The sequence below is a fragment of the Lynx canadensis genome, chromosome B4 (genome assembly GCF_007474595.2).
Source record: "Lynx canadensis isolate LIC74 chromosome B4, mLynCan4.pri.v2, whole genome shotgun sequence".
Taxonomy (NCBI): Eukaryota; Metazoa; Chordata; class Mammalia; order Carnivora; family Felidae; genus Lynx; species Lynx canadensis.
Genome location: NC_044309.1, coordinates 27,364,996 through 27,872,981, shown reverse-complemented (window position 1 = coordinate 27,872,981; position 507,986 = coordinate 27,364,996). Strand labels below are relative to the sequence as shown.

At 46.1% G+C, this 507,986-nt stretch overlaps 1 protein-coding gene, 4 long non-coding RNA genes and 1 other non-coding gene across 17 annotated transcripts; 4 read left to right on the top strand and 2 right to left on the bottom strand.

Annotated features, from left to right (window-relative positions):
- Nucleotides 1–84,320: 84,320 nt before the first annotated feature.
- LOC115517993 lies at nt 84,321–89,268 on the top strand. The gene is made up of 3 exons (XR_004343812.1): nt 84,321–84,855; nt 85,315–85,424; nt 89,170–89,268. It is a non-coding gene; the product is annotated as an uncharacterized LOC115517993 (long non-coding RNA).
- Nucleotides 89,269–117,027: 27,759 nt separating this feature from the next.
- SVIL (supervillin) lies at nt 117,028–204,884 on the bottom strand. Of its 9 annotated transcripts, none has more exons than XM_030321177.1 (36): nt 204,849–204,884; nt 204,582–204,733; nt 201,347–201,986; nt 184,730–184,810; nt 181,555–182,451; nt 181,003–181,173; nt 180,271–180,305; nt 179,644–179,705; nt 179,142–179,281; nt 177,183–177,278; nt 175,187–175,430; nt 174,153–174,726; nt 173,088–173,313; nt 164,191–164,320; nt 160,457–160,504; nt 151,359–151,506; nt 149,156–149,245; nt 148,979–149,065; nt 147,537–147,714; nt 145,045–145,217; nt 143,335–143,490; nt 141,768–141,904; nt 141,050–141,197; nt 140,785–140,930; nt 138,745–138,920; nt 135,947–136,091; nt 135,328–135,604; nt 130,034–130,185; nt 127,637–127,742; nt 126,753–126,960; nt 125,265–125,398; nt 123,396–123,551; nt 121,672–121,815; nt 120,508–120,632; nt 118,156–118,311; nt 117,028–118,058 (listed from the first exon to the last, which is right to left on the bottom strand). In XM_030321177.1, exons 1-36 carry the CDS (start codon nt 204,854–204,856, stop codon nt 117,972–117,974), a joined length of 6,633 nt encoding a protein of 2,210 aa, XP_030177037.1. In that variant the 5' UTR covers nt 204,857–204,884; the 3' UTR covers nt 117,028–117,971. The 9 variants fall into 9 exon arrangements, with proteins under 9 accessions (XP_030177037.1, XP_030177038.1, XP_030177040.1 ...); XM_030321178.1 differs by lacking the exon at nt 177,183–177,278 and adding an exon at nt 159,829–159,906; XM_030321180.1 differs by lacking the exon at nt 181,003–181,173 and adding an exon at nt 159,829–159,906.
- On the top strand, nt 157,885–157,991 carry LOC115519540. Its single transcript, XR_003970548.1, has one exon. It is a non-coding gene; the product is annotated as a U6 spliceosomal RNA (small nuclear RNA).
- Nucleotides 204,885–213,636: 8,752 nt separating the features above from the next.
- Nucleotides 213,637–351,294, bottom strand: LOC115517991. Of its 4 annotated transcripts, XR_003970133.1 has the most exons (4): nt 349,959–350,116; nt 285,781–285,876; nt 219,180–219,237; nt 213,697–213,719 (listed from the first exon to the last, which is right to left on the bottom strand). It is a non-coding gene; the product is annotated as an uncharacterized LOC115517991 (long non-coding RNA). The 4 variants fall into 4 exon arrangements; XR_003970134.1 differs by lacking the exons at nt 219,180–219,237; nt 349,959–350,116 and adding an exon at nt 350,939–351,294 and having other exon boundaries at nt 213,637–213,719; XR_003970132.1 differs by lacking the exon at nt 219,180–219,237 and having other exon boundaries at nt 213,637–213,719; nt 349,959–350,112.
- Nucleotides 339,539–345,183, top strand: LOC115517994. The gene is made up of 3 exons (XR_003970137.1): nt 339,539–339,595; nt 342,202–342,302; nt 344,552–345,183. It is a non-coding gene; the product is annotated as an uncharacterized LOC115517994 (long non-coding RNA).
- Nucleotides 351,295–493,068: 141,774 nt separating the features above from the next.
- On the top strand, nt 493,069–496,371 carry LOC115518525. Its single transcript, XR_003970295.1, has 3 exons — nt 493,069–494,225; nt 495,786–495,879; nt 496,087–496,371. It is a non-coding gene; the product is annotated as an uncharacterized LOC115518525 (long non-coding RNA).
- Nucleotides 496,372–507,986: the final 11,615 nt, after the last annotated feature.

Here is a 507,986-nt window from a genome sequence, read left to right as displayed (position 1 = left end):
TCCTGGCCTGGATCTGGCCAGCACCGCAGTGCTCACCCCCGGGTCTTGAACTTGACAGTGGACTTGTCCACTTCCCACACTAGACCATACGCCTCTGGAGGGCGGGGATTGTGTCTTTGTTCAGCACGCAGCCCCAGAGGGTCCAGTACCTGATATGGAATAATGTACAATAAACATTTGTTGAAAAAATGGATATGCTAGCTAAATACAAATGGAATTGGCACTTCCCTTTTTACAAATAAAGCCAGCTTCAGGAATAACCAAACTTACAGCTAGGAAGGCATAGAGGCAAATTTGGTCTTAAATTCAGCACACTCATTTTGCTTAATGTCTTTTGCTTCTTGGAAAATTGTCCCAAAGCCAGCAAAACGGGACTTTTTTCTTTTCTCTTGGCCCTAAATTATTTCTGAAAGTTACAGCATTTTAGATTTGTATTGTTTTATTAGCTGTCATTTTTATTCATGTCCCCTTTTGTTACTCTCTCTTTCTCTGGACCTCTTCCTGGTTTAGCTCGACTATTCCTCCGTTAAGCTGTTCCTCATATGGAAAGTTGTCTCTTCATCAGCACGCCATAAATAATCAAACCTGGGCGCGTTCCATTACCTTCTCTGGCTCCACACTCCTGCCTCCCAGCTGCACGGCTCCAGTTTTCTGTGGCCCCAGTGACATGATTGTTGGCAATAAATGCTCAACTTCATTTATTTATTAGAATTCTTGGATCTGGACTGGTTTGCTCCATTCAAGCTGCTGACATGCTTTGTTAGATACATATTTTATGGAGTCTCCTCCTTTCACTGAGCTCCTGAGAAACAATGCCCCGGTAGAGATGAACTGGGATTTAACAGAACAGGCTTTTAGCTTCAACTTTATACAGACTTCCCTGACATTAGACAATCAGCAGCTTATCTAGGCTTGTGGTGCAATCCAATATATATTTTAACTATATCCATCTCTTCGAGAATGTTCCTTTTGAGGTGAAATGTTTATTGTATCTCCTATTTGGTCATGGTCATGGTTATCACCATAATAAAACCATAGCCACAGTTTTGCAAGCATATTTTAAAGTTGTGTTCAGCGTGCAGACGTTAGCTTAGTGGTACATCACATTTTCCATACTCTGAAGTGTGAAAATGTTTCAGTGTGTTGCCTAACCCTAGGAAAAATTGCTATCTATTGAAGGAAACCAAATGTGACAACTCAAGAGAAACAAAGATTATTTGTTCTAATTTTGATATGAAGCTAGTCAGGATTTTATTTGTTTGTATGAAACTTGCCCCCACCTTCAGAATTGCTCTCCTGCTCCTCCTGCTTTGTTACCTTAGCAGCAAAGAATTCGCCTATAATAGGACAGCTATATTACCTCTTTAGGTATGTTCTAAAAAGAAAGTCACAAGCAGTTAACATGATAGATCATTTCTGACAAGTCAAACAGCCACTAAGCACTACTCAAGTAACAGATTTCACCTTGTATTATTAAATATGATTTTAATCTCCAACTAGGAGTCTCAGGTAGAGACCACCAGATCTTCTATAGGCTTTTGCAGAAACAGCAGTGAGCGGGATCTGACTACTTCCTGAGTTGCAACGCAGATCTTAGCACAAGAATTTGGCCATGGAAGAGGCCCAGGTAGCTCAAACATAGGACCTTCATAACTATCCCAAAGCTGTGTCTGTATCTGGAAGTAATATTTAGGAATATGTTCGTAGGAAACTAAAACACTGCCTTTTCCTAGTGTAATCCAAATTAAAGCACAGTTCAGTTTTTCATAAGATATTCATGGAGCCAAGCCTTTTGGACAATGGTTACACCCAAGGAAAGCTAAAATATCCAAGAAGATGAAGTCTTTTGAATGGGGTTTATTCTTTCTTGAAGTGAAGGGTGGGGATGGGGGAAGCAAGAGGGCAGTCCTGTTGTGTCAGGATGTGGCACGAGGAGGTTTTTGATGATGAAAAGCCCCCACGGGGCACTATGAGGGTAGCACGCCTCCTGGATCCAGTGCCCACAGAGCAAAATGACAGTAATATTTTGGTACAATCACAGTGGAGCAAATGAAATCTGACATATCAAAATCTAAAATGCACAGACCTCTTGATCCAGATACTCTGCTTCTGAGAATGTGTCCTATAGATATCAACGCACAAGTGCACAGACGGTTGGATGAGGATGTTCACTACAGCACTGTTGATAATCAGTAGAAAATGTACACAACTGTCCACAGATCTGGTTTAGCAAAACTGCAGCGCACCATATGATGGAATACGAGTAAAAGATTGATGTAGCACTTTATGAGCTCAACTATGTAACGTGTGAAGGAAGCAAGGTATGGAACAGTGTACAGCACACTCTTGTTTGCTATTTATTTATTTATTTATTTATTTATTTTTATTTTATTTTTTAAAGGAGGAAGTGGGGCACCGGGGTGGCTCCATCAGTTAAGCATCTGACTCTTGATTTTGGCTCAGGTCATGATCTTGCAGTTTGTGGGTTCAAGCCCTGCGTCGGGCTCTATGCTGACAGCATGGAGCCTGCTTGGGATTCTCTCTCTCCCTCCCTCTCTCTGCCCCTCCCCTGCTCGCTCTCTCTATTTCTCAAAATAAATAAACTTTAAAAAGGGTTTTTTTAAATAAATAAATAAATAAATAAATAAATAAATAAATAAATAAATGGAGGAAGAAAGAGACGAGATAGATGTATTATTATAGATGCTTGTGTGTGCATAGAGAATTTCTGGAAGGTCATGTCAGGAAAGGGGTACCAAGAGATGGGAAAGAGGGACACACTTTTGCATTACTGAAATATTTTGCTACATTTTATTTTTTCCAATTGAAAAAAATGGCTCTACCAGATTAAGCTGTAGCTCTCCTCTTCTCTTTCCGGAATGCCTCAGCCAAACTGTGAAGGAAGAAAAGTTTGTCTTACCCCTCAGCTTTGGGGCCCACACAGATGTCCTCAACTTTGCCCTGCTGCCTAACTACCAACAGATAGTGATCCACGGTGAGAAAGACAGCTTTTTAACTTAGTGTGCATGTGGATCCACATACAGATGCAGATACCTATAATCCAGATGAAAATTTGACTTCATAAAAATACAGTGTACGTAATAATGCACAAGTGCATTTCAATATGTTCTAACATTGTTTAAAGGCTGGCTACTTGATGAGGTTCCAATCGTTCAGTTTTGCTTTGATTTCCCTTGCCTTCAGAGACAGGTCAAGTAAAGAAGTTGCAGCAGCCGAGATCAAAGAGGTTGTTGCCTGTTTTCTCCTGCAGGATTTTGATGGTTTCCTGTCTCACATTTAGGTTTTCATCCATCTTGAATTTATTTTTGTGTGTGGTGTAAGGCAGTGGTCCAGTTTCATTTTTCTGCATGTTGCTGTCCAGTTCTCCCAGCACCATTTGCTAAAGAGACTGTCTTTTTTTCGTTGGATACTTTTCCCTGCTTTGTCAAAGAGTAGTTGGTCACACATTTGTGGGTCCAATTTTGGGGTCTCTATTCTATTCCATTGGTCTATGTGTCTGTTTTTGTGCCAATACCATACTGTCTTGATGACTACGGCTTTGTATTGTAGTAGAGGCTAAAGTCTGGGATTGTGATGCTTCCGGCTTTGATTTTCTTTTTCAACATTACTTTGGCTATTCGGGGTCTTTTGTGGTTCCATACAAATTTTAGGATTATTTGTTCTAGCTCTGAGAAGAATGCTGATGCTATTTTGATTGGGATTGCATTGAATGTGTACATTGCTTTGGGTAGTATCGACATTTCAACAATATTTGTTCTTCCAGTCCATGAGCATGGAATGTTTTTCCATGTCTTTGTGTCTTCTTCAATTTATTTCATAAGTTTTCTATAGATTTCAGAGTATAGATCTTTTCCTCTTTAGTTAGGTTTATTCCTGGATATTTTATGGTGCGTGGTATAATTGTAAATGGGACCAATTCCTTGATATCTCTTTCTGTTGCTTCATTATTGGTATATAGAATGCAACCGATTTCTGTATACATTGATTTTATATCCTGCAACTTTGTTGAATTCATGTATCAGTTCTAGCAGTTTTTTGGTGGAGTCTTTCAGGTTCTCCATGTAGAGTATCATGTCATCTGCGAAAAGTGAAAGTTTGACTTCTTCTTTGCCAATTTGAATGCATTTTATTTCATTTTGTTGTCTGATTGCTGAGGCTAGGACTTCCAACACTGTGTTAAACAAAGGTAGTCACAGTGGACATCCCCTTCGTGTTCCTAATCTCAGGGGGAAGGCTCTCAATTTTTCCCGAGGATGATACTAGCTGTGGGCCTTTCATATGTGGCTTTTATGATGTTAAGGTATGTTCCTTCTATCCCGACTTTCTTGAGGGTTTTTATTAACAGAGAATATTATATTTTGTCAAATGCTTTTTCTGCATCTGTTGACAGGATCATATGGTTCTTATCATTTCTTCTATTAATGTGATGTATCACGTTGATTGATTTGCAAATACTGAACCAGCCCTGCAGCCCAGGAATGAATACCATTTGATCATGGCAAATAATTCTTCTAATATACTATTGAATTCGATTTGCTAATATCTTATTGAGAATTTTTGCATCCATGTTCATCAGGGATATTGGTCTGTAATTCTCCTTTTTAGTGGGGTCTTTGGTTTGGGAATCAAGGTAATGCTCGCTTCATAGAATGAGTCTGGAAGCTTTCCTTTCATTTCTATTTTTTGGAGCAGGTTGAGAAGAATAGGTATTAACTCTGCTTTAAATGTCTGGTAGAATTATCCTGGGGAGCCATCTGGCCCAGGACTCTTATTTGTTGGGAGATTTTTTGATAACCGATTCAATTTTTCACTGGTTATGGGTCTGTTTAAATTTTCTACTTCTTCTGTTTTGAGCTTTGCTGGTGTGTAGGTGTTTAGGAATTTGTCCACTTCTTCCAGATTGTCCAGTTTGTTGGCATATAATTTTTCATAGTATTCTGTAATAATTGTTTGTATTTCTGTGGTGTTGGTTGTGATCTTTCCTCTTTCATTCATGCTTTTATTTGGGTCCTCTCTCTTTTCTTTTTGAGAAGTCTGGCTAGGGGGTTATCAATTTTGTTGATTCTTTCAACAAACCAGATTCATTGATCTGTTCTACCAAATCCCAAAAAATGGATTCTATTTTGTTTATTTCTGCTCTAATCTTTATTATTTCTCTTCTTCTGCTAGTCTTGGGCTTTGTTGCTGCTGCCTTTCCAGTTCTCTGAAGGCAAGGGAAATAAAAGCAAAAATGAACTATTGGGACCTCATCAATATAAAAAGTTTCTGCACAGCAAAGGAAACAATCAGCAAAACTAAAAGGCAACTGACAGAATGGGAGAAGATATTTGCAAATGACATATCGTATAAAGGGTTAGTATCAAATATCTATAAATAATTTACCAAAATCAACACCCGAAAAGCAAATAATCCAGTGAAGAAATGGGCAGAAGACATGAATAGATACTTTTCCAAAGAGGACATCCAGATGGCAAGCAGACACACGAAAAAATGCTCAATATCACTCATCATTGGGGAAATACAAATCAAAACCACAATGAGATACCACCTCACACTGGTCAGAGTGGCTAAAATTAACAACTCAGGAAACAACGGATGTTGGCAAGGATGTGGAGAAACGGGAACCCTCTTGCACTGTTGGTGGGAACGCAAACTGATGTAGCCACTCTGGAAAACAGTCTGGAGGTTCCTCAAAAAATTAAAAACAGAATTACCCATTGACCCAGCAATAGCACTACTAAGCATTTATCCAAAAGATACAGGAGTGCTGATTTGTAGGAGAACATGTACCCCAGTGTTTATCACAGCACTATCAACAATTGCTAAATTATGTAAAGAGCCCAAATGTCCATCAATGGACAAATGGTTAAAGAAGATGTGGCATATCTACTATGGAACATAACTTGGCAATAAAAAAGAATGAAATCTTGCCATTTGCAACAACATGGATGGAACTGGAGGGTATTATGCTAAATGAAATAAGTCAGTCAGAGGAAGATAGTTATCATATATTTTCACTCATATGTGGAATTTGAGAAACCTAACAGAAGACCATAGGGAAAAGGAAGGAAAAATAAGTTACAGAGAGGGACACAAACCATAAGAGACTCTCACATGCAGAGAACAAACTGAGAGGAAAATGGGTGATGGGCATTAAGGAGGGCACTTGTTGAGATGAGCACTGAGTGTTGTATGTAAGTGATGAATCACGGGAGTCTACTGAAGCCAAGACTACACTGTATGTTAGCTAACTTGACAATAAATTATTAAACAATAAATGAATAAAAGAAAATTTACACTCAACCAGAAATAAATGAATAAGTGAATGAATGAATGAATGAATGAACGAATAAATAAATAAATAAATAAATAAATAAATAATTTGCTTCACACTAAGTTGATTTCATGACCCACTAAAGAGAAAATACAATCTGCAATACACTGCTGTAGACCTCAGATTTTCTGTCCCCACCTCTATGCCATCTTGGCCTTTCTGGGCTGTCACCCAGTTGCTCAGGTCCGTGCTGCCAGAGGCGTGATGGGTGACTCTCCTCTCTCTTCACGAATATGCATCTGATAGGCCTTTGAAGGGTGACCTCAAGCTAAATGGATGACTAACTAGGGATTTCAGACACCCTGTGGCAAATACAAAGGCCTTTGGTGCCTCTCCAGCAATGCCCTGGTGGCTCTTGAATACCCCTTTGGAAATGGACAAGGACATCATTTAGGAATGAAGAGACATTGCTGCCTAGCTGGGATTCACCCCAGAAAGGCACTGGGGTTGCAACCCGTTTATAAAGCTTCGCTTGACTAGAGCTGCTGACTCAGGGTTTGGGTTGGTTTTGCAACTGTCTCTCATTTCTTACCCTCAGTCACATAAAACGATGTGGCAGAAATCTAGTCCACTGACGAAGATACAAAGTCTGATAGCTTTCGAACCAACAGCCTTCCTCAATGCTCCGCCTGCTCCCCCTTTCCTGTCCTAGGCTAAGAAGCCCACACTCGCTAGTTTTCTGAAGATATAAACATGACTACTCCCTCTCCTCCTCCCAGACTCACTTCCTAGAGAACCTTCTGCCGTTTGCTAGGCCTGCAGTATAACTGAGTCACAGTGGTAGAACATGGCCAAAGAAAGGGCCTCTTGGGGTTCAAAGTGATCTTTATCCTTCCATCGTCTATTCAAGGAGATGTTCTGACATTAGGCCGAGGCTCTAACTGATGCAAACAAACGCTAGTGCCCCCCACCCTGTGTCAGACATGCAGCGCCACTGTGATGAGGAAAATTCTGCTTTTCGCTTGGCTGTCACTTGGTCCAAACCATTCAGAGGTAACACCTAGTTAATTCATCCCCCCATGTGTATTCCTCAGAGGTCCCTCTTTTTCAGTTTCTGTGTTGGCTTGAAGAAAATAGGTCTGGTTCCCCTTTTTATAGCAGCTTAAATGGGTCCCAGGTTGCCAAAAAAGTGTTTATGGAACTACTCACAGGTCCTCTGGGGATATTCCAAATCAACACACAGCTCCTGAGTGCGCAGGCTCACATGAAGAAACACACACCCAGCATGCCCTCTCTGGGGGTCACTGGCCTGCACAGTCAGATGGGTTTACCTAGGAGGTGCTGCAGCTACACTGTACTTTTCCATATGCACATGGACAGAAGAGAGTTTGGCTCTCTCATTGATAATAAAAAGGCCGTAGGAGAGAAGAAAATTGGCCGGTATTAGCCACTGATTGGATGTTTTCATTTGGCTTTGGTTTTCATCAGTGCACTGAAATACTACTTCAAGCACGTGCTCCATCTAACATGGAAAATAACAATTACAGCAAGAACTGTTGTTAACTCCAAGGGCCTTATTGTTGAAGAGGGGATTCTTATACCAGTTTCACAAAAGTCTCATGCTCTTCCGGGTCCTGTGGGATTAATTGGGGATTTCAGTCCAGGTACAATTGGGAAAATTTCCACATCACAAAATCCATTGCCATAATGGACACTAATTGGCCTCGTTGTGGCCATTCCCAGAAGAGAAAGCTCTGGACCCCAATACTGAGCAACGCGCTAGAAAGTTGAGACCGTAGGTAGAAAGGAAATCATGCTGTTTTGACCCACAGTTTGCTTTCTGTGGAAAGGAAGTGTTTGGGTCTGCAGGGTCACTGGCAATCCATTCAGAAACAGCAAAAGGCCTTCTAGTACAGCAAGGAACTTAAAATAGGTTCAGTAAGACGTCCAGCACAGGCCAGCATTAATAGTCTTTCAGGGAAGAAGCCACTGAATTTCAGTTGCTGGCAGAGCAGATCGAGGGGGTAGATGAAAGAGCTAATTCTCCTGAAGTGACCATATGTGACCATGTTGCAGAAAAACAGGCTGACTGCTGTCTTTTGAGGCGTTGTGGCTGGGAGGTGCTATTTGCAGGGACCCCGTGAGTCAGGTGACATGAGTAGTTGTGAGGTCGGAGTTAAGCCTTTTGCACTGATCGGAATGGCACCCAACTGTTAGCTAACACCTGCCAATTTCCCACTAGGTGCGATCAGATGCTGGTGCCAGTACAGCCAGCCGCGAGCCCTTAAGTCATCCTGGTATTTTCTGTCAGGTTCATCGCTGACATCTTTGAGAAAACGTCTTAAGTGGACAATTCTTTCAGAAGACCATTAAAATAAGACAGAAAAGATCAACAAACACTAAAAAGTCTGTTGGCTCTGTAGCATGAAGAAGCTTCACCCCTCCCCACACTGCATGGGCTGCCGTATTTCTCCCCTTTCAGGCCAATATTGACGGTGTAACCGTGGTTTTACAGGCCTGGACACGTACCTGCTGTCCAGGGACTATGGATGCAACTAGCTCATCTCTGGCTCTGAGATGCCCCCGGACCTGACCTGTTTCCCCCCCAGCAGCCCTCTCTGCCTGCCTTCTGCTCTGGTGGCGGGGCCCCACTCTGCTCCGCCGGGCTCGCCCTCAGTCTGCCCACCTGTTCACTTGACCCCTCGCACGTGGTCACTAACGAGGGAGCCATTTCGTCACAGGCCCCTGCTGTGCTTCCACTCCACCCACAAGGAGGGCTGTGCCCTCCTCCTCCGACAGCGACACAGTGTTTTATCAGGCCCCAAAGTGGGAGGGAGGCCTCAATTTCTTGCAATGACCTTTGATCCCTTGCTTACCCTCTGTTTCTGCTCACCCTTGAGCAGGCCAGGTTGGAGGTGGCCAGGGAGGCTCTGTGGGCTGCTCAGTGCCTTGTGCGGCCTGGAGCTCTGGGCTCTCCCTCTCACCCGGTTGCCCAGCCCCTCTCGCTCTCGGAGCACAGGTCAGTTCTCATAAACCTCTAGAGGCCTTGTCCAAATCATCCCGCTATGAAAGTTGAGAAAACCCGCTAAGGATCTTGGTTTCCTAATTAAGTTGTGCTCCTCAATCTCCAGGGCCCTGTGCGGTTTCTTCCAGAGCTTGATTAGCAACTAGTTCGACAGAGGAAGGACCGGTAGGCGGTAGACCGCCAGGGCTCCCGCTCCTGACCAGCTGAAGCAATGAAAGGTATGCATTTCCAGGGCAATGGAAGTACTGACCCCGCTAAGCAACTAAAAACGCATCCCTCGAACGCTGAGGCGAAGGCTTCTAGAAAATAAACGGATGTTCCCTTCTCCAAAGTAGAAACCAGCACCAATTCACAAAGTCAGCCCAGGATGGGTTTCTCCCAGCCACTAACAAACGCTTCCAAGGTGGTGAGCGGGGCACAGGCCCACCAACAATGGCTGATTTGATTTATTAGTGGAGGGAAATTTGGGATTGAACTTTACCGTTGGGATTCGCTTGCATTTGAAAGCATTGCAGTTAGTAGTTCATCTTTCAACACTGAATGTATTTTCTCCGCTTTTCTATCTTTCTGATGAATTAAGGGCTTATGTAAGGTGAGGGCTTGAAAACATTAACAGCTGAATCTCTTAGTGGCTCGGCTTGCCAGATATGGCTGGATGGAAAAACACAGGGACCAATTTTACATTGTTTCTTCACCGATTCATATCAGCCGTGAACTGTGAGGCTTTCCCAGTTCTACAATGGGTGGATAATTGGAGTTCCTTGCCCTCCAGTTCTCCAGGCCATTTTGAACAAGGTCTGCTAATTGAATTCAGTTGTTTGCAGTTTTAAATGCTCCGTGTTTTCCACAGAGCAAGAATATATTAAACTCATTTCATCTGTCATCCAAGAAGAATTGGAGCCTGAATTTTATTACCAACTGACTTGTGTTCACCTTTATCCTAGATTTTTTTTTTGAAATGTTTACAATGTAATTAAAAACAATCAAGTCAAATTATCTATTTGAATGGGTCCCTTTTGGGAAAGATTAAAGACAAGAAAAGGTGCCTACAATTACTTCATTTTTGCTGAGCATTTCTGCTTTCCCACACAGAAAGACATCCTGCATCTGGCCACCAAGAGCATTTTGTAACGTTGCTGGTCATATAACAATGACAAAATATTGTAATTAAATGTTCGAATGCTCTCTTTCATTTCTCCCATTACCAATGATCCTGGAACTTGATCAACTTCAGCCTTGTAGAAAGAACCTGGCTCTGGTAATATTGTTTCTTGCAACGCACACCTCCAGGGGAAACTATGATCTGCATTCTGAAGTCAGAACCAATTAAACTCTTGCATTTTTCCCACTGCAGCCGTAAGATGAGCCACATTTTTCAGGCATGGCTCAAGCAGGCATGTCAGCTCTCCGGGGCTCAGTGCCTTTTGCCAGCTGTGAAAAAGCATTCCCCAGGAACAGTTGCAAAACAGGGAAGAAAAATGATCAAATCCACAAAGGCAGGGGCCATGGGGCCAGTTGTGCATGCTTCCCCAGCACCCGGGCGGCCCAGGCCTGGTAAGGAAGCCAGTTTGACACTTTGATGTTCACAAGGGGGTGGGGAGCTAAGACGTGGTGGAGCAGAAAATGAAACCTCAGTTTTAAACGTCAGAAGGGGGAGAAAGGCTTCCCTCAGAACTGGGTTTGGGCTGATTGAATGCAGGAGCCAATCCTTAGATAAGCTGTCAGATCAGAAATTGGCAAACAGGGGCCATTGATCAAGTCTCCTTAGTTTTAAAGTTAGTTTTAATGATTCCCCAGACAGTTTATAGAAACGACTTTAATGTCCTGAGTTTCTCCTCTAGAGAGTAGAACGTTGTGTAATTTTACTCCATCTGACTTTCCCCCTGACTTTGGTATTAAATAAACAAACAACAACAACCAAAACCTCCAGGATAATTAAGGTGGAGCAAATGAGTTGTCAGAAGAAAACTGCCTTCTCTTCCCAGGAGGATTGTTGCCAGTCTGTTTGCTTTGGAGGATTGAAACAGCTCTGCCCCACGAAGCAATAAATGCAAGCCCCAGATTTGCTACACAGAATGTTTGTTTTACAAAGGAGCTTGTTTCTTGCATCTTCCTCTGGGACCTAAAGAACAGGGCTTTGACATGTGAGGTAGAGGCCAACCTCTTTTATCACAATTAATTTACAAAGTAGTCAGACATCAGCTTTACAGCATCAGGGATACCACAAAGGGCAAAGCCACTGTGATGAAGTCTGAAGGAGCCCACCAGCCCCTCACCAGTTTCCCCACATCCCGGACTCCGGGCCTGCTTGGAGGTTCCTTACCAATGTCCGCTCTGCTCAGTCTGCTCCTCTCTTTTCGCCTTTTGCTCCTCACATATGTCCGTGAATTCATAAATCTTTAACATGGGCTTCTTCTAGACATTTCCCCAAAGTTCAGCAAAACGTGGTGGGTTTTTAAAAAAATGTGACGTAAGCAGGGCACCTGGGTGGGTCAAAGCCTACTTGGGATTCTCTCTCTCTCTCTCTCTCTCTCTGTCCCTCCCTCCCTCCGCCCCTCCCCTGCTCACTCTGTCTCAAAAATAAATAACCTTAAAAAAAAATGTGACATGAACAATAATTAGCTCATTCTTTCTCATTAATGCTGTCTCACTTGTAGCCACGCAGAATATGGCAGCACATCCTTTGTATTTACAAAGAGATGTTACATGTGGTTTCAGGATCCTTCTCAAGGTAATCACCTTCCAGCTGTGTGCCAGCACCACCCTGGGGTCAGAAGAGAGGTCGTTGCCTCCTGAGCTAAGTGAAGACAGCCTGAGGGGCTGGACAGAACGTGCCGTCCTCCCCCATATCTGAGTTGTGGTCTGGGAAGGTTCCAGACTGGCAGCCTCAGTAATGCGGTCCCCGCATGCACCTGAACAAAGACTGAAATACCACCTAATAGCCTGGTGCAGGAGGAAGATAGACCATGACCTGTCAGCCAGGAGGGCTCCTGCTGGGGACCCTGGAAGGGAAGTGAGGGAGGCCAGGTTGCCCCAGGGCACACAGAGAGTGGGGTCCGTGTTCCCAAGCTGTCACATCTGCAAACGGGGACGCACCCCAGCTGTCCCGCAGCCTGGAGAGCCAGACCCACCCAAGACCTGAGGCTCTTGCTAGGCCAGCGCCCTTCAGCTCCAAACTGGCCACTTGCAGGCATCACTGGGCAAGGGCTCTGGGGCTTAAGAGCACCATCAGGAATTAAAGCATGCAGAGCACTGTGGGTGAGGGGGGAGTTCAATCAAGGGGTCAGAGAATGTGTCAGAGGAGGAAAAGTAAGTGGACAAGCTGGGGGGTGGGTCTCTGGAGAGGGTCGTGGTGGCCTAATGGGAGAGGCCAGTTGGAAGGAAGCCAGCCCAGGCAGGGCCCTTCACAGGCTTGGCTGCGGACTCAGTCCACGGGGCCAGTCCAGGGGCGGGGGGGGGGGGGGGGGGGGGTGGAAGGGGTCCAGGACCAGAGGTAGAGCCTCAGGGGCCGGTAACACCACCTCCCGCTGCTGCTGGGCCCACAGGGAACCACAAAGGCAAACTCTGCTGGGCTCAGCACTGTTTTCTAAAATGAGGGATGTTTACACTAAATCAGATTCTCCATCTTGGTGCTTCGGGTAAAAATCCTGTTATAACTTCTAAAACCCAGTCGGATTTATGACTGGAGAGGTCTGGCTGTGTGGGAATTGAGCTGTTTGTGACACCCGCCCTGCCTCCCTCCCACAGCCATTACCCAGCAAGGGGCCAGTTTCTGCTCAACCCCCCACCCCAACCCCCCCACGAGCCTGGCAGAAATGCGCCTCTCTCCAGACTGCGGAGATAAAACAGGATTTAAAGGCAATGCATTTTCTACCCGGCAACCTTATCTGGATTGACTGCTCGGGGTTTTCAGCTAAGTGCGAACGTGACGGATAATTACCGTCGTGTGTTACCTGAGATTACAGGCTTGTGTTCCAACTAATGACGCCGCGAGAACCAAGCACTTGTTAATATTTAATCTGTCTCTTGGCTTAACAATTGGATAAATGAGGTGTGTAATTACACAATTATAAAAGACATTTCGGATAGGAATGGTACTGGTTTCAGTACCGAAGGGGAGAGCTGCTAGAAATCCACCACCAGCTCATTCCAGAGACATGAGCAAAGAAGACCGTTCGAAGGGGGGAGATCTCCCTTACGAAATCGTGAGCACAGATCTCAAATGCGGTTTGCCCATACGGACTCTCGCTCTGCCTTTGGGGCTGTCAATACTGAACATCAGGCCAGAGGTTGGTTGACGTCCCAGACAACCGTCCCTCCCTGGAGTGTTTAATGGGCCCCAAGAGGCAAGCTCCAGAGGTCCCTTAATTGCATCCTAAAGGTGAGTCCTGTGTAGGGGCCGTATGTGCTGGCGGGTTTGGGCTTGTTGATTTCTTATTTTTGGTTGACGTTTGGGAGAGACTGAGCCAAAACCCAGGACGGTGAACCTTCTTGGGGCTGTTTCTCCAGCCCCTGCCCAGCCCCCACCCCGGGTGGCACCTTTCTACCAAGGAAGCAGCCCCGTCCTGCCCACGAGACGATCTACTGGCAACTGCCCTGTGGTCTCACTGGGCATCTCAGGTGCTCACAGCTCCTCAGCGGAAATGAGGGGCCCGGGCAACCAATTAGCTGAGCATTCTTCCCCGGCCAACACCTGGAAAACACAGTCAGGAGACCCTTCATAGTGCTGGGCACATTTTAGCACCCAAACTCAGAGCTGCTATCCACCAGGACGATGGCAGTCCCGTGACATGAGTCCCAGTGCAGTGTGTGGGATTTATGAAGATTCTCATCCCTCAAGGGTCATTTGTCAAGGCTGCAAAGAAGCCTTTTAAGAATCACCTGTATTCACGGTGGCCAGTGACCCACAGCACATAATTAGCAGCTAGGAATGCCCGTCCCCAGCTCCCCTGTCTGGCGGCCCAGCCTCCGTCTCCTTCCTCCAGGGCCTGGGTCCCCAGGCTTCATGGCCTTCATTTCTTTCTGGGCTGCAGGGAAGGATTACGTCAGAAGCCCCTTTTGCGCCTCACCTACCTTGCAACATCCAAGAGGCTCTCTGAGATGAATGACGGAGGGAAAGGAGCCTCAGCTCATTCTACGGTTCAAATGTCACCCCCTCTCGGAAGCCTTCCTCAGCTTCTCTAGACAGAGCCCACCTCCCCTTGCTCTGGAACCCTAGGAGCCTTGCTCTTAATACCATCTGAGCCCACAGTAAGTACTTAACGAACACTAGTAGTAATTCTCAGCCAGTTAGCTTTCTACGGTGGTTCCTATATCGTTCCTAAAAATCAAAGCTTCACACTTTACCGTCCCTTCTCAAAAGCTGAGAGAAAATTCAAAAACACCCAACATGAACTCCTGTACCTAACAGTTTGTTGAATGAACTGAATGCACGGTAAAGTTGTGCACCTCTCGCTGTGACAACATCAAGGATGTCCCATCAGTACTCCCTGCAGGCACGCGACATATGCCAGCATTACTGACATGTCCCTGTTAAAGCAGGTCCCATGACCAAGTCCCTTGGCCTGGCTCACCGCAGACACGTCATAAGCAAGTCCACCCAGAGCAGGCAGATCATGAGAAGTTTACATGTAGAACCATCTAGTTCTGTAGGTTTGGGCGTCGCATACGAAAAGAAGCACATTAGGTAGAAACTCAGGGATCTGGCATGGGAGCATCTCTTAACACCTTGCACTGAAATTGTTGGGGATACTAGAGAAGTATTTATTTTATTTATTGGGGTGTTTGTTTGTTTGTTTGTTTGTTTTTGAGAGAGAGAGAGTGAGTGAGCAGGGGAGGGACAGAGAGGAAGAGAGAGAATTCCAAACGGGCTCAATCCCCCAAACCAGGAGATCGTGACCTGAGCGAAAAATCAAAAGTCAGATGCTTAACTGACTGAGCCACCCAGGCATCCCACGAGAAGTATTTAAATCATAATACAGTGGTGCCCTCTTATCCGCAGGTTCACTTCCTGCAGCTTCAGTTACCCACGGTCACCTGGGCTCTGGAAGCAGGTAGAGTTCTGGCTTATCATCAAAGGTCAATAGTAGCCTGACACCATGTCAAGATGCTTATGTCATTCACATCACTTCGTCTCGTCACATAGGCATTTTATCTCACATAATCACAAGAAGAAGGGTAAGCACAGTACCATCCATAATATTTTGGAAGCGAGACCACATTCACGTAGATCTTATTACGGTGTCTTTTTATAATTGTTCTATTTTATTGTTGTTAATCTTACCATGTTCATTTATAAATTAATCACAGGTATGTGTGTATAAGAGAAAATATAGCGTATGCAGGGTTCCGTATTATCCGTGGTTTCAGGCATCCACCGGGGGTCTTGGGACATGTCCCCCATGGATAAAGGGGGACCACCATAATCACTATTAACTACTTGGAAAAAGCGAGCAGGTGAAAAAGACCAGTCCCCAGCGGAGACTTCAGGGGCTGATTATAAGCCTGATCATGCAGCCCTTTCTTAAACACAAAAGTGAAACCCTCCAGTGTCTCTGTGCCTCAATTAGGTGTCTGGCCAAGTAAGAAACCCAGCAGAGAATGGTGCCAATGTCTTTGTAACGTGTCCGCGTCATCCCCTCTCCTCTCGTCATGCCTCCCCCAGTGCTCAGACTTCCTGGTCTTTCTCACCAGCCTGGCGTTGAAAGGCAGTTCTCAGCTAAGTGAATAATGTTGGGATGAAGCCAAGGCACTTGAAAGTGAGTTAATCCTTTCCCCATCAAAATCCCCAGCAACAATCTGGGTTTGTTTAGTCATTTGGTACTGGTATTTCATGGCTTTTTAATAAACACTAAGGGAATCGCTCACTTTGGCAGTGGCCAGTGTGACCGTCATACCCAGCCGCATAGTCACTCTTGCTCATAAGGGACAGCTCGTACCCTTCATATTAGAAGATGGTCTTAACTCTGCTCGGTTGTCCAGAAACTTGGATATAATTCTAGCAACATGTTTAGCAGCTAACGTGTGCCAAGCACTGGGGTAAGCTCTTTACATATATTAGCTCCTTTAAATCTCACTATGTCCCTCTGAGGTATTTTTATTATGCCCCCTTTACAGATGAGGGGACTGAGTCACTGAGAGGTTAAGTAACTTGCTGTCAGGTAGTTGTTCTGGATTCAAACCCAAGAGCCTATTGTAACTCAAGCCCCCTCAAGACCACCCTCTCTCCTGAAGCCACAGGAGACTCCGTTGGTCTGCAGGTGTTTCCAGAGTCTTGGTCTCTGAGGAGGCAGAGGCCCGGATTGGGGATCAGGGAGGAAAGAGCTGTGAGGTTTCTGTCACTCTGTGTCCCCAACCCCTGTCATCTGACCTGAGGTAACCCAACATTGCAGACATACTGCTCTAGACTGGCCTTCACCTCTGCCCCAGGTGGTTGTGCATTCTTGCACCTGCCTGCAGGAAGACTCCAGTTCTGGGGCATGCACCGTGCCAGGAGGAAGAGGAGGGATAAGGGCGAAGGAGGAGGAGGGAAAGAGGGAAGAGAAGAGAGGTGGTTTGCAGACCAACCTGCGAGCTTTCCCTTCCAGTCTTGAGAGGACAGGGATGATAGGAATGGTTTCTCACTTGTATCATGGAGCTTTGTAATTTTTCTCTTCCTGCTGATTCTGGAGAATAAACTCCCTGGGCTTTCCTGAGTAATTTTCTGCAGTAATTTGCATTTTTGATGATGGTACTTTGAAGTAAATATCCTGTGGGGTTTTCTTGTGTGTATTTATTTAAACATTAAACCTTGCTCACTTGGGTCATTTGTTATGTTTGCTATTATGTTTGTTAGAGTTGCTATTTCTAGGTCTCTCTCTTTCCCCGAGACCATGCGCTTCTTGAGGATGTATCTTCTGCATCTCCGTGGCCTAGTTTTAACTTGGCACATAGGAGGTGCCCAAAAAGTGTCCGTTGGTCAGGTGACTGGATTCATGGGAGGTCTCAGAGTGAAGGGGCAGAATGGGAGAGGGCTCTCTGGCAGGCATGTCGAAGAGCCTGTGGCCTCTCCTGTAATCATCCCAGACCTAAGCGCTCAACCCCAGAACCGCTGGTGATGCACAGTCACCGAGCTGGTGTCTCTTTACCCCCTCTCCTTCAGGGCCCCCTTTCCTTCATCCCCTTCCCCCCCATTTCAATTTCCAGCCATTCCTCCCTTCCAGCCGTGCCCTCCGGGCACTGATCCTACCCTAGAACACTGCACTGGCCAATGTCATGTACAGATGTTTATCTCAGCTCTTCCAAATTGTCCGTCTGCACCTTTTAAAGGTCTGGCGTTACTTGCCAAGGTCTAGAAGTAAAGCCATTTTGCAATGAGCTTCCTAGTGATCGTGTAGTAGTCAGGATAGGTTGCCAATGACAGAAACACAGCTCAAACTGCCTCAAACCAAAAACCAAGGGGAGGGTGGGCCAGGTGCTGAAAAGTTGAGACAGACAACCACTTCCAGGTGCCCAGATGATGTTATCAAGGCTCCATGGCTTGTTCTACTCTTGGTTTTGTGGGGTTTATTCTCCGAATAGACTCTGCACGCAGAGACAAGACGGACACTGGCAGACGCAAACCTACCAAGCCTTGTATCTCACAAGAGATATGAGAAGGGGAAACAGCTTTCCCAATTGGCCAGCAGAAGTCGTGGGGAAAACCTGGGGGACCTGGCCATGGGTTTGGGTCATGTAACTGTTGCTGCCGAAGCTTGGGTCACATGCCCACTCTGGGTCTGGGGTGATGGGAAGGGGCGGGGAGAATAGAAAGAGCCCCACCCAAAGCCAACACGAGTGCATGCACCCTGGAGAAATGGCTCCCCCGAGGAAGGCATGCTGAACAAAATCAGATGATCCCATAACGTGGTCCCCTGAGTTTACATCTAGAACAAATTTTCTGCAAGAGGATTTCATCTCGCCCAACCAAAGAGAATCCCAAAGACTCCTGTTGGAAGGCCCCGAGAGGGCCTCTCCACGTGTTTAGTGGGCAGTAAGCAGAGGCACTGAATGCATGAGTCTTCCCTTATGGGGGGTGCAGGTTTGGTGTCTGGTTCTCCCAGTGACATGTGGCTGGAATGACACACTCCACTGAGAGAAAAGGCTGGGCTTGGGGGAAGGGTCTGAGGTGACACCGCTTCCAAGGCCCAGCTCCGGCCTGGCCAAAGTTTATCAGCAAAATCCAGTTCCTCTCTGGAGTATTGATTAGGTTTTTTCAAAGGCCCCTAGGACTTTGGAAATCTTCCCCAGCACTGTGATAGGGACCCAAAGTCGCTCGTTCAGGGAGCCTTGCCCGGGCGCGGGGCTGCTGGGGGCTTGGGTGCCGCCTCCCCGGGCAGAGCTTATGCCAGGCACCTCGTCTGGCACGGAGGTGCCGCCTCTGAGGAAGCAGAGGCTTTGCAAGCCCCCCGGGGCCCACGTGTACCGCGGGCCATGCCCTGAACCAGCCACGCCGCGCATTTCCTCTCCCCCGCGTCTCACGCTGCCTGCTCAGGTGAGTGTCACGGCCACCCTGCCCACACGTGAGGGACGCACAAAAGTTCTGGAACTTCCCTAAGAGCACACAGCTGGTAAGTGAGGAGGGAGCCCGGGTCTGTGTTACTCAGAGCATGGCTTCCAGCTGGCTTTCTTCTTGAGACGCTTCTTCAGCTGTGGGCGCAGACAGTCCTCCGAATTCAGTCCTCGGTTCTCCCGCAAAGTCCCCACGGCCCGCCCTCCCCTCAGAATCCAATCCAGGTCTTAAGGTTTGACCTCACGTTGCGGTGGGATCATGATTCACCAGCGGCAGAGGATGACGGGCTGGGGCCCCCGGGGCCCTGGGTGAGTGCTGCCTCACTTACCTTCTCCCCAGTTCCCGACGTTTGCGTACACACACTCACACATACACGCGCATGCACACTCATACGTGTGTCTGTATGCACATCCACATCCACACACATGTGCCACGTGCATATCCACAGCCACTCACACACACGTGTGCTGGCAAAGTGCACGCCCACAAATGCACACCTTACGCGTACACGCACTCACACAGACACACATACTCACAGGCATACACACAAACACGCACACACTCATACATGCGTGTATACTCATACTCTCACAGTACACACATCTGCACCCACACGTGCACACGTATTCATGTGCCCACTCACACGCACAAACATGTGCACACTCATGCGTGTGTGTGCATTCACGCACGCACGTGTTCACACATGCATACACATAACACTGACTCACACGTGCATGCACACGCATGTCATTTCTGTCCCACGCCTGGGAGGCACCAGGGCCATCCAGGTCCGTATGGCCCCAGTGCGCATCCTGTCCCATCACCGTCCCTGTCTCTAACAACTTCCAGCGGTACAGTGACGCTCCCAGCCCTTGACTCTTTAGGGTAAGAAGGGAATGTAGAGATAATGTGCACAACCTGGGGACGTGATTTGTCCTCAGTCACACAGCCAGGGGTGGAATCTAGGTCCTCGGCTTCCATTTTGCAGTTCTCCCTTCCTCTGTCCCACACCCCCTCGTGCATAAGGACCTAAATGCACCGTGTGTATTCCTCATAGACCTCTGGCCACAAGGGAGCCGTGCAGCAGCTGAACTCAGCAGACGGTTGGGGGCTTGGAAAGCAAGCAGGCCTTGCTTCCTGCCCGCAGCAGGAGGCTCCCCACTCTGGTGGCACCAGAAATCTCTGAGGGAACTTTCAAGTCACCCAGGTGGATCACACCCTGACCCTCACGCCCACCTGGCCTGCTGGTGATCCGGAAGTGCAGCCAGGGCTGATGACCTCGGCCACAGGCCTATGGAAATGAGAACCCCAGTCAAGGGGGATTTGGTGTTCCCCATCTGTGCCTGCATCCTGTCCCTCCCTCGTGATCGGCCCTCTACCTGCAGCTCCTGAATGTTGCCACGCGCCAGGCAGGGCTCACAGCCAGAATGGAGGGAAACCAAAACGTGGTTTCTCCTGCACCAAATAAATAATGGGCTTCGGGAGAGCAAAGGAAAAGAGGAGTGACAGTCTGGTGACAGTGTGGCCAAAGGGGGGGGGGCGACACTGAGTGGGGCCTGGACAAATGAGCTCGGCAAGAAATAGTCCTGCAGGGCTTGGAGGCAGAGTGCTCAGACCCAAAGTGTGCTATGGGCATACTCATGTGGGGGGCAGGCTAACCTCGGGGTTCAAGATGAAGTGTCTAAGAGGCTATGACATTAGTCCAGGCCAGAAATGACAGAGGCCTGGCCTGAGGGAAGCACTCACTTCCTCCAGCAACAACGCCTGGATGCAGGGGGAGAACCTTAGACAAGACAGGTGGGCTTCCTGCCAACAGAGTGCACCTGGAACATCACTGTCCAGTAGAATCTGCCACAAGGTGCAAGGCCTCTCAGTCTGCACAGCCCCATCTGGTAGCCACCAGCCACACGGGGCTTTTGAGCGCTTGAGATGATGTAAATGTCACTGAGGAACTTAACCTCAGATTTTATTTAATTTTTTAATAATTTAAATAGCCGCACGTGGCTTGTGGCTACCATATTGGACAGCACCGGTTGGAAGGGTTGAAGGTGGGTTTGGCAGGGATCGGAGGAGCTGTATGGATGGGGACACCATTAACAAAGCTGAGCCGTTTCAGAGGCTGAGGGCAGAGGAGGAGGCTGACGGGATGAGGATGAGGGAGGTGACTGTGGGTCACCCACGTGGCAAGGTCATCCTTTTCCTTGGCATTCTCTTTCCTACCTGTACGCATCCCTCACAGCTCAGTCAATGCCCTCGTGGAAGAATTCAAAAAGTCTGGTAGATGTTCAGAGTGAGGAGGACCCCTCTCTCTGGCTTGGCGGAGTCCCAGGACCTTCCCAATGTGAGGCCACATAGCTGTCTTTCTCCTCCCGATGGCCTGCCCCTCTCTGCTTCTGGGAAGCCAAGCCAGTCAGCAGTGGGTTCACCAGAGCCATCAAATATGTGCTCAGCTAAAAATGTAAAACGTTCCAAGGAAGCAGCTCAATACATTTCAGCAGCTAGGACCCTGGACTAATCGGTGTGCTGTCTGGTTTCACATGGCCTCCATATTACCTCCACTGAAAAATGCACCATGACAACCCCTGCATTATTTACGCTCCTTCGGACACAGGGCTCTTCCTGCCACAGCCTGCCCCTTAACAGGCCAGGGACAGAGGGAAGAGCTTAGGAAGAGAGAGAGAAATAACCCACATCACTGAAGAGCCGACTGAAATAACCCACATCAACCCTGAAACTCGCCACAAAGAAGCCAGATGTGTCCCATTGATTGAAGAGGGTGGAAGCCAGCTCTGCCCCTCCCAGTTAACCAGCAGGATTTGGTTCCGTGCCTGAGGTCCCTCCCAAGCTGCTCCCCCCTGCTCCTCCCTCTTTCTTCTCCTCCCCTCCCATCCCCTCCCTCCTTTACTATGTTACTGTCCCCATCTTCCTTCCCTATCTTCTTTAGAGAATGTTAGACCACAAACGTTGGTGGTGGAACCTCCCACACACCATTACTGCAAGCCTCTGCTTCTTCACAGTGAAGTCCTTGGACTAGATTCTCTCTAGACTGTTCCCCATTGCCATCCAACCCCTCTGCTAGAGCCACCACGCCGTTCACCGGCCCCAATGCTGGCTGCTAGCTATCAGAATATGTTTCACAGGGAAAATTTTCCAAGAATTCCTGAAAAACTATAAATCACTAGTCCCCAAAGAATCTAGAAAATTTTCTTCAGCTCTTCAGTAAGAAAAATGTCACTGCCATAGTCAAATCATTTATTGGCTTATCGTTTTCCTCCCCATGCTAGACTATAAGCACTTTTGTTCTGCTTCACGACTATGTTCCTGGAGCCGACAAAGTGCTCAGCACAAAACAGAGGTCAATACATATTTACTGAGGGGCGCCTGGGTGGATCAGTTGGTTAAGTGTCTGACTTTTGATTTCAGCTCAGGTCAAGATCTCGTGGTTCATGGGATCGAGCCCTGCATTGGGATCTGCGCTGAGAGTGGGGAAACTGCTTGAGATTCTGTCTCCCTCTCTCTCTGCCAATCTCTCTCTCTCTCTCTCTCAAAATAAGCAAATAAACATTAAATGTTTATATATATAATATATATATTTATATGTAATGTTTATTTGCTTATTTTGGTTATATATATATTATATTTGGTTATATATATATTATTTGCATATATATATATATATACCTACTGGGGAATGGAGGAACCTTATCTTCACTTGGGTCAAGTTCATCAGCTTCATGCATTTGAGACAATGTTGTATATTTGAGACATGGTTCTCCACACAAAATGCTGTGTTGTGATCCTACTTCTGAACTTGGGTAAACTTGAAAGAGTCAAAGAGAAGCCAGGCCCTTAATCTCCTGTAACAAACAAAAGGAGTTTGCTTTGTTAACTCTGGCCATCCATGATGGGCATTGCTGTCCCATTCTCCTGGGTGGGAGCGAATAAAATGCACTTGGCAGAAAAGGATATGCATGCGTCTGCAGAATATTTGCACAACTTCCAGCAGGAGTTAATAAGTCACACTAACAAACTTACTTCTGGGACTTTTGCTTTAAAGCTTCATCAGGCTTTCAGTATAGAAGACCCCCAACAGGAGGCAAATACTCATAGGGGGATTGCTTTTGAAATTGACCAGGACTTGGTTAATGATAAACGCAGCTCTAGTGAGTGTTCAAGGGACGCTTTAGATTGAACATTTCTGCTCGTCTCTTGGAGTTTGTTCCTAAAAAGAATCCCAAGATATGTTAATGGAAGCAAGACTCTGAATAAAAAGGTCAATCCAAATTGCACTTAATCCAGTGCAATCACTTTCTAGGCTGGAGATCGAGGGCATACCCAGAGAGGGGGAAATGGGAAAAGTGAACTAAGTTGGCAGGAACAAACCATTACCAACCCCAGCTCACTTCAGGAAAAACAGGCAGGAGAGTGAGAGCAACTTTTAAAACTGAATTCTCTCAACATGACTCAAGGGTCGTCTTTCCTATGCCAATTTTCAGTCTGTTTTTATAGATGGATGAATGGGGGCTCAACAACACAACCTCATGCTGAAATGAAGGATGAACACATCTCCCATATCATCTGAGCCCAAAGTCGAAAGGGGCTCTTCACCAAAACCTAGACAAATATTGAATGCATGTCTTGGAAAGGGAGATAATGTCCAATTGGTCTCTTTTATAATACGCGTGTGTATGGGCAGGGCGGGGGGAGGAAGTGGGATTTAAAAATAAAACCGTCTACGTCAGAGACTTGGATTATAAAAGCATAGGTTTTTCTTTCAGGACTCTCTGAAGTTGGAAAGTATGAATTACATACGCTCATTAAAACTTTTTATGTTAAATTCAAAGAGTAAAATTAGAAGCCATGTTAATGATCCAGCCATGCAACAACTGGCCAACAGATGTTGGAGCCTTCTGGTTAAGAGATTACATGGTTTGAGCTGACAGTTTACTGTATGTGTCCCTGGCACCGAGGAGGTGTAACAAACATATTATCAGACACAGAAAATATGCAGCCCCGGAAAAAAGGGAATGCACAAATCTGACCGCCTGAGACACTTTCAAAGCTGCACATTTTCCCACTGAACCGCTATTTCAGAGAGGTGGAGTTTGGGTTTTTTTGGGTGTTTTTGTTTTTGTTTTTGTCTTTCCTTCAGAATGAAGAGTTAATCTTGTCCAAGTTCGGAGCCAGAAATCTGTCATATTAAATCCCAGTGAAGCCCAACATTCTTTCCGACTTCCTTACTCACAATGTAGCTGAGTTTTCCAGGGGTCCACAAGCTGTCATGCAAAATGGAGCCGTTCGTCACTGCTTCGGAAGGCTCTGGGATTCCAAGCTGGGGACAGGTCTCTTGCTGGTAAAACTGCTTGGAGAACTCAAGGAAAGGAAATCTGAACGACTGGGAGGGACTTGGGGGCTGTTCTGGTTTACACAATACAGGTAGGTCACAGTTTTGGTTCCCTGCAAAGGCGACCGCCCACTGGTGGGAAATGTCCCAGGCTTCCAGCCTTGGATTTTATGCCTACCCCATCAAAGCTGTAAACTATCAGGAAGAGGGAAAGCTGCAAGTGAGTCGTGAAAGGGGAGAGTGTTTCCCCAGAAGGGAGAGAAGATGCACTGGGGATCCCCCCGCTGGGGGATGAGTGTAGGGAGATCTGGCGAATGCACCCCTTTTCCTCGTGTCCTCTGCTTGGTCTGAGCTTCCAAGCTCCTTTCTCCTTTCCAAACTGCTTGCAGCAATGTAATTCTTTCTTCTGGGGACAGGCGGGGCTCCGCTGTTTTCCCGCTTTCCAGGGTGTGCCCCGTGGGTTACCCAGGGTGGGCGGAGAAGTGAGGCCACTCTGAAAGATCCTGTAGCAGACACAGCTGCCTTACCTCAAAGGGAACTGGTGGATCCCAAGAAACCAGCCACGAGGTAAAATTCGGGGCATCCACAACTTCCACACACACACCCCTACAGAGGTTGTGCCCATGCTAGGAATGTGCAAACAAACGGAATGTACCCAGACACCATTCGGTGAATGCTTAGCTCCCCTAACAAGCATGTAAGGATTACCTACTGTGTACCAAGTTCTGAGCTAGCCACTGGACAGAGACGGTGGGCCAAGGCCAGGCCTTGCCCTCCAAAAGTTTGCAGGCGGGCAGAGACACACACAACACCAGAGGGCCCCGCCTGCTCTGCGTCTGGGTGAGGCCAAGTGCTTCTCACCTGCCTGCCTGACCTTAGTGTCCCAGCCTGTCACCTGCCAGCTTGGGGTTAGCAAACCTCTAACCACTTCTATTACCTGACTGCTCCTCAGGGTGGCTCCTGGTCTCCAGGCCTTCCTAAAGTGGGCCTTCCTAAAGGGGGTCGAAGGCCCACTTTACCCTCCAAGGTCTGGAGAAGTCTTGTTCGTAGCTGCACTGGTTGGTCTGCTTGGCCTTTTGCCAGCTCCCTTAGCCTTAGGAGACAGGCTCTCAGCCTATTTTGTCTCGTCTATAGGGCTTTTTCCCAGTTAGGAGCATCGTTAATGGCCTAGCAACCAGGCACTACATGGGGCCGGAGTGGGCAGGAAACTACACATTGACCCACATGGACACACATGCTGCCAGCCAGGAAGACACCAGCATGTGCAGTGTGGCCCCCAGAGCCGACCTAGATTCCAGGTCCGAAGGCCAGGTCACTAACAGTACAGAAGTCGCCACTCTGAACAAAACTGGTCCCTGTGACTCCCTGATAGGCAGGGCTGATAAGCAACAGGTCAAACTGGCTTCCCACCAACCCCCCGGTACCCATTCCTGGGTTTCCCAGGATGCTCCCTGTGGAAGAGCTGAACTGGCTCTCCCCCCTGCATCAAACCCTGGGACAGAGCTTCCAGAAGGATCTCTCAACTCCCCATCTCCCCCTTCCTTCTCTCCTGGCCTCTCCCCACTGGGCAGCTTGAACTGTAGAGCTGGTCAAGTTTCCTCTGGTCCACAGTCACATTTCTAATCCAGTTACCTAGAGATCCCTCTAGATTCTTAGATGGTCATGTTGTTCTAGAGGAAGCTTTTGGTCTCCTCACTCCACAGTGAAAATTGACAAGAAATCAACATATCTGGTGTCTGGGTTTTGTTTTGTTTCGTTTTGTTTTGTTTTGTTTTGTTTTGTTTGAGCATGTGATTAGAAAGGATGTAGGTACCGAACCTTTTCTCTAGGGAGGCAGTGTCCCGGTTAAGGGCTTGAAAGCCCAACTCTGTGATATACTGGCCATGTGACCCTAGGCACTAGCTTTACTTTCCTCATATTATTTATTTATTTATTTAAAAAATTTTTAGGGGCGCCTGGGTGGCTCAGTCGGTTGAGTGTCCGACTTCAGCTCAGGTAATGATCTCGCGGTCCGTGAGTTCGAGCCCTGCGTCGGGCTCTGGGCTGATGGCTCAGAGCCTGGAGCCTGCTTCCATTCTGTGTCTCCCCCTCTCTCTGCCCCTCCCCCGTTCATGCTCTGTCTCTCTCTGTCTCAAAAAATAAATAAAAAGGTTAAAAAAAAAATTAATGTTTATTTTTGAGAGAGAACACAAATGGAAGAGGGCCAGAGAGGGAAACACAGAATCGGAACCAGGCTCCAGGCTCTGAGCTGTCAGCACAGACCCCGACACGGAGCTCGAACTCACAAACACAAGATCATGACCTGAGCTGAAGTCGGATGCTCAACTGACTGAGCCACCCAGGGACCCCTACTTTCCTCATCTTTGAAATGGGAATAATAACTGTCCCTGGCTCATGGGGTTAAGTGAGTTAGTACGTGTCAGGTTCTTAGAATAGGGCCTCCACACATAACAAGCCCTCGCTGAATCCCGATGGCTATTATTATTCCCTGCATGAGAGTGATGAATGGGCAGAGCCCTCCTGCCTAAGCCAGGTTGGAGCCATAGTCAGAAAATAGAAAGTTTTACATTATTTAAGCCTGGCCATTTGCTTTCCAGAGAGCCCTGTGTCACATTAAACTGCAGCGTTAAGGGGTCAACTGGAGACCTATTTTGAGTTCACCGAAGGAGCGCACTCTCTTACATTTTCCTTTAAGTCCAGCTTCACAAGAGGTACTTGGGAGCTGCACGAATGAAGATAATCCCACCCTGCGAATTAAATCCAGGCCTTGGAATCCAAAGATTGTAAGGCAGCTGGACAGACGGAAACTGCACACATTCTGGCATTTTCTTTTCATCTCCAGACTCTGTCATACATCCTCAGGCACCTGTCACTCCCGAGGCCATCAGGCATAGCTGGGAGAGATGCAGCCCATGACTGGAATCTGGGTTCCAAAGATTCAGGAGGACCGACAAGCGAAGTCCTCTGTTAAGGGAACACAGGTTAATGGCCACTGTTTTGAAGACCCCTGAGCTGCTGTCCTGCTCAACCCTCCCCTGGTTGCTGACCGGAGGGGACTTCGGGGGGGCTCAGGGCGCAAACTGAGCCTGTGACCTCATAGTCACACCTCCCTGGCCCCAGGGACCAGCTCCGTCACACCGTCAGGAGGCCTTCTTCCCTGGAAGGAATTCTGAATTTTTCTGGGCGTCCGTAACGACTAAAATGCCTGTTTGCATTTTAGTCACTTCCGTTCCCATATGTATAAAATTCGGGAGCTGAGAGCAAAGGCTGGAGCCGCTGGGCCCACGTGCTTCAGCCTCCTTCGATGTAGGAATGCTGGGCAGAGCATAGGCTTGAGGTTCTGGCTCACATTTTTTTCCCTAATAAATGTTAAAACAAAAACATAACTATTAAAGCAGTGTTTGTGTACCACCTAGGCTCACCCGGCCTGCCTCAAATATACCACCATACTTGAGGACGTCTTTAGGACCATCAAATGGAGGGGACTAGAGGCAAAACAAGGCCCTGCCCAATCTTGGCCTAAATGGAATCTTCGTGACTTGCTGATTTCCACAGCCCTGGGCCAGGTCCACCTGAAACCTTCCTTGCTTTCTCCAGGGTCCCAGCTCCCATAGCTCACGGGCCTCTCTCCTGCCTTCCCTGGTCTCCTGGAAGCTGCCCACATCTGCTGGCTCACGTACCTCCGCCTTCATGCCCTCCATACCATCTTTCTGTGATCCCAACCCACATTTAGAGATGGCTCTCTGTGGGCCACCTTAGAGACACAAAGGGGAATGGAGCCCAGCCCCAGCCTTGTACAAGCAGCACTTGGCCATCGGGGTGGCCCTCTGGCCTCAGCCTCTGCCGTCACACTCCCAGAGTCCGAGGCAAGAACTCCCTGGAACTGTGATTCCAGATGTGAAAGGTCTTGTCTGCTCAGTCTGAGAACCAGACAACAAGGGCAGATGTCCTCCAGCTTTAGGGATTTCATTAGATTCCCTAAAGCTGGGGTTCTGTCAGCTGGTCCCAGAAATTGGGTTCCATGGAGTTCCAAGTGTTCCTTGTGATGTTCAGTGAAAAGCAGGCTCTGTGATCAAGGAGATTTGGGCAACACTGAAGACTACTATTGCCTCTTGGAGTACTACAGCCTTATTAGTTTACATAAGACTCTAAGAAATCCTACAGTAGACAAATTCGTTTAGCCCAGCATTTCCCTGATTTATTTGATCACACAATTCTTTTCTTAAAGAATACAGTTGGAGATGGTGGAAGACACTGGATTATATTAAGGTCCTTCTAGCTCAATACCTCCCTCACTACCCCCACCCCCCACCCCCTATACCTCTTCTCCTCTGGTCTGGTGGTGAGCTCTCAGTCAAAATTTGGGACAGATTGAGTGATTTTTCAGTGAAGGGTAACAATTTCTGATAATTGCATGTTAGAGACCTTCCTTCCCCCTCTCCCATAAGAAACTTAACCACAGGGGGAAAAAAATAAGTTTCTGGCCTCAAATGGAAGTAAACAGCTGGAGCTGATGAATTCCAGAAGCGAGTATTCTTTTCTCCTACAAGCATCTATGAAAGAGAGACACACAGAGAGAGAGAGTGACCACAGAGGCTATGTAAATATAATTATTTCTAAGTAGAGTACCTTCAACATTTTCCATTAGGTAGCAGGGAGGTCATTGTGAGGCCAGCTGTCCAAATATGGCTGCTGATTCCCCTGAGTCAGCAGAGTATATAAAAAAATGATCTTTGGGGCAGAAATCTCTAACCACACATTCTAGTAAGTATCTCCAAATGTATGGGATATTAAATTTAGGGCTGTGGTTTTCAACTTTTTTTTCAAAGCATGAAAACCCCTTTTTCAAAGGAAATCTTACTCAAAACCCTTCGCACAACCCCAGGCCAGCCCCTGAGGCTTCTTCAGGAAACCCCTGGATTCTCGTCTGGAAACAGGCCATGCTGCTCAAAGCATTGCGCTCAGACTAGAAACTTCTGCGTCACCTGGGCACTTGTGAGAAATGGGGCATCCGGCTCCATCTAGACCTGCAACTCTGAATCTACATTTTTCACACCGTCTCTTGGGGATTTATGGGCACGTTAAAATGGAGGAGGCGGACCTAAAGGATTTACTCCCAAATATCCCTCCTCTAGTCGATCTTCCTAAATTCCCAGATGAGGCTTCTTGACAATGAGTCTGGCATTTAGGCTCCCAACCCAGCTGAGCTCCCGATAGGGTAAGCCAGTGGAGGCGGGTCCTCTGCATTCAATCTGTGCCCCTTCCCACCATGGAAACACTGGGGAAAGTGAGGGCTGCCTAGAAAGAGACAGCAGAAGCAGTGAAACTCAAAGACTCTGGACTAAGTTCCTGGGTTTGAACCGATACTCCACCTCCCCTCTGGGGGGACTCTGGCTGGTAAATTAAAGCTCTGTGTCTATTTGTCCCCATCATCTAGCAGGGGTAGGGGATGATGATGATGGTGAGGAGGATGAGGCTATGCATTAAATGAGCTGATGGGCTAGAAGCACCTAGAATCTCTAGGCGTTTGGTCAGGGCTTTCATTCCCGAGTAGGTAAGAGCTAGCCCCTTGCAAGGGGAATGTGCCAAGGAAAACCTGGGTCTGTCAGATTAAATATGGGCCCCACAGGAGTCACCATCAGGTTCTTTCAAATAATCTCACCACTTAAGCACAATTGAAAGACCAACTACTCCAATTTCAACTTTTTGATGTATTGGTAACTTCTGTTCAGACTTAGTTTCAGAAAAATCTATGTTTCTATCGAGGCTTCTCCATTTATTAGTTCAGTGATCTTGGGCGAGCTCCCATGGCACTTATCTCATTTTCTGCGCCCAGGGTGGAGACGTAATCCCACCCGGTCAAGCTCCCAGGGATCCTGGAGGCTGTAAGCCTCCGGAGCTCACAGCAGAAGCAAATGCAGGGGTGATCCATTCTTTACCTCTGACCTCCGAGAACTGCAGAATAAAAACACACAGGGGGTCCCCTATCCTTCCAGGGGAGGGCTGGGGCAAGAAACAGAGCACAAACTAGAAAAGCATTCAAAAGAGGTAAGAACAGGCAGGAAGTGTTATTCTGGCTAGTGCCTCACCCATAAACGCTTTCTCTTTATTCTAGAGGACACTAGTGAGAGTCACCTGCATCCCAGCCCTTGCCCCTCACCTGAAGATAAAGGTGAGCCCCTCGCCCCCCACTGGAGCTGAGGACCATTTGCTGAGGGAGCCCCAGGGCGGTGGTTGTTGTATACCCTGAGCGGTGAGCCTTGCTGAGCCTGTGTGCGGGCCGATCCCAGGGATCCCCACCCCTAGTGGGGGTGATGCTGGTGCCTGGAGGCCTTTCTGCACCACACTCAGAGCCTCTGAAGCCTCTTTGGGTTTTTGGCCCCCTGAACTGCCTGATCTCAGTCCAGAGATTCGCTCTTATAGACAAGAGGAAGAAACAAAATAGAAACGTCGTGAAAAACAGACACAGGGAATTCGGTCACCCTAGAAATTCTAAGACATGAGCAAAGCTCTTGTTTAGCATAATTTTAACTCAGGACCACAGCAAGGTCTTGAAATATGTAGGTGGAGAAGAAGAGTCAAGATGGAACGAATGGCAGGCGGGAAGGAGGTCAAGGTGATCCCTGGCTCCGGACGGTCAGCTAACCACGGTTTCTGCTGCACGGGGCACCTGCGGGCCTTCTGGTGTGGTGAGCGCGTTTGACCTTCTTTTTGATCTGGGAGTTTGGGATCCTGACATGGTAACTGAAGGAGGCCGAACCTCTTCATACAATTGAGCCCCGAGCTGCCCGCTCCCCACTTCGTGAACTTCATCGTCAGACTTCCACTTCCTTGATTTTGATGTCAGCGTGGCATTTACGGGGGGTGGAGCAGGCACCAGGTTTTGCCCTGCAAACACACCTCTAATGATGAAAGCTGGCCTTCCACTCTGCAGTAAGCCTTTAAGCCACTTAAAAGACTATTTTTACTCTAAATGCCTCTTTCCGTAGACAATCGCCAGCCACTGGAACTCACTTACACCTTGGAGCAGCGGAATGCATTTTAATTGAGTTAGTAAGAGCTGGACAGGAGTGAAGACGAAAGGCCCACTCCTGTGCATGAAAGGTGGCTGCATGAGCCGAGGGCAGCAGACGGCCTGTCTCCCGGGAGCTGGGGGCAACAAGCAAAGGGACCGATCCTGAGTGAGAAGGAAGCTGTCTGTCATCCGGCTGCTGAAGGCCGGAAGGGAAGGGGGCTTATCGGTGGCACTTGGGTTTAACCAAAAAGGGAACAGAGGAAAACAGAGTCTCGGTGTTGTGGAACGAACCGTGGTCTTGAGATTGGCTTCAAAGCACGTTATTTAACCTATTTCCTCATCTGTAAAATGGGTGTAATGATCTCCGCCTCCCAATGTTGTAATCAAGATCAAAAAAGAGGGGGTTTCAAAAACCCGGAAAGTACTACGTGCATATTACTCTTCAAAGGCTGCCACTGATGGTGTGCTGGCTGGGGGCGGGCGCTGTGCCAATGATCGTCGAGACGTGGTCTCTGTCCGTGTTTGCAGCAAGCCTGAAGGGGAGCCCGGTTACCCCCATTATACAGATGAGGAGAGCAGACGTCAGTTAACTTGCCTGGGGTCGCATGGCTGTGAGGTGAGGGCACTGAGCTTTGAACGCAGGGCTGTCTGACTGCGATCTTCACCTTGGGGAAGGTGTGTGCTTCTGTGCTGTCCTAGTGACTGCATAACGGGACACGCCCACGTGCCGTAGAAACAGTAGCCCATGTCCACAACACAGCCCTCTCCTCTGCAAGGCTGCCCCCCTTACGTCTGCCCCCGCCCTCCCTCCGGTGCCATCACCTGGCAGTGGCGAGGGGCTCTGCTGTCACTCGTTGTGCTGGCCCGAGCTAGGGCTGCAGTAAGCTTGACTTGTGAACGTCTTTCTTCCTTCCAGAAGCATGCTCCCGGCTTGGTTAGACTTCAGGTGGGACCAGAGAGCTCAGAGTGATTCTGACAGCTGACAGGACGTCTCATCCAGCCCCTGGCACGCCGCTTGTTCCTTTGTGGTCTCCGCTTCCAGAGACAAGAATGCCAACCTCCCTCACATCCCTGGAAAGCACAGAGCACCCCTTTGTCCCAGTGCTGTCAGCCTTTCCTGAAGCACCCACTGAAATCGACTTCTTCCGAAGGAACTTAGCATGAAGAGACTCTCATCCCCACCCTCTGTGCAAGGACACCGGGAAGTGACCTCCGTCTTTTTCTCCAGGCAAAACATCCCTGTCCCCTCGTCTTTGGGGCTAGTGGGCCAAGCTCTCAAGGAGCGGAATCAGCGGATTTACACAAAGGCTGGTTTCAGCTTCTGGCACCTGGAGCTCCTCTCCTTGCCCTGTCTGTCCCCAGTCTAACCCGCATCCTCACCACCTGCCTGACTGAGCGACATTAACCAACCTCTCTAAGCCTCAACCACCTCATCTGGAAAACGAGGATATTCGCACATGGCAGGAAGGTGGGAGGACTGGGGTTACCGCAGGCAAGGTGCCCGGCTCGGTGCCCGGCTCTAAGAAAGCTTAATAACTAGGAGAGTCCGTCATTGTCAGGTTCGTTATTATATTGCTCATTATTATGTCACCGGCAATGAAGACGGGTTTTGCTGTAATTGTCTGCCTCCGTTGCTGATTCTTCATCTGCGTTTACAGGCCCCAGTTCCTGGAAAGTCTGGACATTCTGAAACCTGAACAGGAAATGTACCAGCCCTCCCCTTTTCCAGAGCCAGTGAGCATGGGAGAGCAAAGCCACCAGCTGTCGCCACACTCCATGGCCGGGTGGGAGGTGTGATTCCAGGGTGACTGTCTTCTGTGTGAGGGGAAGATGCTGGGCGGGAGGCGGACAGAGAGAGAGAGAGAGAGACAGAGAGAGAGACAGAGAGAGACAGAGAGAGAGAGAGAGAGAGACGGAAAGATTTGCCCACAAATAAGTGCATGAGCGGGACTCAGATCCAGTGGAACTCCAAAGCCCAAGCTCCTGTTCCCTCCCAGCCCCTCTAGCCTGTGTGGTCTGCCCTCACAGAATCTGACCTCATGGGGCCTGTCCCCATGGAACCTGCCCTCATGGAGCCTGTCCTCATGGAAACTGCCCCTCACGGAGCCTGCCCTCATGGAGCCTGCAGTCCTGGAAGGTATCATGAAGGGCCAGGCCCGGCCAGGACTCTTTGGGACCAGACTTGGGGAATGTTCCAGAAGCAACCATATATTTGCCATATATTCATTTTTCTAAGTGGTTTCTAAAAGAAACCACTCTCAAATTGGAAGCCAAAGGTCAGGGGTCGGAAGAGAAGAAAACAGCAACAAAGAGAAGACTAACAAGAAAGAAGAAAGCGGATATAAGGTGGATTCAATTAAATTCGAGCTTTAGTTTTGGTCAAATTGTAAGTTAATTCCTGCCTCCTAGACTATTTAATTAAAGGCAAATCCCACAGGCCGCCTGTTGTTTTAACCGTTTTTCTTCTCCGGTGGAGACCCTGGGACTCTGCCGAGGGAGCACAGAGCAGTCACCCGCGATCGGACTCTCCTGGGGGAAATGAGGGAGAAAATGAATGATAAACATCTTGTCTTCAGACAATCATAAATTTTTCAATACGAGACCCCAAAAGTGTTAGATTTTCATCCTTAATTTGAATGCAGCCCACCCGGTAACGGCACACGCTAGTTTACATTCCCCACATGTGCGTTTTATTTTCTTTATGGGGTCAAGGAGGAAAAAGGAAGACGGACCTATCCCTCATTCTGTTTGTGTCTGCACAGTGTGACTGCCGAGGTGATGTCCTTTGATTAAATCACAGTCTCCCCTCGCTTTGCTCCTCACCAGGGAGGGACGCGGATCTGGTTCCTGCCGCTCTTCTGCAAGACGGGACGATGACTGCGTCTCTCTCCTGTTGTTCGTTCTGTAGCCGCTTGAGGCCCGAAAGGCAGTTCAGTGAACCGGGACGTCCGTGCACAGCCTTAGGAGCTGAAGCCATCCTGTCAGGTATCCCTGGGACCCGGCGACCAGGACCAGTGGCCACAAATTTGGCTCTTGTGCTGCTTCACTTCAGATTAGTAGCATTCTCGAGTCAGCAGTGAGCAGCCACTGGCCACCCCAAGTGGGTGGGATAAGTTTGGATTCTAAAGGGCATGGCCCCACAGCATGTTCTGCTTGGTCATCCTGTCAGGCAGTTTCGCAGGAGCAAGCCTCCTGGTCAGTCCTCACGGCAAGCTGTGCGGCCAGACCGATCGGGCCCTCTGGCCTGGCCCCTCTGGAAGGAGCCGCGCCAGCCCCTGGGCCTGGACTCCGGGGCTCTCCCCCCTGCACCGCCTTGACCGGCTCCACTCCTGCGTGGACACGATTTGTGCCACGTCCTCGCACCGTGCCGTACTATCTTAATAATTTGTGTCACATCCCCACGCCGCCTGTAGTCTGCTCTTCGCTCGGTCTTGTTTCCTTAAATGGACTCAGTTTTACCTCAACTAGTTTATAAGGAAATTTCTTTTTATGATGCTAACTGGGAAAAATAGTGCCGTTCGTGAGCTAGAGAAGATAACCTTAAAGAGTGCCAGAAAAACCAAACAGGGTCATCAAAATTGAGCTGGTGCCTGTGAGTGTCCCTAGGCCTGGGGTCCACTCTCTACTCCAAAGGGGAGATTAGCCAGCGTGAAGGGGTGCTGAGGACCCACTGGCGTGGGACAGAGGCACCCCCTGACATCGCCAGGTGGAATGGAAGGGAATGGAGAAGGGAGCTGTTTCTCGCCAGAGACTCGGGGTTACTGGCAGGGGGCTGGTCTCTCTCAACTCCTAGTGCTGGGATACTGTCCATAGGTCATCATCCTGGCCCTTCCTTTCCCCCTCAGACACGGCAGCGCGGCCTCAGTCCTTCCCACCATCGGGACCTCCTTGTCATCCGGTTTTGTGGCCTCACCATGGTCGTCATCATACTGCACCTTCTCACGGCATTCGACTCCCCTCTCTCTTCTCATAGAAACCCCTTTCCGGGGTTCTGGCACTGTAGCCCTGCCTTCCAGATTGTTCCTCCCTTTCACCACCCCCCACCCCCAAAATACACACTCTGGGCATTCTTCCCTCTCCCCTTTGTGTGCGTGCTGGTGCACCAAAGGATTCCGAGACAATTAGACAGCGCTACGGTCACGAGGACCAAGAGACTCACTGACCTCTGTCCTTGGACGTCACCTGTAGGACTGTGCTCCGGGCGGACCAGCTGGGCCAGAGACGGTGGAATTGGTGTCGCTTTGCTGGGATCTGCTTCCCGGTGTGACCGTGTGGCATCGCTGCTCAGACAGTTGGGAAAGCCCCAGCTCACGTCCTGTGCTTTTCAAGGGGGCAGATGGGCAGAAATAAAGCTCCCGAAGGTCTCCCACGAGGGGACATTGGCGCGGTTGCAAAGCCACAGACAAACGCTCCCACAGGGCAGCGCCCCGACCGTCCCTACGCGCCCTCTCGGCTGCCCACGAGGGACCCTCATCCTGCCTGGTGTGAGGACAGTGGGCCAACAGGTCAGGGCTCAAACCCAGGCCCCCGTGACTCCAAAGGCCTGGCTCTCTCACTGCGGTGTGCACCGATGGACTGGGCACAACGTCCACGTTTTCACACCTATTGAAATTCGACCCCACTCAGATGAGCTTGTGCTGCTGGGGAGTAGATTAACTCCACTGTTCCTTGTCCAAGGGTTTCTTTTGCGAGGCTCTCCTCGGCCCGTGGGTCTCAGGCTTCCCTCAGAAAAGAGAGGAATAAAGGCCAGGTCTGGAGACACAACTCCCCCCTTTGAAACTGAGACTTTGGGAAAAAAAAAAAAAAAACAGCCAAAAAAAAAAGATGCCTTTTCCCCTCGGGGGTGAGCGAACCACGGGCCAGGAGCCCAGTGTGTGGGGTCGGATGGGTCCGGAGGACGCTGTTGTCCACAGGACACTGTAGCACGTACCTTCATGGCCACATTTCCGCGCGCCCGCCTTAGCCCGTGACAGCGTCGCCTCGGCTTAGCCCGGGTGAGGCAGGCGGGGCCTCTGAGAGGACACAGCGCAGCCCCCAGGACTGTTGGACCTGGTTGTGTGTCCACCTGGCATATGGAGATGGGAAGGAAACCGTGACGTTGAACAGCCCGATTTACCCTGACTTTAACGAAGCAGCTCTTTGCCACAAAGCACCGTCGTGGTTACTTGGCTCTGTTTCAATAGATCATGTCACCCTTTGCTCTCGGAGATGTTACAAAGCTGTTGTGGACAAGGGTCCAGAGCCCAGTTTTACAAGTTCGTTGCTTAGAGGTGCAACCGTGCATTGGCTCAGCTAATGCTCAAATCTTTGGAGGAGTTGGGAAGAAAAAGATTAAAGTGACTCTAAAACCACAAACTATGTTCAAAATGTATTATGGACTTAAATTTGTGGGGTTTTTTTTTTTTTTTTTTTTTTTTTTTTTTGCCTCATACAGCTTGAGGCAGTGGTTTCCAGAAGAGTCTGTTGTTTGTGTTTAAGGCTGCTTTGTAGAAATAGTCCATTTTCAAAGGTCCTGGGGGTCACAAAACAATTAGCGCGGGTCCTGCTTGGGCCCCGGGAGGAGGCTGGTGCTCTGGGTGATGCAGGCAGGGTCGGAGGCAGGATTGGAGCTGCTGGACTCCGGCCTGGGTGGGGACAGGGCCGCCAGCGTCAGCCCAGAGGCCGAAAAGCCGGAGAGCCCCAGATCCTCACATACGTCTCGCCTGCCTCCCTAACTTCCAGTTGAAGAAACGGAGTCCTAGGGGTTTATCCACCTTTGTCCTGTTTCATCCTAAAGAGTTGGCACTTCAGCGTGACCTTTTAGACACAGACGTCATCCACTGCCTGGACCTTTTGAGTCTCCAGGGACTTCTGAGTTCCAGGTGGTGCTGAGCGTGGAACAGTATTGTGAGGCTTGACGACGGCAGGAGGTCTCCGATTTCTGTTGTTGGTGACAACACCTTGTGCTTCTCGAACTTCTCATCCTCTGTGTTTAGTGGGTGGTGAGACAACTGTCACCCATCCTCCTGGGAATACGTCTGGTTTAAGCACAGAGGCTAAGCCCTTCCAAGCCAGGTGCCATCCTCTATGGCTTCTCTCTTTGCCCTCATGGTAAGCATATGCAATACATAATCTGGATTGAATCAAAAGTCCTGGACCCAGTGTTCCAGCCTCAGACATCTGTGCCTGGGGGGAGAAATGTAAGAAAAGCAGCCAAGTGCCTGGGATAAAGGTGCTCATTGCAAACTTGCCATTTTAGCCTTAATGAGAAAATTCATACACGCAAGGGCAGCACGAATCCCTTCAAGCCTGCATCACGTAGCCCAAGTTCTGCCAAGTTCAGGCCTCACACTCGGCTCAGAGGATCTTTAGCACCCATTTCCAGCCACACGTGGACCCCAGAGGGATCAGCTTCCTCCTGACGCTTGAATTTCAGTCCAGCCTCCGACCTCAACTTGGCTTGGAATTCAAAACAAGTTCCGGCCTTAGCATGAAGATTGGAAAACTGTCCGTGTAGAGAGAGTCCAAGAGTTCACTGAGTCCAGAAACTTCTACCAGAAAAACTGTGGAATGTTCAAAGGCTCAGCACTGGGCTGGGAGTCAGCACACCTGAGTTCTAGGTCTGCCTCCCACCTGTAGAGGTTCGCTAAGGCTGCTCCAAACAACTGGCACAAATCAAGAGGCTAGCATAACCTCAATGGGTTGTCTCGCAATTCTGGATGCTACAGTCCAATATGACGATGTTGGCAGGATTGGTTACTTCCACGGACTGTGAGAGATTTTCCCCAAGATTTGGGTAGTTTGCTGCAATCTTTGGCCAATCCTTGGCTAGAATCCTTGGCTTAGTGAAGCATCACCCCAATCTCTGCCTTCACGCTTACATGGTGTTCTCTCTGTGTGCACGTTTGTGTTCAAATTTCCCCTTTTAATAAGAACGCCAGCCATGTTGGATTAGGGCCCAACTTAATAACCTCATCTTCACTTAACCAATTGTATCTACGATGACGCTGTTTCCAAATAAGGTCATGTTCTGTGGAAATGGGAGGAGGGGTGGTTAGGAATTCAATATATGAGTTTGGGGGGTGAGGAGACACAAGTCAACCCATAACACCACCCTACATTTTGGACCTTGGGTGAGTGGGTGAATACTTCTGAACCTTATTTTCTCCATCTGTGACGTTGCTAATCTTTAAGAGTCTTTTCAGATTTAAACTCAGCGATTCTAAACGCCTCTCAAGTATGATGGTCTAGTTCATTTCCTTTCTTAACAGTTTTCGAGCAATTCTTTTCATTGAATGTCATTTTTTTTATAACACTTTATCTAGGCTTTAAGAAACGTGTCACTTTTTGCCTTTGACCATAGTTATTTGCATGGTGGTATTAAATATTTTTAATGATCCATATGTCAGGGCCCCAACCTAGCAAATGGCCACTAGTCGTTATAGCTACATTGGGACTTGCTGGAGTGTACTGGTGTGTACTGGCCGAATCCTAGCCCTGGCCCTTTCAACATGGGCCTTAACTCTCCTTTTCGATGTAATATTCTTCTTCCAATTTTTTTCTGATATTAAGATAAACATGTAATCATTATTGAAAATTGTAAGGAATACAATGCTTCAAACCTAAAATACCTCTCCTTAGTGATACACCTTAGTATTGAAGCGGGTTTTTGTGTGCATTCTCCGTTTTTCATATTTCATCCTAGATATTTTCCTGTACACTAAATATTTGTTGAAAACATGACTTTTATTTTTGCAAAATATTCTATTCTATGGATGTGCTACTTCCATTTTTAAATGTTATAAATCACCCTGTCTCTGACATAATGTTAAGTTACGATAATATTTAATCTTTGTGCATGTCCTAATTGCTTCCTTAGGTGAAGCTCTTTAGTGTGGAATTACTGAAGCAAAGCTGATACATATTTTAAATGTGCTTTGTAAAACTGCCCTCCAGAACAGTGGTGACTGGATCCTGTCACCAGCGGCATCTGAAATGACCTTCGTTTCCTATAGGGATGTTCATTCTTTTCTTACTGATCTCCAAGAGCTCTTGTTATACTTAAGATATTAGATCTCCTTCTATCAAACATATTGAGAATATGGACTCGAAACTTCTTAAAGTCAAGGTCTGTGCCTTATTACATGTGAATCTCTCATAATAATGAGTTTCGTGACTTGTGCACAGTAACATGCAATCAATATCCAAAGAACACACAGGAATGATATCTGCCATTATGAAGCATCTACTATAGGCAAAGGAATATAAATAAATACAAAATCCAAAATGAAACAAATGCTACAAAGGAGGCAGCATATAACCACTGTAGAATCAAACAGGAGCATGTGATCAATTCCAATCAGAAGAACTGGGAGGTCCAATTTCATTTAGGTCTTGAGTGTGATTTCTTAACCAGAGAAGACACTCTAGGCCGAAGGATCAGCATAAATACAGCACATGGCATGAAAATGGCTCGTATGTTTGAGAAAGAGAGGTATTTAATGACTCCCAATGCTAAGAGGGCCCTGAAGGCTATAGAGCTTTACATGGACAATAGGGCCAAGTGGAAAACCTGTGACTTTGACTTATGCTTAGGGAAAATGGTGCCAGTAGCTGTGTGAATGAAAGACAGGAGAAGAGAGAGACTGTTAACTTGCTTTAAAAGAAGCTTTGTGGTACTCCAGCTAAGATGGTGACACAGAAGACTCCGGAATTTCCCTCCTCCCATGGATGCACTAAATTTATAGCTACACACAGAGCAATTCCCTCTGAGAGAGATCCACAAACTAGTTGAGTGACTGCTACCTATTGGACAATTGAGAAAATACCCACATTAAAAGGAGTAGAAAGGGCTGAGACCCACCTCTGGCACAGTACCATTCAATTGAGAGGGTATTCCTAACTCCCAGATTCTCCCTGAGGATCAAAGGGTTTGACCGATACATCTAGTGATCCAACTTTTAAGGCTTCCACCTGAGGGATGGGCCCCTAAGTCACCTAGCTCTTAAAGCCAATGGGGCTTTCATTCATGAGTCCCATAAGAATATAGTAAACAAATAGTTGTTAATGGGCACCTGAACACTCCCTGTAGCTATCACCCCAGGGCTCAGTGCAGAGGGAGTAGACAAATATGCCCATTTCCCAGTCTTTCCTTGGAAGGGGTTTGACTGTATACTTTATAAGCTGCTATTGAGAGTCCAGCTTCTAATCATCTTGTCTCCAGGTGATGACTATGATCCTCCCCTTTGGGGACACTGACAAGTCTTGGCACACTCTCAACTACTAGAAATAACTAGAAACAATGTCAGCAGCTTGAACAATCACAAAATTTTATAGGCAACCAAGAACTCAAGCCAAGCTGATTGATGAGGTTCTCTCATGTGAGACCAGTCTGTCAAGACCAGGAGAGGTGGCTGTTTTATCTACTGCACAGAAACAAACACAGAGAGTCAAGGAAAATGAAAAAAAAACAAAAAACAAAAAACAGAGGAATGTGTTCCAAAAAAAGAACATGATAAATGTCCAGCAACTGATCTTAATGAAATGAAGTTAAGTGATCAGCCTCCGAGATAAGGCAGTGGAAGTCATCTAGAGGGAAAAGAGAAAAAAAAATGGAAAGAATAAAGATTCCTTAAGGTATCATGCGGCATCATGAAAAAGATAAATATATGTATTATAGAGGAAAGAAAAAAGATATAGAAAGGGACAGACAGCTTATTTAAAGAAATAATGGCTGAAAACTTCCCTACTCTGGGGGAAGAAACAGACATCCAGATTCAGGAAGTCTAGAGAGTTCTGAATAAGAAGAATTCAGAGAGCCATACTGGGGTACCTGGGTGGCTCAGTTAGTTGAGCATGCAACTTTGGCTCAGGTCATGATCTCACACTCGGTGAGTTCAAGCCCTGCATCAGGCTCTGTGCTGACAGCTCAGACCCTAGAGCCTGCTTCGGATTCTATGTCTCCCTCTCTTTCTGCCCCTCCCCCACTCTCTCTCTCTCTCTCTCTCTCTCTCTCTAAAAAATAAATAAGCATTAAAAAAATTTTTTTAAAAAGAAGAGAGCCATACCAATACACATTATGATTAAATTGTCAAAAGTTAAAAGCAAAAAGTATTAAAAGCAGCAAAAGAAAAGCAACTTGTTACATACAAGGGAAACTCCATAAAGAATATCAGTAGATTTTTCAGCAGAAATCTTGCAGTCCAGAAGGGAATGGGGTGATGTAGTCAAAGTTCTGAAAGAAAAAGAAAAAGAAAAAGAAAAAGAAAAACTGCCAACCAAGACTACTTTACACAGCAAAGTCGTTCTTTAGAATTAAAGGCGAGATAAAGAACTTCCCAAACAAAAACTGAAGGAGTTCACCACCACTAGCTTGGCCTAAAAAGAAATGCTAAAGGGTGTTCTTCCATCTGAAATAACAGGACACTAACTGGTAACATAAAAATACATGAAAGTATAAAACTGGTAAAGGTAAATATATAATTAAATTCAGAATACTCTGATATTGTAATGGGGATGGGTAAATAATTATATATACCTCTAGTATAAAGGTTAAAAGACAAAAGAATTAAAAGTAACTCTAACTACAATAATTTGTTAATAAATGTACAATACAAAGATGTAAATTGTAATCTCAAAACACAAAGTGTGCATGGGGGTATGTAAAAATGTAGAGCTTTATATGCATAAAAAGTTAACTTGCTATCAACTTAAAATACTTTGTTATAAATATGTTACGTGTAAGCCTCCTGGTAAGAACAAAGCAAAAACCTACAGTAGATACACAGAAGATAAAGAAAGAATCAAAGCATACACTACAGAAAATCAACACATTACAAAGGAAAAGAGAAAGAGAGGAAGAAAGGAACAAGGGAATTACAAACAACCAAAAAACTAATGAACAAAATGGCAATAGCAAGTCCATACCTATCAATAATTACTTGAAACATAAATGAACTAAATTCTCCAAACAAAAACCAGATAGCACCTGCATAGATAAAAGAAAAACAAGACCTAATTACATACTGCCTACAAGAGATTCACTTCAGCTTTAAGGACATTATAGGCTCAAAATGATAGATGGAAAAAGCTATCCCATGCAAATAAAAACAAAAGAAAGCAGGGGTAGCTGTATTTATATCAGACAAAATAGACTATAAACCAGTAACTGTGAAAAGAGACAACGAAAATCATTAAATAACGATAAAAGGGTCAGTTCATTAGGTGTATGTAACTACTGTACAATCTATGCACCCAACATCAGAGCACCTGCATATAGAAAGCAAATATTAACAGAGCTGAAGGGAGAAACAGCAGTAGTAAAGTAGACTTCTAACACCCCGCTTTCAACAATGGATAGATGATACAGACAAAAAAAAATCAATAAACATTGGACTTAAACTACATGTTAGGGCAGATGGACTTCATATCAGACACACTAGATGTATCAGACATCTGCCATACAATGGCAGCAGAATACACATTCTTTTCAAGAGCACATGGAACATTCTCTGAGATAGATAAGATGTTAGGCCACAAAACATGTTTTGATAAATTTAAGGAGATTTAAATCTCATCTATATCCTTCTGACCACGATGGTCTGATACTGATACTAGAGATCAATTAAAAGAGACAACTGGGACACCTGGGTGGCTCAGTCGGTTGAGCATCTGACTTCAGCTCAGGTCATGATCTCACAGTCCGTGAGTTTGAGCCCCGCGTCGGGCTCTGTGCTCACAGCTCATAGCTCGGAGCCTGGAGCCTGCTTCGAATTCTATGTCTCCCTCTCTCTCTGCCCCTCCCCCCACTCATGCTCTGTCTGTCAAAAATAAATAAATCAACTTAAACAAACAAACAAAACTTAGGGTAGGTAGCAAAAGCAGGTCAAAGAGGGAAGTTTATAATAGTAAACACATTAAGAAAAAAAAAGAAATCTTAATGAAACTAACTTTATACCTCAAGGAACCAGAAAAACAAGAATAAACCAAGCCCAATTTAGTAGGATGAAGGAAATAACAGAGTGGGAATAAATGAAATAGAGATTAGAAAGACAATAGAAGAGGTCAATGAAATTAAGAGCTGATGGGGGCGCCTGGGTGGCGCAGTCGGTTAAGCGTCCGACTTCAGCCAGGTCACGATCTCGCGGTCCGGGAGTTCGAGCCCCGCGTCAGGTTCTGGGCTGATGGCTCAGAGCCTGGAGCCTGTTTCCCATTCTGTGTCTCCCTCTCTCTCTGCCCCTCCCCCGTTCATGCTCTGTCTCTCTCTGTCCCAAAAATAAATAAACGTTGAAAAAAAAAATTTTAAAAAAAATAAAAAAAAAAAAAAAGAAATTAAGAGCTGATGTTTTGAAAAGATAAACAACATTCACAAGACTTTAACTAGACTCAGAAAAAGAGAAGACAAATCAAATCAGAAATGAAAGAGAATACATTGCAAACGATAAGCAGAAATGCTAAGTACAAAAGAAACTACTATGAACAATTGTTTGCCAACAAATTAGAGAACTTAGAAGAAATGGTTAAATTCCTAGAAACAACCTACCAAGACTGAATCATGAAGACTGAATATGTGAATAGACCAATTATTACTAAGGAGACTGAATCAGTAATCAAAACCTGCCAACAATGTCCCGGACCAGATATTCACTAGTAAATTCTACCAAACTTGTAAAGAAGAATTATTACCAATCCTTTTCTAATGCTTCCAAAAAACTGAAGAGGAGGAAACACGTCCAAACTCACTTAACAAGGCCAGCATTACCCTAATACCCAAACCAGACAAGGACACTACAAGAAAAGAAAATTATAGGCCAATACCATTGATGAACATAGACACAAAAATCTTCAACAAAATATTAGCAAACCAAATTCAACAGTGCTTTAAAAGGATTAAGCATCATGGTCAAATGGGATTTATTTTTGGGATGCAAAGATGATTCAACATTCACAAATCAATGAATTTGACAAACCACATTAACAAAAAGAAGGATTAAAATCATATGATCAAATCAATAAGTGCAGAAAAAGCTTTTGACAGAACTCAATATTCTTTCATGATAAAAGTTCCCAACAAATTAAGAATAGAAGGAACATACCTCAACATAACAGGCCCACACTAACATCATACTCAAGGGTGAAAAGCTGAAAGCTTTTCCTCTAAGATCAGGAACAAGACAAGAATGCTGAATTCTTGCCACGCTTCTTCAACATAGTATGAAAGTCCTGGCCAGAGCAATTAGGCAAGAAAAAGAAATAAAAGTAATCCAAATTGGAAAGGAAGAAATAAAATTGTTTGCAGAGGACATGATATTATATATAGAAAACCCTAAAAACTCTACCAAAAAACCTGTTAGAATTAAATCAGTACAATTACAGTATAAAAATAACGATATAGAAAAATAAGTTGCATTTCTATATATTAATAACATACCATCAGACAGAAATTAATAAAAGAATTCCATTTACAATTGCATCAAAAGAATAAAATACCTAGGAATAAATTTAACCAAAGAGCTGAAAGATCTGTACAATGAAAACCAAAAAATGTTGATCAAAGAAATTGAAGAAGACACAAATAGGTAAAAAGATAATCTGTGTTCATTGATTGGAAGAATTAATATTGTTAAAATATTGACAGTACACAATATGATCTACAGATTCTGTACTATCCCTATCAAAAGTTTCATAGCATTTTTCGTAGAAATATATGAAACAACCCTAAAATTCCTTTGAAACCACCAAAGACCCCAAATAGCCAAAGAAATCTTGAAAGGAAGAATGGAGTGAGAGGCATCATGCTTCCTGATTTCAAACTATATTATAAATCTACAGCAATCAAAACAGTGTGATATCAGCATAAAAACAGACATGTAAATCAGTAGAACAGAATAGAAAGCCCCATAATAAACTCATGTATATATGAGTGGTCAATTTTCAACAATGGAGCCAAAAATATACAATGGGGAAAGGATTGTCTGGTGTTAGGAAACTGGGTATCCACAAGCATAAGAATGAAACTGTGTATGTCTTACACCATATACAAAAATCAATTCAAAATGGATTAATGATTTGTCGGTTTTTTATTTTAGAGAGAGAGAGTGCAAGTTGGGGAGAGGGGCAGAGGGAAAGAGAGAATCTTAAGCAGGCTCCACGTTCAGCACAGAGCCCAATGTAGGGCTCGATCCCACCACCCTGGGATCACAACCTGAGCCACAATCGGGAGTTGGACGTTCAACTGACTGAGACACCCAAGCACCCCAGATTAATGATTTGAATATAAGACTTGAAACTATAAAACTCCCAGAAGAAAACATAGGGTTTGAGTTCCTTGACATTGGTCTTGGCAATGATATTTTGAATTTGACACCAAAAGCAAAGGTAACAAGAGCAAAAATAAACAAGCGTGACTACATCAAGCTAAAATGCTTCCGCATAGCTAAGGAAATCATCAATAACTGGAAACAGTAATCTACAGAACGGGGGAAAATATTTACAAACCGTATATTTAATAAAGGTTAAATATCCAAAAATATACAATGAGCTCAAGTTACTCAATAGCAAAAATCAAAAACCCCAACTGAAAAACGGGCAGAGGATCTGAAGAGACACTTTTCCAGAGAAGACATACAGATGGCCAACAGGCACATGAAAGAAAATAGTATGTACGTATGATAGTTAATGACATTGAGCCATGAGAAAGAAAGAAGTCCTGCTATTTGTGACATCACAGATGAATACGGAGGGCATTGTGCTAAGTGAAATAAAGCAGACAGGGAGGGGCGCCTGGGTGGCGCAGTCGGTTGAACGTCCAACTTCAGCCAGGTCACGATCTCGCGGTCCGGGAGTTCGAGCCCCGCGTCAGGCTCTGGGCTGATGGCTCAGAGCCTGGAGCCTGTTTCCGATTCTGTGTCTCCCTCTCTCTCTGCCCCTCCCCCGTTCATGCTCTGTCTCTCTCTGTCCCCCCAAAAAATAAATAAACGTTGAAAAAAAAAATTTATAAAAAAAAAAAAAAAAAAAGCAGACAGGGAAAGACAAACACTACATAGTATCACCTAGGTGGATAATCGGGAAAAAACAAAAACAAAAACCATTAAACACATAGAAACAAAGACTAGAATGGTGGTTGCTAAGGCGGGGAATAGGGGAAGACTTGTTAAAGGGTATACGTTTTCAGCGACAAGATCAATACAGTCAGAGAATCTAACGTAGAACGTGGTGACTACGGTTGATAATGCTGTACTGTGTAGTTGAAATTTGCTAAGAAAGTAGAACGTTAAGTGTTCTTACCAAAAACAAAAAAATACGTGAGGTGATAGATGTGTTAATTAACCGGGTAGGGGGAATCCCCTCGCAATGTATATGTATGGATATCAAATCATGTCCTGTGCTTTATTTTATTTTTTTTTAATTTTTTTTTTCAACGTTTATTTATTTTTGGGACAGAGAGAGACAGAGCATGAACGGGGGAGGGGCAGAGAGAGGGAGACACAGAATCAGAAACGGGCTCCAGGCTCTGAGCCATCAGCCCAGAACCTGACGCGGGGCTCGAACTCACGGACCGCGAGATCGTGACCTGGCTGAAGTCGGACGCTTAACCGACTGCGCCACCCAGGCGCCCCTCATGTCGTGTGCTTTAGATAAATACGTTTATCTGTCAATTACACCTCAATAAAGCTGAAAAAAAAAATATCAAGAAGCCTTTGTGACATCCGAAGCTTGCCTCCGGTACCGCATCCCTGCTGCCGTAGTTCACAAGCCCGGCGCTTCTCGGGGGGAGCTTACGGCAGTTCTAGCACTATTGCTCCCCAGCTCAAACCTAAAGAAGGATTTCCTGTGGAAGGAGCTAATAAGACCTCTGTGGATTTGCAATCCCATCTCCAAAGCCCATCTCAAACATCATCTCCTTTTTTGCCTTTTTAAAAAGTAGTTTCACTGACACTGAAATCACAATACAATTCTTCTGGCTGAAATATATAATTCAGTCTCTTCTAGCATGTTCAGAGTTGGGCAACCATCACCACAATCGATTTTTTTTTTTAATGTTTATTTATTTTTGAGACAGAGAGAACATGACGGTGGGGGCGGGGAGGGGGGGCACGGAACAAAGGATCCTAAACAGCCTCCCGTGCCGATAGCAGTGAGCCTGACGTGGGGCTCAAACTCATGAACCACAAGATCATGTGATCCATGAGATCGTGACCCTAGTCGAAGTCGAACGCTCAACCGACTGAGCGACCCAGGCCCCCCCCGTTCATGATCAGTTCATGAACACTTGCATTACAGCCTGGAAGGAATCGGGCCCCTAGCCATCGGCCCTCTCCAACCTCCCCATCTCTCCTGGTCCCAGGCAACCACTCGCTCTACTCTCTGTCTCTAAGGATTTGCCTGTTTTAGACCTTTCACACAAATGGATCGCACAGGATGTGGTCTTTCGTGACTGGTTTCTTTCACTTAGCATAATGTTTCCAAGGCTCATCCCTGGTGTGACGTGTGTCAGCACCTCATTCCTATTGCTGGCTGCGTAATATTCTGTCGTGCAACTCCGCCACATTTCGCTGATCCATCCATCAGTGGACGGACCTGGGGGGTTGTTTGCACTTTGGGGCCATTATGAATAATGCTGCTATGAACATGCAAAACCTCATCTCCTGTGAGGTTTTGTTTCACCCTTCAACCAAACGCGGTTCTCCATTTTATGTGACCCCCACAGCTCGGCCCCTCTCCCATGATGCTTAGCACCTCCAAACGCACACCACAGTTATTCACGGGCTCCTCGTAAACCCCTGCCGGAGCCTCAGTCCCAGGAGAGAGTTCACTCCTCTTGTCTCTTAGCTTATTTTCCGCCTCTTGTCCACTTAGCTTGGTGGCTGGGGAATAGCGGACGATCCTTCGTCGGGGGCTGTAGGAGGGCAGCCTTGTCTCTCCACCTTTGTCTTTGAGACAGGCAAGTTGAAATGTCTCTATGGAAAAAACCCAAGTGGGCCCTGTTGCAAGTAACCCTATTGATTTTTTTTTCAAGTTCTTTCCACATTCCAGAAAAAAGAGAATCATCCAAACGAAAACCAATGCCATCTGCTGTAAAATAACAATATTAAAAGAATAGGCAAACATGGTTTTACCTGCCTGCCTGATGAATTGGGACAAAACGCCATGGAGTTAAAAGTAGTTGTTCTATTATTAGTGACACAGTTCATAATACTCAGAAAAACACTGTTTTTAGGCTTAATCAAACTTTTAATGAGAGCTTTCAATGTTTAGACTCCAAAGAAAACCGTTTTTGGGGGGGATATGATGTAATTGAAATGACTAAGGTGTGAATTATGAATTTTAAACAAGGGCACTTCTGTCCTGGCTCCAGAATATGCATAGGTCCAGAAAAAATGTGTTTTGATGGATTTCAGATTTTTCTGTAATTACCCTTACTCCAACCCCCCAGTGACACTTGCCCAAAGTGGCTCTTCATGTCTCTCTCTCCTCCGCCCCCCTTCAAAGGGGTTGAGAAATACAGTCACAATAAGATATAACTGACACTCAAGTCCCATGTGTAACCACCCTAGGGAGCTGGCCTTTTTTATAGGTTTAGGATCCCTTGTCAATAGAAAGCCCCCGTCCCATGTAGTCTCAGGTGTCCTTTCTTTGCCAGGAACCACCTTATCCCCCTCCTTCCTTTATGTTGTGTCTTCATCTGAATCTCCTTCTGCCCCCGCCCCTCCCTGAGTGTCACGGACAGGGGACAGGGAAGTAGATCTGGGGTCACAGGGTTTACATGTGGATCTGCCATTTTCCAGCCATGTGATTCTGAGCCAGCTGAACCTCTCTGGGCTTTAGCTGCAAACTGGGATAACAATGCACCTTGTCCCATCATGAGTTAAACCTGGCAGTGGGTGCAGGGGCCGAGCACAAGAGAGGCAGGCACGCTGTGCATTCCTTCTTTCTGTATTTCTAAGAGACAGGTAATTACCCTGTCATCTGAGTTTCTAGGGAACATTTAGTTTATACCCTCTTGCGTTCTCGACGATTGTCCCTGCGGGCAGAAACCCCTCCTGTTCTGACTACCTGTCTCCCCCAGCCCCCAGCCTGAGCACCCTGAAGATATAGAGAGGGACCTTTTGCAGACTGGATGACAGATGACTCTCTTTTCCTCTGTCCCGGGGAGGGGAACCACTGCTTAATGTCACCAAACGTGAAGAGAATTGGTACGGAATGACCAAAGCCACCGCCTGAATCAATTATTTTCACAGGACCTAGTGTGTACACATTCTTTCCCACCCTCCTTTTATAGCCAGGAGGGGGAAAATTCCCTAATTCATCTGTGTGCCGTTTCGTGCCGCTTCAAAGAGAATGAAAATGATAAACGCGCTGCGGTTCCTGCGGAATAAATAGTTCTTGTAAAGCCAAACTAAGTAAGGTGATTTGCAATATGGATTTTTCCCTCCGAGTTATTAGAATATGTTCAGTCAGCACATTCGGCCTCTGTCTCCAGCGATACATTAAATTAACGGCACTCACCTCCACCCCAATCTCAGGGTGTGGGTGGCGCCTTGCGTTTGTCTTGGCAGGTCGGGCTGCGGGCAGCAGGGGACAAGGAGAGCAGGTTCTGGATGTGTGTGGTCGCAGAGATGCTCACTGGCTTACTGCTCTCTTGAGGACATAGCCAGCGGGAGCTCTGGAAGCCACTGGAAGGTGGGCATCCGGGGGCCACGGTGCCTCCCTCCAGCCTGCATCTCATGTGGATGCCATTCCCACGGGGTCCCCACAGTGCCTAGCACACAGTAGGTGCGCTTGTCCAACCCCCTCTTCCCAGCAGGTCTCACCCCAGAGGAACCAAGTGACAGTGTGAGAACCCTTACAGGACCCGGCCAAGCTTCCAGAAACGTCCACACGCTAGAGTCGGGCTGGGCACCTAAAGCATTGGGGGAGGGAGCCAAGTACAGTTTGCAAATGTTTAAACAAGAAAACCTGATGTAATAGTTCTGCTTAACTCTAAAGTAAGTCCCTCTACAGCTAATTATGGGATGTCTAAGATAAAGAGCTCACATGCCAAGGCAGGGGGAGGGGCAGCAAGAACATGGGTGTCTGCTCTCCTGTGTCTCTGAGTGGGGTGCCTTTGGGCTCTGATCACACCGTGTTGATTCACTCAGCTCCTTCCACCTTCTAGCATGACTGTATTCTGTGACAAATTGCTGGTTCCGCGGGCCAGTCATGCGCTTTCCTTTGCTTTTGCTGAAATGACACAACAGTACATACACAGTGTCACACGTCCTACTGGGAAAAGCAACGCCTCCAGATCTGAAGCATCTCATTTAATAAATGAGTCAGGGAGCTCACCTTGTACCTCCTGGGCCCACGTGGGTTTTGCTATATTCCTGTCCTCAGGATCCAAGGACACGAGGCCACCCTGTAAGCAAGGGTATTTTGTGTCTTTGGATGCCGTGCCATGCGATCTTTTCCCCTTGTACCGTGTCCTCCGTTATCACAGCTATTGGGTCAACACCCCAGAGCCTTCCAACCTCTTCGTCAATAATATGCAAGGGCATAATCCAGAATCTTTACCTCATTTACAGAAGTTTACCATTTATTTTATTTTATTTTTCATCCAAGCTCATTTACTTATTTTGAGGGGGGGGGGGGAGAACATGGTTGTGTGAGAGTGGGAGAGGGGCAGGGAGAGAGAGGGGGAGGAGAGAGAGGGGTGGGGAGAGAGAGGGGCGGGGAGAGAGAATCCCAGGCAAGCTCTGCCCTGTCAGCACAGAGTCCAAGTCGGGGCTCGAACCCATGAACCGTGAGATCATGACCTGAGCGGAAACCAAGAGTTGGACGCTCAGCCGGCTGAGCCACCCAGGTGCCCCTAAAAGTCTACCATTTATATCCAAACTTTAGGAAGCCTTCTTCACACCATGAGGACTGGTGCCAAGTGTCCTTGCTGGGAAGCGAATCCTTAGTCGTGAGTGAAACCCCCAATTCAATAAATTCTCACCTTTTCAAGCTACTAATTCCACCCACTACCGCTGAGAATCTTCTTAAATGCTGCCCCGGAGGCCCTGGGCCGCTCGCAGTGTACCTTGAGTCGCTAACCGGCTGTCCTGAGCCTATCCGGTAACGACACCGGCCAGCTCTGTGGCCCTCACCATCACCGCTGCCTCCACAGTGATCAGATGCCACAGCTGCCCGTGCACCCCAGTCCTTCCCTTCTCCCTGCGCTTCATCCAATCACAGGCGACAATCTAAGTTAAGACGCTGCCGCACATCAGATGTTATCACCACCCACTTGCCGCATGGCCGCCACTACTGGTGGCTGGTACGCCTTTCCTGCAGGCGTAGGAGACGCCCAGAGAGGGGCCTACTTGAGAGGTAGGTGACACTGTAGGAGCCTGAGGCAAGGTATGGTCACGTTGCACCCATCAAAGCCAACCAGCCTCCACGGAACCGGTCTTTGCAGCAGGGGCTGGATCACAAGGTGGGGGGGCAAGATGATTTGAAGTGATGCTTGAAGGTGTCTCAGATGGCTTCCCGTGCTAATGGGGAAATAGGTTGTCACAGACAACATAACACGTTTGATTTAAGAATATCTTTAGCATTTCATTTCTATAACATGTACCTTTAAAAAAATTTTTTTAATGCTTATTTATTTTTGAAAGAGAGAGACAGAGAGAGAGAGAGAGAGAGAAGGAATGTCAGCAGTGGAGGGGCAGCGAGAGACGGAGACACAGAATGCGAAGCAGGCTCCAGGCTCTGAGCTGTCAGCACAGAGCCCGATGCGGGGCTCGGACTCATGAGCTGCGAGATCGTGACCTGAGCCGAAGTCGGTCGCTCAACTGACTGAGCCACCCAGGTGCCCCAATATCTACCTCTTAAATTCCATTTAGCTCAGGTTAATGTTGACATCGCATTCCTCAAGCACACTTAGATAGCCAGGGGTGGGAGCGGGGAGGGAAACCCACCCTGCACAGAAAATCCACAGGTGACTCGTTTGTTTAAAAAAAAAAAAAAAAAAAAAAAAAAAGGCACTGTTCTAGGCACTAGGATTACAGCAGTGAACAAAACAAAACAAAAGTCTCTCAGGGAGCACACGATATGGGAGGGGGGGTCAGTGAATACGGCAGGAAGAGGGTAGGGAGTGCAGGTGGGAGGGGCTGCTGTTTTAAGCAGGGTGCTCAGAGAGGACCTCCCAACCAGGCGAAGTGTGAGTTGAGACCCAGAGGAGGGGGACGAGTGGACATCCGGACACGGCATAACAAGGAGGAGAAACAGCCGAGGCAGAGGCATGGTTGGAGCGGTGGGGATGTGTCTGCCTGCTGCGCAGGGTGGCCAGCGGGCTGGTGGGGAGCAGGGGAGGGGGCCGGAGGGCCGGAGGGATACTCCTGCTTCTACCTGCAGAGCAAGGAGGGAAGGCACTGGGGGGAGGTGATTGGAGCAGAGAAGGCGATGCTCTGACCGTATGGGAATTGCGTACCAGCTCACACATCCATGGGAACGCATCCTGGCCTCAACGTGGCTCACTGGGATAAGTCTCAGGAATGCCATCCAGCAGACGTGACAGTCTAAGCAGAGCTGCAGAGAACGCAATGTTGAAGGTCACTGTCTGGGCACTTAGACGACGGCAGGACTTGGGTCATAGACGAGACAGGGCTGAGGGCAGAGAGAAACTTCCAAACTGCAGAGATGGTCCTCGTCGAGGGATCCAGGCACCCCTAAGTGCACGCCGGGGGCTCTCCGGCAGCACGTGGTGCAGGGCTCGCACACGGGGACCCCTGTCCTCCTGGGCAGTAGGCGCCTCTGTCTTCCACTGCTCTGCATGGTGTGTCTAGCACGGAGTTTGAACTCGTAAACCATGCCATTGACAAGCATGGCAATAAAACTTCACTGTCCCTGATGGCGGTAAGTCTATTTTTCTAACCTTTGGCTTCCCCTTTCCTGGTACTTTTATACATCTGGTTCTGGTAAAATAAAAAGATTCACTCGGTTTACAACTGTACTTCCTGTTCAGGCCTGGGTTTCAGGCGGACGTGATGGGGTGCTCCTCCTGGAGACAAGCCCCTCCGGGCAGGACAGTGTCACAGGCATCCCCAGGGCTATCAGAGGCAGCCCCCCCCCACCCCCCTGCCCGGGGCCCACCAGAGTGCCCTCTGGAAGTCACCATCTGGGAAGGGACTTTCCTGAGGCCACCCCGGTGTACTCCCCAGCTTTACCAGGCCCCCAGATGGGACTCAGTGCCGAGAGCTGTTCCATAGGACAATGATATCTCCTAAGAGTGTGGGTCCTTGGTCCTGGGTGGGTTTCACTTACCATTTCCTGTCCTCTGCCGTGTTTGCTTGTGCTCAAGCAAGATGCCAAGTCTTCGGGATGCGGGTAGCCTCTTCTCTGCAAATGCGCCACAAAGTCTGTGTGTAGGAAAGGAAGATGACAGATGACAGAAGAACAAGGGCCACTTTGAGGCCCACAGTGAAAGCTGCTCCATGGGGCAGGGAGAGGAAGAGACCAGTAGAACGAAGGTCCTTGTCGCCTAATGAGGGGCCTGAGATCAGGCCCTCGAGCTGTGAGTGAGCCCACCTTTTTCCTCCTGACCCCATGAGGGAGGCAGGGCAAAGCTAAGCCATCCCCCGGGCCAGGCCTCAGGGGCTGTTCTTCAAGTCTCACTGTGCAACCGGGAATCTCACGGCCAACGGACACCAGCCGTGCGTCCAAGAAGAGCCCGGAGGCACAACTACGGAGCACAACCCCACGACCAAATACTAGCCCGGACGCAGCAAGCCTCACTGTGAGCGGTGCTCTGGGTGAGGGCGTTCTCATTTGCCCTGGTACTCTCCCAAAATGAAAAGCCATATTCTATTATCCCCACTTTATGGAAGGAGAAACGACCTCAGAAACATACTTTGCTCAAGTTTCCAAGGATGCTCATGAATCCAGATCCATAGGACTTCGGGGATGTAAACGGACAACAGACACAGAGACACAAACACCCACACACACATACGTACCCCAAACTATACACACACACTCCCCTCCACACATTAACACACACACACACACACACACACACATATATGTATATATATATATACTCCCCACATGCACACACACACACACACACACACACATCCCAATACGCAGGTCCAAAAACATGACAGAAAAGAAAAAAAGATGAAAGTATTCAGACTTACAAGTGCTCAAAGAAGTACGGATTTAAAAAAGACACGAGGGGTGGCTCAGTCGGTTGAGCATCCCACTCCAGCTCAGGTCACGATCTCACGGATTGTGAGTTCGAGCCCCGTGTCGGGCTCTGTGCTGACAGCCCGGAGCCTGGAGCTTATGCTTCGGATTCTGTGTCTCCCTCTCTCTGCCTCTCCCCCACTCACGCTCCATCTCTCTTTCAAAAATAAATAAGCAATAAAAAAAATTTAAAAAAAAGATATGAAACGGGCCCCATCCAACAAAACACTACTCTGACGGCGGAGTCGGACTGCCCGGGTGCTGGCCTGCTAGGTGACAGTGGTGGGGTGGGGGTTGGGGGGTGGGGAGGGGGCAGAGTGGCACGCGGGTAGTTAACCTCTGTGTCGCCTCCAGCTCCTCCATGATATGGGGATAGTGACACCTCCCTCAGAGTGGTGTTGTGAGAATTTATTAAGTAAAAATATGTGCGGGGCTTAGAACCCTGCCTGCCACATCAGGGGAAGCACACATGTTCAGCTGTTGTTATTACTGTTACTGCTGCTGTGGCCAAGGGTGCGACGGAAGGAGCCCTTTCGTTGCTATTGGTGAGAACGCCTTTGTGGAAGGTGATCCGGCCAAAATCCTCAAAAACCGTCCCACCAGTACCATGAGCCAGTACTTCCTTTATCCCGAGGACATAAGGAGAGAGGCTGTCACAGACTTATGGGTAAGGGTGTTCACTGCAGCATTATTAACAGCCAAACAAGGAAAAATGGAAACAACCTGAAGTTTCTGCACCAGGAGGTTGGTCATGGGGCCATCTTGAAGCCATCCTGTGCTCCTGCCTCACATCCAGGGTTGTCTTCCACCTCCTCCCTGAGGAATCTGACCACCTCCAGCTTTCACCCCTCAGGGCTCTGCTTCAGCATGACTTCCTCAAAGAAGCCTCACCACCACCACCTCCGCCCTGCCCACCCCTGCCCATCACCCCCCATACCTCTCAGGTGTCCTCTCTCACATGCTAACGTGAAGCTCTACCCTTTTCCGCTGCGCTCATCAGCTCTGTAATGACCAGCTCCCTACCTCTGCCTCTCCCACCAGATTGTGAATCCCCCGAGGGCCAGATGTGACTGTCTCCTTTGCTACTGTGCCCCCAGAGCCTACAACAGGGCCTGGTACACACGATGTTTCCTGACTGAGGAATGAGGGAAGAAGGAATGTGATTCAATCTTAAAGCCATATTCTTAGGGCGCCTGGCTGGCTCAGTTGGTTAAGCTTCAGCAGGTCATGATCTCACAGTGTGTGGGTTCGAGCCCCACGTCAGGCTCTGTGCTGACAGCTTGGAGCCTGGAGCCCGCTTTGGATTCTGTGTCTCCCACTCTTTCTGCCCCTCCCCTGCTCAGGCTCTGTGTCTCTCTGTCTTTCAGACATGAATAAACATTAAAGAACTTTTTAAAGCCATATTCTCAATGAATCAGTAAATGAGAAAAAAGTCTATAGAACTCTATATATATCACATGACATTAACATTACACATAAACAGATGTATAAAAATCCAAGCACTAAATTGTTAGCTGTGGTTATTCTCAGTCACTTTAATTGTTTTCTTTATATTTGCATTTGTTTTCCATATACTTTACAATAAACATCTTTTTCCTTTATAGTGGTGAAAACATCGGATAAGATAGAGGGATACAGCAAGGGATCCAGAACTTTTGGAATAAAACATTATTTGCGTCCAGGATCGGAATGGCGGAGACATCCTGGGAAATACCCATATTTGAACTTGCCCACAGTGAATGTCTATCATATGTCATTTCCAGATCAGTTCCGCACAGTCACAAGTGATTCCTCTAATAACGGGCTCCTTCCTTTGTCTGGGGGACACATGAGGCCACGTACAGCAGAGATGACAGGTAGTGGTTTCAGTAAGATGATATAATTTTTTTCTTCTTCTTCCTAACAGAAAAAGTCCGGGTAAAGGAGTCTTTTTTTTTTTTTTTTTTTTTTTTTTTTTCTGAGTCACCATACTCACACATTCAGTCATGTCATAGAGAACTTGCTTCTGTGTCCCCACGGGTGTGGCTTTTACTGATTGTAGTAACTATGGAAAGGTGCCAACGTGATAGCCACCACATGGGGACATCAGAGTGCCCCGAGGCCAGACCTCCTTAGGTCTGGGAATCCAAGCAAGCCCAGGGCACCAGCACACAGATAGATAGCCCTTGGATGGACCCAGGGAGGATGTGACTCCGTGGCAGCGGTGTCTGTAGAATTGGGGACTGTGGTTTCAAGTCTTGGTCTGGACCCTGGATTTCTTCTATTGCCTGATTTCTCAGCACCTTAGTTTTCCCATAGGTTACGTTGGAATGTTGATACACTTCTCTGAGACAGTTTTAAGGAGTTGTGGAATTTACAGCACTGCCATTGGGATGCATCCTCCTGACCTTCTGCCCACAGGGCTCTGTGGAGCAGATCAGCATATGAGGAACAGAGTGGAAAGAAGTAGGATGTTCAGCCTGGGGAGGAGTAGAAAAAGTCCAGAATGGTGGAACTTAAAAAAAAAAAAACCGTTACATGCATGAAGGACAAATTTGTCCCATGTGGCTTCCAGGGGGAGAACCAGAGCCAGCGGCTAAAGTTCTAGAAAGCCAGGTTTCTGCTTCACTTAAAAAAGAACCTTCTAAGAAAAAAAAAGGCGCCCCAAAAGACTGCCTTGTAAGGCAATACTGAGTCACCCGTCACTGTGAATATTTCAGGGCTGCTGAGTGACAGCTCATAGGGCAGTTTGGGTAGAGGGGATTTCTGAGTTAAGTTGAAGGCCAGACAGATAAGCTCTCATATCACTCCTGATTCCAAGAACCTATGTTTCTGCCACTTGGCCTTTCTGCTTTTGGAGCTGTTTGAACATGATTTACAATTCATCCTTAACACCACTTCATCGAAGTCCAGCCAGAGCTGCAACTGCCAGGAGGCCTCCCTCCCCTCACCCCTCTGACGGTGGAAATTTGTCTTGTTCGTGGCTGGCTGTCTCCTTATTACAGGAAAAACTCACAATGTGAGTCCTGCCTTCCGAATGAAAGCCAGAACTCAAATTCTCAGCATCCCTTGGAGGAAGGATGAAGTCTTGGCCCTTCAAATGTTCCTATTCAAGACTTGAATTTGAAAGTAAATGACCTAAAAGGGGGGCGGGGGGAACAGGGAGAAGGGAATTTCCACCTGGTGCCGCCACACTTTCTTCCAAGTGTTTTGGGTGATGGCAGAGAAGTCCGGCTTTCAGTGGTGCAGCTGTTTCCCAGACATTGCAAGGCCCGGCCCTGGGGCTAGAAGTTTCTTTAGTTGTGACAGAGGTGGCTTTTGCAACCAAGCAGTTTTTGGCATCTATGCTTGTGAATGCGGAGGCTGCTGACGCTTACTAGGGTCTGTGGCTGGGTTTCGGGAGTGCTCCTGGAAGGTCGGCCTCAGCTCTGACTCCCACCTGCCCAGGACTCTGCAGGCTTCCTAAGGTCGCCTTAAGAGAATGGCTGATGATACCCAAAACATGACACCCATGTTTTTCTTGGTCCTTGAGCACACACAGGGCTGGACCACCTTTCCCGGTCTTCCTTGCTCTTGCATGTGGCCATAGGGCTGAATTCTGACTAAAAGAAAAATGGGCAGAAGTGTCTGGTCCTTAAAACCTCTGGTACAATCTTCCATGCTCGTATCTCCCAGCGGGAGCAGAGGCTGCACTGGAAGACGAGATCCCTAGAAGATCATGGAGCCGCTAGAAGAAAGAAGTCTGGACCCCTGGGGGCACCTTGGGTGACCCAGTCAGTTGAGCATGGGACTTCAGCTTAGGTCTCTCTCTCGTGGCTCATGGGTTCGAACCCTGCATCCGGCTCTGTGCCGACAGCTCACAGCCCAGAGCCTGCTTTGGATGCTGTGTCCCCCTCTCTCACTGGCCCTGCCCCACTCGCACTCTGTCTCTCTCTCTCAAAACTAAACATTAAAAAAAAAAAAAAAAAAGTCTGGGCCCTTGAATTCCCCAACTAGACTGTGCTGTGAATGAAAAACAAGCCTGTTATTGCTTAAGCCACTTTGATTTGGGGGTTGTTGTAGGGTTAACGCATCCTGACTAATACGCTTAATAAATCCATTTTTTGCTGAACGAGCCAAAGTAGATTTCGTTTTTATGACTAAGAGTTCTGATTGCTTCATTTTCCTACATGATCTGTCCTCAAGGGGTCTGATTTGCTGATTTGATGGTCATATCTACAGATAAGCTCTGGTTCCCTCAGAATTGGAGGCACTGGGCTCCCTTAGACCTCTCTCTCTCTCTAGAGTAGGACAAAGGGCTCTAGGCAGCCCAGAAATCCCATCATTCCTCAGGCCCAGGCCACAGAAGTCTCTCTAAGGAGAGTCAGCTTCTCCTCTTATCTGGTCATGGCAGGGTCTTCACTCCTGACACCCTAGTAGATGCTGGGAGAAGTCAGGTGTATTCTTCCTGGTGCCCCCAAACTCAGTTTAGGGAATCCCACCCTTCCTCTTTATTATAAGGTGAAGCCAGCTCTGGATAGAGCTTTTGGGAGCCCAAAAACAAGCTCTCTCTAAGGACATTAACAACATCAATGAGCCCTTGGCTCATCTATCCGTTGAATGGAGTTGATTTAATTGATGAAGGGTGCGTGGGACTGTCTTCTATGCTAGGTGGACAGAGAAACAGGCCTAGAAGATACCAGTTGGCTAACAAAAACGAACCAGCAGACATAGAGAAGAAAAAGTGAGAGAAGGAGAAAGGAACTTTCTGAACATGGCAGATCCCATGTTGTGGGTCCATGAGCAAACTCCTCCACCCATGAAACAAAATTTCTCCAGTTTGCTTAAGCGAGTTGGTTAGTTTGTAATCTCTTTAATTGAAGGTCCCAACTGATACAGGAAGAAGCAGAAAACGTCACCCCACAGATAGCATCTCAGGGACACCAAGGCACCTCCTGGCTTGTCATGAACCGGGAAACCTAAAAATACTCAGAGCCAGGGAAAATGTGGTGGCTAGACAGATCTCTTGGGATTTATTCCTAAGTGAAAAGGATATGACTGACTGGTTCTCCAGTCCAACAGCCTCACATCGGAGCAGAACAAATGCAGAGAGCCCAGAGAAGTGGGGTGACTTACCCATGCTCCCACAGGCAGCCTGAGCTGGGCCCCAGGCCTCCAAGCTGCAAGGCCAAGAGGGTGAACCCCCCAACCTGAAACCCCCTGTAGAAAGAGCATCTCTTTCCCACACTGGGCCCCGGGCGGGAGCTTGCAGGATAAGTAAGCACGTGTTGCTAGGCTGGCGACAAATGACGCGGCTAATTCCCCGCGCCCCTCTGGTCCCCGCGCCGCCCTGACGCCGCGCTCCCGGTGCACATGTGCGCACTCGGGCGGGCGCGGGAGCAGCTGCAGAGGCCGGGCCGCCCGGGAGGGTGGCGGGGGTGCTCAGCGCCCCCACCCCACCCCTTCTCACCCCTGCGCTGCGGGGAGGGCCCAGCCAGCCGGGCCTTTCAGAGTTAATTAGCCTTCATGAATATGGATGCCACCGCCGATTGAATACGGTTGAGAGGTCATAACCTGACCCCGGCGAGGCGTGCATAAAGAAAAGACTACTTTTCTCGGCTCGGTCCCTAATTGAAAGCCGAGTTGTCAGGCGCTGCGCCGTGGGTGTGATCGCCGCCGCCCCGCTTCTCCCGCAGAAGAAACATTTCTCGGGGCCGCTCTCCCCGGCGCCCGGCCCCCATTAGTAGTCACTCTAATGACCTGCAGGTATGTGCAGGCCGCCCCGCCACCGTCCCCCTGAAATGTCGCCCTAATGATATCTGCGCTGGGAATTCATTCCGAAGCGTTCCTTTTCCATGATGGTTTTCATTTCCTGTCATTTAGAGCTGGAAGCATTTATGGAATATCACATGGTTTTCGTTTACACAGGAAATCAGCTGCAGTTGTGAGAAGATACCGACTTACTTTTGGTGTTTGTTTTTTTTAAATCCGCTCCCCCCCCCCCAACCCCCGAATGGAGAGGAGAGAGAGAGACAGAGAGAGAGAGAGAGAGAGAGGTAGCTTGCAGCATTTTGATTTCAAATAGTTTTCCTTTTTGATCCGGAGTCTCTGTTCTCCGGAGTGGTCTGTGATTATTCAGAAAGCAGCAGTTTATTTCTGACACGTGGTAATCACTTTATACGAAGAAAGGCCAGCAAGAGGAAGAGACGCTCTTTGCTTTTCCCGGCGCAGAGGCGGGAGCCCGGGCCGGGCGGGCGCGGGGGCGCGCAGCTGCGCCGCTGGCCCCGCCTCCGGCCGCCGCGCGGGACCCGCGCGGCCCGCCGGGAGGGGCCCGCGGGCGGGGACGCCCCCGGAGCGCCGGGCACACCCTTCCTGCAGGACGGCGCTGGCCGCCCGGTCCGCCCGAGGGCACCGCTCCCCTTCAGCCTGCAAAGAGAGGTGTCCTGCGCCCACCCGCTCCCCCCGAAGGACCTCGACGTGGCAGTCTGTTCTTGACCCCGCCGCGACCCATCACCCGTGGAACCAGAGAATCGCAGGGTTTTGCAAACAGAGATGGGGAATAACGTGGGAGAGTTTGCGATTAGCTCTTTAAGCCACGCCCTCCGGTTACCACTGAGCGTGGACTCCTGACTAGCAGCACCCCACAAAGACAGCACTCTCTCGTGACCCCCTTCCTTCCCCAGTGTGGCTCCAGCTACTTCTCACTCTCCACCCCCGTTCCGAGGGCAACTAGACGGCCCTGGGCAATAGCGCCACCTTGTGGGCAGCATCCTTTCCAACCGTCTCCTATCCTGCGCCTGGATGCTGAACAATCCCTGAGGTCTGATGGAAGACAACCTTAAAAGATCCAGGGTGCCCAAAATGGATCCAGGGCTACAGAGGAGCCCCTAGAAGGAGTTGAAATGGTCTCTATCCCTAGAATGAGCTGAAAACAGAGGACAAGGGGTTCTCCTTTCATGTCAGCTACTGAGACATTCCACAGTAACAAACCCATTCCTATGATTTAAGGCTGAATCCCCAATTGAATGGAAAAGGCTCTAGGAGAGATATGATTTAGGCATATTTTAGAGTGGACTAATTGATTACCTTTTTCCTAAGGGTAAGAGGGCTCCTAGAGGGAGGCAAAAGCAAAGAGCAGGAGCCCCCCACCCTCCACACACAGGCGAGTTCCAGGAAGGGCAGCAGCCAGCCCTGTGGCCATCCTTCAAGGGCAGAGGTCAACCAGATGGTGAGACTAGGAGGTGGTGAGGTAGTGGCTGTGGGAGGCAGGGTCTGACAGAGTCCCGTGCACATTTCAGGGGTGGGCGGGGAACCGTCAGAGAACGATGAGTCCCTATTGGGCCCCCAGGACCCAGGTGTCCCTCGATGGTCGCTGTGTCCCTGGCAGCTGAGCCCCATTTAATGGAGACTCTCAGACAGCCTCACTGTGACCATCCTCTTCCGCTCCTCTCCCCCAGCCCGTAAAACCAACAGCCATCTGTGTGAACATGAGCCCCACGTTTTTATGGGCTGTCTGCTGGCGGCTGCAGGACAAGTGGGGGACAAAAGCTTCTTGCTACAGCCCTTTCCGTCTCCAATATTAAACTGTGTAACGTGACCCGTGCTCTGAAACCAAATATTTGCAAGGACACCCAGAAGCCACCTGGCTCCCACGTCTCTTGATCAGGGGGGTCGTTTGTGCCGTGAAAATCCCACCTGGGGATTTTTCTCAGCTTCTGAGAGGTCAGCAGGCAGAGCTCCCTCCCATTGCGCAGGGAAGCCTGGCCTCGGGGCCGTCGCAGGCGGGCTCCAGACCGGGGTGTCCAGACTCCATCTCGGTTGGCCCTGTGAGCTGACTGGAAGGAGCCCTGTTCCTTTCCACGGCAGGCAGCTCTGGTCTCTGTCTGAGGCCCTAAACTCTTCTCCTCCCAGGAACTGCATTTACCTCATTTAGCTCATTACCTAACTGATGAACTATTTGAGTCAGCGTGGTGCAACCCTGAGCGTCTCCAGCTCTGCATTAGCTCTGCCTTGAGGGGCTCCGGGAGAGCAGTCCCTTGTGTGCCCAGTGCACGGCTTTGGCACATTTTGAGATGCGTCTTCTCGCTTTCTCTTGCTCTTTCTCTCTCTCTCTCTCACAGCTCTCCTCTTTGTTTCTCCTCTCTCTCTGGAAGTAGGGGGTTTACTGGCCTCTGTGGGGGGAAAAAATCCCAAACTTAATTACTATAAGCTCCACCCCCTGTCTGGCTGTTTTGATTTTAGGGTGGTTCTCAGTGAATCACTAGGGCACACCCTCTCTGCGCCTAGGGCTCTTCCTGGTCCCCTTGGCTTGGCCATCTGGAAAATGGGAGGATTTTCTGAGGGAGGGGCACGTTTTGAGAGGAAAAATCGGATGCCCAGAGCTTCTCCCTCCCCCAGCCCCACAAGGGCCCTGCCTGGCCCAGCCTTACCTAGGCCGCTGTTGTCCCTCCCAGAGAGAGCGTTCCCTGAAAGGGTGAGCGGCCCCCACCCGCCTGCACCTATGGCTTTGCCATCCTGGGCTCGATTTTAAATAGATTGACAATTCAATTTGTATTTATTCCTGTTGGATTTACACAAACAAAAACAAAAACTCAACCTTCTGGTAATATGCCAGCATGAGCTATATAATGATGTTGTTTAGCGTCAACTGTGTTATTCGGTGTTGTTGACAGTAAAATAAATTAACATAATAAACATAATTTGCTCAAAAACGGTGAAGGAAAAGCAGATGGTTAGCACATTTCGGCAGGACCTGTTGGTCCAAGTTTGCACGGATGTTTAGACGGAGTGCTGCCTGCAACAGATGCTCGCCTGGGCCCCCACGTGACCGGCACAGGCATGGTGGGGGGGGGGGCTGGAGAAGGGGGAGCACTGCGGCCCCGCACGCGTCGGGGTCCTAGCCAGGGACGGCCCAGGGCGGGAGCGTCCAGGCCGGGGCGGTGCTGAGCAAAGTCTCCCAGGGCCAGGCCATTAGCATTCATGACCCATCCCTGCCCAGCGCCCATCCTTTGTGCGCCTGGAACAAGCAAGCTTTCTTCTGGGGAGGGAGGGGGTGCAGGATGGTGCTGAAGCCCTCTGGCTGCTGCCTCCGAGCCTCGTAGGGGCTTCCGGGGCTAGTGGGCTGTGGCTGGGTGCTCAGAGTGGTGCCTAGAAGAGAAGAAAAAGTTATTTTTTAGGAGGAGGCCCTGGCTTCCCAGTGCCTGGGAAGCAAAGGATGGGGCGGATCTCTTTCCTCCCCAAGTTGGAGGGGAGGGGGCCCTGCAGGGCACTGCCATCCAGGTCCTGGTGGCCAGGGGATGCCAAGTTCCTCCCCCAGCTCTTTTTTGTGGCTCGGGGTGCCAGGCCTGTGACAGAAAAGGGGACCCTTGCCGGTGTAGTCAGAACGCCCCAAGAAACTCCGGAAGTTCCTGTACCGCCTGGGCCCATATATGTAGGACCCTGGGGTTGATACTGGAGACTTCAGAGATGGCTCAGACATGGTTTCTGACAGGAAAGAACTCCGAGTAGGAGAGTCCACAGTATAGGAGACAGCCAGAAAGACGGATGCCTGTTGTAGGACCACTTGTGTGCCTGCTGTATCGTACGTAGCTTGTCTGTGAAACGGCACTGAACCTGAGTCCAGCTCCTTGTTCCCTAAGTGGAGTTGTTAGGAAGGCTGGATATAATAATGACTGTTACCGGGTGCTTGGCCCCATGCCCACACGTGCTGCCTGCTCGCTAAATGGCGGCCATCTCTTCAGTCCTGATGGCAACGGCTAAGTTGGTTTCATGGAACGGCAGCATTGCCCCTGGGTCCAGAAGATAGTTTGGAACACATGCAGAGGTCCAATGGGCTGCTCAAACAGCATGGCCAAGACTTAACTGTCCCCAGCAGCTCCTGACTGATCTCCAGCTCCGTTTCCGCTGCCGGAGGCCATCCTCTATCCCACAGCCCCCAATGCAGAACACGTTGTTCCTCTGCGCGAACCCCGCTATGTCAGGCCAGGGCCTCTGGGAAGCAAAGGCAAGATGGAGTTAGAAGGCTCACTGGGTGGGGGCAAGGGGAACATGTGAGGGAGCAAGGGGGAGACAGCAGTGGGAGTCAGAGAGTCTTTAGACCAGGATACAGGTCTGACACTTGGGAAAGGAGAGACAGAGGAAGAAAGATGGGGGTAGCAACAGCCTTAGACCTCAGCGCTGCTCTAGAGAGTCTGTACCAACCCCGCAGGGAGTGCCACGTTGGAGTCCCAGCGCCGGTACTCCTGTATGGTCACTCATGGAGCAGAGTGTGACCTCAGGTCGAATGCTGAGTGGATCTTGATGGCATTGCAGCTGGAAGCTGTCAGCTGACCACTTTCCTCCCAGAAGGCTCTATCCTGAAGGGAGAATGCAGCTGCACACCCCGATGGCCCCACACTCACCTACGGGTCCCCATCGCATTTGGAGCAATATGCCCGTGGCTCTCTAGGCTCCGGCCTGCTCATCACACCCATCGTCCTCCCCACCACAGCCCCACCCCCAGCCACTGTGCTCCAAGCCCTGGATCCTCCGACAAGGCCAGGTTGTCCCAGTGTTGTGGCTTTTAGGACTTCCCAGAATGCTGACCTACTCCTCTTCCCCTGGTGGATTCTTCTTGCCATTCAGATCTTTGTTCAGTGTTGGCAAGGCCTTCTCTGGACCTTCCATTCTAGAATAGCCCCCATCCCCGCCCGCCATCACTCTCTTCCACGGCATCTTATGTCACCCTTGCATAGCCCCCTCATCACTGTCTGCATTCTGTAGGTTTCTTCTTGTTGTTGTGTAGGTGTGTAGTATTGTGTCACTTGTGGTGATCAGGGCCCTTCTCTGATTGTTTACCACCGTGTTTCTAGAATACTGCTTGACACACAGTAGCCACATAACCCCGTACAGGATGCAGGCATGAATGCAAGACCCAGAAAAGCTGGGAGCACTAGAATTCAGTAGCTGAGTGCTCTGAGCAAGGCTCTGCCCACTTTTCAGAACAACAACAAAAAGAATTAAGACACTGAGTGTTTGTAGGCCTCAACTCTGCTCTCCTGAGACCCTTAGACAAGTCTAATAGGAAAATCTAACAGGGAAAGTGCTCTGAAAAACCAAGGGCACCACACACATTGCCTCATTTAAACCTTCTAGGGCTTTTAGCACAACAACCACGATGATGTGCTAACATCCAGTGAAGGATGGATCAGAACCTCTTTCCCCAACATCCCTCTTCTCTGAGTAGTTTTCAAAACTCCTTTAACATAAAAGACCTGCTTTTGTTGTCTATCCCAGGAGACTGGCTCAACTGCTGGCAATGTAGTTATTACCCACAGAATGTTCTAGAACATTCCAGTAATTTGCTATATGACCTTGGGCACTTTTCAAGCATAATTCTTAGGTTATTTTGCAGGGGCAGTGGGAGGCTATATCTATGCAAAGTTCTCCTGGCTGACATTTATAAACAAATGCTTGCAGTTGATACTTCTATACCAAAACCAAGCAAAACGTCCCCCCTAGAACCACACCCAATAACAACCTCAAAAACCCTGAAATTTCCAATTATCCCAAATCCCCTGGACTAGAAGAACAGAGCCCTCTCAGTACCGTATGTACTGTGCTAGCAAATCATCCCCAAACTATTACAAAAATCTCAACCGGGGCCGTGGCAGCTGTGGAGCAGATGTTCTTGCATAGCGGCTAGGGCATTGTTTAGTGTCAATAAACACTATCTCCAAGACATAAAACGTGCGCGTGGAGCTAGAAATGGTGATAACAAGAGCCATGCAGGCCATTTGCAGGGAAATGGGAAAAGACTCGGGGCTGAGAGCCGCCCCCTCCCTCCCCGCATGGAATGCCCCATTTCAGAGCACACTGTGATTTGGGTGTTGAGTGTTGGCAGGGCCCAGGCTCCCATCTCTGTGCCAAATGGCCAGTTTGCTTCTAGAGATGGATGCCTGGAGTTTGTGCTAAACCTGAACACCCCAATTTGTGGTTCTCAAGCCCTGGGTCCACCCTTTTGTGTTTGTCTAGCAGATGTCTCAAAAGATTTAACTCTGCATGTGCCGATTTCGGAAGCAGCTCAGGTTGTGGTCAGCTCAGCCACACAGCCAGTTGTAAAGGAGTAACTCTCAAGCAGATACCATCCCTCCAGGATAGCCAGCTAGTGTGTCCCTGATTTCGTTTCTGCCGGAACAGGCACCCTTTGGAGGTGACGAATCACCACACTCAACCTCAGAGCTCATCGGGGGTTCCTTGAGGTAAGACGTTGAAGCAGTTCACTTGCCCCCCAGCAGGAGGTGGTGAAGCCAACGCCGCATGTCAGGGCACCACTGGACTGAGCTGGAGGGGACCTCCGGGGATGCGCTAGCCTGGCCCTCATTTTGCAAATGTGGACCCGGGACCAAAGCAGGGGCATGACTGTCCAAGGTCACATGGCCAGGTAGAAACAGCTAGAACTGCGCCTCAGGCCAGTTTCTTTGATGTCAATATCTACTTCCATTTAGTCTTTCTGTGGTTGTGACTCATCTTTTCAGTGTAAATCATTGTGGGGTGATTAGTGCATCCTCAGTTAAAGGAAATACTTTAACAAATATCTGACTTTTTTTTTTTTTTAAATTCAACCAAAGCAGCATATCAACCCGAGGACCCAAGCTAAAGGTTCCTGAGCCTGTTACATGGGAAGGGCCTGGGGAAAGGACATGAGGTTATAGACTGATCCAACTCCAAGGACGTTCATTCCTAGAAAGTGGGAGTCGAGGGGCTTCCATATGGCTCTAAAAGGGCCAAGATTCTAGAAAGTCTTGCTTGGATCTATTCCAGTCTACTCCCGGGTAAGTCAGATCACTGTGTGAGTCACAGTGTCATGTGCTGCTCTGAATATTGGGGGCAGGTCCAGGGTGGACACCTCCCAAGGACTGCCTGCACCAGGGATGATCTGAGACAGGGACTGCCTTCCTGGGCCACCTGAAAAGGCTCCCTTTAGCCTTTGTGGTCTAGGCCAGGGTACATGCATGCTCCTGACTTGCCTGACTCGACTCTCCCAGGAAAGGAAAGAATTTCAGGACCTTTTTGGTGAGAGAGGGTCCACAAAGTTCTCCGTTAAGTCTCATTCACCCTGTTTTAAAGGAAAAGTGTTTCCCAGAGTGGCCCGTAGTGACTGCGGAAGTCAGGGCCTGGTCAGGAATAAGATCTTCAAATCCTGGCCACTGTCCCTGTGCCGTCACGAGCCAGCATTAATGGAGGAGAGTGGAGAAATGCCCCAGCTAATTGGGGCCTGCAGAGCAGCTGACGAGGGGTGAGAAAACAATGGTAGCCTTCTATCTTCTCCCGACGGCCCCGGAGTGTTGTGGGCCGGGGTCCCCAACCATGGCTGTTGCTGCTAGAACTCCTGCAAGGCAGCTGTGGGAGGATGTGTCATCATTAGACCAATGTTTGTTGAGCACCCACCGCTTGCCAGGCACTGTGCTGGGTGCCGGGCCCACAAGGACTGGGAAGCAAGCTGCCATCTCACCCTTGGCAGGAGCAGGAGAGAAGCTCTTTCCGGTCCGTCAGAAAATGCCCCGGTGCAGGGACGCGTGTGTGCTTTGTGAAGGGCACCTTGGGCCAAGAGAACAGCTCCAGGGAGCCCTGGCGAGGGTGGTGGAGGCTGCTGGGTGAGCCACTGCCAACTGTTTCTCCTCTGGATTGCTCAGGTGAGTGCAGGGACAGAGGTGCTGGCCTCGGCGCCTTGTCACTCTGATGTTTGACAGGATGTCCGTGGGTGTTTGTACCCGGCTGTTTTTGTAGCACTAGCTTCCATATTTGCAGGCACGAGAGGGTCTCGAGAAGGCAGTAGAAGCAGCCAGAACCCTGCTCCCTCTCTCTGGCTCGGTGTGCTAAGGCAGGGAGGGAGTCGGTTCTTCCGCGCTGGTGGTCCTTCCTTCCTGAGCCTCTCCTGATGGTGAAGGCATCAGCTCTGCCGTGGTGAGGGATGTGTTGGGGATGCCAGATTTTCAGGTGCATTGGAGTAAATGGGGCTGAATTATTATTAAGACCTGGGGCCGGGGCTGGGCCTGAGGGGAGATCGGGCTTTGGTGTTGGCTCAGGCTGGAATCTTCCTCTCCCAGCTCCCGCTCACTGCTCGTGAAATGCAAGTGGGTGCTGGATATAGTGCCCAGGCTTGGCCAGGTCTCCAGAAGCCTCTCAGCCCGGATCCTGAAAGCAGCTGAGTGAACAACCCCCCTACCCCCCAAGCCCCGCCAACACACACATTGCCCCAAGCCTTGCGGATTAATAAATGCCATTTAAAAATAATTAGAAGTGATTGATAATTAATTTCAGAAATAGCCTTTGCCAAATAACTCATTAAATGTAATCTCCCTGGGTGTCAGTTCTGCTCACTGTCAGGTCTTTGGTGCTCATGAAAGTAATGCTGAGTTTAGTCAAAGTTTCCATTCAGAATCTTTGCAATCTTCACCTGCTTTCCTGATTTGTGAGCCATCTATACTGTCCCAGCAGCGTCCATCCTGGTTCTCTGCAGGCCAGGACTGTGTGTGTGGGGCGGGGCGCAGGGGTCTGGCAGGGCGTTAGGTTGCGGGGGGGTGGGTACCTCGGGCTTTTCTCTCAGGCAACCACAGGCAAAGGTGAGAAATTCTCACTTCTACACTTACGTCCTCCCCGATCTTTGTCCCTGATGTCGGGCCAAGTGCTGATGCGCAACAAAAATCCAAGCAACCAGGACATCTTCCTTATGGCTCAGGATCAGACAATGGAAAAAGTGGCACTGAGGTTGCCCAGGGCTGCGGTCAGTTCAGCTGGCTGGGACTTGGGCCCCATCCTCTGGGTTTACAGTGAGACAGTGAATCCTCTGAGGTGGACTCATACCAAAGAGTGTCCAATGAAGGAGGTAAAGGGAATGTAGAATCGTGGGCTGTGCATGCCAGGGAGCATGCTAGGGGCCTATCGGTCTTAGCTTGGTGAACTACATTTTCTTCCCTCCCTCCCTTCCCTCCCTCCTTCCTTCCTTCCTTCCTATGTTTCACGTTTATTTATTTTTGAGAGACAAAGCATGAGCAAGGGAGGGACAGAGAGAGGAGACACAATCCAAAGCAGGCTCCGGGCTCTGAGCTGTCAGCACAGAGCCTGACGTGGGGCTCAAACCTACGAACCCTGAGATCGTGACCTGAGTCGAAGTCGGACGCTGAACCGACCGAGCCACCCAGGCGCCCCCTCTCCCTACTCTTTCCAGTTTGGCCAGCAGTTGGCTCTGCTTTTGCCATATGGGTGGGTTCTTGGCAACAGAGCTGGCCATGACTAGCCGGATACTGAAGACCCAGGGCCTTGCCCTTCGGCAACTCATAGTCTGGTTAGAGAATTGCAGTGCGTGTATGAGGGATATAAAAACAACAAAACACCTCCAGTGATGTCAGATGAAGGATCTGGACGATGATTCCTTTAGAAGTCTAAGAGAAGGAACCAGCCCTTTCTTGGTGGTCCTGGAAATCCTTCACAGAGGAAAAGAGATTTAAGTCCTGTCCTAAAAACACAGTAGAATTTGGAAGAAGGTGTGTGTGGTGGGGGGTGGGCAGAGGACAGCAAGCGTAAATGCCTGTGGGCAGGACAACACAGGGCACTTTGCCCAGTGGGTTCACTGGCTGGGTACGCAGGGGAAGGGATGGGGCAAGTCAGGCTGGAGACGTGGGTCAGGACCAAATGGTTCAGGGCCTTGAATGATAAATTTTAATCTGACAGAAAGTTTGTTTTGAAAGAAGTGATGAGATTAGGGTGTGAGTGAGAGATTTTACGCTGGAAGGTATTGTAGGGGAGCTTCTGTCAGCCCCCAAATGCGATGCCTCAGGAAACTCTGGCAGTGGGGTATGGGATGAATGGTTGGGGTACAGAACAGTCTCCTCAATCTGCAACTCTGAGGATACATTGTGCCTTAAACTACTGTTGGGTTTTGGGCTGCAAGTGACAAAAAAAAAAAAGCCCCAAAATAACACTGACTTAAGAATGGTTAGTTTCTCTCACATTCTAAAAATTCAGGACTAACTAGTCCAGGGATTGGACGGTTTTCTACGGTGTCAAGGATCCAAACTGCTTCTAGCTTATTGATCTGCAGTGAATGACTTTTCTTCCCACCAGCTTCTTATGGGTCAAGATGGCTGCTGCCACTCCAGCCTTCACAGGTCATTCCAGGCAGCAGGAAGAAGTATGGAAAACTTGACATGGCCATGAATTCCTTGACAGTTCTCCCAATGAAAAGTGGGGATTATGTCCTCTCCCCGCGAGTGGACCACTTTGTCCACTAGAAGATGGCAGAGGTGATGTTATAGCAGTTTCCAAGTCCAAGCCTTATGAAAATGGCAGCTTCCAGTCTCTAGGAACAATATGGAAGCCTTGAGCTGCCATGTGACACACCTGAGTATCCTGACAGCCATGCTGGAGAGGCCACATGTAAGGACTGTGTTTGACAGTCTCTGTTGAGCCCAGCCTTCCAGCCACCTCCACCAAGGTGCCAGCTATGTGAACAAAGCCATCTTGGTCCCATTGGCCAGCCCACTCACCAGCTGAATATCACCAACTGACCCTATGGAGGGAAAAACATATCACCGAGTGGGCTCTATCCAGGTTTTAGACCCATAAAATTGGGAAAGACCATAAAAATGATTCTTGTCTTAAGTCACTAAATTGTGGGGTGATTTCTTATGCAGCAATAGATAACTAGAATAAAATTTGGTACCAGGGCACCTGGGTGGCTCAGTCAGTTAAGCGTCCAACTTCGTGGGTTCACGCCTCGCGTCGGGCTTTCTGCCGTCCGTCAGCCTGGAGCCTGCTCTGGGTCCTCTGTCCCGCTACCCCCCTTTCTCTGCCCCCCCTTTTCTCATTCTCTCTCTTTCTCTCTCAAGATAAATAAATAGACTTTTAAAAAAAGGAAAAGAAGGGAATGCAACTTTTGATATCAGAGTCCTTAGTTTGAGCCCCAGGTTGAGTGTAGAGATTACTAAAAAAAAAAGAAAAAGAAAAATGGTATCTAAAATTGGGTTGCTGCCATAACAAAAAGCTAACACATGGCCTCGGCTTTGGGATGAGACACTGGGCAAAATCTGGGAGGACCTTGAGAGGATTGTTAATAAAAGCTGGAAGGACTTCAGAGAGACCCTTGTGAGAGCTTGGAGGGCAGTGAGGAACATGATATTGGAGGCTGCACAGGAAGCTTGGCAATATTGTCGCCTGTGGTCACATGGAAAATGGAAAGGATACCCAATGGACGCAAGGGTCTGGCTGAGGAGTCACCAGGCAGAAGATGGAACATACTACCACCAGCTTCTTCTAGCTGCCTAGGAGAAACTACAGGGAGAGAGGGATGGGCTAGGGGCGGTGCTATCAAGGTGCAGAGCAGAGCTCAGAGGACATAGAAAGGGACCAGAACATCCTGAGGTGTTTCCATTGTCTCTCACCTAAAGTGTCTCATGAAGACATTTCTCATGAAGAAATAGCTTCAGGACGGACCAAATCCGGGGCACCCTCTGTAGAGTGTGGCCTCAGGGTGACAATCCCAAGGTAGCTGTAAGACTTTTTAAAGACTTTAGAAAGACGGGGCGCCTGGGTGGCTCAGTGAGTTAGGCGTCAGACTCTTGATTTCAACGCAGGTCGTGATCTCATGGTTGGTGGGATACAGCCCTGCATAGGGCTCTGTGCTGACAGCTCAGGGCCTGCTTCGGATTCTCGCTCTGCCCCTCCCCTGCTCACGCACACTCTTTCTCTTGCCCTCTCTCTCAAAATAAAGAAATAAACTAAAAAAAAAAAAAAAAAAAAAACGAAGAAGAAGAAGACTTAGAAAGACTTCAGGATATTCCTAGTGGGGTTCTAGGAGTCTTAAAGTCTTGCCTTGTAGTCTTTCTCAGTCAGACAAGGGGGATTTGAGGAGCGTTGAGGGCATTGTCCAGAACAGCTCCAGACGAAGAGCCACTGGGAGTCACTCCCTGGGAGCAGGCCTTGGCTGTCACCAGGGCACTGGAGGCGTGAGCCTGGCTGGATTTTCAAAATTTTTTTTTTCAACGTTTATTTATTTTTGGGACAGAGAGAGACAGAGCATGAACGGGCGAGGGGCAGAGAGAGAGGGAGACACAGAATCGGAAACAGGCTCCAGGCTCTGAGCCATCAGCCCAGAGCCCGACGCGGGGCTCAAACTCACGGACCGCGAGATCGTGACCTGGCTGAAGTCGGACGCTTAACCGACTGCGCCACCCAGGCGCCCCGCCTGGCTGGATTTTCAAATCGCTGTGGGCCAACCGCCAACACAGGCTTCCCTCCTCTCCGCTTTTGGAGGGGGAGTGTTAAATGGTGCTTTCCTGTCCCGACATCAGCGTCTTTTGTTGCGTGGGTGGGAGTCATGGCATTCTTTCTTAAGTTCGGTCTTCAGAACGAGGGGTGCCAGCCTCGAGGAGCTTTTCCTGAAGAAGCACGCGGGTGGACCTGCCTCAGATAATGTGGTATATGGGCCCTTGAGCCTGAGCCTGAAGCGGGAGGAGACTTTCGGGGGTCCTGGAATTTTGCGTGCGGAGCAAATGTGAGTAATTCGTGCCGGGTGAACTGGAGCGCACGTTCTCTGATGCTTGCCCACCACACTCTGGGCTTGGAGCACAAACCAGCTGGAGTTGAGGGCTTTTCGTTTGAGGCAACTCTGCAGTCTAGTTTAAATTCAAATGAACACATCATAGGTTAATAATCCTCGGGGTCTACAAATAGCCTGTCAGCACTTCGGTTCTGGAAAACCCAAGCTGGGCTCCAAGGGATGATAAATTGACAACACCGTGTGGAGGGAAGCGGTTGAGGGGGAGGACAAACAGAAGAGCGCCCGGATCTGCACCTTCCCAGTGTTCCATGAGGCTTCCGAGGGCGCCCCTGGCTGGGAAAAGTGATACAGTCTAATGGACTAATGGACTGTGGCACTTGTGGAAGGTCACACACGGAAGGGCAGGGTCAACGGTTTAGGAACTGCACTCGGTCAGCAGGGAGCCGAGGGGCGCACGGTGGGATGCAGGCTGACACAGGCTGTGAGGAATGATCTAGAAAAAGTGCATTTTCCAGCCCTCTGTGGGGGTCCCCCTGAGCTCTTTCCCAAGGGGAGTCACAGTCCAAGGGACAGGGAAAGCGGGACGTGCGGGTGACCCCAGGAACAGGGAGGCCCTCTCACCCACCCCCAGGGAAACAGCTTCCCTCCAGCTGCCCGCTCCCTGACGTTTTTCTTGTAGCTCCGTGACTGCATCCAATTCTGTCTGCTCAGCTGTTCTTTTGAAGGCGCCTTTGCCTCTGTCTCCCAAGAAGCAGTTTAGAAATGAAGATTAAACCAAGACTCAAGGTCAGGGCCCCTGTGAATTTCACCGTGGAGCAGGACACATGTGTGCAGGAGAGAGTCCGCCCCCACCCCCCGCCCGCCGTGCGTCTTTGATTCCATCCCCCCAGTTCCCTTTCCCTGCTCTACATTGGTCAGAAACTTTAAGTGACTGCATTAAATGGATTATAGGGCGCACCGTCATAATTGCCTCGAGTTAATAAAAAAGTTTTCCTGCTCTTCTGCAGGTTAGTCATTACAGAGAAAGGAAAGTGAAGTATGCCAATTTAAGAGCCCGGAGCTAAGTTTGGGGACAAAAGCCGGGGCCGTCAAGCACCCAGTCGCTGGCCAAAGCTGCCTTCCTCTTGTAGAAACGTGACAGCAGCGAATGTCGAGGCAGAGAGCTGTCCCTGTTACTGGGAGGGCTGGGGGTGCAGGAGTCCCGTCCTTACTTTCTCTTCCTAAGTTTTTCCTAAATGAGCGAATGCCCTGCTATAGAAATGTCAAGCATTTTCCAAATGACGTTCCAGGTAGAGCCAGTCCACTAGCCTTTCTGAGAAAGCACTTAAAACCAACTTCAGGAGCAGATGTCAGCATTTTGGACCCTCCTGACGCCATTAAAGGTGCAGGTGGCGGCTGGCACGGGTGAGGGGACGGCCAGGAGGCAACACACTCACCATCCCCTGGAACAACCATCAGGGCAATGAAAGAAGGCTGGAAAATGGGCCCTACCTTTGAACACACGTATTTTTATTCCAGCTTGGGGGTGTATTCCCATCATAAGAGGAAACGAATGACCCGGCAGGCTGCTCGTGGCTCCTGGTGTTGGGACTACACCGGAGAGCCTGCTCGCCCTCGGGTCGGCCTCGCCGACCTTCCAGATGGCGCCCGGGGACCCCACCTGGACGGCTCTCCGGGAGCAGCGCTGCATGGGTCCCCCGGGTTTGGAGCGGGCCAGTGCCGTGCCCACCGGCATCTCTGCACACTCTCCCCGTGCTGCCTCAGTGAGCTGTCCTGTCCCTCCCACGCCACGGTGGCAGACGTGTCCGGCCCGGAGCTAGGGCCTAAACTGCAGCTCTCGTTTCAGGAAGCAGCGTGGCCTCTGGCCTAATTGTAGGGGTGGGAGCACAGAGGCAGCCACAGGCCTTTCCTTTGCCAACAAAAAGGCTGAAGTTCGGTCCTCCCAGGTTTCATTTCAAAGACAGCTAAAAACCCCCTCATTTCGCCTAAGTGCTGCCTTCACAGAGTGAAAATGGAGACTTTTATTTGTCTCTGCCCACTGCTTTCTGCACCCCACCTGCTTCTGAGGTGGTCTAATGGGTAAATTACTCATGTCCTGCTAATCAGTTCCAGGGCCTGTGACAGGAAAGTGAAGGAGGCCAGTTACCACAAGGGCTCCTCCTAGGGGCTGTGAACCCAGCGGGCTGTCTGCTAGATGCCAGTTAGGCCCTGGGCTCCAGCTGAGAGCTCTGATGTGGGTTCGGTTGGGGCTCATTTGGATGAGAATTCCAAAATAGCTTCCTACTCAGGCCTTTTGAACTGGCCGTCAGGGTCTGACCTGGGGTGGGAGGAAGCTGTTCCTGCCCCTCCCCCACACCCCATCAGTTCCCTGTGGGCACGGCAGGGCCACAGGGCCTTATGTGACTCAGCTGGAGTCTATATTTTTTATTTTTTAATTTGAGAGAGAGAGAGAGCATGTGAGCGGGGGAGAGGGGCAGAGGGGCAGAGGGAGAGAATCTCAAGCAGGCTACATGCTCAGGGCAGAGCCCGACATGGGGCTCGATCCCACAACCCCTGGGATCGTGACCTGAGCCAAAATCAAGAGTTGGATGCTCAACCAACTGAGCCACCCAGGCACCCGTCAGCTGGACCATATTTTTAAAGGAGTATTTGATCTATTAAAATTAGGAAATTACAAGACCCAGTCTTTCTTAAGCTTGTAAGTTCAGCTTCCAGTAAGTCTAGCATGCATTTTGAACTTGAAATGTTTGATCCCATTTTGAGGCGTCATCTTCCCCAGCTGGTACACTTCAAAGCTTGGAAGGCTCTGTGGTTCTTCCATAACAGTCTTAGATTTCCCTGCAGTTCGGTCCAGCCAGTTTTCCTCTCTCCCTCTTTCCGTCCCAAGGCCCCACCGTCTTAGGGGAAAATATGACTTGGGAAATAGTGTTCAAATGTGAAGTTTCCTCAAATGTAAACATTGGAGACTTCGTGCCCAGTGGACTCCATTTTGCCACATGTGCTTTGACTACGCAGCGTATGAAGGTAGCGTCTGGAGCAAGCTGCCTCTTAACCACGCAGACCAGAACATTTCAGGAAGAGCCCCTCTCTCTGCACCTGCTTCTACCTGGAGGGCCGGGTCAGAGCACGCACGCGTCTGGGTGGGCAGCTAGCATTTCCCACCTTCCCGGCAGGAGCCGGGGGCCCGTCTGGAGCTGGGCGCCCCTGCCTCTGTGCCTCCCTGGGCCAGCCTCCGTCTTCAGCTGCTCTGGTCTCATCCCAAGCCTGGGAGTGACGTGAGGCCACTCACTCACCTGGGGGACCACTTCATCCCACCTTAGTCACTTACTGCCGAACCTCACCCCCAGACCCCAACTCACACCTGTTATCCAGTGAACAAATATTGTCGGCACGTAGCTAATCTTTTAGGATTTCTCCAGTGACATATTACGTATTTTGTAAGACCGGTTTTTGTATTAATGGATCCTACCGTGAGAGGTGATCTTTTAGGTATGCCTTGGAAGAGAAATTCGTTACTGGAAAATCAGGGAAACTTCAAACGACACACACACACACCCCACAGACTTTTACAATAATAGATTTTTAGAGTGGCCCGGTCGGTTAACTGTCCGACTTCTGCTCAGGTCACCATCTCACGGTTTGTGGGTTCGAGCCCCGTGTTAGTCTCCATGCCAGCTCAGAGCCTGGAGCCTGCTTTGGATTCTGTGTCTCCCTCTCTCTCTCTCTCTCTCTCTCTCTCTCTCTCTCTCTGCCCCTCCCCTGCTCGTGGTCTCTCAAAAATAAATAAATGTTTAAAGAAAAAAAAATTTTTAAAGAATACATTTTTAACAAAGGACGTCTTTGGAGAGTTTTAAACGAGCCCCCTCCTGGTGCTGTCCCTGGACTATACGCAGTGGTCGTTAACAACAATCTGGGGACTTGAGTTACCAGTTACAGGCATTCTGGTTGTAGCCGACCGTTTACCGGCCTGAGCCATTCTAACAGCACTGGGTTGGTGTTGAGCAGCCTCAGCTCGGCTTGTTGAAAACCAGTAGTTGTGTAACACCCTGACTAGGTAATTTGAAAGTTGCCCTTTGGGATGCATATATTTTAATTTCAAGACCTGCATTCATGAGCAAGTCTATTCAACGAAGAACAGGCGTGGGGAATTGCGCAGAGCTCAGGAAAATGTCCACCAGGCCAACTACACCAGCTCTGGACCTTTAACAGCTCTCGGGCCAGGTATGTCCTGCCTGTAAGAAAGTGCGTGTCGTTCCCCTGTTTGCTTTGCATGTGTTTCAGGGAGTAGGGATTTCTGCTTTTACTCCGGTTGATTTATTTTTCTTTGCCTTGGTAATTGTTGAAAAACAAAATAAAACCTCCGGTGGGCCTTTTGGAACTTCTGGAAAAGTCCGTCTGCTGAGGATGGCTGAATCCGAGAATTGTGGAGGGCAGGGCTGGATAGCACTTCTGCTCCGCAGCCCTTTTCTTTTCTGGGTGTGTCTGGGTGCACAGGGGGCTCCCCGGGACGGCCCGAGGGAGTAGGGGCTATGCCTAGGCAGTCGGCAAACCACACCAAATCAGACTGGGTTCATGTTGGCTGGAGGCACCAGAAAACCTTGCTGATGGCACCAGGAAGGATGGCTGTACCATAACGGGAACAGGATTCTCCTCCTCCCTCTAATTGTGAAAAAGGAAAACAAAGGTCATCCAAAAAAAAAAAAAAGAAAAGAAAAGAAAGAAAGAAAGAAAAAAAGAAAGAAAGAAAGAAAAGAAAAAAGGTCATCAAAAAAAAAAAAAAGTTTACAATGTCTTAATACAAGAATCCTTTTAACCCAGAGCTACTATCTTATGCTCTGAGGGCCACTTTGAGGCCGTTTCCAATTGTAACCCCACTTTGGGGGGGGGGATTTACAGAAGGGAGGGTAGACATTCTGTTCCAGGTTCAGTGTCCTGCAGGCCTCAGGGGGGTCACGCTTCCTTAGGTGGGCAGCTGGTGTTCCTAAAAACGAGAGAGGAAGTCTGTGGAGTCCACTTGTTCGGGGTAGAAACTGCCACTGCTAATTCCCTCTCCAGTTCACTGCCAGCGTGTCCTTGGCACCTGGGCGGTCCCCTTCCTCAGTGACCATCTCCATCGGACACTGACTAGGTGACAGGGTGCCTTCTGAAGCCTGCCTCACCTGCTGTCCTTGCTCCCTGTGCTGGGTCAGGGTTCACATAGGAACCTGCGTCGTCTGGGGTCTATGTCACATCTTGCTACGCGACCGTGTCCTGCCCATCTTTGCCTTCTGACCCCAACTCCCCAGCCTCGTGAGGCTCAGCCTGGCTCTTCCGCAAAGGAATAGCAAACGTGTGCAGAATCGTTTACTCTTTTTTATTGATGGTGTTTATTTACACCCACCTTCTTCTAGAAAGCACTTCAGGTGACTCAGAAGATATGTACAATTACAGCTAGATGGGATACATGATTTGCCGGCTAGATGAATTTCAGTTCTTTCCAGCTCTGAGAATCTAAGAGTTGACACATAGGAGATCCCTTCCACGTACAAGTATACACATAAAATGGTCCTGAAATACACACAAAAACAAATCCTGAGGGGCGCCCGGGTGGTTCAGTCAGCTGAGCGTCCGGCTTTGGCTCAGGTCACCATCTCATGGTTCATGAGTTCAAGCCCCACGTCGGGCTCTCTGCTGTCAGTGCAGATCCTGCCTCAGATCCTCTGTCCAGCCCCCGCCCCCCCGTCCCCCGCCGCCCCTTCCCTGCTCATGAGTGTGTGTGTTCTCTCTCTCAAAAATAAGAGACATTTTTAAAAAAAATAAGTAAAATAAAAAGAAGTCCCGAGTCTAAAAAGAAGACCCACCACCTGGTGCCTCTCATTTGGTTATGTGGTGACTGTTTTCCAGTTTCATACATATAAGTCTATTTTACTCACCGGAGTAAACAGCACTTGGAGAGAGGTATGGTCAGCTACCTCTGTGTCCACCAAAGGGCATACTGAAGCTCGGACCCGCAGGAGGTATGTAAGAGAACTTCTGGCCTGATTGCAGCCCAGCCCTGGAGATAGTTGTTCATAAAGTCTATGGCAAATGATATGACATTCCCATGACTTACCCCTATGACGGGGGCCGGTTGCTACACGCCCTTAAGTCTTTTTAAATGTTTGTAGCATTTAATGGAATATCCAGTTTTGGGATTTCAAGCACAGAAACGGGCTCTGGTGAGTTTCTACAGAAAAGGAATTTCATTTCAATCCCTTTTTAAAAGACAGGAGGTAGCTTGCAGAATGGGTGGACATCTGTGGACTCTGGAAAGGGCAGCAAACAAGGAAGGAGGGTGGGTAGCAAGGTGACCATACGGGGACCTGGTCCCACTGCAGCTGCTGACTTACCACCCAGCGGGTCCTTGTCCTGGCCACCCTGGAGTCACGAAACTGCCACTGCCGTGGCAATTTCTCAGTGGCCTCAGCCTCTGTGCCTCAGTCTCTCAAGAATTAAGCCCTGGATTTCAGCCCATGCCTTGAGAGACAAAACTAATGATTTGACTTTGTTTTCCTCTCTGACTGTCCAGTTCCATTATCGGCAGCCACCCTGCCCTATAACCCTTGCGTCCTTCATGCCCCGAACACCATTCTGCGACAGACCCAGCCCAGTCCCCCAAGCCCTGCCCTCAGTGGGCACTTCATTTCAGGTGGCTTCAAGTAATAATTTCGCTAGCAATTTTCCCACTGTGGCTCACGATCCTACCTCTGAGCCCTCAGCCAAGCAACGATCTGGTCTCTTCCCCATTTTCCCGGGAGTCGGTTATTGGCAACCTGCTTACAGTTAGCAATGCATCCCCTGCTAGACGGTCAACTCCATGAGGGGAGGACACGAATAAGGATTTCAATCGCGCTCTGCATCACAGAGCTATGCTCAGGAAATTCTTCGCTGGGATTCTAAAGTCTTCCATGTAGAGCCAAGATCAGCCATTAAAGAACTGTTTATGTTTTTTCAGCATCATAGGGGATCCATGGTCCTCCTTTGAAGGCCAGAGAGTAACCAACCTCTGGTTGTAATCCTCTGGTCCATTACTGTTTCAAGTCAGTTTTGGAGTGATGGGTGGGTTTGATTACCTGGATCCACCCAAGTTAACTTCAAGTGGGGGCCCCAGATCAGGGGATTCTTCTTGCTTCCCTCCTCAGAGAGGTGGATTCAGGTGGAAACCCTTAGACCTTCATGCTAAGCTATGGCCTCCGAGCGACCAGTTGAGACCTTCGAGAGACTCAGTTCTGTGAACATTTGAAACAGCGATGATCTGAAGGGCACTGCATAGAGATTTTTTATAGATGCGTGACGGACTTAAGTTTTTTGTTGAGTGATTATTTACGAGGCATTGCTTAGAAATTGTTCAAACAAAATTCCCTCAGCTCTGAGCACCCATTTGTCTATGGACTAACATTACAAATAGTGTTTGCTGGATTCGTTGGCGTCCAACCCTCTTATTTCTGGGGACACCAGTGCTCCGAATACTAGCCGAGGGGAAGCTATTATGTGTTCCCGCATCTTGGAGAAAGCTGCTTATTAGTAAAATGCATCACTGCCAAGTTTAGGCACTCTTAGAAAGATCCGACCTGAAAGGGGCCTTCAGATCCTCACTTCAACTTCTTAATCTAAGGAGAGAAACAGGGTGTACTTAAGGCCCACACTGCCTGGAACTCTCATCTGCCTCCTCCTTTTAGAAACTCCAAGACTCTTGGTGCTGGTTCTGGCTAAGGAGGCCGAGAAGTTAATGACACGAACCTGAAGCCTAGACGGTTCTCAGCGCTTCCTAATGCTCCGTGGTTTCTTCTCTTCTGACATGGTGTTTGCTTTCCAGATTACTTGCTTCCATAATGCGCTAATGCTGCCTGGTTTTGAGGAGCCGCACAGGCTCTCAGGACTTGGCGGGGCCTCCTGGTGCAGAGCCTGCATCTGGCTGTGGCCCACCTGTTCTCCCGCCTGTTTCCCGGATGCCCCACTCACGAGGGGAGGGGTTCTTCTCTGCCCCCCCCCCCCCCCACAAAGGGGGCGGGAGGCAGCCAGCGGGCCAGAAGCTGCACAGCTGGGACTCATTCAGGGCAAGCCTGGGGCGGGCAGGCCCAGCCCAGAGTGGAACCACGTTCTCTGTCAAGTGCCGGCCAAATCCATCTGCCCCACACCTTCTTCACACGAACTGTTCTCCTGGTTTCTTTGGAAAGTAATTTTACACCAGCCCATCCAAGCTGAGGCAAGGAGTTGAAAGTTTAGCACAGGCCCATGGGGAAACAGGAACAAAAATGAAACGGCCCAAGATACTCTCCTTTTTACCCATTCCAACACTGATTGCATGGCCTCTGGCCGTGCCTCAGAGCACACAGTAGAACAGCTGGAATTGATCAGTGGGCCCCATATTAACCCATTGGTTCCAGGAGGTGGGATTTCCTGAACCCAAAGCACTAATTTTTGCACGTTTTTTGGTCTTTCCTTTCTGACTTTTAGGGAAGCAGGGAGCGTGTGTGGGCAAACAGGCCAAACGGAGCGGCAGCACACTGTTCCTCCATTAGCTTCACGCAGCAAACTGAGAAGCCCAGAGAGAAAGGAAAACATTCTGGACGGCCTTTGTTTATTGTTCCTCGCAGGTATGCTGAGGTCTCCATGTTCCTGCCCAACTTGCCTGTAGCCTCTGGAAAATAAGACCCGAAATAACACTGACGCCCCCTCCCCCATCGCCCCTCCCTGAGCCGGTTAAATAGGCGTGAGAATGCTGGACCGGAGGAGGGGTGCTGGCAGTCTCCGAGCCAAGTCTCCCCTTCAGCGAGACCCCCGAGGAAGAGTCACTAGAAGCGGCGGTGCATGCGCGGGTGGCAGGGCGCCAGAAAAAAAACCCCGAAAACAGTAGACAGCTTCTCACAGGCTTTCGCGATTGGCTCAACTTTCCTCTTGTCCCCTCTTCAGAGCAGCTCGGAGCTTACCCAGAGGAGCCTGCTGGGAGTGAGATCGTCAGCAGACCTTAAGCTTCAGCGAGGTGGAAGGCAATCCCCATGGCGACCACTCAGTCGGCATCCCCCCGGGCTGCGCAGGTGCAGCACCTGTAGTAGGCGTGGCCACATGAGCCCATGAGTAAGGACCCTTCATCCCGTGCCAGCCACAGGATAGGAGCCAGGCCATGGTAGGTCCTTCTGCCTGCTTAAGCTCTTCTGCATCTCGTGCTGCTGCATGAATTTCCCTGCAAAGATCACCATGTGGTACGTACATGTGGGTCCACGGTCAGGTGACCGCTGGGTAAACAGCGCTGGCATTTTCCCATGAGCTGCAAACGTTCAGAGCTCGGCAGCGGAATCTGCACATGCCTGGCATGCGTTTGCCCTCCTCTGCGGCCCCTTTCCCAAACACCCCGACTCCCCCCCCCCCCCCCCCCCCCCCCCCCCCCGCTAGATCCCTGCCTCGGGCCGGCAGATCAGAGGCCTCCGTTTTCAGTAAGCACGTCGACTGGGTGGGACTGCCCATAGACCCTCCAAACGTCCCTCTAAGGCCCAGGGGAACGGGGTGAGGTGCCCAGGATTTCAGAGAACACATCCTGGCCTTGCAGAGCAGGAGGGAAGGGGGCATTCTCTCACAATGCATGGGGCCTTTCCTAAACTGCGACCTGCGGTCTTAGGGTTTCATTACCCACATGTGTGAGAGGGCTCTCTAGAGACCAACACTGAGGTGAAAGCAGGGTACCCCACCTTTGGGTTGCAGGCAGGGAGGAGGAGGCAAGGAGGGCAACCTCCCAGCCAGCAGGGAGAGGCCAACAGAAGAGTGCAGACAATAGCAGGTGGGCGGGCATTGCCAGTGGGCCCACAACAGAGGCCTCCAGGATGTTCTGAACGCTGTGATGTGAGGGACCCAGGAACCAGTGCCCGGCTGCTCTCCATTCTAGAAGTACTGGTTTTGTTCGTCGGAGCTGGGGGGGGGGGGTGTCTCCTGTCCTGTGAAGTGCCAATTCCCCCAGGAAGGGTGTGCTATCAAGAGTTTACGGACCAGCTTCCTGTAGGACAAGGGCTCTCGGGGTTGCTGACAAGCAGGAGGAAAGAAAGGAGAAAGACGGAGAGTGGTGCCTAGTTTATCTCCTTTGCAATTATGCCCTGGCGGCCTGGACAAGTGGTGAAACAGTCTCTTGAAAAGTAATTAAGAAAGGCATGCAAAAATAGCTAATAGTTTTTCCCTTAGACCTGACTTTCATTTACCTACAAGCACCCTCAAAAAAAAAAAAACGGCCCAGATTTGTTTAAAAGAACTGGATGGTCTATAAGGAGGTGGCCACGCAGGTGGGAGAAGAGCGGCTCGGGCAGGTGTGGAAATGAGATAGAGGAGACGTGGCCACGTGGCCGCAGCAGGGCGGGGAGCCACCTGGAAGGGAGGCCTGGAGGCTGTGGAGGGGGCGGCCAGGAAGGCGGAGGGACGCCCAACCTACAGCACGCTCCCAGCCCCATTCCTGGGCTCAGCGGGTTGCAGGGAAAGCCTGGGGCGCAGCTCCGGGAGCGCTCTGATCGTTAATAGAAAGGAAGGGTAGAGAATATTGAATTTCTGATTAGGCCTGCTGCCTGATGCTTATCGGCTCAGCTCTGAGTCCTCATGGGCCACGGATCGTTTTTATGACTGGTGAATAAATGATTATTATCTCCATAATATCCCCAGCAAAAGGGCCCAGCCGGCGGCAGCTCCAGCGCCATCCCTCAGGGGGTGGGGAAGAGCTGGGCACAGCAGCCGTTTTCTGCTCCACAGTGGCTCTGGGACTTTCCAGTAAAGCCACACCTGAGAAGGTCGTGAGTGCAGACAGCCAGGGCCTCGTGCCCCTCCTGGCCTAGCTGGGAAGGGGCAGGAAGAGGGGTGTGGCGGTGTCCCGGCGGCCTGTAACTGGCACAGTCCCTCTCCACGCCATCACGGCTCTGCCCACGACCCACATACCCACCGAGGAGGGTGCAGGCTCCCCGCCCCTTCCGAGAGGAGGGAACAGAACCCCTGTCTGAATCGTCTGTTTCTCCAGCAGACACCAGGCCCTGCTGCCCGCGGGTGTCCAGCCTGTGAGGCGCAGAGGCAGGGCCTCGTCTGAGCTGAGTTGGAGTGATAAGGGGCCGCTTTACTGTCTGTTTGGTAAGCGGATGGGCAAGCACCTTCCTAAATGTGAGCCTGTCACAGCATTTTCTTGTCCTACTGTCCCTCTGGGCACCATCTCTAGACCCAAGGGCAGCGGAAGCCGCAGGCTGCCTGCCGGGGCCAGATAATGCAGGCACAGTGCTGCAGTCACATTTAATTTTCTTAAGCTGTCACATCTCAGCCTTTGGAAGACACCACTCCCTGGAGAAGGGATCTCAGCCTTGTCTTCATGGTCCCCCTTCTGTGCGCCAAATGGCTCCAGCTCCTAACATCTGCGATGGGTCATCAATTAGCCCAGTGAAGTCAGCGGGGGGGGGGGGGGGGGACTGCCTGCCTGCCTGGCAACGGCTCTTGGGATTCTCCACCCTCCCTTCCTCTATATGAAATTTCAGTTTCAGGATCACCAGCGTCCACCCGACATGAAGAGAAGACCCAGGCCGGAGCTTCCAAAGGCCAACAAAAACCCCTGGGCCCTGGCACTGTCTCAGATGCTGGCTCTAAGAAAAAGCAGGGCTTTCTGGTCCCCGTCAGCCTCTTGTGCATGCAGTTTCCTTCCTCTGGTTTTGTAATCTCTGTTAATTGCCAGGCACTTTCCATTGTATGTGACTTCATCGTGGACTCGAGGCTCCGTCAGTTCAGCGAGTGGGGACTGAGCCAAACAGTGTTCTGATCAACTTCACCCTCCAGTGTGTTCTGGGCTCACTCAGCACAAACAGGCACTGCTTTTCCATGCATGCGGCCAGCTCCCCGGACGAGCCTGAGGCCCCCTCTGCCGGCCGCCGGCCTCCATGGCACCCAGCGACAGGCCCCCGCGAGGTGGTGCCCGTCAGGCCATCTGTACCTATGGAAGTAAACTCAGAAAGTTATCAGGCATTTTTTCTTAGCACCCTACAATAGCTGGGAATGGGAACCCACGCCAGAATTTGTCCGGCTGGTCACGGTTCACTTGGTGACCCCCACTCCGCTAAGCTGACTTAACCAACCTTCTGTGTTCGTGTGCCACTTCCACGTACACAGTTGAGATGCGTTCTTGGGAGGCGCCACATACTCTGCATGAAGTGTGGCAGCTCCTCCCGCAGGAGCCTGTGAGCTCTGTTGTGTTAGGTCCGTGTTCTGTTTGCTGCTTCACTCAGACATCTCCCTGAGAGGCCATGTTGAACACAGAGCCCTGCACATAGCAACTGCAACTACTTCTGAATAAATGTGTCAAGGACTCTTTGAATGACTCAGTGGGTGGTTTGTTGCTATGTGGGAGAAGGGTCTGGTCACTGAGCTACTGAAGAATAAAAAAGGCATGCTCTCTTACAGCTCACTGGGCCAGTCACCGGTGTCTCTCAGAAGTTGCCCCACCTGGTACCTCTCGTGCCGACTACCTGGTACCACTGTCTGAACTCCGAGGGGACAGTTCCCCGGCATTGGTAAGCCGGAAATGCTAAGAGCGTCTTCATGAACACACATCATGCTGACGGTCTCACAGGTAGACGGAGCTACAGGCACATAAGCACCAAGTCAGGCCACACACAGTAAAAATAGACCAATGACCCAAAGGGTGCGTTTTTTGTTTTGTTTTGTTTTTTTTCTCGTTGCCTCTCAGGGCGGATTTCCTGAGGAGTAGGAGTGTGAAGCATTTGCCCCAGCCTCAGGAAATCCTGACTCCCCAGATGGCCGTTAGAGCAAACACCTCTGTAACCTTCCCCCTCAGAACCAGGAAGAGGCCTAGTCAAAGACCTTTCGCTGTCTTTGGAAGGCTTGGGGGCACGGGAGGGACATTGGCTTCTGTGGTCATCAGCTGGTCTTGAGCAGAGTGAGGCTCATTGCTGCAGCGTGGCCCGGGGTCTGTGCTGGCCATGCAGGTGTCCCGCCGCCCCTCCCTGGTCCTCAACTGAGGTTTGTATACACCTTTCTCCCATGATGCAGCTCGTTTGTGGTCAGCTGTAACAGGTGGTTGTCAGAACCACTGGTGGAAGCCAGGGAAGGCCCCTCTTTCAGGTCATGAGTGGCTTTGTTGTCCCGTCCCAGACAGGTGTCTTCATGCTAACCTGTGGGCACACTCCTCTAACACCCCACCCCCCAAGGACCGCCCTACTAAGCCTTCTTTCGGCATTAGGTCCAAACTCCTTGATGGTTCCCTGAGGCCTAGGTCCTCTCCCCCACAGGAGGGCCGTGCACAGGGCCTCCCCCACAGTGGCCCCTTCTCCTCCCGGTGCCCCAAGAACTCCCCACACCCCCAGCCTTTGCCTTTCGTTCCCTCAGTGGCCACACCTCCCGTGGTCATCCCTCTGTCTGGTCTTCTCTCCCGCCTGCGGCACCCAGGCCACGTTCCATCTTCTTTGTTCATCTGTCCTCGTCTAATTGGAACCTCACCTCAAACGCCCCCTTTTCTCAACTCCCGTGGTACTTAAGTATCAGGAAGAACTTGCTGGTATTTTTGTCTCTGTGACTCTCTACTAAATCCTTTGAGGAGATGTACTGAGGTGAGAGAGGACGTGTCCCCCATAGACTTTAGCTCTTGAGCTCTGGGCCTGACTGTGTGCTCCTCTTTAACCCTCTGACAAATTACCCCACCTCAGCGGTTCCCAACTGGAGGGCGATTTTGCAGTGTCCGGAGACTTTTTTTGTTGTCAACGGTGGGATGGAGCCCACAGCCTCTGTTGCGCACAGGCTTAACTTCCTACGGTGCACAGGGCAGGCCCTCCAGCAAAGGGTTATCTGACCCCAAATGTCAATAGTGCCAAAAAGTGAGACACCCTGCCCGACCTTCAGTCTCCCCACCTGTAAAGGAGGAAGGTTGTGAACTAACCAACTGAAACGATGTGTGTGAAAACATCATCTGGTTTCTAGCTCTTTCTATCTGGCTCTCCACCCCTTACCACGCAGTGTCTCTTTCTGCAAAGTCGGGACAGTGTGAGGATAACAGCCAACATTGAAGGAACACTTATTATGGATTATCTCACCCGATCTTCCGGGAAACCAACTGTACAGCCACAAGTATGGGCCCTGCTTTCCAGAAGGGAAAACGGATGCTTACAGCCCCGAGGAGGCCGCCAAGGAAGGGCTCACACCCAGCGGTGCAGCTGGGACTTCTGAGCTCACACTCTAACCATTCGTTGGGTTACCTCGAGATGATCGTAAAAGCATTTGAAACGTAGGACTGTACAAGTGTGATTGTGGTTCTCTCTCTCTCTCTCTCTCTCTCTCTCTCTCTCTCTCTCTCGTGCTGCCTCCTCCCACAGCACAGTGTCGGGCATGCAGCGGAGACACAATAAATCCTTGCAGACTAATTCAATATGGATTCCTCTGGTGAGTCAGGAGAGGCTGAAAAACTGAGAGATCCTGTGGGGCCTGCAAGCTAAATTACTAGGAACTTGGAGAGTGCGGGGAGCTGGGAAGAGTTTCAGCGGCCCTAGAGGAGCCTGAGACCTTGTGAGTAGGACAGCTCACAGCCCATGCCCGGCCTGACCACCACAGGGACATGCAGGCCCTGTGCACTTTACCAGTGCACCTGTTCAGGCCGCTAGCGAATGGAATCAGTGACCGGGGCCCAGGGCAGCCTTCTCCCTGGGGGCGGCAGTGCTCTCAACCAAGGTTGAAGACCACAAGCTTGCAGGACTGGGCACGACAGTGTGACGTCCACAGCACGACTGTCCCCTGCAGTGATGCCTTGCTCTCCATTGAGAAGGCTTTTAATCTCCGGGGGAGAGGCTACCAGCTGCCTTGTGGGGACACATATGACCATGAGGATGGAAGGCCTAGCCTCAGCTGTACACCGTCTACCAAATCAGAGTTAACTCTTGTCTTCCTGTATTTAATGGCACATGAAGTCATTGTGACTTGCCTATTGTGACCCGGCCGGCTTTGAGGAACAAAGTTCCTCATCACCATTCCATCACTTCCTCTTTGTTTTTCCATTTTGGAAAGTGCGAGATTAAATTTGTATCTGAAAATCTCTTTCCAAGGTTCTCCTCTGAAAATAATTCTGAGATTAAGAATGGTTCTTCTCGTGCCCTGGGCATTAAAGTCTGTAAGACTAATGACGTGCACAAAATTCTCCGAGCAACGTGCAGGAGGCAACCTAGTCCTTCTGGTAGGAAAAACATCAGTCCAACAAGAAGATGACATATTGCCTGTTCCCCTGTAAATAAAACGGGCCACATCAGTTTCTCTTCTGCCTGTGAATGATGACCAATTTATCAAGTATACACTGAATAATGATTTCCATGGGGACAACCGCTCTTATGATAAAGTGTTACTGCTCTAGCTGCATTATTATAAACAGCATTCAATTTATGGAGTTAGGAAGCAGATGCATTTCTCAGTAATGTGTCACCATTATCTAGAACCAGCCATAAAATCTAGGCTGTCATGTATTTTCTGGCTGCAAACTTTAGGTAATTAATATTCCTATAAAAGTCTTGATCACAAGCCCAATTTAGAAATTAGTTGCTCAATATGATGATTAAATTTCAGAGCTGGAACTTGCCATGGCCAAATGTGAATAGCCAAATGTGACAAATCTTATACAACTTTTCAGACGGAAGGAACTGTTTGAGACATTGGGGATTTTTTGGTGAATTTCAAATGAGGCACCTTCACCTTAGGAAAGTGCCACAACCTCGCTCGGCCTTCCAGAGGAAGATGAGTCACTGGTATTTTCCTGCATCAAATACCATGGCTGTTCCCTAGGCCTGACTCAGTGTTATGGAGGTGGCAAATGCACGCCCAGATGGATGCCACACCTTGATGGATGGCGGAATCTCCACACTGCTGCCTCCAGGAGGGCTTAGATGGCACCCCCTTCTTTTTCCCCAGCTCAGGGAAGGCATATAAAGCTGCCAGGACCCTAGGTGTGAAGTAAGAGACACAAAATCTGGGAGAATAAACATTGGAATGATACCCGAAAACACGACTCTCTAGAGTATAGAGTCCATATACCAGACCATGAGTGGAAAGAGTGACAAGGGCTTGGGACATTATCACTGACTAATCAGGTACTTTAAATACACGGGCAAGGCCATGCTTGAAATTGTAATCCATAATATGTCAGCAAAACAGTTTTGTTTTATCATTTAGTTTGCAAAACCTATTTCAGCATTCAGGTCACATTGAACTATGTCATTTGTTTCCTGAGTCATTTCAAAAGAGCTGTCTTTTGTGTATCTGCAGGCTACCCAGGACGGTGATGAATTCCAAAGATGAATTTCACTATATTGAACATGGCCCATTGCATTTAAAATTAAAGAGCTGGGAAGAAACCACCACTCGCTGATGGTAAGTGTCTGGGGAAATGAACACTCATACATACTCTCATGAAGGTGCACACTGTTATGTTATGAAACTTGGGGAAGACAATCTGGCAATAAGTTTCAAAACCTTTATCTTTTGACCTGGCCATTTCACTTCCAGGAATTTACCCCAAGGGAAAGAGTTAGTTAATAGCCTTTTTTTTTTTTTTTTTTTTTTTTTGCCATTGAGTTGTATGAACTCTTTATATATTTTGGATATTAGCCCCTTACCAAACATACGGTTGGCAAGTATTTTCTTCCATTCTGGGTGTTGCTTTTTTGTTTTATTGATAGTTCTTTTGCTATGCAAAAGCTTTTTAGTTTGATGGTCCCATTTGTTTATTTTGGCTTTTGGTGCTCTTGCCTATGGAATCAGATCCAAATTAATATCACGGAGACTGATATCAAGGAGCTTACTGCCTATGTTTTCTTCTAGGAGTTTTATGGTTTCAAGTCCTACATTCAAGTCTAATCCATGTTGAGTTTATTTTTGTGTATGGTGTAAGAGAGTGGTCCAGTTTCATTCTTTTGCATGTAGCTGTCCAGTTTTCCCAGCACCATTTATTGAAGACACGGTCTGTTCCCCATTGTATAGTCTTTCCTCCCTTATCGTAGATTAATTGATCATTTATGTTTGGGTTTGCTTCTGGCCTCTCTATTCTGTTCTATTGATCCATGTATCTTATCTGTTTTTGCGCAAGTACCATACTGTTTTGATTACTATAGCTTTGTGGTATAGTTTAAAATCAGGGAGCCTGACACCTCCAGCTTTGTTCTTCTTTCTCAAGGTTGCTTTGGCTCTTCAAGTTTTTTGTGGTTCCATGAAAATTTTAATATTTGTTGTGTTTGTGTGAAAATTGCCATTGGTATTTTGATAGGGATTACCTTGAATCTGTACATTGTTTTGGGTAGTATGGACATTTTCACAATGTTAATGCTTCCAATCATGAGCATGGAATGTCTTTTCATTTGTTTGTGTCTTCTTTGATTTCTTTCAACAGTGTCTTACAGTTTTCAGAGTATAGGTCTCTCACCTCATTGGTTAAATATATTCCTAGAGATTTTATTCTTTCTGACACAGTGGTGAATGGGATTGTTTTCTTAATTTCTTTTTCTGATAGCTCATTATTAGTGTATAAAAAAGCAACTGGTTTCTGTGTATTATTTTTTTATCCTGCAACTTTGGTGAATTAATTTATCAGTTCTAATGGGGTTTTTGTTTTTGTTTTAGTCTTTAGAGTTTTATGTATAGTATCATGGTCATCTGCAAATAGTGACAGTTTTACCTCCTCCTTTTACCAATTTGGATGCCTTTATTTTTCTTGCCTAGTTGCTCTGGCTAGGACTTCCAAGACTGTTGAATAAAAGAGGCAAGGGTGGGCATCCTTGTCTTGTTCCTGATCTTGGCAAAAGCTTTCAGCTTTTCACTGCTGACTACGATAGCTTTGGGTTTGTCATATATAGGCTATATCTATATCATCTATATCTTTATCTCAAGATATACATTTCCTCTATACCTGTTTTGTTGGGAGGTTTTTTTTTATTATTATCATAAATGGGTATTGGATTTTGTCAAATGCTTTTCTGCATCTATTTCAATGATTATGCGATCTTCATCCTTCATTTTGTTAATGTGATATATCATATAGATTGATTTGCAGAAGTTGGAACATCCTTGCGTTCCCGGAATAAATCCCATTTGATCATTCTTTTAATGTATTATTGAATTGGTTTGCTACTATCTTGTTGACAATTTTTGCATCTATGTTTATCAAGGATATTGGCCTATAAATTTTGTGTGTGTATGTATGGCATCTTTGGTTCTGATATGAGGGCATTGCTGACCCATTAAAGTGAATTTGGAAGTGTTCCTTTTTCTTCGATTACTTTAGAATCATTTGAGAAGGATAGTATTCACTCTTCTTTGAATGTTTGGTAGGATTCACCAGGGAAGCTGTCTGGTCTTCGACTTTTGTTTGTTGGGAGTTTTCTGATTACCGATTCAGTATCATTATTAGTAATTGGTCTGTTCGGATTTTCTATTCCTTCATAATTAAGTCTTGGAAGACGATGTGTTTCTAGGAATTTACCCATTTCTTCTAGGTTGTCCAAATTTTTAGCGTATAATTTGTTCACAGTAGCCTCTTATGATCCTTTGTATTTCTGTGGTATCCGTTGTAACTTCCCTTTCATTCTTTATTTCATTTGGGCCCTCTCTCCTTTTTTTCTTGATGACTCTGTCAAAAGGTTTGTCAACTGTGTTTATCTTTTCAGAGAATCAGGTCTTAATTTCATTAATCTTTTCTAAGTTTGTTGGTTTGTTGTCTCTATTTCATTTATTTCCACTCTGATTTTTGTTTTAATTTCCTTCCTTCTACTAACCTTGGGCTCTTTTTTTTTTTCCTAGTTCCTTTAAGTGTAAAGTTAGATTGTTTATTTGAAAAAGTTTTTGTATTTGTTTCTTGAGGTGGGTTCATATTGTTACGAACTTTCCTCTTGGAACTGTCTTTGCTGTGTCCCATAAATTTTGGAATTTTGTGTTTCCACTTTTATTTGACTCAAGATATTTTTTGATGTTCCATTTGCATTTCATTTCTTCATTGACCCATTGGTTATTTAGTCTTCATGTGCTTGTGTTTTTTCCATTTCTCTTCTTATAATTGATTTCTAGTTTCCTGCTATTGTGATTGGAAAAGATGCTTGATATGATTTCCGTCTTCTTGAATTTATTGAGACTTGTCTGGTGGCCTAACGTGTGATCTATCCTGAAGGATATTTGTGTGCACTTGAAGAATGTATGTTCTGCTGTTTTTGGACAGAATCTTATGTAAATATCTATTAAGTCCATCTGGTCTAATGTGTCATTTAAGGCTGATATTTTCTTGCTGATTTTTTGTATGGATGAAATATCCATTGTTGTAAGTTGGGTATTTAAGTCCCCTAGTATGATTGCATTGCTGTCAATTTCTCCCTTTATGTCTGTCGATATTTGTTTATATATTTAGCTGTTCCTATTTGGGGTGTGTAAATGTTTACAAATGTTATATCTCCCTGTCAGATTCACCCCTTTATCATTATGTAATTCTTTCTTTGTCTTTGGTTACAGTCTTTGTCTTCAAGTCTCTTTTTCCTGATATTAAGTATCACTATCGCAGTTTTCCTTTCATTCCCATTTGCATGGAGTATCTTTTTCCATCCCTTCACCTTCAGTCTGTGTGTCTTTAGCTCTGAAGTGAGTCTCTGCTAGGCAGCATATGGATGGGTCAAATGTTTCTATCCATTCAGCCACCCTTTGTCTTTTGACTGTAGAACTTAGTCTATTTACATTTAAATCAACTATTGATAGGCATATACTTCTTGCCATTTTGTTAATTGTTTTCTGTTTGTTTTGTCGTTTTTCTCTTCCTCCTCTTGCTCTCTTCTCTTGTGGCTTGATTTTTTTTTTTTTTTTTTTTTTAGTGTTATGTTTAGATTCCTTTCTAATTATTTTTTGTGTATCTATTATAGGTTTTTGGTTTCTGGTTATGATGAAGCTCATGTATAACTACCTATTTATATAGCAGCCTATTTTAAATTGATAGTCACTTCAGTTTGACTGCATTCTAAAAGCACTGCATTTGTTACTCCCCTGCCCCATGTTTTATGTTTTTGACATATTTGACATATTTTTATTTTGTGTATCTCTCAGCTAATTATTGTAGTCATACTTTTTACTACCCTTTTCTTTTAAGCTTCGTACTAACTTTATAAGTGGTTGATCCACTGCCTTTACTGTATTTGCCTTCACCAGTGAGATTTTCTTTTTCATATATTTATTTCTAGTTATGACCCTTTCCTTTTAGCTTAAAGAAGTCCCTTTAACAATTCTTGTACGGCCAGTTTTGTGGCGATAAACTCCCTTAGCTTTTTCTTGTCTGGGACACTGTTTATCTCTCTTTCAATTCTGAATGATTACCTTGCCAGGGGGAGTATTCTTGGCTGGAAGGCTTTTAGCATTTTGAATATATCATGTTTCTCTCTTCAAGCCTGCACTATGTCTGCTGAAAAATCTGATAGTCTTATGGGATTTCCTTGTATGTAACTAGTTGTTTTTCTCTTGCTGCTTTTAAGATTCTCTCTTTATATTAAACTTTAACGTTTTTGATTATAATGTGTCTTGGGGTGGAACTTTTTGGGTTCCTCTCGTTTGGGATCCTGTGCCTCCTGGACCTGCTTGTCTGCTTTCTTCCCCAGGTTAGAGACGTTTTCAGCCATTATTTCTTCAAGTAAGTATTCTGCCCCTTTCTCCCTTCTCCTTCAGGAGAATGTTAACATGCTTGTTGTTTTCCCACAGATGACTTAAGCTGTCCTTATTTTAAAAATTCTTTTTTTTTTTTATTGTTGTTATTTTGTTTGGAAAATATCCACTACCTTATCTTCCAGGTCACTGATCTGTTTGGTATCATCTAGTCTGCTGTTGATTACTTCTAGTGTATTTTTTAGTACAGTTATTGTATTCTTCAGCTCTGTGAGTTTCCTGTTTGGTATATTTTCTCTCTTTATTGAAGTTCTCGCTGTGATCATTTATTCTCTTGAGTTTGGTGAGCATCTTTATGGCCGTTAATTTGAACTCTTTTTTTTTTTAATATTTATTTATTTTTGAAGGAGAGAGACAGAGCATGAATGGGGAGGGATAGAGAGAGAGGGCAACAGAATCCGAAGTAGGCTCCAGGCTCTGAACTGTCAGCACAGAGCCCGACTCAGGGCTTAAACTCACGAGGCGTGAGATTGTGACCTGAGCTGAAGTTGGACGCTTAACCGACTGAGCCACCCAGGTGCCCCCATTAATTTGAACTCTTAATCAAGTTTATATTTACCAGGTAAATTACTTATTCCATTTTGTTAAGTTTTTTTCTGAGATTTTATCTTGTTCCTTCATCTGGAACAATCCCTTTGTTTCCTCATTTGCCTGACTGTGTTTGTTTCTGTGTGTTATGTGAAACAGTTTCTCTCTCCCTCTGTATAGGAGATGAACTTTATTCTTTAACCTTGCCCTGGTTCTTAGGTGTCTCTTCAGTTGTGTCTCCAAGTATTTCAGATTCTTGGGGTTCAGAAAGGCAACCCCACCCCGCGACTTGAGCCTCGTGCTCAAGGGGCATCCCCTGTGTGGGTCGTGGTGCCTGTTGCCTCCGGTGGGGTCATGGGAGCAGTGCAGGCTGGGGGTGGGCTGTTTGCCCAGGACTGTTAGGTAGGTAGAGTGAGGGTATAAAAATGGTACCCGCCAGGGCAGCATCAGCACCAGCACCAGTAAGATAGAGGGAGCCCATGAAAATGGCATCTGCCAGTGTTCCCTCCCGACAGACTTCTGTTCGGGGAGCTTCTTAGCAGTTCTTTTTATGATCAGGTGATCTTGAGCAGAACCAGTAAGAGAGGAGTCTGGCCTGGGGAGCTGGGGCTGGTGATCTTCATCCATGTAGTTGGTGATTCCATGAGACCCAGACAGAAGCCGTGGCAGGGTGAGGATCACCCATAACCATCCACATGTGTGTATGTGCCTGCTGGCTAGCGTCTGTCCCAGTGTGAACGTGCACGTGCATGCAAGCCTGTGGTGCCAAAACAGAGCCCAGGGCTGGTAAACCCAGGATGAGGCCGCTGTGGGTACCACTGCTTTGTTCTCTGTATCTTCATAAACAACGATTTCCTCTTTTCTTGGTATTGAGCGCTCAGTTCCCGAGAGTTGTGGGGCTTGTTCAGGGGGCTATGCAATTGCATTATGCCCTCCCCCACGCAAATTCCCTTCGGTGCCTCTCAACAGAGGTGGTATTGGCGTGAGAGCAAGAAAAATATTTTTGGCACGGGACTGACCCAACACCGAAGCATTGTTAAGAGTTTTCCCGGCCCTCCAGATGAATATGAGTAGGATGCTTTCTGACCCTGTGATAATCAACAATGCCCCTGCCGTCCTTCCAAAGCTACTGCAGCCGCCTTTCTGAAATCAGAGGTTTACTCTCCAAATAGAATTAGATTGATTCTTAAAGACTTTGGACCTGACTTTTCTCTTAGTCTGTGACCTTTTCTCTAGGAGAAATAACCACACATTTGCATGATGGCTTTCCTGTTTGTTATTCCCAGCTTTATAATACCCCATACCTCAGATAAGAACCTATCTCTGTGTCTATGGCAACTTGTGGCCTTGACCTATTTTGTGATGTCGTGAATCTTGGATTATTAAAGGATGTGTCAAGACTCAAATATCTTAACTCATTCATTCATTCATTCAGTCATACTTGTTAAGGACCTACTACTGCGTTAAGGTTCTGGGATAGAGAGAAATCAATGAAGCGATCACACTAATAATACGCAAATGCAAACCCAGGTTCGTGCTCTGAGGAAGGGAAAGAATAAGGTTAAAGGCGAATTTGCTATAAAGGAACCACGTCGACTAAGCAGTCAAAGAAGGTTTTTGGTAAAATGATGCTGTAATAGAGACCTGAGGGTCATGCAGGGGCTAGCTAGACGAAGGGGTGGTTGTCATGGCATTTGATCATTCTAGATGGAAGAACCAGCGTGTGCAAAAGGCCTATTTGAGAGGATCACTGGCGCACGGGAGAAATTAGAGAGGCCAGTGTGGCTGGAGCACAGAGAACAGGGGCATTTGAATAGAGGCCTTGTGGGCTTGTTAGAGAATTGGTTTTCATTTTAAGAGCGATGGGAACCCCTTGGTGGGCTTTAGAACAGGGAGTACTAAGATCAGCCATGCTTTTTGGAAAGATCCTTACGGATGCAGTGTGGGAGGCAGGTTGGAGGAGAATCCGGCTGGATCCAAAGAGGTGGCCACCAGAGTCATCCAGTGAGAGAAAAAGAACCTGGACTAAGGCAGCAGCCATGGAAGTGGTGAGCAGTGGCTAGATGGACAAAATGGTTCGTTCGCCGTGATGGGTTGGTCTGGGTGGTGATATTAAAGGAAATGGGATGACTTCGTTTCTTGCTTGTGTTACTTCAAAGATGGATGTTGATGTCATTTCCTGATGTGGAACCTCAGAAGCGGTCCGGTGGGGCTGGCAGCCAGGGTTTACTCGAGTAAACCATGAATTTGCTTTTGGACAATTTGGGTTTGAAGCATCTGAGGCAATCTGAGGAAAAGTCAAATAGGGAAATGCCTGGGGAGGGGAAGAGGTGGTAACAGGGTGGAGACCAGAGAAGATATCGTAGCATTCTGCTTACGGATCTTTGTGAACATTTATTTCTGTCTTGTTTTCCTTTTCTTGATGGTTCCGTCAGATGCCGGGGTGGCCGTCCGGTGTGACAAGTAGTGAGAGGTGCTCGAGGGTCTCTGTGTCATCTCTTGAGAAAACAAAAAAGAACTTATACTTCTCTTTAAAGATTGGATTCAAAGTAGGATTAAAAGTATATTTTGTCCTTTGAAAACCTGAAATAAAGCAGAACACATGCAACATCTAGGCTCTTTTAATAAGCCAGCGATATTAATGAATTAGGAATTCAAGCTTTAGAAAAAAAAGTGTTTAGAAGCATTCTGACTTGTTAGGATTCCCCAAAGTGCCCTAGTGACCCTGGCTCGAAGGAAAGATGGGGCTGGACTCTGCTACTACAAGACAGAGGCCTATGTACGTCTTCAGGAAGATTCTCAGAGGCCCCTGCTTGAGGCCCTTCCTTAATGAGACTGTGTGCTGTGATGTCTTCCTAACTTCTCACAGGCTCCTGGTGTCGATGGTGGTGTTTTTGCCAATGCCAACGATCAGTTCCCTGATTCTCCCAACCCAACTGGCTGTTCAACAATTCAGTTGGATTCTAACACTGACTACTACCCAGTTAGGGCAGATCCTATAAGGTAAAGACTTATTGCCTCAAGACTGCCCCCACTTTAGACACCAACCACAAAGCCTAGGCTTCCCATGCTTCTGACAGACCAGCTATAAATCAAGGATTCCTGCGATAATTTGCTAAACTCACCACGTAACTCAGGAGCACACTTTGTTTACACTTTTCACTTTATTATAGAGGATATTATAAAGGCTACAAATGAATAGCCAGATGAATAGATATATGAGGCAAGGTCCAGAAGGGCCCTGAGCACAGGGGCCTCGGTCCCTGTGGAGTCTGGGTGTGCCACCCTCCCGCCACACATGTGTTCCCCAATCTAGAAGCTCCCTGAACTCCATGCTACTGGGAATTGTATGGAGGCTTCATTACAAAGACATGATTGATTATTAACTCAGTCTCCAATCCTCTCTCCCACCCCAGAGGTTGGGGGAGAAGGGCCGACAGTTCCAGGCTTCGACTCAAGGCCTAACCTGGCAACCTGCCCCATCCTGAAGCTATCTAGCATAACATCCAGAATTGTCTCATTAGAACAAAAGATGCTCCTATTATCCAGGAAATTCCAGGGGCTCTAAGAGCTCTGTTGTCATGAACCAGGGACAAAGACCGAATAGTAGAACAAAAGACAATCCTATCACCCTTATCATTCAGGAAATTCCAAGGGTTTTAGGAGCTGTGTGTCAGGAACCATATTTATTTCTTATCATACTGTAGGCGGCTAGTGCACTCTGGAGGTGCTCCTTGGCCAGGGGTACTCCTGTGGGGTTTTTAGAAGCCATTTGCAGGTAAGCTTCAACAGCAACTGCCTCCTATCTCCCTTACCTGCCCTGAAGACCGCCCTTACTGACTGGCAGAGGGAGCCCATCTCTGATGCACCAGCCATCGTTGACCCGGGCTGGGTCAGGAAAGCCCAGATCCAGGCAGTTGAGGACTTGCCAGCAGGGGAGAAAAGTGGGGGATGGGGGAGAGGCAGTGTTCGTGTCGCAGGTCCGTGTCTCTGGTATGTGGTTGTCTCACAAAAATGGTAACTCTTCCATCATAGGCATGTTACCAACAAGAGAACTAGGGTAATGCCCACCACCCACCGCGTCTCTGATCTGTGCAAACATTTACACATATTATTGCTAATTCTCAAACCTTGGAGACTATCCTCCATTTTATACATGAGTAACTGGAGGTTTATAGAGATTTGAACACTTGCCCTGGGTCACAGTTAAATGGCAGAGGCTGGATTCAAACCCACATCTGTCAGGTGCCACTGTCTATTCTATGACATTTCATGATGCTGCCAGGTTCACGTCAGGAGGACAAAAGCCAGACCCAAGAGCCAATCCCTGGAGGCTGGCCAGACCCAAACAACAGCTGGTGACTTACCCCATAAACTAAACCAGGGAGATGGGAGCCCCCAAATGCCTGAGAGATTTGGTTCGTGGTTGGCCGTAGGAGGTACAGGCAAGATGGAAGGGGATTTCTTCAGCTCTTTCCACGCTCTTATCCTGGGGCCTCGGAGACCCTATTTGAAAGTTCCTGTGTGTCTTCATGGATGAAAATTTTCCAGCCCAGAGACAGCCCTGGCATGGGACCCTCTTTCCCCCAAGACACAGCCAGTCAGGATTATGGCCCTCACCCAGTCCCCAACTCCCCATCATGCGTAGGTATCTGGGCAGGACTCAGGTGAGAACTGGGTGGTAAGTCCATGACCTGGTGTGGACGAGCCAGCCCTGTTGGTCAATATACAAATAGCTTTCCCTCAGAGAAAGGGGCCATCCAGTGTTCTCCGGCTCCCACTTCTCATACTGCCCTTCATAGCACTTAACTCGCTTTCTTCGGCCAAAGAGACTGGTGGGGGAGGGGAGCCCCAGTTGTCCCCCTGGGGCAACTCTGCTCCTTTGGTCAAATCCACAAATGCTTCCACGTGAGCTCAGACCCCATCCTCTCTGCGAGCCTTCCTCAGCCCTCTGCCCCTCACCTCCCTCCCCTGCTCTGAATCCCTCCAATACTTCCTGCTTGCACCCTTAATTTTTTTTTAAAAAAACACCAGATATTTAAGCAACTTGGGGGCAGGCGATAATGGGTGAGCCTTACACCTGAAACTACAGCCTTCCCTCCAAATTCCTTTTGGACCTCTGTGGCTGACTTTACAGATATTCACCCATCGTGGCAAACGGTGTGCACGGGGCATCTTGCGATTTCCTTCTGGAAATGTTTATCTCAACGCACATTTCCATGTATGGACACCAGCGGCATTCCTGCCATTTCGAATGGCTCTGGGGAGGGCGGTCTTGTCACAGTGTGTGGGGGTTTGCTGAGTCATTACAGGATCCCTGGGCATTTGGGTTACCTCCAGCATGTTGTTATTATAAATAGCCCTGCTGCCTCCCAGTCACTTTTGCATTTAATCACCCGCTGCTTAGATGTTTAACTGTTTCCTGGGGCCTGGTCCTCCCTCCTCAGAGGTGGGGATGTGGTTTCATCTTTTGTATCCCCCCTCACTGCCCGCAGGGGTGCTGGGCCCCAAGAAGAGCTTCATAAGAAAGCTAGCGAGCTTCCCATTTCTTGAGCCCTTGCTAGGTGTCAGACACCAGGGCAAGCGCTTGCCATGCATGATTTTATTCTCGCAGCGACCCTCTGTGGTAGGTGCCGCCGTGACTCTCACTTTGTAAACGGGGAACCCGGCACGGCAAGCGACTGGGCGAGTTTCCCAGCACGTAGCCAGTAAGAGGTGGGGCACGGATCTGACCCGGGCCCTCAGACTCCGCACACCCCTGCTTGGCCCATCTCACGGAATTTATCCGGGCACCGCCGTGCGCTCCTGGCTCAGCCCAGGCCGACGTGCGTCTTGGTGAGACCCTTCCTCAGGGGTGGACCCATCCAGGATCCCCTGATGGAAAGTCACTCCGGTGCCCGTGAGGCTCATTCCAGCCACCTGTGGGTGTCTGCCCTGTGACAACCCATGTGTCCCACCAGGATCGTAGTGGACTCCGTATTGCAATTCTAGCTCCCAGGTCCCCAGCCTGAGTTTTCAGAACAGAAGATTCTTCCTCCGATTCCTGTGAGCGTGGGGAGAAGGGAAGCAGGAAGGGCACAGAGTCCTGCTCTGGGGCGCTTTGCACCTCAACTAGTTTAGAGAAGCAGAGCTGCCTAAGAAGCTGGGGCCAGTGCCCAACGGCCCCGTGGTGAAGGGGCACTGGCAGGGCCGCAGCCTGAGAAGAAAGATGGAGCCCAGTCCTTGCTCGTTCTGAAACTCTTGTCCAGAGAGTTGGCTCTGGCAGGCCTGGTCGCCTGAGGGCAGCCGTGGCCCTTGACTTTGTCCTCTACTGTCCCCCGCTCGCGCCACGAAGTGGAGAAGCACGTGGCCTCCGCCATGCTTGTTGCCCTAGTCACGTCCATCTGTACTCTGAGAAAGGTGGCCCCACCAAGGAGGCTCCTGAGAGGCCATCGGAGACCAGAAGGCAAGCCTTTCAAACAGCACTCTGACCACCAGCCTTCGGGCAGGTGAAGATTAGTTTCCCCATTTTACTGGTGAGACCACCGAGGGCCAGAGAGGGGAACCAACGAGCTCAATGATGTGGTCAAGATGACGCATCTCAGAAGCTACCAACGGGTAACACCAGATTCACTCTGGAACCGCAATGATCAAACCTACCAGTTATCAGGCATCTTTTAAAATAGCGTGATATTTCTTTCTGAGTAGAGAAACAGTACACTGTGGAGCTCTGTAGCACAGAGCCTGCTTTAGGATTCTCTCTCTCCCTGTCTCTGCCCCTCCCCCACTTGTACTGTCTCTGTCTCTCTCAAAATAAATTAATACACTTAAAAAAAAGAAAAATAGTACCTTGTCATTTTAGAAACTGTCAGAAAAAAGAAAATCAAAACTGTCCATTATCTCGTCCCTTGGAGGCAACCCAATATTTACAATTTGGTATATTATATACCCTTTTTTATGGACATACTTTTTACATCACTCCGTTCATGCACATAAAATTTTTTGCAGTGTCCATTTCTCACTTACATTATAAACATTTCCCTGGTCATCAAAAACTCTTTGTAAAGATGGCTTTTCTAACTACGTACACTTTGACGTCATGTGAAACTTTTCTTAACTATTTCCTTGTATAATAGTTGCTTGATTCCAATTTTCTGCTACTACAGATAATTCTGGGCTTAACATTTTGGTCTAAGATTTTTCTGCTCATATTTGTGAAATTTCATAATATAGATTTCCTCTAATCTCCTCTATGGAATTGCTGGTCAAATGATGTGAGCACTTTGAAGATTCTTGGTAAATTGCTCTTCAGAGGAGTTGTGTTCTTGTATACACAGCTGGTGCCTGTCCCACTCACCCTCTCCAGGTTAAGTGTGATCATTAAAAATTTTAAAAATACTTGGGGCGCCAGGTGGATCGGTCAGTTAAGTGGCCGAATCTTGACTTCGACTCCATTCGTGATCTCATGGTTGTGAGTTTGAGCCCCGCATCAGGTTCTGTGCTCACAGCGTGGAGCCTGCTTTGGATCCTCTGTCTCCCTCTCTCTCTGCCCCACCCCCCCAAAATAAATAAACATTAACAAATCAAAACAAAAATTTACGTTAATAAAATGATCAAAGGCCATCAACATCTTCAGTCCTGATTTTCTCTGTGGCCTCCCGTCCATCAGTAGGTTGACTGATAATGACTACATTTTGGGGGAGAGTTCTATATATCAGACCCTGTGCTAAACACCGTATGTGATTTATCTTATGTAATCGTCCTGGCACCCCTGGTCAGGTATTATTATTGCCTTTGCTTTGAAAATAAGAAACTTCAGACACAGAGAGCTTAAATGAGCTCCCCAAAGCTCACAGTCAGTGAGTGGTGAGATTGTCTCCTGTACCTGGCTCTGACCACCAGTCCTGAATGCCAGGTGAACTTGGGGCCAAGCCTGGGCTGCCTGCCCTGCATGGATCTCATTCCTGGTTCTGAGAAACCCATGGCCAACTTCCTACTTGATTGCATCATGGTGAGGCCAAGGGGTAAACCTGACAGGATCAAACTGACAAAACAATAATATATTCAACTCCACAAAGAGTTGAGTTTCATGATGTGCCTGCAGGATTTGAGAGCAGCAAAACATTGTTTTCTCCCTTAAAAGCTTACTGGTTGAGGGGTGAAGGTCTTTCCCTTAAAAGCTTACTGGTCGAGGGTGAAGGTCAACACAGAAATGACTGATCTATGAGGTAGAATATGTATGGGCCTAAAAAGAGGTGAGATATGGGGTGCCTGGGTGGCTCAGTCAGTTGAGGGTCCGACTTCGGCTCAGTTCATGATCTTGCGGTCTGTGAGTTCAAGCCCCGTGTAGGGCTCTGTGCTGACAGCTCAGAGCCTGGAGCCTGCTTCAAATTCTGTGTCTCCCTTTCTCTCTGCCCCTCCCCCACTCATGCTCTGTCTCTCTCTCTCTCTCTCTCTGTCAAAAATAAACATTAAAATTTTGTTTTTTTTAAAAAGAGGTGAGATTTGGGGATCTTGGGCATTCAGAGAAAAGAATGACGGCTGACTGGGGGGTTCCACTGAGGAGGCACAATGGAAGGTCCCTACAGGGTGAGGAGAATTTCCTTTGGCAGAGATGGCAGGACCCCAGACAGAGGCTCTGAGTGGTCCACAGGACGGAAGGGTGTTGAGCAGTGGGCATTCCATGTGGGATCGAGGAAAGGTGATCTGAAGGGTTGTGGCTGCGAAAGGCCAGGTGTGTGCTCTTGAGATGGGCTGCAGGACCACAGGTTGTATCCACACCAGGGGGACGATGTGAAATGCCGATGGGCTTGGAGGGCAGATCTTGAATTCAGGAGAGAGAGGAAGCCTCGAACCGGGGAGATGGATGTGGGAATGGAAGCAAAACAACAGATCGAAGAGAGTTTATGGAGTGTAGTTTGCAAGACTGGGTGATGGGCTGAGAGAGTCATTTGTGATTGACTGAATCCCTGAGCCCCCTCTTTCCCTGCCCACCCCCATCGCTGGTTCCATCTCTGTAACACATCCGAGGGCATCAGTCTCCTACAGCTCCCAGACCACCACCGTGACCAGATCCCCACCATGGCTTGTCCCCTTCACTGCTGCATTCACTCCCAACCGACTTCTCAGCTGCCTCAGTGGCTGTTCCCATGCCTTTTCCTTCCCGTGGCCACAGTTGGGGGATCTTGGGACTTGTTGTCTGACCCCACACTTTGGAGAGTGAAAGGAGGCATTATGAATAATTACACCCAGCAAAAGGCATAAACCAAGACTGTTCTGGGCAAACCCGGACATATGGACTAGTGTAGCCAGAGGGATCATTAGCAAATGTAAGTTACACCACAGCCCTCTCTTGCTTAATGGCTTCCCTCCGCAATGAGAATAAAGCTTCCTTGTCTCCCCCCATGCCCAACCTCACCCTCCTCTCTCCTTCTGCCCGTGCTCTGGCCACACATTAACTTCTTTCAGTACCAAGAACTTACACCTGCCGGTCCTGGTGCCCGAACAGCCTCCCCTAGAACTTCATGAGGCACCGCCTCTCTCCTTTCACGCCTCTTCCACATGCCCTCACAGACGCTTCTCGTGATCTTGCAGTAACTCTTTCCCATCTCCAGGTGGTTCTCCAGCACTAATCACTATCTGAAAGTAAGTTATTTACAGATTTCCCGTGTTGGCTCCAACGTGTAAAGAGCTTGGAAGTTGTCACTCCCATCCTCACGGCGAGAAACTGAAAACGTATGACTTTTCTTCTGTATGCATTAGAGAACTGAGGTTGCTGGGTGAGCCCCTGCCAGGGAATCTACAGAGAAGGGTGAATCCGGGGTCGCAGCCAAGAGCCGATTCCCTGGGGCAGGAGCCCCCGGACCCATGAGCTGGCAGGAACACTTGACTGGTCATTTTGAAGAACTGCCGGAGGCCAAGTGTGGTCTAGTATGAGAGCAACAAATTCCTGGGGACTGCAGTCTGTGTAAGACCCCATACTTTCTGTGTTTTAGCTCTAGGAATTTACCAGGTTCTCCTGGGGAAAACCTGGGAAAGGTCCCTGGCTCTGGCCAGGGTAAAGGAAGAGCCATTCTTGGTGACCTCACTAGAACATTCTCCATACCAAAGTCAGCCCTCAGGGGAAAGGCAGCTCTCCCACCCCACCTCCTCTGGCCTCCCTGCCTCACCACTCAGGAAGACTACAGACCAGAAGCACATGCCCACTAACGGGCAGAGATTTGATCAGAAGATTCTAGCACTCTCCCCCTTCTCTAGACCAGCAGGGCCAACAGGGCTCTATATACGAATGGTAATATAATAACCATATCCTAACATCCTCCTCTCTGAGGAGGAGTACTTAGGGAAGCCCAAAGTCAAGAAGAAAGACAAAAAGCAAACCCAAGGATACTAGAGTGTCTGGAACTTATAGCTACAGAAGACATTAGACAAATCTGCCACCTCCTAGGCAGATTATCAGAAATCCTTGCATAAGAGGCCTCTTTATCTCGGTTCCTATTACCCACGACAGCAACTCCTGCTTTCAAGAAAAAAAAAAAAAAATCACAAGCCCCACCAAAAACCAAGGAAACACATGGTCTGAAGGGACAAAGCAAATATCAAAACCAGACTCAGATAGAACACAGATGTTAAAAATTATCACTCAGGGAATTTAAAGTAACTGATTAATTTGTCAAGGATTCTACTGGAAAAAGTAGACCACATGCAACAACAGATGGGGAATGAAAGCAGAGAGAGAAGGAAGGCTCAAAGGAGATGCTGGGCAGTGGAGAATGCCTTTCATGAGCTCCTCAGGAGACTCGAGAAAGCCGAATAAAGAATCAATGAGCTCGAAGATCCATTAATACAAGTACAATGGAAAAAAAAAAATCCAGAACATCCAAAAACCGTGAGACAATTACAAAGTGACAGAAAGACATACGATCGCAGCACCAGAAGAAGAAAAGGGAGAACAGTCAGCAGAACAAATATTTACAGTAATAACGGCAGACAGCTGCCCGAAATTAATGTCGCACAGCAAACCACGGATGCAGGAAGCTCGGTGAAATTACACTAAGTCCCTTCGTGCTTATGGTTTATTATGAGCACCGCCCCCCCCACCAGGACGCAAGCTCCTTGAGAGCATCCGCCTTGTTCATCTCTGTAGACTCTGGAGGCCAGATGGGGCCCAGCACACAGTAGGTGCACAGTAAATATTTACCGAATGGATGAGCAAGTCAGATTGGTTTTGAGCCCACGTACCTGCATAGAGGCACCACCGCTCACAGGACTGTGATGCCCACGTGTCTGTTGGCCCTGGCTTCCTTCATTTAGTCCACTAAGAAGCCTTCTGATGAGCAACGGTAACCTGCATGGTGGAGGACCAGGTCAGCCCCGCTCACCAAGTGTCCCCGCGGCCTGAACATGTGACCCATGATCTGCTAGGTTCCCCTGCCATCACACCGGCTTGGGCCACCGTCACCTCCTACCCAGGTTACAACAGCCTCATGACCCATCTGTTATTCTAGCTTTCGTGCCCTCCAACCCACTCGCCACACTGCAGCCAGAGTGCTCGTTATCAGTCACATTGATCCGTTTTCTCTTCTCCAAATACTTCAGTGGCTTCTCACGGCATTCAGGATAGAAATCCCAATTCCAGAGCATGGCACATGAGATGGTCCATCACTGGAGCTGTGTCCTCGCCCGACTCCCAGCTGGCTCCAGTCCCAGGACCTCCCCCTTCTCACCCTCAGCCCTTTGAAACCACTTGCAGTTCTCCACGGTGGCCCCTCAGAGCTTCGGTGCTGATTTCTTCTGCTTCCCCCTTCCCACCCCACCCCCTGCACCCGGGGAAGGCACTCACCCTTCTGGCTTAGGTTGACGGCCATTTCCCGTGGAAGCCCTTGTGTCCCCCACACCCCAGTCTGAATCTGGTGCCTCTTTTGTAAGCTGGCCCTTCTCGTATCATTTGTCACGTAATATGTTAACTATTTACTTACGTCTTTGTCCCACTAGAATGTAAGCTCCCCAAGGGAGTACTAATTATGCAGAACTTGGACATGAAGCACAAAGATAGATGCCTTCTTGCCTAATAGCAGTCAGGGCCTCACCCACTAAGCCTGCCGGCCGTGTCCGCCTCTTGAGGGAACACTGTCTTGTCTGATCACAGCTCCCTATTGATTAGGGCCCAGACTCTAATACATGTTAACCTGGAGGAAATGGAGAAATTGCAAATGATTTTTGTCCAGTAGAGGTGCAAATGGTGGCTGACTGGTACAGAGGAGGAATCGCAAATGGTAGCAGTTGGATTACCCTATGGGACGTAAACCGGTTTTGAAATCGGATTCCCTCAGTCCTCCCCCACTGTCTTCCCTTCTCTGTATGTACAGGAACATACATGTGTCTGTGTATACGTGTTTTGTTTTTTTTCCTCCTAGACCGCCCAAACTCATGTTACCATCCTGTCGTGGGCTTCTGTCATTGACCATTTAATGATTAAAGTCTCAGGCATGTGTCCCGACCGCTCGCAGCTCTGCCACCTTCAGAGAGAGGCTGCTGCGTGGAGTGGGGGTGGCCGACAGCCTCTAGGTGCGGTGCCTTCTGAGCCCTCCTCAGCTTTCAGGCCATGATCAGGTCCGGCCAGTGACCCAGCCCCGGGGGGGCCCGGGGCCCGGTTTCGGCCTCAGTTCGAAAGAGCCGCCTGTGCTCCAGTGCTCCACACAGGCGGGTCCAAACTCTCTCAGTGCCCTCCTCAGGCTGAAGCTCCCTCTCCCGCATCCTCCCTCCCTCCCCGGGTGTCAGCCCCCATCACCATCGAGGGCTCCTTCTGCTTCTCCCCTGCTCCCTCTGTTTTCTTAGCCCCAATCAATGTTTCTCCCAATAAATATCTTGCATGTCTAACCCTGCTTCCTGGAGGCCCCGGAACGTCACCTGTGTTCACCACGTGCCCGTATGTAGGTTTCGTGTGTTGAAAATTACGCTTTGCCAGTAAGTCCTAGGCAGTCATTTGTCCCATTTTAACGTGCCCATCTAGGATGGCGTTTATACCAGTGGCAGGTGCTCAATAACTAGGTGTAGAACGAATGAACGTGGGAGAAAAGGATTCTGCTTTTAGAGGCACGTGTGCCCAAGTGTAACACCACCGCGGTCTTGGTTGCCCGGGGGGCCCTGATCTGAAAGTAAAGCGGGCCATGTTGCTTGAAAGCCACTGGATATGCCTCTGGGTCACCTTCCCTCTGAGCTGGTGTGGTGTCTTTCCTTTGAAGTGCCCGCGTCTCCCACATGACCTAATTCCTCCTCACAGTGTCCATGCCAGGGCAGAAAAGGGGAGGGCGGGTGACAGGACATGAGGGAACTGACCTGAGGAGGAGGGATAAGGTGATGTGCCAGGACAGAGAGAAGCTCGGGACACAGAAGCGTGGCGGGCCCAATGGGCGCCCGGGCCAAGCGCGTGGGTGGGGTGGTCCCAGCCAGCAGGCCGAGTGGGAGCCTGGCTCCTCAGGGCCCCGAGAGGCGGGCCTGGGAATGGAGTGCTAATTTGAAAACTCTCTCTCATCGTCCTGACACGCATGGAATCGATGAAAACCTGTATTTAAACTCATTTTTCTGATCACGCCGTTTTCTCTGGTTGTTCAGCAAGCCCAATAGCCGATTACGAATCATCCCCCAACTGTGACTAATTAAATATTTGAGAAATAGAATTTAGCACTTTTCATCTGTAGAGCGCTTTCCTGACATTAACTAATTGAGTCTAAGAAAGAAAGTTACCACCTTCATTCTGTAGATGGCAAAACTGGCAAAGGGAAGAAGGAAAGAAAAAAAAAATGTGTGTACAGGGGGAGGGATCCTTCGAGCAAGACTGTTCTGGCCCGCAGAACCCCCAATCTTTGGGAAGTTTGGTTTGTGTCATTCTCACTGCTGGTCTCGCTGCAATGCTGGCCTCCTGGGTGTGCTTCTGGAAACGTTCCTGGAGCCCCACATGGGGACTCCTCTCCCAGGATCACTGGATTCAAGTTCTTTGTGCTGGAAACAAATTACGAGTGAAGGTGGGGTCCCTCAGGGTCAGCTAGGGTCTTGGGGGGAAGGTCTTATCCCACCCCAGCGCCTAAGAACTGGCGCTTGCTTCCGAGGTCAGGACCCAGGCAAAAGAAGGGCCGCTCCTGGGGCTCCTCCACGGTTGCTGGTGAGCGACAGCGCCACCTGCTGGTGTCACAGCTCTTCTCTTCGCCCTGCTGACTGCGGGCGACCATCAAGTTTTCCTCTGTAATTTCCATATTTCCTTCTCCCGCCAGTCCCAGCTCTGAGTTCTGGCTTCTTCAGCTGGAGGAATGCAGCGGACAGGCTAGTTCAGAATCCATAGGAATCGGTCAGAGGACCTCGTGGACATAAACAGCAAACATCTCACCCTGGATTAAAATGAGTGTTAATGAAGAAATTGAAGTCTTGCTTGACTAGCCATTGGGAATGAGGTCTTAATCTACCTCCGGGGAAACTGAAGACTGTGCCCGGGAGGGGCTGGGGGAAACTCTTTGCCTGGTGTGGGTTTCGGGGGACTTGTCTAGAGACTCTGTTTTCTTCCTTAGGCTGCGTGCTCGTTTGGGGGTGGCAGGAGAAAAGGAGCTGACGGGGGACCAGAGTTTGGCAGTCATTGAGTATGGATTTGTGAGGACCCCACATGAGGCATTTGGTCATCCTGCCACGGCCCCCACCCGGGTCTCAAAGGTCGTGGTGGGGGTTCCATCTGAATATTTTACTCTCTCCAAGTGAACAGAGATGGAAAATGTTCTCCCAATGATGGAAACCGGTTCTGAATTAATTTCTAAGCCTACACATCCCTTCTCATAGAGTGCAAGGTGATTCAGCTTCTTGTCCCCACCCTGTTGCCCAGCGGCACATCAGACAAGAATCACTGATTGCGAAAAACCCTGTCCACACAAAAAACCCTGTCCAAGCCAGGGGACCAGGATTCTGAAGCGAAGTGACACAAAACCCTCTGCGGTCGGGAGTCAGGAGAAAGAGAGGGCCGGTCTTTCTCCCACCACTTAGGGACCATCAGAGTTTGGCCCACGGGAACAAGGAAGTTGGAGCCTCCCCCTGCTCCATCCAGCTTCTAGAAGGGGGTTTCCTGACAGCTCGTTGTACCTCCCTGCAACGGGAGGACTCACCTGAACTGGCCCTTGAGGACAGCTGGCCCATTTCTCTCCCTTGACACAAGCTGGTGTCGTACTGAAGGTGAAACTAAATTTCTAAGACGCGTTCGGAGCCCCGCAAACGAGGGCGGTGCTGGATCTTGGCTGAGAAGCGTGATGCCGTGTCACCTGACGAGTTCCCATGCTGGCAGTGGTGCCACAGTTCCCGGCGGACCCCTGGCCCCAGCCTGAGCCCCCGGGAGCCTGAACATCCAGGGTGCTGAAGTGTCGCTGGGTTCCCCCTCTGACTTCTCTAGCGAACGGACCCTCGAGTGGTCTGGCTGGCGCGGGCACAGGCTCTGCCCCATCGCAAGCATCCTTTGTTATTGAACTTCCCTGCGGAGGCACCGGGCTTTGCACCTGTTCTGTTCTTCCGTGCAGCCTCATCCAGGGCAGGTACTGGCTAAGTCCATTTCACAGAGCTGAATGGAGCTGAGGCACAGAGAGGTTAAGGAGCTTGCTCAAGCTTACCAGCTGTAAGAGGCAGGGCTCAGGGCGGAAGTCTGAGAGGCCCCAGAACCTGTGCTCCTCTTCTGTGCGATTGAGCCTCCCCCGCCTGTGTTGTTGGGTTTGTGGCGCCAGCAGCCCCTCCAGTTAATCTTAGCTTCCGACAGAGATGGCAATGGGTACTTTGGGCAAATTGAGGTGCTTTCTAATACTTAAGTCACACTGTGGGTCAGAGATGGTGAGAACCGGGATCTGCTTGCTTTTGGCCGAGTGGAGGTGGCAGGATACAGTGGAATCAGAAGCAGAGCCAAATTCAACCTCCGTTAGCAACCGGAGGACGGGGAGGGACGGGACTTCCGAGGGCCCCGCCTGTACCACGGGGATAACGAGTGCCTTGCAGGGCCGCTTCCCAGGATGTGATGAAATCACCTGGTGGGGAGGCTCAGCGTGTGACCGCTTTTGCACATGCCTCCTGATGGAAGAGATGATCGTGGGCTTTCGCTGGTCTTGGCTATTCAGTAATAGACAAAAATGGAGCACAGACAACCGAATCTGGGTACAGTCTTGCGCGGCCTCTACCATAACTAGGTCTTCCAGCAGCCAAATCCCCATCTGAAGTTTCACGTGCCTCAGTCTTTCACCTGCAAGATGCCCAATCAACCTCACGGGGCTATTCAAATACATACATCTATATATGATGTTCGACACATTTAACATTTAAAATAGCAATTTAATAGTGCGGGATTCAGAAACTGTAAATATTTTCAATGCAACAGAATTTCTTGCTTTTTAGTGTTTATTTTTGAGAGAGAGAGAGAGAGAGAGAAAGTGAGTGGGGGAGGGGCAGGGGGAGAGGGAGACAGAGGATCTGAAGCAGGCTCCTTGCCGACAGCAGAGAGCCTGATGCGGGGCTCAAACTCATGAACCGTGAGATCAGGCCCTGAGCTGAAGGTGGATGCTTAACTGACTGAGCCACCCAGGTGCCCCCAATTTCTTGTCTTCTAGAGTAGCTTCTAAGATTAAAGCAACAGGGCTACTTCAGGTCCAGGATATCTGTAAAAGATGGCATTACTGTGTAGAAAACCCCAGGCCAGTATTTCCCATGAACTATGTTGTCTGCCAGAGATTTCAGAAATATCTGCATAAGAAGACTGGGCTAGAAAGGGATCTAACAGAGCAACGCCTTTAATTATGTGACTATAAAGGCACAAGATAGAAATGCTAGCACATGGTATAAGATAAGAAGGTAAGTTGAGACCAGACTCAACTTAGGGAGACCAGTCCCCCTTTCTAAATCTTCCCCTTTGGAGCTGCTGCCTGATGGGTTGATGCCTGGCTATCATGAGAAATCCTACCAGTCCTTCCAGGCCTACCCCATGGGACTCAGCCCACGAAGCTGCCCTGATTCCTTCCCCGTCCCTTTCCCTCCAAAGGAAGGCTTGGTTTGCACTGTGTGGTTCCCTAGAGTGGCTTTAACAAAGCCCCGCAGGCTGGGTGGCTTAACCAACAGAAACTTACGGTCTCACAGTTCGGGGTGTTAGGAGTCTGAAATCAAGGTGTTGGCAGGCTTGGTTTCTTCTGAGGCTGCTTGCTCTCTTTGGCTTGCGGATGACCCTCTTCTCTCTACCTCTGTGTCCAAATTTCCCCTTCATATAGCGACACCAGTCCTACTGGCTTGGGGCCCACCCTAATGATCTCATTTAACTTAATTATCTATAGATTATCTCCCAATAAGGTCACATTTGGAGGTAGTGGGAGTTAGGACTCCACCTAACTTTGTTTTGAGGAGGGAGGGGCATACAATTCAGCCCCTAACAGACTCCCATTGCATTGTTATTGATACTTTTTGGTAAATCATCACCATTCTCTCCTCCTCCCAGATCCTTGTGGGATCTGAGCCTTGCCATAACTCATATTTGTATTCTCTGGCGAGCCTTACACTGTGCACGCACTCAATAAACCCTTGAACGGGTGAGCAGTAAATACATGTGCTTGCTCATGAGTGAATACGGGCCATTGCCAATAATGACAGGTCTGGAATACACAACGTGTGATTCCAGAAACACACTTCAGCAGATGACGTGACCACCACTGCAGTCAGCACTGACCTGTGGAAAGGCTCTAGCCAACAACGAGAAAAAATTTCTTTCCCCCCGGGGACCTGAAATGTCATCGTTGGCAAATGATACTCCATGCTCGCCCTTTGGGATTCCTGATTCAAAACCCACAATGGCCCTCCTGCAGGAGTCACAAGTGTCTAGAGGGGAAGGAACCACAGCAGGTGGGGATAGAGGAGGCACAGGAAGACAGGAGGAGGTGAGGCAGGGTGCCTGTTTTATAATCGCCTCCTCGGATGGGCTCTGATGCTAACCATGACTGACAATTTCCAGAAGCATTGTTCAGTAGCTTGGTTTTTTTTCTATGGAGAAACCGTGAATCGAAAAGTACCAGTTGGGCTTGTCTGTCATTCCCATCCGATTTTCTTTCTCTTTGCTTCCATATTAGGCATAAGGCTGCTTGTTCAGTTCCATATTTCTTTACCTTTCCGGAGATAACACATCGTGTTAGAACCATTTCGGGGTGGATGCTAAAATGGTGTTCAGATGGCAAAGTTGGGCTTAACAATTCAGTGAGATTTAATAACAGGCAATTTGTGTCAATTTCCAGATAACACAAGTCAGTTCCAATATATCCCTTAAGAGGCTTGCAGAGCTCCACGGCATTTGGTGTCAAAAGCATTTCCCACAGCCGTGGTGAGGCTGTGAAGGAATGTTGGGGCTGAGGCGTCATGGACACTGCCTCCTAGCACTTCAGCTTGCATTCATTTCTGCTCCTATAGCCCTCTTTTCTGGCCGAGCATGATGGAAAAGCTCAGTAGAGGACTAATTCATTATTAGAAATGAGGGATGCTGGCCCGTTCATCTTTCTTCCCTGCTAATCCTCAGGGATCAAGGTCATACACTGTCATGCACTGTGCATTTGAAGGGTGAGACCCGGGGTGGAGGGTGGGGCGGTGGGGCGATTTCCACCCAAGCTCCACACTGGCAGCACAGTGCCCTGTGGACAGAAAGCCTCCGATGTGCTCCCCTTGCAAATCCATCTTTCCGATCTAACTCCTGGGGTATGTCTATTGCAGGTAGTCTGAAACAACCTTGATGTTCCTTCTCTGGTGCGGAAAGAGCAAGTACTTGCAGTGCGATGCATTTGCTCGGTAGAAGTAAGGTAGGGATTTTTCTTCGGGTCAGATGCCATATTACTGTATTCGCTTTTCTATTGCGTTTGAATCATTACCTTGATCTGTGACTCGCTCTTCTCCCGTTGACCTTCCTAGTCACTGCTGTTAAGCAAGGCCTGTTTTGATGCCTCTGGCCCTTACTCTGGATCAGAGGCCAAGGAAGGCCTGTGAAAACAAATCCCCAGACCCTCTCTCTGGGACCTAGCTTTCTGCTACCCACTCTCGGCTAGGAATGGGGAACGGTTGTGGGGTTGGGGGTTTGGGCTCCCACAGCTGCTTAGGCCTTTACTCTGTGCCCCGTGTGGCCTCAGAACCTCCCACACACTCAGATAAACATCCAAGAACCAGTGTCAGAGCCCCACTGTTAACAGAAAATTAAGATGGCCAAGAGCAAATGCAACTTTTCTCTTCAAAAAAGCATGAGCATGCATCTCTGCTAATAGATGCAAAGACCAATCTAGAAGAATATAAATCAAATTATTGACGTACTTCTATTTGAGAAGTGGTGACAAAGACACTCCCCTTGACCAAACTTTAGTCAGGCTCCTCCGAGCCCACCTAGGCCCTGTCCTTGGGCATGTCTTCCTAGAGCACACTTCCTGCACAAATCCTGACGAGTAGGTTTAGTGAGATCCCTTACCCTTGATATCTGATCACCCTCGTTATCTAATCAGGTTCGTCATTCTCCACCGTCCCCTCGTGGCACCTGGTCACCCTGGCCTGGCTTCAGCATGAGTCCTGTTAGGTCAGTGAAGCTAGAGTTCCCGCTTACTCTGGTGTTTCTTTTTAGTAATTGTCTGTCCACGGCCATGGCTGTAAACTCCCACTCTTCCCTGTATTCAGAGTTGGGCCCAAGCTCTCTCCCCTACACCTCATTGCCGTGGTCCCTGTGCCGATCGCAATGGTCCCGTACCTTCTGCCTAGTAAGGCAGACCTAGTAAGGCATGACCTTAACAAGTGTCAGGAGTAATTAGTTAGCAGTGGGGACATCTGTGATTTTCAATCCCTAAATTATGTTTGCACATTACTGGCGTATTATGTTTGCAGGTTTCACACAGATCAACCGCTTTCTCGAGATACGTATGCCATAAAATTTAAGGTGCACCTCTGTAAGGTGCACAGTAAATCTTAGTACTTTCATAGAGTTGTGCGACCCTCACCCCAGCCCCGGTGAAGACAATGCCCGTCACCCCCCAAAGTTCCCTTGTTCTGCTCTGCGGGCGCCCTTTACTCCCATCTCCGTCTCCGGCCACCACGCGTCTGCTTTCTGAGGGGCTTTTCTGAAATCTCACTGAAATGGAATTAAGCACCATGTGGCCTTCTGTACCTGGCTTCTTTTGCTTGTTAATGTTTCTGAGGTTGATCCACGTGGCAGTGGGCGTCAGCAGTCCGTTCTCCGCGTTGGATGGTACTCCATTGCGTGGATGCGCCGCATTTTGTCCTCCACTTCTAGTCAGTGGACTCGTGGGCCGTTGACAGGTCTGGGCTGTTGTCAAGCATGATGCTATGAACATTCACGCACAAGTCTCCGTGTGCATAGAAGGGTCACTTTTATAATCAGAAACGAGGAAAAACGATGAAAGACCAACATGGATTCTCAAGCTGTTGCTGGAATGCATCCTCTTTTACCCAAAATGGGGAGCTCTACAGGTGGGGCCAAAGGTTTAAAACGAGGAGGAAAAGAAGTGGGTCCCTGAGAAAGGATTTGCCTGACCCTGGCCAGTGCATGGCCCCAGGGGGACAAACAGGGACAGTGGTCCCATTCCTCTGGAAACTGATGGTATTCACACCGTTCCTCCCAAGCCTCTAAACACACGTGACATGTCATGTGTCCCCACTGCAGCTCTGTGTCAATCCCAACGCAAACACACTCCCCCGTCTCAAAGTCCTTTGGTTCAAAAGCAGGCAATCAAGGCAACACCAGACCACGTGAATTTGTCGTGTTTAATAAACGTTCCCCAGGGTGGTTTGCTTTTGGAGTGGCTGCAGAGAAAGGCCCGAAACGCGGGTGCAGCCTAACTAGCTGGGTTGCTCAGATTCAGCAATTCAAGTGTTCAGGCCGGGTCCTTTCCCTGGTATGCAAAGGTCAAAAGTTGCAGCTCTGTGGGAAAGGCGTCAGAAAAGCCAAGGAAGAGAGGATCCAGTTCTGTCAGCAGGAAACAGAGGCAGAAGGAACAGAGGCGAACAGGAAGTTGGTAGGTACACAAGATGGGCACCTCGTTTACAGAGACGAGGCGGAAAGCAGACTGACAGCACACCGTTGGGGGATATTTAGAACCAGTAGATACGACCTCAAAGCGCTATGGGTTGACTCGGTGGTAACGGGCACCAGTGCTGACACCTACCTTATCTGTGGTCTCAGCAGGTTCTCTATGGAAGTTCTTCCAGCAACCCGAGTTCCTGTCTGTGTACGTAAGAGTCTGGGTGGCTTTGAACGGTCACCCACGCGGGCAGCTTTGCCTGCCTCTCTCCTTTGGAAACTCCCCTGGTCGCCCTACTGGCCCTGAATCCCCGGTTTCTCTTTGCATTCTGCCTACAGCAATGCTGCTTTCTCCTTTCTTTTTTTAATGTTTATTTATCTTTGAAAGAGAGAGAGAGAGAGAGAGAGAGCCAGCCAGGGAGGGGCAGAGAGAGAGAGAGAAAGAGCAAGACACAGAATCCGCAGCAGGCTCCAGGCTCCAGCTGTCAGCACAGAGCCCGACGTGGGGCTCAAACCCACAAACCTTGAGATCATGACCTGAGCCGAAGTCGGACGCTCAACCTGAGCCACCCAGGTACCCCCTTTTTCTCCTTTCCCTTCTACATTTCTTTGGAAGGTTTTACTCATTCTGCTTTAATCTGTCATTTCGAGGTGTGTGACTACACTCCTTTACTTCAACACTGAGCTTCTAGTTCAGCTACTGTAACAGTAATATTAATACCAGCAGGTATCAGCACTTGACAATATTCAAAGAGTTTCTGCTTGATCCTCACCAAGAATCAATCCTATGCCGTGGGCGGGATAGCTGGCATTGATTCCTTTTTTGAAACAGAGGAAATCCAGGTGGGGAAGTTCAGAGACTGCCCAATATCACAGAGTCTCAACACGGTGGGACCAGGAGCGGGTTATAGGCCCCCGACCCTGGTGCAATCCCAGGGCTGGGCACACAAGTGATAAAGTTTAATTTTTTTTTTTTTTCAACGTTTATTTTTATTTTTGGGACAGAGAGAGACAGAGCATGAACGAGGGAGGGGCAGAGAGAGAGAGAGGGAGACACAGAATCGGAAGCAGGCTCCAGGCTCCGAGCCATCAGCCCCGAGCCCGACGCGGGGCTCGAACTCCCGGACCGCGAGATCGTGACCTGGCTGAAGTCGGACGCTTAACCGACTGCGCCACCCAGGCGCCCCAACAAGTGATAAAGTTTAAAGCAAATGTGCTGTTGACTGATCTGTTTGACAGAGACCGAAACAGGGGTCGGTGGGCAGGAAGGATGCGGTAACAACTCATGGCAGGTCTACAGAATTCATTTTATGAGTCCATGAGCCTGTGAGGAGAGTTTTCTCATTTTTAGGTTTTCTAAATGTCTATATATTCAATATTCCTTTTTTTTAAAGCTTTTATTTAAATTTTTTTAATGTATATTTATTTTTGAGAGAGAGAAAGAGAGAGAGAGGATGGGGGGGAGGGGCAGAGAGGGAGACACAGAATCTGAAGCAGGCTCCAAGCTCTGAGCTCTCAGCACAGAGCCCGATGCGGGGCTTGAACTCACAGACCGCGACATCATGACGTGAGCCGAAGTCAGACACTTAACCGACTGAGCCACCCAGGAGCCTTGTATTCAATATTCTTAAAAAGGCACTGAGATCCTCAGTATGAGATGCAGAGATCATTTTAGGGTAAAAAGCTTCTGTTGAATGATGATTTGCAAATATATGTCTATAATATAGGGCTCAGAACTAATATTATGGGTCAAATGTCTATTTAGTTATACAACCCTACATAAAATCTTGCCCTAAAGTTTTAGCAGTTAATATTTAACGGCCAAGTATTGATACTAGGTTGACATGAACAAACAGAACGTTTTGCAGAAAGGAACATGCTTGGGATTCGATGTGAATCAATTATTGTGTTTATTCCTGAAGCTTTTGTTTTGGAGCCCTGTATCACAAAATGGCATGTTTAATGTTTACAACAGGTTTTAGAAATTTGAGATGTTTTTTTTTCATTTCTACCGTTTTTTTAGAGTAAAATTGGAGATAATGTTCCAAACCATCATCAAAAAACGCAGAGCAAACTTTTCTGTATATAAACTGTACATAAAAACAAGGCACTATACATTTCAGGGAAGATATTAAGGTTGAAAGGTGGATTCGCACAGATTCTTTAGAGCCCGTGCCAGGAAGTACAAATGTCTCTGTTCATTTTAGCACCGGAAGCAGCACTCAGAACAAGTCAGACCTAAGGCCGAAGGAGACATTTCTGAACTGTGTGTGAAGATACAGAAGGGTGCCAGAGCTAATTCCACAGAAGCAATTCCATCTACCTTTTCATATTATTTTGACACCAAAAGGAAAACAAATCTTAAAAGTGAATCGAATAATATTGCTTTGTTAAATACGTATTTGATTTATATGGTGTTTATATAAATATATATATTTTAGAATCCACAAACTATCAAAATAACACTTTATGAAGAGAATTGCTTCAAAAAAAAGAGTAGGCAACGCTCAGCTGGAACAGGAGGGCAGTGCGAGAGCAGCTGCTGAGAAACAGCTACTTAAGTGCACACGGGGACACCTTTATTAACATGACCTGCTGAGTCGTGGAAAGAGAGTTTCCAAAGGGTTCGCTGAAACATTTACAAAATACACAAATCCAGGACAGGACACGCAGTAGAGCTAGTAACTTCAGGTTTTAAAAACTCTGATGAAAAAAATCTTTTTTGTTTTTTTTTTTTAAATACCAGTCCAAAAAAAAAAAAAAAATTTGCCATTTTCCTGGTCCAAGGGTATCGAAAGTGACGGCAGATTCTTCTAGCCATCTCTCCCGCTCAGAACAGACCTTTTGCTTTCTTCAGGTTCACCTGCTTCCAGGCGGGCAGTGCGTTGTATTCTTCTCTGGTCATGTCTAGTGCAAACTGCAAAATTGGGGGAGACGCCCAGTGGGTGAGTGAGAGGACTCCCATCCAAGCCAATGTGTCGCTTAAACGCCATCCCACACGAAGAAATGCTTACCTCAAAGTCTTCGTCAGTGAGATAAATCTCAAGCTTCAGAGGATCAACTCCCTCGGGCAGTGGCCTGGCTAGCAGATCGGCCAGCGGATAAATGGTTTTACAAAGCTTGGCTAAGACATCTTCCACAAGGGTGATCTGATTCGAAACTTCCGTATCCTAGAGAAGAGGAGGGAGCAGAGAGAACTTCGTGTCCTGCACCTGCACCAGTGTTTTGTCACGCGCCTGCAAATACATGACCCTGTCCCGTCTGTGCCCTCGCCGGACCCTGTCTAGTCTGTGCCTAGCCAGGGGGGGTGGGTCGCTCAAGGGGAAGCAGGCTCTGAAATGGAAAGGGATTGCCCAAAGCCCCACAATTCTCCTTTCCATGTCTTCCCACCTCACCAAATAAATCCTGCCTTGGACAAAAGGGAGTATCACGTGAGTGAATTATGGCTTAAGATTATTAAATCTGAACTCTCGGGGCGCCTGGGTGGCTCAGTTGGTTAAGCGTCCGACCGGCTCAGGTCGTGATCTCGCAGTCCGTGAGTTCGAGCCCCGCGTCAGGCTCTGTGCTGACTGCTCAGAGCCTGGAGCCTGTTTCGGATTCTGTGTCTCCCTCTCTCTCTGACCGTCCCCCATTCATGCTCTGTCTCTCTCTGTCTCAAAAATAAATAAATGTTAAAAAAAAATTTTTTTTAAATAAAAAAAAAGATTAAATCTGAACTCTAAACACTAGAAGCATTCAGATAATGGAATTTGTTTAAAAGTATTTTAAAATAACCTTATGAGGATTCATGCTGCCCCCTTGAGCCCTGTTTCTTAATCCATAATAGAAAAAGGTAAGAAAATGCGTCCAGGATATGCTGCTGAATCCAGACTTCAAACAAACAAACAAAAACCACTCTGTGTGCATTTACACTGAACTGGTTACTACAGGTAAATTCTCTTCCTCTGTTAAACCTGGAAGCCAGATCACTGCCCTCCTTTTGAGTGGCGGGAACGAATGACTAACAGGGTTGCCAAATTCATCAATGATGGTGGAGACTAGTGGTCACGGAGTGGGTTTGGAGCAATCCTGCACCTAAGACCCGGGACAAGCTACTTCAGGTGTCTGTGTCTCAGCTCCTTCCCTGGGAAAACGGAGATACCCGAAGATGAATCTTAATAGACTGTTGTAAAAATAAGGGAGAAAATACACATAAAGGGCTCGGAGCCGTGCCTGGCCCACGGTGAGCGCTCAGTGATTGTGTTATTGCCCCAACTTGGCGTGGAAAGCCCGACCTCACTGGCCGGAAGCCCGCCAGCCTGCGCGAGATGCTCCCAGGCCACTGCTGCCTGGGCATGCACGGCGGAAGCAGGACACAGCGGTAATTACAGCCTTGAACTCACACTGCAGGAGGAGGTACGGGTGCGGGGCGCTGCACCCCCAGGCACGACTGCGTGTTTATTGTAAACAGAGCCCTATCGGGCTCCTCCCTGCGTGGACCAAGCCCACTGGCTTACAGAGAGATGTGAGTCTCGGCAGCGATGCTGGCATTAAACAGGCATTTGCACTGTGCATCCACTGTTAAGCAGCAGCGAACTCTTTTTGTTTAAACGTGTTCGGACCTCCCGTAAAATACCCATGTCGTCTCCTCCGGAAAAGCAGCTCTCTGACATAGTAAGAAAATTGAAATGGAACAAACCTATTTCCTTCACAATGTTAAAAACTCATGACTTAAGAAATTCTACACAGCTGTAGTAAGCTTTTTTTTTTTTCCTATGTGGTTGGAAATTATAATGTTCTGGTTAATAATATGCTTTAGTAAATAAAGGTTATGATAAATGCTTCATGGGCTAATACCAACTGGTCTCATGAAATACTATTAATGAGCTATTCACACTCCTAATCAGGAGTGACTCACGATACATTCATTCGCTTCGTACTTTGATCTGTGAATAATCCATCACAGATTTATTTTGTGCCTCCTCAAACACAAGGTTAATGTCTGAAGCCAGAGGATTTTGTTGTGCCTTACACGGACCTTGAAAAGCAACAGAGTTTTAGCGAACAGAATGAAGAGATGGCAGCTTTCTGTATATTCTTCAGAGTAATTAAGTTCACCTTTGCTTTTAAGTTGTTTAACTTGAACACCAGGTGTAGAAGAATACCAAAATAGTTCAAATGACTGATTACCAAAATAGTTCAAATGATTTTTCCATTTCCTAAGCTAATTCTATGTAGACTTGCTAACATGTTGTAAAAGAAAACAACAACAACAACAACATTTTATCACTTAGAAAATGCCATTGGGATGCTTCTTCCCAAGGTACAGTCGACTCACGATCTGAAAGGTGTGGAGCCACCTTCAGGGGGAAGCAAACCACACTCACCATTTCTGTGATTTCAGCAATGTCCTCTCTGTGCTCCCAGCTGGGGAACATATTGGTGAACGTCAGGGGCTCCAGACCAGCGTGGATAAGGTAAGACTTGGGGGGCGGCCTCTTGATATTTTTTCCTGTAGGTACACAGAGGGCAACATCAGGACACCCGGGGTATGGGTCCAAAGACCCGGTCTTTCTCTGATTTCCCTTGAAATCTTTTCTTCATTTGGATCTCTTGACTTATGGTTAGAGTGCAAGTTGTGAGTAGTTCATAATAACGCATGGATGGTATTTATACAAAATGTTAAGTTTATGCATATAAGGATGCGTAACACTGCGTGTAAGTGACCTGACTCTAGCAAAATGCTTCCACGTCTCTGGATCTGAGAAAGCCTCTCTCCATGGCTCCTGGGCAAGAGATTTTTTCCTCTTACATTCACCTGTAGAAGTATTCCTCTGACTTCCTAAGGCAGCGTGAAGTTCAATGTGAGTTAAACAGCATTTTCTAAACCACTCTAATTTAAACATTTGGTGGGAATTTGTTACTTGTTACTGACGAGCTTTTCAAGAGAGAATCAACTGTATGAATTCAGTGAAACTAATCCATGAAACCTTAAAAACTAAGACAAGAAATTAATTACTGGCATCTTCGTTTTACATAAAATTCTATAAATTTTTGGCGGATGGTACAGTAAAAAGCCATGAGTTCACAGTAGATCTTTCTTTTTTAGATATCACACTAAAAATAATAACGAATGACCAAAAGGTTGCCATTGGCTTTCCAGCCCATTTAGGCGAGCTTTCCACTCTGGACAGTGGGTGGCTATGCACAGAAGGAGGCCCCCAGCATGATTACACCAGAGTGCAAAAGGGTTCTGACCCCTCCAGGGCATTCCACAATACAGCCTTAAATCTTGAGGGTAGCAACTCAGACGGCCCAGTAATGTAAAAGAGAAAAATGAATTCCCATTCATGGTGACAGTCAAGAATGCATTAATCTCAAGATTAAGAAGCCTCAAAAAAAAACTTGGTTTCATCACTGCCTGCCGGGCTTTATCAAGGTTGGCCGGCACACGCAGGAAGGAAAACACTGGTCTGCGATCCTGCTGGGGTGGATGAAGCCTGTCGCAGAGCTGAGGGCCCCAGGCCTGCCCACTGGCACCGACGCCTCACCTTTGCAGTACTGGAGCACGGTCTCCATGGCACTCTTGCGGTCGGAGGCCCAGCGAATGCGGGCGGAACCCGTGATCTTGTTCTCGATGGGCCACCAGCCCTGCCAGAGGTACACCTCATGGTGATTGTCAACAAGGAAGAGTGCTGTGAGGGCAAGGGCAGACCAGACAATCAAGATGCTTCCGGGGCACTCTTCCCCAAACCTAATGGATGCTTCCCTCCAGGCTGCTTTTGTCAGAGGGAGGGGGTGCAGAATCCCCTTGGCGGGGCCAAAGGCGGGGTGTCCACGACGCCTCAGCCCTTTGAGCATACAGTCAGTTAAGGCCTCTGGGCAGAGAGAGGTGGCATCTGTGATGCCGGCCTCGTTTCCCTCCCTGTCCCCACACTCTCTCTCCCTTTGCCCCTCCTCAGTAGCCGGCCCGCCGGCGGCCCTTCCGAGAACTGGCAGCATGCTGAGGGGAGGGATAACGCACCCGCGAGGGGCTGTAAGCAGCATTTCTCTCCAAAGAGCATATTAAAAACCGGAGAGTACACCCCCCTTGCCCTACAGGTCACTGATGTGCGTGCCCCACATGCGACTGCTTCCTAGGTGACTAAGTTCCTGGTTCTCGGTGAGAGAATAGGGCTTGAAGGAGCAGACGCGTTCTAACACACCGTCAGCCCGACTCGTATTCCATGTGGCAGAGGGGCTCTCACGCCTGCTCGGTCCGCCTGCCCCGCATCCTTTCCTAGCCCGTGTTTCAGAATTCCACGCACACCACACATTTGAAAAGCCCAGAAGAGGTTGATAACCCACCCTGAGGCATAGCGTGAAGAGGGTGGGTAGCGGCCTCCCTTTGAAGGAACTTGCTAGTATTTCCCGCAGTATGACCCGTGGGCCAGCTGTTGAGCTTTTAAGGTGGGGAGCTGGGCCGGGTTAATGAGAGGTTGTGGCTGAGGGGAGAGGGCACAAGGGCTCAGACTCGACTGCAGGAGTCTGGCCGGGTCCATACAGCCCAGTCTCTGGTGACGGTGACTGTCCCAACCAGCACAAGGGCACACAACCGGTTCTGTCGCGAGGTGGGGGCCGAGTGGATACAGCCTTGACCTCGGAGTCAGAAGACATGGGGGGGGGGGGGGAACCACAGCCCTGCCGTGCAGCCTTGGCTAAGGCAGACACCGTTCTTTGGCTGATTCAGCAGATACTCCCAACCCCTTGCCGCCCCGCCACTTGCTCTCCCAGGCTCCCCGGTAGTGGAGGGTGGTCATGTGACAGAGCTCTGGCCAACGGGATGTGAGCAGAAGTCAGCTGGGGGCTTCTGGGAAAGCTTTTGCTTTATCCAATACAAGGGAGAGACACGGCCATCACTGCCCTTTTCCCAACCCTTTCTTTGTGTCTCGAACGGAAAACATGATGCCCGGAGCAGGGGAGGCCGACTGTGGGCCGCGAAGCCACAAGACTGAGGGGAGTCTGGGAGAAGAGCTGAGATTCCAGGCCTGACACGGTTGTGCTCAGCCTACCTGGGTGAGTTAAGTACCTGGGCCTCGGTTTCTTAGACTGTAACATACGGCTGATGTTCCCTTCCTTTTGGGGTAGGTGTGAGCATGAGATGACATAAGAAAGTTACCCGCCAGGGCACTTGGCAAATAAAAACCGTTTAGTCAATACGCAAGTAAAGTAAAAAGGCCGTCTGGAAGGTGTATGTTCTGTGGCTCGGCACGATGACCCCTTCCACGGGCCGTACCTGGCTGTGGCGCGCTGTACAGATCTTCCTGCAGGAAGGGCATAGAATTGACCACAGAGGGGTCTCGGGCGGGATACATGAATTCTGTGGCTGAGAAGTCACCAGAGGAACTGCTGAGGATGAACAGGCGGGGTGTGAAGTTAAAATTTCCAGGATCTTTGAAAGAAAAGAGAACAGAGCTGAGGACACGCTATGCATCAAAGGAAATCCCAGATGGACGGGAGAGCGACCGTAAGACATGAAATAACCCCAAAACTTCGTGCGAAAATAGGTAAAACTTATCTGACCTTGGAGGTGGGGAAGGTCTCCTTAATCATAATTATAAAAGGAGGAATGAAGGGACAGGGGATTTCTGCACTGACAGTACAAAAATGAACACTTTCATTGCAAAAAAGCCCCAAACCAAACAAAAAGGCAAGTGACAAAATGAGAAATGTGGAAACTGGTTCATGCCCTTGGTATATAAAAGAATAAAGATAAATATCTCAGTAAAAATGTACAAAAAGGCAGAAATGAAAACATTCACCAAAGTAGAAATCTAAATAATTAAAAAAATACATAAGCATTTAACAGTACTTCCAATTTAAACCATTAGTTAAAATAGTGCTTAGGTAGCAGTCTCCGCCCACCCCCCACCCCCATTTTGGCAAAGAGGAAAAGGCAAAGTCCACTGGGGAATGCACACTCTCTGATGTATATTGCCGGGTGAATATGGAGATTGGTGTCCGTGTTCCGGGGCACCCTTGTTGAGCTGTACCCTGAATCTTTTCTACCTTTACCACAGCACTTCTGTATCTAGGAATTTAACTAGAAGCAAATACACGTACTTGGTTTAAATTTATTCACATCTCTATTGTGTAATAGGGAAAAATCGGAAACCTCTCTCCAACCAAAAGAGACAGGTTAAATAGGAAATGGCATATAGCATATTCATGGAATGCTCTGCGGCCAGAGAAGTCTAGATATGAACAACTTGAGCAACTGTTCATAATAAAGGGAAAAATCGGGTTACAAAACTGTGTACTGCTGTCCAAAATTTCCTTTAATACAGATGTGTATGGATCCCATAGAGAAATGTTGATTCTAGTTATCTTTGAGAGAGAAGATCATAAGGGACTTAGTTTCTTTTTCAACCTCTCTGTACTTTCAAACATTTTCCATCACCAATATGCATTATTAAGAAAAACTCTGTAAAAGTTCAGGAAAACTGAGATGAGTATACCCCACTGTGGTCCAACCTTGGGCAAGCTGATGGAGTTCGCTGTGCCTCAGTTTCCTCATCAGAACAAACACGGTGGCGTTAGGTGGTGAGCGTTGAGTTAAGGCAGATCAGGTGCTTAGGCGGTGTCTGTCTCATCCTAACCTGCCTAATACTTGTTAGCTTTCCCTCTGTGTTAATCTGTACGTTAAGTTGATCTGTGTTTTGTGTATTTAATACAAAACCGACCTGTTCTCTAATCTGAACTCTGTTAGGTCCCTGCACCCAGGATGCTGGCCAGACCGAAAGCGTCTCGTGCCATAGGGTCACGTTGTGTCACTGTCCCTCTGGTTTCCTGGAATTCGCTTCTCTCCCTCCGTCTCTTCAGGTCATGCTTCCCTCCGAGGCTCTGTGTAAATGTCGTGTGATTTTCCTCGTGGAACTACTCTTTCTTTTAACTCTCAGCCTCCTTCATTCGTACCTCTTTCGTGACACACAAAAGTTTTATTTGGCATTATGCTTAGCTGTGCATATTATTTAGCTTCCTTACTGCATTGTAGGCCTGGGAGGACCTAGCCTAGGTGTGATTCACTGGGTGTTGTGCATAGTATGTGCTCAGTAAGTATGTACTGACTAAATTAGTGATGGAAAGCTACGGAATGTTGGATTACCTTGAAGCATGCAGTCGTAGGCTTTCCTGTCTCTCCTTCCTAAAGCGTCCCAGAATCCCAGGGGCTCCGATCCTTCATCGCACTCATGTATTGTCACTTTACTGCTACTATGCAGTCCGGCTTCCAGGGGACATCTGCACGGAGAAAATCCAGTAGTTTGTTTGTTTGTTTTAAGCCTTAGAAGTGTTGGCAGTATGGAATTATTCAAGACTAAATCTGCAGATCAGTTCACCATCTCTCTTCTTCCTAAAATAATTCTTACTAATGAATAAAAACATGCTCCGTGGTTTATGAATGTGTGTGTGTGTGTGTGTGTGGTGGGGGGGGGCAGCAATGAGAGGGACTGGCTTGGCCCTTAGAGAAGAATGTATAATTACATACAAGTTGCAATGAAAGTGATCACGTTTTTATATACAACATACATATTAACTATTCCTTGTCCTCTCTTGCTAGAACATAAGCGTCATGGGGACGGAGACTTAGGTTAGTTCACTTGCAAGACCCTGGTCCCTAAATCTGTGCTTGGCACCAAGTACGTGATCAGTGAATACCTGCAGAGTGAATGAGTTCATCGTTCTGTTTTTTCCCAGTGGTCCAAGGGGAAAATCCAATGGGCCAGGGATGCCTTTGGATACCTCGCCGAAGGTCAACTATCACCCCTCCCCACTCGCTGGCACACAGAACAGCATTTCGAGATGAGATGTTTTGCTTCCCGGCCGTCTGCCTGTTGACAGGGCACTGGCCTGCGTTCTTTCCGCCCTCTCCTCGGCGCGGTAGGTTCGAGAGCCATCCCAGGGGAAGGATGCCCGCCCCGCACCGCTGTGGTGCCCAGAGAATGGATTTGACCAGATTACACTTTGGTGGCATGCCGTGGCCCTGGAAACGCTTCGCTTCTACTGTTCACATGTTACCAGTGTCCTCCCAGGTGACAGCCTGAGGAAACGCCAGGCATCCCCTGCCTAGCTGGCGGTCCAGCGACTCGGGCAAATGCAGGCATATGGTTGTCCTCTGGAAAGGGGACATCTTATAGTCTGACACAGTTGGTGGTCTCCCAGACTTTTCTTTAGCTAAATGCTTCCTAACTTTCCACTGCTCTGGCAAAACTGAAATGTTGAACCCCTAAACGATATTTGAAATTTGCTCTCTTTAAATACCAAAGGCCTCCAGGCTTTTAATTCAAAATCATACCCATGAAACAAATGACGGCACTCGTTGGGGGCACTTCCCTCACTCCTCACTCTGCCTTTCATCGAGGCAGGTACATCCTCAGAAGGTGGGGGAAGCCCTCACGCGGGCAGCTTGAAGCGAGATGTGTGTCACGGCCACTTGGCACGTCAGAGGCCCCCAACCACGTTCATACCCACCCCCTGCTGAAGTCACTTGAAGTACACCCGGGCTTCTACTGGAGACCCTGGGTATCCTTCCCGCCTCAGCCGGCGTCCCACGGGGAAGCCCCTTCTGGGAGATGCCCTCACACACAACACTCACTGTTCTTTGATTTTATTTGCTGCGGTCCTTCCGACCTCCTTCGTGTGGGCTTGGGCTTTGCATCCGTGCCACAAGTAAATGAGGGCTTTATTTACGTTGAGGACAACCATGGACGTCCTGGACCTCAAGCTACTACAGTGACAGGCCACTTCCAGCAAATTCCCTTCCACAGGCACTTCTCCGCGCACACAGTACAGCCTCCACTCACCTGCAGGGGGCAGCAGCGGCACAGAGTTAGGACGTGGTGTGCCGCAGACCCGCCAACACCACCCACCCTGGGCCCACCCAGGCCCATCCTGTGACTTGGGGGTGGGGGTGGGGGGCTCAGGCGGAGTGGCGGCCAGCTCGCTGCCGGCCCAGAAAGCACATCCTTTTGGAGTTAGAAGCAGGTTCGTGAAGTAGAAAACCCATTTTTGTAACATTTATAAATACTCAGGTAAATCACATAACAGGCATATTTTGAGAGGCTCTGAAGCTAAGAATTCTTTTTATTTTATTTTTTTTTATAAATCTATTCTATAAATTAAGAGATTTTTGTTGGCCAGCATCCAATTTATAATAGATGACCCACTGAATTTTCCTCCCCTCTTGAAAAGAGAGACAGAGTCACTGTTGGGATTCAGTTTAAGGGGAAGTAATCTCCCAGCCTCCTGCATACAGAGTCCTATGTATCCTAAGGTAAACGCCACAGGAAGGTGGGGGGGGGGGGCTATGAGCTCCCCATAAGGCTGATTTGTAAGGCAAACGTGACGAGGCTTTCAGGGGTGAAGACACAGCTATATAAAGGGAGACTTACTTTAATACCCCTCCCCCCCCACCCCCAGTGTGAAAACACCTTCTAGGAGAGGGAAACGAATCTTGTTCCAACGGTGACAGTGACTTACTTTGCGCGTTCTCTTCCTCCTCTTCCCGCCTCCCGGAGTGTACTACCATTCCCCCCTGGAAACACTGCAGAAAGCAGGGGGGCTCCTTTCCCTGCAGGACCTGGACCTTTCAATGGAAACGCATTCCAGTAAGTAACACGTACCGGTTCTCAAAGTCTTAAAAAGAATACCTGCCTAGTAGAAACTCTGAAAAACAGCGAGAAGTGCCCACAAACACCAGTGACACTACTGTTGTGTCTAAAGATAACCACTGTGAAAGGTCTAGGGTACAGCTTTCCTTCCAAAGTGTCTTTCAGGTATGTGTCTTTCCCAGACAAAAGTAGGATTGTTGTCCTTTGTTACTTAATACCCGATTTTATTCACTTGATGTTTTGCCGTCAAAGACTTTGGAAACACAAGTTTTGATATTTTAGTGGTATTCCGTGGTATAGACGTAGCATGATTGATCTAAACAAGTTTGAAACAAAGTCTACCTCTCAGCGGTGAGAACGACTGATCACTTAGTGACTCAGGGGCGGGGGCGGGAGGGGAGAACTGTCTCTTTTGCAACCATTCCAATAGTCCACTCATGGAACACTGCTCCTGCAGACCAGCCTCCCCTTCGCCTGGGAAGCGCTGTGTTAGCTGCTCATAAAACTGTTAGGGTTGACTCCACTCACTCTCACTTTGGCTAGACATTTTCCCTTCACGAGGAAATTGTTTATTCAGCCTGGAAGTCGGGGCAAACCGAAAGGTAGGAAGCATTTCCCACCAGGAGTTAACAGATCAACCTCAGGGCCAACTTTGCGTAATTTAGCGCCATTTTGTGGCAGCGTTTCATATGTCTGAGGTGTTTTTACATCCACTGGCTTGATAAAAAGTGGAATGCTCAGACTAGAGAGATTAAGACTCAAAATTCTAAGGGTGATTTTGCAGCCACGATTGAAACATGGCCTTTACAAAAATAAAGGCAGTTGAAATTGCCCACTATTAGGGATAAATTAAAATGCAATGGCCACTGACAGTTATTTTCAATTATTGTAGAGTCTATAGTAGAAATGTGTATTAAGTATTTTTTTAGGGAACAGGATTGGTTCTTAGGAATCTAGAAGGCTAGGTGAACATTAATCTGTTTCGGAGAAAATTCCTCTGTTCTCCTCCCTCATGCTATTGTTAACTACTCCTCCAAAGCAGTGAAGATACCTGCCATGGTGTCATGCTTTCCCAAAACCTTACAGTCAACTCTTCATTACTAAAGGATGGGACCCCAGGCAAAGGTAATCCAAACAGCAAAAAGAAATGTTCACAAAATCTTGGCCCCAGGGCATTATACAGGCCCTGGGGTTATAATGGCGGATAAAGACCAGCACACAAGGTCTCTTTCATACTTTCTAGGGAAAGAGGGATAACAAGTAAGTAAACGCAATGTCTACAAAATGTAAATGAAATGACAAATGACTACGAAGTGGTTTTAAGTAGTGATAATAGCGGTAAGTGCTATAAAAAAAAATAAAGCTCAGCAGAGGGACGGAGAATGGGGAGGGATTTGGATAAAACAGGTGACACTGGAACAGAAACCTGAATCATATGAAGTTGAAAGTTACTTATGGATACGGGGGAAATGTTCCAGACAGGAAATTGCACAAAGGCCCTGGGGTGGGAGGAAAGAGGTCTGTGTGTCTCAGGAGTGGCAAAAGGCTAGAAAGCCAGGGGGAGGTGGGAGAGGTGTTCAGGGCCGACCACGAAGGTGCTGGCAGATCACCGGGACACCGGTTTGGAGAGCAAGGGAATGACACGGTCCGACGTGTTCCCGAAAAATCACTCGGGCTGCTGGGAGGAATGCAGATGGTAAAACAGATAAGAATACTCATTTTTACATTAATCTCTGGTATTTCCTTCGGATGGATTTGTGTAGGTGGAATAACTGATCAAAGTTTAGGAGAATTTTAAGGTTCTTGAGCCAAACCGCTTTTCAGGATGGCTGTTTCAAGCTACACTTCCCAGTGGAGGCATCCTACTGAATCCTTACCCACCCTGGAGCCGTTCTTTACAAAACCCCTACCAATTTTAGAAGTGGAGAACAGCATCTCTTGGTTTTATTTGTAACTCCTTGAATATCAGTTAAGCGGAAACTTAAAAAAACCAAACCCTCCCTTGGCGCTTGGTACCTGTCTCACGGATTCGCTATTTACAGATACAACATCTCGTTGAAGAGCATATTACTCCTGACCTGACAGTGGGGAGAGGAGAGGGGGGGGCCCAGCCTGCAGTCTGGAGAGGCCAGACCAGAGCTAAAAGTCACTTGTGCGATGCCGTCTTTGCTCACGAGAAGTCAGGGGTCTTCAGGGGACCAGGCCGCACACCCTGGGGCTCCCCAGGAAGGACGGTTCTCTCATTCAGCTGCTTGCCAGCACTCACCTGGGCACCCCTCTCCTCGTCCAGCTCCACCGTCATCAGAGCCGACGTGCCCTTCTCGCTCACGGTCGACTGCCGACCTTGCCAGAAGAAGTAGGCACACTTCTCTTTGCCAGCCACCCTTGCTGAGTGCTCTCCCTTTTGGCGACTTCCCACTGCAAACACAAAGAGCCCGAGAGGGCAGGGTAAACAGCTGATAGGCCAAAAGAGGAGCAAATGTATGGCTTTCTTCTCCGGGCTCCGTGAGGACAAAGAGGGAAGACAAAAAGCTTTGGGGCATGGGGCTGAGGAGAAAAACCACCTTTCTTCCACTAACTGATCTGATCCCGAGCCTCCAAATTGGCGAAAAATGACCTAGCCTTCTCGATGCCCTAGGAAAAACACCTGTCATCCTCCAGGAAGGCGGCGGATCACTCCAAGTGTGTGACAGAGAAAGCGGGTGACTGCCAGAGCAGGACCAACGGCTCCCGAAGACAGAAATACATTTTCCGTCTTACGCCATTTTTTTTGGCAGAAGATTAGCTGGTAGAGAAAAGATACTGAAAGCAACAGCTGGGCTAGCTTTACGTACAAAGGGCAAATTTAGTCTGCTAAAACGATTCTAGTGAAAACACACTCTGGAGTTTCCACATTCCGTCAGAAATGGAAGAGATCTATTGCTGACATACCGCTTTCATAAAATCTGGGATTTCAATACTATCCGTCGCTGGGTCCGTAGCCAGGATTCAGTGCTGGTCGTCCTTACCGCCTGGCACCTCACAGGCATTTGCATTAGCAGCACCCGGCTCACAGGTCTCACCCAAGAGCAGACACGGGAAGCTAATTGGCCAAGTGGCCATTTTGAAAAGGCAGTATTTCAGACCTCAGCTCGCTACTTTTCGGCATATACCACACTCCGGTCTCCTCGCGTTCATTCAACAACCGCTCACCGAGCACCCACAGTGTGCCCGGGGCCTCCTGGGGATACCAGAGCTATAATGAGAAGACGGCCCCCCTGCTTTCATCCTAACAGACGTGAGCAAGACAGTTTCAGACGGTTGATAAGTGCTCTGAGGATGACAGACGGGGCTGTGACAGGGGGCAGGGTGAGTGCTAATAGGATTCCCTGTTGAAGGCAGGCCTCTCCGAGGAGGTGACAATGACAAGGTGACAGGGACTTGCAGGCAGACCCTTCTGGAACGAATGAGGTCAGGAGACTGAGCTGTTACCCTCAGATGCCTGCCTGGGTGGTCCCAGAAAGTGATGGGCAACAGTGGGAGAACGCAGGTTATAACACCCACGCTTGTTGAAAATTAAAGATAATAACTAGGTTCTCTGGTTCTCTGTTAACCCAGTTTTTCCCAGCGCCAGTCCCATTTACAAAATCACAGTTATTTTGAGGTTTGAAGGTAAGAAGAAAGCTCATTTATTTTAAATTCTCAAGAGGCCAGGGTCATATTTATTTGATTTTTTGGCCTTTTAGCAAAGTACTGTATATATAGTTTCCATAAATGATCATAATAATTCTTGACAGTGCTTTGCTTAAGCACAACATTTAGTGCCATCTTTTGTGGACCTGAACTGATCAAGTTGGTGTATCTTTTATTAAATATTTTGAGAGAGAGAGAGAGAGAGCGCATGTGCACACGCATCGAGGAGGGGGAGGGGCAGAGAAAGAGGTTGAGAGTTGGATGCTTAACGGACTGAGCCACCCAGGCACTTCAAGTTTGTGTATTTTTAATGGATAGGCTATGCATATTCACAACTAGTTTGGAAGCCACTCCATTGAAATTTCTGCTAATTTAGATAGAACAAAAGTTTGTCTTTGATTAGCAATCCCACTCTTCAAAGTAGTGAAAATTAGTCATGTCAGCTGGGGAAAGATGTGCTTAAAACAGGTCACAGAAGTTGATATATATCTTGAAATCTGTTAGCACTTAAGGACATTGTATAAATATATATTCAGGCTTAAATAACCAATGTTTTACCATCTAACATTCTAATATGGACTTCAGTATATATATCTAAAATAGAATTATTTCCTTAAAATATCTCATAATAGTTTTCAGCAATTTTCTTCAATATGCACAAATTTATTACTACATACAACTTAATTTTTAGTTCATTTATTTTTAATTTTAGCAAAGATTAAACTTTCATCAGTAAGAATTTACGGACTGTGACCTTTATCTCACTTTTTATATTTTTTTAATGTTTATTTATTTTTGAGAGACAGGGAGACTGAGCACAAGTGGGGGGGGGGGCGCAAAGAGAGAGAGAGAAGACACAGAATCCGAAGCAGGCTCCAGGCTCTGAGCTGTCAGCACAGAGCCCAAAGTGGGGCTCAACATGAACCAATGAGATCATGACCTGAGCCGAAGTCTGACGCTTTACCCACTAAGCCACCCAGGCGCCCCCCGACTGTAACCTTAAATAGCCTTGATCAGATGGCTAATTTAAAGTGTTGATGGGGGTGCCTGGGTGGCTCAGTCGGTTGACTGTCTGACTCTTCAGTTTGGCTCAGGTCATGATCTCACAGTCGTGAGATTGAGCCCCACATCGGGCTCTGTGCTGACAGGGCAGAACCTGCTTTGGATTCTCTCTCTCCCTCTCTCTTTCTCTGCCCCCACGCACCCTCTCATCAAAATAAATAAGTAAACTTAAAAAAAAATTAAGTGTTCATGCATTATGTCTAAAAATACTTTGAAGAGGACGTTTGTGACCAGTCGTCGTGTTTAGGAGTAACAGGGAACCACGGTTTGAAGAACTGCTCAGGGTCAAGCGGTCCTGCTGCAGGACCCCATTTACTGCCCACTGCGGCCTCCGGTCTCCCTTCCCTGGAGCCCCGGTTCGCTTCTCCAGGAGCTTCTCTGTGCACCTGTGCACCTGGCTAGTGTCCACCAAGAGGACGGCTGTACTGTTTCTACAGCTGCTGGTGTCTGCTGACCTTGTCCCAGAAGAGCTTCCCGAGCTCCAAGTTCTATGTCCTGTTTGCACGTGCAGCTGTGGAGTAGGAGTGATGAGGAGCTAGACTGTGGTCACCAAGGGGCCACTGTTAATGCCATTGTGCTATGCTTCTCTGCTCCCAGAGGGACCGTCTGGAATCGGAATGCTCCCTGCTCTGACTTAATGCTCTGCAGCTGGACTCCTTCAAAGCTGTAACTTTGCTCATAACGATGCTGCTGGAGCTGGCTGCGAGATGTGCCCTGTGTTTACTGGAAGAAACACAGAAAGTACTTTCCTGGGCCAAATCGTTACTTCTTAGGCGGCCTCCAGCAGAGTAGTCTATGAAGGCCTCAGAAATCTGATTACTTTTTTTTAAATTAATTCATGTCGATATCGTTTTATTCATTTATTTCCTATTACTTCTTTTTATAACAGCTCAGGTAGGGAGATGAGTGAATTTCAAATTCTATTGCCCCTTTGTCTTGTTTTGTAAAACATGCAGTTTCCTCTCTGTATTTAAGGAAGGGGAGCTATGTATGCTTTCAAAGCTGGTCCTTAACGTTCCCTGCTGCACAACACCGAAGGTTAGTGGATTCCCACCCGCCAAATCCCCTCTTACTGCCTTTATTGCCAACACGTGGCACGGATGGTTACTGCAGCTGGACAACTGCACCACCCCAAGGAGCAGAGACTCGCAATAGCGACTCTTTGGGAAGGACGCTTATTTTGGGGAGACTCATGTTATCTCATCTTCAAGGTAAATACAGCAATTTTGCTTTCGGGGCTGAGGGCATCAGTGACGATTATTTCCCGTACCTCGTGAGCATGTGCCAGGCCCTGTGCTAAATTGGACACCTACCAGATTATAATAATCTCTGAGCGGGGCATCATCATCAGACCGAGGCTCAGACAGGTTACGTCCCTTCACCCACCTTGCATGGCTGGTACGTAGGGCCTGAGAAAGATTCAGACCCAGGCTGCACGGTCCTGTGCCCTTTCCCCCCAGCCACATGGCCTCCTTATGAAAGGGAAAGGGGCTTTCAGTGTCCTAATCTGGCCTCTCCTAGCTGGGTGACTTCAGACAGGTAACAACTGTGGTGTCCTGTTCCTCACTGAGAAATTGGCATCATGACGTAATACGTCCCAGAGCCACTGGGAGGCACTCAACTCGAGTGTGCGCCAAAACCCCCAGTGCTGTGCCTCCTGGGCTGTGTGGACCTCCGGGCCCGCAGCACCCCGGACAGCTCTGGGCAAGACTGCCTCCTGCCCTGCCCAGCGATGCCCCACACTGGCTGCCCACAGGGCGGTGTGCTGGGCTTCCCCCAAAGCAGCAGGGTCAATCTCAGAGACCCCGGCTCTCCTCCGGAATGATGGGCTTGCCTCTTCCCGCACTTGCCTTATTGTCATTTATTATGTGCTTTCGGAAGGTAGGGTCTGACATATTTACTTAGCCCCTAACGTAAGTGTCTGTATGTAGAGTAGGTGCTCCAGTAAATGCTGCCGGGTGATTAACAGACTTATTTCTGATACATTAGGAAGGAAATCATATGGTTCTCAGTCTGCGGGTATCTGATGAGCAGACAGCAGCCTTCATCCCCTGGAGCTCCAGGGCAGCCACACCCTGGCAGCAAAGCGGCTTTCAAGGGGTGAAGAAACGCTCAGGAGTTGAACGTCAAAATCACAGCGTTGTGACAAATCCTCCCAAATGGTGGGGCGGAGGGACGCTGCAGAGGACTGGCTCCTTGTTGGCAAGGAGAAGGGGTTCTCTCTCCAAAGCACACTGGCTTTCCACCCTCACCCCCTCTAGCACAGAGCATACAACGGACCGTTTCGCTGAGCATTTCACCGACAGGAACCACGCGCAGTTTCGACTGTGTATTTATTCTACCAGATCCACAAAGCCTGTTCGTGCTCTCAGCCTCAGAGGAAACAGCTTCTTTTATTTTTAATAAATCTTTTGTGCGTAACTACACCATTTGGTTCCAGTTCGAAATCATCCAGATATACTTTACTTCAGACTTTAATTTAAGCAGCAGACAGCCACATGGTAAGTATCATTTGGAGGCAAATCATCACTTTCCTAGAAAACCTCTGGGGACGGGGAGGGGGCGGGAACGAGGGTAGCAGAGAAACCGTAACGTGCATGTTTAATTTCTGTAAGGAAACACAACCTTCCTTAGCAATGCTAGGGCGTCGGGATCCATCTATAAAGTTTACTAAGGGGTTCTCCAAGCGAACGGTCAGATCGGCACATTCTCTGCGGCCAAAGGCAGGGGCGCACACAGGGAACGGCTTCTAGTGGTGCTAGACTCGCAGCCGCAGAGCTGGGGCCGCCCCGTGTCAGTGTGAAGAAGACAGAAGTGCTCACTGACCTGCGGTGCTCACCATGTACTTCCACTTGACCACATAGGCATCTCCCTCGTGGAACTGCCCGATGCTCTGTTTGGGGAGCCGGCTGTAGTCAAACTCTAGGATGTGCCACACATCCACAGAGACACTGGCGATCTCAAACTGCCTCCTGTCGTCCCCTTCTACCAGGCCATAGCCACGGCCAATGTTCACCCCGTCCAGCACCGTGCTGGTGGTGGTCTGGGGCACCTGCACCATGCGCGCGACGTCGTACGGCTTGGCTTCGGCCCGAGGATCTTCCTATGGGGGAAGGTAACGAGGCTGGCTCGGTGGCCTGTTTCTACAGCCGTTTCCTGCCACACTCACTGCTGTTTCACTGGTAGACTTTCCAGCTCTGTCTCAGCGTTTAACTGCGTTTTGGGGAAAGACTGCGGAGGCCTGAATACCCATCCCACAGCAGTGAACGGGACACCTAAAAGCTGGGGACACAAACTGGACTACTTCACCTCCTGGAGGTAGAATATAATTGGAAACCCGTTTGCTGATCTCCCAGTAAACCCTAGGAAGGCTTTACCTTCGAGGCCTCTTTTGTTGGGACCTAAACCAAAGGCCTGAGGTTTGAGACTAGATTACCAGAAATACCTTTTGCTGGGCAAGTTCGCTGGCGTTCTTCTCATTAGGTCTTTTCAGTTCAGTCCAATCGAGAAATTTCTCTTTGAACAAAATGGTCTCATTGTGTTCTGTAAGTCTCCCGAATATTGCCCAGTCGGGCCGCCCCTGTCCTTTCCTGCGAAGGTGGGTGGGTGGGGGAATAGACAGGAGAAGAACCAAAGTTAAGCCATGGGAAAACAAAGGAAAGGAATGGAAAACACACACACGTGGCTAGTGAACACAACTCATGATACATTAGTGGTATACAGAACGCATGGTCTGTTTTGTCAGATAAGCGACATTTTAGTCGTTCAGTCTGAAGCCTCGCAGGGAATCGATGCTCCTGAATGTGGGGTGAATCGTGTCAGGTCTGGATTTTCCTTTCATACTAGCAAATTCTTGCGTTTGGGATCCCCTGGGGGCAGCACACCAGCCTTCCTTGCCTATGTCATGTGCTCAGGGTCGCCTGCAAGGGCTCCCCAATTTTCTGTCTCATTAGCGAATGGACGGGAGGAAGGCACAGCTCACCCTGAATTCTCTGTTAAGTCCTCTTACATCGAAGCTCTCCAGTCTCCGGGAGCAGAGGAAATTCTCCTTCGTTACTACAATGAGCATACTTTCATAGAGCATAAAGTGAATTTCCACATATTTATTTCTAGGCCACCAGACACGACAGCAGGAAGGGAGAGCACGAGGACACAGAACAGGAAGTGGCACAGCCCAACCTGGAGGCCTCCTGCTACGGCCTCAGGATTTCAGAATTTGAAACTGCTTGGAACGCTGATCAGGCAGAGGAAGGCAGGGTTGAGGAAATAAATACATGCTGAAGCGGGCTCGCGCAGGTATCGCCCATCCTTCCAAATCGCTCTTTGGCTGCGAACGGAGACCGGGCTGCATACACCCCGCGAGCCTGATGAGCAGTGCTTCTGGGGCCTGCTGCCGCCCCTGCCCATCACTTCCTGTCTCGTCACGACTACGGCTTCTGAAGTCACCCCCACGGCACATCAAGGAGAGTGCCCGTTCGGAGGGAGACTGCCCAGGGGAGGCCACGGCATTCTAACACCCCTACCTCGTACTCTCACGGGACTCTAGGAACCAAGTATCGACAACTAAGGAGGATTCAGGACTCCCCTGCAAGGCTGTGGCCTTTAACAGCAAATGTCTGAATGACCATCTTTGGTATGGAGTCCACTCTGCAGATTTGCTAGGATGTCTATAGACAGCACTTGCTTTCAGCCTTAGACATGGATTCTTTCTGGTGGGAGTCGAGCAAGCAGGGGAGGCGGTGGGTTGCAGGGTACAGGGGCAGCTGAGAGCTCCAGGGGCTGAGCTTCTTCCTGCCTCTTCCTCTGCTAAGGAAGGGCTGGGTGCTGAATCTTGGCTGTACCTTACAACCCTTGAGGAGCTCTTAAGACCTACTGACATACAAGCCCCACCCCACGTGAACTGAGAACACATCTTTGGGGCTGGGCCTGGCACGTACATTTTTGTAAAGCTCCTTGGGCGATTCTGATCTGGGACATGTTGAAAACCAGTGGGTTCGGCGCTGACTCATCTACTCCCACATCTGTGATTATCTCACTGCTATATATGTTATCTATCATATGGATTTTGTGCTTTGGCGTTATTGTTTCTTTTAGTACATCAAATAAAATACTCTTTTCCACCTTGGCTTCATTCCTTTAAACACCAGTTGTTACAGGACTACTTTGACGTTAAATGTGCATTTCGTTAAAACGGATTTGAAAACTTCATCTACGTTGACATAATTTTTTATTGTTTTTATAATAATGATAAAATCAATATTTGATTTTAAAAGAAAACTAGGTGGGGAAGTTGCAACTTGTAGACTAGATCAATGCAAAATATTAAGACCCAGTTGCATGATACCCAATGTTTGCTCTCTGCTGTTAGGTTAGAAATAGATGTGCCACCAATTATATGGCACACATAATTTAAAAGCACTTCCCCCCCCCGCCCCGCCCCGGTAGTAAAGAAAAACAACAACAGCCCTTGGCATATAAGAATTATTTTTCTTATGATTGTGTTTCTTAGAGTTTGTGCATATTCTGCTGATTTGCCAAAATTATTTTTTTTTTAATGTTTGTTTATTTTTGAGAGAGTGTGAGCGGGGGAGGGGCAGAGAGAGGCGGGGACAGAGGATCTGAAGCAGGCTCTGCACCGACGAGGGGCTCGAACTCAGGAGCCATGAGATTATGACCTGAGCTGAAGTTGGACGCTTAACCGACTAAGCCATCCAGGCATCCCCAAAATTACTTTTTTAAAATAGTCCAGTACACTGTAGGAAATATTAAAATTACAGTCATTATTTCAGTACAACACCTTCCCCCTCACTCTCTGTCCCCCAAAAGGCATAAACGTCATCTACTGCCAAACAAATGGTAAATCGTGGAAGCTACGCTGGAAAGGTGTGAAATGAGAAGGAAAAATGTTGCTTTTGCCCCTTCAGATCCATGGCTGAATTCCAGATCCTGGGAAGCTTTTCAGATCAGCATGTAATTTGCTTAAACAATTGCTACTCATCTGCCAGGGCAGCACCTGGAAGACTGCAGGTGGGAACAATTTGCGTGCCTCCAGACACAGACTAGAATGCAGCGTCCATATTTCTGTTGCAGTTAGGCGAGAGCTAAAAGAAATGCTCTTTTTGTGAATATACAGGGTACCGTCTGCAGTCAGTTATGAAAAGGAAAGCCTTTGGAGAGCCACAGTAGGTGAGCACAGTGGGAATCCCCTGGCCCTTCCCCACCATCAGCAGATGCCCGGAATACCTGGGAATAAGCGGATTGCACTCTCCAGGGTCCAGGGGGTTGATGTCACAGTTCTCGTAATCAAAGGTGCCATTCCATAAATGCTTTGCCAGCTGGAAAGCTATTTTCCGTTGTGCTAACGTGACTTCTTTTCCATGCCACACATACACTTCACTACCAAAATCAAACACCAGTACCTGGGGAAACGGCACAGAAGATGTGGTTAATGTCAAAGCCATGCTCCAGATGAACCACGGTCTCTGCGGACACTGAGTTGAGCGGGTGAGGATACAAACCCTAATGGAGCCATCAGTGCAAACATAAAAAGATCCAGGGGTGGACCAGCTGGCTCTGCCCTGCTCCCCTAGTCTCTACCCCGCAGGTGGGATTTCCATCTTGTCCTGGACTCTCCAACTCTGTAACACCCCTCATTCATAAAGACAGTTATTTGGCTATGACTTCCTATCTTCTTTTCTTCTTCCTTGTCTCCCTCCTTTGTTCATTCATTCACTTAGCATATATACAGGCCTTCTCACATGCCAGGCACTGAGGACCAGTGAGGTCTTCTCTCCTCTGTTCAGTTCCAACACCCTCAAAGGGAGAGACCATATCATACTTATGTTTACAGTAGGGATTTACGAAGTGTTTGCTGAATGAATACGTGAATGTAATGCTATTTCTTATTTCCATGCCTTTGGCTTATTCTATTCTTTCTTCCTAGAATAATTTCTTCCTTCATGTCCAGCCATCCAAATCCTACTCAACTCCCAACCAGGCTCAATTTCACCTTCTCTTTAAAATTACTCCTGATTGGGGCGCCTGGGTGGCGCAGTCGGTTAAGCGTCCGACTTCAGCCAGGTCACGATCTCGCGGTCCGTGAGTTCGAGCCCCGCGTCGGGCTCTGGGCTGATGGCTCAGAGCCTGGAGCCTGTTTCCGATTCTGTGTCTCCCTCTCTCTCTGCCCCTCCCCCGTTCATGCTCTGTCTCTCTCTGTCCCAAAAATAAATAAACGTTGAAAAAAAAAAATTTAAAAAAATAAAAAAATAAAAAATAAAAAAAATAAAATTACTCCTGATTATTTCTTCCCTGTGATTTTTGTTCTCATTTAAATGCCCATATATATCACACACTCCATCTAGGTGTGGATTACATCCTTTCTAGTACTCCTCTATTCAATGAAACTTAAGGTTCTTTTGTGTCTTCCACTTTTTTCTCAACATGTGCAATACAGAAGGGTAATGACAATGTATGTACTTAGTAAATATTTCCCAACGTGAGAGAAAAAATCTAGTACATTACTTGGCAAACCCAAATTATATACACATGCATCTGTTATTCCTGAAACTTCAAGACTGCAAAAATATAATGTTCATAGAAAAGCAAGAGATAGGGCTAAGGAGTATTTACATTTTATTCCCTGTTTATATTGAGATATAACTGACATACGGCACAGCATAAGTTTAAAGTATAAGGCATAATGACTTGACTTATATAAACTGTGAAATGATGACCACAATAAGTTAACATCCAGCACCTCATACAGATACAAAAGGAATAAAATACAAAAAGAAAATATGAAAAAAAAGAAAAAAAATTACATTTTGCCTAAAACAGAAAAGGCTTCAATGATCCATGACCCCTCTGAACAATATTCTGAATTCTATATTTGTATTTAACATGGCAACAGTGGTTTGAATTCACAAGTAAATATCCCTTAAAAATATGCCACTGTTCAGGGCGCCTGGGTAGCTCAGCCAGTTAAGCGCCTCTTATTTCGGTTCAGGTCATGATCCCAGGGTTCGTGAGTTCAAGCGTCGCATCGGACTCTGCGCTGACAGCGCGGATCCTGCTTGGGATTCTTCCTCCCTCTCTCTGCCCCTCCCTGACTTGTGTTCTGTCTCTCAAGATAAATAAATAAAAACTTAAAAATAAATAAATAAATGTCACTGTTCAACAACAGGCACTAACACTGGCCAGCGCATATCGGGCGCTTACTATCTATTTTATTGGGCAGCCCCGTGCAAAGGGTTTCTCAGCGAGGGTGATGCCCGGGCACTGTACCTCTTTTGACTGTAGAAGGGAGCACTTTGGAATTTTCCCCCAGTAGTCGTCATCAGGAACAAGTTTGTCATCCATCAGACGGTAAATGCAGTTTGTTTCAATTATGGCTGTCTCATAAAGTTCGTCTTCTTTTGGGTCTCCGGCGGCTTTGGGAGGAGAACGATAAGACAGTCTGACATTTTACACTGAAAAGTGGCTGGTTTAGAAGAACGAAGTAGGGGGGAAGAAAAGTCTCATGATTCTCTGAAATACAGTAAACTCTTACACTGGTAACTGGTTTGGCCACCCAGAAGCTTCCAGAAGTCTTTGGCTGCATGAGTGTGTGTATTAATTCCTTCTTCGATAGTTTGGATATAAGTAGCTCTACAACCAAGTTCCCTCTTTGTCTGAATTAAACCCGCAAGTTCTGAGGCCTGGAAAAAAGGAGGAACACAGTTACCTGGGTAGACAAGCCTGTGGCTAGGGTGGAGGGGAGAAATGGTGTGTCTGCAAGGAAAACCAGGTGACCACAGGGGCTGCAGGCTCTGGTTGTTGGCTATTTTCGGCAAGGTGGAGAAAACGTACAGGGGGTACAAATCTCTAGAGCAACAGCCCTTTGTTTTCAAATCTAAGAGATGGCTTGTGGAGTTTTTGATAAATGCCCACTCTCTGGGCTTCTCCCCAGTGCTCATTCAGTAAGTCTGAGGTAGCACTTCACAGATACCTGGGACAAACAGCTCTGAAGTGATACGCCAGTTCCTTTCACACGGAATAGGACTTAAAATCTGGACAGGAGGGCCAGAATCCTTCCAAAACATCCCACTCAAGCAAGTACCTAATGATTACTTGTTTGAGAGACATTCAGCAAAAGAAATACCACCCATCCCTTCTCACTCGATTTCGCATCTGAGAAGCCCTTGTAATGATCTAGCAACTGTGGAACAGTCTATCGGGTGTGCAAAGGAGATGCTTAACGGAACAGTTTTTATTTTTCAGATACCAACCTTTGCCTTTTCTATGACATTTGCAAACTCTCCTACCCACAGGAAGCAGTGATGGGGAGAGAGCAGGAGGAAGCAGTCCCCGCTGTTGAGCGATGAAGCTCGAGGTTCAACCAGTCGTGTCTGCACGTGTCTTCTTCCTGTAAGGCGGGAGGCAAAGAGTCACCATCTTCCCAGACAGGAGACCTCTCCAAGCCACAGGAAGGACCAGGAAGCACCTCTGCTACAGACTTTTGCAATTCTAAAGACTCTTGTCTACCAATACCAGTTCCATGATGCGGGGTGGTGGAAGGGGGGTTCGAATGTTGGCCTTAGAGGTTACTCTCCCTTGCCAGTGTTAGGACACCCGCTGGCGTCCTTTTACAGCACGTGTGTGGATTAATCAAGTTCTCTCCTCCAGGAAAGTTAGCAAACATGTTCCTTTTCCCTCTGTAACTCCTCTCCCCGTCTCCTTCTCTCGGCGTGGCCCACCTCCTACATTTCATACCCTCTGCCAGCCATGCTGCAGGTGAGGACACGCCTTCACACAGCATCTTCCTCCTGGGGGCTTTCATGCCACACTGAGGGCAGTCTTAGCGGGGATCAGCTAGGAGGGAAGCACTGCTTTGTGCTGCTTTCCACACCTTCTCCTGAGTGGCCGTTGATTTAGACCTTTCCACAGTCACACGGACAGTGCTGTCTCTGGGTCAGAACTTGGGAAAAGAGGGTTATTTGTGCTTGTGGCATGTCCTCTGAATGCACTGAAAAGGCCGGTGCAGAAACACACGGGACACCCCCAGTGAAGGATATTTCGTCCATCCTCCCCTCGCTGATTACTCTAGCAGTAATCGTCTCTCCTCCTAGCCTGCAGCTTCTCTGGTTGTCTCCCTTGCCAGTGTCTTCACTTGCCTCTGCTGTCCCTGGATTCCTTCTCCAAGAACCTGTGTCTCTCCTTCTGGCCCACGCTGACCTCGCTTACCTCAGCCAGGAGAACTGAGTGGAGAGAGCCACCACGTAGGCTGAGGGGGCATCTGGAGCTGCGTGACAGTGCGGAGGCGGGGCTCACGGGGCTAGGGGAGGCAGCAGCAGAAGCTGAGCTTCTAGAATGGGAGAGACCTGGGGGCAAATCCAGCCCTGCTACTCGACGGCGGCTGTGACCCCGATCAGGTCACTAACCTCTTGAAGTCTCAGTGGACAGAGTATCTCCCACCTCAAGGAATCCTGAGGACCTCAAAGAGCATGCGTTCCCTTCTGCTTACGGTCAGGACTCCTGACGTCACCAGACTAAAACCCCTAGTCGACGTGCGATTCCTCTGTGCTGCTTTTATTCATTTATTTTTTTTTTAAGTGATTTTTAAATTTTTTTTTATCTTTATTTATTTTTGAGAGAGAGAGACAAAGTGTGAGCAGGGGAGGAGCAGAGAGAGAGGTAGACACGGAATCCGAAGCAGGCTCCAGGCTCCGAGCTGTCAGCACAGAGCCCAACTCGGGGCTCGAACTCACGAACTGTGAGATCATGACCTGAGCTGAAGCCGGACGCTCAACCGACTGAGCCACCCAGGCACCCCTCCTCTGTGCTGCTCTTAAATACCTTTAATCTGTAACAGCATCAGCTTCTTGTAGGGCACCGCGCTGTTGTTGGAATTCTGTTCGGTCAGGTTGACGCTCCGCAGGCTGACATTGCTGAAGTTTTCTTTACTGGCTAAACCTGCCAGGGTGACTTCTGAGAAGTTGGAGTTGGAGGACACTGGGAGGGTTGAATAAGGAAACAGTGTGGGGGTGGGGCGTGGGGGAGCAAGATGGGCAGGTGAAACGTCAATGTTTACAATCAGAGATTCAGAACCGACTACCTTTCTCTTTGAAACTTAATCCTGCGGGGGAGAACGTGCCCGGGTTTGGTTGCCTATGCAGTTGGGTGTTGAGGCACCGTACCAGGGTTTAACCCTGTATTGGAGTAGACACACGTCGCACCTCGCCTTGCAGAGAGACAAGAATTGAGAGACAACGTGGACCAACTGCTGTACTATAAAATCAGGAGCTGGACTCGTGTGTTGCACTTCCACTGAAAGCTGTTATAACTCCTAACAATCTTTAGATGTTAATGCAAATGCACCCCAAGGAAAACCACGGGACGTATTTTAACAAAAGTCTCTATACATAGGCACTCTGTAGGGATGGCTTAGTCCTAATCTTTCTCCTGGAGGCAAAATGATCAATTAGCTGATCTCCTGAGGTCTTCCACCCCAGGATTAAGACTGTAATAACAAGATGCTGGGTTTTCCATGGCACCAACAGATGTGTACGTGACATGTGTCTATCATCACAAAGCTATCCCCAAGCCCCCGAGAGTGGAGGTAGAGGAAACGTACCTAAAGTTTGTGCCAGCAAGCCTTTATTTCTTTAACCGATTGTTTAAAAAAAAAAAAAAAGCGTATGTGCTAGAGAGAAATTCAGCAAATTGTTTTGCTGGGATTAGGCTCTTTCTCACGCTACTTGACAATTTGTATGGCATCACGGTTTTGACATATGTTCTCTTAGTCAATCAGTTACAACGAAAAGACTCAACCCTTTTGTGTAAATACTGAGTCTCTAAGAAAAACTTGAGGAAGTAGGTTCATGAGTGCTGAAGGAAAATAACAATTATAGCGAGAATATTCAAACTGGCAAGACTGTGTATGCCATTAGCTCCACCAAGAAAACCACTGTTTCAGAACTATGGAAGCCCATGTTACCAGGCTGAGCAAAGCGGAGCGTGGAGTTCTCTCCTCCCTCCCATTCACTGCCTCCACCCCCAAGCCCCGGCGCTACCCAACTCACATCCCCAGCTCCGAGGCTCCTGACAGAAGCAATCTGGAAAGCATTGTTTTATGCGTTTAATAATATGAAAATCTAGGATTAGGAAAAGCAGCAGTTTGGGATGTTTTCTCACGAGAGATCAAATGATTTGCTCTTGAGCAAGATTAAGTGGGGAGTGACTACGTTTGGGCTCTGCAGAGCTGAAAATGGGTTCAATTACAAAGCCCAGAAACGTCCTTTTCCAATCTCTTGAAAGAAAAGTCAACCAAGCAGGATAATTTAAGTTAACCAAGGGAACAGATGCTCCACGCTGTTAGAATTTCTGGGAAAAGCCTTTAAATTCCAGGCAGGTGTGCACAGCACATGTGTGTGCAAACTTACTCATTTTTATGTGACGAGTGTCTTTTGAGCACATTATTGGCCTTAGCAAGGCAGAAAAAGAGGGTTCAAATCACCTAATCACCAGTTCCGAAGCAGGGGTAGGGTGGTGGTTCCACATACTCACTCTTTTCTACTTTCATCCGCTTTGACTCCATGAAGGCAACGTTTAATCTCTGCTCCGTGTATTCCTGAAGGAGATCTTCTCTGGCTGCCAGCATTTTCAAGGGATTTTTGGAAGCCTGAACCCGGCGCTTGGGCCTTACTGCGCGCTTGTGCTCGGCCACAGAGGAGGTCAACCTGGGGAGCAAAGTGGAGCTGTGACCTCGGTCTGCGTATCACCCACACCTGGTTTATTTGGGGGTCTCTGACCCGAAGCGACGGTCTCTGCAATGTCACTTCCTGATTTTGTTGTCAGTCTTACAACTCCCCCTCCTGCCCGCCACTCCCTGACATGGAGACAGAATCTTGGAGATGGAGATTGATCCAAAATCCCAGAGGCTCTCCCCACACCACGCCCTGTGGTCTCTGCCTGGGGGCACGTCTGGTGCCTCATGGGGCAACTCATTCCATTACTCGATGGCTCTGAAGGGTGGGAAGTTCTTCCCCACCCTCATCAAACCCACGGACTCTTCCTAATATTCCTGTTGGAATATTACACACATGTACTTCTGTCCCTGGTGAGCCCTTCAGGGATTTACAGCCAGCCCTTGCTTCTCGACTTAATTCTCTTTCCTCCATACTAAACTTTCTCTTGACACAACAGTTTTCCAGTTTCCTTATGAACCCCCCTCTTAACTAGCCTCCTCTCAGCCCTTTGCGCCTTTCTGAAAAATAACCACAACTTTGAAGAATATGTTGAAATAAAGTAAGTCCACGAAACCAACTGTAACCGCCATACACACACTCAGCTCTCTGGGGCAGAGCAGACACGGGGAGGTGGGTGGGCCAGTCACACGGTTTCCTAACAGATTCTGCTGGTGCTCTCGACTTCCAACTGCATGGTCTCTGTGCTACCGTATAATATATAACATCGTCCTCTGTGTGTGCATAAACATAGATGTATATATGTTTATATATAATGACTTAAGCAGTGACATCTGGGATGGGAGAAGATGAGAAATGGTTAAATAGCCATGTGTGCAAATACATAAAATATCATTTAAAGGTGGGAAATGGAAAATTCTTCATTTAAAAAAATGTTTAAGCTTATTTATTTATTTTGAGAGACAGAGAGACAGAGAGAGAGAGAGAGAACGCAGATGTGTGCGTGAGTGGGGGAGGGACAGAGAGAGGGAGAGAGAATCCCACGCAGGCTCTGAGCTGCCAGCGCAGAGCCCGACATGGGGCTCGAACCCATGAACCGTGAGATCGTGACCTGAGCTGAAATTAAGAGTCGACCCAACTACCGAACCACCCATGTGCCCCTGTTCATTTTTTTCTTAAGATAGAAAAAAACTGACAAAATGGAAATATGCAACAAATGCATCAGGAGCAGCTTAAGGAAAAATGTAGGATAACCACACAGACTTCTAGAAGAGACTGTCACTCTGACAATTTGTGGGGAATAGACAGATGTGGTCGGTAGCTGTGGGCTTAGCCTGGCCAGCATATATGCTCCCCGGTTTCCGGTAAGAGTACCTGGACTCTGGCTCTGGCTCTGAAGGGCATCCAGAGACCAGCTCTGGGGCACCTGGCATCTTCCAGTCCCTTGGCCACAATGACCGCTGTAGGGCTGGGCTCAGACCCTAGAAAATCAAGCCTGGAACCTGTGCTGGAAGGAACAACTGGGAAGAGAAGCAGCCTATGCTGGGGTGGCCACGGAGCCGAAAATTCCACAGCTGGCGTGGGCAACTCCCACAACGCGGTGATAGCTTGGCTGGAGCAAAGCAGCCCCACGGAAAATGGAAAAGAGAGAGACTTCCTTCTGAGGAGCCTCTGGAACCCGAATTCACGCCTGCACTTTTCAGCGAGTGAACCCGTAAATCCCTCCACACCTTTCTTTTGCCACAGTCAGTTTGACTTGGGCTTCTTTCTGGCACCTGCAGTGAAGGAATCCTAACACCATACCTGCTTTCCTGAGGTGGGTTAGCCATGATCCTGTGTGAAAAGAGACCCTTGGACATCAGAGAGAAGACTGTCGGGCCTATTAATTTCATAAATTATTGTAAGTTAAATAACACGCTTTACTGATGTTCTAGTTAGTTGTATTAGTTTGAGCCCATGTGATCCAAAATTTTTTCAGAGCGAGGAGTAAGTGAAAGGTATAGAAATCTTTGCTAAATTGAGGGGTGGGGGCAGTATCTAGAAATCGGCAAAACAAGAATCAATTATGTAACAAATCCAGTGACATTATTTTTAACGGGCCAGAGCAAACGTGTGTGGCACACGCTGTGTATGCCAGATCTCTTGCCTGGGCGCACATTTGCTCTGGAGCGCCCGTGTTTTCCCTACCCCACGGTGCCACGTGGCTGGCTCTGGAGAATAACAATTTGGCTGTAATGAGTTCTAGTCGTAGAAGGAGATACAGTGAGAGAAGACCCTCGTGGAAGTGCTGTGTGAAGGCCGAGGTAGGAATCCGATCTCTGTGGGTGAAAGATAGAAACTAAAATAACTCACTTAGGGGCGTAAGGGTCGAAAATGACATCGAAGTCCTCGTCCAGCTCCACGGGGCTTCTCGGTAGAGTGTAGTCCATGCTGCGGTAAAACCTGGCAAAGGTTTCGTCATCGTCCAACTTCATCACCTCTTTAACAGATTTGCCGGTGACCGTGAGTACAGTTTCCTGCATCCCACCAACTATGAACGAGTGCAGCAAATAAATGACGTCAGATTCGTGTAAAAACACTACTCCAACTACGCCTCCCGATAGCTTAAAAATGATTCCCCCCACCCACGTTCCAGGAGTGGAGAAACATGGTGGTGATGCCCAGGGCTCTGTGGATGCTTCCTGGGCCTTATTGGACTTGTTGTGAGAGGACTTCTCGTCTGAAAACAGCTGGCACCATGAGAGCGGTAGGAGGCAGGTACTTGTTCCTTTTGCTACTGGAGGCAGAGCCAGCCTCGGCCTAATTCTAGATGAGGAATCGGTAAAAACTTTTTCTGTAAAGGGTCACGTAGTAAATATTTCTGGCTCTGCATGGGAGGCTATATGATGTGTTGCATGCATCAGCTCTGCTGTGCAAAAGTGACTGCTGACAATACATGAACAAATGAGCATGCTTTCATTCCAATAAAACTTCAGGAACAAAAACAGGTGGAAAGCTGGATTAGTTTACTGACCCCTGGGCTAGATCCCAGTCACAGATACATAGTAAGCTTTGAGTTGTTTGAATGTCTTGCCTTGCCAGTTTAGTTATTACATTACACTTTTATGTTTCTGGTATAAAGTGCTTTTCTGTATTATTTCCAACCTATTAGGGGGTCACTGTCAATAGTAGTGACTCCTAGTGCTTAGTATTTGATCAGTTTCAAGTACTGGACATTTTTATTAAGAGATGAAGCTATTTCTGCATATTATGCTTTTACTTTGTATACTTCATGAACTTCTGTATTGAAATATTCAACATTTATGCAGAAATCACTTGCAATAAGATATGTCAGCTGCTACCTTATTAGAAACTGATATATACTATTTAAATTCCATCAGGCCTAAGATCATGTCGATTTTGTGTAATACCTGCTTTCAAGTATAAGAGCCACATTACCAAGTTCACAGTCCTGACTGGATGACATCCCAAAGTTTGAGACTCAGAAGCCAACCTTATTGGGGGTCCCCAATCTAGTACATTATGAAGTGAATCAGACCTTGGTAACCCAATCATTCTTGACTTCCTTTTTAACATGATAAGAAAGATCATGCTTTCGCTATTAATTGATGAAGTCAAGTCGAAAGAAGACAATTTAGCTGAGAAGAAGAAGCAATCAGATTTGTGATTTGGAGATTTTGAGAGAGGAGCAGGGTTTTTTTTTTTTTAGGTTTCCTTAGCTGCTCATTGAAATCTGCACCACAGAGTGCTCTAAGCATGAAAACCGAAGCTTCCCTCCAGCTTCTGGTATGTACCTTTGTTATTCAGCCTTCTTAGAAAGGTTTCCAGTCTGTCCAGCTTCAGGTCCGATTCCAACTGCATGTCTGGTCTGGCTTCGATATCTAGGCAAGTGGAAACCATCCATGAGAGGTGCAACTCACACTCTTCTGATCTGAGACCCACCGGTACAATTGGGTACCTCAGTGACTTACCTTCCAAGGGTTTAGACACTGGCGTGGTGCCCCTCGTTTTACTGCAAATAGGAGATGCCACTGGAGTTATGGCAGTGGGTGATGCCAAACCTGTAGAACATCAAAGGGGCGATTTAGTATCTCTGGATCATTTCTGGAGATTCCCAGGACCCTGCTGGCTATTAGTCCCAATGTAGATTTTACAACTTCTAGAACTTACACACATGCGCGAATGTGCACGCACGCGTGCATTCGGCAGGTGCCGTGACTATGTAGGACCACTGCAAATGTGGATAGAATTTTATAGTTTCTAGGGACTAGAATAGGTGAGAAGCTACTACAATGAGGACATGTGAGAACATATGCCCATAATCTGTAAATGGAATAAGAGTGTACAAGAGGCATCAGAATATACTTGAACAAACGGAGTGGTGGGTTCTGAAGCCCCTTTGAGGCGGTGGAGGTGGTTCAAGAGGAAGTATATCTGCACCGTGTCCCATAGAAGAAGTGGAGAATGGGCCGTGTCACAGTAGCGGGCTCATGGACCCTCACACTGGAGTTTTCCCACAGGCGGGGATGCGGTGGGGGCAGTGTGGCCTTTGCGGCATCCTTTGGAGTGTGATTTTATTGAGAAATAGCCCAAGGAGTGCTAACCTTTTAGAAGAAAGACACAGAAGTGGTTACACTTAAATTGATTTGTGATTGTTGAAGGGTCACATCCATCTGGGGTGTGGCTGGGAACTAGCGATATGCTTTCACATCTATTTACCAAGAAGCAGAGTGGGGAATCTTTTAAGAGTGTAAAGGTGGGGCGCCTGGGTGGCTCAGCCAGTTAAGCATCCAACTTCGGCTCAGGTCATGATCTCATGGTTTGTGAGTTCAAGCCCCACATTGGGCTCTGCACTGGCAGTATGGAGCCTGCTTAGGATTCTCTCTCTCTCTGCCCCTTCCCCACTCTAACTCTAGCTCAAAAAAAAAAAAAAAATATATATATATAGTTATATATTTATATTTATATAAATATATATTATATTTATATATATATTTATATATATTTAACATATATTTCATATATATAAAATATATGTATAAAATATATAACTAGCTCCAAGATAAACTATACATATATACACACACATATGTACATATGTGTGTGTGTGTGTGTGTGTGTGTGTGTGTGTGTGTGTGTATGGTGTAAAGGCTGAAAGAAAGAGATTCCAGCACAGAGAAGGTATCTGGTTGGGACAAGAAACCTTAATAAAGGCAAAGATGAGCACTTTGTTCCTCGCCTAGGTAGAAGGGATTGATAAGGAAAGGAACCAGTGCATTTACGGAGAATAGAATGAAATGTTAATGTTCACAGTATTCACTTGTAATAAATATGAAATCATCAGATGACATTGCCCTTTCAGCACCCCTCAGAGAACCACATCTGGAGAATACGTAACTAGGTGCCTGTCGCTTACAAGGAAAAATGAATGAATGAATTGCTCTGTTCCTTCCTCCTGTTAGCTGGAGAGGAATGTGGAACACCATAAAACTTTCAATGAAAAATACTGCAACGTAGTTTAAAGTTTCAGTCTTAGGTGATATTCTAAAAGTATTTCTCGGCAGGTACCTGTATTTGCTTGATGATGTCAATAAAAATTTAAAAATTTACTTCAATAACCCGACCTGCTGAAGGTTTCTATCAGCGAGGAAGCAAACGTTCTTGAGAGATAATAAAGTAAAAGTTGCTATCACAGGCAGTACAGGTGCAGCTCGCCATCACCTACTAACAGGATGCACAGGAGAGGGAAGAGTCCCTTAGCACAGAGATCACGAATGCCGAAGGGAGCAGAGGGGCCCCAACTCCTGGAAACCTGGCCCTCTGCACCATCGGGGCGCCCCCTGCCATCCGTTCAGGCAGCCGCACAAGAGCTCCTAGCAGTGGGACATCTCTATCCCAACTAAAGACCGGGGTTTTTCCTTAGGAGGGAGGACATGTAAATTTAAATGACACCAAGAAGTCAGCCAGAGAAAAGACAGATATCGTGTTTTCACTAGGATGTGGAATGTGAGAAACAGGAGACCACGGGGGAAAGGGAAGGGGAAAAAATAGTTTAAAACAGAGAAGGAGGCAAACCATAAGAGACTCTTCAACACAGAGAACAAGCTGAGGGTTGATGCACACCCGAACCCACGCGCACACGCGGAGCATGTCCACCCCTCCCCCCGCTCTGACCTTTCTTCACCATCCTGCCGGCCACCGTGAACTGGGTGGAGTCGTTGGCTGCTCCCTTGCCTTTGGTCTTCCAGGCTTCTTCTCTCACAGTGATGAGGTGCTTCCTCTCTTCGATAGTCATCTGGCTCTCCCGACTTTCTGTGACCCGCTGTTTGTAAAGTGTACCGGGGAGGAAAGGGGAGAGGGAAATGACAGAGACGTGAATTTCAGCAGGTGGCATTGCGTGAGCCGAAAGTCAGGCAAACAAACAGGAGGGTTACACTCTCTACAAACGTCTGTCACTGTTCTATCCGAAACAGGTTTGGCTTCCCTACTTCCAGCTTGGGTCAGAGATCGCCATCAAGAACAATGAAAATTTAGGTTAAAACTGTCATTTTTCTTTTTTTTTTTTTTTTTCCCCCACTCGTTTGTTTGGAATACTGGAACACCAAAATGATACTTGGGAAAAATCAACAAAAATAGACTGTCTTCGTGCCATGAATTTCACAGGGTTTTAAAGTTGCTCTGTTCTGGGCCGCGTAGGTGGCTCAGTCAGTTTGGTTAAGCGTCCGACTTGGGCTCAGGTCATTATCTCATTATCTCATTATCTCATGCGAGTTCGAGCCCCGCACCGGGCTCTGTGACCAGTCAGAGCCTGGAGCCTGCTTCGGATTCTGTGTCTCCCTCTCTCTCTGCCCCTCCCCCACTCACACTCTGTCTCTCTCCCTCTCTCAAAAATAAACATTAAAACAATTGTAAAGTTGGTATGTTTTACCTAGCTAAACTTGGCTGATTAGGAAATTTTATCCTATAACTATATAGTTACAAAACACATGGTCAATCCAGAAAATCTCATCCACTTGAGTTCATGAGGAACACGGTCAATTATGAAGGAGAGAAAGCTGATTAGGAATAAAGTATGCTACAAGAGGGTTTTCTGGAACTCAGCATGCTTTTTCTGAGACAACTATGTTACATGGGCAGCTAGGCAGCTCAGCCCATGAAAGTGACTTTTAGGCCCTAGTATATCTGACATTGAGGATAAATTGTACTATAGACATAATCTACATATAGAAAAACATTTCCACCTAAAAAATATTTTCAAAAGCTTCTAACTGAAAGATACCTGCCTCTTCAGTTTCTAAGCCACTGGACTCATTTGGTCTGGGGGAAAGAGGCTTAGGGGGACTGAGGGAGGCCAGGAGAGGGGTCTCCGGAGAGGGGTGGGCTGAGATGAAGGGAAGAAGCAGAAGGCCGGGCTCAGGACACTCGGGGCCAGTGCAGGGGAAGGGGTTGGCCAGGGACAGAGGGTGTGGATGATGGTGGTGGGGGACACTGGGGCGGGAGGCCTTCAGTGGTGGTAGGACAGAGTTTGCTTTCCCTTCTCCTCCTCCGTGATGCTCTCCTCTCACTACCAAACCCCTCTCCGAGAGCGACTTGGAATTAGGGTCCTTGCGCAAATCATGAGTGGGAAAGTTCAAGAGAAGTGTCTTTAAATTTTTTTGACAATTTGTTTTGGTAAAATTGGAAATGTATCCAGTGGCAGGGGGCACGGGCCGGGGAGAGAAGCAGGGGCAGGTGCTGTGGGAGCGAGTGTTGAGGAGGGCAGAGAGGAAAAGCCTCCTCCCAAGCAGAAGGAGCTTCCCTCGCTGGCTGTCCGCCCCAGGATGGCTCCCACGGCAGGGGTTCTAACACTGGCGTGGCCTCCTGGCTTTGTGCATTTGCTTTCACCTCACCCTCTTCTCAGACCTGAGGTGTGCCCTTCCTGCCGGGGCCTTTGCTTGTAAGCTACAGATAAGCTTGCCTTAGCCTCTGCTGGCAGTCTCCCCAGCAACTCTTCCCTTGTGGGAAAACCGGGAGACCCCCGAGGGGCAGTATGTCAGATTCTGTCCCTCCACACAGCCCATCCCACTGTGGCCAATTAGATTCCGTTAACTGACCAGCAGAAAATAACTTCCAGATTCATTCAGCAAGAAAGCAGAGATGGGCACAGTTCATCCTCCTAAAACACTGGAATGATGGAGGCTGATGCAGGAGAGGGTTCCTTCCCTCCTGTCCAGAAAAGATGTACATAAAACCACATCTGCCCTGACAACATATGGTTTCAGCCATGAACATGGACTTGTCCAACATCTAGTTTGTGAATCTTTTATAGACGTCTTCTACAGAGCAATCACTGCCAGAAGGGATTTTGAGATCCTTGGTAATTTAGGTTAAAAAAAAAACACACACCCTTTTCCTGAAGAGATAGGACAACTAAAAGCAATGCCTGATCCTGGCTTGGATCCTAGATGGGGTGGGGTGGGGGCTAAAAGGGACACGGTTGGGGTGGAAGGTGGGGGGGAATGGACACAGTTGGAAATGGGCTGTGGATTAAACATTGCATCAGTGTTGAATGTCCTCATCTGGATCACATTACTGTGGTTATGGAAGTAAGCCAGACTGAATATATGCCCCCAAGTCTCATACACTGAAACCTAAGCCCCCGTGTGACGTATTAGGAGGTGAGGCCTTTGGGAGGAGTTAGGTCATGAAGGTGGAGCCCTCCTGAAGAGGAGTAATGCCCTTATAAAGGACACCCCACAGAGCCCCCCTGCCCCTTCCACCATGTGAGGACAGCCACCATGTGAGGAGCAGATGGTCGTCCAAGAACCAGCAAGAGGGCTCTCAGTAGACACTGAATCTACTGACACCTTGATCTTGAACTTTCAGCTTCCAGAACTGTGAGAAATCAATTTCTGTTTATAAGCCACTCAGTATATAGTGTTAGGGTAGCCCAAACTATCTATCTATCTATCTATCTATCTATCTATCTATCTATCTATCTATATCATGTATACGTATAGGAGACAGAAGAGGACAGGAGGAAGTCAGCAGTGGGGGCTAGGGTTGAGGGAGGAAAGGAGACATGAATGGGGGCAGCCAGAAAGTGCCAACAGTTGGTGGCTTTGGTAAGGAGTAGATGACAGTGCCCTATCACAGTAACTTTTTTTTTATCAGTTTTAAATTTTATCCAAATAAAATATTATCCAAAAGTTAAAAAGCCTTTTCCTTCACTTTCCCACTCATGACTGGGGGGATGACCCTCATTCCAAGGAAGTCTCTCAATCACATACCCTTATTAAATAAACTATGCCAGGAAGACCTCGTCAAAATTCACAAAAGATAATACGTTTTCTTTGAAAATGAAGTTTCAGGAATGAATTTTAATCAAATCAATAAAGCACTTGGCTTAAAGCGTTTCGAAAAAGCATATGAAGCACCAAGAAAGTCTGCTTCTCCAAAGACCCAGATATCACCAGTTCTGGTGAACTTGGTGACACATCTCCAAAGTCCTGGGTGTGGTTCATGACTCAAAAAAATGGCATCCCCGAATCAACAACTCCATCTCCCAAAGCACTCAGATTCCCCTGGAGCTTCTGGAAGAACGTGGTGGATATGAGCCCTGGAATGATACAGCTGTTGTAGGACTTAAAGCTTCCAGCAGTTTGCCGTATCTTTATTATGGAGTATTTTTTTTTCCACTCCCTTCTCAAAATTAAGATTAAACGTAAAAGCTTTTGCCTCTCTAAAAGTTTTATTTTAACTTTGCCAGTTAGTGAAATTGGTTTAGGGTCCCTACTTGCTTTATCTGACTTCAGATGGCTCTAATGGGGTATACAGCTTATTGATTCACTGAAAAAATACAGTTTCTCAAAAGTTGCTATTAAACTTTGAACTCAAAATGTGAAAACAAGATACACATCTTTGTCCATTTACTTTTTTAGCTTTAAATTTCATTACTGTCTTGTCTTGGTTTTCCCTTCTAAGTTTTTTTTCCTTGTTTAGAGAAGGGCGTAGTATTGTATCCTAATAAGTATTGTACCATTTTCCAGGCTTGTGTAGATTGGCTGGAATAGTGAGAGAATTGGGGAAGAAAAGGAATAGAAGCCCACCTGCCTTGTCCTTCACTCTTTCAAATGCAGATCCCATGAAGGTGGTGCCCAGACATGGAGACAGGGAGGGGAAGGAACAGTGTGTGTGTGTGTGTGTGTGTGTGTGTGTGTGTGTGTGTGTGTGTATAGAAGGCAGTGTAACAAGCGAAACAGTTGGGAAGCAAGGCAGGTCTTAGGGATGGACAGAGATTTGGTAGTACACAGCTTGAAATTATGTAAAGAGTCAATCTGCAAGAATGTTTTCAGGTTATGGCACTATTCTGTATACCTACTGAAAATGCCTAGTACAAATCTTCCCACATGTTGCTGACAGGTGATAACGTAAGAAACAGATCTACCACGCTTTAATAGGATTACTACTCTCCCATTAACACAACTAGAGAGCTTCATGGTTAGGAAATACTGTGATCTGGCTTTTAAATTTTTATCTTATTCACATCTAGTTAAACTATAGTGTTGGAAGAAATTATAAGAGCACAGATGAAGTAGTAAAAATAAGGCAAAGTAACAAATCAGTACTTCTTGCTTTTAAAAAATGCTATCACCATTTCGAATTCTGTGTACTGTTAAAAGAAATATGACTTTGCCCCCTCCTTTGGTGATTTCAGTACCTCATTAGCGCATGCAGCCTCAAGTGGCCTGAACAAAATATGAAAAAGACCACAACTAGGCTTAGACCTCAAAGTAACCATAACATGGTCTTGCCACATCTACCAGGGACTAAGATGAAGGGAGGGGAATACAGGGAAATCTTATTCTGGTACAGTTGGGAGGCATGTGAGGAAGAAGGAAATGTGTGTTAAAGCCCAACAAAGAGACAAATAGTCCATTTAGACAGAACGTGTGTGCTGTTGTAATGCTCTGTTTTCTTTTCTGAGGCTCTGCATTAGTGAACACAGATACCAGGACTGCAGGAGGAAAGGAGTCTCAGAGAACACTGATGAGCTAATGCTAAAAGGTTGGTACATAAAATATTTATCTGGGAAAGTTGTCAAGATACAAAAATATAGATTTTTAAGCCTATTTTAATGTTGAAGTGATTAAACATAAACTACCTGTGGTAAATGGCATTTTTCTTAAAACTTAAAAATATATGGAGAGATATCCCACGTTCATGGATTGGAAGCTGCAATACTGTCAAAATGCGAGTTCTTTCCAACTTCTTACAGATGCCAGTTCTTCCTACAATTTGGTACAATTTCAATAAAAATCCCAGCAAGTCACCTTGTGGATACTGATGAACTGATTCTAAAGTTTATATGGAGAGGGAAAAGATCCAAAATAGCCAATACGATATTGAAGGAGAAGAATGAAGTTGGAGGACTGACCCTACCTGATTTTGAGATTTACTGTAAAGTTACAGTAATCAAGAAAAAAACAAACAAATAGATCAATCCCACCTGGGTGGCTCAGTTGATAAGCATCTGATTCTTGACTTTGGCTCAGGTCATGATCTCACAGTTTGTGGGTTCAAGCCCCACATCGGGCTCTTTGCTGACAGCATGGAGCCTGCTTGGGATTCTGTCTCCCTCTTTCTCTGCCCTTTCCTCACTTGCTCTCTATCTCTCTCTCTCAAAAAAAGGGGGGGGGGAGGAAAAGAGCCCAGAAATGCATTCATATAAATATACTCAACTAATCTGTGAAAAGTCCAAGGCAATACAGTGAACATAAGACAGGTCTTTTCAACAAGTGGTGCTAGAACAACTGGACATCCACATGAAACAAAAGAAAGAAAGAAAGAAAGAAAGAAAGAAAGAAAGAAAGAAAGAAAGAAAGAAAGAAAAAAAGAGAATCTAGACACAGACTTTACATCCTTCACAAAAATTAACTCAAGATGAATCATAAATCTAAATGTAAAATGCCAAACTATAAAATTCGTAGAAGATAACATAGAAGAAAACTCTAGATGACCTTGAATTCAATGATGACTTTCTAGATGTAACACTAATGAAAGAACTGATAAACTGAAATTCACTGAAATGAAAAAGCCTTTGCTCTGTGAAAGCCACTGTCAAGAGAATGAGAAGACAAGCCACAGACTGAGAGAAAATATCTTCAAAAGACACATCTGATAAAGAAATGTCATCCAAAAATATACAAAGAACTCTTAACGCTCAACAATAAGAAAACAACCGATTAAAAGACGGGCAAAGATCGGAACAGACATCTCACCAAAGAAGATCTATGGGTGGCACACAAGCATATGAAAAGGTGTTCCAAATCATATGTCATTGTGACATGTCATTGCAAATTCAGACACCTGTGAGATACCACCACACACCCATCAGAATGGCCAAAATCCAGAACACTGACAAGAGCAAGTGCTGGGAAGGATGTGCAGCAACAGGAACTCTGGGGTTTTTTTCGCTGGTGGGAATGCAAACTTGGGTACAGCCACTTTGTAAGACAATCTGGCAGTTTCTCACAAAACTAAACATACTCTTACCATATGATCCAGCAACTGTGCTCCTTGATACCCAGATGAGTTGAAAATCTATAGCTACACAAAAACCTGCGTATGGATATTTATAGCAGCTTTACTCATAATTGCCAAAACTTGGAAGCCACCAAGATGCCCTTCAGCAAGCAAATGGATAAATAAACCGTGGTACGTGCTCGCTTCGGCAGCACATGTACTAAAATTGGAACGATACACAGAAGTTAGCATGGCTCCTTGTGCAAGGATGACACACAGATTCGTGAAGTGTTCCATATTTTTAACCAAACAAACTGTGGTACATCCGGGGAGAATATTATTCAGGATTAAAAAGCAACAGGCTATCAAGTCATAAAAAGACATGGAGAAACTCAAATGCATATTACAAAGTGAAAGAAGCTGGTCTGAAAACCAACTCAATGATTCCAACGATATGACATTCTAAGACAAAAGCACAGAGACAGTAAAGAAATTGCCAAGGATCAGAGGGAGGGAGGTATAAACAGATGGAGTGCAGAGGTTTTTTAGGGCAGTGAAACTAGTCTATATGACACTGTAATTGATGATGGATATATGTCACTATGCATTTGTCAAAATCTAGAGAATGCACACCAAGGCCGAACCCAGATGTAAACTATGGACACTGGGCAATAATGACGTGTCAATGTAGGTTCAACCATTTTAACAAATGTACCACTCTAGTATGGGATGTTGGTAGTGGGGAAGGCTATGTGTGTGTGTGGGGGGGGGGGCACAGAAGGTATATAGGAAATCTCTGTACTTTTGGCTCAATTTTGCTGTGAACCTAACACTCCTTAAAAAATAAAGTTTATTTAAAAAGTGTATAGATGTGTGTGTGTGTGTGTGTAATATACAAAATTTATATTTAAAGAGTTCAATGATACACCTTTTCTTTTAAAGTTTAATATGACTTATTTAGAAGAAATCATCCATCCCTGCTCCCCCTTAGTGACAGAACGGCAGGTTTGCTCCAGATTTCGGCCTGTCTTTTGGGGTGGACACTGCTGTCTGTGTGGGGCTGGCCTCTCACAGATCAGCATTCTCAACTCCGGAAGAGCCTAGGAGAGTTAAGGAAGAGGCTGCCTTGGGGAGAAAAATGGGCAGATTCCATTGTGAAGATGTCAAGATGTAGTATGAGGGCTCACCAGGCACCTCTCTCTGACAGCACTCTGTCCCTCTCGTATTTGCAATGAGGTCTTTGTGCCTCTCACTCAAAGACCTGTTTTGTCGTCACTAGTCCTAACGGAACAGTATAGTATAGTCATGAGATTTTTAGATGGAGGACGCCTGAGAGGTCTGAAAGTCCCCATTCCGATGAGGAGACGGAGGCCCGCAGAGGGAAATGGCTAGGTAAGTTCCCTCAGACAGTTGGAGGCGAGAATCTTGGATTCATGACGAAGCGGATGCAGGCGCTTTTCACAGCTATTTTGACACCAGGGACATTCCAAGGGGAATAAAAACCAACCACTGGTATTTCTGGCTTTAAACATCATCATGTATTATGTACCAGCAGGATTATTCAGCCCAAGCCAGGTCTCCCTTCTGGGGTGGGGCTCAGATGAGGTACTGTGAAGACAGAAGGTAAGGGGGCAGGAGGTCTGTGCTTCCTCCTTTCAGGCGATGACTGCAAGCAGTTCCTGTCAGAATAGCCTCTTCCTTGCTCTGTCTTCCTCTCAGGCCCGTCCACACTCAACTGCCTCCACCACACCTTCCCTTACCAAGCTAAGCAAGATGGCAGGGTTCCTGAGTGGGAGCCGGAACACTCTGGTACGTTCCTTAGGCTCCTGACTTGACTTAGAATATAATGCTTGGAGATTAAAAGGGGGAATTTTCCTCTTACTCCAGTTCCGTGATTATGAGGTGAATTAATGCCATCAAGTCTAAGAGTCTGACCCAAGGATGTGAAATGTGTGACAGATTGTAAATATATGAAGAACCGATCCCGCACTCTCTCGCTCGCTCTCTCTCACACGCGCACGCACACGCACAAACACGCACACCGAAATGCTGCAAGGGAGTTACTTCTCCAAACGAAACAAGTTCTTCCCTACTGCTCGGAAATTGCAATGAGGCTTAAAATGTGTAGGCTTTTCCTCACCTGATTAATAGATACAAAAGACAGGTATTTATGGGCAGCAGGTATAGCAGGAGAATAAGTAGAAGCATATACAGGTTCCTATAGAGCAAAGCAAGAGGATTAGAGGTGAAAAGAGAAGGTTTATCAGAGCAGGGTGGGGAAAAGGAGAGACAAAAACAAGGATTTCTTGGACAGAATGTTAATTTACTCATTGCAATTTCAGCTCTCTTTTCAAGAGAGTCCTGCCCGTTTGTTTTCTTAGAATGCTAACATAAATCCATACGAGCACAGTAAATACACCCGAGTCAGGTCTGTGCTGTAATTAAATGAGTTAACGACAAGATTCCTGCAATTTATATGATAACTCGGTTACGGAGAGGGGAACCAGGACTTTAATGGACAGCTTTAGCATTTAATGTAAAATATCTCATTTGAAGTCGTTTCCAATTTTTCATTCTATGATTTAAAAAAAAAAATTAAAGTAACAGGATAGCTCTCTCCTCTGAATAGAGGCGGCATCTTGCCTCGGGGTAAGAAACCAAACACGAGGGCCTCAGAGGGAACCATCACTGATGAGATTACATGTGGTGAGGTAGACGTAGAATTCTGGCTGTCATCTAGAGGACACCTATGTTAGAGTCAGGCTTACCCAAAGCAGATTAGAAATGGCACTATCATCTGCAAATCCTCCTTCTTCCTACAGGTTAAAACAAATAGGAAACATTGCGGACTGCTGGAAGAGTAGGGTTGGGTTAAGGGTGTCACAATCATTTTCAAGGATTTTGTGCCTGGGTTCCATTAGATGCATGCGCATGCTCACACACACAGTCGGGTGGCCCAAACACCAAGTAAACTCACATTCCATCAGTGGGATGAGAATCTTTAATGTGAAGGTCATACCATCAGCCTTTTCTCTCCCTCCTCCCTTAGGCCTTTCAATAGACTGTTTCCTGAATTGTGATTTGGAATTTCAAAGGCAGCAGACAATTAGACCCTGAATTGGCAGATTTACCTTCCTTGAATCGTCAAGAACGTGCCCTGGGGACATCATAGGTCTCAACTTGATTCCCCAGACCTGATACTATAGAGGGCAGCTGGATATCCAGTCCCTATCTGTGACTCAGACATAGAGCTGGGTGGTGATGGCAAAGTCTATAAAGTCATTTCATTTCCTGGAAAAAGTCTGATATACTGGATGATTATCTTAACAAAATGCATGGGACTCACTATCTGCCTTAAGGTCAAGTATGCCAAAATGAGGTTGAGATTTAGAGTAATTACTTGATAAAAATAAATACATGCAACTGAGCTGTAACAGACAGACTCCTGCTTTTACAACTTTGCATTATTTTTCTTGCTCTTTGGATGGAATGAGTTACCCTGGAAGAAACGGTCTCCAGATCAGGTTCAAGTGCACACATTCCATACAGTGTGGACCAGGCCAAATCTAGAAACCAAATGGCCTTCTCATCTTCAGAACTCATTATAGATGTTGCAAAAGCAAAAATGTCTAAGTCAGGTTAGCGCTGCCCTAGACTAAACCAAGAACGGGAGAAAGAAGAGAGAAGAGTGGCCTAGAGAGAGGAAGGGAAAGAAAGAGGAGAAAGAACCCAGATTGGTTGTTACAGGAAATGAGAGAGTCAGCCATGTAAACGATTGGTGCTCGGAAGCTCCAAACCATCAATCCTGATTCTGGGGGAATAAATTTGGAAAGCTGAGAACTCCTATTAAGTTACAGATTCTCTGAGACACGACTAGTCTTTTACTAGGGGAAGGAAAACTCTACCTTAGTTCTCCAAATCTATGCATGGGCTAAAAGAATATTTTCTTACCAGATAGGATCCCAAAGGAGATGCTGGTTAGAGCAACCACAGATTGGTTTCGTTTGAGGACAAACTCTTTGACAGAGACAAAACACTTACAGATTTTTAAGGCATCCTTTCACATTTTTTTTTAACATGGTTCCTAGACAATCTAAGATCACTTACGTTGCTCACATTCTATTTTTATTGGACAGCAAGGATTTTCAGAGGGGCAATGGCTGTGATTTCTAGACAGTCCTGTCTCTAGTTCCTGTCTCCTCTGCATTTCCACAGGCTGCAGCTCGTGGGACTGCGCTTACGACACCCAAAAGCTGGAGGAGGGCAAACTGTAAAAGGAACGGCACCCAGAAATTATGTGCCCTTCATGAATGCACAAACTGTGCCGCAAGTGATGCCTTGACTCTATAACCAGCTCCCTTCCTGTCTTGGTGTTAAAGATGGAAGGTTCCGGAGCTTGCTCCCCTTTGCAGAGCTCTCCGGCAGCAAGCCTAGATCCAGCCCATGCAGCAAGATCCCATCGGCATGCACCAGGCAGCATGAACGTCCTTCTCTCTCTGGGGCAGGATTCAGACACCCGGCAAGTGGTGGTGTCTCCCAAGGACTCCTCAGCTGTGGGGGGACTGCCTGAAGACAGAGTAGGCTCGAGGCACCTCACATCTAAGCCCAGCGAAGGTGTGACTGAAATATACTGCCAGCCCTTGGGAAGAAAAGAAGCCAAGGGCTTATCAGGGGCCATGCGCAAACCACTTGACCTCAACAGAACTTGAGATTTCCCAATGTCTGCCACAAAAGCCTAAAATAGATCGGCTTATTTTAACTTCAAAGAGCTTACCGTCTCAGGCCAGAGTGAACTAGGTCACTGAGGAGGAGGAGGAGGAGGAGGAGGAGGAGGAGGAGGAGGAGGAGGAGGAATAGTGAGTTCACTACTGCTGCAGAATCTGCAGCGTCCAGGAGCCCAGAGACATCCTTGCACACATGGGCCCCAGGCACACTTAGGGCCCCAGTGCTTCTGTTGACTGCATTTCCACCCCCAGGGGCTACCCTACCCTGCTTAGGACTCTTGCCTTCTGAAAACCTTAGCCAGGTGTGAGGCAGTTCGGATCTCACCCCCTACACTCACAGCCTTCTGGTGGTCACAGCTCAAATGATCCCCCAATCTCCCGCAACCCCCCAGTGCGATAGGGCTCTTATCGCATTCACTCCTCACAAGGACTCTAGCTGGCCATGTGCACGATAGCTGTATTTGAACTTCCGCCTGGCCATAGGGGACTGTCAGCTCCTATGGCTCCTTTGCATCTTCCAAAAGGACCAACAGGAGGTGAGTGTTAACGTCTTTAGAAGCGGTGATTTCAAAACCCTTTTAGATAAAGTTTGTGGGCAACAGGGATACGATCGAAGGACCCTGTCTTTTCCACTTCAGGATCTCATTCTTGAAATCCAAATTTCACACCTACGCTTTTAAATATCCGACTGAATTGGAGAACTTTACAAATGGCTGAAATCACATGTCTTTAGCCATTATCTTTAATATCATATATGTCTCAAAAAAGGAAATATAAATTGTTGTTCTAATCTAACGTATGAAGACACACAGGTACCACATAAAGGAGTATCCGAGTTCCTGCCTCACCGTCCTGCATGGATGCTTCCCTTTCATGTAAGTTTCTGCATGCATAAAGGCCACATTCACTATTCCCCTCTGCCACAGATGCTAAGTTGTTTTAGAACTAAAGGAGGTACAGGTGATCGTCCTGTTGGAAGTGGTTTGTTTGTTTTTCATTTCTGTTTGAAGACTTTTAACCCTAGAAGTTGGCCAGAGGACGTGTCACACGTGGCCACCTTGCCTCCAGCCAGCACATGCATTTACAATCGTAGGGCCAAGCAACAGGAAAGTTACCGTCCGCTTTGAAAGTGTGCACTAACTCGTCAAAAGCTGGTCATCATTACACTCGTAATTTAACAGTTCATCACTGCTTTTCCATAGGACATGCTTGCCAGTATCGATAACAATGTATTACTTGATTTTATTTAAACTTGTTAACATAGGTTGCTGTACATCCTCAACAAAAGGCACACCGGCTCACTGTAAAACATGCTCAGGATCACGAAAATAAGTACGCACTGACCACCGTCATGTCCTTGTTCTGGGTGCGTGGGTTTTAAATCTCAGTGTGGCGCATTCGAGTCCACATCTGATATGCCAACTTATAAACTGCTAGTGGTCGATTAAAGATTTTCATTACAAAGGTTTTAATAACATTGTAAAGTCAGACTGCGTTTCAGGAAGGTTTTAAACCGAAGTAAGAGTACACACTTCAAAATGTAGGGACTTGCTTGCGGACGCCTTATGTATGCAGTGCTCTCACCAGTTTGATAACATCTCAAGCCTTTACCTTTTGATCAATTTCAGCTGCTGTGTGACAGGTGCACAGTGCGAACCCAAAAGGCAAGACAGTGTTTCACAGGGTGGTAATTAGTCAAGGTATGCATGCTCGCCTATCTGATGCACGTCCAGGCATGATGTTAGTTGAGTGCTTTTCCCGAACACGTAAAGCATTACCTTCTTCTTGAGGGACTGTTCCGTTTCTTGTACGTGCAGGCCACCGGCGATAGACGCTTTGCCATACTCCTGCTTTCTGCTAAGTCTGTTTTTCCAATCCTCTTCACCGCTTTTCCTCAACAGTGCTAATCTGAGGGGAAAACACGCCAACCAAAAGGGGTTCAGCACCACACTCTTACTTGTAACAGAACCATAATTTGGGTCAGTTAGAAGTCTTTGGTCAATACGTGACCACAGCTACTGAATTTTAATCTTTTTGCGTTTCATTCATCCTGAAGTAAGTTATGCCTGGAAAATTAACATAACCATTCCCTTTTCTAAGATGCACCCTGCCCCCCAAATTTTAAGTTGATTACAATGCAAACCTGAAATCTCACTTGCCAGATAAAGATGCTTCATCATTCTACCAAAGGAATCTCTGTGTTTTTCCCTTGCCCTTACCCTGAGAGCAAAGAGATTAAGGTAACCATCCCCAGAGAAAAATGTCCTCTAATGACCCCTTCTGGTCACTTGGTAAAATAGCATTTAATGACTACAGCTGGATTGGATGGTACTCCTTTGCAGAAAACACAGCAGAAATGGGTTTCAAAACTAAAAGCTATAAAAAATTAACCATCGTCTTGTACCTTTCAATAAAAGGCAAACAAATGTTTAAGATTTTCTTCTCTTCCTGTACTCTAAGCCCTGTCCTTTTCCTCCAAATGCACTTGGTCTTTCGAATCTATCTTCTAAATACAGAAACTGTTCTCTACAAACCCATTTTTGAAAAATGATTACTCCAACTTTCCTCCTGGGGAAAGCCACATACAAAAAAAGAATCTAATTAATTGAGATTTTTACCTAACCTACTTTAGCTCAACTCTGGTGTAACTTGATACGGAGCTGCCTGGATGCTACAATCTGTGAAAGGCTATTTTCGTGAGCATGAGGCTGTTTTGGCTCACTCCCCTACGATGAACGAAGCAGTCTTGGGCATTTAAGTTGGACAAACATGGGAAAGATAAAAGGGAAAAATGTGGTTATCGTTAAACTCATTTGAGCTGATGCTCAAACAATTTAAAGACTGGGAAAAAAAAAAAAAAGGGATTTAGACCCCTTTTGCCCTCTGCAGAGCCTGCCCGGCCAAGTCTTTTAAACATCCTAGTGCATGTGCATAACTTGCATATTTTAAAGCAGCACATCAACCCTAGCTTGGCCGTGAACTCTGGTCAAGTAGCCTGGCCTCCTTTCCATATTGGTCATACTGGGAACTGGACTCAATGGTCTCTTAGGTCCCTTCTACTAATTTTCCTGACTCCACTAAATATTTGAATTGGAGATGGGATGAAATATATTCTGCTCCTCGATAAAAGTTTTTCTAAGCAAATAAAAAAGCAAACTTTCCAGTACTTGAATAAGAATCCACTTCCATCTACAAACTTATACACAATCATACCTTAACCTTAAACTTGTCCATTCATTCAAATAACGCAGAGTAAGCAACAAAGAAAAGAACTCCCCCAAAGGGGCAGAAGCTTCGAACTCTGGACCTGTCCCTTACTCTTCCTTTTCCTTCCCTTCCCTTCCACGATGCGACAGATAAGACCTCAAATGACCATTCTATAAAACTGATATAATGCCACTTATCAGTCTGTGATACTGTGATTTATAGTGGGAAATATATACTTGGTTTTCATCAACTTTCTGGGCCTAGAGCTGCCGAAACCCTTGGAATTTCCTAAGTGATGAGAATGACAGAGGTGTCTATTAATCAGGTGCATTTGGGGAAGCACCTAAGGATGGGAACTGATTGCCTCTAATCACAAATATTGATTAGAGGGGTGGGACTTTCATGCCCCCTGACTTCTGGAGAGGGGAGAGTGGCTGGAGGTGGAATCTCTCACCAATGGCCAATGATCTAATCGACTACGCCTATGTAATGATGCCTCTATAAACACCCAGAAGAATGGGGCTCAGACAGCTTGTAGGTTGGTGGACATGTGGAGAGTGGGGGAGAGGAGTGAGCTTGGAGAGAGCGTGGGGGCTCCACGCCCTTTCCCTATACCTGGCGCTATGATCTTCCATCTAGCTCTTCTTGTGTTATATCCATCCATAATAAACTTGAGATCTAGTGAGCAAAACATTTATCTAAGTTCTGTGAGATTCTCTAGTAAATCAAACCCAAGGAGCGGGTCACCGGAATCTCCAATCTATAGCCTGTAGGGTGAAAAGCCCAGGTGACAACGTGGCCCTGTCACTGGCATCTGAAGTGTGTGTGTGTGTGTGTGTATGTGTGTTGGGGGGCAGTCTTATAGGACGGAGCACTTAACCTGTAGGATCTGATGTCAACTTGAGGTACACAGCATCAGAATTGAGTTGAATTGTAGGGACTCCCAGCTGGTGTCAGAGACACTTGGTGGTGGAGGAAAAAACCACATTGGCGATTAGAGTCGGAATCATACTCTCTAAGACAGGCCCCATTTGGCTAAAGGTTTCAGTTAGCCCTACCTGCTGTGATCTGTGAGGTTTGACAGTACTCTGCATGCTACAAGGACTAGTTTGTGCACTTAAATACAAATTCTCAATGCCTTCAGGTGTTTTCATCAGACTATATAATGACTCATCTTTTCTCTAATTATTTTGAATGAGTCGGTTTTATTCTAATGAGCAAAAATAATAAAATCATGAAAAAATAATTAGTATTTGCATAGAGCTTTCGAAGGTTTCAAAGGGTCTATAAATGAGATTTTCAAAAAGGGGGCATGCCAGTCCTCTTACACTCAAGTGAAGAAGTACTTCCAATTCACCATCTTGTGACGAGAGACATTCATCTCCCTGACATTCTTGCAAATTGGTCTCAGAGCCAGCTTCCGTGTCTTACTTCACCTTTGACACAGACCAGCCGTTATTCATCTTGTCCATCTACCTTTTTTTTTTTTAAGTTTGTTTTTTTATTTTGAGAGAGAGAGAGAGAGAGAGAGAGAGAGAGAGAGAATCCCAAGCAGGCTCTGCACTGTCAGTACAGAGCCTGACGATGCGGGGCTCGATCTCACAAACCCGTGAGATCATGACCTGAGCTGAAATCAGGAGTCAATGCTTAACCGACTGAGCCACCCAGCCTCCCATCTACCTTTTTAATCAGAGTTGATTCCAAATGAGTTGAGAGATTCTAAAACGTCAAATTCATCCTCGTGAGTTGGCTTTATGGGAAATAATGCACTACAGTCCTTGAGAACATTCTCACAACAAAGCTCCTGGGAATCCAGAGCAATGACAACATAATCCAAGTAACCGTATGGTTTCCTCAGTGGTGGCTCTGAGCGATATAAACCCGACTTAGAAAAAAATCAAAGTGTGGAATCTATAACCAGCTTATATTATAGTCCACCTGACACTCTACTGCTCTACACAGCAACCTCAGAGAAACTGGTTATTGTCCCCGATGCGACGGACAAGGCACGAGTACACATACAGGCCAAGGATTTCGTTGACGGAGGTCAGGCTGTACGTCACTGGGGCAGGGTGATATGGTTCCCGTGCAGGGGTGCCCTGCCTCCCAATAGGTGGCTTGTCTCACTACATTAGTGTGTTAGCTGTCCAGACATGTTTTTGTCCTCCTGTTTTAGAAACTGCAGAGTATTCTGGCTTGCTTATAATGTTCTTTTCTCCCCCTGGGATGGCCTTCAAAGAATTCCTCCATTCCAAAACCCTAAAATCTTACTTCTGGAAGTGCTGGCAGGGTCATCATCAGGAGTTTCCAAAGACTACAGAGTAACCAGAATACCATGGAAGAGACGGTGGTTCGATTCAGCGCACAGGGTACTTGGACCCTGCCCTAGCTTGCAGAGTGCAAATGACATGACGGGAAACTTACAAATAACACGCACTGAAACTTAAATGTATCATTCCTGTCCCTTCGGATTTCCTACTTGGTGTTCAACAAGCTGAGGAGGGCGGGAGACCTTTCCAAACACGTTCTCTCCTCCTGCGATCCCACGACCCTCCGGAGTCGGCGAGACCGCTATGCGCTGGCAGGGGCCGAGGCGTGAAACGTCAGGTCCTACACATGCCATAAATTACTGCCTATGCAATTCAAACGACTGTCAGCGCTTGTAACATCCGCCAAGTCCAAGCACTGCTTGCAGGGCTGTGATGTTGAGAGCCTGGGCATCTGCTTAGTCTGAGGTGGAGAGCCCAGTGAGTGGCACCGTGTTAGCCTATTAACCCCAAGGCCTGGCCAGGGGCCACCGCGCTGTGTGCTCGCCAGGCCACCCGGGGGGAAATGTCTGCCTGTCTTGCCACAGCCCACACTTTCTCAGCGGGGGACACTGGCCTGACGTGGCTGTGCTCAGCGGCCCTGGTCTGAGAGCCCTGCCTGATTAGAACGGGTTCTGCAGGCTCACAGCAGTCAGGGCTGGGTCAAATACGGGACAGGCAAACCACATGGCCCCTCATCTCATGTGGTTTTTCTCCTCCCCCTTTGAAAATGCCCCCTCGTTTCAGACAATCATAGGCACCAGGCAGATTTCAGATAGGACTGACCGGCACCGATTAGGACTCGTATCCGATCTTGGTCTTGGCTAGTCTGCAGGCCGCAGGAGTGAGCTAGTGTGTCTTTCAAAAGGGGACAAATCAAAGATCAGAAAAGGAGGCTGCAAAGGAGAAACACACCTCCTGTCATGATTCTTACGTAAAGCTGGGGGCCCTCTGGTGGCTGAAATCTCCAGCAAGAGCCTCCAGTCCTTGCCGGGGAAGCATGGACACAGTCTCTGGCTGGTGGGGAGCAGGCCAAGGGTGGGTGGAGAGGCGTGCAGGGGACTCTGCAGGCTGGCGAGAGGCGTGGGGCACATTCTTCACCATTCCCGGGAGTTCAGCTAAGCCCTCACAAGACAGGATGGCTTTTTTGCCTTTTTTAGTAATCTCCTGAATATGAACACACAGATACCATTGCTTCAGTAACTGTGGAAAAGATTTCTAATAGCCTGGCGCACTTCTGAAGAGGTTTCAAAGGTTTTAGGCCTAAGGAACACACAACTTACTCGATTTATAATGTTTTTCAAAGAAGTACCCAGCCAGGGATGATTTAAACCCAAATCATTTAGGCAGTTACGAAACTGTGACTTTATTAATCCAGGGGCAAAAGCCGATTGTGTCCTAAGTTTTGTGTTAGTGACGGTTCAAACTTCATATTCTGGATATCAGCAAAGACAAAGAAAGAGAAGGAACCTTTAGGCATGTCTGCTTGAACCTTCAGCCTGCCCTAGAAAAGGGGAGCATATTGAGGACTTCCGGTAATTTCTTAGTTGCTACACTTTCCTAGGTCCTAGTTACTATGTACAAAGTGGGGATAACGCTGGCTCCCTGCTAGGGCTCCCTTCAGCACTAATGAGGTAGTTAGTGCATGAAAAATGCAGAGGACAGCACATGGCCCCGGGTGCTCCTCAGACCGGAGGCTCAGCACGCCCCCGTCCTGAGCAGAAAGGAGACGATTCACGAGGCGGAGGAGGCCAGAACTGCATCCTCGGGGCTGCAGCTTTTTCGCAGAAGCGGTAAAGGAACTCTGCAAAGTCCAGTCTCTACTTCTTAAGAGTCGGAAATGGGAGTGTGAAACTGGAAATGAGCCACGAGAACGCGTGCATTGAGAAAATTAACACAGGAGGGGGGCAAATCTTGCTGACCCTTATGTCCAGCTAGCACTGGTGTCCTCCAGTCAGTTTCCTAGCGAGACCACACACGTTAGCTGCCTGCAGGCCAGCGTGAGCGCACGGCAGTGCCACCCCGCCTACCACGGGGAAGGTGGGGACCACTGCCTGCACCGGTCAGTTCCCCGCGTGGGCCCTAGTGGCCCTGGGAGCCAAACCCCTCCTTTGGCAAAATGAGGCAGTCCGAAGAAATTACAGTAAGGGTTAAAAGTTCCATTTAGGGGCGCCTGCGTGGCTCAGTCGGTTAAGCATCTGACTTTTTAAAAATTTTTTTAATGTTTTATTTATTTTTGAGAGAGAGAGAGACAGAGCATGAATGGGGGAGGGGCAGAGAGAGAGGGAGACACAGAATCCGAAGCAGGCTCCACGCTCTGAGCTATCAGCACAGAGCCCGATGCGGGGCTCGAACTCACAGACCGCGAGATCATGACCTGAGCCGAAGTCGGACGCCTAACCGACTAAGCCACCCAGGCGCCCCAAGCATCTGACTCTTGATCTCAGCTCAGGTCATGACCTCACGGTTTGTGGGTTTGAGGCCCGCGTTGGGCTCTGCGCTGATGGTGTGGATCCTGCTTGGGATTCTGTCTCTCCCTCTCTTTCCCTCTCCCTCCCCCTCTCTCAAAACACATAAATAAACTTTAAAAAAATTCTATTTTATGTGTCACCTCACAAAAGAAAAAGGGACACTCACATAATATATAAAGAGCATTCTTATTTTAAATGGGTCGAGCTTCATTCTTTCTTCTTTCTTAACAGAAGGGAGCGATCAGAGCCCCACTTAGGGAAAAACGATCACAGATGAATTATAAAGATACACAGGTTTGCTTTTTCAGCAAAGTACAAATGAAAGTACTATCAAGATAAGGGGGAAAGGATCACTGGCAATATATTTTCTGTTAGCATAATTTGTGACAAGCAGTGCTGCTAATAAAGTGTCCCCTCATCCTTTTTTTAAACAGTTATTTAAAAAAAACCGAAGAGCAAAAGTATTCTTTACTGTCATGGTTCTCAACAGATCGGGGTCAGGAGTCCCTGGAGACTGAGAAGTTCTGTGTCCCACTAGCCAGATGGTGCCTGTGATCAACAGCTGGTTTTGAACCCACTTCCAGGCAGGTCACAGAAACCTCACGGCCATTCTTGAACTTGGACATCCATGAGGTCCGGGTGGTTAAGCAACTGTGCCTTTACAGTCTCTCATATTTTCTACAAACGAGAACTCTACATTAAGATTAAAACTGCTTTCAGGGGTGCCTGGGTGGCTCAGTCGGTTAAGCGTCCGACTTCAGCTCAGGTCGTGATCTCACGGTCCGTGGGTTCGAGCCCCGCATTGGGCTCTGGGCTGTCAGTTCGGAGCCTGGGGCCTGCTTTGGATTCTGGGTCTCCCTCTCTGCCCCTCCCCCACTCACATTCTGTCTCTATCAAAAAATGAATAAACGTTAAACAAAATTAAAAAAAAAAGACTAAAACTGTTTTCAGAAAGACCCAGATACACTCAGATTGACTAAAAATGAGCAGGTGAATCAAGAATTACTGCATAGTGGATAGACACAAAACGACATCAAAAGTCCTAAGTCCCCACCAGAGACGCGGAATCTACTTAATGAGCCTCTGTGAAAAATGGGAGCATAATGGTATGTTTCGCGGGGATTTTATTCCAGAGATATTTTCTGATGTATAAAACGCCAGAACTTGTGGGTGAGTGATATTTCTCATTAATTCCCGTAAATGATGTCCCCTCCTTCTCACCCAGCTGATTATCAAGAGTAGGATCTCTGGGATCAAAGTCTCTCTAGGCCAGGTTTCAGAGGAGGAGGACTTCACACAAGCACAGGCCAGACAGCTTCCCTGATTCAAGACGTCACTCTCACTTAGCTGACCCCATCAGTTCTTCATCTAAGTCTTGGTCTAGCAGTCTCATGTAACTGTGAATCTTTTTTTAAGTTTTATTTATTATTATGACAGAGAGAGAGAGAGAGAGAGAGAGAGAGAGAGAGAGGGGAATGTGTGCGCGAAGGGGGTAGAGGCAGGGAGAGAGGGAGAGAGAGGATCCCAAGCACAGCCTGACGTGGGGCTCGAACTCACAAACTGAGATGATGACCCTAGCCGAAACCGAAGGTTGGACGCTTACCTGGCTGAGCCACCCAGGCGCCCGCATCTACTGTGAATTTTAAACAGGTAAAGGCCAAAGTAAGATTTAACAATGTTACTAATTTGTCCGTTGAGAAAGGCTCCATCTGCCTAGCTTTTTGTGAGTGATGCTCAAAAAGCTCGGCTTGAAAAACAGAACGAACAATTCTCAGCCTGGTTTGATACAAAAGGCGAAAGATTTGTACGATCTGAAGAGAAACCAGAGTATTCATCCTGGTTTGATATATAGTCTTAGGCAGTGCAAAACGTATCCAGAAAAATAAGAGCGGCCACCGTCGGACAGCGCAAGAGAACTTCTGAGTGGTGGGAGGTGCTGAGGAAGGGTCTGGGTGGGCATGGCGGGTTGTGCCGGTCACATTGGAGAAGCGCAGAGAAGGTTCTGCTGGTTGGTCTTCCTGTCACAATTACGTCTTTTGCCGCTTAATTCCACGGTGGCTAATGGTTAACAAGGAAAATACGACCTGAAATATTCAGCTCGGGTTCCCTGTATCTGTCCTATTTAAACCCAGCCTTTCTATCCTCCACTCTCCTTTTGAATAAAATGAGGCTACGGTGTTACCCGACACTCACATGTAATCTTTCACCGCTATTACCTGATACAAAATTTCTAAACGCACTTCAGCAAAGTCATCCGTTTCACTTTCTGTAGAATAAACAAAACTCAGATTCGAATCCCAAAGATCGAATATGGATTTACCTTCATTCTATCTACATATACTTTACACAAATAGTCACAAAGCACGGGTGCATTCAATTTGAAGCCACGTGTCTGACGGGAAAAGAGCCAAGATCTCTGCTGCCGTCGCTGGCTAGTCCAAGAATTTCATATGGAGAAAAAAAAAAAGCAAACCAAAAAAACAAAAAAACAAACGGAACTGCAAACAAATGATGCAAGCAGATGTCTGTGTTTCCTCATCTTGAGTCTGGAACTGGCGCTCCTCGGGCACTACCACCCCTGAGCATCCAGGCTTGTGACGTCACCCCTGCCCATCACTCAGATCTTTTTCTACGAGCAAACGGCCAGCTCCTCCCCCACAGAATCACTTCCCAATCATCAAATCGTATTACCTTTCTTTAATTGACATGGTTTTGCTGGCTGAGTCGAGGATGCCCTCCACAGCTGGCGCTTTGATCTCTCCGGCAGCAAACACCGCACCCGGACTCTTGGAGTACCTCTCCAGTGCTTGCTCGGAAGGCTCTGGCTGCTTCCGGGACACGGGGGTTGCAGCCTGAGCACCAGTTTTCCCGGCAGCTGTGCCCGTCTGCTCGGAAGCGGGCTCCCCGAAGTCAGCCGCTGGGGAGGAGAGGAGCAAAGTCAGCACTCACTCCTCCAGGCAGACATTCTTCCAGCTGTTCACCCTCTGCGGTCCCGCACCGGGAGTTCAATCCAATCCGTGGGCGCAGGGGGGTGACCCAATCCACTCGGATTTATGCAAATCTGTATAGCAGGCTACACTCTGGGAGGAAACCAAACTGCCCAGTGGGTTACTGCACACAGCAAATGGTTTTGTGACTGTGTGTCTTTTCCTATGTGCAAGACACAGGATGTTAGCTTTAAGTACACGCTACAAAACGTTTCTCCTCCTCCAAAGCAATGCTTTCTCTGTTTCAAATGGCTATAATCACAAACCAAAACCAGCACTGTAACTTACACGCTATCATTTTATGGAAATGCAAAAGAAGGACTAAAGCCACCAGCAACAGAGCTTCCTAGTCGGCATAACGGGACTGTAGAAAGAGTCTGGAAATCCACAGTCCTGGGTTCAAGCCCTTATTCCCTGCGCTTACCTAGCCCTTTTGGGGTCATCAACTCATAAAAGGGACTGTCAGGGCCAGCAGGTCACAAGGCTGTTCTGTGAGTTAATGTGCCCAAAGTCATCAAGAATCCTTGTCAGGATGTATGAAAGAGCTCCAGGTACTTTTATTGCTGAAAAATTGATTCATCCAGGTCAGATTCATGTGAAAGGGAGATGTGGGGAGAGGAGGATTCACCCATGATGTGTAAGCAATACTAGTTACAAACTGTCTTCCTAATTGAGTTAAAAATAATCACAGACACAGGCAACCAAGCAGACGCCAAAACAGGCACCAAAAACCCAGTTGGTTTTCAAAACTTTAGGAGCAGTAACGTACCTCTTAGTGAAAACTTCCTTCTTGGGACATTCTCCACGCCGACCTTCTCTTCAAAGGGCTTCCTGTCCCTCAAGTCTGGGCTCCCCTGTGTGATGCTTTTAGCCATGGAAAATTCCTTCAGTTCGTCACCAAGGTGGCCCACGGGGGGATGAGCTAGTTCCAGGCTTCCCCTTCTCGGAACAGCATCCTTGGGTTCCTTATGGCTGTCTCCTTCCCAGACTCTGTTAAGGGTGGGGCACGATGGCTCTGCTTCCTCACAGGACCCGTACGCTTTGCCACCATCTCCACCTGTCAAGACTCTCTTGCTTTCTGTCTCTCCAAACTCTCTCAACATTCCTCGGCTCCCACTACCCTCTGCTGAAGGCTTCCAGGCTTGGGACTTCAGAATGCTTCTAACCGGAGATTCTGAATTTTCTATTGAGGACGGAAGTCTATAGTCAGTGGCACCTGGGATGTCATCCACAGGTGGCTTTGGCCGAAGATCCCCAGCGTACATTGGAGGGACTGTAGATGCCACGGTGGACACAGAGGTGTTAATAGTCGGTGAGAAAGGAATGAGCTTTCCACTTTGCACCTGCGAGGACACAGTTAAAATGCAAAAAGCTGATTCAAAAAGACTGTGTATATAAATCCCAGTTTATGGATTGGCATAGACTGAAATACCACATGTGGTGCCGTTTCACTGCTTATCTTAGCGGGAAGCCAACCCTAGACATATTTTATATAATGCATCTCATTAATCAAAATCATCTGGGTGAAAAGCAGATTGTGGATCCTATTTTTTCTCTCCAGAAAGGACTCATTCCAGCTGCTTTCGGCAAGCAAATTAGGAAAACAGAAAAAGAGAAATGTACTTGGCATGGCTATCGCTCTTAGGAAAGAAGTTCTTACCTAGTTGCTTACAGGTAACACAGTTTACAGGTAGATCGCCTTCATTATACCCCTAACCTAGGAGCAACACTGTGTTCCTATGTTTTAAGAACCGCAGCCCCCCTCCCCCCTCCCGCAGAGGAACCAGATCACAGCGTACCCACCTGCTCCACCTCTCCAAGCGTGACTGGCTGAGTTTGATAGCGAGCATTCATTCTCCTCTGTCTCATGTCTATTCTGTTTCGGGTAGAAATAGCTTTTGAGACCGGCTGGGACAACTTGTTAAACAAGGCCAACTTCTCTGCTAAGCTTAGAGTGGAGGAGTCAGGTTCACCTTGCTCGGTAGAATCTCTGCCCTCGTTTGCCTGGTCTCTGGCTAAAGCCTTGTGGTGAGCAGATGCCTGTAGTCTGAAAGGGATAAAAAAGTCGGTGACACAGAGAAAAACCAACAAAAGCCCACTGCTAAATTGTGAATATTAACTTTCTTTCCAGCGTCACTTAATTTTGAACAGGGCTGACTTCTCCCTACAGAAATTTAAGACAGGCGTGGGCACCATTTAGCTGTTAAGACCACGGCTAGCAGAACAGGCTGGGGAGACCAGCATTACCAATCTCTCAAAGAGCAGGTCGTTAGCTCTGAATTATTTCTACAAAGTGAATTTTCTCTTTAAGGAACTGAAGTCAGTTTGGATATGCCTTATCTTAGAGGGACGTGTATCGTTAGTATCAATAAGTAAGGCTAAAGGGAGTCCCAAGGCATTACCGATGGCATATTTAGACATTATCTAAGTATGTGGTTCAGAGGTATTCTTTTCATGTTATAGAATTAGGAAATAATATAGTCATTCGGCCAACAACATAGGTGTAACAAAGGGTTTTGGTTTTGGGGGCGCCTGGGTGGCTCAGTTGGTTGGGCGTCTGATTCTTGATTTCGGCTCAGGTCACGACCTCACAGTTTGTGAGAGAGAGCTCCTCGTCAGGCTCTGTGATGACAGAGCCTGCTTGAGATGCTCCCTCCCGCTCTCTCTGCTCCTCCCCTGCTCACACTCTCTCTCTCTCTCAAAAATGAAAAATAAACTTAAAACAAGAGTTTTGATTTTCACTAGCTAAACACAAATGGTTCAATTTTAAAGATTCCTTTCACTCCTTCCGTATAGCATTTTCTCTCATAACTTTCTACCAGTAACTTGGAAAAGTGAAGGAAATTAGGTGCTGATAAGTCCCTCCAACTTTCAGGTGGAGGAGAAGGCTTCCCGTTACCTGGTCACTGTGGATCCTAGAAGGTTTATGACAATGTATGTTTATGTCACTGGCAAATCCAATTCCCAAGCCCAGTGAACAGTATATCCTGTCTGCACTCCAATTAAATCACCAATTCACAAGCTGTCCCAGACCCGAGAGCAGGGTCAGTGTTCCAGGGTATAACGGATGGTAACGCAGATCAAGGAGAGCAATGGTCACCTACTTCGCCAAAGAGACCCCTGCTTCTGGGTGGTGCCACACGTATATCTGTACTGCCACGTGACTTCTTCTAACCTTACTTTCAGCCGTTGTGATTTGGTCCCTCACAGTAAAACAGAGCGGATATTTACATGCCGTAAGGACATACTTTCAAAACACCACAACTGAAAACTTAGTAGTAAAACATCTAAGCGCAGACACTATGAATTATTATTGTCCCAATCCCAAAATGTCATGGCCTTGTCTCTCTATACGTTAGAAATTTATAGGATTGTTTTTAGCATGTCTTTACGATGACAGGCGTTTTTAAAAAACTGGGGTATTACTGGAATTTCAACATTCATGTTAACTCCCCATTTGCCTATTAATCTTCATTAAGTGCTAGTATTTTAGAAGAATGAAATCTCACAGGGATTACGACGATCATGAAAAACAGAAACAAAACAAGCGGGTAAGTGAGTTAGTGTGATCCTAGTTCCGACACACAACGTAAGCAGGTAGGCGAAATGGTTTCTCATGCAGGCCTACACGGAGTTAGCGGAGTCTTGCACTATGACAAAACAAACTGCCATCCATTCCCAGAGCAGCTCGTCGCTCTGACTCGTTTCTCAAGCAAATGACAGGCATTCAGAGCATGAGATGCATCTGCTGTCTAGGACCTTTGCCCTCAGGCTGCATGCAGCTACTTCTGTCCAGTACCTGGCAGGCGACACAGGGCTCTTAGCTACAGTGGGACTAGGAAGTCTTGCCATTACGGGGTGGGTGGTCACAGAGCACGAAGCAGGGATAGGTTCACTTTAAAAGCAATTGCCAAAGAAGGAACGTTCGTAAGGAGAGAGAAGAAAAGAAGCATTAAAGGAAAACACAGTTTTAAATTCAGAAACAGCAAATCAATATTTTCACGCAATTATTTGCTAAGTGTTTGGGGGCAAATTACAAAAGAACGGGAAGAGCAATTACAGACTTAGGAAATAAGAAACAGGCTACGCAAAGTAAACGGCGTACGATCAGGTTTTGAAAGTTTGGAAAGGGTTCACCCTATCTTCAGAATAAATGCCCTGATTTTTAAAATAACTTAAGGGAAAGCTGATATCGACACCAGCAAATCAGTAGATAATGCCCACGTTTCGGAATGTTGTTCTCAATCCATTTTGTAGAAAATCAGTGTACTCATATGATCTATAAAGCACATCAAAGTAGATTCGGGGCCCTTACCAGGTGGTAATTTTGGTTTATGTTTACTGTTTTACTCCCACAGGTAGTTGCTTCTTAGTTTACAACAGCCACTCAAACATGAAAAAAAAAAAAAAAATGGGGCACCAGGGTGGCTCAGTCGGTTAAGCGTCTGACTTCCACTCAGGTCATGAGTTCACTTCTGTGAATTTGAGCCCCGTGTCGGGCTCTGAGCTGACAGCTCAGAGCCTGGAGCCTACTTCAGATTCTGTGTCTCACTCTCTCTGCCCCTCCCCTACTCATGCGCTGTCTCTCTCTGTCTCAAAAATAAACATTAAAAAAAAAAAAAAAGGAAAAGCTGAGCTGCCGTGAGTTCCTAATGAATGCATGAAGTACTCATCCACAAATACACCAGGAGGCTGAGGAACAGCTGGGTAAGAAGTGATCAAACAGCAGGTACACAGAAGTGGGCTGCTACAGATGCCTCGTGGGATGGCCATGCCCTGAAGGAGATGAACTTCCTTTCTTCAGGAACAGTGTGTGTGTGTGTGTGTGTGTGTGTGTGTGTGTGTGTGTCCAGGGGAAGCACAAAAGCAATTTTTAAAACACTGATAAAAGTTCTCACTTGATTGAAGCAATGATCTCTGAATTACTTTGGGAAATCCATTCTGAACATATAGGAACATGTTGCTCATGTACAGAAAGTCATCAAACTTCCGAGTCATATTTTGGGGTTTTTGGTGATTATTTAAAAACAAACAAAAAGAACCCTTATCTTTTTGGGATATTGGCTGAAATGCTGATGGACGAAACGGTATCTGGGGTTTGCCTGAAAACGATGCAGGAGGAGAGGATAAGGGAGTAGGATGTCGGTAGAGCATGACTGGCCGGCTGCTGACTGTTGAAACAGGGTGGTGAGTACGTGGGGGGTTCACTGTATAAATCTCATGTTTTAGGGGCACTCTGGGGGCTCAGTCGGTTATGCATCTCACTCTTGATCTTGGCTCAGGTCATGATCTCATGGTTCGTGGGCTCAAGCCCCACGTCGGGCTCTGTGCTGACAGCACGGAGCCTGCTTGGGATTCTCTCTCTCTCTCTCTCTCTCTCTCTCTCTCTCTCGCTCTCGCTCTCTCTCTGCCTCTTCCCAGCTTGCACTCTCTCTCTAAATCAATAAATAACAACTTAAAAAAAATAAATCTGTTTTAAATTTTCCATTGTAAAAATGATTCGAAAATGCACAGATGAACAACAATTTTAAGTTCCTCTCTAGGTTTTTCTAGGAGATACAGCAGGCAACACATCCCATTACAAAGTTCATAGAGACCACAGTAAGGGAGATACCCAAGTACCAACTTCTCTGTTGGCTTCTCACTAAACCATCTCCTGATCACTTCACTTTATTTACAAGCCTCTAAATCTTTTTTTTTTTTTTTCCTTCAAGAAGACATTTCTCCCAAGGCCAAGAGGTCACAAAGGGGGACTTACGTGGCTGCGATGGCCACTTCCTCGGTGGTGACGGGCTGGGTGTGGGATCTGTCCTGCAGCCGCCGCAGCCTTTGCTCCACGGCCGGGTTTCTGGAGCGTCTCTTTGGAACGTTTTTCTCATCAAATGATTTCTCCATTTCCTAAGATCAGAAACAATGTGGAATCCTTATAAATGTGGGCAAAGGGCGCGGGGGCCACAGAGCGTCTCTGTTCTGTCCCCCTACAGGACCCCTGGGAGGGTCCTTTGGGAGGGACCACCTGGGAGGCAGGCAGCATTCTCAGAAGTCCACACCCCTAAGGTGTCGGCTGGTGGTCACATCAGCCGGGGGGCTCAGGCGGGGGGGCGCACGGGCCAGGGCGAGATGGGTCCACACCCCTGCGGTGTCGGCTGGTGGCCACATCAGCCGGGGGCTCAGGCGGTGGGGGAGCGCACGGGCCAGGGCGAGATGGGAACAGGGGGAGCAGGGTGACAGCTTCTCTTCAAGCACTCGGCGCACCTTACCCTGAAAAGCAGTCTCTTGGCAGCAACACTCAGCTTGGCTCGTTCGTCTACCTTTTCTTCATCTGCAAAAGGCCACAAAATAAACACCGAACATCGTGAGAAAAATGGAGGTGTAATCTCTGAAAAGTTTCCCAAGGCTGACTTGAAAACCCTTGGAAGAGAAGAATGGACGTAACCCAAATTACACTTGGTAGTATTTTCCCCTCGGAGGGAATCCCATCCCTCTGCTCAGTGAAAAGGTGCTAATTTCCACTGCGCTTAACCAGACAAAACTCCGTCCGGACAGGAATTTTCTATTCTAATATTTGAACAATTGAGGTTTGAGAATAGATTTTTAAGAAAGGAAATTCTCATCTGCATTGTTAAATGGTAACAAGAAATAAACAAAAATCTGCTTCTTTAGCCAAACAGTCGTTTCAGTATTATACATTCCACAGTTCTCTCTCAAAAATGAGGGAAAGCTCATCCGAGAATCTCAGCTAGGTTTTAATATTTTCACAGAAAGAAAACCTGCAGAAAAGAAATCGGTAGGCTCCATAATCTCATCCTCTCAAAAAAGTGAAATCTTATGTAAACCTGGTCGGGGTGAGACGACAGAGAAGCGGTAAAAGGAAAACAGATACTTGCCCTCAGCAGTTGGCAATTCTGAATGCGATGCAGACCTGGGAAAGACATTAGCAAATAAAAATGACAAAAAGTTAGCTGGTGGGAATAGAAGATCCAAATAAAAAAGCATCAGGTTAAAAGTAAAAACAAACGTAAAAATTCAGTCACACTCTCTTAAAGAGTGTCATCCTGCCAGCAAGTCTCGTTGTGAACACACAGGGACGGTTGTTAATGGACACGGTGGAGTACGTGTGCACACAACCCAGCCAGGGGCACACCGTGTGGAGGCAAACCAAAACGGAGTGTAACTTAAACACGACTGATCACTGTTTAAACAAACCTTACCATTTCTACGCGCAAGCATACGGTCGTATAAAACTCAACACGACAAGTAGACAGACATTTATAAGATGAATATAAAACCCCTATTTACTTGCCCCGGAAAAGTCAGTGGATACTCACTGCGGATTCTACTCTAACAAGGGCATTAAGAAACGAAAAACATTCAATGAAGAAAAATAACGTGTCTCACTTCTTACCATCTAAATGCGGTGTAAAACGGTTAATTGTGATACTGTTCTCCCAGGAAGCGTTCTTTAAAAATACATGTATAAATATCTCTTATGGATTAGGTGGAAGAATTACGGAATCATCAGATCCATTGACACAGCACCAGGACCATCACTGTGGTAAAAATCCCGTAAGATGGCTTTTACGTTCCTAGACTGTAGAACTACACGTACGCATGCCTACCTATCTGATTCCTTTCGTTCTGCTGAGGTTATAGGTTGAGTTCTAAATCTCTCGGAAGTCTTTCTACTTTCACCAGGAGAAAAATAGCGTCTTGGTTTCCGGGACCCTCTCTCCCGTTCCACACCGGTAGGCAAGCCAACTCCTTCGGCTGACCTCTCAACCCGGGATTGGCTTTTAGAATCATTGGGAGGGAGGATACAGAAGGGAAACGAGAGACAGAGAGAGAGAGAGAGAGAGAGAGAGAGAGAGAGAATAAAGCAAAGGTTTATGCATCTCAGTGAGGCAAGGCCCAGACACCACCAAATCCCACTGCATGCCCCGACCATGCATGGAAAGGAGGTGGAACATTCCAGCAACCCAATACTGCAGCTCCCCATTAGTAGGCAGAAGCAGAATGGTAGTTTTTGAGCCATTTCCTGTATAGTCTGCCCTGCACACTGGTGAGCTAAGCTAACGTGACCCAATGCAGGACACCACACAAGTTGAGAAGTGAATAAATCTGCCAAGGACGTGCAAGTGACACATCAGGAGGACGTTTGAAACATCACCTACAGTTCGCGTTTCTTGCTGGCATTGACAGACTCCAGAAAGGCATTTCGGAGCTGGGCGACAGAGACCTTTGTGTCCAGCACGCCAACTTCCGTGGGGGGTCCTTCGGCTTTGGAAGTCTGTGACTCGTGCTCTTGCTTTGAAGCGGGGTCCTTACATTTCAGGGCCTGCAGCTGAGGGGGGCCCGTGTAGTCAGACAGGGAGCGGGTGAGGACCTTGCGCTTCTTGGTAAATGCTTCCTTTTTGTGGCCCGTCGCCCTGGCATCTTGGGACACAGGCTCGCTCTGAACATACAGGACCACTTCCTGTCTGACCATCCTCTCAGCGGGTTGTTGCTGAGTGTGAGGTGGGTGTGACGGACTTTCCGGTTCCTTCCGAAGTTCGAAGGTGGCAGTGCTAACCGCGGGCTTGCCGAAGTCGTCGCTTCCAGAGGGTTCTTCGCGGCTTCTGGCAAGCCCGTGATCCTCCAGAGCCAAAAGCGTGTCCCTGCTTTCCTCGAGGGCTTCGGTGAAGAGCACATCCTCCTCTGCTTTTGATTCACAAATATGAAGAACTGGAGTCTCCCTCCTCTCACTTTCTAGAACCTTCAAGCTGGGAGGCTTCCTGACACTCTGGGTGGCTGACGCTCCCCAGCTGCATTCAGATACATTTTCTGGGATCTCTGAGGTCACCAGCGTGGCCGTGTGAACCGGGTCTGCCGGCTGGACGTAGCCGCGGATGGGCTGTCGTGCGGAGCCGGCTGTCCTGCTCGAGACCCTATCAAAGGCCGAATTTTCTGACTGAAAAGACAAGCACTGGACAGGCACTGGCTGCTGTCTCCTCTGAGTCAAGGGCTCTGAGGCGAGTTCAGGGCTGTTGCGAGCACTCTCCTCTTTCACCAATTTTTCTCTAACCTTAACTCTTTAAGAAAGAAAAAGGATTTAAGTTGCAAAGTACAGTAACGGCTCAACGGGAAGAAAGCATGCGCGGATCATAGCTTGCCCGTGAACGGAAAGCCGCCCAGAGACAGAGCCACCGTGACAATGCATTTCTGGTGGTTAATGTCAGAAACCTACCACCTGCCAGACGAACGAGTTTGAGTCGGGTTTCCAAATGCCAGCATGGTGCAAAAACTAACTCTGCCCTCTAGAAAGCTGACAGGGGGTCAGATGCCATCCTGGGTGAGAATGGATGCCTTCTGACTACATGAATGACCAGAAGCCACAGGAAAATCCGTTAGTATACACCACCAGTATGCATGAGGGCATACTGAGGCTGGTGCTGGGAATCAGTAAACTCTCCACATGTACGGGCCTTGTGTATGGACTGCGGGGGGGTGGGGTGGGGTGGGGGGGGATGGTTCCAAGTAGACATATACCTATTGACCAAACGCAATTTCACTGTCTCCTGGAAACGTAAGAGCATTCGTGATGATTATTTTTTTTTAATTGAGCTCAAGCTACAACAAACAGTCACCCTTTCAAGAGCTCAACTAAACATTCGCAAGCTTTTTCATGCAAGGCAGACTATATGCATTCACGTTATTACTACCAGCATTACTAACAACAATTTCTACCGAGAAGAATGTTAGAGAAAAGGTGTTTGTTGAAAGAACTAAGGAACCGAATGTTTTCTCCCCTTTGGAATTGCTATTAGGCCCTTAGTTTAAAAGGGATCGCTCGGCTTGCTTCTCCAGCTATTTAAGTATCTGAGAGCAAAACCGAAATCCAGTTTAAAAGCCTCAAAGCTTCTTCAAAAGAGTAAACACTTACTAGTGTTAGCTCCTACTCATTTGTACTTTTTGTAAAGCCACGTAGTGAGAAAGGAGAAACCACTGAAGGGGGTGAAGAAGGGGATTACTAATTGGTAATCATCTTTAAAAAGCAAAACACGGGGCGCCTGGGTGGCGCAGTCGGTTAAGCGTCCGACTTCAGCCAGGTCACGATCTCACGGTCTGTGAGTTCGAGCCCCGCGTCAGGCTCTGGGCTGATGGCTCGGAGCCTGGAGCCTGTTTCCGATTCTGTGTCTCCCTCTCTCTCTGCCCCTCCCCCGTTCATGCTCTGTCTCTGTCTGTCCCAAAAATAAATAAAAACGTTGAAAAAAAAATTAAAAAAAAAAAAAAAAGCAAAACACGTTTTTGGAGTGGGAAAAGTGATTTCTTAGGGAACCTCAACCTTCATTTGCTAAAGATCAGTCAGCAAAAATAATTATGATGGACAGTTTTGGAAGAGAGTATTTCCTTAAATGACAAACGCACCCTGCTAAATTTGATATAAACTCCTACATGTTTTCAGCACAGGATGCAGGGTTTCTGTGTATATTTCATTCAAAAAAGTCAAGGACACATATAAAAGGCAGTTATCATGAACTATTCAGGAGGGGGAGAAAAAAAGCACTTGGAGTTATTTTTCCCAGAGACTAGGCAGTGTTGGAGGTTTTCATATTTATAAGCTTTGTTAATCAAAACAAGACTGAAATGTGGTTCAAGTTCTCCTGTGGAATGTGTCCCTCTAATCAGAGACAATCTGAATGTTGTCCTCAGCTGAGGACAAAGTGACTGTTAGAAACTCAGTATATGGGTGCTTTGTCCTGCCAGTGACTTATTCATTCTTATTCCTTCTGCTTCTCCCTGCCCCCAACCTTAAAAATGAAATGAAACTTTTTTGTTTTGTTTTGTTTTGTTTTTTTGATTTTTGTTTTTTTGTCTGCCTTTAAAACCACAATGCCCTGAGTACAACTGTGGAGAATTAACTAATGGTTTGGAGATGAGGAGACATGAAAAGCAGGAGGCTGGAAATGCTGCGCGGAGCGGGTGTTGCCAGGATGGGACGCGCCCTGGTTAGTTAGTGTGACTCAGGAGGAGAGCAGCCCAGTCCTCACTACTGCCCCCACTTGACGGTATGCGGGCGGGTGAGAGAGGAGAGAGGCCAGAAGTGTAATCAAAACGTTTTTCAGAAACAGGAAAAAAGAGGGAGAAATACGATTAGCAGGGATCGAGGGTGACTGGAGGAGAAAAGCAAACGATCCAAACGTAACTTCCCGCAGCCCCTTGTGAACACATGACTTTCAAACACACCGTGATTAACCGAGGGCAAGAAGAGAGTTAGAGTTTGGTCTTGGGTGGAAAAGCCGGGCAAGTCAGCAGGGGCAGTAGCAGCACTCACTACACATAAGCCGAGAGTTTCAACCTGGGATATACCTGGAAGGCCAGTTGATAAGAGAAGGTGTGTCCCCTTCGGAATCTTTCTGGAGAAACCACTCATATTTGGGTTTCCCGGTACTATCATGTACAAAAGACAAAACTTCAGATAATGTCTATTCAAATGTCAACATATGTGCAGACAATTATAATGTAAAACCTAAAGGCTGTTTTTTTAAGTAAAGAATAATCCTGGCTTTTGAAAATGTATAGGCACGTTTTGTCGGAGGTTTGTATTTATTTCACAAGGGACGTGTGGCTCCCCACTAATCTCAAGAGATAGAAATAAATCTATCCAAAGGCACCACATAAAGCATTTTTCAAGTAATCTGCAAGTATTAGGAGTCTGTTCCAGTTACCCTGTCCCCACAAATACCAGGCAATTTTCTTGTGAGAGTAGGATTAAATGTCAATTTATAATCTATAAATTCTGTTAAGGTATATTGGTAAATTGCCAAATATAAAAATAGTACCCATACAAAACAACACATGTCAAATAAAGGAAATAAGTAAAAGGAAATTCAAGAAGATCAAAGCTTTAATTGCTCTTAGGCATTTTCCTTTTATATTTGTCACGGAATAATGCAACAAACATTAACAATTACCAATACTAATGCAGGTCAATTCAATAGATGTTAATTGAGTTCCTTCTATGTAGGAAGTACTGGACTAGGCTCTGAGAAGTAACAAAGTTGACTCAGGCATCATCCCAGCCGTTAAAAAACTTACACTGTGGTAGGCAAGGTAACATATGATTTACACATTCATTCCTCAACACACGATTGGATATAACGCCAAGTTGAATGGGATGAAGAAATTATGCCACATTGAAGATATTTTAGGACAGGCCGGGAAAACCCTGTGGTAACCATGTAAAGCAAATCACAGGACGAACAGTCACACTACTGATCTGTATCACCTAACAGTGTAGAAAGAGAAAAAGGAGGGGCGCCTGGGTGGCTCAGTGGGTTAAGCATCCAACTCTTGATTTTGGCTCAGGTCATGATCCCAGGGCCGTGGGATCGAGCCCCATGCTGGGCTCCATGGTGTGTGTGGAGTCTGCTTAAAATTCCCATGATCTCTCTCTCTGCCCCTCTCCCCTGCTCTCTCTAAAAAAAATTGTTTAGAAAAAGAAAAAGAAAATTCTACACGCTAGTTAAAATGTTTACCAGCCCCAAACTGCAACTTATTTGTAAGAGTTCTTGAATACTAGGTTGGAAACACATTTGAGCTCAAAGCAATTTCCAAAAAAAAAAAAAAAATAGAGTGACAATGATAATAAAGTGATCTGAATTTTCTAAAACCATTTTAGTTCAAGTTTTAGTTTAAGCTGACAGGCCAGAACCAGTCTGTAACCACTAGTATACATTTTTCTGTGACCACTGAAATCTGTCCTGTACTAGGCTTGGACATTCCCTTGTCTTTCCACACCCAAACCGATCAGCCCAGTCTCCCTTTCCCCAGCATTACAGCAATTTAGTCTGTAGCAAACAAAAAATTTAGGTGTATGGCAAAGCCATTTTGTTTCCAACTGTAAAATTTGGTCTAATTTTCAACACAGGAATAGTTAGCCTATCATCTGCAGCTAAGAAAGGAGGCCATCCCTCTAGCACAGGATATAGTGAGAAAATAGGAAGCAGCAGCAATCTGCTTTTGAAAACCACCAACTTAATACAATATGCCTCCCGCACAAAATTATTTTAACGCTCAAATGTGTTTTGTATAAGAGAGTGCTTTTTAAACTAAGAAGTGCTATACAACTTTCTGAACATGACTTTCATTGATAAGCCTAGAACTTTTGGTGGTCAGCCCCACCAAAAAAAAAAAAAAAAAAAAATTGATCAGGGGCTTAAGAATATGTTGGGTCAGCATCTGAAAAATGAAAATCACACACAGACACAGGAGACTTGCTGGGTTCCATTTATTCATTATGCCATTGGTATGGAATGAGCCAAAAAAACAAGTAAATACTAGCGTGGTAGCAAATACTCAAATTTTGACATTTCATGTACGATACGTATGAATGTAATGAGAAATAATCAAAACTATGCGAAGGCATCATGCTAAGAACATGGCTCCTCCTCTCCTTCCTTCTTCCTAGACAATATTGTACTGACATCTCTGAGTTACTGCTTTTATATTTTATTTTTTTATACATTTTTTTAAACATTTATTCATTTTTGATAGAGAGAGACGGAGTGAGAGTGGGGGAGGAGCAGAAACAGAGGGAGACACAGAATCGGAAGCAGGCTCCAGGCTCCGAGCTGTCAGCACACAGCCTGATGTGGGGCTCGAACTCATGAACTATGAGATCATGACCTGAGCTGAAGTTGGATGCTCAACCAACTGAGCCACCCAGGTGCCCCTATTTTTTTTTTTTTAAGTTTATTTATTTTGAGAGAGAGTGCATGTGCCAGTGGGGGAGGGGCAGAGAGAGAAGAGAAAGGGAGGGAGAGAATCCCAAGCAGGCTCCACACGCACCGTGGAGCCCAATAAGGGGCTCCTGGGATCATGACCTGAGCCGAATTCAAGAGTTAGATACTTAATCAACGGAGCCACCCAGGCGCCCCATGCTTTTATATTTTAGAGATAAGACATACAGAGCCCACTTCACAAGTCATGTGATTTTAAGGAACATGGGTCCAGCTTCAACCAGGAGGATCAGTGTCTTAAGTAAATTTACAGCAGAAGTGATTTAGAACACAGTAAGGCACTAGGATGTTTGCGGTTGGCTGAGGCACTTACTTGGGTGATCTTTTCTGCTATCCAAACCAGAAAATAAGGTGAGGAGTTGGGGAGACAGTCTGACGTGGGCACTTTCTGCCTGCAGGCTGTTCTGGACATGCGTTGCCAATGCCGCACAGAACGTGCTCACTCCTTGGTTCTTCTCTTTCTCACCCACTAGCGGCATCAGATACAGGCGATCGCTCCCTTCACCTGGTGCAGTCTTCTCAGTGTCCTCCTCCCCCCACCATCTGTACCTTTGGAGTTCAGGGTGCCCACGATGGGCTCCTCTCCCCCTCCACTGACATTCAGTGCCTTAATATTCCCAGTGGGCTTTCACTTCCACGCTGACCACCTTCTCATTGTTTACCTCCACCCCGACCTCCCTTTCAACTCAGACTCTTGGACTCAACTGGCCATTTGATGCTTCCATTTGTCTATCCAATAGACATCATAAGTCTAACATGCCCCAAAACGGAACTCTTGATCACCCTCCAAAGTCAACTTGCACTGGAGCCTTCTGTATTTCAGCAAATGGCAACTCTCCGCTCCAAGCTGCCCTGCCAAAAAATCAACCCTCCCCTTTGATTCCTCGGTGTCTCTTACACCCCACACCCAAGTTATCGGCAATTCCACTGGCTAGCTCCAAAACCTAACTCCTTTCACCCGCTCTGCTGCTGCCCTTCTAGTTCAAGCCGCCACCGTCTCTCACCCAGATTACTAAGATGACTTCCTAGTTATTTTACTTGTTTTCATCTTTGCCCACCTATGGTCTGTTTTCAAATTAGCATCCAGATTGGTTATTCCTCTTTCCATCCCTTTTATGACTCTGCACATCATTTTGAGTGAAACCCAAAGCCCCAGTGATGGGCTGCGGACTGGCCCTGATCTGCCCACCCTTCCTCTCCCACCTCTTCTTCCCCTCCCCACCCCAGGTCCTGCCACCTCAGAGGCTCCGTACAGAGTCCACTCAGGCCTTTGCAGGTGCTACTGCTGCCTAGGCTGACCCATCCCAATGGCTGCATGGCTGCCTCACTCGATGTCACTCTCTGCTCAACAACTATCTTATCAGAGGGCCATTCCTAACCATTCCATATCGAATAGCAAGTGCCAATCGTTTCTCTCTCTGCTTTCATTGAATTGCTTGAAGTTTTTTCACAGCTGTGGTAAGTACTACATCTGTCACATTGCATATTTATTTGTTTGCTGTCTTTCTCCTAGGGGAGAAAGATTCACTAGGGGCAGATGAGCTTCTTAAAAGAAGCCTGTTATATCATCAGCACCCAGAATAGTGTGTGGGAAAGAGCAGGTCTCGATAAATATTTGTGGGATGGATGAACTGTTGAATGATCATCCCCATAATAACCCCTGGAGGGGTTCTTTTATTTTTATTTTTTAAAGTTTACTTCTTTATTTGGAGAGAGAGAGAGAGAGAGAGAGAGAGAGAGAGCGCGCAAAAGGAAGGGAGGGGCAGAGAGAGGGAGAGAGAGAGAATCCCAAGGAGGCGCCCCACCATCAGCATCTCAGAGCCCGATGTGGGGCTTGAACTCACAAATCACGAGATCATGACCTGAGTCAAAATCAAGAGTGGGATGCTTAACTGACTAAGCCACCCAGGTGCCCCAACCCTTGAAAGTATTCTTATACTTATTTTATAGATGAAGAAAGGAAAGTACAAAAAAAAAAAAAAAAGTATTATTAACTGCCCCAGATCACAAGCTGGTATATAAAAGGCTGGGGCTTGAACTCAAGTGCTGTGAGATCCCTGAGCCTACATAGCTCCTCCAGAGCTATAGGCTTCAGTATTCTGGAAAATGAATGAAAAATGAAAGAGGAACCCCTCCCTGGCTCGAATGAGAAACGATTCAGTTGGGGCGCAGGTGTTCACGCGTTCTGGGGCTGAGCAAGGAAGGCACCAGGGCGTCCTGGCCACACCCACCACCCTGACTGGATGTTGGTCTCTCAGCCGTGCCTGTCCCACCTTCAGCAGAAAGCCTGGCAACTACCTGTAAATCCTGCAAAACCCAATTATCCTCTTCCTCTGTTTTGTTTTTTGTTTTCTCCCCATGCACAGCACGGAATCAAAGGAGCCTGGCAGTGAAGAGTAATTTGGCTCAGAGGGCACTCACTGCTGAGGACGGGGTGGGGGGGGGTGCGGAAATGCAGGGGCCCAGACTTGGCCAAGGTGGGTGAAGCCTGGTCGCCGTCCCCCACCAGAACCTCCTAGAGCAGAAAATGTGTGGAAGCATCAACCATTTGGAAACAGGAAAACTCATGGGAGGGATAACCTGAGAGCAGGTGATACTGGACGTGAAGTGGGAAGAATCAGACATACCCTGAGGCCCAAGGGAATGCTTCAGCTTGACTGGGTCCCCGGCTGCCCCTCCTCCTCTAGCACGCACAAAATATGAAAATGTGACATGACACCTAATTCACACAACCTAATTCCCACTTGCACAGGCACTTCTGAAGCTCAACATCACAACAGCTAAATATCAACTCGATAGTCAACATTCACGTGTCAGCCCTGACACGGGTACAATGCCGGCACCAAGGAAGAGAATTTCAGCGTGCGCACCTGACTTCATTGCATGCTGAGTAGTCACTGGGGAATCTGAAATGTAAAATCAACTCTGTATAAACTACCTTGCAAGTCGACACCACAATCATCCAAGACGGATCCCTTTCTGATGATATTATAAACGATCGACGTTAACATTTCTTCTCTGGTTTTAAAAAAAATAATTTCATCAAATTCTTATATGACTTTTTTGAGTTAACAAAAATGAAATAGTCAAGGAATATGATTTTACATATTAAAAAATCTAAAACTATAGTGAAGCACACAGACTATTGGTTGGTTGGCAGGACCTGGTGATGGTGGGAAGGGTTGACCAAGAGGGAATTTTTGGGCTGATGGAACGATTCTGTATCTTGATTGTAGTGATAGTTACACAACTTTATATATCTGTCGAAATTCATAGAAGTTGACTAACAACAGTGAATTTTACTGTACATAGATTATACCTCAAAAAATATATTTTAAAGACTTAAGACTTCTAAAAAAACATAATTCAGTTTAGCATTATAATCGATCTAGACAGCAGTCACAATTAAGGGATTTATTTACTTTGACACAGATGTTTGGTGCAGTTCATGGAATTTTTAAATGCAAGTATCTTTTTTTTCATTCTTTAAAAGCAAAAATATGTGTAAATGAATAAATACCAAATGAAAATGTGGGCCAGTCATTTCCACAAAACCTATCTTAGATCTTTTTTCTTTCTTTCCTTCAAATTTTCTCCCCAAAGCCCAGCGAGGCTGAAAAACCTAGTAAAGAGCAGAAAACAACCCAGAGTGGCCACTCTTAAGTGTTGACATTGGTAGAGAAGGCAAATTCTTCCTTTCGAATTAAATGCATGGCTCCCCGAAATGGTGGGTCAAAGTTATAAAACTGATTTGGTTGATTCACAGGCACTCCAAAACGATGGAACATAATGGGACTTTTTGGATTCAGTTTTGGATTGTAATACTGACAGGTGGCTAAGGGATGTCCAAAATCAAAAGAAAAAGTCTATCATTTTGTAAAAGTACAAAATTTATTTCTACAGCCAAAGGGCCACTGTTTTGGAGAAGTAGTAGAATACCAGGTCAGTTTAAAAACAAAAAAAGAGATCACATCTGAATAGTGGCAATGATGCCTTAAGTTCATTTTCTTTCTTTAAACATTAAATCGATGCTGTTATTTAATGAGTGTTCCTTAATGCTATGCTTAACTATTTTTAATAAGTAAAACTTGGTTAAAAAAAAAAATCAACCAAGTAAGGTTTTTTTTTTTTAATTTTTTAAGTTTATTTTGGGAGAGAGAGAGAGAGAGAGAGAGAGAGAGAGTGCACATGAGTGCAGGAGCACAAGTCAGGGAGGAACAGAGAGAAGGAGATGGAGAATCCCTAGCAGGCTCTAAATGTTAGCAAAGAGCCTGATTCAGGGCTTCAACTCACAACCGTGGGATCGTGATCTGAGCCAAAATCAAGAGTCAGATGCTTAACCCACTGAGTCACTTAGGCACCCCGAGAAGGGTTGGTTTTGTACAACATGAGTTGAGTGTATGACACCATCAGGCTATGGCAGCTAAATTAGGTCCTTGCAAACAGAGTCAACAATCAATGTAAATCTTTTCTGTCTCAACTGGGGTAATCATTACACGTTTCCACAAACTCACCAACCTGAGTTGGTGCATTTTAAATGGAAAATGTATGCATTTTGATGTGAATTATTCCTCAATTAACAAATATGTCACTATTGGATTATAAAGTGAGGACTTCTTGGGTAACAAAAAGGTAGAAATACAGTCTTCTTGGAGCAGAAACAGGATAAATATGTGAGAGTTCTTTCAGGTTCTCTCTGAACTAACCTCAGTACCGAATGCCTAAATGCGGAGGCCTCAGGCAAGTGAGGGCAATGACAGAAGGTGTGTGCAGACGGAAAGAACTATCCATAAAGGTACTGGAGTCTGAGGAAGGTGCTGGAAGCGGCCTTCCAAAGTGGCTCCAGCTTCCAGTTCCCAGCTGGATTTGTATTTCCTTGGCTCCCACTTAGATTCCTACCCACCACTGCTAGTACAAAGTGATCCAGTGACTTCACTGCCTTAGCTGTGAGGCTAACCTGGAATCAGCCATTTAGGACTGGAGATGGAGTTCAGAAGGCCCCAGAAGTGTCCCTCCACGTTGTTCCCCCACATCACGATTCCCACTCGTAGTTTAATAGTATTTACGAGCACACTGACTCAAGATCATCTACAAGAACTCTGACCTCAGATCAAGTGGAAAGAGGTATAAACAGGTGCTCCTCAAAGCATGTTCTTCTGGTTGGTGTCGCTGGCCTGTGATTAGATAAGAGGCCTGCACCGGAGCGGACAAGGACAACATCACGAAGCCTGCTGTTTACGTCAGCTGACGTTTTGTTCATAGCATGTACTTTCTTGACGAAGGAAAGGGCCCACGGTTTACAAGTAGGCACAAGTCCCTCACGGGCTGTGGGCTGATAAACAGTTTGCGATTTTGGGCTATTTCAAGTATCGCTACTACTGTTGGGTGACGCTTCAAGAAAGTACAGAAAACAACAGAACGTTCATGCAAAAATGATTTATGGATCCACTCGCTATGTGCCAGATGCCAGGCAGTAGCGGAGATGGAGAGACATGAAAATGACTCAGAGAAGGGAAGTAACCTTTGCATAAGGCCTGTGCTAAAGTAATGTTATTAGTGGATCATCCTTACCAATCTTATGGAGTGGCATAATACCAAATTCATGCTGCCATGTTCGGGGGATTCTGGCGGAATTGGTAAATCTGGGCATGTCAGCCTTGTCTGCATGGGGCTCTAAGACAAAAGGTGCAGGTGAAACTATATTTGTGAGACTCCTCATTTGGTTCGTGACCTCTCCCTCCTCTTCTCCCTTTTGGCAGAATCATCATCATCGAGAAGCCAGGTTGATAACATGAGGGCTCCGTATGCCAAGCCAAGCTTCGGTCTTATAAGTGCACTGGGAAAATGACAATCTGATAATGAGAACAGCCTGGGTTGAGAGTCTAAGCACCAGAGAATGTGTAAGAGACTCCAAAAATGATTCTAGTTTCTATTACGACAGGGAGAAGTTTATAAAAACCTGGAAAGGTCAAGAAAGCAGGGCAAACAGGAAGAAGACTTTTCTAGATATGTTCTCACTTGTCAACAGCTCAGTTAGAATGAGATACCCAGATGTAATCTGACCACTGCACAACACAGAGGGACCAGGATTATTTGGGCTACTTTCATCATCGCACCCCAAGATTGGACCAGCCATTTTGGCAGTCACATAAAGAATTTTCTGTCAACTAAAACTCCTAGGTCTGTTTCCCATGAACTACTATTAAATCAGGTTTCCCAATCCTGAACTTGTACACTGATTTCTTCCCCCTCTAAGTAGAGGGCTTGATTAAATTTCATCTTGTTAGTTTCCAACTCTACTGCAGGTACACGTGCTCTCTTCTCTCCCGTCTCCCTTCCTGCTCCATCCTTCCTTCCACTCTTTTCCTTACCCTTACCGTCACCGGACTTGTTTACAATCCCTCCTCCAGAAATAGGATCAGCCTATCATTGATATCTTCCAGATTATCTCATGAAGTGCCAAGTTAATGCCAAGGACCACGTTAATGACAAAGCTCAACTTAGAAGCCCAGACTTCATTATCTCATGCCTGGGTAACTGCAATCACCACGTCAGTGGTCTCCCTAACTGGAATCAATTCTCCTTCAGACCAACCCTCCACATTCCTCCAGAACGATCTTTCTAAAACACACAATCAATCATCCTTGCTTTCAAACGCTTCACTTTCCGTTGTCCACAAGGTGAAGGCCAAATGCCTTGTCGTGTCATCTGAGGTGCCCCATGACTGCTCCCCATGTGGCACTTGGCCTCATCCCACCCCCTCCTTCTAAGTCTTCATTTGTGCCTTCGTGCTGGGAGTAGCCTCCCCTCCATGGCTAGCAAACTCACCACATTTTTAAGGACTTAGTTCAACGTGACCACATCTCCACAGGAGGAAAATTGGTATACAATCAACATTTTCCCATGGCACCCAACCTTGATCTCTAGAACCTTATTTACCCCATCATGTTGTAATTATTTCCTATACTTTTTTTTAAATAATATAGCCAATTAGGAGCACAGTGCCTGGCACACAGGAGACCCAATATAATTTTCTTCGATGATTAGCTAAACTACCTCAGAGCTGAAATTAATCCATAAACCAATGCCGACAAGGTATGCACAGATACGTGGATGCCTACTGAGTTTGAACTCTACTAAACTACAAGCTTTCATTTTGTTTATAAGGCCAAAGTTGTTAAGTACCTTATGTAAATGCACATAAACTGTTTCTCTAATACCCCCAGTCTTCTTTCCTAAAAACCTCTAACCTTCGAAGGGCGAAACCAGCACACTCGCTTTTCCACGGTATTACCTGATAGAACTGACATAAACGGCAAGAGCAGACACAACAGAAAGAGCTTGACAGATGCAGGGAACTTGAGTGGACGAATAAACGGGTGATGGATACTGGCCTCAGCTTTGTCAAAGTAGCCACGTGGTCCTAACCCCATCACTTAAATTCTTTAATCTTTCATTTTTTTCATGTAGAAAAGAGATTTTTAAATAATCTCCAGGATTACTTTTGCTTCTAAGAATTTACAAGTCTTTAACGTCGGGTATCTATTCTTGTGGGGTCTTGGGGTGAGCCAACATCCCCATAGCGCAGAGGTCACTCCCCTGGGAGAGGACCGTAGGGTCACTGGGGACAAGAGAGCAGGGAGATGGTGACCTTGGGTGTAACAGGACTTTCTTATGATGCGGCAACTCACCCTAAATGGTCATAGAGGTCGTGAGTTGCTCTTGGTTTGTATCCCTAACTATATAATGAGAGAGAGGCTTTAACTCCCTGTAACTGCTAAGAGTCAACAGGCTAAAAAGTGCTTCCTGCTGCCAAAGTGAAGTCAAAATCCAGCACAGTAGAATTAGTTTCACCCTGTGGGTGTCCAGCTCTAATTACATAACAGCTTCTAATTATACAACAGTATTCAGCTTAAGAAGAATGGTTATTAACTTAGGCATCTCATTAAAATGAACAGTTTACTTGCTTCGAGTTGCTTGTTTGGGAAAAATGCTAATGATTGCTTTGTGTCTGTGTGCTGCCATATAAGTGCGTGAGGGCGCGTGTGTACAGGCGCAGTTTTGCATTTAAAATCTGGCAGACATTTGAATTTAGGACACACCAGCTAGCATCTTGTGTGACATATTCATATTTAATTCAGTGAACATAAGGTGATACTTGCCAGTGAGAACAGAAGAAAAAGAAAAACAAAATAGGAGTGAGTTGACCATATTTTAAGAGCCAAATGCTAATAGAGCAGGGTGAAGAGATGTTTGGGGGTACAAGGGCTGAAAGGTGAAAATAGTTCTATCCCGCTATGTGACCTGTTAGAGTACCCAGAGGTCTCTTCTTTAGAGACCTAGGTCTTAGAGATCTATGTTTTCCCGGGACATCTGCCCTGACCTGGAGCCTGTGTTAGGGACACTCGTGCCCTGGGGGGGACAGAGGCTGAGGAACCAATGCTGATGGCCAGCAGCAGCTTTTCCCCTCTATACCACTCTCTTGTAGACATTTCTTTTCTTTTTTCTTTAATGTTTATTTATTTTGAAAGAGTGAGAAAGAGCTCACGCAGGGGAGGGGCAGAGAGAGAGGGAGAGAATCCCAAGCAAGCTCCATGTTGCCAGCACAGAGCCCGATGTGGGGCTTGATCTCACAAACGGTGAGATCATGACCTGAGCTGAATCCAAGAGTCAGAAGTTTAACGGACTGGGCCACCCAGGCTCCCCCTCTTGTAGATCTTTCTGTCAGGTCAGGTTAACAGACAAATAAGAAGGAAAACAATGAGCTTGAGGCTCTGAAGACCATTTAAAAATTTTTTTTTCAACGTTTATTTATTTTTGGGACAGAGAGAGACAGAGCATGAACGGGGGAGGGGCAGAGAGAGAGGGAGACACAGAATCGGAAACAGGCTCCAAGCTCTGAGCCATCAGCCCAGAGCCCGACGCGGGGCTCGAACTCCCGGACCGTGAGATCGTGACCTGGCTGAAGTCGGACGCCCAACCGACTGCGCCACCCAGGCGCCCCTGAAGACCATTTTTAGACTGAACCTCTCCCTGGGAGATGAGCACATACAATCAGAAATAAATTACAAGAGCATAGCCTAAATCTCTTTCCTTCTCACTTGGCTGAGTCTGCCTGTCACCATGTCTCTGAACAGGCACACTGCGGAGGGTGCCCTGGTCTAGCTTCCTGAGCCAAGCCACAGGTCTGGTGTCATCAGAGCCCTGTCCAAAGGACCATCAGCCAATGGCAGCCCTCCCCAGGTCAAATTTCAGTGATGCCTCTGCATACCATGTTCATTTGCTAATGATACAATTTGCTTAGTGGGAGAAGGACTGGCCAGCATAGAAGTGGAGTCATGAAAACAAATAAAAAAGGGTTTGCTAGAGTGGATCACCACTGGGAAATTCAGTATAATTTTCTTCTTTGCCCAACACCCAGGTCACTGACAACAGGGAGTCACAGTGGACGCTCAGGCAAAGAGCAGGTATGGGCCCTGGGAATTAACTTTCTCCCCTCACAGACGTAACGAATACGGTACGTTTTCTTTCTTTTTTTAATTACGTAAGAGGTACAAAAAGTAGCAAATTCAGCAAGAATTCTGGATGCAGGATCTCTATTACTAGCAGGAGCTCAGAGTTTTAAAACTGAATAATCCACACGCCCCAGGTCCCTTTGAATTTTATTAACATTCATAATAGCTGAATTAACAAAGAATGGTTCATATCAGCAAAACTACCTCTCTAGAAAACACAATGCTGAAATTCTAAATATAAGGGGCTTGTCGGGATTGGGGGATGGGGATTAAGAGCTGTCTTATGCTCCGGGCGCGTGGGTAGCTCAGTCGGGTAAGCGTCTGACTTTGGCTCAGGTTACGATCCCACTGTTGGTGAGTTTGAGCCCCGTGTTGGGTTCTGTGCTGACAGCTCAGAGCCTGGAGCCTGCTTCGGATTCTGTGTGTGTGTGTGTGTGTGTGTGTGTGTGTGTGTGTGTGTGTGTGGGTGTGTGTGTCTGCCCCTCTCCCACTCATGCTCTTTCTCTCAAAAATAAATAAATGTTAAAAAAAATTTAAAAAGAGGTGTCTTATGCTCTATTCTGTTAATATACATATTGTCCATCTGTTTCAGAATGAAGTATGTACCTGAACTCCCGGGCAGTTAACGGGATTTCTGAGCTAAAGACTTTGTGACAAATGTACATATTTTCTTCATCATATAAATGTTCAAATGAACATTAAATAATTCTAATCAGTTAAAACTTACTGCTCAGCTAAATATTGCCCTTAAGACTGTTATTGAGCTCAGAATGCTCTTAATGGTACAAGAAGTAATGATTATTCTATGTGTATATGTGTTAGCGTATATGGGTATATATGAAAGCCATGCATGTGATGTCTGGCTCACAGTTGAATTTTTAGCAAGTCTCTGATGGTATATTCATGAGTGACGTATTCCATATTTAAGCAATGAAGAAAAACCAGCCTCTTCTAGTGACCACAAAATAAAACGATGCAATGGGAAGGAGTTAATTCAGAAATTAACAGCCCAAATACTTGGCAGAGCTGGGTGATGACAGCATATAGTACAGCAGTGAGAAAAATATTCCATTTCAGTGCTAGAACACATCCACAAATACATGTGGTATAAAATAACTTCATTATCTACAGACAGTTTTTTTGATCACTCCTTAATCTCCTTAAACTTTTCTGTTGCATATTTCCATATCAGATGACATTTCATTTATGGTTAAGTCACCAAGATTTCTTTGGTTATTGTCATAATTCACAAAGTGTTTTTTATCTTTCTTCCTCCCAAATGGAAATCAGACGACAATGGCTCTCTGACACCCGAATTTCCTGGCTCTAGAAAAAGAGCATCTAAGCAGAATATTAATCCATTTAAATCCATCTTTACAAGATGAATTACTGTACTCATTACAAAATAAATCCTTTTTTTAACATACAGTGTTATATCAGTTTCAAGTATATAATATAGTGACTCATCAATTACAAACATTACTCAGCGCTCATCGTGATATGTGCACTCTTTAATCCTCATCACCTGTTTCACCCAACCCCTCACTCCCCTCCCCAACCATCTGTTTGTTCTCTACAGTGAAGAGTCTGTTTCTTGGTTTCTCTCTCTCTCTTTTTTCCTTTGCTCATTTGTTTTGTTTCTTAAATTCCACATGAGTCAAATCATATGGTGTTTGTTTTTCTCTGACTTATTTCACTTGGCATTATACTCTCTAGCTCTATTCATGCTGTTGCAAATGGTTAAGATTTCATTCTTTCTTACGGTTGAATGGTATTCCACTATATATGTATCACATCTTCTTTAGCCATTCATCTGTCTGTGGACACTTGGGCTGCTTTCATAATCTGGCTATTGTAAATAATGCTGCTATAAACATAGGGGTGCATGTATCCCTTTGAGTTAGTGTTTTCACCTTTTTGGGTTAAATACCCAATAGTGCAATTACTGGACCATAACTTTTTGAGAAACCTCCAAACTGTTTATTTTATCATATATCTTAATTTACTTTTTTTTTTTTTTTTTTAATATTTTTTTCAACGTTTATTTATTTTTGGGACAGAGAGAGACAGAGCATGAACGGGGGAGGGGCAGAGAGAGAGGGAGACACAGAATCGGAAGCAGGCTCCAGGCTCTGAGCCATCAGCCCAGAGCCTGACGCGGGGCTCGAACTCCCGGACCGCGAGATCGTGACCTGGCTGAAGTCGGACGCTTAACCGACTGCGCCACCCAGGCGCCCCTTAATTTACTTTTTAATTGCATACTTGTCACACATTATGTTCCATCCTTTTTAATGCAAATATATCTCAGTATTTTCCTAATATATATGAAATGATTTGTTTTTCTGTCTATAAATCATAGAATTGTACGCCTTGAATGGCTGCAAAAAATAAAGCATGTGCCTTTTTTTAATTAAAAAAATACATAAATAAAGCGGTACCTTTTTTTTTTAATTAAAAAACACATAAATAAAGCGCGTGCCTCCTCAAGAATTCCTTTACGATTTAATTCTTTTAATCCTCTCTTTGTGAAAGTCCAGTGTTGAGAGACTGAGACTAGGCTTATGGAAACTTACAAGTAATGGCTCTCCAAATAACTGAGAAAGAAACACCTCTTAAGATTTTACATTATAGGGGTGCCTGGGTGGCTCAGTCCATTAAGCATCCGACTTTAGCTCAGGTCATGATCTCACGGTTCACGAGTTCCAGCCCCGCATCTGGCTGCGCTGATAGCTCTGAGCCTGGCGACTGCTGCCGATTCTGTGTCTCACTCTCTCTCTGTCCCCCTTCCTCGCTCGCACTCTCTCTCTCTCTCTCTCTCTCGCTCTCTCAAAAATAAATAAACACTTAAAAAATTTAAAAAAATATTTCACGTTATGGACATTTTTTAATATTAAGATTTTAACTCACTCAAAACTATTAAGTATCCTATCTTTTTACCCGGAGCACTTAACCAAGTTTTTGTTATTATTACAGCTGATTCAAGAACTCACGGAGGATCTATTATATGTGATGTAGATGACTAACCTGGATGCCGTGTTAACAACTTCAAGTTTTCATAATACGGCAATCAACAATTAGGCTCCTACCTTTTTAAAAGTCATGTAATTGTAAATCTCTAATTTCCTTTCTAAGTTAGACTGTTAGGTTTCTTTGTCCTGCTCATGAAGCACATGAAGAGTTTGCTTTGATAGAGACTAAGGCAAGAACACTTTTTCTACTATGAAATGCAGGCTTCCCAAACAACAGACTTTCATTTCACAGTCCCAAAACTTCAAAAAGTCCAAAGGCCGAACAAAGGCCCTCAGAAACTTGTATCTGGATTTAGGTATTTAACTCTCTAAGAAGCTAACATCTCTAAATATTTTGGTGTGGATGATCAAGTGAGGAGGAACAAGTCTGGCTCAATAAACTCCCATAAGTAAAACAAACTGTTTTAGATGTACGATTGCCACTACAGAGGACCACATTCACTCCTCTGTCCTAGTGTGAAATAAATAGGAGTATTTTCCGATACATTTTCTTTCTTCTTTTCCAGAATAAAGTTGCTTGATCCTCACAAATCCTCAATTCACCTGGGAAGCTAATGCTTATTTGGACTGAAAAACACATTCAGGAGTCGACCCAGACAATTACCCCAAACTTTAAAGTAGGATGTTTAAGTAAATTGCATTTTAAATATGGTCATCACGTGTATTGAATTTAAATATCTAAATTGCATTTAAATTTAAACATCTAAATTTATTTTAAAATTTGAAAATTTAAATATTTAAATTTAGAGATTTAAATTTTATTTAAACATTTAAACCTCTCATTTTACATTTTATTTAAATATTTAAATCTCAAATTTTAAATTTAATTTAGACTCCAAAATTTAAATTTCATCTAAATTTAGAAATTTTATCTAAATTTAGAAATTTAAATTACATCTAAATTTAGAAATTTAAATTGCATTTATAAATAGAAATTTAAATTACATTTACATTTATAAATAGAAATTTAAATTACATTTACATTTATAAATAGAAATTTAAATTACATTTACGTTTAGAAACACATATTTTCTTCTGGCATTTGAGTTTCTGGTCTTATACCTTTTCTGATTTTCCCAAATGGGAGCTACTCTCTTTGTACACGTTACAAATTACACCTAACGCCTGGTCTTTGAAATGAGGTGCTTTTCCACAGAGCTTCCTTCTTAGCTCGCAGATGTAATTGCATAGCTATACGTCCCAGTTGTATTCAGTATATATTGCAGTCACACTTCATACCCTAAACTGAGGCCCGTCCACTGCGTTAGTGGTGGTCCTTCTGCTTTGTGATCTTAAATGACAGCAACGCAATCACCAAGGAGTCTTGGGTATAATTATAGAAAAATGAAGAAACAGACGATTATTAAAGGCATGTAAGAAACAGTAAAAAGAAGGGTCCTGAAGCGAGGCTCCCATGAAAGGGTCCCCGAGACACCTGTTGAGCTGATCATTTTTAAAAAGAAGTTGAAGCTTCCTGCTTTGACAGAACCTGTTTTGATACTGTGGAAACAAAAACTCTTATGTCACCTTATTTCTGCCACCAGCTGAACCCTCCACAGAATGCCAAGAATACCCAGACCCTGACAAAGGGGGGTGCAAAGCAAAGATGTTAAGGCTGCTGAGCGCGCGCTGAACGCTTACCTGGCTCGCGCCTCCGTGGGGAGTGGAGGGTCACCGGCAGAGTGGCTCGGGGAGGCGGGTGGCACGGCGTGCATTTGCTTTGGGGACCTTGGCACGTCACTGAAGGCGGTGCAGTCTCGCCCGGAGAACTGGAAGGATGAGGAACCGTCAACCGTGGGGGCCAGGTCGCGGGCCTGCGTGGGGGCGCTGGGCTCCTGCCCCCGTCTTTGGTTTTCCACGTTGAGCAGCACCTCGGTGTCGGAAAGACCGTCACTCCCGTGGAGGGCATAGTCCTTGGACTCGGCCACGCAGGGCCTGGAGTACAGGGAGCTCGAATCTTTGCCCGGCTCGGCCTGCCTGTCGCCTTTCCCTCCCCTTCTGTCGGCAGCATCAGCGTCCTTGCGGGACTTGGTGTATCGAGACAGCGGTTCCGAGTCGGCTTCGGAATCCAGCGCTAGCCCGTACTTCTCTGCCAGCTGCCGCCTCCTCTCCGCTTTGTACCGCGCGATTCTCTCCGCTTTGGACTCAAGAGCCGGGGCGTCCATGAGAGCCGAACCACAGGAGGCGTCAGCATGGACGCCCGGCGTTTCTGGGTAGAGTTTGGAGCGGATCTGCTTTTCCACCGAGGAGTCCGAAGTGTCTTCCTCTTCATTGGACCGGCCTGCAAGGGGACCACACGGGGAACACGGACAGAGTTCAAGTACAGGCGCGCACCGGCTGCACGCTGTTCAGTACACAGCACATGCCTGAGCGCCCGCGCGGCGCAGGGCCCGCGTCTCACACAGGTGTATCTAGCCACGGTGACGACCCGGGCTGCCGAACAGGTGCGGGGTCTGCAGTGAAACACCTGAAGGCCAGAGCCGTCCTGGCGGGGTAAGCCGCCTTCCGCCCGGCCCGCACCAAGGCTCAGCCCCTCGCTCCAGCCTGCTGCCTCTTACTTATTTACCTTTCTGTTTTTGAGTTTAGCATTTTATGGGTGAGGCCAGAGCCCTCTAGAAAAGATACTTGATCTGCTGTAACTTAACAAATGACACATTGTGGTTTCACAGGATCTGATAGTAACCAGAACAACAGTGGGCACTATCAATATGTACCAGGTTCTTGGTGTGTGTGGGGGTGTGTGTGTGTGTGTAACACTAGTGGATTTTTCCAACTGTTGCACACATACAGAAAATGTCTAGCATGTTAACATGAAAACATACGAAGGTAAAACCCTAAATCACCAATAATCACTAATATGTAATTATGATAAATTGATAATTTGCCAAATATTTCTATGTATTCCTTCTTGTCTTTTAGAAAATTGACTTCTTCTTTCCTTCTATATAAAACAATTTATGTTTTATATACCATTAATGTTTGGTCTGAAACATTTTCCTGTATTTGGAAATCTTATTTTGGAGACATCATTCTTTAAGGCTTCGTAATATTCCGTCTAATAGGCATTCCATAACTAAGATAACCCTTCTCATATTCCTGGGCATTTACGTTGTTTCTAAGTTTTAATCAGTCTGATTTTCTGACTACTATCACAACAGACAAGATTCATAAACGTATACCTGCATTATCAAAAAAGTATATCATTTTAAGAGACTTGCTAGACTGTCAAATTAATTTTATAAAGTTTGCATCAATTTGCACTTGAATCTGCCATATATGTTCTCTTATAAACATTGAGTGTTAATTACAAAATATCATTTGATTACTAGAAAAAGAGAATATGTGCATTTTCCAATTATTTATTAGCCATTTGTTTTTTCTCCTCTGGAATATCTGATCAAGCTTACTGCTCTATATTTTACTGATTATTACTGTCCTTTTTTATTGGTTTGTGTGCACTTTTATAGGACCATGAACCTTAATCTTATTCATGAATATTTCAAACTTGTTTAATTTTTTAGATTTTCTTTGGAGTACAGATGTGAATTGTTATGTAGTCAAGTCAATTGGCCTGGTCATGTGTGATTTCCACAGCTATTTCTGTGTTTTGAAAGTCCTTTTTCATTCAGTTTGAATTAAATATTCACCTATGTTTTCATGTTTTTAAATTACTTTCTTAAAATTAATCATATGACTAATTGGCACTTATTTTTGTGTTTTATATAAGTGAGAAGAGGGCTATGTCCCCTCTCCCACTGCACAATAACCTATTTTCCCAGTACCATTTTATTAAGTAAGTCTTCCATTTCTCACAAATATGTGAAGCTTAAATTATCATGGTAATACATAGATTCACATTTTATATACACTAGCGTTCATTTCTGGCCATAAATTTTGGTACTGTCTAGTCTTGATTCTTCATGGAATTTTAAAAAATCGTAATTGTCTAGTTTTCTGGCCATAGAAGCTCAGGAACTCTAGACAAGTGAAATGATCACATCATGAAGTGAGAGCAACAGCCCCTCTGAGGAAGAAACTAAGAAACAATGGCTATAAGCAGCAGCAGGGGCATAGAGCTACAGAGCCAGGGATGGGGTGGGACGAACAGCCCCATGTGGGTCATCCTCTTCCAAGGCCACGTTGAATATCCAATGTTCAAACATTGACAGTGATCCAAAAAAAAAAAAAAAAAAAAGTAGGTTATGTTTGAAATACTGCTTAACAGGAAATAAATATGCAATTACATGTATTATAATAATTTAAATAGAATTACATGTATTACATGTATTACATTTAAATAGAATTTAAAATTTACATGTATTACAATACATGTATTAAAATTACATGTATTACAATAATTTAAATAGAATTTTTGTTGCATAAACACATAGACTAAGAGCCCTACCCACTCAAGGTCCAGGTTTACTTTTAATGCTACCTGCCACGAGCAGCCGGGCCCTGTGCTGGGGACCTGGGGATTCTGTAAAAATGTGTCTCATTCAGTCCTCCAACAAACTCTTACTGAGATCTCTGGCAACAGGTCTGGTGCCAGGGCACTGAGGACACCAAGAGGGAAACACAGTTCCTGCCCTTTACAGGTCCCAGGCAAGGGGGGAAATGACATCATCAATTACCCAACAGTGTGCCAAGGGGAATCATTTCTTACTGCTGTGACACCAGAGGACCACATCTATGAGGCAGGACAGAGCTGACATATGTGGCGGAAGCTTTTTACAAGCGCGTGTATTTAATCAGTACATCTACGCAATTCGTCTTTGCAGAGTATCTCACTTTCGAATAGCACTGGATAAAAAAGGCTCTGTGGAACATCTCGGGCAGCCTGCTTGATCACAGGCCACCAGGCGGGCATGCTCACCGGTGTGGGGGCTGGCCGGGTCTGTGGCTCGCATGTATCTGGGCGTGTCTTCCTCCAGCAGGCGATGGGTCACTAACCCCGTGCAGCTCTGCAAGAGGATGGGCTGGGTGTCCGTTTCAATTCCTTCTAGGCGCCTGGCGATTCTTTCTTTTCTGTGCAAGACAACAAAAAGGGCCTAGTGAGCCACGGAAATCAATTTTAAGGGAAAAGGGAATACTGTTTCACCAAGCTTTTCGACTTTCTAATTAGGTACGAGAAATATCTTACCTTTTCATTTCTAAAAGTTCTTTCCTCTTTGGTTCAAAGATTTTTCTTAATTCTGCAACTAAAATAAAACAAAGAAGAATGAAGATAGTCCAGTACTCAGTGGTCATGCATTCATTTCACTCCTTCGCGAAACCTACATCTATTGAACTAATGTTTCTGTTCTTGGCTTCTATGTAGCGGTGATATGCAAAATTGACACAGTTCCCGTCCTCCTGGTGATTGTCTTCTAGTGCCGAAGAGCAGACACCAAATGGGATGCACCTACATGCACTTCACAGGCTGCGCTAAGGCATAAAACCATGAGTAAGGAATGGATTAATAGGAACAAGTTCTGTTCCATCCAGGAGAGTCTAAGGAAGCCTGAACATTAAGATCTCTTCAGCAAGCAGAATCTATCTGTTGTTAACTGTTAGTAGGTTCAATACTAATGGCATTTCATTATGGAAAACTTCGGAAGTCTGCAAAAGTAGAGACAAGGACAAGAACCTCGACATGCCCATCAGCAAGCTCCAACCACGTGTCTCACACTATTTGGTCCCATCACACAACCTGGAGAGCTCTGTGACTACTGGATTGTGTTCCCAGTGGTACCTAATGCAGCCGACAGCCATTTACTGTAGTTTAGGTTAAGCCGGTTCCTAAGCTTCCCCTCACCGGCTTTCGCTGGAAGGAAACGCTAACAATGGTTTTACTGCTATAATTTGGGTAGATGATGGATAAGGTAATTACCATAATTCTCTTGGAGACACTGGATGAGCAGACAAATGTTTTGCTGAGGTGAGGAGGGTCCCGTGTGATACTGACTATAAGGATATCACCGAGATGCCAAATCATTGTTTCTTTGGAGAAACGGACACATTCGGTGGAGAATAAAAGTCTCTCTTCTCGCCTCCTCCTCAATCCCATGAATTCACGAAGGCTCATCTGAGTGGTTCCTACTGAGGACCCAGGAACACCACAGAGTCGCTGATAGCCCTGGCGGCCCATAGAATTTTGAAAGACTGGGTCAAAGAAGAAACTCAAAGGAGGCACACTTGACTGCTTAAGTATTTTCTTATTTTTTCTTTTCCTTTTTTTTTTTTAAAGTAAATGCTACGCCCAGCGTGGGGCTCGAACTCACCACCCTGAGATCAAGAGTCGCCTGAGCCAGCCAGGTGCCCCTGAATATTGGAATTTAACTTTCAGCTACTTCAATTTCCATTTTATTTTTTTAAAGTGGTCATTTTTAGTAATGAGTCAAAAACCACACACACACACACACACACACACACACACACACACACACACACATACACACACCCCTTTTATATTGCCGTTTGTCTCCAGAGATACAAGCCTAGTTTTTATTTATTTATTTTTACATGATAACCACCTTAAAATTTTAGTCAGATTGACTTTTGTTGAGATAGTTGGCTTCATAAAAGTCTCTCCCTCAGGTGGTTTTCCCAGGAACAGAGTGGCTGGAGTCAGGGGTATACTTTCTCTGCATAGTTAATTATGTTCTTATTTGGAAGACAAGGGTATAATGATAATGGTGCATCCCGCCATGCAGCCTTTTGAGAAAGCTTGACTAATAACAGCTTCCCACTTAACCAATTAGCTCCAGTGAGATTATGGTGAGGAAACTTTAAGGACCGGTAGTGCAGATTTTGAAACTGTTTTCAAGGATGATATAAACCAAAGAGTATCAATTAATTATTTAAGCCCCAAGAAGAGAAAGGGGTCATGTTTTTTCATATGATTGCTCAAGAAGCTATTGAAACCAAATTCCAAGTGCTCTGAAAAGTAGGTTTCAAACTCAATGCATCACACTCGTAATTGAGAAACAGGGTATAATAGGGTCTTGCACAGCCTAACGCCATTTAACTTTCCTCCACGCGAAGCATTTCAGCTAGGTATGCTATAGTCTAAATGTTTATGTGTCCCACCCCCCACCCCCCCCCCACCACCAAATTCATATGTTGAAATCTTAATCCTCACACTGATAGTATTAGGAGGTGGGACCTTTGGGAGATGATTGTTTGCCTTCACGAGTAGGATTAGTGCCCTTCTAAAAGAGGTCCCACAGAACTTCCTCACTGCTTCCCATGTGAGACCCAAAGAGCAGCTGGCGATCTGCAAGTCACGAGGGGGGTCTCACCAGAACCCAGCCACACCGGATCCCTAATCTAGGGATTCCAGCCTTCAGAACTATGAGCAATACATTTCTGCTCTCTTAGAAGCCACCCCAGTCTATGGTATTTTGTTATACCAGCCCAAATGGACCAAGACAAGGATACAAATATCAATTTAACATACAGAGTGTCCTATAACTTCTATTGGAAAAAGTTATGATCTACTTTGTAATCCCAATTTGAGACTGTGAAAATCACTTTTATTGCATTAAATTTTTAGTTTTTAAGTTTTTCTATAGAAATTAATGTAACTAAAGATTTTTTTTTTAATTTTTTTTTTCAACATTTATTTATTCTTGGGACAGAGAGAGACAGAGCATGAACGGGGGAGGGGCAGAGAGAGAGGGAGACACAGAATCGGAAACAGGCTCCAGGCTCTGAGCCATCAGCCCAGAGCCCGACGCGGGGCTCGAACTCACGGACCGCGAGATCGTGACCTGGTTGAAGTCGGACGCTTAACCGACTGCGCCACCCAGGCGCCCCACTAAAGATATTTTTTAAGAAAGATCCTCTTTCCCCCAAAAAAGATCCCAGCAGTACAGAGAGAAAGATAAGTAACAAATTGCTTCCTGTCATTTTTTTTATTTCACATATTCTAGAAGGAACTGGACTATGCCAATGCCCCACCCCCAACAGAACTATACTCTTCCTACTGCCATTCCCTACCCGTCTCAATATTCTATAAAGACTATGAGAAGGGAACAGGCTGATGGTCACAATAGTCATTCATCACGGAAACTGAACCCTAAGAAGTCTGGGGCAGTGGGAGAAAGGAGGATGGTAAACCAAGTTCATGGTGATCTCTGTCCTTTTCTGGACAAAACAGGCCAGGCAACCCACTAATGAACACCGTCATTTGTATGTCTTAGGATAGCATATAGCAGACATTCAGGTGCACCTCATCAGGTTGACCGATTCACCGACTGGCTCTAAAACAGAGCACAGATCACCATGGGGGTGCGAATGGCCTTTTGAGTGAAAATTTTCCTCATTGTGAGCCTTGTACTGCAGGGTGTTAAGTGTCCGTGGCTTCCCTAACAAATGCCTAATCATCACCAGTTGCTGTGACACAAAAATGTTCCCATTTGTTTCTAAAGTCCCCCTTGCGCCCGGGGGAAGTTACTGTCCTTGGACGGTAGCCCATCCCCTGGATGCCCAGGTTCTAGGTTATCCCACTAACAGACACCACTAGCTAGCTCCTCTCTCCAATCACATCTAGATTCAAACTCAAACCACATCTAGATTCGAAGTCAAAACTGTTTCTGGGGTGCCTGGGTGGCTCAGTCGGTTAAGCGTCCGACTTTGGCTCAGGTCATGATCTCACGGTCTGTGAGTTCGAGCCCCGCGTCGGGCTCTGCTGACAGCTCAGAGCTTGGAGCCCGTTTCGGATTCTGTGTCTCCCTCTCTCTCTGCCCCTCCCCTGTTCATGCTCTGTCTCTCTCTGTCTCAAAAATAAATAAACGTTAAAAAAAAAAAAAAACAACTGTTTCAAGCTTATAACCTACAGTCCTCTTTGATTATTTACCGAGGACTGAAATGAAGTCACAAATCAAACCATACTTTATATGTACCAGCAAGTTAGGGGCATCGGCTGGTTCGGTCAGTAAAGCATCTGACTCCTGATGTCAGGGTGGTGAGTTCAGGCCCCATGTCGGGTGTAGAGATTACTTTAAAAATAATTAAGCAAATGTATCAGCAAGCTTATTCATTCTTAGTGGAAATCCATAGTGAACCTTTTAGGAAAAAAATCCCTTACGCAAACAAATTACTGCTCAGTGTATTCTTTCTAACAAATGTATTTTTCAGTTACCAAGATTTGCTTCCTTTCTATAGATGTGAAATTACAGGGGAAAGAAATGATGTGGAAGACAAAAGAACAGAGAAGCTTCCTTTCCCAAGACTATAATTTACAAGTAAAATTAGTAAAACAAACATGAAGTATAATTACCCTAGTATATCTAGCCCATGGGAAAACACTTCAGTTGTATAAAAGAGAATGAGGTTTTATTTGAATTGCTGATGTGTGTGTACTTTTTCTGACCCTTTCCAGGAAAACCAAAACCAAAACCAAAAAACAAACCTCTTTTGGGCTCTTGCAGTGTTCTTTAGGCCCTCCACTTGGATTTTTGGTCAGGTTTATTATAAAACATTGAACGAAAGCTAATACTAAGAAATCATGGAAGGCACCTCAGCTATGGAAATCTATGTTGCCTCTGTGTTGTTTCATGCATAAAGACCGCCACATAAATCACTATCACAGGCATCTTCGGGTTGATAATCTTGAATACAGTTTATTATTGCTTATGATCTACCAAAAGCTTTCTTTCCTTTACAATTTTTATACAATTTTAGACTTATAGAAAAATCAAGACATGCTTCACAACATGTTAATACCTCACTACATTTGGTTTACGTTTATCCTTTTCCATACACGTATTTACGTGTGTGATGTGTATATATGCATGCATGCAAGTACACATATTTACATGTCAACTTTTCTGAACCATTTAAGAATAAGTTGCAGCATGATGTCCCTTTATCTGATTTGAAAGGACACATGCAGCCCAATGTTTATAGCAGCACTATCAATAATTGCTAAATTATGGAAAGGGCCCAAATGTCCATCAACTGACAAATGGATAAAGAAAATGTGGTGTGTGTGTGTGTGTGTGTGTGTGTGTGAGAGAGAGAGAGAGAGAGAGAGAGAGAGAGAGAGAGAGAGAGAGAGACATGATGGAATATAATTTGGCAATCAAAAAGAATGAAATCTTTCCATTTGCAACAACATGGATGGAACTAGAGTGTATTATGCTAAGAGAAATCAGTCAGAGAAAGACAACTATCATATGATTTCACTCATGTGGAATTTAAGAAACACAACACATAAACATAGGGGAAGGGAAGGAAAAAGAAGATAAAAAGAGACAGGGAGGCAAACCATAAGAGACTCTTACTACAGAGAACAAACTGAGGGCTGCTGGAGGGGAGGTGAGGGGGGGAGATGGGCTAAATGGGTGATGAGCATTAAGGAGGGCAGTTGTTGGGAGAAGCACTGGATGTTATATGTAAGTGATGAATCACTAAATTCTCTCCTGAAACCATTATTATACTATATGTTAACCAACTTGGATATAAATAAACAAATAAATAGCAAAAAAATAAAAAAGGAAAAAAAAAGAGAATAAGTTGGCAGCATGATATCCCTTTCCCTCTAAACTCTTCAACGTATATTTCCTAAAAAATAGGAAATAAGAATGTTTTTAAAAATTGGATTAAGCAGCCATAATTCAGTTGATTATATGCTGTGGCAGAATATGCACAATTCAGAAATGGCTCAGGTAACAGTAATACTAGTCATCATCTAATACACAATACATAATAGGCACTGTTGATCTAACTTCTGTTGTGATAAATGTTCTACTTTGCCTTCAAATACATTAATTAAAACTTTAACATACACTACATTATCCCTCATTATACCTGCTATTTTAGTCTTCTGCCCTTGTCTGAGTAATTCTGAATGGTACTTCTGTGGCAATATGGATTCTGTGAGTCTATTTCTTTAGTTCTTTTTGATGGGAATGGGATGGTCATTTTCCAAGTAAGGTAATTTAAGGGGAATTGACATCAGGGCTATAATACTTTTTTTAAAAAGGTTTGTTTGTTTGTTTTTGAGAGAGAGAGTGAGCGAGCGTAAGTGGGGAGGGGCAGAGAGAGAGGGAGAGAGAGACTCCCAAGCAGCACGGATCCTGATGCGGGGTTTGATCCCGCAAACCGTGAGACCATAACCTGAGCCAAAATCAAGAGTTAATGCTTAACCGACTGAGCCACCCAGGTGCCCCAAGAGCTATAATAATTTATATTTTATTTAACTGCCTAATATGCTTTATAATAATATGTAATGCCAATACTCAGGATGATTTGGTCTGCTGGGTAGTTTTCTTGAGGAATACAGTTTCTTTAATTAGCCCTGAGAAGCAGGCTTTCTGGTAAAGTTATCGTCGAGTCCAGTCGTCTAAACCCAAGTACAGTAGAATCTTCCGAAGAAATGTAAGTGGCAGGGGACTGCCAAGAGCTCTCCCAGCCTGCATTTGACAGGCTAAGAGCGCAGGCCAGACCCAGAATGTCCTGAATACTGATCTGACTTCCCAGAGGAGTAACGCACTTCAACTTTTACACTTGGAAGGCAGCCACTAATATAAAGACAAGCAGCTTAGAAAGTAAGTCATTACAAAACTAGAGGAATAAGGGAGAGGGGTGATGGCTCCGAAGTGTGGGACTTCGTTTTGGATAATGACAACTTTCCGAAACTGACGGCGGCCCTGGATGCACAACTCTGTGGATATGCTGAAAGCCGCTGAGCTGAGTGCTGTAAACGGATGAACTGTATGCTATACGAATTATAGCTCACTAAAGCTACTAAAGAAGTAATGTATTTGGTTCATTTCACAATTCCTAAGTGGAAAATCTATTTCCATATTATAAACTTTGCATAGGTAAAGGTTTTTAGTCATCGGATAACTTGTGTGTGATACACAGTTAAAGGAAGCCCCTTAGAGAAAAGCCAATGATCATTTTAATGCTCATTTGCACAAAAGCAAGAATTCCTCACTAAATGAATGGAAAGAAACTGCTGGAAACGTGTAAACAGACATAAAGCTCTATGCCATGAAAACAGTTGGAATCAATTCCTATTTTTACCATTATATTGCCAGGAGCTGCCATCAAGAGATATGTTAACATGGAGGAGTGAGATTACCGGTAATACGTGGGTCTTTCCAAACATGCCTGCCCGAATTCATAAAGTGCACAATGTGAGACAAGACGATGGGGAATTTACGTGCAATTCAGGGGAGGAGGGGCTCTGACACTTTTAAAGCACATTTTGAAGCTCTTGTGAATTTGGAAACATAAATCTGATTAATGCATGGCATTATCTTTGTTTTGTGAAGAGTTACATTTTTATAGCCAATTATGATACATTTTCTGGTGAAACTGATTAATCAACTCGTGTTTTTAAATTTTGGCACATATGGAGTTATAAGCTGTTGAGCCTGAAGGGACCTCGCATCTCATCTATTGCTTCTAATTTTTCTGATCCCAATATTGCATGTACTACCGTTCATCAAGGAAAGGACCTGGGCTAGGCCAGGAGGACGAATAGAGCAGCTTTTACTACAGAATTTTGTCTAATCAGTCCAAGCTTCGAAGCTACTGCTAAAATCAAATTTAGCAGTACTTTGTTTGGCTCATCTTCATAGATTTTAAGTCTGACTCAGATTAGCTTGACTTTCTTTCTCTTTTACAGAGTCTAAAAAATCAGAAGGACCTTTCCATTTCACGCCATCCAGGCAGGAACCCACAGCATGTGTCCTTCCCATGGAAGCACGTGACCTTCCCTGAACAGCTACTGGGAGCAGAAGAGATGATAATACAGGCCATTTCATTTCTAGGTCCCATGAACTATCAGAATTGTCTCTCTCGTATGAAATCTCACCTACTTCCCTGTAATTCAGTACCTTATTCTTGTTTTTGGCCTCTGGGGCAACGTGGAGTAAGCCTGTCTTCCTCTCGACAGTTTTGTAAGTACTTGGAAATTACGAAACGTCCCTGTTTGAAGTTTCTCCACAAGGCCAAATCCCTGGGGACCTGCAAATATCCGACCTCATCAGACTTTGTCTAGCCGTATCATCCATTCAATTCCTCAGGATATACGCCCATTTAGCAGTGGGCCTTTTAAACTAGATTTAGTTTCTATTAAAAGAATATTGTTTCTGGTCTAATTTCTTTTAGGTTTGATCTTATGTTTGTTTTTGTTTTTGTTTTTGTTTTCTTTCAGAGGACCAAAAAAAAAAAAAAAAAATCGGATATCGGATCTTCCACTAAATGTGTTTCTTCCATAGTAAGGTTGACCCAGCTCATTTGGGATGGAGACAGTTTGTGAGCCGGTACCACGCTGTGCCAGTGTTACAGTCGGGGGAAACAAAGATCTGGTAACATTTATGTCATTTCTCGGGCGAAACAAGGGGTGGTTGGCTGGTGACAGCTGCACATATTTTAGTGCACATGCATCTCTACCAATGAAAATACGAATTCACCGAACTGGCGAGTACCTACTTGGAGAAGGAAGCGTGTGTGGAACAGTCTGCACTGGTAGGCCAGTGTGCTGCCCAGCAGGGAGCTCTAGCATACTCAGTGGAAATGCGGCAACACTGGCAGACGCCCAGAGGTGGAGGAAATGGAGCGAGCGGATGGAAAAGAAAGGGGCTTACGAGCAAAACCCACCGTCCCTGGAGAAGGTGACAGGTAGGAGAGATGAAGAAAGTTGACTCTGTGCCGGTTGCCTCTCTCACCCTCCCCACCCCCCAGCCTCCAGGGAAAACCCAAGAATGCCTAAAAGTAAGAGAAGGGACATGTAGAGAGGTGTAGATTCAACACGCAGGAAGAGAGCTACCTTAGTTGAGGCTAATTGTTGAAATAGACAGAAAGGGACACGTACAAGAGTATACACCGGAGATCAGTGAAGCAGTCCCCCTCCAAGGAAATCAGGCAACACAAGACCTACAGGCTCAGGACACCGGTCAACCATTTACAGAAAGTCTCACCTTTGGGAAGTGCAGTTAAAAGCTTAGCATTGATTCCTCCTTTGTAGTTAGTGCGCTGTTCTTTATCTTCAAGCAAGAATTCTTTCTGAAAGCTAGAAATTAAATTATTCCATTAGTCATGTTTAAAGTCAATTGGAATCAAGATACATGATATTAAGTAAAAAAAATGCTAAACGAAAATGAGCTGTTATACATAGTTAAATAGGTGGATGTAGACGACACATAAAAAGTTTTATTTTGGGGAGTTACATGGGAGCTGTTTTCATTTATTTATAGTCATTTATAGTTATAGCTATTTATAGGACTTTTTTCGTGCAACTGAAGAATTACGTCAGCAGAGGCAGGTGACATAGTGTCAGGAGGGCAGAAACATAGCTGAGCTGCCAGCCAGACGCCTTGGTTGGGACTGATAACCTCTTCTAGAGCCACTCGCCAATAGCTGTGTAAGTTTGGATTAGTCACTCACCCTTTCTGTGTTCTAATCTCCTCCTCAGAAAATCAGCAACTTGTCTAGGTTATGTGCATGCTTTCCTCCAGGGTTGAAATTATATAACAAATGCCTTCAAAGTACCAAGAAATCAAAGCATGGTGGACAGGTCTGCAAGGCTCATGAAAAGAGCCTTGGAATAAAGGAGGAAATGAAAGTGAAGAAGAACTGAGCACTTACTATGTACTCTTCTTCTATAACTAGGCATACTCCAAGCATACTCTTAATTATTTTCGCAAGACCCTGTGAGGCCTGAACTACTCAGTGCTGTGCTAATAAATGTTTAAAAACTTGCTCCTTAGTCTTGCTCTCCCACCCCCTTCCCCTAAGCATATGCTTTGCAGTCTTTGCTGATAGTATAAATACCCCCACTAAGGCTGATTTTCAAGCTTCCCACAGGACTCACTGGACTCACAGCTAAAAGAGAGGCATAAACTCGCTCTCAGGAGGAGGTGCAAGTCGGCTCCAGCACACCAACTGGAACAATTATCATCCTCGGTTTGCAGACTAGGAAACTGTTAAATGATCTGCCCAAGGACGAGATACAAAGCCAGCTCCCACTCTAACACTAGGCCCCCAGGCTGCTGCATGCCAACCCCACGGGCTTCCATGGCAGTGGGCCTGGGGTTGGGCCAGACAGACCGAGCTGCCACTGTGCAGCAAGAAAACCCAGCGTAGAAGCAGGAAAACCAATATTCTCCTGTGATACGATCACCTCCAGAGAGGTGAACAACAGCCGTGGAAAGGCTGAAGGTCAGGGCAAAGCTGACCTTCCCTATGGGCTGTCCTCCATTTGTGTTTCCGCATGTAGGGTTGCACGTCCATAGAGGTCCAAGAGGTGACTGAGGAAAGTGCTGTGCATCTCTGTAAGTGGGGCACATGAATGCTCTATATCCTGCACATAAATTACATTTCAAAGAGCTGCTGCGCATTCCAAAATACGTTAATACCATCCATCTTCTAGAACCAAGCTCATCTAAAATCTTAGTTATTGCTGACAAATGTGGTAGGGCTTATATTCATAAATATGACTGCCATGTATCCATATTATTTAATACAAAAGTCTTGAGAATAAGTAGTCTTTATAAACCACACTCCAGATGGCTTGAAGATTCTAGAATACCCACGTAGGTCAGAAAAGTGGAATTGGCACTGACTTCTCAACAGTAAATCCTAAGGCAGTGATCATTCTTTCTGGCATTTCATTCCGATGTATGACTTAGTATAAACCTACAAAATTAAGTAACTGTAGAAATGTACCCCACTTAAGGAATGGCCTGCTATTGTAATTGATTATTTAACTATTTATTTAAATATCTTGATAAAGTTCTGTACTTTCTTTGCAAAACTAACATCTTAGGGAAAAAATTCCATATAAAAAAATGGTGCAATCCTGAAATATTCAGCTTCTTAGGCCACTGACCTTGGGGCACAAATATTATCTCATATTTTCAAAAGTAGACATGTGCATGGTCCCCCTCCCCCATTTTGTGCTTATCAAAAAACCGCTAATAAAGACTAATAAACTGCTCTCTAGTTAAACATTTTTCTGAACTTTCACGGTGGGGTTTCCAAGTCTTCCCCTGCCCCTCCCCCGGCACTTACTTTCTTGAAACAAAGCTGAACTGGTGTCTGTACCAATGAAAAGCACAGCCTTTCCGTGGCTGGTCAGAAACCAGTGGAAAACGCAAGCGCTGCTGGGAACTGCTCTCGTGGCTCCTCACCTGGTCTGTCTACCTGAGTTCTCTCCTCTCCCTCCTGCTCTGGGACTCAGGTTAAGGTCATCTCCTCAAGGAAGAACCCCCTGATCCAGTGCCCGTCCCACCGGGTACCGAATCTGTATTACGCACTTCAGTTGTTTTCTCTCAAGGTAGCCTGGTTTCTTATTTGGAGAACATATTATAAGTGTCTTATTTCAAATTATTGATTTATAAAAGTGGTTTTTTTTAATCAATAAATATCTGTTGAATGAATGGCGACAATAAAATACTTCGAATGTATTCTACACTCACTCTGAAATATTTTACATACACACCCTATACACTTTTAATGTGATATGGGCAAAGAGCATTGCAAATACTGAGAATAATTAGAAGGGCACATATTTAATAATATCAGTTATAAACTTCCTCCCTCCCCCACTTTCCTTCTTTCACACTTACTTATTTTTTTTTACTTACTTACTTACTTACTTACTTATCTATTTATCTATCTATTTATTTATTTTAAGGAGGCTCCACGCCCAGCGTGGGGCTTGAACTCACGACTCTGAGATGAAGGGCCGCATGCTCTCTACAGATGGAGCCAGCCAGTCACCTCTCCTTTCTTCACCTTTAGAATAACATATGATAGAAAGAATAAGGCAAATGGGGTTGAAAAGTGGAGCTCTGACTCAAGAAGGCTAGAAAAGCTATGACTGAGTCAGGACCCCTAAAACCCATATGAAACCAGGCTTTGAACAAGTCACATCTTTTCCCTGGACTTTCGAGACCCAAGGCACTAGCCAGCAGTAAGAATGCAGGCAAGACACATTAGTAAAGAACTCTGGAACATTCGTGAATGAGCAACGTCTTCTGATCATCTAATGGCTGATAAAACACAAATACCCCAGGGAGCCCTAACATAAGTCTCCTCTTCAACCTTTTTGAGTCAGAGGCACCAGAGCGGCGGGACTGGCGGAGCCCAAGCCCAACTCACATGATGGGTACCTCGAATGCACTGAGCTCGGGATGCTGCACCGTGCTCTCACCATCCCCAGGACAAGGGGACTCTACCCGACAGCCTCTGTAGGCATGGGTGGTTGCCACAGCTCAATCACAAGTATGATTCTGTATTTCAGTAAGATACCAGCTCTCCATATATAACTAAAGCAAATGCTACGGTCTTAATGCTTGAATTCCATTTTTAAAGTTTCTACTATCAAGAAAGAAGCACCTTTTAGATTTGTTATTGGTCTGCATCTCCTCTGAAACTGTGCTCTTTTCAGCACTAAATTTTTCATACTCTGCCTCCTTCCCTCTGCTTCGATAACCTAAGAAGAGATTGCTACCCACGCCCACAATTTTTTATAATGTCCCATTAACCTACTTACATGCCAGCAGTAGAAACCAGAGGAAATTGTATTAAAGTGAGAACAGGATAGTCTGCAGTTACTACTGCACAAAATGGGGCTATACCACGACAGTGATTATTCAGCACCGGCGCTGGGAAAGGCTCTCTACAATCTGTTCACCTTTCCCCTAAAGTTTACAAGATCATCAAAGTCCACTACCTCATATTTGTACCTGTGGTGTCTGGTCAGCTAGACTGCTTTGGAGGAGGCGAATTCTTGTATCTCTAATCCTATTTTACACTTAGGATCCATAGCAAGGAGGCCATAATTTCAATAGGTACATATGAGATCATACCCACCATATTTGAAATGTCTGACTATTTCATTCTGCTATCCTTACAAAGCAATGCTTTCCTCCTCTTCCTTTTTCTTAGTCACTTGTTAGCTCTGTTACAGCTAAACCAACCTGCCCGGGGACACACTGGGGACTAAGCTACTATGGTCTGAACGTCTGCATTCCCCCAAGTTCGTATGTTGAAATGCAAACCCCCAAAAGCGATAATACCAGAAGGTGGGGACTTTGGAAGGGGATTAGGCCATCAGATGGAGCCTTCATGAATGAGAACAGTGTCCTTATAAAAACAGACACAGAGACAACTACACTTCAATGAAAATAGAACTAAACAACCCCCCCCCCCCCACCCCCGAGAGACCCTAGCCATCTCCCTAGCTTATTCCACCCAGTGAGGATACAAGAAGTTGGCTGTCTGCAGATGGAAAGAGGGCCCTCCCCCAATCATGCTGGCGCCCTGATCTCAGACTTCCAGCCTCCAGAATTGTGAGCAATAAATTTCTGTTGTTTCTAAGCCAGCCGGTGTATGGTATTTTGTTGTAGTAGCTGGAACTAAGATATAAGGCTTAGATTCTATCGGACAAAGATAAGAAATAGGGGAGATTCTGTCAAGCGCTAGAAAAGTTAAGATTTCCTGAGTCAAATAAGACAGACAGCCTTACTGATGACAGCCAACTCTAGTTGACTTGATACTAAGATGTGGATCAAATCCATCAAGGCTTTCTTTATCTCATCTAGTGTGTCCAAAAGATGCCTGCTGCCATTTTCAAATGCGGAGCCCCACTCAGCCTGATGAGGACAGTGATTAGAGAGCTGTTTACTCAAAACCATTGAAATGCAAACCCTTTAGAGTAAAGAGGCAATGCCATGCAGGATACATCAGGAAGAAGTGCATCTGAGTGGAAGGCTGGGGAGATCAGGGTTGGGTCCTTCTACCATAATGAAATGTACATTGGGGTCTATGCCTGTATGTCTTAGGGATAATAACTTTGTGTCTCCACTTGAAAAATCTCAACATCTATTAGGGACAGTGATCTGCTAAGAAGCATCTGAGATACAGCTATCTTGTTTGGCACAAACTTTCATTTTTACAAAGCTTATATGAATGACTCTATATCATAGAGTTTTAGCACATTAGGTAAATCAAATTAGTACCCATAATATCTTGTAGGGAACCGAAGAGCAGAAAGGTTAAGAGACATCAGGACCTCACTGGACAGATGGAGGGATGGGCGGGGGGGGGGGGGGGGGACGGGAAGGTGAGGAGAGGGGAGGGAGGGAGGGAAGAGAGGCACAAGGCTAAATCTTTTCTTTAAAAATCAAAAGCTCTCTTACTTAAGGGGCAGATTGCAAAAGGACATCCCACGCTTAGAGGCAGGTATGAAAAAAAAAAAAAGAAAAGATAGTAGCCCTCTACAGGTTCAAAATTATATCTGCTCTGCAAATAGTTCCCATAAACAGCATTAATAAATACAAAAAGAATCTTTTCTGGCTGAATCTACAATTAGGTCAGCTTGTTTCATATACTTTAATAAATCAAACTCTGGGGAGAAAACATATTGCCAAACATTCAAACTCATGAATTAGGAATTTAGGAGAATAATTCTAAAAGCTACCACAAATCTCTAAATCCTAAGAGTCTTGAGCAAAGACCACTTTACCTTGGAACTTTTCTTTGACTTGGTAATCCAAGGAAGCTTAAGTTTTTCTGGTTGAAATCTAAGGAGAAAGAAATAAGGTAACAATGAAATAACTACATAATAAGTTAAAAAAACAATCTCCAGTGGGGAAAAAAATTCTCCAAAGTCCCATTGAACATATAACAAGAAAAAAGGAAACCATTAACCAGACAAGAAATATGAATACAAAAATGACACCTTCTAAGAATCAAATTCCACAACACAGGCAAGGTTTTTTTCCTTCTCCTGAAATGTGGTCAACATAACTCTGTGGGTGAAAAAAACAAAAACAAAAATAAAAAAAAAATCTGACATAGTTCAATCCTATCATGTAAGTTTGTTATAGCTACGAGAATAATTCAAAGCAAATAAATACTGAATGGCATAGTTACATACTCCAGGGAAAAAAAGGAGGAAAAAAATTAAACAATTTTGGTCAAGGTAACATTGAAACTGATCACTGCCTGATGTACTTGAGACACCTTTAAAGACTGTGTGCATTTAAGGGGTTGTTGAAGAGCAGAGGAAATGCTTCAGCTGGTTTTACTGCCTTCCTTAAAATCTAAACAATAACAACACATCAAATCAACTACTTTCTTTATTTTTGAAGTCAAGATATGTATCGTGTAAAGACAGGTGGTAACAAAGCCATGCAGAAAAAAACACACATCCGGGTGAACCAGTTAATCAAAACCAGGCACAGACAAATTTATACCAGTCTAATGGCAAGTAATCTGTCTTACAGCTTTTGGCATAGTAACCCTTTGTCCACCAAGGAAACCACAAGCAGACCACTTACAGAGACTTCTAAGGAAGTGCCTTTTACTGTTTAATATTTGGGGGCAAGTACCTTTTACTGTTTAATATTTGGGGGCCAGAAGAAAAGGAGGTACGAAAATATACCAGATGCTGACATGCCCTTATCCATCAAAACACATCCGGGATCCCGGAATTTGGAAACTGTGACCCACTAGAGATATACAATAAAATGCAAGATATAATGCCAATTAAACATCTAGGCCTTTTTCCTGATTATACACATACCTGGCTATGTGTGAGAACTCGGTTCAAAAAACTATCAAGTGATATAGAAGAAAATTTCTGACTCTGAGGCCTGTTCGACTCACTTCCTACTGGTATGTCTGTGCTGGGAAAGACTTAGCTACAGAATGCCTGAAGTTCACATGTGCCACTCAAAATAACTTCAGCATTTCACTTTTCTTCAATCAGTGATCAGAATCTGTGATGCCACTCCAGTAGTTAAACGGAAAGCACGTATTTTCCTCCGCACTCTAAAGGAAGCCACTACAAAAAAAAGCATTTTGTTCCCAACAGTGTTCACATGAAGAGTCCATAAAAAGACAAACAGCACTGTCTACTGGAAATGATTTAGTATATGTAGCATTCAGTTTAGAAAAAGATTTTAGCTAAAGCACAGCACGTCCAGGACGTGAGCCCAAGTTTGGACATTTTAACTGAATTTGCAATTTTTCCCTGCATAGAGGCTACAGTGGTTTAGCAGCCTCTGTAACTTACACTAGGGGAAAAAAACCAACCAACCCACGTTTTTCAGCCATAAGATAAGCTAATGCATACACTCCCTTAGATATTTAAAGTGTCCTTTGAGGAAACTGTATAACTAACTGGACACGGGAGAATATATGGCAAAACGGAAGCTGCAAAGGCTTTCATCAGAGTCTACAACAAACCCACACGTGCAATTCCTATTTCTCTTGCCTTACCTTGTCTCTCAGAGAACTGGAAAACTCCCAGATAGCTGGCAATCTCTGGGCTTCTGAACATGGTTGCACATAGAAAGTTTAGTAACACAGCCTGCTCTCCAGCTTAATTCTCAACCAGCCACGGCCTTCAGCCCGTCTAAGCAAAACTGGGTTGAGATTCTTCACAGCACAGGGCTACAGCAATCAGGCACTCGTGTCCTTGAAAAGTATAGTCAACGCAAAGTAGGAGGCTGCAGGCTGGAACAGCTCAAACCCCGTAATCAGATTACAAGCAGAAATCAGGCCTGTGGATGCTCAAACAGGCTGGACTCCGCTGATGGGCCATTCTTGATGTTTCCACTTCAAAGCGGGGGCCGAATCGCAACTTATGCTTCAGCTAAATAGACAATACTGCCACCTAACCATCACTGGGGGAGTCAAAAACAACTCCTCCTCTCCCTAAAAATAAACAAAAAGGAACTGTACAGAGGCTCTCGAGGTACTGGGAAAAGGGGAAGCCGCCTAACAATTCCCAGGCTGCTTGGAGTCCGGCTTTGGCTAAGTTAAATGAAATATTTCACCTAACAGGGAGCCAAAACCCCATCGTTAAGAGTCCAGATTTATGAACAACACATGAGCGAAATTGCAGGAAGAGAAGAGGCAGATATTACTGGAGGTTCAGAAATTTTAATTTGAGACAGAAGCTCTTAAGCATTACCTCGTGGACTGCCCCCTTGTTATTTCATCGTTACTTTTGAAAGGGAATTAATTTTTAAAAAGCAGCTTTACTACAAAACTGAGGGGAAGGGACAGAGATTTCCCACATTGTCCCCCGCCTCTACATCATGCATGGCGTCTGCCATGAGCGACAGAACTCACCAGAGGGGTACATTTTTACCAAGGATGAACCTGCTTTGATTGATCATCATTACCCACAGTCCGTGGTTTACCTTAGGGTTCGCAACATTCTATGGGTTTGGACAAATGTGTAATGACATCTCGCATCGGAATATCACACAGAGGATTTTCACTACCCTGAAAATCTTCAGTGCTCTGCCTTATTCACCTCCCTCCTCCTCTCCCGGCAACTACGGATCTTTTTCCATCTCCCTAGTGTTGCCTTTCCTAGAATGTCAGATAGTTGGAGTCAAACAGTATGGAGCCTTTTCAGGTTGGCTTCTTTCACTTGGTAATATGCATCGAAGGATCCTTCGTGTCTTTTCAAGGCTCGAGAGCTGATGCCTCTTCGGTGAGGAATAATATTCCATTGTCTGGATGTACCACAGTTTGGCTACCCATTCACCCACGGAACGGATGCTTCCCAGTTTGGGCAACTATGAACAAAGCTGCTATGAACATCCAGGTGCAGGTTTTTGTGTAGACAGACATTTTCAATTCCACTGGGTAAATAAATACCAAGGAGCGTGATGGCTGCGTCGTATAGTAAGAGTAAGTTTAGTTTTGTAAGAAAGTGCCAAACGGTCTTGGAAAGTAACTGTACCATTTTGCATTCCCGCCACCAACGGATGAAAGTTGATGTTGCTTCAAACTCTTGCCAGCACTTGGTGGTGTCTGTGTTTGGGATTTTTGCCATTCTAACAGGCACATAGTGGTATCGTGTTGTTTAACTTGCATTTCCCTGAGGCCACGTGACGTGGAGCATCTTTTCATTTACTTATTTGCCATCTGTGTATCTTCTTTGGTGAGGTGTCTGCTGAGATATTTTACTCGGTTGTTTGTTTTCTCGTTGTTGAGTTTTAAGAATCCTTTGTATATTTTGGATAACAGCCCTCTATCAGATGTGTCTTTTGCAAATATTTTTCCTAGTCTGCGGCCTTTCTAATTCTCTTGAAATTGTCTTTTGTAGGGGTTTTATAATTTTAGCAAAATCCAGCTTACCCATTCTTTCCTTCATGGGTCATGCCTTTGGTGTTGGATCTAAAAAGGCGTCGCCATTCCCAAGGTCATCTGGGTGTTCTCCTATGTGATCATCTAGCTGTTTTATAGTTTTGTGCTTTACATTTAGGTCTATGATCCATTTTGAACTAGTTTTTGTGAAGGGTGTAAGGTCTGTATCTAGATTATTATTATTATTTTTTTTTCCCCATGGGGCCGTCCAGTTGTTCTTGCAGCCTTGGTGGCAGAGACTATCTTTGCTCCCTTGCGTTGCCTGTGAGTCTCTACTCCCATGAGTCCCGATTCCCTGTACTGGCCTGTCCATGTCTCCAACCCTAGGAGCAGTGGCTTGCCCTGGGTCCTCCCCTCTCTGACGGATCCAAGAAGAGTTGCTGATTTTTCAGTCTGTTCGGCTTCTTTCTTGCTGTTGGGAGAAAGGAGTGACTTCCAAACTTCTTAGATGCAGGACCAAAAACCCTGAAGTCCCCGGTTTATTTTTGCAACATGTAGATGGTGAGCCACGCAGTAATAATTAGAGACTGACAATTTTACAGCTAAAAGGAGCGTTAAAGAGAACCTACGAAAGCGACGTCATTTACAAGACGAGGAAGCAGAGGGCCAGAGAAGTAACTTGCTCATGGGTACTTGGTTAGGGATGGAGCCACAGAGTCTTGGGAAGGTGGGCCGAAGACCATGATTTGTCCCCCACACCCAGTGGGAGGCAGGGACCCTGAGTATGTCCATCTTTGTATACTTAGTACTAAACGCTATACCTGGTGCAGAGCAGGCCCCCAGAGAATGTGTGCTGAATGACCGTATGAAATGATGGGATAATCTTTGCTAAAGGCTAGAGCTCACACTCTAAAATGATTTTCATTGATTTTATATCCTGATTTCAAATCAGATTGACTTAACCTGATCTCCAAACCACAGACAAACCTAACTTGAAAAGGAAGAATTATACGCCAAATTAATCGAGGTACATCAACAGAAGGTACCCTGGCACTGGTGACTCCGTGGGTCAGTGGTGGCATATGGCATTCTCTCTATGCTTCTGGTTACTACATCTCTTATAAAGCTGGGGAGAAATATGGCAAACAGGGCAGTTGAAAAAAACCCGGCAAGGAACAACATACGTAGCTGTGGAGGTCATGGCTAACTGGGAAAAAAAAAAATACGAAAACAGAAGTGTGGGAAGGGGTAGGGGAAGGGAGGAAATTGGGCAAGCCAACGGATTCTGGAAGTGAATAATTAGATAAGATGAAATAATATTTATATTTTACAAATAATCTTTATAAAGAACTTAGCTTATAAGATACAGTATCACCTGCTCATGACCGTTTATATTCCTGAAAACTACTAGTTAGAAAATACTCAATTAGAACTACCCTAACTGTATCTAAATGTTTCTTTTGAATTATTACTAAGGAATAACTCTAGTTTAAATTTTTAAAATGAAATTCCAATTGAGAATAAAAAGGATTTGGATGTTCTCTTTACGTTGGTAACGGAATCTTACCAGAAATACATGCCTCACCCATCACTTATGGAAAAAAACAAACAGATTTATATATGCCTTCATTGTTGAAAAGAAAAAGCAGAGAATTCTTTATGAAATTATGAATATGCAATTTAATTTCCTATTTAATTATCTCATCCTCATGAGACCAAAAAGACTGAAGAAATCTACATTTTTACATCAGCAAAAAGCACGCAGTTTTTTTTTTTTTAATTTACTCTCCACTAATTAGAAATAATAACCACTAACACTAATGTTATTATTTTTGGCTGGCTCATTCACACAGAAGAGCTACAAGACAGACAAACATCTCCCCACATCATTCCATAGGGTAGCTGTTTTACTTCTCTGCAGAGAAAACGATAAGTTGTGGTTGTGATTTTCTTAAATTTCAGGGGGAAGACGTCTTGATTTAAAACAGAGATGGTGCTGTCTTCCCTTTCCAACAACAGCACTTAACCACCAGCTCAGCACAAAGAAAGGAGACTCACAAGACGCACAAAATTTTCGGGGCGCCTGGGTGGCGCAGTCGGTTGAGCATCCGACTTCAGCCAGGTCACGATCTCGCGGTCCGTGAGTTCGAGCCCCGCGTCGGGCTCTGGGCTGATGGCTCAGAGCCTGGAGCCTGTTTCCGATTCTGTGTCTCCTTCTCTCTCTGCCCCTCCCCCGTTCATGCTCTGTCTCTCTCTGTCCCAAAAATAAATAAACGTTGAAAAAAAAATTTTAAAAAAAGATGCACAAAATTTTCTGCCGCTGTGTCCACTCAGAAAAATTGATCTTTTCCATTTTTGAAGCACCACTGCCTTCGATACTCAGAAGTAATGTTTAAAGGAAGGATTTTCTTGGACGTTTTTGAAGATTTAATCTTGAAATTAAAAAGAAACACAGCAAATGCTTAAATTTCCTCTAGATGGGGACGAAAGAAAATGCTTCAGTGGAAGGGGCATAAATGTGTGAAATGGGAGGGCAGGAGGGAGGTCACTGTCATGGTCATGGGCATACCACGTCATGATCTGTGAGTCGTGGATAACCAAGAAAGGATCTATGAATGGGCCACTGAGATGCTGACATCCCAAAGTGAAATCACTCGGTCAAGTGAATCAGGCCTTGGTAAGTCCAAAACCTTGGACTCTGGGAAAACTGGAGGTGAAGGGGCCTTCCTGGTCACAAATCTTCATTTTGCACAATGTTTGACTACTCTCTCAAGGTCACATGGCTTATGGTGTGACAGTGCCAGACTAGAAATCCACATTCAGTCCCTCTCCCCTGGACAACTCCCACATTCCTGATAGGCCTGGATACAAAATAACAGGGGCCATTGCGGTAAACATGTCCCGAATTGTTGTCGTAGGGTTTCCCAGCCCTCTCTCTATCTTGATTTTATTGGTAAAGGGACCAGTCTGACCCCTGGGGGAGGAGTCAAGCCAGTTTCTGGTTGCTTCTTACAAATTTCGTATGATTCCTTGGCCTGGTTTTGGTTCCACAGATGTCCCTCAAATCCAGCACTGACCCCAGACACGAGTAAACAGGGCATATCTGAGACCCTCGGGCAAATATATAAGTCAGTGTGGCTGGTGGCGCCGGGGTATTATGGAAAAAAGCAAGCAATGTATTACTCTATGATTCTTCCTTCCCTTCCCAAAGTTCCCACCTTATTGGAGATGGACAGGATAAGGGTGTTACTAGAGGAGATTACTTTGAATGAGTTCAACTATGTTTACCACAGTTTGTTTATAAACGCATAAAACTGGAACCAGCCTACAACATACAGAAACAGTGAGTAAGTAAATTACCCAAGAAAACCAGGTTTGAAACGCAGCTGGTAATTTGGAAAAATTTTCACGATGTATTAGAGGTACACGCCCCACTTCACTGGAAAGACGGTAAATACTCCAAAACATTAATTATCTCGCTACTCAGACATAACTGCTCAAGTTTTTCCTCCTCTATCGTCCAATAGATACACAATAAACATGAATTACTTCTACAGTCACCCAAACAATTAATGACAAATAAAGATGAAAGTAATAGGCCCTTTTGAAATCTCAAGGCTGAGATTTGGCCTAAACACCCAAGAGAAAATCATGAATGGAATTGTGTCTGTGGGCTCATGGCACAATATCAATCTGCCCTTTTCCCCTGAACATATGCATTTCTTGGCTATAGAGGAGTTGGCCAGAGAATCACCAAAGCCCTTGATAACATGCAACCCCATGTTTCTCACACTCAACCCCACATGGACCATAATCACATGGAAGTGCCGAGACCAACTTTCTCTGCCAACCAGCCCTGAATTCACCTGCTAAGCCCTTTCAACGAGTGTCATCTCTGTCAGTATTTCTCTATTGCCAATTACCCTTTTCCTGCTTAAGAGCCTTGTCTTCTAAAGGATTATCGACTTGAGGGGCAACACCTGAGATACGTTCCTAGCACAGGGCCTGGCTCGGAACAACAAACTATAAATACTGGGTGAACGAGGGAATGAAGCGGGTAGGCAAGCAGACAAGCAACGAGATCACTTCTGTCCTCCCTCATTCTTAAGATTCTGGTCCATTCTCAGCAACTCTCTTTCCTTTCTAGGGGGCATATAGGGGAATGGTTACCACTCCTTCCTTACCATGAGACTTCTACTAACGTCTTCTTGTCTTTCCTACAATGTGAAGCAAGGATATAGAACGTAAACATTTGCATGCAGGCAGAAACGGGAAGAAAATGTTAAAGATTTGTCAGAGATACGATGGAATGGGAAAACAGGAGCTGATTTCTGTAGTCCAACTGCGGCCAATGTCAGTAGGAGTCCAGGTAAGAAGGGTCACCTCCTAAATGGCCAAGGTCAAAAGATAAGGCATTAGATGACAAAGGATCAGGGTATTAAACCCGCAGGGAACGTGCTGCCCAATTCACAGCTGTGGCTCAGGATTACATGGAGGCTTTATGAGGAACCAGTCCCCCCGTCTGTTGTCTGGCTGACACATTCATGCACCCCTGCAACGTGAGTGAAGCTGTCCTTCAGGGGTCATCATCATGGAGGACAAAATGGGAACAAAGCCAATGAACGGGAAAACAGCCCAACACCTCCACTGGCAACTACCCATTTTCTACCAGACCTACTGGGATGATATACAGAATAGCCTAAGACTCGGGACCCTTACTGACCTGGCACGCCAGGGTGGGCACGATGCTAAGTGCTCTGCGGCATTAAACTCATTCAGCGCTCTCAAAGCCTGCAGGGAGATACCGTTACTATCCCCATCAGCATGAGAAAAATGGAGACACCGTGGGCTCCAGACTCTTGAAATGTAGCTCTGAAGGCAAAACAACCATTTTCTGGTCAGTCAAAATGAAATCAAAGAGAATACGAAGGGGAGGTCATGATTACGTGAGAGAATGTCCGTCGACCCTTGAACAGGTAGGGCTTGGGGCACTGACCCCCTACACAATCGAACACCTGAGTAGAACTTTTGACTCCCGGGGCACCGAAGTGGCTCAGTCGGTTAAGCAGTTAAGCATCCGACTTCGGCTCAGGTCATGATCTCACGGTCTGTGAGTTCGAGCCCCACGTCAGGCTCTGTGCTGACAGCTCGGAGCCTGGATCTTGCTTGGGATTCTGTGCCTCTCTCTCTCTCTCTGCCCCTCCCCTTGTCTCTCTCTCTCTCTCTCTCTCTCTCTCTCTCTCTCTCTCTTTCAAAAATAAAAATTTTAAAAAAAGAACTTTTGACTCCCCCCAAACTGAACTGAAAGTTAGCCCACTGCTGACCAAGAGCCTTACCAATAACATACACAGTCGATTAACACATATTTTGTATGTTGTATGTTATATACTGTATTATTTTTAATTTTTTCACGTTTATTTAGAGAGAGAGAAAGAGCGAGAGAGTACAGGAGTAGGGGAGGGAAGGGAGAGAGGGAGAGAAAGAATCCCTAGCAGACTCCATGCTGTCTGTGCAGAGCTGGGCGTGGAGCTCAAACTCCCAAACCGTGAGATCATGACCTGAGCCGAAACCAAAAGTCCAACGCTTAACAACTGAGCCACCCAGGCACGCCTGTTATATCCTGTATTCTTACAATAAAGTAAGCTAGAGAAAAGAAAACGTTATGAAGAAAGTCAGAAGGAAAATACATTTATGGTACTGGGCTGTATTTATTGGGGGAAAAAATCCACATAGAATTTGGTCTGCACAGTTTAAGCCCGTGTTCTTCAAGGGTCAACCGTATGGGGATGCGCTCGGAAAACTGGCGCGCGTTATTTAATCCGCACGTGGATCTCCATATTGAAAAGAGACGTGAGCGTCTGTGACGGTCCATCTGAGGCCTGTATGATGTCACCTTATGCTTCCTCATTGTGCTCCTTGAAAGCAACTGAAGAACTCACAGGCCCCAGGAAAATGAGCTGACTTTTAAATGGACAATACCTGACCACATGCCGTTGTGAGTTACTGATACATTTCTAAAACTTTAAGAAGTGTGGCAGAACGACTTTAATGAAATCTACTCTAAGCTACGAAAGGCGATGGCTGGACTAAAATTCCAAAGTGAAGGATGTATTTTTATAGCCTAGTAAAGCAGTATTTTGTGTGCTAGCAGCAGCTGTAAATGGTATTCACATTTTCTGTGGGGATTTTATTTATGTGTGCAGACTCTTAATCTGGGGCAGAATTGGCTGACATGAGGTAATCCCACCAGTGGGAAGCCCATTTAAGTCCTTTTCATTTCCCTTTTATCACATACTGGTTTATTCATACATTCCAGATTCCTCATTTTAGTGAAAGTCTCCTCCTGTGCGCACTGCAAAATGCTTTCCGAATTTTGGTTAGAGGGAATATTTAGGCTAAGTCTCAAATAAAATTTTGTGTTATACGACTGCATAAAGTAATTTTAAACAGGCCAAGTATGCAGACATGAAAAGGCAAAATTACTTTCAACGGTAAGAAATATTACAACTCACAGAGATTTCTGTGTCAGATGTGTTGAAAGGACCACGTCAGTCTTGCTATATTCCAGAACTCGTTTTTAAAGAAAAGGCTTACTGCGAACCCGTAAGGACTTATTCGTGGCTTTAAATGTCCAAAAGAGGAATGTTAACCTTTGAAGTGAAAATGATCTTTAATCATTTTAACTTCTGGCCGATTTTGAATCTGTAGCTAGTAATTCTTGGGGAAAATAACCCAGGTAGCTTACGGGAAGAGAGAATGGTCAACTGTTTCTCAGAGCAAGGTGGGGGGGGGGGTGGGGGTGGGGGTGGGGGAAGGTCAGGTTCCATGTTGGAAATGTACAACAGGAATATACGTACAATGGGATATGACTCAGCCTTAAGGAATGACATTCTGACATGTGCTACGATATGGATGGACCGTGAAGACATTATATTCAATGACTAAGCCAGACACAAAGGACAAATATCGTATGATTTCCCACCCACGAGGTATGCAGAGTAGTCAAATTCGCAGCAGCAGAAAGCAGTATGGTGGTTACCAGGAGCTGGCGTGCAGGGGGAATGGGGACAGAACACTAAAAGTTAAGCACAAAGCGACACGGGTTAGAGGTATGCGCTGGGCATCCAGGGCACTGCCCTCGCGAGGCCCCTTGCACGTGGCCCACTACTCCCTTCCAGGTCAGGGAGACGCCAAGGACATTTTGACCTCCTCAAAGCACCAATACACAAAGGGCCCTTCAACAATGATCTGGCAAATAAGCATACATTTAGGTATTTAGTGTAAAATCTGAAACTGTATCCTAGAACATGAGGTGCAGAACACTGTTTCTTGACAGCTGCGGGGGCCCAGGCCCCACCTCGCTTGCTGAGGGCTGAGCCCCAGCAGAGGGGAAGGGGGCTGGCATGGTGACAGTTATCCAGGGAGCTCGGAGCAGGCTTCTGCCAACTCCAGTCATTCAATACTCGCTGTTTGATGGTTTTAACATGAACAGAAAGTAAGGAAATACTGAATCATCAGATATGAGAGCTTTTTATGAGTCTAAAAATCCAGATGGCAGACAAGTAAATGTGTAATATTACTGTTGATACCTGATAGATTAGAGCCGTTCTACGGCTATAATTGAGTGATCTGAAGGCAAGAGCTTTGAATAAAATAATTTGGGGGCTTCCTCGTCCTCAGAAGGGCATCTTCATAAAAACAACAGCAGGGGCACCTGGGTGGTTCCGTTGAGTAAGCGTCCGACTTCGGCTCAGGTCACGATCTGGGTTCGTGGGTTCGAGCCCCGACTTCGGCTCAGGTCATGATCTGAGTTTGTGGGTTTGAGCCCCACATCAGGCTCTGTGCTGACAGCCCAGAGCCTGGAGCCTGCTTCAGATTCCGTATCTCGCTCTCTCTCTCTGCCCTTCCCCCGCTCACACTCTCTCTCTGTCTCTCAAACATAAACATTAAAAAATAAAAACAAAAAACCCCAGCAACCTCACAAAACTATTTAGTATGAAAACCCAAGAAAAATCCAGCAACCTGTCATCCCCAGCATGTCCAGGGTCCTACAAATGTACTTTAACTGGTACCCAGGACCTTACTTCGCTTACCCAGAGTCAGCGTTTGCTGAACGATGGGGAAGTGGAGGGATGTGGCTGAGATCGGACCTGGTCACGATAGCTTTCTCCACAGGCAATGACCACCGCAAAGCAGATCCTGTGCTCAAAGACTGAGTGGCACAGGAAGGTTACGACACAGAAGTTGAAGGTATATTCTCTTTGCTTGTTGAAATGACTAAAGATAATACTGACACTCACCAGTAAGTTTAACATCTGATATAAGGCAAATGATATCAAAGTTTGGTGCCCCTCAGGGTCAGATGAGGTACCTGTTAAAAATGAAGGTCCCCCTACCCCAGATATGCCCCAGAGGTCGGAAACCACTAGCACAAGCCGTTCATGATATTACGTCCAGGAAGAAGCAAGGAAATGGGATCACTGGAGGAGTCTGAGGAAGGAAGGCTTCCTGGAGAGGGTGACTGGTGAGACTAATTGGGAATGGAGGAGACAAGTGGATGTGCCAGCAGGAAGGGGTGATGTAAGCATGACACATGGGGTGAGAACAGTGCTTTGTTTATTTTTTAAATTTTTGTGTATTTTTGAGAGAGAGGGAGCGCATGAGCAAGGGAGGGGCAGAGAGAGAGGGAGACACAGAATCCGAAGCAGGCTCCAGGCTCTGAGCTGTCCGTGCAGAGCCCAACATGGGGCTCGAACCCACGAACTGTGAGATCATAATCTGAGCTGAAGTCAGATGCTTAATCGACTGAGCCACCCAGGCGCCCTGAGAATAGTGCTTTATTACAGGAGGTGTAAGAGGCACCTGAGTGGCTCGGTCAGCTGAGCGTCCAACTTCAGCTCAAGTCATGATCTCACAGTTCGTGAGTTCGAGCCCCACATCGGGCTTGCTCCCATCAGCAGCGCAGGGGCATAGGGGAGCTTCAGATCTTTTGTCTCCCTCTCTCTCTCTCTGCCCCTTCCCCGCTTGCACTCTCTCTCTCCTTCTCTCAAAAATAAGTAAAACATTTTTAAAAAATAAACAATAAAAAAATAAAGGCAAAGGAGGTGTGGGGCTGAGATGGGGGCCACATTCAGAAGGACTGTGACAGGCCAGACACAGAGGTGGAAAGGCAGGTGGGAAGGAAGGAACCTCCCAGAACAAGGAGACTCATCTACTATGAAGAAACAGAAAAGCTGTCACTGAAGTCCCAGTAGAAAAGAAATTCCAGGTTCTCTTCAGGCCTGGACATCATGCAGCATGGTCTTTAAGAAAGAAAACAGTTTCCAGAAGCACGGACGTCCTGACCCACTCACTTCTTCTACGAGGCTTGCATGCCTCTTACCATACCCAGGACAGCAGACGGTAAAATAAAAATCTTCTAAAGGCCACCTCCTTTTTCATACATTCGTTACTGTGACCCCTCCCCGGGTCACAACCTGGCCCATGGCTGGCAACTCTGCCACCGTGTCATCTCTCTTACCAGACATGACAGGCTGGCCAGCAAGTCACAGACACTCGAAGCCACTGAAACAGAGTGACCGCTCAGGATGTAAGTTACAGGGGGGAAACTGAAGGCTGTTATTTCGGGTTTTCTGCGTAGTATTTCCAGTTAGATGCCCCATCACCTACTTGCACCCAATATGCAAAAGACGAACGTCAAGGATTTCACCCCTACCCCTTTTTGCCTCAGCCCTCTCCCATCTCCTGCAGTGCATTCCCACTCCACTTCCAGAAGCCGTCCCTTCTTTCCCGACAGGATTCACTGAGCAACTACCAGAGGTCAGGTGCCAGGGCGCTCGGGATGTTGAACGAAGCACCTGCCCCCCATGAGTTCACGGTCGCGATGAAGGATCACCTAACACGTGAAGGGCTGATTTTTGTATAGAGTTGCCAGGGTCTTGTTCCACCTTGTTCTCACTGACCCTTTTGAAGTTTCCCTACTTCTTCCATTGTTCCTATCAAGTACGTATATTTGTCTTCCCGGGACGATGGATTCTTTCTGGGTATAATGAGAGACTGTTCCCTCTGGCTCCAGAACAGCCACGGCAGAATGGAGACAAACATGGCGGGATTACCTCACTTCCTAGAACAGAGAACCCGCGTACCTCCTTCCCCCTCTCCTCTTCAAAACACCTGCCGAGATGAAGTATTTTAACTGCGACGACATGGAAATAAGTAGGTAAACTGTACTGTCCTGGTCAATGTGAATTACACGCTTTGTTACATTCATGCTGATTTGGGAGTGAACTATTTATTAATGCTCCATTGTAGCTAAACGCTTATTGATGTAATTAAGGAATAATCAAACAACTGATTAAAACAGTATGATTCAGGTGAGTCAATAATTCTTCCCCTTAAAAAGGCAACACGTTTATCTCTCCCAGGACAATAACTATTCCTTAAAATCAAATCCTTGCTTTGTGATTAAAGTTATATACATACATCTTAAGATCACATTGGAAAACCCAATTGCCCACCGGCTCCAATCCTAACTTCCTCATTCAAGATAACTAGATATAAACCATTCAAGCAACAGTGTTGTAATTTATAACAACTTTGGACTTGTGGACTTTGTGGCTTCTCATTCAGGGACTCAAAGTTTATGTTCTAACAAGAAGCCTCTTTCTTCCCCTGACATCTTTGTGGTACATAAAGAAAATGTACCCACTCCAGGGACTTCCCTGCGCCTTCTTGTTCTACGCACGATTAATCTTTTTCTCTTTTCAATTTGAGGTGCAGTAATGTACCCCCTGACCCCGAAACATGCTTTGCATGGAGTTTCAGGGGTCTTCTAAAGTCCTAGGGGAGCTCAGCACCAAACTAATGAATCCCTTTTTGTACAGATCAAAGGTTTGAGTTAAGTACAAGTAATTCAAAGCCATAGCCCACATCTTGGAGAGCCAGTCAGCTAAGAGGTCAACAGAGATAGAAACAGATATTTAAAACGGGGGGGAGGGGGATTTCTTTAACAGGATGGACATAATGAATTTGCCCTTTCCCTGAGAGACAAGAAGCAGACAGGAGTCAATCAAAAGGAGACAAGGTCAAAACAGACCCCAGCAGGTGATCTCTCCCACTCCACTCCCATTTGCCTATGCTAACCCCAGCCCTGGTTGCTGTCGCTTCCCGTAACGAGCTGGCCAGCTTTGCAACTACGAGATTTCTGTGGGGAGAGAAACTCGTGGTGATGGGGCAGTTAGGACAAGCTGCCATTGTCCCTTCCGTCCTGGGAGGCTGTCCAGAGCCTGCACCAGGTTCAGAAATGAAAAAGAAATCACTTAGCCAAAGAGACATGAACTTGAGGCTCCTGTTTGTGGTCACTTGCCACATAATTAATTCAGGCTCCTCCTCCGTGTGCTCCCCTGTCCCACAGGCAGCCTTGGTTCCTCAGCCATGACCGCTAATTTCAGGAACTTAAGAAGTCTGTACAAAAATTTTGGGTACAGAAAAGTGCCGCCCTCCCTAGTTTCTAGCCACTGCATCGGTTTTGGAAAAAACACCAAAGAGAAAAGACGGATTGAGTCTAAAGCGTTCAATCATAAAGCTATTTCCCTGAGATGCTAAGCTGTGGCTATTAACCCCCAACACCGAGGAAACTTTATTATTGAAGAGAACAATAAGGCAGATGACGTGATGAATGTCATTTCAGAAGAGGAATTTAAAATGGAGAAGTCGTTTTGGAGCTCATCCAGTCTAACCCTATACTCTACAGAACACAATGGAAGTGACTTGTCCAAGGTCACTTAGCCCATTTGTGACAGCCTTGGAGCCTGGGTCCCCTGGCTCCTAGGACTCTGTTCTTTTCTGCTGTAGCACCTTGCTGCCTGGTGATGTTTCCTTCCTACCACACACATGACCTCACCACTAGCAAGACTTTACTAGAAAACATGATCAAGACGCTAAGAGTCTCCAAAACATCTTGGGTCAACAGGAAACCATTCAATATTGCCTGATACAGTCCATGCTCCATTCAGTAAGTCCTAACACAGCACAAGCCACAGAGTAAGGAAAGCCCTAGGAAAAGGTGACATACTGCTCTGACCTTCGGGAAGCTACTTCCTGTTTTCCATCCACGCCATAAGTGTGTCTGCCAAGGGCAGTGCATATTCCTGTCATCACAGTGCACTAGAATTAATTGAGCAGTACTAGGCCACGTCTCCAGGGTTTGGGCTCTCTGGCTCCTTGCGGGACAAAAGCCCACTCACTGCCACCAGCCCTACCGGCCTGTCCCCAGGCACCAGCCTTCTTGGCCTGCTGGCCTGCCTAATAAGGCAATGTGCAAGGCAACTAACTGGCCGGCTTATAGGTCACCCACTGTTTACTGAGCAAATTCTGGACTCACAAGCAAGAGCCTACCTTTTGGCAGACAAAGGGTTACCCTTTGCCAAAATCTCTTATTCGGTCCATTTACATAATAATAGATACTGGTCTGTAGAGCCTGCCAGATTGGACACAGGGTGGCTTGCAGGGTTAAAGGAACTTGCCTTCAGCAGGTCTGGAGTAGCTAGGCTTCAGGGGAAGTTTCTTTGCGTCTGCCTCCCCCAGCCCCCTTCCCAGGTACCTCAGAGAACTCACACTCCATCTCTGGAGCAACTTATTTAGCATGCATCCTGACTCCTGAGGCGCCCAGACTTCAAAAATAGCAACCGGACTGTCTCCAAATAGATCGCATGTCCTGGGTACTTAAAAGGGAGTCACTGGGTCAGGTGCAGGAAAAATCCTTAGCATCCCAGAAACTATGTGCTGGCGGGGGGGGGGGGGGGGGGAACGAAAGCCAAAGCAAAATAACAAAACCCCAAACTTCTGTCTTTTCAAATAAGGAGGCGGAGCTGTTGGCCAAACCCTGCCTGAATACAAACACCCTTTAGTTATTTTCGATGGCGTGAAGGTCCGGGCTCAGAGACTCTTCCCACCCCCCGCTCCTGAGACTTCTACACATTTGGGGAAAGGATACCTCTGCGGTGATTAACTGCGGCACATTCATCACTGCACAAATTTCCTTCGGCTTTCAGTCTCTTTGTCACTTAGAAGGCATTCCACCCTCCGGCCCACCAAAATCTGATATGACCCAGGAGAGTTTTGAACAGTACGAGCATTTCCAGTCTCAACAGCAGCCTGGCGATGATGGGATGGAGCCAGATGAGAGCATCAGGGAGCATGAGGTCGCAAACCTCGAGGACGGTGTTCACCAGACTATCAGTGCACATACGAAGGCCAAGATACAGCCCAAATCTGTAACCATGGTGAGCGGAAGCCAATCTGACGGCCTCAGCCTCCCACCCGGGGCCAGTATCCAGAGTTAACACCCTTTCTGCGTAAACACACAGTTCCTTTCGAACCAGAGAGAGCCTGACAAGTAGCAGCCACGCTCTGCTTCTCAGAGGAAAGGAGTTGAGAGTATCTAAAATGACGGTTAGGAAAACCGGAGGCCTATGCACTGCTGATATGTTGGGGATAAAAATGTTAGATCAATTTCTGGTTTTCACGAATCCAGGGTTTACCTACTCAGTCCCTATGGGATTCTCCAACAGAGGCATTCAGGAATCCCTGTCTACATATTCGTTACAAAGAGAAAAAGCAAGGGGTGTGGGATACTGAAAACCCAAAGCTTGTCCTTAAGCTCCTGGAAAAAGCAGCCTTGGAAAGGAGAGTTTCAAAAACACACACCAACCTCCATATTGTCCTAACAAGCCTCTGTCCTCACAACCTCAAAGGGATCGGCTTGCACTCTCCTTTACCGCCTCTAAATTAGGCAAAGTAGGCGGGGAACCACAGGGGCCCCAGGGTGTGGGCAGACCCGGGGGTGTGGAGCTGCCCTGGGTCCCTGTCCCCCCCCTAAGAAGGCAGAGGGAAATCACAGGGCGGCAGGTGTAGGCCACCAGCCGCCTGGTTGGCTTCTGTGTTTATTTTACTCCCGAACAGCTAATTTCCCATTGTTCAAGGCCAAGTTAGAGAGCACTGAAGCATTGTTACTCCCTTTTCTTCTTCAACTGCCAGCTCCTGTGGCTGTTTGATTCCTAATTAGCGCTTCTAGGGAGAGTAGGCCAGGAAAAGGAAAGAAGAGGCGACTCCTAGCTACTGGCCACCGACCCCTGCCAGCAGCAGGCTGGGCAACCAGGACCCCTTGAGGAGGAGGAGGAGGAGACAGTGAGAGAGGAAAGGGAAGGAGTGGCGGCGCCCGCAGGGTGACCTGGATCTACCGTGGAATTCCTACGTGGCCAGACCTCAGGACGCTAGAGACTGCGAACTGAAGACAATAAAAAAAAAAAAAAAAATCAACAGTGACAACTGAGCTCATCTTAAATTTATTCTAATTAAATGTCGTCAAGAAAGAAAAAGTCCTGTCTTCCAGTCCCTGTGACTCTCTCCTGAACAGTAAAGATATTACTGTGCTCGCTGGCGTTGCCGTCCTAAGCAAGGTTGTCCAACAGGTTCGCGCACAAGAGGTGTATTCATGGACCTGATTCCATTAAAGCAGCAGCTGCTCATCAGTTTGAAGGTATATGTATTCAGTCAACATCCAGTTAACAGAACTACAGCCACAGCACTGTCCCCCTGAAATTAAAACTGTGCCAGGTACAATAGGCTGCACGGTGGATTTTTTATCAGATCACTTCCTGTTCAGACGAGCAAAGAGCTTTCTCTTTACCATGCACATTGTATCTTTTTTTTTTTTTTTTTTTTTTTTTTGGGCTATTAGACCGTGTAAGCTATTTGATTGGGTGGCAGAAAGAGACTTTAAAATTATTAAGGACTAGATCTTCATTTGCTGCCTATTTATATAATACTTTGTTTTTAAGCACATTGTCAGGCTATTTTTATGGATATATTTTTAACCCGGACACATGCTTACCCTGTGTTCAGCTTAAGATATGCTGATACAGCTTTAAACTCCCTCCTGCAATGCTGATTTAACTTAGCCACCGCTATCCACATCTGAGAGTATTAGTTCAAGAACTAACCTTTCTTTTTAAAAAGAATTAAAAAGACTTGATTCCCTAACTGCACTATGTCGTCCCCTAGTGGCTGAAAGGAGTTGACGGATTTTCCAAAGTCCACTTTACAAAACACCCGTTCTTAAACGGAAAGCATGAAGTCTGGACGCTTTTGCTGACAGCAGCTTTAACATCTCTGAGATACATACGAGCTGAAAGGTTAGAAAATGATTTCATTCATTTACTCAACAAATAATACACGAAGTGTCCTAGAGGCCGAGCCCTGTTCTGGGGCTGGGGAAACAGAACGAGTAAGGGTACAGGAGAAAATTCCATTCTAGTAATAAATACGCAAGTATAATACAATGTCCCACATGCCAAGTGACCTTTTATTTTAATGTGTGCGAAATATATGTTACAGGAGCTCACTATCGGATACTCGGGAAACATGAGTGATTTTGTACTGCTAGTCCGTCTCTTCAACGTCTTGTCTGTCATTGTCCCCTCCCCTTTACCTTTCCCTTCGCCCAGGCAGCCTCAGAGCTGGTTCCGGGTGCCCTCGGCAAGCATCTGCTAAATAAAGTGACCCATGAAATCCAAACTAATGAGGCTTTATTATCAGCTAAATGAAAGGGCTTTTGCTGTTTTCAGTTGTCCGTATCGTAAACTAAAATACCGATAGTTATAAAAGTGAGGCAGGCTCATGAAAAAGTAACAGGTCTCTCTTTAGACATATAAACGGAGGCAATAATATATTGTTTTGTGTATAAACATCACGGTGCTGTGAACATCTGCTTCAGAAGCTCACATCTGACGAAACCATAAACATGCATTCCGAGGCTGTAGCACGCTATTGTTTCACTCTCCTGTCCCCCACCTTTCTGGAAAGTGGCAGAACCACAACTAATGCCATTCCGAAGTGAGTTCTTACAGGACGTTAGGTGCTCTGGGATGTGCCAGGGTAGCAGAGATCACTGTCGTGCCAACTTGGTGCACTGGCCTTGGCTGCGGGACGCTCCATGCTGAGAAGGGCTCTCGCCCACCACACGTGGGGAAGTACAAGTTCACAAGACCAAGGATGACAGAGTCTCTCAGGAGCACAAACTCTCACAAAAGCTGAATACCTGTGGGTTCCCATTTCTGTTTGAAATTCTACCTCACCTGCCCGAATGCTGTTCAGTTTCTTGCTGCTGCGATTTTTTCCCCTTAATGGCGAGGTCTCCGCCATGGAGATTTAAATGTCAAGGGGTCCACAGCTACGGGTCTCTGTTACTTCTGTAGGAAAAGGCAGGTGGCGTCTCACAAGACCCACTGCGTGATCTAAATTAACAAGACACGGAAACAGCTACTGTTACAATATTCAAAAGTGAGCTCTGGCAGGTAAAATGCTGACTTGGAAAAGAAAGCCTAGTGGATTTGCAAGCAAAATCTGTGTGAGCGCTATACTGTCGGTATAAACAAAATTCAAACAATTTACCCAAATGTTTCTATTCACTTATGTTCTACCTCATTTTGCAGAGCTAGAGAAAGGGTGGGGGCCATCCGTGAACTTCAACCCAGTGTCCAAATTTAAAGGAAACAAATCTCCACAGTTCTAAATTATTGATTTTTTAAAGCTTTAAACAAAGGCAGGGCTTTGGATATTCGGGTGCACATCACAAGTTATCAGAAATAGTGACCCAGGCTTAAACATACCTCAGAGGTTGTGGCCCTCATCTCTGTGTTATACTTAAAACTTTTGATAGCAGCCCTGTTAAGATTTGCATAGTTTGGGGGCACTTGTGAGAAAAGGAGGGGGGGGGTCTGTAGTTTTACACTGAAACTGTATCATAATGTTTTATACAGATGTATACAAATGTTTTGTACAAATTTCACACACACACAAAAAAAAAAGTGCAAACAAAGCACAATTGGTCCCCGGGTCTCCTGCGGACTCTGAGGGGAGGTTGGAAGTAAACTGGTAAGTGCCTGACCTTTGCCCTGAAACCTGCACATGAAGAATATCAGCTGCTGTCCCTCAAGTTCCCAAAAAGCTTCAGTTGGGACCTTGGCGCAGGGGGAAGGGGGACACATCTTATTCTCCCCCCCCCCACCCCCCCCCCAACCCCAGCCTCCAGGAAGATTCCAGGCCCAGGGACCCAGTTAGTTCTCCCTCAGACTCAGGTCCTCAGAATTCAGGTGGCTTTCACTAAACTCTGACCAGGCTGGTTACCAAAACCCGAATATGTCAAATACTTGCTCCTCCTGACCCCCCTGCTTCCTTTATCACACCCAGGAACCCACAGCGCTTGGGCAATTCACCTCCAGCCCAAACCCTCTAAGGAAAAGAATGAAACGTTACAGAAGTTCCCAAGTTAGCCACAGATTTTATAATTATTGAAATAGAGTATCTACAATTATAAAGTCATATAATATATACTTTGAATAGTGTGTCCAACTTAATCAAGAGTGTTTAACACTGTATACATATTAAGCTACGGTCAACAAACAAGTCCTATAATTTTTTTTAAAAAGAAGACAGTATGCTATTAACTGTACAGATTCCAAACCCTATCCTTGGAGATTCAATAAGCCCTTTCATTCTTAATGTACACCCAGTTCTAAACAGCTTGGTTGTCTGATTCCCCAGCCCCTGAAGAGATGCTGAGAAGCTTCTGGAAGGTTAGGAACGCTAAGGAAAGAGGGGAGGAGGAGCTGGCCCAGTGCTGGAGGACTCCTTCACATCTCCTTAGGTATGCCTTTGCTACCCAACATCTGTGAAGCCAGGCAGTGAAAGTCCAAACTAGATTGGTCTCCTCCTTCATGGAATTTGGGGTTCTTGTACACGGGGCCCCGGAAGCGGGCCCCTCCATGTTTCCAGGACTGAAGACAGGTGTGCACAGCCTCAGGGAGCACTGAAAGGAGGTTCGCCCGGAGAGCAGGTAGAGCGGCCCTGTTCCCAGCGAGCCTGCTAGAGCCGACATGCAAGGCCTCGCGGGGCACAGCGTGGGGACGGCACACTGACAGCAATGACACTTACTTACGCAGGATGGGGACACAGGAACAGAAGGGCCATAGCCCCTCCATTGAATAGAAAAGGAAAGGAATTCCATTCATCCTACTACTCAGTTTCTCGACGGGGAAAGAATTAAGTATGCCCAGAACAAACTACCCTTTGGGTGGGTAAATCTTTTAAACCCCGTTTTAAAGACATACATACAGATCGCACAGGGGAAAAGCCCACAGCCCATTCTTGCTCTTGGTTTCTACCTGTTCCTACCCCGCGGGCTGGCTCCACCCCCACTGTCCCACACGCCTTCTTCAAGTGCCTCACAGTTCCACGTGATCGTGATTGTGTCCATGGCGCTCACCACAGGACTACAGGCGCCAGGACACCGGTCACGGAGCACAGACGAAGCGACCCACCTCGCCAAACTGCCCCGCGGCAGGTGCTCAACCCGCTGGGCCTGCTTTCTCCTCCTTCCCTTGTCCCCAGTGGTCACTGGGGGAACAGCAGCTGTCCTTCTGCCCTTGGGGCCTCCTGTGGATCATCACTCCTCAGGCCTCCTTCAGAGACCATTCCAGAACCTGCTTTTCCACAGTGGCGCATCACGAGGTGGTGGTTTGCACGTCTCGTGCCCCTTCCCCTCGTGAGAACCTCCCTCTGGTGACAGCTCAGCTGTGCCAGGTGGACCCACCTGCCATTTGTCTTTTAAAAATCCCTTTCCCGTGGCGCCTGAGTGACTCATGATTTTGGCGCAGGTCATGATATCACGGTTTGTGAGTTCGAATCCTGCATCGGGCTCTGCGTCGACAGCATGGAGCCTGTTTGGGATTCCCCGTCTCTCTTCTCTCTCTCTCTCTCTCTCTCTCTCTCTCCCTGCCGCTCCCTGCTCTCTTGCTCTCTTTCTCTCAAAATAAATAAACATACGGGGACACCTGGGTGGCTCAGTCGGTTGAGCATCCGACTTCCACTCAGGTCATCTCACAGTTTGTAAGTTCGAGCCCTGCGATGGGCTCTATGCTGACAGCTCAGAGCCTGGAGCTAGCTTCTGATTCTGTCTCCCTCTCCCTCCCTCTCTCTCTCTCTCTCTCTCTCTCTCTGCCCCTCCACCGCTCATGTTCTATCTCTCTCAAAAATAAATAAACACTAAAAAATAAAAAATAAAAAAATAAATCAATAAACATGTAAAAAAATAAAATAAAGTAAAAATTCCTTTTCCTCTGGGCACAGAGTTCATGGTGAAAGCACTTCACAAGCCGTCAGCAAGAGTGGTGAAAGGGTTTGGGAAACGATGCCACAATTTGTGAGGTATGGGTAGAGCCCGCTGGACCTTCAGCCAGAGGGGTCACCCCATCGGCCCCTGCGCTCTCCCCTTTCCCACCTCCTTACCTGCGGAAACCCAGTTCTTGCCCCATGGCAGGTACAGACAGAAGTTTCCCGCGGCAAGCACAAATCGACACTTGCTCCTTCCACGTATACGGCCTTCAGCGGCACACAGTGTGCTTTCACTACCTCACTTGATCTTCACTTCACAAAAATGGACATTGTCAAAGGGTTTTGTCATCGTCAAAGCCCTTTAGTCAACGTGGCTTCACATGGTCCTGCTGGCATGGCGGGGAACTCCCCCGTTCCCCGTTCCCAGATGAGGAAACGGACCCCCAGAGGGGCTACGCCAGAGTTGGCGAGAGATGAGGAAAGCACACAGCTCACCCGGGGGGTCCCCAACAAGGGTGTGAGGCTGAAGAAGGGCTGTCCGACCCGAAAACCGCACAAAAGCCCTGGCTCCCTGCTTGAGGTTTTGAAGGCAGAGGTGACCAACCTGAATGGCAGGTTCAAGTCTGGAGCCTGGCTGCTCCCGGCTCTAGTTCCCTCTCCCTCCTTCCCTCCACCCTCCCTCCTTGCCTCTCCGCTCTCCCACTTCAGTGAGGACTTGCAGATACTTTGAAAAGGATTATCCCATATGTTCTAAACCCCAGCAGCAACCACCTCTGCGGTGAGCAGGGCACCAGGCCTGGAAATGTGCGTCTTGGGCTATTGGGAGAAGTGCCTTCCTTTCTTCTTATGAATCATGTGAAAAGCCTATTAGGCTTTATTCAAAACTGCTGTTTTTAAGTCTTTGCGATCCTGGCTCTGTAGACACTGGACTCTGGCTAAGCAAAGGGTGAAGTGAGAAAGAGATGGAAACAAGACTCTCGCTACATTCTTCTGGTGACAGATTTGGAACATGAGCTAATGCACAGGCCAGCCCTGCCAAAGCTGAACAAAAACAATGCTATCTACAGCTGCCTCGGGGCATCTTTCTGAGCACAAAATAGCCTCTCCCCACTCCCTCCCAGAGGCAGCTCAGGTTTTTTCTTTTTTTTTTTTTTTTTTTAAATTGATGCAAGGGTGTGGATAAACTTTGCAAGCCAATATATCATTTGGTTTAGCTTTAGAAATATTTGATCATGCTGATTTGGCAAAGAGAAAAAAAAAAGCGTTCTCTAGCAGGAAAAGTTGGTCTCCGCAGTAACTAGTTGGAGCAAGTCAGTAACTATTTGGAGACACAGGCAGAAGGGGAGTCTCAGGCTGACTGAGGGTCTGACTCTCCCCACGCTGAGTTCAACCCTTGACTCCTGAGCTTGACTTTGGCCTTCGGGCAAACTCACAGGCTAACAGCTGCTTTTTCCTGTTGCCTAGAAAATGTAGAACAAGTTCTCAATCACAAGACACTTCTTGTTTCTCTTTTCGTTTTTTTCCCCAGTGTTTGCTCAGTCGTTCTTGTATGTTTTAAATTGTTTCGAAGCCCTCCAGTGGGAAGCACAAAAACGAAAATCAATTCCCAGACGGTCGCCTGGCCAGATTTGGGTTCCTCGTGAGTTGCGAGAACCACAGCCCACAGGGCAAATGTAATTTATAGCAAATGTGAAAGATGTTCACGAAGCTTACGTTAACTAGGATATTGTTAACTGGAGCCCTCTTCTGTGTCCTTTGCTATTCTGAATGCCTGTCATTCTGAATGGACCAAGTGGAGGTAGGGGCAAGGTATCATTTACATGTCGCCCACGAATGAACTGAGAAAGTACGCTACAAGTAGCAAAAAAGGTGCTCTACTCTTTAGTACTTTGGGCGAGATGAAATTCTTATAAGAATCACTGAAAAATTTAACTTTCATTTGGAACCTCATGGTAGCATTACCTTTAGGGATGGAACGGGCTTTGGAAATCCTCTGGATTAGCGGATGGTTCTTTAACAGAGTGTCAGACCCTCCTCAAGAGCCTTAGCCCCCCCTCCCCCTTGCCCCAGCCACACCCCAGAACCGATGGGACCAGAATCCGCAGGTGGCATCCAGGCTAGGGGATCTTGTGAGAACTGCCCCCAGAGAGATGTGTCGGGGGCAGCCTGGGGTAAGACCCGCGGCTCCTTGAACCTCCCCATCTGACGAAGGAGCCCACACAGGTTGGCCAAGGTGGCATCAGCAGCAAAGGCAAGACAGCAAGAACTCAAGAGTTTCCTTTTTTAAACACCAGCAACATTTATGTGGTAAAGTTTGTCGCCAGGTGGTGTATTTAAACAAGCATTATCAGTGAGTATGTGATTCAAATCCTATGTCCCAGAACTTGGGGAGAAAAGGACCCCACTCGAACTCCTGGAGGGGAATTATGCTAAAAAGTTAGCCAAACAAGTTGCCAGTGAACCAGGGAAAGGAGGAGACGAGACCTCAGAAGGTCATCCTAACTAACGTCCCTCTGTTGCACCGCATAGCCCCCTCCCACGCCTCCATGCTAGGGGACCCCTTTTGTAGCAGATCATAGCTCGAAGGACCAACAGACCCAAATTACATTGATACATGTTACGATTAAGTGCCAGTTCATTTCTAACACGCAGATGGTGAGCAAGGCACTTGCAGAAATCAAGATATAACCACAGGACACAGGCACTCCCCTGGTGTCTGCTGTGCTCTTTTCTCTAAAACCCTCTTTCCTGGCTCCATTTTCCTGTCATTAATCTACATTACTCATGTGCTAACTTGAAAGCTTTATATTTTGTTGTGGTTTTCATCCTCTGTATCACAGAAACATGTTACTACAATTACACAAGATTGTCATCCAAGGAAAATAGCTAACACCACCAGCATAAATAAGTTCCCGAAGACACGAAAAACAAAACAAATCCCCCCTAGAGTTTTATTTGTTCAGTTTGTTTTCCAAAATACCACATGCCACGTTTTAATCGAAAACCAACGCACGCATCAGATTTACCCATCAGATTTACCAAAGGTCTTGCCCTGGGCCCATTTCAGGACCGAACCCACGGCTTTCAGCTCTGATACCACCATAGGCAACTAATGACAGGACTTGGATCGGACTGAATGCAAAGAGCTGCCCGGAGGTCAAGGGCTTGGGCTCTTTCAGACAGACAAGAGTTCAGACCCCAGCACTGGCGTTTTCCAGCTCAGTGGCTCCGAGGCCAATTATACCCCACCTAAGACGGAGGTTAGAAGGTTGTTCTAAGGATCGAGGACACTCCCGTCTATGATACAGCTTCCGGCTCCACGAGGCTACCTGGTGCCTCAGCTGCTCCCCATCCCACTCTGGCACTCCTTCCCAGCACACATATACACACATCGTCACCTGTCCAGTCCGTGCTCTTGGACCCTTATCCAGTTTTACTCTCCTAATTGTTTCTCTTTTTAGCAGCTCACGGTCTGCTAGGATCACTGTAAATTCCACTTCATCCAAATCAGTGAGTGTTTGGGGGTCTACGTGAGAGATCTGCTAGCGATCTTTCAAAACACGGGACCCTGGATTATCAGGTTACGTTTCGATCTTTTTGCGTTTAACCACGTATGGGGCTATGAACAATCCAAAACACCCGTCCTTGCCAGCACAGCTTTGCCTATGCTGCAACAGTTCACAGACGAGGAGAACACGTTGGGATGTTTCACCAAGCGCCACCCACCCCCCCACGTGGTATAACTTCCAACACCACTGCCTTGCCTGCCACGCTTTCACCCGCTGCTCCGGGGCAGGCAGGACCCTGGGTCCAGGCTCCACCAGCAAGAAAGCCCACGCTCTTCCACGAAGGGGCTGGGGCAGCTTCGGTGTTCACCACCACAATGATTTTTGGAAGAGAGGACACACAAATGTCTCCATTTCGAATACAATATAAATGTGTGTACGGTCCTACCTTCTAAGCAAACACCTGTAAATGTGTGAACTTGCAAGGCTGCAGTTTTCATGGCTTTGTAATATAATGTGTAAAGATGAAAACTGTCAGGTCTGAAAGATGACTACATCTAATGTTAAACGGAAAGAGGAAAGAAATACCAAAAAATTCTTTAGAATCTTTACATTTCCACTAAGATGATGTGGAAGGACTTCCTCAAGGGCCTGATTACTGGATGCTCAGAGTCCCTTCTTTCCCCCCCTTGGAGGTGCCTTTTCTTGAGTTGAATGAAAACAAGTGGTCACCAGGGCACAGTTGTGCCGTGAAAAGCAGTTAGTCCCTGTGAAGGAGTAACCCTGTGACAGCCCCACAGCCCCAGCCCTTCTCTCTCATCCTCTGACCTAATACACAGCAGTGGAATTGCAAAGAACCCCTTCTTTCTTCCTTATAAAGAAGAAAATAAGGGGCACCTGGGTGGCTCAGTCAGCATCCAACTTCGGCTCAGGTCATGATCTCATGGTTTGTGAGTTCATGCCCCACCCGGGGTTCTCTGCCATCAGCACAGAGCCTGCTTCTGCTCCTCTGTCCCCTCCCCCCTCTCTCTGCTCTCTGCCCTTCCCCCGCCGGTTCTCTCTCTCTCTCTCTCTGTCAACTTAAGAAAAGAAGAAGGAGAAAAGAAATGGGGAGGAGAGAAGTTAGTACTTTGGTTTCCCGAAAGACTAAACATAGCAATCTTTGTCTCGCACAGGAGTTCTGTTGCGCATAGTGTGAAGCTGACAGGTGCGGATGTGCAGTTTTTAAAACAAAAATGAAAAAGGCATCCAGCAAGCAAATGCTTGAAGTCTCAAACACAAGTAAAACGGCTCTGGCTCCGGGCTAAAAACTCTCCAGAGAATCAGGATATAATTTATGGCCAGACAGTTCATCTGATTTCTTCACCTGTAGTTTTGAAACATACCTGGTATTCACATTTATTAGAGCAGCTGGTCGGACCAGGAAGGTGATGAAATGGCAGAGGAATGGCTGAAGGGTGCCTTCCCCCTCACAACACTTGCAAGATCTTACTTAATCCAAGTACCCATCTAGAGCTGGTCAGACCACATTCTGAACAAAACGTATATTGAAAAGCACATTTAATGGGCACCTGAGGCATATGTTTTCAAATGACCTAACTGTTATTTTTGGATTTTTACTCGATTCGTATAAAATTATACTGCTAATAGATGTAATACATAAAACCAGAACTTGATCTGCAAAGGTGACTCTATGTCCTGAGCCCACAGCACGGTCTCTTAAAACCCAGCTTACATTTGTAATTTCTTGATTCATGTGATTCCAATGAAGCTACAAAGTAGGAGAAGGTTTGCAGGGAAACATGCCAGCCCTCTCCTTGGTTTCCTAATGCACGATTAGTTTCTGGTCCGTCCTTACAGACTTTCTTTAGGCAAGAAAATACAAGCAAATGCTTCCCTGTGCCTTTTGTGCACAAACACAGAGCACCCTAAGTGATGTTCCTTGGGGATCTGTCCCTACAGGTGCACAGACGACATCTTCCCACGTTGCCCTCATCTTGTCACAGCTGTGCAGTATCCTATCATTTACCCACCCAGCCCCCTATTGATGGGCATCGAAGTCTGCTATTTGACACAAAGCTACACTGCATAACCTCTGATGTAAGCAAACTGCCCCGCACAGACATGGTGCCATTTTCATTCCCATCAGCAATGGTTCTTGGTTCCCCAGCTCATAACTGACTTCTAGATGTTCACTCTACTGAGGCTTGCTGGTCACAGTACATTTTTATTTCTTTTACTCTGAATGCAATTGAGCACCTTTTCACCTGATTTACACCCATTTAAATGTCCTTTCTCCCATTTTGTGTGTTGTCAGTTTAGATGCTTTGCCAATTTTCCTCCAGTGCTTTTTTTGTTTTGTTTTGATTTGGTTTGGTGTGTGTGTGTGTGTGCGCGCGCGCGCGCGCACGCGTGCGCGTGTGTGTTTAGGATTTCTGGAAGTTTACATATTAATATGTTAATCACATATCTGTGATAGGAGCTGCAGGTAGTTTTCCTAGTTTTTCTTTTCTCTTTGGTGGTTCGCACCCCCCCAACCCCCCCCCCCACTGTGGGAAAGTGGTGGAGTTTTTAAAATATGGTTAATTTTTATCAATCTTTTATTTCATGGCTTCTGCACTGTAAAGCAGTAGGGAAGGTCTGCCAAACCTACAGCTATGAAGAAATTTTTCCTGTTTCATTCTAGTACTTAATTGTTTTATTTTGAAAAAATGTAAACCTACATAGAGACAGTGCTACGATGAGCACGAGGTACGCCTTTCTACTTTTTTTTCAAATTCTTCTTTAATTATTTAGGAGTGTTTTACAGATTTCTACACCTAGGTTTCAGATACTTCAGGTTAAATTATTCCTTGATATTTTATCCATTTTATTGCCTTCATAGACATGGTCTTTCCTTCCTCTGAGGTCTTCCAGCGGGATGTCTGGAGGTACAGCTTTTAACAGTGTCAAGTTCTTGTTCTCTGCCTCAAAAGATGCTCAGAGGCCCAGGTTCACCCCGGCTGTGACCCAGGCCACATCCCTGAAGCAGAGCTGGGAGCAAGCCAAATCAGGCCACAGCCTTCCTGAACTACTCCAGTCCCATTCATGGGCAAGGCTCAAGGAGATGGGAACCTGGAATAAGCAGAGGAAGGACAAAGCCACGGGACCTGTCCCCAGGTTTTCTGTCGAGCTTTTATGCAACAAATAATTTGCTCTGTGATTAACCATACTGCAAAACAGGCATCTACTGACAACTTGTTTGCATCTCTACAGAAGGTCACAAAAGGCCCTCGGTGATCACTCAGACTACCTACAGACGTGCAGCTGGGCAGACTGGTTCTCTACCGGGAGAGACGCCTCGAGATTGCCGAGGAGAGGACTGGCGTTATCTCTCCAGCAGAATCCTCTCTCACTGAAGGCACCGTGCTGCACCTGCTTTCCTTCCTGCACATCCAAGCAACCCCTCGGGCTGGGTGATCCTGCCCATGCCACCCTGACCGCTTCCCTTCTCTTCCTGCTGCCGTCAGTGTGCTTCAAGACTTGTACAATCCCAGCCTCCTCACTACCTCAGTAGCCCATCCTTCAGTGGCCCAAAGTCCCAAGGTTTCCTGTGGCCAAGAAACACACCCCCTCTTCTCATCATTCAAGGCTCTCCGTTGACCAAACAATGTCCATTCATGGTACCTTCATCCGCCCTTCCCTCTTGCCCGCCAACCTCCATCATTCCACTTGTCAAATTCCTACCCATCGTCTACATCTGTGAAGTCTCCGTGGACTCCCTCCCGGGCCTCCACTCCTGTGCCTTGTGACACAAACTGTGTCCCATCAAACTGTGACTGTGTGTGCACGGCACCTCTGAGCTTCAGGGCTGCCCGAGGCTCTCCAGTACCCAAAGCACTGCTTGCTTACACATTTCCGAGTTACACTGGTGTGTTTGCCAGTGAGTAATACGTAACGATAATACCCACAAGGTGCCTGAGGAGAAGGTTGCCTTCTCCTTCCTCAGTTCAGTGTCTACACCGATGACAATCTCTACAATTCAACAGCCTTACCCAAATCCCTCTCAATGTAACTCGTGCTTTACTTTCGTTTGGTAGGAAGAAAGCTCGTTCACTACCTTGAGAGCACCGCTCCTTCGCATTTTTTTTTTAAGGTCTGAAAGCACTCAAAAGCCCCTCTCTTTAAAAGATTTAACTGTCTCAGGGGCGCCTGGGTGGCTCAGCCGGTTAAGCGTCCGGCTCCTGGTTTTGGCTCAGGTCAGGATCTCGCGGTTCGTGGGTTCGAGCCCCTCGTCGGGCTCTGTGCTGATGTCGTGGAACCTGCTTCAGACTCTTTCTCTCCCTCTCTGCACCTCCCCCCACTCATGCTGTCTCTCTCTCTCTCAAAATAAATAAATAAATAAATAAATAAATAAATAAATAAATAAACAAACTTAAAAAAATAAAAACATAAAAAAAATAAAAGATGCAACTGTTTCAAATGTACGGGCTGTGGGGACACAGCTCTGACTCACCTCAGGGCCGGCGGCAGGGGAGAACCGCCAGTAAGCGTCAAGTGGTTACTCATCCCCAAATGCTCCCAAGCCAGGACAGGATGTGATAAGAGTCTCTTTTTAGCTCTGGCAGGCATGTCCCTATGACATATGATGGTTCAAATGCCACCCCTTGTTTCAGATAAAAATTACTCGACACTTTATAACATCCTGGGATATTCTGGAGGGGAATGGGGAGCAAACTAATGTCAAAGGCAGAGAAGTTCTTGAATTCAAGAGGTACCAAAAAAGGCCGGGTTGACTACCGTTAGATGTGGCTACAAAGCAGACCGGTCCCCAGCTCTGTAGTATGCTGCAGGCGAGGGACAGAAGTACCTTGGAAGTAAAGTGACAGCTTGTAGAGCTGCTGATCTCAACCAGTCAGAACTCAGAGTGAATCCTTCAAGGTGACTGGAGCCAGCTGTTTCCCTGGGACCCCACCACTTGGGGCAGCCTCGAAGTTCAAGATTAGATCTGGATATTGTAAGAAAAGGGGCCATGCCAGCAACAAGGGGGAAGAATCTCTCATTCCAGACATTCAGCTCCAGGAGACAGCAAACGGCATAGTGGGAGGGGTGAGGCTGTGGAATAGTGTGAAATCTGTCAGCAAAATGTTGCCTCGGTTTTTTTATAGAAATACTCTATCTGCCCGAGGGGACGGCCCAGAGGTTGGCGGGACTCACCTACTCAGCTACCTCGGAAACTACCAACCCTCAGCCCTTCTTCCCATTATGCGTCAGAAGAGAATCTGTTTGGACTCGGGTGCCATGTGTGTGCCAGCAGGGTGCTGAGGTCATTTGAGCAAAGGTCCTGGGAATCTGGAGAAACACAGGCAGTTACAAGTGACCACAGGCTCTTAACGGCCAACAGAAATTTAATCCCCTCGTTCTAGTTATTCTCAGGGAAAACTGTTCAGAGTGTCCCGTTGTCCTTCTATCCCCCTTCTTGCTTCTCATGTGTTAGACATGACATCAGGTGACAGGATGACTGAGCATTCTTTTTACATCATGCGTGACGCAGCAATGGCATTAGAAGTGATCTCCACTCTGAGCCCGGTTGAATTATAGGTGAATTGCTTACAAACGGACACGTGATCTCCCTACCGTGAGAATGCAGGGTTTGGGAGCAGCGCTGTCTTCCCCACATGCTCTGCCCATATACGCTGCAGTTGAGCAAACAATTTATATTTCAGAGAAACAGCTGTGGAGCTTTGGATCTGGTAAAAATAAGAGGACGTCGGGGGGCGCCTGGGTGGCTCAGTCGGTTGAGCGTCCGACTTCGGCTCAGGTCATGATCTCACAGCTCAAGAGTTTGAGCCCCGTGTCGGGCTCTGTGCTGTCAGCTCAGAGCCTGGAACCTGCTTCGGATTCTGTGTCTCCCTCTCTCTCTCTCTGCCTCCCCCCTCACACCCTGTCTCTCAAAAATAAAATAAACGTTAAAAAAAAATTTAAAAGACACAAAAACCTTAGCAAAGGAAAATTCGATTTTCAAAATATCCTTAGATCCTTGCAAGTATGCTTTTCCTAGTCACTTATGTCCTGACCGTACAGCTAATTAGAACAACGTCCACGAAGCCCCACTGCAGGTGGGTCCATTCACATGCCACATGGATGGGTAGGCATTGGACCAAGATGCTACAGAGGAAGGGACAGGGGGCCAATGCCAGTGACACCCACCATGCTATCAGAATCACTGGGTGTGGGGGGTGGGGATTATAGTCTCTACCCCCCAGGTCTGGGATGGGGTCCAACGAGAGCTTTATCAAGCAATTCTATTGATCATTCAATCTTAGAAAACAATCACCTTGATGAATTGTGATCTATTTCAAACCGATGATATGATTCTAGCTGAAATATATTTCAATTAACACAGAATTTCCTCTAGATGAATAAATATGCAGATATTCATCTATAATTTGATATTTGAACCAAAATAATATTTTCTTCTTTTTTTTTTTTTTTAAAGAAAACCACCTAAGGGTACTAAAATCCAGGTAATTTTCCAGGTAAGTTTCTAAAATTTAAGGTACTAAATTTAAGATACCAAATCTAAGGTACTAAAATCCAGGTAAGTTTCCAAAACCTACCCAACTCCACCAAAGCAGGAAAGTTTTCCCTTCCCCTTGTGGGATGTGTAAGATTTATGATGAAGGCTTTCTTGGTGTGAACCGGCTATAGAATGTAGGTGAAATCTGATGTATTGAGCTCCACATTCTCAGGAAACTGGCTTTGGAATGATCACTCAGGCATCGGGAATAGCCTTTATCATTATTACTAAGATAATATTTTTAAAAATTTTAAGTTTATTTATTTATTTATTTATTTATTTTGAGAGAAAGAGAGCAAGCAAGAATGAGTGGGTGAGGGGCAGAGAGAAAGGGAGAGAGAATCCCAAGCAGGCCCCACACTGTCAGTATCGAGCCCAATGCAGGGCTCAAACTCATGGACCATGAGATCAGGACCTAAGCTGAAACTGAGAGCTGGACACTTAACCAACTGGGCCGCCCAGGCGTCCCTATCATTACTAACATTTTATTTGAAAAATTTTTAATTAAATGATACGAAACCATGTCGATAGATTCCAAAGAAATCACTAGCTCAAATCATCCAGTTTTAACACCAAAGTTACCCAAAAGCACTGCAATAAAATTTTAGTTAAAAAAAATCTTTCCAGCTTAAGGCTAAAATCGAAACCTAGACATCATCTTAGCGCCGAAGGTTAATAATAACAATCTCCAAATAAATACTGCCATCCAGCAAAAGCTGCTTTCAATGTTTTACGTGTATCAGCTCATTTGATCCTCAAAACAAATCTTTGTGGCCATGTACTATTATCAGTCCCATTTTACAGATGAGGAAATTGAGACAGAACCTGAGTTCCCTGCCCATGCTAATGGAAGTAGTAACTAAATGTGTTGGAATGTGTACCCATTGAGTCCAGCTCCAGGGACCACAGAGAGAGCCTAAAGTCAGGTATCAGGTTTGAACTTTCAAATAAGTAAATCACATTAGCAAACCTTTTAGGGCAAAAGACAGCGTCTATTTAAGAAACAGAGCAATTTTTAAATTGCCATTATTAAAATGATCACACCACAACGATCCTATCTCATTTGCTTTACATTTAAAATTAAACAATTTTCTAGACATTTGCCACCTTGTTTTTCAACCTTTTAAAACATCCCAATTCTCTCAGTTACTTAAAAAAAACTCGCCAGTGTATTATTTAGCATATCGTCCCCATCAGCGCAAAGCAAATTCAACAAAGAACTGGAATAATGACAGATTTTATTTCAATTTTATTGGCAGGAACTTCTGTGTCTAATTGCTCATTTTGTTAAGAGCTAAAAACTAGTTGCTCCTCACTTATTACCTACAATATGAAAATGAAACTGTTTAAAACAAAACATTTAATTACTTTCCTTCGGGAGAAGGCTTGAATGAATCAGAAGTGTTACAAGGCACATTTTCACTAAGGAGCGTGGCAGATGAGGACATCAAACAGGCTTTCAGCTCTTATGCTTTTGGCTGATTCCCGTGTGTGTCTGTGTGGGCCCGTGCATGTGCGTAGGTGTGTTTGTTCCATTCATTAATTTCTTCGTTGTACAACTATTTATGGAACACTTGTTATGTACCAATTGTTGGGACAATAATGGTTAGAAGTCCTAAATATCAGACATACCAGTATAAATATCAATACAAAAACATTTTCTAAATCCCGTTTAGAAATGCCTAAAAATGTTTGCCACTTTGAGATATCCAATTTCAGAGTAATTATGAGTTCACCACCCCAACTTCCTCCCGTTAATTTCAGCAACTTTAAACCGAAGGTGATTCTTTTCCTACAGAATCAGTACTCACGTAATACCCTGTCTAAACAATATACTTCCAAAGAAGACCAAGTTCAGTTTTTAAATACTTACCAACTCAAGGTTTTTTCAACATATAACTAGGTGACTTAGGAAACCATCACTATTTGGGGAAATTGTATTTCTAGCTTTAGGATAAAAACATGTAAACCTGTTCTGTAACACTAGAGTTCGGGCAATTAGGATATATATATATATGCAAGTTGTTCCAAAATCAAATGCAATCTATAATAAAATGATATATACAAGACAGACTCTGATAAATAAAACCTCACACTGAAAATCTGTTAATTTGACACCAGGATTTACTGCACTGCACCCATATTTTCTAAGTAAAGTGCACGGAGCATCACGTATTTGTCTTAACAACAACAGGTTTCATTTGAAATTTCAAACAATACATTAATTCTTTTGCCCAATCCTAATATGAGACTACAGAGTGCAGCCAGAGTGCACTCAAAGCTGTTCTGCCCAGGCCCAGGTCCACGCAGAGCCAGTATTGGGTGGCTCTAGAATATTCTCGTGTGCCCGAGTGTTCCACAGGTAGGGCTGTGTGTGTGTGTGTGTGTGTGTGTGTGTGTGTGTGTGTGTGTGTATGAGTGTGCATGTTGTTCTTCATGCTGCTATCTGGTTACTTAAATTTAAGTCAACTAGAAAACCAGCAAATTCATATTGAAAAATCCTGTCCACTTAACCAAAAAGCTCCCTAAAGTATGTGCAAGGTAACCACTTTTGGAGAGAGTCCTTGGAGGGATCCTCCTAGGTGATTATGACATGAGGTTCCCGTGTGCGCCCCAAGGTATACAGTCTACTTATTGCTGGTGGCTCCATATTTCAAAGAAGATTAGACTTTTCTCAAGTTTGTTTCTGTGTGGCTCTCCTTGGACAAAGGGGTTAGATTTAGACAACTGATGCCTCCTTGAGTATTTCACAGTGTGGCCGAGATGCTGAGGTTTTTAAATCCTAAAACACAATGTCATGGGCCATTCTAGTAACTGCTAATCATGTGACACAAAAATTGTGAATGCACTACGAGGGGATAAGACCGCTTCTGAGTGTCTCATGCACGCAGACGGCAAAGGGTGTTCTCACGGGAGGCTGGTGAATCCCATCCTCTTTGAGGTAGGAGAACGTTACATAAATCTGATTTTACACAAAGCTCTAGAATCATCCCACACCCCAACAGCTGCGCACAGTTCAGATTAAGAATCAAGACCTCTTAGGGGCGCCTGGGTGGCTCAGGGGGTTGAGTGTCCGACTTTGGCTCAGGTCATGATCTCACAGTTCGTGAGTTAGAGCCCCGCGTCGGGCTCTGTGCTGACAGCTAGGAGCCTGGAAACTGCTTCAGATTCTGTGTCTCCCTCTCTGTCTGCCCCTCCCCACTCATGCTCTGTCTCTCTGTCTTAAAAATAAATAAAACATTACAAAAAAGATAAAAAAAAAAAAAAAAGAATCAAGACCTCCACACACGATTCTTAGGGAGGGGAAGATTTATGGTAGAGTTTGTCAAATTCAAGTTTTACTTTATGTCCATAATGCTGTGGAACAGAAAACACTGTTTTGTTTTGTTTTTTTCTGACTGCAACAGGCTGTTTGCAGCTCCTTCACAAAACAAGACCCCGCTGTAGAGATGAGGCGTGGCCTCTGGGGCCTCAGGCAGAATTTTTCTGGATTTGTGGCTGCACAAAGCACACGTCAAAGCGCAGTCAGACTTCCTCAGCTCTGCTTCTCACACGGACCCACAACGCCTGGCACAGTCTAGAGCCTCTCGACCACTGACAAGACCCAGATGCCTTCCTTCTACTCACATGTAACTGTCCAGATACAGTGGTCATGGCAGATCAGGGAGAACGACCGGGTCTGCCTCTCACCCTCTGCTGCCCTTTCTCTCACAGGGCACAGTTGGGGCCTTTCGGCAGACAACTCAATGCAGAGCACTGGTGTGGCCTCCAAGCGTCTGAAGACTCCAGAAGCACGTGGCGGAGTGTCAGCTTGGACAACACAAGTGTCAACTTGGGATCCAGGTGGCTTTGCCATCACCTAAGTAGCCCAGAGTGACAACAACCAAGTACCCCAGTGGAAAGATAAAGTGAGGAGGTCATGGCCTCCAGAATCTAAACAGAAATGTTAAGATTAACGATCTTCTTTGATCCCGATCCCCTCAGAGGACTGACAGAAGACGCGAAGCCCCAAAACATGTTTTCCCCAGTCATCCAGTGTTTAAGTTCTTGTCTAAACTTCGGTTGCTCAAGAATATATATTTAAGGAGATTTTCAGTACCAGAGAAGAAACGTGTTCAGATGAATAGTGAGTCATAGTCAAAGCCTGTGTGAGAAAAACAAGGGATTCTGTGTAATTTGTCGGGCTGTCAAACTTTAAGGACCCTTCTGCCAAAATGATTTTGGTCAGTGAAAACTAAAACTAACCAGACGTATGACAAATGTTTACAACCAGGGTCAAGAGTGTTTACGCGCCAGGAGTCAGCTTTTGAAGCACAAGAGCTTTGACCAAAGATGAACTGAATGCAGCCAGTGCTTAATGCTCCTGGGAAGAGTCGAGAACTCACAGCCACCGCTGGCAAAGCCCACAGATGCACAGGACCTGTGAAGTATGGCTGAGCTGGGGGTCATCTCCTTGTGGGGCGAGATCTATTTTTAAAGGCCAGCACATACACACACACACTATGATATGGTTTCCCCTAGAAAGCCAGAACGGCCGAATAATTACCACATTTCTAATTTTACATTTGAGTTAACAACACCAGAGCAGCAGCAGAGACTTGGTTGTCATTTGTGTGCCACTAAAATTAAACTGCAGCATCCAGTACTCACTTTCTCCTCATCGCTAGTGCCACACGACATATTGAAAGATGCCAAGTAGGAACAAAGGAGAAAGAAAAATATAAGCACATATTTTCTGGCTGTTATTCGTGCATATCCGCACAGAGGCATATAATATGCATGCGGACAGAGATGACGTGAAGGAAAGATGACCAATTTGCTCTACCAAGAAACGAGTCTCTTTCCACAAAATATAACGAGGCCTACAAATCAGACTCCGTGTTGCAGAACACAATAATTTTTAAGAGATCATCTATAGTATTAATCGTGCTACAAAAGGGTCAGAACTGTGTAAAGGGAGATTTTATGTCTGTATAAACATACACACACACACACACACACACACGTATTTTAAAAACTGCACACATTAAAATCATTAAAACTTACAGATATCCATGGCCATGTTGCTTATGTCTTGACTTAGCTGAAGATAAAAAGAAGCAGCAAGAGAAAAGAAAGTACGAGAATAGAGAAGAAAAATAGGAAGTGAAAAGATGAAAAGAGGACAGGAACAGAAGAGGGAGGAAAGAAAGTAGAAGAAAGGGAAGAAAGGAAAGGAAAGTGAAGGAAAGGAAAAAGAAAGAAGAGGGGAACAGACAAGAGGAGGAAACGGATGTGGCTGACTCACCTTATATTGTCCCTAAATACCCACCCACCCCTCTGACAAACCAAAGAAGGTCAGGTGGTAACGAGGAGCCCCAACTCGATTGGTTATTTTAAAAACATCTATTCAGCTCAACAGCTGAGCTGAATAGTTTTTGATATATGGTCATCTAATCTAATTAACCACATTGATTCATCCGCACTCGATGCAAGGGTTCCACAGGGGCAACGAGGCACTGTCCCTGCCTCTTACTTGGTGTATTTAGTAATGGATCGCTACATTCTTTTCAGATACAAGTCAGTCCTGTTGCACCTGTAGGGTGAAACATCACTCTGGTCTATTTTGATTTCAGGTGGGAAGCGGTGGAGTGGAGCACAATCGGACCTGCTTGCATTACTCCATGCGTGAAGACACCAGGACTTTCCCCGAGCTTGCTCAGACCAGCCAATGGCTGTGGGAGCCGAAAGGTGGCCCGAGGAGACTTTCCCAGGCCTTTCCCAGTAAGCTCTCTGAGGCGGGGAGGCTGGGAGGGTTGGCGAGGAGAGGCATTCCCACACGGAGGGGAATGGGCGTGCGAGAGCAGATGGTGTGGGTGAATGCCTCGTCGCTCGGTGACTTGTGCCGGCTGGCGGGGTCCCCTCTGTTCTTCCCGCCAGGCTGCCCGACTCTGCCTTCTCCACTCTCGGAGGCTCACCAGCCACAGGCATCTGGGGAACACGCAGAATCCTTAGTCGCCACGGCCGGCACTCAAAAATAACTAGGATGGATGAATGAGGGGTATCCTGCAGGCTTGGTAAGTAGAGCCGTCCCATGAGCTGCCATCACAGAAAAGTCTCCTCACCACCCGCACCACGGCCTAGGTTCCCAGAGGACAGCTTGAGTTCGCAGCCACAGGTATAAAAAAAGGTAAAAGCGAAAACAAGCAAGAAAATTCACGTAAAGTCACTTCTCACAAAACCCCATCACTTTCAGCCAAAACACAAATGTAGGAAAAAACAACAAAGCCACAATAAAGCCTAGGTTGACATGCCGGCAACCCATCCGAGGACACCCCTCCAAACGACTTTGCCACTGCATTGGCGGCCCTCCCATCCACCGACCATCAGGCAGGTGCTGCCCGGCAGACCGAAGGACCCAACTCTAGGGCTGTTATTGGACTGTAAAGCCACACAATTCAAAACGTGGAAGTGAACACCGAATGTGTCCAGGGCCACAAAGAACCTACAGAACCATACCGTGTGTGCACCCGCTTACCCTGGGGGTGTGTATTTGTGGACGGGTGGGAGGAACGGGGAATCCACAGGAAAGCCACCTCGGAGGCGATACGTTTCCACGAGCTCTTGAAAAGCACAGAGTTTTCTATGTTCCCTCTGCCATCCAAGTATCACCCACCCCGTGGCTATGTCAACAGGTGACGCACCGTAGCCCCCTGCTCGTATCAGTAGACGCACGGGGCGTAAATCCACTTCCTCTGGACCCGTGACGTCCAACACAGTGCTACTGGAGCTTAAACAAATTAAAAGTAAGTTAAAAGTTCGATTCCTCAATTGCCCTTGCCACATTTTCAAGTGCTCGACAGCCGCCTGTGGCCTGAGGGTACCGTGCAGAACACTCCCATCCAGAGAACACAGCCATCAACACGGGGCGTTGTACTGAGCAGCGATGACCCAGACTTGTGGGCTGCCCGACCCTGTTCCAGCCGGTGGATGCTAAACCTTCACACGCTCCAGGGGTACGCCCCCACATGGGGTCACCTAGAGACCTCCAGGCACCTCACTTCTATTCAAAAATTGGAACGTGACTTTAGTTTCTCATGGGAGTCACAGCCCAACTCCTTCAGCAAAAAATGGAAAACATGGGGCACCTGGGTGGCTTAGTCAGTTGGGAGTCCAACTCTTGATTTTGGCTCATGTCATAATCCCAGGGCCGTGGGATCAAACCCCACGTCAGGCTCAGTGCTGAGCCTGGAGTCTGCTTAAGACTCTCTCTCTCTCTCTGCCCCTCCTTCCTGCTCATGCTCTCTAAAAAAAAAAAAAAAAAAAGTTAAGAAAAAAAAGGAAAACAATGGATCCTCACCTCCATTAAATGAGCTTTTAAAACAAGGAACATTTTTCATAGACGTTTTGGGAGATACCGTAACCTCCTAAAGCCTGTTTGTGTACCTATTTAAAAACATTCGCTCAGGAAGAGCACCTTTCGCAGTGATGGCCTGAAACCCAACTTCTCTGCAATAAAAATGTTGGCTCCACACTGCCCTATTGTCTACCTGTTAGTCTTTTTTTTTTTTTTATAACTTGAGCTCATTAATTATAGAAATCATCACCAGCCTCACATTAGCCAGAGAGAGGCTATGAATAAAAATTAGCTCAGAAAACTCTCTCCATTAAAATACCAAGGTAATTTGTTCTCAAATCTTAGCATATCCATTTACCATGTGATTAGCATTTTTATCTGGAGCTACTGAATAAATTGTAATTTACTTTTAATGAAATAATTACCTTGTGAAGGACAAAGGTTGAAATGTTTATAGCCCTACGAACCAAGAACGCCCTTTACAACTGGTGCAAAATTCAACGTAAAAATTTAACAAAATTCTGGGTGCCTGGGTGGCTCAGTCGGTTCAGCGTCCAACTTCGGCTCAGGTCATGATCTCACGGTTTGTCAGTTCAAGCCCCCCATCGGGCTCTGTGCTGACAGCTCGGAGCCTGGAGCCTGCTTCAGATTCTGTGTCTCCCTCTCTCTCTGCCCCTCCCCCATTCATGCTCTGTCTCTCGCTGCCTTTCAAAAATGAATAAATATTAAAAAAAAAAAAAAGAATGAATGTCTGGCAGCGAGCTAATAAGTGTAAAGCGACAAAAAACAAAAAACAAACAAACAAACAAAAAAAAGAAAAAAAGAAGCCAAGCATACCCTACTCCTGTTGTGAACAGGAAAATTCTGTCTCAGGGATCCCTCCTGGGGTTTGCCATGACCACTCTGGGGTTTCACAAAGTGCAAAAGAAGAATAAATTAGGCTATAGGAACTAAAATTTAAGTATTTAAATGAACACAAAAGAAAACACTGAGAAAACCAAAAATAAAGGATCACAGACAAAGAACAGTGACCAAGCCAACCAAGGAGGAAGAACAGGCTACATCAAGCCAGTATGGTGAGAACACACTTTAAAACACGTACGTATTCTTTCTTCAGACATTTCTGGCTTGGTCCTGCTCTGCTGCCTTGAGCCACACCTTCCAGATGCAGGGTTTCCTTTCCAGGGGAGACCAGAGTACTTTCAAACTGTGAAGTCTTTGAATTATAGGATCCCAATAGGTAGAGGGGACCTTAGAAATTCTCCATTCCAATGCTCACTTTAATGAATGAGGCTCAGAGAGGGTAAGAACTTACCCAAGGTCACACAGCTGGTCGTTAAGACCAGGGCTGCTCCCGCTTACTCTGCCACTGCCCCAAGCATTCCTCAGGATCAAACACCCTTAATTTCCAAATGAAATTCTCTTCCCCCACTGAGAGCAGGGAAAACCGTTCTCGGGAGCTCTGGGAGGTGGGCTGAGGTGGGTGGGACACAAAGATTCTTTGCTATCATTGCTTTCACATTATTTTCCTCCGCTTGGCTCCCGGCTCCACCTTCTTGCTGAAGTTCTCTTTTGAAATATTTAAGGACTGTTAGATGTCTGCAAGCTCCCTGAAGCCTCCAGAGAGAAGAACTGATACAAATCCAACTAAATAAATTCCATCTCAAATGGGAGGATCCCGCGTTGGGGTAGAAGGCATCGCATGAAGCTTACTCATCCTCCACGACCGCATCACAACGATATTTACCGGATCACAGAATTTTAAAATATTCAACACTTTCAATCAAAAATGCATGAAATAATAAAGCCAAATGATTATGTGTGTCTGGCTAAAACGAACATCTGGTGGAAATTAAGACCATGAACATAATTTGGAGAGCCATCTACCTCTGAACAGCATGCCTGAGTTTATTTTTCTAACCTGGCTCAAGCCTACAGAGCCATTAGCTGGGGAAGGTACCGGAAGTGATACTTGCAAACAAACAATAATGTTACAATGTCATTTGTCCTTCCATTTCATAACAGCAGCTGTTAAAGGTATGAAGTAATTGCACAATAAACAATGTCCCTGAGCCTAGAAATCTGAAATCGCTGCTTTAATTAAATTTTTTTTCCTAAGGAAATCTACACAAAACAGTACTAAAATTTTCAAAGGTTATTTTACCTTTCATCACCCACTTCGTAATTCAACATATTTTAAGGAACTGAAAATCAACTGTTTTCCTGTTTCAGTCTCGGCTGGCCTGGCATGTTTCGTTGAATGTGTGAGCAAGTGCATATGTATATTTTAAATCTTTGGTTACATGACGTAAAGTTAGGCACAGTGTTTATATTTCACTTTTTTAATATTTATTTTGAGAGGGAGAGGGAGAGAGAGAGCTATGGGGGGGGGGGGGGGGGGAACAGAGAGGAAGGGAGAGAGAGAGAATCCCAAGCAGGCTCCACACTGTTGGCCCAGAGCCAGATGTGGGGCTAGATCTCATGAAACGTGAGATCATGACCTGAGCCAAAATCAAGAGTCGGATGCCAGGACTGAGCCACCTAGGTGCCCCCAGCTGCAGTGTTTTCAGAATGTATGAAAAGCTCAGGGCTCAAAATATTTAAAATACTGGATATCACAAAAAATCTAAAAATACCAATTGATTTTTCTGTTCAATGACACTCTATGTCTGAGCCTAAGTTATTTGCCAACTTTCCATACTCAGAACGTAACTGAAAATCCAGAAAGAAACATGAAGCCTCTGATTAACCAAAGCAGTTCACAGATTACTGTGACTTACACGAGCCCTTTGCATCGTCACTCAGAAACTTTCTTTATACACGATTCTATCAATACTATGTAGGATACAGATGCTGACGTATGTACAGGCAGATCATATAATTCACCATATAGAGGGAAGCAGAAGAATGTTGACCTTAACCCTACGAAGGTAAGCTGCAGCAGGGAGGAGACAGGGCATGATTTAGAAAATAAAGGTGTTAGGAGAGCTCCAGAACATAGTGGTCAGTGTAGGCCCAAGGCAGGATCCTCATAAAGAGGTGCTCAGCGTTAAAGCAATCAGGAGATCACGTGGGTCTGGGAGGGCGAAAGCAGCTCTACGGAGCTGGGGGTGTTGAGGAGCGAGTGTGCGGTGAAAGAAATAGCTGATCGCTCGAGGTCAAGGGGATCTTTATTTAGGACGGAGGAAACTTGAGTCTGTTTTCAGTGTGAGGAGGAGGAGGAGCCAGGAGGAAGGCAGACCTTGGAAGAGAAATGGGGTGGGGGGGGGGGAACTGTGTAAGCAAAGGGTGGGAAGGGATGGCAAGAAAAGCCCAGAGAAGGTTAGCCTGGAAGATCACCTCTACCACGGGAAGCCCTCGGCTCTCCCTCCAACCTGATTGTTTCATCTCAGTGGTTCCATAAGGAAGCAGTGTAGTGGTTTTTTTTGTTTTAATGTTGATTTATTTTTGAGAGAGAGAGCGTGAGCAGGGGAGGGACAGAGAGAGACAGAAGACATAGAATCCAAAGCAGGCTCCTTCCAGGCTCTGAGCTGTCAGCACACAGCATGACACGAGCTCGAACCCGCTAACCAGGAGATCGTGACCTGGGCCGACGTCGGATGCTTCATCGACTGAGCCACCCAGGCGCCCCGGAAGCGGTGTGGTTTAAAACACTGCTACTCATAGCCAGTGCTGACCGGAGGCATCAGGACCACCTGGGGTCTTTGCTGAATCTCTGGCCCTACCCCAGACCTGCTGAGTCAGAACCGGCTCATTAACAAGATCGCAGGTGATGCTTATTCAAGTCTGAGACGTTGGGGCGCCTGGGTGACTCAGTCGGTTAAGCGTCGCGTCGGACTTCGGCTCAGGTCATGATCTCATAGTTCATGGGTTTGAGCCCCACGTTGTGCTGACAGCTCAGAGCCTGGATGTAGCCTGCTTCGGATTCTGTGTCTCCCCCCCCACCCTCTCTACCCCTGTCCCATTCGTGCTCAGTCTCTCTTTCTCTCTCTCAAAAATAAACATACATTATAAAAATTAAAAAATAAAAAATAAAGTCTAAGACTCACTGGTTTAAAGTAGGGGTCAGAAAGATGGGCACTGGAATCCTACTGGACTGTTTCAATCAGCTCTACCCTGACCCCGTGGGACGGGCCCTTGGGCAGGCCTCTTTAAACCTCAGGATGTTTTCCCCTGTAGAATGAGGATAATGGTATGATGTCTCAGGGCCACCGTACAGATTAAATGAGATAACGTAGGCAAAGAGGTTGGCACTGAGCGTGGCTGGCATGTTATTAGTGTTCATCCCTCCTAGCCTTTTTGAAAACAGCTTCATGGAGACCCTATCTGAACCCCTCTAGGAAAGGACCTCACCAAGGACGGGAACAAGCTTCACTGTCTTCATCCCACAGCATCCGACTCAGAGACCCACACACAGACGTGTAATACATACGTGCTGAGAGCAAACCAGCATGGTGACATGGAGAAACTATCCCAAGGCAAATACTAAAGCTCTTTCTTTGACCGCATTCATACAAAAGCCAGTTCGAAATAGGTTATGAACTTGTCCGGGACTAAAGGATCAACTTTTAGAAGAGAATAAGCAAGGTATGAGGCGAAACAAATGCCTCTTCCAAAGCCTCCTGCAACTAGGAGTGCCGTAAGAAAGTGAGACAGAGATCTCTCTGAACCGGACGTCTAGGGGCTACATTCCCACCCAAGGTCAGCAAGGAAAGCCATCCTGAGACGTTGCATCTGAGGGATAAAGTTTAATGCTTGGGGAAAGCACGTAAGTCAAAGCACACCGCTAGAGGAGTTTCTTCATTTTAGGCAAGGCTCCAATAATGAAGCGGCTGGCTTTATCGAAGTCACCTTCATTTCCTGTGTTGGCAAAAGCATTACATATAAACCCCATCACACTTGTAAGACAAATATGCTTGTATTATTAGATACTGAAGAAAAAAACCAGAGCTTATAACACAGAACGCTCACTTCCGTAGTGAGTAACACGTAACAATGGCAAATTATTTCATAGACGGTTAAATTTGGGTATGAAGAATCCAAAGTTATTCCATTGCATCCAGTCCATTCACCCTTGGGCAATGGGCTAGATCCTGGGTGGTAAGAGAGCTGGGACCCAGCTGTCTTGTTGGGTGCCCCCCTACAGAGGGAGGAGGTGCCAGGACACGGTGCCAGGAATCTGACCCTGGAGCCCAGAGGCAAATAGATGGAAGCTTCTGGAAAGATCTCCTCTGATAACACTTCCCTGGCACGCGAGGGAAGGCAGAACATTTCAGGGAGGGAGGCTAGCAAGCCGGTGGTATGAAAAACCCTGAGGGGGAGGCTACGAAGTCGGGCTCTCACCTGTCATCAGTGGGAAACCACGGAAGGTTTGACTTTTGAGAAGCGACAGGATCAGACCTTGTTTAGGTCATTCTGAGGACGGATTGGACAGCGGGGAACTTGGGGGCAAAGGACTAAGTAAGGGCAATGCACTCATCCAGGGAAGGGACAAGGAGGCTCAGGAGGAGGTGGTGGGCAGGTGCATCATTTCAGAGTCAGATGTAGTGGCCTTGGTGACCCATAGGGAGAGGAGTCAAGGGTGATGGCACGGCTGCCGGTTCAGAGTTACAAAATAATGAAGCCCAGGACTGCAGGAAAGCTCCAGACTGGAAATTCTCCTGGTCGTGGGGAAGCCACTGGGAGTGTCACTGTAACCAGCGTCCTAAGAGCCCAGGAAGTCCCACAGTGAGGAGAGGACTCCCTTCGTGTCTGACAATAAAAACACACCTCTGGTGGTTCCCCCACCTCGGCCCTCTGCACAGCCTGTGACCCCTGAACAGCCGCTCTCGGGACATCCCTGCCCCGCTGAAGACCAGCGGCCCTTTTCTTCAGATTCAAATCCTCAACAGGAGAATTTTTAATGGCCCCATATGTTAACAAAGATGTGCATTCTGAACTGATATTCACAGCCTTCCAGAGGAGTGGTTACCAAGAAACAGTGGGGTCTCAAAAGTACAAGCAGAAGTGGGGTCTCCTGGGTCTGTCAAATGAAAGGGGTAGAAGCTGGGCACTTCAACCAAATTCTACTCTGGAAGTTACGCTTCTGGCACCAGAGTTAGATGGGGTTGCAAAAAAGCATTGGCTGGAGGGCTAACAAGCATCGTCCCACTCTCAACAAAAGGAAGCGTGATGAGCAGTGTCTCTGCTCATCTGTGGCTCCTCCTCTCCCCCCGACCCCCCAGAGCAGTGGCAAGGATGGCCCACTCCTGGCGAGACACCCAACTGCTTGGCTCAAGAGTTCCCCTGGTCCGGTGAGAAGAGGCAGCCTCTATATCCAGCTTCTCTCTGGAATGGGAGGGAGCATTTATGCCTTGCCGCTTTTCTCAGCGAGGAAAACCCCAGGATCTTGGTCAGAGGCATGCTTCACCAGGGGAGACTGTCCCACATTACAGAGGATTTATGATTCTTAACCACATTGCCCCACATGCTGGCCACGGTCGTCGTGAAAACCAGAAAGGCCCCCAAGCATTTCCAAATGCCCGCTGAAGCTATGCCACCACCTCTGGTTTGAGAACCACAGCAGGGTTCACCGATGAAACTCATCTCTATAAATACTCTGTTTGCTACCTGATAAAAATAATTACTGCTCCTACTGGTCTATCTGATATGGTACTAAAAAAAAACAATCTTTTTGGGGCGCCTGGGTGGCTCAGTCGGTTAAGCGTCCAACCTCGGCTCCGGTCACGATCTCGTGGTTGGTGAGTTCGAGCCCCGTGTCGGGCTCTGTGCTGACAGCTCAGAGCCTGGAGCCTGCTTCAGATTCTGTGCCTCCCTCTCTCTCTGCTCCTCCCCCAGTTGCATTCTGTCTCTCTCTCTCTCTCTTAAAAACAAACAATAAAAAAAAATTTATAATCTTCTTTTTTAAAGGAGCAATATGTCGAATCAACCATAAATGTTCTATAGCTCTTTGCTATTTTTTAACAGAAGCAAATCACTAAGCCAAATTACAGAACCACAGCTTTCTCTAGGGCTTAAAAAGGCTACTAACGAATTTTTCTCTTGGCGAATTTAAAAAGGAAATACAGTTCAAAAATCTAGAAACTAAAGCTTGAGGGTTTTTTGTTGTTTCTTGTTTTTAAATTCTGGAACATCAGAGGTTCTATAATAAGAATCAGAGTACCAAGGTAAAGATCCCTCAAAACAAAGATTATACAAAAGGATCACTGGCGATTTACATTTCCACGTGTGAAATAAAACGTGCCCTTCTGAACTGCACCCCCCGTACTTGTGATACGATTATTGAAGTACCCTGTATTGTGAATATGCTTTTAATTCCAAGGCTTCAAGTGCTCCCATTTAGACAGAATGTATTTACTAAACTATATTCATTAAATTGTTAGTACAAACTTCTCTGTATCATAAGGTTCTTTCATTTTTAAGGAGAAAAAATCCAGTCATTCCAAACCCCAAAAAATATGCCCAAGGGCACACAGAGAAGCAACTAGCAATAAGTAGCACATACTGGCAGGAACATTCTAGCGCCTGAAGTCAGCAAACCCTAGGAAGCATGCTCGGACAGATAGCACTTAATCAACAGCTGTATTTACATTTATAGGAAGATTTTTCACTTACTTCAAATTTCTGTTTAATCCTTGTTCCTCTAAGTTAAAGGGGGAGGGGGGGGAGAAAAAAATCACACTGAAATTTCTTATTTTTCTAATTAAAAAATAAACAAAAACCCGGCTTTGGATGTCCTCAAGTATATTCTTTGTGTCTCCTTTCAACGGCCGCTACTTTCAAATTCTAAACAAAAAGCAAAATATCAAAAATTAGCCCCAGGAACACTGTACAAAATCAAATATCACCACGCAAACTAGGCAACGGCATCAGAAGTGATGATTCAGAACAGGATAAATTTAGATCGGTGCTTTCCAAAAGGCGTCTGGATGCCAAATTCAGTAAAAAGGTGAAGGCTACATCCCATAAGTTTCTCGGAAGAAAGATCGCCAAAATATTGAAAAGAGTCTTCTTTTTGAAGTTTTCAGTGCCCTGGTGTCCTTGACGCTGAACTTCCCCAATCTGGCCTCGGTATGGCCATCCATTACTGGGTAAATCCACGTGAAACCTGAGGACGCTTCAGCCTCGGAGGGCGCCGTCAGGAGCAGTGGGGCAACTCCACATGGGACGGGCCTTTTATGGCCTGAAGTGGAGAGCCCTGATCCCAGCTAATCTACCATAAATAGCTCTTGAAACTCGGAGGAGCCCATCAGCTGTTGCAACAAGCCTGCCCAGCAGCTACTTCAAACGCAATTAGATCATTCCCATTGTCTTCGGGCTCGTTTTATAGAGAAAGTAAAAATGCAACAGCGGTCTACTAAACGGGCTGCAACAATACAGAATGGAGTGGGCCAACATTTCTCTGACTCTAGTTTTTGTGCGAAGAAGGAACACGTAACCAGGAACAAAGCCTAGATACTGAATGCTGCAAAGGAAGGGACAGACACGCACGTGCGTATACATTAAACCGCACACCAGGGTGGCGCGGGCCTGTTTACAGGTTTACAAATTGTGGGGACATCTGTGGCTGTCTTCCCTCTTCCGCTGACGGCAGAAAACGGGCCGTCAGGAGAAAGAATGGTGCCGGAAGTACTTTCTCTAAAACACACAAGGATTGTGTCTTAAAAGCACAGACGATGCTCCGAGCTAGCAAGATCGACCTTCAGAAGGCTCTCAGGTTGCCCGCCTCACTTAAAAACCAGAGGAACCTTAACTAATGAAAAATAAATAAATAAATAAATAAATAAATAAATAAATAAATAAATAAATAAATACAAGTAAATAAACAAGAACTACCACAATCACTTCTTAAAAGGCCATTTACCTTGTTTAGATACTAAAACTTAACAAAATTACTTACAGCTGGAGGTGTCCTTGCTGTCACCAAAAAGAGCAAGGTCTTAATTGTTCATCCTCACTTCGCTATACATCACAAAAGCTTTGGGCTGGAGGAAAAGCTCCGGGGCTGCCGCCAGGGTGCTGTGGGTCTGGCGTGGGTTCTCAGACCACCAGCTGCATCAGCCACCAGAGGCCTCCCCAAGCAGGATCTGAATTCCTGTTATCAATTAACCCTGCAGGACAATGTTCTCCCCCCAAGCAGTCCTGTGGCCGATGAAAACAAGGCAGATAACCCCGGACGGCCGTAATAATTAAACACCGGCTTCGTGACTATGCGTGCAAGGGTTAAAAATGATATGTCCACGCCAAATTGTTTACCCACTTCAAGATGGCAAATAAAACCCCCCAGCTTGACTTCTGCTTCCAAATCTCAGTCACGGTCACGGCCCTCATCTTATTTTCCCTTTGACTAATTTTGCTTTGCATCCATTTGAAATTTTATCTTATCTTCTTGTATGCCTTCCTAGAAGTTTTCTAAAACTCCTCCCAGAGCAAAGCCGGGGTAAAATAGTTGACTCTCTGGGTCTTTTAACAAGATAGGAGGAGACAATGAATCACTGTTGCCACGACAGTGCAGGGTTTTTTTTGTTTGTCTTGTTTTGTTTTCCTTAAAAAGATTCACTCCCACAAAACAAACAGCTAACTTTTGGAGGCTTCTTAAATCCTGGCCCCCTGCTTCCCTGTAGCAACCAAACTGGCCTAGATTAATGCATCAGAGTCTAACAGAATAACACTCCCCAGCTTCCTCTTCTACACACCCTTTTTGCCTTTGCTCAAATCCCAGTTCATTCCACCTGCGCAATCTGTTTAAACATTTTCCTAAATATTTTTGCTAGCCGCTAAACCCAGGAAACTCTCATTACACGCTTTTGTCCAAAAAGTGACAGTAATGGATCGGACATGCGTGAGAGATTTCATAATCTATCCATGAAGAAAATGGAAAATCATGTTATGAGTTGAAATAAGAACTATACTTATGCTAGACATTTTCCAAAATATTTGATAACTATTTTGCATTAGCTATTATTTAGTACTAGTATTATAAACAATATGGTAGTCTACTATTCTTTCTAGTAACTGCTCATTAAGTCCAGTTTACTTACGAGTTTTAATCTGGCTTTTGTCTGCTACTCAAGGAACTGTATCTATTTATGATATTGCTTCTAAGAGAAACCGCATCGTGTATCCATAACACCTATTTTATAACAAAAATGAACATGTGGAAACCAAAATTAAAAATACAACATTGGGATGCCTGGGTGGCTCAGTCAATTGAGTGTCCGACTCTTGATTTCAGTTCAAGTCATGATCTCACGGTTCATGGGTTCAAGCCCCGTATCGAGCTCTATGCTGACAATGTAGAGCCTGCTTAGGATTCTCTCTCTCTGCCTCTCTCTCTGCCCCTCTCACACTCATGTACACACTCTCTCTCTTAAAGTAAATTAAAACAAACAAACAAAAAAACCCACAACATTTACAATCACTACAAAGAAAACAAACTGTTTACATATAAACTTAACATATACAGGATCTGTATGCTAAAAATCACAAAATTCTGATTAAAAAACATCCAAAAGACCAAAATACATAAATAGGTATATACTGTGTTCGTGGGTTAGAAGGTCAACATAGTATGTCAAATCTCCCCCAAACAATATACACATTTAATGCAATTCCTACCAGCAAGATGTTTGATAGATATAGGTACGCTTATTCTAAAATTCATATACAGAAGCATAGGAGTTAGAATAGCTAAAACAATCTTGAAAAAGAATAAAGAGTTATTGGGGAAGCCTGGGTGGCTTAGTTGGTTAAGTGTCTGACTCTTGATCTCAGCTCAGGTCATGATCTCACGGTTTGTGGGTTCAAGCCCCACATCAGGCTCTGCCTGCTTGGGATTCTCTCTCCCTTCTTCTCTCTCTGCCCCTTCCCTGCTCAATCTCTCTCTCTCTCTCTCTCAAAATAAATAAATAAAACATTTTAAAAAAAAGAATAAAGAGTAACCAATCTATTCCATATTAAGTTGTACAGTATAGTAATGGAATAGAGAACCCAGAAACAGACCCACACAAATATAGCCAACAGATTTTTGACAAAAGGCGCCTCTCCACCAAACAGCCCTGGAACAACCAGACATCCGCTGGCAAAAAAAAGAAAGAAAAAAGAAAAAAAAAGTGAACCTCAATGTAATTTTCACACTTCATACAAAAATTAACCAAAATGGATCACAAAGTTAAACGGAAAATATGAAACCATTAAAAAAAACAAAACAAAACAAAACAAAAAAAACCCAAAAAACAGGAACAAACTATTGACGCTTGTAACAACCGGGATCAATTGCTGGGGAATTATGCTGAGTGAAAAAGAGAGCCAGTCCCAAAAGGTTATACGCGGTATGATTCCATTTAGATGAATCCCCCAAATGACAATATGGTAGAAATGGAGAACAGATTAGTGGTTATCAGAGATTAAGAATGGGGCAGCGAGGGAAGGGCCCTGAAAGAGATCCTTGTTATGGATCCGGGTTGTTCCATTGCTGAAACCATTAGGGAAAACTGCATAAAAGGCATACAGGATCTTTCTAGATTATTTTTTAAAACTGCATTTGAATCTGTCATTATCTCAAAATTAAACGTTGAACTAAACATTTTTTAAGTTTATTTGCTTTGGAGGGAGAGAAAGCACGAGTGGGGGAGGGGCAGCAAGAGAGGGAGACACAGAATCCCGATCCCGCACTGACAGTGTGGAGCCAAACACGGGGCTCGAACCCACGAACTGCGAGATCATGACCTGAGCCGAAGTCGGATGCTTAACTGATTGAACTGCCCAGGCGCCCCTCACATTTTTTTATTTTTTAATTTTTTTGAAATTTTTTTTCAAAAAACCTACTTCAAATAAAACTTCCAATGCATCCCCTTTATATAAGTGGGCTACTTACTGTAATTGCAATTCAAATAAATCTATATAGATTGGCCTGTGATCAATGCCATCTTAAGAAATTCAGATTAGAGGGGCACCTGGGTGGCTCAGTCGGTTAAGCGTCCGACTTCAGCTCAGGTAATGATCTCGCGGTCCGTGAGTTCAAGTCCTACGTCGGGCTCTGTGCTGACCGCTCAGAGCCTGGAGCCTGTTTCAGATTCTGTGTCTCCCTCTCTCTCTCTGACCCTCCCCCATTCATGCTCTGTCTCTGTCTCAAAAATAAATAAACGTTAAAAAAATTTAAAAAAAAAAGAAATTCAGATTAGAAATGTTTCTTTTTCCCTACAAGAATGGAAATCCATTGATCCAAAGTGAAATATTTGATACAGAAGCGAAGGAAAAGCATTGCTCTCCAATTAAATGTTTATTTGGCAGGTTGCATGAACACTTAAAGGGAACCGCTAACACCGAGGGCCTCTCCAACAATAAAACAGGATACCACCACGTCATTTTCAGAATTTTCAAGCCACTGCTCAAGATGATTTATTTTCAAAATCTGTATACATTCGAGAAAGAGCAAGAAAACAACTCTTTAGAAAGGGAGGAGACGGAGCCATCTCAAAATTTAATGCTACTATAAATATCATGGGAAACAAGTTCAAACTCCAGAGTTCTACCGTTTGGAAGGTTTCATTCTTGAAAATAGAAAGACAAGACACAAGTGGCAAGAGGGCAGATGGAGAATGCTTTGTGCCCGACATCCGCTCAGACTTTGTGACGTCACACCTAGCTGCAAACATCTGGAACAGTCCCTCCTGAGGGCCCAACTAACTTCCATTAGACTTTTCTTCTAGGAAGGATGAGCTTTGAGCCAGGCCCTGTAACGCACACAGGATGTGAAGCTTCTTTTCATTTCATGGAGGAAGAGTGGCGCAAGCCCCAGAACATACGCTGGCTTCTGTGTGTCTCACCCCCAAAGTTCCCTCAGCTCCCCTTGCCCTCCTAGCGCTTGCCCATCTTACTCCTCTTTTCCTTCCACAACCAAGCTCCCCTTGTCCCCCCAGTCTCATTGTCCCCCCCCCCCATCATTTTGCAGTTGGATTCTAGCTCCCTCCACATTCCAGAAACTGCTTCTCCAACCAGGGACCTTCCCAGTGCCATATAGACTTGGCCGCTCTGTCAATGGACTCTCAACTCACTTCCACCTTCATGGAACATCCTCTTGTTAAGAATGTCCTAGACACTACAGTCTGGTCCTTCCCATGCCTGAAGACTCTTCCTCTGGGCTTCACTGCCCCTCTTCCTCCCTGACCTTGGAGTCTTCTCCCTCCCCTACTCCCACTGCACTTGCAGCAGAATTCAGGACTTAGGGGGTCCCTGAGATCAGAAGACCAGGGTAGCCCACAGGAACTAGAAACCCAAGACAAATAACGCTGCCCTTGTCCTCTCCTAATACAACGCTTGCTCCTGCTTCCCTGGCGGACAGCCCCCATCAGCCCCTCCTCACTGGAGCCTATGGTTCACCCCCTAGCCTTCCTCTCTGTGTCTACTTCCCTGCTTCTGGGCAGGACTGCCGTGAGAGCCTCCAAACTCTTCTTCCCTCCCCAAACCCATCCTCTCCACTGCTCAGAACCTTCTAACCAGCCCCAACATGGCCACTTCTTGCCCAGTGGAAACCTCCTCACTGGCCCCAGTAACCCTTCTCCTGGGCAGCCAGTGACTTCCCGTTGAGGAGCAACAACTTGTTAAATTAAATGTTCTTGGGGCGTCTAGGTGGATCAGTTGTTAAGCATCTGACTCTTGATTTGGGCTCAGGTCATAATCTCACAGTTTGTGAGGATTGAGCCTCATATCGGGCTCCACACTGACAGCTTGGACCCTGCTTGAGATTCTCTCTCCCTCTCCCTATGCACCTTCCGACTCATGCTCACTCTCTCTCTCTCTCTCTCTCTCTCTCTCTCTCTCTCTCAAAAATAAACATTAAAAAGTAAGTTAAATATTCTTGAAGAATCAATGTAAAAATGTCCTTGCAAAAGCATCACTTTCACCCTCTTCTTGCATTTAGACATTTATCACTAGGAGGTAAAAGGAATCGAGTTACACATAAATACTTTGGGAATTGAGTGAGATTCCCATGAGATAACCCAGAGATTATCTCACATAGACCAAGATCTGTGGCGATGTACATTTATGAATGTACTGCTAATAGTTGTGTGATGATTATAGGGAACTTTCACGTCTTGCTTCATTACAAACATCACATCTGGCCACACCCAAGAGGTGTGTGATACATGTGGATATACTCCAGCATACATGTGCTGGAGGAAAAACGGAAGGTCGAGACTGGCCGGCCTGTTGGATAAATTCCAAAGTCCCTAGCTTCCGTGACCCCTCCCCTTTCCTATCTCATTAGCCATATGTCCCACCACCCTGCCCCCCAGTAGATGACCATGAGAAGCCACACTGACCACCATTGCCGTGCTCAGAGTGTTCCCTCTGTTCCTTGCTTCTCACCTGGAAAACTCCTGATCATCCTGCCAGACTCAGTTGACTTTCTTTCTCCTGTGAACCCATCCCTGACATGGTCTACGATTTCCAACCTCTAGACTCAGCATCCAGAAGGCAGGGACACCATGTCATCTCCAGATCGCTGGAACCTAGTGTGTCCGCCACTCGATACATGGAATAAATGTTGGGGATAGGAAGGCTGAAACCCACAAGCAAAATAACTTGTAGTTACATATTTTTGTTTCTCGTTTCAATTCGGTGACAACATTCTCCTTTTTGATTCAGGTTTGACTAATCGGTGCGCATGCCCCTCTAAAGCTGGAGAGTACCAAGAGAAGCAAGCTGGGCTCTCAGTGTGCAGGCAGCAAATAAAGTAGACGCAGCTCACACAAGTGCCTTATTTGCCAGTTTCCCTTCCGTGAGGCACCTATTTCTGAAGTAAGGATGATGTCAGAGCTTTGGCAGAGCTGTTAGTGCAGGGAAAGCAAGACAACAAAGCCGTCCGTCCCTTCCTGTCTTCTGAAAGGTTCCCCTTTCTAAATGGCAATGAACTTGAACGATCATTAGAAGTATTCTTTTAAGCTGCTCATTTCCAGGGAACCAGATTTGTACTCTGTCCTAATTTCTGCTCTAACAGAATCAGACCTGAAACTATTTCATTTTTTGCATCCATACGCTCCGTGAGGCTTAGAATTTTGACATCGATGAGTGAAGACGGGATGTGCCTGTCTCCTAACATCCAGACGGATACACCAGCATGAGTCTCAGATTGTGGCCTTCTACACTGTGGACAAATAATTTTTGTTTTGGGGTAGATTTTCAAAAAGGGGGATATTATTTTTGGTTCACGGTTGTCTTTCCACCAACATGTCTCCCTCCCCCAGATGATCTAAACCAATCAGTGAGTGAGTATCTGTCTCTCTGTCTCACTCTCAAAGTTTATAGAGAGCTTTACTGGCTTGGATAACCATCTTCCAAGCTCCAAGGTCATGTGTAGGTCACTGGCTTGAACCACAGATGAGCAAGCCAACTCTTCTCTCCCAGGCTGCTGCTTCAAGAGCAAAGGGAGGGGAGCAATGCTCAGCATGCACAGAACTGCTGGCCTCACGGTCAAAATGAAATGGCAGTTTGCCAGGAGGGAGCCTGGACCACATCTTAGGAGTCCTGGCTCTAGGGACACAGCCTCTCACATGGCGGGACCAACATCGCCTTCCTGGACACGAGGCTCAGAGTCCTGAGAGTAATCAGAGATCTACAAATTGTGACATGCTCCATTCAGGGCACGATATAGCTAAAGATATGGCATCTGTATCAATTTATCACAGGGCAGAATCACAGGGTTGCTTCTCAAGTGGGAACCTGAGACTAAAGCGATGCAGGGAGCACCTCCCCTACCAGAGAAGACCCAGGAGGCTTTTTCCCTTTCATGTCGTTGCGGACATCACAAAGCTTAGCACCATAAGTGGTTTCTCCTGCTGATCCCAAACACCAAGAAGGAACGGACAATTCTTACTCCTGAATGAAAAGCACAAAGTACCCATGGTCCTTCTTAAGGAGCGCAGTAGAAAGATGAACATCTGCCCCGTGGTATGAAGGAGACCATCCAGGTCCCGGAGACACACTGGACAGGGAGCACCTGGGAGGCTTCCTCTGCAGTCCTGTTCTCCAGCCTCCACAAACCACAAAACCCCACACACCCTTGGCTGGAAGCACAAGTGTGTGCGTCCCAACTCAATGCGGTTCCCACTGTAGATGTTCATTCTCGTTCTCCTCCAGAACCAGCATCGTAAGTGATGGCTACACGCTCGGCCAACCCACAAACGCCTGATAAACCTGTAATAAAGTGGAAATACGGCACCAATAATCCTATAAAACTGAACCGCTGCGTGTTGTAGCTGAAAGCATATCTGTGGCTCCAATTGGGGATCCTAAAACACAATTCCCTGGTGTTACGAGTGGTGACTTCCCAGCCTAAGGTTCAGGCTGCAACTCTTATTTTGGGAGCAGGAGCTACAAAATCGAGGGGGGCATCATCTGAAAACCAGAATGTGGGAGAAAGGACTAAGGGGCAGGAGTCAACTGTGGGGGCAGCATGGTGAGGGGTGGGGGGCTGAGTTCAGGAGAATGAGTAATTTCTAGGGTAAGTGGAAGACATTAAAAACTCAAAAGTTCAAGGCAATATGATAGAAAGTACAGGAATCAAATAATGAAGTTTAGCTTCATGAACCATTTACTTCATTTTCTTACATTTCTCGTTTCACTGCATCAGATTGAACACTTGGTGTCAGTCCAGGGACCAGACGTTGCTGGTTTAGATTAAGACTCCTAGGGTCCCATCCAGTTCCAGAAAAACTGAGATTCTATAATTCTGAGGCAAAGTGCCATCTCAGAGTCGCCAAAGAAGAATGGAGAGGATTAAGAGAAAAAAGAAAGGGGTGGGGGGGACGGATAACAAAAAGGAAGGGGATCCAAGGAGAGAGAAAGTATGCAACACAAGGCGTTCCCGGAGTCTGAGTTATTCCACAGTAGGACAGGAAGCAAAGATAAGAACACTTGATTACAGCTCAGCTTCCCTCCAACAGAGGCTCAGACTGAAGCAGACAGTCCCCGCACGGCCCCTGAAATCATCTGCTGGTCTCATTATACCAGAGCGGCCCATTTTGTTAGCATGCATGAAGAACTCCCTTCAGAGGACCCGCTAAAAATGGCGGGCAACCTTACTGGCAAGGATAGAGGGCACACACTACACACAGGGAAGAGAGAAAACATCCAGGCAAACACATCTCCAAATGACTGCACTTATTTAGGAGTTGTGCCAAGTGCTCTTAACTCCTTGTTGCTCCAGCCCACATTCCTGCCCCCCAGGTCCGTGGTCCCAGGAACAAGAGCTCCGTCAAGTCAGAGATTTTGGTCTGTTTTGTAGACTGTTGTTAACCCCCGGTGCCCACAATTGTGCCTAGGCCATAGTAAGTGCTCAATAAATATTTGTTGATGGGCTAGAATAATACATATCTTACAGAGAGAGTGCGAAAACAGGATTTTTTTCCCGAGGTTACTTTACCCCTCATGGGTCCTACCACCACCATCCCCCAGTCTGTGATCCTGATGCCTGCTGGCTTTGAGTACACTGTTCCACAAATCTGAATTCATTTACCTCTTTCCCAAATATTTCTCTGGGCAAGATTTTCCTCATTAAGCAGGGCCTGACTGCAGCATAGGAAGGACTCTTTGCAAAACTCTCTCTGCGTTCTGATCTTTGAGGCAGGGTGTCACATATGCAAATCCACGGCACCTGGGCCAAGGGCACGCCCAGGCCCTGCTTGCAGGGCTTTATGGTGCACTAATTGACTGGGTTAAGTCCTGAAGCTAGGATTACCTTCCAGAGTCAAGCTCCCCATAGGCCCTCCCTAAATGTTTTCTGATGATGGCCAAGTAGGCAAGTTCAGTCCTTTCTCCCCAGAAACACGATACTGCTTTCTATACCAACAAGAATTAATTCAAATCCCTAGTGAGCAGTCCAGGATATGAAAATTACAGTAATCTAATCTTGTAGAGGAAGAAGTATGAATCATCATTACACGGTCTGACAAAGAGCAAAATGATTAATCCCAGGCTGTGCAGAGGTTAGGGTCCATGGCCATGGCTCCTCGTGGGCTACAAAACAAACAGTGGGACCCACCAGGCAAACATCAGAGAGACAACATGGTGGTTTTCATCCCAGGGGAGGAGAAGCAAAGAACAACAATGCTATGTTCTCAGGACCACACTTTAAACTTTTTATTCTGAGGGGGAAGAGGAGAGAGGGGCTCTGGAGCCCCAAAACCTTGGGTGTTCTATCCGCTGACTCTGATGTAAATTCCTTAAGCTCTGAAGCTTACTTAGAAGTAGGAACTGTGGGCCTTGCAGAATCAGGGCATCTCAAAACTAATTAGAAACCCCAGTTGTACATAGGACAAGCAGGGCGATGGATAGCAATACCTAGCAGAATATTCTCCTAACTGCAACAGAGAAACTACAGTTTTGAAGGAAAGTCTTGGCCTTTTCCTGAAACTTGCAGAAAGAACACTGAAGCTCCCCATCTACCATCGAGAAACCACAGCCCCAGTGCACTGGGGATGCTGGTCAGGTCACCCGCAGCCCTGAACCATCATGGGCTTTTTTTTTTCTTTTTTTCTCTTGCACAGCTGTGTTCAATTTTCTGTCCTTGGGGTTTTAAAGGAACATTTATTCTAGGGCCAGGATTCCCAAGTTTTATGGTTATACAACTCCCTCCCAGGGCCAAAGAATGTTTGAAAAGCCTAAACTCGGCAAAGAGAATTAGTAAAAGTATCCAAATGAAAGTGAAATAAAAACTTAGGACCCGTTCCAATTTAGACTCAACCTCTCGATTGTATTGTACCTTCTGTTTGTTCTTTAAGATATTTACTACCTATTTCTCATGCCCGTATGGGGGGGGGGGGGGGGGGGGGGGGGGGGTGTGTGTGTGTGTGTGTGTGTGTGTGTGTGTGTGTGTGTGTGTGTGTGTGTGTGTGTGTAAAAACAGAAGAAGACCAAAGGTATATTTATATTCCTCCATGGCTTGTGTTTCCCATTCTATGACAAATTTTATTTTAAATAAGGCCTGCATCTTACATTGGGTTAAAAAAAACTGCCAAAAAAGAGATTCCTTTAGGATTTTTATTTTGCTTATTTTTCCTATTTAGAGAACTCGATACCTCCTAGTTTCTGATAGGAGGACAGCACTTTAAGAACTTGTATTTTTACTTAAAAAGCCAATTTAGTGGCATTTTTAGTTGAAATACTCTGAGTACATTGCCAACATTAAAAAATCATTGCCCCCCAACACACCCCACGAAGAGAGTAGAAGGCCCTCACCAGCCCATGAAATGCTAATCAGCTTTCTGAGTGCAGCCAAATAAGCTTATTTCAGAAATTCCAGAAGTCCCTTACATGTTTTCTTCTGTCTTCTCTCTTCATGTCACCTAGATTCCCACATCTCCAAGAAATCTGCCCAAAGTCTCTGTCTACGTCAATTTACGAACCTCGCTTTTATGTTTGTCTCCCAAAGGCTGGTGGCTTGTTTCATACACTCATCTGGTCTGACAAGGCAAAATTCAGGCCTCGGGGCCTGGGGTTTGTGACACAGCACACAGCACCCACATTAGAGGCCTGGCTGCCTCCCAAGACACACATGACGTTTTTGAGAAACAAAGTAACTTGCACAGATCCACCCTGAGCACAAAAATGGAATCAGTGCTCCTCCGTACAAATGAGCTGAAATGTGGTCAGTAGCACCTGCTTAATACAGTCCAATTCTCTGAAAACAATGAGAAAACGCTGTCAGCTGACCTTGTCTGCCCCCAGTCATGGTGAGCAGGCATCTCTCAAGAAGCAACGGTGAGTAGAAGAGACCAAATCCTCTCCCGCAGCCACTTTCTCGTGCTCTTTTAAAATCAAGATCCCAAAAGCGCCTGTTAGCACGGCCCGATAGCCAAGCTGACAGGCTGAAGTTCAAAGGATTCCTCCTGGATAACCACTCCAATTCTCCCATGATTGGAAGTTGCCGCAAGTTACTGAAATCTCTACACCTGGGTGGGGAGCAGCTGAAAAAGACAGGCTTGTCGAGTCAGGGTTTCTCCTAAGCTGGTGATTTCCTCGGCAATCTACTTCTAGCCAAGTAGAACACACTACTGTATCGTTTTCTTATAATAATAAATGAAAAACCTTGTGCACTAGAACAAATTAAGATGCTTCTTTCAGAAGAAGAATTTTTTAAATTTTTTATATTGTTTAATTAAAAAAAATTTTTTTAGTGAGAGAGAGAGAGAGAGACAGAGCATGAATGAGGGAGGGGCAGAGAGAGAGGGAGACACAGAATCCGAAGCAGGCTCCAGGCTCTGAGCTGTCAGCACTGAGCCTGGCGTGGGACTTGAACCCACGAACCATGAAATCATGACCTGAGCTGAAGTCAGATGCTTAAATGACTGAGCCACCCAGGCGCCCCTCAGGATAAGAATGTTTTAATGAAGGTAATAATGAAATCTTCCTCCTTCAAAATGTCCCAATGTGTGTCCCCTTACACATACAGTGAAACACAACCCAACAATAATAATCACATAAATTTGTTTTTAAAAAACCCCACACACAAGAAATCCTTACAGGGAGCCTTTCACCAGGGCTTGGAAAACAAAGATGTTTTCTAATTTCATGCCAAGCCAGTTAGAACACACTGGACTTTAAATACATTGTTTTCGGATAGGTCATTTATATTCCACATAAAAGGCAGAAATTTGAGCTAAAACTCAAATGTTAAAGTTTGAGATACAACTTTAAAAACCTGACTTAATAAAGTATGCTTGCATGGGCGCACGCACGCGCACACACATCTTGTCAAAGAAAAAACAAACAGCACCCCTTGGAATCATCTAAGACGAACGACCTCTAGTCATGTGCTCAAAACATGTTTGCTCCGAGCGTTAAACGGGCTTCACAGCCTAAGTAGCAGCCTGTTTTCTCAAGAGACGGGAAAGCCGGGGTTGTTGTCTGAAGGAACATGTATCTTAAAAAGTGCTTTTATAGCATCTAAATTAGTAAAGAAGCACGAAGGAAGAACACGCTAATGTAGACGGTAAGATGCATCGTCAACGCACTTCTGAGGTTTATGAAACACAGCTCCCTCAAGCGTTTGTATGGAGGCCTTTTGAGAGAACTATCACTTTTCTTTCCACCTCGCACAGTCCCGGTGGTCCCAGCACTGAGTTCACTCGGGTCTGAAGAGATTCAAAGCTGCCATGTATCCACAGCCAGGACTCTGCTGTATAAAGACCCTCACCGCATCTAAAAGCATGGGATGCCTTTTCTCTCTGTGCTGACTTCAAAGGATGAGTTTTACACAGTTCAATCTAAAAAGCACACTATTGGGGCTCCTGGGTGGCTCAGTTCAGTGAAGCGTTCGACTCTTGGTTTCGCCTCAGGTCACAGTCTCGTGGTTTCCTGGGTTCAAGCCCCACGTCAGTCTCTGAGCAGGCAGCACGGAGCCTGCTTGGGATTCTCTCTCTCTCCCCCCCTCTCTCTCTGCCCCTCCTCTGCTTGTGCTGTCTCTCTCTCACAATAAATAAATAAACTTAAGGGAAAAAAAAGAAAGAAAAAGCACATGATCAATAAAATCCTTCTCTCAGCCTTCTCACAAAGTAAAAGAAAATCAAAACCATCAGAAAACAAAGCAAAGAAGGACACTCTTCTCTGGACCCCAGCCTAGAGCTACTCTCCTGCCCCACCCCCACCTACAAGTTGGCAGCTTCCTAGACGCAGTATTCACACCCAAAGTTGCTGGCTCCGAGGGAAGAGATAGCCTTCAAACCCTACCAGCATTTGGGTGATTCAACAGGGCAGGAAAGGATCCCAGAGCAATCTTCACTAGAATGTGGTTCCAGCAAAACTTCTAAAATCAGTCGCCCTACCTCTCTCTACTCTAGGATTTCACATCCCCTCTTCAACCCACTGTTCTGGAGTCTCCACTATGCAGCTACTCTTGCCAAGATCATCAACAGCATCCATCTTGGCAATTCCAATCCGTCCTCCTCATTCTGACTTCTCAGTAGCATCAGCTCTGTGGACACCTCCCTCCTTCCGAAGTCACCCGAGCTTCGTGACCTCATACCCCTCTACTTTCCTTCCTCCCTGGCTGACCCCTCCTCAGGTTTCTTTGTTGGCTCTCCTCCTCTAGTCCATCTCATTCTGAGCCTCCTTTGCTCACACACACAGAGTTCTCATCCTCTCCTATGGGTTTACCTATCATGTAAATGTTACCTGCATTCAGGATTTTTTCCCTGAGTTTCAGAATCACATTCAACTGTTGACCTAACATCTCTATTTGGATATTTACCAGGTACCTCAAACTTAGAATGTCCATAACAAAACCCTTGATCCTCAAAGTTGGCACTCCCCATTAAAACAAAACAAAAAACAAAACAAAACAAAACAAAACCTCCTCTCCCAGTCTTTATTCCCCTGAGAAGTTTCCAGGGCCCAAATCTGAGAGGCATCCTTAATTCCTCCCCGGTCCTCACTCCCTATATCTCACTTACCACCAAGTGTTGATGGTTACACCTCTAAGACATATCCTTTTTTAATATATACATCAGCTTTACTGATATGTAATTCATATACCATACGATCCACCAAGCTTAAAGTGTACAATTCAATGGTCTTAGTTTATTTATAGATCTGTATGACCACTATCAAATCAGTTTTCGATATCTACAGCACCCCAAAAAGAAACTATGTACCCATTAGCAGTCACTCTCAGTTTCCCCCTGGACATTGCAGTCCTGTGCATCCGTTAACCTTTCTGTCGCTATAGACTTGTCTGTCATATAAATGGAATTATGCAGTGTGGTCTTTGTGTCTGGCTTTTTTCACTTAGCATATTATAGCATGTATCAGTACTTCATTCCCTCTTATAGCCGAATAACATCTTATCGCACGGATATGCAATATTGTGTTTGTCTGCTTATTGGTTGACAGACATTTGGGTTGTTTCCATTATTTGGCAATTATGAACAATACTGCTATGAATATTCGTGTTTTTATACAGACACACGTTTTCATTTATCTTGGTATATACCTAGGAGTGAATATGCTGGATCATAAGGCAACACCGTCTAACCCAATGAAGAACGCCAGACTATTTTCCAAAGCAACTGCTTTGGAAAAATTTTGCATGACCACCAACAGTGTATGAGAGTTTCAACTTCTACACATCCTCATCAGCCTTTGTCCCTGTTTCTCACAGTGGCTATGAAGTAGCATCACATCGTGGTTTTGATTTGCCTCTCATTAACAGCGAGTGATGTTGAGAATCTTCTCGTGTGCTTATTAGCCATTCGCCTATCTTCTTTGGAGAAATGTCTGTTCAGATCTTGGCCTATTTTTGAATTGGGTTATCTTTTTATTACTGAGGGGTGAGCGTTCTTTATATATGGTCCATATATGTCCCTTATCAGATTATAGGATTTTCAAACATTTTTTCTCATCCTGTGGGTTTTCTTTTCATTCTCTTGATGGTAAGCTTTTAATTTTGATGTCCAAGTTATCTATTCTTCTTTTTCAGTTGTGCTTTTGGTGTTACATTTCAAAAAAATCGTTGCCTAGCCCAAGGCCATAAAGATTAATACCCATGTGGTCTTCTAAGAGTGTTAAAGTTCTAGGTTTTACATTTAGTCCTTTGATTCACTTTGAATTACTTTTTATATATGGTGTAAGGTAAGGGTCCAACTTTTTTCCTTTTCATGGTGATATCCAGTTGTCCCACACCATTTGTTGAAGAGACTATTTCCCAAAGAATTGTCTTAACACGTTTGTCAAAAATCATTTACCATACATGTATGCATTTATTTCTGATCAATTCTATTCCAAAAATCTATAGGTCTATCCTTAAGCCAGTACCACACTTGCTTGATTACTGTAGCTTTATATTAAGTTTTGAAATCAGAAAGGACAAATCTTCCAATTCGCCTCTTTCTCAAGATTGTTTTGCTCTTCTGGATCCCTTAAATTTCTATATGAATTTTAGTCTCTGTCAATTTCTGCAAAAAAATCCCCTGAGATTTTGATACAGATTACACTGAATCTATAGATCAATTTAGGGAGTGCTGCCATTTTAACAATAGTAAGTCTTATGATCCATGAACATCAGATGTTTTGCCATTTATTTAGATTTTTTTTTTAATTTTTTCAACGTTTTGTAGTTTTAAGAGTGTAAATTTTACATTTCTCTGATTATACTTATTCCTATTTTTTCTTTTTCATGTTATTATAAGAGGAAATATTTTCTTTTTTTTTAAAGCTTATTTATTTATGTTTGAGAGAGAGAGAGAGAGCATAAGCAGAGGAGGAGCAGGGGCGGGGGGCGAGGAGAGAATCCCAAGCAGGCTCCACACTCAGCATGGAGCCCGATGTGGGGCTTGATCCCACAACTGCGAGATCACGACCTGAGCTGATATCAAGAGTTGGGCTTGGGGTGCCTATGTGGCTCTGTTGGTTAAGCGTCTGACTTCGGCTCAGGCCACGATCTCATGGCTCATGGGCTCAAGCCCCGCATTGGGCTCTGTGCTGACAGCTCAGAGCCTGGAGCCTGCTTCAGATTCTGTCTGTCTCTCTCTCTCTCTGCTCCCTCCTGCTACCACCACCACTTGTGCCCTCTCTCTCTCTCTCTCAAAAAATAGTAAACATTAAAAAAAAAATTCAGGCTTAACGGACTGAGCCACCTAGGCACCCCTAGAGGAAGTTTTTTTTTAATTAATTTTTTTAAATGTTAATTTATTTTTGATTGAGAGAGAGAGAGAGAGAGAGAGAGACATCAGGAAATATTTTCTTAATTTTATTTCAGATTGTTCACTATAGATGTATAGCAGTACAATTGATTTTTGTATATTGATCTTGTATCCTGCAACCTTCCTGATAGTTTAGTGGATTCCTTAGATCATTCCATACCCATGATCATGTCATTTGCAAACAGAGATAGTTTTACTTCTTCCTTTCCAAATTAGAAGCTTTTTATTTCATACCCTTTCCTAGCTTCCCTGGCTAGAACTCCCAGTACAATACTGAATAGAAGTGATGAGAGTGAACATCCCTGTCTTGTTCCTGATCTTAGGGGGAAAGCTTTCAGTCCTTCATATTCAGTGTGATCAGTTAGCTGTGGGCTTCTCATAGATGCCCTTTTCAGGTTAAACAACTTCCCTTCAATTCCTGCTTTGTTGTTGTTGTTTGGTTTGTTGTTGTTGTTTTTTTTAATCTTAAAGGGGTGTTGGTATTTGTCTAATACCTTCTCTACATAAGACATACCCTTTCACACTTATGTTTCCTTCTGTATACTCTTCCTATACCATCTCCATAGCTCAGTATTTCTCATCTTTAGAGGTCTCTAATTTAGGAATTCTTGAACCATCCTGAATTATTCAAAAATCTCTATCTATCACTCTCTCTTCCCCAGTCTATCACCTAAACTTCAAAGCATTCAGCCATTAGTATTGTAAGTACGAATTTTGATAATCCTTGGTTTAGTATTTGCCAGCATGTATTCATTGTTTTTATCTTCACAACAACCTTACTAGGTAGACGCTCTTATCACCATTTTATAAATGTGGAAATAGAAAGAGAGTTTAAGGGTCTTGTTCTGGGTTATAGAGTTTATAAGTGGCAGAGTCAGGTTAAAAACCCAGGTCGCCTCGCTCCCAAGACCATTCTCTTAAACATTTGCTATCATGTCTATCAATAATTGCTTTTACCTCTTACCTTATTTGCTATCTGTATGCAGGCACCGCCAATCTCATTTATTGCTGTATTTTTAGCATCTAACACCATGTACAGCTGGTGTTCATTAACTAGTTAGCGAACAAATGGGACACGGGTCTCAGGATGCCCCACAAGAAACGAGTTCCACGTGACTCTGGTAAGTACTACTGACTAATTCACAAGGCTCATTCGTTTTTGAGACCCTTCCGTAAGAAAGTTTGCTTAATTTTAATTCAATGTTTTCTAAACTCATTGAGGCACCAACCCATCTTCCCACCTTTGTCCCCACTGCATTAATAGTCTAGGGAACTGTGTTCCTCGGAACGCACATTGAGAAATACGGCCCCAGAGAGGCAGTCCAGACAGCACAGCTCCTGGAAGGATGCGTGTGTTCTCCTTTCTGTGCCGGCTCCACTCTCATCTAAAAAGTCTAACCTAGGGTCCCTGAGAGCTCTTCCCTAGCCACAGCTCAGTCCAAAAAGAAAACTCCAATACTAAGTTTTCCTTTTTCTTTCCTGGAGCTCCTAAAGGGCCCACTGGGACACTAAGGAGATATAAAGATTTTTCCAACTATCAGAAGGGCTCATCTCCCCTGTGCGTTTGTGGTCCTGTAATTTATCACAGAGGGAGCTGTAATCTTCTCAGAGCTCTGGTTTGTTGAATGTGATTCAAACAAATTCACCCTTCATGATGTATACTTTAACCTATTTTCAGAATGCAGTCAAAGCCAGTGATGTGTTAACCACAAAATTATTATATTTCTTTCCTATATACTTACTGTACTGCTGATATTTAAATCATAGCTTCAGATGTCGAATGACTTCAAAATCTTCGTAGCTCTCTGAGTCTTCAAGGTTATCTACTCAGACTTTCTCTGAAAAAGGAGAAAAAAATTTCAACTTAGAAATCTAAGAAAAAAAAATTAGCCAATAATATAAGACAACCACATGTATGAGCAAAACAGGATACACTGCTGTGATTAATTTTCTGCTCCTAAAGAGATTTTACTCTTTCAATTATTCATCTACATCAGCTACAGCAAATTACAGGCAGTGGTTAGAGTACCTTTTAAAACCTCTTAGAAAAAATACTCAATAAAAAAAAAAAGTCTTTCTTTCATCTTAAACCCAGTAATAAAGTCATTTCTATGCAATGGTTCTCCACAGTTTCTATACATTTATATATTTGGTCTAAAGGCAAGAATTATCTTGAATAAATATGAGCACTTTCTCAAATACAAATTTACATCAGATCCACATAAGGGGACTTGGAAAAGAAGCCTTGTAACAAAGGGAGACTTGAAAACACAGAGAAGGATGGGTTGGAATTCATCAAGGAATTGGATGTGTATTGCCAGAAGGAAGTGAAAAAGGCCCAACTCCTTAGAAAAAGAGAGACACTGAAGAAAGAAGTTGAAGACTAGCATAAAGTCTAGGGTGTCCAGAGTGAGTAACTGGGCTAGAACTCAGTCTATGCCATTAAGTCCACACAGATAAAATCTTCAACAGCTCTTTTCCTCACATGCTGGGGAACGAGGGAAAACCCCACTCGTATTAGAAATATAAACGAGGAGGATGAAGGCATATGTCCATTTCCCAGTGTGATTTTCCTAGCTGCGTGTAATCTGTATACAAGATAACTCACTTGCTAACAGGTTCATTTCTTACACTCCAAATGGCTGACTGCCTGCGTGGCATTCCAATGCCTCAGCTGGGGAGAGGGGTACCAAACATAAGCAAGGCTCCAGCCCTGAGATCCCGGACGAAAGAGGAAAGCCCCTGGTTCTGTTAGATAGTTAGTGGTTAGTTGGTCAGTGGTTGAATGTTAGTGGCTTTGGAAAACCTTTGTTTCGGGAAACTGAGGCACTTCCTCTTATCTCCTCCCGATGTCTGTTCCGTGCTTCCTTGCATTACCGTTTGAAAAAGTCATCTTAGCAAAGAGTTCACTCAAGCACGGAAGGCCCTGAGCTGGACAGCGGCCAACCACACACCAGCGTTGTAAAGGACCAGGGCTGGCGTCAGTTCTTAGTTTGTAGAAACATATGGGAGGCATGGCATCAGATCCTATCTTACCTAGTGTAGAAAGAACGGGGTTCCTCTCCACAAGCCCTTGCTGAGACAACTTATGAGGCAATCAGTTTGTGGTGATGAGGGGATGCAGGGGAGTCAACCCACATGAAGTTCCCCCAAAGCAAAAAAAAAAAAAAAAAAAAAAAAACATTATTGTCACCCAGGCCCAGTGAAATTCAGACAGCTGTGAACTCTTGCTTCAAACCACAAATATGGTTGTGGTAAACACAGACAAACTATTGGGTTTAAGTAGACTATCTCTTGTGCCAAAAATACATATATATTTCTTTTCCCTCCTCCCCCACAAATCTGTTTATTACTAAAAAGCTCTGGAGCCTTGTGAACTGGGCTAGACCAGTGTAAGCCTGTCTTTCCCCCGGGGCCCTCCTCAGTATACTAAACTGGGGAGGGATTTGCCTGCATTAGAGAAGGAGACCCACTTTCTGTACTGGCCACAGAGCAATGAAGAATGAAATTATTCAAAAGGAGAAAGGCCAAGAGAACCGAAAGAAGCCAAGAGGTAAGGGAGAAGAAGAAATCCTCATCTCTCCCTCTTCGATCTATTCTCCACCAGACTCCCATGTCTGACCTTGGCCCAAGTCCCTCAAGCGTCCTCCCGAGCAGGGCTTCTCAAAGTTGAGTGTGCAGGAGGGTCCCCTTGGAACTCTACAACTGTGGGTCAAGAAAGAAGAGAATCTACACAGTGGAGATCATGAGCCCAAGGACCAAGAAGGAGTCTGAAAGGCCTGTACCTACATCACTAGTTCCGGGAATCTGGCTTTCCCAGAGACAACCTGTCACTAGCTAAGAAACTTCAGAATATGGTTGCTGACAGGTAAGCGAAACCATAAATCGGCTTTAATGCACACAAGATAACTTGGGGAAAGAAAAGAGCAAAACCGCAAAGAGGAAAGGGTCCAAATTAAGTGACGGGCTGAAGTTTAGTAAACTGGTCAAACCTGCATAACGGCGGCAAAATTCCAGAGGGAAACAGGGCTCTGGGGGAAAGAGCATCAATGTGCAGCAGGCAGAGGCACCCAAGTCAGGGTCTTAGCTCGTCTTGCCAGGGCTCGTTCCCACCTTCTGAAATATTGCTTCCGGGTCAAAAACAAACTTTCACCTGACGTTCAGATGATTACACACCCCTGGACAAAACCTCTCATATGACTTTGTGACTAATTCTAGACCAGCTGCATCTGGAGGGAAGATACACCAGAGAAAAACATACTTTCATGTTTCAAAAGACTTAGGTTTGACAGGAGGTGCCGATGGAGGTGCCCACAGTGAAAGGACCTTTATGGTGAGTTTTATTCACATACTCCTTAACTAACTACAGTGTCAGATGCCTCGAGGTTTGGAGCATCTAGCAAGGTCTTCCCCTTCCTCTATGAGGCATCCAATTACAGACCCTAGGGATGAAGCTTCCACGAGACCCACTTTTGCTCTGGCTACCCATCTTTCTTTTCCTGGATGCCTACAGCAAGGGAAGGAGGTTCTTAAAGATATTTTCAGGAGCCATGGGCACTTCCTCCCTCTCCTCATATAAATCTCAAGATACCTTTCAGGATTCAGCTTAGATGCCTCCAGTTTCCATGAGACCCTTCTCTGACTGTCTCACTTCTTCCTCAGTGAGTTTTCTCTCTCCTGAATTCGTGCCAATTATCTAATGATAAATGACCACTAGAATTAATTCTTGACTATCTACGGTTTGGTTAGCCAGGGAATCAATAATAATAATAAATAATCATTATTATTTGAGCATTTGTAAAACAAAAATAAACAAGATGCCTCCAAATCAACAAAACCATGCACCTGTTAGAAGGTAGCCACTAGCTGGAAGTATACAATAACCTGTAGACATCACCACAGGTCTGTAATTGTGTGGGGAGAGTCCCATTCCATTACCCCTTGGACATGTACTTACTATATTGGTGTCCCAGGTGTCATCTGCTAGCATTCATTCCAGGACCACACAAGTTGATGGAAAAACCATTAGTAAGTGACTGGACGGGTCATGTGCGGGAGCCACGGTTAGAGGCAATTAAGCAATGACAACAGTCGGAAGGTGATATAGGAGAGAGGACGCCAGGGACACTGTGGGGGGTGGGGACTCCCTTCAAAGATCACTGACGCCACTGAGATGACTTTAGAAAGAAGAAAGGACAGTTCTCAAGGACACACTAAGACAACCCAGGTTTCATTTTAATATGGGGGAAGGCATATAGAAATCTTGGTTAAAGAACAAATGATAGACCATTTTAAGAGTACTGACCATGGGCCCATTTTATCTGTGAAATGATTTATAGAAGAGTTTGTCATCCTGAACTCTTATGCTTGCAATATTTTTGCACATTAGGATCATATTTATGGAACAGTGAATGTTTTCTGAAATACTGGATTCTTCCCAAACTAAATGTTGGTAGTCTTCACTAAGTAATGGTATATTAAATGCATTCCGAAGTATAATTTGACTGTGACTATCCATTTGTATTCTACTTCTCTTTTTTTTTTTCATGTTTATTCTTTTTTTTTTTTATTTTTTTTTCAACGTTTTTATTTATTTTTGGGACAGAGAGAGACAGAGCATGAATTGGGGAGGGGCAGAGAGAGAGGGAGACACAGAATCGGAAACAGGCTCCAGGCTCTGAGCCATCAGCCCAGGGCCCGACGCGGGGCTCGAACTCACGGACCGCGAGATTGTGACCTGGCTGAAGTCGGATGCTTAACCGACTGCGCCACCCAGGCGCCCCTTTTCATGTTTATTCTTGTGAGAGAGAAACAGAGACAGAGTGTGAGTGGGGGAGGGTCAGAGACAGAGGGAGACAGAATCTGAAGCAGACTCCAGGCTCTGAGCTCTCAGCACAGAGACTGACGTGGGGCTCGAACTCACAAACCGTGAGATCATGACCTGAGCCAAAGTCGGACGCCTAACCGACTGAACCACCCAGGCGCCCCTCTACTTCTCTTAATCAAGAGTTACCTGCCTCTCATATGTTCATATATTTTTTCCTCTCTAAAATGAGACTGTGGGTTTTTAGCTTATATTGTATGTTCTTAGTATTTCATGGGCAGGAAGCCAGTGCTCAATAGATGCCGAAAGACCGACAGAGGTACCAGTGGGCATGGGGCAGCTCATTCCCCCCATGAAGGCTCTGGCAGCCAGCACTCCACCAGCTGCAGGAAGATGCGCACAATCAAAATAGCAACTGACGCGGGGACACATGAAGGAGAGGGAGCTAAAATAAGCACCTCAATCCTCCCTGGTGAGATCCAGAAGCTCCACCACCCTGCTGTCCTTGGGGCCATCTTCCTAGGGGGATACATTTCCCATTTGATGGGCTTTTGACTGTTACTGGCTAGGTCTCCCATATACCCCATTACAGTTACAGTTCTCAAAAGGTAGCATCAGGTCCTCTTATGTTTTCAAATATGCTCCTACAAAACCATGGGAGGTGTTCTGCTTCAAAATCCAAAGAATGTAGGTACTATCTAAAATCACAAGTAGAAAAATTAAGTTAATGGGCAGAATTCTCAATTTTACCTTCTGTCATATATATATATATATATATATTTCAAAATCTTTTGTGCCTTCTAGCACTTGTACTAGTACTTGCCTAGTAGTAACCACAAAATGCATAAACAAGTAGCAAGCAAACATTGAAGAAAAATTCAGCTTGCTGTTTGATAGACACATGTACTTGGGAATATGACTTTATGTTGTTTATAGCACCCAAATATAGCACTGTGGACCAAATGTTCATGTCTCCCAAAGTTGACATTTTGAGAAGTTCTAATCCCCAAGATGATAATATTTGCAGTTGGGGCCATTGGGAGGTGATTAGGTCCTGAAGGTGGAGTCCTCATGGGATTAGTGCTCTTATGAGAGAGAGGGGGGGGGGGGGGGAGAGAGAGAGAGAGAGAGAGAGAGTCAGAGAGCTTGCTGCTTCTCTCTGCTCTCCACCATGTGAAGACACAGCAAGGTGGCCATCTGCAAACCAGGAAGAGACCCCTCACTAGAAACAGAACCTGCTAACACCTTGATCTTGGACTTGCTAGCCTCTAGAACTGTGAGAAATAAGCATCTGTCATTTAAGCTATCCAGTTTATGTTATTCTTGTTACAACAACCAGAACTAAGATCTATATGAAGAGCCAACTTTATATTTAGTGATTAAATATATGTGTGTATACATATATATTATGTATAGACACATACACATATGTGTACATAATTACGTCTATAATGCCAAAACACATCATATGCTAAGTTGTGAAACAGAAAAACAGAATGCAACATTTCAGCATTTCCAAGTGTACCTCAAAAAGCACCATGACTTTCTCCAAGTGTCCTTAAACTTGAACAGTCTGAAAGCCACCACCTGAGTATATTTTTACTGGCAGTTCCAGAAGGCACTCTAGCTGTATAGCTGCCACAACAAAAAAGGCCCTTCACAGAATCAAGTGCTCACGGTTTCTTCTGTCAGAGGCAATTGGACTTCCCAGTGGATCACACCAGGCTCAAAGCAGCCACAATATCATGGCCCTCCTTTTGGGCTCCTAGACACTCACAGTCTATCTGTGCGATGCAGCACTTGGTGAAGACAAACATTTTCTATTACTCTCTACTGACTTCATGGGTACATATTTTCACAAAACTAAGGTTATTACGCTGGGCTTTGCTCTTTCTTTCTTAAGTGAACAACAAACACCAAATAAAAGGCCTATTGATAAGCAAGCTGCATCTGATAAGAAAAATATGCTCTATGGGCTGGAGTTCACTCTCTGTATACTCTGCCTATCATCCCTTTCGATAGGTAAGGAGGTAATGGATCTCTTGATGGGTAAGGAGGTAAGGAGGTGACTTTTGGTCACTCTCACTTCCTTACTCTCATCTTAAGTTATGTCTTCTGGGTGCATGTCCCAGAGGTGGGTCTCAACAGGTTCAAGTATAAGGAGCTCCTGTCTAATCTCAAATTATTTCTTGTACCCACCCTCTGCCATCCGTTGCATAGTTAGTAAGACAATGTCAAAAGGCTACTATGAACTCAGTAATGCATCTCACAGATTTACATTTTATAAATCACAGCACTTAGGAGCATTTCAAGTAATAGTGCTTCTGTTGGGGGGAATGCAAATGGGCACAGACCCTGTGGAAAACAGTATGGGGGTTCCTTAAAAAAATCAAAATTAGAACTACCATATGATCCAGTGATCACACTAGCAGGTATTCACCCAAAGAATACAAAAATACTTTAGTCTTCTCTTCCATCTCCTTGAAAAGATGTATGTTCCCATACTTTTATGGCAGCATTATTTAAAGTAGCTAAAATAATGGCAGCAGCCCAAGCGTCCACTGATAGATGGATGGATAAAGACAATATGGTGCACACACAGACACACACACACTGGAATATTACTTGGTCATAAAAAAGAATGAAGACTTGCCATTTGCATGCAGAGACATGGATAGATCTAAACAGTTTAACACTAAGTGAAATCAGTCAGTCAGAGAAAGACAAATACCATATGATCTCACTCATATGTGGATTTTAAGAAACAAAACAAAGAAAGGGAAAAAAAAGAGGGAGGGAGTAACCAAAAAACAGACTCTTAACTACAGAGAACAACAGAGAACAACAGAGAACTACAGAGAACTACAGAGAACTCTTAACTACAGAGATCATTACCAGAGGGGAGGTGGGTGGGGAGATCGGTTAAACAGGTGATGGGGGTTATGAACACACTTATCTTCACGGACCAGCACCGAATAATGTACAGAATTGTTGACTCGCTCTCGTCTACCAAAAAACAATATAACAATGTATGTTAACTATACAGGATTAAAATATAAATAAATTGATACAGGGCACCTGGGTGGCTCAGTCGGTTAAGTGGCCGACTCCAGCTCAGGTCATGGTCTCGTTCGTGCGTTCGAACCCCGCCTTGGGCTCTGTGCTGACAGAGCCTGGAGCCTGCTTCGGATTCTGTGTCTCCCTCTCTCTCTGCCCCTCCCCTTCTCACGCTCTGTCTCTCTCCCTCTCTCTCTCTCTCCCTCTCTCTCAAAAATAAATAAATAAATGTTAAAAAATTTTTTTAAAAAAATAACATAAAAGCTTTAAGCGAGATTAACAACCTTTCACAAGATTCTACCCACTTCACAGTCAGTATCTCCAAGATAAATCTACACATCTTTAATAACACAGATTAGTTTCTGACTTCTCTGCCTAGGGCAAAACGGATCTTCATCACTGTGAAAGTCCAAACGCGGTTTGTAGCCCATACCTCCTGGGAGACACCTTATTGCCAGAAGAGAGACAAAAGAACTCTCTCCCCAGATCTTGGGGCAGGGCTCAACCTGCAGACCTCTGTCATGCAGATGTCCTCTGACTCTGCTACGCTTGCACCGAAGTGCCACTAAAGGCGGTCCTTACCCTTGAGATCGGTTGATTTGGCTTCCGGCAACCAAGTCAAACAGATGTGACCTTAGCATCTACTCAATATAAGGCCCCGAGTTGTGTGCAGAGAAGAAAAAAAGAAACTCAGGCAACAGTGCAGGTATGAAAGACTTTTAAAGAAAAGTAATTTAAAGGTCCAAGTAGAAGAAACGAACACAAAATGGAGAGGCTAAAAAGGGAAAGGGTAAACCCTAAGATTTCTCTTCAAAGAAGAAAGCCATTTGGGCATCTAATGCTTGAGGATGAAAAGGCAGGTCATGAAACCCTCACACCTTAGTGGTAGGAGCAGAAAATGGCATAGCCACTTGGGAGATCAGTTTGGTTGTCTTTTTATAAAGTTTAAATACATATTTACCATCTGACCCTGCCATCCTGGTCTTAGGCAGCGATCCATGAGGAAATGAAAACTAACGTTCCCATAAACTCCTGTACATGAATGATACGGGAGTTTTATTCCTAATCACCCAAAACTGGACACAACCCAAATGCCCTTCAATTGGTGAATGGGTAAGCAAACTCTATCTACACAACGGACTATTACTTAGCAATGAAGGAACAAATTACCAAAACACACAACGACATGGTTATATCTGAAGTGCATTAAGCTTAGTGACAGCTGCCAGACTCAAAAAGCTATATATTGTGTGATTCCATTTATGTGATGTTTGGAAAAGGCAGAACTCTAAGGACAGAAAACAGATCCGTGGTTGCCAGAGGTCAGAACCGAGGGGAGAGATTGATTACAGTGGAGCACGAGAAATATTTTAGGGTGATGGAGATTTACATCTTCACTGCGGTGGTTACATGACCAGGCACTTATCAAGACACATAGCCGTTTACTTTTTAAAAATGTGAATTTTAGTATGTGTAAATTATACATCAATAAATCAGACTTTTTTTTTTAAAGCAGCACTTAGCAATTATGCCAACAAAATTATCTCATGGAATGGGCCTGTTCTTACCTTCTACAAAGTTCTACAAGCCATTTATCCAAATTCCTCTATTAACTCCCACCCCCAATTTCTTCTCATACAATATTTATGAGATGATTGGTTGCTCATTTGTAGGAGAAAAAGCTCCTTCAGGCATATGAAATATCTTAAAGTAACCTCTGAGTCTTTAGATAATTATGGGAACTCTCCTGTATTAAAAATAGACTTGGGTGTGTGCCTCTTTGTTCTGGTGCTAAATATGAGCTGGCTGGTCACTGAGAAAAGCAGGCAGGTAAGACTCCAATGGTTCTGTCCATCTATACCGACTGTCACCACAAAACCATTAAATCACCAAGAAGTTCAGGTACCATGGACCTTACGTGTTGAACTACATTGAAGGTAAACCAAGGTTACTGCTAAAATCTTTAGGCAAGAAGTAAATCTAAGACAAACCTTGCAAACCTTTAGTAAGGTAGGAAAATCAAAAACATCACTGTACTATTAAACAGCATAACTGCTCTATGATTTGATCTACATATGCAGACTAAAAACAGTATGAACGACCCTGGTTCTTTCCTTCATTCAATACCCAGCAGATACATCTTTTTTTTTTTTTTTTAATGTTTATTTATTTTTGAGAGAGAGCGCGCACAAGCCAGGAAGGGGCAGAGAGAGGAGACACAGACTCTGAAGCGGGTTCCGGGCTCTGAGCTGTCAGCACAGAGCCCAATGTGGGACTTGACTCACGAGCTGTAAGATCATGACCTGAGCTGAAGTCGGATGCTTAACCGACTGAGCCACCCAGGCACCCCTACCCAGCAGATACATCCTGATTGCCTACACGCGTGCTAGGCATGAGAGATACGATGACAAATCAACGTCCCCGTCATTATGGAGCTCACATTCTCTCGGGAGTGATAGATCAATTATAAATACACGAATGGACAAATAAATTGCTCAATCGATTATAGACTGTAGGTTTGTAAAAGCTTTGGGGAGGGGTGCGGGGTAAGAGAAGGTGGGACTTATATTTTAGATAAAGTGGGCAGGTATCTCTGCGGAGACCTGGAAAACTGGGGAAGCAAGCTGAGGAGTATGTGGAGCGAGAGTTGGTCTGGCAGAAGAAAGGAGACCAGTACAGATCCTCAGGTCTCGAGATGGGCGTGTGACTGGGTGTCCAAGGGACAAGCGAGGTGGCTGGAGTGGGGTGAGGGCAAGGAGGTGCGGCTGGGGAGCTGGCAGGAAATGCTGGTCAGAGACAGCTGGCACAGATCATTACAGGCTCTGTGCCAAAGAAGGACTTGGGGTCTTATTCAGAGTTTATCCAGAGTTGGGTTTATCCAGAAGCCAGTGTTGGGCGTGGGCAAGGGAGTGACATGATCTTGATTTAGTTTTAGAGATTAACTATAGTTATGCCATGGAAAATAGGCTGTAGGGGAAGGCAGACAGGCAAGGTGGACCAGAAGAAACAGAGAACCTGACAGGACAGGCCACTCCAGCCAGACAGCCAGGCAGAGAGGGTCAGCCCTAGATGGGGCGGTGACAGGAGAGGAGATCTTCTAGGGACTGGCTGGGCAACCGGGTGCACGAGGGTGCCACTGACCAAGAGGCAAGGTGCTGAGACCTGCTGCAGATTCATTCTGTATCCAGCAGCCGCCAAGCCACTCCACGGGAAATTCATATTATATTCCTATCAAGAAGTGAGATCGGCGAATTCAGATAAAGGAAAGGTTAATTTGACCCAAATGACATTATTCCTTCAGACTTGAAAAGCTTTACAGTGGTAAGAGTTGACTCAGGACCCGTTTAGATATTAATTTTATCCTGCAAAAGCATCCCCACCGGCTAGCGTATTTACTATATACAGCCAAGAAACAGATTTCTGTAAGAAACTATATATTCCATTAGTGAACTTTGCAGGAAACAAAGATTTCCGGCGAAGCTAATAAAAACTTCAAAGCTTCTCAAATATCTACAATGCTTTGAGGAGCCCCTTTATCTAATCCTTACTAAAAGAAAAGAATGTCAGCCAGATTGAAGAATATGGATATTCTTTACTACATTTACATTATAAAAAAGCTCTGTCCGACGGGAAACAGAAGTCAAATTATGAGACTCTAATTAGTTTACATGTGAAGGCCTTTTATATAAACACTGTTTGCTTGACATAATCCACATCAAAGCATTTACCTGCTTTACGGATTATGTTCTTCAGCTGTCCTAAGATTTCAATGCTGACAAAGCTCTTTCTGAGTTTTACCAAAGCTGCGTCTAACCTAGGAAGCGGCCAGGAACAGCACACGAGTGCACCGTGCGATCAAGTTTGGCACCTGCAAGTCCGAAGTGCAGTAGGAAGAAGGCCAGAGAGGCTCCGCTTCTGCATTATTGGACTCTGTGCATGTCCCAGATCCCATCTGCTTCATCCAAGGCAACATTCGTGCCCAGGATCCAACACACAAGGAAAAGTTTAACTTGTTTTGATTGGCGTAACTGTGGCCTGCTAACATGCACCATGTCTTTCGGGAAGAGGCCACTCCCGTATTTTCCATCTTTTTCTCCTTCTTTCCCCCGATTCCACAGCACAGAGCCTGACAGGAAGCCAGATCGAAACACACTCGGGGACGCCGAGCACGGGGACCTCTGGAGACAACAGGCATAGACTTTCCATCTATTCCTTTTGGGGAGAAAATGTTTCCATCCAGTTGGGACCATCCACATTTGAAACCATCTTATAAATGTAGTCTGCTTTTGTTTTTTTTTAAAGTTTTCCTCAAAAGGGGGGTGCCTCGTGGCTCAGTCGGTTAAGCAACTGACTTCGGCTCAGGTCACGATCTCAAGATTCGTGGGATTGAGCCCCACATCGGGCTCTGTGCTGACAGCTCGGAGCCTGGAGCCTGCTTCAGATTCTGGGTCTCCCTCTCTGCCCCTCCCCTGATCACGCGCGCTTTCTCTCTCTCTCTCTAAAAAATTAAAAATCAACATTAAAAAAAATTTTTTTTTAAGTTTTACTCAAAAGAAACGAGCTCCTGAAAGTAACCATACCTGTTCAGCTCCAACACTAGTTAAGAGAAAAATCTCCTCTCAGTGATTTTACTCAGGTGACGTAAATGGCCTCCCAGGGTTTCCTTTTGGTAACATTTTTAAAGTCCTTTAATGGTTTTCCAGGTGTTTTCCTACCTCCCTATATCTCTTAGGATATATTCTTGGCAAGATCTGTTCTAAAACAATTCACTGTTTTGCTCGAAAAGATTCCTTACTCAAATCTCGGAATTTAGTGATTTTTCCCACAGTATCAACTATGAAAGACAGATTTTTTTTTTCTGGCTTGTTGCGTTAAGATGTCAAAATGTATTCTGTTTTTCTAATCTCGATTTAGGACTTCCTTTCACATAGCCCCTCACTGTTACAATAACCAGATGTTTCTGCCTCTTTTCAGAAGACAGCAACAGCGAGCCTTTACGCCCTAGGCTTCTCCCAGGTCATCTGTTCAGATATTTACCTTATTTCTTCCCAAGCGTTCCAGACAAATCTTCTCTATCTTTATTTTTTTAAATTTCAGAGTTAAAACACATACATACCCACACAATGTCAAATCCTCTGCCAAGAATGAATTCAGTGTGGTTTTCTCTTTGGACTCATCTATAATGACTTAAAGATGAATTATATACGGATTCTCAGAGGCCTGCTAAGTATTAACCACAATGATGCGAAATGTTAGAAAATTGGGTCAGTCCGAACCTCCATTATTAATCCAGCCTGCTATCACTTCTTAGTGAGATTCTATTAACACATTCTGAAACGGTCACTGGCCCACTTGAGAAACTAATGAAATCTATAAGCTCCCTCTCTAGAAATATTCCAAAACAAAATGGTAGCTGTAATTGCCATTCTAGAACAGGAGTCAGCAAACTGAAGCCCATGGACTAGATCAGGGCCACTGCCTATTTTGTCAATAAAATTTTATTGGAACACAGCCATGCTCATTCATTTCCATATTATCGATAGCTATTTACCTGCTACGATGCAAAGTTGAATAGTTGTGACAGAAACTGTATGGCCCATAGAGCCTGAAATGTTTACAGCTGATCCTTTATGGAAAGTTTGTCCACCTCAGCTTTAAAACCAATGACTTTTAAGACAATGCATATAAATCCTACCCTGTGTGGTGTTGAAAAGTTACTCACCTACATTCCCATTTTCCTTGGGATTAAAATCAAATGACACAGTTACATGCACAAGTGCCTAGCACAGTGCCTGAGATTCAGTAGGCAATCAGTATATGTCCCCTTCTACTGGCCAACCTCCTCCTGAGCCTTTGGTTCCTGGTTCAAATGTCTCCTCCTCTCTGCCGTATTCTCCCTGCAGAGTGGAAAGCTCCCTCCTCTTGGCACCACAGATTATTTTAACACTGGGTATCCCATATTCTCATCACCCACTTGTCTTTCTTCCCATACAGAATGTGAATTCCTTTGGAATAAGTGCCATGTCTTATTTGCCTATGCTTTCCCAGGGCCTGGCCCACAGCAGTATCCCAGCAAAGACTTTTTTCAAAGAATAAGAAATAGCAAATTGACACTAGAAATACTCTTAATTCTAAAAGATGCCATGCGAAGATCTTTAATAATATCATTAGTAAACAATAGCAAACTTCCCAACTGAGTTTCATAAATAATGAACACATCTTTCTTTCTTTCTTTCTTTCTTTCTTTCTTTCTTTCTTTCTTTCTTTCTTTCGATCACCAACTTAAGGGCACAACGAGATACATATTATAGCTGTTTTACTGACCAGGCGAATGGCAAGTTAACATTCCAACCACGCGTAGGTACAAAAAGTTCCTAGAACCCAAGAAAGAAATAATGACTCTTGCTTAAATCCAACAACCTAAAATATGTATATTGCTCGCCAAGACTCTCATCTCTAAATGGCAATGTAAAGTATGATATTCTTTGTAGTTACAAGAGCCTGAATTTAGATTTCTAATATTAGTGATACACTTCAGCATAAAATAATTTTTTTGAAAAGATAGTCATTTAGGGGCACCTGGGTGGCGCAGTCGGTTGAGCGTCCGACTTCAGCCAGGTCACGATCTCGCGGTCCGTGAGTTCGAGCCCCGCATCAGGCTCTGGGCTGATGGCTCGGAGCCTGGAGGCTGTTTCCGATTCTGTGTCTCCCTCTCTCTCTGCCCCTCCCCCGTTCATGCTCTGTCTCTCTCTGTCCCAAAAATAAATAAACGTTGGAAAAAAAAAAAAAAAAAAAGAAAAGATAGTCATTTTGGTTTTTCATGGATGTACTTAAAAAACATCCATTCATTTAAAGATGAACGAGTCAGGCACTGATTCAGGCAGTGAGGATATAATAGGAAATTAAATAAAGTTTTTGCTGTCATTCCAGTAAAGTAAATGAGCTTAGAGAGATCTTAGAATTCATTTTGACAAGATTCTTCTTTATTTATATTCCATAAGTTTTCCATTACATTATATTCCATAAATAACTAAAAGGATCTCATGTTTCCAAATAGAGACAGGTCTCTATATTGGATTGTTTCCTCTTGCTAACACAGCAAATTATTATGTATTTGGTGACTTAAAACAACGCAAATTTGGGGCGCCTGGGTGGCTTAGTCAGTTAAGTGTCCGACTTCGGCTCAGGTCATGATCTCTCAGTCTGTGAGTTCGAGCCCCGTGTCGGGCTCTGTGCTGACAGCTCGGAGCCTGGAACCTGCTTCAAATTCTATGTCTTCCTCTCTGTCTGCCCCTCCCCTGCTCACGTTCTCCCTCTCTCTCTCTCTCTTTCCCTCAAAAATAAACATTAAAAGCAATTTATTAAGAAAACAACACAAATTTATTATCTTATAGTTCTAAGGGTTAGAAGTCTAAAATGGGTCTCATTCGGCTAAGCATCAAGGTGTTGCCAGGGTTGCATCCTTCTGGAGGCTCTAGGGGAGAATCCATTTCTTCGCTCGCCTGCATTCCTTAGTTTGTGGCCCCTCCTACCATCTTCAAAGCAGCAAATACAGTGCAGACTCTCTCCCATGACGTCACTTTGACACTGACTCTCCTGCCTCCCTCCTTCACTTCAGAGGACGCTTGTGATCACCTCAGGCCCACTCGCGTCACCTAGGATAATCTCCCCATCTTGACATGAGTTGAGTAGCAAACTTAATCCCTCTTTGTCATATAACCTAACACAACCGTGGCTTCCGGGGATTAGGACGTGAACCATGATTCTTTGGGGAGCCGTGAGATTCTTCCTGCTACAAACATCTTTGTAGCAATCGGCTCAATGAGGCCAGGTCCCATGTATGCCCCAGTGTGAGACCTGGAACACCATCCCTCCTAGACACCAGTTCCCCCACCGACTGGAATGTTCCTCCTCCCCAGAGCCTCCCAGAAGCATGCCATCTCTGTTCTTCCACGGGTGCCGTCATAGGACACTGCCATTCCTAGTCCTCAAACTATGCTCTATCCACACCCTCAATTGTTTTAATAATAAAACTAATGACTTTTCTCTGGCCTGCCCTGCTCCCCAGATGAAGGGATAACCATGCCCTGTCTTCGATCCCTCTATTCTAGTAAGGGATAAAACCCCTTTGCCCGAGCGTTACACAACGATTTGCTAATCATAGTAAAGACATATTCGTCTATATCCTGTTGCTGTGTTACTTCTGTTACCTCAACATACATGTGTTCACTCATCGTGCCTTTCAAGTTCAGAGAACAGAGGGCTGTGTGTGCGTGTAGATGTATGCGTGGACGTGTATGACATAAACCCCTTGAGAGGAAAGACTGCTTAACTTGCTAAACGCAAATACTGAGTAGACACTAGTCAGCTAAGCAAAGACTGAGCAGGCTTTGACCATGACAGCACAAGAAGACATGTTTCTGGGACTATACACAGAGTGCTGGAGAGATTTCCTGTCAGCAAAGGTAAGTGGAGAGAACCGGGTGGTGTGCCTGGCTCCAGCAGGGCAAGGGAGGTCACTCTGGGCCCTGAGATATCACCTGGGGGGGGCACAGCAGCTGGCTCTTCGGACACTGAGCTGCATTCTGGCTCGGGGGAGTGACAGCCAGCTCTTCTGTTTTTGACAACGGCATCTGGCCACACATAGGACTCCAGTTCAGCTGGCGTTCACCTCGGACATGATGCCCATTTGGCTGTATGGAGCAGATTTTCCAACTCTCTTTTCCTATTGGCACATGGCGGTGACCCCTGGGTATTGGAAGCATCTACTGAGAATCAGATCTAGTCACTTGTACGCGAGTTCATCCCAGGTCATCAGAACCCATTTGTCCGCTAGGCTAGAGATCGCTCGCCTTAAGCATACTTCAAAACGAAGGTTTATAAAATACCTTGATCAACTGGGTGTTTAACGACTGCTATTTAACGGTGATCATGTTTTAAAATTTCAAAGTTAAAAAAGTGTTAACTTGAGGGACTGAATTGTATTGACTCTCTTTCTATGTGAGTGACCCAGACACCCGGTGTCCTATCTCACAAATTCTCCCTCATCCTTTCTCCCCCTCAGCTCATCTGCCACCCTGGGGGCACAGATGTCAAAAAGCGTGTTCACTTTCCACCCCTGAGCTATGCTTCTAGCCAGAAGAAGTGAAAACTGCTAGAAGGGTTCCATTTTTCTTGCTCCTTTCCTCTGCCATGCACTGTAAAATCCCCAAACCAAAGAAAAAAATTCTATCAGGAGGACCAGGCCTGGTCCAGCCCCAATGCTGTTAGTGTTGCTAGAAGCACCAGCTGGGACACAGTTTCATGGGCTATTTAGGCCCTGCTGCCCAGATTCCATGAAGATCGAGGGAAAAGAGCAGTCCTTCCCATTCGAGAGCGGCTACCTGGCTCTCGGGTCAACTCCGCCAGAAGCTCGTCCATGCTTGATGTCCCCACCCACCTTCATTTTTGACCACTCTACCTTCAATCCAGAGAACCCCAAGATGCGCAAGCAAGAAGACGATGATCCAGAGATCATCCCGCCTAGACCCCTCAGTCTATGGGTGAGGACATGCTCGTGAGAAACACGTTAACGCCATTAGAAAGCCATTAGTCTTAAGGGCGCCTGGGTGGCTCAGTCAGTTAAATGTCTGACCCTTGATTTCAGCTCAGATCATGATCTCAGGGTTTGTGAGTTCGAGCCCCAAGTCGGGGCTGCTCTCGGTGCAGAGACATTGGGTTTATAGCTGTTTGTAGGCAATGGAGGGCTTATCTCGCTCTGCTGTCTTTTTACTGAATTCTCAAATGTAGTGGTGAATTACATCATATCCTTGTGAGGACAGAAGCAGCTAATAAGGCCACTGAAGCCACGCTGTAAGAAGGCGACCTCAGGCTACAAGCTCTATTCCTCTCTGCATCAGATGGGACTTCTTTATTAGCTATTTTATTAGAAAAGCAATAACCTAAACAAAAAGCATCGAGTGCAGTTTGGAAGGGCTAAGGACAAAGGATCAGAAAGCCAGACGTTTTTTAGACAACTGTGTGTCAGGTACAACGCTACAGGCCAGGGGTCCAGCCCCACCTTTATAGAAATCTGCTACCTGAGGAGATCAACTTCTAAAACACACAGTGTGGCACATGCTCTAATACGGATTTTGTCCAGGGGGGCCCAGAAGCCCTTTTCCACCTCTAGCAAGTGCACCTGACCCAGCTAGCTTCTTGACATCTTGAGTGATCAGTCAGGTTTATTCCATTGAGAAGGAAGGGGTGATGTATTCCAGGTAGCAGGAACAGCACGTAAAAGGCCACGAGGTTGCAACCGAGCCTGGCATTTCCAAAAGGCTGCTTGTAATTACGCATGACTAGAACATGGCATCACGAGGTGGAGGATGGAGGTTTGCATCGGAAGGCCCTCTATGCCAGGCTGAGACTCGAGGTGACGGCCCCGAGGCTACGGCCAAAAATTTAAGATGGAACAAGTGTGCCGTGCATTTCCAAAGGGTGACAGAGTTCGAGGCAAGATCGAGAATGGCAACGCAAGGCGGAGGGAAGGAGAAGGTGGTTGCAGATGAGGCTCCCGACGGGGCCAGCATGCCAGGACATTACCTGCTGAGCTCACCCCACTGGAGCTGTCACGGGGCGGGAGGCAAGGGCTGAGAGATGCACAGAGCTCCGCAGGGTTCAAAGGAGATGAGCTCTGCGGAGTGGAGTAGGCAGGGAATAGGATGTTGACTAGTGAACCAGAAAGGGGGCGGCATGGGGGGAACAGAGCCGGTGGAGTCCAACAGCATGGGGTGGAAGAGAATGGACCGCCACACGAGACCTCGGGCACGTGCAGGAGGGCAGGGAAGACGGCTTGTATGGGACAACTGGGCGACACAGAGTAAGAGCCGCGGAAACACTTGGTGACGGGGAGAGAGACTCTAGCTAGCTCAGTACAGAGCCTGACCTGCAAAACCTGGACAATTTCTAAAGCCAGAATGCTGTGCGTGCGTGTGTGCATGCATGTATAAGAGAGAGAGAGACAGAGAAACAGAGAGAGAGGGGGGAAAAAAAGACATGCAGCAGAAGTCTGTGGTTTCATTAAACGTGGTGTCAATAAATCTCGTGATTGTCTCAAAATCACTCATCAGCTGCCCAAAAGGTAACTATTATTGTGCCTTAAGGTTAAAATCCTTGTATCTAAAATGTCCTTTCCAGATGATGTCGCTCAGCATCAAGGTTCTGGGAAAGTCTGCCTACCTCCCTCTTCCCTATGATCACCTGGAGGGGAAGCCCAAAACCAGAACTTACCCTCAGGGCACCTACTCAAAGATATTATTAGACCATCAGAATTGGATTTGATTCTTCCATCAGCCAGACTTCATATCTGCTATAAATCAAATTGTGCACACTGCAATAAAGCTTCTTCTCTCCGTGTTCCTTTGTGCGCACCCATTTTTTTTTTTTTAAACAGAGGCGGGGCTTCTCAGACAGGGCCAGACATTCTGCCTCCACGTGACTTACCACACACTTCCCGTCAGAGGTGACCAGAGGGGAAGACTCGGTTGTGACAACCAGCACACGCCCTTCCTGCGTCCCCCCACCCCCGCCCCGCAACCCATCAGAGATGTTTCCTGGGAGGGGCGGGTGAGCACCAGAAGTGAAAAACTCCTGCCACGGACACCAGAGCTGGTCTTGGCTTTTCGTGTTTCTTCCATGTCTATCTGTAAGCATCTTGGAAAGGATCTCTTCTGCTTGAAGTGGATAACTTAACCTGTAGTCACCAACAGGGTGAGAATTCAACACACCTCCTCCTCAGCCTTCCAAGAGAGGGAGGACCACAGACCACACAGCCCGCTGGCCTGTGTCATTCCACCGAGAAATTTATGGATGAGGGGACTAGTCCTGTCCCCAAGTAACATTTGGTTTGGTCAGGGAGAGGCATTTATGGCATCATTAAGTCAATGTTTATTGAGCACCTACTATGTACCAGGCACTGTTCTAGGCTCTTGACATTAAGTAGCAAACGAAACATAAAGAAATTCTTTGCCTCATGGAGCTAGCACTCCAGTGAGGACAGGACTTTCCAACACATAATTAATAAAAGGTACCAAACCAGCAACATAAGGCAAAGACAAAGTAATGCTGCATTTAAAAGGAAGGAGGAGGGGTGCCTGGGTGGCTCGGTCGGTTGAGCATCCAACTTCAGTTTCAGCTCAGGTCATGATTTCATAGCTCATGGGTTAAAGCCCCACATCGGGCTCTGTGCTGATAGCTCAGGGCCTGGAGCCTGCTTCAGATTCTGTGTCTCTTTCTCTCTATGCCCCCAAACTCTGTCTGTCTGTCTGTCTCTCTCTCAAAATATAAATAAGCATAAAAAAATTTTTTTTAATAAATTAATAAATAAAAGGAAGGAGGAAATGCTTCTTGCTGGAATAAGGGAGGCTCCATGAGGAAACAGGAGCATAAAAACTTTGTTAAAACTCAAAAATGCCTTTATAGGCTCAAGTATGTGTTATCTTCAAGGATGGTCATGGAACGCTCAGACATTCTCCAAAAAGGTTAGCGCACAGTGCTTTACCTCCTGCTTAATGACGATTCATTCTCCCACTGTCCCCGTGGAATGGCAAGGAGCCTTGGCTGTGGGAGGCAGATACTAGGGGTTCAAGAGTGCCAGAGGAGGTGGGGTTCAAAAGTCAGGTTAAGGTCCTCCTAACACTCAGGTTTATAATCAACTCATGGTAATCTTCTCCCTCCCAACCTAGGAAAACACACACACCCCACTTTAGACTGCTTTTTATCACCTTTTCCCCTGGGTAGCTACCAAGTATCAGGTGAAATCCCTGATTCGCCTATACTAAGACCTCCCCTGGGAGCCAAAAGCAGGGTGCCCTCTGACTCACCAGGCCACTCCCTCCACGGCATCCTGGGCACCCCGTCACCATGGAGGTTCACCCGCAAAACCATTCTCTCTCCAGACAGCCCTCCAAGGGCATGAGGACTAAGAGTGTGAGACGTTTAGGAAATATGCTTGAAAATTGAGAGTTTAAAGAAAATCACCACCCCCCAAAGCAAGATAAATGTACCAGAAATGATAGGTGCACTAACCTAGTTGAATGTCTTTGTTTAATTTTTTAAATGTGTGAAAAGAAAATAAACAAAACTTCAATTCCTTTGGGCCATCGATTGAGAGATGGTAGATAGATCCCTTTTGGTTGGGGGATCTAAAAAGTCTTAAAAAGTCTTCTTCCCAATTCGGCCAGGCTCCCTTTCCAAAACATCCTCATCAGACAGGTGTGAACTTTCTACAGAAACATCTCCATCCTTGACAGCTTCCTGGAGGAAACCTGTTCGTTGGCCAGTCAGGTGTTTCAAATATTCTCTAGACGTTTCTTCATATCCTCAGCCCACTGGCCATAGGATCAATATAGCTCAAAAGGTAGATCAGCATGAATTTCAAGATGGTTTCTTTTTAACTATAAATCCAATCATTAAGTAGAATCACGTCGAGAAGACAGGAGAAATAAAATGACAACTGGCGAGCAGGAATTGTGATTGCCCTTAAGAACAAAACATTGTGATTGGACTTTGGAAAGATAATCTTTAGGGAAGCAGTAAGTGAGCTAATGGTGGTCCTGAGCTTTTGGCTAGAGTTCTGGGAAACAGGAACTAAAGGCGTCCAGGTGAGGAATTCTGACGGGGGACGGGGAGGGGGGAGGTGGACAGAACAACCAACGTGAGGACAAGGCGGCTGGGAGGGGACAGCTGCTGCTGGAGCCCAGCCCGAGAAAGAACGAGCCTCATCAGGGTGAGGCCATCACTTGTCGTGGGGCTTCAATGAGTTGGAGCTGGGGAAGAGGCTAAGGTCGCTGCTTATGACATTTCATCAAAATGTATGTGTGATTAAAATGAACACCTGCACTTTAGCAATCCTCTATTACAGACATCTTGGAAATTCCAACATTCTCTAAGTGTGGGGATGTCGCACAGCATGGGCATGGGACACACGTGGTCTAAGAAAAGGAGTAAATGCTTAGCTGGGTCACACCTTCATCTTCAGGTATGCCTACCTAGAAAAGTTTGTTTAAGAAGACTATGCTGGGGTGCCTGGCTGGCTCGGTCGGTTAAGTGCCCAACTTTGACTCAGGTAATGATCTCAGGGCTCATGAGCTCGAGCCCCATACTGGGCTCTCTGCTGTCAGCGTGGAGTCCCCATTTTGAAACCTCTTGTCTCCTTCTCTCTGTCCTTTAGGTGTTATCCCTCTCTCAAAAATAAAGAAACATTAAAAAAATTAAAATAAATAAATAAAGCTGTTTTAAAAAATGACTATGCTGGGGCGCCTGGGTGGCTCAGTCGGTTAAGCGTCCGACTTTCAGCTCAGGTCACGATCTCGCAGTCTGTGAGTTCGAGCCCCGCGTCAGGCTCTGGGCTGATGGCTCAGAGCCTGGAGCCTGCTTCCGATTCTGTGTCTCCCTCTCTCTCTCTGCCCCTCCCCCTGTTCATGCTCTGTCTCTCTCTCTGTCTCAAAAATAAATAAACGTTAAAAAAAATTAAAAAAAAATGACTATGCTGTTTGTTTGTTTTTATAAATCACTTATCTAAATCAGAACAGTACCAGTTATTTAATGTGAGAGAAAATACCCGAAACTGCGAGTTTTTTGGTTGCTGCTATTGTAGCTGACCTCCACACCAGTATTGCACATTCTGAAATTATCGATAATTACCTTTAGTATAATACCTGAAATTCACAAAGAATGTGCTATTCCTTCTGGTCTCCGATGTACCCTAAGGTTGGGGTGGTGGGGGCTAGTTTTACAAGTTATTGGATGTGATTCCCAAAAAGTGAGAAACATATACATATGTGGGGTGGAATAAATTGGTTTGCACATACTCTAAGCTCTGACAATACGGGACTACACCCTGCTTTATCAATTTCCCTCACTCCCATGTAATCCACCACAGAAGAATTTGAAATTGACACAGAATATGTATAATTCTCTAGTTTGTTTCTACTTGGTAATTGAAATCATGACTAAAATTGTCTTGATTGAATCTACTTTAACCTGACTTAACTTGAATCGTTTGTCATTAGCTGCTGCAAAAACCGAGGTATCCCCAATGACAGCACACAGTTCCCTTTCTTGCTCAATAACCACCTCCGAACTGTTGCAAGTTGTCAAACAAGCGTTGCAAACAGCTCACTCCCATTTGCAGAGGAAGCCACAATATCCACAGACCAAAGCAGATACAACCAGTGCCAATTATGCTTCCTTTATCTTGATAAGAGGAAGCAAATCTAATTATAACGGATGAACAAACTATTACCTCCCAAGGAAGCATTGAAAATTTCCAAGATCTTGAATTAAAATGAAAAGCGCTGCAACTTTTAATACTGTAGGATTAGCTAATTCCGCTTGTGGATGCTTTACTGCTGTGAGCACATCTGCTTCTGGAGACTGTCCCCTTCTGGTGATGACTGACAGCATTGTTCTCTGGACCAGACTGAGTGCAACTTCAAGAAGCAAAAAGTCACCAACCTTCGCAGATGATCAAATACTCAGTGCAGGGTAACTGCCCCTGCCAAAGCTTGGAATCTGAAGGTGCCATTCAGATCCAGGTTTTCTGTGCCTCTTCCCCCTGCTTCCTTTGTTATTTAACGCCAGACTCCCTGGGATCTCTGTTTGCCCCGCTTGGCAGAAGCAAAAGACAATGTTCTCCCAGTGTTCTTGTTTCGCCCTGTGCTTCTCTTAGCCAGACGCCAGATGCTTTGCCTTAGTTTGTTTCTTCCTGTTTACAGCGACAGCAAAAGGCACTTAGGTACTGAAACCGTACGCAGAACTGTGCTACCCACGTGAGAAGCCCTTTTTACAAAACTGTCTACCTCTAGAGATGTCTGTGGTGACACGGCCCCCCAAAACCCCACAAATTCTAGCCTCGAGTCACTCAGTTGCCCAACGGTTAGGATACATTTAAGTTATACTAACACATTTACTCCGTGGACTGTCAGGCGGCCATTAGAACAGGTGAGTGTGAAAAAGAGATATGTTTCGATTACAATATATAGGTGAGCACTGAAACTACTGAAAGTACAATTTCAAATTGTTCCAAAGTTGCTGATCACAACTTCACCAAAAGTATGGTTGTGCATATGGATGTGGCCATGGAAATTATGAAAGTTTAACATATGTACTTCTATATATAGCGCAAATAAACTAAAAGAGGGAGACGGTCACCGACTGCCACATTCTATCTAAGAGTCTATGGAAACAGAATGATAGAGAATTTGCCAGGCTTAAAACACCCCACACTTTAGAATCACAGAATGTTGTCACTAGAAGGAACTTTGGCTCAACCTTCTGATTTTACAGATTAGTCCCTTTATAACAAAAGAAATTAAGTGACTGATTCATGAGCATACAGCTCCTTACTGGCAAGAGGGAGATGAGCCCCAGATCTCCCCACTCATGAAACGGTCCTCTTTTCTGTCCAGCACATTGCAGGGGATTCATACAAATAAATCAAGGATCCTCTTTATCCGAGTAGTCACGAACCAATTACTTACATAGTTATGAGCTCTTCTAGGGAAGCATGCTTTCCAAACGCTGAAGTATTTCCTAATAACCAACCATTTTCTGACTTGACTCCCCACTGAAAATCCCATCCTCGTCCACAGTCGGCATCTCCACCGGATCCTGCCTGTGAGTGTCTCGTACCTCCCACAAAACAACACACTTCCAAAATGCAAACTTGCAAAATGAAGTTGCAAATCTTGCCTCCCAAATACAGAATTGCATGAAGGTGATCAAAATGACATCGGAGAACTTCCCCGGGGAGCAGGGAAACAGCGGCAAATGGGGGACTGACTGAGCAGTTTGATGAGGAAGCAATCATTTCAGAGAAAAATTTTAAGCTGATGGCAAGACAGGGATTTTAATACAGAAGGAGTTTAATATTAAAGAATCTAAAAGGCCCAAAGGAAAATGACTAAGACTTTGAATATTTTTGTGAAACTAGCCATCTTGAAGATATGACGTAAATGTCAAATGTGATTTAAAAGTGCTGCAACGTACATACAATTTTGTCCAAAAAAATTACTCCTCTGAAAACAATCAGCGTTTGATTTTTGCATTGCTTACTCTAAAAGATAGTCAGGGTCAAAATGATAATCTAAATTTTGTTAACTATAAACTAAAATAAATCTATTTTCATATTTTTCAGGGTTGTTTTGTTTGGTTTTGTTTTTGGTAAACTACAGTCCCAAAGCATTTTTTTAGTTTTATTATGAAATTTTGATCCCCACTTAAGTGGATTCACTTTAAATGGCCTTTTTCTGGTTCTAATTATCCTTGGATAACAAGGACCTGCTGTAGAACGTTCAGAAAGAATTTCTTAAGTATAAATCTGTAATGTGAAGGATATTTATATCATTTCAAGCCAAGCATACATTTTAGAAGCAGGAAGTTCAGATCCAGAATATGAAATAATAGGGGACACTGTGTTTCTATCTTGCCCCTCTGTCATCAAAAACAATGCATTTCGTATTCTACCTTTTTACAAAATAAAAACAAAGGTTACAAAATCACCAATGACCAATGACTATATTTTTCTCAGGTCTTCTAAAAAGTGTGCAAATATAACAAGGTACGTGTAATCCATCCTGGATTAATAATTAAATTTCTAGTTCTATATCTTATTTTACTTGAACAAAACCATGAAAAAATCTTCATACGTTTTTTTAATAGTGGCTGATTTGCATATTGTGATTAGTTCTATCATCTGCAATTATCTGTGCCTCTGTATAATTCATGGTCCGAACTTCACCTGAGAACAATCAAGTTGGTCGAGTGTTCCTATGTTCAAAATATTTATTACCTAAAAATAGTTAATATTCAGGGCTATCTGACATTCACTTAGATAATGAAAGCTATTCTAGTATCATAAAAATACAAGGCTTTATTTTAAAAGCATCAATTATTCAGTGGAACATTTTCTTCCAGAAGAATAAGAAGACTAAGAGAATACTTTTTCCATTAAATGAAATTGCAACCTTCTTTGATATTTTTTCTTTTACTTGTCAGTAAATAAACAAGTTCTAAAAAAATCACTTGTTAGGGGCGTTCCAGCTGTGACCAAAATCATAAACAATTTATGATTCGGTTTGTTTACTAATCCCGTCTCAAAGGTCAAGACCAAGATTACTGAATCTTGCTGTCAAATTTGCTTCTCTCTCACATGAGTGTAAATGCATGGCTTGGGATTAAGATGTGACTAATAGTTCTCTCCGGGAAGGACAACAAAGCCCCAGCTCCCTCGGCCACCAGAGGCTGAAGAACGAAGATGAGGAACACCTGCCATGTTCTACTGTAGACACTTGAATTATTTCACCACCGTGGTGTAAGCACATAAAGAAGAATGAGCTCGAAATCACATCTCAAATATTTGAGACTCACCCTTCGTAAATCAGATGAGCCCTCTGTTTCGGCCCCCTTCCAGGAATGGAGCGAGGGAGCAGTGGAGGTGTGTTGGCCAATAAATAACTGGACATTCGAGGGCCAGAGGGAGCCCTTGCTCTAGTGCACTCGGGTAAGTTACCTTTGCCTTTGTGAAGAACTTCACTTGCTCTACAGGGAGGTTATTGTGCAGGGAAGCTTGATCAAATCGTAGGAAACAAGAAATCATGAATTTGCCTCCTTCATTTTGGCCAAGTGACTATGAGGCAGACGTTTATCAACATGAAGGCTGCCTTTAAAAGGAAGAACGTTACTGGACCTAACTATCAGCCCTAACTAAGAAATGACATGATCAAGATGGTAAGAAACCGCGGGGCACCTGGGTGGCTCAGTCGGTTAAACTTCCGACTTCAGCTCAGGTCATGATCTCTTGGTTCATGGGTTCGAGCCCCGCGTCGGGCTCTGTGCTGACAGCTCAGAACCTGAAGCCTGCTTCCGATTCTGTGTCTCCCTCTCTCTCTCTGCCCCTTCCCTGCTCACGCTCTCTCTCTGTCTCTCTGTCTCTCAAAAATAAATAAACATTAAAAAGAATTAAAACAAGAAAGATAAGAAACCAGCTCCTCTCCCCGCTCTGCTTGGCAGCCTTCCAGGCACGGGGGTGGCAGAACCTCCCTGCCTTGTAGGCAGGTGGGTTCAGGAATCTTCCAGATGGTGCTCAGCCACTTCTCAGCTAGCCCGAGTCTCCTCACCTCTCCAAACCTCTTTACTCTTCTATGAAATGGGTATAGGGACAAACTCGTAAGATTCTTACAGCATTAAGTGTCAAGCACGCAGCACAGTCCTTGTCATAACCAAAATGTCCAGGTGGTCAGTTATCATGATTTTTTCTGCTACAGACAAAGCAGAATACCTTTCTACTTTCGCTGAAACTTGGGGGAAGAAGCTACCTTAGATGTTTTCTCTCATGAGAGCTGATCCTTTCCACCCAGAACCGTGACAAGGAATTCTTCTTTTTTTTTTCTTTCTCTCTCTCTCTCTTTTTTTTTTTTTTTTTTACTGTGAAAATATAGAAAATGTAACACTTCAGAATGCAGCATGCCAAAATCCTTTTTCCTAACAGTTACTCCAGAATAGATAGGACCCATATGGTTTGGGTTTAATGATTACTAACACTGACACAGTGCCAGGCACTCGAAGTGTTTTCCATATGTTAACTCATTTAAAATTTGCAATAGTCTTCTGAGGTATATTTGTCCTCATCCTCACTTTACAGATCAGGAAACTGAGATGCAGAGCTGTTAAGCAATTTGTCCAGGCATCAGAGCCAAGCCAGGATTCACACCAGGCAGGGTGTCCACATGGGACCTCTGTTTTGTGTATTTATTTGAGGGACCAGGGGAGGAAATGCAGAGAGGGAAGAAGAGGGAAAAAATAAAAGTGCCTTGGAGACTCTTCTTCTTTCCTAGCGTGTGTGCGCGCACACACACACACATACACACACACTGCAAAAAAAATTTCAATTGTGAACACGTCACCAAGCCCATTCTCCCTGGCTGGGTCTTCAAATAAAAATGTTCAATTTCTTAGTAAAAGGGCAGTATTTTTCTAGAGCTATTTGGAGGAGGGGAAAAGAGAAGCCCAGGCACCCAACAAGACTGGTGTCATGCAGAGGCGTAGAAAGAGGGGACCGGGGGGCGTCTGGGTGGCTCAGTCGGTTAAGTGTCCGACTTCAGCTCAGGTCACAATCTCACGGTCCGTGAGTTTGAGCCCCGCGTCGGGCTCTGTGCTGACAGCTCAGAGCCTGGAGCCTGCTTCCGATTCTGTGTCTCCCTCTCTCTCTGCCCCTCCCCCGTTCATGCTCTGTCTCTTTCTGTCTCAAAAATAAATAAAACGTTTAAAAAATTAAAAAAAAAAAAAAAAAAGAAAGAAAGAGGGGACCGGGCAGAGCTGTCGTGGGACAGAAGGCTGGTCCAGACCTTACTGCAACCTAGAACCAACTGCACAAACACAAGACACCTGTGAATTCCAGACTTATCTCCCTCTGTAGGAACAGTCCCCAAAGTATTCTTCACACGTGAGGAAAGCCGGACCGGCAGTAGCTGCTACTGAAACACATATGGAAATAGATGCACTTGGCCTGTACAAGTTCATTACCAACATCAATCAAATCTTCATTCATCACTAAAGATTATTCCCATTTTAGAGGCAAGCCTAAGAGATGGAGTGCTTTTCCCCAAGCCACTGAATTCTAGAATTGAATTTATCACGCAATTGAAACTCCAGCATCTAGATACTATGGTGAGCTAAAGAGTCCAGTGAGGTCCCTGAAAGACGAGCATCTCCCCTGTCCCATAGCGAGACGCCTGAGAATTGCAATAGGTGACCACGTCACCCGGCCAGAAGATGCATACCTGTGCACACAAGGATAGGAAGAACAAAAATGTATTGACTGTTGCAGTTACAGCTAATAGAGCTACAGCTGCATTGCAAGTGGTTCCCAAAATACAATTTAATGCTCACTTTCTATAACCCCAGGGGAAAACGAAAACTAGAGAAGAATTTGGGATTTGTGAGAAACCTGGATGTGAGACTTTGACACGCTAACCAATTGGTAAATTGGGAGGGTGAATAACCTTGATGTCTCCCCCATAAGGAAACCCTGCTGCCTCAGTCACCTTACTCCAAAAAAGGGGGAAAATTGTGAATGAAAATAAATTTCAGATTTTGTATTAGAAAAACAAGCCTGGGCGACTAGGTGTAGACAATGGGAAACTCATTCATACCAACAAAATAAAAATTGCTTCAAGTTTTCTTCAAGCTCTGTTTCAGCATCAACGTGGACGAGAAAAGTGCCCTAACGGGTGACAAGGTGGTAAAGCTCTATGCCTGATGTGGCCGCACCTGTTTAAGCAAATGAGAGACAGCCCGGGTGAAAACGCACCCTCATCAAATGACACCATAAAAGTATATATTTTAATGTGCTCAACAGACAAATCTGAACAACTGGTGACAGGCTGGATTTAACCCGGCCCTTTTCATTGTCTGATAGCTGAATGAAAGAATGGATTTTAATAATTGAACAACTGCCGTTCAGTCACTATCTTTTCAACAATAGCTCGGGACATGTTGAGGCCAAACTGACAGAGATTCTTTTCAGCAAGATTTGCTAAATTTTTTAGCAAGTGGTACTGCTGTTGCAGGGGGGACACTGGATATGAAGCCAGATGGGGGCCACGTCTCCAGGCAAGAGGGTGGGGGATGGCTCAGGTCTAGGCCCCAGCTCACCCGAGGGCCCCCACAGGTCACATCATCAGGGCATTGTGGGTGGGTGAAAATGGTAGGGTCTGAGAAGACAATCCCGACAAATCGAACAATGGGTTGGATTCTAAACCCTCCCTTTAGACAAAGTTGCGAGGAACTGGAAAGTGATTTTCAAGACCTACTCAACACTACTGGGGTCTGGCTTCCAAGGAAAGATGAAGGAAAGTAGGTTTCCAAACTCAGGGTGGAATTAGCTATTTTTCTTCAAAAAGGGAAAAACTGACATAACGAAAAGGAAAAATATAGGGGCACCCGGGTGGCTCAGTCGGTTAAGCGACCGACTCTGGGTTTCAGCCCAGGTCATAATCTCAGCGTCAAGCTCTGGGCTGACAGCATGAAGCCTGCTTGGGATTTTCTCTCTCTCTCTCTCTCTCTCTCTCTCTCTCTCTCTCTCTCTCTCCCTCCCCCATACCTGCTCCCCCCTCAAAATAAATAAATAAACTTAAAAAAAATCTACAGATGAAGTAAATTAATTCACCTGAAATAAAAAGGGTCATTAAAATCCGTTTTGAAATGCAGGCTTCTTCAGCAGATATTTTGCCAAGGCAGATTTGTTCACTGTGTAAGACAAAACTGTTGAAGTCTAAAAAGGAAGCTTGAGAGTCAAAGAAGGCACTCATGAGACGTTGAGACTCGAACTTTGGTCACGGGCGATGGGAATGTGTGGTAAAACAAAGAACGTCATCAGTCAGTTGTTCACTGAGAAAGCCCTTTGGTGAGGATTTCCCCAGAAACACCCTGACCTACCACGCCACCCCAGGGACACCCTCTCACCAGGAACACACACTTACACACTCTTTCTACCAACCGGAAGCCTGAAAATGTCACAGGAAGAATTCTGGGCATCCCCCCCTTGGTGAGTCCCCTCCTGTGGCTTATAAAGCAGTGAAGACAGTCATACCATCTCCATTATTGATGAGGAACGATTATCTGGCCGCTCACCCCTACCCCCACAACCCCAGCACGAGTTCATTCTCCTCAGCCCCTCGGGTACTTGAACGAAACCAAGTCTGAGAAGCACTGAGCTCAGCCCATAACCGCAAGGCTCACCTGACCACCGCCAGGAGAAGGAGACAAGATACTGCCGGCCCTGCCACTTCCTGTTGTATGTACTCTAGGCCTGCACCAGCCCAAACACCCCTAAGGATAGGAGGCACTGCTCACACATATGAGGGTTTTGTCTACCCTACAGTCTTCTTTTCACCTGGGACTCCTTCCTCTCTCCCCGTCATCATGTCCCCCCCTCACTGCAAGGGTAGGCCCAGCACGGTGCCCCAGCCCCCCGTCCACAGCAGTGGGTACGTGACCCTGGTCAAAGAGATGCCTTTCATAAGACTTGTGTTAGCAACAGTAGAAAAAAGAGGGTCTCCTTTCTTTCTGAGTCGAAGCTGTAAGGGCTGCTGTGGCCACCTTTCAGACCCAAGGGAAAATGAGGCCAATGTACAGATTTATACTTATATTGAGTTCCCACAAAACCCAGCTTCACCCTAAGATTTCCCTAGTATACAAGTCAACAAATTCCACGTATGGCTTCAGCTACTTTGAGTTGACGAGGGGAGATGTGCAAGCCTCAGCCCCAACTTTTCTCAAGAAACTTGATAGTTGCTTTTTTTTTTTTTTTTTGAATAGGAAAAAAAAATCTTGTATCTAATAATATACTCAGTTACCATTTCCGGTAAAAAAAAAAAAAAAAAAAGAGTCCAGATTTGGACAGGAAATAATTTGTCACAAATACATTCATTCATAAAAACAGCCACTTATGTTCTGCAGAAAACTGTTCTGACTGGATACTTGAAATCTTATAAGTAAATGATTTAATTATAAGGTTCCAAGTTATCTTGTAATATATTGTGACATTCTGATACATTTGAAGGATCACATCAAATACTTGCTAAGGAATTATGTCAGACAGGCCATGGCAGCCTTTAAAAACATAACCACCAAAGATGTTTCACAGTGAACTGTTCCAGGCTAAAACCTCACAAAGACTTGTATAAAGGATAGCGTAGGTGTTACTCTGAATAAATGTTCCATTAGAATAAGAAAAGCTACTTAAAGCAAAAAGTCCACACTCAACAATATGACCACAGGTATAACAGCAGCATTTACATGTCCCGCGGGATCTAAGCCAAAACAGTCCTTGGAGAGCAGCGGCCGAGATGCCGACTTCCCCACTGGACTCTGCATAGGACGAGCTCTGCACGAGTGCACCCCGCGGCTGTCCCCAGAAGGCTCGGACCTCCTGCACTCCCTCCCTAGGCAATCAGTGCCACTGTAGCTAGAGTCGGCAAGTTAGCTCAGGCCACACGCTGATGAGGTTTATCAGATATGGTGAGAATGATCAGTGAGGTTATTCCATTTCATAAATATGGCAACCCTGACGGGGATCAGTTCCAAATTCATTACGGCGGCACAGAAAATAAATCCCTATACCAACAAAGCTTATGGACCTTTGATCTTTCATGACTTTGGAACATACTGGCTGAGGCCAATCTGCTCACCAGACATGTCACTTCCTCCCAGAGCCGCCTCTGGGCTCCTCCTATTCCTGGTACAAACCCCAACTTATATCTCACTACTGACCCCTTCTTTTTTGCACATTTGCCTCCTGTGATGGGCCTCAAACTCTAGGAGAACAGGCATGGAGTCTTACCGACCTTGATTCCAGGCCCGGATCCTAATGGGACTTGACAGGGTGCCTAACAAATAAATATTCATTAAAAGGATAAATCATATTTCCTTTCACTTTGCCGTAAGAGAAAAAACAAAAAAACAAAAAAACAAAAACAAAACAAAACAAAGAAAATGACAAAAAAAAACCCACAAAACTTGGATACTAGGAACTGAATAAAATGAGGGAGCCCAATGTTGGCTTAGGGGTAATGTGAAATAATCTAGGCATTTATTCTTTTTTTTTTTAATTGTTTTGAGAGAGAGGGAGAGAGAGAGAGACAGAGAGAGAGAAAGAGAATCCCAAGCAGGCTCCACACCATCAGCACAGAGCCCCACGCAGGGCTCAAACTCACAAACTGTGAGATCATCACCTGAGCCGAAATTCAGAGTCATATGTTTAACAGACTGAACCATGCAGGCGCCCCTAGACATTTATTCTTAATACCAAGAAAAAGAGAAAGCTTAGTTTTTGATAAAAGAAAAAAAAATTCTCACTTCAACAGATCCCGATTCTTCCCCCATTTTCAGTTTGCCGTCAGTATTCTTAAATTTCTCCGGGTTCAGTTATTTGAGGTTCCCTCCTAACACTGGGGTCGGAGGTCACTCCGGTCGATTCGGGGTCAAACAGCAGAAACTGAACATGTCTGTCCTTCCTCCCCACAGGCTGGCTGCGCTGAGGGAGACCTGTCGGCCCCCAGCCATCTCTGCCACCTGCCATCAGAAACCCGCCTCTTGAAAATCACATCTTCTACCCCAAATGCATTCCTTTCCTCCACTCATGTGCTGTTCATTCATGACAAGTGAAGCGGGAAAGGGCAGGCGGACAGAACACAGGCCCCTCTGTCAGCCAGTCCTCCAAATGCACTCCAGCAGCCCCGGGGGCTCTGGGCTCAGAACAAAGACCCCAGCGCGGGGCCAGCGGGGGCAGACACGTGGACCCAGACGGCCAACTTCCACCGCCAGTGGCCTCTACAGGGTGGAAAAGCATCCGCGGGGAATCCCTAGATCTGCCCACAGGGAAAGGTGCCCTGAAACACGGGGTGTTTTCCATCCCATCTGGAATTCCTCAGAAGCCCTAAGAAAGGATCCAGTCAGTGGTAACAGGAAAGCCCCCGCCGCGACCTGTCAGGTGTAGGCTGAAAGCTTGCGTCCCCCCACGGTCCTATGTTGAAGCCTAATCCCCAGTGCGATGATATTTGGAGGTGGGGCCTTTAGAGGGAATCAGTGCCTGAGGAAAGAACCTTCATGAATGGGATTAGTACCCAGAGAAGGCCCTCCCCACTGTTGCCAGGTGAGGGCACAGCGAAAAGACGGCCATCTAGGAATAGGAAGGGGGCCTTACCAGACACCAAATGTGCCAGCCCCTTGATCTCAGACTTCCCAGCTTCTAGAACTGTGAGAAATCAGCGTTTGTTATGTAAACCTACATGAAGGCTTAAATAGTCTCTGGGATCGTGTTATGGTCGCCCAGACAGACTAAGACTCTTCATAATAATAAGGCACTTAATAATTCCCTGCTGCTGTGGGCTAGGCTCCCCAGCCTGCCGCCCCCAAAATTGCAACCACTCTTCCGCAGCCAAATCTGTGACTTCCCATTAAGGTTTCTAAGTCCACGGAGCTCACACCAGCCCCGATACCCATAGCATTTTACATGTGTGTGTGTTCGCTTCGTAACCAAGCATGCACTGAATTGTGACAGAAAATACGGTGTTCTGCAATACTTCTGAAACGCCCTTACCGTGTCTCTCTCACTAGCAGGGATTCTATTTTCTCACATTCTTTTTTGTGTTTTTAACCTCCACAAGCATCTAGCATAGGTCCTCGTGTGGAGTAGGCTCTCAATTAGTTGTCCACCAAAGTCCTTTTAAAGTTTAATTTCTCAGGTCGTTGCTCATTTCCCCCCAATTGTTCCCTTCATCCGCAAGCAAGACAATCATTTACCGGCCAAGGTGAAGAATTAACTAGTGTGTACTTTTATTTGAGGGGCTGTGGGAAGGATGATCCCGGAACACAAACTCTTCAAATAAGAAAGCCAGGATAGGGGCGCCTGGGTGGCTCAGTCGGTTGAGCGTCCGACTTCGGCTCAGGTCAGGATCTCGCGGTTCGTGAGTTCGAGCCCCGCGTCGGGCTGCCTACTGTAGCGCGGAATCCACTTCGGATCCTCTGTCGCCCTCTCTCTGCCCCTCCCCTGCTTGTGCACGCTCTCTCTCAAAACTAAAAATATACATTAAAAAAAAAGAAAAAGAAAGGGTAAAAAGATGCAGGAAGTTAACATTATTCTGGGGATTTAATCATTCTTTCAAAAAACAGACTGAGCTTTGGGGGGACAGCGACAAATGCGTCACCTCTGTCCCAAGGACTTGCAGTAAACAGAGGAGAGAGGATGCATGGACAAAAAGGTACCAGTCAAGTTCCACGTGTGCTGTGAACAAAAATACACGTGGGCTCTTGCACGCACAGCAGGTGCGGCTGGCAATGCTCTTCATGGGCCCGGCTGCTCTTTGAACATCAGATTTCAGCTTCAGTGGCACCTCCTCTAAGAAGCCCTCCCTGACCAGCTACTTTAAAGTAGGCCTCTCCCCCACCCTCATTTTCCTCACAGCGCATTATGAGGAACACATTTGTAATCCTGGGTTTCTTGGTTCCAACACATTTGTAATCCTGGGTTTCTTGGTTCACTGCTCATGTCTGTCTTTCTAGAAGGAAAGCTCCATGAAGCAGGCCTATTCTTTGAATAGTGCCCTGCACAGAGGAAGTATGTGTGTAAACAAATAAATGCTGTGAGGACACAAATGCCAGGAGGGCCAATCCCAGGAATGGAATATAAGCTCCAGCTCCCGCTGAACTGGGGTTGAACTGGGAGCCTTGGTGCGTTCCACGCTTAACGCTGTGCCAGCCATTCAAGTATTCAAGTCATTGTTCCATTGCACTGCTCCATCCATCATTTCCTCCGTCAGGGAGGATGACCCACAGAGGTTCAAGACCTAACGTCCAAAGACAAAACACATGCACAGGTACCTCTCGGGAGCTCCGGGGCAGGAGCGGGGTGTGCTGCTCTAACTTTTAATACGTTTTTTAAAAGTATTACCACTCACTTATGCACACGGTTTACATTTAAACTGAGATGCTTATAGATCTGTTTAAATTGTGTAAATGTGGTGCCAATTTTTTTAATGTTTATTTTAGTTTTGAGAGAGAGAGAGAGAGAGAGAGAGAGAGAGCGAGCAGGGGAGGGGCAGAGAGAGGGCACAGAGGATCCGAAGCAGGCTCTGCACTGACAGCAGAGAGCCCGATGCGGGACTCAAACTCACGAACCTGAGCCAAAGTCAGTCGCTTAACCAAATGAGCCACCCAGGCGCCCCAGTGTGGTGGCAATTTTTAATGTATTATTATCTTTTGAAATGCAAGGAGTGTAGAAATGAGAATGCCACAATTATCTTTTTGAATACACGTAACATAAACCACTAAATCCTGGAAATTCTTTATCCCTGGTTATTGGTAATTAAAGGAAACTTGGGGGCAGGGGAGTATTTTCTCCTTCAATTTGCAACTCTCCCTAAAAGATCTGGCAGTACAGCCAAAGATAATGTAGGCTGCATAAACAGTCAAGGTCAAGAGGGGAAAGGGCTGTATGGTGGGCTGCATAACACCCCCCCCAAAGATATACATGTCCTAATCCCTAGACCCTGTGAATGTTATCTAATATGGCAAGGACTTTGCTGATGTGATAACCTTTAGGATCTTGAGATAGGAAATTATCCTCCATTTTCTGGACGGACCCAACATAATCCCTGGTGTCCTTAAAGAAGGGACACAGAGGGAGACAGACTCCTGAGGAAAAGGTGAGGGGGAGGAGGAAATAGAGACTGGAGTGATGGGTTTTATACGTGGAGCACAAGGGCGCCTGGGTGGCTCAGTCAGTTAAGCATCTGACTTCAGCTCAGGTTAGGATCTTGGCGGTTGATGGGTTCGAGCCCTGCATTGGGCTCTGTGCCGACAGCTCGGGGCCTGAAGCCTGCTTCAGATTCTGTGTCTCCCTCTCTCTCTGCCCCTTCCCCGCTCGTGCTCTCTCTCTCTTTCTCTCTCTCTCTCTCTCTCTCTCTCAAAAATAAACAAATATAAAAAAAAATTAAAAATGGATCAAAAGCCAATGGAAGCAGGCAGACCCTAGAAGCTGAAAAGACAAGGAAATAGATTCTTCCTAGAAGTCTCCAGGAGGAATGGGCCCCTGTTGGCACCTGGATTTCAGCCCCATAGGACTCCTTTTGGACTTTCGACTTCCAGGACGGTAAAAAAAGGTATCTGTGGTGTTTAAGACTCGCAATTTGTGACAGTGGCGAACGGGAAACTGTAGTATGATTATTTGATTCTAAACTGTTTGATCAAAAAGCTGATTGAAAAAGAATAATTATATGGGGGCGCCCGGGTGGTGTAGTTGGTAAAGCGTCCGACTTCGGCTCAGAGCATGGTCTCATGCTCGTGGGTTTGAGCCCCGCGTCTGGCTCTATGCTGACAGCTCAGAGCCTGGAACCTGCTTCGAATTCTGTGTCTCCCCCCTCTCTGCCCCTCCCCTGTTCGCACTCTATCTCTCAAATATAAATAAATAGTTTTTTAAAAAGAAAGAAAAAGTAATTATAAATTCTCATGCTCAAACATGTAAACTTGTAAGTTTGACCTGGTAAGTGCAGTGTGCCTTTTCGCTTTGCAAAAGCTAGAGGTCTGGTTCCCTTGCAGACCAAGACCCTCCCATCATTATCATATTTAGGATAGAAGTAGAAATCTGTATTCTACTTTTATTCTATTATAAAAGTATGTTGTCTTGAATCTTATAGTGTGTTTAGTTCTTAGATCTAATTCTTATTACATATTAAGATTCAAGTACCTTTTGGAATTGACACCAATCTAATTTTCAAATAGGAATAAAAGAGACAGCAACTCATCACACCAAACTTTGAAGAATACAATTTATCTATGATCCACTCTGATTGTGTCTTGGGCTGTATTTGGTGGCTGAATAATATACATCAAAGTTTGAATGAGAACTCAAAATTAACTAACTTTATTAATTGTATACCCGTTGCTTTCTCTCCACTGCTAGAAACTTTTCAGTAATAACGAACCAATATTTGATCGATATAGAGATGCCTCGGCTTGAGAGAATGGGTAAACGTGTTAGCTGCCAAAACTTACCAAGACCTTAAACTATGATTTATCCTGGAAACATCTGAAGCATTTATAAACAGAATAATAAAGAAACCGAAGAGAATGGCCCCATATTTGCTTAATAAGAATAATATGTAACAGCTTGAAATTCTAAGAACAGAGAAAATAAATTCAAGTAACTCTGTACCAGAGTGTTTTGATTAGATACCCTGAGTTGTGTACCTTCCACCGATTAAAAAGAACTGCAGGAAACAGTGACCCTTACCTAGCGGTGGTACCTCCGATGTTGGAATTCAGAGGCGCTTTTGTGTGTTTTTGGGCAGCACAAAGCAAATGGCTAAGTATACACCTCCTCTTAGGAACCCCGGTTTTCAAAATGGGAAAAGGGAGATAAAGGCAGAATTAGGGAAATGTGAAGAAGGCCGGGTAAAGGTGTATTTGAATGGGACAGGATCAGTATGATTTAATAACTTTTTTCTTAAATTTACATCCTCAATCTGTCTACAGAAAAGGCCTAGAAACGAGGACAGGACATCAGCAAAGAGCACACATGGTACCCAGATCTTGATTTCTAAGTACCATTCCCACAAAAAGGAACCAGGCTCCGGGAGAAATGTCAGATTCCCAATTTGTGGCAATAAACACACAACATGAATCTAGAAATTGTATCGTCCCTTTAAAAATGCACAGGTCTTGGGGCGCCTGGGTGGCTTGGTCGGTTAAGCGTCTGACTTCAACTCAGGTCACGATCTCGCGGTCCGTGAGTTCGAGCCCCGCATCGGGCTCTGGGCTGACGGCTCAGAGCCTGGAGCCTGCTTCCGATTCTGTGTCTCCCTCTCTCTCTGCCCCTCCCCCGTTCATGCTCTGTCTCTCTCTGTCTCAAAAATAAATAAACGTTAAAAAAAATTAAAAAAAAAAATGGGACAGGTCTTTTGATTTTTACCTAAGTGACCAAACTTGGAGGCATCCAAGAGAGATAACTGAATCATACCTGCCTCCTGATGCAATTAAATGCCAGAAACAACAGCACTTCCAGACAACGGTGTTCAACCTGAATCTAATGATTAGGAAACAACGAGACAAATCTAAACTGTGGGACACATGTCATGACTCCTAGTCCAGAGTTTGGAAAAAAGAGACAGTTTCTTGAAAAACAGAAAATGGTGGGGCTCCTGGGTGGCTCAGTCAGTTAAGCATCTGACTCTTTATTTCAGCTCAGGTCATCCTCTTATGGTTTGTGAGTTCGAGCCCCACCATCGGGCTCTGAGCTGACAGCACAGAGCCTGCTTGGTATTCTCTCTCCTTCTCTCTCTGCCCCTCCTCTGCTTGTTCTCTATCTCTATCAAAATAAATAAAAAGCAGAAAAAAAGAAAAACAGAAAGTGGCTAGAGCTCTGTTCTAGAATAGCAGAGACTGAAGAAGCATAACCAAGAGAAATGTATGAACACAAACAGGGTGGGGAGGGCACAAAAAGACATTTTTGGACAACTGGAAAAATTTGAAAAGGAACTGTTTATTAGATAATAGTGTTGGATAAATGTCAATTTCCTGCATGTGATAATGGCATTTTGTTTAAGAGGAGACCATCTTTATTCTTAGAAAATGCCTGAAGTACTTACTTGGGGATAAATTTCATGATGTCTGAAACTTATGTTCAAATGGTTCCACATGGGGTAAAACGGTATGTGAATAATGGATGATCGGTCTAGGTGAGTGAAAAGGACGAGAGATCCATTAAACTTCTTCCCATTTTTTCTGCAGGCTTAAACATTTTCAAGATTTAAAAAGTTGGAAAAATTCCAAGGAAAGGGAATTTAAATGTCTTTAGGGGCCCCGGAATGGCTCAGTCAGTTAAGCTTCTGACTCTCGATTTTGGCTCAGGTCAGGATCTCCTGGTTCAAGCCCCACATCGGGATTCTCTCTCCCTCTCTGTCTGCCCCTCCCCTGCTCATGCATCCTCTCTCTCTCTCTCGTAAAATTAATAAACATTTAAAAAATCTTTAAATGTCTTCAAATCTCATGTCATTATTTTGCCCCAAGTTAATTTCTGCTAATGACTATGTCTGCTCGAAGATATCCATGGTAGTAGAAAGAACCAAAGAAATAGTACTTTAGAGATCGTAAGTGATTTTAAAATAATAACTAAATGGGTTATGGCCAGTTTAAAATAACGTGGCATATTTATAAAAACAGACGCCAAAGCCACCAAGCTTTTTTCATGTATTATCTCACTCTCCTAATGCTTCTCAGATAGGTACTATCATCATTCCCACCTTATAGATGAGGAAATTCAGGCTTAAAAAGGTCACATAGCTAATAGATTATCATGGCTGTGGTTTCAGTTCAGGTAGTCTGACCCACTGAAGTGATGGTGCAAATAACTTTTTTAATTGTGTAAACTGGTGTTAGTGAAAAGAGGAAATCAGTCATCAGGAAACAGAAGATGTGCACACATGCTGAGAAGATGAATATAACATAGGTACAGGCAACCAGAAAAGTAAGAATGCAGAACGCCTCGGAAAATATTCGGTCTGAAAACAAAAAAGAGCTACCGGTATTTAAAACTACGAACGCCAAGTAAAAAGCTTCAATAGGGGAGTTAGAAGACAAAGTTATGGAAATTTCTCGGAACACAGAGCAAAAGCACAAAGAGATGAAAAATTAAAGATCCAAAGGCAGAGGATTAATCCAAGCAGCCTCACATTTGACTAACAGAAGCTCTAAAGACCACAGAAAAGGGAAGGGGACAAAAGGAAGAGAAACAATGATCAAAGAAATAATATAATAAAATTTCCCAGGGCAAAAGAGAGATGTGCGCTTAGACTTCAAGACTGGGCCAGTTATCACCGCACTGCCTCTTGGCCTCCCGTCCACCCGTTTCCTCACTTTATGGTACTGGAGCTGGATGTGGGAAAGGTTTCTCCCTTGCCAGCTGACACGGGGCAGGAGGAAGGGGCTTCTCTGTCAGCTAGACTTTTGCCAGCTTGCTCGGCTGCACCCACCGGCCAGCAGCGGGCAGAGGCCAAGGAACAGGCTCACCAGCGAGTCCCAACCGCACCTTGCAGGTGGGTTCCAGGGAGTCTAGCAGGCACCCAGCAGGTGGCTTCCCACCAGGCTTAGCGGCAGTGTGCCCGTGAGGGTTCCCCGGTGACAACTTGCAGCAGGCACCCAGCAAGTCTGGCGGGCACCCAGGGGGGCTTCCCGGGGAGGGAGTATCCTTCACCTCAGCAGGTAGTATCCCACCTGGGCCTGCATGCACACTTCACCCAATGCTCTGGCACAGTGCGCCACAAGGCCATGCCCTCGCCCCGGGGGATGACTCAGCTTTGGGGATGGGCGAGGGGCAGTCACTTCCACATGGGATCCTGCAGCAGTCCGGGAGGGAGATCTGCTCCCTGTATCCCCTGTATCCTGTATTCTACGCTGGTTCTCATTTCCCTGTAGGAGCTAATCCCAGGCTAACCCCTTACTAGTTAATCCCCCGCTACTCATTAGTAATTCTTTACACTTCTCCTGTCCAAATTTCTGTTAGATTTCTGTCTCCCGAATAGAACCTGATACACCCACTGACTACCAAATACAATAAATGAGAAAAGAGTCACACCCGGACACTTGACTATGAAATTGCCAAATATTAAGGAAGAAAGAAATAGGGGAAAACTCTAGGAGCTTCCAAAAAGGAAACCAGAGTCAGTCAAAAAGATTTTTTTAAAAATCAGACCGGCATGGGTTGCCTGGGTGGCTCAGTCTGTTAAGCGTCTCACTTCAGCTCAGGTCATGATCTCATGGTTCGTGAGTTTGAGCCCCATGTCGGGCTCTGTACTGATAGCTCGCAGCCTGGAGCCTGCTTTGGGTTCTGTGTCTCCCTCTCTCTCTGTTCCTCTCCTGCTCATACTCTGTCTCTCTCTCAAAATAAAGATTTAAAAAAGACCAGCATGTAGCTTTTCACATCAACAACTGTAGGGCAACGTTTTTGACATTTAGGGGAAAAAAAATTATTTCAAACCTATAAATCCATACCAATCGTAGTAAAGAACATTTTCAAACATGTAAGGCTCAGAAAATTCACTTCAATCAGAGGAAGTCATGTGAGGTAATATTCCAACAAAATGAGAGTGGAAAACAAGAAACGGGAAATGTAGCATACAGGAATGACAGAACAAAGCCTAGAATTCCAGGAAAATTAGCAGGAGCAGATCTAGGAAGCAATGAGAAAATCAACAAGTGGCCTCCACAAAGGACATCTTCAAGAGGAATGCATTCATTTCAAGCAACAGACAAATGAGTTAAAATCTAGAGATTATTAGGGATACAGTAAAGAAACATGGGTCTTCCCTCAATAGGGAAGAAAAAACAGGTCAATGAGACTCGAGAAAAACAACTGCCAACATGATATATAAATATAAGACATGATCCAAATGTGCCATGATTTTGAGCACCAGGTGACATTTCACAGAAGGAACCCATTTGAAAATAACATTAGAAATTTCCTCCGTTGAGCGGTGATACAATTGTGATTGTGGGATTACAGGTAGGGAGGCATAAATATAGCACACTACTTGGCCCTACCACAGACAGTGTTCACGTTAACATGCTCATCGGCTTGTAATTTTGAGACTTGACCTATGGACAAAGCAAAGCAAACAGTGCCAGTTGGAGAAGGCAAATGTCACCAACCTCAATGCGTAGAAGGAAAGACACAGCTGAGACAAGTTGAAAGATGGACAAGTGGGAAACAAAGAGGCAGACCGAAGGGTAGTGGTACTTAGTATCCAAATCTCGCAAAATTCGGCACTTGAGATAAAAGTAGGTGGAACCAGATGTAGAGATTTATGACTGTGACAACCGCAATAGTCATGAAGAGAGTTTATACACTGATAAGACTAAGTGGAGCGTGCCTGCGTGTGTCGGGGGAGGGGGGGTGCTTCATTTATCAGAGCAGAGATTCAACAGATACAAAGCAGATACATCAAAACAGCTGAGCAAATATGTTATTAGAGCCCCAGAGGTAATAACCGCTAAAAGAATTAACAGGAACCATTAAAGATGTGTTGCCTCTGGAGAACAAGGCTCTTGTTTTTCATTATCAGGGTTTCTCTACCACCTGATTTTTTCAGCCACATTCATCAATCACTTCGATGTTTAATCTAGTGCCAGAGCTGGCCGACTTTTTTCCATAAACAACCTATGGCAAACGTGTTTTAGGCATTGTGTGAGCCATCCAGGTCTCCGCAGCTGCATAACTCTGCTACGGCAGTGTGAACAGACAATCCGAAGCGGATGGGTGTCACCATTCCGATAAAACTTTATTTATACAAACAGGTGACAGATTTGGTCTTCAGGCTGTAGTTTGCTAAACCCTGAGCTAGCCCAGTGTTTCCCAAACTATGTACCGTAGGGATACTCAAGTAATATTTAAGAGTAATTCCTCCGGGGCACCTGGGTGGCTCAGTCGGTTGAGCGTCCGACTTCGGCTCAGGTCATGATCTCGCAGTTCGTGAGTTTGAGCCCCACGTCGGGCTCTGGGCGGACAGCTCAGAGCCTGGAGCCTGCTTCGGATTCTGTGTCTCCCTCTCTCTCTGCCCCTCCCCTGCTCGTGCTCTGTCTGTCTCTGTCTCAAAAATAAATAAAACATTAAAAAAAAATTAAGAGTAATTCCTCCAAAAAAAAAAAAAAAAAAAAGAGAGAGAGGTCCCATGTTCAAAGAGTTTAGAAAATGCTAGGTTAAATAAGCCTAAGCAGTCTCCTTTACTCCAGGATCACAACCTCCAACGTGCTGATGAGCTTTGAACACCCAATATGGAAGTTATCTAGAGTGCACAACGTTTCTCCAACCTGTCTCTGAATACGTCGGAGAAGCATCAACGGCCACTTGTGTTTAGTAGAATGGTTCAGGAAGCAGTGTCATAATCAAATTCCTAGCCGGTAAAGACGAATAAATATGACTGGGCAAGTGGCACATGACTTGCCCAGGGCTACTTGACCAGATGGTGTCAGAATGGGACTAGGGGCCAGCCAGCCCAGGGTGCTTGCTGCCTCTCCATAGGGCTGTCCATTCCCATACCTGCGGAACCAACCAGTGCCAAGCAAATCATCTCTCTATCCTGAGCGACTTCAGGGGACACACTTCAAGACAATGTAACTACATGGATGCAACAATACCTTAAACCGCCAAAAGCTGAACACCCTGGGGCTAGATTTTATTTTCCTTAGAAACATCGTGATGTGAGCTGACGCTGATGTGAGCTGACGCACGGGAGTCTCATTACCTGTGATTCTGTTTCATCTCTAGCACTGGGGGGAGGGGAATAGAAATGATCGAAAATCAAGAGGAACAAAATAAACTTTTTTCTCAACTTTTTTATGATTCCAGCGCATAGCTTATTATTCAGTGGTGCGAGGCATACTTTATGTTTTATGGCATGTAACTAGGCCTTGTTGATTAAGCCCTATCTTTTTTTTTTTTAAGTTTCTTTTTTAAGGTTTTAATTTATTTTTGAGACAGAGAGAGACAGAGCATGAGCAGGGGAGGGGCAGAGAGAGAGAGGGAGACACAGAATCCGAAGCAGGCTCCAGGCTCTGAGCTGTCAGCACAGAGCCTGACACAGGGCTCGAACTCACGGAGTGTGAGATCATGACCTGAGCTGAAGTTGGATGCTCAACTGACTGAGCCACCCAGGCACCCCTGATTAAGCCCTATCTGAACATTCAGCACCATACAAAGCACACGGCATGTGTGTGGGAGATAAAAGCAAGCTGAGGAGGGGTAGGGATGAAAGAAAATGCCTTGGGAAACCTAATTTCTGTGAAGAGAGTACTGAAAAAGGAAACAAAGCAACATATTCTGAACCAGAGATGTTCAGGATATAAACTGGAAAAAGAAAGAAAGAGAGAGAGAGAGAGAGAGAAAGAAAGAGAAAGAAAGAAAGAGAAAGAAAGAGAAAGAAAGAAAGAAAGAAAGAAAGAAAGAAAGAAAGAAAGAAAGAAAGAGAGAGAGAGAAAGAAAGAAGGAAACCACCTTAAAGGGGCGCCTCGGTGGCTCAGTTGGTTAAGCATCCGACTTGGGCTCGGGTCATGATCTCACAGTTCGTGGGTTCCAGCCTCACATGGGGCTCTATGGTTTCTGAATTTTAGAAGGTCTTACATCATTTTCTTTTAATTCACGAACCCTCTTGTTCACGTTTTTCAGGTGTGCATTCATAGCCGGGGATTACTAACAGAGCTGGAGTTGTGAGAACATCCCCGGCCCACTTAGCTAAGGGGAAGCTTCCCCTCACACTCTCACCGATGGTGGGAAAATGAAACCTGCTTCTTCCAGAAGCACGGGAATGCCACTTTTGCTGACAGAGTTCCCATCCAACTAAGACCAGGTCAGATCGCTCCAGAGATCGTCGGTTAGTGGCCCTTGGGAAGAGGAAGGCCAACGGCAGCTGACCTACAACAACCCTTGCCCTGTCCCAGTATTACAACCCACAAACTGTCCCTGGGGTCTTGTCCTAATGGCCTCACACAGTGGGAAGTTGTCCAACCCTTGAGGCACAGCCATCAAATCCTTTGGAGACCACTAATTATACAAGACTTCCTTTGCTACCCTCCTAAAATTCCTGGTGCTGTGGGACCTGATGAGGAAGAAGCAGCTGCGAGGCAAGAAAGGAGAGAATCCATCCAGGTGTTGAGAAGCAGGCTCCGGGCTCCGAGCTGTCAGCACAGAGCCCGATGCAGGGCTCGAACTCACGAGCTGTGAGATCATGACCTGAGCCGAAGTCGGACGCTCAACGGACTGAGCCACCCAGGCGCCACTGCATTTAACTTTTAATTAATATGTCTACAGAAAACAAAACAAAACAAAACTGAAGTAGTGTAAAATGTCTGTCCATTAAGCACAAATGTATTGCTTTAATAGGATCACATTTCACGTTAAATGCTGTATTGCTCAAAACAATATTGCTGTATAAGTGTATGAGTCTACACGGAAACGGGTCACTGATACGTTTTGACATATTGTGTTAACAAGACGATTCGGTTTAAATGATTTTTCTTCCTACACGTTGCTATACACTGTGATGCGTTTATATGAATATTTTATGCAGACGGCACACATTACAGTGATAATTATGCAATTCGGAATTGGTAAGTAAATCAAAACAGGGGTTTTAATTAAATATATAATTAATTTATTTTTCAGGTTTATAAAATAAATAAGGTCAAAGTTTCAAATTAAAGACAATGTCTTATTATTGATATAAAGTCAAGTGGAGATACAAAAGTTAGTACTACGACAAAAACAGTAAGGGGAAAAAGAGACTGGAAGAAATAAAAACTGTCATGATCAGTACCAACTGCAATTTGCTGTGGTAGAGAAAAATGAAATATCTGTTTATTGCATCAAAAAATCAAAGATGAGGGGCGCCTGGGTGGCGCAGTCGGTTAAGCGTCCGACTTCAGCCAGGTCACGATCTCGCGGTCCGTGAGTTCGAGCCCCGCGCCAGGCTCTGGGCTGATGGCTCGGAGCCTGGAGCCTGTTTCCGATTCTGTGTCTCCCTCTCTCTCTGCCCCTCCCCTGTTCATGCTCTGTCTCTCTCTGTCCCAAAAATAAATAAAAAAACGTTGAAAAAAAAATCAAAGATGATAAAACAGACAATTTAGCAGAAATTGAGCAATTAAAGGACAATTTCAGCAAAGGCGTAGCAAATACGATGCTGAATTTCTTTTCAACAGACAAAAAGGAGTTAAATTAGGTGAGATTAGTCACCTAAAGTCAGAATTAAATGACTAACAAAAAAAAATTTTTAATGATTTTTAACAGAATTTGAGCTTGTAACTTTGGCCAGCTATCAAACATCTCATATTCTGGAACAAAATAAAAGAAAAACAAAAATATTTTTAGATGGAGAGATGGTTAAAAAAATGTTTTAGTTACGGAAATTCTGTTAGAAAATTATGAGGAAAATATAAAAAAAGATATTGTACAAAAAGTGAAAGATTTTAAATTAAGTAAGAAAATAACTGCCCATAGAATCCAAGATCTTTCTGATAATATCAAAGATAAATTCAAATTGAAAAATCACAAGTTTTCTGTAGCTTTAGATGAGTCATACCATATAAGAGACATTGCCAAATTAATACTTTGGGTACATTTCTGTCTAAAATGACTTCCAATTTATAAAGCAATGTTATTGACTCCTAGCTAAAAAAAAGCTGAACTCATGGCATAGATACTTCTGAATTTTTACACCTGTAAAAGAAGAATTTTAGCTAGATATGAAAATGTAAAGCTTCTCTTGTAACAGTGCTCTATGTTGGGTCAAAAATCTAGTTTTACTAAACTTTTAAAATAAGAGACTGGTATTTTTCTCTTAATGCTTCATTCTACTGTTTGATATTAATTTGTAGCTGGCTTTCTGAAATACAGCCTATGCAAACTGTCCTGGATATTGTTGGTAAAATTGTTTAGTATTTACACATAAATGCTATGAATTATCACGTTTACAGAACGGCTGATAGAAATAGAAAATAATTAAGTCAACAATCATGTGTTCTTTTCAAGCAAATCTTTGGTTGGGTCATGGAAAAGTCTTACTAAGATTCACCCTACAGTTAACTCCAATTCAAGATTTTCTTTAAGCAAAAGAAATCTTGCCAGATAATTAATACAAAAAAAATTGCAGTGTGATTTACGTTTTCTCACAAATATCACACTGCATATAAACAAGCCAAATTAGGGCCACCTGGGTGGCTCAGTCGGTTAAGCGTCCGACTTCAGCTCAGGTCACAATCTCGCAGTCCGTGAGTTCGAGCCCCACGTCGGGCTCTGGGCTGATGGCTCAGAGCCTGGAGCCTGCTTCTGTTTCTGTGTCTCCCTCTCTCTCTGCCCCTCCCCCATTCATGCTCTGTCTCAAAAATAAACAAAAGGTAAAAAAAAAAAACAAAAAAAAAAACAAGCCAAATTAGAAGTTCCAATAAAAGGAAAAGCTTACTTACGATCTTGGCAAACAAGTAGGAAAATGTAAATCAAAATTTATACTTTTTTATAAATCAAGTAAAAAATAATGGTTTTATACATTTTTCTAACTTGTACCAATATGCAGAAGAGATTTAAGCAAAAGAAATACATAGTCTTGAAAATCTATAAGAAAAATTTGAAGAACACTTTAAAGAGATTAATAAATTTAGACTTCATTTTTAATTTTTATAATATCCCTTTGAATTTAATGTTAACAATTCTGAGCTGGCATGAGTTAATGATTTATATAATTTGAATAAACATAGCTTTAAAACTGATCAGCTTTTGTTTCAAAAAATAAAATCAATTCTCCTAAAAAAACATGGGCTAATTTTGTCAATTAAAATCGCAACTATTAAAGTAAAATGATTTTTGCCATTTGATTCAGTTATTTGGAAAACTTAAGTATGTTTGGGACTTAGTTACACAAATCCACTTTTTCAACTATGAACTTTATGAAATTTAAATAGGAACCAAGAATTTCAGATGAAAATGTAGTGTCTGAATTTATATCTGCCATAACACTAACATACACACCAAATTTTAAGACTTAGTGCAATAAAAATTCTCATAAATATTTTTATATTGATTACATGTTGAAATGATAACATCTGGGGTGAATAGGTTAAGGAAAATATATTATTAAAATTAATTTCCCCTGGTTTCTTTTAATTCTTTCAACGTGACTACTAGAAAATTTAAAATTATAATGTGGCTCACGTTATATTTCTTTTTAAAAAAATTTTTTTAATATTTATTTATTTTTGAGAGACAGAGTAAAAGTGGGGGAGGGACAGAGAGAGACGGAATCACAGAATCCAAAACAGGCTCCAGGTTCTGAGCTGCTCAGAGCCCAATGCAGGCCTTAAACCCATGAGCTGTGAGATCATGACCTGAGCCAAAGTCACCTATTGAACCACCCAGGCACCCCAGCTCACATATATTTCTGATGAATAGTTACAGACTCTGGCTACTCAAGTAGTCTTTTCCCAGAAGCATCAATATCATTGGAAAGTTTCTTAGAAATACACACTCTCAGGCCCTAGCCAAAACCTACTGAATAGAATTGGAATTTTATTTAAAATCCCAGGTTTGGGGGCGCCTGGGTGGCGCAGTCGGTTGAGCGTCCGGCTTCAGCCAGGTCACGATCTTGCAGTCCGTGGGTTCGAGCCCCGCGTCGGGCTCTGGGCTGATGGCTCAGAGCCTGGAGCCTGTTTCCGATTCTGTGTCTCCCTCTCTCTCTGCCCCTCCCCCGTTCATGCTCTGTCTCTCTCTGTCCCAAAAATAAATAAACGTTGAAAAAAAAAAATTAAAAAAAAAAAAAATCCCAGGTTTGGCTAAGATGAAGTAAGAGGAAACAGATTTATGCTTTTGCCCAAGCAACAAAAGAAAGATAGAATGGGGCACCTGGATGGCTCAGTCAGTTAAGTGTCTGACTCTTGATTTTTGGCTCAGGTCATGATCTCACGGTCATGAGACTGAGCCCTGCATGGAGCTCTGTGGTTAGCATGGAGTTTGCCTAAGATTTTCCCTCTCCCTCTATCTCTGTTCCTGCCCCCCTTCTCAAAAATAAATAAACATTTAAAAAAGGGAAAGAAAGAAAAGAAAAGATGTGAAACAATGCTTTTCAGGAGACAAGACATCAGAAAGTAAATAAAGTGAGCCTATGATTGTCTCAGCTTATTGTCTTAAGGGATTTTCTGGGCAAGACATGGGAGGGGAGAACATAGGAAGAGCCCAGTGACTTCTTAAGTTGAGGATACAGAGCTGAGAGCCTGGGGGGACAAAGAATTTCGAGGACAGAGGGAGTTTAACACAGAGAGAATTTCAGAATCCTCAAAGAGTCACCTTTGAGTATTCAGCTGATCAATGCATGTGTGTGTGAGCAAATTATCTGTGGCTAGGGGAAAAAATACCAGAAAGCATTAGAGGTAACACTGTCTGGTGCTCACACAGGGCCAAGAACAGTACCTGTTTCCACCAAACAGACATTTTGTTCGGGGACATTCAGTACTTGGGAAGATCTTGCCTCTGTAGTGGCAAATAATTAGCCCTAGACTGAACATTGCTCCAGTCCCACCTAACAAGCCTTAGAAAGCAACACACAAAAGAATTGTCTCCATCTAATTTAGCTATGTCCTGAGACAAAACACAAGAATATTTTGATTAATACAAAAATATCTAGCACCCAAGAAGATAAACTCACAATGTCTAGCTTTCAATCAAAAATTTCCAAGCATGCAAAGAAGGAAGAAAATCCAACCCATAGTGAGGAGAAATATCAATCAATTGAAACTGACTCAGAATTAAGATAGGTATTAGAATTAGCAGACAAGGACAGGTATTCCTGATTTTAAGTAGAGACATGAATATACAAAAACACAAATCCAATTACTAGAGATAAAACCTATAATGTGTGACATGAAAATCACTAGACAAAATTAATGGCAGATACACATCACATACAAAAGAACTGAACCTGAAGACATAGCCATAGAAACATCCAAAATAAAAAACAAACAAAAAATAATTTAAAAAATAGAGCATGAATAAGTTGTAGAGATAGCTCCAGCAACTTAATATATATGTAATTGGAACCTTGATAGGCGAGGGGAGAGGTAGAAAATAATATTTGAAGAAAAATGACTGAAAATATTCCAAACTTAATAAAAATATAAACCAAAGAAACAAGGAGCCTGACTAACCCCAAACACAGGAAACATGAAGAAAAAAACACTAAGGCACAACATAAATCAAATTGCTCAAAACCAGCCATTCAAAAGAAACCTTAAAAGCAACTGCAGAAAAAGAATGCTTCAATGAGGAACAAAGATGAGGACGACAGCTGATTTTATGCCAAAAAAGATGCAAATGACAAGACAGTGAAGCAACATCTTTAAAGAACTGAAAAAAAGAACCCCAGGGCACCTGGGTGGCTCAGTCGGGTGAGCATCGGACTTCAGCTCAGGTCATGATCTTGCAGTTTGTGAGTTCATGCCCCACATTAGGCTTGCCGCTCTCAGAGCGTAGCCCACTTCAGACCTTCTGCCCTCCTGCCTCTCTGTCCCTCCTCCACTTGCACTCTCTCTCTAAAAAATAAATAAAACATTAAACAATATTTTTTAAAGACAAGAAAAGGAAAAAAGAACCCTGACAATCTAGAATTCCATACCCAGCAAAAATATCTTTCAAAAAATATGGATAAGTATGAACTTTACTGGACATATAAAAGTGAAAAGAGCTTATCAACAGCAATCCTGAATAACATGAAATGTTAAAGGAAGCCCTTTTGAGCAGGGAAAAAATAAGACATCTTGTAAAAATATGGATAACAAAGGAATGAAGAAAACAGGACATAGCAATTAAGTAAATATATAATTTTTTTTATTATCTATATATTAGTTAAACAGAAGTGACTTCTAAAACAAAAATAACAATTTATGTGTAGTCAATAATAATATGCAGAAGTAAAATACATGACAAAGGTAACATAAGGCCAAGATGGAAGTATACTATTGTCAAGTTCTTATATGTGAAGGAGTTTAACATCACTTAAGCATAGACTGTGATAAGTTAAAGATGTAGACTATAAACCCTAAAGCAACCACTAAAATAACTAAACAGATATATAGCTAGCAACCCACCCAATAAGAGGAAATGGAATCATAAGAAATGCTCAAATAATCCAAAAGAAGGCAGGAAACAGACAAAGAGAATAAAGGATGGGACAAATAGAGAACAGATATTGTCATATTGGAAACAAAAGTAAGAGTCAATTACACACTGCCTACAAGAAGTGAAATATAAAGAAAAACAGGTTAAAAGTAAAAGGATGAAAAATGACATACAATGATAATATCCATCTAAAGAAAACTGAAATGGCTTCATTAATATCAAATGGGAGATTCTGGAGCAAAGATTATCACCTGTTTTTTTTTTTTTCTATTTTTTTTTTTTTTTAACGTTTATTTTTGAGACAGAGAGAGACAGAGCATGAACGGGGGAGGGTCAGAGAGAGAGGGAGACACAGAATTGGAAACAGGCTCCAGGCTCTGAGCAGTCAGCACAGAGCCCGACGCGGGGCTCGAACTCACATACTGCGAGATCGTGACCTGAGCTGAAGTCGGATGCTTAACCGACTAAGCCACCCAGGCGCCCCTATCACCTGTTTTTTAAAAAGGTCATTTCATAATGATAAAGTGACCAGTTCATCAAGATGATATAACAATCCTAAACATCTATTTACCTTAACAGCTATGCTTCCAAATACAGGAAGCAAAAAAGGATAGAACAGCAAGGAGAAAGACAAATTCATAAGAACAGTCATATATTCCAATACTGGTGTGTTAATATTTAATAAGAGAAGTAGACAGAAAAATCAGTTAATACATAAATATTTGAACGAGATCCCCCCAGTGATCGGAAGGCACACTAAAGCCTGAGAAATACTGTTCTACACTACTCTTCACAGGTAGGCAGTTCATGTTCAAGTCAATTTCTGGTAAATTTTTCTTTTGGCTTCCTACTGGTATCATCATAACCAGTGCTCTTTTGTCTGACTTCTAGCCTAAGCAGGAGTTAGAGAAGGTATTTCCAGGAAAGCTAATCTTGAAAAATAAACCATAGAATTTGAGATGGTAGAGTTTAAAGACTCTGAACTTTTTCATCTTATAGACCCAGAAATAACATGAGCTCCTCCACTTAGATTTAAACTCCTTGACATTTAAGGCACGCATCTACAGGATTATACTAAGAGCTGTGAGATATTGTGTAGACAACGCTTAGCCAAAAGTTAGCCTAACACAGAATACACACTCAATGACACATGCCTTTCCTACCTTTTCTACCATACTGACTAGTCAGTCAGTACCGACTAGTCACCAGTCCTGGGGCGAGCTGGGCTTTCCAGCACTTCTGCTTGAATAATCCAAGTAAGGATAGGGAAGGTGAAGATACTCAACAGCAAAGTATGCCAGCATCTCTATTGTGATCGCTGAAAATTCTGAGACACCATTCGACAAGCCAATACTTTCCCTTCTAACCCTCAGTGAAGAGTTTTACTTTATTTATGGTGATAATTTTCCTTCTTCCAACATCCCTTGGCCTTACATCTCATAACGGATTAACAGAGAAAGGTTGAGTTGGACACCTTTATAACAAAGTTTCAAATAGTGACAAATGTATCAGAAGTAAACATGACACATTTAATTTTTTTTCAATCCCATTAGAAAACTCTATCACTTGTTATTGGCCGAAATTAAGAGTGATAAAAACAGGGATAGGAATCAGAAGACCTGGTTTCTAGGCCAGGCCCTGTTATCTGTTCCCTTTATCATCTTGAATAGAACAGATTTCTTTGTGAGCCTTTATTTTCTCATCTATAAAAGAAAGATAAGAAGCAAGCTCTGTTCATCTTATAGAGTGCAAAAAGAATTAAAAGGAGATGTGTGTGAAATCATAAAGCATACATAAGTGCAAAGTAGTATTTCCAATGATCGTGGTCATGATTCCTCCTATTAATATAGAAAATTAAGAGGTCAATTGAGGGGGGAAAACTGTTAAACATCAAGCTACTAGTTTTTTCTCTTTTTTAGGTTTATGCACTCCAATATGATGACAGCAACTATGAGTTGTTGTTTTTTTTTTAACTCAAAAATTTCCCAAACTACTACTTAAAAGTTTTCTCTGTGAGTAATAAAGAAATGTGGCAAAAGAAAAAGCTTGAGGAACTTATCCAAAACTATATCACGAAGCCCCAGGAGTTAAGAAATTCTGGCTTAATACTGGCCCAAACTCTCCCCCAAAAAACCTTACCAGAAAGTTAAGAAAAGAGTGGCAACATTCTATTCAATAGAGCTAGACAGAAACAAACACAGAGTGGCGGTGGCCTTTGGAAGAGGCATACATTAAAACCACAACAGCAATCAGTGTTTTCCCAATGAGTTGGACACAAAACCAGAATAATCGGTATCTTTACCAAAAAGCAGTCCAAACCCAACGTGGACTAAGGGACTAAAAACTCCAGCCCTAATGTGATAGCTTTATTCTTAATATTTTACTACGTTAGCATCAAGTTTGCACTTCTGGAATCCCCAGTTATATGTGTGACCTTTACTGTGATTTAACTACCGTGTATGTACTGGTTCTATATACTGGAAAGTATATGCGACCTTAGAGTTGGGAGATCCATATTTAAATCTCAATCCGGTTACCCACTAGACAAATGATTTCTCCCAGTCATTGTACCTCCATGAGCCTCAAAACTGCTCATCTATAAAATGCAAGTAACACTACCTACTTCACATGGTGGTTGTGATTATGACACGAGTCATGTGAAAGTGCCGAGCGCAGTCTCCTGCCCATAATAGCGGTCAGAAATATTTATAAACTTGAATAAGCATCTCTTACACTTAAGTGACAATTATTCACGATCACTCATTTTCATAGTACTTTAACTGAAACTTCCAGATTCGCTGTTAAGAAGGCTTGACTCTTAGCAAGAGCTGTATGTCCTACCAGACTCTGAATGGAAACTTCAGGGAGTAATTATCCTAGAAAAAAAGATCTCGAGCGCGAAAAACTCTGTCATACTATACAACTTTTAAACGGTCTCCGCTTTCCCATCTACATGGAAATGAGAAAAAACCATTAAATCCGCAGGCAGGCATCCTCAGGTTTACTATACTTGGTACGGATAAGGACCAACTACAATGGAGGCAGCTCTCCCACAGCTCATTAACTCTTCCCCACTGTCCCAAGAATTGATAACCATGGGAAAACCAACTGGAAAATACGAGATGAAACAGAAAAGCCAGTCTTAGGTAGCCATCAGCAACCCATGTGCATTTGCCAACCAAAGAGGATAAAAAACTTGGGAGGAGAAAACGGGGTGGGTGGTGGTATTTAAAAATAGCACTTAACTTTTGAAAGCCAACGTCTAGCTGAAATGGGAAGTGACGGAGAAGACCATGTGTGTCGGGGACCATGGCCACGGAGCGTGTGAAGTAGGAGTGGGCTTATCAATGCTGGTAGTTTCACAATGAGATACTATTTGAACCTCGAACCAGGATCTGTGCTCAGAATGGAAGTGAGTGTTCGCGCCACAGTAAGTTTGCAGTTTCCTTGAAGGTAGTTTTTTTTTTTGGTTGTTGTTGCTGTTGTTTTTGTTGTTTGTTTGTTTTTAAGAAGCCCAGACACTAAAGATGGAACTAATTTGTTCATGGGAAAAAGAATAGTAAAGTGCTTTCACTGCCTGCTATAACCAATTTGTGTTTTCTTCCAGCACTATGAGAACCAAGTATAGCAAAAAAAATGCCACACAGTGAAAGAAAGCTTTTAGTTTTTTTAAAAAGTGATGAGGGGGGCACCTGGGTGGCTCAGTAGGTTGAGCGTCTGACTTCGGCTCAGGTCATGACCTCGTGGTCTGTGAGTTCGAGCCCCACGCCGGGCTCTGTGCTGACAGCTGGGAGTCTGGAGCCTGCTTCGGATTCTGGGTCTCCCTCTCTCTCTGCCCCTCCCCACTCACGCTCTGTCTGTCTGTCTCTCTCTTTCTCTCTCTGTCAAAAAATAAATAAACATAAAAAAAAAGTGATGAGGAAGTTTGTGTTTTTAAACACACACACACACATATGTTGGGTTTACGTAAATAATCAACCAAAACATGTTTCTACCATATCATTTTCTTGTCAAGCATATGGTATTTTTCTTTTTCCCGGAAACTCAATGTCAGAAGTATACGATGATTGAGACTTTTTCAACAGACAACTGGATAATTTGGGGGTCAGAATTTAAAAGTCTTATATCAAATTCATTTGTAGGAAGAACTAGTCTAACAATGCTTGAAGTGAGTTGTCTCTATGCTTGAGCTCAGGGTCTACAATTTTTCTAGGAATATGGGTTCTTTGCCTTATTCTTAGAGCTTTTGAAATCTAGTAGACTATGGGGCGCCTGGGTGGCGCAGTCGGTTAAGCGTCCGACTTCAGCCAGGTCACGATCTCGCGGTCCGTGAGTTCGAGCCCCGCGTCGGGCTCTGGGCTGATGATGGCCCAGAGCCTGGAGCCTGCTTCCGATTCTGTGTCTCCCTCTCTCTTTGCCCCTCCCCCGTTCATGCTCTGTCTCTCTCTGTCCCAAAAATAAATAAACGTTGAAAAAAAAAAAAATTTAAAAAAAAAAAAAAAAAAAAAAAAGAAATCTAGTAGACTAAAAAATTGCAGCTTTTGTTTTTTTTAAAGCATGTTTACTTCCAAATATTCAAGCACGCAATTTCCTCATTCTGACACACGGTTCAAGGACAGAGTTCTGTCTTTCCACTTGCACTGCCATCAAGAGCTACATCTGAAATCGGACGTATAGACGTAGCCCTAAAGTAGTCTGTGCTTGCCAAAATTTCTTCTTGAGCCCCAGAGTGATTCACTCTAAAGGAGACTGCCCGTTGTCCTCACAGACTCTCGAGAGGGCAGGAACCAACTTCCCTTTTGAGCTTCTCCTTTCTTTCAAGAGTGGTAGGTTTCCTCCACCTGCCCAACGAGTATTCTCACGATCACAACGAGGCTTTATCAGAAACACAGACTTGTAGTCCTTAAAAGGCAGAAAAGGGGAGATAAGAGCCAGGCAGCCTACCCCACGCTGACTTGTAGACAGGACTTCTGAGAGCCTGCACGCCGTGCACTGATATGTTTCTGCTTCGTCGTGAGGAAAGTACTCTTTCCTTCAGCAGGCCTGAAATAGAACCACTTTCCTCACCCAAACACAGCCGAGAACAGCAAGGCAGAAAGCAGAGGCTGTTGGCCATGACGCCCAGCACCAAGAAGAGGTGGGGAGCTGTGGGGTACGGTCCCTCCTGGGTGACAATAAGCCTGGCAGCCAGTTTCTGCAAAGCTTGGCCAAGGGAAAAGAAAGCCTCTTTAGAAATACAGTTGGCAAAACACTGAATATAAAAAGGATACTCTGAGCGACTGCATAATTACAGACTCAGAGTAACTCTCTAAACTGGATCCCCATAGTATATCCTTTGTATGCTTGTGGGGAGTCTAGACCCCCACTGCACATCCTTTTACAAAACGGTTCTGCAGGCTTCCTTCTCCCTTCATGACAAAAAGCGTTGGAGATGGACGGAGAGGGAAAAAAGTAAACCCGGGAAGATACTGATACGTTCTCTCATCTACTGCATGAGGCTTAGAACCTTGGATCTGAGTTCAAACCCAGACTCTACTACTTCCTGCCTACGTGCTGTCTTACCCCCTTCGAGAGACCTAGTCCCCAGGGCTTCCACTTCTAAGACTGTGCTGATGAAGAGAGGTAAAGCAGGTCAAGCCCTCAGTGCAGGGCCTGGTATGTGGTGCAGCCAGTCCGTGACTCAGCTGCAGTAGCGTCCCCACCCCGCCCCCCGCGTCTTTTGTGTGTCCCTTGCACCCGGACTGTTCACCCATCGCAACGCCTATGACACTTCCCTGTGCTTTTGTGCTTACAAATGCATCCCCAGATTGTAAGTCCTGGGAGGGCAGGATTGACTCACCCTATATTCTCAATACTGAGCACGTACATATGCACGTGTGTGTGTGTGTGTGTGTGCACACACACGCATACCACTATGAGGTTAACCAATGCCTGCTGAACAAACAAGCGAAGGAATGGACAGGCTGTTAGGTTACTCTCACTGTTTATTTCCATGGGATTCCAGTTTTAAATGCCTTTGTCCTGATGTTGTCCTAGATGGCTAACTTGTCCAGGTGAACTGAACCTGCTGAGCACGTCGGGATTCTGCTGTAACACCAACTACACAACGCTGCTGAGACAAAGATCCCCCAGTCTGGGTGAGTTATGGTCTGTACTAACACAAGCTCCCATCCCAGGTCTTTAAACAGGCTCCCATATCTACTGGGGCAAGACAACGGTGCTCCTTTTTAATTGGGAAGTTCTAGAACCAAACTCCACTTTGGCCCGGGTAAGCATCCTTTCACTGTTTTCAGAATGTTCAAGAAGGAGGACAAGAGGAAATAAAAAGTAAGTTGTTAGCACATACACACGCACACACACACATTCAGAGAAAGAGCAATTTCCCTGCAGTGAGCAAGTATCAGGCCGGAGAACTCCAGAGCTCACGGCCAGCTCGGCCAAGCAGAAGCCAGCCTGCTGAGGCCAAACACCAACCATGTTATCCCCGCAGCTCTGGCTCAAGGCAGGGCAAGAACATCCTCTCCCACTGCTTCCCAGCAGCCAATCTGCTCCATTCCTCACTCTGAGGACAGCCCTCCTTGTTCATAGCTTTAGGGAGAAAGCTAGGTTCCTAAATCAAGGAACTCTCCTCAGACATACTCTCTAGCATATTTTTATGGACATGGAATCACTACTAGAAAATACCCGAGGTGGGGCGCCTGGGTGGCGCAGTCGGTTAAGCGTCCGACTTCAGCCAGGTCACGATCTCGTGGTCCGTGAGTTCGAGCCCCGCGTCGGGCTCTGGGCTGATGGCTCAGAGCCTGGAGCCTGTTTCCGATTCTGTGTCTCCCTCTCTCTCTGCCCCTCCCCCGTTCATGCTCTGTCTCTCTCTGTCCCAAAAATGAATAAACGTTGAAAAAAAAAAAAAAAAAAAAAAAAAAAAAATACCCGAGGAGCCTCTAGAATAAAAGGCCCAGCACAGTCTTGATATGCCCATGACTGACACACAAGCCACACTGGCCACAAAGCACAAAATACCTTCCAAGATCTTTCAGAAATGTAATTTGGAAAAAAAAAAAAAAGCAAACATTAATTCTGCTCTATGTATGAGCAATTTCCATTTGCAAGGGAAAGTATATCCAAAAACAAGCCCATGTTTCAGTTACTTTCAAGGTCCTGCCATGGGAAATAAAAGCCAAAATAAATTTCAAGCTGTTTTCTCCAAAGTTCCGGCCTTTGAAATGCCCTGACCTGACCAGTTTCAAAACTGGTGTTTCCAAGTTTCAATTCCAAAGACTCATTTTTTTAAAGGCAAAGTTGCCTCTAAGTAAAAACTGTGATAAGAGTGTATTTGATGATTGGGGCACCTGTGGGGCTCAGTTGGTTAGGCCTCCGACTTCGGCTCCGGTCATGATCTCGCAGTCCGTGGGTTCAAGCCCCACGTCGGGCTCTGTGATGACAGCTCAGAGCCTGGAGTCCGCTTTGGATTCTGTGTCTCCCTCTCTTTCTACCCCTCCCCTGCTCACACTCTGTCTGTTTCTCTCAAAAATAAATAAACATTAAAAGTAAAAAATAATTTTGGGGGCGCCTGGGTAGCTCAGTAGTCTGACTTGGGCTAAGGTCGTGACCTCACGGTTCTTTAGTTTGAGCCCCACATCGGGCTCTGTGCTCTCAATGCAGAACCTGCTTTGGATCCTCTGTCCTCCTACCCCCACTCTCTATCCCTCCCCAGGTCACGCTCTCTCTCTCTCTCTCTCAAAAATAATAAATAAAACATTAAAAATTTTTAAGAAAAAAAATTCTGCAATTATGTGCGGGGGGGGTGGATATTAACTAGACGCACTGTGGTCATCACGTAATATATACAGATACTGAATCATTGCGTCATACACCTGACACTAAGGTAAGGTTGTGTGTCAATTCTACCTCTATAAAAAATTGAGAGGGTAAAAGAAAAAGCAGGGAGAAGAGAGAAAGAAAGAGCAGGGCAGCCCCAAGAGAGAGACAAAGACGCGTCCTGGAAACCCCGGGGAAATGCAGACACAAAGGGGCAGCGCACAGAGGAGCCAAAATGGGGCAGCCTGATCAGCCAGAGGAAAAGCTGACAGGAGTCATCAGAAAGGATAGCTTCCCCCGTGTCAAGGAGCAGGCTGGATGGTGGGGGGAAGCAATTAAACACCAATGACAGATGGAGATAAGGGCATCCAAGGCGAAGTGTCCCTGAGACACTTGAAACCGAGGACTGCCAGGAGGTGGCTGGGCGGCAGCCACCGAGCGGGAGCAGGAGGGGCAGTGTATCAGAGAGAAAACAAAGGGTCCGAGAGGAGGACAAAGCTGCCAAAGTTTGGGGGCTGAGCTGTTGGGATGGAGAAGCCCTTCTAAGTCCATCACCTTCTTCCTCCTACAGGGAGAGAGCTGTTGTTTGTAACCTGTAAGGAGCCCAACGCTGAAGGGACAGCATGGTCACCATTCCCAAGGGGCGATGGCTCATTTTCCAACAGGCCCCTTGTAGAAAAGACCAGACAGGTTAACTATGAGCATCCATTGGTATCGGACAGCCGGCGGGAACGGTGTAGCGCTCCACACCATCGAACAGGAATAAACATCTGGATACAGCAAATACGAAGTCATCTTCTGAAAGGCGCTGAGCTGGTTGAAGAAGGGGTAACGGGTCCAATAGCCATGCTGTGCCTCTATGCGTGTGTGTGTGTGTGTGTGTGTGTGTGTGTGTGTGTGAATATGAGTGACAGGAAAGAGGAATGCGTGTGTTAGAAAGCTCGCAACTGCACTTCAGACCCAAGATTTAAAAACACAGTATGATAAGAACAATTACAATGTGCAATGAAATGTAATGAGGAAGAGAGTCACCCCAGGGAAAGAATCCAGTGAAAACACCCCAGCGAGGACCATGGTAGTTGGGAGTCGTACAAGGAAGCCTCAGGAAGGGGGTGAGTCAACCTCTAGCTTGGCACCAGTTGATCCTTCCAGGACTCAGCCAGTGAGAGCACCGAGTTGTGAGTCAGGAGATGTTCGTTCTAATTCCAGCCCAGGTAAGGCCCTCAGTGGCTGAGCCTCAGTTTCCTCTTCTGCAATACAAAGCCCCCTGGCCATCAGCCCTGGGAACCAAACAAAGCTCTTGAAAATCACAAATGCAAATGGCAGTAACACCAACTGAAAATAGAAACACTGCACAAATGGAATACTGCTGTGAAAAGGGACCAAGTGAAAGATGCGTGGCCGTGTAAATGGAGCACCAGGGGGATTAAGGGCTTAGAACTATGGGTCTAACTCAGCAACTATGAGTCGCTCAGGGATCTGAAGCAGCAGCGGTTTCCAGTGCAAGAGCCCCTAAGAGTTAGATGAGCTTCAGTCTGGGTTTTATACATGTCCAAGTGATTATGGTTTATTTTATAACCTTTTTATAGAACAAAGGGATTGCAGCTGACTGATCCTAATAAAGCGTTGTGATTTATGCCGCTGCTCCTACAGAGCATTTATTCACTTCCGTGCACAGTGATTAGGAGGGCAGAAGGCTTCTGAGTAGTGAGCAGCAGTCAGGGGACTCTCTCCACGGGCCCAAGGCTTTCCCCCTCTAGTACACGTACTCCAAATGCATAAACCATAGAATGCCAATTCCATCTACCTGCACACAGACTCTCCTTCTCGATTTTAGATGGTCAGCTGGCTACTCTGGCTTTATCTGAGCTGCCAGGATTACAACACCGACATGATTACACAAAACGGTGCCCGAAGAGGTACCTTCACAAAAAATGATGCTGCCTCCAATACAAGCATGGGTTTCCACCTGTTGTTTCTGACCTGTGAATCCATCCCGGGCTGGGCTCAAGCCCTTAGTCATCTTTATAGGTTCTCTAGGCCTGCCACGTTGTAAACACGCAACACAAGATTTGCTGAATTAAACCAAAGAGCCAAATCATCTTGGATAAGTAATAACTTCTCGGAAACTCGAGTTTTCTCATGGATAAGATGAGGGATGTGGGCAAAGCACCTTCCAGCTCTAGCAAATGCAAAATAACCTAATCTTCTGAAAACACAAAAGCCCTGTCTGAATACACCTTGTCTTTCTCATGTACTTCCTGCAAAGGAAAACGTATACAATTAAAGCCCGATTCAGATGTCAGTTAAAAAAAACAATTTTAATATCAGACCCATTCCTTTGTCAGTCCGTGCAATACAAAAGCAGTGTGGTTTTAAGTATGAAAAAAACTGTACAGGCTGGGGATCCCTGGAAAAAAATGTATTCAGAAAAGGAAAAAAAAATGTTAATTCTGACATTTCTTTGTAAACCTTCTCCCCTGAAAGACTGTATCTAGAATAACATTGACCTAACAGAAACAAGTAAGACTATTGACAATGGCTACAGTTTAACAAAGGCGTCTGGATTTTTACCTTCCTTGGTTACTGCACAAAAGCAGCAAATGTAAGTACAGTTGCCCCAGCAGCTGGTAAGTTCTCTCCCATATGCGTAGAAGTTGTGAAACAGCTGGGGAATGCAAGATGCTTTTGAGCAAGCTGCTATGTGATCCAAAATAACACGCTGCCTGTTCATCTCCGTACAATGGAAGCGACAGCCCAGGGCAGGTCTGGCGCATGCCCCGCAGCTGCGTCTTTCTTTGCAGCCGGGGCCACAACAAGTGGCTACAAATGGAGTAAGATGCACAAAAGCGGAAACCTTGCTCCTAACCCTTTGCGTGCTGTCTCTTGGTTACACACATGCAGCTCCTCGTTTTCCAGTGTGGGAGAAAGCTGTGCTTCAAACCCAAAGGTAAAGCCTCTCTAATGCTTTAAATGGCAAACCCTCCCTGGACCCCAGACCTATGCACTTCTTGGCAACCACTTTCACAGGAGGGTGGTGTTTGATGACATTATAAGGTTTCTGGTGCTTTTGCCCATGATTAACTGTTTACCAGATACATGCACAAGCAAAATCAACAACCATGAAATAGCAACAGTAAAGAGGTCTTTCAAAACCAACTTGACATAAAAAACTATTTTTCCACTTATATCTGCTAAGTGTAAAGCTTTGGGGGGGGGGGGGGGTGGTTAACATAGGAAATAGTAATACTGATCGTTCGCTGGTTGTTGGGCCTGAGCATGGCCTTCCTTACCTCTGTGTCAGTTTCCAAGTTAGTTTGACCATTTTCAGATCATGCTTCATTTGCCATATTTGAGCAAATGTTTGAGAAGTTATCTCAAACTCTCCTCCCTTCTCTACCAATCTGGTGCCTCACCTCTAAACAGACTCCAAAAAAATACTCTGTTTTCCAAGGAAATGTTCCCTCTTGCCAAGACTGGCCCAGCACAAGTTTCACAGAAGCGGATATTTTTCTTTAGTGTTATAAAAGGCTCGTGGATGAGCAATGAGAATGGTTGCCTCCTTTGCTCCAGTGTGTTTGGTTTTCAGTTTGTTTCTTTTCCTTAAGTCCTGTTATCCTGGCCATTAGGATACTGGCTTCAAATTGAAAGGAAAGATAAATGGCCAGAGGGCTGACCACAAAATTATACAGTGGTAAAATTAGGAAGAAAGCCCTGTAGTTCCGGAGCCCCTTGTAAATTCCTTGGGCAACTAGACAAAATTTTCCATTGCTACCAACCCCACCCCCAGCTGCTGATTCCAAAAGAGGAATCACTAACTGCACTGAACTGCAGTATTAACTAAAACGAATAGTGAGTTCAAGGCAAATAACCATTTTACCTCTTTGGAGGAGACAGGGGAAGAAAGAAAGATTCTGTTCTTAAACATTGTGGTTATTACTTAGTATCTGTTGAGCAGCTACCATGTGCTAGACTCTGTGCTAAGTACGTATATGGATTATCAAATTTAACCCTCACAGCTTCGAACCAGGAGGTGTTTTTATTATCCCCGTCTTAGAAGAGGAAAATGAAGTTCAGAAAGGCCGAGCAACTCGCCAAATATTACAAAGCTATAAATGGTGGAGGTGGCATTTGAAGCCTGCCATTGTGACTTCAGACGCTTGCCCTTAATCATCATGCCTTGCCGACTCCACAACTGCCATCGCCCTAGGATGTTCTGAGTCACAGGCGCTTAAAACAACATCTTTCTTTAAGGCAATACGTTTTAAGTGCATTCAAGGCAATACCAACATCCCATATTACAAACTTGAGCTCAATGATGCATAAACGTGTGCATATCAAACCATGCTGTTAGACGCCTAAAAGCCATCTGAGTTTTAACTCATTAGGCAGTTAATTAAGGTTGGCCATATTTCCAAGGCAGACTTAATTTTACACACAATATCCAGCCCAGTGGTGAAGTCACACCTCTTAAACAGGGTAGGTAGATAGAGCTCCTGGAAACAGAGATTCATGCCAAGCGGAGCTCCCGCCTCAGGACCACCTGCCTCCTGAGACACCATCTAATGCACAGGACAGCTATTTCTGTCTCTGCAGTTGTCAGACAATCCTAAAGGTTTTGGAAGAGCCTTAGTTGTTTGTGGTCATATACCTTAAACTCCCAAGAGCTGGTTTAGTTGAGGTGCTGGCCCTAACAAAGCCAGCAATAGGTAGAAAGTCTATCCAATTCTAACGCCTCGGAGGAGGAGGCTGTGAGGCTGCAAAGAGAATGGTGAAGATCCTTCCAAAGTGTGTGTGAAGATTCTCTCATCAGTTAGGCACTGTGTAAAAACCAGTTCCTGCCCTTTCCTTACAACACAAGGGGGTGGAGGCAGATAAGATAAGAAAGCATGTGAATTCTATCCATTGATTACTTGGGGGGGGTAGGGTTTCACCTCGGCCAGAGTGCTCTGGGCTTCTCTTCAGCAGCACCTCCTCCTGTCCCTCAGGCGCCCCGAACTTCGGGGGCGTGGTGGAGATGCCGCCCAGGCCCTTTCCGTGACAGTACTTGTGCACAGGCTCGGTCTGCAGAAGTTCCCGCAACCTCCGAGAAAACAAGGGGCTCTCTTAACTTGCCCTGCCGTCCTGCTCCCATGGTGCACGAGGAACTTCCTAGTGCAATAAACTGTCAGACTTCACCAGAGCCGTAATGCCGTCGCCAGAAGCGCTTAACCCCGCACCTGACCCAGATTGCGGCCTGGACTGGAGCCTCCCGGCCGCTAACTCACAATAATGCAATTACCGCCTTCTGGAGCTCCACTCAGGGTGCCGGCGGCGGCGGCGGCTGGCGGGCCCCGGGGGCCTAAACCACTCCCTTCCGGGAGCCCGCAAGCCACCCGAATCCGCAGGGAGGGGCGTGGACTGGCGGCTGGCCCCGCGCGTCGCGCGGGGACTTCAAACCCGCGCGGGCCCAGCGGAGGCGCGACCATGGGACCGGAGGAGGGGCGCGGGAGCCACAGCAGCTGTCGCCACTCGTGCAGTGGGGAGAGGAAACAGGCTGTGTCGCAGCTCGGAACACACGCGTGCACCTCCTCGGGTCGCCCCCTTCCCCGCCCCTGCTCCCGTCGTAACGGGCCGCGGAGCTAACTTCCCGAAACTCCGCAGAGGGAAATCCTGACCCGGCCAGCACCTCGGGGCGGCGCAAGCCAGGGCGCGCCGGGGACGGAAGTGGGTGGGAGCGGTGGCCGCGCCGCGCCTTTGTTACTGCTCCGGGACCCCGCGGGCCGCCGGGAGCACCCCATCGCAGCCGCCCGGGAATCGGCCGCCGGCTCCCAGGTTCCCGTCGCCGCCCCCAGCAGGACCGCCCAGAGCCACAGTGAAACTGGCCCCACCTCCCGGCCCCGAGAAGGGCGCGCGGCGGCGTGTCCTAGTGTCTGCCGGCCTTAACCTACGCTGCCGTTCCCTGCCCTGGGGCCACCGCGCGGAGGGACGTTCCTCACCTTCCGGAGCTTTCCCCAGACCTCCGGGTGGCAGAATCGCCGCTTCCCGCCGGACAGCAGCGCGGCAGCCCCGGCTTCCTAACAGCGGCACGGCCACTCCCTGCCTCTTTTCAGCGAGCGAGGATCGGGTCCCCCCTCTCGGGATGATTCACTACGCTCCTTACCTGGAGGCTCGAACAAGTCCCCTCCCCTCCGCCGGCCCGCGCAGCGATCGGGAGCTGGCGCCCTCTGCCGGGCCACCAGCGGGAGCGCCCTGGCGACAGAGCGAGGAGCAGGGCAGGGGGTCGGAACCCAGGAAGGAGCCCACCCGAGCGCAGGACACCCCGCTGGTCACTCCTTCGCGAGCTCACTCCCGCGAGGTCACTCCATCCTGGCCGCCGTGCCCGGGCGGCGGCCAGAACCCAGGCGAAGAGGACCAGAGCTGTCCTCACGCTCCCGGGCCACTGGGCACGCCCGGAGTCCCCCACTTGCGGGCTAGCCGGGCCAGCCCGGCCCCCGGGGATGTCCCGAAGAAACCACCATGAATCGCGTCTGCACGTCTAGTTTTAAAACACTGGAAAGGTACTTACACTGAGTGAAAACAAAGTTTGTGTCTCCTGCCCGAATTAAAGAGGTGGTGGCCCGTCACACCCCCCGGGTCCTAGGACTAGCAAGCAGCTCAGGACGAGCTCCAGGCGCATCCGCAACCCCGGGGCTACGAAGGCCCTTGGGTGCAGGTCGAGCCCAGGGTCCGGCTTGGGGTCGGAGGCCGGGGGCCGCGGTGTCACTCACCCGGCCGGGAGGAGTGGCTGTCCGAATGACTGGCGCTTTCGCCAGAGTAAACACTAGAGCAGCAGGTTAGCCTATCCCCCTCCTCCCCGGTCCTGAGTGAAACTTTGCAGGGGCGTGAGAGGAGGGGCAGAGGAAACCTACACGCGAGGGCCCGCGTCCTACCGCGGGGCGCGTGCACACTCGCCCCCCAACTTCCCGACCCCACTCACCCGCTCGGCTCGCCGTCCGCGGTCGCCCACCTGCCGCGCCGGCCCCCAGCACAGAATTCCCCGCGGCGACGAAGGTGGCGGCCGCTTCGCAGGGGCGCCGGGCCGGGGGGCGCGCACTGGCTCGGGACTTGGGCGACGGCGGCACAGTCCCCGCGCTGGCTGGCTCTGGGCGAGAGCCCGGCGGAGTCGCCGCAGCAGCCGGAGCACAGCAAGTTGCCAGGCTGGTCAGGGCGGACCGGGCGCCTCCGTCCCCGAGTGCGGGCGCGCGAGTCCCGGCGAGGCGGGCGGGCGCCGGGTATTACTTGTAGGGCCCCCGGGTGTCGGCTGCCGGGCGCTCTGAGTGGCTCGGACGACGCGCCAGGCCGGCGGGGCGGCGCGACCCACCCCCTCGGCGCGCACCCGTGCGGGCCGGGCCCGGGGACGCGCTCACGCGCACGCGCCTGGCGGCTCCGGGGCTCCCGGGGCTCCCGGGACTCTCGCCCGGCCCCAGCCGCTCGGCCCGCGGGCCAGAGGGACGCAGCTTACCCTTAGAGACCCCGAGCGGCCGCTCTGACTTTCCAGTCATTCGCGAGATAAAAGCCACCAACGCGTGCGAACGTTGCTGTCCATGGCACTCTGGGCCAGTTGTCAAGGAGACTGTACCTGCCGAGCCACTCACAAGAGTGGCAAAATCACGTCACCCCACCGAACGGCGCCTCTGGACTGGGGGTGGGGGAGGGGGGATCGTAACCTATCTCAGCGGTTCGCACACTTTACACTTCAGCCAATCACAATCCCCGGAGATTCGTTAAAGCACAGTTGGCTCCTGCCTTCCCCACCTCATCCGTCCAACCTCCCCTTTCTGACTCTTTAAGTCTTCCAAGGGCCGGAGATTTTGCGTTTCTAACAAGTTCCCAGGTGATGCTGAGGCAGTCGTGAAGATCAAGTGAGTTAAGGTTTGTCAAGTACTTGGTAATCTGCAAGGCAGTAGATAAATTTATACTTGTTACTTGTGCTATTTATCTGTTTCAGGAGCTAGCGTTCACGTTTCATTTCGTTCCAACCCCGGCCTCTTTTCCTCGGAATGTTAGACTCTTACTTTTCCTCTTGAGTACGCGCCAAGCCTATGTGTGTAGCAGCAAAAGGTGAGTATATTAGTTTTCTAAGGCTGCCCTAACAAAGCACCACAGACTGGGTGGCCGACGCAACAGAAATTTATATTCTCACAGTTCTGGAGGCTAGATGTCCCAGATCAAGGTGTTGGCATGGTTGATTTCTTCTGAGCCCTCTCTCCTTGGCTTGCAGATGGCCATCTCCTCTTATAAAGACACCAGTCATGCTGGATTAGAGCTCCCCCATATAACCTCATTCTAATTTAATTTCTTCCTTAAAGACCCTGTCTCTAAATACGGCCACATTCTGAGCATTCTGAGATGCTGGGAGTTAAGACTTCAACAGATGAGTTTTGAGGGGATACAACTCAGCCCCTAACAGTGAGCTTCACTACCCCTAAGAGCCTAGAACAGAAATTGGGTTTCTGCCTTCCCATCCCTATGCCCTCCATGTAGGCTGGGCCTTTGGACTCACATACCAATAGCTGGGTGCTGTGTGTCACAGCTGGAAGGGCTGAAAATCTAGGAAACAACCCTCTCAACTGAGCATATGGTCCCGTGGAAGACAGCACCTTAGGGTGTGAAATGACCATTGGGAATCCATTGGGAGTCTGGGAGCCCTACCCAGCAAACATGGCACAGAACTAGCCCTCTACCTTTTGTTAATGACTAGATACTAGTAACCCTTACCTTTGTTCTGCCTTGTCAGAGCTGGGCCCTCCTCCTGGCACCCATGTCATCTCCAGAAGGCTCTAGAGGAAGGACTGTGTTAGATAAATATGTTAAATTCTTGTCATCCCCCCCCCCCCCCCCGCTATCTGTGAGAGCTCTGAAGTACTTACAGCTAGAGAAGACAGGAAGGAAGCGAGGACAAGGGCTGGTTGCACCGACCCCACACTAACCAGAGTCATGGGAATGCCTGACCTCCGGCAAATCAGTAATTGCTCTGAATTTGGGTCCCCGGTCCTCTGCTGGTCCTCCTTCCTCTCTTTGCCCTCTGGCTTCATCTAACACCAGGCCAGACTTCCCCCCAAGCCCCAGATCCAAATGGCTATTGGATCACCATAGCGCTCCAAACTCAGTATGTCCCTCGTTGAACTCTGCCCCCCAGCTTTGTCCTCTACGTGCGTGCCTTCCCCATCTGAGTGGATGACTCAAATCCACTCCCGTCGTGCTAGCCGGAAACCTGGGAGCCATCCAAGATGTGACCTGCTTTAGTCCACTTGCCACTGCGTCCTTGATGTTTCTCAGAGGCCTGCCCTCTTCATTCCCACCACCGTTACCTCAGCCAAGCCCCTTGGTACTGTTTCTCCTCTGACGTTTGACCCTGGACCCCAAACTAGACCCTCTGCTCCAGCATGGCTTCTAGGCCAGTGTCCTCTTCACCTGCGTCTTCAGGCATCTTTCAAAAACAGAATGCTGGTTATTCTCTGCCCTTCTTAAAACCACTCAATCGATCCCCTTGGTGTTTCAGGAGAAAACTTCAAGTTTCTTTGTTCGCCTCTCTCCAGAGGCTCGTGTTTGATCATTTTCGCATCTGTGCCCTTCACTGTGGTCTGGGACCCCTTACAATGCCCTGCAGATTCAAGAGGTTCCATGCTCTCTAAGAACACTAAGAACTTAGGATTTTCTTGGTCTAGAGAGAAGGTGTCACACCTCCTCCGACCTCCTCCAGGAAGTCATCAGCCCCAGGAAGCCTGGCCACCTCTTTCTGAATCAGGGGCCCCCTCGATCCTCTCAGAGCACCCCATGTGGGTCTCAGACATAGCCCTTAGAACACTGGAGCATAATTACTGAGTCACTTTTCCATGTCCTCCTTAAAACCAGGAGATGCTAGAAGACAAAACCTCAGCCATTTTTTTTTTCTATGCTTGAAGTCTAGATCGGACTGGATGCTTGGGGGGAAAAAGTTTGCATTAAGGAATGAATTAATTATTAGGCATTCAGAGGATCTGGTCAAACTTAACATTTGCTTGCAAATACCTTACTTGGAGCAATGTTCACTTTTCTGACAATACTGGGTGAACACTCTTAAATCACCTCCTGTTTGAATTAGATATTCAGCCTTTAGAATCTCTAATTAGCTTCTATGCTTCCTAAATACCCAGGGTTCCCTACAGTTTTTCAAATTGTCGGTCATGAGATAAATTTTGTGGGTAAAGATGAGTATTTTTATTTTATGCAATAGAATTAGAATTAAAATAGTCAAGTGCATACTACATAGTAAATATTGTTTTCATGAAACTTTTCTGGGTCTTTTGTTTTGCTTAAATGTTTATTTTTGAGAGAGAGAATCCCAAGCAGGTTCCATACTGCCAGTGCAGAGCCCGATGAGGGGCTCAAACCCACAAACCGTGAGATCGTGACCTGAGCCAAAACCAAGAGTTGGATCCTTAACCAACTGAGCTACCCAGGCACCCCAAAACTTTTGTTTTGGTTAACTGTATTTATAAGGGGTGTGTAGGTGTGTGTGTGTGTGTGTGTGTGTGTGTGTGTGCGCGCGCGCGCAGGGTTGTTGTGTCATCAAATTTATTCCTTCCTGTGGGTCATGATCAGAAAGCTAGCACAACAGTACCTTAGGCAGTGCTGGAGCTGTGCTCTCCAGAGTGTTCTCATGGAGATGTTAGAGAGGGTGGTGTTAAGCAGAGAACATTTTCTGGAAAGATATTCTGAGCCACTTTTTTACTCAAGGAACTGGCTGAGTGGACAGTGACACGCAGTCCCCCCTCAGCACACAGTAGGTGCCTCGTAAATGCTTTTATTGACTGCTGCATGTGTGGGGATTGGGCCCACATGTGCAAGATGTGTGTGGGAGGTTCTCTTGGCTGGAATCTGACAGCGAGTAAGAAATGGGATCAGTGACACAGAGAAGAGGGGGAGGCCTGGTTTGTCGCCAGACATTGCTGGTGTTCCCTGAGGTTTCCAAACATGAGCAAGAGGAACTGTGACATGGGATTTCCTAACCTGGTTTCCATCGTGAATATTCCAGAATCACAAGTATGTTATTAACTTAGCCTTCACCGAAATGAAAGTACCACTTTTCTGAGTTGGAAATATAAGAAGCCCAGAGTGATCTGCAGTGCCCAAAGCAGTGTGTTCAGTTGAAGAGTCAAATTTTCTAATCTTGATAGTCCACTAGTCTGGAAAGCCTATTTTGAGAGGGGCAGAAATGAGATAGGATTATGTAACAAAGGAAAATAACAAGTGACACTTAGAAAACTATAACCTTGAGTGTTATGCCAAGTATTCCCATCCGTATTGAATGCCTTAAACCAAGGAACCTAGATCCAGCCCACAAATATTTAGAAGGCAAATGTTCTCACTCCCTGGTCTAAAGTTTAGAATCTGTAAAAGAGGGTTGCCATGTAAATAAAGAATACATATTCCTACTATTTTTTTTTTTTTACTATTGCTTAAGTCATTCTGGCCTGAACAGAATAGAAGAATAAAAATTTGGGCCAGGGAAAGGTAGACAAGATTTTTTCAAAAGAGAGACAGACAGGCTAGACTGGAGGTAGCCAGAATTACAATAAAAAAGAAATTCTAGAAGACAACTTCTCTACTCTTTGGCTTCTAAGTAGAAAGACACTTGGCCATGAATATTATTATAGAATTATATTTTGAGTTTGAATTGTGGACAAAATCTGAAATAAATCAGACTATGACAAGCATGAACTTAAACAAAACTTTAAGATGGGTTCGAAATTCTTCTTCTTCAGCTTTTGGGAAAACAAAGGATAAAACAAGCAAACAAACAAGCAAAACACACACACACCACAGGATGGGTCGGCCAAAAAAAAAAAAAAAAAAAGTGGTTTTGAAAAATTCCTGGAGGCTGAAATAGTCTTTGATATCATTTTAACACTGGCCATGTCTCAACCACCCAAACAACTAGACGGGTGTCAGTTGAGTTTTCTCCCCGAAATATAGAGATGATTCTTTAGCTATATTTCACCCCCCTCCACTCCTTATTCTGTGTAATTTTACACAGAACCCAAAAATGGGTCAACAAACCCATTTTTAATACCTTGAAAATTAGCTGCGGTTTGGGTAGTTACTAGTAGAGGAATGTGTGATGGGAGATTCCAAAAAAAGTGAAACCTAGGTGGGGCAGAGCTAGCTTAGCAGAAGTTGCCCATCTCCTTCAAAGTCGCTTCCCTTGGAGGCCACGCAGTCATTTCCTTCATGTTGGGGTGTCTCTGGGCACTGCCAGCTCTTTTCCAAAGACTAAAACTGGTAGTGACTCTTCATCCTTTGCCTACTCGATTGTTGCCTAGTCTCTGCCTCGCCTGTCACTCCCTCCTTCCGGCCTCCTGTTGGCCGCAGCCGATTTCTCAGTTGAGCACTCTCGTTTACCAGCCTCTCCACTCTCCGGGGGTTGCAACGCCAACCCAATCGGGTTCAAAGCTGTGTTACACTGAGCCAGTTATGGAACCTCTCTGTTCCTCAGTTTCCTCACCTATAAACTGAGGTAATAAGGGAACCCTGTGTAAGGACTGTTGTAAAGAACTTTGGACAATACCTCAAACATGGTAAGTGGTTAATAAATCTGAGTACTGTTCTTAGTTATTAGAAGTGAAGACCTCAGCCAGCATTCTCTGGGCTGATCACTTATGGAATGAGACTCCCATGAGACTCTGCCAGTGTCGTCGGCAGTCTGTCGATGCTGGGCGTCCTCACCAACGTTGCACGTGTATTTCGCAACAGATTTTTGCTGGGCTTCTCCGTCCCTGTGCCAGACAGTCGGTAAAGAGTCGTAGCCTGGCATCTTTGTGTTTGAGATAACGAAGGAAATAGTCACATTTTGTAGTCACCAATAGGTGAAGCCTGAGGACGTCGGAGTTATACCTTACATGTTGCCTTTCCCAACAGACCGTAAGCCCCTTGCAGGCTGCCCTCCTCTGCCTTGACTAAAAGGAACTTCACTTTGCCCTCGGTTTCCCTTCTAAGTAATGACCAGGATCCCCAGAGTTGCTTAGCTAATATTCCGCCACACGTCAGGGCCTGGGTTCAGGCGTCTCTCGTGGTGTCTTTTGTCAGCAGAGGAGTGAAAACAGAGGTACCAGGGGATACCTATAAGAGGCTAAGTCGTGACAGTTGCATCGAAATTAGCCAGTGAAGACAGACACAAGGAAAACCTCGGAGAGATGTTCTGCTAGCATGCTAAGGGGCTTGTTACACGAACTGTTGGCTTCAGAAAGTAAACACTCATTTTTCTGCCAGCACAAAACCACCTGAGTGACTTCGAAAAATACGATCTCTCCCCACTGCAGCGTTGGTCCGGCGATCGTTTCTGCTTTCACACGACAGATGAGAGCCCCGGGATGGTCCGCCCCCCACAGCAGGTGCTCGCTGCACCCCTACTGGACATGCCCCAGCCCAACAACCGCCTGTGCTGGTTTGAACTTCTTCAAAGCCCAGTCGAACCCCACGCCTAAATGCCACAATTCGAGCGCTCCCTCCCGTTCTCTTTCTGGGTGGGACAGCAAACAGCTGGTTGATCAGTCCCGTGGACAGCGATCCTCCACGTAGCTGGAGATCCTGGTGCTCGGATTGTATTACTGAATGCTGCCGAGAGAAGACGTGCCTTATCATCCCACCCTGTTTATTAAAAACAGCTCTTTTATCTTCCTTATAAAACCTCGCCTAACTCTAAACCAGGATTTTATTTAATATGGCAGGATAAAGAAACAAGTAACTCTCCCCTTCAGTACGAACTGGAACAACACAGGAAATAAAAGACTAGCCATGCAGTCAGAAGCCTGCAGAGCCTTTTCCTGCTGGGAATATTGATCGAAGACGTGCCTTCTGCCCCTAACCTGATATGCCTTAGAGAAGATGACTGGAGAAAAGTCTTAAAGAAACTAAACTCCAGTAAATTAAAGCTAACAGGCTTGCGTAGCCATGATGCAAAGCGCGTTGCAAACACCCGACCTGATCCTATGGAAATCGAAAGGCTTCTCCTGGGATGCTCGGACGCCATCTGTATGCAGCAGCGTGGCTGACGCATCGGGAGGTTTGCAGCCAAGTTAACAGGGCTGTCTTAAGACCTGGTCTTGGAAGTTGTAGCTAAACCCAGAGGCGCATCCTTCGAGAGGGCTCAGAGAGAACTCGCAGGAAATCTGCGCTGAAGATCAAAATCTGGGGTTAATCACAGGTCTCGAGAAGAGTGCCTTCCTCCAGACAGTGTAATGGATCTTTCCGAAGAGATTAAGGCTACAGTTGCAGACAGAACAGGCCAGCGCAATGCCCATGTCGCCAGGGCTCACAGCGAGGTTTTTGGGTGGTGGCGGATGGGCTTGGTGGCAGGGCTTAGACATCGCGTGCATCTGACTGTCACCACTGCCGGTTTCCTGCCATCCATGCCACATCCAACTCTGCTCCTACCCCACTCCACACTGCCCTTCTTTCCCAGAGTTAACAGGAAGACAGACAGCAGTATTGCTAGGTTGCTTTCAGCTAAAAGTAACAAAATTCTTTTCCTGTTTGCTTCAAGAGGGAGGCTTCTTTGCGGGAAGTCCAGAGGGGTTTAGGATTCACTCCGTCCGATGGCTCTAGTCTGCTTCCCTGTGGGTTCTTTTTGCAACACAGCTTCATCTTCAGGTTGGCGGCAAGAAGACGCTGCGGCTGGTTCCAGGCCTCGTATCTGTGCTTGACGATGTCCGCGAGGAGAAAGAAAAGTCATTTCTAGAAGCTTTTTAAGAAGACTGAGAAATGAGTTTCCCCTGAGCCCCCAGGAACTTAAAACCTCTGTTGGCGTGCCAATGGCCTGAATTACATGTGTTCGTTCCTAAGGCAGTCACCGGCAAGCAGGATGGCAGTGCCCCTTGACCAGTCAGGCCTGCCTCTGGCCTTGAGGGTGTCTATCATGTTCCGCTGGGGGCCCCATAACTACGGGGGGAAGGGGAGACACATACAATTAGGCTTTCTGTGACCCCCCCCCAAAATATCAAAAGAATGATGAATAGGCAGTTACAATGTCCCCGCCGCAGGATATGTTGTTGTAATTTTTAATGACAGTAATAAAAGCTATGGTAATCATCATGCTGTCCCCAAATATTCTGCCTCTCTGCCTTCTGAGCACGTGGTAGTAAGGTACTTGTTAGGTCCCTTGTGGGGCCATGTCACCGGATCTGACCCGTGACCTGTGAACTAAACCAGTATGTTCGACTTCTGAGCCAGAGCATTTAATGATCTGTGCTAGTTTCTCCAGATAGTTCTTTTCCTCTGCCCCAGGTGCCAGCAACAGTTCAGCTAATGGATGACCCTCCAGCCTGTGTCCTGAAGTAAGAATAGGGCAGAGCAGAGAGCCTCCAGGCCACTTGCAATGAACAAGTGACACGATAAAGAAAGAAACACACTTTGACGTTTGAGATAATTTGTGGTTGCAGCAAAACCTTTGTGTATGTTACTAATACAATAGGTAACATCTGTTGAGTGTTCCAGGCCTGTGATAATGCATTATCACCAGTTCCTCTGGATACGAGAAATCAAGGGTGGTAGAGACTCCTTCCATTCACCGACACTACCAAAATGACTTTATTCCTAGGCGTTTGTACCAACTGGCCCTTGCCTGAAATGTACCCACGTACAGATTGCTCCACAACACCACGGGAAAATGTCCTAAGGATTCGGGGACAGAGAATAAATGAGTTCTAGTGAGTGTGTGTATATGTGTATAGAGGTCGTCAGAAAGAGATCAGTAACATTCAGGTATATACACAGGGTGGAGCTTCAGTAAGAGGAGAGAGAAGAAAATATGCTGTTGGAATAAAATTACCTGTTGTTTCTGCACATCTTATGAGCAATGCACTGATTGCCTTTTGTTTCCACTATCTTTTCAATGATGTTTTTATAGCAAACAGTTTGGAGGATAGAGATAATGTCTTCCCTGGAGCAAACAGCAGATTTCCAACCACCCTGGGAAGTAGAGATCATATCTTTCCCTGAAACAAAGGCAGGTATACTTACAATCCAGTATAATAAAGTCTCCCTCCACAGCAAAGTAGGTATGCTTAGTGCCCATTATAAAAGGGTCGGGTTCCTCAAGCACATGGTTCCTCTCCTGTAATGCAACCCACTATGCGTGTAGCTGTCATCACCTTATGGGAATTGACCCTTTTGATATAAAAATTCTGATATACTAGTTACTGCTCTTGCTATGGATAACAGAGGGTCCTTTATCTCTGACCCAGGAGTCTCGTGTCCCCTGGCAGCACCCACGAAACTGTAGTAGCCTAACTCATTAGCTTGCAAATAGGGTAAATCTTATATGTGGTTGTTTATGGACAGGTAACATCCCAAATTAAGTATATAGGGGGAAGTTAGAGAGAAACCTTGTTTTATTAAGACTTTGCCCAGAGAAATTCATCATTTTCCAAGTCACATTTTTTATATTCCTTCCTTAAACCTGGCAGACTCAGGTGATTGAAAACCCCGAGGTCAGGGATGTCCTTTGGGCTAGGTTACAGATGTGCTTAGCTACTCTCACCTGCCATCAACCTGTTAGAAAAATTTTCTCTGGAATCTTTACATCCACCTGAGAATCTAAGCAACCAGCTTTGAAAATAAACCAGAACACTATCCCAGAGCATCATTCTCAGATTGCCTGAATAAAGGCCTGCTCTGGTAGCCTCTGCTTTCTGTCTCCTAATATCAGGAAATCTTGGTATGCCAAGTTTCCAAATTAGAAATGAAATATGTTCAGTGAGAATCCTATTTGAACAGAGAGTAGAATTGACTCTAAGTGTATAAGCTCCAACATCTAACTTATCATATGTCACCTGCTGTGTCCCGAATGAAATAAATTTATGACAGTTAATCAGGAGTCAGAGAACAATGGGTTGTACAGAGCTCTTTGCACCCAGTCACACATTTCCCCCCACAATTCATAACACAAGTCATACATGGGATAGGGACGTAAGTATATTCTTACCTTTGTAAGAAGCAAAGACAATTATAAGACAATGTGCATGGAGTTGAGACCATCCCAGCAATAATGTTTACACCCATCCAAGTCACTGAGTCAGACTTGAATGATTTTTTTTTTTTTTAATGAATCTCCATTGTATCAAACTGTCAGCCATATCTTATCTGAATCTATGAGATTCAGGGGAAAATCTTCTCTTGGAGTATAAATGAATCATCAATATGGCATTTCTAGAAAGATCTCAATCCATTCACTTTCAGGTATTAAGTTCATTTATTCATGAACTCAATATTAATAATTTACTGAATGCTTATTAATGTGCCAGGCTAAAACAGATACAATCCCTGCTCTTAGAAATGTTCACACAAGAAGCATTTAATTTTGAAATATTCTAAGTGCTATGAAGTAAAAGTAAATAGTGCTTTGAAAACTTGGAGGTTCAAGGAAGGCTTTGCCAAAGATGGGCGTCAGAGGTGAAATCTGAAGGCTTTATAGGGATTTATTGCTCAAAGAAGTTGGGGATGGAACAGTGATGACAGTGGGAGGTTAAAAGATTATTCCATACTAACAGAACAGCATGTGGCAAATGCATACTTGCTACTTTTAGGGCAATAAAGAGGGTCAAGTCCAAAATTTGGGATAATTCGAGCTACAAAATAAATAATGAAAGCAATAGATTAAAGCTTATAGAATAAAATAAATATCCACCAGTCCACAGTGATAATCAACAACCGAATAAATAAATAAATAGGGGGAGGAAAGCTCCTCCTTACTGTAGAATCCCAATTAATAAATGTAAAAGGGATGAGGAAAATAGAAAAATCACCATTCGAAAAACACCACAATAATAATTATTGCATGCAAGAATCATCAACTGATGATAAAATTGGTGAGTAAAAGCATAAAGAGAAACAATATTCTCACAGATTCAAAATTTCTCTTCTCCCACCCGCCCCCCACAAAGAGTAACTAACAATGAAGATACTTGGCTGATACCATTTAAACAAGAGCTCAAAGTTAACATCACCAGTAATGAGACATTAATATCACATCTCTCCTGATATAATACACTGAAAAGAACTATAACCTGTGATATTCTTGCCAAATTATGCACAACCTGAATTTAACATGAGAAAACATCAGACAAAACCAAACTGAGAATTATGGTACTGTACTAGATAACTGTCTTGTGTTCTTCAAGGTTGTCAAGGTCATAAACAACAAAGGAAGAGTGGGGAACTGCTCCAGATTCAGACTAAGGAGACATGACACTCACACGCCAGGCAGAGTCATGGATTGGACCCTGAAGCCACTGGAAATCCAAGTAAGATCTGTAGATTGGTTGCCAGTATTGCATATGAATGTTAATTTCCTGTTTTTGATCATTGCACTCTGGTTATGAAAGATCACATTTAGGGAAGCTGGGTGAAAGGTATATAGGAAATCCTTGTACTATTTTTGCGCCATTTTTTGTATGTCTGAAATTATTCAAAAATAACAAGTTAAAAAAAGTAGGAGCTAAAGGAAAAGGGGCAGGCCAGCTGGAGCATAGAAAGTGAGCAGTGGCTGGTGAGGTGAGCAGCTGGAGACTACACAGGGATTTATTTGTAGGTGACATTAGAGATTGAGTCTTTACTCCTCAGAGTAAAGGAAGATTTCGAAGGGTTATAGGCAGGGCAGAGATCACATTGGCTGCAGTGGGGTAAATGGGTGAGAGGCAGGCTAGAATATGTGGGGAGATCAGGATATTGCAAGCGTGCAGGAGAGACGTTGATGTCAGCTTGGTCTAGGGTGATGACAGCAAGAATGGATGAATATGAGGAGAGTCTAGAGGTATTTAGGAAGTAAAATCATGGAATGATGTGGGTGTGGAGAACGATCGGGACGTAGGTGTCAAGGATGACTGTACATTTCTGGCTTGTCCAACCAGAGAAATAGAGAGGCGAGTCACCAGACAGAGCAAACACTGAAGAAGGAAGAGATGTTGTAAGTTCGGCCTTGGATACTTTGAGTTTGAGGTCCCTTGGATGGACCCAAGGGCCGATGTTAGAAGAGGTAGTTGGATTTTAGGGGAATGAAGATCAGAGGATAAGTCTGAGATGGAAATAAAAAATGATCATTGAAGCGACTTGCCCCCAGAGCAGTGCGGGGGAGAGACATGCAGACAAAATAGTTGTGATTTATCCTAGAAAGTACAAAAGTTGAGTTATGAATAAAGTTGTGTGTGAGCAGGAAGGAGGGGGCAGCTACTAATGTGGGTAACGTGAGAATGGGTCTCATAGTGGAAGTACTGTGGAGACGAGCTTAGAAAGATGGATGGGAGTCGGTTAAGCTAATGCAGGGGAATTTTTGGACAGTCTGCACGAAGATTCCTCTATTTCTTTAACTGATAAGCAGGTCAACCCCACAGGTCCTGCTAACAGGAAGTGACTATTAGTCAACTGTGTGGTCCCTACAAGTAGGAAGAAAGCAGTGCATTGTCCTTGCCCTTTTCCCTTGTTGGGTATATTTTGAACTTGATCTGTAATGCATGAATGTTCCAGAGTTTTTCTTCTTCTTTCTCTTCTGCAATGCTCCTCCCATCAAAAGTCCCCCAGCACTATCTACAGGGCACAATAGATGGTTTCCAAGATGATTATTTGTAGGTTCAGGTGTTAACTGATAATGACTGACTTACGTTACCACCTCGGGGACATTTCCATTGTAACGAGGGACTGAATCAGTCCCACCAGAACCAGTTGCAAATTGGGGAAGTCAGCATTGTAGCAGGAATTACAGGTTCAGAATGACTTTTCTTCAGGGCCCCACACTAAGTACCCGTATTGCAAATGACCCCATGTCCTTTAGAGCTGTTTTCCACCCCCACCCACCGAGAGATACACTGTCTTCTCATCAATGACGTGGCCAGAGATCACAGTGGGAATAGGAAAGAAAATACATGCCTGAGGATGGGGGATCAGAATCATCCAGTGATTCTGAGAAATTGCCAAGGGGATTCTGAAAAGATTAGGGGAAGAACTTCTTTCTTCCTTCTCCTCCAAAGTTTGTGAGCCACTGCTCAAGAACCCTTAATTCTTCTTCCCACAGAGTCAGAATAACCAAATTTGGCTCTCCAGAATGACTCAATTACCATGCAGGCTCCCCTGTGATCTTGGCTAACTCCTGTTTGAGGACCAGCTCTTAGGGCAAGCCATTGTCAAGTCAGAATTTCCATCCACACACCCTTCGTGAATTTCTTCAGATAGTGTCAAGAATACTTCCAGATAGCATATACCCTTTGCTCAGTGCTTTTGTTAATGACTGCAAAATGGGATAATTTTAGCCAAAAGTCCCATTAAAACGTCCATTAAACTAGCAATGAGCAGTTGGTAATTGAAATTAAAATCAACAATGCCATTTACAGTGGCGTCAAAGACCATGAAATACTTAGGGACAAATTTAGTAAAATGTATGCAACGTCAGAACAATTATAACTACAAAATGTTGCTGAATAAAGGAGACCTAAATAAATGAAGAGAAATATTAGGTCCCTGGGTTGGAAGATGTTGTTTTCATTTTAGTTCTTCCCAATTTGATCGATAGAATCAATGCAATCCCAATAAAAATTCTAGCAGATTTTAAAAATGTATACACGGACAAGCTGATTCTAACATTTAGAGAGAAATGTAAAAGATACCGAAAACAATTCTGACATAGAAGGAGCAAAGTTGGAGGACTTATACCAACTAATTTCAAGACTTCCCTTAAAGCAATAAGAATCGAGACAGTTTGGTATTATTGGGCGCCTGGGTGGCTCAGTCGGTTGAGCATCCGACTTCAGGTCAGGTCATGATCTCACTCTTCGTGAGTTTGAGCTCCACATCAGGCTCTGTGCTGACAGCTCAGAGCTTGGAGCCTGCTTCCAATTCTGTGTTTCCCTCTCTCTCTGCCCCACCCCCTCAAAAATAAATACACATTAAAAACTAAAAAAACACATGACAGTTTGGCACGGTGTCTGAATAGGCACCTATTTGAAGAATTAGTATCGAGTCCAGAAATAGATCCACACACGTACAGGCAAGTGATTTTTGACAAAGACGCCGAAGTAATTTAATGGGGGAAGCGATAGTCTTTTCGGAATGCTAGTCGTGTATATGTATTTGCAATCCGTATGACAATGTGCTTACACCAGAATACTTCAGACTTAACAGCAAACAGTCCACTAAAAAAAAATGATTTAAAAAAATTGGAAGAGACATTTCATACAAGAATGTCTAACTAGCACATGAAATGATGCTCAGTATCCTGAATTGTCAGGGAAATGAAAATTAAAAATGCAAGAGAAGCAACTCCCCGCCCGTTAGAATAGCTAAGATTAAAAAGACATACCAAGTCAGAAGCCAGCACTGGCAAGGATGTAGAGCCAGGGAACTCTCATACATTGCTGGTGGGAAAGCAAAATTGTGCAACCACTATGGAAAAGAGTTTGGCAGTTTCTTACAAAAACACACTTTAAAGGATAACACCCAGAAATCCTATTCCTAATATTTACCCAAGAGAAATGAAAACATATGTCCACAGAAAGACATGTAGACAAATGTTCATAGGAGCTTAATTCATAACAGCTAAAAAGTGGAAACAACCCTAATTTCATCCGCAGGTGGATAGATAAACATACCGAGGTGTGGTCAAGCGGTGAAAGGCTAGTCAGCCATAAAGACAGAATGAAATGCTGCTATATACCATGACGTGGATGGATCCCAAAAACGTTATGCTGAGTAAAAGAAGCCTGACACACCAAAAAGTACATACTGTATGATCCCATTTATGTGAAATTCCAGAAAGGACAAATCTAATCTACAGTGACAGAAAGCAGACCAGTGGTTGCCTGGAGCTGGGGCTGGAAGGATTGACTGGGAAGCAACACAAGGGAATGTTCTGAGGTGAAGCAAATGTGCTGCATCTTGATTGTAGCAGTGGTTACTTGGTTATATAAACTTGTTGGAGCTCATCAAAATGTACATTTGAAATAGGTGTGCTTTGCTGGATGACAATCATACCTCAATAAAGTTGATTCAACAGGATAAAACATTTAATGAGTAGAACATACTGTGCTACTCAAATATCCAACTGTGAAGAAGCCTGCATATAGACACAGAGAGAGAAATCATCCCTGGGGCACCTCAGTCTGTAAAAGGTACTCACCTTCATGATGACCCCAGGTTCTTCTGGAAGCTGCCTTATGGGCTTGCTGTGGGGCCTGCCCTAGGGTTCGGCGTCTTAGCCATCTTGAGGCACCATTGTTTGTGCCGAGTTATGGGATGACCCGGGAATTCTGTTTTAGCCCTCGGTTGAAGGACTTTGCCCTCTCTTCCCAGCTCTGGTCTGCTGCCTGATTTTGTAAGCTTCCACCTCTCATTCTCTCTCTTCCCAGAACTCCCAGGGCGTGGAGAAGCTCGTGCTGCCCAGCCAACTCCCACCTGAGGCTGAAGTCTTTTCAATTTACAGAGAGAGGCGATGTAACTGCTTTTGCCGTCATTGGCCCTTTCTTTTTCTTCCTCTTCCTCTCTCTACTTTGTCTGTCAAGGTCCCCAGATCACATCCTACTTCTATTGGACTCTGCTAGAACCTCTCGTCTTTTCAGCTGATAGCTCCCATCCCTCGATTCCATGTCTCAATGTCACTGTGACATAGCACGGAAAAAGATTGAGGGCTTTCCCTTTGATTTCAGAGTGACCAAGGGACTCAGGAAAGGATGGAATGGCCCCAAATGAGAGAGCAACCCGCAGACCAATGCCTGTCATGTTGAGACTTCACAGTAAAAATATCCTTCAAGGAACAGCAGTCAGCCATTTACCCCAAATTATCACCCATTTGCCCCCAAATAATCTGTGTGATCTGTAAGTACACTTTTGATTGCTTCTTATTTCTACGTGGTAGACTTCAAACTCCTTAGCATTGCCCACCAGACCATCATAGTCCTGTCTTTGCATATGAGGTCCCTGTCCTTTCTTGTCCTCTTCTGCTGGTAACACTTCAAGCTTCAGCTGAAACATACCCTCATATGTGAAGTCTGACCTACACTCCCAGGTGGGCATGAGTAAGCCCTCCTCGCTCAGCTCTTTACCTGTCTCTGCTGTTGGACTCGTCACAATTCCACAGTGATTCGGCCATGTGACCCTCTCTCCAAAGAAATGTCCAGCTTATCGAGGGCAGAAACAACAGCATGGTCATCTTCTGTAACTCCTGTGACAAGCACTGCTCCTACGCCACAGCAAGCATTCAAATCGTTATGACCACAACGCCTGGTGCTGTCATAGACACAAACACTGCCTACAGCTTGGTTTCCATCTCATGAGGCTTGCAGGCCAGCAGGAGAGCTGAACACTCACATCGCTGTAATGCAAGGGTAAGTGTGAAGTATTCGCTTAAATGTTAAGCAGGACCGGAACAGCAAGGGAGAAGGGTTCAAGTCAGACAATTGGCACTGTTGTTCGAAATGATCCACCAACCACTAATTTTTAGTGAGTACTTTCTCTGGGCCAAAGACCAGCACAGCACATGCTGCATTAGTTTCCTGTGGCTGCCGTGACATAGAATCACAAACTGGGTGGCTGGAAACAAGAGAAATGTATTCTCTCACAGTCTGGAGGCTAGAAGTCCAAGATCAAGATTTCAGCTCAGCTATGTTCCCTGTGAAGGCTTTAGGGAAGAATCCTTCCTTGCCCCTTCCAGCGTCCAGTGGTTGCTGGCAATTTTTCACGTTTCTTGGCTTGTGGCTGCTTTACTCCCATCTCTGCCTCTATCACATGACTCTCTTCCCTGTGTGCATGCATGTATCTCTGTGTGTCCTCTCATTTTCTTATAAGGACAGCAGTCATTGGCTTTAGCCCCCCCCCCCCCCAATCTAGTATGACCTCTTCTTAATTGATTACATCTGCCAAGGCTATAGTTCCAAATAAGGCAACATTCTGAGGTTCCAGGTGGATGTAAATTTTGGAGGGACATTATTGAACCCACTGGACATGAAAAATCTCATTTACTTTTCACCACAACTCTGTCAAGTCAACGTTATTACAATACACATTTTATACATGAAGAAATTGAAGTATAGAGAACCTAAATGGTTGCCCAAGGTAACATACCAGGAATGCCAGGAATTCTGATGTTAGAGCATTTTATCTACCCACTGTGATACACCTCTCTTAAAACTTGAAAACAAAAGTAGGGGCACCTGGGTGGTTCAGTCCATTAAGCGTCCGACTTCAGATCAGGTCATGATCTCACGGTTCGTGAGTTCGAGCCCTTCATCAGGCTCTGTGCTGACGACTCAGACTCTGAGTGGTCAGCACAGAGCCTGGAGCCTACTTTGGATTCTATGACTCCCTCTCTCTCTGTCCCTCCCCTGCTTGCTCTCTGTCTCTCTGTCTCTCTCTCAAAAATAAGTAAACATTAAAAAAATTAAAAACAAAACACAAACTTTTAAAATTGTGAAATACATAATTTATTTATAATAGTGTATGTAAAAAATGTGCAGATTAAAAAATATTAACAAAATAAATACTCACCTATCTATCATTCAGTTTAAGAAGTAAAACACTACTGGTCCCTTAGACACACAATCCTGCTGTATTCCCTTTACCCACAGATATGAGTCTGTGATCACTCCCTAATACATTTTCTGCATGCCAACTTCCAACCCTGAATCAGCTTCCCAGGGAGCCCAGCCTCTGAGGGTTGGCACCTAAAATAGTCCAAGAAGGCATGCTGTAAAATGGGATTTTAGACATTGATATCCCCCAAGCTGGGACTATATGACAATGAAGATTCCATTGCTGTTCGTAGGTGGGTCATAAAGAGCCTGTGGCATGCCATGGTGGTGTAATGGGGCTGTTGGAGGCTGGGCACATTCACGATATGTTTTAGTCTGTAGGATTGTGAATTAGTCAAATGCCTGGGGTGAGGAAAAGACAATATATTAAGATACTTAATGCTGGGCTAGCATGTAGTAATCATGCCCCAGATCTCATTGGCTTAATACAACAAAAGTTCATTTCTAGCTCACGTTATGTCTCCAAACATTGGTTGATAGGTAGTACAGGGAGGGGCACTCTGTTTCACACACTCTTTCAGGGACCCAGGTAGACAGAGTCTCCTTCGTCGTGTGGCTTTACTACTTAGAACACATTAGAACACAACGTCTGTGTGGCCTCTGGGGCAGCACAGAAGAAGCAAGAACAGTAAGTAGTTTCCACCCATATTCCATGGTCCCTACTTGGCTGCAAGGGAAGCTAGAAAAATAATCTTTCTGTGTTATTTTGAGTTCAAAAATGAAATGGGATATGCTGAAACTTACAATATTATCTCGGCTACAGAAATGAATCTGGATTTTTGGCTTGAATAATTAAATGGATGGCAATGCTATTTATTATGGTAAGGAAGACAGGTTTTGTGCTGGTGGGGGTGGTGTGGTGGTGATGGTGGTGATGGTGGTGATGTTGATGGTGGTAGTGATGGGGGGGTGGTGGGGGGTGGGGGTGGGGGGGGGGGGATGGTGGGGTGGGGGGGTGGGGGGGTGGTGGGGGGGGGTGGGGGGGGGGGGGGGGTGGGGGGGGTGGGGGGTAGTGGGGGTGGGGGGGGGGTGATGGTGATGATGGTGATGGTGGTAGTGGTGGGGGGGTGGGGGTGGTAGGGGTAGGCGGGGTGGGGGTGGGGGGTGGTGGGGGGGTGGTGATGGTGGTGATGGTGGTGGTAGTGGTGGTGGGGAGTGGTGGGGGGGTGGTGATGGTGATGATGGTGATGGTGGTAGTGGTGGGGGTGGTGGTGGGGGGGTGGTGGGGGGTGGTGGGGGTGGGGGGTGGTGATGGTGGTAGTGGTGGGGGTGGTGGGGGTAGGCGGGGTGGGGGTCGGGGGTGGTGATGGTGGTGATGGTGGTGATGGTGGTGGTAGTGGTGGTGGGTGGGTGTGGTGGGGGAGTAGTGGGGGTGGGGGGGTAGGGGGGGTGGTGGGGGTGGGGGAGGTGGGGGTTAGGGGAGGTGGGGGCGGTGGGGGAGGTGGGGGGGTGGGGGAGGAGGGGGGTGTGGTGATGGTGGTGATGGTGATGATGGTAGTGATGGGGGTGTGGTGGGGGGGTGGGGGTGCGGGGGTGGGGTGTGGTGATGGTGGTGATGGTGGTGATGGTGGTGGTAGTGGTGGTGGGGGGTGGTGGGGGGTTGCTGATGGTGATGGTGGTGATGGTGGTGATGGTGGTGGTAGTGGTGGTTGGTGGGTGTGGTGGGGGGGTGGTCGGGGGAGTGGTGGGGGTGGGTGTGTTGGGGGGGTGATCGGGGGGGTGGTGGTGGGGGGTGGTGGGGGGTGGTGATGGTGGTGGTGGGGGTTGTAGGTTGGTGGTGGGGGGGTGGTGAAATGGGATGGTGGGGTGGGGATGGGGCAGTGGTAGTGGGGTGGTGGGTTGGTGACCCTAAATGGATGGCAGAACTCTCTGCAATGAATAGAAAAACCGGAAGGATTTTTGTGGACAGTAGGAAAACAGGCCCTCATGGATAACGTGGCTTATGTTCCTTTCCTTTTTTTGTGACTGCTTTCTTTCAGCCTTGGGTGGAGGGAGTTTGTGGTTTGTATGTTCTATCGGAAAGAGGAGTGTGGAAATTCTGAGTATGATCCAGGAATTTTCAGTGTCACTATTTCTACAAAATGGAAGCCAATTAAAAAAATTATACATGTAGTACATGTCCATTTATTTTTTGAAAAATTGTTTAATGTTTATGATTTATTTTTGAGAGAGAGAGAGAGAGAGACAGATAGAGCATGAGTGAGGGAGGGGCAGAGAGAGAGGGAAACACAGAATCCAAAGCAGGCTCCAGGCTCCGAGCTGTCTGTCAGCACAGAGCCCGATGTGAGACTTGAACTCACGAACCGTGATACCGTGACCTGAGCCAAAGTCAGACGCTTAACCAACTGAGCCACCTAGGTGTCCCTGTACATGCCCATTTAAAAACTTCAACAGTAAGGGCACCTGGGTGGCTCAGTTGGTTAAGCGTCTGACTTGATTTCAGCTCAGGTCATGATCTCATGGTTTGTGGGTTCAGGTCCTACGTCAGGCTCTGCATTGGCAGCATGGAACCTGCTTTGGATTCTTTCTCACTCTCCCTCCCTCTCTCTCTGCCCCTCCCCTGCTCATGTTCTCTCTCTCTCAAAATAAAAATAAATAAACATTAAAAAAATTCTAAAATAAATAAATAAAAATGAAAAAATAAAAAACTTCAACAGTGGAGAAGGATATAAAAGACGAAAAATTAAAAATTTTTCCTTCACCCACCCCCACTACCTAAAGATAACCACTGTTAACAATTTCTTACATATCCTCCCAGAGTTTTCCATGCATGCACAAACACTGAAAATAGATATTTTACCATTTGTATACACTCTCATGAGATTTGCTTTTAAATGATTATTCTTTTACATATTTAATAATACGAATTGACATATTTTAACACATACAGCCTTGCTTTATTCTTTTTAATAGTTACATAGTATTATTTTACAGATATAGTTTATATGTCGGTCGATGGACATTTAAGTTATATCCAGATTTGTTTTTAATTACAATGTTGCGGTGAACATTTTTTATTTGTACACTTTTGCACACTTGGGCAAGATATCTGTAGGATAAATTCCTAGAAGCGGAATTGCCAAGTCAAGGGATATGTGCATAAAACTTGTTTTACAGATATTACCGTGTCCTCCATAGAGGTCTTTATTTTTGACTAACAATGTGTGAAAGGGATTATTTCCCTACATCCTCACCTATTCAGGGTTTTATAAAACTCTTAGGTCATTGCCAATCTGATATGTAAAAAAAAAAAACAACAAAACAAAAAACAAACACACACACACACAAACACAAAGTGTCTTTTTGTTTCAATTTGCATTTCCTCCATAAGTGTCCCCATTTCAGTCCTCGATCAAAAAGAATGCAAAGGATGTCATGCAGAGGTAATGACAAGGGCACAAGGAGTGATTTGCTGGTTTTCAGCAGTATTTTGTGTCCTTTCACCTGATTATTTCCACTGTCCAGAGATTTTCGCGGAAGAGGTAGCTTTTGGGAGGATCCCACAAAGGCAGGGGGTAAGAGATGGGTTATTTATAAACGAATGTGTTGCTGAGGAAGCGCTGACGCCAGTGTCCAGACGCAACTCCGACCTGCTGCCCTCTCAATCAGTCCGCCCTGGGGCTGATCGCATGGATGTCATGGGCAGCTGGGCCACTCTGCTTCCAGGACTGACCTGGCCTCGGCGCCTGGACAAAGCCAGTGTCGTCTGCTGCGTGTGCGCCTAAAACAGCCCTTTGTTTTCCCTTTTTGGGGGCTGGAAGGGGTCCGAGCAGTTTGGAGTTTCATAAATAAGGCGTGGATTAACATTCAGCTCATTTGCCGTATCTCACTGTACCTGCCCCTGGAGTGATCCTACTGGGAGCAGATCTAGGGGAAGGAGTAAGTGGGGAGGAGGATGGACCTGTCAGTCTGAGCACCGATTTCCAACGGCTTGACACGTCCCTGGGTCATCGCTGGAGGCCACACTTGCTGCCTTTGATGTGACACGATTGGTCCACAGTGGACTGGCTCGCCCACATGCCTCCAGCTGTACCTGGGCTGTTTACAGGGGGTCCCTCATGTCAGGGCACCAAACAACAGGCACGTTTGAGGTCCTTTGTGTGTCTTGTGTACATAGTGGCCCAGCAAGCCTCTTCCTTCCCAGATGCTTTTCTCAGGCCACATAGAAAAATCACAGCAAGGGCGTCTGCGTGGCTCAGTCAGTTAAGCATCTGACTCCAGCTCAGGTCATGATCTCACAGTTCGTGACTTTGAGCCCCACATCGGGCTCTGTGCTGTCAGTTCAGAGCCTGCTTCAGATCCTCTCTCCACCCACCCCCTCTGCCCCTCCTCCACTCCCATGCACACTCCCTCAAAAAGAAATAAACATAAAAAAAGAAAAGAAAAAATCATAGCGTAGTGGTTAATGGTCAGGCTCATGAAACTCATGTGCTGGGGTCTGGATCTCAGCTCAGCTAATTAATTGCTGTGTGGTTTAGAGAAACTTTTTAACCTCTCTGTGCCTCAAATTTACAGATGATACCTAACAAATGACAATACCTAATAGATGATACCGTATCATACCTAACTCATAGGCTATTCAAGTGGGATAATCACACACTCATATTCATGAGTGCTTGGCCTAAAGTACTCGTTCAATAAACTTTGGCTGCTGTTATTACACCTGGCTGGTGAGACTCTGACTGTCCTGACACAGAAAACCCACATTCCATTTTCAGATCTGAGTGATACTGAATTAGTAACTCCAGAATTCATCAGAAATCATTTTTCTCCCCTCCCCTTTGCCTTTCTTGACCTACTTTGTCTGGTTTACTGCCCCACTCACTTTTCATGCGAATATTCAATTTTTTAGCAGCAGGACTGACGAGGAAAAGTGCTGAGACTCAGTCGAGTAGTATCGCAGAGTTCCAACACTGCACACGACTGCTATTTCTCCTACATTGCCCACCGAATGTGGTTGGGGACTCGGGACGGCTACACTCGCCAAGCAGCTCGGAATAAATGGTGTCCAGATGTGGAAACTGAGTGGAAGCGGGTGCGGGGAATACCCTGCTCATTGGGTGGGATCGGGTTGAGGTGAAGACTGAGACTTTCCTCCAGGATCTAATATTCCCCTTTGCTTCCAAGCCCCAGTTGTTAATTGCGTTCATGTGATGAGGGACAAGAGGCAGAAATCAACGATGCTTTTCAGTGATTTGTACCGTGTACTCCAGTCACAAGATCATTTATTTCTAATGGGGTGCCTTCCATCTGGTGCAGAGCTGATCTGCTCCCAGAGGCAGTAAAAGACAGAGATAACTTCCATGCACGTCCTGGTTAAATAACAAATCATAAATTCAAAGGAGTTATGTAATCTGGGAATGTGACTGAAGCAAACTGTTTCACAGAGGGAAAAGGTTCAGTACCATTGAAGGTTTAATACCGTTGAAGGTTACCTTATGCCTCAGACCCAACTTACAGTCTGTAGAAAATATAGAGGACGGGGAAGGTCAAGAACATCACACAGTGGGTATTTCTCGAAGGTGAAACACTTTGCAGGAGAAATGGCCTGGATTTTTTAAAACGTCAACATTCTAGGGAGAAATGGGAGACCGTCCTAGGTGGAAAGGGGCTCGAGACATAAAACGCCAAAGCAAGGTGCCAACCTCCATTAGATCCTCATTCAAAAAAGGAAAGGAGAACAACCATAAAGGACTTTTGGGGACAACTGGAGACACGGAAGCAGTGACGGATTCTTAGGTGACACTATGGAACTCCTGTTGATTTTTCTGGGCACCATGAAGCCACTGTGGTTACCAGGATCACGTTCTTGATCCCGGGGAGTATCTGCCCGAGTAATTAGGAGGAAGGCACTATGACGTGTGCAGGCAATTTTCCAGTCATGAGAGAGAACACGAGTGAGAGAGAGTAATGTGGCAGACATTGAATCTAGGGGGAGGGTTGTGCCGGGTTGAATGTGCGGGGAGGCGATCTGGGTGTCTGTGTGTTTTTATACTACTTTTGTTTTTGTTTTTTTTACAACTTTTCCGTAAGCTTGAATATTTACTAAGTAACAAGTTGGGGAGGGAAGGAGGGCTTATGGATGCACAGACTGGCACACCTTTGGTGGCTTTTGTGTGATAGCACATAGTAGGCAGGGCAAGACTCTTTCCTTGGGAAGGGAGGAGGCCTCTCGTGCCCCTTTGGGAGTTGACAACAATCTTGTTGAGGGCAGCCCAGCCCCTGAGGCTGAACCGAGAGGACACCTTCCTGAGTCAAGAGCATCTCCAGGCCCCTGAAATTCTAGAGATCACCATCCAGGCCTGTTTCCCTTTATAGAACTTTCTCTTCCTTCCATCCGCCTTTGGTACAGAATACAAGACTAGCTTCTCTCCTCCCTTCCACATCACTGTGCAGAAAACAGGATTGTGTGAGGGCCAAATGTCAAATTTTATTCACTTTTAGGGTGGAACCTCTTCATCAGTGCTCAATCACCCTAACTTCTCATTGCTCAGAACGCAAGGTCATCTCAAAGCTTTAAGAAGTAGGTTAAACATTGTGTTGTTCCTGTATCTTATACTTGGACTCCATGAGCCAGAACAATTTAATCCAAGGGAAGAACTCCAATCGCAGGTCTTTCAGGCACAGACAAGCTCTAGAGTGAGCTTTGGGGTAAGAAGGCCTTGTATTAGAATGGTTCAAATCATTGGAGTTTGAAGGCAGACACGTTCCTTGGTGAGAGACTCATTCTGAGAGGCAGGAATTCACACGGTGCCTCTCACCACGAGATGAATCTTTAACCAGCTGCGGGAAGCTTGCTTATCACAAAGCTAACAAACCTGAACTGTGTGGGCAGCCAAACAGGTTGGCAGCAGGAGAAACCAGTACCTGAGGCACCGTTTGAAGAAGAAAGCCAGAACCGTGATGCCCAGACATTAACGCCTAATCAAATATTCATTAAAACAAGGAAAGACAGCACAGGATTGGCAACAGCTGAATTTTTTATTAAAGAAACGAATAAAACCTATCGCCTGCTATCGACCATCATTTCACGAAATGAGGTATAATTTAATTCTAAACAAGTAGTAAGGGCATGATTGGAGAAAAAAGGTGCCTGGGCAAGAGGAGAGAGGGACTAGATCAGCCGGATGACCAGATGGGTAAGGGCGATTACGGTGTTACCACCCTCAATTAGAATGCTGTCAAAAAAGCAGGGCAAAAATCATCTACAGGATCAAAGAAGATTGTTTTCAAATATGTTCCTTGACCTACCTTTCTGACATCTTGTTATGCTGCTGAGACTTGATAATGAGATGTTAAAGATTTACTCTGCATTTGCAAACAGTTATGCCACATTTTTCACGATGCCGGTAACAACCCCCCTCCCCGTGTGTGTGTGTGTGTGTGTGTGTGTGTGTGTAAATCAGTTTTTATATATTTTAAGTGCTACTGAAGTCACGTAAGCCTCACAACAGGAATATGAGGTTCTCACAGTCAACTCGATCATTTCTCTTCTCACTTTACATTAGAAACTGAAGCCCCCAAACAGATTCCGGTTGAATCCACAAACATCCAAACATTTGTCAATAGTCAGCTGGTAAAGTGGTCTGGATTGGAACTTCCTAGACAACACTTGGCCAAAGGAATCCAGGCTTTTAAAAATCAGAATCACTGTAAACCTTCTTGAAGTGTTTAAAGTACCTTCCAACCATACTTCAAACCCAATAAACATAGAATTCAAATGAAAAAGTGCAGAAGCTAGTAGTGTGCATGATAGGAGTTAATTCTGGACACAAAACATGCTTAAAGCAGACGTGGAAAAAAAAACACGCAAAGGGGTTGGATCATCACCACAGCCTTTGGGTCTTCTAGAAAGCAGTGTCTACGGCAGAATTATTAAGTTGTTGACACGCATGTGTGAGGTGCAAACTCAAAGCTTTGGGAGGTGAGACAGAAGGGAAGTAACGCAGTTAAGCACGCAGAGCAGTCATGTGGGGCATTGCACAGCAAGCCAGAGAGAGTGGGCACCCCAGGGCCTGCCCACCAGCACTCTGGACTTCTCTAGAAGGGTCTGCAAAGGAACCACACCCTAGAGTGGGCCACAGAAGAGAGGCAGGGAAGGGGATTGTCTGCCCAGCTCTCTCCTATCTCCTCTTGTCATCCACCAGAAGCTTATGCCCTACACTTTCCCATGTGTCAGTGGCTATTCTAGAAGGCAGATCCCAGGCCCTGTGATGTGGTGTTTTGTACAAGTCTGAAGGAAGAAGGACTTGGTTCTAACAGAGAGAGGGGGAAGGGAGGGAGGGGAAGGGGACGAGCAGGGAGAAGGGGGAGAGAAAGAGAAAGAGGTGAACCAAACTCCAAAGAGCTGTGTCCCATGCAGTCATTATAATTTCCTACTAACTCCAAGCCACTTAATTATATGCAGAATTTTTTCTGACCTATTGGTTGGTACAGTACCAGTTAAGATGTCAAGTATGATGATAGTTTTCTGTGCCCTGAGATACTTAATGAAGGAATCAATCAGTAAGAAAACATCGAAATGTTTCAACAGACACAGTTAAATTTGAGTTAAGAGCCGTGCGTGACCATTTGAGTTGAGAATTCTGCCCAAAATTGAGGCTATTGAAAATCACTTAGGTCTACAGGTTTATAAGAACTAGAAGTTTTTAGATTTCAGCTTCAATATGAACTACCTGAAATATTGCACCATCTCAGTTTGGGTTCCTCCAGAAGCTGACCCGAAGTATAAGGATGTGAGGACCAGTAGTGTGTTTAGGAGGTGAAGGAGAGACCAATGGAATAGAGGGAAGTGAGAGAAGAGGGGAAGCATGTGTTAGCAGGAGGGTCATCGCCGTTAGTAGCTGGACATAATGCCGCTGGGGACTCTCGGAGTCCGTGCAAGACACAGTCCTCACAGTAATCGGACCCAGGGGTGAGGGAGCTGGGCTGTTTAGGTACCAACTCCTATCGGTGGTTGGTTGAGGGTTCCCAGGGGTGTTAAGTCTCCAGACCTTGCAGCCTGGCTTTGTGGGAGAAGAGGAAAAATCGCTCAAGCAAACAACAGATGCTGGCAGCTATAGGTCAGGCCTTTGCACTCCAGGGAGGTATGGGCAGGGCACCTGCAAAGGCGCTACGGGTGATCTGCTACAGGTGACAAGCTACCTTGTCACCTCTCAGGATGAGATGACTCAGCACATGCCTTCAGATATTACGGTAGTTTCACATGTTTTAAAATGCATAATATTGCTAACAAAACGTCCCTTTCTTTGTGAAGGGGACGCTTTATTTTTAAACCACCTTAGATGCGTTGTCGTGCAGCCTATCGAGTAGAATGCTTTCTTCTTTGCAGGATGAAACTTGAAAAAAAAAAATAGATTACTAGGTAGGTAGCTAAAATCAGAAAGCTTTGGTTTCAGAAAATTTGTGCTATTTTTTCTGTATCAGGAAGATTCTTACAAAAAAAAAAATACCTTACAAAGTTAATCTTGCCCGTTATTTGAATTGTCAAGGTGGGAGATTATTCAATCAGGGTAACTAAATTTAACTAAGGAGGGAAGCAGACTTACAGCAGACACGTTGAAAATAGACACACTGGCAGAGGACTCTCAACCTGAGTGCCAGTAGGCATCACCCCAAAGTTCAAGGCATCCTGGTCAAGGGCAGGTAGAAAACCCCTGAGTACGATACATGAGCATAGGATGGTCCAGCAGGTATTAACAAAGCGCCAATGCACCTAATTTATGTTCGTGTGTTTTGTTGCAAGTATAATAAACACTCACGTTTTTCTCAGATAAAACATTGAAAGAATTTAAGGACCAGAGTCGTGTCTCCAACGGGAAGGTCAGTACTAAGGAGACTTCAGAGCGTGATTGCCATAGTAGTTTTGGTTGCTCGATGCATTAAACAGCTCTCAGATGTTCTCAAACCAGGGGTGGGTAAGACCTTTCCGTCACGATGGCCCCTAATGAGTGCAACTTGCTCATCTCTGTTCTTAGTGTCTCACACTGTGATCTCACATTTAGAGTCCACGTTCCCTAAGCAGGGGCTCTTCCTGGCTGGCGATTGCTGATTGGCTGTTCTCACCGGGAACTTGCGTGTGGTCATTTCGTATCCTTCTGCTCCCCTTGCCTCTTTTTTGATTTTTCTTTTCATGCTTTCTTGTTCTCTGCTGGTTTGGGTCTCTATCTTATCTCTCCTCTACTATTTCATGGGCATTTCCTCTACAGTTCTTCATAGTCTTGCACATTGTTCAAGCCTGTTTACATTAAAAAAAAAAAAAAAACAAAACAAAACTTTTAAACCTTTAAGCAAACAAATACTCAAAAAATGTGTAAAAGTCACCAATTAAGTAAATACGTGCTCAGAAACCAGCGCAACAGTGATAAACACTTTCATGAGCTCTGCTAAGTTGAAAAGAGGTGTGGTAGAAACTCTAAATTTGAAGAATATGAAGTAAACAAATGCTTTGAAATAGAAGTACTTCCTCTAAAGAACCATTACCCATATGTCATCAATTTGTAAGTCAACAACCACGGTGACCCTTCAATGCTTGTACAGCCATTGGTGGGAATGATCACATGAACTCCTCTTTGAGCCGCAGTATTTTTTCCCACCTATTAAATGGGAATATTAATAATACCTACTTGATACGTTTGTTGTGAGGATTAAAGAAGATAAGGCAAATAAATACAACGCTGTGCTCAATTACTGTGCTCAGTTAGCAGTTTCTAGCTGAGGTATGGTCTTACTCATGTTTGGAGTGAAAATGGGAGAGATAAAATGTAAAAAATCCGCTTGTGATCACCACGAACCCTCTTGTGTAATGGCTTCTGAAAAGGGCTGTTGTTGTGACAGATGTCCCAGCAATGCTGAAGGAAGCGGAACAACTCAGCCTTTCCAAAATCATGTGCCGGTGTTGGACCGGCCACTCAGAACTATTGAGCTGTTTCTACCTTCCCTTTTACCTCTGTGGTCAAAAATTCTGTTGGGAGAAGAGAAAACAGCTCCTGCCTGATGAGGGAGTCTTTGGACTGACACCAGCATCACCTCGGGTCTTGGACAGCCCCTAGCCTTTGCAATGACAGCTGACTGCTTTACTTTGGAACCCAGAGAAAAAAGTCTAAACAGGCAGCAAAGAATTTCATTTCAAAGTCATGGTTATGCTTAAGTTCCTTTTACGTTCCATACTGCCTTTGTAGAGGTAAGAATAAGCCACTCCTCTCTCACTGTTTAGACAGAACAGTGGGTTGAACGGTGTCCCCCAAATTTGTGGCCACCTGGAGCCTCAGACTGGGACGTTATTTGGAGTCGTGTCTTTGCAGATGTAATTGGCTAAAGATGCCAAGATGAAATGGATTCCTAAATCCGATGATTGATGTCCTTATAAGAAGAGGGGAGGACACAGAGGGACAAAGAGGGAAAAGGCCATATGAAGGCAAAGGTCGAGATTGAAGTGATGTCACCCTCCACAAGCCAACGGGTGCCTGGGGCCACCAAAAACTGAAAGAGGTAAGGAAGAATCTCCATAGGATTGATTGGCACCTTGATTTTGGACTTCCAGCCTCCAGAACTGTGAGAGAATCGAATTTTGTTTTTTAAAGCCGCCCAAGTTTGGGGCACTTTGCTATGGTGGCCCTAGGAAACTAGTACAAATAGGAAAATACAACCTGTCCCCACTCTGCGACAAGGGGAGAAATGATAGAACTGCTCACCTCTGCCTCTCCTGCGGCACAGCCCACATCACAGTCCAACCCGTTACTTCTTTTTCTTTTTGCTCATGTTTTGGCCCGCCCCCAGCTAGAACCTAAGCTCCACGAGGGCAGGGATTTTCTGTCCTGGTAACAGCTGCTGCCTGGAACTATGGCTGACACCGTAGATGTTCAGGAAATACTTGTTGCATTTACAAATAATGAAAGAGTTAAACAGGCAGGAGTCCTGGGGGTTACCTGATATATTTTGTTTCCTCTTACAAGGGACACAACTGAGAAGAACAGCGCATTCCAGGAAGAAAGCGTGAGACACGTGTGTCATGGCTGAGGGTCAGAAAGAACAGAGCTGCTCAGAGAACGTTTGAGAGTTGAAAAGGAGGATGGTATTTACTTTTCAGGAGGGAAGGTGGGACACGAACCCAGAGAGATGGATTGGTGCCTGCGCGTGAAAAGCCTTACCTAGTGGTAAAGAATTTCGATGCACCTTGAAGCGGTGGAAAGCCAACGGGTTTATTTAAAGCATGAGAGTAATATAAAAGTTTTAAGGAATTGTTCTGGAAGCAGCGGCAGCGATTAACTCAAGATGTGAGGGATGAGTGTCAGGAAGTAGAAGTAAGAGACATCTTTCCCTGGGGGACAGTCACTCCATTCTGAAGCATATGGACAACGCTGGGTGAGGGACTGGAAGGGGGCAAGGGGGGCAGCTGCAGGGGGAGCGTCACGGCATGGCTTCCACGTGTCTTGCATGGGGGCTGACCAGCTGGTCCTGGAAAATACAGGAAATGGAGAAAGTTTGAGGTGGCAAATATAAGTTTGGGCAGCCCCTGGAATATCTGAATGGAGATATCCAATATCAGCTGGACGGGTACGCCTGGAGCTCAGGAGAGAGGTGGAAGCTGAGGGCCCATCACTGGGAGACATTGACAAAGATGGAAGTCAGGAGAGTAGAGGAGACCACCCTGGGCGGGCATAGACAGAGAGGAAGTCTAAGGACAGGATTCTCGGGAACAGGAAGCAAAGACATCTACTGCGTGAGCACACCATGCCCCAAGGGATGTAATACCAAAATAAGACCGTATTTTGCTTTTAAGTGTTAATAGTTTTAATGACTCTGTTCTGCTTGTCGTTTAGAAAACTTATGAAGAATATAGTAGCACTGATAATGTGGAGAAGATAATAGACTCCACTGTCGAAGATAATTATAACAAAGAGAAACATCAGACTCAACCGCCCAAAATAAACACAGGAAATAGGAGTGCTGGGCACTAAATTGGATGTAGAAAACAAATGATTTCCTGTTAGTGGAAGAGAGTAACAAAAAGAACCAAATATGTTTGAAAATAGCCTTTGTCCTGGAGGACTGGTATGGGTCAGCAACCCAGCCAGGGTATGGTCTGAGGGCTAGCCAATTCCTTCCTGATCGGTATGGAAAATATTCATCCTTTCCTTTTTGTGCAAACTTACCTGGGCCCCTTTGTGGTTTACAATCATTTGTCACTTGTTCTGGGACACCTGGGTGGCTCAGTTGGTTGAGCTTCTGACTTTTGGTGTTGGCTCAGGTCATGATCTTGTGGTTCATGAGTTCGAGCCCTGCATTGGGCTCCATGCTGACAGTGTAGAGCCTGCTTGGGATTCTCTCTCTGTCTCTGTCTCTGTCTCTCCCTCTCTCTCCCCTCTCCCCTGCTTACGCTTTCTTTCTTGATATAAATTAATTAACTTTTAAAAAAATTCTAAAAATATATCATCATTTGTCACTTGTTAACAAGCTCTCGCTAAAAGTGTTACCTAGATGAAGCGAACGCATTAGTTCTCTTGCATCTGATGCGGGGATTTATGATTTGATCTAGAATTCTCCCAAGAGGAGGGCTTGTGATTCCTTCTTCCTGACACCTCCTTGTCCTTCAACATTGAGCTCAGGGGTCACCCTTCTGGGAAGCTTCCCTCATCACTACACAGCTCCCCACCCTGCCCACCATCTAAATGACCAGAGGTCAAGTTAACACATCTTCTCTGAGATCCCATCAATTCTCTATACATACATCTGAAAGTTAATTCATTTCATAACCATCTGCGTATCTGCCTTTTCCCACCACTAGACATGAGTTCCTTTGGACATTGGAATCAGGCTTTATCATCTTTGTGCCCAACATGGTGCTGTCCCAGAGCTTAGAAACAGGGACGGCATCCAACCTGTCGACGGTCTGACAGCAGCCCAGGAGTCTCTGCCTCATATGGGCTGTCTGGCCTGGACCCCCACCGTTGGGCTGATTCAGCGTTCTGTGTCTGAATATCTTATTTGTCCCCCTGCACTGCCTCTTTTTAAATCTGAGGACAAGAGCAAGGAGAATCCAGGAGAGGAGGAAACAGGAAAAACCTCCCCCAAGCGGAGGAGGCAAAGATCCAAGAGGAAATGACAGGTGACAATGAACTTATAGCCGGAAAGCCACCGAACTTGTAGCAGGAAAAGAGTGAGAGGCAGTTAACAGCAGTTTGGAATGGGCACGCCACTCCACCTTCTGCCCCACGAGAGGCTCTTGATGTTTCCTTCACTTGCACAGCTAGTGACAGGGGAGGTGAGTATGGCCTCTCCATGGGTTTTCCCTGAGGTGTTGCAGCTCTTACAGCCAAACTCAATCGGTAAGAGAGGTGCACCCTCACATGGTTATTCACACAGTTAGAGTTCCAGGTGGAAACAACTTCTTCCATAGTGAGACACTGTTTCCCAAGGATGCATCTATCCACTACCTCATTGGCCTGATTAGAATGTCAGCTGCATATGACTCTTTTAATTTTTAACTGTGCAGAAGTTCAAGCACATAGGTGGAGAGCAGACTGTAATCGACCCCAAACCCCGCACTCTCCTTCAGCAATCGCAACATTCTGCGATTCCTGTCCCATCTGTCTGTCTTCCACCTCCCTTCCTTTCATTTGTCATGAGAGCATTCTAGAGCAAATCCAAGATGACGATATTATTTTCACGATGCCATGATCACACCCAGCAACATTATAGTTACTTCCTTTATATCAGGCACTGAACAGTCGTCTGTAGAGTAAGTGTCCTTACCCATTGTTCTTTTTCATCCACGAGAAAACTGAGGCTCAGAGACAAAAGTGCTCAGGTCAACATCACATGGCTAAGGCATTGCACCAGAACTGGGCTCCTCCGACCGCAAGCCCCATGTGTTTTCCCCCTAGTTCCCACGCCAGAGAAACAGAAGAAGCGGGGAACAGCACAGAGCCTCAGAGGCACGACCCAGCTGGTGTGTTTCTCAGGAGGTAAGATATTACAGCTGCAGCCCTTTGTTCTTTGTGAGACTTGTTTAGATCTTCTCCCAGAATCAGCCCAAATAGTGTTCTGTAGACAGAACACACAGCCCCTGCTGCTCAGCCTCTGCAGCCTTCCGGCATGCTGGGGTGCCTGGAAGCTCACACTGTTGTCAGGGAAGGAATGGCTCCATGTGGTGTTCTCTGGATCTCAGAGCCTCTCATCCGTTCCACAATAGTGTGAGGTCCACTTCCTGTCCCCCGTCGCTTCCTGAAGCTTGGCAAGTGCCGCCAGGAGAAAAGAGTCTAGGAGAGTGAAGGGAAAATCCACGTGCTATCAAACCTCTCCCTGGCGAAGAAGGAGAGTGTGGTGGCCGACCTGGGGCCCTCCCAGGTAATCTTCAGCTACTTCTCAGATCCTGTCTCCTGGTCAGGGTCCGTTTGTTTATTCCCTTCCTTGTGTGCCTGCTCTGATTCCTTTTGCATGAGACAGCTGTTGGGATGTTTCTCCTAGATAGCTGATGTTCCTTAATACAGACAACAAGTGACCTGATAGCTACATCATGCTATCCCAGAGAACGAGAAAGGATCCGGGAGAAGGACGCTAAGGAAGAAGGCACAGGGTGGGGTGGAGAGTGGGTCCAAGTAGCCTGTGACTGGGGGAGTCCTCAGCTAGGAAGGGTGTTTATTTTAGTCATCCTGACTCACCTGCTTCACAAGCTTCCCAGCTGCAAGGCTGTGTCACTCCGCGTGTTGACATGTGGCTGAGAGACAGGAAACTTCAGCACAGAGGAAAGGTGGGCTTTACATCACAACAACAGCAGAGATATGCTGACTAGGTCCTGGGGCCAAGATTCTATCCTCGGCAGGTTCTAAGAACCAAAGGACATTTCAGAGTACACGAAAGTCTAGCAGATTGTCAGCCAGGGAGTTCGTTTGGGAAGAGGCAGTGTGGTTTTCATTTTTCTCTAGGAAAAAGTCCAACTCATGTTTATATATTTAACATATAAAAGATTTAGTGTTCATGCTATTATGCTCGATAACATATATACATATACTTGCACATATTTGTTTGTATGTATCAAATATTATGTTAGATATATTGTAAGCTGGGGCACCTGGGTGGCTTAGTCAGTTAAGCGACCAACTCTTGATCTTGGTTCAGGTTACGATCTCACGGCTCGTAAAATTGAGCCCTGGGGTGGGGTCTGAGCTGACAGCATGGAACCTGCTTGGGATTCTCTCTCTCTCTCTCTCTCTCTCTCTCTCTCTCTCTCTCTCCCCCTCTCTCTGCCCCTTCCTGCTCACGCTCTCTCTCTCAAAATAAATAAACTTAAAAAAAGAGAGAGAAATAGATGTGCTTTACAAAAAACCATGATAAGCTGCTGGGAAGTTTCCTTATTCCTTATGTTTCCTTATTCTTTCCATTAAGTACAATTAAAAACCCTGGGCATAACATATAAAACCAATAAAAGAAGCACCTGGAAGGTGGAAAGAAGGCATCCAGGCTGGGGACCTGAGATAATACAGCAGTAAGTTCTCTGGATCGTCTGCTGCTTCACACTTCCAAGACCTGGGGCTGAAGAACCTGGCAATCTGAAAATAGCAATAGGTGCAAACAAAACTAAAGCCACAACCTAGCTTGTTCTCTCCAGCCCAAGGACCAAGAAATGGACCGCCTTGTAAGGCAGAAAGCTTTTAGCCAATAATCACTTGAATACGGCCAAACCCACAGAAAAGATTGTGATCACACTTCTACCTGCGTCGGCAAAGTCTGAGTGGGGAGCCTGGATTTTTCCTCCTTGTCCCCCACCCGACAGTAATGTGGTACCTCTCCCCTCCCCCACTGAGGAGGTGTCAGAGGAGGCTTGAGAGAGTGGGCACTGTTACTACCCCTCAGAGGTAACGAAGCCACGACGTCAGTGGAAGCCCCATGGGGAGAAGTAATGAGAGATTCCTAACACCTGCCAGTCAGGAAGGTATCAGTGGAGCCCTCGGGGGGAGCAGAACCCCTACACCCACTCAGCAGTCGTGAGAAGTACCTGCCTTCCAGTATCAACAGAGGCCAAGTGGGGAACCCGGACTTCTGCTCCCAACTGGCTACAACAAGGCAGCATCTGCCCCTTCGCCTGCCAGGGGCATATCAGAGAAGATCAGCTAGCATAGAAAGATTAAATAAGGTTCAGAGACTCATAACAAAATGCAGCCAAAATCCAGGTTTCAACAGAATATTAATTCTCATATCCAGAACTAGGAAGGTCGCAGTCTGAATGAGGAAAGGCAATCAGCAGTCAGCAGCACCAAGAAAACAGATGTCTGAATTATCTCACAAAGATTTTAAAGAAGCCATCATAAAAATGCTTCAGTAAGTGATTGCAAATGCACTTGGGGCAAATGAAAAAAAATAGAAAGTCTAGCAAAGAAATAGAAAATCTCAGCAAAGAAATAGAAGAGATAAAGAAAAACCAACCCGAAAATTTAGAAGGAGAAAATACAATAACTAGAATTCAAAAAGTCGGTGGATGGGCTCAAGAGCAGAATGGAAGGAACAAGAAGAGTTTCAATGAACTTGAAGAGAGAGTAGAAACTATGCAATCTGAACAACAGAGAGAAAATAGATAGGAAAAATGTATCAGTCTTGAAGGACTTTTGAGAGGATAATAAAAGATAGAGCATTCATGTCACTGGAAGCCTGGAAGGAGAGGAGAAAGAGGAAAAGGCTGAAAATGTATTTGAAGAAGTAATAGTCGAAATGTCCTGAATTAGGCAGGAGATACAGACCTACAGATTTAAGAAGATGAGGAAATCCAAACAGGATAAACCCAAGGAAATCCACAAGACACATTGAAACTTTGAAAATTAAAGACAATGGGAAACTCTTGATAGCATGAGAGAGAAACAACACTTTATCTCTAAGGGAAAACGATTTTAATGACTGTGTATTTCTCACAAGAAACTATTGAGGCCAGAAGTAAATGGCACAGGTTTTCAAACGCTGAAGGGAAAGAAATTGTCAACTTAGAATCCCATATCTAGCAGAAACATCCTTCAAGAATTAAAGAGATTATCAATACACACCCTGCAGAAATCAAAAGAGTAAGTAAAAACTATGAACAAGTCTACATACATAAAATTGACAACTTAGGTTATATGGATCAATTTCTTTAAAAATACAAACTGTGGGGCGCCTGGGTGGCGCAGTCGGTTAAGCGTCCGACTTCAGCCAGGTCACGATCTCGCGGTCCGTGAGTTCGAGCCCCGCGTCAGGCTCTGGGCGGATGGCTCGGAGCCTGGAGCCTGTTTCTGATTCTGTGTCTCCCTCTCTCTCTGCCCCTCCCCCGTTCATGCTCTGTCTCTCTCTGTCCCAAAAATAAATTTAAAAAAAGTTGAAAAAAAAAAAAGGAAAAAAAAATACAAACTGTAACAATTTACCCAATATTAAACTGATGTTTTGAAAAGCCCTATACTATTAAGGAAATTTAATTTTTAATTAAAAACTCCTTTAAAAAATACCCCCAGCGTTTGCTGAAGAATTATACCAAATGTTTAAAGAGGAATTAGCACCAATTCTATGAAATCTCTTTCAAAAATAGAAAATAACCCTTCCTAATTTATTTTATGAAGCTGCTATTACCCTGATACTAATCAAAAGACATCACAAAAAACCAAAGACAAATATTCCTCCTGAATGTAGATGGAAAATCCTTAACAAATATTAGCAATAGAAATCTGCAATATATACAAAGAATTATTCAACAGGACCAAGTGGGGTTTATTCCAGTGATGTAAAGCTGTTTCAATATTCAAAAATAAATCAAGGTAATGTACCATATTAACAGGGTAAAGAATAAAAATCACACGATCACATTAACTGATGCAGAAAACATACTTGGCAAAATTCAACACCCATTCTTGATAAAATGCTCAGAAAAATACAAATAGGGACCTTCCTGAACTTGATAGAACATGTGTTAAAAAAAAAAAAAAAAACAAAAAAAACCTTTGCAGACAAAATTAGATTAATGAGGAAAGACTGAATATTTTCCCTCTAAGTTTGAAACAAGACAAGGATGTCCACTCTCGTCAATTTTATTCAGTTTATTGCTGGATGTTCTAGCCAGTGCAATAAGACAAGAAAAGAAAGTATGAATTATACAGATCAAAAACAAAAATAAAACCCCTTCCCTGTTTCAGATGACATGACTGTCTACTCTGAAGAGGCTGAAGAATCTGTATGAAAATACTTAGAACTATTAAGTGAGTTCAGCAAAACTGAAGGATACAAGATAAACATTAAAAAAATCAATTGTGTTTCAATATACTAGCAATGAAGACATGAATACTGGCATTAAAAATACAGTATCACTTATAATTGCTGAAAAAAGTGAAATATGAGGGTATATATTTGACACACATTTAAAATATATATGGTGGGGGGCGTCTGGGTGGCTCAGTCAGTTCAGTGTCCAACTTCGGCTCAGGTCATGATCTCGCAGTTGATGAGTTTGAGCCCCGTGTCGGGCTCAGTGCTGACAGCTCAGAGCCTGGAGCCTGTTTCCGACTCTGTGTCTCCCTCTCTCTCTGCCTCTCCCCTTGCTCGTGCTCATGCTCTGTCTCAAAAATAAAGGTAGACATTTAAAAAAAATAAAATAAAATATGTATGGGATATGCATGCTGAGAACCACATGCTGATGAAATAAACAAAAGATTTAAGTAAATGGAGGTGCATCCTGTATTGATGAGTCAGGGGACTCAACACAGCAAAAATGTTCATTCTCCCCAAACTGATATACAGGTTTCATGAACCTCCTATCAGATGTCCAGCAAGATTTTTTTTGTAGATATAGAAAATATGATTATAAAATTCTTAGGGAAAAGCAAAGAAAATAGACTAGCTAAAATAATTTTGAAAACAAATACAGCAGGTGGATTAATCTACCTGGTTTCAAGACTTATCATAAGGAACAGAAGGGAAGATTATGTGGTTTTGGCAGAGAGAAATACACATGGATCAATGTTGGCACCCAAAATAGGTTCACACACATATGATGTTTTTACACAAGTGCAGAAGCAATTCAGTAGGGGTGGGGTGGGGGGAAACCTAGCCTTTTCAACAAAGGGTGCTGGAGCAGTTGGGCATCCAAAAGCAAAAGGATAAACCTCAACCTAAGTCCTACACCTTACCAAAAAACCAACTCCAAAAGGATGATGGGCTTAAAGGTAAAACATACAATTTATAATTTTTTCAAACCATAGGGCTTAAAATAAGCTTCTAAACCTTCTTAAAAACATGGAAGAGGGGCGCCTGGGTGGCTCAGTCGGTTAAGCGACAGACTTCGGCTCAGGTCATGATCTCGCGGTCTGTGAGTTCGAGCCCCACATCAGGCTCTGTGCTGACAGCTCAGAGCCTGGAGCCTGCTTCAGATTCTGTGTCTCCCTCTCTCTGCCCCTCCCCTGCTCATGCTCTGTCTCTCTGTCTGTCAAAAATAAATAAACATTAAAAAAAATTAAAAAAAAAAAGAAACATGGGAGAAATCTTTGGGAGTTAGAGTGGGCAAACAGTTCTTGGACTTAACAACCAAAGCACGATCCACAAAAGGAAAAATCAATATTTTGGGTTTCCTCAAAACCAAAACCTTTTGCTCTTTGAGATAGCCTGTTGTGAGGATGGGAATATAAGCTACAGGCTTAGAGAAAATATTTGCAAACCAAACATGCAAGAAAGGTCTAGTATACTTAACGGCATAAAACAAGCAACCCAATTAGAAAATAAGCAAAATATATGAAAAGACAAGTCACCAAAGTGTATGTACCGATGGAAAATGAGCATGTAAAAAGATGTTCTACATCATGAGCCATCAGGGACATGCAAATGGAAACCGCAATGAGATTTCACCATACATTTATCAAAATGGTAAAAATAAAAAAAAAATAGTGACAACATCAAAGGTTGGTGAGGATGTGAAGAACTGGAACACAAATATATTCCTGATGGGAATTTAAAATGGTATAGCTACTCTGGAAAACAGTTTCACAGTTTAAAAAAAAAAAAAAAGCAAACACTAAACATGCAACTACTGCTTATTTAGAAATTATACTCCTGCAAATTTATTCTGGAGAAATCAAGCTAATGTTCACCCACAAAAGCCTGATTATTACAGCTTTATTTCTCATAGCCAAAAGCCAGAAACAACCCAGATGTCCTTCAACAGGTGAAAGTTACATAAACTGGTACACCCACACCATGGAATACTATTCAGCACTAAAAAGAAAGGAATTCTTGATACATGCAACAACTGGATGAATTTCCAGAGAATTACACTGTGTGAAAAAAAGCCAATCAAAAAAGGTTACATGGCTAATGATTCCAGGTATGTAGTGTTCCTGAAATGAACAAATTGTAGAGATGAGGAACAGATTAGTGGTTGCCTGAGGTTAATGAGGAGGTGGGAATGTGAGGGATGTGGGTGGGGCTATAAAAGGAACAACATGAAGTTTCCATGTGGTGATGGAAATGTTTTACGTCTGGATGGTATCTGTGTCGATATCCAAATCATGATAATGTATGATATCGTTTTGCAGGCTGTTACCACTGGAGAAAACTGGGTAAAGAGTATAGGGGAGTTCTCTGTATCATTTCTTATGATTGCCTGTGAGTCTAAAATCATCTCAAAATAACAAGATTATTTAAAAATATATACATGATCAAGAGAGGTAATAATTCTATAGGATGTCAAGGGTTTAATAGGTCTGTCCCTTTATTCAGGCAGATTTTATAAAAGCCCAAAATAAGAGGTATGGACACCATATGTATCATTGATTAAACCTTCTGGTAGAATTAAAAATATTACCTAATAATCAAGTGGCTTTCGATCTTGACTGCAATATTAGAATCACCTGGTGCGGGGAGAGTGGATAAAAAATACTGACTCCAAGGGCTTGCTCCTCCTTCTTCAACCAGAGTACTAAGTTACTTAGTCTGCTGTGGATCCCAGGTATCAGTATCTGTTAAATAATTTTGTAAATGTTTATTTACTTTTGAGAGAGAGGGAGAGCACGAGCAGGGGAAGGGCAGAAAGAGAGGGAGACAGGGGATCTGAAGTTGGCTCTGTGCTGACAGCAGAAAGTCGGATGTGGGGCTCGAACTCACAAACTGTGAGATCATGAGGTAAGATGAAGTTGGATGCTTAACCAACTGAGCCACCCAGGTGCCTCTGTTAAATAGTTTTAAAGTCTAATTTCAAAAATACGTAGAGGTAAAGAGAAACATGTAATGAATCTTTTTGTACCTATCATTCAGGTTCAATAATCATTATTTCCCCTAATCCTATTATATCTATTGTCCTCTCCATCTTCTTTGGTTGCTGTTAAAGTATTTAAACATTTTTTTAATGTTTATTTTTGAGAAAGAGAGAGAGAGAGAGGCAGAGCACAAGTAGGAGAGGGAGAGAGAGAGCGAGACACAGGATCTGAAGCAGGCTCCAGGCTCTGAGCTGTCAGCACAGAGCCTGATGTGGGGCTTGAATTCACGAACCGTGAGATCATGACTTGAGCTGAAGTTGGACACTCAACTGACTGAGACAACCAGGCACCCCTGCTGTTAAAGTATTTTTAAAAAATATTTTTTAATGTTTATCTATTTTTGAGAGAGAGAGAGAGACAGAGACAGAGACAGAGAGACAGAGTGCAAGCAGGGGAGGGGCAGAGAGAGGAGGAGACACAGAATCTGAAGCAGGCTCCAGGCTCTGAGCTGTCAGCACAGAGCCCGATGCGGGGCTCGAACTCACAAGCTGTGAGATCGTGACCTGAGCCGACTGAGCTACCCAGGCACCCCAGCTGTTAGAGTATTTTAAAGCAAATCGCAGGTATAGTATCATTTTGACCGTAACGCTTCAGTATGTGTCTCTAACAGATAAGGATGATGATGATGATGATGTGTGTGTGTGCAAATAATGGTATTATTACACCTAACAAAATTAACAATAATTCCTCATTAATTTTATCTAATAACCAGCCTCATGTACAAATGTCCCTGATTGCTTCAAGGTTGTCTTTCTATAATTGGATTGATTGGTTGGTTGATTGATTGATTGATTAGGCTCAGGATCCAAACAAAAGTTGCATATCATATTTGGGTGAGAGCATTCTTAGGGCTCTTAATTTGTAACAATTCCTCCTATTATTTCCCCCATTCATTTGTAGAAGAAATCAGGTCATTTGTAGAATTTTCCGTCTTATGCCTTATTGTTTATTATTGCTTATTGCTTCCATGTGGACGTTTAACTTGTTCCTCAGCAGCAACATTTTAAAAGCTCCTCGACTGTCTGACATTGATCACCTTTGATAGTAACTGCACCCAAGCTTATGAAACTCAGGTTCGCCCTTTGGCTGCAAATCGCTGCACGTGACCTGTTTCTTCCACTTGCATTAGTTGTGTGACTCCAGTGGTGCAGTGCCTTTCCGAAGGAAGGCAGTTATGCAAGGTAATTATGCACACCTCTGAAGGGGCTCTTGGCTTGTGTTTCCCTGGAGGTGGTTGTGTAGTTGGTCTTATGGCTTAGTCCAAAAGAACTTACTTTTTCTCTTCTTCCCCTAAGCTCAGAATATTTTATTTTTGAAGGTGTACCTTTAAGACGAACGGGCGAGTGAGTGTGTGAGTGTGAGTGTGTGTTTGCGTGTGTAAGAGGACAAAAATTATGGGAGAATAAATAAAAGTCAGCCGGAAGATCAGCCAGGAGTCGGATTTCCTGGCACTCATTTCTGTTCCTGTAAACCCCCTCCCTGGCTACCCCTTCCTCGCCATGTCTAGTCTCATTCGTTTCAACTTGTCTGCCCACGTGTCTTCCTTTCTTCCTGACTACTCACCCCGACCCCCATTGGCCCTTACTCGTCCTGGTTCTCTTCCTATCTCTACAGTTTCAAAGATAAAGGGTGGCGTCATAGGATTTTCATCCTTCTGATGTCATGTTTCAAATTGCGTTTTCTGGGGGGAAAACTTCAGCCCGATTTGATGAGGGAACGGGGTGCTTGAAATTTGGTGCCCCCCCACCGCCCCAATTTTGGTTGTACGGCCATCATCCCTTCTAGGAAATGTTATTGGTACTCTTCTAGATCTCCTGGAATATTGTAAATAAATCCCTATATGCATACCAATGTGTATATATGGACACATATATTTAGATACATTATAGAGTTGAATCCTGAAAGCGGTCTACAGATTGGAGAAGTAATTAAGTCCGAAGACATGCAAAGGTCTCTTGTTTTATTTAACATCTTTAGGAAATGATCCAAACCAAGACAGAACCCCTAAAGTTAGATACTGAGTGTTCCTAAAGAGTAATGAGGGGGGTAAAACAAGAAAGGGTTCAATGTTGTACCTTTTATTGTCAGATGACAGGGAAAGGAATCCCTGAAAATTTTAGAAATTATGGGTCTGTATAGTGTCTTTGTATGTAAACATATCTAACCAAGCAAGATAAACTCCGGAGAATATGGTTCTAGGTTCTGAAGGCGTTTTATTTAATAAGATGAATTATATTTAATAAATGTTACCCGTCATATTTGATAGATTTCGATGAGGGTCAGTCTTACAGTCATGACTAAGCTTGGGTCTTGGTTCTGTTCTACATGGCATGCTAAGTAGCAAGGTGGGGAGTTACGATCCCAGGGAATTATAGCAATTTTGGACATGGGAACAATTTCAGAGGGAGCCAAGGGAATCTTCCCTCAAGAGGAAGGGGTGATGTTGTGAGTGTAGGTCCCCTAGCCCTCTGACGGCCACTGCCATGATCTGTCCCAAGCGCTGGCTTCAGGCTTTGGCTCTAGGGCTAGTCTAGGCTCTAGTCACTCGACATCTATTGACCTTATTTCTGAAATGAAAATAATATTAACATTACCTTTTTAAAAATTTTTTTAGTGTTTATTCATTTTTGATAGAGAGAGGCAGAGTGCAAGTGGGGGAGGGGCAGAGAGAGAGGGGGAGACACAGAATCCGAAGCAGGCTCCAGGCTCTGAGCTGTCAGCACAGAGCCCAACATGGGGCTCGAACCCACGAACAGTGAGATCATGATCTGACCTAAGTCGGATGCTTAAGTGACTGAGCCACCCAGGAGCCCCAATAGTAATATTACCTTTATCTAGGATACTATGTAGGTAGGACATTAGAGCCTATCTACCACTAGCTTCCGTGTCTAGGACCCTCCACTATATCCAGCATCTAGGGGCTTCCTGGTAGAAAGCTCACACAGAGCTCCTTACATCATTCTTGGCCAGGAGATTCACCATTTTCTTGGCCCTGTGATTTTAGACATACTCCTGAAATTCTTCAGGTCCAGTTTCTGACTCCTGGAAAGCCGTTGTGAGTTAAGAACAGGACACATCTGGACTATCAAAGAACGTTTCTCGCCTCATGCCACAAGTCCAGGTAGAAACTAAAAATGACAAAGTGACAAAGAGGTGTTCCAGTGATCCCATCCCCTACAAAAATCTTTGCCTTATTAACTTCAAAGGATTTTACCTGTCACCACATTTAGGAGTTTCTTGGTAAAACTATCCTAGTGTCCTTTCCAACGGGACTCTGCTTTTGAGCAGAGCTACGTCGCCTCTTTTTCTATCGGATCTGGAACTTAGGTCTCCAAAGACTTGGCTGAGTTAAAATGCCGATTCTTTGTTAAACATAAAAACAATATGTCTTTAGTTTGAAAGTCACTCCCCTTAAAATACTTACTGATTACAAAGGGGGAAAAGCCTGGCAGACATTGCCTTCATCGAGTGATCAAAGTGTACATCCCCAGTGATGGGACAAACTGAAATCACGGATCACTGATGGGATGCAGTGATATTCTTGCCAAATAGACATAACCTGAATTTAATTATGAGAGAACATCAGACAAACCCAGACTGAGGGATATTTTATGAAGTACGTGGCCTGTCATCTTCAAAGGTGTCCAGGCCGTGAAAGTCAAAACCAGACGGAGAAACGTTCCAGACTAAAGAGACTAAGGAGACATGATGACAAAAAGTGATGCATGATTCTGAACCAACTCCCTTTGCTATCAATGGCCATTAGAACAATTGGTGAAATTTTAATGGGGTCTGAGGATTAGGTGGTGATAACAAGTCCCTTAACTTCCTGATTTGGGATGGTTGTTTAGTGTTTATGGAGAATGTTCTTATCCTTATTCAGGGGCATAAGGCATCCGATTAAGAAGTTACTCTCAAGTGATCTGGGGGAAAAATTATTTGTGCTGTACTAGTAGCTTTTCTGTAAGTCTGTGATTGTTTCGAAATCTAAAAGAAGTATTTTAAAAAGTATGTCTTACATGTTAGAAGGCTAGAAAAGAATTTTTGTGGGCTGTTTTTTAAATTGTGTGTGTGTGGGTGTGTGTTGCCCAAGTAGCCTGGAAAAGAGTCTTCTCTGCTAACACATCTTTCTCAGAGGTAGTATGATGCCTTTCTAAGCTTAATGCACTGTCTTCAAAGATGGGCTCAGCATTGAAATTGAGCAGACAACTGTGAAAAGAATTCACAACTGTTGGAATTGACCTTGGTTAAAAAAAAAAAAAAAGTGGAGATTTTATTAGTCATTTCAAACCAGGGCTCGGTTCAGGAACCACAAAATATGTGGCCACCCCCCACCCCATGCTGGACTGTTAGAAGCTGCTCACTAAATAATGTCCTTTTTACTTTACCATAGTTCGAGGGGGAGAGGAAGGGAGTGAGAGACAGAGAGAGAGAGAGAGAGAGAGAGAACCGTGTTCCCTTGACATCACCCTTCACAACAAAGCACGACTGCTTCCTAATAAGGCTGTCCACACTCTCAGACAGAATTAGCCACATATGCAGTTCAAGTTCTCTGTGCACGGAATGTCAGACAGCAAGACAAACATCTATTTATATGTTTAGTGATAATGATGCTTATCTGTTATTTAATAATTTCTCTTACGTTTTACAAAAAAGGCTACGTTCTTGGTAATGATCTTGGCTTGCATCATTCCCAGCCAAACATGGGGAACTGGTGAGTTACCAACACGCTGCCCAAAGTTACAGCTTGGTTTGCAGCTTTGCCTGTTTTTACCATTTTCAAGCCGAATAGAACACATAGTTAATGAATCAGGCATAATCTAAAGGTGGTTGTAGCAAAGAAGGAGTTTAATTTGGCCAGAGGCCTGGAACGAAGTCTCTTTTCTCCCGAGAGTCACATTTTATTATGTTTGAGGTGCATTCCCTTTCTGGTTTGTCCCAAACTAAATTAAGAATGGAATGCGCTCCAGTACAAACAGAACCCCTCTTGACAATAAAACCAGGGCTAGGCCTGCTGGTCATCTATTGGAGTGTTATCGTCAACAATCTTTCTGGAAGAGAAGGAAAAAGTCAATGTCATTGTTGATATGTGTGACAACTAGGGGTTGTTCGAGGCCACCAATATATCCCTCCTGTTCCCGGCATCCTTTCATCCTGCCACACACAGGGAACATTGTGGAAGAAGATGTCCTGTACCTACACCCTCCTAGCGGAGAGCCGTGGTTTGGGATGGTGGTTAATATACTCTCAAGGGACAGCCCTGTGGGGAATACAGGGAGAAATGGGAGGAAGAAGTGGTTGGGATGGAAAGAGATAAAAATCAAAGCAATCGATGCTAGGGAAGGCAGTAGGGAAAGTCTTCTACAGGGTCACTGGAAGGATTTGAGAGAGATTCTTTGGATCCAAAGATTCTGAGTAAAGAATGAGTTTGTTTTTCTTTTCCTTAAAAGAGACAGGTGTCTTAGGAGGACTTTGGCTTGGGAAAAAAATTCTTTTTCTAAGTCTGAGTCATGCAGAGAGCATTCATTCACAAGGTCAGGTGGAAGATGTCTCAGAAGAAAACAAAACAAAACACTAACCAAGACTGGGAAGCCTCGGTGGTCCAGCCGGCATGGAATTCTGCAAAGAAAACTGACCTGGGCATCTGGCCCCTGACCAGATCCCCTTGAGATCAGCTGGATCTGTAACCACAGAAGAAGTCTTTGGAGACTGTGACTCAGTTTCCCCACCTGTAAAATGAGTGACGTGTCTAGGATGTTTCCTGGATCCATGTTTCATGAGTCTGGTCATCGTGAAGGCGCAGCACAGCAAAAGGAAGCTGCCATTCCTCGAGGAGCCCTGCTGGAGAACCACCTTCCGTGGCCCTGAGATGGGGAGACATGAGGTTCACAGAACCTGGTTGATGCTGAAGGAGGCCAAACTCAACACCAGCCCTGGCTTTAACTGTTGCTTCCGAAGCCCAGATGGAAAAGACAGGCTCTTCTTTGCTGGTGGGAACTGCAGCTCAGATCCCGCTTGCTTTGTGACAAAACCCTGAAGTGACCTAACTACTAAAACCACGATAAAGATGCTCCTACTACTAATGAGTACCACCTGCTACACCCTTACTAAGAACTTTTGGTATTAACCTACGTCTCCTCTCTGTGACTTTGATCTTCAGTTTTACAGATGAGGAGACCAAGGCATAAAAGGCTTGGGCACCTCGTGCTAGGTCATGCAGATGGCAAGCCGGGGGCTATGATCCGAAATCTAACAGGCAGCTGCTGTCCAAGCTGCTCCCGTCCCACCTCCCACTACTTCATGACATCTTCTTTTTGTTGTCTTATTATCACTCTTTCGCTTAACTCCTCAACGGCTCCACGTTACCTGGACTACAATAAAATCAAACCCCTTGGTAAAGAGCATCAGCCCTCCATGATCTGTCCCTGGGCACTATCCCAATGTCCCCTTGCTCCATCATCCACCTACAATGGATGCTGCAGATACGAGGAGTTATTGGCCTTCCCTGAGTGGACTATGTTTCCTCTCTGCTCTGTTTCTTTCGCCTCATAACCAGCTCACTGCCATATCCATCTAGCGAATTCCTGACCAGACTTCAAGCCTTGTTAGACATCCTGATTTCTAGTTAGACATTTCTGCCTCTTCTGGGCAGAATGAATCACTCCCTCCTATGTTCCTCCGTATTCTCTCTGACACTTGTACATTCCTCTATCACAGGTCTGAGCCCATGGTACCAGAACTGCCTGCTTATCCCCGTCCGTTTCTCCCAATGCACTGGGATTCCCACTGCATCTTATTTACTTTTGTGTTCCCAGGGCCTAGCACGTAGTGGGCTTTCAGTAAATATTTGCTGGATTGAATCATATTACTAGGGAGCTTTGGGTATGCACATCTTCCCAAGGCAAAATTTCGGTCATAAATCCTTGAAAAGCAAAAAGCGCTTTCCTCCACCCTGTCCCCTGCTCTGCACCCCAGGGCACTTGAAATAGAGCTGGGAGCTCTGCTAATGTTCAGTATTTGTTGGGCAGTTGAATACAGAACAGATGCTTTGTGGAAAAGCTCTGACATGAAATGAGTCAAAGGGAGATCTTGATCCAGCTATCAGGAGAAACACTGGAGTTTCAGGATATTATTCACAGAATATTATCCACAGAGGTAGCCAGTGAGGCCAAAAATGGTGGATGATGAGAAACAAATTATTTCAGAAACAGAGCAGCTAAAAGGTTGAGCCGGGAATATTGCTTTTTAGATTAAGAAGAGACTTGATAATATAACATGGTTATTATAATCTCATTGGCTATTTTGTTCAATGAGATATCTGTCTCTAATTTTTATTTCCTCGTGAGGTTATACTGTTTACATTAAAGCAAAACTACTTTGATGAATCAGTGCCATTGACTAATCTTCCCAGTAAATGCCAAGAAAGGAAATACCCCTGGAAATCCATAAAGACAAACCCACCTTCTTTGTTTTCTCCCTGTCCAGTTACTTGAAAATAGGTTCACGGGTCTGCAGAATGCCAGGTGATGAGATTTCTGACCATGAGAAAGGAGTTTCACAATCTACAGATATAAATCTTGGAAAGTTATGCTTAACCACGGAGGAAATGTTTAAACAATGACAGATTCCCCCCCCCCCTTTTTTTAAGGAATTAAATTTCTTTTCAGTAATTCTTATTTCACATTTAATGTAATTTAAAAGGAGGCTCCATGGTAAAAATTTTCTTGTAGACTGCAACTTAATTTCATCACTGCCTAGAAACACCTCACCCTCAAAGGCAGCCTCAAAATTTGGGTAGGAGTTAGTTGTTGCCTTTGTTTTTAGGTAGCTACTACCTCTATGTCCCCTTTATTTACTTTTTACTTACTTCAAAAGACACAGCCCTTGAGGGGAATAAATGAGCAAACCTAAAGTGTGTTTAAAACATGTTCTTAATTGTTTCTGTATGGAAAGAAGAACATTTTTTGGAGAAGGAATAGTCATGAACATTACTTGTAGATAGAGTCCATCTGGAAAAGTGTATAAAAATCACATAGTTTTAGTCCTGGAAGGGGTTGATGATCTGGCCAAACTTTTACAGATGAGGAAACTGAGGCCATTTAAGCGTCTTGGGGAGTTCTCAGGTACTGGCTGAGTGGGGCCCACAGTTCAGGTCTCCAATGCCCACCCGGTGCAACTGTTCCCAGCCCCATGGTATGCAAAAAGTCTGCTTGTTGACTGTGACTCTGAAGATTGTTGGTTTAGGAAAATTCCAACCCCAGGGAGCATTTTCTGTGGAAGAAGATGCTGGATAATAAATCTACTTTACAAGCATATGTGCTGTTCAACGGCAGGAAGTGGAGAGTAAGTAGCACAGCATTGAGGCCAGTCATGGGAGAGCACCTGGGTTAAAAAAACGACTTTATAGGGTATTTTTGGAACCCTAACTCAAGTGATGTCCCTCCCTCCCCTAAAGGACCAATCTCCCATCAGTAAAAAACATATTGGACTCCCCAAGTCTTAGAAATCTAGAAAATGGACCAAATAAATAAGTCATAAAGTCAGAAGGGAATATTTGGAAACAGATGCAAGGCAGATAAAGAATTTTCATTTTTAACCTGAATAGTGTGAGTTGAGATATCTCATTACAATAAAAGGGTTGCGAGAGTTAGAAATGGACAATGTACAAATGGGCAGAAAAGTTAGGGTACCTGCTTCAGGTAAGATAAGACAGAGACGAGATGCCCCAGACACCAGATGTGGGAAGTGTGGTGTTAGGGACCATTCAGAAGGCGCCAGCCAGATGGGGGCAAAAAACTTTCTGCGTGGAAAGTACTTTCCTGTGTCAGTAGATGACCAGTCTCATCTGTCTTGGCGGTGTCCCCATGGAAAATGGACTGGAGGACAATTCGATAATACCTAGCACAACGTGAAATGCGTATAGCCTCAGTCCAGCAATTCAACACCAAGGGACTCAATCCATAGATACACTCACAAATACACACCGAGGACCTGTATAAGGATGTATTCTGGCACCATTTGTAATTACAAACAGGAAAAATGACCTAAATGTCCATCCACAGGGACTGCTTGTATGAAAGGAAGGAGACAGAGATACATATGAGCTGGATGTAGCAGAGTGTGTATAACCTGTTACCCCTCATGTAAAAAACATGGCATGCACTTATGTACAAGTCAATAATTTCCAGAAGGATTCGGAAACATCTGTCATCTCTGGTTACCTCCAAGTCTAAGGAAGCAACAACAGTGACAATACTAATATCACCTCTCTTTCTGTAGAGCTCACGTGTGCTCTCTACCTGAATTAACAAATTGAATCCTCGCAAGCAATTCTCCAAGGGAGGTATCGTGGTCTCCATTTTTCAGACAAGGAAACTGAGGTACAGAGAGTTTCAGTAACTCACCTCCAGTCACCCAGGCTGCAGGGGAGGGACTGGCCTCAAACCCAGACAGTTTGCCTGAAGTCTATACTCTGAATCATTACACTATACAATTGACTTTTCCTTGTATATCATATTTAATTATGTGAATTGTTTTGGTGACCATATTTATGATTCCTTCTCTGTTTAAAAAAAAAAAAGAATTAAAAAAGAGACTGGCTGGCTCCTCATCCCTTCCTGTCGTTATATGAACCCAGAACGGGAGGGGCCTGGATGGCTCGGTCAGTTAAGCGGCCAACTCTTGATCCGCTCAGGTCACGGCCTCACGGTTCGTGGGCTCAAGCCCCATGTCGGGCTCTGCGCTGACAGCACGGAGCCTGCTTGGGATTGTCTCTCTAACCCCTCTCTCTATCTCTCTAAAAAGAAATAAATGAACTTTAAAAGAAACTCAGAATGGTCTTTGGGTGGAAATACTGTAAGTGGGGGGGGGGGGGCAGCAGTGCCGGGAAGGGTCCCCGCTGCAGGAGGGGGCCGAGGGGCAGGTCGTCTGCCTGGCACCGGGGAGGCAGGGAGGGCATGCACTTTGGTGGGGAGCACCTCACCCCCACAGGCTGCAGGCCGTTTCTTTGATTACAACTCTCTCTCTCGAGGAAAGGTTTGCTGCCTTTATTCTGCTGCAGAACATGTAAAACTTTGCTTTACTTAGCCAATTTCTTTGACTTTTGCCTCTTCTATCATGTTTTCAACGGTCAAGCATTTTCTTTCCTACAGAGCGGTGGGAGAATTTGACCTCCCCATCCCAAGCAACGATTCTGAAGGCGTTGACTCCGCGAGAGACTGCCGTTTATTTCAGGGGCAGGGAAGGTAGTGAACTTGGTAAACTGACCCCGAGGTCAGAGTAAAAGCAGGAAAAGGCGTCCTGGTGCTGTGTGACATGACCACGCACACTGCCATGGTCCAGGTGCACTGAGCCAGACAAGGCACATGGCTTCTTCTATTCATCTGTTTTTCTCTCTGGTTCAATATATTATAAAGCTGGACGTGACTCCCTTGTATGACCCTGAGCATCGGAGATAACTTCATTGACTTTCAGGTAGGGGCACGCTGGTGGAAATTTCTGAGAAATGTTCCCAGTGTGTTTGTTGGTGGGGTTAAGGATGTCGGGGTGGGAACGGTAGGGAGGGTAAAGTCTTGAGCTCACGGAAAGTGGGTGAGATCCGCTCACTTGAAACTCTGTGGAATTAGAGCACGGAGTTAGGATTTCCTTCTCATCACAGTGGAAGCTGCAGGAGGATGTTAGCAGATAAGTGATAGGACCTGGTTTACGTTTCCTAAAAGGTCACTCTGGTGGCCGTGGAAAAGAGACAGTTGGGGAAAGAGTGGCATCAGAGCAGTTGGGAGGCTGTGTGATATTCCACGTGAAAGACACCGGTGGCTACAAGAGCTGGCTTGGGGGCTGGGGTGGTGAGAAGGGTATGGGAGAGGGGTCGGTTTTGGAGTGGAGCTGATAGGATTTGCTGATGGGGGAGAAGGAAGCGAAAAGGAAGTAAGGAATGCGGCTGGGCATATGGAGGTACCACTTACTTAAGACCAGGAAGACTTGGGAAGGGCCAAGTTTAGGAGGAAAAACTCTCTTCTGTTTGGGTCTTATTCAGTTTAAGATGCCTATCCGACATTCAAGAAGAAATGTCAAACGTGTAGCTGAGAAGGCTAGAGCCAGAGACAAGATTTGAGAGAGAAAGATTAGAATTAGGCCTAGCTATGTACAACGGACCATCCCAAATGTCAGAAGCCCAAACAACAAGGCTTATTTCTCATCCACTTAGTAGTCTTCTGGAGGGAGCGTATCAGGGCTGCTGTGGGACCCCACAGTGTCATCAAGGACCCTGTCTTCCTGCTTTGTCATCCTCAGCACGTGGCTGCTCCCTTCAAGGCCATCCCGTGGTCTAGGATGAACCGTGGACCTCTCCCCATTAATTCCACCCTTCAGGTAGCAGGAAGAGTGGGGGAAGGCACCAGGCTACGCCTTCAGTTGAGTCAGTGTCCTTTAAGGAGCCTTCCTTACATCCTCCCTCGCATCTTATTATCCAGAGCTTAATTGCATGGCTGCAGGGGAATGTGGGAGACATAACCTTTTCATAGGTGCATTGCCTCCCTTAATAACATCTGTCACCAGGCTTCCAGATAATGGGTACAGTCTCCGCTATAGAATCATCAGTGTATAAATGGTATTTATGGCCGTGGTGTTGGATAATGACATGGTCAGAGAGGGGAGGGCCAGTTACGGGAGGTACCATAAACAACTGTAAAATGCCTCCTGAATATGGAAACGTGACTCACAGGGGCTTGGCTTGGCTTGAATAGATCTTTCTGTGTCTTATTCCTGGGCCTTGTGTCATTAATATCCCTCATTTTCCCTTCTCCTGTTGACCCACTTTATACTTGCACAACTTTGTTGTCCTTTATACACTCTTTTAAGAAGCCTTTGTAGAACAAGACTGTGGGCAAATGAATAAATCTTCAGCCCATCTTCCTCTTATTTATTTATTTATTTTGAGAGAGACAGAGATAGTGCAAGTGGGAGAGGGGCAGAGGGAGAGGGAAAGAGAGAATCCCAAGCAGGCTCCACACTGCCTGGGCAGAGCCTGACGTGGGGCTCGAACCCATGAAGCTGTGAGATCCTGACCTGAGCTGAAATCAGGATGTTCAACCAAATGAGCCACCCAGGTGCCCCTCACAGAAGAACCTCTTAATAATGAAAACAGATGTGAGCGCCACATAGGTAATTATATAAAGAACCTTGTGATTCTGGCTCGGACAGTGGTCTGTGTTCCAGAACTTCTCTATTCTCACTGATGGCGGCTGCAACCGAGGGTCCAAGGTCTCTGGCTGGTGCCTGGAATAACTCCGTATGTGTATGAGAAGTTAATACATCCTCAGAATTCAAAGAAAGATGTAGGAAGCACAAAGCTTCATTTGATACCCACGGTGCCCTCCTCAAATATCCTCAGCACCACCATTACTAAATTCTGCAAAAGAAGGGTCCTGCTCGGATTCCGGGACTTTGAGGGCAGAACGCGTTGCCCCAATTACACCAGGGCCCAGGGAAACCACCAAAACAAGAATGACCAGGCTGTAACTGCAGTAGTGGGCTGCTGGAGCTGGAACCAGAAAGGATACTGAGAATTGGGGAAATCAGCCCTTTTTAAGTCTCTCACTTTCTCCAAGGCAAAGATGGAAGGGCCACCACCAGGAGCGAGTGGGTCCAAACAGCACTGCTGTGCAATTGTCGAAAGGCATACGTTCCTCTGGCAGGAGTGGCCCCCGGCGTCCTTGTAGCAACGGCAACCTTGGCCTCTACCCACTTCACATATCTTACCTGTCACAGGGTGGGGCTATCCCAATGCATCAGGCCTTCAGAGTGGCAGACTCGGAGATAGATTGGCCTGTAGAATGTTCATGGAAACTGTGCCTGAGATCAACTGCTGTGGACGGGAGGGGAGGAGGTCAGGTGCGGACAGAAGAAGTCAAGCTGCAGTGAAGTCCAATGTCAGCTTTGGCCAAACCCACAGGGAGCTACAATGGTTTCTTTTGAACTGGACCAACGTTGCCAGGCCTGCGTATGCCCACATGGGTCCGCCACTGTATGTGGGTGGCTCTGGAGAGGGGGTGACCTTGGGTGGGTCTACTCTCTGCAGCTGAGGTGATCCCTGAAGTGTTCAGCCCCTAGCACCCCCAGCAGTGGGGTAACAGGTCCTTCACAGAAGAAGGATCTAGAAGACCCATCACAGTGTCCATCACCCCTCTCCGCTCAAGGCTGTTCTTTAATATCCCATTTTTTTCTTCAAGACTCTCTTTGATATTAAGTTTACTCAGGGGTCAGCAGTATACCAACACACGAGGGGCAGGATAAAAAAATCACCTTCCTGCAAATTGTCTTAGGTCTTGGGCCCCCGTGGAAAAGCTTTGCCTTACCATGATATTCAGAGAAGGCCGTTTTTTATTCCAGTCCTTTTGGACCTCTCAATTGTGACCCCAAATTAAGGATAATGCTAAAAGAAAAGTTTTGGCATTCTCAGAAAGGGTAGGGATTCAGTGGGTGCACTCGTGCTGGCTCTCATGAGAGAATGCCCTCCCTGCGGGGTCTCTGTGGGCACATCCAGTCTATCAACCACTGTCTTTTTTTGCCCACATCTGCTCTGAGAGGGTCATGTGGCGAAACTCCCACAGGAATCCCATATTTGGCCTCGGGGGAGAAAGCCCAGTGAGAGACACAAGAAGGAAATTGGTGTGGGGGGGGGCTCTGGAGGGAGGGTGGTACACAGTGCTTTATTCTAGGTGGCTGGACTGGGATGGCTGGAAATACAGGTGAGGGGCCAGGAAGGGTGTTTCCATGTGAGGAGCTCTGGAACCCGGGCCAGACTACCTGGTCAGCCTGTGGCCCTGCTGTGCGTGAGCCCTCCGGTCTTAGAAACGTTGCTTAACAGCTCCGCGCCTCAGTCTCCCCAACTGTGAAATAAGGAGGGATAACGGCCCCTACCTCGTAGGGTGCCTGCCGGGGTTAACACATGTGAATCACTTAGGAAAGCGCCCAACACAGAGTGCGCTCAGGGGACGTGGCTCCAAGGAGATAGAAAGCAGGAAGGATCCCGCCGACTTAGGGGTCAAGTCAAGGCCAGTTCCTCCTACACAGAGCAGTCTTTATTGGAAGAGGGCTGCCCGTGGATTGAGCCTCAAACAGAAACTTCTGGGAAACTTTCAGATGCTTCAGTGTGATTGTTTATCCAGTTAGAAATGATCCGTAAGGCACGTTTTGCTCTAATAAACAGAGCAATTTGTGAGGACTTTTGGTTTTTATTCTTGGAAAAAAGTGTGATATATGCGACAGGGAAGCAGCCGATGGTACCCACCCTGAATCAAGGATGCTACTTGGTACACTTGAAAGACCAGCCTCAAAATTCCTTTTTTATTTTTTTATTTTTTTTTTAACGTTTATTTATTTTTGAGACAGAGAGAGACAGAGCATGAAGAGGGGAGGGTCAGTGAGAGGGAGACACAGAATCCGAAACAGGCTCCAGGCTCTGAGCTGTCAGCACAGAGCCCGACGCGGGACTCGAACTCACGGACCGTGAGATCATGACCCGAGCCGAAGTCGGACGCTTAACCGACTGAGCCACCCAGGCGCCCCTCAAAATTCCTTTTTTATTGAGTTACTTTATTAAACGAAGATTATTTTTTAAATAATAGTTAATAAACCACCTTGAGCAGGAACAGAACCCTTGCAAACATAAGAGATGGGATTTTCGTACAGTAAAAAGAGAGCATGATTTAACAGTTAAGAACTGTTCTCTTGAATTCAGCTGCCTGCGCTCTGGTCCCAGCCCTGCCTTATACCAGCTGTGTGATCTTGGGCAAGCTACCTAACCGCTCTGAGCCTCTGTTTGTCTCAGATATGAAATGAGACGGGAAGAAGAGAATCTCACACATAGCTTGCGGTAAGACTTGAAGAGGGTTGTGTGTGTAAAGTACTTATCATAGTAAACCTTCGTTAATTAGGAGTGTTATTGTAGCTGTAATACATGCAATGAAAAGCAAACAAACGTAAGAACTTTAAAAAAAAAAACACAGTGCTCACTCCATTTGCATTCTATATAAGGAAGTATCATAGGGGATGCTGCAGTAACAAAACCCTCCCAATCTCAGTGGCTTATGAGACAGAAACTGAAAGAAATTCAGGGGTGGGGGGGACAGAGAGAGGAAGAGAGAGATAAAGAGGGAGAGAGAGAGAGACAAATTTCTTTGGCATACATCATGTCGAGCACGCGTTGTTTGCAGACAGACTTACCTCCGGTGTCTGTAGGTGCAGCAGAGGGAAGGGGAGGTGGAGAACCATGCATTGTTCTAGATGCTTCCACCCAGAAGCAACACATTCCACTTCTCATATTTTACCAGCCAGAATAAACCCTGTACCCCAATGAAACCTGAGGGGAGTTATAGCATGCACTAAGTCCCAGGCACCCATGCACCCAGCTCCCCTTAGAACACTCAGGTAATTTCTGTAGCCCAGCAGAAGTGAGACGTGAGTCCCCCTGAGGCAGAGGACACCAGGCTCTAGAAAGTGATCCTCATAGGCTCTCCCAATCACTGTTCTGCCCCAGCAAGCATCTGCGGGGTCTTGTAAGAACTTTTTAACAGTTATTTATGCCTATAGAATAATACAAATGGCCTTATAAACCTGTTCATCAGGCACTGTGCCTAGTCATGTTCTAGAATTCCGTTTACCGTAATTTGGAATGCTAGATGATCTTTGTTATTAGAAACTATAAAAGAAATGCTGGGAACTTGGTGCCAACAGCTTCTAATTTAATATCGAAAGCAAACTGTAAAATCCGATACTCTAATAATTGGTTCTATCACATGTGCTTTTTGAAAGACTCATCTTAGATCCTCTGAATTTTTAGCTTTTGCATTATGAAAATATCAAACCCACTGAAAAGTAGAGATAATAGTACAATGAACACCTTTATATGAAGACTCGATATCATTTCACCAGTGTGTACTTCTGTACGTATCTCTTATAAAAAATGGAATTTTTAAATTCGTGTTTTGGAATATATATATATATATATATATATATATCTCCCCACTGCCAATTCTTAGGGTCATCTTATACCCAGTTTCTGATTAAATTTGCTCAACTGTCTAAAATTTCTTTCTGAAGTTGGTTTATTCTAACTGGGATCCAAATTGCTTTTGGTTTTGTCTCTTAATTCTCCTTTATTGACGTATTTTTTTAAGCTTATTTATTTATTTTGAGAGAGAAAGAGCGAGCACAAGTAGGGGAGGGGCAGAGAAAGAAGGAGAGAGAGAACTTCAAGCAGGCTCAGCTCTGTCAGCACGGAGACAAATGCAGGGCTCACGCTCCTGAAACTGTGAGATCATGAGTTGAGCCGGAACCAAGAGTCGAATGCTTAACCGACTGAGGCATCTGGGTGGTGCCTTTATTTTTTTATTTTTTTTTAATGTTTTTATTTATTTTTGAGACAGAGAGAGACGGAGCATGAACAGGGGAGGGGCAGAGAGAGAGGGAGACACAGAATCCGAAGCAGGTTCCAGGCTCTGAGCTGTCAGCCCCGAGCCTAACGCTGGGCTCGAACTCACAGACTGTGAGATCATGACCTGAGCTGAAGTCGGACGCTTAACCGACTGAGCCACCCAGGCGCCCCTGGGTGGTGCCTTTAAAGTAGAGAAGTCCCTATTTCTCCCTTGTGCATGGACTGATTGCAGAAACTGGGTCATTTGTCCTGTGGAAGGTCCCACTTTCGGGATTTGTCTGTTTTCTTCCTTTGGTGTCATTTGCTTCCTTCTCCCAGGCTTGTCTTTCCTGCCTGGGGAAGTTGGCCCTGAAAGCTTGATTTGGTCTAGATGCACCTGTCCCCGCAGGGAGCTCTCACAGGTGGCGCTAGGGGTTCACGTGGCATCCCACCAGCAGGTGTCTGACGTCATGCTGTCCACTCAGCGTGGTGTTCCTTCAAGCAGCGGGGGCAGGTAGTAATGGCCTGAGCCTTCCATTGTCAAGTTCTTCACCAATCCTTTATCTCTGGCGATGGTAGTTGGATCAACCCCATGAGAGGTTGCAAAAGGCTGTTTTTAAAAATTCATGACTTTTTCACATTTATTAGCTAGATTCCTTCCATAATGTGATTTTCCCTCATCATTGAGGGCTATTTCATTATCCTCAAATATAGTTCATACAAGAAAAGGCTGGATAGGTCCCTAATTCTTTGCCTTTAAATGCTTATTTTCAAAGAGGATTTGGTGCCATACCTAACTCCTGTGGTGTCCAAAGAGTTTGGGGGGTTGTTTGTTTTATTTATTTTTTGCTTTTTTTTTTTTTGGTGGGGAATGAGGGACTGTCTCTTGATTATGATACACTCATGGTTTTTAACGTATTCGATGCGTTTCAATAAATTGCATTCACTAATCATTTTTATTCTTCTATCGCTCCTGCTTTGGTCAATGTGAGTCCTTTCGTGTTGGCTCCTGTGTCCTTTTCGTACGACCCATTAGTCTGTGCTTTCTAATGTCACAACAGAAGACGTTTCACCTCCTCCTGTAGATTTCCTGCCTGGACTTGGAAGCAGTCATTCCCCCAAAGAGCCCTGCTTCCTTCTAGTGTGTCTGCTGATTACATTTTAAAACACAAAATCCATGAATCCTACTCCTGAAACCCACTATTGCACTGCATGTTAACTAAAATTTAAATTTAAAAAAAGAGAGAAAAAGAAAATAAGTAAAGAAAGAAAGAAAGAAATCACAAAATGCATGTCTCTGTCTGTTCATCAGCCTGGACGTGAAAGACAGCATCTGTTCCTACACTACCCCCCTCCCCAAAGCCTCCCACACAGTGGCTGTACTTGGTCCCAAAGGACTGGAATAGATGATGTTTTGTGGTCCCCTCAAAAAGTCCCATTGCATTCCAAATGTGTAAATAATTTTATTCTTGGTATTTCCTTGATGCAGCTGGGAGTGAGAGTTAACAGATACTGTGGGGTATAAACTAAGGCATAAACTAGTCAGAGAGAGAGAGAGAGAGAGAGAGAGAGAGAGAGAGATGTGGGGGTACATGCTCATGGGACACAGAAATCAAGGGAGCATGAGCCTCAGGTGAGGGGACCAAACGTGAGGGGTAGCAGTTCTGGTTCTGAACACATATGCCAGCCCTGAGGGCCTGCCCCCTTTCTCTAAGAATGTCACCCTCTTGGAAAGAGAGAGCACAGATTCTAGAAGGATTCCCAAAGAGCAGAGAAGGAGAAAGGGAACCCCGACTGAGATCAGCTGAATACAGCCAAACCATCAATGGGGGGACAGACACCAGAGACAGATCCTGTCGGAACAGGTGACAGGAACAGGTGACTTAAGAGATCCACTGTACTTCAGAAAGACAGGGGAGCTGGTCCAATGAAAGAACACGGGAAAGTTCATGCCGAGCCCCCTTCAACCTGCATAAGAGAAAATTTGTACAAGACGTAAATATCAATCAACCAATTGCCAATTAAGTTCTCGAATCACTGGCAGTTTGGAATCCAGAGGAGAGCCCTTCTGAAATGCGTCATTGACTTTCTAGATGGGTCAGGCAAGACACAGATTTGATTTAACCATTCGGGCCCTCACTTGGCACAGCAGATTATCTTTCAGAGAACTGCAACACTGATCTCTTCTTCTCTTGGACTCTGCACTGTGAGGGAATAGAGTGAAGATTGAGAATCGAGCCACATTTATGCTCTGGGCTGTGGTCCATCTGCCGAGCAGTGTTGCTCAATTAGCAGATCTCTCCTTTGTAAACCATGTGGCCTACGGCACAGTTTGTTTGAGTCTCTGCCATCAAAATAATTTTTATACGGGCAGTCCCTGCTCAGTGTTCGGTAAGCCTTTTCTTTCGCTTAGGACCATACAAGGTTAGGGTTTGTGTCTACTTTGTTTCAACGATCAGCTCGCTAGGTCCTGCAGGATTTCACATACAATTCAAAGGAACCCAGAGTTCTGGCGTTCCAGGGAGAAGAAATGTGAGGAAATAAAATCCGTGGTTGACATACCGGGAGAAACTGACAGGGAGAATCTCTGAACTCTCCCGGCGACTGTGTCCAGGTGGGTTTTGCAACATACTTTGCTCCAAAATTCCCTGTCCAGGCAAAGCCCAGATACTTTAAACAGACAGAAAGTTGGCAGAGAGCCTCCCTTCCCCCTCTGAATGACAGGCCCATTGATGTCATTTTACGCCCGCTATGACAATCTGTTTTCCGAGGGCACAGAAACAAGTCCGAGATGCCTTTGAGATAAGTGTGTTCAAGGTGTGCTGATTCACAGGCAGTGATCAGGATATGCTGGCGGGTATGGAAATCCAGGGAGAAGGCAGCACGCAGGAGCCTCTCGGGGGTCGGAGGGGGGCGCGGGGGGTGAGGGGCTGGGGGCTGAACACTTGGCTGAGCATTTGAGTTTCTCCCACCTGTGTCCACCTCCCTCCTCCTTCCCCTTTCCCATGACGATAACCCCCAAGTGTGAGCAGTGTCAACCTACTGGTCAAATGTCAAAGTGAAGGGGACTATAGAGCCGGAGCTGGTGGCGAAGAGATCTCACCCAGGGGTCTCTCTAGGGACGGGGCCCCGTCTCCATGTGGTCCTTTTAGGAATATACGTTTGACAACAACCAGGAAAAGGTTTTCATTTTACAAGCATAAGATGTACGTTGAGCTGGTGGGGCCCCCACTCCTCCATCCCTGAGAAATTATAAGCATGTTGAGAAAACAGCTGTAAGGATGACTTCCCAGCCAGACTCCTTGACCTTGCTCTGTCCTCACGCAAGAGGCAAATCACAGCTGCGGCAGCTGGTGCACTCGCCTGCCATGTACATGCCCCAATTGCCCTGCATTCTATTCCAGAAGCTTCCAGCAGGATTCGGGGGCCCCGAGGAATGTGGAAGGAATGTCAAGGCTTGCCTCAAACTCCTCTATGGAAGGTCAAGGAGGGAAGAATGTGAGGCCCAGCACAAAGCCAGCTCCGAACAGCCTTGCCTTTTTGTCACTGAGCTTGTGTTCGGCTCCCTACCTGGGCTGGAGGCAGAATTAAGTGCTAGTGGCCACAGGCCTGTCCAACCACTTCCTTCCCAGGGTCCAAGACCGCATAGCCCCCAGCAGTGTGCTTGGGAGCCCCAGGCAGGTACACACAGGGGCGGGATGCAGGGGGCCCGGGTACATGTTCAGCAGGACCGCAGCCTCTGGTGTCCGGGTTCGACCTCATTTCCTCCACCCTTCTCTCCCCTGGCCTGATCCACACGGGCTGTTTGTCCTCCCCACCTCTCCCCTTCCTCCATGTTGCTGCCTCCCTCCCTTTTCCCTCTTGGTTCCTGCTCTTTTCTCCTTCCCTCTCTCTACCCCGGATCTTGTCAACCTGCATCATCTTTCCCTCCTAGGCCACTCACTCAGTCAACTCGCTGAGCACCTACTGTATGCCAGGACTGGTCCCGACGCTGCCTTGGGCACAAGACAGAGTGATCTGGGACCTCCAAAACGGACAGTGTGGGGAAGATGATGGCACAGGCTCTCCACAAGGACACAGAGAGGTGCTCCTGGTGATGTGGGGGAAGTGAACATTTCAGTAAAAGAGATAAATTAGAGAGATGCGACAGAAAGTGACAGTGGGGAGGGGTACCCGGGTGGCTTAGTCGGTTAAGTGTCCGTTTGATTTTGGCTCAGGTCATGATCTCATGGTTTGTGAGGTCAAGCCCCACACCAGGCTCTGTGCTGACAATGCAGAGCCTGCTGGGGATTCTCTCTCTCCCTCTCTCTCTGCCTCTCCCCTGCGTGCACTCTGTCTCTCTCAAAATAATTAAATACACTTAAAAAAAAAAAGTGACAGTGGGGAGAGGAACATCACTGCAGCCAGTTTTGTCATGGAAGGATTTTTTTTTTTTTTTTTGAGAAGGTAACATATACTTCAGACTCAAATACTGAAAAGGAGAATATTGTGTGAAAATCTGGGAGAAGGTAGGCGATTGCAAATGTCCTGAGGCAGTAGGGCACACGGTGTATCTGAGACAGGAAGGAGGCTAATGTGGTTGGAGCTTAGTGAGCCTAGGGTACAGAAGTGGAAAACTACCTTTAAAAAGTTGTAATCTGTAGGCAAGGGTTTGGGGCTGATTCTGGTCGAGTCAGGAAGATACTGGCCATTTCCGAACAGGTGAGTGGCGAGATAATATTTGTGTCTTGGAAAGCGTCTGTCTGTGCCAGGAGGCAGGACTGGTGGCCAGGGGTAGCCCAGAGCTAAAGGGGGCTAACACCATCAGTGCGGCAGAAGAGGGGCTTGCAAGAGGTCAGATTCAGGCTGCACTTGGGAACTGGATTGGATAAGGCCAAGAGATGAACAGGGCAAGGCTTCCTTTCTGTTCCTCCCCCCACTGCCCCCTTTCCGATTGGCTGGTGCCATATACTGAGCGTAGCAGGCCCGAGGTGGGGAGAAATCCAAAGAGGGATCTTGGCCACAGCCACAGCCAACCTGTAAGGCAACTTGGTGAGGTGAGTGTTGGACAGGGCACTCCTTGTAGAAGAAGTGCAAGACACTCTTGCACAATGCAGATGGGCAGAGCCCACACCAGTGCCCAGGGCTTAGCAGACTTCACATGGACAGGATTTCAGCTCCTCCTCGGCTGGCTGGCTGCCTTAGGCAGTGCACAACCTGGACAACAGTACCTGGTGACCCCGGTCTGGGCCATATTACCTCCCAGATAGCTGTTAGGCATTGGGATGGAGACGGTGGAGTGCTGAATGTGTGGGTCTGGATTTCAAGGAGCAATTGGGGCTACAGATGTGAATGTAGGGGGTGCAATCGCATAGTGTATAAAGTTAAGGGAGTAGAAGCCGTGCCCCGGGCTCTGCACGCATGAAGAAGCAAAGTGGGCTATGAAGTTAAACCTGGGCCACTCAGCTATGTGGCAGTTAGAGAGAGGAGGAACCTGCAGAGACCCAGAAGGAGCTGTGGGTGAGAAGGAGAACCATCTGGAAAGTCATGACCCAATGGCAAATGAAGAGGGTGTTTTAGGAAGTAGAGATAGGCTACGCGGGATATTGCTGAGGTCTGAGCCGATGAGGGATGAGAGGAGTATGTGGTTGGGTAGAGGCTCTGGGGTGCAGGGTGGGTGTGGAGAGAGAAGCCCCACCCGAGTGGGCTGGGAGAGAGAACGTTGGAGAAGCTCTCATTGGAAAGGGAGAGAGAAGGAGGAGTTGGGGTCTGGGTGAGCTTTTTAAAGATGGGTGATCTTGGGGCGCCTGGGGGGCTCAGTCAGTTAAGCATCCGACTTCGGCTCAGGTCACCATCTCGCGGTTCGTGAGTTCGAGCCCCACGTCGGGCTCTGTGCTGACTGCTCAGAGCCTGGAGCCTGTTTCAGATTCCGTGTCTCCCTCTCTCTCTGCCCCTCCCCCGTTCATGGTCTGTCTCTCTCTGTCTCAAAAATAAATAAACGTTAAAAAAAAATTAAAAAAATTAAATAAAGATGGGTGATCTATGGGGCGCCTGGGTGGCTCGGTCGGTTAAGAGTCCTACTCTTGATTTCAGCTCAGGTCATGATCTCACAGGTCATGAGCTCGAGCCCCGTATCTGCTTGGGATTCTCTCTGCCCCTCCCCTGCTCCTGCTCTCTCTCCACATAAATAAATTAATTTTGTAAAAACTCACAACAAATGAAATAAAGATGAGCGATCTTTTACAAGGAAGCTTTTTATGCATGGGGACGGTCAGTAGTGAGGGTGAAACTGAAGATTCCGGAGAGGCTCAGGGTCGCGCCGCGGGATGCAGAAAGGGAAGGTGCCTCATGCCGAGTGGACTGGACGTAGTCATGGACAGCAGCTGGGGCACAGGTCGCGGGGCGTGGCGTGGCTCCCCTCTGCTTCTATTTTCTCAGTGATGGCAGAGCTAGAAAAGGGAGTACGTAGTAGGGGGTCTCAGGCGCGGGAAGTGACAGGACTGCGGGGTTGGGCGCGGGCTCAGCGGCCCCCGCAGCTGGGAGCGTGGGGCCGAGGAGGGCGGGCGGGCCCAGAGGCTGAGTGCAGGAGCGGGGTTAGAGCAAAGGACACAGCCTCTTAAGGGAGAAAAAAGCAAAGGCCTGAAGTCAACAGAGGAGAATATAACTACAATCTTTGGGCAAACAAGACCTTTCTTAGCTCAGTCACAAAAGCAGAAAGTATTAAAAGAGGACTTTCTACCCAAACAATATACATACGGAAGACCCTGTAAAGGAAATAACAAGCAAGTCCTTTAAAAAAAAAAAAAAAAGTGACTTTTTGAAGCCCTCACTGAGTCCAAGCGCAATAGGAAGAACGTTCCACGCGTTATCGTTCCTTAGTCCTGAGTACGACACTCTGTGGAGGCACAGGGCTTGAACTTGAAAGCCAACGTGTTTAACTTTTCTAACGCTTCCTCAAACTTGGAAAGGAGATGCACATAGATGGCATTTTTACATATTTACGCATATGGCAATTTTAAAAGACTGAAGATCCCCCTGAATACGAACAGCTTCTCTGAATCCACGAGCAAAAGAGTAATCTCACGGAAAGAAGGAGGCAGCTGCCAACAGACAATTAAGAAGGAAATACGAACCACCGATAACACGCTCTCGGCATCGCCAAGCTACGAGAATGCAAAGTGCAATACTCGTGAGACCCTAGCGGTTTACCAAAGATGAAATTCCGGGCAGTGGGTGCTGTCACCTGTTTGGTCAGAGTTTAAATGGGTGCGCCTTCGTAACCTGAGACTTGATAATACCGGAGACCGTCTCTTCTGTCTCTAGAATACCTCTTCTTCTTTTTTTTTTTTCACGTTTCCTTATCTATTTTGACACAGAGAGAGGGGGAGCAGGGGAGGGGCAGAGAGAGGGAGACAGAGAATCCCCAAGCAGGCTCCACACCGTCGGCACAGAGCCCGATGTGGGGCTCGAACTCACGAACCGTGAGATCATGACATGAGCCAAAATCAAGCAGAGATGCTGAACCGACCCAGCCCACCCCGGTGCCCCTCTCCACCTAAATACGTCCTGAGAATTTATTTACTGGAAATCAAGCATGCCAAGATACATGTTCAAAGATTCTGCAATTTCATCGTCTGCTAGAGGAAAAAAAAGAAAAAAGAGGAGGGGCCTAGTGGCCCCTTAATGAGGAACTGATGCCACAAATTGAGGGAAACTACGAAATACAATGGGAAGCTTGACAATATTCAGATAGACACAAAAGAAGTGACCCGCGAGAAAGTGTGCGATATACTGTTGAGTGAAGAAAGGGAGGTCAGCCTGCAGACTGATCCTCTTTAGTCTCCTAGGTACTTGTTTGCATATGGAAAAAAGTATAGTATATACAACACCCTTCCTGTTCTTTGGGGTGTGGAATCTGGGGAGGCTTTCAGTTTTGCTTTCTGCGTTTCACTCCTGGAGTTATTTTACAACGAACAGATGGTATTTTGCTAGACATAAAAATGGAAGAAAATGGGGGCGCCTGGGTGGCGCAGTCGGTTAAGCGTCCGACTTCAGCCAGGTCACGATCTCGCGGTCCGTGAGTTCGAGCCCCGCGTCGGGCTCTGGGCTGATGGCTCGGAGCCGGGAGCCTGTTTCCGATTCTGTGTCTCCCCCTCTCTCTGCCCCTCCCCCGTTCATGCTCTGTCTCTCTCTGTCCCAAAAATAAATAAACGTTGAAAAAAAAATAAAAAAAAAAATGGAAGAAAATGTCATATCGGTACAATTAAGACAACTCCCCCTGGAGAGGAGGACCTTTGTGTCTCGGTCAGTCTTTCCCAATCTCCTTCCTCTCTCTCTCCTTCCTTCCTTCTCTCTTTCCTTTCTTTCTTCTCTCCTTCCCTCCTCTCTCACCCCTGCCGCTCCTTCCTTCCTTCCTCCCTTCCGTCCTTCCTTTTCTGCTCTCTTTCTAATGATTCCTCTACCGCACAGCTGAGCGGCTGTGTCACCCTGTAAAGACCCCAGTGGTGTCATCTGCACAGGGGTCCTATCTGACAGGTGTTCTGTACCCGGCACCCTGCCCGGCACAGCCCAAGTACAGAGGCAGCCTCAGTTACTGCTTCCTGTTGATCAGCAGATTCAATAACGTTTGCGAACACATCTGCTTTCGATCCCTCTGTGGGAGCAGCTAACACTTGCCCGACCCACTTGCGGAGAACTTGTCACACCGAATGCTCAAGGTAAATTTGTTGAAGGGTTCGCAGAGAGCTCCGGGTCGATTGAGATCCACGTTTGCGTCAGCTATCGGCCCGGTGCTTGGCACAGAAGGCACGTCGTGCGTGGTCCATAAACGGAAGAATGAATGGATGAACACATGAATGGACAGCAACGTATTTCATAGAACGTTTGTGGTTGCTGAAATGTTCTACGTTCAAAACCGTCATACAGGAGACCCTTGCTACTCAAAGGGTGCTTGTGTCGTAGTCGCATGGGGGCTGGTTAGCAATGCAGGATCCCAGGGAACCACTTCCCCAACCTGCTGAATCAGGTCCGCATGGCACGCGAGCCTCACTAATTCACGTGCATGGTAAAGTGTGCGAAACTCTGCTTTAGAGCAAAAGTATCTGGCTGCTGTTTTTGTTGTCGTTGTTTTTTAAATTTCTGGGCTTCATGTTCTCCCTACCTCTTTGGTACTAAATTGTAGGATTCTAGAAGTTTTACTGGCGAAAGGCCTAGAAGAAAAGGCCCCGGATAACTGCAAACCTCTGCCGGCAAAGAGAGATTTTTCAGAGAGATTTTCTTTCTCATCAAGGATAGAATATCTGGGTTCCCACGATGTGGCCGGTCCTCTGCTGCTGCTTTAGCTTTGCCGAGTTCCAGCAACCCCCCAGGGTGGTCAAGATTAAGGCAAGAAGGCCCGGCCCGTCTCTTTAGGCGAGTTGAGCAAGATAGCTGTTTGCCTCCACAGCCCGCACCTGAAGCAAGGCCTGGTGGCCCCGCGAGGCCGCCGGCCATGGAGTGTCTTCCGTGGGAGCCCGGCTGCCAGCGACAGAGAGGGCTGCAGCTCTCGGCCTCCATGTGCTGGCCACACTCCTAAAGCCCCGTGAAATCGGCCACAGCCAGACAGCGGGGCGGGCTCCGCAGGGGTGTCCAGGATGATGATTGAGGGGCCCTGGCAGCGAGGAGTGGAAAACGAGGTCCTGATTCGAAGCCCGAGTTGTGGTTGCAAGTCCCTTGCTGCTTTCCAGCCCAGTGCTAACGCACGCTGCTCTCAGCCAGGGTTCTGAGCCGGGCCTCACCACCCTCCCGAGCAAGGCCCCAGCCGGTCTCTGCCGGGGTGGCACCTTCCAGGGGAGGAAGGTTGCTCTGGCTGTAGGGCAGGCCCTCAGTGAATCTCGGGGACACGTGGCTTTGTCTATTGAAGAGCCCAGGAGGTAGCTGTGCTCTCCTTTGTCTAGCCACCCCCCCCAACCCCCACCACCTCCTGCCTTTCTCATTCCCTTTCGTCAAGGGCAGACAGAAGCAAGCTGAACTGGGCTGGGATTATTCTGTCTCCAGCTGCAGAAACTTGACTTTGTTACAGCGATAGTGCTGTCAGGATAAAGAGTCTGAAGAGACGGCCTCTCGGCCATCTTGAATTTATTGAATGAATTTCTGCCAGTCTGTCTGGAATAGCAGAGATAAGCATAATCCCGTTTTAATTGTATCCAGGGTCGTTGGATAAGGTTGGAATTTGATAAGGAGGTAAAATACTCCTGCAGCATGGGAAAAGTTTGGAGAGGCTCAGGAGCACATCGTAGATGTATGATTTCCAAGAGCTCCCCACTGGCGAACAGAGTGTTCTGGGAAGTGCTGTTACATTGTTTCGGTCCGACCAAGATAGATTCAGGGGCCTGGCAACTATTGACAAAACTCAGCTTGTTGCTTGTCACTCGCTCACTCATCTGCTGGGAGAATCTCCCGTAATTGGCAAGAATTCAATAATTCTCTGAAAGCAAAGATGATTCTGCCACTCACAATCCTCAGCTGTTGAGAAGGCAATTCTGATGGGAAGCAATGTACTCTGTTAGCTCTTGAAAGGAGGAAGCAAGGGGGGCCCTCTGGCAGGTGGGAGAGTGCCTGCAGGTGTGGGGGCAGGTGCCCTGGGGGGCGCAAGGGCTCGGGGCAGATACGGCTCAGAGAGCATCTAAACTCCACCCCTTACTCATAACCTGTGAGACCTGCCGACAAAGTTCTCCTTTTTGAGTCCTAGCCTCTTCTTCAGTGGTGAAATGAGAATAGCAGTATCCTTTACAAGTTGGTTGATGGATGAGGGAACATCCACAAAACACCTCATCGGGGCGCCTGGGTGGCGCAGTCGGTTGAGCGTCCGACTTCAGCCAGGTCACGATCTCACGGTCCATGAGTTCGAGCCCCGCGTCGGGCTCTGGGCTGATGATGGCCCAGAGCCTGGAGCCTGCTTCCGATTCTGTGTCTCCCTCTCTCTCTGACCCTCCCCCGTTCATGCTCTGCCTCCCTCTGTCTCAAAAATAAATAAACGTTTAAAAAAAAAAAAACAAAAAAAACACCTCATCTTACCCAGTGCCTTTGCTGCCCGCAAACTCAGTTCTTTAGCATCTGAGATTCTCCGTGGAGAGGTGAGAGAAAGGAATCCCATAGCACAATGGCTTTTTTTTTTTTTAAAGGATAGGATACCCCTATCCCCCCAACTCCCTAACTGCCTCAAGTCAGGTATTAGGATGGGCTTCCCTCCCACCTCCGCATCCAGGTCCTGGAAAGTCATGGCCGGGTGCACCAGCCCCCTCATGGGAGTAGGTCTTTGACGCACAAGTTCTCCCTGAAGGTGAACCGTACTGATTGGCGGCACCCTGCATGGTAGGAGTGCATGTCCTGGGTGTGCCCCCTCCCCCCGCCCCGATGCCCAGAAAGAAGTGCTTTGGCTTCGGGAGAGGACTGAGTAGTGAGGGGTGAAGGTGGGTCGGTGCAAGGGGAAGAGACCACAAAAGGGAGGCATAGCATCAGAGCATTGGTGTGGGTTCCTTCTCTCTGGGACCGAATCGTTTATTTTGTGCTTGATTCACCTGATGCTTTTACAGTGGAAACTCTTCCTACAATGGCCATTCGCTTTTCTAAGTGATCTCAGCAGAAATCCCAATGTTAGAGTGAGCCAGGTTTTCACCACGGGATGCTATCTTCAAAAACATCTGTCCATAGGTATTCCTGGATAGCAGTTTTCAAAGCCACCCTTTCTTTCATATCATAGAAAGATTTAGGAACGAAATTTAGAAGCAGTTTTTTTTTTAAAAAAAAATCCGCAAATCTTTGCTTTCCATCTTAAAAATCTGGTAAAAACTTAAGACCTTCTCAAGGGAATAGAGAATTCTATTATGAATATAGCTGTATATGCATCAACCAGTTTAATTGTAGAGCTAGAAACAAATATAGAATAGTTTTTCAGAGTAAGTAATGATGAGCTTAACAGAATATAAAAAAGCAAGGGTAGGGATGCCTGGGTGGCTCAGTCGGTTAAGCATCCGACTTCGGCTCAGGTCATGATCTCCCGGTCTGTGAGTTCGAGCCCAGCGTTGGGCTCTGTGCTGACAGCTCAGAGCCTCGACCCTGCTTCGGATTCTGTGTCTCCCTCTCTCCCTGCCCCTTCCCCACTCATGCTCTATCTTTCTCTGTCTCTCAAAAATAAATAAACATTAAAAATTTTTTTTTAAAAAAAGCAAGGGTATAAGGAACACGGACTTCAGGATGCTGGTTACTTTGTGTGGGGAAGGTGAGGGAAGAGGATATTGTCCAAGTCTCAGACTTCTCAGAGGGTGTCACGAGCCAGAGCCTATGAAAAATTCTTCAAAATTCGGTGTTTTCCCCCAAAGACTTCAAGCTGAAGATGCTCAGTGAGAGGACACTCTTGATTTCTTCAAGATCACAGGTCTAAGAAAGGACAGTATGCTTGTTGAGATGACACCATTCATTGAGCGACGATGAATTCAGACTCACAAGGCAAAGGCAGGACTGGATGCTGTCAGGTGACCCACGTTTTCCGTCACGTAGTTTTGGTGCAAAAAAACAAGGGAATGCCGAACTGTGCCTGCTCTATTTGAGGCGACTGAAGAAGAGTGAAATCAGCCAAACAGCACAAAATAAAGCCTGCGTGAGCTGCCCACATGTAGCCTGACATGATAGATCATTTCCGTCTTCTTTTCAAAGGAACAAGGTATTTCCATAAAGTGAGTGTCTTTACCACACATCTGGTATCAGACCTAGTCAAGATTGCCATGAAAAGATTATTTCTAACTCAAGAGCTGCTCTTGTCTACTACAGAGATTACGTCATCATTCCACATTGTTACATTACATCAACATCTGCCCAGCTTTTCGTGCGTTCGTTATCAGGCCCGTAACTCAGGCAAAATGCCTTAAAAAGAGAAGCTCACGGAGTAATAAGTAACACGCGTTTCTTATCTTTTCTGAGCTGGACGGTTTATTCCAGCGGGGCCACTCTCGGCCTGAGGAGAAGGCCTTCTATCTGTTCCCTTCGGTCTTCTTCCGTCTTGGTGGGAGCATTTCACACGGAGGGGCTGCGTAGCATCTTCCAGTATCTACCAGTACACCGCCTTGTAGGAGATGGAATTACCCTCTCTCAGGAGACGGCTTTGAGGGACCTTGTTATTCGAAGGGCCGTGCCTTTCTCTGGTGAAGGGACAGTCATTGACACAGAAGCTAGACCTGGTGAGTTCTTCACAATCCGGGGGCATCTCTGAAATATGAATCGCAATCGCTCCTTGGATGCAGGTGGGGGGACCAAGGGACAGAGATGAGATGACGGGAAGCCACTGAAGTTCGTGTATTTAAGTGGCATACTTGGGTTTGCCGAAACAAATTTCTAGGCCCGGATGGAACTGCCCCTGCGTGGGGTGTCTCTGTTGGTGGCGGCCGGGCTCCCACGGAAAACACCCCACCGTGGCTGGTGGCCTCGCAGCCAAACAGAAAACCCACAGAACTTTCATGTCTCTGGAAAAGTTCTACCTGACCAGAAACTCAGTCTATCCAGCCAGCTAATCCACAAACGCCAACTCTGGGCTCACTGCTTATTTCCTGTTTCTTATTCACTTTCTCTCTCTTCCTTCTTCCTTATTCTTTATCCTCTAAAAGTTTCCTGCCTTCTGCCTCGTTTTGCAGTTCTCTGGACTCTTGGGAATGGAGACTGCTCACGTCAGGAAGTGTTAAATCAGCTTTCCTCATATCACCTGAATTGTCTTCTTTAATCATTTTTTTAACAGGTCAGACTGTCACCAAGTTCTAGGTCTGAATCCTTCTGGTGAATTCTCTCTGTTGTGAACCAAGCTGGAGTTTCAGCCTCGAGCTTGCAAAGACCTCAGAGTCCACACGCTGGGGCTGCTACCCCCTACGTAGTGGTGGGGTCTTGCACAGCTCAACTCTAACACAAGTGTTACACAACCTGTCCTAAGGAGTCCATCACATAAACCGGCAATGTGAAATCCCCAGTCTGGAGAGAGGTGTGATTGGGTTTACATTCCTTCGCATGCACTTCTGAGCCACCGCAAAGCTGTATGTGGAGTCCCTTCAAGGTGCAAAATGACGGCTTACAGCACCATCGGCCCCTGTGTTGTGTATGTATATTCTCCCTCCCACTGGAAAAAGCAATCAGTAGTAACAGTGTTCCCTCCTTCCTGTAAAGGAATTCCGAGGTGAATCGGGGCTTGCCCTGTAAGTTCCCTCATATTGTTTCTTTTCTTCCTCCTTCTCCCCACCTTTGAAAAAATGATGGGTAGTGACTCATTCACTAGTAGCAGGAGGCTTGGCCCACTGCTTCATCCCCTGACAGATCTAGGAAACAACCACCGCCCAAGGGGGATGGGTCACCAGTGGCCCCTTCCAAGCCTGGCTGGGGAAACGCTCCCGGGCCCCGCTGTCTTCGTGGGAGCCGCACAAGGACCAGGGGAATGAACGGTCTCATGAAGACAAAACCTGAAGCCAAACAAGCGAACTGGGCCGTGAACTGGGCTTTGCCTGCCCCGGAGTCACGCCCTCCAGGGTCACTAGGGCAAGTCCTTTCCGAATGCTCATTTCATCAGCAAAGCACGCCGTGTTCATCGTTGAGGCACAGATGCCAAGGCAGCGTTCCAGTTACTAATCGGCGTGAAACAGCCATTTTCTGCCTTTTGCCGATTGGGGGAGGGGAACCCAGACAGGCCTCGGCACGGCTGGCTCTTTGCTGGTCTTGGTTCCCCGGGGCCTCGGCTGGGCTGACTGAAGACACAGTAACTCAACGGGCGGGGGTTGAGCCAGGGGCGGCCGATGGATGCGCTCCAAGATGGCTTGGTCACGGTCGTGTAAGTCTGGCACCGGGATGGGGACAGCTGGAGAGCCAGACTCAGAGGGATTTCAGCTGCGGGGGCCCAGCAGGAGATCCGGGGATGTGTGCCACACTGCCTGCCTTTTATACCCCAGCCGCTATCTGGCCTCCCTCTCGCCATGACACTGCCTGGCCTAGGTTCAAGGACAGGGGTCAAGAAATTGGGAGGCATGTTCAAAGCCACCAGGGGCCGGAGGAGGACTCCAGGAGAGTTGCTGGTGAAGGCAGGAGGGAGTCAGGAGAAGCCTGGGTTCAGGCAGTTGGTGTGCACACACAGCTGCCTCATCCCTCCAAGTACGACTCTCAAGAGACCCCTCTGCTCTCCTGCAGCCTGCCGGGGCCAAGTGCAGTGGTCTGAGGACCACGGTTCAAGGTTAGCTTCAGCTGGCCTGCATACTAAGCCTTGCAGCGCCCCGATAAGAAGCCTTACTTTCCAAAGTCGGGGAGGCCGGGTGTGGGGGAATGCAGTCAGGGCTGAGCCCAGGCAGAGAGTGACATGGGAAAGACCAGTCCTGTCTCTCTTTCGTCCCTGACCGGCCCCCTGCTGCCCTTGGCTTTCCCCGCCCCCAAACTCCACCCATGTCTGGCCTTAACATGCACGGGCTCACAGAAGCAGCTCCAAATCTGGGACTCCCGTGGGCTCCGCCTGCCGCATCGTCAGCCCCTGTAGCCTGCAAGCCCTTAACCTAGTCTGTACTACCCAAACGTGTTCCCTCTGGTCAGCCCCAGAATTAACAAGCTTGTGTGATGGGCTGGGGGTGCACAGGTGATGCTCCCTGGAAGGGCGGCGAGCCTCGTGCAGACCTGGACAGCTGCTGCCTGTCTGCGTGCAGGGGCCTTAGCGCTGAGCACTCGGTAGGCACGAGGACCGCGCTTCCATTCGCCTGGCCCCTCTGATGGGACCGGCAAGTTCGCATGATGCTTTAAAAAAATTTTTTTTCAATGTTTATTTATTTTTGAGACAGAGAGAGATGGAGCATGAAGGGGGGAGGGTCAGAGAGGGAGGCACAGAATCCGAAGCAGGCTCTAGGCTCTGAGCTGTCAGCACAGAGCCCGACGCGGGGCTCGAACTCATGGGCCGCGAGATCATGACCTGAGCCGAAGTCAGATGCTTAACTGACTGAGTCACCCGGGCGCCCCCACGTGACACTTTAAATAGAAAAAGGAAAGAAGGGATATTGGGAACGGAAAGCAGGGGGGAAAAGAGTTACAATCAGAGCTTTGAAAAATAATAAAATCCTAGCACTGAGCAAGGGATGACATTCTAGAGGGTTGGTGGAGATAAAAGGTGGGGGGTTATATGCGTTACCCAGAACCCGCATAGGACACTGAGGGGCATGTGTCAGTGGACCCTGAGCCCCTTGATGCCAGGGGGGCCTGGCCATCTCTCACGGCTCTCTCCCTCCAGAGAGTGCAGTGTGCAGTCAGTCCTACGGACTACGGGTGTGTCTGTCCCCACAACCAGCATCTGGCTCTTTGCAACTCCCCTCATAAAATGAGCCTTAGTGAAAGGCCACGGCCTGGCCCTTTCCACTGACATTTCCCAGAGGCCCAATTGTGCACCAAGAAATAAACACGCGAGTATAGAACTAGGCCCAACAGGAAATTTATGTTACATAAATAAGACCTGGAGGGTTAGGGGTGCTCCCCAGGTCCCAGCCTCAATAACATCGAAGGCTCAACCTTCGAAGGCTCTAGGCTCTTCCTCCTCCACTGGGTCGCTCTGTGCACACCGGCTGCTGAGGGCCCCAGCACGTGGCCGGGGTCTTCCATGTAGCGAAACAAAGTATATTGTCTGAGTTTTCATCCACTGCAACCTTTGAACCTGGCTTAGCTTTGCGGTCTGGCAGGGCTCAACTTGAAATCCTAGCCCGGTCCACTCCATCTCTGAGCCCCTGTCAGCCTTCACTGCCCACCCCCACCCCAGTCAAGCGGACTCTCTCTCCAATGTCTTTGATGGGATTGGCCTGAATGTTGCTGTCCTTTAAGTCTTGCTCACCCTACAGTTTGCACCCTGGGGCGAATGGGGGTGCCATCCCAATGCTTCATTTCCTTGAATCGAATTTTATCTCTATTCCCTACCATGGGAATGTAATGTGTGCACAACCAGAGTCAGCACAGTATATGTCCCTCCCCCATCAGTGCTGGGTTGGGGCAACTGACTCGCTTTGGCTGATGGGATGTGAGAGAACATAATACGAGCAGGCTCTTTAAATGTGCAGGTGTGATCTGTTTTGCTCTTTTGTGCTCTGGTTCCAGAATGAAGTACAGGAGGAACAGCCCAACCTTCAGGCTGGAACAGAAATGTCCCAGCCAGCCTGCAGACCCATAAACAAGAGAAGTCAACGTTTGTAAGCTGTAAAGTTTAGGGATTATTTGTTACAGAGCATGCTTGAAGGAAAAGCTGATTAATGCAGACCTCATGGGGAGAAATAGACTGCACCGTAGCCAATTTCATTATCTTTCTGAATTTATGATTGTAACTGACGGTCTCCCATGAGAGGTCACTTACACCAGCCAGCTCAGCACCTACCTCAGCCTTCCTTCTCCAATGCTCTCCCATCCCGTGGGTTGGCTGTGGAGCCCAGCCTACCCTGTAATCTGCTCACACAGCTTTTGTTAAATGAGGCTGGGGGGTTTGCAATGCAGGTCACACAACAGATCCAGAGCTAAATGCTCTCTCTCTCTCTCGAAAATAAATAAACTTAAAAAAATTCACCGTAGAATATATATAACATAAAGTTTATCGTTGTAGCCATTTTTGGGTGCACAGTTCTGTGGGCGACATTAAGAACATTCACATTGCTGAGTGGTCATCGCTGTCATCCATTTCCAGAACTTTTCATCTTCCCCAGTTGAAGCTCTGTACCCATTACACAGTAACTCCCCATTCCCTGCACCCCTGGGCACAGCCAACTGCCATTCTTTTTCTATGCCTATGAATTTGACTATTTGAGCTACCTCGTATCAGTAAGATTATATGTGTCCTTCTGTGTCTGGCTCATTTCATTTAGTGTAATGTCTTCTAGGTTCATCCATATTGTAGCACGTGTCAGAATTTCCTTCCTTTTTGAGGCTGAGTGATAATCCGTTGTGTGTATACACGACATCTTGTTTTGCCATTCAATCTGTCAACGCATATTTGGGTTGCCTCTACCTTTCGGCTGCTGTGTATTCATGCTGCTACGAACATGAACGTGATGTACCAAAGGCTGGTGCTCCTTCCCCCTGGTGAGGCAGATGGCGGGCAAACACCAGAAGTTGTATCTGGGGGAAGTGCCGAAGTCAAGGCTGGGAAATGAATCCAACTATGACGTTCCCTTGAAGCCTCTCTCACTGGGCTCCAGGGAAAGAAAAGCGCCTCAACAATCCAGCAAGTTTTTCAGAAGAAACTCTCTGATTTCTGACCTCAAACATGTTAAACCCTTGGGGGGTACAGAGCTAAGGACTGCACAGAATCCATAGTCACCTGCACACAGGTAACTGTCGTGTATCATCTCCAAAGGTGGCCACCATCATTTCCTTCTGTCCCCGGACATGCATCCTGCTCCACTCACCAAGAAAGGGGAATTTATCCGCCCCCCGTGCCTTCCAACCTGGCCTGGTCCTGATGGGCCTTGAACGTGGCGGAAGGGATTCTGTGCCGGTTTGGAGCGGAGACTTTAAAAGACCTGGCATCTTCTGCTCTATCGTTGGAATTCAGGAACCCTGTCAGAAGGCTAACTACCAGGTCCACCATGAGGAAGCCCGAGGTAGCCATGTGGAGAGGGCACACAAAAGCACTGAGGGTCCACACTAACAGACGAAGCAAGGCCCCAGTTACACGACGCCCGCTGAGCCGTCTCAGCCAGCCTCACGCCGCCATTTTGGGCATGCCGGCTGAAGCCCGTCTGTCAGCGGGAGGGCAAGCCGTTCTTTCCATGCCCTGTACAAATATCCGACCCAAAGAACTTGGGGACAATAAAATTGTTGTTTTAGTGCACTGTTCACTGTTTTAGGTATGCAGCAATAGGCACCGGAAGCGGGGGTGTGGGGCCTAGCCCTCCACCTGGGAATGTGGGGACACTGAGCGTTTACTGTTTTATTCGCATTCTTTTGGAACTGCAGACAATGAGACAAGTGGAATCCTGTTTTCACAGCCTGTCCCATACATTTCAAGATATTCTGAGAAGATTTAGATGCGATGCTTTGTCAACTTTTAGCAGCCTTTCTTAAAAGATACTATCATCAGGAAGGAGCCTCTAAAAACAAAAATTCTGACAATCAGCATTGGCTGGCTCTTAACATTTCAGAGCCTGGGGGAAGAGTACAAATGGAGACCCACATACCATATGTCTAGATACCTAAAGACAATAAATCAGGCTAACAACCTATTCAGTTAAATAAAATATGTTCTATCTTGCCGCTTTGAAAAAAAAAATACCTTGATGATAATCTCAAAGGCCAAGTTCAAGTTTACAGTTCTTGGCTCCCATCAGACTCGGGTGGTGTTAAGAGAGCTGGCGCTGGGGCCTGGCCTTTGTTCTATAGCCTGTGTCTTCCTGTGGAGTCATGGGTGGCATTACCTCCTCCTGGCTATGACAATACACACAGAGCATTGCCAACCACAGAAGCCCACAGGAGTCTTTGATGAACACTGTTTTGATGGCACTCGGTCACATGCTGCCCGTGTGGCTGACCTTTTGTCTGCAGCCCCTCTTGGAGGCTTGGGCTAATACCTTTGCAGGTTGGAACTGATATGGTATGTCCCATCATAAATCATGTGACGTACAGTGGCCAAATCCTCCACGCAAACAAAAGCCCTCTCATTAGGCAGAACATTCCAGAGGGCTAGAGATCACCTCCCAGTAGCTAACGGCAAAGGCCAGACCTCTCTTCAGGTGAGGCTAATTCTTTGCTACATGGGGGTCCAGAGATGTTTCCCCCCCTCCCTAGATCTGCGGTGGTAGTGATCAGAAATACTCCCCATGAGTGACATAATCTCAGTGGGAGTGACCGCAGCAACAGAAGTGTTGTGGTTGCGTAGTGAATTATCCAAGAAGCCCACATTTTATTATTTTATTTTATTTTATTTTATTTTATTTTTTTAATGTTTATCTTTGAGAGAGAGACAGAGACAGAGACAAGAGTGTGAACGGGGGAGAGGCAGAGAGAGAGAGGGAGACACAGAATCCACAGCAGGCTCCGAGCTATTAGCACAGAGCCCAACACGGGGCTTGAACCCACGACTCGGGAGATCATGACCTGAGCTGAAGTTGGACGCTCAACTGACTGAACCAGCGAGGCGCCCCAGAAGCCCACATTTTAAAAGGTGACAGGATGGAAGGAGGTCCCCAGTGCAAGAAGAGAGACTCAAAATGGCAGAGCATGGTAACAATAATATCAGGAGAGCCTGGGACGATCTGAGGCTCACCAGCCTCAGAAAAATCACCAAAAATTTTGGCTGGAAAATCACCAGCCAAAATAGTCTTTTCAGCCACATTCCAGTGAGAAATGCCCAGAATGACCTGCTCTGGGTGATGGTGTGTGGTACTGTCCATCTGCTCCCCAGTTCCGGAAAGCTCCATGGAGTAGGGAAATCTGTTCACTTGTCCAGTGAGAAAAGTAAGAGAGCTAAGAGCCATTTATTTATTTTTTCTCATGATAAAGCACCCAGTTTATTATTTTGTGCTAACATTAACTTTAACCAGGCAGACTGATGTACCTCTGTCAGCAGGAACAGTGCATGTGCTTCCCAGAGAGCAGAAGACCGATAAGGCAACACCAAACCTTCGTATCCCATACTCGGATTTGGTGAGGAATCTGAAAAACTTCCCCATGGCGTCTTTTGTGAGTGAGATAGAGAAACGTAGACTAGGTGATGGAGTCAGCAGGTAGGCTTATATGTGGCTGTACATCGTGTGCTCAAAAGTGGATGGCTGTCCACTGGGACATCACCTCTGACGGCTGTGTTTGGGTTCCTCGTCTTTCTTGACAACCTGGACCAGAAAACCAAAGCTTTTTTTAAAATCACGTTATAGATGACAGCTGGGGGGGGGGGTAGGGGGGTAGAGGTGGGGGGCAGCTCACTGACTGATAGCCTGGAGAGAATGATCAGGATTCAAAAGGATCTTGACCATAACAACAAAGGAAGCTTAATTAGGATTGATTTTACATATTATTTATATAGGTTACATATCTGCATGTTCAGGTTGGGGCAGACCTGGCTTAACAGGAATTCACGAGAAGAATCCGGAGGGGTTTTTAGTTCTTGTGAGCTCTGTATGAACCACGATATAATTACCCCCCAAGTATTAACATGACCTTACAATGCACTTCAGTGAACGTAGTGGCATTTTGCCATAGGCTGCTCTGGTCAGACCAATTCTGGAGGACCGCACCTAGTATGGTGCCCTCATATGTCAATGATCAGGTGCATAGAGAGGTGACTCAAGTGAGGATTACCAGAAGTGACATCATTCCGAGTTGGTTGAGTAAGTGCAGCGTTTTGAGCCTGAAGCAAGAAGGCTTAGCAGAGGCTTGCTTGCTGTCCCCTAACATTCGAAGGGTCACCATGGGGAAATGGCAATAGATTTATTCCATGGTACTCAAGGAGGCGGGGGGGGGGGGGGGGACAAGATTAGGATGAATGAATGGAAGTTACAGGAAAGGCTTCCACTCAACACAAGAAAGAACTTTCCAAAATTAATGTCGTATTTAGTTAGTTTTCTATCCCTGGAAGTATCCACTGAGGGATACTGCACCAAAAGGCTCCTGGAATCCAGGAGGTACAACATCTGAACAAAATGGAGGATTGTCTAATGGTAGAAATTCCAAGCACCGTGGCAGGCTGCAATGCTCATCAAATTAGACCATGAAGGCCGTCGTCTCCTGCCCCTACAGTAATGAAAGAATGGCACTGGTCCCAGAATTAGATTACTTTTCCCCCTTAGTTTTGAAGGTCTGTAATAAATCAATGGCTTTGTTGCACCCAGACTGAGGTCCTGGCTTTTCACATTGGCAACAACAATCTCTCATTTGAGTGTAATGCATTGGAATAAAATTAACTCACTTTCCATATGGTCAGGTGTGCAGAAAATCCACGTTCTTATTCATTTTTCCTGGATTGTGATTCTTTGTATGTTTCAAACATCTGCACTGCTCAAGGTCTCCTATTTATAGCTGATGAGATGTTGAGATGGCCCAGGGGCTGACGTCTTATAGTCATTCCTCTATAAAACTCACAGCAGCTATAAAAACTGGCTATTTTCTAGAAATTGTACCTCGATTATTTTTCATATACACAATGTGGCACCTGCAAAGATATATCTGTGCTGACCTTGTAAACGGTGACTTGGCTTTCCTTTTCCCTGCAAAGAGCACATCTGATGAAAATCAGATGGAGTTTGAGGTCATAAGTGGTTGTTGGCCAAAGGAGTTGTACTTAAGGGATGGGAAAATAACAACAATAGACGCACATGTCCTCCGGCTAAGACACTAATTATTGCGAAATGGACACTTTCTGAGGCAATAGGAGACTACATACATTTGCATGAACTTGAGAAAGCTCTTGGGTGTTTCTGGGCCTGCAGAGTTGGATCAAAAAATTCTCTAATACTTATGAGGCTGACTTGCCTGAGAGCACAGCTCATTTCCCCCTGTTGTGTGTGTGTGTGTATGTGTCATTATGGCTCTGGTAACATGTGCTACAGCAAATTCGCGGAGGTTATCAGGAAAATCAGTCGATTATGCTCATGCTGTTGCTTCTGAGGTGAAGACAGAAGCCCACAGTCTTCATTAACTGATAGCAGCACATCAAAGGGAGGTTTATAATGCTTGGAAACATGACAAATTACGATTGCAATCACTTCCACCTCCAAACTTTTCTTTCTTTTTTTTTTTTCATTTAAAATGGATTCTCCGTTGGGGTGCCTGGGTGGCTCAGTCGGTTAAGTGTCCGACTTTGGCTCAGGTCATGATCTGATGGTTTGTGGGTTCAAGCCCCGCGTCAGGCTCTGTGCTGACAGCTCAGAGCCTGGAGCCCGCTTCAGATTCTGTGTCTTCTCTCTCTCTGCCTCTCCCTTGCTCGCGCTCTGTCTCTCAAAAATAAATAAACGTTAACAAATTTTTTTTAAAAGATTCTCCATGTTTTAAGAACTTCTAAGAGTCAGAAAAGAAACAACCTCAGAGATGCCACACACAGAGTTTTACCTAATCAATGAGCTTTGGGTAAGTGCTAATTGGGAAATATAATCTTTTCAAAAGGTCAATCAAGAATTTACCCCCTGGCGTGAGGGACACTCTTGCCCCACTTTCTTTCTTAAACCCTCCAAGGAAGGAGGAGAGGACAATTTACAGCGTGCATTGCCATTAGAGGTCATCTTGTGATGTCGCGTTGTGAAAACATCCAGCCTCTGAGTGCAGACCCTCTGTGGCGTGCACCTGCGAAGGCCAGGGGTGTGTGTAGGTGGGCCGGGCCACTCTGCCGGCAGTGAAAAGTGAGCAAATGCAAGGCTTCTTGCCTCCTATATTTTACAGAATCTGAATTCAGAATTAAAAAGGGACTTTAGAAATGACCTTCCTGAATCTTGGAATCTGTCCGGGAAGCTCTTGGGGGGGTGGGGGGGGTGGGGAAAGGCCAACACAAACAAAGCCAAATGCCGGGGCTGTGAATCAAGCCATCTGGATAAGAATTTCTGGGGGTAGGGCCCAGGCATCTGTATTTTCTCAGTTACTGGAAGAACCACGGATCCTGGTCCAATCCTTTCACATATCGTGGTCACATAGTTAACTAGGGCCAGAACTAGAGGATGACTCGTCGGGTATATTCTTTTTAAATATAAATAAGCCAGAAAAGGGAAAACATTCGGTCAGATTTTGGTGTCTTCAGCCTTTCTGTTCTTCCGGATTTACTTCTTTGGTTATGTTCTCACTCCCACCCAATTCTCCTGGGTTTCAGTGCCCTCAAATTCCTCCCCTTCCTGGCACCTTTCAGCGCTTGGGAAAGATCCATTCAGAGTCGTTGTGATTGGGATGCGGTTACCACCAGTATCTCCCGGCTATTTCTCTTGCCCGGTGGCTATGTGTGTTTGAACACATGGCAAAGCCTTTTAAAGTCAATTTACCCTCCGGGGATTTCAGTTTGGTCGCCTGTTAACAGAGGTTGGGGTTCAAGAATGCGGTTCTCATCATGGGATTGCAGGTTATTTGTCAACAGACAGAAGAGAAATCTAATTTGAGGAGGAGACCTTTTGTAATCCTTGCACTCACATGTGACCCACCCTCCACACTTTAACGTGGACCGGCCCTGACAGGTGTCAGTCCACAGCATTGTTTTGGCACGTCTTCCATACCATTGAGGAAGCTACGTACCCTCCCTCAGGCTGTTTCACCAACACAAGCTCTTCCATGCTTCTTCAGGAAATCTGGGAGTTAGGAAAAGATTGGCTCTGTTTCTTTTTTCCTAAGGAAGAAAAGTAAGAAAAATGGTAATGGTTGGATTAAAGGAAGAGAAAGAAAATTTCTAAACTGCATAGGGCTAACGATGAATGGTGAGCTGGCACACGCTTTAAGTGGTTTTTTTCTTTTAATGAGGATTGTTTATTTTGAGAAAGGGAGAGAGCAAGCGAGTGGGGGAGCAGCAGAGAGCGAGGGCGAGAGAGAATCTGGACCAGGTTCCACGCTGTCGGTGCAGAGCTCAATGTGGGGCTTGAACTCATGAACTATGAGGTCATGACCTGAGCTGAAACCAAGAGTTGGATGTTTAACCGACTGAACTGTCCAGGTGCTCCAATGTTGTTTTATTTTTTTTTTAATTAAAAATTATTTTTTTAATTTGTAAAAAATGTTTTATTTTTTGAGAGAGGGTGAGGGAGCGAGAGAGCGAGCACAGGGGAGGGGCAGAGAGGGAGGGAGACACAAAATCTGAAGCAGGCTCCAGGCTCCAGCTGTCAGCACAGAGCCCGACGTGGGGCTCGAACTCACAAGCCATGAGATCGTGACCTGAGCCAAAGTCAGACACGTAACTGACTGAGCCACCCAGGTGCCCCAGGAGTGGAAGTAATTACACTAAATACACTGAAGTAACTTAAAAATCAAATACTGTTTGTTTTGGGCGCTTATGAGTTCGAGCCCCACGTCGGGCTCTGTGCTGACAGCTCGGAGCCTGGAGCCTGCTTGGGATTCTGTGTCTCCCTCGCTCTCTGCCCCTCCCGTGCTCATGCTCTGTCTCTGTCTCTCCCAAAAAAATAAATAAGCATTAAAAAATTAAAAAAAGAAAAAGAAAAGGAAAAAAAAATTCCCTGGATAACAACCTATACCATACAGTTGCCCTGTCCTGTCACCCTGTCCCCTATGCAGGAAGCCACAGGAGGGGCTGGCACAGGCCACTGTATCTACAGAAGTAGCTTCTGCTCACAGATGTGGAAAAATACTGAGTTCCCTTTGTTCTTCACTGTATCTTATACAAAATATTACATTTAAAAAACGAATTTACAGACTTTGCGCAAACAGAAAATGGTTACAAATTGCAAGCAGGCTTGGCAAGATAACGGTTCTCCTCCCCCACGGGGAGGTAGGATTGCTTCATACTTAGAAGCGCATTAAAAAGAAATGTTTTTTAATATAATGTTATAATTTGAAATTTCCTACAGGCATGCATTATTTTTATAATTAGAAACACAAATTAATGTTTTTAAAGAGTAGGCCCGGCACTAGAGGTTTATGGGTTTAAAGAGCAGAGATCCAGCCAGTCTGGTTGGCCGGACCCCAGACCTCGCACAGACGCTGACATGTTACAAGCATGTCCCCATTCCTTTGACTTGAACCGGCCTGTTGGAAGTACAGCTGCTCTCAGAGAGGAAAGATGTCAAGCCTCATTCAGCATTCAATGTGACACTTCGTAAGATTCTGCCTCGGGAGCAGTTTTGGTCGTTGGGAGGTGATAGTATGAAGAATGTGGGTGCCGGGGCAAGAGGTCAGAGGTTAGGGCCGGGCCTGAATAGGGCCTCTCGGGGCTGCTGGGTTGCTGATGTTTTCTCATCCTCTGCGAGTCGTGAGAATGCTTTCCCGGCTTTGGAAATGCACCTGCTCATGGCAAGTATGTGAGGGTTGACTCAGATCAACCCACTTTCCCCAAGAAGATAGAGGGAGACTGCTGACTTCCAGATGGTACAGGTCAGGGAAATGACCAGGAGAAACTTCTTGTGCTCTCTCTGCATGTGAACACAAAGTGGCTTTACCTGCAGAAATAGCTGAGGAAAGGAAGCATGGGACACACGGCAAGTGACTATGTGCTGGGTGTTATCCGTGCACAAGAAATCCATTCAGTAAATATTTATTGAAAGCAGCCAATCCCTTCCCCAGGGAATTACATTTTAGTGCAGGGAGACAGGCGACAGACAACAAACATAACAGATAGGGGCCTGATACGGGATGTTACAAGGGGCTATATGTGTGGGACACGCATGGGGCGAGGACATGGCAGAACTGAAACAAATACCATGGAGTCTCTGGGGGACAAGATGACTCCCGGAGTCTCTGGGGGAGAAGATGGCTCCCGGCACCTTCCGTCCAGGTTTGGATGGGAATGGGGAACAGCCACAGAGGGACTGGTTGGTCTTTGGAGGAGAGCAACTTCCTCATAGGCGGGGACAGGGGAGTTAGTGGCAGAAGGATACAGATGTCCGGGTCAGGAGTTTCATTCTTGTGGGCTGGCCAGTAGAAGAAAGAGGCTCACCCCATTCCTGAGCTGGATGACCTAATAAGGCTGCTTCCATCTTGCCTGCTTGAGTCTGGCCTGAGAGAGGACTCCCTGTTCTCCCTGGCAGGCACTGCAAAGGCCACAGTGTTTAGGATTTCTGAGCACCACTGAGTGTTCCAGCCAAAGACTCCCCATGTGACTTTCCACAGGGGTGCCAGGGGGAAGGGGAGGGTGCAGGGGTGGGGGAGGGTGTGAGAGGGAGTGGAAGGGTGCAGAGAGGGACAGGGAGGGTACAGGAAGAGGGGAGGGTGCCAGGAGGGAGGAGGACAGTAGAGGAAGGAGGAGGAGGCTACAGGAAATGGGGGGGGGGGGGTACAGGGAGGTGAAGGGAGGGTGCAGGAGGCAGGGGAGGTGCAGGGAGGAAGGAGAAGGGTGCAAGGGGTAGAAGAAGGAAGAGGGTGGGTGCAGGAAGGGAGGGGAAGGGTGCAGGAGTCCGGGGAGGTGCAGGGAGGAAGGAGGAGGGGGCAGAAATGGAGGAGAGGGTGCAGCGAGAGAGGGGAGGTGCAGGGAGGAAGGAGGAGGGTGCAGGGAGGAAGGAGGAGGGTACAGGGAGGATGAAGAAGGGCATAAAGAGGGAGGAGCAGGGTGCAGGAGGGAGGGGAAGGGTGCAGGAGAGGAGCTTCACCTTTCAGTCTCTGGCACTAGGCTATCAGCTGAGACAAGGCCAACAGGAGACAGGCCTAAGGAATAATTAGGGCCTCCAGTTGTCTGTGGACAGCTTTTCTAAAGAAGTTTAAGCTAACGGGGCACCTGGGTGGCTCAGTCGGTTAAGTGTCCGACTTTGGCTCAGGTCATGATCTCATGGCTGATGGGTTCGAGCCCTGCGTCAGGCTCTGTGCAGACAGCTCAGAGCCTGGAGCCTGCTTCGGATTCTGTGTCTCCCTCTCTTTCTCTCTGCCCCTTCCCCGCTCACACTCTGTCTCTCTGTCTCTTAAAACATAAATAAACATTCAAAAAAATTTTTTTAAAGTAGGTTAAGCTAAGGAGAAAGGTAACTGAGAAGCCGAGCAAAAGAAAGACCTATTGAAGCAGGGGTATTGGGGGGTTGGAGGCATTTATGTAGTATATTTGTGTGAGTCATAGCATTTCTGCTCACTGGAGGGCACGTGGCCCTGACTGTGGCCCCGGGCTCATCTGGTTACACTTCTTTCCCTGCCTGGGTAGGACACAGTATGAGAAGAGACTCCTCCACCTGGGGGAGAAGCTATTTGTTTTCTGTATCTGTTAGGCTCTTAGCATCTCTGAGCTAGAGGAAGTTTCGAGAGTCTACGGAGTCACGTGCTGCCTTTCACAGGGAGGACACTGTGTCTTGATGGTTGCACAAGGGTGAGCGCGGGCTGGGTTCCCTAACATGACTCCCAGCGCCTCATTTTTTTTTTTTAATTTTTTTTAGCGTTTATTTATTTTTGAGACAGAGAGAACAGAGCATGAACGGGGGAGGGTCAGAGAGAGGGAGACACAGAATCTGAAACAGGCTCCAGGCTCTGAGCTGTCAGCACAGAGCCCGACGCGGGGCTCGAACTCACAGACTGAGAGATCATGACCTGAGCCGAAGTCGGACACAACCGACTGAGCCACCCAGGCGCCCCCAGCGCCTCATTTTTGATAAATAAAAGACTGTTTTGTTTGTGCATCCTCTGCCATTGAAGAGCCCATTTTGAGGACTAAGGTTTCCTCGGGACACGAGAAGTTAAGGCCAGTGAGTGCTCTGTCACCTTTCAGATGTCCAAAGTAGGAGCTGGGGCACTCTGCCTTAGAGTTGAGATTTTATATTAAAGTAGCCCTTACTGTCTTTCATAAGCAGCACCCTCAACCCACGCAGGCGGAGCATCCTCTTGGCACACTTGCCCGGCGCCGGCAGGTGTTTCTTCCAGTGCAAGGGTTAGAAAGTGGGTTTGCGCAGGCGCCGGGCTGTAGAAAGTGGGTGTGCGCAGGCGCCCGGCTGTAGAAAGTGGGTTTGCGCGGGCGCCGGGCTGTAGGAAAGTGGGTGTGCTGCGCAGGCGCCGGGCCCTAGAAATTGGGTTTGCGCAAGCGTCGGGCTGCAGAAAGTGGGTGTGCGCGGGCGCCGGGCTACAGTGAGTGCTAACCCCAAGCCCTAGCATGGTCGTTACCTAGCGGTGTGACCTTGGACGAGTCCCTTCACCTCCCCGATCCTTTGTTTCCCATTGCATTAGGGAGGGGGTGAAGTTAGACTGGTGTTTCTGGAACCCATACTGGCTGCCAGAAGGAAGAAAGGTAAGAGAGGGCCGGGGGGAGGGGACTCGGCTGCCCCCTGACTTTATCCACAGCACTGCCGGCTTCTCTCCTGTAATATAATCTCATGTGTGTTCTGTAGGATATGCTATGATATGATCGATAGTATACAATGATAAATTTCAGGGTAAGGTTAGTTGGAAAGAAGGATTCCATTGACTAAGAAGTTTGAAAACCCCCGCATCAGGTGACTTCTGAGGCCCTTTTACCACCACGATCTGTGATTCTCTTATTCATTAAACAGCCCTCAGCGGTGCCAGAGAACACTGGCAGTGTTAACTTTGCTTATTTAGAAGCGTGAAAAAAATGCCAAGAATTCACAGTCAGAAAGACACCCTTTGGCTCCTCATTTACCTGGAGAGCCAAACACACTCACTTGGCAGATTGTGTAGACCTAGCGAAACGCCAGTGTGGGAGGAACCCTCTTACTGCTCAGGGGCACATATTATTTCAAGCCAATTCTACACTCCCTGTGGCTGGGGTGTATCTGAGCAGGTGAATCCAGACCCTGGGGGCGGTGGACAGAGCGGTGGGGGTCCAGCCAGACCAAGTGCACCTTAGGCAAATAAGCCTGGGGGCAAATAAGTATGTCCCCTTCCCTCTGTAACCTTCTCCCTGTGAACGAGGGCTGAACGTAGGGATCGGGGAGGTGAAGGGACTCGTCCAAGGTCACACCGCTAGGTAACGACCATGCTAGGGCTTGGGGTTAGCTCATTCGCCAATCACATTGTATATAGAATTACAGCATCGAGGGACTTTGCTCTTAGGCTTTAGTAAGGAAAAATCTGAATTTCAACCCTCAGGACCAACGTGTGGGAGCAAATTGCTCGGCCAACTCAGCATGTGCATCTTAGGGTGGTTTTATGGTTCTTTGCTTCACTCGACAAATATGTATTGAAAATCTGCCACGTGCCTGGCAATGTCCTAGAAGCTTGGGTGACATTGGTGAGCAAAACAGACACAAACTTTGGTTTCCCGGCGCTTACATTCTATTGTGTCATTCACTTGTCACTTGCTAGGCTCTCCTGAGGGGAGGTGTTAGTGGAGTGTCTGAAGGGGAAGTTCCAGGGTGGAGGTTATAGCTGGTCCGTGGGGTAGTAACGGTACTCCCGCCCAGGGCTGTGGAAAGGCTAAATGGGTAACCCACTGCAAGCGCTTGGTGTGACGCCTGGCGCATAGTAAGTGCTCAGTTAGGTGGGCGGTCCCACTGCGGTCATGTCTCCACCTGCATTCTGTGGGGTTCTTCAGGGCGGTCGGGATGATGCTGTTGGCCCTCTGTTTGGTTGCCGTGGGCGCTACGTCTGGGGAGAGCTTCAGAAGGATGTGGGGCTGTCAGAGGTTTGTTTTTCCTCTGCCTGGTGATCAGGCGAGCAGGTGCTGTTGTCTGGGACAGGAGAGGCCGCTGTCCCCAGGTCACAGGCGACTGTGCCAGCCTCCCTTGGGCAGATGGCCAGGGGGCTGCCTTCACCTGTGGGCTGTCTTCCACTCAAGGCACTTTGCTTTTTGGACTTGGCAGGATGCCTGTTCTGGGGGAGAAGACTGACATTCCTCCTCCCTGTCTCCCCTGTGTCGGGATCTCTGCGGCCTGAGTGCCGTGACTGAGGCACAGTCCTGCCTTGAACTGGCTGTGTGACCTGAAGGCAGCCGCTTCACCTCTCTGGTCTCAGCGTCCTCCTCGACAGAAGAGGCAGTGATGCTCAGGTGAGACAAGAAGGTGAAAGGTCAGGTGAGGGTCAGGTGAGACAAGAAGGTGAAAGACTATAGAACGTAGGTAAGGTGCCAGTCCCCCTCACCCAGCCACCCTGCGTGGCTCTGTTCTGCCCGCGGCTTTGCCCGCTAAGATCTTGCTGACTCTCATTTCTTTCAGGACTAACCTTCTTGTCGTCAGAATGATCTCCCGGCACATTTGGCCCCCTCTGTGATCCCAAAGCCGGGCAGGACCCGGGCTGCCGAGGTAGGGCCCACGTCTGTTGGACCAAAGGCTTCTTAAAGCAGGGTCGGCTTATTGCTCTTTGTGACGTCCCCTTCCTCTTCCACGGAGCCTCATCTGTAAGAAGTGCTTGACACGTGTCCCCTCCCGTGTGGTAGATACATCCGTGGGTGAGGAGGTGGCCCCTCTCTCCTGAAAACCTGTTCATTTCCTGTCATGTGAGACATTGTGTCGGAAACCGTCTGGTCAGAAATCTAAATTCAGACTTTCCTTCTGCCAGGAGTCATGGAATGGGTTTGAAATGTGTTCCTCAAGGCTTCACTTTCTTTCTTGGGCTCCCAGAGGCTCAGCCAAGTAGCCACGTCCTGGGCATCGTCAGTCAGAGTCTTGGAGAAGGTTCTGGTTGAGCACGGATTTCTTGTGCCTAGAAGGTCCAGAACCCCCAGTGATCCCACACGCTGGCCTGGAATCCACCCCCTCCCACCAGTGTGTGCTCCCCAGACCCTCCCGTCCTGGCCGTCGGGGATTCCTAGATGCTCTTCTCACGGACGACTCGTGACATTCACGGTGGCTCAGATGGGCTTTGTGTATCTGCGAATTGGATGCTACGTGGGGTTCCGCTGACAACGCCTGCCGGGCGAGCCAGGGTCCAGAAGCCAAGGGCAAAATCAGGTCCTCTAAGGACAATGTTTCCAAAGCTCCAGCTTTCACCTGATTATTTGAATGATAAAATGAAGGCATTAAGACCTAATATAGGAAATAGCCTGCCTGAAGGAGCCAGTTAATTACTTTAATCTTCCATTCCCCATTTTTAGAGAGAATCTGGTCATAATCAGTCATGTAATACGAGTCACCAGATTAGTGTGGGCGGGGAAAGTGAAACGATACATGTAGGGACAGTAGGTACCGAAGAAGGCTAATGGGACAAGAGAGCGCTCATAGGTGCCACTAGGCTTTAGGGAGACTGAGTATTTGGGCCGGAGAGGAAACCTATAGGCCATCACACGGGTTTCTCACTGGCTGCCATATGTTGTTTGAGGCCAGGAGATCTCAACCTCTCTTCTGTGGTGATAGAGCTGAAGGATCCATTTGCAGAATGGCACGCTTAGCCTGTGGTGTCAATCAGATAAGATCGTGGGACTCCATAAACCATACTTGCAGTATGGAGGCCCTTGGGAGGTGCCCTCCCCTTGAATCGGGGCTCGTCCTTGTAATTGGCTTTAGCCAATAAACTGCGATGGAATTTAACCTTGCACTAGTTCCGGGCTTTAGCCTCAAGAAGACCTCGCAGCTCCTGCTTTACCCTTTTCGACATCCCGGGCTTCTGTGTAAGAGGTCAGGCTGCCTTGACATAGACCACTGCAGGGACACGTGGAAAAGTCACAGGGAGAGAGGGGCCCTGACACTAGGTATGTAGAGAGAAGTCCGACCGTCTCCACGTGCCGCCTGAGCCCAGCCACTAGCAAACCAGCTGAGTGTGCCCGTACGAGTGACCCCGGTGACACCGACAGAAGAACCACTCAGCTGTCAAGAATTCTGAGAAAAAGTAAGGTAGTTGTTTTAAGTCACCAAGTTTTGGTATAGTTTGTCACGCAGCAATAATTACCGGAACCGCCCACTTCTCAGGACAAATATTGTAACCTCCCCTCCCATGGGGACGCTCGTGTCTATCACCATCTGTACCAGTCAGGGCTCTCCAGAGAAGCAGAACCGATGGGATGGGGCTGCCTATAGGAAGAGGTTTACTTTAAGGGATTGGCTCACACGATTGTGGAGACTTGGTGAGTCTCAATCTGATGGATGAGGCCAGCAAGCTGGAGACTCAGCAAGTGGTAGTTGAGTCCGAAGGCATCTGCTGAAAGCCAGGAAGAGTGAAAGCTGTTTTGGAAAGTTCCCTCTCGCTTGGGGGATGTTAAGTTAGCCTTTTGCTCTATTTGGGCCTTCAACTGATGGGATGTGGCTCACCCACACTTAGAGGGCAGTCTGGTTTACTCAGAGTTCACCAATTTAAGTGTAAATCTCATCCAAAAACACCCTCACAGAAACATCCAGAATAATGTTTGGTATATCTATATTTATATCTATATATGTGTATCTATATCTATATGCAGTACATGAGCACTGTGGCCCAGCTATATTGACACAACAAAATAGCCATTACATCATCCATTGGCGAAAAACTAGGTTTCTTTCTTTCTTTCCTGGGTTAATTTTGTTATCTATTTTTCTTCCTTCATCTTATGACCTCTTAGAGGCAAGTTTAAAAGATGTTTGTTGTTATGGGCAAACCTCACAGTAATCAAAAACATATTCTTGGGGCATGTGGGAGGCTCAGCCAGTTGAGTGTCTGACTCGATTTCAGCTCAGGTCATGATCCCAGAGTCATGGGCTCGAGCTCAGCATCGGCTCTCTGGTGACAGCACAGAGCCTCTTTGGGATTCTCTCTTTCCCTCGTTCTCTGCCCCTCCCCGGCTTGCACTTGTGTGGGTGCACGCTCTCTCTAAATAAATTAATTAATTAAACAAACAAACACCTTCTTAAACACACCGGGGACCTGGGGCTTCATCGCACCATGCCTCGGATCAGAGAAAATTAATTCTGAAAGGACCACAGGTCATTAGATGATTTTTTTTATCTCCACGCCAAATATTTGTGTGATTTGCTATGTCACAGTGATTTTCAAATGAACATCCTTTGCAAAGTGTAAAGCACATTTGTGAACCCCTGGAGGAAGGAATGCTTCTAGAAAGAACGTCAGCTGCTTGGCTGCGAGGGGGGGTAGAGGAACACTGGGTGCTGCCTCTTTGACAGCCAGTTCGTCTCTCCCTGCTGGTGGAGCCACATTTGGTTTAGGGGCTTGTCCCCATTCCTGCTCGGGGTGGGCCTTCATTAATCTAATCAACGCTACCTATCAGAATAATCCTACCTGTTTGGTTCAGGGGAAGACATGTGGCTTGAATTATTCCAATCAGAGGAAAGCTCAGAACCCTGAGCTCAGAACACTTTACGAGGGCTGGGAGGAAGAAAAGGTTTCTCTTCTGTGCGCTGTGGTAGGAATATTGGTACAAAGCCTAGAATAACTGTAGCCATTTGCTACCAAGAAGAAAGCCCGCCGAAACGTGTAGAAAAGAAGAGAACTGCAGAAAAATGGGGCCAGAGTCCCGATCAATCCAAGTCTAAAACCCATCATACATCTGGACTTCTATTTGTGAGCCCTACTAAATTCTTTTTAATGTCTTGGCCATTTTAAGTTCGAATTTCTATTCCTTCCAAACTAAAGCATCCTGATCTGTACATAATATGCCCCATATGCCTTTCAAGAAGAGTTAAATTGTCACTTGACAATTAAATTGACTGGCAAAGGCACTCTTAGAATAAGGCCGCTGTCCTCTCTAAATATTTTGAGGTCTGAGACGTCACCAGGGGGCTCAAATGGAGCCAGAGCTGAGGGCCGCCCCTTTGAGAAGTTTCCTAGGAAGCAGGAATGAGAGATCACAGTTACAAAACAGATTTGGGGCAGGGCAGGGGAAGCCTATTTAAACAAGTATCCGGGAACCTATAGGGCTATAATGTCCCGTCTGCTTCCTGAGCTTCATGGAAGGAATGGCTGTCTGGCCATGGTCAAGTTTCTAGCCCTTTCTGTGTGGGTGGAAAGACTCAGACCACAGTAATTATGACATGTGGTTAAATATTTAGAAATGATATAAGTTGGGCACCAGGAGAGATTTAGGAAAGCTCTAAAGTTATGTTTTTCTTCCGAGTACCTGGCCCTTCTTTCTCCTTTAATTTCGTTCCCCGGCTTTCAACCAGGTAGTAGATGTCCACTGCCTTTCAAAATCTGCCGTTTGGAAAGTACTGAACATCAGCCACATACTCTTGAGTATCATGTAGGTTCCCAGAAGCTCAGTCAGAAAACCCTTACATTTTAACTACTCTGCAGCAGCTTGAATGATGGCTCCACAAAATATATGTCCACCTGGAATTTTGAATGGGACCTTATTTGGAAAAAGGATCTTTGCAGATGTAATTAAAGATCTTAAAATTAGATCATCCTGGAGTATCTTCATGGGCCCTAAATCCAATGACAGGTGTCCTTAGAGGAAGAGGAGAAGACACGGAGAAGGGAAAAAAAACAGGGGAGGCCACATGGTGATGTAGGCAGAGATTGGAGCGGCTGCCAGGATGTAGGAGAGAGGCCCAGGATGGATGCTCCCTCAGAGCCTCCAGGAGGAATCGAACTCGCTGACACCTGGCCTCCAGAACTGTACAGGAATAAATTTCTGTTGTTTTAAGCCATCCAGTTGGTGGCAATTTGTTATGACAATCCTGGGAAACTCATATAGCGAATGGCTACGGTTATGCTAGGCTTTGTACCAATATTCCTACCACAGCGCACAGAAGAGAAACCTTTTCTTCCTCCAAGCCCTCATAAAGAGTTCTGAGCTCAGGGTTCTGAGCTTTCCTCTGACCGGAATAACTCAAGCCACATCTCTTCCTCTGAACCCTGATCAGGGTTCCTACTGGTTTCCTTCATCAGGGTATTGCATAGAACAGATATTGTATTGTGTAGAAGGAAATGCAGAATTTCACTTATTGTAAGATGCACCTTTTCCTGCATTTTAATGAAAATGGAATGCGTTTGATGTCGTGTTGAATTTGACGACATCAATACAAATGAACTTTTTTCTGTCCGTATTTCCCGCTTTTCCCTATGCTCTTTCAAGCAGTTATTCTTTCCTTATTGCTTCAAGGGAGAGGCCTGCATAGAGGGGAAAGCAGGAAAAAATAAAGAAAAGCCTTTGGACTAAGTGTTTTCTCAAACCGGGACCATTAAAGAGATTATACCAGGTGCCCAAGAGGCAAAACCCTCTCTCTGCGAGGGAGTGGCTCAAGGAGAGAGAGAAGCAGCCATAAAGGTAAAAACCGTGATGGCAGGGCGTGCAGAGGTGTGGAAAGTCTGTAAGCAAGAGCCTCGTGCCACACATTCTTCTAAGAGCTTCGGGTGTTACCTCATCAGACCCCCCACCGCGTCTTGTGGACCAAGAACTATGACTTCCCCCAGATGGCAGAGACTCAGACAGAAGAAATGAATGCTTCCCCCAGTGATATGGCCAGCAGCTGGCAGAGCACGGATACGAGGGGTCTGGGTCTAGAGTTGTTGCTCTTAACCACTAGGCTAAGGCCGCGTCTCCACGATTCCAGGATGTTTCGGGGGACCCAAGACTGGAGAACCTGGGGTCCACTTTGCAAGGTGGCGTCCTGGGAAGCAGCAACACCACACACATATTGTGTCTTTGTCACAGTTCTAGGCACATGGGGTGAGAGACAGACTCGCAGAGAGCTGCGTGTGGGATACCCCATATCCACCATGGCACAAAAGCAGCAGAGTGACTACGACGCCCTCCCTTAACATGGCTCAGCGATGGCACAGAAGGTCAAGGTCACGTGGACTGCAGCCAGCGCCAGCTCTTCAACCACGTGGCTCATGGCCAAGGCTGAGAATGGGAAGATCCCTGCATGGATGTATGGAGTAGGCCTTGAGGGCTAGACATCCCCTCAATGCCTTGGCACTAAGAGAACCTGCTAGAAGTCAGACACGACCTCCGGGAAGATGGGAAAACCTCAAATCAAAGGATATTCCATTCTTTGAAAGATTGGCTTTTTAAATGGAAAATGGGTAATAGAGAAGCCAAATTATTTATTATTATTATTATTATTTTACATCTGAGAGTTAAAGAGCTTTACAGATAGGGCTTTCAATGAACCTTTGTTAAATGACGGACATAAATACATTGAATAGAAATCTGCTTCCTATAGCATGCAGACATTTATTCTGGTTCCATTTCTCAGACCACACACAACTAGTTGAATCCCTTTTCTACCAGATAACTCTTGTTTTTGCCAAACCAGTCTTTGATGCCCCACCAGAGGGCTCCTCATGAGTCATACTTTTTTAAGATCCATACTATTAAGATATAATTTATGTACAATAAAATGTACCCATTCTGAGCGTACAGTTCAATCAAGTGTGGCAGATGTGTGCACCCGGGTAACCACGAGCACAGCAAAAATATGGAACGTTTCCATCACACCCCAAATTCCCACTCCTCCCTCAATACTGGCCTGGGGCAACCGCTTTTCTGCTTTCTGTCACTCTAGATTAGTTTTGCCTTTCCAAGAATTTCACATAAATGGATTCATATGTCATATTTTAAGTTTCTATAAAATAAATGGAAAAGCCAGAGACACCCCATTAAAGAGAACGGGTATCGCTGAAATGCACCAGCTTGGCCAGCTTGCCTGACGCTGCCTGAATCAGAGACAGCCATCCTGCCGAACTGCCACCCTTCCCCGCCTCCCAGCCCCACTCCGCTCCCTTCTGTGTGGCGCTCTGTATCCACGACCATTCCCTTCCCTCCCTCTTGGAGCCGTATTTCCCCTCTTGGACCACGTTTGCCGATTGAGAAAGTAAACAACAAATGAAACCTCTGGAAGAGCATCTTTGCCGAAGAGGCTGCTGATCCCTGGGGAGAACCAGACAGGAAGTGTGTCCACTCAGTTCTTACTGACATCCCAGATAATGTAAACTCCCCATTTCCTCTACAGCTGGCTCAGGAACTGGCCTCTCCGACACAATGGGAGAAGCTTCGGTTTCCCATTATTTAACAGTTGGACACCCCTTTGCTCTCCTGGCTCCTAGTACTATCCGTCCCTCTCTTGTCAAGAGTTTTGTTTTCTTTCTTCATCGTCACCTCCAGGCTGAACAGAGGGTGAGAGAGAGTGATGGTCTAGTCTTTCAATCATTTCCTCTTCTCCTTAAACCTGCCTGGTTCTTCACCCATGTGCAGGACATTTTTGATGCCTGAGTAGACAGAAATGGGCTTCTGGAGTGGAGCTATCAGTTGCCATACTGTTGTTATTCTTCCCAGTAAAAGCTCTTCCGCAAGAGAGTGGCTGCTGGTAACAGAATACATCTGCAGAAAACAGAAAATGAATATGCAGTACATATAAACCAAAGAACATTACCCTCCTCTGGTTCTCTGAAGCATATCCAGGCAGGCAGGGGAAATGTCGGTGCCTTCCACAGTGTGTGGGTTGGACCAGTGGTTCTCAAAATGTGGTCCCCAAACCAGTGGTATCAGCACCACCTGACGTTATTAGTTATCTGTTGCTGTGTGATAAGTTACCCCAAAGTTTAGTGGCTTTAAGTATCAACAAACTTGTCTTATTTCACACAGTTTCTGTGGGTCAGGAATTTAGAAGTGACTTATCTGGGTGAATTTGACCCAGGGCTTCTTAGGAGGTTGCAGTCAAGTTGTTACTGCAAGCTGCAGTAATCTGAAGGCTCAACTGTGGCTGGAAGTTGATGCTTAGAGAATGAGAGAGCCTTGTCTTTAAATCACATGCCCTCACATCCATCAAATATAGTTAGAATTGGGTCACGAAATCTAGCCCATACTCCAAAGGATGAAAGTAAGACTCCATCTTTTGAAAGGAGGGATGTCAAAGAATTTATGGACATATGTTAAAATGATTGCACCTGGCTGAGAAATGCAAATTTCTTGGGCCCACTCCAGACCTGCTGGATCAGAAACTCCGGGGTTTGAGTCCAGCAATCTGTTTCACAAGCCACGGGTGATCTGATGCTGGCTAAATTTGGGGAACCACCAGGTTAAAGTAAAGAGTGAGAAAACCTCACCTCACTTGTGGGTAACTGCGGTGAAGCCTTACCAACCAAGGCTACCTTTTCGAAGCTGGCCATTAATGAATTTAATGAAAGGCACTAGCCTTACTTCAAGTTAATCCACAACAAAAGGTGTGGTAGGCAGAATAATGCCCGCCCCCCACCAAAGATGCCTACAGCCTCGAAAGCTGTGCATATGTTGCCCAATAACATGGCAACTGGGGCTCTGTGGCTATGATTAAAGTAAGGTTCTTGAGTTTATCTTGAGCTTCAGGAGGTTATCTCTGCTTATCCAGATGGGCCCAAGGTAGTTACAGGGTCCTTATAAGGGTGAGGCAGGAGGTTCCAAGTCAGAATCCGAGGAGAAAATGTGATGATGGAAGCAGAGGGAGACTGGAAGATGCCATACTGCTGGCTGTGAAGATAGAGAAAGGGGTTTCCACCAAGGAGTGCGTGCAACCTCGAGAGTTAGGGAAGTGAAGAAGACAAATTCTCTCCCAGAGCCTCCAGGAGGAATGCCGTTTCGCCACCACTTTGATGTTAGCCCACAGAGGCTCAGGGTGGACTTCTGACCTCAGGAACTGAAAAAGAATTAGCTCGTAGCAAGTTGTTATAGCAGCAACAGGAAGCTCATACAGAAGGGCTCTTGTCTGAGCTTTCCTTTTGGTGGAACAGAGAGGAGATTAAGAAGGATGAGGTGGTGGGGGGCAGGGAATGATCGGCTTCGTCAGATGCTTCCACAAGGAGAGTAGACATGTATTTCATTGCAAAGTCTCTCCTTGTATTTCTACCTACATAAGAGAAATGGTCTAGAACTGCGCCATTCAGTAGCCGGTAACCATGTGAGGCCGTCTACATTAACATTTACATTAATTGAAATTACATAAAATTAAAAGTTCAGTTCCCAGTCCCATTAGCCCCATTTCAAGGGCTCCATGTCTAAACATGGCTCGCGACTAATGTATTGGGTAGCACAGACACAGAACATTTCCATCATTGCAGAAAGTTCTGTTAGACCACACTATTCTAGAGTTTTGATCTTTTTCAATTTCAAGTAAGTTGTTTTTTTTTTAAATCTTATTCCACATCATATCCATCAGCATGATTGCAAGTGGGTACTATCAGACTCCTTTAGCTCCTTAAACTTGTATTTGTTGGTAGTGCTCATTAACTAGACTTTAAAGAACTTGCGCCTCAAGGGGCTTCTAGGGATTCACAGGCGCCTTAGGAAATAGAACTGGGGGAAGTGTGTCTGTGTGTCCATGTATGTAAGGGAAGATGGGGGAGCAAGACCTTCACCCCTGCCTTCACTGGAACAACTTCCTCCATTGCGTTTCACTGCTGAGCTCATGCCAGTCCATGTGAAGAAAGAGTCCACGGTTTTAAAAAGAAGAAAGATTTTAAAACCTTAAGGCTGGAGGGAGGGTCCCCACCCACCCCACTTCTTCTTTGTCCCCTCCCATAATCTCCTACAAGTCGTTTGGCCAAGATTTTCCTTCTCACTTAAGACCATGACCAGAAGCAACAAGTCATTTGCTCTTGAATATTGACATGGATTTATTATGTGGAGTTTCTATATTTGTGAAGATCTCTTTAAAAATGGATCCACAAAATTATTTTAGAGGATGCAGTTAATTTGGAAAATAGTTTATTGGGTTGGTCATTTTCCTCCTGGGATTAGCTCAACTATCTTGTATTTCTGTTCTCAGAAACATTATATTCTGTCTTATTTAAACACACACACACACACACACACACACACACACACACACACCTGTACTTTATAAAACACACTGGATCTGTCCGTTGCAGTAACGTTTTATAGTGCTTCTGGCAAAAAACAATAAAGTTTGGGTAAAAAGGGAGAGCCTTTGGAAGTTTCTTCAAATCGTATAATCTTCAACCCCCAAGGGACTTCTCTGCAGCACTGATAGCCCAGTTGGTTCAGGAGAAGCTGGATGAATCAGTGGTAGGAGGCTCACATTTGATAGGTAAAGCTAATAAGCTTTCTATATTTTGAATGTTAAAAGTATTGAATGGGGTAGAGGTCACACTTCTTGCCTCTGGCAATAATTTCACTTTTATCAACTACTGTCTTGCTTGAAATATATCCAGATTCCCCAAGCAGAGGAAAATCCCTAGGGCGGTGAGCACATCTGTGCTTCTCCCTCTCCTGGGCAGAATAAGCGCTCAGCAGTGCCCTGCTATGGACAAGAGCCTGTCTCTGGAGCTTGCCTGGGTCACACAGGCTCTCTAGGCTTCAATTTTCTCATCCCTGGAAATCCAAATGGTTTGTGGATTAGTAGTGCCTCTGTTTATTTCTAGCCCTGAAGTTCTTTGATCATGTGATGGCTGCAAATAATTAAAATCAAATAATTCTGAATTTTAAGAAAGGAAATCCATCAGTTATGAAAGCAGTAACAGAGGAATTAGACCATATTTGATAGCAGTCATTATTTCCACTTGACTATGAATGTGTCTGTAGCCATGTGTGAATGAGAGCAAGTCTCATTGCAAAATGCCATTGAGCAAGGAAATGCTGGAGGTGGGTCTCCTGCCGCTGAGGGAGCAAATACCTAGGGGCCCCTCATTTCAGTGAACCGTCTCCGAGGTCCTGGAAGGGGCCTGAGCAATATGATTACATGTTTGTATATTTTATAAACCTAGAAAAGCATAGTTATTTTAGCTGGAATCTGTTCAGACTGCCATTGATTTCCATTCCTGCTTCCTCAGCTCTTGGGTCAGGGTTGGGGTAGTCTGGGACATTTGGGGGATCCAGCTAAGAAAAGATGAGCTGGGGGTATACTTGCTTTGAATTTAGTAGGATATGTATTTTTAAATTTTTTAAAGCTTATTTATTTTGAGAGAGAGAGAGAGAGAGAGAGAGAGAGCGAGCACATGCGAGCTGGGGTAGGAGAGAGAGGAGATAGAGAATTCCAAGCAGGCTTCGCATGCTGTCAGCACAAAGCCTGACGTGGGGCTAGAACCCATGAACCGTGAGATCATGACCTGAGCTGAAATCAAGAATCAGACGCTTAACCGACTGAGCCACCCAGGTGCCCCAGAATTTGGCAGGGAATATTGATATGGGTCACTCCAAGGAATCTAGAAGATTCCTCTAGGAATTTAGAGTTTTTCCCATTTCCGCAAAATCTCTTGTGGAGGGGTTAATATAACAATTGGTAAGAAGTCAGAGAATAGGGGAGAGGAAAATGAAAAACCCTGAAGGAAGAGTTTATCTCTGAATAATCAGTCCTGTTGTAATAACCAGCAGTATTTAGGAATTCAGCGTGCTGGGGACAAGGGTACTGTGATAAAGTTGTGTTCAAATCTCATTTGTGCCAAATGCTGACTTCGTAATTATGGAAAAAAATATTTTTCATTGGATCTGTTCCCTCCCCCATTGATGGGGATGCAAATATCTACCTCCCATGTTTGTTGTGACCTTTAAATGCCATAACATGTATATGTGCATAACAGGCGCTCCATAAGTTACAGGTTTTTTTTTTTTAACTAGTACCATGGAATGTTCTCTTACAGTACGGTTAATGTGAATATCAAAAATTCCAAGCAGGGGAAAAGATCTCTTCTAGAGACTGTTGAGGTTGGGACGGGCCTTGAGATGTTTAAACAAGGAAATTGTGACTTGCACTCTAGGGAGTGGCAAAGCTGGTCTTAGAACCCATGTGACCTAACTGGGAGTATAGTCGGAACAAGTGGGTCCCCTTATATTGGAAATAAATCAAGAAATAAGTGCACTGCACAGAAAGCTATGCATGAAGCACTCCTGGCTGGTAAAGGTGGTTGTCTTTGAATCAGTCTTTGATCAGTGCCTGGGAACCATATGTTATTATCCCAGCATAAACCTCGCCCCTGCCCTATGAAGTGGTTGGAATAGAGCCTCATTTTGCAGATGAAAAACGGTGACCCAGAACAGTGAAGCGTTTGCTCAGGGTCACCCAGTAATAAATGACAAGGCTAGAATTCAATAGTATGTTGAATTCCAAAGGCGTGCCTATCCCCCTAGTTCACACTGTCCTCTAAGACTCGGTGGGTGTCCACAGTGGGCTCTCTCCATCTCTGACCAGATTGCAATGCCAAACCACTCACTGGAACTACTTTTTCCCCTCGGACTGAAGTCTTGGTGATGGCACCAGGGCCGCCATTTCTAGTTCACCTGGACATCACTAAAAGAATATGTGATTCCCTTAAAGAGGTTTATAAAGTATCCCAGTGTTCTCAAAAATAGTCTTGTAAAGTCAAAGAATTAAAGGAAAAAGCCAAGAATTTGTTTGACCTACATCTGAACCCAAACGTCTGCAAAGTTCTTCCATTTAAAAGACCCTTGAGTTCAGTGGCTCTCAGCCTTGCCTGACATTAGAGCCACTTGACAAGCTTTAAGATGATTCCATGCCCAGGCTCCACCCAAGACTAATAAAATGAGAGTCTCCAAGAGTCGGGCCTGAGACTGGCAGTTTTTAGAATCTCACCAGATGAGGCTAGTGTATTATATACCACTAAGGTTAAAGACTGGATGACCTTCCTCAATAATCCTTTCCAATGCTAAATTTCTGACACTCTCAGAAAAAAAAAAAAAAAAGCCTCATTCTTAACCAGGGTGACAGGTAAGTTTCCCTGGCAATTTTACACAGTGCAGAGGTGTTCATCAGCATAGCTTTGTTTTTTTTAAGGCCATTTGTTGCTATATTATCAAAAACTTTAAAAACTGTACATTCCTGCATACAGCATTTCAATTTCTAGGACTTTACCCAGAGGAATTAAGAGATGTCTGCAAAGAATTTCATGTGGAAGTTCATTAAAGTGTTATGTGTGACAATGAATTTTGGAGACAGACTAGGTATCCAATACCGAAGGTGACCTTTGGAGAAAGCTATAGTGTATTCATATGAAAGGACGCAACCATTCCATTTCTGTTTCGGTGCCTGTTAACCAGCACAGGAAATACTGTAGAAGGGCGAATATACATCAGTTTTGGGTTATAATACATGTATTTTTCATATGCATAGGGAAAAATATTGAGAGTTTAGTTTCAAACATATTATGTTGTCAGTTGTTACCTTATGGTTGCCTTACGACTGCCCCCCGCCCCCCAGCTTTATTGAGATACAACTGACGTATAACATGGCTGGCTTTTTTTTTTTAATTTTTTTGAATGTTTTTATTTATTTTTGAGACAGAGAGAGACAGAGCACGAGCAGGGGAGGGGCAGAGAGAGAGGGAGACAGAGAATCCGAAGCAGGTTCCAGGCTCTGAGCTGTCAGCACAGAGCCCGACGCAGGGCTTGAACTCACGGACCATGAGATCATGACCTGAGCTGAAGTCGGACGCTCAACCGACTGAGCCACCCAGGTGCCCCAACATGACTGGCTTTTTTAAATGTTCTTTTGGGTTTTCCAAATTTCCTGGTTTGAGTATTATTACTGTTTGGTTAGAAACCACAATGAATGAATGAATGAATGAATGAATGAATGAATGAATAAATAAATAAATAAAACAATAATAAAATAGTCTGTAGGAAATGGTAGGTTAAGATTCAGTCTAGAAACGTGTGTGCCTCCATGGCTCACTTACCCTTCATGCATTATTTTTCATGGCAAGAATACCTAGTATTTGCTGAAACAGCTGTTTGGCTGTCTTCAGAAGAGAACATCGTCCTATTTTGTTGTTCAACTCAGCTGTCTTTAGGACAGACTAGAACATTCTTTTTCTTTCTTTTTTTTTTTAACTACCCAGATACCCCTTGACTAAAGTCAATATTTAAGGTCATAAGAGTGGGAGAATATCAGCTAGACTCTCAGAGATAGGAAGCTGCTGTAAGGAAAATCCACAAAATAGAATTGAACCTAGGCCTTGGTAAACAGCAAGTATTTGTTGAACGAGTAAGTGAAGATTATATTTGGTAACACTCTTCGCAGCAGAAAACATAGGGAAAATCATATTTGTGGCTTTGTTTTGTTTTGTTTTGCTTTGCTTTGTTGCTTTTTTTTTAAATTTTTTTTTTCAATGTTTATTTATTTTTGGGACAGAGAGAGACAGAGCATGAACGGGGGAGGGGCAGAGTGAGAGGGAGACACAGAATCGGAAACAGGCTCCAGGCTCCGAGCCATCAGCCCGGAGCCTGACGCGGGGCTCGAACTCACGGACCGCGAGATCGTGACCTGGCTGAAGTCGGACGCTTAACCGACTGCGCCACCCAGGCGCCCCGCTTTGTTGCTTTTTTAATAGCTGCACTGTCCCTTTAACAACTAAGGTGTCCAGGGGCGCCTGGGCGGCGCAGTCGGTAAGCTTCCCACACTTGGTGCCAGCTCAGGTCATGATCTCACAGTTCATGAGATGGGGAGCCCCGTGTCAGGCTCTGTGCTGACAGCTGTGGAGCCTGCTTGGGTTCTCTCTCCCCCTCTCTGCCCCTCCCCTCCCCCCCCCCCGCCTCTCTCCAAATAAATAAACTTTAAAAAAATGAAAATAAATAAATTGTCTCTCTGAAAATTTTGGAAAACTTTCAGCTAAGAAGTTAATTGTGGACTATTCAAACTTGGGTTTGCTCTATGTTTAAGGCATTTTGCAGTGAAAACTTCTTTCCTGTTTCCTAGGGTAAAAGCAACAGGCTAAAATTCAATTCTAAAAGGAATGATGAGGAAGGAGAAGATGGGTGAAATTTGGATTTCAAACTTCTTTACTATCTGGAGTCTAGAAGTAGCTTATGATAGGTAGAATAATGCCCCACCCCAAAGATGTCCACATCCTGATCCCCGGAGCCCAGAATATGTTACCTTCTATGGCAAAAGGGATTTTGCATAAGTGATTGAGTTGAGGATCTTGATTTGGGGAGATTTTTCTAGATTATTTGGCTAGGCCCAAATTAATCAAGGAGATGTATCTGTGGAGCAGTCAGAAAGGTGTGACCTTGCTGACTTCTAAGATAAAAGAAGGGGCCACAAGCCAAGCAGTGTAAGCAGCCTCTAGAAACTGGGAAAGACAAAGACGTAGATTTTTCTCCCAGAATCTTCACAAAGGAAGGAAGCCCTGCACACACCTTCATTTTAGCCTGGTGAGACCTGTGTCGGGCATCTAACTTTCAGACTGCAAGATGATGAACTTGTGTTGTTTTAAAGCCACTAAATCTGTGGAGATTTGTTACGAGAACAATAGAACACTAATACATAGCTGAAATTATATAACTTCCATTAGTCATTTTTCTTGCTTCTTATAGATTTATTATATATTTGGGAGCAAATCCTAGCATAGTGTCTTTTACATTTTCGTATTGATTTGTGGGGTCTTGAATCCTAGTTTTCTTCTCCTCCTTTATCTCAGGATGCTGTGCTCCTCAGACTCTTGACTGGCCTCTAGATATAAAAAAAAAGGAATCTGGAATTATTCCCCAGGAAGCTCCTCTTTCCAAGCCCGAGAGAGGAGGAACGTTGCTGTGCACAAGGATATGTCCAGTGAGATTAGAGGCTGTAATTGTGGGAACTGGGCCATGTAGAGCAAGATGTAAATCCTTGAAATCATTTTTAATGAAACATAAACATTGAGTTTGCATGAGGGCCACGGTTTCTGGGTGGTTGGTTCTAACTTTGGCAATCAGGACTTAGAGGGAAAATCTTCCAGTTTTAATGGACTCCAGATGTTCTGGTCCCAGCTGAAAATTTTCATCATTCATGGTTAATATTTTTGTCAGCAGCAGAGTTTTGTTGTAATATCTCCAAATTGGTGATAGTGGTTGTTAGTCATCAAACAAGGTCCAAATGAGAGTTTAATCTTGGGGTCACTTTAAGCATCCCATCACACTCCATTTAATTAATAATTGCTTAATAGTATAGCCACCAGAATTTTTTTGTGGGATAATGGACTACATGACTATCTGATGACAACCAGCCACTGAAATTAGGTATGAATACGCTGTGCTGTTTTAACAATGGCTGGGGTCCTGGCCAAGGTCTAGAAGAAGGAAACCAGGATGTCAGATGGCCATCATGTTGGGCAAATAAAGAGGCAAAGGTTTATTGCAAATGACAATGAACCTCTTCATCATAGAATTTAGATTAAATTCACATCAGTTGGGGAACATTGAAGCAGTTATTTTTGAGAAGCACTTGGGAAGATCAGCTAAAAAAAAAAAAGACAACTTCTGTTTTTAGGACAATAATGTCATGACCACCTACACTTAATAAAAGATAAATCTACAAGTTCTCTTCTGGGATATGTTGTTTTTTTTTTTTTTTTTTTTTTTTACGTTTATTTATTTTTGGGACAGAGAGAGACAGAGCATGAACGGGGAGGGGCAGAGAGAGAGGGAGACACAGAGTCGGAAACAGGCTCCAGGCTCTGAGCCATCAGCCCAGAGCCTGACGCGGGGCTCGAACTCACGGACCGCGAGATCGTGACCTGGCTGAAGTCGGACGCTTAACCGACTGCGCCACCCAGGCGCCCCGGGGATATGGTTTTAATCACGTAAGTAGTCTAGAACTAAGTACATTACTTGTATTCACGGTTCAGTTTCTTTTGATGAATGAGAAGAGCACAGCTGACCTTCCTAGAACCCTTTTTTGAGAATTGCTATCTACACGCCATCTTGAATCTGTAAAGAAGGGAGTGCGGACTGCATTTGTGCTTGTGGTTATGCGATAGCAGGACCCGGTAGAATAAGTTATGTTGAAAAGGTGTTTGAAAGGCCTGTTGTTACCCGCCTGTTTAGAAAGGGCTTGGTTTATAATTTGCTAATAAGTCACATCCAGGCTGTCCTGGAGCTTTTATCAAGTACTTGTATAGTGCTTATAGTCATTGGTGTAACTAGATAATTTTTGAAGTTTTATTGCCAGGGCATATGGTTTCATGGTTAATTAGGGGCCTGGATTATAGGCCTCTCACGCCACTTAGCAAGTGAATAATTTGTGGCTACTGACAAATAATAGAATCTCTTTGGGCCTTTGTAATTTTTTAAAAAAAATGATAATAAATCATTTGCCTCTATACTAAGTCTTTAATCAGCAGAACACTTCAGGAGTTTCACGGCTTATAAAGAAAAGGTCATTTGCTGGAATGTTAGCACAAAGGAAAGATGTTACTGCCGATTCTAAATGTGTGTGCAGACTGCTCACTGGGGAAGATGTCGTGCCTTCCTCGTTTTTCCATTTTCCTCCTCATTCGGGTCCAACAGGCATATCACCCATAAAAGGGAGACACAGTGGTCCCGCCCCATCCAGAGGGACTGGCAGAGCCCATAGCTAGAATTGGCAAGATTTTAAAAATACATGTTTTGGTTTTCCCAGATTGTCTCAACTGTCGATAAGTACTTTTGGAAATTTAAGTCACAGACCCCTTCTTTTATGATGCTTTCCAGCAAGTACTCACCATATACAGTCTTCTTAGATGTCCCCTGGCCCCCTTTGAAGCCCAAGGCTCATTTCCATGTGTAAATCCACATGGACGATGTCACAGCCGGCTCTAGAATTACCAGTGAGCTCTGAGGAATCTGACTCTGAAGCAAGGAAAGGCTTCCTTTTGCTAGTTGAAGTCCTGGATTTTCCTCCTCAAAGTCATGAAATAGTTTGCTAGCTCCAGATGGAGTGATATGATATGATGTAAGAGGTAACGGGAAAGAAATTCTGTTCTAATGTTAAATATCTGTCTTCTCTACCCCTTCCCAGATGGTTATTATTGAAAATAAAAGTAATAATAACAGAATAACAGTGCTGAGGGGAGCCAGCATTGCTTAAACCTTGATTATGTGTCAGACACCCTGCTAAGCACATTACCTTCATTGCATACCCTCTAATCCTAAAGGCAACCCAAAAGCAAGGCACCATTAGTATATCTGTCCCTATCTTACAGGTGGGTCGGGAATGGCTAAGATAGTTAATTGTTGGGTCAAGCATGGTACACTGTTTTCTCCTGCTTTTAAAATGTGTTTATCCATTCTTTGAACAAAGGTTTATGGAGTACCTACTGCGGCCCAGGCCCTGTTTTAGTCTCTGTATACTCCTGAGAAAGATGTGATGAACTCGACAAATTCCTTTGTTCTACAGGAAGAAAGAAGGTTATACAAGAGCAGTGGGCTTCTGAGAAAATGAGGAAATGCTGACCTCATTGACCGGCCTCCTGCATCTGCCCCGAGGGACAGTAATAAGAACCCCATCTCGCAGGTGGGTGTCTGTCATAGTCACCTTTTCAGCTGGGTGGGGAGAATGACATCCAGAGAATGTGAACTGTTCTTACTTCAGGCTTTCTGCAAAGATCGAAAGGGGAGGTCTGGCCTAAGAAACGATGGGGGAATTTCCATGTCCGAGAAAACTCACTAATGAACTTGGAATCCTGGTATCTGCATTGTAAAGGGCCTCATACCCCTGGAGTCCAGCTTTTAGACCAAATTTCTCTTCAGTACGAGATACTTCTCTTAATTGGTGGTCAGAGTACCTCTGCGTGCACACGTTTAGTGCTAAGGAACTCTACCTCATGAGGCAGTCCATTCTGATGCTAAAGGTTGTTTTTCTTAATACTGAGCCAACAATGCGCCTCCACAGGACTTCTACTCATTGGTCCCCATTCTGTTTGCTGATGTCATGCCAAATAAAGATAATTCCTTTTTTATAAAAAGGCCCTTAAGTGTCTAAAATCAGCACATTAAGACTTTATTTCTTGCTCCTTCAGCCTTCCCTCACATGTTATGATTCCTAAATCCTTCGCTGTCTTAGCTGGAGCAAGGGACGCTGGAAATTCATGAGCTGGGCCCATTCAAAGCTCACTGGGAAGAGCTATTAATAGATACTACTTAAGTGACAAGAGGCTGTGAAGGAGGGGTGGGGTGTCTCCTTTGGTCATTTGGACGTGGACAAAGCATCTTTAGAGTCCCAGAGGTTTCTGAGGTCAGGGCTCATCTGGCTGGTGTTTGAGGCCCTAAATAGCGCTTAGGACACTGGGAATAGCCTTTAGAGGACCAGGCTGCAGACTCTGACACAGTACCAGGGAAGAAAATCTGATGGCTCTAGAACATACTTGCTCCTGGCAGTTTATGCGGCCATCTCTGGGGAGAATATTATTTGCAGGGAGGAAGGGGATGGGTGGAATTAAAGCTTATGGATTCTTTGATACTCTAAACTCTCTTGGAAACCACAACTACCATAAATTCCAGCTAGTTCACCCTCATAAATACCCCCCCCATCTTTTGTAAAGAACTAAAATTGAGAAAAGGCCACTGATGGCCCCCTGACTATCTATGCCCCCTCTACGTGATGAGACCAGGATGCCCAACCCACTCCCTCCTACCCACTCTAAGAGTAAAGGAAAGGCTTTTTGGCATGATGTTGTACCTAAATGTAGGTCATGTAGGCCATTACCAGTAATAGAAACTCATTTTTAGTATTACTTGCATATGATGGTAAATTATTTTGTTGTTTGCCTCACTGATATTTTCAGAGGGATTTGTCTCTGGTATGTGAAGCTTGGTTATAACCTACCCTGTAGATTCAAAGCCATGTTAATATAATGATGAAATGTTACTTTATCATGATTTCTTCTGCTTAACAGAATGCCTCTTATTTGTTACTTAACTGTATTAATTGGTACACTTTGCCACCAGCTTTGACGATGATACATTCTTTATAATACCTACATGGTGGAGTGAACAACATTATCTCCATGTTGCCAGTCAGACAGCTGGAGCTGAGAAATGTCCAATGCCTTGTATAGCATTTTGTGGCTCTAAGTAACTGAGCCCACATCATGTACCAGCCTTCCGCCCACTGCTGTTCACCTTGCAGAATTCTGTAGAACATGACCTAACCGAAATGGAGAATTAAATTCACTGAGGCACAGTCAAATTCCAGACCAATGGAAAACGCTAATGACATTAATTAGACCTATCCATCGAACAGTTAAAAAAGGAAATAAAACTCAGTTATTATCTCTGAAACACAAATCAGAAAAGGGCAAATGTATACACCTTTGAAAATCTACCAAGGTTAAGTTTTTCAAAGCTGATGGTTTCTTGGGGCATGTGAGCTATTCTGGGGCAGAGTAAGCACTCAGTCCCACTCAGTTCCCTAGAGCCACAGTGTTTTCCTTCTTTTCTTATCTAATCAGGCTCTAGGAGTCTGCTAAGAGTAAGGCACACAAACCGCTTTTATTAGAGAAAAATTTTGGTAGTGAGAAGATTATTATCATGAGGATGGAAAGCAGGCCTGTCACTGAGGTTTGGTGACTGCTATGCCAAAGCCACAGAGCTGGTGAACCTCAAACTGGTCTCTTCATTAGAGAATAAAATTTAAGGAGAGCTCATCTAATTCTTTGGAGGTTTAAGATAAGCGCTTGTTGACTAGAGACAGAAATCTATGGTTTGGGGGGTAACTGGAAATATTCTTTTCACTTTTATGTAAGATATGTGTTAGTCTTGGCTCTAAAGGAACATTTCGTATCCAAGATTCTGAAGGAACTCTTCTGGGATTAATTCCTCTTGGAAAAGTGTAACTTCTTTGCTTCCATTCCACGGAGGCTTACACGAGAAGTGGCGGGGGTGTTTCTTTTCCAAGGAAGGTGTAATACACTAGAGGCTGAGTTCTTACACAGCTCAGAGCCTGTAATCCTCCTAATGGACCCTCCTCCACTTCATTTTGAAACAGAAGAATGTTAAAAACCACAATTTGTGTTCAGAGCATGAATTTTAAATATTGATGTCACATGTACCTAAGAGAGGTATCTGAGCCGTTGTTGGCCTAGCGCCTTCATCCGGCTACCACCCATTCGTCCATCCGTCATCTATCCTTGCCTCCCTCCCTCCCTCCCTCCACCTACCACCCACTATCTCTCCATCCTTTATCATCTGTCCATCCATCCACCGTCGTTCATCTACTGTCCACTGTCTATCCATCCACCGTCCTCCATCCATCCATCTCCTGTCCATTCATCAGCGTTGTGTAATGGTTAGTGCATGCATTCTGAAGTCAGTCTGGTTCGAATCCCAACCCTCTCACTTACCAGCTGGGTGATCTTGGGCAAGTTATTTATTCTCTATGCCCTGGTTTTCTCATCTGCACAATGAAGATCATGAGAGCGTGTATCTCATGATATTACTATCAAGTTAAGTGAGTGAATATGGACAAAATGTTTAGAGCAGTGCCTGGCACATCACTAGCACTGTTCAAATAGTTGCTATTGTGTTATTATTCATACTACTTTTTTATATATAATTTTTAGTGTTTACTTTTTAAAAAAATTTTAATATTTATTTATTTATTTTTGAGAGAGAGGTACAGAACACGAGTGGGGGGGCGGGGGTAGAGAGAGAGACACAGAATTCGAAGCCGGCTCCAGGCTCTGATCTGTCAGCACAGAGCCCAATGCAGGGCTTGAACTCACAAATCATATGACCAGAGCCGGAATCTGACACTCAACTGATGGAGCCACCCAGGCACCCATGTTTATTTATTTATTTTTGAGAGAGAGAGACAGAGAGAGAGAGAGAGAGAGAGAGAGCGCACAGAAGTGGGGGAGGGGCAGAGAGAGAGAGGGAGACACAGAATCTGAAGCAGGCTCCAGGCTCTGAGCTGTCAGCACGGAGCCCAATGCAGGGCTCAAACTCATGAACCATGAGATCGTGACCTGAGCCAAAGTTGGACGCTCAACAGACTGAGCCACCCAGGCACCCCATGTTTATTTATTTATACTGAGAGAGAGAGAGAGAGAGAGAGAGAGAGAGAGAAAGGGAGAGAACACACACTTGCGCACACACACACACACACACACACACACACACACACACGAGGGGGAGGGGCAGAGAGAGAGGGAGACACAGAATCCGAAGCAGGCTCCAGGCTCTGAGCTGTCAGCACAGAGACTGACGTGGGGTTTGAACTCACAGACTGTGAGATCATGACCTGAGCTGAAGTCAGATGCTCAACCGACTGAGCCACCCAGGCGCCCCAACATGACTGGCTTTTTTAAATGTTCTCTTGGATTTTCCAAAGTTTCTGGTTTGAGTATTATTACTGTTTGGTTAGAAACCATAATAAATAAATAAAAGAAAACAATAATAAAATAGTCTGTAGAAAATGGTAGGTTAAAATGCAGTCTAGAAACGTGTGTGCCTCCATGGCTCACTCTCTGTCTCTCAAAAATAAATAATAACATTAAAAAAATTAAAAAAAAAGAAAGATTAATATCTTCAGACTACAGTGGGATAATGCCGCTAGCTAACCAAAGCTTCAGTCCATCACTTATCCTTATAATTCACAGGGAAGAGTGATTCAGAGCACAAGTAAGCTGTGTATGTGGAGTTTGGGGTCTCAAACCAAGTAGGTCCCAGCCCCTGCCCTCTCTGGTCAAGACCTAAGGAAGGGAATAAAAGGTCCTGGAGAAATCAGTTGGCAGAGGGATCATGGGTTTCACCGCTCCTACACCCAGCTCTGGGGAAGTGACTAGATCTCCAAATAGGAGATCCAGACTCAGGTCTGGAGTCCTATGAGGAGCTTTCTGGATCCCATGGCCATCTGTTCCCAAGCAGACCATGGAAATAGCTGAAAGAGAGTTGGGCCTAAGGAGGCCTCAAGGATGCTAGGTGCCTGTGTGGATCTGTGAGGATGCTGGTGTGGACTAACGACAACCCCAGGACAAGACTTGCACCAGTCCCCCCACCCGCAACACCTTGACCACACAGAAGTCATCCCTCCCCGTGCACAAGGAAAGGAGGTGGCCCCGAATTGCCAGAGATGTTTCCTCCAAATGGGGGCTTAAAATAGACACTGAGTTAGTTTTAGAAAAATTGTAATACATTTCCTTCGTATCTGATATTGTGGGCCGAGGCGATGCTTACTTGGGTACAGCAGATGATGACAATGGTGACTCATCAAGTATTGGTGATGTCATGTGTGCTCCTCTGCTAAGCGCTGTATGTGGATCAACTCGTGAAATCCTTCCAACGCAGTTACTACTGAATTCCCACTTTGGAGGATATCCAGGCACGGAGAGGTTAAATAACTTGCTCAAGATCACGTAGGATGATATGGGATTTGAACCTGAGTAATGTCAATGACCCTTAGCAATACAATGTTTACAAACCAGATGGTCAGAAAGTCTTTCCTAATCTCAAGCTAAAGACTTCTTGTGGGAGTTTAAAACCATTTCTTCTTGTTTGGTTCTTAACAGAAAGAGCTAACAGCTACTCATGTGATCCATATCTTTTTCTCCATTTCCTCTTTTTCCAGCCCAGATGACCTCGGTTGCCCCAGCCTCTCCTCAAGGCTGTTGCTATTTCATTATTTCTGATTTGCCCACTGCTTTCTACTGTCTGGGCCTGAGTTGGAACAGAGGTCAGCGTGTAATGAGTAGTCTAGAAAGATTGTATCTTCATGGTTCCCAAGTCAGTGCACTCTGGTGTTGAATTTAGCAATTTCTTTCAACAAGAGAGAGTTCTCTCTCATGATCTCCCATGGTCCCACGTCTAAGTCTGTCACGTTTTTATAAAGAAGCCCCAGTGGTCTTTTTCTAAATCTTCTGGGAAATGCGCTATTTGGCCTTATGTGTGCGGCCAATTGCCAGGCCTGTTTTCTGTCTATCTAAATTATGGTGGCAGACGAGATAAAAATACAAAGACAAAAAAGTCATTTTTCTCCCCCCAAAACACCAAAATTCTTTGAGCCTTTCATTCCCTTCTGCTTTTTTTGCCGATAACAATGAATAATGGTTTCTGCTCCTGCTTTTATTGGCTTAGCATTTGGGGTCATAAGAATGTAAATGTTTCCCTAAGGAAAAATACATTTGGGGGATTAACCAGATTGTTTCTTTTATTTTAAAAATTTTAGTTATAAAAGGAAGAAAGCGACCAAGCTAAGTTATGATCCCAAACAGAAAACAGAGAGCAGAGACCACCATTCATTGAAGTAGGAACTCCTGGGATTTGTGTAGGTCAACTCTGGGGGTTCCATTTTAGTTGGCATGGCTTTAAAGAGTTCTATTTTAAATCTAGTGACTGTCCTATTTAAACGTATTTATATATGGGTCAGGTCACATCATTAGTAAAACTGATTTTGTCCGCTATTTTCTTCCTGTAACTGGCCATTACTACTCTCTTTTCATGCCAGTGTCTCAATGTGATGTGACTTTAGAAAACGGCTATTGCCTTTCTCTCATCATGCATCCCCCCCCCCCACACACACACACGAGTCCCCTATAACCTATCATTAACCCTCACACCTCTGTTAAAACCGTGCTCTTAGAGTTTAGCAAAAATTTCTTCAAGGTGAAATGGAAAGAACTCGTGTTCTTTTTGGTTGCTTGACCTGAGATCTTTGACACTGCTGACCACCTTGTCCTCTCCTTCACACCTCAGTTCTTGGCCTCTTTGATACCTTGTGATCATTTCTTCTCTCAGGAGATGTCCATCCTCTCTGGAACTTTCTCCAAGGCTTGGCTTCTGGCTCTCGACTTAATTTTTTTCCAAATTAATCTTGGTATAGGCTCCTATCTTTAGGCGTCAGCATTATTTATGTCATTCCCAGGTCCACATCTCCCACCACGGTCTCTCTCTGAGCTCCCAGCCAGTATCTCCATCACCTGCTGAACAATTTCATTTGTTAATTTGTTTTACCTTGGTACCTAAAGCTCAGCAGACCGCCTGCCAAAATCATCTTCTTGCCTCTAAGTTCACTCCTCCTCCTGAATTCTCTCCCAGTGGCACTGCCATTTCATCTCTGAATCACTCACACTGGAAAACCCATGGTCACCTGTGACTCCTTTCCCCAGACTTTGAGTTCCAAGGGGAGCAGAGATAGCGTCCACCTTCTCCACCATCTGCCTGGAGTCTGGCACAGTGCTTGGCACACGGTAGGAATAATGCATATTTGCTGAATGTTTTAATGAATTTTTTCTTTTGTTACTTGTATTCTCTCACTCATCAACCTGATTCATCCAGCCTACATATATGTGTTTGTGGAGGCTCTGTAGGGCGCTTATTGGGATTGAGAGCTCTTGTGTTGGATTGCCTGGGTCTAATTCTTGGCTCAGCTGCTCCCTAGCTGGATAATCTTGAGAATGTGACTTAACCACTGTATACTTTAGTTCCTGTCTGTCTGTAAAATGAGGGAAATAATAATTCCTAGCTGGATGTACCTGAAGGTGAAATGAGAAAAATCTGCATTAAATGGGTATTGTAAGTGTTCAGGAAAGCTTTTGGTCGATGATGATGGTGGTGATGATGGTGGTGATGCTCATGGTGGTAATGACGATGGTGATGATGACAATGATGGCAGAAGATAGGCACGAGTGGGACACGGTGAGGTTTGGAAGCATGCGAGATGCTGTGGGGGTCATCATTTCAGGGTAAGGGCAAGCAGCAGCAGTGGAATACCAAGGTCCAATGTGTGTTTAGGGCAGAAGATGGAGCTCTCTGATGGGCACGAAGAGCAGTGGGAGAAAAGGCAGATTGAAACTGACCTGGTAGGAAAATGGGTTCCACCTGGGTTCAAAGCCCTGGGGTTTTTTGGGGGAGGGGTCTCAGAGACTCCATGGTTGGGGGAATAGGGACAGGGTGGTGGCTGAAGGACTGGAGACTAGAACATATGGGGGTCGACTGCCTGGAGAGGGAGAATGTGCTAGGCCTGTGGGCAGGTTTGGGCAGAGATGCTCTGCTTTTGACATTTACCTCTTGGTTTTTAAGGTCACCTTTGAAGAAAAGTCATGCTGCTTTTAAAAAGTATGAAAATCACTGGTAAATGCCTTGAAGGCAAGCTAAGGAGTTTGAGCTCCATGTGGTGAACAGTAGGGAAGCTATGAGGATGTGGACAGAAGAACAATAAGACTAAAGCAATGCTTTTTCCAAACTCTTCTCAAATTCTTCAGTGTGTGTGGAGTCGGCTGGAAAGGGAAACAAGCACATTCTCCAGGAAGGGCCAGTAGGAGACTGAATCTTCCTCCCAGATGCCTGCTGTCTCTGTCCTCTGCTGAGCAGTCTCGGGGACCGCATTGCTGGCTAGCATCCTGCCCGAATCATGATGGCAGCCCTCTGCACTCTGCCTTCAGACTCTCTCCAAAACCCTTATCCTGCTGTTCCGTTCCATGTGCCCCAGCCCCCCACAGTTCTTCCTTGGTCATGGGAGAAAAACCAAACTACCTCGCTTGTCATTCAAGGCCCCACAACATAACAAACTCTGCCTATCTGCTACTAGTCGCCCTTTGTCTCTGGCTGGCTATACCTTCTTACAGTGTAAGACCCCCAAACATGGTGCATATTTCCTCTTGTGTATCTCAGTCCATGCCCTGGTCCTAGGATGCACCCCCAGATACACACCACAGACACACACACACACACACACCTGTACTTAGTACGCAATCCTTGTAGACGTCACACAAATTCCACCAGCCTTTTTGACCATGTTCGGTCATATCTGTCTCTCCCCTAAGCATGCCCAGAGGAACCCTGCCTCTTAAATACTTATTCTGGCAGTGATCGGTATTTTTTTTGGTTTCAAGTGTCACCTAACATCATGCTGGGCTCATTGCACACCAACAAGCCAACATAGTTTAATCTAGCTGTTAAGGGGAACATTCCAGATTCCTTTACTCCCAAACAGGATCCCCATCTTAAACACGCTTCAGTGTCAGAGGCCACCTTGTGAACTGTCCCCCGTGGTTCTCCCAGCACCTCATGTCCCCAGCCCAGCCTGTGACATCCTTTTAGTTCACAAGACAGAAGCGCCCAGGGGTTTTGTGCAGCTGCCTGTTTTCAGAAGTGGCTTGAGCCCAGCCAGCGTTCCTTCTCCACTGGGACTTTTCGTGAAATGTCTTCTCAACAAATGTCAGCAGGGGTGAGATTTACCACACAGTTTATTAAAGAAGCCAAAGCCCCACCCGACAAGCCTGAGCAACAGGCTGGACTTGCCCTGGGGGCAGTCGGCCGAGGAAGGCTGAGTCCTTTGCTGCGGGACCCCCTTAGCCTGCATTTCCTATCAGAGGTCATTGGAGAAGCTTCTGTCCGGGAAGTCAATGCCCTCCCCCTCCCCATGGGCAAGAGTGGCCAGAACAACTTCATGACACAGAGGTGAAGCAGAGAAAAAGCATTTCCTTCCCCTCACTGGGCCCAGCCCCCCATTCGCAAGTCCCAAGCAGCACCACTTAATCTATAAAAAGCTTTCTTTGCCCCACAAGTGCCAATGCTCTAGTGAGAGACAGACTCTTTACAAACCTGTGCCACTGGCTCCCTCTTTCAGGAAACAGGAACCACGGCACAGATGGCAATGTTGTCATGGATGGATCATCCCCAAGGACCTTCCTCAGCTGTGCTAGATATAAGGCATACTGGGTATTAGATGAACCAGGCTTTGGTCCTCAAGGGCCTCCAAATTCAGGTGTGGTGATGCGAGCTACTGAAAAGAAAGGAAAGGAAAAGAAAGAAAAAAAAGAAAAGAAAAGAAAAGGGAAGGCAAGAAAAGAAAAGAAAGAAAAGAAAAGAAAAGAAAGAAAAGGGAAGGGAAGGAGGCAAAAGAAGAGAAAGAAGAGAAAAGAAAAGAAAGGGAAGGGAAGGGAAGGAAAAAGAAAAGAAAAAAGACAAAACAAAAATATAAACAAAAAACTTTCCAGTTAGCTCAGGCTCAATACCAGAGCAGTTCAGAGAGATTTGGAGGTGGGGGGCACATCGGTGTGGACTGGGTTATCAGCAAAGGGTCCAGGAGCAAAGATAGTTAGGACTTGAGCTTGAGGAATTAGCCTGAGATCAGCTGAAGGGGGTGAAGAGGTTGGATTCAATCTTGGGTCCAAGATTGGGAAGGGGACTCAACTTACTTTTGAACGTGATATGTTTCCCCTCTAAACATGGAGAGAACTTCATTCACTGCAGGCGGCTTCTGCTGTAGGGTGCCAACATTATGGAAGAGGGGACCCAGGTGCCCCCATCAGGGGATGACAGAGAGGAGACACAGAAAAGTTCTGGCTTATTCTGGTCACACCACATACCTTTGATTTCCAGCCATGCTTTTCCTGTGCTGTGGGGTAACCCAGACGTCAGCATTGAGGCCAGGTGTTGTGAAGTGTCTGTATCTCAAGTTAAGATGAGATTATTGTTGGGGCACCAGGGAGCCTCAGTCGGTTGAGCATTCGACTCTTGATTTCTGTTTATTTTTTTTTTAATTTTTTTTTCAACGTTTATTTATTTTTGGGACAGAGAGAGACAGAGCATGAACGGGGGAGGGGCAGAGAGAGAGGGAGACACAGAATCAGAAACAGGCTCCAGGCTCTGAGCCATCAGCCCAGAGCCCGACGCGGGGCTCGAACTCACGGACCACGAGATCGTGACCTGGCTGAAGTCGGACGCTTAATCGACTGCGCCACCCAAGCGCCCCTCGACTCTTGATTTCAACTCAGGTCTTGATGCCCAGGTTGTGGCATCAAGCCCCACGTTGGGCTCCATGCTGATCATGGAGCCTGCTTAAGATTCTCTCTCTCTCTCTCTCTCTCTCTCTCTCTCCCTCCCTCCCTCCCTCACTCACACTCGCTCTCTCTAAAAATAAAAAAAAATTTAAATAAAAAGATGAGGCTACTGAGGAAGCAGGCAAAAACCTCTTTGATCTTGGTCGCAGCAACTTCTTACTCAACACGTCTCTGGAAGCAAACAGGAAACAAAAGCAAAAATGAACTACTGGAACCTCATAAAAATGAAAAGCTTCTGCACAGTAAAGGAAACAATCAGCAAAACTAAAAGGCAACCGATAGAATGGGAGAAGATATTTGCAAATGACATATCAGATAAAGGGTTAGTATCCAAAACCTAGAAAGAACTTCTCAAACTCAACACCCCAAAAACAAATAATCCAGTGAAGAGATGGGCAAAAGACATGAATAGACACTTCTCCAAGGAAGACATCCAGATGGCCAACCAACACATGAAAAAATGCTCCACATCACTCATCATCAGGGAGACACAAATCAAAACCACAACCTGACACCTGTCGTAATGGCCAACGGGCAACGAGATGTTGGCGAGGATGCCAAAAGAGGATCTCTTTTGCATTGTTGGTGGCAGTGCAAGCTGGTGCAGCCACTCTGGAAAACAGTATGGAGGTTCCTCAAAAAACTAAAAATAGAACTACCCTACGACCCAGCAATTGCACTACTAGGCATTTATCCAAGGGATACATGTGTGCTGTTTCGAAGGGACACATGTACCCCCATGTTTATAGTAGCACTATCAACAATAGCCAAAGTACGGAAAGAGCCCAAATGTCCATCGATGGATCAATGGATAAAGAAGATGTGGTAAGACGGGTAAGGGGCATTAAGGAATCTACTCCTGAAATCATTGTTGTACCATATGCTAACTAATTTGGATGTAAATTTTAAAAAATTAAAATTAACATAAAAAAAAAAGATGAGGCTACTGTCACCTCAGTTGTCACAGGTGGGGCAGGTAAAGGACAGTTACAGGAGACATTATGTGAAAAGCCACAAGGCTGTTAGAGAGTAGCTTCCAATGTTACTTACCTTCCATGCAGAAATCCTGTATTTTTATGGGGTGCTTGTACAGCTGTCAGTGTTTCCACCATGTGGGAAGAGGAGAAGCATGGAAAAACCAATCCGTATACAAACTTCAGTCCCAAATTTCAGTCATGGTTTCCAGCATCTTCCCCATAAAGTTTCTCCCAGAGGCATCATGAGCTGGCAACATTGTTGGATCTCCACCTTATCTCTCCATCTTCAGTTAATAAGTTGGCTGGCCCTGAGCAAGCCGGTTTGGCACTCACTCCTTCCGGTTGTATAATGAAGATGGCACTAGTCTGGGGGCACAGGGGTCCCTTAGAGTGTGGACCTTTCATGATCCTCTCCCGATAACTCTGTTCCTTCTGCTGTGCTCGTAAGTGGGGCAGCAGGAGAGTAAAGCTGTTCCGGTCAGTGGCTGGAGCTCTGCCTCCGGAGCTGGACAGACCAGGCTTAGCTGTAGGCCCTGTCTGGGCTCAGACCGCCTCCCTCTCTGATGGAGGTTGGTTGAGACCGAGCATTAGACCAAGTGAGTGTGTAATGCTCGGTTAGCGTGGTGCCTGCCTCAGAGCAGGTGCTCACTGTATGGTAGGTAGCACAGAGAAAAACAAGGTCAAAGTCAAAAGGGGGACGAAGAAGACGGTACGTCTATCAACCGAACCTCCATACGGAGACAGGCTTGAATAGCATCAGAGTAAACATTGTGTCACGGACTTGGGACGGGATGGGGACCCGGGTTCTGTCTCAGCAGTGTAAACTGAGGAGAAAACTGGGAGACTGTCAACATTCGTGTAAAAATATAATGTATCATAAAGACAGCATGAACCGGAAGTAGGTCTTCTGAATGTGGATACAGCTGCTGGCATGAGCAGTGACCTCCGACCCACGATGTAGAGGACAAGGACAGTGCCCGGGTCCCGGACCCGACGACCAACTTGGGAAGAAGCCCACATGTCTTAGCAGCCGGAGGGTGGCCGAGTGCAGAATGTGACCCTTGTTTAGTTAAGGAGCAGACAGGAGGCAGGCTGATGTGGGAAGAATTTGTCCGTGAAGCCTTCTTACTTTTCTGTAGAGAGAGGACTTCAACAGTGAAGACAGAAAGCTATCAATTCTTTTTCCCTCAAAGCAGAGGAGGATGCACTTTTAAGACATGTTTTCCTAACTGTCCCTTCCAAGTACTGGATCTGAAGTCCCTTCCCTGCTCCCTGTTAATTGGGAACACTTTTATTAGGGTCATAGCTCAGGGAATGTCCAGTCACCCAGCCAGTAACTGACGGCTGCAAGGGACAATTCTCTCAGGCCCTGGCTCCACGCGGGGCCTGCCAGCGAGGCATGAGGCGCAGCTGTACTGTTACAGGAGTGAGAGACGGGGCCCACAGACCCCCTTCCGTCACAAGCACATCTGTTTCCCACCAAGTGGGCCTGGCCCTGGGGGTTCTTTTTCAAAGCCCGCCTTTTTATTGGGGTTCTCTCCTATTTTATAGGGCGGCGGCTCTGCTTAGCTGCGAGCCGCCTGTCTCCCCGGCACTGGCTCTCCACCCACAGAACCATCTCATGCTTCCAGAGAGGCTACCCTGTTGGGCAGTAGAATGGATTTTGTTTTCTATTTTAATCCCCAAAGGGATGGGGAAGAGCGCAAATAAATGACTGCCCTGAAACCGTTGGTTGGATTTTCTTGTCCAACGTACTTTACAGCAAAAGGTTAGAGAACCTTGTTTTATCTTAGAAGCGACAAGTGGGGGAAATGGATTATAGAGAACTTTAAAGAGAATCCGGTGAGTTCTGACATGCCTGAGACAACGAAGCGTTTTGCTTTGAAGTTTCAGGACACAAAGGGGGGCTGAGCCCCAGGAAGCTGACCCTGGTCAGAATGCTTGAGGCAAAGGGCACGAGTCCCAAGCTGGTCACACACAACCGTTACTTGACTAGGAAGTCCTGTCATAGGGAACACTGGTCATTATTTATGTCTCTGCTGGCTACTTGCTCTCTGTGGAAGCTCCATGATGAGTTGCACGACATCAAGAAAAAAAAAATAAGGTCTGGGGGGAAATATACACATACAGTAACAGGGTGAGAAGGGCTGGACGACTCCTAATATTCACTAGAGCTTTCCTGAAAGTGAGGTTGGGTAGGAAAAGAGTCATTCATTCTATGGCTCGGCCCACTGGCCAGCTGGATTCTGAGCACCCTGGCTTGCTCAAGGTCAGCGGCTGGCTTTCGGTTGTCCCACGGCACACATGGCTGTGCTGGGGCCGTCCCAGTGACTCAGTCCCAGCAACTCCAGTGCCTGGCCAGGAAACAGTCTTCTCCGCAAATGTACCCAACCAAGAGCTGATCACCGGAACCTCTGTCATGTTCCATCAACTCCAGAACCATCTTCTGGTCCAGTAACTTTCCATGAAATGGGACCAAATTAGAAAGGTGTGGGCCTCTTACCCACCAAAGGTGGAGATGGGATTTGTGAAGTCAGTACTTATTCTGTTGAGGAATAAGGGAAAGAAACTAAATCATAAATGCAATGTCAGGGGCATGGTCTTGGAAGGGGCTTGTGCAGGGCAGAGGCTCTTGCAACTTCACAGTAAGTTATCTCTGCCCCCTGCCATGGGTTGTCAGCAATTAGGCTATTTGTTGCAGACTTATCCCTCGGGCATAGCATCACAGCAAAAAGGGACGATGGCTCCCGGTGGCCTGACAAGGCGCTGGTTCCCCCAACAACTAAGGCTGCTCCGAGAATCTCTGTTAGACAGAAGGCGAGACAAAGAAGACATGTGTCGCAGGCCCTTCAAGGGCAAATCGTGCTCCCCTGGTGACAATTTTCTTGCAGCCTTGGCTCCCTCAGGGGCTAGCAGAGCACCTGGCACACAGCCAACACATGGTTGCATGCAAGCTGAAGTGAAAACTTAAATTGAAGGAGAAACCCAGATCCCCAAGTAGGATTGAAATTCCCAAACCGGTTTCAGAGGAAAGGTGGAATTTCCCCTCTCTACCCAGGAGATCAGTGTTTTCTTGCTTGCTTGGGATGGGATGATAAATCTCTCTCATCTGTCAAGGATGGGAGTTTCTCTGGGTGGTCTCCAGGGCCAAGGAGCCCATAGGTCTAGACCCGCTGGCAGATTGGGATTTTTCTCTCTAGAGAGGCTGGTGCCAGAGGGACCTGCGCACTTAATCCTGCTTGCATTCCTCCACCCCCCACCACAGTATATCCTTGGCTTTTTTTTGCTAAGGTTGGCGGGGGATGACAGGACTGCGAGCCGGGCAGCGCTGGGTGCTCAGTGTGGAAGGAAACCTCTCTGCAGGGTGAGATTTTGTCTGGCAGAGGATCAGAAGAGTGATCCCCATTGATGTGGGAAGACGAGTGTCCACACTGGGACACAGACCCCGTGAGATACTGTGCCGGAAAAAAAAGGGTTCCAGGACCAGATAGGTTTGGGAAGTAGCATTCTACGTCCTTCGCTTGGAAATTTGTGATGTATGTCAGGGCATTCCAGTCTGAAAAGTCTCTCCAAGCGAAGCAAAAGAACTTTAATTTCCGAGAATGTGCCTGGTCACAAAACCTTTGCTCCGTGTGACGCCTGTGCACTTTGGGAGGTGCCATGGTGACACTGGAGCTGAGGAAGGAACTGCCGCACTGGACGGAGGGACAGAGTGGGTTGAAGCGTGCCTCGATGGTATGGAACTCTGCCCCCCTGTCCAAGGTGTGGGTCTTTGGAGAGAATTTAGGGAGGAAGTGGGAAAGAAGGTGTGAAAAACAAAAATCCTCAGGAAATAATGCATGTCTTGCCTGGGCAAGGGAAATGGGGAAATAGAGGCTCACTGTGTGAGGTTAAGAAAAGGGAGTCTATGGGGGACTGAGAACCTGTTAAGATCTGTTATCATGATAGGCGTTCAGAGAATAGAGGTTATTACAATTAGCATATCAAGGATATACCTAAAATGTTACTATGATTCTTGATTGTGTTGTTACCATGAATGGTAATACTAAGATGTCTCTAGTGCTTATTGTCTGCCAAGTGATTGAAACCTCCTTTGGTTCTCAGAACACCTCTGCTGTATGACGGGCCTTGATAATATTCCCTCTGTGGATGAGGTAAGTTACGAGTCAGTCGTTCAAATTCACATGACCGTTAGATGCTACAGCTGGGACTCAAACCTGAGCTGTAAGTTTTTGGCCAGCAGCTCCGAGCCCTACAGCTACCCTTCCTGGGGGAAGACCAGCAGGACGGACAGGGCCTCTGGATTCCTTTGGAAGCGTCAGAGGAAAGCCTCCCCAAATACTTGTCGTGGCCTGTGTGTAGCCGAGAGCTGATGCTAAAGCGATCGTGGGAGCTTGTGCCCCGTGAGAGTTCCCCTGGTAGCCTGAAGAGTTGGGGCTGGCTGGGGGCGAGGGAGGGAAGCCAGAAAGGCATCTCCTTTTCCCTCCGTTTACCTCTTTGGTCCCTGACAGGCTAGGAGAAGTGGTGAACAGAGCTCTTGCCTGTGTGGGTTTTTCTAAAAGCTTTGGATGACAGGCACAGATACTTCCCCTAATTATATCTCTGCCTTTCTCCTGGAAAGGCCGATTGAAAAGAAAGAAGCCTGGATCCCTCTTAGAGCTGTCCTGAGAGTCACAGAGGGTTGTTCTGGGATTCTGGGAACCTAAGGTGATGAGGTGATTCCAAGGATCCAGCCCCAGGGCCCTGAGGTGCAGGTAGACACCTGGGCAGAGGGAGGGGTTCCACATTTAATCCCACCCCAGCCTTGGGTCATGTGCGGAACTTGCAGCCAGCCTGGGAAAGCTACAGCTGCAAAGACAATCTGGAAATGGCCCAAAGTCCTGAATAACCCCAGGGAACCATAGGTCTAATCCACAGGCCACCTGGTGTGTGTTTGAAACCCTGGGGAGAACGGGATGTGTTCCTGAAGCAGAGTGGAGGGGGAAGCCTCAGGCCTTAGCCAAGAAAGATGGAGAACACAGAGAAGCCGAAAGCCGAGTACTTTGGGACGGTGGGATGTAGCCGCTGGAGGTGTGGGATTACGCCGAGCGGGGAGCTAGTCAGAGGGGGGAGGTACCTACAGCCAAGAGATGCCTGGTGGTGGAGAAAAGCAGCTGAGCATGCTCAGAAGAGGACACATTGAGCAGTGTCAGGGAGGGACTGACAAGGACAAGGACCTGTGGGCTGGCAGATGAGACAGAAAGCATTAGACAGGCAGGCAGAGAGCCTGAGGGGTGTGGGCTGCGATGCGGTGGGGGCCACCGGGGGGTGTCTTTGGCACGGGGCTGATGAATTTGAGCTGCAGAGTATTGTTTGGCACGAGGTATTGCGGTGAGGGTAGAGGTGTGGACAGAATCGGGAAGCAAGCTCCGTGTGCAGTGGGAGAGCCTCGGGGACAGCCCTCCTCAAGCAAAGGAAGGCTCACGGGGGTCCCTTCCAAGGGGGCAGTGGTTTGGCATCCCTTCACCCTGCGCACCGGAGCAAAGTGGTGGGAATGCCTTTTCTAGACCACACGTTAGAAGTCCATTTGACACAGACCTGCACTGACTGTTCAGGTCAGAGAGGGATCGGAGTAAGAAAGCTCTCGAAGCGGTTCCGAGGGTCCTGCCTGAGGAGCTCTGGGCCAGTCAGCTCCCAGGTCGTGCCACAGCTTTCCCCTTGTCGGTGCAGACAGCGCAGCTCTCTTCCAGGAAACCGTGCCGCCTTGGGCCTTGCAGATCCAAGGGCCATCTTACGAGGACACTCCTGTTACGCCCGTGCCTCCTCAGCCATCTGCCTTCTCGTGCTGGGCTCACCTGCTCACCCTTCCTTCTTCGAACTGCACCAGCCGCCTGCCTTGCTAAGAACAGTTACCCACGATGTGAAAATAAGGCAAGGGAGGAATGTGTGTCCTTTCACTGCCATGCTGGAGTTTGATACGAAGGCTCTTCCAAGGATTCTTCAATGATGCGTACCCTCGCTTGGCTCACCGTTTGCTCTTGATCAGGACCTGGATCCACTGGTTACTTGGAGATTCCTGCCGCCAGATGGAGACACGAATGATTTCTGCCTGGTAGAAAAGATGACCCCAAAGGGTGTGGTTATGGAGGGACGTACACCAATTTTGAAAATCTAACCCAGTAGCTGTCTTATCCCACATTCTTCTTCAGTGGCTTTAACACCATACTTCAGATGCTCCCTCAGTCAGCTTGTCTCCCTGCCTGTTCCTTCACGAATGAGTAAAAGGAATCTTTGACGCGTTTGCGCTGTTATTATGCATGCGTGTTTTGAACATTTTGAACATTTGGCAGCTTTAGAGATTGTTCCACATGAAGACCCAAAAGGGCTGACTTGCCCAAGAAGGGCCTCGAGTGCTGCGTAGTCTCAGGAACTGCCTCTCCTGAGGCTCTAGTGGATTACAGATCCCATGAACCAACGTCACTTCTGTGTCACGGTTAAAATTAAGAGAAGCGTAAAATTTAGCGTTCACTAATCTGAATAAGAGTTCTGACAAGTTTTACATCAACTATTACCGTATCCTTTCTATAGTGCATCAGCTTAAATATAATTCTCAACATCCTTAGTTAAAAGTAAAACCTTAGCTTAATATTAAATCAAAGTCATGAACGGACGGTGTTTGGATACCTGAAGAGTTTTTAAAATAAGCTAGCCCATTGAAACGTGGAGCCAACTTCATTTTGGAAATGTGACCTTCTTTTTACCGGGATATAATTAGACTAAATAATTCGGCAACCAAGGTCATGCCTGGCATGTCATCTTTAAAAATACCTTTTACTGAATCAGATATATATGTATGTGTGTATACGCATACACATATTTTTAATAAGAGGCCCGCATTTTCATTTTGCCCTAAGCCCTGCAAGCTGTGTAATCAGTTCTGTATTATGTGTGTAGATATTTGTGCCTATTATTTTTATGCACTACAGAGAAGCTGTTCCTTTGGGTTTTATTATCAGATAATTCAGCGGCCGTATGCGCATTCACATTAAATACGCCACGGGTCCTGGACGCCCACACATGCCTGCATTTTGTGTCAATTTGTGCTTTCCCTTTAGGGAAAATACAATGGCATTTTATTGTGGTAAAATATGCTAGCATTTTACCCACGTTTAAGTGTACAGTCCAGTGGCGTTAAGTGCATTCTCATTTGTTTGCAACCATCACCACTGTGCCTCTTTGGAACGTTCTCATCACCCCAAACGAAAGCCCTCTCCCCATTTTATACACTACCCTCTCCTTCCTCATTCCCCTCAGCCCCTGGCATCCGCCATTCTACTTTCCGTCTCTGGGAGCTTCACTACTCTAGGGGCCTCATGTCAGTGGGATCGTGCAGTATTTGTCCTTTGTGGCTGGCTTATTTTACTTAGCACGATGTCCTCAAGGGTTAGCCACGTTGTAGCCTGCATCACGGTGTACTACTCCCTTTGTAGGGCCAGATAATCATTCGTTGTATGTCTGTATCACATTCCGTGTGCCTGTTCAACTGTCGCCGGGACACTCGGGTTTCCACCTTTTGGCCATTCCTGTGAATGATGCTGCTGTGAACCTGGGCGTGTGCACGTATGTGTTTGAGTCCCTGCTTTCCCTTCTTTTGTGTGTAAACCCAGAAGTAGAATTGCTGGATGATATGGTAATTCTGTGTTTAATTTTTTTGAGGAATGCCCGGCTGTGTCCACAGCAGCGGCGCCCTGTTACGTTTCCACCAGTAATGCGCGCGCTCCAGTTCGCTTACCAGCACACCTTAGTTTCTGTTTTTTAAATCCATCATGGGGGGGGGGGGTGGTGCGAAGCGGTATCTGATTGCGGTTTTGCTCTGCGTTTCCCAAATGACTGGTGAACTTGAGCCATCTTCTCAGGTGCGTACTGGCCACTTGTTTCTCTTCTTTGGAGGAAAGTCTATCGAAATCCTTTGCCCCCTTTGTAATCAGGCTGTTTTGTTGTTGTTTCTTTCTCTTCCCTTATAGCTTTCTTTAACACTTAGTAGGGTAGGCTGTGCTTTTACAATTAAAACGAAACATGTCGGTTGTTTTCCTTGACCCCTCAGAATTCAGGAAAAATTCTTTTATTGAGTTTCTTTCCTTTTCATGATAATACAGTTATTTGTAGAGTCTCGTTAAGAATCTTTTTTTTAAACCTGGATCTAATTAGAAAAAATAATTATATAGCAAAGGTTATACCTGGAAGGTCATCTTTACAAATAAATTTTATTTAATCAGGGGTGCCTGGGTGGCTCAGACGATTGAGCATCTGACCCTTGATTTCAGCCCAGGTCATGATCACAAGGTCATGGGATCAAGCCCTGTGTCAGGCTCTGCACTGAGCATGGAGCCTCAAGATTCTCCCTCTCTCACTCACTCTCTCTCTCTCTCTCTTTTACTGCCACTCTCCCCTGCACGTGCACACGCTCTCTTAAAAAAAAAAAAAATTATCAGGTATGCTAAACTCACCACCAAGGGATAATAGCTGTGCTTTCTATGTGGGACTAACACTCATAACACCTTTCTAGGAAACTCATCTGATATCTGTTCTATAACTTGCAGAGTCCTCCTACCAGTAAAGAAGGTCACTTCCTGGCAGCCAGGGACCTTTGCAGATTTGGGGGACCTAGAGAAAAAGAGAGAAGAATTCACTCAAATGTGTAGCTCCTCCAGGTGAAACCAGTGGAGACGAATTTCTTAGGTATGGTTTCCTAGCTTGCAGAAGAAGAGTCAATGAAAAAAGAAAATCCTAAAACGAAAGAGAGAAAACACTACGGAATAAGAGAGGTGATAGAGACCATTGAAAATGCAACCTAGATCGCTTACGAAGTTGCAAACATCTTGTGAGTGTCATTCTATGATTCTGTGTTTGCTGACCATCCTCACTGAAGCTTACATATTTTATTGACACTTCTTTCTATACTTAGGTAAATTAATTAAGACAAAAATGCAGGGGGAGAAGCCTCTTTTGTGTGTGTGTGTGTGTGTGTGTGTGTGTGTGTGTGTAACCAAAAGTTATTCTTGGAGATCATTTGTGACCCCCAGTTCTATCCAAAATTTGGGAGCGAGGAAAATGAAGTCTTTCCACTGGAGCGCACCCAACAGGCCCACCCAGGGAATATTTAATTATTGATGGGTTTCCCTGTTGTTTGGCCCCTTCACTGGGGCCCAGACTCTCTAAAGCAATGTGTTAACTCTTAAAATTTTGCCTGATAAAAATATAAATTATTTCAGTGTAGTAGAAAATATAACTCCACATGGTGATTTTTTTTTGACCTCTGGACATGAACCACTTTTGAACCTACCCTAGAAATCTTAGTCCAAAATTCTTTCTTCGGTGCTATAAAAACTCGGTTTCTCAAATATTCTTCGAACCAGCTTTGACTGGCCTCCTGGTTCTCACTAACGAGTTAACACTTTGATACAAGTTCATTCTAAACTTTTGAAAATTATATTTCCTTGTCTCTTACTTCGGGGCCCAGAGCCATCTCTTCTGTCATTCTGACAGTTTAGGCAGGCTCGTCTCGTCTACAGTCTATGCAGCTTGTGGATTCCCTTTATCTGCCTGGACAGAGAATTACTTGAGTGTGGGTGACTTGCTTCAGTTTCGAGGTTTACGCATCCTAAGCTCATACAGTGTTAGTGCCCGATGGAATCCCTACCTCCCTCAGTTATAAGGAAGAAACTTAGGGGCGCCTGGGAGGCTCAGTAGGTCAAGCATCTGACTCGATTTCGGCTCAGGTCATGATCCCAGGGTTGTGTGGGATCGAGCCCCGAGTAGGGCTCCATTGCTGAGCAGAGACTCTGCTTGAGATTCTCTCTCTCTCTCCCTCTGCATCCTCCTTCACTCATTCTCATTCTCTCTCTCTCTCTCTCTCTCTCAATTAAAAGAAAAAGAGGAAACTGAGGCGGAAGGAGAATAAGTGGATTAGGTAGGTAGAAGGTAAGTTCTGTCATTTACTGTCTGGCCATGTATTGGCATAATACCTCTTCTTGTCTGTGTACCCTTTTTACACGTGTCTGCATCTCAGATTATAAATTCCAAGGCTTCAGGGACCATATGTATGATTTTTTCCCCTGCATCTTTGATGCTTCCCCAGAGGTGAATGAGTGTTGTGTAAGTGCTTTTTGATGGGGGCGAAACAAAGGAAGAAATGTTTCTGGAAGCAGACATTCTGGAAATTGCCAGAGAAAGCTGTTCAGAGGTCAGAGGGTGACTATTCTTCTGTCTGAAACTGCTTTAAAGAAATCCCCTCCCTGGGGGAATGATTCAGCACATCCCTGTCTTTGAGCTCCATCCAGATGCTTCCCTGAGGCTCTGCACGGGGAGGTATTATCAGTGTCACTACCTATGAAGATTTTTGCTTGAAGCAGTGATTTTTGTTAGTTTTGGCAGAGATGTCTAGAGAATGGCCAAGAAAGGATGTGACACGAATTCAACAATTTAATTCTGAAAACCCCGTGGTTTCAGTGCTGGTCATTTCTTGTTAGAGCTTTGTTTTTCCTCTTTGGTCATAACAACTGGACTTCCAGGGGAATATTTCTTCTTACAAATTAAGGAAATTTTCAGAGCCAAATTTCAGGTCTTTCCTGATTTAAAGAAAAAACAATGAAAGGATAGTGGGCTTGGCTTTGAATAGCAGCCAGGGACACTACACAAAACGATGACTATTATTACACTTCCTAACAAAGCAATGCTATTTTCGAATAATAAGTTTTTCTTTTGTTATAGAGGAAAATCTAGTACTTTTAATGGAAAGTCTACCTGGAAGTTCTCATAAATAATTTTAACTTTTAGAGGAGATGGAAATGGTGTAGTACAGGGATTAGATTCTTTTTTAAAGCAAATTTGGAACCAAAGCTAGACACACACATGTAATGGCACTTGACCCAGCCCTCCTCCGGGAGGCTTCCTGGTGTGATGAACTTGACCCAGTTATCCTTGACTACGGGCCACTGATGACTTCTGGGACATTACCATTCGAGCCTCAGCTTCCTCTTTGGTACGATATGGTAATCACACCAAAGTCAGTGCAATATTGTGAGGATAAATTAAATAGGATGATAACCATACCTAATATTTTTTGAGCGCTTACTATAGGCTGGGCACTGTGTTAAGGACTGAACACATACTGTCTATTTAATCCTCATAACAACCTCTGGTGAAGCAATTATTTTTCTTCTCCATCTTACAGATGGGGAAACTGAGGTTAAGATATAGAGAGGTTAAGTTTCTCCAGGCCTCATAGCTAGTGAGTGGTGGAGCCCGTGATCACATCTGGGCAGTCTGGCTTCAGAGCTGGTGCCCCCAGGCGGTATGCTATATCCCCCCTGCCCAGAGAAAAGTAGGTATGTAGTTAATTTTAATTGGATCTGAACAATTCAAGTACACACCTAGCATTTCTATGTAGCCCAGAGATCTCAGCAGCTCAATGCTGATAGAACCTGTGCTACCAACACGGTCAACGAAAAGGATCCCTATAAAAGTGTGTGTCATTAACACAAGGTCTTGCTGTCATACCTGGACTAAATTAAAATTATAATAAGCTTCCAAATGATAAAACTGCTTCTTTGGCATCAGATGGTGCTTCTTTCCTTCTTCTACTACCGCACCTTTAATTAACAGAATTTTCTCAGGAAAGATCTGTCTTCAATCATACATGCATTTTTGAACATCCCTTTGGCTGTTTATAAATGGCATTGACCTTCTTTTATTTAATCTTCCCTTTAGCTTTGTCCCCTATGTACAGGATATGGTGCTAAGTCAGTCTTGAAAAGATAAAGAAGATAAACCACGTCCAATGGGAAGCTTACATTTTTGTGATGTAGTTATAAGCCTATGCATAGCATTTAATGTGCTAGAATATGCCTTCTTTGTAACCTATACAAGCTTACCTGCTCTGCTGTGCTCCCATACTGTGTGGCTCACCCTCACAGAAAGAAGCCCTTTGACTACAGTCAAGTATCTTTTAGTTTAGTTTCCTCTCTCCAAGGATACTGGCTGTTTTCTCTTGGGTCCTAATGGAAAGATAACAAAAGGATTCATTGTATTTAACCAGATCTGCATTATAGGTAACGGAGAAGCTGCTGCTATCTACAATGTGCATTTCAGATACAATAATAACCAAACAAAGCTCCTCCCCTCCTGAAACCTACAGTGTAGGGAGGGCAGGGGTCCGGAAAGTATGGGCCATGAGCTCGATCTTCCTGCTTTTGTAAATGAAGTTTCACTAGAAGTCAGCCACACCCATTCATTGAAAGATCATCTCTGGCTATTTTCACACTACAACAGCGGAATTCAGTAGCTACATCAGAGACTGGATGCCCCCCCCCCCCCCAAAGCCTAACATGTTTATTGTCTGGCCTTCCACAGAAAATCTCCTGACTGTTTTTTTCCGTCTTCTCCCCCACCTTTTATCGCTCAGGCTGGTGCTGGTTCAGGGGTGGAGGACAGGTCACGGGAATAAGAAAGTTTTTTCTTCACGGACGCCGTCCTAAGATGGCTCTGTGCTTTCCGAATGTTGACAGTTGTTGAAAGCTCCCTATCGGAAGGGACACTTTTTCACGTTCTTTGGAGATCCCATTTCTCTCAACCCTACTCCCCCTCCTGACTCCAGAGACCTCTTACCTGGGTAGATGTTTCTCTAGTTTAGCTGGTCATTTACTCTCTGTAGCACCTAAAATGAAGCCTCCCCTCCCACCCCGGGAGGCTTTAATAACTGATCCTAAGCTGTCATCATTGGCTTCCTCTTGCTCATGGCCCGCATCAGGGCCATGGAAGCATCCTACTTCGTCTGTCCCAGCGAAGTCTAGCTATGCAGGCTGAGGCCGGGTGCCCACCTCTGTTTTGATCTGCTCATCAGCAGCTAGCCAGCCTGTCTCTCCCATTGTCAACTTTCCAGTAGAAAGACACCAATCGAGTCTACTCTGTCACTTATTCCCCCAAACCAGGGATACATATTAAAGTCTCTGAATAGTTGCCTGGAGCCACCTGCGTGTAACTAGAGGTGACAGGGGCGCATCCCGCCCTTTCCTGCTTTGAGGGAAGGGCCTGCTAGCGCAGCTCTCCAAGGAACTTGTTCTCACAAATCCTTCCTCTTCAGGTCCAGTGTTGACTTATTTTATAGCCTCAAAGAGAAAGAGGGACTTGAGAGTTTAACAGAGTTTGGCTTATTCTTCTTGCAAGCCCTACAGAGTGGCCTATTTCACTTGAAAACACATTTATTGTCTCTCAGTGACTCAGTCAATGCTTCCAATTTGATATACCTCACATTTATATTGAAGGCATCTGGGACCAAGTCAGAAACAAGTAAACGAAGGTTGGATCCAGGGCTGGTTCAGGTTTCTGAGATGAAGAAGATAAATGAGAGCTCCATGTTTCCATCACTGTGAGCTGGGGGCCCGGAGGTGTTTTTATTTACACACCAAAGTTTGGGTGACTTCGTTTGGGATTTGGGAATATACATCCAAGGGAACTGACGGTGGACTACATCTTAAGAGCAGAATTTTAAGCCCAAGTGTAGCCATTTGCATTTTTAAAAGTTCACTGTGGCCGGAGTATGAAGGATGGATTAAGGAGATGGAGAAGGAACACCAGGAGAAGCCATTATGGCCACCCAAGCAAGAATTCATGAAGAGGTAAATCACTGCATTGGCCTTGGGAATAGAGGTGAGAAGGCAATGCTCAAGACGGTTAAAAGGCATCATTTCTACTAATTGATAATAGGTTGCATGTCGAGGGAAGGGTTAAAGGTGATTTCAAGTTTCTGCCTTGGACAACTGAGAAAGTTTTAATTCTACTCACTGAGCTGCACAGACTAGATCTGTGGGGAAGCGGTGCCGATTTCTTTGATGGCCAAGGAGGGGAGCTATGAGAAGAAAGGCAGAAGAAAGATCTTGGGGTGGGTTACACTAGGCCAGCTGAGCCAAATTATCCCGAAGGCAAGAAGTTCTGAGTAAGGCTTAAGTCCTAACCTGGAGTCTATATTAATTCCTCATACCAATCATTGCCTTTTAGAATACAGTTGACTAGTCTTCATTGTAGAACATAAAACTACTGTAAAACTATTAGATTAATATCATTACTATTAATCCTCCAGGAAGGACTCTGATGGTTGGGGGGAAGTGACATGAAAATCACAGCTAACCGAAAGGGCATCATATGAATCCTTCTTCTGGAATTCTCTTCCTTTGCATTTTTTTTTTTCCTATATTCTATTTCACCTGCAAATTCATTTCTCCTTTTACATCCAGCTTGCATTCTCCATTCCCTTGGAAGACTGTAAATCACCACTGCCAACCCCCATGAGTACCCGCCCACAGGGGTAGTCACATGACCTAGGACAGCCAATTAGAATATCCTAGCCATCTTATTGCCAGTAATTGGTTCAGAAATAGCTCTGCATTCCAAGCAGCACCAGTCAGATTCTTCCCTTTGATTGCTCTAGGGATTTTGGAGGAGAACAGCTTTCTTTCTGCTGGACTTGCTAGGCACTGAGGGGAACAGTCGGTGGTTGCTGGGTGCCTCTTGTGAGGCCTTGAAGCAAGCTGCGCCTCTCGATTTCCCAGCTATGCTAGGCGACAAATTCCTTTCTCACTTCCTTTTAAAAGTTTCTTAATATAGTTTGAGTTTTATCACTTGCAAGCAAGAGAGCTCTGACAGACTTCCCTGGTGCCCTTTGACAAAACTTGTGGACCTCTCATCTCTGCCCCTGCTGTTTTATTGAGATATCATCACATACCGTATGCTTTACCATTTTAAGTACCGTTCAGTGGTTTTTAGTATGTGTACAGAGTTGTGCAGTTTTCATCACGGTCTAATTTTAGAATATTTCCGTTAACCCCAAAAGGCAATATCATATGTATCAGCGGTCACTCCCCATTACCTCCCCCTGACAATTAATCTGCTGTAGGTGTCTCTCTGGATGTGCCCATTCTGGACACTTCCTACCAATGGAATCACACAGTATTTGACCTCTGGGTCTGGCTTCTTTCATTTAACGAGATGTTTCCCAAGTTCATCCGTCTGGTAGCATGCATCACTACATCATTACTTTTAAGAGCCAAGTGATACTCCACATGTGGGTCATCTATCGGTTCACGAACATTTGGGTTGCTTCCACTTTTTGGCTATTATTAACAATGCTGCCATGAATATTTATATACAAATTTTTGCGTGGGCATAGGTCTCCACTCTTAGGTATATATCCAGGAGTGGAACCACCGAGTCACGCGCTAACTCTATTTTTGGCATTTTCAGGGGCTGCCAAAGCGTTTTCCAGAGCAGCTGCATCATTTTGCATTCCCACCAGCAATGCAGGAGGGCTCTGATCGGTCCGCATCCTCAGCAACACTTGTTATTGTTTTTTGACCGTGTCATCCGAATGGGTGGGAACTGGCGTCTCAATGGTAGTTTGGGTTTGCATTTCCCTGATATCTCATGACAGGGAGCATCTTTTCATGTGCTGATTGGCCATTCATACCTCTTTTGGGGGCAAATGTCTATTTTAATTCTTTGCCACTTTTTAAACTAGGTTATTTGTCTTTTTCTTGGTGGGCTGTAATACCTCTTCTTACATGCTGGGTGCAGATCTCTTATCAGAGATAGGATTTGCCGGTATGTTCTCCTATTCTTTAGGTTGCTTCTTTACTTGAAGCAGTCCATGAAGGACAGAAGCTTTACATTTTGGTGAAGGCCGGTGTCTTTCTTTTTCTTGTGTCACTTGTGCTTTTGATGTTCTAGCTGAGAAACCATTGCTTTATGCAAGATCAGAGAGATTTACAGTTATGCTTTTTTTCTAAGAGTCTCATGGTTTTAGGGTCTGTGATCCATTTGGAGTCCATTTTTGTACCCTAGTGCATTTTGTATCTCCTTTATTTCCCACTTGTCCAGCGGCACTGTGATTGCTGGTGCACGTGTACCCTAAGTATCCTAACATCAAAGAATGTTACTTAATACGGACCCCCAGGAGTACTCTGAGCTCACGTAAATTTGGGAAGGTCTGTACAGTAAATTCCCCTCTTGAAGTTCATAGCACATATTTGCCCATGAAAGATTCTAAGCAGACAACCGTAAAGACTCCTGCTTCGTTTAATCTCATGTTTGCAGTTACCACAAGCTGGGGGACACTGTGATGGACCTTTACAGGAATGAGAGATTCCTTACCCCACCTGCTGGCCGTGCCCCCTTCCACCTCAGCTGTTGGTCCCCTTTGGAGATTTGCTCAGGTGAATAAAGCTACCTTGTTCAAGGTCATGCACCCTTCTGGGAACGGACCATGTCCACAAATTGATTGGCATGGAGATATAAAGGCCTGGTTTGTCTTGCCCCCAACTCAGGACAGCTTTGCAGAGCTGTCTCATCTTCAGAATCCTTACATTGTCGGTTGAGGCTGCCCTAAGACTTCATTGCAGCTCACCTTCTCCCTGTGTGATCCTACCTCTGCCCCTCCCCTTCCCAGTGTTGAGCTTTTTTCTTTTTTTTTTAATTTTGAGAGAGAGAGAGAGAGAGAGAGAGAGAGAGAGAGAAGCTCAAGCAGGCTCCACACTGCCAACACAGAGCCCAGTGTGGGGCTTGATCCCATGAACCATGAGATCATGATCTGAGCTGAAATCAAGAGTCCAGTGTTCAATGGACTGAGCCACCCAGGCACCCCTATAAGTGTTTGAGTTAACTAAGTAAATAACACACAAAAATTCCCTGAAACTTTTATTGAGGTATACTTCCAGTCCATATTTTTGGATAGGTCCTAGTCATTTGTAAGAAGGAATAAGTGAAGACTACTTTCAGTGCCGACTATGAAAGATTTACTAGCTGACCTTTCCTACACTGATTGGGCAGCCATAAAAAATATTGGCTGAAGATATCTTGGGCAGCGTACCACAAACCTTTAAGTACAGCTGCCAGTTTATTTTTGCTGACCTTTCTGGTAATTTTTGGCATAGGTCATAGTCTCAAGCAAATACGCTAAAAAGTCACTTACATTGAATATTGTATTAGATTGAAGCAAGCTTCATAAAGTCCCAGTAAGATGATTTTTGAAGGTTTATTAATTTAAATTATAAGACATCTTGACCCTTGTTGAGAAGAATCAAAGCGTCATACATTTGTGCCCATTGTAGCATGAACGGAACAAAGACATGCGACTTAATTTAGCACATGCCAAGGCCGATGTTGCTGGAAGCAATTTCCTACTGAGATTGATGTTGAAGAGCAAGAGTCATTGAAGTTCTCCAGTGCTGCATTGTTTGTGTTGGAGATTACGTACCTGTGATCATGCTGAAAGACATAGTGTCTTCCCATATGAAGATTTCAGCCAACACACAGAAACAGGAGCACAGCACCCTTCTGGACTCGGGAGAGGGGTTGAGACATCGTTTTTGCCTCTTGGGCATAATCTAGTGGGAGAGAAACACACCATCATAAACTCCAGAGAAGACGAACAGGAGAGATTTGGTCAAGCAGAAAAGCAACACGGAACATGCTGCTAATTGCAGCTGAAGCTTGGAAGGCACCCCGAAGGTGTGCCCTGAACTGTGTCTTCAAGACTACATGTAATTTCTGATGGAGGGGACATGAGGGAAAGAGGGCAGGAAAGAAACAGTACAAACCTGGAAACCCATCAAGACTGGATATAGGGCGCCAAAGTCTACGGTGGTGGGCGAGAAGAATGAAAACAGGTCGTGGTGGGGATTAAAGACTTACAAATTTCATTACGTGCAGTGGGTCGCTGAGCCAGACACGCCGTCTGCACTTCTGCCGTATTCCATGCCCAGAGTCTCCAGCCACGTTTTAAACTACTCGAGGGCAAATACAAAATCACACAGAAAAGGCTTATCTGAGGGTTGGACCCTAGCAGACTTGTGTCTTGGGAATAAAACTTTGAATGTCAAAACAAATGAAAATGAAAAAGAGGGGAAGGAAGAGAAGAGGGAGGAGGAGGAAAAGTAAGAAGGAGGAGGAGGACGAGGAAGAGAGAAAAAAGGAAGAGCCCAAAGGCCTCCAGGAATGTGTAAAACCCTGTTATAAAGCATGGGCTTAGGAGTCCGACGATGTAAGTTTGAATCCTGGTTCTGTGACTTATTAATGATGGGACCTCATCAGCCTGATTCCCTCCTATTCAAACTGGGCATCACAGCAGTGCCTGCCCTAGAGGGACACTGGATGAAGATACTCTCCAAGCACTCTTTGTGGTGGCCTCGCACGGTGACCGGCCAGTGTGTGCTACCTGCTTAGCAAAGCTGCTGGGTGCTGGTGCTGTCACCTGGCATGGAAGTTCACGGCTTTTCTCAAAAGACGTGTTCTTGTTTTGTCACTCAAGAGCCTCCTGGCTCTAGTAAGATGAGATTTCTACTCCCCTTGCTTGTTTGGTTTTGGCATGCTAAGGCAGGGGTGCGGAGATCGTCACAGGAAGAGTCTGCAGAAATCATAAATGATTTGCCGAGAGACCCATCAAGGGAGGAGGATAGAACCAGCAACGCAGACACGAGTCTCCGGGATGTATTGTGTACACACACACTTGGCTATGTGTTAAAGCATCACAAGGACACAGTTGACGTACGTCACACTGTCTCTGAGTTGGTGTGAAAAGCGAAACGCCCTCGTTCGATCTGAGCACCTCCCGTATTCAAAGGATTATGAGTGATGCAGGGATGGTACAGATGAATGAGAGAATACGATGCTTGTGTTAACGGAGCTCACAAGTTAGGAAGTCTGTAGCAACAGCTTGGAAATTTTCCCTCCAAAATAGTTAAGGGGAGCAAAAAATTTTAGACGTCTGAAAAAAGCGTCGCTTGTGGAGGGGAAGTGTGGACGGCTTATTTGCCAGCAGTGGGTGATAATGAGGTTATAGAATATGCTGTGCTAAACACACTGCAGGTGCCCACAAGTCGCCCGCCAGTTGAATTGGGTTTGCTGGGCTTTGCTTTTGTGCAACGAAATGTGTAAAACCACTGCTCTTCCTCTGTTGGTAACTTAGCTTCATCTCAGAGAACCGCTCCTCCTCCCCCATTCCCTGCCCCAACTCTGGACGCTGCCATCCTGAGTCTTCAAGCTGGACATCTGCAGCCGCCTTCCAATCTCCCCTTCACCTCACCCTCCCACATCCAGGGCCTCCGCGGCCTGTAAACTCCTTCCCTGTAACATTTTGGACATTTGTCTCCTTCTCTTCTTGCCTACTTTCGCCGCATCAGGGAATTCTTTTTCACCCCAGTGACTGCGGTAGCCTTCTAGACAGCCGCTGTGCCCCCATTTCCTCCAAACCCGGCCCATCCTACACCCTGTGTTAAGAAGCCTGCCCGAGACAGTCATACCTGCACCGAAGAAGACGCTGCATTGGAAGCATCTTTCTTGGGTTCTGTGCGATATTCAAACTTGAGTTTTACTGAGGTTTCAAAAAGAAGACTGAGAGATATCCCCAGGTGTCCTCACAATGGAGGGGTGCGGGAGGGCCACTCACGTTGTCCCGCCCAAAGGGCAGACATTGGAAGCACAGTGTAACGGGATCGTAGACCGTACAGGAACGTGTTTCTCTTCCATTTCGCAGTCTCCCACAAGTCCTGGAGGACAGGGTCCGTATCTGCTTATTTACCACTGGCTCGACAACGTCTGGCACTATTCCCAGCATATAGTAGGCAATTAATAAATACTTTGTAAATGGATGAAGGAGTGTTTAACAAAGAGCCATTTGGCCAACTATATATTCCTGCAACTTAGTCCTTTATTGTTGGATGTAAGTATTCTTTTTTCTCCTTTGAATAGCGCCGCCATGACAAGCCTTTATCAGTTAAGGATTGTACTCAGCTAAAAACCCGGTCACAGTAGCTTCACCATCCAGGCTTTATTCTTGTTTGTAAAGGAACCCAGCGCTGAGAAGTCATTAGGGACAGTCTTCTTCCACCTTTCTGCTCTACCACCGTCCAGGTAAAGCTTTCATCCCCAAGGCTATAAGAGCTGCTGGAGCGCGAGACATTACAGCAGAATTTCCAAGCAGGAAGCAGGAGCCCCAAGTCGACTGCGTTTCCAAGGTTAGTAAAAAAGATCGGGTGTTATGCACCAATAGCCAAACACAAGGGTGAGCCAGACTTTTCAAATGACTCGTTAGTTCTGTCTTTTTGATGAGTTCCCAAAAAAAGAATCCTTGGGAAAGACGAAAGTTGACCACTCCGTCGTAACTAGTTTGCCTCTGAGGGTCACCAAGTTGTAAACTCCACGGATAGCCAATCCCTTGCTCACAGCAGCACTCGAGGGAGTGTGTTCACAGAGTGTCCGTTGAGTTGAGCTGACATCGCTGTATGGGAAGGACCATCTGGCTTATGTCCTGAAGGATGAAGCGGGTCCATGTTGCTGTCAGTGTGTCGGATGCCCTTTGGTCCCCACTGGGGAATGGGTACTGTCCTACTGACCCCCTGCAAGTTTCCATCTATTCAGGGAACTAGTGGTTTCCAGTCTTCCAAGGTGTTCCACGGGGGCTCCAGGCCAGGCCGGAGCGGGCCACACTCAGGAACCACATCATTCACTGCTCCCAGAGACGATTCCTCCTGTTCTAGGCTATACATATGTAAAGACTTCAGCCAGTGAAAGGCAGGCTTCCGCTGGGAAAACAAACAAAACAAAAACAAACAAACAAAAAAACAACCATGTGTATTTAATTCCTGGACAATAGAGGATAACTTTTTTTTCCTCTGTGATTTTTGATTTTTTGCTTCCTCAATAACGAAGCTTTGGCCACAGTGAGTAAACCTTTCAGGGGATGCTGTATCTGTCCTCTTTCTCCCATCACCCAACAAGAAGGAAAAAGAACTGCAGGGTGAACGGAAGGTTTAGGAAGACATTTACTTTTTCAAAAGTATCTAAAGCAGACTCTGCACGGGCCTAACTGATCCCAGTTGTGGGGTGTTGTGAGTTGAGGCTTGGATGTTCTCCACCAGGCAGACTGGGCAGACTTTTAGCCAAGTCTCTACATGGCTGGTGTTCAATACATAGTTTTTTGATGGATTGACTGAGTTCTGTTGTGCCAGATCAAGCAGTTTCCAAAGTGAAGAAAATAGTTGTGACTTTCTTTTCCTGTGTTAAAGAGTACAATGTGTGCGATATTCCATAGGTCCCTGGGACTTGGCTGAATAGCTTCCAATGTAATCAAACCGTTGATTGGTTCGTGCTCAGAGAAGGTAGTAGGAAAGCAAAACAATGTAACTTCTTGGATTGGATTCTCAAGCACTAATTACTCTTCCTGAATCCCCTGGCTTCTCCTGCCTCCTGAGAACCTGGAACCCTCCTTATCCAGAAGGGAGGTCCTTACCCTCACAAGTGAACAACTATCTCCTATAAGTCAGTGCTCTTAAAAGAAACCATCTAAGCGGAAGTGAAATGCATTGAAAGTATACCGAGTAGCTGAAGAACTGGAAAGTCTGAGAACCAGGCTCAGAAACTTGATTGCCACAAAAACACTTTGTTGTAGACTAGCCTGGGGAGAGAACTACAATCTCTCCTGCTGGTCTGGAGCCTCCGCCTTGCTCTGCCCTCCCAGCCTCACTCCTTGTCTGCCCCGGGAATCTTGCACAACTACCCCCACCCCCATTGAGAGTAGTTGCCTGGGCTCCGAGTCTTTGCAGAACCAGTTCTGTCTGCAAGGACCAGCGTGGAGAGTGTCTGAAGGGAGAAGCCAAGGTCACATGCCAACACTCTTAGTGAACACTTGAGGACATTCTGTTGTCCAGGGTCCTACTACTCAAAGTATGGTCCACAAAGAAAAACATAAACCAGGCTTTGTCTGCCTTCCCCTAAGACTCAAGGCTGGGGGATTCTCCTCACACAGGAGGGGCTCAGACGCAAACTGCCAAGACGAATCACAAACGTCCACACTCCCTAACCAAGATGCCACCGCACCGTCTTTGTGTGCCTATGTTCTTTTTTGGTCTGTTAACTCCCGCAGGAAGCAATAAGGTGTGCCCAGGGAGAGGAGGCTAGAGGCAGCTGGAAACAGGAAGAGAGCATGGTGTCGGAGGCTGAGGAAGCAAAGAGAGCACGATGTGATTTCCACGTAGCACACGGCCAGTTTACTTTCCAGCACTCTTGCGCAATCCAAGTATTTAAGGTACTCGAGTGTCCGCTGCGTGCCTAGCACGGCAGGAGATAGAGCCTCATTTTGTGTGGACATTTACACCCTGGTTGGAAGACACAAGTCCGTCTCTCAAATCAGTTGGAGAAAGGGAGAGGACTGTGCCTCAAATTTGGATGCCATCCTCGGGGGGATCTTGTTAGAAGTTCAGATTGGGGTTGGGGGCTGGGATGCTGCATTTCGAACAAGCTCCCAGGTGCTGCTGCTGCTGGGGTATCAGGAGCACAGCATGTCATTTGTGCCAAGGAGGAGAACATTTAGGTGGCTCGTAGCACCGTGGAGATTTTCGGAGGGGAAACCCTGAGGTTCAGGCACTGAGCGTGCAGAGACCTAACTGAGCCCTGACAAGAGGGCAGGAGTTAATTCGGCAGAAAGTAGAGGAATCCCCGTGTTGGGCCCACTTGTGTGTTACACCAAGGGTGACGAGCCATCCCGGTTTGCCTGGGACTGTCCTGGTTGTAGCACGGTAGGTCTTGAGTCCCGGGAGCAAGTGTCACACTTCCGTGACACTTGCCCAGTGACACCCAGCCGGAGGCAGACAATAACTACGTGCCATTTGCTTGACAGATTGGCCAAGTTTACACTTTATGAAGGTTAAAGTCACATGGAGTTCGTTTCATTTCTGGTCTTAGTAATGGCTTGGAAAGGAAGCGGCACAGCTTTAGATAAGGCGATCCTGTTTTTTCTTAATACTACTGTGATATCAATCTTCACGTCACAGCGTTACGGTGACATTTCTTAAGCAGGGACTCCCTTTTATTACTCAGAAAATTTTAAATTTCTATGCGTGTATTCCCAGTAGGGAATGTGAAATGTCAGAAGCACGGTGGGAGGCCCTCGAAACACAAGTCTTCGTACTTGAACCACATCACTACACTTCAGCAAATCGGGTGGACCGTGTCATGGCAGAACTTCCGAATCACCCACAGCCGTGGACATGCTGTCCGGTCCCCTGGGTCACAGCTTAGCACACAGATTCCGGAAGCGGGCTTGCCCTTCACCCAGACAGCGGACCATCCTTACAGCGAGCGGATGCTTTTCCTAAAGCAAGTGTTGATTTGCTTTGATCCGCTTCCTCCTTACCCGCAAGCATGCTGGCAGTGCCTAGGTGAGAAGTGTTCCATTTTCTGACGCACCTGGGGAGCCAGTGAGATGCTCATGAAATTGGACATCTCGCTTCTCTGCCCAGGGAGCTCGAGCAAAGTCCAACCGGGAGCAGCTGCCACTTTCACGGAGCAAATCCTCCAGCCTGCTGCTGATCTAGTGTGACCTGGGCCTAGCTTGGGGGAGGTGGCCGGCCAGCTGAGCAAATACAGCCAGGTGCTGGTCCTGCCTTGTCAAGCTTTAACCCTTCCCGCTTCCTGCCCCTTTTCTCTTCCTCTCACTCCATACACACGTCTGTCTTTCCGGTTTTCTCCTCCAGGGCTTCACGCTGTCATTATCTTCTGCGGACTTGCCCCCCAGGAACTAAGTAGCCTGTCCCCTTCTGTGTGTTTCCTCTGCTCTGAACCGAGGCTGCACCAAGCGCTAACCTGCAACCTGAGAGGGAGTTTGCAACCCGAGCAAGCGTGGAAAATCCCTGTGTTGTTTCCGACAGGATCTGATTGTAACACCGATCCCATAGTTAATTGCAGTTCCCTCACTAGGCTTATTAACTCCTCTCTACTTGGGGAAGGCACCCAAACCATTTTTTGCTTATTTTAAGAAGATGGTGGGCAAGATTAGGGAATGAGCTGAGGGTAAAGGAAGTGTACAAATCGACATTTGTTTGCAGGGAGGCACTGTGCTTTGGAGGACCCCGACGGTAAGGAGTTCAGGTGCGTGTGAAACTCAGCACTACAGAGGTTAGTTAACACATAGCTCTGTTCAGGGCGCAGCCTTGACCTGGATTCCTCCTCGTATTGGACCCTGGGCTCTGGTCCATTCTCACCGGAGCCCTGCTGGGGCCGCTTGCTCATGCAGAGACCTCCCTAGCCAGGGCCAGCCGTGTTGTCTGCAGCTGGAGGGACAGGTGCCAATGAAGGGGCTCAGTGTGGCCGAGAGCAACATGTCCAAGACTTAGCCTGGCCCCAGGTGGTTTTCTGCCCATGTGGAAGCTCAAAGTCTGCTGAGATTTTTAAACAGTGCACTTGAAGAGCCTGCTCTCTGTCTGATCTTGTTAGAAGATGCCATCCCCTTCCTTCTGTGGTCACTTACACCTTTGTGACTAAGTGGGCTTGGGTCCCTAATATCCCCAGAAGAGGGGTTACTTACACTTCCATAAACACTTTGCTGTTTGTGGAGGCATGGACTGGGAAGTGCCCCAGGAAAGCGGGTCCCTGGGCCTACGGGGGAGCCCCAGCCCTGGGGCAGGGAGCAGCTGGCCGTGGCTTCAGATAGGCACCTCTCCTTGCCCACGTTGCTTCCTCTGTAAATTGAGGACAGTCTCCTCTTTCCTGAGGGTGGTTGTGATGACCGAGAGTCCACACAGCTCCCAACCCAGTGGCTAGTGTGCAGTTGCCGTAAGCGCTCAATAATCGACACTTTGTGTAGAAAACGAAGGGGGAAAGCAGCAGGAAGCAGGAAGGGGAAGAAAACTGGCCGGAACATCAGCAGAACGGATACGGGAGTTGACCACTGGCCTCTGGTGGAATGTCTGTGGCGTGAGGGATCCGCAGCAGAAGACAGCTGTCGTTGGAAGCAGCCGAGGCGGGGGGCAGGGCTGCTTCTGAAAGCTGCCACGGGGACGCTGGTAGCTGTAGGAATCAGGTGGCCTGATTTGTAAGAAGGTCTGGAAGCCGTGGTAGGAGTGATGCCAACCAGCTTCGGGGCTGAGTTCTTTTCCTTCTCCAAGGCAAGCAGCATTTTGCTCTGTTTGGCGCTCGGAGCTCATGGGGGGCATGACAGGGTTGCTTAAACGTCTTTCTTTCCCCAGATGGAAGGTTCATTCCCACCTCCACCCACAGACTCCCCTAGAAGTGTCTGGCCCTCTTGGAATCTCCCCTAACAATTCCGATCATCCCAGCTGTCACTTCCAAGCACCGCTGTTCTCGCTCACCGGGGTCCGAACGCCTGGGGTCCTGTCTCTCGGAGTCCCACCCCGTGCGGGTTGCAGAGTGGTGCCCAGCTGAGTCCAGGACCGTGGGTCAGGACTGGAGCCTGCTCCCGCACCCCAAGGTGGCTTCGAGACCGGAGAGATCTTGCCTTTGTGAAGTCTGGCCCACGTGTAAAATCGCTCCACTCTCTTCCTCTTTCGCACAGCCTAGCTCTTTTCATCTGATTTCAACCAGTAAGACGGAGTTTCAAGTCTCCCCCTTTATTTTCGCACAGTTGCCACTACGGGCCCACCCCAGTGGCTTGGAGAAGGCAAGTTCTTAGCAGAGCCCTGTCTGTAGGCCGTGTGCCTGATGAGGACCTCGCCAGGAAGGGGGTTGGTTGGCAGAGGGGTGTGGGGGTGTGGCTGTGTGTTAATGGTCTTGCCTTCCCTTCCCCTTCGGAAATGTTCTAATTTTGTACCTCCTTAGAATGAACACAGTGGAGGGCGCGGCAGGCGGACAGATACCCGCCCTCCAGGACTTCGCTTGGAAATTTCAAACACAGCGCTGCTATTTTGAAAAGGCACGTGTCGCCGTGCTGTAGTCGAACAATGCGGAGAGCTATTTGTGCCTAGTCCCGGCTTAACACACGCCTGCCTGGGATGCCAGCATTTCCAACTTCAATGCGAAAACTGGGGGCTCAACCATAAGGACTTGTCTGCAGCCGGGAAAGGGGTGGGCGTGGCGGGGGGGGGGGGGTCCCTAGCTGCGGCAGGGCTTGCATCATTAGGCTCCCAGCTGGAGATGTCTGCTCTTGGCAAACGGGAGGCCATGGGAGAACATTTGGCCCCGGATTAGGCTCCTAATGATAATTAGGGGAAAGCGGCAGGGTGCAGCCCATAGGTTGGAGATCCTGTGGGATCCGGACAAAACTGAACAGCCTTTACCTTGTCCCGTTTCCGCTTTTTGATCCCATACCAGCTCTGTCTTTCTAAAAAGCATGGATGTCTTAGAATAGAATGCCTCCCCTTGCTTCCCTCTCCCACCCTCTTCCCTCCCCCCAAGCCACCCTCCCATCTCGATTTCTCAGTATCCCCAATTATAACAACATAGCTGTATTGTATCCATTTTCTAGGGCGTGCATAATGAAATACCACAGACGAGATGCAGAACGACGGAAATTAATTTTCTCAGCTTCTTCAGGCTAAACGTTCAAGATCAAAGTGTTGACGGGTTTGGCTTCTCCTGAGGCCTCTGTCCTTGGCTCACAGATAGCCACCTTCTCCCTGTGTCCTCACATGGCTTCTTCTCTGTGCTGTTGCCTCCCTGGTATCTTTTCCTCTTCTTATGATGGCACCAGTCATATTGGATCAAGGTCCCATTTTTATGACCTCATTTAGCCTTAATTACGCCCTTAAAGGTCCTCTAAGTCCCTACATAGTCACATGGGGGGGTGGGCTTAGGGCTTCCACATATGAACTGGGGGGAATACAATCCATTCCATAACAGGTATCGAACAGCAACCTCCAGAAGGTCCACTTGAATAGGTACGCAGGTATTCCTGACAGGGACACTGTACAAGCCACAGATGACACCCACCGCTAATGTGGGTGTGTTCGCAAGGCGGCCACAGCAAGCCCAGACACAGCCTTGCAAGACTATGGGCACGGCCCACACAGTGACACAGAGCTGACTTGCTGGATGAGCGGGGACGAGAGGTAGGAGTTCCAGTGGCTCCAGCACTGGCTAGGAGCCAGAAACAGCATCTTTGCCCTCTTCGCCCAGAACCCTGGGTGGCAGTGGGATAGAGGAGGAACACTAATGAAGAGATATTCCTGGGCTAAGCAGAGCAGAAGGATGAGAGCCAAGCCATTCCAACCTTTGACCTCTCCCCTCCTCCTCCCGAGGATTTGATTTGTCTTAAACAGATGACCAAAAACCCTGAGGGGAGAGATGCCACCTGACCAGCCTCAGGACTGGGTGCCATCAACAAGTCAAAGTGAGTGCCCTCCCCCCATCCCTGAAGGCACACAGCTTCATGGGGGTGACTAGAAAGTGCTCTGGGAAGGCTTTGAGGAGGGGAAGTCACTACACTCTTCCCAGTATCTATCCTTCCTGTGCAATTGGGGCAGCTGCGTATCAGGGTCCCTCCTGGGAAACCCCAGGAAAAGCCAGTGAGAGGGACCATGAGGCAATTTCCAGAATGGGTTGTCACAAACATCCAACAGGACTCACCCTGCAGGGTTGCTGTCCTCTGGGGAAGGAATCAAATGGAAAGAAATAGAACCCTGCCCTACCTCCCACCTGTGGAGTGAGGCATCCCACAAGGCTCCCATTGGGCCTAAGAAAGATGGCCGCCCTCTGCAACTGCTGAAGGCCAGCAGGGGGCTGTTTCAGTTTGTGTAAGCGCTGGCGGGCAGTGAGTTTTCTGGCCATCGCGTGACCTTTTTGAGAGGAAAAAATTGCAAACCATTGAGATGACTGTCTTAGAAACAAAGTTGTAAAGACCACCTTCGTTTTCTAAGGGTCTCAGTATGCTCCAGATGGTTGTGTTCCCTCGTCCTTGTTTTCTCCCAGTTTCTACCTCTTTAATTTCCAAAGATCCAATCCTAATGGATCTCCCCCTATCACTCAGAGTAAATGCCAAAATCTTCATAATGGGTGCACAGATCTGGGTCCCTGGCGCCTCTCTGACCATATCTGTATAGTCATCCCTGTGGCCCTCCCTGCTCTAGAACCTCAGTCTCCTTGCTGTCCCCGAATGTCAGGTGTGCACCCGGCTCAGGGCCTTTGCTCTTGTACCCTCTCCTAGGAAGGCCCCTCTCCCAGATATCTGCAAGGCTCCTTCCCACACTTCCTCAGGTCACACTGACATGTCCCCCCCCCCCAGGTGAGGACTCCCCAGCCACCTGTCTGAAATTGCACACCCACTTCTCTATTCCCAATCTCCTCGCCCTGCTTGATTTTCCTCTGTAGTCCTTCACATAGTCTGACATCTACATATTTTACTTACTTATTGGGCATCTCTCCCCCTGTTATGATACAAACTCCACACCTGACTGGTGCCTTGCAGCATCTGCTGTGCCTGGAATAGTACCAAGTAGATGCATAAGTGGTTGTTGAATAAATGTGTCCCTTTAAGCCAAAGCCCCTTTTCTGTCTGGGCTCAAAGAAGAAGGCCTACATTGTTGGAAGTAGTGTACCGAGCATTTGGGATGCCTTTGGGAGCTCGCTGCCTCCAAGGAGGACAACAAGCTGAGACTCCCAATAATGACACCTGTCTAGACCTCCTTGCAAAAATTGAAGTGTCCAGGAAGCACGGCACATACCATTTGCCTACATCTCAACTAGGTTTCTAGTTCCAGATTATAGCCTGGATGATAGAAACTCAGCTCACCCTTGCTTTTCCCTGAGGTTGTGGCTTGTACCATATCAGGTTCCAGGGGGCTTAACATTACACCAGGGGAGCCAGTGGGTGGCCTAAACTGTAATCTGCTCATATAGGTACCTCCTAAAACGTGCAGCATCTCATCTGGGCCTTTGTCCTTGATCCATGCAGGTAGACAGAGTGAGATCCTTTGTCCCCACCCCACCCCCAGCATGCCCCCTGGGTCCTAGTGGTTGCGTTTCTTCCACAACTCCGAAGGACACAGGTACAGTGTTGCTACTTCTGCTTCAATGTGGGACTGAGACAACTCTAAGAGCGTGACAGAGCCCCAGCCCTGACCTGCTACACCACCAGCAGCTCTCTTCCCAAGGACTCTGCCTGAGAAGCAGAGGGGCAGGACCCCACCCAGCTTTCTGAGACCTGCCAGGGTCTCAGAACCTCATACGTTCTCCTCTACACTCTGTAAAAACAGAGTTTTCTCTTACGGGTAGCCGAAGGAGAAGTCAGAGAGATTCGAAGCCTGAAGGAGATTTCATGTGCGGGGGCCAGGGCGCTTGAGAGACCTCTCCACCCTCCCTCTACAAGGACCTGGATTCTGCCAACAACCTGAATGAGCTCAGAGGTGGCTCCATCCCCAGAAGCCCCGAGGAAGAGCTCAGCCTGGACAGCACCTTGACTGCAGCTTAGGAGACCTCGAGCAGAGAACCCTGTTGAGCCCACCTGCGGAACTGTGAGCAAATAAATGGGTGTTGTCTTAAGACACTAGGTCTGTGGTGATTTGTTATGTAGGAACAGAAAATAAATATGGGGACAAGAGTCAAAGTCCCTGACACCGAGAAGGCACTACTTGGTAAATTCCATGTGATTTCGTCTCCCTTTTGGTTCCCAAATGTTTAAGAGCTACCCTGTGGCAGGAGCAATGTTTCCCCAAACACTACACGTGCTTTCTACGTTCCCCAGACTTTCTTGCTGGTAGCTTGAGGCCAGATCACTAATTTTGGCCAATGGACCACAAGTGGAAGTGATATGCGCCATTTCTGAGCTAAGGCAATGACAAACCAGGGGGTTTCATCTCCTCCTTTCTTCCCCTTGCTGGAGAGCACGCATTCCAGAGGGTGCAGCTCCACGAGCCAGTGCGGCCATCCACCAGGCCCTAAATGCCCATGCGGAGCCGAGCGCCCTGTCAGCCAAGGATTACTCGTGTTAGAGACTTACCACTGCCGCAGCTAGTCTTAAGTAATACACATGCTCTCACCCGAGAACACTGCTATTAAAGCCTGAAAAATAGATGAAGTAGAGAGAATTCATTTTCTAAGTTCCTTTCGATGGCAACATCCCTAGCATAGTGTCTCATCCATAGCAAAGTGTTTCTCTATGGGCCGCTAGTAAGGGTGGTCAGAGGAAAGTGTTTGGAGGCCTTGCCGAAAGAAAATCAAACTGGAGATAAAGCCATTGCTAAAATAAGTCACCAGGGAAATACTAGTTTTATAAGTGTATCCATACATGTTTGCCCACAATCCCGAATCTCTTCTAAAGAGTCAGGACTATTTCTAAAAGCTCCAGAACCCTGGCCTGTGATCAGCGTGTGATGCCCAGATCTCTGGCCTTAGTGTCTACTATCCACATTGCCATGGGTCATTTACATTCTCTCCCCAAGTGTTTCTTTGGCCATCTCTGTCTCCACTCCTCTCCCATGCCCCTCTGAGCTCCCCTCAGACAGTGACCTTCTAGGAAGTCAACCGGGTGAGTTCACTGCTTGAAAACTCTGGCAAAAGTCCAAACTCCCCCCCCCCCCCACAGCATGCAAGGCTTTGTGCATAATGACCCCAAGCCCACCTTTCCCTCTGCCCTGGAGCCACATTGGTCTTCTTTCTGGTTCTCACCTACGCCTTAGGATGTGCGTGCTGTTCCCTCTGCCTGGCATCCCCGGGCCTCACGGTTCGTATGATGGTTCTGCCTGACTCCTCTTCTAGACGCTTGAAGGGGGCCAGTCTTTGTTTGACTGGTACCACGTCTGGGACATCTTCCCTTACCACCCTATCTCTGCACCCTGCCGTGTCCCCACCTTCTCTGTCTTAACCCCTCAGCTGTTCTTAGCCACAACTTGTTTACTTGTTCTTGCCCAGTTAGGATGTAAGCTCCATGAGGAATCTGAAGGATCAGAGATTTGACTCTGCTAACAATTTACACGTTAGCCTGCCACCTGTTAGTGGATGCTGACAGAGGTGCCTGGTCAGGGACAGAGGCCATTAGAGCACAGGAGGATGGCTTGAGCTTCCTGCTCATGCATCAGTTCCCTTGGCTCCTCAAGACCCTATGGAGACATCCCGATGGATGCCACGTGCGTAGCAGCTTGTTATCGTAGCTGAGGATCCCCGTGCTTAGGGAACCCCAATCTTTTATAATGGGAGAGAAGCAAACATGCCTGACTGTGGCTTTAGAGGGAGCCACGTTTGGTGTACTGAACAGTAAACAATCTTGCCCTTTCCTCTGGACAGAAATGCTCTCTTTGCCTTTCACCTATTTGCTGCGTAAGCATCCTTGAAAAGATGGTGACCCTGTTGGCAAGAGATACAGACATGTGAGCAACCATGGAGAACTGTCTCCCTCCGAAAGGCAGAGATCATGAATATGCTTTTCACTGCTCCTGTCTCATCATATCAGGCAGAATTCTCAGTCATGAGCCACAGACAGAAGTGGTGGGCCAGGCAGAGGGGGTGCCTTTTCCAGAAACACAGAGGTATCCTACAGGCTAGCAGTGGTTCCATGAGAAGGCATGGTTTCCTTCATCTTGGAATTCCACTCTGGAATTTGTCTTGGCTCTTCTGGATGGAAGAATGAGATAAAGTACTGTTTAAACTCAAAATAGACATGATAGGACAGATTTGTCTGTGGGAGATGCTTTGAGTATTACAGTAGAAAAAAAATCATAATTTTATTTATTTTTTGTTTTTATTCTAGAGAGAGAGTGTGTCAGCAGGAGAGAGGGGTAGAGGGAAAGAGAGAGAGAGAGAGAGAGAGAGAGAATCTTAAGCATGCTGAGAATAGAGCCCAACATGGGGCTCGATCCCTCGACCCTGGGATCATGACCTGAGTCAAAATCAAGAGTTGGATGCTCAACCAACTGAGCCACCCAGGCGCCTCAGAAAAATCATAATTCTAAAGACAATTTTTGTTTAAGAAACTCTAAGCTTAAGGCAGATACTGAATAAGGAGGGAGGGAGAAAGTCCACAAAAGGAAATAAATGGGAGAGTGGAAATGTGGTTATAAGAAGAAATGGTGTTGATCTCTCTGCTTTCTGAACACTTAAGACCTGGGGTGTCTTCTTGGGTAAACTTTACTCAATCCCCTATGTTCTATGCCCAATCCATCAGGAAGTCTTGTTAAATGTTCCTCCTCAGTATTTCTCAAATCTGTCCACTTGCCTTTATCACCTAGGTCCCTAGCTAGTTCAGACCACCACTCTCTCCCTCCAGCATAATTTCATCAGCCTACTAGCCGATTTCCCTGTCTCAATCCGTTGTCTGCACCTCTACTTTGGGGGTCTTTCTAAAATGCAATTCTCATCATGCCAATCCCCTTTTAAAGTGTTTCTGTGATGTCTTATTTATCTCAGGATAAAGCTCCAAAAGGAAATGGCTTATTGAGATCCTCTCTCTTCTTGTGACGTCTACATCTCATACTTCATTTGGTGATCTCCTCCTCTTATTCTTTGTTTCAGCCACAATAATAGTCTTTACCTGTGTGAGAATTCCTTCTCAGCCATTCTTGGGGAATTTACATGGTTTTCAGAATCTCAAGAAAAATCCATTGAGACATCAGGAAGTCATAACCTTACAAGAATTAAAGCTTAACAGTCAATGTAAGAGTATTACTAGTTTGAAGGAGTTGAAAGCAAGGGCTGGAGATACTATGTAGAATCAAAACTTAAAGTCAGTATTGCGGGGAACCTGGACAGGAGCAAGTAGGAGAGGAAGGGTGGCAATTTAATCAGTCATGTGAAAAGCACGTTCATGGCTCTGTCTTCTGTCAACTGATTAATTCTTGCAAATAGACAAATTAATCACTTGATATGCATGGCATATCTAATACAAATCTTACGAGTGGTATACCAAGAAATAAGAACTTGTGGGGTTGTTCAAAAGGCAAGAACTACAGATGTTCCTGACATCACTACAGACCCTTCATGACTCATGTTAATGTCCGTTCTTCCAGGAAGTCACCCTTGGCCTTTAAATCTGGTTTAGGTGCCCCTTCCATGTGCTCCTTTTGCTCTGATCTAATAGCATTTATCACCCTCTGTGGAGGATTGTTATGTTGGTGGCTCCCCCAAAAGAACCACATCTCTTGGTTTCATAACCTATGTGGTTCTCTCCCACATTGATTGTGGGCTTGGTCACATGACTTGCTTTGGCCATTGGAACATTAGTTGAAATGATCTAAGCAAATGATTGCTACAACTTTCATACTGGGGCTCATTCTCTTGGAACATTCCCCCTTGGAAGCCAGCTACCACACTGTCAAGCAGCCCAAGCTAAGTTACCACATGACCCTGGAGAGGCCACCTTGGGCCTTCCAGCCCCCAGTGAGCTCCCAGCTGAAAGCAGCTGCTGTAGCTGAGCCCAGTCTACCCACGGAATTGTGGGAAAGAAAAACCATTGGTTTTTCTTAAGTCACTGAATTTTAGGATTTTTTTTTTTTTTACACAGCAATAGATAACCAAAATGCACTGTGTTACAATTACCCGTTAATTCTCTCTCTGCCAGTAAACTGAAGTTCTAGGAAGACAAGTTCAGAGTCTGCTTTGTTCTCTAAGTAGGCACTCAGCACTCAGGCACTTTTTTCATGACTTCTCAAGTCCCTGAGGTTTGGTCAGACTCAACAGCACTGCTGACCGCCTGTGATCAGCTTGTGTTAAACGGAGCGATTAAGCATTTTGATTCTATTTGAATAGAAGTCGTTAATGAAAGGAAAAGATATCAATCCATAACTTTATGTACCTCCTGCTGAAACTAAGATACTGCATCAAGTAAAAAAGAATTATTACTTTAAAAAGCTGCTACTTCTTTGAGCTTTCTTGCTGTTCTTTCTTTCACAGCCAGTTTAGATGGAGCCCCCAACTGTTCTTAGAACTTTACTTGGAAAACACCTCTACTTCCAAACATCCAGAAGATCTGGGGAGAGGAGAGTGGAGGGTGAGGAAAGCAGGGGGTGGGGTAGTTTGGACTGAACCCATGCTAAAATTTTTCATCAATCCAGCCTCTGACTCAACACCCCAGCATGAGGCAATTACTACTTCTTCTGAACTCCTTGAAGCTTTTTATCCCCACCCTCTGGCAATTGATCACTCACCACCCCCTGGCATCTCTTGTCTTCTGTGTATTTCAAACTGCCATTTAATTTTCCACATGTTTATGTTTGCCTTTTTATTGAGCTCCCACAGAGCCTATCACACTGTAAGCATGCAATAAATAGCTCATACAGAATGCCTTTGCTCCAAGCCAACCTACCCAAAAGTAGATGGGAAAGACCTAGAATAGCCCAAGGTAGGAACACAGTGAAAGTCAGGGCTAGAGCACAACAGTGTTCAGAGGTGAGCATTGGCCTGACAGCCTCACTGCTAACTATAATTTCTGCTTCCCTGCCTCAGTTGTTCCCTAACACTGGGAGAGTTAGCCTGGTTTGTAGCTTGGTCTTTGGAGACACCCAACCCCAAACCTGAGGCTTTCTTAGGCTTTAAGATGAGGGATGGATGATTTACAAGTCTTTCATTCTCTGCTTCTCTGTAGCTTGCTTTCTTTCTCTCTCTCTCTCATCTGCGAATCTATGAATCATTTGCTCTTCTTTCACCAAGGCTGGAAAACAAAAACAAAAACAAAAACTTCAGCTTGAAGGATTTCAGTCAGGATTTCAGCCCTTCCAGTTAGAGATACAAACCAGGGCAATAGGGTCCTGAAGCAGCTCGAGGAGTCTCTTTTAAAAGGAAGTATCCCTTGTAATTATTTTTATTTTTATTTTTTTATTTTAGAGAGTGCATGTGGGAGTATGAGTCGGGGAGAGGGGTAGAGGGAGAAAGAGAGATAATCCCAATCCGCTGAGTATGGGGCCTCATGCAGGGCTCTATCCCATGACCCTGGGATCGTGACCTGAGCGGAAATCAGGAGTCAGACCCACAACTGACGGAGCCATCCAGGCGTCCCAGGAGGAGGTCGCCCTTGTAAAGGAGGTCTTTAAAGAAGAGATGACTTCTCTGCTGGCTGGCTCCCTGGATTCGGTCACATTACATGTGTTGCATTGTATAAGGCTCCTGTGGCTAAGGAGCCATTCTCCTGCTGGCTTTAAGCATCCGTGTTGTGGGTGAGATGATCACTGGCTAGGACCCGGGGGTGACCTCCAGAAGCTGACAGTGACCCCTGTCAGCAGTCAACAAGAAAACAGGACCTCGGTCCTCCACTGCAAGGAATTGGAATCTGCTAACAGCCATAGAGCCTGGAAGGAGACCCTGAGTCCCAGGTGAGGTCACAGCCTCTCTGGACACCTTGATCCCAGCCTGGGGAGACCCTAAGCCACATCTGGAAGCCTGATCCCCAAACACTATGAGATGAAAGCCGTGTGTTGTTTCCAGCCACTGTTGGTGGTAATTTGTTCACAACAGAACATGAGTATAAGCCCCTCCCCTCCAACTGGGGGGAGGAACGCGCTAACAGTGGCCCTTGCTTCAGGCTGGATAACTGAGCTGTACTTTTCCCTGAACAGGAAATGCCTTCAGTCTTCTCCCCTTTATACCATCGCCCCCTCTCACAGACCCCAAACATGCTCCAGGCACTGCCATAGCCAGGAGTCCCCACAAGGGAGTCCCATGGAAGCCGGTCCTGCCTGTGTGGACCCAACGCTCACTAACCCTGTGCCCCTAGAGGTACCCCCCTGCCTGAAGCCTTAACACGCACAGAAGGAAACATGGAGCTGGAATCTGGGTTTCCCCAATTCTGAATTCCAGGCTCTTTCTGCTGTGTGCCCGGTGCAATTGCAGGCATTTTTTCAAGGCTTGGGTGGGACCCCAGCATAAGGACCCATGAGCTAAAGGGCCTGGCCACAGAAGTCTCTGAAAGGAGGTGGGTGTGCAAAGACTGGTTTCTGCTCCTCTGTGGTCCTTATCTGACCTCACTCCTCCCCAGAATACCACACACACACACACACACACACACACACACACACTCCAGGAAACTCGCTTTCACTTTGGGAGGGGCTTGGTGCCTCCCAGGATCCTCTGGCGTCTGCCTTCTTTCCTGTGGTGCCCAACAGTCCTGTCTCAGAAGATGGCAGTGCCCCCAGACAGAGGGACAAGGCACTCCTCCGCCTCCATCAGGGACGTGATGGCCCGTTCCCGGGAGGCAGTGAGCCCAGATGGGAGAATCTGAAAGGAGAAAGAGCAGTGCTTCCTGGCCAACCCTTCCTTCGCCACTGACCCCCTTCAAAAAGCAAATACTGGAAAGAGAAGGGGGGCACTCATGGAGAGATGGGAAAAGAAGAAAGTGTCTCTGCCCTAAGTGTGGATATGGGCAGACTCGGAGTGAAGAAGGAAGAACGTTACCAGTAAGTGACAAGACCCAAATAGCAGTCAAGCATCATGACTTCCTTATCAATCAATCACTGTGAGGCACATTGTGTTGGCTTTTTTTTTTCTTTTTTCTTCCTTAGAGATCTGAAGAAATAATATTCAAATGGTCAGAGTTCAAAATCTGTGGGTTCTTGCTGAGAAATGCTGAAAACAAGTTAATGAAGCTTTAATTCCTGGAGAGATTAGCCTCCATGCTGGCTCGGGCACTATCTTTCCTTAACACGCCTTGTCTCCGCTGATAACATGGGCTAATCTTGTGTGGGGGTTGGGGGACATTTGTACTTTTCCTGTTGCCTTTCTTCAGGTGTTTGTTTTGTTTTCCCCAAGGCTGGAACAGGGAATTGTCTTTCGTCTCCAGTAGTCTTTCTGTCTTCATTGCCATAGAAATAATCCAGGGTATCAAAACATGCTCACAATGGCCCTGGCTCCAAACCCTACGCCCGTGCTTCTTAGTGATGCCCAAGGGGTTCTGAAAGGAAAATGAGGATGCCTGTTGGCTTTTGCTCTCTTCTTTTTTTTTATTTAAAGTATTTATTTATTTTGAGAGAGACAAAGACAGTGCGAGATGCGGAGGGGCAGAGAGAGGTGGGGGGAGAGAATCCCAAGCAGGATCCTCACTGTCAGCACAGAACCCGACAAGGGACTCGAACCCACTAACCGTGAAATCATGACCTGAGCCGAAAATCAAGAGTTGGACACTTAACCAACTGAGCCACCCAGGCGCCCCTGCTCACCAATCTTATTTTGTATGATAGGCTGCAAAGTGAATTAATCAGTATACTAATACTGAGTTCAGTATTTGTCTGCAGCTTTTTCCTTTCGGTGTAGAGTTACGTACAACAAAATGCACAAATCTTCCGTGTGCACGGGCTGGGTTTTGGGATAGGCACACACGCTTGTAATGCAAATCCCCAGCAATATAGATAACTTTATGTTCACTCCTGGAGTTTGCTCTGTGACCCTTCCCTGTCAATTTCTTGCCCCTACTCCACCCCAGAAGAAGTCTTTTCTGATTTTTTTTCCCACTACAGACTAATTTTTCTGTCTTCTAGCAAGTCATGTAAGTTGAACAACATCATTTGTACCTAATGTAAAGCTGCTTTCTCTCAGTACAATGACTGGAAGATACATCCTTGTGGTTCCTTTCTTTTTATTGCCAAGTTGTATTCTCTTGCATGAATACGCCTTAGCTTGTTTACCCATTGTTCTACTGTTCCCGGTTTGAGGCTGTTATTTACATGTGTTGAGGGGAAGACCAAATCGAAATAGCAAAAGCTAAGCCAACAACAATAAAACTTAAAAATACCCAGAGAATGTACATGCACACACTTGCTCACATACACAACATCTTAACATTAGGGTGGCATTTAATTATTTTCTTTCGTGTATCGTTACTAAACAGCATATATTAATTAAGATGATTTATAGAACAGAGAATCTGTTTGGGTAAACAGACTCGAAGTATAGGTTACTATCACATTTTTTTAAAGATAAAAATGGGTATAAAGTGGTAGAAAACAATCTTTTTTCTATGCCCAGCTGGCATTAAAAAAAAAAAACTATAGGGGCGCCTGGGTGGTTCAGTCGGTTGAGCGTCCAACTTTGGCTCAGGTCACGGTCTCACGGTTTGTCGGTTCAGGCCCCGGGTCAGGCTCTGTGCCGACGGCTCAGAGCCTGGAGCCTGCTTCGGGTTCTGTGTCTCCCTCTCTCTCTCTCTCTGCCCCTCCCCTGCTAGTGCTCTCTCTCTCTCTCTCTGTCTCTCAAAACTACATTTTAAAAAAGCTTAAAAAATTAAAAAAAAAAAATACAGTTTAGAATAATGGGCAATGGTCATCAGTTTCTGGTGCATGAGAGCCAAATGGAATGCAGAGGTAGAGCTAATCTATTCTCTAGTCCAGAAAGGTGATATCAGTGTGCACTTGGACAGCTCTCAGTCCTTCTGTGTGTTTGCCAACACTTCTCCAAGCGAGAGACCTTGTGACTTGTTAGAAATGCCACACCGGAGGAATCTAGACTAAATCCCAGCTCTGTGGCCTGAGGACATCACTTACCATCTCTGGGCCTCAGGTCTTTGTCTTAGAATGAACAGCTTGGAATGAACAATCTTGAAGCCTTTTTCCGGACGTACCTAACTTTTCCAGATTTTATGATATTTTAGGTATTTTCATCAAGGTCTATTGATTTTAAGGGACCAAAAACCCACAAAGAATTATTCAAGAAAGAGAGATGGGCGGGGACTCACGGTCAGGCCAAAGAGACAACGTCAGGGTGCCTCTAACACAGGCTGTCTGTTCCAGCCGGGTCTTCCATGGATGCGTGGGGGGCCTAGAAACTCAGACCGAGGGCTTTGTGGTCCCAGGGGTCTTGCACAGTGTCTGCTGCTCCTTGATAGGCTCAGCTCCCCTTCTGTCTCACCACAGACCCGCCTCTCCTCTTCCTCCTTTCTCACACCACCCATCACCACTACCTTTGGCCACTTTCCACAGCAGAAGCTCTCTCTGCTCCAAGTCCCCCCGCCCAAATTTATTGTTCAATAAATATCTATTTGAATATAGAAATCAAAGTCATCAGCTGTAGCTTGTAGATGCCGGTTGCCCTTCGACCCTGTTTTATGGGAATGTGACTTAGAAAGCCCTTTCAGGAACTAGCGTGAATTTTGGGAAACAGAACTTCACTGGGATCTTGTCAGTTGCTGGGACGGTTCTGAAGAACTAATGAGATAAGTGAATGCAGCGCTCGGTGCATTGCTTAAGGAGCCAATGGTCTCTGCATTGATTACTGTAATAATTATCACTGTTCAGAATTCACAGAATCATCTTGAGACTATTTCAGTTTGGAAGAAAGATTTTGTTAGTGTGACCGACTGGTCTCATTTTTGATGTTTTCAAAGAGAGTGGAGAGCAGAGGAAGTCAATACAAACCAAATAAAGCTTAATTTAGCAAGTATTTTCATAGCTTGGTGCCATGCTTATTTGGAAAGATCTGGGTTAATCCCACTAGGCTTGGTAACAAGGGTTGCCAGAGTTCAAACTCACCTGGCTGCCTCCGGGCCCTGGAGTTTGTACGAGCCTTTTCTAGGAGGGTTCTGAGCCCACGACACTGCCCAGTAATGCGAGAAAATGTCAGCTTTCTTCTTGGGAAATACGAGACAGCAGCTACTGAAAGCTGTAAGGCCAGACTAGGCGGCAGACGGGGAGAATAAGTAGAATCAGCCTGCTAAGAACCATGGTTTCAGCCTTTCAGATTTTGTTCTCTATGGACAACCCACCCATGTCATTTAGCGTGTGGTGAGCCTGGGGTCCACACTGGACCCTACTGAGCTTGTCTCCTTTATCTGCCTGCTGTTCACCATGAGCAAGAGTTTGTTCCTGTCATCAAAACATAGCACGGCGGCAGCAACAGAACTGGGAACACGACGCGTGGTGATGGTGGGGGTACGCGACTGGTGACATGGGGAAAGCTGACCTCAGAGTCCGCAGGGTAGACCAGGATGCATGCCAGCAAAGACCCTTTGTGCTCAACGGTCCCCACCGACGAGGGCTTCTTGTGGCCTGGACTCTGGCACGAGTTCACGTGCTGGCCACATAAGTTATGCTGACACCGTACTGATGTTTCTGACTTGGTGGACAGAAGGAGACTCTTTCTGAAAGGGAAGCAGGCAGGGAGATGTGACATAGGGCGGTCTTTCTGCGTGAGACCAGGATTCTAGGAATTTCTCAAAGAAACATCGATCTGAAAAGTTCAGGATGTTTTGATAAAGACACTTCAAAACGGGAGCATGGGAAGAACAGGAAGAAGATACTTAGAACATTCTATCCATTTCAGGTACTAACTTACTGGATGACGTCATAACACCTTGGAGCGTAAGTGTAGGGCCACCTCTGTCTAATTTTTTCGCCAGGGGAGATGTCTTCAGTCCAGCAGGCTCACTAAAATACTCCAGTGGTGTCATGGGGCGCCTGGGTGGCTCAGTCGGTTGAGCGTTCGACTTCGGCTCAGGTCACGATCTCGCGGTCTGTGGGTTCGAACCCCACGTTGGGCTCTGGGCTGACGGCTCAGAGCCTGGAGCCTGTTTCAGATTCTGTGTCTCCCTCTCTCTCTGCCCCCCCCCCCCCGCCCCTTGCACTCTGTCTCTCTCTGTCTCAAAAATAAATAAACATTAAAAATAAATAAATAAATAAATAAATAAATAAATAAATAAATAAATACAAAACTCCAGCGGTGTCAATGTCCTGGCTGGGGTGCCTTCCCTCCTCACGGAGAGGACCCTTACTTTTTCCTTTCAAAACTTTTTGATAGTCTCACGTTAACTTTTACAAGTTCCTTATCTTTTATGTATTCCCCAACTCCTAGAAATCGAGGTTACTCTCCCACCTCTCCACTGCAAACATCTACTTGCCAAACGTACTGGACTCCTTGCCCTTGCCTCAGCCGCCCCTGGCCCGCTCGTCTTCCTGCGGCTCCTTTTCCTCCACCCCTGAGACATCCCTGCTGCCCGAGGTAGCTTTCTGGGGCTGCCGTGACAAAGTGCCACCAACTGGGTGGCTTAATGCCGTAGGAATTTATTCTCTCACAGTTCTGGTAGCTCAGAGTCCTAAATCAAAGCGTCGGCAGGGCCATGCTCCTCTGAAGGAGAATCTGTCCCCTGCCTCTCTCTAGCCTCTTACATCCTCTTTGGCCTTCCTGGCAAGCCAGGGCTTGTAGCTATGTCACTCCCATCTCGGCGTCCACCATTATATGGCCTCCTTCCCTG

What these genes read in the sequence shown, in the direction of transcription:
- SVIL (XM_030321177.1), bottom strand. An exon ending in TGCAATCCGCTTATTCCCAG is followed by an intron (nt 136,092 to 138,744) that starts GTATTCCGGGCA and finishes CCACCTTCGCAG; the next exon opens with GAAAGGACAGGGGCGGCCCG. An exon ending in CTACGACTGCATGCTTCAAG is followed by an intron (nt 123,552 to 125,264) that starts GTAATCCAACAT and finishes TTTCTTTCAAAG; the next exon opens with ATCCTGGAAATTTTAACTTC.